This window comes from Anser brachyrhynchus (assembly GCF_964034855.1).
Source record: "Anser brachyrhynchus genome assembly, chromosome: Z".
Taxonomy (NCBI): domain Eukaryota; kingdom Metazoa; phylum Chordata; class Aves; order Anseriformes; family Anatidae; genus Anser; species Anser brachyrhynchus.
This window is the reverse complement of record NC_137697.1, coordinates 21,426,148-21,932,997: the sequence shown is the minus strand read 5'-3', so window position 1 is coordinate 21,932,997 and position 506,850 is coordinate 21,426,148. Positions and strand designations below refer to the sequence as shown.

Sequence of the window (506,850 nt, the reverse complement as noted above, 5' to 3'; positions counted from 1 at the left end):
AGACAGAATTAAAAATACAACGATTATATTGTATTTGGTATGCAACAATTCTTTAGTTCCATGACTGAAGTCCAGATTGGAGAAATACTCTAAAATCACTACAGGAGTTTCTTAACAGCGCAGAATTCAGCACGTTCAATTCATCTGGTTCTGTCTGGAGATAATCTGTAATCGTCTGGGCAGTTGTTTGGTATCCAGGATACAGATCCCTAGGAAAAGATCCTTTTAATCTTAAGTCATACATTAACAGCAGGACTAATTCTACCTGACTTGTGAAAGAATGTGTTGATTTTAAATTTACTTATACCTTTTCGTACACACAGCCAAGTAGCGTAATTTTGCTGTGCAAATTTTTCACACATTTCAATGCAGACAGGATACAGCAGCAAAACTGTTAATGTTTCAGATTTTTTCTGCCATGGTCAGGTTATTACATTGCTTTGCTACTTGGTGAACTTTGAATTGCTTTCTGAACTTGAGTTCTGAACCAACGCTGATTCTTCTTTTCTGTAAGGGAATTACTCAGTTGCTGGATGGAGCAATTTGGTTCCTTTCCTTAACAGACACAGTTTGGATTAGTCAGTGGCAATCCCATAGCAAGAGTATTGTATACCTAATCAAAGTACAGGTTGTCTGCCTTTCTCCCTGCTGGCTTCTTTCCTCTTTGTGTAAAAGATTCCATATAGACTTACAAAACTTGTTGTTCTGCATTCATTTAAGACATACGTTCAGAAAAAAATGTTGTCTCAGAAGCAAATCCCTGACTGGCCTACAGTTTACCACAAAAAAAAAAAAAAAGAGAGATTGCAGTTGTCGTCTTCTGTTTCTTACCTAGAACTTCCAACGTACACAGAATTGTCTGTGTTTAGGTAAAAATTGAAGTCTGGGATACTTTCTTCATGTCCCTGAATTGCTTTTCTCTGGTAGTTTAGTCAAAAGTTTGAACCATGTAATTTGTAACCAACCCTTCCTTCAGACTGAGGCAGATGCAACAATCTACCCCTCTAATACTTGTTTCTTTACTAGAATTTGTTGAACCATCTTACATGGAAAAATGAAATGACTTGTGCTTTTTTTCCCCCAGTACTCTGTGGTCAGTAACACTTCCTCAAACACAAGGGGGGATTATTATGGATCTCTTCAGATAGTATTCTTCATTTTGCTTACCTTGCTTCATCTTACTGGTGCCCTACATGTGCTCATTAGATGTTTTGGTATTTTTTTTCCTTTTTAATGAGATCTTTATGATAAGCACCAAACAATATTACTTGACAAATTATACCTCTAAAAATATGTAAGCATGAAGTATCTAAAGTGAATGTAAAAGGAGAAGTAAAATTCTGTGGTTAGGTCCAGCTTAGTTACCTAACCCTTGTTGTCTCCATATTAAATGCAAAAACATCATTTGCTGTGTTTTCAATCAAATGAGCTAAACTAGTCTGAAATTCAGGCCCATGTGCAACACTGAACATTCCCATTATTAAAACTGTATTTGTTTAACATCTTAGTGGTTAACTGCTGTCTGACTAGTAGCTTGCTCAATTTTGGGAGCCCATAAATGAAAAATAGCTGCACAGTATCACCATTAAAAACAGCAATAGCATTTATTAGAATTAAAAAAAAAAATTACAAAAAAAAGGCGGACCTGAAGAATCATTTAACTCCTGTTAATACTGTCATATCAATTCATGCTTTCTTGAGGAATAAACTTTTTTTTTTTCTTCTCTTTAGATCATTTAACTATAACTGAGCCTGTGGCTATACTGAAAGCAGATGAAGTATGGGGTGCTTTAAGAGGTAAGTCGATACTTCCCATATAGAGCTGTTTGTTCTGAGGTTATATAGACTGCGTTGCAGAGTAGGAATCATCTGACCACTAAGGCCTGCCCTCATTCAGATTTTTATGGGAAGTAAACTTGGTCGTGGAGGCCAGAAGGGTACAAAGGTGTGCGTTGGACACCTCAGTCTGTATGTTCAGCATCCTAGATCCAGTGGCACACTGTACCTCCACTCTTGCTGTGTTTGAAATCATCCAAGCCAAACAAATCCTGGGTGCTAAAAACCTCTTTCATCTACAGTGTGAACAAATTATTCTCTGACTACATCTAATAACTGAACATGCAGAACACATCACCAAAAAGACCATAACGCTGAAGTCTTGGTCTTCTGTGCTTACTATCTAAATTAGAATTTTTTTTATGCTGAATTAGAAAGTCCACCTGTTCCAGAAATGACAGGAATATATGCATATCAACACCAGACATTGCTACCTTGCTCTCAGTAGCTTCTGTTCTATTCAAGGATTAACTTGGTACAGCTGAGCTGTAATGATAATATTCAATACTCGTATATAATGGAGAGTTTGAACAGTTCTCTTGTCCTTACATGTTTAAGCTTACTTCCTTAAATGTTGTGCTTGAGCAACTAAGGAAAATGTGATAACAAGAAAGAAACTCTGTCACAAGGCATTCTTTCTAACTATGTTCATGCCTGGAAATAGTTTTGGTCCTGTTTTTAACTATAAGTTTAAGGACGAGTACTGTGTTGTACTCTAGATCTCTTTCTTGGATTTTTCCAGGTTTGGAAACCTTCAGTCAGTTGGTTCATGAAGATGATTATGGAAGTGTAAGTATAGCTATTAACTAAAACCACAGTTCTGATGAGACAGCCACATTCTGTGTTAGGTGCTTTTCTAGAAACAGCAGATCTAAGAGTTTCATTAAGTATTTTCTGAGAAAATAATGGTTGGAGGGCAGTTAACAAACTGAGAAGTATTTCCTGTTTGTAGTGATGAACACAAAATGAGAATTCTAATTTTAAAATCTCATTCTCGTAGTTTCTTGTCAACGAATCTGATATCTACGACTTCCCAAGATTTGCTCATAGAGGAATCTTACTTGACACGTCAAGGCACTATTTGCCATTGAAATCTATTCTTACAAACCTGGTAAGTGGACTGTCATGTATCATTAATAAGGAAGGCCTTCTGTTGTTGTATATTGTCCCCTGAAGTAAATAGCACTTGTGTTGATATGAAATGAAATGAATGAAACCTGTCTGACTTCTAAAAGAACAGAGTGAAATTTTCTAAGTGGAGATCAGAGCCTACAGTCAGAGCATACGCTGGTGATGAATTGAGTGTGCGGTTGCCATGTAAATCTGTAAAGAAAGCTGGGATTTGTGCACTGTGGGTTTTCAGTATTTTCTGTTTACACCAGCTCATGCTCATGTATTTCAAGGTCTAATTTGAGTGTCAGTGGTTGCAGGAAAGCTACAGGCTTTTGAATAGCCACATAGTCCATTCTTGTGTTGCTAAGAGCAATTCAGTAATGAAATACAAAGGGGGGTTCATTGGGAGCTACTGATTTCTTTCACTGCTTTCCCTCAAAAAGGAGTAAACTCTCTTCAAACAGCGCAAGCCCAGTAAGAAATGTATACTCCCACCTTGATGCAAAGGTGAGGAATTTGTCTAATTACAGCACCCAAAGCTGTGGGTTTTCATATTTCATACTGTCCTTTTCCCCTGTCAAAAAAACTTGCAGCAGGGCTTACTTGGTTGAAGTGGGGGAGCCTTTGAATGAAGGAACATGCAGTTTCCTATCTTATCTCTGTCTTGCTTTTCCAAGAGAAATTTTTCTTAGATATTTCCCTCCATGTTCCAGAACTTTGCAGGGCAGGCTTGTGATGGGCAGGAAAAGAGAACAGGTAAAACCAGCCTTTATTTCTGAGGTCATCCTTGAACTGTGCTCAGAACTAGCCCTTCTATGAGTATTTACAACTTGTATTCACCTTTAAGATCAGTCCCTGCTTGGCTACTAGTGTTCGTGCAGCTAGTCATTTGAAACTGAGAATGCTTCAACTACTCAAGTAGTTCCTGTGTCAATATTTGTTGTCAGTATTTGTTGACTTTTCTAAAAGGGTAGATGTATGTCCAAAGTGTAACTTGACTTCTGAGACTTGTATTTCTAACCATCATTGTATTTTCATAACTGTTGCTCTTTTGTTTTCTTTCCTTAAATTATCTCTGTGGCACAACTACTTCACCAGAGCTATGTTTCATGCCATTTTACTGGCTTATGAAAAAGTGTGCCTGCTTGAATCCAGGCTAACCTAATAAAAAGCAGCAGTAATCCCTTCACTGACATGTGGTAATTAGATGCTTAAGACAGCAGTTTAAATACATTTCCTGTTTGTGTCTGGCTACTGCACTGTATCTCCAGGAACGACACCATCCTTGAGAAAGGAAAGACCGTGGGGAGGGCCAGGAAGTATAATTTTTATGTGGAAAGATGGTAGTTGGTAGAAATGCATGAAGGCGAGCAATAATTAAAACTACTGCTCTCTGATAAAAGAGATGAAGTAACTTTGGCAAATGGACAAAGTATAAATCTTCTTTGGATTTGGCAGTAGTTCATTGAAGAGATTTTTGTTGCTTCTGAAAAGACAGCTTGGATGAAAAAAGGGGAAAAAATTGAATTGTGGGAAGAGATTGGGAGCAACTGTGTTGCAATTACTTGGAGCAGAAGAATGCAGAGGACACATTCCTTCCACTCCAAGCACACAACAATTAAAGTGACTGTGACAAACTTGTATAACTCATGATACGTTTGTAACTGCCCAGCTGGAGTCATGATTCTATAATAAATGTGTTTACATTTATCTTGATAATGTACAGTGTACAAAATAGAAATACTGACACTGTATTGACAGAAAAATGCATAGTTATCTTGCCTGCACTTGAAATGGGTACTGGAAGGGTTACTAGGAAGTAAGGATGTACTCAGTGGTAGGAATCTCTCTCATGCTGTTTACTTTTCAAGTCCAAAGTATTTCGGTAGAAAAGCATAAGCTTTCCTGTAAGGTGAAATAGCTGATTCTGTGTAGAGAATCACGTAAACGTGTTGTGAAGTGGAAGAAATTAATAAGAATTTATAGTGGTTCCTTGTCTACCAACCAGTACAGCTTGATCAGATGAAGTGCTTGTTGACTCTGCAGTGTAGGACTGAAGAGAATAGATGATGGAGGAAAGGAGAAGGTTATAAAGAGGTTGGTGTGTTTTAGCGTATGATTCTACAGTTCAGTGAAAAATAGTATGCTTTTCCTTCATTTTAGTTGTTGCTTTAGGCATGCAGGATGTAATAGGAGAAGACCACCTTCTTTTACGTATTTTTTTGTGAAACTAAAGTGCTTAACTGGACTGTATTGCTTTGTTCGTTACAGGATGCCATGGCTTTTAACAAGTTCAATGTCCTCCACTGGCATATAGTTGATGATCAGTCATTTCCTTACCAGAGTATTTATTTTCCTGAGCTAAGTAACAAGGTGAGTAAACATCTTTGGAGCAGGGGTGAACGGGCAGGAATGAATACATGCCAGGTATTTCTGGCACATCTTTTGTGAAAATAAAATACAAAAGCGAGAGCCTGTGAATGGGTGAATACGCCTGCCTAGGCTGATTGTGAAACAGTACGAGAGATTCCAAAAATCTATACGCTTGGAACCACTGTAATAGTACTTTTGCTCTTTTAGAGATCTAGTTAACTTTGCAAGACATTCTGCTCCTATAAGAGATCCAAAAGTGAAAGTTTTCTGAAAAAAAATACAGGGTGATGTATGTCTCTACTCCCTGACTCACAGCAGCTTTTGCTAATTAATGAAAGCCATCAAGAGGTTCTTGCTCAGTAGCAGTACAGTAGCAGCCAAATCAAGTATGCTGAAGCAGACTGAGCTAATGCATAAGATTTGTGATTGTTTTAAAATGCTTGATAGACTCTGACCTTCATATGAAAATTACACAGGCAGTGCTTAGAGCAGATGTCAATGAAGAATTTTAAAATTCAGAAACTGTAGATGTTGGATGGTGCAGTCAGATTAGTTTTCCTAGGAATGGCTGTGGAGTTCTGTCCTATTCCCCAGTAACAGCTGGGGAGAGAGAGATGTCCTTTGCCTGAATAATCTTCTTTCGGAAGGCATGCTTACCATTACCTTTTTTTTGAGTCACTCAGCTGTGGAAACCAGTCTGAGATAAATGGAAGCTTAAGGCACAATCAATCATGAGGAGTCACGATGCTTTTCTTAAGTAGTTTTGCTCTTTGACAAGTGTGTGTTTTATCAAATTGTAGAAATGTGGTCACTCATGACATTTGTTGGCTGTGTGGAAGTGGAATAATACGCAAATACAGCATCACAAAACAAACACACGCCGATGCTAAATTGGGCAATGTATCAAAACAGCCAAGCGGAGGTATCAAAAGAAAACGCCATTCTTTCTGGCTCAGCAGAACTTTTCCATTAGCCTTGCACGTCAAGTAACAAGGGCCCTCTGTTTCAGAGTCAGTGATGCAGAGATGGAGGAAAAATCTAACTTGCTTCTCAGCAGAAGAAGTGAAAAACATATCTTTCAAAAACCTGATGGAATAGAATCCAACTTTTTTATTTTCCTCAGTAACTGAACCTAAGAAGAAAGGAGAATCTCCTCAGGAGACTTATCTTAGGGTGAAAATGTGGTTCATATTTCTCACTAGTCAGCCGAAAAGTTCTGTCAGGGCAGCTGCACATGTGATAACCTAGAAAAGGCCAACTTGAAAAAATGCTCTGCAGTCTAAAAAAAATAACACTTTAATCCCGATTTTGTGAGCTGCTGATATAACATTTTGTAAACTTTCTCAAAATATGAACACTTCACAGGGAGCTTACTCCTATAACCACATCTATACTCCTACTGACGTCCGTCTGGTGATTGAGTACGCCCGGTTAAGAGGCATTAGAGTTATCCCAGAGTTTGATACCCCAGGACACACGCAGTCTTGGGGAAAAGGTATGTCCAAGAAAGTACTAATAGTTAAAAGATTATGATAAGTAAAGTGCAGCATAATGTTCCTGTATAAAAGCAAATAGACTTATTAAAGGCAGCCTTTGAAGTATTTTGAAAGGCCATTGGTATGAGATAAGCAAGGGAAAGAATCGATGATGATCAGGACCGTTACATGTTAGAGGAACTAAAGTGCATAGAGGAAGCTGGAACCAAGCAGTCGTTTCCTGTGCTGGATGCGTGTGCAAAGGCATGGTATATTCTGTCTGCCTTGGACTTCATATTGATGTTATCACCCCATCCAGTCCTCTTGAGTTTAGAGTAATAGGGCAATGGCTAGAAATAGTGAGCTGCTGTCTCTGGGGTAGAGAGTTCTCTTTTGAGAAGGTTCTTTCAAAATGGTTGATGTTTCTGTCTGTTAGTAAAGCGATACTCTGCTGGTATACAAAATACAGAGAACTTGGATGCTTTCACTCCATCTTCTGCATTTCAGAGTAGTAGTATTCTTGATTGTGATGCTTGAATCCTGAGTGATGGTGTTTGCTTGTGCTCAAGGACCAGGGAACCTTGTACTTTAATTCAAAATGTACAGACTGTGTTTTCACTGCAATTAGGGTAAGATATTTTTGGCCAAACTGGGAATAGTATAGATTTTCTAGTCTGTCTTATCTTGTTGCTAAAGCTAGAGCTGTCTTGTATTCATCCTGTGGGAAGCGTGACCGGAACATTGGAAGTGCTTCAGACTGTCTCACTAACCTTAAATGAGAAGGAAAGGAACAACACAAAAGCTGAATTTGTAAACGTTCTTTCTCAGTCTTTCATCTCATATAGTCTTTATTGTTATGATGTATTAACAAAAGCCAGTGGCATGCCTAGCGATACATAGGTTGATCTACATTCATACTAAGAGAGGAAGGTTCAGCTCTCATGCCTGAAATTAGCTGGTCCCAGTAGCTTTGTGTATGACAGCTTTTTTAATGTGAGAACTGTAGTTATGCTTTGCCTGCTTCTAAATTCAGGATGCTGGAGAGAGGCTTGAAGGCATGCACGGAGGGTAGGTGAAGCAATGTACTAGCACGGCCCTGTTTGGGTGAACGTGCATAGAATAGAAAACATGCAGGTGGAAGGTGCTGCTGCTGCAACCATGATAAACAGAGTAAACTGAACTTAGGAATCTCCAGCCTACGTATAAAAACTTTATACTGTTTTGCTCTCCTAGCTCATGTTGCTTCACGTGGCTTGACTCAAGAACCACTGGTTAGGAGTTTTTTGTTTGGTTGTTTTTTGTTTGGTTGAGTTTATTGTTATTAGTTTTGTTTATTTATTTATTTTTATTTTTTTGTCTAGCCTTCCTTTCTTGAGTAGAGGCAGCTTCCTAGCATACAGGGCAGAACATCTACCTCGAGCCAAACAACAACTACCTACTTAGGTGCTAACAGAACAGAGTAATAAAAAGAGAACAGAGACCTCCAGAGCACACTCATTTTATTTGGCTTCTTTCATAAATCCCTTAAAGCTTACCTATTCAATAGTTGTCCAGAAGCTGCTTTCCAGGACATGTTCTATAAATCTATGTTTCTAAATTGCAAATCTAAAAGCCAGAGTCCTAATTTCCAGTTAGAGGGTTGCTCAACCTTGGGCAAAATTGTTATATTTTAACTTTTCTCTATTTCACTGTACATGGAATAGATGAGCACTTTAGTCACGAATATTAACCTTTGTAATAGGGTAAACTATTTCCTGCTAGAAGAGTTAGCACACCAGCATGGAAATGAATATCCTCTATTAATTGTTTTTATTAGGTCAAAAAGATCTTCTCACCCCTTGTTACAATGGAGAACAGCCAAGTGGGTCCTTTGGACCTGTAAATCCCATTTTGAATTCAACTTATGACTTCATGACTAAATTCTTCAAAGAAATCAGCAGTGTATTTCCTGATGCCTACATTCACCTAGGAGGAGATGAAGTGAGCTTCGATTGTTGGTACGGTCACAGTTCAAAGAATAAATAGCTAGTGTCTCTTAAACTTGCCTAAATACATCAATTACAGCACTCAGTTATGTGAGATGGTTTTTCACTGCTTAACCCAAAGATATTCACCATTCCTACTCCTGTAAAAATTTACAGGCAGAGCATTTGTGATCTTCAACAAGCAAGTGTTGTAGGAGTTAGAGTTGTGCAGAATTTTATTTTGACCAGTAGTTTCACAAACGTTCAGCTATTAAAAAGGAATCCTTTAAGGAAACAAACCATGCAGAAGGGAGAACAATTATGGGAGAAAAGTACTATAGAAGATAATTAACATTTAAGTGCTTTGTGTTAAAGGAAAAGCAGTCCTTTCTGTTGAGTTCTGCCTTCCAGAAGATCTGCTAACATTAAGAATTAGAACACTGACTCTTGTGTGCTTGTATTACAAGTATGGCATGTATTAATACAGTTCTTCAAGTTGTAGATTTTTACTGTTTTGGGAGTCTTTCTGATCAGGAAACTAATAATACAGGGTTTGGAGATGATCTAATAGAATTAGTATTTAGATTGATCTAGTTAATATTGTGCTTTTTCTTGAAGTATCAAATCTGAACGCTCAGGACTTGGTTTAATTTTTAAAATAAAGATAAGTTCTGACAAATTTCATATCACAACATGTTGCATTGCTTTAGGGAAGTTTTCTCAAGCTTGGTTCTTGATGTCACTCCCACAGATCTCCTGGTACTGCTAAACTCCCTGTCTGCTCGGTTTCTAGACCTGCTAGCAATCTTCCCACAAAACCACTGAGAAACCAGGAACCCCAGAGATTTTAGGAAGTTTAGGCAGTCTGCCAGAGGCTGCTTTAAAACAGTGACTTCAGTAGCATTCCCAGAGAATGATGACTGTTGGCTTTCTTTCAAATCAGGATGAAATTTTCTTTCAGAACACCTAAATCATATTATCCTGCTGCTTCTGCTCTCTTGTACATTCCAGGCTATGGCATGTCTAAGGCATCATCTAGTGTACTGTGCATAGGTGAAACTAGTTGGGAAATCAGGTTTAAAACAAACAAACAGTTATTCTTCTTTTATAACTTGTTTTATTGTTACTGTTTAAGGAAATCTAACCCTGATGTGAAAGAGTTCATGAAGGAGCAAGGGTTTGGCATTGACTATGCTAAACTGGAATCGTACTACATTCAGAAGTATGTTTTTTGTTTTTATTTCCTACCCAGCTTATCACAGCCACTATCTGAGGGGAATGTTGGGGTGCAGATACAGAAGCTATTTTAGACTGTATAGCTTTCAAAAATTCCCATGTATGGGGTACTGCCCACTTACTACTTTCCAATTAATGCACTGAATATAAAGTTTACTGCTTTAAGATGTGGGACACAACAAGGATATGTAGGCTAGTTCTAAGCACAGTCTGAATGTATCGAGTATCTTAAGCTAGGTATCTGTTTAAATGTCAATACACAAGGTGGGGAGGGAAAGTCCTAAGGCTTTTGTGGCCACTTATTTCATTTGTTCTTAAATAATGTAGATTTTAACACCTTTGTGAGTTACCGGTTATGTTCTTTACCTGAGTTTGTGTTACTGCACTTGCATATCCTTATACATGTGCCCTTCTAGACAGAGCTCTGAAAGCCAAAACTAGAGAAAAAAAAAAAAAAAAGGTTTGTTTGGTTCTTCATGCAGCATTGGAAACGCCTGACGTGCATTAGAGTAGGAAATATTGCTATGTTGTGTCTGTACGTGAGCTACCTGATGTTCACAAACATCATCTTATTCCCAAATTCTAGGATCTTGGATATTGTTTCCTCTTACAACAAAGGATACGTGGTCTGGCAGGAAGTGTTCGATAACAAAGCACAGGTAAGATTGGGAAGTAAGTAAGGTGCTTTTGCATAACTGCACGGTATTGTGGGAGGCTTCCAAAGTATTAAGTAATTTTGGTTGTGTCTTTTAAGAATTGAAAGCAAATCTGCTGACCTTAGCAGGACAGGCAAAATAGGTGAAACAGGAACACCAGCACTGCAGCACTTTCTTTGAAGTGAAGACAGATAATATAATGATGTAGAGCAACAGAGTAAAGAGTAGGAAAGTCTCTATTCTTTTTTCATCTATTCTAAGTTTTCTGACATAACAGTCCACCTAGACTAGTAACACTTGGTGCTCAGCTTTTAGAAGCCGGTCAGACAGCTGGTGCATGTAGGACCCATCTCAGGGCATTAACTGTCTATAAACTAAACTTCTAGCGTGAGCTCTGTTTAAAACAAACAAATAATCAGCTTTAGATTTTCTATGTAAGAAAACAACCAAAGGTAGCTTCCAAAATACTCCTCTTCAAAACAGAATGTCACACCCCAAGTTTTGAAATCCATTATCCTTTTCCTGATAACAGCAATTAGGATTGTCTTTCATGTAAATTTCCTTTATTTTTCCCTTTTAGCTGAAACCAGATACTGTAGTTGAAGTGTGGATGGCAAATAACTATGCTCATGAACTAAGCAGTGTCACTAAAGCAGGGTTCACTGCTATCCTGGCAGCTCCCTGGTATTTGGATTACATTAGTTATGGACAAGACTGGAAGAAATACTACAGCGTAGAACCACTCAACTTCCCTGGTTTGTTATCTTACTCTTTTTTTATATGCATGTTTTTTGTGTGAAAGTCTTTGGTTCGTAATCAGGTAAAAAAGGGGAAGGAAAAGTTGTTTAGCGATGCGTGCAGTCAGTATGATCAGATACTCTGTAATCAAAGGACTTGTTTGCCAGCTAGAACTCTGCAAAACTCTTAAGTAAAAAATATCAACTTTCTATTTTTCAAATGGAAATTGAATTGGAATTCAAATGGAATTGGAATTGCATCTGGCACTGGTGTATGTGTGCTGGACTGTGTGGACAGACGTGTCATGCATTAGGGACAGAATTGTGCAAAATGGCTGCTGGTAGACAGACTCTGAATTCGGATTTTGAAGCAACCTTCTACAGTGTTAGACTGTTCTAGAAAAGGTATGTTCTCTCCCTCTGGCTGAAGCTGATACAAAGATGTTAGGGTTTTCCCTGGGCTTTTTTTTTATGTGAGGTGTTAGGGAGAACACCTGACTTCTATAGCTTCTTCAAAAAATGTTCTGTGTGTAGTAGAAGGAGCAATTTTCATCAGGACTGGAATCCCCGAAGAAGGTCTAGAGGCTGGGGTGTGTCTTCAGAGGCTAAAAGTTAAAATCTCTTCTGCCAGAGAAGGGAAACAGGCTTTCCAGTCAAATGGGCTAATCATTATCACATTCAATAACAGGACTAGCAAAATGTTAAGTTTGTGCTCAGGATAGCTACGTTATATGATAAAATGAACATCAGCTGAACAGCAATCCGAGTAGTGAAAAAAGAAATTTCTGATACATGCCCCTCTTCTGGACAAATGCAAATTCTATCTTTCTGTTTTGAATTCAGGATCTGAAAAACAGAAAAAGCTCCTAATAGGTGGAGAAGCTTGCTTGTGGGGAGAATTTGTGGATGCAACTAACCTCACACCAAGACTGTGGTAAGAACTTTGTTTAGATTTCAGAAAGCTAGCTACGAGGAGCACGAACTAATCCAGCAGTACTGTATACTGACCTTGAGCAGCTATAAAAATTGGTGCTTCTGGATATAAGACCTGATATAAAAAAACTTTTAATCCATTCTTGGTTGTAGACAGTATCTCCTCTAAAACTTACCTTTACAGGCCTCGGGCAAGTGCTGTAGGGGAAAGACTCTGGAGCAGCAGCAACGTGACTGACTTGCAGGATGCCTATAAAAGACTGTCTAATCATCGATGCCGCATGCTCAGGTAAGATTAATAGCTCTAGTAAACCTGTGGTTTTCATGCCTTAGAGACAGTGGTGCTGAAGTACAGGCCTAACTTGCTGGCTCAGAAATGAAGGGAGGAGACCTATCAGTCTAGTCTACGTAGATATCATCCCATGTGTTTTTTGTATCTTCAGAAGGGGAAGAACAGATGCAATAAGACAGGAGTTCAAAGAGTTTTGCAAATAACATTCTCAAAACCATTAACCCTCTGCAGTGAAATATTAGAACTCATCTTTGTTCCTCTTTCCTCTAAAGACAAAAACCTACCCCAAGATTGATTTATTTCAGACTACAAAGGATATTTAAGGGCATACAAGAGGAATACACAGACCGGAGAAAAAGTAGACTGATACATTTTTTTTAATTGCTGGGAATAAAAACTAAAGAGTTGGCACAGGCATTCCAATGGAGTTTCTTGTGCGAGAGGTGAGCTTGAATGTCCTATTCTTTCAGGTATTGCCTTAATGTAGGGACTGAGAGAGGTAGATATGGAGACCCTGTAGAATTAAACTTTATTTATGGTTACGGTAAACCAAGTCAGTTCGTAACAGATTGTTTTCTGCAGTTCATTCTCAAAAAGTGTCCAGACGAGTTGTTAGTTTTTTATTGCCAGTGCTGTCTTGTCTATATTCACGGCTGTAGAAATGAGTCAGTTCCAGGTCTGAAGTCCAAGTCCGACTCCACTCGTAAAAGTACACAGCCAGAGAGACATTTAGATTTTCTCAAATGTTGCTGCAAAGTTGGACTGCAGCAAGAATGCAACATGCCATTTAGCTTTACAGTAGTTTATAACAAATCATAGAAAATACCAACCATGAGAAACAGGATTTTGAGGGAGGGGCTTTTAAAGGACAAGATGCATGGCAGTACCCAAAAGTCAAGCATTCTGCTCAGGTTCCTGTAGATATATCAGCAAGATCATCTGTCACAATCACCGACTTTAAGCTTAGAGTATAAACTAACTTTATAGAGTAACTGAAAGTCTCAATGTAATTTTGACTTCTTGGGTTTATTTCAAGCTGGCTTTAAAGAATGCTATAGGAAAATATTGTTAGGCATGAATTGCATTATCTCCCTCAGTCCTGAGAAAGACAGATATATTAAGAGGAAGTTAACAAACACATGTTAAAAACAAGATTAAAGGGCATTAAAAACTTACATCCTATCCACCTATCACTTAACAGGATCTTATATCTCTTGCTGGGGCTCAGAGGGAATGCTGATAAAACTGAACAGTGCGGCGGCTGTGCTACTAGCATTAGGGTTTTAGAGTGAACTAAGTCATGCTATTCCTGGACCTGGGTTAGTGCAGCCTCTCCATCCTCTTCCTTAACACCGGTACCTGTGCAGTACCTGCAGCAAAGGGAGCTGGTCCAGATGGCTGTGGCGAGTTACTCATGTGCTAGCATGAGAGATGGGGAACTCGGGGACAAAATAAAGACAGCTCCCTGCACTTGTACGTTTCCCTTAAGGTACTGTCAGGCAATTTGCTGGCATATAAACTCATGGTGAACAATTCCTGTTATAAAAAGACTAGCTTTATAAAAGGACCTGTCCCCCTTAAAAGTCTTCGTTTGATGTAGGCTTTAAACTAGAGGAACACTAGAGGAACCACCCCCTTTACATTGCTTAAATGAGCCCTCCTTGGGTCTGCAAGCACATTGTCTTTCATGTATACAGACCCTCCACAAGGCTTCCTGAGCTTTGTTTGAATTCCAGAGAGCTGATTTTATCAGTCAGGCTGTTAGAAAGAGTTTGGAGTTTACCAACGTTTTTGTACATAGCATAAGTATATACAGACAGTATATACTGCCATAGACGTGGCAGTTCTAGCAGGCTGAGGAGCCTTTCCAAGTAAAGCAGCTCTGGCTCACTATGTACATCTGGATACCAGACAGAGAGGAAAAGAGTAGGTAGAAATTTTTTAACATCTAGATCAAAGTCAGTGGAAGAATGGTAACTCTTCATATCTAAATGCTACTGCTACTGAAATAGTACTATAAAAACAGCTGCTATTCAGATCTAAACTCAGCTTCCTGTAGTAGGATACAGAAGCACAAAATACAGAGGAGTAGTGATGGGAGAAGGGAAACAGAGACCTAGACGTCTTTTAGCAGAATTTTGACTACCACTATTTTCATTCTGAAACATCTTTCATAGTATCTTACTAATTTTTTGGATTTGGTGTGTGTGTGTGTTTTAAGTGCATCTGTCCAGCAAGAGACCTTTTATTAAACTATCTGCCCAAAGTCATAAATTGAATGAAAGGACAGTTACAGCTGCATATGAAGGAAATGTTAGGTTGGGAGGGGAGTGTGTAAATGTAAACAATTTTTGTGTTTTTACATTCATTACTCATCTTCAATAAAAGCAATAACTTTTTCAGCATAGCAAAACTCACAGGCCCTGAATTTAAGCTTTTCAACCCATCTTCTAGTATTCTGGTACAACTGACTGAAACAGAGAACTGTACTTAGCTTGATACTTCAGCACAATCAGCCATCGAACAGGGCCCTTCTGACTCCCTAAGTAGGCCATCCATTTTGTTTACACAAAGCAGATTAAAGCAGACTGCCGGTATCTCTCTTCCTGCCTATATCACTAGTCCATTATTTGGTTAATCATACATATTCCACTTTATTTTTTAACAGACGTGGCATAGCAGCTGAACCTCTCTTTGTTGGCTACTGTGCCCATGAAGCAAGAGGGTGGTAACTGCTTCAGAGCCTTCTCCTCAACAACCTGAAGTGCCTCTGGAGTGTGAACATGCGTACACGTGGTTTGATTGTTGAACAAAGACTTAAAATTTTCACTTTTGAGTAAAGTTATTTGGCATTCTTGTTGGAGTAAAAACAATGTTTTTGGTGTTTTGGTTTTTCAGTTGGGGATAATGCGATTAATCCCATAGCATGCTTTCATGAGAGAGGTATTCTTCACTGTGAAATCATGAAACTTGATACTTTACATACCAAAGGTGGGGGAAAAATAAAGATAGTGTTTAGATAAAGAGCAGACCATTTTTATTTAAAAGTGTCTTGTCATTTGCTACTTTTCTAGGTAATTGCAGAATTGCAAATCACAAAGTAATTGTAATACACAGCAAATCAGAACCATTTAAAGCTTATATCAATCATTCTTAAAGGTCAAAAGAAATCCTCCCTGAACATATCCAAGATGGTAGGTAGGGATTCCTGCTGGGGGAGAACTCTGCCTTTCTTGTAGTGTTTTGAACAGCTCTTGTTCAACGTGCAGAAGCCTGCACTCCACATACTTGGTAAAGAAAACTCAGGCAAAAGTTACATTCAGTGTCCTGAACTCTGTTCCAAGTTGGTTTCTAACACTACAGGAATATTTATATTTGTAGAGTTCAAATTGCTTCTTAACCATACTCTTGTAGTCAGCTGAAAAGAACTCAAATACCGCCTAGCAAAACTGTATTCATCTGTAGCCATAAGCTTCACAAACTTTACTTAGTAAAGTAAGAGTCAATCTTTATAGCACTTAATAATATAAATCCTCTTCATAGGAATGACCATTACTTCTTGTTGTAGATGTCTGTAAGATAAGGACTGCCAAAGCAGCAGACTGTAGCCCCGTCTCTGGTTCAGCTGCTTTGCAATTACAAGGCTGTGCCAGAAGAACACAGTCTCTTGAACCTTCCCTCGGACAGTCAAAAGCACAGTCCACTCGTACAGCAGCTAATTCACTGTTTATCACAATGAGTTCATCACAGAAGAACATACTCGTCTAAGTAAACAGTCTCCAGAAAATATTTAACAGGGAAGATCGGACAGTCTTCTTCCTTCCGCAGAGCAGAATGGTCACACCAACCCCATCTTCCTTTGCAGAAGGGCACTTTGCTCTTGGCTGTTCAGGGCTTGATAACTGGCTAACTCTAAAGTGAAGGTTGCCGAGCCTGATGTTAGAGAACGCAGAACTGTGGAGTAGCCCTGGACAAAATAGAGAACATATGTCATTTAATTTAGGATAAACAGAAGATAAATTATCACAGAATTGTTATGGTCCCAGAGAAAAAAGAAACAGTAATAAGTATGCTGCAACATAGTATATGTATTATATTTTTAAATATGACAGTATTAAAGTGCAACACACACAAGTAAATTAACCTAGTAATTTCATTTTTTTATAAAAAAACTACTGTTCTCTTTAAAACCAATTTTTTACTTTTTACTACTTCTCTGACTTAAGATTGAAAACATGCTGGTTAACAAACTGAGTGAGGCCCAAAATACTGCGAGGTTTGCAAGCGCAGTAGCCAAATAGGCCGTACCTCCCTGCAACCCCTCCAAATAACTTCCTTTAGTCTTTCAATAACTGAAATATAATTAAAAAATCCATTCCAAATTCAGTCATCCATAAGAAGGAAAGTGATCTGAAGCCTATGAAGCATTTTTGTGCATTAAGGTAACCACATACCATCATTTCTGCTAGTGGAACAGCAGCAACCACAACCCTGTTATCTTGACGACTCTGGATTTCCTGAACACTGCCCCTCCGTTGTGCAAGGTCAGCGAGTGCTGCACTGAGATGATCTTCACTTACTGTGATTTCTAGGTTCATCAGGGGCTCCAGTACTTGTATACCAGCTTTTTTCAAAGCCTACATGGAAGGCAAGGAGAATTATGCTGAATCTTTTTTTGTTTTTAGAAAATTGACATAAGAAATGCTTACATAATGTAAGCTAATACTGCCACTCACTCTGAGTCTCTGCTTCCAAAAGCTATAAAATCCCCAAGCGAGGGCGTTACACCATCCAAGAAGAACAATTACCAGATATTGATATACACGTATTTTCCCAGTGATACCTCATGCTACTGTGTTCAACAACAACTTAAGGTTTTGCTGTACCTTTTGCAAGCAACGGGAGACACAAGCTGATACCATTGTGTGGGAGGTGTCAGGATGCATTGTCAGTGATTGCACTGTCACATCTATATCCTGAACTGGGAATCCTAGCAAAGGTCCTGGCAAGGAAAAGAAAGAAGAAAAGCATACAAAAAAACACGCTTTTATTTTTTTTTCCAGAGTATTACGACACGCAGAGGGGAAAAAAATCAGGATTAATTTGGAGTCTCTCGTGAATTCTCCCTCCCTTCCCCTTCTCTTTGCTATGCCTAAGGGCATGACTCTTTGTCTTATTCCTCATTTCATGATTTTATCATTACCTAGCTTTGCCAAAAGAGAAAAAGGAATGTAGACTTATACTTTCTTATTCTCTTTACCAAAAACAGTTAACAGTTTTCAGAATTGAAAGTTCCTGAGTGCACTCATCCATACAGCTGTTCCCAAATGATTTTTTTTTAATACATTAAAATATCTAAAACTTGTCTGTTGAAACAAGACCTCATCTGAAAAAGTAAGGAAATCTTTTGTTTAACCTAAAGCGAGAGTATCTTCTGTACTTTTATTTTCAACAGAATGTGATCACGGCAAATGCCTAATACCAACCCACTGCAAGGTTAACTCAATTCCATAAAAGATGAACTGCTTCTCTAGTAACCTAGGTAGGTTATTTCCCTCCAAACGAGGGCTCTCAAGCAGATCACAAACTGTGTTAGACAGGATGGAAGGCTTGAACTGCATCTAAGGAAAACTAAAACAGCTTTTTTTTCCTACAGAAAACATGGCCAGATTTATTTATTTAAAAAGGAAGAAAGCCCTTAGTGGTATGAATTTTATACCGCTAGACTACAAAGACTACACAGTTCTGAAGGGTGTTCAAGGAGTGTGACGAAAGCACATAATCAAGACTCACTCCACAGCTAGAGCTGAGAACACTTTCCAGCTCAAAGCAACATGGAAAAGAAACACCACATGCTACCTATTCTATATTAATTCTTATTTATTAATCCACTACCTGTTAATTTTGCTGTAAGGGAGGGTTTTTAGGCCAGAAATTATTAAACACATCTTGTTTTGAATTAAATGTAAAAGACAGCTCTTTAGAGAATACTTTGCAATTACGTTAAGACTATTTATCATATACTTTCACTGATTTAACGTAGTGAAAATCAGGAAAAAAAATCAGTAACTAATAAAAGTATGATATTTACATGTTGGCCTCTGAAACCAGTTCCGATCACATTGCTGTGGTTTGATGTCCATCAAGCAAAAGCCTTATTTGTTATCAAAAAACTAGATCAAAAAAACCACATCAAACTAAATGAAGCTCATTGTTGAATGAATTACAAGAAATCAAGTTTAAAACCAAAGACATTCTGACTTCAGTTGCAAGCATGGCAAAAAAATTTTTTTTGTTAATTTTTGTAGTTAAGGTAATCCTGGAATATTCCTTTGCAAACAGCATTAATAGGTAATTAATTTTAGTTTTCAAGCTACCAAGGAGTTTTTTCCCCTCTTAGAAACATACTGAATTGCTTCTTACAGAAACATGCTGAAAAGTTACACCAGTATTGCTGTCATAGCACTTCCTTTACCTTGAATACATGAATTTGTGATTCCATTTTCTATAGCTCCCTGAAGTTCTTTCGGTAGCATTTCAATGACACTTTCAGCATACTCAATGGCAGGTTTTGTCATTGCTTTGTCCCCTAACCTGGGCCTCACCTCAAGCTCTGTGGTTACAAAGTGTCGTTTATCTCCTACTGTTTTATCCAATACATCTGCAGGGAAAAAAAAGAAAAAAAAAGAAACACACATTTAGAAAAAACTAATACGTGTAAGTAACTTTCAGATGAAAGTTATGTAGTTAAGCGTAATTGAAGGTCATTTCAAGAAACAGAACCAGGTACAAGATGTTTCTTACATTCACTCATTCACTCCTTTTACCTGTGGCTTGTGCAGCATTCAGGATGGTTTCTCTGTAGGCTATTTGAAGAGGTCCCAAGTAAGTTTCTATTCCATATTCACGTTTGATTCGGTCATGAATGATCTCTATGTGTAGTTCTCCCATGCCACAAAGAATAGTCTAGTAAGACGAAAGAGAGAGGTGGAAAATCTTGCAAACCTTTCAAGTTTTTAAAGTGCTGTTTAAACAAGGACTCACAGGCTTTTAATAGCTTCTTAAATGTATTTCAAATTCTAAGGAGCCTAGAGAGAAGAAAACAGGACTACTTTAAGTCATCCAAACACCCTAAGTGAAATAGCAATTACTGTTGTAGGACCACTACAAAAAAAAGAACATATTACATTAGCTTAGAGAGTACATAATTCAAACTCTTCTGAACTCATAAAGAACTGTCAAAAACATGCAGAGCATAGGATGACCTCCTTTATTCTGTAAAGTGCACATGACTCGATTTTAGTTTGTTTTGAGGCACACAGCTCTGTACACGATATGAAGACATTCAGAGAGTCCTTCTCATTCAAGGGAATCTCAATATGTTAAAAAACGAACAAACAAACAACTAACCGCAGGGTGGTCTTGACAGTTCTAAAATGAAGTTTGACTATGAGATGATGAATAGGAGGTTTATCTTACTTGTCCTGTGTCAGGATCTAGCTTCACTTTCAAGCTTGGATCTTCACGCTGAAGGCAGCTCAATGCATTATCCAAGTCTGTACGTAAACATCAAACATTGTATCTGAAGAGACTCCAGTAATTTGAGAATCAGAATAAAGCCTAAACTTCACTTTCCTCCTAGGGTCATATTTTATTCTCAGAAGGAACCAAAAGGACCATGGAGAAGCATATCTTTTGTAGACAAAGACAACTGAAATTACAAGCAACTTGTAACTTCTTATTCTCTCCAATAAATTAATCGCATGCTAAAGAGAGCTTCCGTGACTGATTTAACTTCTTAAATAGCAAAATTTAATGACACCAAGCAAGAGCTTAACACTCTGTACAACTTTCAGAGAAAGGAGCTTTTCAAATAAAAAATTATAGTCTCACTAAAAAATACTGGCTTACTGAAAAGAACTGTTAAAATTTAATCATAAGAATACAATTTTCCAAGTCATATTTTGCACTTGCATAAAGACATGATTGAACATGTAAGTGCTTCAACAACTCAGTAAAAAGTACTGCTCCTTTTTTATAGATGAGAAAAATTGTCCACTAACTCTTACATGATTTATCTACATATTTAGAAGAGCTCAACAATAAAAGGTTCAAATGCCAATCTTTTTTGTGATTCCCCATTATGTTGCTGAACTGCAAAAGAAAGTAGCTATAAAAAAGCAGTGACAAAATAACAGATTCACAGATGAAACTGCATTTATTCATTTTGCAGACTTTGAGGAAAGAACAACTGAGACACCTTACAACCCATTGGCTCAGCCTGTGGGCAGGTGGTTCCAAATCTACATCCTGCCTCGCTCCATTCCACTGTGCTACAGCAGGACTTGGTTTTCCCTTCCCTTCACCCTCAACCATGCTCAGCTTTGTTGGAATGAAGATACAGAGTGTTGGAGGGTGTATTTTCAAAGAGTGAAGCAACCAGGTTTTCTGGTACAGATTCTCTGGGAAGGGCATTTAAGATTAAAGGTCACACTGCATGGGTGAACCCTAATTAGACTCAGAAAGGTCTTGCTAAGTGGAGAGTTTACACTATAGCATATAACAGCAAACGCTGACTGAAAAAGACAGTTCAAGGTTAACTGTGCTCAGAGACGCTAAGAAGAGCAAATCTGCATGACTGTAGCAAACTAAGCATGATAGTAAGATAGGAAAGAGGAGACAAATGCCCCCATGTCTTCCTTCAAAATGAATAGTTAATACTTTTCCCTGACACAAAAAACGTTAAAGTAATGATAAAATCAGGATACTGACAAGCACAATCTAAAATACTTTTACATATCTATATTGTACCTTGTTGCTTGGCCATTGAAGGAGGTTCAATGGTACAGAAGAAGACAGGCTCAGGAATCTCAACACCTGCCAGCAGAAGGCTCTCCACGTCACTGCTACTCCTTCGCTCTCTCCCAGTATCCCTTCCAGCTCGTTGTGCTGCAGCTACAGCTGAAGCCTTCGATGACACTATGGTATCTCCAGTGGCACTCTATATATCAACCCCCAGTAACCCAGAAGTGACAGGAAGGGGGAGGAGGGAACATGAAAATGAAACCAAAAGCCGATCATTTCTCTTCCTCAAAACCATCTATGCTACACTCCACTGATTTATAAACAATTACTGTAACTTCTCTACTCAAATAATTAGACTGATCTGGAAGAAGAAAATACATGCTTGAGCTTAGACTGATGTTTCTTTGTCTTGTTCACTAGATTTTAAATCTAACATATTAGTCAAGATATAAAGCCACAAAGGACAGTGTTGGTAAAAGGAAATTTGCTTATGCATGCTAAAATTGGTTACATTTTAGAAAATCTGTGCAAATGATACCTATGCAGCCTGTTCAGACACTGAAACACTATACTAGTAAGCCACCTAATAGAAGTATGAAAAAAAACCCATACTTAAATTGTTAATTTTGGTTAACTTATTTGCAACATCACTCCTGTTTTCCACTGAGGTCTCTCCATGGCATTACACAGTGTCGGTACTGCGAGAGTTGCAATACGAACACAAGGTCAGAACCCTACAGCTTCAATGTCCAATTCCTTCCATGTAATCAGCCCTGCATCTCCCAGGTCAATTACCAACATTTGCACACTGTAATTTTTCATTTTAGGAGGAAGTACATGTATACTTCAAATAAAGCAAGCTTATATATTTCACAACAATCAAGACAAGAACACATTTGAGATACAGTATCACAGAAGTAGAAAGCACACTAGTGAAACAAGCTTCCTTTCGGAATCACGGATTTTCAATTACCTGTTTTAACCCAACAGTAAGGGCAATGTTGCCAGGCATTAGTGATGGTATTTCAATTTGCTGATCAGCAAAAGGCAGGAGCAGACGGCTTATTCTCTCCCTGCAAATGAAATTCTTGAATATTTCATGACTACCAGGCATTACGATGTTACACTAAACCACATCTTACTCTTACTCACGTGCAGCTTTTGTTAATATTATATACAGCTGATTGAGGTTTCAGTGAACCTGAATAAACACGAATGAAAACCAGTGGTCCACGACATTTATCGTGAAGTACTTTAAATGCTAGGGCACACAGGTCATCTTTGTACCATTGCCTGCAAAACAGAAACCACAACAAAAACTGTACTTGTAGGATTAATATTCTTCAGGCTGACATTTAGATAAATACCCACTCACTTAAGAAGTTGCAGTATTAGCAGAGGCAGATTTTTCTTTAAAAGACAAACAAATAAACAAAAAAATAATTTATACAACACATATTAACCTAAGCAGTTCCACCTCCAGAAGAATACGTAAGAGGACATATAACTCAGCCAATATTAGAGATGATCCTTAGACCCCCATTGTAAAATGCTGGTATCCTCAGATTAAAAATAGATTTTAAGTTCTAAAATTGCAAGTTTGGCAATTGGAGATAAATGCATGCAATTTTAGTAGCACTGGCCAGAGCAGGTTCAGTACTTGTGTATATTAAGTCTGTACATCTTTACTGTTATTTAACATATAACAGCAGTAAGCATTTTTAAAGATATTAATGGTTTCCTAATTTTTTTTTTTTTTAATTTTCTGCTTTTATGCTCTCCTACTTGTTTTCCTTTTTGCTGACCCTCCCCTTCTCATTGTACTCACAGAAACTCATATGACCGCTCATTAGGTGCAGGCAAGTACATAGTAATAGCGTCCAGTAAAGGCTGTACTCCTTTGTTCTTCAATGCACTGCCACAGAGTACAGGTACTGCTTTCTGAGCTAGTGTGACCCTGCGTATAGCAGACTGTAGCTGCAAAAAAAAAAATAAATAAATCTGTTAACATACAAACCACACTTTAACCTTAAATGGTATTCCAGCTCTTAAATATTGCTCATTGTTCACATACCTAGGAAATGACAAGCTCATTTATTTTTTTCCTTTTATTTATAGAAAAGGAAAGACAGAAAATAAAATGTTTACTATAGGTAAAGAGTGCCTTTTCACTTCATTAAATCAGTGTGTCTGTCTATCAGTGAGTCTATCAGCGTGTAAAAAAGCACAAGGACAAACCAACGGACCTTCAACAGTGTACTAAAACTCCACTGACATATAAATCATTATCATGTAATCAGCAGCCTTTGCAGCTAGCAATAAGCATTTAGAAAGTGATTCCAGCAACTGCTTGAGAATAACTGGGCTATGGCAAGCAATGCGCACAACAGGTCATAAACATGAATCTAGCTACCCGCATTGGTCTTGAGTAACAGACTACATTCTGCCCTCTCAGGGCACTGCAACCTGCAGCACACGAGCAGGTGATGTACAGCTAAGCTACTTCTCTGCCTCCAATGGGAAGGGGAAGAACTGCTTGCAGCAACTCCTCTTGCACACACAGTAGTGCCCAATGCTTCCCAAGGTCAGGATTTAAAAAAAAGTTATTTTTGTCTGTCTTTTCATTTAAAGAAGTTACTGTCACACTGCGGATGAGTTTTGTCAGCTTCCACTCCTCAACTTGTAGGAGTTCTTATGTTCTGTTGTTTTAGTGCAGACAATATTTAAGTTCTCATTTTATTTATGTAAGCCACTCTTCCATAGCAACCTTACTGTGAAAGGCCATGTATTCCAACACAACCTTGACAAGCATAAATATGATATTAATAGTAAAAAAAGAATCATTCATTCACTTTTACCATTAAAGTGTTTTAGCAAGGTTACCATTTTTCCAATCAGATCATGTGAGACTGTGTTCCTTAATTCGCCTACAAAAATTCACCTTCATTGTGCTCTAAATCCATACTGGGCAGGTAAAATTATAGTTCAGTTTGCTAAAACAGGATTTGTTTGCTTTTAATTTTTAGTTAGTTTGTTTATTTTTAGTGCTTGTTTATTATAAAAATATTTGAAGTTTTTGTGTACCTAAAAGTTAATTTTAAAGCACAAACACAAGAAATTTTCTTTTGAAACAACAGATTTTACACTAAAAGGGTAAATGTTTTGGATAGAAATGTAGGTCAGCTCTGCTACTGTAAACAGCAAGGCAGGACCACAGCCTGAATCATGAGAAGCCCTATTAGAGTCAACAAGACTACCCATGTGTGCCACTTCCCGTACTTGCTGTACAGTCCCATATTTATTTAACAATATAAAACCCCAAAAGTTTAGAAGCACGTTTCCAAACATAACATCACTTGCCCAACTCCAAATGAACAACATATCCAAATGTTTAGATGCTAAAATAGAAGACACTGGTTTTAAGATTTCTAAACATTCGAGGCACATCTGCTCATGTTCTTTTTCTAATATTCCTTTTTATTTGGAAAGTTTTACTTCACCAGTTTCAACATGCAATGCCTGAAAGCCCAACTAATTTACAGCAACTGAAGTGCTACTTTTGTTAGTAAGAATCAGGAGCTCAGACAAACTGGGTTGACTCCACTTGGAAATTCCATTCACCTTTCCCTAGAGTCTTTTGCACCAGCCTAACTGTCAATAAAAATCATCCTTAACAAAGGTTAAACTATTTTTTTGGTAGTTTTGCCTAACATGTTTGAGAATCACTGTTAGTTCACTATCAGATATACTAATTTTGAATGTACTTTGTCTTAAATTCAAAGTACTATAAAAGCTAGTGATTTGTTGATTAAAAATTTCACATCTGCAAAATCATAATCTGCATGTGCCAAAAAATAAAGATAAATAGCCCTGATATTCAGAAAGGCAGCTAGTAATAACTTATTTATAGATAATGAAAGGTAAAAGTTACCTTGTCAGCTGGTAGTAGGTCAAAATTTTCACTGTATTCTCCTAGAACCAGTTCAGCAAATTCATCATCCAGATCTGCAACCTTCAACAGAATAGTTCTGCTTTACTATTTAGTATATATCAGTTTCACAGATAAGTCACCAGTCTTAGTTATTTAGAAAATGCAGCTAAACAGAACAGGAATCAAGACTTTAAAGACACCGGATATCAAACTCAAACCACGCAATACTGAAGATGCATTCCATATCTCAGATTCCAACCCAACTATTATAGATCCTTTTCCCAGTTTTACAAAAGTCATTAGCCTTTTCACATGAAAAAATAAAATCCTTCCTTTATATTACTGAATGTTACTTTTAAACAATAAAAGTTTACCCTTCTCTCAACAATAATGAAACTATTGTAATAGCTATGTAAAGTCTGTTAAATAATAAAAAAAAGTGAGATTTTAATTATATTCTGCTTGACAGCATATGCTAGATAGGATAAGCTTTTACAGTCCTTTCCAGTGTTTCAGGGCTCTTAAACTACTTCTGCAAAATAAATCTCCCCAGAAGAAAAAAGCAAGAGCCTTTAGGGAATCAGTTTTACAAAGAAATCTATGCAAATAGAGGTTTCAAGAAAGCATGGGGTGGGTAGAGGATTATCAACTTCATAAAGCTGCTGTCAGACAAAACATCAGCGGGAAAGAAAATGCTCGTACATCTCCCTGAAACTGAAAAAGCCTGCAGCCATACAGTATCATCACAAGGATAAAACTGAATATATTTCAGACCTGTAAACAAGGCAAAATCTGAAGTAACCAGCAATTTACTTTTGTGAGAGACCAGACACAGCTGGAAAGAAATAGGCAAGCTTTCAGAGCATTTTGAACTTCATGTCAGAGGCTCAAAGGTCCAAGGGATCTCTCGTGTTTTCAAGCTGTTCCAAGTAGCTTTAAAATAATACACCCTTGCACTACCACACACTTGCTACAAGCCTAAGGCACTACACTCCTTCTAGTGGCTACGACAGCTATTAACCAAATACTGAAATGATTCATTTCAGAAGTCTGAAATGATTTCTGAAATTAATTCATTCTGAAGTCTAATTAAGCCAATAGTATATACTTAAGAGATAAAGGAAAGCATTAATTTAGTCAAATGAAAGGCAAGCTTACAATATGACTAGTAGTCAAACTACTACATTTTACATTATTTGTGATAAAAAGAATATTAATAGAATAGAAAGCAGAACAAAAAATACCTTAGGAACACAAAGTTATCTCAATTATAACATTCCTGGCCTGCCTCTTCCTGCTTCAGGAAGGGACTAGAAACCAAAGGGGGAAAGGGGCGGGACGGGACCAAACAAAACCAACACTGTTTTATGAAGCTTTCCAACTAAGAAGATTTTTTTTTGAAAGGACAGACTGAGTAATAACACTCCCATTTAAAACCCGCGTATTTAGAAAACTAGATTGTATACGTGTTTTACTGAACTTGATGCAATACTAAGTGCATCCCTCTGACTGATGTTTAAAGGGAAACTGAAAGTCCAGCATCCCCTGTCTATGCACTTGCACAACATTTTACAAAGCTGCATGGAAGGCAGGTCTTCCAGCAAAATGGATCAATGCCTCAGGCAAATGTAATTGTTAAACTTCCCATATTTTCATTTATAGAAGTATAGAGTCAAATATAATCACTACTACATTTGTAGGCCATATAAAAGCAACTGCAGTTTTAGACTGAATAAAAGCAAACAGGATGCAAAATAACTCATTTTAATTGGAGAGAAGTCTTGCTTGGAGTCTCTCAAGTGCAACCAACATTTCTGTATCATTACATAAATCACACAGAACAATTTGGGATTTTATGCCAGCTGAGAGAAGAAAAACAATCTGGACAGACTATTTCAAATGTTCTCCACTGTTTAACAGGCAGTTAACTCCTACTTTATTGTTCTTCCATTCTTCACCTCTTCTACACTGTCTCATCTGTGGGAAACATGTTAGGATCTTAGTATCAAGTAGATCATGTTTCTATTGCAATTTCTTAGCTTTGCAGTATGACAATTTATGGAAAAGAAATATATTCTTCTTATCTCATGTAAGTCATCATGGACTTTCTGGATGGATCTGGGACAAGGTTTATGGTGAGGTTTATGGTTTTTTATTCAGCTGCCTCTAGCACAGCATTTAGTGTCATTCTGAACAGACTGTGACATCCCATCCAGCTTCTAGCTGCCACTCCAGGATACAGATAGCCCACAGGTTCTGGGTTCTATGTGTCAGGCCTCATGTGAATGTCCCAGGTGTCTTTTCACAACTAAGACAGCAAAAGATTGCTATCTTAGATTGCATGTTAGCCATCTTAATACTAAATCTAGCTTTTATGAATTTTAAGACGCAAGGAGTATTTTCCATTTTGCAAATGTACTGTGCAGCCAGGGAGTCTGACTCTCTATATCTAGCGTGTTTTGCCATCACACGTTTGACAGATGTAAATTAAGTGAAGAAAATGGGAAATCAATTCAACAAGGACAAATGCAGAACTTTGTACCTGGGACAAAACAAATCCATGCACTGATGCAGAATGGGGATGAACTACCTAGGAAATAGCTTTGCAGAAGACAACCTGAGGGTCCTGCTGGACCAGCAAGCTTAAGTCAGCAGTGTCCCCTTGCAGTGATAAATGCTAACTGCATACTGCAGGAGTACACCCAGTGGATCAAGGCAAGGACTTACCACCCTCTACTTTGCACTTGTGAAGCCACATCTTAGACATTGATTTTAGGTTCCCTCGCACAAGAGAGAGTGATAAATGGTGAGAAATCCAGGGGAATATTACTAAGGTGGTATGTTGGATTGCAGCTGGAGACCCAGAGAGATGACCATCTAAAAAGCTCATCTAAAGAGGAAAACGAAGGATGTTAAATGCTGCCTCCTACTACCTACAACCTGAAATGGTGGTGGGACTGTGTCAGGGAAAAGAACCAGATTCTTTACAGGGGCACGCAAGGAACTGACAAGAAGCACTGCCGTAGTTCACAACATGGCAAATTCCTGTTGGTCAAAAAGAAACAACGCTTCACTACAAGGACAATCAAACACTGGGATGTGCTGCCTAGACAGATTGTAATTTCCACCCCTAGAGACCTTGAAAACTAAGCTGAACAAGGCCCATAACAACATGATCTAATGCTGAAGTTAGTCCTGTTTTTAGCAGACCACTGCACTAGATGCATCCAGAGGTCCCTTTCAGCTTAATTTTTTCTACTGTTCTAAGTAACAGTTTTAAATGTATTATGTATTTACTTTAGAACTTTACTTGTTCTATTAAGGTATTTCTAGCATCCTGGACTTCTTGGAACAGGTTGGGATCATCAGTCTCTAGCAGCGGCTTTTGCTCAAAATGTTTTCCGTCATCCATATCAGAAGTAGGTTTCCAAATTATTTGTTCCTTAGTCACAACATCAACCAGTCCTCTGAAAGTCTTGGCCTCCCCAATGGGCAACTGCAAATAGAATTAGAGAGTTGCAGAAAATTAAGAAGGAATTTCCATTCAAAAGAAAAGCAGATAAATTTCTAAGCTTAATTTCTAAACTTAATTTCTAAGCTTACCTGTAAAAGCAAAGGTTTTGTCTTCAACTTTTGTTTGATACTCTCAACAGCGTACGTAAAGCTGTATCAAAACAACAGATATTAAGTTACAATAAATTTAATGATACAGTAAAATTGGTTTACTTTTCCTTATTTATTGTAAAAATTACTCCTACGATTACAAAAAAAATGCATGTGCATAATTGAAGATATGTATAATATATACTAACGTAATTTACTATCTCTGTACTTAACAGAACAACTTTAACTTGATTAGATACATTCTATTACAAGGTTTTTAACAGTGATTAAAATAACTGTATAAATACCTTGCCCTGTTTTTGTCCATCTTGTTTAAAAAGCAGATTCGTGGTATCTGATGTTTGTCTGCTTGTCTCCAGACTGTCAGAGTTTGTGCCTACACAAAGACACAAAATAGCGACATTAACGCTAAGAGTTGAACTATACACTCCCCAATATCTTTTCATCTTATACTGCCTCTGCTGAGGGACTGAGTTCAGAGTAGAGAAGGGAACTGCGCTGAAGGCATTATGACACCCCCTTATCTAGCAAAGTAGATGAACTTCACAAGCAACTTTGTCACAGCTCTTCCCTCAGCTGTCACCATTTCCCCTCCTCCACTAAGGGCACAAAGGAACATACCAAAGGTAACACAGAGAGAAGATAGGCATTACAGGGGATCTATGCCGAAAGAAACTCAGTAATGTTTAGGCTTAAAACTTTATTGCCAAGACTTAAGTACACATTAGCAAACATATTTGTTGCTACACAAACAACACTAAAAACTACTGTGGTTACACTGGTAATTTGTGTACAGCTGAGCCATTTGTGACAGTCATTTTTATTTAAAAGTTAAAACTGGTATGTATGAAAATCAGTTCCGGTTCAGAAGCAGTCTCCTATCAATACATGGAAATAATGCAAGAAATTCCCACACATTAAAAAATAAATAAAAAATAAATTAAAAAAAAACACTGCTGTCATTTTTTGTTGTTGGGTGTGGAAGGGTTCAGGCTCGTATACGATGGTACGTAAACTGAACACTGAATTCAAAACATGAAACTGTTCTACAGAATTGAACCATGCATGCTATAAATTCAAATTCCAGCCTGCCTACACCTTTTAGGCACTATGCTCCAATGGGCATATTTAAACAGGTCACTGAGGACGGAGAAATTCTGGGTGAAAATTATTCATTTCTTTACATGGAATCCTCTAATGAGATACTCATTTCTCTCTAGCGACAGAGCTAGCCAGAAGCATTCATATCAATCTGAATCTATATATAAAAAAAAAAAAAGGCAACAAAAAACCTACAAAAATCAAAAACAGACTTACGTGGCAATCCTCCTTATTTTCTTCTCAGTAGCAGAGAAATTCCTGTACACTTATATAACTTAAAATTAAAATGTTCAGCTTTCTGAAGCTCAATTTTGAACAAAGCATGAACATAGATAACATAGAGAAACATCTATGTATTATTGTTATTATTTCAGCATCTTTTAAGTCATTAAGAAAACAAAACAAAACATTACCAGTCATTTTTACCTCAACGCCAGCTGAAGCATCAAACACTGCTACTGCTCCATCCAGCACTCTCAAGCAACGCTCAACTTCCAGTGTAAAGTCTACATGACCTAAAAAACAATTGAAAGAATTCAAACTCATAATTTGAATTACGACTGTCATAATTGGAACAGGCAACATCTACAGGTCACTACAGTTTTTTTTAATGCTCAAAAACATGTCAAAATGACCTTGTCTCCACTTTCATAGAAATATACCCACCAGTCCTTGAAACACATAGACTGTACCTGAGCTAACTTTAAACAAGCCAGATCAGGCTCCAGGAAGCAATAATTCATCAAGGTCAACACAGCTCAGTACAGGTTTATTTACTGCATCAATTCAACCAGTTAAATATTGCACCATATTCAAAACTAGGACCTAGGCACAGCAACACCTCACCTCATCTACTCCCTCCTAGTAAGATGAGTATCACTAAAGCATAGTACCTGGGGTGTCAATCAGATTGATTCTGTAGTCCTTCCAGTCAAAAGTAACAGCAGCAGACTGAATGGTAATACCACGTTCTCGTTCCTGTACCATAAAATCTGTCACTGTGTCCCCATCATCAACATCTGTGAACAGAAAGCAGGATTACAGTTGGGTGTTTAAATCACTCAAAGGCTGAAGTTGTCTTGGAATAAAGATGGTGAGAGAGATTTGGAAATACTCTCCCTTTTCTACATGTACAAGCCATGAAAACTGCCCTAATTCATAGAATGATGTCAGCTCATACCCAGGCTCCCTGTCTAAGCAACAAATGCTTTGCAAGTTGAAGACCAACAATTCCAACAACATTTGATGTTATTAATCAAAAAACAACACTATGTAGAAACTTAAAAATTAAAGTGACGCTGTGAGAAGCTTAAGAAAATAAAGCAAAGTCCAAAACCATGAACAAACCACACTTTTGAAAAGACTGGCTGCACTCATTGTATATGACCTGATATTTTAAAATTTAATAGTTAAAACTTAATTAAGTTAAAAGTAGACATGTTAAAAAAAGTTACAATTTATTATTTTTATTTTTAATAGAAAAAGATGCAGTCAAGCCTGTGATTGAACCAAGTTCAATCGATCCACTAGCCAAATATCTTCTAACACTCTCATATACAGTGGAGAAAACAGAATTAAATTTAAAAGATCAAAAGGCAGAATAAATAAAGGCTGCTGTGATACTTTCAATATTGACGATTTCTGAGAGAGTTGATGCTGCAAGAAATTCTTCCTGTGTTAGGGCTTCCAAAATAAATGGTTATTTTTTGGTAATCTGGTTCCCTGACACATCAAAAGGGAACTGGAGAAACAGCTTTCCCAAAACAGCCAATGAACAATATGTAAAACAAGGACAGCTTCTGATTAAATCTTAAGCAAATCAAAGTGCACTAAAAATAAAAGAAAAAAATTGAATCTGTGAGCTCTTAACTGCCTTAGAATGTAAGTGCAACCATGTTAGGACATGATAGAAAATGCATTATAATTTCACTTTATTGTGACATAATTTTGATACAGTGAATTTCTATGCTAAAAATTCTACCAGCAATTTCTAACTGCATTGTGTATGATTGCTATTAATGTTAAGTCTCTCAAAGCCACTGAAACAAAACAATAAAAAAAAAATAAAATCTAACCTCCAAGTGTTCTTATGTATCCAGAATAATACAGCATTCTCTCTGTTGTTGTAGTTTTCCCTGCATCAATATGGGCCATGATGCCAATGTTGCGGATTCTGCATAAAACAAATACATTACCTTTACTGTGGTATTTTTTTTCCAGTGATGTTGGCTCTTGCATAAACAATTCATATCCATTATGATGAAGATGAATCACACAGGATGAATAACATTTTTCCTCTACTGCTTTACTGATATAACGTACATGCTGATTCTGAAGCATTTTAGCACTGAAATGGCGAATTTTCTTCAGATTGGTAATATTTCAGAGTATAGGAACAGTTTAACATGCTTCACTTCTGTAGTAGTTTCATCTCGTTCTACACCCACCTCCCCTCTCCACAGAGGGAAACAGCCCTGTTACCTTCTTGTCCATCCCTATCCCTAAGCCCTGGTGACTAAAGCAGTCTGTTGCATATATACTCTTTATGCCCCAAATCTAGCAACCAATTTCTCATGAAGTTGTCTCTGGTTGTGTTCAGTCAAATCTTCTTTTCCAAAGTACCTTGCCTGGAGGCTACCAAAGCTACTTCACTGACTGCACATCACAGGCTTGTGGTCAGCCCCCGTATTCACCATTAATGGTAGCTGAATGACAGAGGTAGTCTCCCATGAGAGCTTCATCCCTCTGCCATTCCTTTGACAACTCAGCCCCTCATTATGAAGGCCCTTATCTCTATGGCCAAGCACTCCTGTAAACACAAAGTAGGCAGTCCTGCCCGCGGTGGTGGTCCCGTTTACAAGAAATTCCTTCCCCCCCATTTACGTACCAATGACCACCATGGACTCTGAGCTTCACTAAAAGGCCAATTTTGATTGCAATTATAAACAAAAGACTCACATATTTACCAATCCAAGACCTTTCTGACACTAACAACCATTTTACACCAAAATGTCAGAAATCTAAAACCAAGGAAGTATTAACTGTTATTTAGAGCATGCACTTAACAGGAATAGCAACAACCCTTGATATTGTACCACATCAATTCCCCTTCCTCTCAGTTACGTAGGGAGAGTAAGCTGGCATGACATACCTGGATATATGAGGATTAATGACAGAACGTAGAGATTTAACATCTTCTGGAAACAAACAAAACCAAGATTTGTCAGACTGATAACAACACAGAAGTGACAGATTTTTAACAAAATCAGGTATATTTAAGAAAACTCCTACAAAGCTTGCCAAAAACTATTCAGACAAAGCCACAACTCATGACAAACCCTAATCCCTACCCATCTCAAACTTCTAAAGAAATTGCAACCAACCTCTCACTCTCTTGCTCTCTCTCACACACAAAACTCTTCAAAGCTTAGAAACAACATGAAAGAGCCAACACAGAAAAGTATCATCAGAACAGCAAAATCTTACTCTGCAGAAGCCGTAACAAAACACGCCACAGTTCAAGACAATTGCAATGCTGAAATTAATTTGAACATCTTTCCTGGGGAGAAAGCAAACTGACCTAGACTAAGAAGAGTTTTAAATTTGTATTTTCTTGAAAGATACTTCCTCTCTCACACATTATTTAGTTGGAAAATAAGCTGCAAAGCTACATTTTTATGAAACTGATATATAATTCAGTTACTCAAGCCATACAAGTTGTTTCAGTAACTCACTTTTCTAGTTTATCTTAGATACGCCAAACAGAATTCAAGTGTATTTAAATATTTCTTCATCATCTACATATCATCCTTTTTATTAGAGATAACATTAAAAAGGCAACCCATTAGTTTGCATCTTGATGAAGAGAAAGACTGATTTTACAAGAAACAAGGTTGCAAGCTAGCCATTCACATAAATACACACACACAAGAAGGAAAACACACACCAACACAAACACCTCCAAGTCAGTTCAGCTAGCACTGCCTTTCTCCCTCCAGTTTCTAAAATAACACATATGATAACACATTAGTATGTCTGAGTCTTCTTGCTTGTCTAAGTCATGATAAAAAGTTATGTGGAGAGCAAAACTCGGCCTCCACATGACACACCGAGGTATTCGGCACAGTGTAACTGGGGATAAATACAGTAGGCAACAGGGACACCGCACAGACAACTTCAAGTAAAAAAAATACAGAGACTTTATTGCCATTAGCAACTTTTAACTGAGTTAAGACTAATCCTCAGGTACACGACTGAAGATTAAGACTTTTAATAACATACACGCGGCTAAATACATTAACTATATTTTTGTTTTTAAATAGAAGTTGGCTACCCACCAGTGACCAATATTTTCATCTCCACTTTCTTCTAAAACACTGCGGAAAAATATCTGCCTGACTCCTAATACTAATTTGTATCAATTGAATTCCATTCTATCTCAGTGCTGCTACTCAAAAAACAGTAAAAACTCCTTTTAATTGAAATTTTGTTTTCCAGGTATCTTATTCTTCTTATTCTCTTTTACCCTAACTCTGTGAAGAAAATAGACTAATGATAACTTAGAACTTCCTTCTCTTTAATCACAGATTCCTGTTTTTCTACCCCTTGTTCAACATGCTGGCTATCATCAGCGACTTGATAACCAATTAATACTTCAGGCAGTTGGACAGGGGTTCCAGCACACTTCACAGCTGACCTGATTTCTTACCCATCTCTATGTTTAATTTTTCTTATTTCCTAAGGTCTTTATACTGTACACCTACAGAGAAAACAGAAGAAATACAAAGCATTTCTTTTCAATCTTTGATCCTAGTAACTGCTCTGCACTTGAAAACACGAATTTTACAAATAACGACTCAAAAATACAGTAAAACTTAGAAATTATCTTACTCATTTTAAAATGAATTCCTACTACTAAGTCGTAAATTAAATTGAGAGAAATGACAAAATATTTTAAACTTATACCTGGTGAATAACTGTAGTTTCTCTGACCGGTGTTCTGCCATGTCAGGCTTAGGACTCTGATTTTTGTCTTCCTGAAACAGGCATGCTAAAAATGGAAGGAAAACAAATAATACAAAAAAAGTCATCAGCATAAGTAATGACTAAACACACTAAGATCTAAATACAAATAAGATATTGCAGGAACTGATATTCACTAGATATTTACATAAACTCAGATTGCCACCTAGTTGGAAGCAAAAGTATGAAGATAGTAATGTCACTGTTTAAACCAAGTCCAAATCCAGTATCGTTTGGGAATTCTTGTAAAAATCTATGATATTATCAAAACAAGTTGACAGTAGCCACAGTATTTTAAATATGCCTAAGTATTTGTTTAAATAATTCAAATTTAACAGTTAAAAATACTATGTAATTCAAACTACGTGTCTAAAAAAGGTTTAGAAAAAAACACAGCTTCCCCATTCTGACTCATGAGAAGCCCAATTTCAACATGAATTCATTCATGCTGTTCAGATACCAACTCCAAGTGAAAGAAAATGTTTACTTTTTTTCTTTTGTTCACCAAAAAAGTATCAAAATTTAGGAAAAAAAAGTTTACCTCACTGCATAAACTTGTTAACTTCAACGCGCTCATCGGAAGTTTCCTCACAGTTCTCAACATCCTGGCTCCTGTGTCTCACACTGTTCCCTGTTAAAAATAAATAAATAAAGAAAGAAAGAAACATACCAAATGCTTACAACAGAAAACACGTAACTATACTTCTACAGAAAGCTATTATGGAACTGGGTTCATTTTCAAGTTAGGTTACTGTTTTTCAGGTTAAACCATCAACAGATCTGTAACGACAAGTTATGAGGCCTTATGAGGCAGCAGCATAACTGTGCGTCCACAAACGCAAAGCACATTTCCCAAATGATTTTACAACCAACGAAGCAGAACAACCCATAGCACAATCCGCACTCACGGTACAATCGAGCTCCAGACCTCTGGTTACAGATCAGCGAAGCACAAACCGTTTTCTGATCTTGAAGGCGAGAGGCAGGGAAAAGTACATTCCTTGAACAACAACAACAAAAAAAATAATAAATAAAAAAAAAAATACCACAGACAACCTCGGTACTTCCTGACGGGGCCGGGCCGGGTCCGCCCCCGTCCTGAGGCGCCGGCGGAAGGCGCTCCCCTCATCCCCTTCCCCGCCGCTCCCCGGAACCGCCCGAGCCCCGGCCTCCCGCCCCGGCCTCAGCAGACGCAGCGGCCCCGCCCGCGGCTCCGGCCCTGCCCGCCGCCTTCTTCGCCCCTTTTTCGCCCCGCCGAGCCGGGCGCCGGGCTCTAGGGACGCGCAGGAGGCCGCCCGGCCCCGCGGAGAACCAAAGAGCCGCCGCCGGGGGAGCGTTTCCAGCCGGGGCGGCCGCGCGGGGGGACCGCCCTTTTGGCAGCGCGGGGAGGCCGCGGGGAGGCCGCCATGGTGGGCATGGGACGGGACGGGACGGGGGAAAGCGGGGACGGGGGCGGAGCATGGGGTATGGGGACGGAGCATGGGGTATGGGGACGGAGCATGGGGTATGGGGACGGAGCATGGGGTATGGGGACGGAGCATGGGGTATGGGAACGGGGTATGGGGTATGGGGATGGGGTCAGGGTTTGGGGTTTGGGATATGGGGACAGGGTTGGGTTTGGGTTTGACCCCGCTGCCCCGCACCCACAGCCGCAGAACGAGTACATCGAGCTGCACCGCAAGCGGTATGGGTACCGCCTGGACTACCATGAGAAGAAGAGGAAGAAGGAGGGCCGGGAGGCCCACGAGCGGTCCAGGAAGGCCAAGAAGATGATCGGGCTGAAGGCCAAGCTCTACCACAAGCAGCGGCATGCCGAGAAGATCCAGATGAAGAAGACGTGAGTAGCCACTGCTCCCCTGGCATCGGCCGGTCATCCTGGCGCTGGAGGAGTTCACAGAGCTATAAAGAGATAGTTATTGTTTGGTCATACGTTGCACTTAAATATCGCTTAATTTTTAGGATGGAATGGTTAAGGCGTTACCTGACCTCCCCCCTTCTCAACTCATGTGTTTACCAATGCAGTTAACAATTCTGTTCCTAAAAACATTCGTTAAAATAAGCATTAATTAGCAGTAGCAATGACAATCATGTAGCTGTGACACAATACAAAAATACTGTATTGGCTTTAGCACTGCACAGATGTGCTTGGCTTTGAGAGTTAGACTCTTTGCTTTAAGCTATTCAGAAATTCCTTAGTAAGAGCCATGCCTTGTATTCCTGTCTTGTCAGGAATTGACAGGCTTTGATGCACTCTGTAATCTGTCAGCCATTATATTAAGAGAAATAACTAGTTTTCCATGAAAAATATTTAGGATTATTCCTTAAATCTAAATACATACTACATTACATTGTTTACAAATATCTCTTTAAAAAAAAAAAAATGAATAGGCACTACCTGAGGTAGGAGGCTATCATATCTCAAAACGTGTTTTTTTTTTTTCCATTCTTAGTACTGAGTTGGTTTTAAAAAATACTGTGTTTCTTTCTTTGCAGCATTAAAATGCATGAAAAGAGAAAGACAAAGGAAAAGAATGATGAAAAAACACCTAAAGGAGCTGTACCAGCATACCTGCTGGACAGAGAAGGCCAGTCACGGGCTAAGGTTCTCTCTAACATGATCAAACAGAAGAGAAAAGAGAAAGCGGTAAGTAACTGTATTAAAAGCCAGATACTTGGTATTTTTTGTGACAATGATTACCTTGTGGCATTGATGCTCAAGCAAACTCTAAATATCAATACTATATGAAAGCTGAAACGGAATAGTTTACCAGTCTTGAACAAAGCACGTGCAATGTCTTGATTTTCATAAATTTAAATGCTAATTAAAATAAGTAGCTATAAGGTATATAAAAAAATAAAACCAAAGAGAGTACCTGTAGACTATATTTTATTTTATTCTTTGGTTGTCTCCTTTGATTTAGCAATGGCACATCTATGACTTAGTGACAATTATGTTTTCTGCAGGGGAAATGGGAGGTTCCTGTGCCAAAGGTCCGAGCACAGGGAGAAACAGAAGTTTTAAAAGTTATTCGTACAGGGAAGAGAAAGAAGAAGGCCTGGAAGAGAATGGTTACAAAAGTTTGTTTTGTTGGAGATGGCTTTACTAGGAAACCTCCTAAATATGAACGATTCATTCGACCAATGGTAATGTTCTTGAGACTTAAAGAATGTTGAAGTAATAATTGTCTTGACTTGCTGTTCTGAGTTTAGCAAGGAAACTTCCTTGTGTGATAATGCACTTAATTACTGCTGATTTAGAGTGTTCTTAGTAGTTTCCTGCAGAAATGTCAACTTAGAATAACTGGCAGGTGGGGAGATACCCCTGCAGTCACAGCCACTGCCTGCGTTGGAATGTTTCCACTCTTACTCGGATGACACGAATGAGTTAAATCTAAACTCTCAAATCAGGAAGGTCTGTAGGAGCAGTACTTTGGAAACCTCTGTCTTTTTCAAGCTACTGCGATTCTGTCAGCTGCAGAGCCTGACTTGGTTGTAGGACTCAAGTACTCTGTCCTCCTGGTTTGCTAACAAAGCTTGAAGCACAGTGGTGACAGTATGCAAGGGAAATGCTGTTCCTGCCTGGCCTTGTCTTAACACAGCTGCAAAGAACAGTGTCTAGGCTCTGCCTGCCTAGCAGTGCACAGGAGGGAAGATCAGATTTAGTAAGGCAGCAGATTTTTTTATATAAATACAAAGTAGAAGCCTTGAGTAGGTTTTTATTGACACACAAAGGGTTATGGTACTTAGTGGTAAAGCCCCCTTTAAAGAGCATGGGTTCTTAGATAGAAAGAGGTGTAATAGATGGGTGTTTAATATTTTGTAATATGTGAAAGGTTTTCTCAGGTTTGCAGGAATAAAGGAAACGTTTCAAGTCTAAAAACCAGTAGGACTGTTAAATGCTTTACTGTAAACTCCTCATTTCTTCATGGAACCCGTGGTAGCAAGTATTCTTCTTGAGCTACTCTTGTTTTTTATCAGGTTCTTAACAATCCTGGCATTCTATACTAGGCAGATGACATTCTATATTATGGATTGTTTCATTCTTTTCAGTCTGTTAAAATGCATAAAGCTGAGGATGTAATGTGCTAAATTAGCTGTGAGAGCTTAAAAACTAATTTGTTCCAACTCTTTGTGCAACAGGGCTTACGTTTCAAGAAGGCACATGTGACACATCCTGAACTTAAAGCTACTTTTTGCCTGCCTATCCTTGGTGTAAAGAAGAATCCGTCTTCTCCTTTGTATACAACGTTGGGGGTAATTACCAAAGGTACTGTCATTGAAGTGAACGTGAGCGAGCTCGGCCTGGTGACGCAAGGGGGCAAAGTTATCTGGGGTAAGTAATTAAACTAGCTGCACTGAATAACTACTTTTAAGTCTTTATTGCCTGGTGTATTCTGAAGGCTCTGTCCTGTAAAATAGATCATTGTAATTTATCCATGTTAGGTTTTGGCTGTAGCAGAAGTAATTGCTGGACAGCTATAAAAACACTAGTTTTATTTAACATTAGGCTTTCAATTCAGACTTTCAACATCAAATTAGGCAAAGTTCAGAAAAATGAATTAACTTGCTTGCCTGTGTCTTGCATTAAGAAGTGTTAAAAGGCTATAAAGACCTAACCATGTAGACTATGAATAACTAAGTTTTCAGTGAAAGTTGTATGTAGAAGTGTCTTCATTCCATTAGGCTAACTTCTTTTAACAGTGAGGTTGACTTGGACAGCAGAACGTGTAGCCGAACTTATGTTTGTTTTTTTTTTTAAATGCACCTAGAACTCCTAAGAATGCATTTATAAAAACAGCCTGAGTAGTATATTGAGAACGGAAGTTTGCAGCTCATCAGAAAGCGCATTTAGATTTCAGAATGCTTTCAGTTTGGGAACAGGAATTTCTTCCCCTTCTAAGGAGACTCGTGGATTAAACTTGCAAACATGCAAAATTGTTACTTGCTGTATGGGCTACTTCAAGCTTTTGTAGACATTTCATTTCCTTTTCTCTTTAGGGAAATACGCACAAGTAACAAACAATCCAGAAAATGATGGCTGTATTAACGCAGTTCTGCTCGTCTAAGCTGTGTTTGATACTAAGCAGTGGACACTGACTCTTACAAAATCAGTGCAGTTTCAACAAGTTTGGAAGATCTCTGGAACCTTCAACCATTCAGGAACATTGGCCCCAGAAGCTGGTGAGGAATTTAAATGTGCCAGAAAGGACTGTTCAGATTTCTAACCTGTTCCGCTGAACGTTGTCTAAATAAAGTAATTTGATTTTCATGCTTGACTGACATGGTGTGGATTTGAACTAAATCTTGTCAACTCTACAGTAGCAGTTGCCTGGCTTAGATAATATTCTATAAATTCTTAGCTCACATTCCTATCAATAGGAAATAAAGCCATTATCTCCCATGATGGCCTACTGTAAAGCTAAAGTTGCAGAGGAGCATGCGGACTTGCACTCAGCTTCTGGGAAAGTAGTAGTGGTGGAAGGATGCAGACTTACTGCAGATGGACATCAGAAATTGAGCACTCTAGTTTGTTACTTGCTCCTACAGAAGGATGGGGTTGGATCATATCTGCATTGTGAGGGTGTGGGAAGTTTACTAGAAGGGCAATGACTTTTTTCTTATTACCTCCAGTATTTCTCCCCTTTGCATCCCTGACTGTGTTTGTGGAAAGGATAATGACTGTAGAGCAGGCAGGCAAGAGATTAACAGTTTCATAAGGTAAAATTCAAGAAGTTGTAGGGTTTTCAAGATAATGTGATATTTGAAAACAGCATGGTAACACCGATATTGCAGCTCCTTGTAGCTATCATGGGTGATTTAAAGTCACGAGCATCACCTGATCAAGGTATATTTAGCTTCCATCCTCAAAATACAGGAAACAAGCTGCTTTTACACTGACTTCTTCTGATGCTGTATACTGCATCAGTCGTCTTCTAGTCAAGTCTGGTGGTGAACTAAGTACCATCTTTCACTACAGACACAGCATTTTATAGTCCTACTCTTAAACAGTACTTCACTTCAAAGCAAAGGAGCTTTTAAACCCAAACATGAAGTCAAGGCCTTATAAACTTCTGATTTATGAAGACCATCTTATTTGCCCCGCACCATAAGAGGAAAACTTTCAAACAGAGCTCTTAAGGTATTTCAGAAGCCCAAATGTGAATAGTTTGGGGTTTGTTTTTGAACATAGAGAGAAGTTTAAGACCAAAGGTGGCTGTCTGCACCTATCGTACATGCAACAGGCCACAGGGAAAGGCAGAATAGCAGAATGATAGAATGACTGAATAGCAGATGATAGAATCACACAATAGTTAAGGTTGGAAGGGACCGCTTGAGATTGTCTAGTCTAACTCCCCTGCTTAAAGCAGGGTCAACTACAGCAGGTGTCTGAGGACTGTGTCCAGTCAGGTTTTTACTGTCTCTAGGGATGGAGACTCAACATCTCTAGGCAGCTTGATCCAGTGTTTGACCACTCTTCCAGTTTAAGTTTAAATAGAATTTTCTGTATTCTAGTTTGTAGCCGCTGCTTCTCATCCTGGTACTGGGCACACTAAGAATCTATTTCCATCTTCTTTATGCCCTCCTGCCAGGTATTTGTACACAAGGGTAAGATGCCTGCTCCCCCCACCCCAAGCATTCTCTTCTCTAGGTTAAACAATTGCAGCTCTCTCAGCCTCATATATGAGGGATACTCCAATCCCATAATCATCTTCATGACCACAACACCATTTCCATCTGGAACTCACACCAGGAAGTCAAGTTTGATGTTTTTGTACTAGGTTTGGGATTTCTTTTACACCATCTAGGAGAAACAATACTTTAAGTATACCTTAGTTTTCTCCTCTTACAGGTTATTTTGTCAGCTTAACATATTGCCCTAGTCTGGGCTTAGTAACTTACTGTCATTTTTACTTGTGCAGTGAAGTGATTCAAAACTAAAAGGTTACAAGCCAGGTGGTCATTTGCTTGGAGAGAGGACGTTGTCAAAATAGAAAAGCCTGCAGTTCTTGTTGCTTTACCCTTTACTGCATGTTAATAACATGGACACAATAATTTTCTGTTGCATTGTACTGCTGCCCCCCTCTCCCTCCATATAAAGTACAGCTGCCTCAAGAACACTACTACATTTTATGTTGTAAATACATGACTTGTTGGCTGAATAATACAATTGTTGCAATTCAAAATGCACTTTAATGTAACACTATAGGGAGTTGATAACCTTACACCAAACATGCAGTATGGTGCAAACTGCAGAATGCATATGGTAAACATACAGAACAGCGTATTCTACAGCTCTTTAAAAAGTCTGATGAATAAACTAATTATATGCAGCTTTTTTTTAATATAAAGGTAAAGGATTTTTCAATTTATAATCTTTGAGCTTTTAAATAAGATTGTAAAATGAGGCTAAATATAATTACACAATTTTGTTCTAGTGAACTTTAAAAGATGCCTCTCGTAGCAGAAATAAATCAAATACTAAAAAATAAAATAAATCACAAAATAAGTTTAATTACTACTTCAAAACATTTCAAAAGCAGTCAAGACAATACAAAAAAAAAGGAAAACCTAAAACACACTGTAACTAGACTTAAGTACAGTACTCTAGAATAGCATCACATCTTTCATAGGATTTATAAACAGGTTATCATTAGTTTAAAAACATCTCACACCACATTTATGAAAATAAATTTCGAAGTGTATCCTCTTTGAAATAAAATTTTATAATGGTCACTCAAAGCACAGAAGATCTAACTTAGGGCTCTTTATTGCTATGTTCAACTTAGTGGTATTTATAAGTTGTAGATGATCAGTTTGATTCGTCACATCTACAAATGCTAGATGGTTAAAAAAGAAAAGCTAGCATCAGACATCATTTAAAAGAATTAAAAGCACATTTGAATAATGAGACATTTTCATGTAAAGGGCTACGAAACATGAAAACAGCAAACAAGAATTGTCTGAAATGAAGAGACTGAAAGAAACTGTGGGATAAGCAAAGCAAATTCCACTAAAAATTAACAAGCAGGACAAGAGACATTTTAATAAATGTTGGATTCAAATACAAAACCATTTACTCTTTGAGTGTAAGGTTGAAGACACAAAAGGTTTTTTAAACTTTATTCCTAGACTAAATAAAGCTCAAAAATACTGTTCGCTTTCACCATACACATGTAGTTCCACAGCATGTTGTAATAGTATTTGGTACAAATGTATAAAGTTGATGTTTTAATCATTGGTTGCTGGTGCGATCCTAAAAATTCTTTAACAGTTCAATGGTAATGAGCCAGACAGTTAACAGATCTAACAAGTATTGTCTGAGCCTAAAAAACGCTGGTTTTCCCCAAGGTAAAACATTTCAGTCAATACAGTTTTCAGGTAAGTTAACCTAACAGTTACAGACTATTAAACTACTGTTCCCCTACTGGACAGTCAGTATAGCAAAGAAAACTACTATTTAAAGTCAGTAGTTCAATTTAGCTACTAAATATTTACTGCAAGATGATTGATGCCAAAGAAGTCATTACAGAAGTAAACTGCCTTTTAGTTCAAAGTACTGCTGTTAACAGTTACACAGTTAAGAACTATGTCTAGTTTTCAAGACAGCTGTTACCAGAACTGTTTATGATACCAGAACTGCCCACATTAGGTAATAATCTGGACATTGGCTACTACCTCAGGTACCCCAGATATATAGAGGTAGCTACTCAAGAATACACTTAAAGATATGAATTTAAGCTCAATATTTAAGACTCTGACTCACTGAAATAAGATCAGAAATCCAACTGTTCTCAGTAGAAACCAAGACCGACCACATCTAATAGTCTTGTTGTAGTATTTCTACATTTAATATGCAAATGTCCTAGGAGTAAGATACTAATTGAAATTAGTTCAAATTTGGCCACGAAAAGAAAGAGCCTGGTAAATGAAATGACCTTCTCACAGTGTTTTCCAACCTTACAGGGAATACAAGTGATTACATATCCATTAAAAATCTACCTAAAAGTAACTGGGATTCACTGTTCATGAGCAACAGAATCCTTAACTTAAAGCAAACGTATTTGTATCAATTGAAGTATTTAACAGATTAAGGTCTAGTAAAGTTTGGTCTAACAAACAGAACATGAGTGATGATATACTGTATACAACCAACCTTTAAGTTTCACAAATCCCATCCTTAGCAATGCAATAGATGCTTTTCTAACTATTACTCACCTTTTTCTACAATAAATCTTAGCACTAAAGGAGAAACCATAGTATAGATAAGTTCTGTCTCAAGTGTTTCATAGAAAATGTTTAATTAGTTTCAGAAAAGCTTAAGGTTCACTTGAATATGTTTACAAAGTCATGTAAGATCTTGAATATTTATCAGTCACAGGGTTCATAAGGAGTAAATGTACATTGACAGGAAGTTACAACTGTGTTCAGCAGTTCAAGAAACCCAGATTTAACTCTGATCCCATGCACCCTGAATCTAAAGATTATGTAATACCTGTTTCTGGGGAAAAAACCACCAAAACAAACACCTCCCCCCCCCAATAATCTTCGAACAGATAAAAAGCATTGCACTTCATCAGCTGAAATAAATAGTAAGCATATACCTTATACAGTTAAAATATTTTATAAATACAGTTAAACTGTATAAGCACAAAATGCGAAAAACAGATTCTTAAATTAGCTTCACAGAGGGACAAGAATTAAGACAGCATTGCAACTATTCAAGTGAACCTTAGAAGTCCTGAACAGCAATTTCCAGAAACCCTCTACTCTCAAGACACTGTGGGAGACTAGTTCACTAATCCTGGAAAAGGTATACAGCAGGGCAAATAGCCGTGTGATTTCCTGTTATCAGAACCACTGTTCTTTCTTACTCCTGAGTTTTTAACCCATTACAAGAGGAGCTTCATTTATTGAAAGAAGCACATAGCAAATTACTTAACCTCTGAAGGGAAACATGCATGAATAGCCTGTTTACATTTCTGTTTGCATATAGCAAAGTTTAATTCCTGCTTTTAATAAAAGCTATAAACTGGGAAGATATTACCCCAGGAATTATACCCAAGTTATAAAAAGAAAGTGGGAATCATAAGTATTTTCAGCTATCCCCTCAAAACTCCTAAAGGCATAGTGTTTGGCAAAAAAAATAAAAAATTGCTGAAACATCCACTAATATTCACACTAATGAATGTCACAACCACCTGAAATGCCAGAGCTCACAGGAGTCACACACCTGGCAGAGACAACATTTCAACAGCTACTCCACAGCATCAGCTGAGTACTTGGAAAATACAACCATCACTTCCATTCAGACTGATACTAGATCAAAAGCTGTCATATCCTTGTCCTGTAATGTAACAAAGTAATCAAGTAGCCATTCAATACATGCAAGTAGGTAGAAAGGCTGTCAAACAATTCCATAAGTGTACTGGAGTCTACACTCCATACATTCTGGAGAAACTTACACTTAGCAAGACACTCACTTTGGAAGCTACAAATACAATTTACTGTATAGGCATCTCTAAATCTTCACATTAAAAACTTAATTATCTTTGTGTGCTATGGTAGATGCTGTGTTGGTGGTGTTATGGGTGACTCAGCTGTCTCCAGTGATTAGCAAATAGTTGGGAATCAGAAGTAGAGCCATTCCCTCCTGTCTGACTCTAGTGAAAGACAAATGCTGCTCATGTTTTGATCTAATGACATGTACCTTCTAGTATATTGGTATCTAGAATTACAGAATCTTACATTCTTTTAATCTCATCTGAGAAAGCCTATGGGAAGGGAACAAGAAGAGAGTAAAGATGTTTCTTGTTCTGCTCTTCTCCACAGTAGAGAAAGCAAGATTTAGGAAAAAAATGCTAGTGATGTCTGGCCTTGTGGAAGTTTATGGAAATTTTAGTGACCTTAACAGAGCCAGGATTTCACACTTTGTTTTTTCTTCCAAGACTGCCACCTCAAATACGCAAACTGTTCCTTTACTAGCACAACTGTATTTTTTCTGCATGTATCCTTTATAAAAGGAGGAGACTGGCTGTTTACTTTCATACTCTGATGAAGCTCAATGTCTACTGGTTAAAAATTCAAGAGAATTTGAGCAAAGGTGATGAATCCCCAAATGACATCCAACCCAGCATTTTAAACATGTGTGTCCTGTGTCCCAGATGGTTTAGTTACACCCTAGTGTTTTACGCAAAATAACAAATTTCTTACAAATATATGAATTAACAACCAATACTTCATTTTTTAAGCTGGCTTTCCTTTTTTCTTGGGAGGACCTTTGTAACCTTTGGCCTTTCTTCGCAAATTTCTCCGATCCACAATGGGTACCTCAACTTCTGCTTCCTCAGAGCTACTGTCAGCAGCCCGCTCTGCTGCTGTCTGTGTGTACTGATCAGCAGACTCTTCCAAGTGCTCTTCCAACTGGTTCTTCTGTCCTTCTTGTCCAGAAGGCTGCTGAAAAGAAACACCCTCCAGTTCCACCACTATCAAAGAGCTCTGACCCAAGGTATCAGGGGCCTCCTGTGAGTTGTGCCCTGCTTCCTCATTTTGATCTTCCACTGAGGAAGCTGTTTTGGGTGACACATTTTCAGAAACAGATTCTTCTGCTGCTTCAGTTATCACATTGTTTGGTAGGCCATTGTCTGAGGGTTCTTCCTTTGGTGCTGAAGCAACTGCATTTTCAGTGGATGATTTTTTCTTTTCAGATTCTTGTTGGTCTTCCTCTGAACCCTTCTTCTCTACTGATCTACTTTCTTCAGTTAGTGCTTCTGAATCATTTGCATTTACAGCCTGAGGGGTGGGAGGGCAGCAAAACAGAGGGACAATTAACTTAAGATACAAGCGGCTGAATGACTACCACCCCTAGCTAACATCTACATAGGATATTTTAGTGTTAAGCAGTTCCTGGTACTGCACGCATAGTCAAACCAATACTCTCCTCCTCGTTGCAAAAAGCTACTTCGTGAACTGCATTTGATATTAAGAGTCCCCCTTTTATTTTCATACACAAATTATTCAAAGAATTGTTCAGTAAACATGTTCTGAAATTAGTCTCAGGGAAAAAAAGGAAGTGTTTTATTTTAGACAGACATTTATTTCACTAGCATAACAATCCACTTTTGTACTATAAATAACAACAAGTTAAATCTGTGTTCTAGAAGGGTATTTTATTAGAAATTAATTGCTTGTATACTTCATCAGGGCAGACTTACTAGATAAAATACAGATGTGGCTTTCAATTATATCCACCTAAAATTTTAGGTGAGAAATAGCTGTTTCATTACTGCCATGGCAAACTGGAGCAAAGGAGCTTTCTTTTTGGTATCACAAATATATGTCCTACTTATGCATATTATAACAGAAATATTAGTATATTCTGTTAATGGATTTACAACATCTTGCCTAAGAATTGCTACTCCCAAAAATTTCATATGATGAGGGGGGCCACCTCCTATCTTTTATGTAACAAAAGAAAAAACAGCAAGATATGTACATCCTTCAGGAAAAAAACATTTTGTTTCCATGCCCTTACCTTATCTGATACAGTATCTTCTGCAGGTTTTGCTGGAGATTCAAGGATTAATGGAACAAGCAGTGTTACAGGTTCTTCTCCTTGACTCTCAGACTGCAATTTTGATTCACTGCCTAGAGCTTCATTTGCCGTTTCCTCTTCGGCCCTAAGTGAGGTCTTCCCAGTTTCTTCTGCTACCTCACCATTAAGAGATTCAGATGGAGTTTCCTAAAAAACACATTTCTAAGTCAAGATTATGCCCCGCCCTCGTTCCCAAACACTGGTTGGTATATCTGTAATCTAAATTTTTATTTTTGATATGAAAAGCAGCTAACTTGGGTACCTAGAAATGTGCATCAAGAAGACAGAACTCAGCGTAGAGTAGCTATCCAATTACCTAACCAGCATATTAGCTTGGTGCTGTTACCTGCACTGAATATCTGACCATGGCTTATATGATAAACAGCCAAGCCAAGCAGCATACATACTAGAGTCATTCCTTGAAATACAGGTTGGTGAACCCAACATAGTTTGTGGTCCACTTTCTCACAAATCAGTAAGAACTGGAAATCCTGGATGTATTGCTAGGCACAGAGACCACTCCCAGATCTAAAAATCAATCAACAAGGCTTTGTAGATCAAAGATGGATTTGAACAAAGTCAGACAAGCTGTACAGGAAGAAAAAAAAAACCGACAGTAGCCACTGAATCCTATCAGCTACTAAATTCTTCATTGAAACATTTTTCCCCCCTCTTACTGGAAATACGGGATCAAGTCTTGACCCTCCACCACTTCTCTCCAATTTTTAAATAGAAAAAATCAATTAAGAAAGCCAGGTTGATAGACAAGCTATTCACCTTTCTGAAGATCCTATGAACCCTATTGTTGCAAGGAATTTTCCCTCGGCACTAATTCTATACTATCTCTAGGTTCTCAGATACACTACTCAACAAAGCATTGGTACAGAAATTGAAGAGTCAATAACCACATTCATCAAGGCAGCAAGGACCATATTTAACAGAAACTGCAGTTATGTTCCAAACTTCCCATCCTCTATGGCGGTTACACCCAGCTCACCTCCTTCTCACTCACTTTCTCAGATGGCGATATATGTAACTCAGTTTCTGATATAGACTGGTCCTCATTTTCAGTGATCATTTCCTCATCGCTTTCGTCAGCATTCTCTTCAGGTTCTTCTGCAAGGACTTCAAAGCGTTCGAAAAGGTTGGCACGAACTTCTAGCCTGCAGCAGGTATTAATATATACCCCTTAAGTCTTTTAGATTAATACACAATAATTTTAGATTAATACATAAATCAGCAGGGAAAGTCTGTCATGACTGATTTTGAATTTCTATATCACATACTTGCCATAGGAAGTATGAAACCGGAAAACTAAACAGATCTAAAAATGACAAATTCCTAATTAGGAGAAATATCTCAACTAGGCAAAGTTGCTATAGCAGTTATAGAATGAAGTCATCTCTTTTCCATTTTATGTGAAAAGTCAGAAATATGTTATTTTAAACAAAGTTTGTTACTTTAAATCTAGAAAGCAATAATGCATTACACATTTGAAAGCTATAAAGGGATAAAAAAGAAATCAATTTCACACAGCCTCACTACAGAAACAGTTTAAATTTATGGAGCTATGTAAGCAAGTATGTTTGTATCATTACTAAATATACATTTTCTACAAAGACCACAAATGGAAAAGAATTTCAGGTAACAAACATCATGGCTGAAGAAGATTCAAATGAACTATATATTAAATTAGCCAAAAGCTAAAGATGAAACTCTAATGCACCTGCAAGGCAGTAACACCATCCCAAGTATTCAGTTCTTTTTTCTGATATGCTGAAACTTAGACATACTGAAAATATTATATACAACCGTACACGCAATATACACAGGTACATTAATAGATTTTCAGGAGACTGCTTCTCAATCTCACAGTGAAAAAATCTTCAGTTGCTCAAAAGAGGTGTTTTTTTGTCGTTGTTTGTTTTGATTTGGTGAAAGGAGGGGAAGAGGAAGGAGGAAGAGAGAGAAAAGCAGTGTGTAACTATGAATATATATATATACACACACACAAAGGGGGACGATGGAGTGTTTTTGGTTTTGTTTTTAAATAATAGCCATATCTCTGCTTTCTTGATAGAAATCACTGCAATTTAGAACTTCAGGCCCTGTCTAACACAAACTGTTATAGTACGTGAATAGTACTTATTTACATCTTGTGCACATTTTCACAGTTATTACACAGGAGAATGTTCTTTAAGCTGGAGATGACTTTCTTCTTTTATGAAGGTTTTAAATCAGGATTTGTCTGAACAAGAGCTTTCCTTTGAATAGGGGTGGCTCCCTGTAACTCTTCTGTTAAATGACAAGTAGTAACCAGCTCCCAAACCAGTCAGACTATTTCACAGCAATATGCCACCATAATAAGGTCAGAAAGGGAACTCTAATCAGGACTGCACATAGTGTTGCGAATATTTGTCCAGTTACATTATTGCAAGAAACTATGCTGTGTGAGTAGAGATGTTTTTACCCTTATGAAGGCTAAGCTATAATAGAACTTGTAAATAAACCCTCATTCCTTGCTATTTTCCTACTGCCATTTCCCATGTCCTTTGAGATTTCAGTGAAGCAGATGCAATCACTCTTCACGTGAGGTCTCAATTTCCTTTTTCACACCATGCTTTATTTTCAATAATTTTAAAAATCAAGTAAGCAAGCAGAAGTAGAAATAAAGGAGAAGAAACATCAAACATCAACACACTGGGAGAGACTGCTATAGTGTGTGACTACCCAAGCAACAGAACAAAAAAAATAAAATATGGGCTCCCTTACCTGCGGTCTGACACATGATGAACATTTTCCTCATCTCCTTGGGAAGTTTCATGTCCAGAATCCTGGCTATTTTTTCCTATCCTGGGACGTTTTAAATGACTGCTTCGTGTCCGAATAGAAATGAGTGCAACATCAGGGTCTTAAGAAAAAACAAATAAGTAAAAAAAACACAAAAACAAATGCAGTCTAAGATCTGCAAATAATTTTTCCCTAATATTTCATTAAAACAACTGAGTGGAAGTAAACCAATATTTCACTGACACTTACTCTCTGAATATACATGCATAGATTTGTTATTAATACTCATAATAAACATTTGGAAGTCTTTGGAGAAAATTGAGTTGAGCGAGAACACCTTAGAGGAAGGCATGTTTCCATACACTTTACAGATGAGCACACTAAGCTGAAAAGCAGTAGAAGAGCCTGCTAACCTACTAATCCATAATAATCACAACACTGATAATCAGTTATTCTTACCTTCAGATGTGCTTGCAAGGACATCGAATGATTCTCTGCCTTTTTGAGAGTCAATCTAAAATAAAAGCAATACCAATGTTACTCTACGAACTTAAGAACTGACCAAAATACCTTCACCTCCCCAGCTGTGGTTGCATGTTTCTAAACTACAATTTTATGGTAGTGACCCTATGGAAGAGTGGTTACAACCATCTTTAATTTAATATATATCTACATATTTGCAGTGCTAAAAGCATCTCCTTTAAAGGTACCCAAACCTTTTGCAGCACAAAGGATACACCTTAAAGTATATTCAAGACAAATCTGCAAGCAATTTGCATTGCCGTAGCAAACATATTTTGATCAGAGAAGTGGACTGCAGCTAACAAGAATTTTTGAATGTGAACATTTACTTTCTTGTCCTAATAAACTGTGAGAGCTTTCCACATTAAGGTACGGTCTGAATTGCAGATAAATTACCACCCCTGTTAGGACATACTTCTAAAACAGATTCAAAAGACAAAAAAATAAGTGAACAAGGCATACATACTAGTTATAGTAATTGTTTTACTTCTTGAAGGCCAGAATGGTTTTAATGCAACAGGGAAGGTTTTTTTTTTTTTAAATATATCTATATATAATCACTGTTAATCCAAGTCTAAACTGGATTAGCAAAAACAGACAGCAGGCAAAATATTCTCAGATGCAAATACTGCCCTAAAAAGACTTCTCAAACACATCAATTTCCTATTCTAAATATTTTTTTATTTTGACTAGGAAGAAATTTGATATATCACTTGCTTATGGTACAAAACGCAGATATGTTCAGATAATGGCACTGGCCTCTTTCAACAGAGGCCCCCTATGCCTCGTGTCTATCCTTAGGTGTATTAACTATAATTCCCTTGTCTCTGTCACATGGAAATGGGAATAACAGGTGTCTGTGTATGTCAGGACTGAGACAGATGGAACAGGTTAGGGAGAGGCTGAGAAAGCAAGAGTCATATGCAAAGGCAGCTTTGAAGGCCTTCCCATTTGGTAAGGTAATTGTGCAGCAGGACAGTGGAAGCAAGCGTACGGTGAGAGCAGCAGTGAGTGTGAAGAGGGCCTGGCAGAGCCTGAGGGTATAAGCTGGATGACCAAGCAAAGGCAGGAAATCTGTCATGGAAGGCATACAGAAGTGCTTCACCGCTGAAATAGCACACTTCAGAACACACTTTGATAGAGGAAGGGTCAAGTATACTACATGGCTTAATAAGAAACCTGCCAAAGCACAGTGACAGACTGCACTCTAACAGGCAGGCAGTGTGGAGTCCATGAAGAGGTATTTCAATCAAGAATAGAAAGTCATTTCTCAAACGACTGGCCAAAAACTGTAATGGATCTGACTGAGATGGAATTAACAAACAGTTTCTTCTTAAGTAGTTTATGGGTATATCTTAACAGATTTTTTTTTTAAATCATCTTTACTACAAGCATGATTTTTTTCCTGAATTTTACTTCTGGCCCCAAGATTGAAAATAATTTGACATTATAATTAACACTACCAAGTTTTTCCTAACCATTAAGTTCATATAAGGTGTCCACTGTATGCTAGGAGTCTTTTGCTTCTTTTCTCTATGAACAGAAAGGTCTACACTAGAATAGTTGATAAAATGTAACAGGACACTTATCTTTATACTTGTATTGAGTTTTGTAGTCTAATTTTTATCATGCCATACAATAAAATATGGCAACCCATAAGTTATCATTAAAAAGAGATCAGACAAGGAAAAACAGAGCACAGTGATGCAGCAGTGATGCAGGTTACAAGTGCATCAGCACAAGATGCTGCTTATATCAGAGCTCTCTCTCTAGAGCTCTTTTGCCTCACTCCGCCCCCATATTTCCATTTTTTTCTGAAAGTCAGAAGACAATTCAGTGGTGAAGCACTTGGCAACCGAAGTGGATCCAAGCTATACGTATTGAAATAGAAGTATATATAATGCTCTCTTAGCTGCTGCAAGTAATCTAGGACTCACAATAAGCTGCATCCAGGTTTTCTGCTGCCTTTTCAGCCTCACTTTAAGCACTACCCAAGGAAGCTAGCAACAAGTGGCTACGTCCAGGTTCTGCTCCTTGAAATAGTTTCAAGTAAGCTTTAAATACATAAGAATTTATAGACTAATGATAAATTATTATAACATTAAAACACACAAAACAGGATGTGAAATGTGGAAGTGTGTATTTGGAAAATGTTTTTCTTCATGTTTGGGGGGAAGGTGGGCTTTTTATTTTTGTTTTGTTTAGTGATCCACCAGCTCTCAAAGCATTGCAGAGCTCCCTACTGACAGCACAGGTGCCAAGGAGAGGAATGCCAGTGATTCTACCAAGCTGGAAGGAGTTGGAACACTTTGGAATCTATTATTCTACTCTTCTTGAAGAAAAGAAGAGACAGGGCTTGAATTCTTAACTCACAGCCACAAGAGTCTTAAGAACTACTAATATCCCTTTGCTATTTTCTCCAAGTATATCAATATAGCTCTACAACTAAAATATGCAATCAAGATCTTTTTGCTGATATGACCATTACTGGAATCTGAATCTTAAACTCAGTTCTAGATTTATGGTCAAGACTGTTATAATTTAAAGAAGTGTACGTAACAAAGACAACAGCGTTACTGCTTTTGGTCAGTTAGAGACTGAAAACATGACTACTTTGCTGCAGAAAGCTGCAGTCTTCCTATATAGGTGGTGCATAACCTAGAATGCCAACACTCTCCATTGTATTAAACTGTGATGTGAACGTGTACTTCCATAAGCACTTTTCCTCATTCCCTCCACTCCTGCAATGACTCTACTGTTCAACAGCCTTTCTAGACAGTTCAATCTCAGAGCCAACTGAGCCACTTTCCTCCTCTATGCCGCTGGCGAACAAATTATTAAACACTAACAGTGGTGACACAGACCTTCTGCACACAGGGGAAAAAGGTAGAGACCTCTCTCCCCATCCCTCCATGAAAAGGTGTATTTTTAATCCTAGGTTAGTCTGTCAATTCAGTGGGAAACTTTACATCCACCCAAAAAGTAACAGGAGCACTCGTCTTTTATAATGGAGACTTGAGCTGATTCAATTCTGACACAGACAAAAATAATTTCTTATACTTTATTTTTATGCTTTACTTAGTAATATACCAATCAAAAAGAGGAGCATCGCTTTCTGGTAAATGTCATAGGTTGTGTCAGACGGGTTGCCACAGACATAGTGGTGAGACATGGAAGTACAAGTTCTCTACATAATCAAGGACTGTTCAAGAATTTGAAAGAGAAATATACAGTGTACATAAAATACACTGGGATCAAATACACTGATGTGCTAAAATCCTTCATTTGTTAAGTTCAGAAAGTTGTTCTTTTGTAGAATTTAAAAATATTTACTGAACATAGAGAACTGGTAATTACAGCCAGAAAAATAGGACAAAATACATTATATGATTATAGAAGGCTCTTAAAAGCTCTCAAGCTTTTTTTTAATATATGGAAAACAGTCTGTGTACCTACAGTTAGCTGTGGTTCTAGCTCAGTCTTCTGTTCACTTGCTTCAGATTCTGCTGCAGATTGCCAAAAATGATCCTCTGTCTGGAAACTCATTTTTTCTTTCTCAGAGGCTTCTGTTGTTAAGAACATTTAAAAGAGGCAACAGGAAAAAAAAATGTAGTATCTTTAAATAAGAATTAACTGTTCCTAATATGATCTCACAGATCTCAGAACAAAGATTTTTCTACTAGTCTCCATGGGCAAAGTTCATAAAAGTCACAGTTAGTTTGACAGTCAAACAAATGCCCTACAATACAACTTTTACAGACTGTTAGAGAACATCAAAACAAAACATCCATACCTTCAATTTTGAGCTCTTCCCTTTGCAGTACAGTGGCAATGGATGTTCTCTGGAACCAAAATCCAACTCCTTCTGCTTCACACAAAAGGTCATGATCCCCAGGGTACTTTTCAAAATACTGCTTACAAGCTGAGCAAACATAAGAAAAAACATCCTATTATGCATACTATATACTCAACTGTACCTCTTTTTTCTTCTGAAATAAATTATTTTTCAATCTTCCATCATACAAAAACCACCAGAGAAATAACTGTTCATCAGATCAGTCCAGTCTAAATAAACATAATACTGCTTTACTTTCCAATTACTATCTTAAACTGCAAATAAAAATTAGAAAGGACTTTTCTTCTTCTCTGCAAACTCACTTTGAAGTTTTACAACTTCAACCTTTTATTTCTCACCTGATTCCTTACTAATGGATAGTCCCAGTGGACAAAATCCCTGCCTCACATAATAACAGTATCATAGAATGGCTTGGGTTGGAAAGGACCTTAAACACCACCTGGTTCCAACCCCCCTGCCATGGGCAGGGACAACTCCCTCTAGATCAGGATGCCCAAAGCCCCATCCAGCCTGGCTTTGAACACTTCCAGGGATGGGGCATCCACAGCTTCTCCGGGCAACCTGTGCCAGTGCTTCATCACTCCCATAGACAAGAATTTCTTCTGTATATATAACCTCAATATCTTCTTTCAGTTTAAAGCCATTACCCCTCGTTCTACCATTACAAGTCCTTGTAAGAAGTCCCTCTCCAGCTTGCTTTCTTTCAGCTGGAGAAAGAAAATGCTTCTCACCTGCACAGCCCAAAGCAACATCATTTCCAGAATGTTTGTCTTTCCTAGATGACAAAACCCTCTTGGGTTGTTAATGAAAGAGCCAGAACTGGTTTCTTTGTGTATTAAGATTTTTCCTTCTTAAACTTGCTGACCTGACCAGAAAATTAAATGATTTTGTGAGGCTTAGCAGTGAACAAGGAAAAGGTGCTAAATACGTAGAAAGATCACATATGGGAACAACTCAGTCCAGTGTGGAAGAAATGAATCTGTAAACTGTCCAGATGTAGCAGAAAACCAGCAAAGATCTAATAATTTAATCTCACACAGAGGATTGGTCTAATCAGGAAATACTTCACCATCTTAAACAAATCAAGATTTTCAACCTTCACTGAAAAGCAGAAACACAAACTGAGGATGAAGCCACAAATATGTAGCTTCAATGACAGTAATAATTTGGATGCATAAAGAAAACAAAGAAGACCAGACAAATAAATCAAAGAGCTTGCCTATGCACATGAAGGTTGACAGTGGGTACCGTAGGCCAAGAGTGTCTTCAGTAAAGGAATCCACAAAGTCTTCCAACATCATTAGCCCTAAGTCCTTCCCACGATGCTTCTTTCTTACAAACATTGTGTCTAGCACTGGAAGCTGGTAACACTTACTAATATAAGAGCTACAAACACTTCCTGAAATAATAGAAGGGAAAAAAAACCAACATCATTACATCAACACTGACATGCTACAGCACAGACTTCAGCTTATTCAAATAATGATTTAATAATTATGTAATTTGACATTTTTAAAAGTCACATATACAATATTAGAATAATAAAAATAATTTATGACATTTATTAACAATACGCAATTGCTGTCAGCCATTTATTAGCTCTTTAGGCAAGCTCCACAATGTTGGTAAGATATCTCATAGATAAATATGTTAGGAAAAGTCTTCTAAAGCAGTTTGGTTGTACCAAAAGAGAATAAATGGGGGAGAACATGAAGGTGGAGAGAAGGAAGTGGAAGGCTCACTTTGAAATCTCACTATACAATTCCAGTAGGAAACCAGACTGAAAATGAAGATGAAAAAGAGACGAGAGAAGGAGAAAAGAAAATAACTACAATTTTATGTAGAATACCTAACTCCTCAGGACAAATATAAGGATGACAATTCATCTCATTTAAGATTTGAAACAGTAATTTCAAATTTTAAGTGAAACCACAAAAATCCTAGGACACTTTACACAGAAGTTCCCTCCTAAATAACACATTATCCATACTTGAGGTGAAACAGACTATCATAACCCGTAAGTGCTTCAGTATCAGAGGATTCAAAGGGCATCTGTGAACTCAGTGGTGACAGAGTGATGGCATATAATGCCATTAGGACAGCACTACAACTATCCAATCCATTTTCAGGCCCTCATTTTGCCAGTTAGTGGGAACCATTTAGAAAAAAACAACTCTTTCCTGTAACAAGGAGAGAGAAGCATATTAGTTGCCTATATACTTTCTTTTGAGACTAATGAACACACCTCATTTTTAAAGTGAAGAAAATGAAGGCAGAGTTACATTACTTGGATACCCTTTGGCATACTAGTCAAGCTCCAACGCTTTCCTGACCATCTGTATCCGGAGTCTTTCTTCACATGAGCTACTCATTTGGAGAGTACAATTCACAACCAAACACAGTTGAAATATTGATAACACCTAGAAAGATTAGCTCTCGGTGTCTGCTAACTTAGGACAAATAAGTGGCATAGGATCACGAAAGATATAATAAATGTGTACAAGCTTATCAAAACTTCAGTGTCACAAACAACTGTCCCTATTCTAGACTAAAAATACATCCACTAATCTCATTTCCACCTTTATAAGACCACAATAAAAAACATTGCAATGCAAATACCTCTTTGTGACTACCATATTACAAAAGAGACATATGCAAATTATGCAATGCTTCAATTCTTTAAGAAAATAATAAGAAAAATCACAAGAAGGTAACAGACAATCAGAACAAATTAGCTGGCTGCTTTCCTACCTTTAAGGTCAGACTAGAAAGGTCAGTGACCCAGGCAGATTATTATAGTATTTTTAACAGTTTGCAAAGGCATGCATGTATGTCAGAGATGGGGAAACTAGCCTCCAGAACTGCTGATTAATCCAGAATCCATTCACTCCCTTCTAGAGATAAAACAAAAATGCCTGATTGTTCCTCTTTGATCAAAAAAATGATATTCTAATAAAGCACTATCAACACGCTAAAGTCTCTTCTATTACCAAGTGTCATTCAGCGAAAACTGAAAAACACAATAAAACCCAAAATAACCAAAATGAAATTCTAATGTTTTTGAAAAACAGGAAAAAAAACAATATTGAAATCTGTAACAAAGGGCACAAGCCTACTAGCTAAATAGCATTCTCTGAGGAAATACATGTGTAGAATGAAAGGGAATCTCTTTTTTTTAAACCACCAAGTGTAGATGAACCTTGTGCCTGCGAGCAAGGTTTCTATGCTGTAATGCTATAAAATGTTTAAGTGAAAGTAACATCATATTCCACAATCATTTCAGATAAACAGGATTTCTGTGTGCTTTTTTTTTTTGACCTAGCTCCAGAATTCAAATAAGGAAAAAAAAACTACATACATTCCAATCCAACAGGAAGTCATGTTCTACAAAGAAAATAAAGCTTTCAGGTGTATCTCATTTCTGTGGCTTTGAATATATTTTGTATAGTATGATGAAAGCTAACAACTACTGCTTTAAATTAAGTCTCATAAGCTTTTAAGTGAGAAATTTTAACTGCAATTTGCCCTTTCATGAATTCAGGAAAACATCAACTCACTAGGCCTGCAAGGCTTGTAAGGTCTACTAAATGCATTATTTTTCAAGGAAGCTCCCTATCCCCAGCCTTCATCTTCCCCCAAATCCCACTACATTTAAGTGTTTTACCTTTAGGTTTAACAGAATAGAATCCAATAGCTTCTCCTTTTCTCCACAGGATCTTAGCATAGTCATTGATGCTGTGACAAAGAAATGGGACCTCATTTCTCTCTATTTCTTTCTTGCGATAGATAATTCGATTAAGAATATACAGAACCACTCTCTCCCCCACAGATTTCACCTAAGGAAACAGAGAAGAACATTTTAGAAGGGTGGTCGGTTTAGGTGATCCTCACACTGCAGAGATCTCAATTTTCAAAGTTACATGCTAACACAACTACAGACTGCACAACTACAGTCAAGAGAGGCAATAAGTATAAAGCAGGATAAAGCTCTGAGGCTTCAGGCCAAGGAGATGCTCTGAAACCACAGTAGTTGGTTACGTACAAGGCACTACCACAGACAGATGATCTTTCATATTTTCAATGATAGTTCCAATCCAATTGATAAAATCTGATAGAAGTGCTAGGTGTGGTGGTAGGAAATGTTTTGATTTTAACTGACAACTGCTGGTTTTTTTTTTTTTTTGATACTATAATAGTATGCCAGCCTCAGAGCTTCCAACCTAGCAGGATAAATCTCACTGGGCAGTAGTATTTATCAAGCTCAATCACTGCTCACAGAATAGCAGACAATGGGATGCAATGCAGTGGAAGAATCAGTTACAACAGTTTGTGGCATGAAACAAGGAATTCAGTATCCTTTTCTCTGTCCTGCAGGGCTCCTTTCACAAATGAAGTTTAAGTTCACCACTATCCTAACCACTGTAAAGGTAGGAATGGAGGAACCATTCTCCCTTCCCAAGGGAAAAGTCTCAACTACCTTATTTGTAGAAGACTGAGCTTTTCTGAGTACTTACCGTCCTATCATTATGGAGCACACAGAAAACAATGCAACATGACAAATTATCTAGAGTAAATCTAATTCAAGAATCAAAGAAGAGTGCCCAGACTCCATGACCAGATATGAATGATGTTCCTGGAAAAATACAAGTTTCCAGTTTTGGAGAAAACAAAACTCCATACTACACAGGTGTCAGCAATCAGTAACAAAGCTCAGTGATGAACAAAAAGGCAGATTCTAGACAACTATTTTTCCCCAAACCCCACATATTGTCTCCTGCAGGGCACCAACTCCAGCTCTCTTCTATCTAACAGGTTCCTTTCAGTATTTTTAGTTTACCAGTCTCCTGGTAAGAATGATATATATTCCTGTTAAAAAAATTCACCACTCTACTGAGATGTTTCAGTATAACTAGACTTACTGTGTTCTAAAGAGTAAGGACTTAATTAACATCTTAACATCATTAACATATAATTATATCTTGCATATGAAGCTAGTGTACAAAAGTCACTTTCTCTGGACATATTTTCAGAAGAAATTTCCCTTTCCTCAAGTACCTGTTCCTTTATTCCCACTGACCTTGCTTTTTCCACAAGGCAGCTAACCCATTTCCAAACGAAATAAAGGCACGGAGCATCTCATACACTAGGTATTGCCATTACATTGCATTAGGTTGAATGATAAGAACAGCTGCTAGGTGAATGTTGGAGAGCTTTACCTGCTGAAGCCCCTCTCTAGAAGGGACAGATGTCCTCAAAATGTCATCAATTGGCCACCACCGCTCAGCAAGATACAGAGCTACAGCTTGAGAGAAACAATGGGAAACAAAAAGTTAGTGATTCTCACCATTTCAAAAGAACATATTCATTATAGCTGATAAATAATTAGGAATACCACTATAGTAACCTAGTAACCAAGTTAAGAGTCTACTAGTTGGCACTAGATAAATGCAGCTTTTACTATCTTAGTACAACCATACCTGGTGCTACATAACCCCCACCCAATACGCAACAGTCCCTGGTCCAAAACTTGTTTGAAGAGTGAAGCCAGTAACGCCAGATGAAGGTTTTGTGTAGTATGATATACATGAACTGTTTTTCAGATATAAGCACTATTCTTCATCACTGTGCTCTGGTACTTCCTTCCACTAAAAACTGGGCCTGCCAAGAGGAGTCTCATGTGCGCATGCACGTGTATTTTAGTTTTGGGTTGTTAATGGATATCAATAGCAAAACCTGCAAGTTTTAGGGAGTCACATGAATGTAAAACAGCTGGTGGCCATGTGATTAGTGATCAGGAAGAGTTTGCTCTACTAGCATTTGTGGCACACTTAGAAGTCATATATGAAGCATTATATGAAAGGGAAGGAAACACTGAGGACTGGTGGGGAAGGGAGAAGAATGAAAAAAACAGTGTGGCATCACCTTGGCCAGAGCTATGTAAGGACCTGAAGGCAAAGACAAATTTACACTTGATACTGATCAATCACTTCTAATAAAGAATATCTAAATCCATAGGCAAATAGAGAGATTCTATGAATGCTCAACAAATTCCTTTTAGAAAGGTGATGTGTATATTAAAGTGATCAAGAGACATGTTGTGCTTTGATTCAGATGAGCACTGTGCTGTTTTGCTACATATATCCTGTACTCAGTGGGTCCAGTTCTACTCTGATTAGTGTGCAAAGTTCAACCACTTGTGTACATGAACTCACATCAAAGAGAATAGTATGGGAACAAGAAGACAGTGAATAACAAATACAAAAGTCGCAAAGTTACACTACCATGGAATGAGCAAGGGCCTGGTTACATGTGTTCATCACAGAAAAAGAAACAGCAACACAGAGATTAGAATCTTAAAATGAAACCTGTGAGCGAGTCCTCTGGTGCAAACAAAGCAAGAACTTTGTGTGTCTGCTCTCCACCATAAAGAGGAACGAAGCCCACAGTTGACAAGCTAATAGGAATCTGAAACAAGAGCGTACAATACTTCAATAGACTCTTGCTAATACAACATTAGTAAAATATACAGAGAATGTTTAGCAGGGTAAGCAAGATGAGTGCTGAAAACAGAGTGCTTAATGGTTAATTGTAAAAGACAAGCATCAGACCCTGGCCCTCACTTTAGATGTTTCTTCCTAAAGGGAGTACATTATAAAGAGCTCTGACTCAAGCTCTGGCAGACCTTGCTACAGTAATTTTTCCTGTTACAGCTCTCTGCTGTCAGCAGTTTGCATTATTGTGCACAACTGAAGTAAGGTGTGCAAAGAGCCAGCAGTACTTCAGCTGCCCCAGCTATACCAGCTGCCAATGGAAGAACGAGGCAGGCAGGCAGGCACAGAAACAAATTGGCACAGCTTCATTGCTAGCATGAGTCCTAATGTGCCAACATAGGAAAGCTGGATTCAAAAGGGTCTTCTTCCCTGAAACTTCACACACTTCAATTCCATATTTGTTTGCTTGATTTTCCTTCACAAACAATGTAAGAAGGGTCAAATCAATCCACCTTTCTGGAGGTGATGCCCTTTTTGAAAACATGTTTTGCTAGTTAGATTCACGTTTTCAGTATTTAAATAATGCACAAAAAAATGGACAGGAGTTAATGGTGCAGTAAATAGACTTGCTTACCCAGAAAACAATTTGAAAAGATTGTGATATGCTATGCCACTAACAATGATGTTAACACAGACAGATATTTAGGTATACAACACCTGCAGAAATGCAGGGAAGTATTCAAGACTGCTTCTGCAATGGAGTCTGCAGCATTGATTTTTATTCCCCCACAGAATGCTCTCAGAAATTTATTTTTCATTAAAGCTACACACCACTGTTTATATTTGTACTAGTTGTAATAGATAATAGAAGTGTTCATCTAGACAGCATCAACACTGGCCAACTTAGCGCTCAATGGATAAGTGTTTGAAATATGAAATGTGATAGCCAGCCTCTACCAGAACTCCCAACAACAGCATGGAGTATTTGGCATAAAAAGAAAGAATCACTTCTGAAATCAGTGAAACTTGAGTGTATCAGGAATTGAACTCAGCCACGAAGATCACTGAAAGACTAAGATACAAATAGAGGCAGTTAGCTTCAACAAATCATGATCCCCTTAGTTATGATGCTAGGTTTTTGTGACCTTAGATTTGAAGGTTTGCAATTTTTTAAAATTATTTAATGCATACAGATACATTGCCTAGAAGCAGCAAATAGTCACTAATGCCCAGATTTAAATGCAATCACAGAATAAAACAAAGTAGAACTTAATACACAAACAGGAATTTGGAAAAAAATAAAAGCTTTGCTAAAATAATAATATAATTCAATAGTTAGGAACTATTTATTTCTAAACATTTTAAATTCACAAGTGTGTCAAGAAAACTGGGACTGAGGTATTTGCTGGTTCTTACTTTGCTGTGGTCTGGCAGGGACAAGTATTCCGGATGATTTGGATCCCCACACCGAAGGTCAGACAAGTAGTCCTCTGCAGAGCTCTCCAAGTCCTCATGACTGTAGCCGCTCAACATATCCACGGGGAACGCCATCATCTTGATAAATGAGCAATATTATTACTGGAGATGGTTTGAAGGATACAACGCACAGTCTATCACATACACCTACTAAAATTGTAACCAAAACTTCTAAATAACCACTTCTGCTGTTCAAGTGAAACAGCAACGCTGAACGCATCCCTCAGCCTTGGCTACACAGCTTGGTTTTCCAGACATACACAGGCTGAGGCAATGTGGACGCTGAGGCGATGTGGACACTGAGGTCTGGTTTTTAAAAGACAGACTCTTATCTCTTCTTCCTTTGCCCTGTCTTACCTATGTGTCATTTGCAACTAGCACAAGGTAGAACCATGTCCTACACATCTAAGCCAGAGAGGAGAAATGCTCCCAGCATTTCATTAGGACGGTGTCTATTAACACCCAGTCTGTAACAATATATGAACCCAGACTGTGCTTTCAAGCAGAAAAGGAAGGTTTCAGCCTGTGTATGTGTGTACACACATTTATGTTTCTGTACGGGACAAGCAGGCAGAAACACAGCAAGCTCCCACTTTCATTCTGCATGTCTTCACCACAAAACCCTGCTTCATTCACAAGGTCTTCACATTCATCATTTCTGACTGGAAGTTCAAGGCAGCAAATCTAAATATCAGATAAATCCACCAGTATCTCACAAGTTTACTGGCACAACTGACCAGACCACTCATTTCATTGCTTTGCTGCTTGTGCCAGAAGCAACTTTCTGCAATGCTTCTGTCTCTTCTCACACCAGCACTCACAGAAGTCCTTCCTGACTGTGCTACATCCCCCAAAGCAAGTAACTCCAGCTGCAAGCCACAGACCCGTTTGGACCTACTGCAAGAGCAATACATGGATGGGTGGCCCAGCTGCTTTCAGAGCAATGGGCAGAGCTGCACAGCTGACGTTTCTGAGGCCACAGATTAAGCAACAAGTAGCCGGTCAAACAAAAAGTAAACAGCCCAAAAAATAACAACAGGAAGAAGGAGTTCATTTATTTTGGAGAGCTTGCATCTAGATCTCTCTAGAGAAACTGATGTGTTGTTCACAAGTTCTCTACATAACTGGCCAGCCAGTCTGCCTACCAGCTGGCTGTTTCCAAAAGTATTTCAGCTGTGAACAGGATATGCTACAAGCTAGTGAACCCCTTCACTGCAACTCACCAAATGGCAATTAAGAAGTCTGCATCTGAACTTAGTTTAATGGCAATAATATACTACCCTAAAGTTTCTTGGATAGGTTGCTCCTTACACACACGCAAAGAAGTTTGTTAAAACTAGAAAACAGTCTCAGATGGTTTCATTGGTATTTAAAACTGCTACCTTTAACATTTTTGCTGATGGAAGCATTAATGCATTCCACAAATGTTATTGTTTAGATACACACAAACATGCCCCACAGTGATTTCCTTTCAAATTCAGCTCATTCCTTTCACTTACACGTTATTTGGATTTTCCCTTGCCTTCTCTTCTAGGCCCTCCCATTGCTCCTACTAGTACTCACCACCCCTTTCAGATGCTCAGTTGCACCTCTCAATCCTCCACCCTCCAGATGCTAGCCTTGCAAACAGGACAGAAGCAGGCCAGGGACACCTGACACCAGCCAATTCCACTGCCATCCCTGCTTGCAGATGAGGGCACTTCAAGAGCGTGCATACCTTTGGCTGCAGCAGTAACACACAGCAGCCAGAGAGGAGTTGCTGCCACCATATAATTCATCCACAAGTGATCTCCTCACCGCTAGCAGACAGCAATACAGTTCACCTGTTCTGAAATGCACTAGCAATGTTGTAGTACACGTGATAAATTCACAATTAACATCTGACTAGCAGCCAGTCACCAGTGGTGCTCTCCAGGGCCCAGTTCTAGGGCCAGTCCCGTTCAACATTTTTATCAGTGATCTGGGTGCAGGAGTGGGATACACCCTCAGCAAGTCTGCGGAGGAGACTGAACTGTGAGGTGCTGTTGGCTCCCTGGAGGGACAAGAGGCCTTGAAGAGGCAAGGTAGAGTGGAGGCTCAACAAAGGAAAATGCTGGGTTCTGCACCCGGGATGCAGTAATGCTGGACACAGGCAAATTTTGGAGATGAGTGGCTGTGGAGCAGCTCAGCTGAAAAGGCTCCGGGGGTGCTGGTTGACAGCAGGCTCAGCATGAGCCAGTAGTGCAAAAAATTTTGGGGTGCAATGTACACAGCATGGCCAGCCAGTCAGACATGGCAATTCTCCTGCTATATTTAGTGTTGGGGTGGCCTCACCTCGAATATTGAATGCAGTTCTGGGCTCCACAAAATAAAAAGGCTGTTAAGGTACTTGAAAGCATCCAGAGGAGGGTAACAAAGCTGGTAACAGGGCAGGAAGGCCTGTCCTGTGAGGAGAGGCTGAGGACACCCAGGTTGTCCAGTCTGGAGCTGAGGAGGCCGAGAGGCGGCCTCACTGCTCTCTGTGACCTCCTGAGGAGGGGGTGTGCAGAGGGAGGTGCTGGCCTCTGCTCCTGGTCACCGATGACAAGACACAAGGGAACAGCACAAAGCTGTGCCAGGAGGATGTCCAGTTCAGACTGGGCATGGGGAAAAGTTGCTTTACTGTGAGGGTGGTCAAACCCTGAACAGCCTTCCTAGAGGGGTGGCTGATGCCCCGTGCCCATCAGTGCTCAAGGAGCATTTGGTCAATGCCCTCATTAACGTGCTTTATCTTTTGGTTAGCCCTGAAGAGGTCAGGTTGATGGACTAGATGATCTTTGTAGGCCCGTTCCAGCTGAACTATTCCATTCTATCATAATTTACTCTAACATGGTCAAATGTCAAGGGCAGACAGACTTAAGCACCTCAATTTGCAGCCACTTTCTGGCTTTAGCTCCTTCTGTGCTGAGGTACAGATCCATCCCACTGACATAAAACTCTTAACTGGGGCTTCCATGTCAGGTATGTAACTTCTCAGCTCCTTTTCTTACAGATGCGTGCAGACACAGGCCCCTATACTGGTTAAATTTATCTTCCAATGGATGGGCGACAAACACTGCAGCTCCGAACTTTGATACCTTTAACTACTGAAGGTAAGGCAGGGAGAATCCAACCCTAAATTCACATTTGTTCAGGATGAAACAGCACTTAAAGATGCCAAGAAACAAGACAAACAAATATCCCTCACCAAATATCTGAAGACATTTAGGACCCTTAATAAATGTACTAACTTAAGTACGTATTGTTGCAAGAGCCACAGTCAGAACAGGAACTGATATGAGGCATGAGATTACAGGTCACTGCTTCCACAATAGGATGAAGATTTTGCACCTGGTCAGCTGCAGCAGAACAGCTATACTCTGCTTTAAGAGAATACAGACACCTGAGAAAAATAATTTTTAATTTTATGTATGCTGGCAGCAAAAGAACGAGAAAAAGATTAAAGAAATGCCTAAGTGCTTGGATAACTCTAAGAATAACAGATGACTTGAGCTGAGCTTTTGTTATTACATGACAAAGACATGCAAAACCACAAGCTATGAATGAAAGCCTCTAGGTAACAATTCCTGACATTTTTGGAATAAAATAATGCAGGACCAAACCAGAAAACATGCAGTAAGAAATTCAGCGATTATCTGAGTTCCAGTCACTGCAAAACAAAGAAAATTAAAGCAGCAATCACATCTTTGCTTATATGCAAAAAAAAAAAAAGGACAAAAACTGTTTTCGGCTAACCAATAAATTCACAGAATTACTCTCAAAAATAAGTCAAGACCTTCTTCCTGTTCAGCTGGTTGGGTTATTTTCTATTTTCATATAGCTCATATTTCATTAATGTTATCCACTCCCAACTCAATTATATTAATATCTTTTTCATCTAATATGATTTACAGAGAAAGGGTTATGCAGAAAACAGAATGCAGGCCCGTCTTCAAGAGTGAACCAGAAAACCTGTTCAGCATCCCTGATTAATAACCTATCCTTTCTACCGTGCAAAAGATTAAACATGTCAGGTTACAAGCTCTCAAACTTCTCTGTGATGTAATTTGTACCTTAGTGTTGATGAGATCAGAAACACTCACAACATCTAAATTCACTAGATCCACGAATAAATCAGTAACTATACAGAGTTACCAAATCACATTAAAAGCACTTAATAGCTGATAGTAGAAGACTGCTCCATGCCAATCTACAGCAGATCATATGAAAATAGTCTAGCAAGTGCAAGCATCTTAATTTTGAACGGCAAATTAACTGAAAGACAGTTTAAATGACTCCTAAGAATAATAAATTAATAAACTCTCCTCACAAAAAAAAAAAAAACCATCTTGGTTTATCAGTGTCTTTAAAGAAGGTAAAAATACAGACAGGTCCAGATCTAGACCCTCTTGAGTGATGCATGACAGAAAAAAAGCTTTCCAGTTCTTCCTGACGAGAGCATTACACATTTTTCCATAGAGGCAGCAGGAACAGCACAGGTCTCAGCCATGAAATCCATCATGCCCTTTTTGTTGCTCTAAGCCTCCATGTGTTGCATGACTGTAAAACTGTCAGGTCAAATCCTTGTCATACGCTGTGGGACTGTGCTCTGCTCACGAGGAACCGCTCCAATTGGCCATCGAGCGGTCACAATGACTATGGATACACAACACAGCCTTAAGCAACCAAACTCATCACAACCCTTTGCAGAAAAAACACATATGAAAGAAAGGGGAGGAAAAAATACTTTTTTTTTTTTTAAATGGGGCATATTATGCTTTTCATGTTTCAACTGAAAGTGAGTTCTAGACTCTTCATAACCACATCACTTCACATATTAGCATTAAAGATTGTACATAACAAGCTCGCATAAGCGATACTTGCTTTAATGTGGAATTGTATTCTGTTCCCCTTTCTCAACATTATGCAAGTTACTATGCTAGAAACGGCACGTCGTTTTTATGAACATCTGCAGTAACAGAGGATAACAGATCAATTCAAGGAACAGCAACAAAAAGGATTTAACAGCATGAGCAAACACATTTCTGTGCAACCAAGATAGCTCTTAATTCATAAAATCTTTGCTAGTGTAAGCATTAAGAGTGAAAAAAAAATTCTAAGTGGGCAACCTTGCCAATTGATTTTATTGTAAATTATAGCTGCAAACCCTATTTCACCTTAGAAGCACACAAAGGAAGGAAGCTCAGTCCACGCAGCTTCTAGCCCACGAGAGAATCTCACCGGGCTCTGGGAATCAAGAGATGTGGTCACCCCTCTGCAGACCCTCAGTACCGAGTGCCATGAAATTGTGCAAAAATAAGAAGCCAAAAGCTATGCTGTTTCTCACAGCATGTCTGACGGCAGGGCTTAAACACCTTTTAAAACTGGTCTTGGGTGCTTTTATCTTAAGGGAACTGAAGTCCAAGTGGTTAGGCTCTAGCAAAAGATGTAGAGGAATCAGGATAAATTTCAAGCTCTGGGAGACTTCATGTGAGCAAGAACACGTTACTTGATCTGCTTCAAGTCCTCACCTATAAAATGGGAACAATCACTACCTCAGAGAGACCAGTATGAGACTTCAGCAAGACCATGAGATACTCCAACAGAATCATTTTGAAACTTTCAAATACTGGAAGTATGCAATTACTTATACAACACACCTTAACTGCACTGCTGATTTTCCTCTAAAAATCATAGACATAAAATAATTGGCACAGATAAACATGCATGATACAATAAATATGTGCAAAACTGTATCAACTACATAGCTGGTGATCAATGTTCAGATTTAAATTTGTGTTTAGAAAACGTTTAACTAGCTTTTCTTTAGATTAAAATTTTGAAACTACAAGAACACAAACCAGGATGCTCAAGCTATGACCTGCAGTACATTTCTGCTAAACCAGAACAACTAATCCAGTTGCAGCACACAGGACATACACTGCAGGTCCAATCCAGAAGTCCAGAAACCACATAGAAGTTGAGAGATGAATAAAAAGGAGGAAAAGTAGTAGTATATTTAGTATTCTAGCTTAAACTACAGAAAACAAAAGCATGACATCTGCCACTTCTAAAATCAAGAAATCTGTTAAGTTCTACTAACATTAATTCTATTAACAGACAACTTACTTACATAAGTATTTCTTTGCTTAGACTACCAGCTGTAAAATATTCAAAACATTTTCATCTTTTTTTTCTTCTTTATTCAAGATCAATTACTTTAAGTGGAGGTTGGAGGGCGTTTGTAACATATTGTGCATTTAAAGTTTTATCTCACTTCTATCCAAACCATCTGAAGGAAATAGGTTAAAAGGTTATTCATCCTTTTATAATATAAGAAAAGTAAACTTCAAGCTTATGCTAAGGTATCCCCTATATATATATTTAAATGATCAATTATCTATCTGGATTATTAGGAATTTTGAAGTTTGAAATACACAGGGGAAATCTGTACCACAACTACCAATTTAGACCACTATTTTAACAAAGTCTTCATGTCTTTTAAGTAACCCCATCTCTTAAAACTCTGTTTGCTTTAGTTTGTAATGTAATGTATGTAGACTAAGTAAAGAAGACATTTCAGGAAATGGAAGTTGTTTTTTAAACAATAAATTATATACTAGTATTTCTTGAAAACCTTACAGGCTGGAAGAATACACTGTTTGATCTGCCACATTGAATAGACTAAAAACTCTCCCCATTCAAATAACTACATATCTGAAGGGAGGTTTTCTTGGATTCTAATTCAAAAACGTTTGTTGTTTTGTTTTTTTTATATTCCCTAGGTGTGTTTCAAACCATTATCTGCATCATACCACTAAGGCATATAAATACTGTCTTCTGATGTGTGGGTTTTGTTCACATTTTTAGAGAACACTGGCACATTCGTCTTAAGCATAAGTGCTTGCCAACTCAGATAAATTTGCTCTGATTTTTAGTTTTGTTTTCCCTCTACAGAAGAAAAAAAAAATTTAATCTGTTTTGTTTGTTTGCTTTTAATAGGAATATAAACAAAGTGACATCTACTCAAACCTTACAAAGACCCAGATAAAAAAATCTCTTAAAGAAGCACAAGATACTGATGTAAAAATTGCTGTCAAAATCCACCAAGAACTCCGGATTAATGTGTCAACCACAATATCCATAATCTGCTTGAAGCAGCTTATGCAGCTCTGGTTTTCCATCAGAGACAAATCAAAGCTGTTGATCTGAATGCAAATAAACAAACAAAAACAATCAGTATTTTCCATTCATTAATTAGCCACCATGATTTATTTTAATTTACTTGTATGGTATAGCACACAATTATGAAACCTACATAGAGGACCCAACTCTCCAGTCCTAGTATAAAACACTTCAGTGGAGATCAGCGAGAATTATGGTTGAGGTCTATGTGACTGTGTTCAAACAGTCTCTTGTGGACTGAAACTCTGACCACTATAGGAAAAAAAAAAAAAGTTTTCCACATAAAAAGTATCAGTATATTACTTATTTTTACTTTAAAAATTATCGGAGTTTGAATAAAGCCTACTAGCTTCATTACAGCAAATTGCAATCTTAATAAAAGCATTTGAAAATCCATTTCTGCAATTAAATATATGTAGGATGCTCTAGCATGTAATTAAAATAATATTAAATTTCAGTAGCTATGAAAGACTAAACAGCCACAGAATGTACTGATACAAAACTAGATACTCCTGGTAAAAGTAAACTGACTACAACATTACAGGGTGCCTTTAATTAATTGGCAGTTGCAGTAAACATGATCTCTGTTAACAACTACAAAATTCTATGGCCTTAATGAAAACAGGACTGAAATCTTGCCAGTGATTAAATATGATATGGCAGAGCAGTACTAGGAGACCATGCTATGCCAGTTCACTCTAAAACATAGGTGGTGGTAAGGTTCTTAAGCAGATGCCTATTTAAAAACCTATGTAATGTTACTAGTTATTTCAAGTGATTAAAATTAAGCATTTTATTAGGTAGCCCATTTAATCAAGGACTGTGCTTTTCAGTACACAAAATACTAACTTTTTTTTTTTTTTTACACTTTCCACAGCCTCACATTTAACGAGACTATTATATGGCTGCTTGAAGAGCACTTTCTTCAGCATAGACTTTAGGGAAATTAAAACGTACAAGTGTTTCCTACAAGGAAACTGTTTCAGAGATATAGTTCACATTCTGTTTGAGACGATTTCAAATAGCAATACTTAATAAATCTAAAAAATAAGTTTTTCTTAGAGGAACCTTTCATGCCTTTCCTTTCAGCCTCTCAAATTTGAAGTGAATATATCCATACACAAAATGAAATCAATTCCAGCTGTGTTTGAAAGTAATTGACACCTGTAAGACAGAAAGATGGGACTAAGTGGGATTTTTTTCTTCCCAGATCCTCATCTCTGAGTTGTATCTGATCTCTTCGGTGCTCAGCACTCAGTCGTCTTTCTCATCTCCCACTTTCCTCTATCACCCCTTTGCTGCAAGACACGCTTACTGTTTTCAAAAATTAACGCCAAACACCACACAGATACCCCTGATGACCCACCTTTCCCCTCCAGTCACCCCTCTTTCTCCCTTCCATGCCTCAGCGCTCTCAAGCCACTGTTGTGCCGCTGTCCAGCTCTCACCCTCAGCTTGCTGATTTTGCTCCTGCACTTTATACCCTACAGCTTCTGTTATTAAGAAATTAACAGCCCTCCTATATAGCTCAGCACTTGCTACCCACGTCCAGCCTCCCTCTGGGAGGCTGACAGCTGTGCTGCTCTTTCCCTGCTTGCTCATCCTCCACAACTCCATGTCCCCTGCTTCTCCAGGTGCCTGTTCCGTAAGACATGCCTTTCTAAAATAAGAAATCCATAAGATATGCCTCCTCTCTAGTTTTCTGTGGTATTATTTACCACTCACTGTCAGAAGACCATCTCCCACACCCATGTGTTGCCCATGTTCCTTGCCAGCTTGCAAACTCTAATACTCTAAGATTATCCCTCCATTTTTTTTATGGGCCACCTCATACATACACCCAGTCATTTCAGAAATAAAAACAATAAAGAAAGCTCTTCTCTTGAACATACTTAGAAAAAACACACTTAACACTAGGCAGCTGGTAGTCTTCCAAACCTAACATAACCAACCTAACACAGCAGTGAGACCAGTATTGCAGTAACCCTATGTTAGGCATTTGATTTTAACAGGGTTCTGCCGTCTTCTTCCCTATCCCCACAACAGGGGCAGACTTCAAAGCTGTACAGATTAGGTCAGCCAATTGCAGATACACGTTGTCACAGTCTAATGAGTTAGTGCACATCAGCTAAACAACAGCAACTCTCTTTATGGGTGCTTCGAGAGTATTACAAATGCAAATTCGGATGCGATGGTGGCCATGGTTACTAATGGTGAGCAGCAGTGCACTAACTCCTCCACACCTAAGGAATTGCTAAAACAGTCGCCTGAGCTACTACTACTAGGTCTCATGAAGCCTGAGGATGCTCCCATTTTCAACAGAGGAGCTGCATGAAATTCAAGTAATTAGTAGTATCCCACCTCCTGTTGTCTTTTTTTTTTATTATTGTCTGTAAGTTGTTTCTGAAGAAGAAGGGAATTGCAAAAAATTGATTTGTTTGTTGTTAGCAGCAGGACACCTGTAACAGAGAGCACGATTTGCTTTGGTTTTACAGGTGATCCAAATGAAAATACAGAAGGGAAGGGGCAGAAATAACATGGGAAATTCCCAGGAGTAGGAAGAATCCACAGGATGTGAGGCAGTTAAAGCTGATAAACAAGTCTGCAACAACAGGTTCCTGTCAGTCAACCCTTAAGCTTTCTCACAGACCAACATGCAATTGAGACTTTTCAGAGTCTGACTATATGGTCATATACCACTACATGGCCCACTTACCATACATTGAGGACCATGATCTGGATATTGACACTACAATAGATACAACATATTTGGAGTGGTAAGAATTTAAACCTCAGTATACTTTAAAACCTTTTTTTTTTTCCCCAGAAAGGGAATAGGCAGGTATTTCCAATCATTATTACAACTACCTTCAGAAGATGACAGACGGCTAAAAACATGTTGCTGAATAAGAGTGAATTCTGAATTTTCACCTCAGTGCCTCTTGCACTGTGTTCTACAGTAGCAAATTTTTCCAGCTGCACACAGCTGAAGGCTTGACGATGTAAAACAAAATAATGACCTTCACTTACCAAAACTCCGTGGGATTCAAGAAAACCAGAAGAACTACAGACAAAGACAACTGGAAAGACATTGTAAAGAGAGTTTAAGAGAAAGGCAGCATGAAATCCGGATGACACGAACACCACAGACAATAAGAGCAATGTTCAAAGCAAACGATCAGGGCTTCCAGCCACCACACTTGTGCCACAGGCATGATGAGAAAGTAATTACTGAACGTATGCCTGAGCCCAGTCATTTTGTGAGAACATATCTCAAGTTACCACCACAGGTGACAGACACCATTCTAGCAAATACATTTTGGCAAAAATGTAGGCAAAAGCATTTTAGTATGTCAGCACCAATGCTTTCCCACCTTTACGAACACCACACAGAGAGACCATCCCACCTCTAATCCAGCTCACAGCTGGATTCAGTGGTGAATGTTTGCTTTCGTCATCCCATCGTCAAAAGGATGGAAAAACAGCAAGTATGAACTCAAACTAAAAGTTTTTAAATCCATCGTCTGATGTAGTATTTGAGAAACACAAACTCAAACCTCATTTCAATGTGACTGAGAAGCTAGCAGAAAGTCAGGCATCTTGTAGGCTGTTCCAGCTAGAAGTAGAAGTGGCAAGGTCCGGTATTTCTCGTTTATATAAAAGTCCTATTCCCAGAACAAAGGAAGAATAAAACATCAAAAGAGCACTTCATCACTCAAAGCTCTCAAGAATCTGTTTAGACATCAGCTACTTACATCCCTCTTCTCCAAGCTTTCCAAGGAGACCACAGAAATGAGCAACAGCTCACGGCACACAGTCTTACCCTCTTTTCCTTACTGTCCATACCTATCACTATCAAAAAACAATATGAAGCAAACTCCTCATCATGTAGTTCAAATTCCTGAGCATTTGTGTTTGTCTTTGCTTTCAGTGGTCTCATACTTGAAGCTAGTTCGTTTTGGTTCCCCACAATTGTCTGGGTATAACTGCTTTGTTTTAGGTTAGCCTGCCACAGCTGTATTACAAAAACCATTATTTAACAAGCATTCACTAGCTATCAGCGAGCGTGTTACCACAGGACTGAATTTCTGCATCTGAGAATGTCAGCAAGAATGTCTTTAATAGCAGAAAGGAATGCATATACAACCTCCTCCCTGGTGTCATCCTGCTCTTATCTCCATCATCAGCCGTTCTGACATCCTTCCAAGAACTTACATGCTTCTGTGAACATACTGCATTTCCCCTACTTCTCACTGCAATACATCTGTGTACTTCAAACCTCAAAGCCATACCTGTTAGTACCCAGGCTACCCTGCTCTGGATGTACTCGAATTTTTCAAACAGCCTCACCTGTGAAGCAAAATCAATAACTGTTCTTCTCTAAAAATACAGATGTTACTTGTTTTTAGAGATGGGTTTTGAACAAAGATAAGCTAGTTAATCGTACCCCTGAACAAATCACCATATCGTACAGCATGAACTACTGGAACAGTATCAGCATTGCTAATCATATTAATCCCAAATTTGCGGAACTTTAAGCCTCAATTCAAACTTCATTTGCAGGAATCAGGTTGTTACCTCCTGCTTCTTCAGCAAACTCACTTCAGCAGCTTCAGAGTAAAGGCTGAGAGCATAAGCTCTCAATGCTGCCATATCAAAAGAAATAAAATACACCAATATTTTGAAACCCTTTAAGTTGTCTTACTGCACTGTAACAACATTTATAATGTTGTGGGTATTGCTAACATCCTACTTTATCATCATCAATTCAAAAATCATTCATTCAAGTTCCCTCAAATGATTTTTGCTGGTTAATTCTGTGTAGTGGGTTTATGCGGCAAGGTTTTGGTAGCAGGGGGCCATAGGGGTGGCTTCTGTGAGAAGGATCTAGAAGCTGCCCCATGTTTGGTAAGGGCCCCACTGCCGACCAGAGCTGAGCCAATAAGTGAGGTTGTTTTGTGCCTCTGTGACAGCAGATTTAAGACAAGGGAAAAAAACGCTGCAACACACAGCAGCTGGGAGAGTGAGAGGAGTGAGGAACAGCCTTGCAGGCACCAAGGTCCATGAAGAAGGAGGGGGAGAGGTGCTCCAGGCGCCGGAGCAGAAGTCCCCTGCGGCCTGTGGTGAGGACCATGGTGAAGCAGGCTGTCCCCCTGCAGCCCATGGAGTACCACAGTGGAGCAGGGTTCCACGCTGCAGCCTGTGGAGGAGACCACGGTGGAGCAGGTGGACCTGCACTGACAGAGGCTGCGGCCTGCGGAAGACCCCTGCCGGAGCGGATTCCAGGCCGGAGCTGCAGCCCGTATAGAGGAGCCCACGCAGGAGCAGGTGACCTGGCAGGAGCTGCTGCCCGTGGGGGATCCAGGTTGGAGCAGTTTGCTCCTGACGGATGGACCCCATGGTACGGACCCATATCTGGAGCAGTTCTTGGAGAGCTGCTGCCTGTGGGCAGCCCACGCCGGATCAGTTCAGCAAGGACTGCATCCCGTGGGAGGGACCCCACAGCACAGGGGACGAGAGTGACCGAGAAGGAGCAGCGGCGAAGAAGCGCTATAGACTGACCACAGCCCCCATTCCCCCGTTCCCCTGCGCCGCTCAGGGGGAGGAGGTGGAAGAGGGTGGATGGGGGGGAGGTGCTTTTGGTTTCTTTCCTTCATTTTTCGCTTCTCTAGCTTGTTACTAATAGGCAATAAATCTTACTATCTCCCTATGCTGAGTCTGTTTTGCCCGTCACAATAATTACTGCGTGATCTCCTCGTCCTTATCTCAACCCTTGAGCCCTTTTCATTGTATTTTCTCCCCGTTCCTCTTTGAGGAGGGGGAGTGAGAGAGCGGTTGTGGTGAAGCTCGGCCGCCCACCCGAGTAAGACCACCACATTCTGCAACAGCTGTGAACAAGCCTTCACAGTTGCAGGACTTGCTACCTGCAAAAGAGCTAGACAAAAAACTGGTCTTCTAGCAATACATTTGCTAACCTAAACATATTTTATAATTTTTGTGTCCGGTATATGAAAAATATAAACTTAGCTACAGCTAATGCAGCATTGCAAACTATTTGAAGTTTATTGACGTTCATTGTTTGGGACTGGCCAGTGCAGCAGCAGGCTGAAGGTCACTGCTGTGCCAGGACTTCTGAACCAGGTATATTCTCCTCGCACTGCCTCAGGGGCTGCTGATTTGATGGAGACCACACCTTTCCTGATTATCCTTCCTCTCCACTGATTCCACAGAAGTAAGAAACCTATTTAACTTCCCTTTCTTTACATATTTTGATGTAACCTAGACAAAAGAGTAACAATGAATTCACCATGGCCCATAAACAACCTCTAACCATAAGAGGGGAGATACAGACACAAGGAATATGCAGATCCCCTGTTCTACAGTAATAATAAAATCCTAAGATATTGTTTTACTAAAAAAAATAAAGTACAGGACTAAGAGAGGAACAACTTGCACCTGAAAAATCAAAAGCCTAAAATGCTGTTTTGAATAGCTGTACAACAAACAGTTCAAACAATTCAGACAAATTAATCTCACTGATTTGCAACTCAAGAAATCGTTTAAATATACACAGAAAAGTCAAAATAACACTACTAGATTACCAGTCAACTTTGAAAACAAAGGAAGACATGTTAGTCCTGATAATTCTCAGTAAATTTTAGTGAGATTTTAAGGGAGATTTGAAAGCTTGTTACTTTTTTGAGGAAGAATTTTTACATATTTTAGGGAGCTATTTAAAAGATTCTTTGAAATCTCAGACTCACTGAAGAACACCAACTAACTTTATAACGACTAAATGAATACATGCTGTCACATTCCATTGTTCCCCCACCAACACTAAAAAAGTCACTAATAGCAAACAAAACTTCAAGAACGCCAGAGGTAACAGCTATCATGACACTGCTGCACACACCACTGCAGTCATACTTAAAACAATGGCAGGGGTAACAACATTAAAACAGGCTTTCGCATTCGGAATTATTTACCCCATACAGAAGCCACTAGAAGTTTAGGAGGAAGGCTGGCAATTGTTTGGTCTTAAAAATACCTACTTCTATGATATGAAAAAGTTTTTTTGTTGTTGGGCATACAGACCTACTATAGCTTCCCAAAACTTTACATTTCTCAGTTCAACGGATGGCTTAGGCTTTCTGGAATGTACAGCTTATACAATTAGTGACAAGGTTACAAACCTCGCATCAGAGAAGGGACCTGGTGGGGCTGGAGGAAGATATTTATTTCTCAGTCAGGAAATAAGAAATTAGTAACTTGAATACAAAAAATGTTTTGAGGGATATCAATGTGAAAACAAGCATATGTACACTTCATTTCAGGTCTAATATTAGGTTTATAAAGTATAATAATTGGTATCACCCTTAAATGATTAACATTACTTGACATTCATCAATTAATACAAATTAGAGATATGGATATACCAAGTCTTATACCTAAGAAAGTAAACAAGTAACAGACTGTTCTACTCCAAGTTTCTCTATTACCCTGGAATTCCATGTCAAGCATTTGGGATTTTTTATTTTTCAATGTTAAAAATGGAGAAGCATTGTTAAACATCGGCCTTAGCACCCAAATGAAGTCCAACCACTACGCACTGGCAAAGAATCTGAACTGCAAGAGCTGTGCAATTAAAGCTATTTAAACAGGCTTGCACAGATTGGATGTTTGGGTAAGTAAGGCAAGTTTTAATTTCATTCCGAGTTGCGTTATCTTTGTAATACTAATAGACATAAAAATATGTTTTAATAATTCAAACAAAGAGTCATTGTCTATGTTGATATGTATATGAAAGAAATCAGTAATTTTACAAGTCATTTGTCAGAGTGGTGCCTCTCTGTAAAGAAGCTGGGTCATGAAACGCTCCAAAAGACTTGGTACCATGTGTCTTGATCACGCTTTGCTGGAGTCAGTTCATTGGAAAGCTACAGTAGAATCCCATTTTAATTACTCATCTTCCACAACAGTAGAAAAAGACATTGTAAAACATTTGTTTCTGCACCCAGCAGACGCTAAGTAAGATCAGACTGGGGGAAGGAGAATGGGGAAGCAACTTAAACATCTCTGCTGTATCAGAGTCCCAACAGGCTGTGCTTTCATTCATTAAATGGTGTTGAAATTGAGGTTAACAACACCTGAACTTAAGTGTTAATAGTATAAAACTCTTTCTGCCCTGATGTTTTCCTCCATGGAATAGGTGCTAAAATGTTTTCTTACTACCCAACATTAAGACAAGAAGTGAGAAGTTCTTCAGCGTTTAAATCAGACAGGGATCAATTAAACAAGAAAGATGCTGGTGTCTTTAAGGAACCAGGGAGAAGATGCACTTGATACCTATAGGAAAGAGTTTGAAGAAGACAGACCACGATCACTCATCTGCAGCAATCTTTTAGGGGTCCTCCAGCATCGATTTCATTACACTGATCACTCTGACACCACACCAACTCCCCTTAAAAACCACTGGCTTATTTACAAGACGATGACCAACGGTGCTGCCCAACACCCAAAACAAGTACCTGCACCTAAGGAAAAAGGAAGAGTTCCTTCCTCTTGCACATGCACATAAACATGAAACCAAGTAGCTGGACTGTGTCTCCACACCACAGGCTTTTCCAAATTTCTCATTAGTAATCGTGTAAATGCCACAGCCCAGGAGAGCCTGAAGATCACTCTTTTATCACTTCTGCTAAATAGGATATTAACACGGATAAAAAAAAAAAAAAAAGTTAATATATTTTATTTTCCATTGATGCTAGTAAAACCCTTTAAAACCCTTCCCTAACCCAAGCTCTCAAGAGTAACCACTTTCTCATGCTGGATTTAACATGCCACAAGCACGACAGCGATGCTACACGAATGCGTATTTTAGTCAGGACGCTCCCCCTTGTTCTATGATGGAGGAATCAGCCCTACCTCAAGATGAAATTTTAAAACCCCAACACATCGCGTATGGGAAAACAGAAGAGATGGAGCGCGTGCGTGTCCCCACATGTAATTCACACACGCACAGGCACAGCCATCTTTTGTGGAACAGCACCTATTGTAGCATGGCCATCTTTTACTTCCAAACACATGTAAATGTGTGTGTGTACCCGCGACAGACCTTCCACACGCCCCTGTGTCTCGATATGCAAATGGCCATGCTACAATAGATGCCCTCCACAAAAGATGGCTGGCTCCGCCGGCCCCAGCCCGCGGCAGGGCGGCCCTTCTCCTCACAACTCGCACAACTTGGCCCCGCCGGGGCTGGGGGCGGCCGGGGCGAGGCGGGGGATCCGTGCCCAGCGGAGGGGGTCCCGGCCCGTGCCCAGCCGCCCCCCGCTGACAGAGCCGCCCCCCGCGCCCCCCTCACGGGCCTCGGCGGCCCCCGCGGCCGGAGCCGGGCACCTGGAGCCGGGCCCTGCCTCCTCCTCCTCCTCCTCTCTCCCTCCCTCCGCCCGGCCCTTCCCCGCCGCCCGGCCCGGCTGCGGGGCGATGCGGGGTGTTGCGGGGCTCCCCCACCGCGCCTCACCTCAGCCGGCCGCGCAGCCTCCCGCGGCGGCAAGGGGAGAGGGAGGAATGAAGGGAGGCGGCGCTGGGTGGGTGGGTGTGTGGGTGCGTGGAGGCGGCCGGGCTCCCCGGCAGCGCTCTCGAACCCCGCCGGCTTCGCCTCACGCTTGCCCCGGTGCCCCTGCCCGGCGCCTGATATCGGCTCCCCCGCCGCTCCCCGCCCCTCAGCCGCTGACGCACTCCCGCTGCTGCGCCGCCGGCCGCCGCTCGCCCCGACATGGCCGCACCCCGCCCGCCCCTACCTGCGCCATCGCCCGCCGTGGTGGTGGCGGTGGTGGCGGTGGTGGCGGTACCCGCACCCCCACCGGCACAAAGGGAGCCCGGCGCCGCCCCGCAGCTCGGGGGTGGCGGTGGGGTGCAAGGAGCGGGGCCCACGCGTGGGCTCCTGGCACCCGGAGGGTCGGTGGGGTGGGTGGGTGGGTGGGTGGGGGGATGGGTGGGTGAGTGGCTGGGTGGACAGACGGATGGACGGACAGATGGATGGATGGATGGACAAACGGATGGACAAATGGACAGGTGGACGGGTGGGTGGACGGATAGACAAATGGATGGACAAATGGACAGGTGGACGGGTGGGTGGATGGATGGATGGATGGATGGTCAGTCGGACAGGCAGAAGGGTGTCTGGATAGGTGGGTGGTTGGACAGATGGACAGAAGGATGGATGGATGGATGGACAGACGGACGGAAGGACAGGCAGAAGGGTGACTGAGTAGGTGGGTGACTGGACAGATGGACGGATGGACGGATGGATGGATGGATGGGTGAATGGGTGGGTGAGTGGCTGGGTGGACAGACGGATGGACGGACAGATGGATGGATGGATGGACAAATGGACGGATGGACAAATGGACAGGTGGACGGGTGGGTGGACGGATAGACAAACGGATGGACAAATGGACAGGTGGACGGGTGGGTGGATGGATGGATGGATGGATGGTCAGTCGGACAGGCAGAAGGGTGTCTGGATAGGTGGGTGGTTGGACAGATGGACAGAGAGATGGATGGATGGATGGACAGATGGACGGACGGACAGGCAGAAGTGTGTCTGAGTAGGTGGGTGACTGGACAGATGGACGGATGGACGGATGGATGGATGGATGGGTGAATGGATGGACAGATGGATGCACAGATGGACAGAAGGATGGATGGATGCACAGACGGATAGAAGGGTGGATGGATGGATGGACAGATGGATGGATGGGTGGGTGGATGGGTTGCTGGGAGGTGTCAGGGCAGTGTGGCCGCCCCTCATGAGGGACAGCAGCCATCCCGCTGGCTCTTCATCAGCCCCAGGGCCAGAGGAGAGGGGTCGTGGGGTGTTGTTGGTGACTGCTCACCACCTGCGTGCCTGCAGCACTGCGGGAAGCTGTTAAGTTACAGGACAAGCCTGGGGAGATGGCGTGAATGGTGCTTTGTAAATGCAGTGATTGCCTGATAAATCCACTTATGGCCAAGCTTTGACAAAGGTCTGTTGGTTGTGAAAAATGGGTTTAAAACGGGAATACCGTTTTGGTCATACTACAATACGCTTATTCCATCAGTAAGCCTTGTGAGCTCAAAGGTAACTCCTGCAGGTCCACGTAGTTAGACCAAGGTTTTTGTTACGTCCTTTTTCTCCTAATTAGAGTAACAGTGATTATAATTTGCACTTCTGTTTGAAAGAAAGACAGAAAAAATATTTACACAGTATTATATAGTGAAAATTGTTCTGCAGTATATGTAGTATATATATAGTAGTAGAAAATAAGACATGACAGTTTAAACCTGTCATGAAATTCTCAAAATTAGTAACCCACCTCCTGCATTTCTTCTGCTTTCAAGATAAATGAAGAAATGAACACAGAAACTGGGTCTGAGTTTCCTCATTTTTGCTGACAGTTTCATGAAAGGACCAGAAACCCTTGAGCCCTTTTTGGTGGAAAATTTTTCATCCATCTTTTACACCTATTTATTAGATATTATAATATTGCAAAGGAGATAAGGAGACCTTAACAATACACAATGCAACATAATAAAATAATTCCCTCGGTTGCTTAGGATAAGGATGTGCTATTGAAATCCTGGTCATAAAATCTTTGAGAAATATGAAGACAGATATGATCTTAAGGCAGAAAAATAAATTCAGACAAAAATCCTCCAGTACATAATTGCCTTCCCAGGTCACCTCCACTAGTATTTAGAAACAGATTTGCATTTCATTTGTTTATTATTCCTTTTATGTCATCTTTTATGTGTGGAGGAACCTCTTTGCAAAATGCACAAAGAAATGTTCACTTTCCGCTTTCTCTCCAACCTAATTTACATTCTGAGTCTTAAAGAACAGCTGACAAAAGATGCTATGTCATGGCTAGTGCTTCTTCTGGTAATCATACAAATCTCACTGTGAGTTTGTCTGTCTGTTTTTTCTCTCCTATATCATGCTTACCTTGCAAAAATTTAAAAGCATGTTTAACCTTACTAATTCAAATACTCACACCAGTGGCGTGAACTATATGTTGTGGGGGATCTCATAGATTAAATTCCATAGGATCGGGATGATTTGCAGTAGCTTGTACACACATTACTACACTCCCACAGCAGGACTTTATCTCTCCTTTGGCATTTTGGGTTGCCATGATTGTAGAGGAAAGATCGTATCTCATCACAGATGTAGTAGTGCGCAGGCAAAGGAGATGCTCTCAGAACTAAATATTCTCACAGAACCTTTGCATTGAAGAGGTGATGTAGAAGGTCTAGCATCTTACCCTCAATTTTCACATCATCTCTCTCCAGTGTCGTAGAGCAACTGATACTTTCCAAGAAATGTCATATCGGAAGGAACCTTAATGAAGTGTCTAGCCGATTTTGCAATGAGGCAAGACCAAACCTGGCAGATGTTTGCCTAAGCTGATAAAAAAAAAAAAAAAAAAAGTCAATGAGGGAGATGCCCACAGCCTGTCTAGGTAGACTTCTAGATTAAAGATTTTTCCAATAAAAAAGTCAAAGGAAAGGTAAAAATTTCTTGTGGTACTATATTCATGAATATCTTATGTTAAATGACCAAGCCTTCTGTGTAGATCCAGCATGTATGTCTGATCGTGTATTTCAAACAGCTTCTGTGAATTGTACTCCAAACATATGTTCCAGCAGCATATGATGTACTTGAAATGTACTTGTTAGCAGATGTTGCAGCTAGTGATCCTAGCACCGATCACTAGAGAAAATCAAGAATTTAACAGCCAAAGTACTGGGGTGTACCAGTGAAAAGGTTTGACATGTAAACGAGTGGTGGCAGAAATCCCTGGGGAAGCTTTGATTACAAGCTTGTTGAAGTGCACGGGTAGGCCAGCAAGATCTGCCAGCCAAGAAGGAGTTAATTGTTTATCACTAATGAATCAGGAGTGCCTAACCCATCTGGAAGAAGGAACAATCTGCTCTTTGCAAGATTTATGTAACAGGACGAAAACATAACAAAACAAGCATACATAACATGAAAATCACTCAACATCTTGCTATGTTTCTTTCTTTTCACTCGTAGAAAAGGTCAGCCTTAATAGTAGGGGTATTATTAAATTAGGTGTACAGAAAGAAAGGTGTAAAGACAGAAATGTGCATCTTGCAATTCCCTTTTCTGACAAAGTCTTTAAGAGCACATTAAAGAGATGTGTCCCGCTTTCTCCTTTTCAACCTTCCCCACTGATCTCCACATTATGGACACAGAGAGCCTTGGCATCCTTTGCAGAGCTGTGTTCACTTTAGTAAAAGTGATGTCATCTCAGCATCTCTATTTGTGAGATACTCGGTCTATCCACATGACTTACTAGTAAAATTCTGTGTGTTCCACAATCCTCTAACAAAAATGTGTTTCTTTCTTAATATTCCTGTACTAAAGATAGAAAACTTCCTTTCTGGTCAACTTATTCCACATGCGAAATGATTTTATACGTCATCAGAAGTTTCATTATCTAACAGTATGTAACAGAAATAACATGTCCTACATGAACACCTCCTTTTCTATTTCCCATTTACATTTTTGCCTGAAATTTTACTTTTTTCCTCCAAGTAACGTATAGCTTCTATTTTCCCACTCAGAATTTAATTTGTCTGGCCCCTATTCTCTAAAACACTCCGGACATATATTCTGTTTTCTGGTAAAAAAAAAAAAAAAAATAAAATAAAATTATGCAGTTATAGTAAGTTTTACTGGGATGAAGATTTTTGGAGCAGTCCAAGGTTATTTCATATGCTTCATTCATCTGCATCCTCCATTTCTTGACAAAGTCTTCATACTTCCCAAGTACAGAATGGGCTATACATAGTAGAGATAAACCAAATATAGATAAATAGATAATGAAACAGATAAACCAAAGGTTCTATAGATAAAAAAACAGAGAGCTTTCTCCTGTAAAAAATGGGAAAATGAGACTAAATCTAGATAATTCCTCAGTTACATTGTTTTGAGGAGTCACATCACATAGCTGGAGATATTTTTACCTCATGCCAGTAGAACTGAATTGCGTAGACCTCCTCTTGTGCTATGCTGATACTGCAGTCAGAGGCGTGATGTCCACACAGGCAGACATATTAGTGTGCATAGTGTGCAGGCCTTTAACCATGTCAGTATTGCTATTTGTAGCAAAAGGGCATTAGTAACTCAGGAAACTGTGTGTTTGAAGGAGGTGTCGAGTGGAAATTTTAGATTAGAAAGTGCTCTAAGAATGCTCTGCCATCACAGAGTAACCCAAAAGAGGACACTCCACAAAGGATGAAAAACATCTCTAAACAATTCTGAGACTTCTTAAATTTTCTTCCTCAAATATATAATATACTCTTTACGTTTTCACCCTCTACATCTTCCAGTATTAGGACTGCCTGCAATCAGTAGCCTGGCCTCTGCAGGGTGCATATCCCCTATCCCCCATTTGCCTGTACAATGCCCTCATTATGCAGTTAATTTTAAACTTTGCCCTGTGGCCTTCGTCCTCTTGCTGGCCCCAAGGCTTATGGCCCTTCACATCTTTCCTGGTGTGAAATGAAATACTGCAGCAATCCCTTCAACCCCGTGCAGCAAAAAGTCAGCCAGGCACTCACGAGTCACAGTCTTTGGGCTATGTGGAGGGCACACACGGTAAGGCAGGGAAAGACATAGATGGAAAAGTTTGCGGCTAAATTGCACTGAAAAAGTTTGCAAGACATTGCTCAAACAGGTAAGAGCAGAAAGAGTTATGTTCAGCAAGCTGGATTTATTTTAGCACATAGTGACAAGGACAAGTTAGTGCGAAGAAATTCATGGTATTTACATTGTTAGATCATCTACAGTAGCTACCCATAATAATACCTTTATTCAGTGCTGAGTATAAAGAAAATTACAAGACAGTTATCCCTTTCAATTGATAATAATAATAATAATTCTACTGCACTTTAACTTCTGGCAGAAATACGTACACTTCCCTTATAATTCTCTGAAGTACAGAGAGACAATTTTTCAGGAAATACCAATGTAACTCTCAGTGGCTTCCTTCAAATCTTTCTTTTTTTTGGGGGGGGTGGGTGGGGGGGGATAGGTGGTCTGTGGTAGCTAGAAATGTTGGATAGCTGAAGGGTAGGTACAGATTTTGGATGGACTTGAACCACACCATCTCAGGCTGGTCACTATTGTGTCACTGCTACTTTGTGCTGCATCTGCTAGCCCATAAATCCACATATTTCCTTTTTTATCATGGAACTGCCACGTTTCTGGAACAGGAATCAACTTCCAGTCATAGATTACACAATTCTCCATTTAAGGCAGGATTAAAATTTTACAGCAGAGAAGAAAATGGAAAGACAGTCGTTGTCCTGAAATACCATGCACAAATTACCACACATGAGCAGTAATCCTGAAGCCAGGATTTCATCCCATAGCTTCAACTCAACAAAAGACACGCAGGTCCTTTTGTATGTGAACAGGAACATTGCCTATCCTATGGTTTTGCAGGTAAAAAGGTCTCTTATCTTTTCATTTGTCCAACACAGTGATCTTTAACATATGGGTATGCATCCCTGTGGGTTCCTGACAGCTTTTAAAGGGTTTTCTGAAAGGTAATTATGAAAAGCAAGTTTGCTGTTCTTAGGATAATTTTACAGTAAAGTATTCATTGTGAAGCAGAGGTCTGCAATGTTGAAAACACTGAGAACAGTTGTTCTAGTCGAACACATTTAATGCCAATGACTTAGACAAGAGGTAACTTTCATATACTGATATCTGTATGTATTTCTTATCACAAAACATGAATCCAGTAATTGTTCTGATTATTTCTTTCTACTTTATTTACTCAGGTTGTTCTGTTACTTGAGAAGTGGTGACCTCACCTACCAGTCACATTTTCAAGCGTAAATTCTTATCTTCTGCTTTTTTACTCCCAAAACTCAGAGGAAAAAAAAAAAAGTATTTAAAACTCACTCGCAGGTCTCCCTACATACTGTTTTGTTGTTGCTGTTGTTGTTTTCTTTTTTTTCTTTTTTTCTTTTTCTATAGCCTAATTCCCCTGTAGCCGAAGAGGGCCTGTCTGTACCTCCTGAGGCTTAGTCCTGACACACAGGACAGTGGTGGCATCGGCACTCACTGCTGTGTGACCATGCCGACCCTCTCCCACTCACTCCAAAGGAAGTGTCCGTGTGAGGAGCAAGTGCTGTAGTGTGTTTCTGAAGTGGATGAATACAAATGTCAAGTCTTGATTTCTTTCTGTCACTATTGAAGGGCATTCTGCGTGGGGAAGAAGAAGGAGCATTTGATGGGGAGATAATAGGAAGAACTTCTAAAGTTCTGCCTGGAAAACTGGGGGATTTTCCTCAGCAGCACCACAAAGAGGAGTCACTTAGGTTGCAACAGGTAGAGAAGACAGTTTTGCAGATGGTAATGTCTCATCACAGGTTCATGGGATGGGCAGAAGGTCACCAAAGGGTGTGAAGGAACCCACCACAGCTCTAATAATGGACAGGGAGCAGTAAGGTCACAGAGATGAATATTTCAGACCTTTGTGGAGGCATAAGAAGGGCAGAAAGGCTGTCTGACAATCTAGAATGATTTTTTACAATTTCTTTTTCTCCATTAGCAGGAAGCCCTCTCTGAGAAATGTGGAACTAGAAGAAAACTCCTAGTCCATCCCTTTGTACTGAGGGAGGACTGATCCTAGGCACAACTTTAGCAGATACTTGTCTAAACTTGCTCTTTTAACCTCTAGTGAAGAATCCACAAAATTGGCCTTGTATAAAAAGACAAACAAACAAGCAAACAAAAAAAACCCACAAACCACACACCTTCTTTGATATCTTACCAAGCTTCACATCAAAATGTCAATTATTTTTTGTCCCTTGTCATTGTGTCCATGATCATGACTGACCACAGTCCCCTTACAGCCTAAGAACATTTTCATATGCAGTGCTTTACGGTTTTTTCTCTTCTCTTCACCACTCACCCCATAGTTTCATGCTTGCCTCAAAGATGATGTTTCTACTCTTTTTTTGACCCTTTGCTGTTGTCCCGACACTGCAACTTGTCACTATGCTTTTTAAGTACAGTACACCAAGCTGGAAAAAATAGTAGGAAAACTACAAGCCAGAAAACTGACTCCACCTCCCCAAGTAGTTCAAAACAATGGCCATAGTCATCATTACTTCTGTTAATACATCCTGGAAAACCGAAACAGGAGAGATTCTGACTAGATATATTCTAGTCAGAATATACAAAGGAAAGACTTTTTCATGATGAAGACTGTCAAGCTTTGGAACAGAGGGTCTGTGCAATCTCAGTGCTTGGAGGTTTTCACGACCAGACTGAATAAGGCCCGGAACAACCAGATCTGACCTCGTGGGTGACCTTACTTTGAGCAGGAAGCCCTCCTGCTCAAAGAGAGACCTACTGAGGTCCAACCTGAATTATCCTATGGTCTTTTGAGGAGAATTGTTTCTCTGTCAGTAATATACTGCTGATGACCTATATTCAGTTTGTGAGGTACTGTAACACTCAGGTCCTTTTCTAGGGACTGCTACGTGCTCTATTAGTCCCTATGTTATAGGTGTGCCTTTGACTTCTCTTTTCCAAATACTGTGCTTGTACTGTTGTTTTTGTTGTTTATTTGTTTTCAAAAACAAGTACAGGGAAATTCAGAGCAACTTCTGCAATTTGTGAGCTCACTCTGAATTCCTGTCTTCATACCCTACCCTTGAATTACCTCCTAGCAAGATGTCACCCACATATACAATAATCATACTCTCTACTGCATCATATGAGTTAGCATTGAAAATAATGAAATACAACCAGAGGTAAGGCAGCTCTCTCAAGAGCCCTATTTGAAATCTGTTTACAGCTAGATAGCAGACTGTGGATAAACACTCTCTGAGCAGAGGTGGTTTTTTTTACCAGCTGTGGGAACACTATGTTCAGATTTCATACAAAACATGTTTCCACACTTTTTTTTTACAGCATTATGAGGTGAAAACTAATTTGTGAGTCCTGCTAAAGTGGAAAACCATCACTTCAAATGTTTCCTCTTCATCTGCTAGACAGCTATCATGCCAAAGAAGAATTACCTTTGTAGTACCTGAAAAATCCTGACTGGGTGATTCTTTATCACTTGCTGTTTAGTAACAGGTCATACAAGATTTTATTCCAGTAATAGGGTGGCAAAGCAAGGAGATAGTTTGCAGCTCTCCACTTCCCTCTTTTTCTTCCTGTTGAAAACTGGTGCTCTTTTTGGAGCTTACCACATTCTCCATCCTTGAAGATAAATGCTGGCAGGTCAATGATTTTTTAAAGTATGCTGGAATAATTTTCACCTAACTCACTAACTCAAACACAACCAGTTTCCTTAAATATTAAGTCTTTTTCAATTATTTTGTTCCTTTTGTTTGTTGTTGTTAATGGTAGTCATAATATTTTATCACATTTATCTGTCTCATGAAGACTGAAGAAAGTAGGCACTGAATACTTCAGTCTCTTCTGTGTCTTTTGTCGTAATTTAGCCACATACCCTAACATTACTGTGTAGACTAGACCATCGAGAAAGATAACTCGTGCCAGCCCTCTTTATAGCAACCTAAGACAGTAAAGGTCAGTGAGAAGGATCACCCTCAAAGGTGTCCAAGAGTCATTTTCAGTCATGTTTGCAATACTGTGCTGTGTAACAAATGTTCTTACTCCTCCTTGTTATCTACTTGTTCTTTTTACTACCACTCCCAAAGAGCTCCTCTCTCCCATCTCCGAGGTTTGCTCACATTTGCTTTTTTTCTGAGGTCCACCCTGCTGCTGCTGTATCTTCTGCTTTTAAGAATCACTTGCCAGTTTGGAAGAGCTTTCTCCCAAACTGCAAAGCAACTGCTTTCAGTACTGCATTACTTCTGACACCTTTGCAAGCCATTTTCTAAGTCAGCTCAGCAGGTCTGGAAGTGTTTGAAGCATGATGACAGAGGGGTATGTCGGCCTGAGGTACCCTACAGAGTTTTCTGAGAGGCAGGAACACTTTCACAGGCAGGTAGGGTCTGTGGGCTCAGTGACCCAGTTTTGATGGCAACAACTTGAATTCCAGTCTCAGGTTGATTTTCATGTTCTGCTCTCTTCAAATTGCACACATCCTTTGACATTTCCAAATATCAGTCTGAGATTTTAACCCCAATATCAAATATTCAAGAAGATGAGCAAATGTAAATATGGAATGAAATTAAATTGCTGGGTAAGTGACTCTGAGCACATCTTACCTTATAATGCTATAATACACATAACTTTAATTCAGGTCTTTGTTTTTGAGGACAAGCTCTTAATGATATTTCGAATAGAATCCACTCACTTGGGAAAAAGACAAAGCACAACATGCCAAGAAAGATTTTTCAGCTCTCTGAAAACAGTGATCGGCAAGAAACTGTGTTGGAGAATTTGTGACCAAGAAATCAGTTCATCTGCATTAAAGCTATTTCCTTAAAACAAGGCTCTTTCTACAAAGGAGGCCACTGATAATCCCTAGGGATATTTGTTCTGTCAGTATTCATGGGAATCCAAAGAAAATTAACTTTCTTGATTACCAGGAGCAGGTAGAGATTTACCACCTGTGTTTAGCATTCTACTTGTTCAGAGTGGGTAATAGTACATAAGTAAGTACTTCCTGCAAGATCAGGACTAGGAATTAGTTTTAATCCTTTATGCTATACTTATTGTACAAATAACAGTTATATTATCCACATAGAAAATTAATGTCTCTTCAGCAAGATATTATTTTAGCTTACAAATGCTATTTTTTGCATATTTGTCAGTTTGACTTTAATTCATACTATCATACTATCAGTTACAAAATAGTCAAAATATTTCAGTGAAAATTATCACCCAGATGAATTCCAAACGTGATTCAAGGCAAAAAAAAAAAAAAAAAAGAGATGCTGCTCCCTAAAAAAAAGTCTGAACAGAACTTTCATAAATGCGTATTTGTTGAAATTGAAATATCTAATGGTAACACTTTATTTTATGGGATAATTTTTCAACAGAATCTATAGGTGCCCCCACCCCGCCCCACCTGAACTGAGCTAAAATAATCCTTTATTCGCTTAGAGTTTTTCTTTGGTTGATATTTACTGTACATACTGTTAGGTTATTCAGTAAAAGGCATATATCCACAAACACGCAGGAGCACCAGGCTGAGGAAGAGAGACCCTGTCCCAGCTCCTGCCAGGGCTGTCCCAGGAGGGCCAGCAGCCCCGTGGGCTGGGATGGCACCCACCGCTGTGAGCCAATGCGCAGGCTCTGCAGGACAGCTCTCGGGCTGAGGGTTACTGCCTAGGGCTACAGGACTTAGAGGATACAGGATTGTTTAAGACTTATTAAAGGAAGTTTAGAGAGGAACCGAAGGTGGGGAAAGCTAGGGATCAGGGTGATTTGTGGAGGAGTAAGTGTTGAGAATAGAGGGAAAAGGGAATAAAAGGGGTGGTGATGTCTAAATGTTGCTGCTCAGTATGCTTTTCTGACCATGCCCTGCAACTGCTTACCACAGTCTGTCTTGTCTTCCCATTAAACTTCATCTCTAAGCAGTTTGCTGGGGGAGGGACTCTGCTCCATGTGCACGTGTGTGTGTGTGTGGTTGTCTGAGTGCCAGCACCCAGAGCAGGGACCAGGCATCACCGGGACCCACGCGTCCCTGGTGCCAGTGACTGGAGCAAGTGCAGGTGTAAAAGTTTTGGTTTGTTTGTGAAGGTCACGGTGGGCCAAACAGTGAGCAGAGGTGGCTGGGGAGCTGGAGGGTATGTGAGTCCCTGAGTGAGCCCACAGCAGGAGCTGGCTACTGGAGGGACCAGGGTATGCAACCATAGTGTGCATGGGAGTGCGCCTGGGGGTGGGGGTCTGTACCAGCAGGAGTGGGGGTGCAGGCCACAGGGGCTTGTACACACTGGTGACAGCATCTGAGGAGACTGAGGTGCCAGGAACAGCTCGTAAGGGTCCTGGACATTTACTGGAGGAACTCAGATTTTGTTTATACATATATTTCCCATCAGCAGATATTAATGCCAATCAGTTAGAGAATCCTAGGATCATAGAACCATCTGGGTTGCAAAAGACCTTCAAGGCCATCAAGTCCAACCATCAACCTGGCCTACCAAGAACCACCACTAAATCATGTCCCTTAGTGCCACATCCACAGCCAATACCCACTGACCCATGCTCCTCTTTCCCTGTGCTCCTGTGTGGCAGCCTATGATGCTGTCTACACACACTGTCTTTCCCTTCTGGAGTTGTGATCCCCCTCTACTTTTTCTCTCTGCTTGCACAGATCCAGCTGGATCAATGTCTGGAAGCAGCAAATTCCCTCTCAGGCAGCTTTGTAGAGAGTGCAGCAGAATGAGGCCATTGGTGTGGTTTGCATTTGCCTGTGCGGCGCTTTCTGTCTGTGTTCATCCATGTGACCAACTAAGTATATATGTGTATGTGTATAGTATAGATCTGTCAGCATGTGTGCCTATGGGAACTACATGCTCAGCATCACTCCTGGTTGGAGTGTGGAGCTCTGACGGCTTCACCTACATAGGAGTACTAAATGAATTATCTGCATTACAATTTTTTGACATAGTATGAACAGTGTTTTCATTGAATTGCAAACAAAGAATTTTTAGGTTTTTTGCAAAAATAAAATCTTACCTCAATCTCAGAATCTTTTTGTCTTCTCTTTCCAGTTCAGAAAAAGGAAATCCAAATATGGAATTATTAATGAGCAAAAATAATTCCTAATATATCTCTGAGAGGCTCTAAAAATTCTAGAAAAGGTAAAAAAATTGCTAGAAATTTTGTATTTGTATATGCTTATTAGGCTACACGTGAAATCAGAAAGAATTGTCTTAGATTGAACGATGCAAACAAACTCACAATACAGTTATGAAGTACTGGCATCCGAGTCCCTGATCATTTCAAAAGGCCTGGGATGATCTGAGGAGAATATCCTCATTTTACCTCAGTCTGTTATGCTGCAAATGAAATATTGTTGTTCTAGTTCCACTGCAATTAAGACTCTGCTCATTAGTCCCAGGGATAATTTCCCATATTACAACACCCCTAGTGTCCTGTAATAAATGAGGAACGGGCTGTTCTGATGTTGTATTTCTGTTGAACGTGGACTGATACGCAGAGGAATGTACAACATCCTGCTCCTGCTGAAGCTGGGAGAACAGTACACCATGAACACAAGCAGCAATTTAGGACAAAAAGTGGCTAACATCCTTAAACTGTGGGGCAGAATGTAAACAGGCAGAATTCAGCTATCTAAACTGGCAGCAGAGTGGACCAGCAAGAAAAACACAGCTTTTAAAAAAAATTTTAAATATTCTTCCAGGAAGGCATCTAAAAGCTTTTGTAAAGACTGCCAAAAATTTCAAAGTGTGTTTCTGCTTTTATATTTTAGATTTTTCTAAGGGTTTCCTAGATTTATGAGATGCTATTTGAATGCAAGTGTAAAACAATAGTTACAAATCTTAGCTTATGATCTAATACTATATTTGAAAGTCACAATGGGTTGTCTAAAGAGACTGATTTGAGAAGATAATTATTGTTTTCTTAAACAGAACAAAGTGTGTTACAAATCAGATCTCTACCACCTTGTAAATGATAAGCTCTGTTATACACTTAAAATCAAATAGTAAAGTTCAATGTTAACTAAAGTTAATTCTCAAATTCAAAAAATGAAGTGTAAGTATTAATACAAAATATTACCCTTGTTTAACACCATGTCCACACATGGTCTTTTAGAGTAGGTCGATGTTATGTTAATCAGTATTTATGAATCAAATGTAATAGTAAATTTGTCTTTAGCATTACAAACTTTAATCTAAACGGAGGCTTTCAAATATACATGAGAAAATCTGAAATAATGCCTGCACATATTTTTGTTGATTTCAGTAATTCATTGATCATTCCCAAGTTCAGTTGGGCTCCCAAGAAATTGTCAGAAGCATCAGGATATAGCCTTGCCTGTAGCATAATAATCCTACACGAAAGCAATATATATCACATCCCTTCCTCCCCCTCCTCAAAGTCATAAATATTTCAGATTACTGGAGTTCATATTTGTGAAGTGATACTCCTTATACTCAGGAAAAGAATATTATTGGTTGACACACTGGAGAAAAGGGTGGCCATCCAGAGGGACCTGGACAGGCCTGGGAGGTGGACCCATGTGAACCTCATGAGGTTCAACCAGGTCAAGTGCAAGGTCCTGCACCTGGGTCAGGGCAATCCCATGCACAAATACAGGCTGGGTGATGAGTGGATTGAGAGCAGCCCTGAGGAGAAGGACATGGGGAGGTTACTAATGCATGAGAAGCTTGACATGAGCTGGCCATCTGCGCCTGCAGCCCAGAAAGCCAACCATATCCCATTTAAAATGAAAAGAGGGTAAATTTAGGTTAGATATAAGGAAGAAATTCTTCACTATGAGGTTGGTGAGGCACTGGCACAGGTTGCCCAGAGAAGCTGTGGATGCCCCATCCCTGGGAGTGTTCAAGGACAGCCTGGATGGGGCTTTGGGCAGCCTGATGTAGTGACAGCGGAATTAGAAGCAGATGACTTGTAAGGTCTCTTCCAATCCAAACCATTCTATGATTACATTAAATCATCTCATCTAACCTTAACTGTCTACTGTGTAAAGATATATACCTGAATTACTTCCTATACACTCCTCTTAGAGGGGAAAACCAGGTATTTCTGCTTTTGGATGTACTGCCCACATCTCTTCACTGATTGCAGCAAAATCTAGAAGCCATGAACACAGAAGTGAATGCTTACAGACTTCCCCATTATATTTAAAATATCGCAATATCACAATTTAATTGCTTGTACATCATTTTCAGAAGCCAGTTGCTTGAAATTGCATGGACCAAGAAGCAAAAATCTTTCAAAATACTGTTCTCCCATTAAAAAAACAAAACAACAACAAAAAAAACCACCCCAAACCAATAATAATCATATCAGTATGTTCTGTTGAACCATCTGACCACCACACTTTTTAAATTGTATTTTTCTTTCAGTAGGGAACCTTCCAGAGCTCATGTCTCTTCTGCCAGACTCTAAGGGCAGCAGCAGGGAGAGGATTGTGGGTGAACAGAACAGTGCAGGGAGGAAGAGAGACAGATGCTGTTTTTGCTGTTACTGTAAAATATTCTGAAGAAAAGTAAATAAACAAACATCATTTTTCTCTCTAATATCATTACAGTTGGCCTAGATTAGGAAGGTCAGGGAGCAGATTGTCATCTGCAAACAAGCTGCTGTTTCCTAGGAACAGATATCTCAGTGTCTTTTAGTGTACCTACCATATCTCAAAAAAAAAATGTTAAAGTGTAGCAAAAAAAAAGAATCTTCAACCTTCAATCTGCTTTTTCCATGCCTCCCTCAGTTCAAAGCAAGCAAACCACATCTACTTTGCAAGAGGATTCATGATGTGAAGAGAATTTGGAGCCCCAGCATCACTCATCACACCCAGCACCCAGCTGCTTGCTCATCATCTAGGAACATCTAATGAACTTCTCTCCATGCACTGTCATCCACGTTGAAAGTTTCCTAATTGGGTCACTAACTGAGAAGAGACAGACTTAATCATTAATGAAAAATGGTGGAAGAGGCTACCAATAACAAGAAGCAGATGATAACACTCATTAGCACCCTGAATATCTTGATATATGTTGAGGTGACTACTGTACCCACTCCAGGCTTCTCTATGTGCAAACAGGACACACAACCCCCAGGATACTGAGGCAGCAGAACCTCAAATGCCACACAGGAGGAGATGCTGAACAGACACAGTCAGAGGGATTGCCCTTCCCTCTGGGCACCAGGGCACAGAGGCCACAAGGGTCATTTTTTTGCTACTTAACAATGGCTCTGCAGCTACAGAATTTTCTTCTTTTAAAAAAAAAATATTATTATTATTATTATTTTCAATAAATACAGTTGTTTACTCAATGACTGTACATTTAGCCTCCTCAAAAAAGGACAATCATTTCTAGAAAGATTTTTATCACAGAATGGCTTGGGTTGGAAGGGACCTTAGTTCCAATCCCCCTGGCATAGGCAGGGATTTCACCATAGCAACTTGGTACATCTTTAAAATACTTTTGTTTCACCTATAATGAAACTCAGCTTAGTTCTTGTACCTTGTGTCTGGCTGGGATGGAGTTCACTTTCCCCACAGCAGGCCACGCACTGCTGTGCTCTGCAGTTGTAGCTAGAACAACATCAATATCACACCGATGTTTTGTTTACTGCTGGGCAGTGCTGGCACAGCATCAAGATGGGGTCTCCAACCCATCACCCCCAAAAGCCGGTAGGCTGGGGTGAGCAAATTGTGAGGACACAGCCAGGGGAGCTGTCCCAAACTGACCAAGGGGATGTGACATGCCACGTGATGTCAGTATCAGCAAGAAAAAAACGTTAAGAAACAGGAGAGGGGAAGGGGCATTCATTATGAAGGTATTTGTCTTCTGAAGCAATTGCTATGTGTATTGAGCCCCTGCTTCCCTGAAAGTGGCTGGACATTGTCTGTTGATGGGAAGTAGAGAATAATTTTTCTCCTTTTGCTTCCACAAGCGGCCTTTGCTTTTCTTTCATTGAGCTGATTCTTATCGCAACCCACAAGTTTTTTTCCATATCACTTTCTCCCATCCTTCTGAGGAGGCTGAGTAAGCAGATGTGTAGTGGTTAGCTGCCTGATGGTGTGAAACCACAACAGTCCTGCACTGGCAGCAGTCTGAACTCCACATTCATCCCACCGCATAAATTGTGAGAAATTATAATCCGTTAGCAGTGGAATGTGAAGGGTATTGCTTTATTAAACAATCCATTTTTCATTCTGCAAGCCATGGCTTATGAGCAGTAGCAAGTGCAGCACATAAGACCTACAGCAGTGAAAGCATTGGTCTAAATGTATTTACCTCGGATTTAGTTTTAACCAGATTTAACAAAGACAGATAGTTTGAGCTTGGCTTAGTGGAGAAAAAAAAAAAAAAAGGCTAAGACTGACTGGAGTGTTATTCTGTTAAACAAAGCTGCTCCCCCCTTTCCTGAATGACAACAAAAGTGAGTTTTGTTGAAAGTCCCTCGTTCAATCTCTATACTGTTAACATTTTGTGGGAGAGATGTGAGAACAGAATAGTGTTCTGGGAAGGGTCAGGCTAAGAATCATAGAATAAGGAGAAAACAGAAAGAAGACACAGTATCGGATTATGAGGTTGTAAGTTGTAGGTATAAGCTAAGATCCCAAATGAGCTAGTTCCCACACATCACCAGTGATTCATAGCAAAAGGTTAGGATGGAAATTACACTCTCTTCTCTCACCTATTTTAGAAGAAGCAGAGTTGACAGTATTTAAATGATAGGCCTTAAGACACTGATTTTGTGCTTTTTCCCAAGGTACTATTTAGAGCCATGCAAATACCTGTCAACCCCCTGCAAAGCCCACATGCAGATTTATGTGATTTAATACCTGAAACACAGCCTGGTTGAAGCATTAAAGCTAACAAAGCAGAGCAACTTGCTCTGTCTCTGCAGCCAGCTGATTAGTCTTGAGAGAAAAAGATTCAGTCAAGTCTCAAGCATTAAAAAGCCTTGTGGGTGATTTTAAGGAATGGTCTTTGACTTAGAGGGAAGGTAAAGATGTTAAGTAAAAGTCATAAGATATCTGCAAAAGAAAAGGCTAGAGCATATCAGTTTACTACCAAGAAAATTACTCTTTAGTAGAGAGTACAGTGTGTGTTTAGCTAGCATTCAGCTAAGACCATAAAAACAAAAAAGATACAATACAATAGCTGCTAGGGACAATATAGGGAACTCTAGATTTTAATAGTAAAATCCTTAGGATTGCCCGGTATAACACTTCCATCTGTATTCAAACTACATTCAACATACCTACACATAGTTAACTGGCTACGAGTCAACTTCCAAGAGGTTTGTGTATCTTTGTATGTTAACCTACATGTGATAAAGCACTGGTATGACAAAGTTTGCCAGAGGCTTTATCTAAAAAACATGACTATCCAGATTATGTTATTTACTTCCATGTTCGTTCAAGTGAGATAATACTGATACTCCTTAAGAAAAACTACTACTGTGATACAAGACGGGCATGTTCATGCAGCAGTTTGAGAAGACAGAGAAAATACATGTTACATCTGTATTTATGGCAAGAAATACCTTATCAGAATTACAAGTCTTACGAGGAGCGGCTGAGGGAGCTGGGCTTGTTCAGCCTGGAGAAGAGGAGGCTCAGGGGCGACCTCATCGCTCTCTACAGTTACCTGAAAGGAGGCTGTAGAGAGGTGGGGGTTGGTCTATTCTCCCACGTGCCTGGTGACAGGACGAGGGGGAATGGGCAAAAGTTGCGACAGGGGAGTTTTAGGTTGGATGTTAGGAAGTACTTCTTTACCGAAAGGGTTATTAAGCATTGGAACAGGCTGCCCAGGGAGGTGGTGGAGTCACCATCCCTGGAGGTCTTTAAAAGACATTTAGATGTAGAGCTTAGCGATATGGTTTAGTGGAGTACTTAGTGTTAGGTCGGAGGTTGGACTCGATGATCTTGAGGTCTCTTCCAACCTAGAGAAATCTGTGAATCTGTGAATCTGTGAATTCTAAATCTGTTCCTAACAGGAAACGTCTAATTTCCAATTTACCTTCAGCCAAGTATTCTACAAACTTCATAACGCTACAGTCACTCTTCCCTTTCAGTTTGCAAGTGGCAAACATATTTGTTAAGTAATTTTGCCATTTGACATAATTAATACTCTAACATTTTACTGCAGATTGAACGCGCTGTTTCTGTGATGTGGGGTAGCGGCAGTGCAATGCCTTTATTATGGAACTGTGCTAGGCGGTGCCATGAGAAGCACATACAAGGAAGAAGTAAGGAAATATGGATTGTCCTATACTGTGACAATTCCAGGAGATCTCTGCAGGGTCACATCATCTGTTAATTCTCTCCCTCCCTCCCCTCTATCACTATCAGCCTAGAAAAGTGAGAAACTCAAAGCAAACTACAAACACCTTCCCCCACATCCACCCTCTTCTACCTACCCCCCCAAGTGGAGCAGGGGAACAGGGAATGGGGGCTGCGGTCAGTCCCTGACACTTCCTCTCCACCGCTCCTCGGTCCCTCTGTGCCCCTGCTCCACGCGGGGTCCCTCCCACGGGATGCCGTCCTTCCCGAACTGAGCCTGCGGGGGCTGCCCACAGGCTGCAGCTCTCCAAGAACTGCTCCCACACGGCTCCGTACCACGGGGTCCATCCCCCAGGAGCAAACTGCTCCAGCACGGGTACCCCACGGGCGGCAGCTCCCCCCAGACCCCCTGCTCCTGCGTGGGCTCCTCTCCACGGGCTGCAGCTCCGGCCCGGGGCCTGCTCCTGCGGGGGCTCTCCATGGGCCGCAGCCTCCTCCAGGCCACATCCACCTGCTCCACCGGGGGCTCCTCCACGGGCTGCAGCGTGGAGATCTGCTCCGTGTGGGACCCGTGGGCTGCAGGGGGGACAGCCTGCTCCACCAGGGGCCTCTCCACAGCCCGCAGGGGAACTGCTGCTGCCTGCCTGGAGCACCTCCTGCCCTCCTGCTGCACTCACCTGGGGGGCTGCAGGGCTGCTTCTCACTCCTCTCTCCGGGCTGCTGTGTTGCAGCAGGTTTTTTTTCCCCCTTCCTTCAGCCTGCTCTCCCAGAGGCCCAACCAGCGTCTCTCCCTGGCTTGGCTCTGTCCAGCAGCGGGTCACTTTGGCGCTGGCTGGAGCTGGCCCTGACCTGACATGGGGCAGCTGCTGGGCTCTGCTCATAGCAGCCACCCCTGCAGCCCCTCACTACCAAAACCTTGTCACATGCACCCAAAACACTAATTTGTCTCGAATTACAGCTTACTAGCCCAAAAAGTTTCCTTTAGGTTTCAGATGCAAATAGCTTCCGTGAAAAAAAAATAAAAAAATAAAAAAATAAAGAATGTCCTCAGCTTTTACACTGATGTAATTGTGCTATGCATATATCTTATTTGGTTCATAGTTACATGGGGTAGGCTGAAAAAAAACATGCATGCATGCTGTGGAAATATTGCTGAAGTACAGGGATACCTTAACCAAAGCCAAGATGTTCGGCTACCACCAATTTGAATGACAGCAGTTTTAGGAGAAAAAACATACATTCAACCAACTTATAAAAGCAAAGCAAATCTATGCTCTCCCCAGTATGATCATGAGGCATTTCCAGGAGATGGAGCTGTTCTCAAGCCTTTTGCAGCTTCTCTGGGAAAATGTTCGCTGGTAAGATCAATTTTTGCATCATTTATCATTAAAATAATAACCAGTTAGATTGTTTTTCTGAATTACACAACTGCATGTTGATAGGCCCACATCTCTGAGCTCCTCTGAAGAGCTGCCCTGCACCGTCAGCCTTCAGAGGTTCTTGCTCAGGGAGAAGGAGACTTCATGAATCTACATGAGGAGAATCACTTGCAAGTCTCCACCAGAAAAGGGACACTTAAGTGAATAAACCTGAGGGTGGTGGATTTTTGTTTTTTTTTTTGTTTGTTTGTTTTTCTTTGCTTTTCTTTTCCAGAATCAAACACTTGTGCCTTATTCTAAACAAGAAATTTCAGTCCAGATCCTTTATGGGAGAGGGATAACCATTCTCACAGCATCAAAGCTGTAACCGCTCACCTCCACAGAGGAGTCCTCACTGGAACTTAAATGCTGTGGGAATTAAATCCTTCCAACTGGAAAGCACAACAGTAAGCGTGCTGGGCAGGGAGATGCCAAAAACAGCCTGAAAGGCGATGCTATACAGAGGTGCATCTCAAATACTTGTCCCCGCTGAACCTTCACAGCCTACGCTGTGGTGTGGTTCATTCCTGTCTCCAACACAGCTCATGGAGGCTGGGAGGCTTCCCTTCAATGCGAAATAGCCACTACACAGGCTGCAGACGACTTGACTCCTATTCTCTCTTTTCCTTGAGGGTACTACAACAAACATCTCTCCAAAAAGTGCCCTAAATACCTACTACAGGATGTTTTTCAGGACAGAAGCTGGTTTTCTATTCCTTTTTAACTTAAGCAATAATTCTGTCACAGGCTACTCTAAAATTTAAGGTTAGGGTGGTCAGCTGGAAATGTGATATTAAAAACGCAGAAGCAGGCCTTGGAGTATTGATGGCCATTCCAGGAGAAGATCCCAAACCACTTGGCTGTAGTCAAGCTCCTGCTCTCAGCCTACATCAGTCTTCATCTAATTTATTTTTTTTTTGGCTCTGGCATGGCTTCACGTGGAGAGCTGGTGCATTTTCCTGAACTTGTGCTTCAAGCCAAAGAGCCTCTGGCTTAGTGAGTAGAGCAAAGCTACCAAGCAAATGAGGGAACTAAGACCAAATCTCCCACATCTAGCGATGAGGAAGAGGTGTTGCCCCACCTTGCTCCAGCAGGAAGAACCTGCATTTTACCTGGAAGGTGATGAAGCAGGTGTCTTCAGGCACACATGAGAAATGCTCCTTAAAAAGGTGGGGTGAGGAAACAGCAGGTTTGTGAATCCTGACAGCTTAAGGCTTGATGTACAAGCTGATCCATGCAGCAGCAGGAGCTGAGTGCTTCTGGACATGCCTGGGGAGAAGTCCATCAGGCATCAGAGCAATTTAAATTTCAAAGTCTCAGGTGCTGGCAGGCTTAGACAGCAGACAAGGGTTCAGCTAGATTTCAGATGTCACTACCTAAGCCTTCTGATCTCTCTAAGACTTGCTTTTCCAGCTGTCAAAAAAAAAATTAAAGTGATGTTTATCTGAGAGAAAAACATGCTTGAATAATTTACCAATCCTACCAAAGTCATTGGACTGCTCCAGGAAATGCAGTGGCAGGACTGGATGTAAATCCTGGGCCTGGGGTAAGCAGAGCCCCGCAGCTTTCTTTTCCCAGCAGCATTCAGGCTCTGGAGGAAGGACTGTGTGTTGTTTCACCTAAAGAGGAAAAATCGCAAGCTTTAGTCTTGTTTGAAGAAAACTATAATTTTATTTCCATGACTATTAAACACTAACATTTTTATTTTTTTTACAAAAGTCTCAGAATTTTAATTCACAATTGCCTTTAAAATACATACAATCCTCATTTGAGGGTTTTTTTTTTTTAACCTGAGCATTAGAACAGGCTTTGCAAAACACACCTGTATTTCATGGATGTTTAGTGTCCCCTGACTGAGCATTTTTTGGATGAGTTAAACAGATAGTCCGTTGTTCTCATGGTCACTTCTGTATTACATGCACTGTATTTTTTTCTGCTGTTTTTTTTTGTGTGTACAGTAGACATTCTTGGCTTCTGTTCTCATAATTAATTTAAATGCTTCATTCCCCCTTTGCTAACTTGTTGGAAAGATTATAACCAGGGACTTGGCCCACGTTTGCCTTGGGACACTCAGGAAAGCTCAAGACATGGAAAACTACAGCCATTTTACTTCTGAAAGTTTTCACTGAATAGTTAAACATGATCCAATTCAGGTGCATTGTAGTTTGTCTCCTTCGGTTTCAAAGTAGACAAGCCCCTCTCAGCTTTCTTTGGTGCTCATTTGGAAATGCCTCTTTGTTCTGTAAGAATATTTAAGCATATGCTTAGTTTTAAAATGTGCTTGAAGCTCATTGCAGTTGTGGTTAAACACTTCTGTGATTATTTCAGCTAAAGAATTGGGGTCTTTAGCTGGTTTATATTTTACTTACCAAGAAATGTCTTGTCTGAAAGAATCTCCCTTGTCTGCAACAAGAAGCTATAAACAGTGAATTAGTGAATCAATGTGATTTTAGACCAGGAAGCTGCTCTGAATTACATTTTTCAGCTTTTGGAAAATTGCATTAAGCTCTGCAAATGAGCCACTGGGGATACAAGAGTGGATCGTAAAAATCCATTATGAATATGTTAGTTGCACTGGGTTTTAGTGCTGTAAAAATAGTTTCACTGCTTGGTTGAAGACTTACTGAAAAAAAAAAAAGAATACAGAAGCATCTGTTATTCTGTTGTATTGCTCCTTACACCATGTGCAAATGTGCAAACAAAATAAGAGATTGTTTTGTGTGATTTGTTCAATATGCTCAAATGCATCCACGCAATAGCTCCATTGACTTAAAACTAAGGTCTGCATTTGGCTCTGTATCAACAACAGAGCAGTGGGTAAATGAGCAAAGCATTTTTTTCCTTTTTTTTTTTTTTTTTTTTTTTCCCCTGTGCTGTTGTAGGAAAATTAAAGCACAAATGAGTTTGTTGTTTATTATTGATGTGGCTAGCAGATGGAAAATTTTATAGCCAGCTTGCACAAAGTTCATTTTTGATGCTAAGAAATAACAGCAACAACAAAAAAATAACTAGGGTCTGTAACAAAGAACCAACTGCAAGAATGGGAATTGTATGAAAAAAGCATTCACAGCAGACATCTGTTAAATATTATATGTATCACATTCATATGCAAGCTCCAGTATTGCAACACACAGCACTAACGAGAACAACTGCACCTGCACAGGCTTGTCAGGGCCCTCTGCACTGAGCAATGTGGAGGTACAGGGAAGACACGGGGCCTCCCAGCCCAAATTATGGCCCCCACCACTCCCCTCCTGACTGGGCATTTTATACCAATTTACATCAATATGGATATTGGTTTAATAATTACATAGGACTTTCATTAAAATAAACAGGACTTACATTGATGTGGGAAGCCTAGAGTTAACTCGCTTTTGTGCCAGTACTATCATTTAAACTAGAACCTCTTTGCAAAACTAGCCCTGTTTTCAGGGAAGTTTCACAGAGATTCGGGTACAACTTCCATTGAACTTGAATACAATTTAAGTTCCTTTGAAAGTGTCAGCAAAGACTTTCCACTAATAATGTATTGTTCATATGAAAATCTGAAAATTTTCATATGAAAAAATATAACATATATGACACGCCTATTTGCAAGGCTCCAAGGATGGTGACTCTAAGCCTTCTGTTGACAATCTGTCCCAGTGCTTGACCACCCTTGTGGTGGAATTTTTTTCATTATACCTAATCAGAATTTCCCATACCTAACTTCTGTCCATTACCTGTTGTCCTGTCACTGTGCACCCCCAAGAAAAGTCCCCACATGGTCCCATTTAGGTAGCTAAACACAGGAAGAAGGCGTCCCCTTAGCCTGGTCTTTCTGAGTATGAAGAAATCTAGATCTCTCAGCCCCCTCCTATGTCACGTGCTCTAACCTCAAGCAAATAGGTGAAAACTGCCAAATTGTTTACATTTTCCATCTTTGCTCTGTTTGTTCCCGCTGCTGTGCTGCCGGCCAGATTCTTCACATGCCCTCACATAGCCAAACACCTTTCTTCATTCCACCTACACTCTCATTCCTGAACACACAGCTTAATCCATTCAAAGCTAAGGAGAAAAACAATCAGATCCTCCTCCCTATGCTCCAAATTTTGGACACAGGTGAACATGCCTGATGCATAATCACCATGCCAACTTGTGGGACCAGCGTGAGTCCAGGGCTGAGTATGAGATAAGAGGTCCTTTCACCATCTAGAAAGAAGTGTACTCCCAGGGGACTATAAAATCCAGTGAGTCTTCATTGTCCCAGTTCAGTTCTCACCAACGTGGAGCCACCTACTGGCCTTGATGCCCTACGTGTCCATGGGCATGGATGCCAGCTCTCTTCAGTGCTGGCCAACAGTGCAATGTGATGCCAGGAGGTGAGGACATCATGAAAAACACCAGACAGTGCCAGGCCTGCATTGAAATGTTGAGTGTTGGCAGCACTGACTACTTCCAGCTTCTCAGAGCAGAGCTCATGAGAGACTCTGGCTCCAAGCTCTACTCTGTAAGCTTAACAGGAAAAGCTGCCCTAGCAGACTCCCATCTCCACTCATGAAATGAAGCTCCAACAAGGCATATTTTAAGTCCTGGAAACACTCCCCTGACTGGAGGAAGTGTAGCAGAATATTATGGGTGCTTTCTAAAGGCCAGAAGTCCTGAGGAACATTTGAGGATCCTCAAAGGATACTTATGCAGGGTAGAGGTATCAAGAAACTTTTTCACTGTAGAGTGTTCCTTATTCTTACAATTAACTGATTGAGAAGAAACATGCAAAGACAGGAGGTCTACTCCATACTCCTCCCAGATTCACTCTACAGAGTCTTGTAGGACTTCTTCATTCTACATAAGCATTTTGAAATGATTTTCTCTGTGCTGGTGCGGCCTCACCTCGAGTACTGTGTGCAGTTCTGGGCACCACAGTACAAAAAGGACATTAAACTGTTGGAGAGTGTCCAGAGGAGGGCGACGAAGATGGTGAAGGGCCTAGAGGGGAAGACATATGAGGAGCGGCTGAGGGCACTGGGCCTGTTCAGCCTGGAGAAGAGGAGGCTGAGGGGGAACCTCATCGCAGTCTACAACTTCCTCGTGAGGGGGAGTGGAGAGGCAGGTGACCTATTCTCCGTAATCACCAGTGATAGGACCCACGGGAACGGTGTTAAGCTGAGGCAGGGGAGGTTTAGGCTGGACATCAGGAAGAGGTTCTTCACCGAGAGGGTGGTCGCACACTGGAACAGGCTCCCCAGTGAAGCAGTCACTGCACCAAGCCTGTCTGAATTTAAGAAGTGTTTGGACTGTGCACTTAGTCACATGGTCTAAACTTTTGGGCAGACCTGTGCGGTGCCAGGAGTTGGACTCGATGATCCTTATGGGTCCCTTCCAACTCGGGATATTCCATGATTCTACGATTCTATGAACCACATTTCAACAGCGATTTCTGTACTGCAGTCATCTTCCAGACTCCACATATTATCCACATCCTTAGTCTGCTTCTGCTGAAGCTGGGCAGGGCCCTGCTCTCACTGCAGCAGCAGGAGGACTCATCCTGTAGTTTGGGACCAGTAATGTGACATGAAGCTTACTCAGAAAGCTCCTTCTAATTTCATCTCACGAAATCATTGCAGTCTCCGTGCTGCATGCAAGGCAATGTTGGCATCTGTTCAGCTATGTTGGTGTAAATGTTTCCAAACCATCAGGTAACAGGGGCTAGGTGTAGGAGCTGTGCCTGATATTAGGATGCAGAGGAATGGCAATTGCTCTGTGCCGCTCCTGACCCCTCAAAGCACTGTCTGGTGTATTTCACTGTATCAGCAGGTTAGGTAAATTGAGCACGCTGACAAAACATCACTAACTGCCTCAATAAAATCACGTTTGACAATTTCTTTCTTTCACCTTAAGCTTTTTTTTTTTTTTTCAGTCTCTGGAATGCTCTTGACTAGTTAAGCTGCACAGATGCAATAGGTGATTATTTCATGAGGCTGTTATCAGGAGGCCAGTTTCTATGCTGGAAAATATTTTAATGGACTTTTTAAGGTTGTGTTTGGTTCATGGTGTAAATCAAACTGCAAGCCAGTTTATAATTCATGATAGGATGACAGAAATTGTAATGGACATACAGAACTCAGAAAATGAACTAGCCACTAGGGGACAGCAAGAATCCTACCATTATGACCCATAATAAATAATATTCAGCTATAATGCCACTAATAGATGTCAAGACCAAATGCGCTGTGATATCTGCCTGAACTGAGATGTGTCCCAGCTTTCACTGGGGAGCAGCACATCAAATTTAGTTAGCCGGGTGGTATAACCAGGAATTGTTTAAGATATTGCAATAAAAATGCAATAAGAAATGTTAAGAATCTTAAAAATAATAATGTTCAGTCCTGTGCTTAATACTGTTAGACACAAAATGCTTCCTTCCGTGCCACATCAACAGACAAATTGGTCTGGTGGTCTAAGTCCGTGGATTTGGGAACTAGGGTCAGATTTATAAAAATAAATTAAAAGTGGTCAGAGAGACTGAAAATTTTGAATAGCTGTAAAAAGAGTAGTCTGAAAATGTTTGTGCATTAAATCGGTTTTTAGAAGAATGATTTCCAGAAAAAAATATTTAATTAAATTTCATGCTGTTGTTAGTGGAATACAGAAGAGATAATAATTTCCTGATAAACATTTCTGACCAGTTCAGCTCTTTCTTTGTTCAGAACCGGGATGCATTTTTCTCCACCAGAGCAGATAAGGTCATGCACGTTTATGAACACAGCTCACAGGTATGTGGCACAAGTGCTGTCGGAGGGTGGTATTACATCCCAAGCTCTCGTTCTCCAGCAACCATAAGCCTGCCCATCCTTTGCTACATAGACCTCTTCCTCTAGGAAGACATTGGGCTGTGTTTGTTCCAAAGACATACTTTGACCAAGGTTCACATTAATTGGTGAAATATTTCATTGGCCTTTAATGGATGTTTAAACAATGAATCCTTTGCTAATGTGTTTTGCAACTGCACACTAAGATCAATGCCAAGACACTACCACAAACGTAGTCTGAAACCATCAGACTATAAATAATCTATTGGTACTCCCGTTATCAGATATTGGCTTGCAACCTAATAGCTTTTAAGGTTTCCCATTAGACTTGCTAGCCATTTATTTAGTCCCCAAGAAAGAACTACTCTGCTAAAGGAACGAGCAGGAATGGTCTGGTCTCCACGGTTTCCTTTTGTATCAAGAAAACTTAACAGGTCAGCCTGAATGGGTAGTTATGAATGGTACTGTTACGGAAACCCACCGGGCAGCATTCAAATATGTCAATCAGACAGAGTGAACAAGCCCAAAGCACTATTGCCCACCAACTGATCCAAGAGAAAAAGCCTGTCTGTGCCCTCCTACTCACAAGAAGAAATGCTTAAAAAAATCGTGACATAAAACAACAACAAGGTGTATTTATGCCAGCTTCCTGGTCTGTGGGCTTTTCAAGCCCTCAACTACAAGCAATAATGTTCCACACAGATGGGGTTTTAAGGAAAGCACCAGATGTTGACTTTTGCTGACAGATTAACTATAAACTAATGACACTGCAAAAATTCTTTGAAAATTATAAAGTGCCTTTCTGTGCAGAGTGCATGCAGATATGTAATCTAAACAAAATCTTAAAATTTGTATTAAATATGCTTAAAAAGATGACTTTTCTTATACAGTTATACTTATGAGCTAACCCTTATAAGATAAATGCTAATGAACAGGGACTCTCTGATGTAATCACCATATGACACTATGTTTTTGAGGATGTTTTTGAAGGAATTGGCAGATGCAAGAAATGATACTCAGTTATTTTCCTGTCCACCTTCTTTGCTCCAGTCTCAGCAGCTCCCCAGCAATTTGTTCTCTGTAAATCCCACACACCCGTCTAAGAGCTGCTGTTTCTGAAAACTTATTATTACTTGTGATACCAGGCTTGTCTTAGTGAAATATTTGATCTTGAAAATGAAACTCAGAAGCCACAGCAATTGATCATTGATGCTTTCACAGAGGCCTGAGATGATACTAAAAACAGAGACAGGGAATGTTCTAGAAATACTGAAAACACTTGGGAACACAGTCATATACCAGAAAGGGTTTGCCAGCATAGAAATACTAGTAAGATTTCCTACTGTAGAAAATTTCTATGGCAGAATATGAAAGATTGCCAGTGCCTGTTTTGTTTCTACCCATCCTGAATAAAAGAAATTATATCTGCCAGACCATTACAGCCTAACAGTATCCATGGAACTTACTTTTACTGGAGTAAAAATGTCTAAAAATAAACTAACTACCCTAGTCAACATTTCATTCTGGCAAATGTCTGGGCTTTTTATGTATAGTTCGCCACAAGGAGACAGTGCTTCTAAATTCCCTTGTGCTTTAGAAAACCTCCACTTCATATAGTCTGTTTGCCCCCTTAAGTCCTCTTCTAACTCTTTTTCAATTCCATATACCAAGTTCATCCAAGGTTTAAAAAGGTGCATAGGTCCATGAAGTTCTTACACATTCTTCCCAAATGAACAGAATTTAAAAACAACAACAAAACAACACCAACCACTGACTAATCATTCATGTACATAGGTACTGCCTATCTGTGGAGTGGTTTTCAAACCATCGTTAGGCAAATCAGTAAGGGACATGGTAAGAAAATTGAGAAGTTACAATGTGGTGCAGTGGGAGGACGCGAAGTAGCTGGGGGTGCTCTGGGAGGAAATGGAGGTGATGGGGCAGGTAAGAAGGTCTAGGAGTGTGGGAAAGACCTAACACTTTCCTGGGGATTGGGTCCTGGGGACATGAGGAGAACTGGAGAAGAAAACGGACAGAAATCTGTAGGAAGTGAGTTCTCACTAATTCCACTTTTCATCCCTACAAAGGCCACAGAATTTGCCATTTTTAGTGCCACAAACATGCAGACTGATGGAAATGAATAATATTTCTTGGTTTTGCTCTTCCTGTATGTCCTCACAGTATTTCTATAAAGCTGCTACAATGTGCAGCAATATTAGATGCCATGAGAAAACATCTGAAATGAGCTCCCTGATTCTCCTGAAAATAAGCATGGGAAGAAGATCATCTAACTCTGAGATAAGTAGATCGATTCATTTCACTGTATTTGGAAGAGACGATGGGCATTTCCATGTGCAGGCTACATGCAAAGCACAAACACGAGCTCTTCTCTTTTTGTTCCACATTCTTGTTCTAATCCTGGAGACATGGGCAGCAACTGAACATCCTATATGCAGAGCAGGGGATGTAGAAATACAAGAAAGGTGCCACAGACATCTGAAGGAAGTGAGGGTACAATGTATATACACAGAGGATTTGGCAGATGTGGATGTATATTGGGGAGGAGAAATGGAGTCAGTGGGATGAAAAGGGGACCAGGGGCATGAAAGGTCTTGGATGTGCTCCTCCTACAGAGCATGAGACCTCAGGCTGTCCTAGACTACCCTGCCAAATTAAGAAAATGGTGACTATTTTGGATGGTGTCAGCATTCTTTGTGTTTTTCAGATATCTTTGCTCAGAGCTTTTCCTGTAACGGAAGAAGAAAATGTGTAGATGACAGAACCCAGAGGAAACCTCTAATGGTTGACAATAATTTGACATCTGAACACTACTGAATTTTGAACTGCTCAGAATTAGTTTACCTTCAGACACAATCATGATCTCTATTTAAGATGCTCTTAAAAGTTCCTAGCAACCAGTCTCATTTAAGCAATGAAGCATCATTCTTTTGTTACAGTATTTAAGGCATTACTATACCTGCTGTGAGTCAACCACTAGGCCCTGGTCTTAACAAATGACCTCTATTGCTGTAAAAGCGCAGACCCTAAACGCAATGCTTGTACAAATAAAATTCATCATAGTTTTCAGCTAATGTGAAATTTCAGCTTTCTTTCAAGTTAACATTGGAGTTACCTATTTCCCTTATCACCCATTTCTTTAAAGGAAATATAGTATGAATGATAATAGAGAAATACTTAAAATACTAAGTGGAATATCTCAAGAAATTTTAGCATTAAAGAAAGTGTAAATCCCAGGTATGCTTTCCTTCTGGTTTTGATTTGATTTACAGAAATGGAAATAAAGAGACAGGAAACCTTTCCCATGCATTGCGGCAGAACCTACATAATACGGTCAGCCATATCACTGTGGTTTATTCATTCCTAATTCCTCCTATACTTTCTTCTGCATTTGCCTCCAAAACCTAATTCCAATTTGCCTGTCTTCTCTTCTAATGTCTGCAAGTCATCCAAACTCCCAACAGACCAATTCTTTAAACAAATTCATCTTTTACCTTCATCACGAAACTTCTGTCAGGAGACCATACCAGAGGGAATTTTGTTCAAGATCCAAGATAAAGGAAACTGATTTTAGTCTCTCATTTTATAAACTCTAGTTAGAAACTTTGAGCAAATTCATAGATTCAAAAATTACTGTCATAAGATTTCTTGTACAATAAAAAATAGATGAGTCCACAAGTAGTTAGAAAAGCAAAAAATCCTCATACATTTATAGCATATTTTCTCAAAACATTTTCCATCTCAGTACAAAGCCCACAAATGTGAAGAAAAATCCTCAGGGAGATAAAAAGATTTCATAAAGTTGATCAATAGTTAATTGTTCTGAGTGGTAATAACAATTCTTCTCTCTTCTTCCACCACACTTAGAATTTCCTCGACCCCCACTTTTCAGCCTTAGTATGAGTTACCTGTAAAACCCCTACCCTGATCTAACAATCTATGACAAATATGACTATGCCAACACATTTTCTACCGCATGATTTGTATGAGAGGGCTGTACTGCAGCTTTTTTATAACAAAACAGACATACTTATCCTGATGTAGAGTTCACTTACCTAGAAACCTGTTGTGGGAACTTTAAAGACTTGTAACTCATCTTCTGCTTTTTTACAGTTTCAAAATTACTTTTTTATGTCCTTAAAACATGAATCATTGCTCAATAAAGGTCAGCCTGTCCCAATGTGTAAATAACAGTCTTGTGAAATGGAGAAAATAGCTCATTTCTAGGAATTAAAAAGGAAGGACTGTTAAATAGTTTTTCTCTATTTCAAATGGACCTGAAGTCTTCTTGTGGCTTACTTCATTATAAAGCTTGTTCCTATTCAATTGAACTACACAGGTCATTGTGATCACAATGGGTTTATCCAGGCTCAGGAAGAACAGCTAGTTACTGCCTGTGCTCAAGAACCACTTCTGAACATACCTGTGATGAAGAGAAATTGAATTAATAAAAATGATTTGAAAAACAGAGAAGAAAATGTAGCTCCAAATTAAATGAAAGCTAAGTGCAGCTTTAAACTCACTACGGATGATTTGGTTCAGAAGATTTTTGTCTTTACTACCCCAGACAGTAATATTGCACTGGCTGTTCTGACACAAGTTAACCCACAGTTGTGTGTGATTGTCTCACCTGCAGTCAGTCATCTGAGATTGCCACAAGCTGTGTTGCAGATGAATTTTAAGCCCAGAAATTGTTTTTCTCCATGAAACAGTATGTATAATAGCCATTCTGGGTTCTACTTACAATGAGCATGGACATGACCATAGCACAGGTGCTCACACAGAAGAGACAGGTAACTTATGTCTCAACAGAGGCTGACTTTGGGGAATTTGCAAGTAACAGCAATCAAAGAAATACAGTCTTCATCAGTCATGTAACTTCTTGAATAATTAACAGGGTCAGTGGGTCACCACTGAAAGAATTCCTGAGATACAATCTGCAATAAAACAGTTGCAAAATATGCAGAGGTTTCTGTGTGCAGAAGATCAATGCAGCTTCTCCCGCTCAGTGGCATAATTGTTGACTTCCTAACACACCTGCCAAGAAGCTCCTTCCTTCCACCCTGGCCATTTACAGTTTACAGTAGTGAGTTTAAAAATTAGCTGAAAGATTTAGGGGCAGAAGCCCTATTGACTTCCAGAAGACCTTATGTGCTGATCATAAATCCTCTAGATGCTTCTGAGAGTCTCCCAACACACGTTTTGTCCATGTCTGAAATATTGAACCGATGCACTTAGTCCAGAATAGTCTTAACATTGGGAAAAAAAATTAAAAAATAAAAAAATCAGGTCAACACTAAGGCCCCAAACAGATTTAGTTACGTAGTTCCTGATACCCAGCTGCTTGTCTCTTGCTTGTCATTGAATGCTGGCTGTCAGAATTCACAGAATCAGAGAACCACAGTTGAGGTTGGCAGGGATCTCTGGAGGTCATCTGGTCCAACCCTCCTGCTCAAGCAGGGACATCAAGAGTTAGCTGACCTAGGTGACCATTTTCAGATGTCCTTTGAATGTCTCCAGGAAGGGGGACTGCATAACCTCCCTGGGCAACCTGTGTCAGTGGTTGGTCACTCACCCTCACAGTAAATGAGTGTTTCCTTCTGTACAGATGAAACCTCCTGTTTTGCAGCTTGTGAATCCTCTCTTGCTGAATCCATATTGGTGACTCCCAGTGATATCTGTGTCCTTCATGTGCCTGGAAATGTTTGCCATGATTAATTATTCCATAAGTTATTATTTATTAGTTATTCCATAACCAGGGATTGCAGATTCCAGGGATCAAGGTGAGACTGGCCAACCTGTCATTCCTATTTCTAGTGAGGTCAGAGGCCCTTAGTGACTTTAATGGGCTTCAGCTCAAGTCACAAAGTCAGGAATAGACCCGGGAACCTTGCCTTTTAGTGTTTGCCACCAAGTGCACTTCTTAACATTACTGTGATGGTCCATTCTGAGCCAGTAGTTGCCTTCCTTACAACGTACAAGTAGATTAAAGTTCAAAAGAGCCAGAGTAGTGAAGTGCCTTCCAGTATCACTTTTAAGGAAATGAGCAATTAAGAAGGATGTACTAAAATAGATGTACTATGAAAAGGCACAGGACTGCAAGCCTTCCACAGTGCATGGTTCAAGGGGATTTCTGTAATTATCTGGCTAGCACTTAAACTGAGAAGTTTCTCCCCAAAGCACAAAAACATCCTTTCTGCAGTTGGCTGCTTTCTGTTTTTTTGTCTGATTACACATTATCTCTCACTTGCATTCTGTCCTCCTTTTTCATAACCCTGCCGTGAACAGGCACGTTCTTTCATATCCCTTTTCCAGGCCTTCTGGTATTCAGCCTCTTCTATTAAAATCTCATCTAGCTTCATTATTTTTTAAATATAAGAGGGAAAATCTATTCCCTCTCCAATGTACTAATTTATTTCTTGACTACATGCATCATTCAAAGATGTAGTCCAATTGTATGAGAGCAAGATGGAAATTCAACTTGCACATCACATCTACAAGACCTTCTGCGTTATGTGGCTTGCAAGAGACACTAAATATAGAAATTAAATAGCTTCCACAGTTAATCTAGATTAAATTAAAATTTTAATATTGAAATTAAATACCTAATGTGGCATTCAATCAGTAAACTAATGGGATCATATTTCAAAATATAAAACAGAAAATAGAATGTTCAATATTTTCCACCCTGGAGTCTGACTCTTAGGGCTTGTATCAATTTTTTGCTTAGGTGCCTGTAATTCCCTTCATAAACCTTATCAGACAAAGCAGTTTTAAATCATGGGAAGGTTTGGCTACAACCCAGTTGAAGATCTACTGCCATGTCTCTTTTGGCAGTTACAACAGCTGGCACAGGAACCCACTGGCTGAAAATCAGCTAGGGAGACACTAACAGCAGCAGGTTGCTGCCTGCCCTGAGCTGCTCCATGCTGATTTAAATCCAAATATGTCCCAGAACATCTGAGTTCTGTTGTGAAGACTTGCTCTTTGCTTGGATGCTGAAGAGGACTTGGTCTTCCACAAATGTCTGCTACAAACAGTGGATTAAATAACAGAAGATACTATATCACTCCACGAAGAACTAGAAACATTCGTGGCTGCCTGTTGTGACCCCTTCCCTGGATGCTCCTGTGTCTTCTTCCTTGTGTTGGACATTTCCGTGCTTTGGGAGGACCTCTTCACCTCACCAAGATCCTGGTGATCCTGGTGATCTTGGATCTTGGATACCCTTATCCCTGCCTGCCCTACAGGTGGTGACCAGCACACTCAGCACACATCCCCGAGGTGGCTGAGCAGGGCAGCAGGCTCTGGTGACCCCGTCAACACAGGGGCTGAGGGGCTGGATGTAGGGACACTCAGCAGTGGAGACACACACAGCAGCTCTCACTCCTAAAGATTTCATGGACTCCTCTACTTGCTCTGCAAGTATGGGTACATGAATTTGGAAATCCCACATTGTTTCCACACCTCATTCCTGTATGTCCTTCTGGGCTTTTGCTCACTGCAGGTCAGGCAATGCTCAAGTCTGGGTTCTGCAAGCAAGTTGCATTTCTTAAGGTACCCAAAACCTCCCTGATTATCTTGTCATAGTATTGCTAATGCCAGAGGCCTGCAAAGCATTCTCTGAAGTATATCCCTGCACCCAGATGCTTAAATAATTTATACAGCCAGCAAATCACTATGTTGGTACAGAGATGCTTTAATATTAAACTGCTGTAAATCTGGAATGGATACATTCTGCTGAGCCCAATGAAAGGCAAACAGCAATAACATGACAAGGTAGCTGAAATATTCAGTACATTCAGAAAGATGCCTGGAAACTGAAATAGCTCACAATTTGTTCATCTCTTCTGCAGATGTTTATGGAGGATTTGATTTGGCTGAACACAACAGTAAGTTAATAAGGTCAGAAGTATCTATATACTCACAGTATATAATACAGCTTTATATAAAAGAGCAGACCCCTCAAGAGGACCACATGCATTTCTTTCACAAAATGCTATGTAATTGCAAGTAATTCAATCTCGTCTACTTCCAGTCAAGCCAAGTACATGACATGAGACAGAAAGTGAGAGAAAAAAATCCATCTGAATAAGCTCACAAAATCTTCTGTGTAGAGTGAAAATGAAGGAACCTCATGTGACTAAAGCCAATCATATTGTGTCACAAAATTAAAGAAAAGTGCCAAACACTACAAAAAGGAAGGAAATGTAAAATCTTGCACAGACTATGTGAGAGTTCCCCAGGTACATAGAGAACAGCACAAAATCAATTCACACATTGGTTTCCACAGGCAGGCACCTCTAGGGTAGAATACAGCAGGTTTTAATAGCACAGAGAAACATTGCATGCTTGCTGTGGGACAGAAAGTAGAAATGTATAATGTAAGAGAAACAGAGCAGAAAACAGTGCCACAACGGTATGCTTCATCCATGCAGACATGCTTCATTACCAACAACAGGAGTGGTTTTCAAGCTGTGAAGTTTTTCCTCATTCATTGGAACACAGAACATGTAAGTGAAGAAAATGTAGTACTTGTGTGTAAAGAAAATTAGCATTCCCACAAATGGAAAAATGGTGGGTCTCAGGCCAAAAAGACATACCTAAAATGGTTAAACAACAACAACAAAAAAAGTCCAATAATGTGAAGCACACTGTGCTCCAGAGTTACTTAAAAATCCAAGAGATCAGAAAGTGAGGCAATTACAGTTCAAGAATTACAACCAGTATCTTTGTTTGCTTTGATTCAAACCAAAAGCAGACATGCTGATATCTCCTATCCATATTTCTAAGAGCAAAAGATATTGCATTTAGACTATAAAGCTATCTCTGCTCTATCCATTTCTCCCATTAGGACTTTGTTCTAGCCCTTTGCTAGCCCCTTCCTAAAATTGATACTGCCTTCCAGACAGTGACTTCACCTTTCTCTGTACCCAGTCTTTCCCAATGGATCATCCAGTCACTAGTGTTCCACTGACAAATCTAAATGGTAACTTAATTCCTTCTTGTTTCAGTTGAATTTGACCTCCTAAAATGTGCATTTGAGGTTTCATATTTGGAAAGTGAAATTAAAAATTCCCAGCCTGGAGCTCTGAGAAGTGCCAGGTGAATATCAGATGAACTGAAAAAGTAGAAATGTATTTCATCTACACTAGAGGGGATCTTCCAACCAATTACAACAAGCTGCAGCACCTAAATATAAACACAATTTTAAGAGAGAAGTGTATATAAGCCCTAATACTAAAATTACTTGTGCATATTGATGGCAAGTTGGCAAGCAGAAGTTTCCACTGGAGCATATAGCATGCTTTGAATAAGTCCCGGCACAACACAAGTGATGTTTTTACATGTAAAGGCAACTTTGATAAAATATTATTGAAAGTAAAAGATCGTTTTCTTCCTAGGGTTCAGAGGTGACTTCTGATAACAAAACCAATAAATATCTATGGCTTTGTCCGCCTATACTCTGCACTGCACTCTACAAGAGGAACAGCCTTAGCCTGTCTTCTTCTGCCTTGAGCTTGGGCCTATCTGGCACCAGCGTCAGTCAGAACAACTCCTGGGCTGAGCTGTATTGAGCTCTAGATTACAGACTGTGTCTCTGCCTACAGAGCCTATGGAAGTGGCCTGGCAGACTTGAAGCTCTCCTTGTGGAAGTGCCAATAACCCTGGAATAAGCTGGAGGATGGAGGACCTTTGCCACTGGTTATCAGAAGTGCCTTGCAAGGTTTGGCCGCAATGCAGTGCCCAGGCTGGCTACAGGACAGGGCAAAGCATCAGCACACACCAGCCCCACAGCACACACAGCTGATCTGCTGTGCCTTGGTGGGGTCCAAGAACCTCAAAGTCCCGCCAGAGAGAATCAAGGAGTAACTATTTCAAAGGAAGGTGAACAAGACACCTTTCACTTCATATTTGATTTTATCAGTTTTCATGTATATTTTAAAACTGATTTTAATCATTCTTGGACTCTTGCTTACTTCTTGCCTTGTTGTATTGTGCTTATGTGACAAGGATTTTGTAGTGAGGGGCTGCCACGTGGCCTCTGTGAGCAGAGCCCAGCAGCTGCCTCATGTCAGATCAGAGCCAGCTCCAGACAGCTCCGAAAGGGACCTGCTGCTGGCCAGAGCTGAGCCAGGGAGCAATGCTGGTTGGGCCTTTGGGAGAACAGATTGAAGAAAGGGAAAAATAGTGTGCTACAGCAGCCCGGAGAGAGGAATGAGAAGCAGCCCTGCAGCCCCCCAGGTGAGTGCAGCAGGAGGGCAGGAGGTGCTCCAGGCAGGCAGCAGCAGTTCCCCTGCGGCCTGTGGAGAGGCCCCTGGTGGAGCAGGCTGTCCCCCTGCAGCCCATGGGTCCCACACGGAGCAGATCTCCACGCTGCAGCCCGTGGAGGAGCCCCCGGTGGAGCAGGTGGATGTGGCCTGGAGGAGGCTGCGGCCCATGGAGAGCCCCCGCAGGAGCAGGCCCCGGGCCGGAGCTGCAGCCCGTGGAGAGGAGCCCACGAGGAGCAGGGGGTCTGGGGGGAGCTGCCGCCCGTGGGGGACCCGTGCTGGAGCAGTTTGCTCCTGGGGGATGGACGCCGTGGTACGGAGCCGTGTGGGAGCAGTTCTTGGAGAGCTGCTGCCTGTGGGCAGCCCCCGCAGGCTCAGTTTGGGAAGGACGGCATCCCGTGGGAGGGACCCCATGGGGAGCAGGGGCAGAGTGACCGTGAAGGAGCGGTGGAGACCAAGCACTAGGGACTGACCGCAGCCCCCATTCCCTGTTCCCCTGCTCCACTTGGGGGGGTAGGTAGAAGAGGGTGGATGTGGGGGAAGGTGTTTGTAGTTTGCTTTGAGTTTCTCACTTTTCTAGTCTGATAGTGATAGGCAATACATTACATTAATGTTTGTTTTGCTCATGTCAAAGAGCAAAGTCTGTTTTGCTCATGATGGTAATTTGAGAGTGATCTCCTTGCCCTTAACTCACATGTGTTTTTATCATATTTTATTCTCCATCTTGCTGAAGAGGGGGAGTGAGAGAGTGGCATGGTGGTACTCGGCTACCTACCAGTGTTGAACCACAACGGTTGTCCAGAACTCTCTTCCATCAAATTCAATGAAAGCCTAATCACTAAATTCAACAGGTCCATTTCGCAACACTCACAACCACCACCAAATTTTCTGATTGGAAAGTGATGTATCCTGGCTTTGTATTTGATCTTGTGTCTTGCCTGATCCTAGCAGCTGTAGCACTCTGCTACTCGCAGTTAATGGCTCCCCTCTTTCTAGCAAGTGATAAATGTTGGCCTTTTCAAGCTGATCTCCTCCCACAGCTGATGTGCTTTTCTGTAGGCAGGAAGTTAGAAAAGCAGGTGGGGAGCTGTACTTTATGAGAAAAGTATATTTTTTTTCATTTAGCCATGGAGATAGTTAGAGTAGAGGCATACAGAGATCAAGTAACACGCATACAGTAATAATAATCGAAGTTCAAGATCTGGTCCCCAGCTCCCTACCCAGAGATATGAGATGAAAAGCAGGATTTGCAGAGATATTCAGCACCGGTAAAATACTGTACCCATCTCCTGGTGATGAGGGACACAGACAGCAGACAGAAAAAGAAGAGAGCTGATAAAGCACACTCCTGTTGTCTTTTTAGAATTGAAGATCAATTAAGTGTGTACATATTTGAGTATTTTCCCCCTTAGGAAAAAAAATATACTGCTGGAAAAGATTTCACATACCAAATGAGCTGCTTAAATGCCAGTGGCTGCTCACCATGTTAAGCCTGACTCCTGTTTATTCTTTTAGCATAAGTAAATGAAAATGATTGTCTGATCAGATTGTTGGACCCAGTAGACCAAGATAATAAGAGACAAAAATGCCAAACAGGATTGAAGTCAGCTGCCCCGCTTGTCTGCTGTCACCCTGAGCAACCTCAGAGTTGTGTGTAAGACACACCAGGCACATGGGGATGTGAGATGTGCTGTCCCAGCACCATGAGGACTGGCCCTGGGGAGCCCTCCCAGCACCCCTCCAGTCCCAAGGTGTACATTGGCATGCAAAGGGGTCACTGAGGAGACTCCAGGGCAGATTTTCCCTTCCAGCAAGACCTCCTGTCACATTTCAGCCAGTGTCAGGCTTCAGAGTGTAGCTGAGGGAAGCTGAACAAATGGAGGAGGACACCAGCTGGGACTCAGGTGCTTCATTTGACTTCAGAAGCACAGAGGGCCTGCAGAGCCAGACAACCATCCAGGAGAGTCCCAAGCTTTGTTCTGTTCTACCAAGCTGTGTGGATTTTGTAGATTACAGCAGGGTTAGGGTTAATTACCTTTGTTAGTCAATCCCAAAACACACAGCTTAAAACCCATAAGCTTACAGGGTAACGTTCCTTCCAGGGCTAGGAAAGACCCAGAGGAAGAAAAAAACTGAGCAACCATCTTCTGAGGAGAGGAAACCTGATGAATGATGACAATTCCTTCCTTTTTACATTGCTACCCTCAGGGAGAGATGAACACCTGGTTTTCTTCAGAAGGGAAAAACAGAGGGTGAACATGGCGGGTAGCATGCTTTGGTTTGGATTTGTCTGCGTTGCTGCAGAAACATGAAACTTGCTTGGTGAATCATATTCTCTAATCAAGTTACTTGTTGTCTAAAGCTCATATTTATCCACAGCCTCAGCAGTGAGGTAAGAAACCTGAAGGGCCTTTTTATAAACTTCTTTTGCAGCAGGATCATAGAAAGGATGGCAACAAACACTGCTACCTAAGTAAGGAACAGTAGGCTCTCAGCCAGTCAAAAGATGTCCCTTCGTAAGTTATTCAGTGTTCTATATGTTGCTAAACCTTTTAGCGTAACCTAACTTTGTGACTTCTTTAGCTAGAGTCACAGAAATCTGCCTTCCTCCTTACAAAAAAAAAAAAAAGGAAAACCTGAAAGTTACGCCCTGCATATGTTCTAGTTTCCTTCTGTCCCCACCTCTTCTGAACAAATTTGCCCACACCATGGTTACAAGATATGTTACCACTTCAATCAGCCATGAACATAAAAAGAAGAAGACGGAATTAAAAAAAAACAACAACAACAACAGAAAACAGCTATGAAATACCACCCTAGCATACTTCTCACCAGAACCTATGATAACACTCACAGCGGATGTTGCTCTGCTCCCTCAAGAAACAGGTCATACATCAGACCACAATGTGATGTTAACAGTGAAGACTTACTGGGTATAAGGGGTAGACATAACAAAACTGGTGCATAATCTGATGAGACAGGGTCACAGGTTTTTGTATATAGATCACAAACCAAGTTATGATGGTATCAGTCACAGTGTGTTGAAGAGCTTACAATTTTCACCTAAGGGTGGGTAAAATAAGATTACTTATAAATGATTTGAGGAGGAATCTAATTAGCATGCAGGACATTTCTATTGATAAAATTGAACGCCTGTGTTCCAGACTGCTGTCTCTCATCAGACCCTTTTGTTCCTGGTTGTTAGCAAGTACCATCTTCTCTACAATGAATCCATACAGAAGCTCTATCAAACAGTTTGGATCCCAAGCTTGGACTACTTGACTGACACCCTTAAGTTATACCTAAATTCTAGGTCTGTAAGAAAGCCATCATCCTAAAGTGAACACCTAAGTTCCCTATAGAGAGGGCAACAAACTACATGGGAAGACTATTCTCCCTAAGACTAACCATCTAAACAGGGCCCAGTAATGTCACATTTTTCACTTGGCCACAGAGCCAAACAGGACCAGGTTTATAGGGTGGGTTTTATTTGTGGGTAGTGATAGAACAATGCAACACTGAATTGTCCTTGAACTGATTGCCCTGTTTTGCACTGCAGTGTAATGCTGGGTACCTCTGAACAACTCAGAAGCAAACACACCCTCATTTTCCTGGATGCAGTGATCTTTTTGGCTACAGAATTTCTTTGTGCCTACTATGCTAAGATAGGTAGGTTTGGATTGCAGAAGGCATTGCCCAGTGCCTTGCACACTTCATTAATACAGATTATTCTTAATAATAGGTGGATTCAGCGTTCCTGACTAACCCAGTATCTGATGAACTGTGAAGACTTTTCTGCATGCCTTCGCTGACCAGCAGTTACACAGATGAGATGCTTCTCTTCTTGTGCAAAAGAGTCTGAAAAATACTCTATTTCCTGTCCAAGCACAACAGATCTACATTTCATTTTATTTTTACCTTCAAGGACACAAACTTGCCCATGCCCAGGTAAACCAGCACTGCAGATTTTTGCTGTAGAACTACATCGAGTCTTGCCTAGCCATGTCAGAAATAAGATCCAGAGCTAGACCAAGGTCATGCTGCTGCTCACCCAGGAAGGGAAAAAGTAGTGGAAAAGTAACTGTGGAGCATTAATTTTGCTGTTCCTTTGCTATCAGCTATGGGAGAGTTTGGAAAAACAAGTGCTGCCACTTAGAGGAGCAAACTCGGAACACCTCAAACACTTTATTGGTAGAAGCAGCACCACCAGCCCAGCATTCCAACTATCTGGCATAGGCAAAACCAAATCCATGCCATTTTGCTGCCCTAGGCCATTTCTTTCTTTGACTTGACTACAGCTAGCCCTGTTTTCCCATATATCTTGTTCAGTGGTTGTGTTACAAAATATGAGATTCCAGTGTTGCAGAACTTCATCTGACTAATTTTGCCGTTGTCATTGTGTGTGCCCTGTGCCTCAAGCTGAAGGGTGAAAAATCTTCTCTCACCTTTCTGTCCATTTTATGCCTGCCTTGTGCCTTGCACAAAACCAAGATGCACACAGATCAGGATGGTACTACACAGAGAGGCCTGCCAGCAAAAGGTGAAATCCAGCAAATGCACTCTGCTCACTTTTGTGGCCTCCCACCCAATACAGCTGCTGATCGAGGAGGATTTTGTTGTACGTGTTCCTTTGACCAACTGTTAGTATGACAGATTTCAGCAGAAGTCAGACAGGACCTCTGGGAGACAGCTAAATGCAGAACTCCTCTGAGCATGAAGCTCAATGCCGTGACAAAAACTGCCCTCAATAAAAAGCTCAGCATATTCAAGCATTTTAAGTAATTAGTATTTTCCCCATTGAAAATTGCCTGAGACTGAGTATGATAATGAACTTTGTTCCCAATGAATAATCAAAATGTATTTCAGAAATTTATGACTATGCAGTTAGACAGATAAATATGCAAATTCTGGAGGCTGAAAATTTCTATATCCTAATTTTCTATTTCCATGGCCAGTTCTAGCACTCTCTTGGGTCTCCCAAATGGCCAGCATAATCTGTAACGTTAAACAATGCACCAAGACTGGGGTTCTGGACCCTTGACATTGCTGGTGATTCCTTTTTGTAGAGGTCCAAAAGGACTTTGGAAAAACATTGTTTCCTATGCAGCATTCAGACAAGTTTGTAAAACATTTCTCTAGAAAACAATTTGCCGTACTCACAGCTGATTGATTGCAACCTGTAGTTACATTTCCATGGACTGCTCACATTCATACACAGGCTTAAGTTTCATGTTCTGCAAATGGGCAGCTTAGGCTTTTAATAGGACACAGGCTAGAAATGCCTCAGTGATAACCCAGTCCATTGATTTTTCCCTCTTACATTTTCTCATATATAATACCATTATAATCAGATAGTTCCTTCTTGATTCTGCTTAGTTATTAATATTCTAACAAATATTCTAATATCTAACAAAACTGTTAGAAGCACTGAAAAGAATGTCTTGTGAATTTTCACCCTTTGGTACTCATAAGGAATGATGAATTTGCTAAGGTATTTTGTAGATATTTATGCATATGGTCTTTATCAATGAGCTTACAATCAAACAGCTGCGTTTTGTGTTCCTCAGTCTTCTGAATGATCTTTCTCCATAGAATTAACTTCTTTTAGTATTAAAACAGGGGAGATCCACTAGAGTAAAAAGAGCTACTGTAGATTTCTTTGATGTAAAATGCAACCTGAATCACCAATTTCTCTTCAGCTAATTCACAAATAAAGCCAGCTCATGTCCATAGGACCCACAACACTGTAAATTAAACTATTGTTCAATGAGTGGCAATAACCAATGCTGCGGCAGGAAAGCATTTGCTAGGGCAAGAGGAAGTAGTCAGCAACAAGAGCTTATAGATGTGCCAGGCAATCACAACCTTTTAAGTTTCTGGGAGATTTATTTTTATTGCCTTAGGAGATGATTAGGACCTCATGGAAGAAATGTTCTGTGAAGGAGGAGGTTTCTGCTATCTGGGACACAGGAAAAGCATATGTGAAGTAAGAAGGGGAAGAAATAGTTGAGTCTTTTTGACAGACCAGAGGAGGGCAACAGTGGCATGGGGATTATGGATATAGATTGTATAGGGCCAGCAAAAGCACAAAGGAGTGGAGTCTGAATGCTGAAAATTCACAACCCCTGTTCTTCTATTTTTAACACATATTTTCAAAATTGCCAGTGAAAACTCTGGTAAGTAGCAAAGGGAGATCCCAAAGATCAAATCTAGGCAATGCCCTAGTACAGCCAGCAGGAGTAAGGGGACAGCGTAAAGGACGAGTTCATTCTTATCTGAGCAAACTACCACAAAATGGTTTAGTGGCCAGTCAGTGAAACAGAAGAAATCAGCCAGACAGAGCCATTAACACACTTTATACTCATGAAAACACCTACCTAAGGTCAGAGAAGAACAAGACAGGCTTAAGGAGAGTCCAAAGGCAAAAATTGTATATGCTGTCAGTAGTATTTTCTTTCTGAAAGGTACAAACATATTTTCTCTGCTGATTCACAGGTCATTGTAAGACCTTGCATTTAGAATATATATATTTTATATCTGTGCTTGCAGACAGCTGTGCACTGACACATGTGCACGTACATAAATACACACAATAATGCTACATAAATACACACATAAATGCTTACAGAGGGACACGGTACATGCTCTCTGGCATGGTGACTGACCAGAGGCAGCCTGACTAAGCTGTCCCTTCCAGCGAGCACCTGGATGCAGAAAATCCTGCAGCAGAAATGCAAGTTGCTTTGATCCAGGGTTGGCTGGATCAGAAACTTGAAGGCCTCCTTGCAGCCTCTGACACAGAAGAGACACCCACACCCTGTCTACTAGGCACCTGGGACCTCTTGCCAAGTGCTTGAGCCTGGTAAGGCAAGAGGGATGGCAGATTTTTCTTTTGCTGTGCAGACATCTACCAGGTTATTCTCTGAAAGAGTTTCTTTTTTTCCCTCTAACCTGCTAAAGCTCCTTTCCTGGCAGGCTTCCTCAGAGAACATCTCATTAGCACAGATGCAATTTGGTTAACCATTACTATCAGGAAAGAGGACAAGCATCTGGTTACAGATGGCAGTCCTCATGGTTTCCCTCGTGCTTTCTCCACCCAAATCATGTCAGACTGCTCCACTGTTTGTTCAAGAGTCAGCCTGCAAGAGATCCCTTTGCAAGTTTTTTTTTTTTTTTCTTCCCCAGGTTGCTGTTAATTCTGAAAAAACAAGAGTTTTTTTTTCCGTTTGTGGGATTTCTTTGAAGACATACTTTTGTATTAGCTCTTCTTCCTCAGGCTGCAATGCAAACGCCCATCCTTATCTCTTTCCTCAGATTTCAGCCTCTGATTTCACCAAGCTTTGCAATGTGCAGAGCTGGCCTAGAGCAAAAGGAAGTTCTGCAAAGCAACAGGAAAGACACAGACCCCACTTCTCACTTATCAGTTCTCCAGCTCCCAGCAGCACAGGATAAGCACGAGGCAACAGCCAGCTGCAGGGAGGAGCAGGCAGTCTGCCAGGGGCTGTGCCTGGGGGTCACGGAGGGGCTCCAGCAGCCTCCCCTCCTCATCCCACAGACTGTGGTTCGGCCTCTCACAGCCCCCCAGCTGGACACAGTTTTCAGTCCTGTGCATCCACCTGAATGTGACTTCAAAAACCATTCCTGTCTGTCAAGACAGATTCCCTTCATCATCCTTAAGTTTTCTCATCCACAGCTGAGAAGAGAGATCAGTCTTGGCAACACGGTCTCAGGATTCACTGTGATTTTGCTGCTCAGCTCACAATAATATGAACTCACCAAGTTCAAGCCAAAGCCCCTTTGCCTCCTCTTTTCTGTTTTCCTGTCTGTGCTCTTTCTTCAAAGAGTGCTCTTCACCCTGTAAAACACAAACAGTTTAGTCCCTTGCTTACCACTGCTAGCTCTAAATGAAAATGATGCTTCTCTGAAAGGATGAACACTTCACAACTGAAAATACAAGCCAAGCACAGAAGGCTGCATCCTGCAACACTACAGATCCTGCTGAGGTACTTTTGAGCACCTTCATTGATTTTGAGAATCAAAAGCACAGCATTTGATGCTGCGAGCAATCAGCAACCCCTTAAAGGAGCAGAGTAACCTTGAGTCTCATGGGGAATATGCAGAAGTATTCCCTCCAGTCTGCAGGCTTGCCTCTGTCCCCTCCAGAACAATATCACGATGGGACTTGCTTGTGGATCCATGGATGGCATCCCATCAGAGGCCAGCATCCTTACCATTACTGCCTGCCTTTTCTGCTGTGGCTCTTACAGAGCTTTATCTTTGCTTACAGCCAGGCAAAAGAGGCATAAAACGCAGCCAAAAATAAGGAAGTGCTTTGATTACTGACAAGACAGAGACAGTGAACATTTTTTCTTACAGACAACACTCTGTCCCAGACAATGGTAGCATTTCTGTGAATATTAGGAAAAAAAAAAAAAAGTTTTACAGCAGGATATTCTACTATTTATTCCATAGGATACTTTCAGCCACCCATCAGAAAGACCTCTTAGGTGACAAACCCTAAAGGACTTTTATATATGAAGTTACCATGTAAACATTTGAGTCTCTTGATATTCCCAGGCACCATACAGAACCTGAGCCACTTGCTCCCAGGGACAGTGGATGAGTGCCATTGAAATACAATCTTTTGTTCCACTTTCCACAAGCAAAGATGATGGTCTACAATACAACAAAGGCAACCCTTGCCAGCAATTCAGGTTTCTGGGTAGCAATAAACATGACTCATTGCTGAGGGTTGTAAGAGACAAAACCACAGGCTGCTGGGCACCAATTTATTTAAGAAAATCCAGTCTAACTCAACTGTATAGTGGAAAATTGGGCTTCCTCAATTTCTACAGAGGAATCAATCATTCTCTGACATGTTCCTTATGTGCATGCAATCAAGATAGCAAGCACTGCCCTATTCTCTAGCTTTATCCTATTGCTATCCATTTCTGTCACTGGTTTTGCTATTACTTTGCTGCCTTTGACTGGCTTGCTCTTTCCCAGCCCAACGCAGTCCTGAGCTTTAAATCATTTTCTTACAGATACTGACTTGCTTGAATCTCAGTCATCTCCCAGCTATGAACCACTCCCCATATTCCCCTGGTTATCCAGTTGAGCACAGCCCCATTTTCCATCATTTACATTGCTTTTAATGGGCAAATATTAATGTGTCACGGTTAGCTGAACTGGGCAGCACCTTCCTGGCATTTTTACTTTCACCAGAGACCACACCTCTTTTTCAGTTTGGTGAATCACACAAGTCACTTCCTGTCACTGTCAGACAAACGCTGGCAACAGGACAGCAGACTGCTTTTAAGAACCATCTCCATGAAAAATGTGTTGTATCATTCATCCTCAAACAATGAATGGGTTTCTGTGTTGGAGAAGAAGAGGAGAGCTGTGGAATTCTCATGTCATTTGGCAGAAATCTTAGTGATTATAAATGCGTATGACTAGCTGCCCCACATTGCAGCACCCTGTTCTAATTTTAATGTAATTTTTCATTAAATTAATCATATCTTTCTTACCTCTGCGCTGACAGGATTATGAACTGGTTCATTTGTTAGAAGACCTAATTATTGGGGGTTGGATTACACAGAATGGAAAGATTTTCCTAGGTCAGTAGTTATCTCTGCATATCAAAGTGTCCTGGAAATGATCTAAGCAATATCTTAATAGCTTGTATATGAAACAAATGGATATTAAACGCTGGAGCTTAATGTTTGTTTGTTTGTGCAATGTCTAATGCAAATGAACAGCAGGGATCACATCTTGCTTCCAGCTTCCAGGACTCTGGTCACTTCATCTTGCCTACATAAAATGCCCAGCATCACTGACCAAGGCAGACTGCATGATTCTTTTCTTCCTGAAACCATTTTGCCTGACTGTTAATCTCAGATTTGAACCAAATATGTCCTAGAAATCACCAAGTACCATGACAACAGTGGTTGGGAACTCAGGAGGCTGCACCTCTTTCTTACTAAAGAAGATGCAGCAGTTGCAGGTAAGAAAATCAGAGGTGTTAGCACTCATGATCTTTAAAGATCCCATATCCTTTTCTCCTGGGAGTGCATAGAGCTGCAGCTGCAGAACCACTGGGCAGCAGCACAGAGCACTGCACGCTATAGAATGGCTCCAACAGAGGCAAAGCTTGTGCTAGGTTCACACACAAAGGCACAGGACCTGGCAGAACAAGTGTCTCTGAATTTGAGCAGCTTGGCCAAGCACAGCTGCCCATTTCCTCCATTTTACCACACCCATAAATGCAGCTGGATGAATAGTGATGGTACATCAGGTGAGCTGTAGAGGGTTCTGCAAAGCAGCATTGCTTGCCAATCTGAGTGTCTAGCTCATGTTCTGTACAAGGAATAGCCCAAAGGGATGGATTTCAACTTTACTTAAAAAAAAAAAAAAAAAAAAAGATGACCCCATATAAATCACCAAGGTGACTGACATTCAAATGGGCAAATATACCCCTCTGCTGCATGTTGTGGAGAAGCTGCTGTAGCGGAAACCTCTTTCCCCCTCTGTCACAAGCCTTGCAGCTGCAGACCTGCCTTCTGAGTCACTGCACAAACCATGCGGGTGCTCTGTGCAAGTCACACGCTCACCACATGGAAGTGATGCCTCAGGTGCCCAGTCCCAGAGTTTTTTTGTCCTTCGTGAAGCACTGACACTCACAAAATCAAAGGCAGTGATTTTGTTAAAAGGAAAGCTGCACTCCTGAACTGTGTCTGTAACTGGCTGACTCACTGCTCTGAAAGTCAGTGTCTGAAGAGACTGCTAGATGAGATTTAGGCACCAAAGCTCTTCCTGGAGCTCTCATGAACCATCAGCAAAGAATAAAATCATCACCACAGTACAGAGAATGTAAGTGACCTTCCCTATCTGTCTTCTCTGCAATAAGGCCAAGCCTAAAACAATCTTTCAGCAGCTCTTTCAGGTCATTACCGTGCCTTTCAGGAAGGCACGGTAAGTACCCTTTTCTCAAGTGATCTGTACAAAATATGACACATTGTTTTTCAGGGAGTTTTCCTAATAGCTTTTCATACCAGGGCTGTCTGAGATGAAAAGTGAAGTGGAGGATTAGGCTTGCTAAATCAGTAAACTGCTCTATGATGCATTTGTTCTATTGCTGCTGTAGAAGCCAGCAAACTAACTGAATTACATATTTTTTACTCTAAATTCTATTGCTGGCAGCTTCTGGTTAGATAAACTACCCTGGAGACAGTGTAACACAGCTTCCTCTTTGCATGAAATTCACAGGAACGTTATGTGCAAAACAAAAGACAGCAATTTTCAGGAAATAAAACCATCTGATATTTCTCATTACTCTTACCATATATACCTACTACTGTGTCTGCTTTTTGTGCAATAATTTTTTCAAGATTCATTTTCACCACAGTTGCCCTGCTTCTTGGTACAACAAATGCTTGCTTTTCAACTTCACTGCATGAGAGACCTCTTGATATCAGCAAACATAAATGTCACAGTTGTCTTTTCCAATGGATAGCCTGTGCCTATCAGAGGCAGTTAACACTACCCAGCACCCTCAAGGGGAGAAGGAGGTCTCTGAATCCAATGACCAGATAACACGCACTGTAGCTAAACCAGAGGACCCACCTATGGTATCAGTCACCCCCACAGTCAAGGCAAAACAATGGAAGTGGAAGTCAGCTTGTTTAGTAAGGGAAGAAGCTCCTGCTAGGAAGTTCCATGAGGGAGAAGTGGAAAAGGCAGGCAGCTCTAATGCAGAGCCATCACAAAGACAGGAGGAAGAAGAGACAAAAATCATAAGTGAATCAGAAACCACCCAATCCCTGTCCCTGAGTCAGTTGCAAGATGTACTAAGGGATTTCAGTCGTCACCCAGGTGAGCACATTCTCACCTGGCTGCTTCGATGCTGGGACAATGGGGCCAGTAGCCAGGAATTAGAAAGCAGGGAAGCCAAGCAACTGGGATCCCTCTCTAGAGAAAGGCTCATTGACAGAGAAATGGGGAGAGAGGTGCAGGTTCTCAGCCTCTGGAGGTGAGTCCTGTCAGGCTTGAAGGAAAGCTGTCCCTTCAAGGAAGATACTGTATATCAAATAGACAAGTGGAGAAAGGAGACCATGGGGACCATGGAGAAAGGTCCCCAACACGTGAGGGAATTAGCTGTGCTTGAGATGGCTTATAGTGATTTGGACAATGACCAGACACCCAAAGATCCCAATGAAGTCCAGTGCGTATGGTCCCTGTGGCAGAAGTTTGTACAGAGTGCACCATCATCACACACCAGCACGCTGACAGCAATGAATTGGAGCGATAAGATGGGACCAGCAGTGGATCTTGTGTCCAGACAGATCTGGCAATATGGAGAAAATCTCTCTGTCACCCTACAGGCCTGCATCTTGACTGTGGAGAAACTGTCCCAACCAGTCCACCACCTTGAAGGACATACTTCTTCCTCCTCACCAATATGTGTCTCCACACCAATAGCTGTGTCTCAGCTATTAAAAGTCAGCATTATTGTGCTCAAGGGTGGGGTGGTTTTACCATGCTGGGCAGCTGAACTCCACCATAAGATGGTTGTCAGATTGCCCGGTGTTAACCAGTCAAGTGGCTTCTGATAAATTCATGTCCTAGTGTTTCTATGTCCCAGCATCCAATACCCATAGCATAGGCTTTAACAGTCTTTTTATACCTCTCAACCTTTCCAGAGGCTTGTGGGTGATAGGGATGGGATACACCTATTCAGTGCCATGCCTCTTGGCCCTAGAGGTGACAAGATTGTTTTGAACTGACTCCCATTGTCGAACTTAATTCTCTCTGGGGTACCATGATGCCACAGAACTTGCTTTTCCAGGCCCAAGATGGTGCTTTGGGCAGTGGTATGATTTACTGGGTATGCATCCAGCCACCCAGTAGTTGCTTCTACCATGGTGAGTATTTAGTGCTTGCCTTGGTGGGGAGTGGTCAGATAATAGTCAATTTGCCATGCCTCACCATATTGAAATCCCAGCCACCACCCCCTATTCCAGGGAGACTTTACGCTCATAGCTTGCCTGATCGCAGCACAGTTTCACACTCATGGGTGACCTATGTGATGGCCTCAATGGTCAGGTCCAACCCTCGATCATGAGCCCATCTGTATTGTGGCATCTCTCTCCAGATGTCCTGATGTTTCATGGGCCCATCAAGCTAAGGACAGCTCACCCTCCTGGCCAGTCCATGATCTCTTCCAGGATTCCTGGGCAGTTGAGTTTCCCCATTTCTCATTCCCTGCTGTGTAACTAATGCTGCTGACTTACTCCACATCGTGTCAGTTGCATGATGTATAGAAGGGATTGTCACTTTGAACACCCAACGTAACACAGGTAGCCGTGGTGCTAAGAGGAGCTGTGCTTTTGTACCAACAAGTTCTGAAGCAGCTTGAACACCCTCATACACTGTTAGTATTTCCTTTTCAGTTGGGGTGTACTGGGCTTCTGACCCTCAATACCCCCTCTCCAGAACCCCAAAGGTCGACCTTGAGTTTCTTCTGGGGTTTTCTGCCAGAGGCTCCAGGTGAGGCCATGCTTCCCAGCTGCAGTGTAAAGCATGTTTTGCACAGCTGGTGCTGTATGGGCGGGCCCAAGGGCTACCACACGAGCTATTTCCTGTTTGAGCTGTTCAAAGGTTGTCGTTGCTCAGAGCCCTGCTCGAAATAGTTCCTCTTTTGAGTTGCTCAATATAGAGGGCTCAAACCGACTGTAGCCTGGAACATGCATTATTCTGAACTCCACAAGACCTAGGAAAGCTTGTGTTTTCTTTAGGCTAGTTGGTGGAGACAAACCTGTTATGTTGCTGATCACATCCATGGGGATCTGACAATGTCCATCCTGCCATTTTACCAAGAACGTTTTACCTGCCAATCCCAAGAACTGGATTTCTAGTGCAGGTTCCTTGATCTTACTTTGTTCTATGGCAAAACCAACTTTCAGAAGGAATTGGACTATTTTCTTCCCTTTCTCAAAAACTTCTTCTGCTGTGTGGCCCCACACGATGAAGTCATCAATGTACTGCAGCTGTTCAGGAGCTTCCTTCACAGAATCATTAAGGTTGGAAGAGACCTACAAGATCATCTGGTCCAACCATCACCCTACCACCAATATCACCCACTAAACCATGTCCCTAAGCACCACGTCCAACCTTTCCTTAAGCACCCCCAGGGATGGTGACACCATCACCTCCCTGGGCAACCCGTTCCAATGCCTGACTACTGTTTCTGAGAAGAAATTTCTCCTAGTTTCCAACCTAAACCTCCCCTGGCACAACTTGAGACCATTCTCTCTAGTCCTATCGCTGGTTATCTGTGAGAAGAGGCCAACTTGCAGCTCCCCACGACTTCCTTTCAGGTAGTTGTAGAGAACAATAAGGTCTCTCCTGAGCCTCCTCTTCTCCAGACTAAACAACCCCAGTGCCCTCAAACACTCCTCACAGGACTTGTGTTCCAGGCCCTTCACCAGCTTTGTAGGCCTTCTCTGGACACGCTCCAGGGCCTCGCTGTCCTTCTGGTACTGAGGGGCCCAAAGCTGAACACAGTACTCGAGGTGCGGCCTCACCAGAGCTGAGTACAGGGGGACGATCACCTCCCTGGTCCTGCTGGCTACACTATTCCTGATCCAAGCCAGGATGCCGTTGGCCTTCTTGGCCACCTGGGCACACTGCTGCCTCATGTTCAGGTGAGCATCAATCAGCACTCCCAGATCCTTTTCCTCTGCACAGCTTTCCAGCCACTCTGCCCCAAGCCTGTAGCACTGCATGGGGTTGCTGTGGCCAAAGTGCAGGACCCAGCTCTTAGCCATACTCAACCTCATCCCATTGGCTTCTGCCCGCCAATCCAATCTGTCCAGGTCACTGTGCAGGGCTTTCCTACCCTCCTGCAGGTCAACACTTCCCCCCAGCTTGGTGTCATCTGCAAACTTACTGAGGGTGCACTCAATTCCCTCATCCAAATGATCAATAAAGATATTAAAGAGGATGGGCCCCAACACCTACCCCTGGGGAACACCACTCGTGACTGGTTGCCAGCTGGATTTCACTCCATTCAGCATTCCTCTACATTACTACACAGCAATCACATCCGCCAGCTCCCTTTGCACCCTCGGGTGGATCCCATCTGGCCCCGTGGACTTGTGACAGCGTAGGTGGAGCAGCAGGTCTCTAACTGTTTCCACCTGAACTGTGGGGGGGTTCTTCTGCTCCCCATCCCAGAATTCCAGGTTGTGAGGCTGAGTACCCCAAGGATAAGTGGTCTGACTAATAAAGACAGATGTAAAGGAGGCATTAAAAACCTCAGCCTTTTCCTTATCCTCAGTAGTCATGTTTCCATCTGCATCCAGTAACAAATGGAGATTCTCTATGGCCCTCCTCTTACTGATAATATATTTGTAAAAACATTTTTTGTTATCCTTAGTTATGGTGGCCAGGTTGAGCTCGTGCTGGGCTTCAGCCTTCCTGATTTTTTCTTTGCATATGCTGGCAACTTCCTTGTACTCTCCATGAATTGCCTGTCCCTTCTTCCACTGGACATAGATTCTCTTTTTCTACTGAATACACAGCAAAAGTTCCCTGTTCAGCCATGGTAGTCTTCCCCACTGTCTCATCTTACAGCACACAGGGACAGCCTGCTCCTGCACCTTTAAGACTTCCTTCTTGAGGAACATCCAGCCTTCCTGGACCCCTTTGCCCTTCAGGACTGCCTCCCAAGGGACCCTCCCTACTGGCGTCCTGACCAATTCAAAGTCTGCCCTCTGGAAGTCCAAGGTAGCAGTTTTACTGACAACCCTTCTTGACTTCACCAAGAATAGAGAACTCTGCCATTTTGTGGTCTCTCTGCCTGAGACACCTCCCTACCACCACATCTCCCACCAGTCCTTCTCTGTTCGTGAACAGCAGGTCTAGTAGGGCACCCCCCATGGTAGGCTCACTAACCATCTGAGTCAGGAAGCTGTCTTCCACGCACTCCAGGAACCTCCTAGACTACTTCCTCAGGGCTGTATTGTATTTCCAGCATGTCTGGGAAGTTAAAATGCCCCATAAGAACAAGTGATGGCAATTGCATGACTTCCACCAGCTGCTTGCAGAATGCCTCACCCGTCTCTTCATCCTAGTTTGGCGGTCTATAACAGACCCCCACCAGAATGTCCACATTGTTGGCCATCTAATGATTTCAACTGCTGTTTGCAAATTGACGACAATGGGAAACCAGTGATGCAAATAACAAAAGAAATGCAAAAATTGGCCCACGTACCTAGCCAAACATGGAAAGGCTGGGAATTTGACATGTTTTCTTGGCTCCTAGGGGACCCTGGATCAAAGGTATTTTATCTTTTATGTGTAATTGTTATATGAGTGTTTATTTCATGTTTAACCCCTTGTTTCATTCAGCTTATCAGGCAAGTTGTTTCTGGCATGCAATTTATACCACTGACCATGGAGGATGGTGTAACTCATATCTGAGCAGTATATAAGCCAAAAAACTCAACTGTGGTAATTGTTTGATAAGTACAGTGTTGTTGTTATTGTTGTCCTGTTCTTACTTTGCATTGGCTATGATAAAAACCGTTGCTTGAAATTTCCCACTCTATCTCTGTCATTCATATCACCACCGTGGGAGAAGGCGCCCAGATGACAAACATTTCAGCCACGGGGTCGTGTGGAAGATGGCGTTTATGCTCTGTCTTAAACATTGTTATGCTCTGTCTCAAGCATTGTTTGCAGAGTTTCCTGCCTAGCAACACAGACCTACCCAGCCCTATGGCTAGCTCATTTCTCCTTCATTGACCGGTGCCAGAACAGACCAGAATGCATGGGCAGGAGAAAAATGCCAGTGCTGCACATGCAGGCGTGTGGTACTGGAGCTCTCCCTGCCCAGCGACAGTGGTCTCGACCAATTGGAAATAAGAACATGCGCAGTGATGAACTGGCTACGTGCCACTACCTTGGAAACCAGGTAAAAAGACCACAAGGGGACACTATAAAAAGACAGTGTGTTTTCAAGACACCAGGGACCCTCCCTACCACATCTTTGAAGACACTGGACCAGTGGGTTGCCACTGGATCCATGGCGGTGACCATCTCTTGAAATCTATAAGACACCTTTGCCTATATTTCAATACTTTTCCTATCACTTCTCCTTTCTTAACTCTCACTTCTCTTTTGATATTTTTATGGGTCCTGCCATATTGTGGGAAAGCATCAGAGTGGAAGGCTGCTGTATGGAGTCCTACATGACAAGTGGAAGAAACTGCTGAAGGAGGAGGTGAATTGACTCCGTCACACTCCAAGGAAAACTACCATGGCAAGTGCCATGTGCTTACAATGGTGGAAGCAACCACTGGATGGCTGGAAATGCATCCCATGCCCCACGCCACCACCCAGAACACTACCCTGGGCCTTGAAAATGAAGACTTATGGTACCATGGCACTCCTGAAACAGCTGAGTGACACAATTTCAAAAACAAATTTGTAGACACCTGGGCTAAGGAGCATGGTACTGAAGGGGTGTATCATGCCCCTTATCATGTACCCCTCATGTACACTCTCCAAAATTTTCATGTCCTTTTTGTACTGTGGTGCCCAGAACTGCACACAGTACTTGAGGTGAGGCCGCACCAGCTGAGTAGAGTGGGACATTCACTTCCCTCAACCAACTAGCAATGCTGTGCTTGATGCACCCCAGGATACAGTTGGCTCTCCTGGCCAATATAAGGTTATGATAAACATTTACTGGGTGCTCCTGCTTCCACTTGCTTGCTTGCGGCCACCATTGCAATCGCAAATGAAATAGCTTCACAGAAGATCCTGTCTGAAGAAAATAATATTGAGATTTTTGTAACACTGACATAGAACACCTACACTGTTTGCTTTTGTGCATGTGCATCAGTCCTGAAATTAACGTGATGGCAGTAGTAGTGATATGAATTCTGACTCTTTAAGTGAAGTCATGGTGCACTTTCTTTTTTGGACAAGAAGATGTCCAAGAAAATTTACTTTTGTCAAAAACACTATGTGAATGGTAGGAAATACTGATGTGGTAGAGAGGAGGGATGAATTCTGTGCCAGGCAAAAAAAATACCTTTGGAATTCTTGAGACACCTTAGTAGTGCACGCTAACTCTGTTGGATCAAGCTGGATCTGAAAGGCATCAGTATGGAGAAGATCTGTGGCAAGCAGTAGGCATGCTCATGTGTCGGTGACAGCTTGTGGCATTATCTACATGAACGGGATGGCTTTGCATTGGACAGAAACGTGCAGGTAGCTGGTGTTGAGCTACAGTGGTGCTCATGCAGCAGACAGAGGTGTGCAGCACCAGTGAAGGATGGAGTAATTGTGGCTCTAGACTTGAGTGATGACATTTCCCAGCTTCCCAAGCATCCTTGTGCCTCTGGGAAAGCCAGCTTTATGTGCTCATCTGAAAGGGTGAGGTGTTTTGTACTCTGGGTTTGCAAAGGGTTTCTTTACACTAAGTCAGGAAGACTTTCCAATTTAAGCAGCAAGCGATGCGGAAGCCTCGTTGGGGTTTCAGGTCCCTTCAGCACGGCTGCTCCTGCCCACCCCCATCTTGTGCCCAAATGCCAGCCCCGAGACAGAGGCCGCATGAGGCAATGCCCTGAGGGGCGGCTGAGGGACTGGGCTTTTGTGGGAGTTCACATGTAGCCACTGCAGGACCTTCCAGGCACACCTTGCGCTGCCAGCCCCCTGACAGGCCACAGTGCCATCGGCGCCATCTGACCCAGTGAGGCCGGGGAGAGCTGTGAGGGGCCGGGTGTGCGTAGGCGGCTTCTGTGGCAGGGTTTGGCCGTGTGCTCCGGCTGCTTCGCGTGGCTTGGGCGCCATTTGGAACCAGGCAGGCCCAGGGCACTGGGTTCTACAACCCTTGGGGCCCCTGTGACATGTCGCTTGTCAGCTGGATTGGCCGCAGAGGGACTGTGAGCCGTTTTGCCATTGTCTCGTTCACAATAGTGGGTGGGACTGCTCCTCCATATATAAGGGGTGCCCATGGCGGGGGGAAGAGAGGAGGGATGTGGATGGAGTGGATGAGGGCAGTGGGGGTGCTGCAGGGGTGCTGGGGAGGAGTAGAGGGTGCCAAGGGGCCTGAAAGCACTGCCTTTGCTTCCTGCCACAGGGGGACACGGTGGCGACGTGCTGCAGGTGTGGTGGGAAGACGTGGCCCTACTGGATCCTGTGAGTGCTGAATCCACACGAGGAAGTGCTCCATCGCCTCCTGGTACATCAAGGCACCACTATGCTGACTGCACCAGGGTAATGAGTGGCCAGGACCCCAGGTACTTCACTGGCCATGGAGCAGACTCGCTGGCTGGCTGGCTGGGGACCAGCTCCGGCTGGCTGGCAGGGGAGCAGACTCTCTGGCTGGCTGGCTGGGCAGCACATTCTCTGGCTGGCTGGCTGGGGACCATACTCTCTGGTTGGCTTGCCAGGGAGCAGACGCTCTGGCTGGCTGTTCGAGGAGCACATTCTCTGGCTGGCTGGCCAAGGAACACACTCTGTCTGGCTTGCTGGGGAGCAGACTCTCTGGCTGGCTGGCCGGCCAGGGACCGACTCTCTGGCTGGCTGGCCAGGGAGCAGATTCTCTGGCTGGCTGGCTGGGGAGAACTTAATATTTCCAGTTAAACCAATAAATGTTTAAATAAAAATAAACTATGGTTAAAAAAGAAAAGAAAAGAAAACAGTATAAGTAAATAAAATAAATACATTTAATCAATAAAATTAATAATAAATCACATACTCTTTAGTATTTTTTGTGTTTTCTTTGCTACTCAGAATAAAATGATTTTGTCGGTGTAGATAGGTTCACTGTTTAAGATATACTAGCCGTGGAGCTCTTTCTCTGGCTGGCTCGTGGGGGAGCAGACTCTCTGGCTGGCTGGCTCAGGAGCACTAAATATTTCCAGAAAAATCAATACCATGAATTAATAAAATATTAACAAAAAATAAAAGGAAATAAAAACTTTTGAATAATACCATAATTATATAAAGTACTCTCTAGTAATTTCTGTGTGTTCTTTATGAAATAGGAATAAAATGGAATTTGTCAGTTCAAGGACGTGCTGGATGGGGTGCACGTTTTGTGGCTGGCTGACTGGGGAATGTGAAGGTAACAGGTATGGGTGATGTCTGGCTGGTTGACTTGGGCTTTTTTAAAACATGACATAAATATGAGAATATAATAAACAGGAATCTATTTTTAAAGTAAGGACTGGAGTCATAATTTAAAATTACAAGTAAAATCCTACTCAAAATCAATGACAACATTGGATACAATGGCAACATGAACACACTGGTTTGAACATCCAAGGGATGTTCATAATTCTCAAGGACTATCGTGGCTAGCTTGGAGGAGAAGAGGAAGGGAAAGATGAAAGGGAAGGGGAAAAAGCAGAGGAAAGTGCCCCCTCTTGTATTCCCCCTAGATTGGCTCCCCAAGGAGAAAAAGTAGAGAGTGCAATCATTAATAGTCTCTGAAAGATCATAGAATGATAGAATCATTAAAGTTGGAAGAGACCTACAAGGACATCTGGTCCAACCATCACCCTACCACCAATATCACCCACTAAACCATGTCCCTAAGCACCACGTCCAACCTTTCCTTAAGCACCCCCAGGGATGGTGACACCATCACCTCCCTGGGCAACCCGTTCCAATGCCTGACTACTGTTTCTGAGAAGAAATTTCTCCTAGTTTCCAACCTAAACCTCCCCTGGCACAACTTGAGACCATTCTCTCTAGTCCTATCGCTGGTTATCTGTGAGAAGAGGCCAACTTGCAGCTCCCCACGACTTCCTTTCAGGTAGTTGTAGAGAACAATAAGGTCTCTCCTGAGCCTCCTCTTCTCCAGACTAAACAACCCCAGTGCCCTCAAACAATCCTCACAGGACTTGTGTTCCAGGCCCTTCACCAGCTTCGTAGGCCTTCTCTGGACACGCTCCAGGGCCTCGCTGTCCTTCTGGTACTGAGGGGCCCAAAGCTGAACACAGTACTCGAGGTGTGGCCTCACCAGAGCTGAGTACAGGGGAACGATCACCTCCCTGGTCCTGCTGGCTACACTATTCCTGATCCAAGCCAGGATGCTGTTGGCCTTCTTGGCCACCTGGGCACACTGCTGCCTCATGTTCAGGTGAGCATCAATCAGCACTCCCAGATCCTTTTCCTCTGCACAGCTTTCCAGCCACTCTGCCCCAAGCCTGTAGCACTGCATGGGGTTGCTGTGGCCAAAGTGCAGGACCCAGCTCTTAGCCATACTCAACCTCATCCCATTGGCTTCTGCCCGCCAATCCAATCTGTCCAGGTCACTGTGCAGGGCTTTCCTACCCTCCTGCAGGTCAACACTTCCCCCCAGCTTGGTGTCATCTGCAAACTTACTGAGGGTGCACTCAATTCCCTCATCCAAATGATCAATAAAGATATTAAAGAGGATGGGCCCCAACACCTACCCCTGGGGAACACCACTCGTGACTGGTTGCCAGCTGGATTTCACTCCATTCACCACCCCTCTCTGGGCTCAGCTGTCCAGCCAGTTTTTAAGCCAGCAAAGAGTGTACATGTCCAAGCCAAGGGCTGCCAGCTTCTCCACGAGAATACTGTGGGAGACCATGTCAACAGCCTTGCTGAAGGCTAGATAGACTATGTCAACAGACTTTCTCTCATCCACCAGGCGGGTCACCCGGTCATAGAAGGAGATGATGTTCGTCATGCAGGACTTGCCTTTCATGAACCCATGCTGACTGGGCCTGATCCTCTAGTTGTTCCACATATACATACATTGCATGATTGCATTCAAGATGACCTGTTCCATCACCTTTCAAGGCACCAAGGTCAGGCTGACAGGCCTGTAGTTCCCCAGTTCCTCCTTACGACCCTTCTTATAGATGGGCGTCACATTAGCAAGTCTCCAGTCATCTAGGACCTATCTGGATGACCATGACTACTGATAGATGATGAAAAGCAGCCCAGCAATCACATCCACCAACTTCCTCAGCCCCTTCAGGTGGATCCCATCTGGTCCCATGGACTTGTGACAGTCCAAGTGGAGCAGCAGGTCTCTAACTGTTTCCACTTGAAGCGTGGGGGTGTTCTTCTGCTCCTCATCCCTGAATTCCAGGTCGGGTTCCAGATGGCTCCTGAAGTACAGAGATGACAGCAATGCTATACAAATATCAGATTAGTCTCACAACAGGTAATTTTTTCATATCATAAATCAGAGGTACACAGTACAGCAAAATGGTAACCTTAAACCAGCCCCCAGAAGTGACGAACAGCATGACCGGGAGCACAGACAGCAAGTAATATATTATAAAACACGACTCTGAGAACAGGCACAAATGCGAGAGCTCATAAATTAACACTGTGACCAGCAACTATTGAACTAATATAATGCTTATAATTTTTTATTTATTTTAACATGCTCTGGTCATTTCTATCATTTTCTCAATCCTTTGCACCCCACATAGGGTGCCAAAAAGGAATGCTGTGGTTTAACCTGGCAGGCAGCTAAGCACCACACTGTCATTTGCTCACTCCTCCCCCCACACAATGGAATGGGGGACAAAATAAAAAAAAAAGAGTAAAAAACCTCATGAATTGAGATAAAGACCATTTAATAGAGAAAACAATTGGATAATAATAATAATAATAATAACAGAGATAAAAGGATATGCAGAGCAAGTGATGCACGATGCAATTGCTCACCGTCTGCTGACTGATGCCCAGTGAGACCCTGATCAGTGGCACCCCTTCCCAGGCCAACTCCCCTGTTCCTATTGTCCAGCATGATGCCATGTGGTATGGGACATCCCTCTCTCCCCTTTGGGCCAGCTGTCCTGGCTGTGTTCCCTCCCAGATCCTGGTGCATCCCCAGCCTCCTCACTGGCAGGGCAGTATAAGAAGCCAAAAAATCTTTGACTTAGTGTAAGCACCACTCAGCAACAACTGAAACATCAGTGTATTAGCAGCTTTATTCTCATCCTGACTTACAGAGCACAGGAGGTACTTACAAGAGGGAACAAAACTGAATTCCTGTGTGGGTGAATGATGGCTAGCAAGACTCAATCAGCCAGGACCTGGTTCTTGAAGTTTACATGAAAGCCAACACAAAGAGACTTCAAATTACATGCACTATGGCCAAGACAGAGATCAGTCTTCTGAAGGTGCAGCTGAACACAAGGTCTGCTGAGTTGGCTTACTGTAGCAGTATCAACATGATCTCCCTCTTACTGGTTGTTTTAAGGAAATTAATAGTTGAGGTTTAGTGGTAAATTCCACTAAATTCACCAAAAATTCCCTTGGTGATTGGCATGTTTGTTGCGATCCAGCAACATGGACCAAAAGGCTATGAAGGCTGGCTAAGCCCATCCAGCCCAAGTGGTGGGTTAGCAACAGAAGTGAGGTACATAATGGAATGGAATTCTGGCAGCCAGATGCTACTCTTTGGCGAATTCACTTCCCAGAGAAAGGGGAACACTGTCTAAATTGAACTAGCAAGGACGGGGTATTTGTAGGAAAAAGTGTTTGTAATTGGATGCTGTCCACCAGAAGATCTGTTCCCTCAGGAACTGTACTCCAAAAATTGTTCCAATCACTTGAATGCCACCTGCGTCTGTCACACAAACGGCAGTTGGATTAAGTGTAATGACTCAAATGCGAGATGTTGCCTCTCCACAGAATCACAGAATCACAGAATGGCCGAGGTTGAAGGGGACCTCTGAAGGTCATTGAGTCCAACCCCCCTGCTGAGCAGGATCACCTAAAGCACATTGTGCAGGATGGCATCCAGGTGGGTTTTGAACATCTCCAGAGAAGGAGACTCCACAGCCTATCTGGGCAACCTTTGCCAGTGCTCTGTCACCCTCACAGTAAAGAAGTGTCCTCTCATATTCATCCAGAACCTCCTGTGCTTCTGTCTGTGCCCGTTGCCTCTTGTCCTGTCGCTGGGCACAACTGAAAGGAGACTGGCTCCATCCTCTCGACACCCTCCCGTTGGATATTTATACACACTTTAATGAAGTCTCCCCTCAGTCTTCTCTTTTCCAGGCTAAACAGGCCCAGTTCTCTTAGCCTGTCCTCGTATGACAGGTGCTCCAGCCCTCTCATCATCTTTGTAGACCTCATCTGAATTCGCTCCAGTAGCTCCATGTCCCTCTTGTTCTGAGAAGCCCAGAACTGGACACAATACTCCAGGTGTGGCCTCACCAGGGCTGAGTAGAACAGGAAGATCACTTCCCTCGGCCTGCTGGCAACACTCTTCCGAATGCACCCCAGGATACGTTGGCCTTCTTGGCCACAAGGGCACATTGCTGGCTCATGGTCAGCCTGCTGCCCACCAGGACTCCCAGGTCTCCCTCTGCAGAGCTGCTCTCCAGCAGGTCAGCCCCCAGCCTGTACTGGTTCTTGGAGTGCAGGACCCTGAGCTTCCCTTGTTGAACTTTATAAGGTTGTGCATCACTGGCTTCATATATATCTTCATCATTATTATTACTGTTGTTGTTATTGTCCCTTGTTTTCTGCCATATTAAACTATCTTCATCCCAACCCATGAGTTTTTTTAACCCTTTTTTTGGTTCTCCCCCCAGTCTAATGGGGGCGGTGGAGAGTGAGCAAATGGCTGTGTGCCAGCCATTAGCTGCCTGCCAGGTTAAACCACAGCATTTGCTTGGCTGCCAAGATAGCACACTGCGAACAGCTCATTCATTTTCTTTACAGGACAACATCTCAACTGTCTTTGTGACTTCCAGCACATCCTTCCTTCCTGACATAGAACACCTATGCTGTTTGCTTCTGTGCATATGCATCAGTCCTGAAATTAACGTGATGGCAGTAGTAATGATATGAATGCTGGCTCTTTAATTTAATTTAATGTTTGGTGGTGCACTTTCTCTTTTTGGACAAGAAGATGCTTGTGAAGATTTACTTTCATCAAAAACACTATGTGAATGGTAGGAAATACTGCTGTGGTAGAGAGCGGCAGTGGGTACTGGGTTCTACAACCCTTGGGGCCCCTGTGACATGTCGCTTGTCAGCTGGATTGGCCGCAGAGGGACTGTGAGCCGTTTTGCCATTGTCTCGTTCACAATAGTGGGTGGGACTGCTCCTCCATATATAAGGGGTGCCCATGGCGGGGGGAAGAGAGGAGGGATGTGGATGGAGTGGATGAGGGCAGTGGGGGTGCTGCAGGGGTGCTGGGGAGGAGTAGAGGGTGCCAAGGGGCCTGAAAGCACTGCCTTTGCTTCCTGCCACAGGGGGACACGGTGGTGATGTGCTGCAGGTGTGGTGGGACGATGCAGCCCTACTGGATCCTGTGAGTACTGAATCCACACAAGGAAGTGCTCCATCGCCTCCTGGTACATCAAGGCACCGCTGTGCTGACTGCACCAGGGTAACAAGTGGCCAGGACCCCAGGTACTTGACTCTTTGTGTGCCCATAGTACTGGGAAATAGGGATAATTTAAATAACTCTCTGGATGACTGGCCAGGGAGCACATTCTTTGGCTGGCTGGCTGGGGAGCAGACTCTCTGGCTGGCTGGCTAAGGAGCAATAAATACTTTAATGTAGATGAACACAGTGAATAAATAAATATAATAAAAAATATAAAATAAAACAATAAAAATAATAACTATGATATTAAATAAAAACATTTGATCAATAAAGTAAAAAATCAAATACTATTTAATATTTTGTTCATGTTATTCATTAAATAGTAATGAAATGAAATTTGTCCATATAAGTAGTTTCACAGTTTAAAGATGTGCTGTCTTTCTGGTTGGGAAAGTGAAGGTGACAGGTTTGGGGCAAGTCCAGCCACTTGACTATTATTTTTTTTAAACATTAAATAAATACAAGAATATAATAAGCTGGAAGTTTCTACATAAGAACTGGCATAATTCTACAAATAAAGAAAAAAATAAAAATAAAATCCATGGTGAATCTTCTGTTTTTTTTTTTACTGGGTGTTTTTGGCATGTAGCTATAACTGAGTGCACTTTCAGCAAGTTTGCCGATGTCACCAAGCAGTGTGGTGCAGTCAACATGCTGGAGGGATGGGATTCCATCCAGCGGCACCTGGACAGGCTTGAGAGGTGGGCCTGTGTGAACTTCATGAACACATTCTGTCTGGGGAGCACATTCTCAGGGTGGCTGGCTGGAAAGCAGTACATACTTCCAGAGACATTAATACAATGGATAAATTAAAATAGAAAATAAAACAGAAATAATAAGCGATAAAAGGATAGAAAATAAAATCATTTGATCAATAAAATAACTTATCAAGTACTATTTACTATTTTGCTTGTGTTCTTTATTAAATAGTAATAAAATGTAATTTGTCAGTGTAAGTACTTTGACAGTTTAAAGATGTGTTGCCTTGCTGGGAACATACTCTTTGGCTGTTACCATACATTGGCAACAAGAAGAGAACTAGGGAAAATGTGGGCCTGTTGCTGAATGGAAGGGTGCCCTTGTGACATAGGATACAGAGAAGGCAGAGTTACCAGATGCCTTCTTTGCTTCAGTCTTTACTGCTAAGGCCAGCCCTGAGGAATCCCAGACCCCTGGGACATGAGGGAAACTCTGGAGAAAGGCAGACTTTGTCTTGGCTGGGGAGGATCGGCTTAGAGATCATTTAGGCAAACACCATAGCCGCAAATCCATGGGCCTGGAGGGGACGCACTCACGAGCGCTGAGGGAGCTGGCAGATGTTATCGTTATGCCACTACCCAACAGCTTTGAAAGGCTGTGGAAAACAGGGGAGGTGCCTGAGGTCTGGAAGAAAGCCAATGTCACGCCAGCCTTCAAAAAGGGCAAGAAGGGAGGACTCAGGAAACTACAGGCCAGTCAGCCTCACCTTCATCCCTGGACATGTGATGGAACAGCTCATCCTGGAGGTCATCTCTAATCATGTGGAGAAAAAGAAGGTGATCGGGAGTAGTCAGCATGCATTCCCCAAGGGCAAATCGTGCTTAACCAATCTGAGAGCCGTCTATGACCGAATGACTGGCTGGGTAGATGAGGGGAGAGCGGTGGCTGTTGTCTGCCTTGACTTCAGCAAGGCTTTTGACACTGTCTCTCACAACATACTCATAGGTAAGCTCAGGAATTGTGTGTTAGGGGAGTGGACAGTGAGGTGGCTTGAGAACTGCCTGGATGGCAGAGCTCAGAGGGTTGTGATCAGCGGCGCAGTCTGGTTGGAGGCCTGTAGCCAGCGGTGTCCCTAGGGGGGTCAGTACTGGGTCCAGACCTGTTCAACTCACTCGTCAGTGGCCTGGATGAAGGGACAGAGTGCATCCTCAGCATGTTTGGTGATGACACAAAACTGTGAGGTGTGGTACACCAGAGGGCTGTGCTGCCATTCAGAGAGACCTGGACAGGCCAGAGAGCTGGGTGGAGAGGAACCTCATGAAGTTCAACAAGGGCAAGTGAAGGGTCCTGCACCTAGGGGAGAATAACCCCAGGCACCAGTACAGGCTGGGGGCTGACCTGCTGGAGAGCAGCTCTGCAGAGAGAGACCTGGGAGTCCTGGTGGGCAGCAGGCTGACCATGAGCCAGCAATGTGCCCTTGGGGCCAAGAAGGCCAATGTATCCTGGGGTGCATTAGGAAGAGCATTCCCAGCAGGTCAAGGGAGGTGATCCTCCCCCTCTTCTCAGCCCTTGTGAGAACTCACCTGGAGTACTGTGTCCAGTTCTGGGCTCCCCAGTGTAAGAGGGACATGGAGCTCCTGGAGACAGTCCTGCGGAGGGCTACGAAGATGACTAGGGGAAGGGATCACCTCTCTCATGAGGAGAGGTGGGGAGAGTTGGGCCTGTTCAGCCTGGAGAAGATAAGGCTGAGAGGGAAGCTAATCAATGTATAGAAATATCTTAAGGGAGGGCATCAAGACAATGGGGCTGGACTCTTTTTGGTGGTACCCAGCCATAAGATAAGAAGCAATGGGCACCAACTGAAACACAGAAAGCTCCATTTGAACATGAGAAAATGCTTCTTTACTGTGAGGGTGACAGAGCATGAGAACAGGTCCCAGAGAGGATGTGGAGTGACCTCTGGAGATACTCAAAACCCACCTGGATGTGATCCTGTGCAACGTGCTCTAGGTCATCCTGCTTGAGTCAAGGGATTGGACCGAATGATCTCCAGAGGTCCCTTCCAAACTTAACCATTCTGTGATTCTGTGCTACCAGTCCCTCTGAGTGAATTTTACCCAGACTCAAGGTAACTTTTGAATTCACATCACTTTCTCTACATTTCTGGAGTAGGAAAAGATGATCAGACATCTGCAGGTGGATGTGGAAAACTTGATGTTTCCTATTTTTTGGTAAAGGTACACCATGCCAGGAAACATTCACTCTTCAGATGTAGCCGGTCTCCTGACATGATGGCAGAAATGCTCTCTTAAAATAACAGTTTTCATGAGTCTTGGTGAAACATTGGAGAGATAACTGATAACAGGAGAAGGAGTGAGGGGGCTTGTGTTATGAAGATGTCTGTCCTCCTGGACAGTCGCGATGCATATTGAGGACATGCTTCCCAGGACTTGGCCAAACATGCTTGATGATGGGAAGTAGAGAATAATTTTTTTTTCCTTCCTTCTTTGTTTCCATGCAGCCTTTACTTGCTTTTCCCTCCTTCCTTTCCCTTTAATTAAATTATCTGAAATTAAATTAAAGGCTCAACACATGAGCCTTTTTTTTTTTACTTTCCATCATACACTTTTCTCCCCCTCTTCTTTTGAGGAGGAGGAGTGAGAGAGCAGTTGTGGTGGAGTTTGGCTACCCAGCAGAGTAAAACCATCATGACAAGACACATTTTATTCAGCAATTAAAAAAAATCCATTCAGTAAGATACATATTATATTGTCTTGAAAGGGATCACTATCTTCTCATCCAAGATTTCTAGGCACATCATTTGGTACATGAGAAAAAACAGTGCTGCACACAGATGTCAGCTGGAAAATCACAAGAGCTCAAGTAATCTATTCCAACATGGATATGACACAACAAATCAGTCTGCTACAGTGGTAGGAAACGTATGCTAATGGTTATGTGTAAACAGAATGAAAATACCAGCAAATGTAAAAAAGACGGAATATAGATCCCTAAAATCAAGAGCAAAAATTATAACAAAGAAACACTGCAGAAATTCCCTTTAGGACAGAAGTTTTACTATATCTATCTAAGCTTCAACAAAGGTTTGAGTGTGTGTAAACATGGACCTTTATATTCAAAGACAGAGGAATACAATTATGGTGCCATACCAGTTATTATTATCTTAATTAATAATATATATTATTCTATATCAGGTAAATGCATATGATCACATCATCTTAGTAAGATAAAAATTGTGCTTCCTGGGAACCTGGTACTTATGCTTCTGCTTCCTACCACTTGTGGAAAGCCCAGGCTCAGATCTATCATTCACCTCTAATATTTTTTGGTCGTCATTTATTAGCCTATCATTAAATCAATCTAGGTTCCCTGTAAGGTTTATTCATATGTGCTGAGCTACTCTTTAAACTCTTAATCTGTTCTGCCACTGATGACTAGCATACATTAATTCCTATGCTATCTTCTGCTAACTACTAGCCTCATGAAAAGGTTGGAATTAAAAGATAGCCCTTATCCTGGAGTCCCACAGTCATGGTATTCCCCAAATGGGACTTTACCAGCATATAGACACATAACCCATAGGGAAAGGGAGAGTAAGCTTTGGTCTGAGGGGATTGCTTTAGCATAACAAATCAGGATGGCTCAGAAACCCTTGCTCTGTAAAAAGCCTTTTACCTCTGTGCTGTGGTACCAGCACTGAGTTTCTTTGGGCACAGTCTTTTTTTTTTTTTTTTTTTTTTTCCCAACAAGCTCTAAACTACAGATTTGTCACTTCTCTAAATTATTATCTATCCCAAATAGCTCTTCTTTGTTCCAGTGGACTACAAAACATCTCTTTTCTTTACTCTGGAAAAGACTGTATTTCAGAAGCAAACACTTTCCATTACAACAGTTAATGGACATAATAATGGTTCAGCTCCTCCAAATGTGTCGGACAAATGCAGGAATTTCAAGTGCTCTTCCCCATGCCTTTTTGTAATACATACCTCTTTTACTACTGGCCCCTAAGGGAAGGAAGGTCTAAAGAAATATAAGTCACAGCTGGTTTGTCAGCAGAAGAGCAACAACCTCCCTGTCATTACAGCATGCATCTGCAGAGGTGCAGAATGGGTTCCTCAGTCAGTGAGCAGATCCTTGGACAGGTGCAGAATGGGTTCCTCAATCAGTGAGCAGATCCTTGGATGAGGAAAAGGATTTGTACCTTTTAGGTTATAAGAACACAGCTAATGTGTATAAGTGCAGATGAGTAAGCTGAAAGTAAATTGATGAAAAGATGAGCAAATCACCATTAGGAAATTACTTTGGCTATAATTTCATTAGTTGTCTAAATACAGTTGCTAGGATCTGCCTGTGCAGTGTAAACAGCTGTAGCAGGCTTTAATGCATTTGCTATCTTACTTGCATTCCCTGACTGACCTCATGTTCACCAGTCCTGCTGGCCCCAGATTCTGAAGCATAAAATAATGTTTATTATAACCAAGCTCAGTCTTCGTAAAGTCTGCTATTCAGCCACTCTGTGCTCACAAGCAGCACAAGAACTGCTCTGTGGGTTTCTTGGTGGTTGCATGACAATTATGTATGCTAGAAAGGAAAGCACAAAATAAACAATAGACAGGTCAAATAAGGACAGAAAGCCCCTAATCAGGATCTGTGCACACACAGATGCGCACATACAGAGGGATTTCCATATCCATCTATTTATACCCGTCTATATTAACCATATGAACATACTGATCAGAGGTTTTTTTACTTTAATACTGTGGGAGGAAGTTGGTATAAAGCAATCAGAGAAGGATTCTCAGAGTGACCTATCTGGGCTGCAGATATTTGCAAAGCTGATGGAGGAAGCATGATTTCATTTTTATAAATTATTGAACCAAAACCAACTTTCTGCATCCAGAAGCAAGTATCATATTGGTAACTGCTGTATCATGCACCATACATATTCTTACATATTGAAGAGCTATGTGCCAAGCAGTGAGTCAAATATTTACTTATGGCAGAGGTAATAAGGACAAATGCACGCATATACAGACTTAAAAATTGTTTACCAGCAGCTTACTTCCTACTAGAAATATGCTTGTTTATCATTTGTTGCTAGCTTACTCCACAAGAATCATGTAAACGTTTCATACTAAAACTGACACCAAGTCTCAGAATTTCAGTACGTGCCCTGAACACTCCAGTTCCGTGCATGCTGGATGGGTGGTTAAGTCCAAACTCTTAGCTCCTATTTATATTGCTTTCTTATTCATCTTAGACCACAGGTTTAAAGACTACGACAAGGGGGTTTTCCTTCTATCCATCAAAGGCAGTACACACCTGAGTAATTCATTCATCGTTGATTTTACAGGGTCAAGCGTTGTTACAGACAGGCTCCAAAGCAGAACTTACCTAGGTGCAGATGCAGAAAAGAGTGCCACAGAAGACAAGCATGAAGGGAAAGAACAGAAGAAGAGACAGCAGAAGAAAGAATATATTTTGGAAGTTATTTGAAGACTTTATATATGCCATCAAGTTACTAGCATTTGATGAAACTCTGCCTTGAGACTTGTTTGCATAACTTTCATTAGCACTTCTGTCCTTCTAAACATTTTGCAAGCATTAACTAACCACTTCCAATAGTATGCTATATATTACAGTGACTAGAAGTATCCTCACTGAAAAATTAGGAAAATGTTTAATCTGAAAGTATTTCATATTCAGTCAACAAGAAGAAGTTTTTGGGTTTTTTTTTCCCCCCAAAGGAAAGTAAATATGGTTGCAGAACAAATAACTTAATCAAAAGTCCAGTATTCTGTAGAAAAGCAGTTTCAGCAGATATTTTCTGACAAGTTTACTAGTAACTCACACAAAGCCTCATAGTAATTCAATATCAAGCTCAGAGCTTTGCTTCAAATCAAAATGTAATTAAATCCAACTGTCATTATTTAAATGTCTTTGTCATAACAGAACCCAGACAAAATTCACTTTGCATACCTTTAGAGTTCTTTTCCAGAGATATTGTACATCTCTGATGCCTTGTCTCTTCTTTGTCATGGTTATCACTCACATTTCGGTCTCACTCCTGGTTGCTTGCAGTATCCAAAACACAGAACTGCACGAATTTACTTCTTTGTTTGGATATGGGATGGGACAACAACGAAAGCAATACTGCTTCAAGAGTGGCTCATAAACATCATGAAGTCTTCGTACACAAAATTGCACAATTTTGGCTATATTTGGGCCCTCAGACATTGCTCTTTCTTTACATACATATCTAGGAAGGAGATAAGGCCTCAGGCATGTGATTATTGCACTGGCTGAGATCTTAAATTGGAGATTATCCTAGATAACATGAACTTTTCAAAGCAATAGAAGTTATAATGGAAAAATACTGGCAGAAACTGAAACAACAAAATGCGTAATGAAAAAAGAAAGCCTTCTAGCCCTTCAGATCTTATCTGTAATTTACAAGCTGCTCCCCACCACCTCTCCCCTTCCCTCGCTTTTCACCCTGCAATATCAGCAGTCCCACATGTCCCTTGCTACACCCAGCCTCCCCAGCTGGCCTCTCCAGCCCTCCTCTCCTCCCAGCCAAGGCCTCCCAGCTCCCACTGTTTGGGTCTGTCAGGGCTGTGCCCAGGGTACGTGTCCCTCCTGACCTCCCTACCATAACCCCTCTCCAGCTCCTGGCCCTCCAGCTCTGCCACCAGCCCCAGAAGATACTGCTGTCTTCATAAAGTAGCCCTGCTCCCAGAACAGCATCTAAAAACTGGTTGTTGTTGTTTCCTTTTTGCCTGTTTAATTATGAAACAAACATTTCATAAATGTAGGGTTATGTAGTTCTTTCCCAAGTTGTTCAGCCCAATGCAGCTGCAGGATCGTGGTCTACTGATGAGCGTTCCTGTTGCTTTAATAAAACAAACAAAACAATAATAATAATAATAAAAGAGTCGTTAAATATTTCAGATTTTTAGAAGAAGTGTAACACTGATTTGCTGTAGAGGCCTTTCCTGACATTGGAAAACAAGGAGAAAACTGTCTGTCTGCAGAAAATATGCCTGTCTCAGGAGCTGCAAGGAGACTGGAGACATCTCATTTGGGGAACAGAAAATACTGTTTCATGACTGTCAAGAATTAGGCTTCTCAGAAATCCTTTCAGGAAGCCCCTTTCTGTAATTTTTTTAGATTAGCCTGGTGGCAGGAATGGGACTCCAGTGGAGGCAAGGAGCAGCAAGGATAAACACTGTGAAGTCTGACATAGGAGTCAGCTGGGAGAAGCAGCAGTTGCTGTACACCAAGGAGCATTCATGGTGCAACCATGCAGCACTGGCACCTCTCATTAACCTCCACTTGCAGATGTTTTTCAGTAATGCACGTCCCACTAAAATCTTCATCTTGACTTTTAGGATGGGTTTGCATCACTGACCATTAACTTTGCTTGTAAACTTGTATGCTAGGGCTCTGAGCCGGTGCAATGTGACAGCATAACATCTTTGATTAGGCTGATGACTTCTTACTGATGAAGCTCTTTCTATCTGTGGCGTACACATGACCTTCCCCTCCACTGCCTGTCCTCCTTCCTAACAAGAATAAACTGCATAAAGATAAACCGTGTTAAATAGGTGTAACTGCTCCTACGAGTAGGGTCTTCAGGTGCTTCAACAAGAGAAGAATAATTAAAGATAGCCATTTTTACATGTAGGTCGTCATCACTGGTGCTAATCAATGCGAGGGCCCTTTATGTTTGCAATGGTCAATATGAGCAATTCATACTCCCACTTGAATTTAGCTGTGCTTTTTATTAAGTTGGTTCTATGACTTTATCTGTAGGTCTGATTGAATGAAACCTGCCTGCTGCACAGTATAGACCATGAAAAATTGGAGTAATTCCTACTTCAAGCCTTCAAGTAAGTATTACTATTTAACTAGCAATATCTCCAAATTACACCATATCAAACATGCTCCTCAGTAATTTGTTCCAAAGCCAAATTCCCTTGCTGAAAAAGAATCATAATTTGAATTTTATTGCTAATGTCTAGCATTGTGTTCCAGCCCCTGGACCTTCACTAAATTTCTGTCTGCTAGATTAAGCAATGTTGTAGTAGCTGATTTGTTCACTTTCTGCATTTATGGCCCAAGATCAAGTTGCTTTTTGCCTAGGGGTAAAAAGAAAAAAAAAAAAAAAAGGGAGAGAGAGAAAGTAATACAGGTATCTCCATCTATCAGAAGCACTGACATAACTTCTTTTTGGCTGCCTTCCCTTCACTTTAGGTGTTGTTTCACTTTCATCTGGTCAAGTCACTCATCCATAACTCATTTTTTATTAAACATTCAACACACTGTTCATCTGCATCAGCAGGGTCAACTGCACCGATGAACAAGGAGACACACATGGATTTGTGTTTCCACAGAAATCACAAAAAGGAAGAACATGATCAAATGGTTGATCACAACAACAGGCTCAATAGAAAATATACCACAAAGATTCTTCAGGAGCTTTTACCCAGCAGACAGAAAACGAGAACAAATACACTTGTAGAAAGGCTTTGGGTCCGGTTTGTTGTGAAACAATTTTAATCACACAGGGCTGGATTCAGCAGCTCCACAAACTTGGTTTCAAATGAGGACAGGATGACCTACTGTGTCTATTCACAAAATGTATGTACAGAGATTTTAAGTAAATCTTCATTTAAGAAAGCCGTGAGGGAGAATTCCAGGATTACAAACTTCAGCCAATGAATAGCACATAGGTAATACAATTAGCTGACTGATTTTGAAAATTATAATGCTGATATGCTCTAAGGAATTGAAAGAGAGGCAGTGTTTCCTCCACTGTCTGAGCGGGCTGACTCCTGCTCCAGCCTGGTCTGTTGAGGCAGCCCCATCCTTGGGAAGGTGTGTTGTCTGATCTCTTGTGTGCAGATGGCTAGAGGCTTTTCTATTTAATTCTCTAGTTATTTTTCTCCGCCATATAGCAAGGCTGGAATTGAAGGCCCTAGCAAAGAAATAAACCATCTAAATATGCTCATGGTTTTGCAGAACATCTCTGTTCTGCGAAGAAGAGGGATGAAGCTTTATCAAGTGCTGGTATTTATATTCCAGTCAAGCAAAAGCTTGGAAATAAGAATGCTTTTTGAAAACATTAGTAGAAATATAGCAGTCAGAGAAGTAAGTCTCCAACTAACTGCACATAATGCAGCTGCATGTATTTTATCCTTGTCCAGTCCCAGCATCATCCATTTCTTCAATAACTTGGAACAAATTTTTTAAACCAACTGTTTTTCCTCCTTTTCTGATGATGTACATAATCATACTCCTTTGGATGCACCTTCTTGACACAGTTTTCTTACGTGTAGCTCTGCCTGTACCAAGCAGAATTCGGGGGCTAGAGAAAGAGCTTGTTTGGCATATGAACAACGGATTACTTTTTCTTGAAAGACAAGCAGAATAAAATTTGGGCAATCTCCTGGTGATGGAAGCTCCTAAGTGTTGTACCAGGTCAGACCCAGAGTAGTTGAACACATGCATATATCCTGCCAAAGCCCACTAAATGGAAATTCAGCCATGCCACATGTTGATTTTATTGAGAGCCCTTAGACCTGTTGTTGGACAGAAAGCAAGTTCTGGACTCCAAAGAAAATTAGAATAAATGAGAAGCAAAAACTAATTGATATGCTTGTCTTAAGGCCACAAAGGACCTGGGATTGCATTATTAATCAGCAAGGAAATACTGTAGGAAACTAAAGCAAGTATAATATCTCTTGTAGAAAATAAAAACATGATGCCATCAATTCTGCCATTTAAACCTCTTTCAGGATGATGGCTTCTACTTTTCTGCTAAATGAATAGTCTTACAATTCTTTGTCTACAGCAAATTTTTCCATGTATCAGAGAAAAAAATTAGACCTGCCTATGTTTTTCACAGAATCACAGAGTCACAGAATAGATGACTGGCAGAGGACCTCTGGAGGCCATCTGTTCCACCTCCCCTGCTCAAGCAGGGACACCCAGAGCAGGTTGTCCAGGATCATGTCCTGGTGGCTTTTGAAGATCTCCAAGGATGGAGACTCTACAAGCTGTGCCAGTACTCCATCACCCACACAGTACAGTGCCTCCTGATATTCAGAGGGAACCTCCTGCATTTCAGTTTGTGACCATTGTCTCTTGTCCTGCCACTGGGCGCCATATATTTTTTGCACCATCCCTTCAAGTGTTTATAGACATGGATAAGATCTCCCTGGGCCTTCTCTTCTCCAGGCTGAACAGTCCCAGCTCTCTTCCCGTCCTCGCAGGAGAGGTGCTCCAGTCCCTTCATGATCTTGGCAGCCCTATGCTGGACTCTCTCTAGTACGTCCAGGTCTCTCTTGTACTGAGGAGGGAGGTGTGTGTCCTAAGTTCCTAAACCTACTAGCAATTTAGTGCTAAAATATTTGCAGGTAGACATTCCAACTGTATGATTTCCAATTCCTGTCATGTTTGTGAATAAATGGTGATTTGAACCTCTATGGTCTATGATGCAATTGTTCTCATTTCCCAGCTGTGGTGGTAATAATGCCACCTGCCGCATCTCATTGTACTCTCTAGTTTCCTTCTCATTGCCCCAGGTAAAGCTTGGACTTGCCATCTTTTCAGTCTGAGGGAACAAACTCAGGCAGTGAAAAAAGGCTCAGCAATAGAAAAGCTGCTGTTTTTAATTAAATCACAATGAAGTCTCTAATAGTAGCCCAGGGAAGAGGCTTTTAAATAAACTCGAAAGTGTTATAGCAAACACTTGAGATGCAAGGTTGAAGTCCATCACAAATTTTTCGCATTAGCACATTGTTTAAATTGATTTCTACAGATAATGCAGAAAACATCATTAAAAACCACTGACCTGCCTTGAGCAAAAAAAATCGCAGGCTCTTTCTTCAGCCCTTTCTGATGAAATACCACAATATTCTGAGTAATTTTGTTAAAATCTAGTCAAGCTGCAGTAAACTTTCAAGATTTTTCAAAGCACACGTCTTACAAGAATAGAAGTTGATACAAGCTCTGGGCATTTTCTCCTAAATTACCTTCATTTTCAAAATATACTAATGCAAGTCTTTCATGCCTTGATCAGAGATGGCAGCAGAAACCATGCTATAGGCAAGCATTTCCACTTAAGCAAATCTCTGCTAAGACATCTATGTGGCAGCTCTGTAGCAAAAAGACGTATTTTCCCTGTCTCCCTTTTCAATACACCTTCTGACTCCTTTCTGTCTCAGTTGAGAAAATTTCCAGTCCAAGGTGTCATGGCTTTTCCTTTCTCCCCTTTCTAATGAGGATTGCTGCTCTAAGGATTAGTGTACTTTAGCCATAGAAAACTCCAGGAGTCTGGTAGTCTTGAAAAAAAGGATCAGAATAGCACTCAACTGTTGGCTTGAAAGACCGAACAGTGCTGGGGTACTTCCAGTGAAGATTTACACCACATTACTAATGGATCACATTGTTCTGCAATAGGATTTCTGTATAAATGGAAACTACCACACCAAGAAATAAGCGCGTTCTATAAAAATATCAAATACACACAGATGTTATACCTGAACTAAAAATTGAGGTCATGCTGTAAAGATGCATTTATCTGACACTTAAACTCCATATTTGCTAACCCAAAAATGTTTTTCTCATGTTTATACATTCTGATTCCAATGTCATGGTAGTGACACAGCAGTCAAAGAAATGCTTAACAGACCAAGTGTATTTTAATTACAGTTATAGGTTGGGTGTCTAGTTTCTAGTGTTTCCTTTCCAATCTTTTTATTCCAACATCAAAGAAAACATGTAGTGAGGCATTTATGTTTGTATATATTATCTTCCTGATTCCATGTCCAGCCTAATAAATTCATTAGTGAGAGAAGCTGTACAAATGTTGTCCCCACAGTGCATTAGTTCTTTTTCTTGTCCCCTCAACTTTTTCATTTTAGGACACATTTAGCATCTTTACTGTTTCCAGACACTAAATAAAAATAGTGGGCTGGATCTGTACTGACAGTGAGGAGCAACACTAGCGCCCTGCATATACATCCTTGCTGCACAGGAAAATCAGGTTAACTGATAGTCCAGGTGCTCCATGTGACCAGCACTGGGCAGGATGAGTGGAAGAAAGACAGTGTGGGACATCCTGAACAAAACAAAGACAGAGGCATCAGCACGGTATCTACCTTGCTAAAAGCAATGTCAAACAAAACAAAACAAAACACAACACAACAAAACAAAACAAAACCACCACCACCAACAACAAAAACGAGATAATATTTTTCAAAAGTTAAGGAACTTATATTTTGTCAATTTTTGAACCTGGAAACACTGGGACATGTTGTGCCAGAGGCTGCATTAGATGATTTTCGAGCCTGAACGATCCTGTGATTTTGAGAACTGCCTTTCTACAGGCTTGGTTGGCCTTTAAAGTCGCCTTCAGAAAACAGACATCTTTATAATTCAGTAGAAAATTTGCATTTCATGAAGTTGCAACTATGCAAACTTGTACCTTCTCAGCTATCAAACATACCACTGTATTGGATGATGCTGCCTTATACTGTGTCATCCACTTCTTTATTAGCTGCGAAGCACACACTGCCTTATTTCAGACTGGTTATATTAAAGATATCACTCAACCCAATTCAGTAAAAGTAGTGCAAAGTTGCACATTGGTTAAAATTATTTACTTCAGCTAAGTTTAACATGCTGGTCAGTTTGGCTTATCAACTTATGACAGAGCAAACCACTCAAATACAAATTGGGATACGTGTATGTACATACATGTAAATAAAAAATCAGTTTAAATAAAAAAAATATATATATCATTAAACATAAATGTATGTGTATAGAAGGCTAAGACCTGTTCTTCTGGCATCCTAACATCCTCTTTTATTAACCTTTTTCCATGTGGAATTCTCTACATTTATATATATATAAACTGATATATGAATCTGTACATACTGCCAATATCTCATATTCTACAAAATTTCTATAACTCCAGTCAAGTCAGAACAGCTCTAGGCAGACATGGCAAATCACCAAAATAGCAAACACACACTTTAAAAATAATCCCCATTTATTTGAGAAACAGTACATCAAAGAGATACTTGACCTGCACACACACAAACTTCCTAAATGGTTTTGATCAGCAATTACTATTGTGCAAACAACCTACCACAGACATCATCCATACATTTGTAAGTGCTTAACAAGGTAGTAGAGCATTGTTGTTCCCATTTTACAGCTGGAACAGAAAAATCAGATGACTTGTCTGAGGACTCATAGGAAATCAGTGTCACAAATGGGGGAAAAGGCCCACAACTATTGACTCAAACCCATCCTCAAGCCACAAACAAGCTGACCAGGATTGCACTTAGAAACAAAATCCCAGACCAAGGAATGACTTGGTCCCTTCAACTCAAAGAAGAAACAAAGTTTTCTCGTGGATGCAGGGCATGATGATTGTTGTGGCAGCTTGTGGGTCAGTAAAACCAGATATCCTGAAGCCACCCATGAGAGGGTGCCTCTCATAAGAGCCAGGTGCATAGAAATGGGACAGTAACACAGAGAAAGCTAGACTGCGGAGTCCTCTGGAACCACCAAAACGGAGCTGGTGGCACAGCAACATCGCAGAGAATCCCCCAAAATGCCAACGGGCATTTCTTAGCCACAAGAGTCCTGCACTGACCAAGGTTTCCCTCAGCCTGTGGTGTGGCGGCCCAGCTGAGAGGAAGCCACCCAACCCCTTTGCTACCAGCAGGCCTGACATGGGCCTTGGGAAGCATGGGTGGCCTGGAGTACGGCTGCTGTAACTCTGAACTGCTCTAAAGCAGGGACACGTCAGCCTGGGGTCGTGGCAGTGTGAGGCTGTAAGACTTGCACAAAAAGCCACTTCTACACAGGGCCTTCATTTCTGCAGCATGGCCGTTCTGATGATTGCTGCTGGATGTAGCGTGTTTGGTGTTTCCTAATAGCACCACACTGCTAAGTGTTAATTAGAAATAGCAGTTGTTATCCACCACATGTAAAAATACTGTCCCAAAAAGACTGGGATTTCACAGGAGGGTATTTCTATTGGCAGGGATAGATATGAAGGCAGACATCTTTTGGCATGGGTATCTACTTTTAGGGGCTGCCATTAGGACAAACCCTTGCTACCCTTGAAGAAGAGTAGTGCATTATTCATGCACGTTCACAGAGGTTGTTTTCAATCCACCACCATCCACTCCACATGCATGGCACAGCCCCTGAACACACACTCCACAGAAAGAAAGACAACGTGCAGATGAGCTGGGAGAAGGAAGAAATGCTACGTGCAATGTGGTGCCCAAGGATTTCTCCTCCTTGTGCCATCCGGCCACATTCATGTTACAGAGATCTCTGCTCGCTCCCACAGAAGGGGAATTTGGGGCTTCAGGCTGGCCAGGGAGGCCGCATAGCTCATGTGGCGTCGCGTTGTTCTCTTGGCCTTGTCTGTGAGTTGGGCACTTCCAGTTTTCCTGAGGTAGCAGATATAGAGGTCTTTGATTCACACCTTAATGAAAAACAAAAGTGAAGGAAAAGGGGAAAGGCAAACAGGCATGGCGGGCATTTCCTTAAGAAAGACGCAAACACAATGTAAAATATTTCTGGAATATTCCATTAGGATAGTGCCAGAGTCTCCAAAAGCAAACCTTACCCTTCCAGAATCACCTTGAAGAACAGTAACAGGATCGTTGTAGCAAGTTACAAAATGGTTAACCAGGGAGACATGACTTTTCATAAATAGGTGGCCAGGCACACGTCTCCCAGAGCCCTGGACCATATGCAGAAGGAGCACTTCTCCTGCCAGCCTCCTGCAGCAGGTCAGGGCAGAACTCCAGGCCCCATGCTGCAGCAGTACACAATACTGACAGCAGGGAGAATGGTACTGCTATAGTGAGGCATTCACATAACTTATACGCAGAAAATATTTGTCAGAGGACAAATAAACCCACTCTTTCTGTTGCTCTGCCAGTTTTTCTGCCAAACATTTTATCAGGACGGGGTCTACTTTGGAGTCAAACTTATTGGCAAACCAATGCCCATAATTCATAAGCCATCGTAATTCTGCAGCCCCGTAGATACAGACACTGCGAAGGTGGGTACCAGTGCATGGAGGATATAAATGTTCTTCAAGATAATTCCATTTCACCAAACGAGTTTTGCTCTGAAGGTCTGTGATATCCTGGGCTGACCTCGAAATTTCCCCAGGCACCCCAGGAACACGTACAAGAGTGGCCCAGAAATGTTCATCTGGAGAGTAGGTATCCCGTGACCAATCAAAAAAATCTTTTGCAAGAGAGCTTCTGAGGGTGTACTGAATAAAAGCTCGACTTAAAACAAAATAGGCACTGCCTACAAATACCTCAATATTATGAGGTGGCGGGTTCTTGGAAACGTTGGTTTTCACAGGCATCTGCATGTATTCATAAGGCACTTTCATAAGTTCATAGCGATAAGTAAATCGTTCTCTTTTGCTGCTGCTTGGCTTTACAGTTTCCAGCATGTTTCCCCCATTGAGTTTCTTCAGTTCAGCAACCAACTGGAAATTTGACCTCAAAGGGAAATCTTGTCCACACAAGTTAATAACATACTTCCAGGGAACTGTAGAGTCCATCAGATCAGACAAACAATTGAAATCTGCTTGCAGCCTCGAAATATGTGCGTAGTCCACTGTCTCCAGTTTTGAAGCAATGAAAATGTTGGGGAAACATTTAGCTAGATTGTTCATAGCAGATTTAAAACTTTTTGTTGCTTTTTGGTCATAATGGATGCAGTATATATTTTGATGACTGTACAGTGAATGTATGAGCCTTTCTACCATTACTGCATCTTTGTGAACAACCAAAGAATAGGCTAATGGAAAATTCTCTTCCTCTGGAGAAACAGGTTTTAGGTGGTATTTCCTAAGTATGCGATAAATGTGGCAATCATTCGTCATTGCTATGATATCTTCATCATCTAAATCAATTATCTCTTTTCTTCTTATCTCTAAACTCTTGCCAATTTCTTGGGGATCTTGTTCATATATAGATGAACAATTAATTTCATACTGAAAGTGATTTCTAAGATAGGAATACCTGTTTCTAACATAAGAAGAAGTGCTCAAGAAGTGCTCAACCAAATAAATGCCCTTAGATGGAAAAAAGTGTCTTTCAACGTGGAGGAGTTTCAGGAGTGCAATCACCCACCCCGTGAAACACAGAATCAGAATCTTCCTTCTTGTGGGACATCTGTAGGGACACTTATGCCTCCTCATTCTGTAAGAAAACAGAGATATATTGACATTTTACAATAGGAACAATGCATCGGAGGCAATTACAACTTCTGACAAAAACATGAGTGCACTGGTCTGGCTACAGCATAAGCACCACCTTTCTCCTTAATCGTCACATTAATTTAAGGACAGATTTTGCCACAATAATAGGCAAATATTTAATTACCCTTTATTATCTGACTGAAAGCAATAAAACAACTCTGATTTCAGATAATAACCAGCTAGATAAGTGTGTTGGAATAAGACTCCTATTGTTTATTTTCCAGACCTCTCTTTTTCATTTGAGTCATAAACTGAGGTACAGCAACCCCTGCATTGGCAGAAACATGACTGTCCTCTAAACGAGTAGAGAGGAAAGTGTATTTTCCTGGGTAAATCCAGGTAATTCACTGGGTGCGGCAAGAGACTCTCTCATGAGTCTGCAAAGAATGCGTGTTTAACAACTGTCTGTATTTGAAAAATAAAAAATAATAAAAAAAATAATAAATTAACCTGAAAGTTTTAAAATTCAGTCAGGGCATCCTCATCGTCTTTGACACTAGGGTTGGCCTATGGAAAGGTGCAGAGGGAAATGGATTTCCTTCCTGTCTCCTCGCAGCAGGGTCTGATATGTCCAAAGTCCTCCCTATGTCCAGATTCCTTCTTGAAAATACTGCTAATCTGCCCTGAAAAAAAGACAGATGAAGACAATATTTCCATCCACTGGAGGGAGTGTATAATACAGTCTTTGAAGGCAGGAGGGACAGCAGTGGGAGGCCATGCATCTCTCCTGTTCTTTTCTGTGTGATTCAACCTCAGCTGTGACTGCAAAGGCACAGCCACAGCCCTTTTTTATGAAACAGGGTGTGCAATATGATTTGTGTGAAGCATCTTAACAACTGAGGTATTACTGCAGTGAAAGTTAAACACAGTGATCCTGTTTCCATATATTTTTGCCTTACCCGCTGAGTACAAGCAGCATTATTGTTGTCCCTGAACTAAAATTAGACCAGAGTCCACGTCCAGGTCCAGGTGCAGCATTAGTTTAACCTCTATTTTCTTTCTACATTGAACTGTTCATGCAGAACAGCTTCCAGCATTTTCTTCCAAGAATAAGCTGTTCCAGAATGCCTCAGAGTAAAGGAAATTTCTGTCCAGTTTTGGGTAGGCATTTGCCAGCTGATGGGTGCACATAACCTGCTGTAAATGTTGTGCAATGCCGTAACAAGGACAGAGAGGCTTCAGTTCAGAACAGAAGCACCACGGTCTTTTGCAAACCAGTGAGATGATTTGGGAGGATTGTACATAGTGCCATGACAAGAGGTTTCCTGGACAATGGGCAGCTTTTCTGTACGTCTCCCCACAATGTCCTCTCCCTCCCTCCCCCTTTCAGACACAAGACAGGGAACATGGATGAAGTACCGTGTGCTCTCTGGTTCCTGAAGCTGTGCAACAGGTGATGATGCCATAGTAAAACAGCTCCCAGTCATTCCCAGAATTAGAGCCAGGTGGATGGATGGCTTAACACAACCCGCCTCCATCAATTCCTGCAACAAGCGTTAGGCGAAGCACCTATGATGCTCTGCCTTCTCCTCTCCTGTACCAACCTCAACAGGATCTATGCTTCCACATGCAATACCAAAATGAATCCTTTCAAAAAAAGTTGGAGCTTCCCCCTCTGCCCAGTTTTCAGGTGAAGTTACAGGCAGGAATAAAATGGTGGGACCACCAGGAGTAGTCAGATGCCTGCAGGTTCCAGGTGTAGATGTAAAATCAAGTACTGAGATGTGTGTGCAGCTAACTTAGGGGTCTTTAACATACCCACAGTGGTCAGGTCTCGCAAGCTCTAGCTTCACAGTCAAAACTTATCCTGTCAAAATAGAGTTGTGTCATTAGTCTGCTCTCCTTGTGTTTTCCTTTCCCAGTTACTTTCTCTTTGAGGAGCAACAGAAAGGAGACGGAAATGCCACCTTCCCTGAATAAATACATGCAGCCCCGATGCGAGCCTACATGTGGGTGCCCGTGCAGGTTCAACAAGCTTGCCTGAGTCCCCGGCACTCTGTGTTTCACCTGGGGTGCCAGCTAGAGACTGGGGAAGGGAGCACAGTAATATACCTATTTTGCAGAAGCCAGAGCTTGGCAACTCTCCATAGGTTTTACAGCCACCACACATACTAAAAAATTATGAGAAAAAAACAGATCTCTCTTTCCAGTGCTCCATTATCACAAAGCCAAAACCCCACCTTCTTCCTTAGCCAGCACTTGCTTGCCTTCACTTCTCCAAACTAGTGCCCAAGGTCTAATCAGTGTCTCAATGTCTGGACCAGGTTTCCCCTTCACCTGCTTCCTTCTTCTTCTTCCTTCTTCTTTCTTCTACTTTTTCTTTGCAGGAAGCAGAAATGTGGAGTGTGATCTCTGTGGGCAACCTACCCGATGATTCTGCCCTGTGGTCTCACTAGCTACCAAGGACAACTGATGTCACGCCTGGCTGAGCAGAGATCGCTACATGCTGAAAGGGAACAAATCTCACTTGAAAAGGCAAAAAGAGAAGCTGGAAAATGAAAAAAAAAAAAAGAAAAAAAAGAAAAGAAAAAAAAAAAAGGAGTACATACTCTGCTGCTCAAAACCCCCTCTATCTGCATCAGTTCTGGCCAACCACTGCCCAGCATCAAACATTCTGTCCCACGGTGTTCCAGCCAGGACACCACGGTTACCTTGGAGTGCTGGAGTCTGGTGTGGTCTGGAGGCAGGCCAGGATGTGCAGGAAATCACCTGGGCAGCACTGAGGTTTCCTTCTTCCCAGATGGTGGGCAAAGGATCTGTGCTCAGCTCTGTTTAACGTTCCTATGGTTTTCGGCACTGCCAGCCACAAGAAACTATTGTGCCATATAAAGAGGTTATAGAAACCCAGAAGATTGTGGTGATGCGGTTTGAATTCCTCATGAAGAAAGGAACTAACGAGCACTGGTAAGAAATCGCAGCTCCTCCACTGAATCCCTTGTTTATGGAGGCTCTCTCTCTGATCCTAGCCAGGATCTGGACAGATGAGAGAACACAAGGAGTGAGCAATTATACCCACAGCCTCATCTATGTTTTTACAAAACACAGTATCACTATCACCACAGTGGTACAGACAGAATCAGGCCATGCATGATCCCAGCCACTCTCCAGCAGTGCAGCTCACCACTACCAGTATCCCACTGTCCCTCCTGCCCCACTCTTACTACCTTAAATTCATATTCTCTGTTGTTACTTCCAAGGCATCCAAGGCCAGGGTCAGTACACCAGTACAGGGGCAACAACTTCACTCTTTAGGCACAAAACACTTGCCTGTAACTAGAACAATGTTAATTTCTGCAGCAGACTGTGATTTACTATGGGCAAATTGTGCCTGACAGATCTGGTGTCCTTCTACAATAGGGTTTTGGCATTGGCAGATAGGGGAAGAGCAACTGACATCATCTACTTGGACTTGTGCAAAGAATTTGACGCTGTCCCACATGACATCCTTGTCTGTAAACTGGAGAGACGTGGATTTGAAGTTTGCCGATGACATCAAGCTGTGTGGTGCAGTCAACATGCTGGAGGGAAGGGATGCCTTACAGAGGGACCTGGGCAGACTTGAGAGGTGGGCCTGTGTGAACCTCTTGAGGTTCAACAAGGCCAAGTGCAAGGTCCTGCACCTGAGTCAGAGCAATCCCAAGCACCAATACAGGCTGGGTGGAGAACAGATTGAGAGCAGCCCTGAGGAAAAGGACCTGGGGGTGCTGGTTGATGAGAAGCTCAACGTGAGCTGGCAATGTGCTTGCAGCCCAGAAAGCCAACTGTACTGCATCAAAAGCAGCGTGGCCAGGAGGGCAAGGGAGGTGATTCTCCCCTTCTGCTCTGCTCTCATGGGACCCCACCTGGAGTGCTGTGTTCATCTCTGGGGCCCCCAGTGTAAGAAGGACATGGATATATTCGAATGAGTCCAGAGGAGGGTCACGAAGATGATCAAGGGGCTGGAGCACCTCTCCTATGAAGACAGGCTGAGGGAGTTGGAATTGTTCGGCCTGGAGCAAGAGAAGGCCCCGGAGGAGACCTTATGGTGGCCTTCCAGTACCTAAAGGGGGCCTACAGGAGAGATGGGGAGGGACTTTTTACAAGGGCATGTAGTGATAGGACAAAGGGTAATGGCTTTAAACTAAAAGATACTACATTTAGATTAGATATTAGGAAGAAATTCTTCACTCAGAGGGTGGTGAGGCACTGGCACAGGCTGCCCAGAGAAGCTGTGGATGCCCCATCCCTGGAGGTGTTCAATGACAGCTTGGATGGGGCTTCAGGCAGCCTGATGTGTGACAGTGGAGTTGGAACCAGATAGTTCTTCCAAATCAAAGCATTCTATGATTTCTTGAGGAGCAGTGTGAGACAAGAGAATGGAATTCTTCAGGAAAGAAGGGCCATCACAAAAATCTCATTAGTTTTTGATACCAGTGCGTAGCTCTTATTTCTTAGCACAATGCAGCACTTGAAGCCCCTCTTGGACACAGCACTGTACTGTATGCACAGTCGTCTCTGGAAGAGGAAGGGAATGAACAGCATGCTACAGACAGTAACAGTTACCTACAACTACCTGAAGCACCTACCTTGGGTAGCACTGACCACGACAGTTATCTCACACATGTATTTTTTTTCCTCAGGTGCTAACATCCTGCTGTTTATACAATATCTAGGATCAGTGATCCCTCTTCTGCACAAGGATTTTATACTAGGAAGGGAGGACGGCATTGCCATCTTGCCGAGTTTCCTAACATGTCTGCACTTTCTCTTCTGCACGCAAGGCTCCTGAAGGAATTAATGAAGGTTGATCACATCTTGTAAACAACACACGTCGCACAGCTGGTGTACATACACACATACACAGTGTCTGGCCTGGGCACTTGCTGTGTGGGATGCAAAGTACTGGATGACTCAGAGAAGACAAATGGGTGTTTTTATTTATCCCTTGCATCTGTAATGCAAGATCAAGAGATGTTCAAAGAAAACAGACATGAAACAAATACAAGGCAAACAAATTCGTGTTGTGTAAGAACATGCATGTGTTCTTACACAACATGTAATTACCATCTGTCAGAAGGTATCATAAAGACCATGAGCTCAGCAGGATTCAAGAAAGAATTAGGCAATCAGCTGGCTATCAGGAGTTTCCAGAGAATTGCATTAGCCAAGGTAGAAATATGGACAGAAGGCTCAATTCTCTGGCACCATGACATAAGGCAATTACCATCCACCAAGATCCCTGACTGGAAACTTTTACCAACAAGAACACTTACTGTGACCATTGCTCTGTTCTCGGAATCTGCTTTTATCTCCTGTTGGGCCAGAATAGGGTCTGCTAGTTAGATCCATTACAGTGATATTTGATGGTGGAGGGGGAGAATTTCACACACCCCTGAAGGACCTCAGCCACATATCAGGTCCTCGTTACCAAAGAAGATGCAGGATGTTCTTGATGATGAATGCAGGAGCTGTGCTAGCTTTCACCAGCAGAACAAGTACCCCCGAGGGGTACATGGAGGGAAGCCTGAGCTGGCTGTTCTTGAAGAGGTACTATCAGTCCTCACCTCCAATGCACTTCACAGTGCCCTGTGTCTAAAGCAGTGATGCTGGGCTTACAGGAGGACCAGAGAACAACAGCCTTCTGCAAGTAGGCAGTGGTGCTCCACTCCCTCCTACGGGCTTCAATCCAACGTGCATGTCTCATCTTTTGGGAGGCTGCAGAAGATTTCTGCAGCTCTTCTGTAGCTCCCAAACCACTCATAAAAACTTGTAAAGCCCATAAAACTGGAGTATAGTGGTTTGCTTTTTTTTTTTTTCCTCTCTTTGTCCTGAAACACTAGCCAAGCAAACAGTATTTTGACTCATCTCATGGCAGTGTAACTCAAGTGTTGCTGGAATTAAAACAGTGGAAAAAAACTGCAAGAAAAGCTTCCTTAGCAGGGCTTCTTCCTTAGCCTCATGAACTCATAGAGTACTGAAAGTCTTGATAGTTATGAGCAGAGCCATGGCCAGCTCAGGGAAGCGCTGGGAAGGAAGGCCAAGCTGATGGCACAGGCATGCCAGGAAATGCACACTTAGACCTGGGTTTCTACTGACTTGCAGCAACATGGGGACAAGGCAATGAGAACAGAGGAAATAACATGTGTGTATATACATACTATGTATATTTTAGGTAACACAGCAAAGGTTTGGGGAAATGAAGTATGGTCTGATCAGAGAAGCGTGACTGTAGAAAACCCGCTACCTCAACAGTCTCTACTTGCTGCTATCAGTGAGATGTGCTGAAGTTCACCTTTCTGAGAAAGGAAAAAAAAAGAAAAAGAAAAAAGAAGAAAAGGTATTCCTGCTTGCAAACTAGTCGGTCTTATCCAGCAGCCTGGAAACATAAATTAAAGCTGTGGAGTACCCAGAAATGTGCAATCCCCTACAGTGGCACATCATAAATGTGGAAAGCAGCATTTGCACCTCTACAAAAGCCATAGGCAACCTGCTTGGGTCAATCACATAGCACAGTCAATACCAAGTTCATACTGGAACATTTTCACAGAGGTAGAAATAATGCGCACTGATAGGGAAAGTGAGGCAAACTGAGCTGGTGGCTATTTCTCTTGGCTATTTCTCTTAGATTTTACACCACAGCTTACAGAAACAACACAGAAATGTAGAATTTCTATACTAAGAGACTGTAATTGCTTGAAATATTAATTTCTTACAGGGTGAAAGCCAAGGAAAGGCTAAGTGAAGGTGAATTAAAACCCACTTTTAGAATTCTTTTGGGAAAGAAAAAAAATAAATATGAAAACAAGTATAATTCCAGCTCAGACGGCTCCTAACATTTCTACGCACTATAAGGTACTTACTCCATAGGGTGGCTCTTCCCGTCACAACAGCTGCTTGCATTCAGGGTAACTGAGGAAAGGCAGAGCATCCATCCCCCATGTACAGCAACTCTAGCCTCTTCAGGAATATGCTCTCTCCTCAGCTGCAAAGGTCGCTGCACCAAAGGTTTCGGTGCTTATAAATCCACGCACACTGCTCAGGGTTCGGCCACCACACAAAAGCAAATGTAGGAGCTGGGCAGTGGAGGAAATCCCATCCGCAGGCACTCGGGCTTCAGGTGGAGCAGCAGAGCGGTGGCTGGGGAGCAGTCCGGCTAAAAGCTTTCCCTCACGAACCACAGACATTAATTACAGCTGTTCTGACTGACAGCCAGGCCCTAGTGTGCCCTCTGTGATATTGAAATTTAAATGGCTGTCCCTGAAAATGGTTCAGCAAAGGTCAGGTGCGCCGCTAGCACCAGATGCAAGCTGGTCAGAGAATCCCCAACATCGCGGGCACCGATGCTGCTCTGCAAGCTGTGTGGACAGCCATGTGCTTTTGCATTTAGCTGGCAGTCTCCTGTCCCAGTCACTGCACCGTGCACGTGTGACTCACCTTGCCCCATGTCTGCCAAACCAAGTGTCTGAGGTCCCTCTGCAGTGCGTTGGAAAGGTGCAAGGAACTGCAAAGGACAATCAGTTTCACCCCAAGAACAAGCTGTGAGAAAATAGAGGAGGCATCCCCAGGAGAGCCACTGCCCCAGCAAACAGTGCTCCAGGATGGTGTTCAGGAGCTATGGAGAAAGGCCAGCCCAGGAGCTCCTCTGCTAGGCACGAGCCTGGGTCATCCTGGAGGACCAAGGCTGCCAGTGTCCTCCTGCTCCAACATCTTGTACCCATGAGGGCTTCAGCTGCTTCAGCTCTCTTTCAGGCTTCCCTGCTCTAAAGGGTTAAGGAGGGACTCAAACAGCTGACAGAAATGGGCTGATCTCCTTCAGCCATGTGGAGAAACTTGCAGGCTTTGGGCTCGTGCTGCCTCTCTAAAGGCATGTTTCCACTTTGCTGGGATCTTAATGGCTTACATATGCAGAGCTCTGGCTCCTGAGAGAGCCCAGTGCTCTGCCACTGCTCCTCACATTGTTATTTCTACCATTTCAATAAACTCCATGCACAGGGAGTAACTGCAAATTCCAGTGCAACTCAGCAATGCCAATATCATTTTTGTGCAGGAAGAGTCTGCAGCTGCCTTCGCCCTGAGCGGGAACAAGTGGTTGGCTTTCACTTGCCTCTTGTCCTGCATGGCGAGTCTCTCCTGCAATCCAAGCAATCACCACTCTCATGTCCCTGTATCAGCACTGCAAATCAGAGAACACGAACACCGACTGCCTTTCTTGCTGCAAAGAGAGAGCAGACCCCTCTGTCACCGAGGAACCAGCCCCAGCCTCTCCAGAAGCCTCCCTTCCTATTTGGCAGACAACTCGCAGACGGCTGCTGGAAACGGCCTGCTTGGGAATAAACCAGTTTCCAAAAATCTGTTCTTTTAAAGTAACAGCCACGCTATTCGAGGTACTTTTCACGGATGCTGCCCATGTGGAGGAGCTGTGCTGAGCCCCCGGGGTCCATCATAGGCAGCCCAGAGCCTGCTGGGGGGGGATCTCACACCAGTATCCCTGTGGCAGGCAGCAGGGTGAGGGTGCTGCATTGGAGGCTGTCACTCATCCACCCAGATCTCTGCTCAGGGCAGGCTGGCGCCGTGCAGCCCACAGAGAGGGGAAGGAGCTCCAGGTATGGAAGCGATGGGGCAAGCAGGCAGAGCTACCTGAGGAAGCTTACAATGCACCCGCCTGCGTCAGTCTGTGCGTGGCAACTTCCCCGAGGAATGCAAGATTTGCATCGGTCAATACCCACTGGCCCTCCTGCTCTGCCCTCTGCCAGTCCTTCCTGAAGGACCAGTTTGGTAAGCAAACAAAATTCCAAGCTCAACCACCGGCTGTGTGGAGATGCAGGGAAACAATAGCCCTGGTCTCCCTTTAGCATGCATCTCCAACATTTACAGTTTATTTTCTGCCCCAGTGCTACCCGTCTGAGAGGTCTGTGGCCCTCTGTGGTGGGCCACAGAGGCCACACGTGATTGCTGGTGTCATGCCGGGGGCCAGCGGGTGGGAACCAACTCGTTATCTGTTGTCGTCTCAGCTTGGGAGTGGTTAACCCAGACCGTGGCACAGCAAGGCACGGCGCGTTGGCTGCTACCGAAACGGGGATTCCTGGAAAATTCAAGCTGTAAGTAGGCAGCACGCTCTCCTCACTGTATCTGAAATACGTTGTACTCACTACGAATACCATCAAAGGGAAACCTGAATTTGTGCCTGCCACACAGCAAGAACGAAGGGAAAATATAAATTCCGAACGAAAACTGTGAAAGGAGAGGGAGTGGATATGCAGGTGAGCAGGAGTGCTCCTGCCCCACTGTGTTGTTCTTTCTCCCATGTAGAAGTCCGTCTGCAGATGCTCCACAGGAACCAGGCAGCTCCTCCTCCACAACTTTGGTAAAAACAAAACAAAACAAAACAGCGGGAAAGGGACAGGTGCTGAAAAAAGTAGGAGAAGCAGAAAAGGAGTGGGGGAAAAGATGAAAGAGGAGAATGGAGAGAGGGATCAGTTGGGGTAGGTGATTTCATGTAGGTGGCATTAAGGAGAAAAAAAAAAAAAGGCAAACGGAGCAGCAAAACATGTGCTTTGTCTGACTTGCTGCTCCTCCAGCTCTCAGAGGCACCTGACTCAAAACCAGCGTCCACACCTTTCCTTGGAAGCCAGGCTACCGAGTGCCTGAGTGCTGCACAACAGCATTTCCATGCAACAGCAGGAGCAACAGGAACCTTTCCCTCTCCTTCAGGCAAAAAGACACTGGGAAAAGATCTCCTTTCTCCTCTCCCTCATTAGAGACCTCTGTTTGCTTTACACACACCCACTCCAACAGTGGTTGTGTGCAGACTTGGTCTCCACTACTGGCTCTGCAGAAAGACGCAGTCAGCTCCTTCTGGCTTTCCCTCCGCTCTGTGCAAACCAAGCTGCTGGAGAGGTCTCTGGGGAAGGCAGAAGAAAACGTCCCTGGGAAGCCAGGGAAGGAGAAAAGTAGTGATGTGCTTTGCTAAGTGATTTTTTTTTCCTTTAGTAAACTGTCTGGCTGAGTTAAACTTTTATCTCTACTTGATTATTCAGTGCTGCTAGCTGGGAAAATTAATTTATTCATGTACTAGTATTTACTGCTGCTAGCTGGTTATTTTCATTGCAGATTTATCTATGATAGGGATCTCAGAGCTCCTGTAGGAGTGCTTTATACTGGCATCAAATCTAGATAAGTTGATCTATCAGGTTTGCTTGTTTTTTCACCCATTTTTCTGACCCGTATGTCCTCATGCTGGAGCCCCAGTAAGAACAGCCCAGCACCTCAGGCTATGCCCCTGTACCAGGCAGCATTGCCCACTGCCAGTATCCTTCCCCACAGCTCACCCCCCTGTTTTGACCTGCCTGATGTCATACGTAGATTTCCTCTGAGTGACTGACAGCCAAAGAACTAAGAAACTCCTGTTTTTCCCAATTACTTCTGAGCTGTTTTATGGACCTCTATTTGTGATGTTCAAGATGTGGAAAAATACCCCATTGCTTTTCAACTGAAGCCATTTAAACAGTAAGCCTGTCAGTTTTAAGACCCTGAAGATTTAAAACAATGAGGTGCCCAAGGAACAACAATAACAATAAAATCCACAGTTTAACGCTGCCCATTTTGCTTGTGCTGCTGGAAGAGAAAAGACAGTGTCTGGGCAGATGGATGGGACATACAGATTCAGCAAAGATTTAGCAGTTCTGGATATCACCTCTGACTTTGCCCTGTCTGGCAAGGATTTTGTCATGCCAGCACTAAATATTGGGACATTTTATTGCGTGGGATACATAGATTTGTGTTTCCTTACAGAACCTGCTGTGCTGACAGTAAGTTATTTTGATCATCTCTCTGTCCCCTAACTCTGTAAATGTTCCTTAGAAAAGGCCAAATGCTCTTTTCTCGCTGCTGTCAACATGGAGGTGATGCTCATAATTGCAGTAGAACACCTAACATAATTTCCTGCATGCTTATGTCCCCAAAATAAGTCAAGGTAAGGGAAGTCGGGCTTCTGCTCTTCAGCCAGTAAAAGAGGCAAGCAGCTGCTGCAAGGTGGTGCAAGAAGGTGGCCCCCCAAGGGAGGAGTGAGCCCACCTCCTCTGCCTCCCCTGCTAGCCACAACTACTTCACAGTAATTTTTGCTGGAAGCAGCTCTGGTGAGTGCCTAAAAAGAAAAACTTCTCAACAAATCCCTTGGTATGTCCCAAACTACTCTGTCCTGCCAGCCAGAGGTTTTGTAGCCCTGTTAGGATGCAGAGGTGTTTGGAAAGCCCAAGGATGGTCAGCTGTGAAAGCTCTCAAGCTTGATCACCTGCAAGGTGAGTATTTAAGCTCTCTGACTTTAAGAGGTGGCCGTATCCATGTTTTTCAAGAACTTAAAGGCAGGAGTCAAAGAGGATTAAAAGAAAAAAAAAAAGAGAGGGGAAAAAAAAGAAAAAACCAACACAGGTAAATAGATTTTACTCACTTCTAACTTGGGGCAAGCCAGGGTTTAACAGCTTCTCTCTGGTTCATATGAGAGTTTAAAATAATAATAAGTCTATGGTGGAGTGAGGGTTAACCTTTACCCCCAAACTACTGCACAGCATAAAAATCAGGCCCACAGGGGCAAAGCTTGTGTACATTGGCAAGCACTGTTGGCGTAAGAGAGGGTGGAAGTTTCCTGTCGGAGAAGGAGGCAGGAGAAGCTGCACCGTGCTCCAGAAAGGCTTCAGTGAGCAGCTGAGCCTATTTCTCCATTTCCCCCAACAGCAAGGATGCCTTCACCTTCCCGCCGAGCTTCTCACAGGCTCTTTTCTGCAGACCCTGGCTGTAAATTGCACCCCTCAAGTCAATTCCTACTGAGCCAAAGCCTTCCCCACCAGAGTCACAGCTGCTGTATTGGTAACACCATTTACACTGAGCTGCAGACCCACCTCCTGGACGTTGCTTTGGTCTCTTTTCCTTGGGGAACACGTCAGGGCGCCCTGCCCAGGAGGAGCCATCCAGGCACAACCGATGTGGTGGTGAAACGAAGCCTCGCTGCCCGCCCCATCCTGCCGGCACCGCCGCGTTCAGGTCGGTCTGCCTTTCAAGCGAGTGCGAAGTCGGACGGACGTATGGAGCAGGGACATAACTGCCTGCAAAGAATAACAGTAATAATAATAAAAAAGTGTAACAAATTAGCTGAAAAATAATGAGTGAAATAATGAGTGTAGGTTTGTATGACAAGCCACGGAGGTCTTTAGCCATACAACAAGCACCTATTTCTGTTCACCCACATAGCACTCCCAAGCACGGGGGAAAAAAAAAATCCTAAAAAAGAGCGGCTGACATCAAAGCAACCACATTCTCTTCCACAGCAGGGAGAAGTGAACGTGCAGAGGGAAAAGCACCCTGACAGGAGGACTGACTGCCGAAAGCCCTCCCGGGTTCAGGCCTTGGCAAGTGACTTCCCCAGCCCGGCAGGGGATGCGCAGGACCTGGGCCATGCTGAGGTGGGTGCACTGACCAGCAGAGCGGGGGGACACCGGGGCTCCTTGGGTGCTGGCCCCTGAGGGGATGGGCACAGATGGGGCAAAACGCCTCTGGTGGTGGGCAAGGGCCCCGTGCTGCTCCTTGGAGCCGTCCTCCCCGCAGCCGAAACCCCAGCACCCAGATCAGAGGCAGCTCACTGCCCACAGTCCCAAGGCGGGCGTGATGCCGGGGTGTTGGATGCTTCCAGCATCCTTTGACTTCACGTCCCAAAAGCTATGCTCGGTCCTCGGATAAGAGAGCTCGGCTACGGACCCAAGGGCAGGAATCTGGGCTATGTATCACAGCGAAGGTCACGGTGATCCTTTCTGAAGTTTGTTTTAGGCACGACAATCTGCACTGCAAGTCCACCTATTCCTAAGCACCCCACGTCCTGTCTGAAGTCTTTCATACGGCAAGAAATCTCCTTCTGTGCTACTACACATAAGCTTCACACATGCAACACTCAGAAAGAAATCTGAGAAACCACACATTGTGCCGTCTGCATGTACAGTAAATAAATGCCATGGTCCTTTCTGCTGAGGAAAACGCGGTAGCTGTACCCCAATAAGTCATACACATTTCCCCTCTCCGCCCAGACTTCAACCGAACCATTTCGCACACCAGCCCCCTCTTTGCCACCAGCCTTCCCCTTCATGTGGGCTTACAAACACGGAGCCCACAGCCTGTGCTCCACCCCGAGGTGGCACGGACAGCTCTCAGAGCCCTGCTGATGGGCCTGGAGCAGCCGGCAGCATCCCTGCTGCAGCACGATGGGCACAGCATGGCAGCTTCCCAGGGAAGGGTGGTCCTGGGATCCTTCCCCGTGGTGCTGCCCCCATGCCTCGGACACACAGGTGCCATTAGTTGATGAACACACCAGTAGCACAGAGATTACAGCGACTACAGGAATTTCCCATGGTCGTTTAAGTGATCCACCACCAGATGACAGTGGGTGATGTAGCTGGGCATTACGTGGTCTGGGAACTCTGCGCTTGCCACGGCTGTCCTTCACACTCCGTCATGTGGCAAATCCCCGTGAGCCCCCCCGGAATTCGCCAGGCAGCAATCTGATGAGGCTTGACTTGTTGACAGAGTCAGACAAAACTTATCTCCCTTGCTGGATTCGGCACCCTGCGGTTTATGCTCCAGAAACAAGCTTTCTGTGACTCATCTGCCGTGCCTCTTCGCACCTTCATTGATATTTCCTGGGAAACCTCGAACGCTACAGTCACCGTGTGACTGCTGATGCCATTCCGCAGCTGGAACAGCAATCACCATAAGCTCTGCTAAAGCCCTCGTAGCATCATCTGCTAGCGGGACCAAATCGCTCCACCAGCCAGCCTTGGGAGCACGCATCAGGACAGCCTCATATAACCCTACCCAAAGTGGTTTCTTCTGCTGCGTGCAGGCAGAGTAACCACCAAGAATAATGCCAGCACCTCTCCAGTGCTCAATTCCTGGTGTCAAACAACAGCTAACACTTTTCCAAAATCCCTTTCTGTATTGCATCTATTGTCCTTTTCTGAAACCTTTCGGCAGAAGTCTGGCAATGCTCTCCTCCTGTTCTGCTAATTGACACAAAGCTTCCACAGGGGAGATTCACAGATCTAAGGATCCTTCTTGAAGTACATTGTGGATGCCCAATAAGGCCCTCAGCAGAAAGAATAAACAGCTGACAGACTGACAAGGTCTCTGAACTTACCTGTTCTCTATGAATGTTTCAACATTATCTTGGTTTCTCTGAATTCTGTGCATCAGTACTCACCAGTTTCTTTGTACGTGCTGATAACATACTGCTTGACCTTTTGTACTTTCTGAATTTTGCCTGTGGTCAATCCTTCCTGGATCTCCTGGGCTACTTCTGAAGAACTTGGGAGATCTATTTTTGAGATTATCAGACATTCTGGTGATTGACCAGCATAATTTGCAGAAATTACACCAGGAAATAGCAGGCACAGCACAAACATCCACGAATTCACAACAATTGGCACACCAGTGGATTTCAGTGTTTGGTCCCCCTCTCCTGCATCCCCACTGTAATCCAAAGCAATCCACAAGCAATCCAAAACAGCTGATTTTTCCTTGCCACCATCACCGCTTTTCAAAAGTTGTCCTTAAGAATTGCTCGCTAATTTGGATCATGCATCAGAAAGTGCTAGCCAGTGCTGTCACTGATCTGTAAATGCCTTTACAGGCAGGCAGCATACCCAGAAATGCACAAAAAAAAAAAAAAAAAAAAAAAAAAAACAGAACCAAAACCACGGGTGACAGATATGTAACCAACAGCCGCAGATGCACAAACACGGCAGCACCCCACGTCCCTTCCCTCGTCTTGTAAGAACAGGCACATCCCGCCCAGCCCATGGGGCCCCTCCAGCCCAGGGCGCTGTCCCTGAGCACACACAGGCGGGTGCTTGGGGAGCGAATGAAGAACAGAAGAGGACGAGCACTCTCCTACACCTTCTCCACGTATCCTTTCAGTCTGCGCCTACTCACAGCTCAGAAATCGACAAAGCCGGGAGTTACAACTTTCTGTTTCACAGCACCAGCACACTGTGACTTTCTGCCGTGAAATCGTACGTTTGCTTTGGAACCCCTGTAAATTTTTGGATATCCAGGAGACCGCGAGGGGCAAAGCACTCCGCAGCTGACCCACGTGCCGTGTGAGGAAACCACTTTCTCTCACTTGTTTTCAACCTTCTGCCTCCCAGCATCACTCAATAGTTGTAGATCTCGTCCTGAAAGACAGCAAGCAAGCAAGCAGCTCTTCCCTCCTTCGCTGCCTTCACTTCAGTTTCAAGTTTTCGGTTTCAAGTTTTCAGTTTCAAGGGCGCCCGCCCGCCCCGCAGCCCCCTCCTCGTCCCGCTGCCGGCCCGAAAATCCCCCTGCGCGCAACTTCTGGGGCGCACGCGAGTTCTTACCGGAGCTCCTCGGCGGCGCCCGCGGACGCTGACACCGAAAACACCGACACTGCTCGTCCTCCTGTCCTCCTTGTCCGCCTGTCTGCTCGTCCTCCTGTCCTTGTCCGCCTGTCCTGCCGCCGCGCCGCGCCGCGCCCTGCCCTGCTCTGCTCGGCCGCCCCCGCGCAGTAGCGCGCCCGCGGAGCGGCGTCGCGCCGCGCCCCTTCCTCCTCCTCCTCCTCCTCCTCCTCCTCCTCCTCCTCCTCCTCCTCCTCCTTCTCTTCTTCCTCCTCCTCCTCTTCCTCCTCCCGCCTCCTCTCCAAACTCCGCCGTCGAGCCTCCAAGTTTGTGCCGCCGTCGGGCAGCGCGGAGCCTCCGCGGCCCCTGCGCGCTGCTCCGCGAGGAAAGTTGGGGCCGGGACGGGCAGGAGGAGGAGGAGGAGGAGGAGGAGGAGGGGGATGCGGGTCCCCGCAGCAAAGCCCGGAGCAGGTGGGCAATGTTCGCGGCAGCCGGGCGCTTGGCTCACCCGCAGCCGGGCACGGTCAGCCGCTGCTCTCGCCGCCGCGCAAATGGCCATCGGGCTACTGCGGAGCGGAGAAAAGAGCCCAAAGCTCTCGTGTGAAGCGGTTCATTCTCTTAATCGCTTAACCAGGGCGTTTTTCCCCCGATTAACACTGTCTGAAATCCAAAAAAAAAAAAAATAATCTTTTCCTCTGTGTCATAATCACAAAATACTTGCCAACTCCAGCTGCTCCAAGAATTTATCAGGATTCCTATGGTGATGTGACGCTGGGGCATCTTCCGCCTCCACCCCGCCCCCCCCCCCCCTTCAGCAGGACTTCCCCAGGCACCACCATGAACCCACCGCAGGTATTTGCACCTTGCCGTGTTTTTGACAGCTTCCCAGAGCTGCCCTTCGTTCCCACGTTTCTCTTACCTTACCTATTCTTGCCGGTTATAGTTCAGCTTTGCCTGGCAAGAAGGTGCAATGTTTTGTGCTGATCCTCTGCCGAGAGTGAATTTAGCTCTATCCATGTCTTTGTCTTTGCTTCTTGTCTCTTTTCCCCTCGTCTCCCTCGCTTTTACCATTTAATAACCTACGGCCTATGTTATGCAGGAGGTCAGATTTTCACATCGGTCGCTTCTGGCCTCAGAACCTATGAATCTGTGTTGTATTGTCTGCCTCCCAGCTGCTTATTTTCCTTCCCTCTCACGCTTTTGTTTCGTGCCTTGCGTTCTTCCTCACTGGTATTAATCTTCTGATCCTTTTTTTTTTTTTACCCCATCGTGGCAATACATAAATAAATAAATTGGTGGAAATACAAATCTGAATTTGTGGCCTTTGTTCCCTGCATCATCTCCTTTTCCTCCTGTTCCCCATCTGAATATTAACAACAGACAGAATGCCACGGGTTTTGTATTCTTTGCATTTCTTGTCCTTTCCCCTTTATTCTGTGCAGCACAAAATACGCACTAATTCACAGGCTACAAGTAGAGAAGTGGTTTGCTAAGAAAGAGAACTGGATCGTGACAGAAGGGCTGCGAGGACTAACCATCGCTGCTTGCCAGTTGTGCGCGGATGCTTCATTATTCTGCGGTGCTCAGGATCACTAGCAGCTGCCTGTCTTTGACCCCCCAGAACTACACTCAGAAAGCAAAAATTTTATCAAAGAAATCAAAACATCCTACTCACAGAGGCAGGACTTTTGTCATCTCTTAGTGGGTCTTTACATTAAGAAAAAGATTCCAGCAGGCACAACATAAAAAATTCATAGTTGGAAGATTTAGGAAGTAGAACCCTACATCTGTTGTCAAGCCAATGCCTTTCTTACGATGCTTGTGTGCAATACAAATATCGAACAACAACAACAAACTGGTAACTGACTTTTACTTAAGGAGTTAACAAGAGCAGTTTTCATCTAACTCTCTGCATTTTTACCTCTGTACCTGTTTTGAATCATTCAGACTTTTGTCACTTTTGTATCTTCATACTGCCTTAGGTCATCTAATTGTGTTAATATAATGATGGGCTAAAAGCATCACTGTCAAGTCCTCCCAGTTTTTATACTGCAATTTTATTAAACATCTGGTAACAAAGAAGTCAAGCAAACATGTAAGTAACTCAGTAGTAATTTTAACAGTCATAAATCTTCAACTTCTAATGAAAAACTACTTCCCTCTTCCAAGGGTGTTCCAAGCAGCAGCATCCGAATGAACAGTTCCTTTAAACCAATATGCCTTCAGGTTTGTTTTGCTGCAGCAGCTGTGAGAATGTTCCATTTTCTTTTTGCGTGGAAACTGACCTTTACTAAATACCTGTCACTCAGTAGCCTTTAACTTTTTTTTTTAGCTTCGAGGCAGCTTGCTTTTTTTTTTTTTTTTTTAATCTTTACAGCCCATCAGGCAATGATTGCTCATGCATCCCAGGACAGAGTACTAACTCTGCCCATCAGACCCCTCTCACTCTTCCCTAAAACTTCTCCCACTAAAGACACTAATCAAATCCCTGCAGAACAGCTCTTCTCACTCCAGATAGAGAACTGAGGATGTTAGGTATTGACAAGAGGTATTTCTCACCCCATTCACTGGAGTTAGGAGTAGTAGGTGTTATTATTTCATCTCTCCTTACAATCCGGGGAATGAAAGAGCAAGAACGTCACTTGAATGCAGATAACTCTCATGACAGTCAAACGTGTTACAAATACGCTACAGAGGCAGATTCGCACATTGTAAAATAAAAACAAACAGAAAACCTCCACAGATCAGGGTGGGAATCTAGGATGTTATTATGCTGAAAAATTCATTTACCAGGAATAGGCTCGGTGTATTTCCTGCCAGACGCTGGTGCATTTTTTGACTATCAGATAGATTTGGTTGAAACACTAATGGAATTTCCCTGAGCACTTTGAAAGATTAAGAGCCCTTTTCTAACCTCTCCCAACATACATCCCGTTCTCAAATGTTTGTATATAACCATGCCCAGTAAAGCAAAGTTGCTGGTTATTTTCAAAGCTGCCCGTCTTGATTTCTGCCTAACAGCTCACATTATTGCACAAGCATTTGCAGCCACTTCTGATAGCATGTGCTTTGGAAGACTGGATCAATGTTTAGGTGTAAAAAGTGAGCATTGGCGTTGGTACCTGCCTGGTACTGTCAAGCACGGGCAGGTAGGAAGGCACAGAAATCGGTGGAGTATCATACAAACTTACCAACACAGAATATATTTCATTGTGCACCAGCATATAACAGGCCCCTGTCTACTTTCCCATTTAATGATGTTAAAGCACAAAATTCAATATTGACAGTTACTTTCACCTGCTACAAAGTACTCTTCAGTTTCTCATTTACTCAAACAATCTTTCAGTCCATTCCAAGTGCTGGGCAAATGATTTATCAGAATGATGGTAACAAAGCACTTGGTTCTAGAAGTTCAAATGTTTACTTCTAGATGATGATGGAAAAAAAAAAATGTTAGCACTCAAGAAGTCTTCAGAATCCAAAATCTTCACATTCCATGTAGAAATTCCAGTGCTTTTCCATTACAGACCATGGTAGAAACTCCTCTGTACGTAGAACTAATATCTCATTGACAGCTTGTGTCAGACTTTCTACTGAGTTGAACTGGATAGAAGAACCTGTTGAAAACAAATGCAAATGATTACACAGTGCATGCTGAAGCAAGAGAAAGCAACCACTGGCACTATTAATTAGACAGGTGTTAGTAGCTTGTTAGAACCACGCAGGCATCACAGATCCCTGTGCACTAGGATGCTTGTAGCCTAAGACCCCAGATATCTCACCTGTGGTGCTACCACAGTACGTGCACCCAGACTTCAGTGAGACAAGGCAGTGCTATGTGTTTCGGTGCTCAGGGTGAGGATCCCTCTCACCACGTCCTTCCTATAATCCTGAATGGACTGTACAAAGATGAAGCTGTACACGTTTATACAAAACATTACAGCATTGAACAATGGGTATTTGCAATATTTAAATACCTGCTGGACTGACGCAACTACTGCAATGCATGAATTTAAGGCATTTGTGTCACTGCCAGGGCACCTGAACTTGTAGTTTTTACTGTTAAAATCAGTAACAAAATGGCAGAGTTAAGATCCAGCAACAAATAAGACCTTTTTTTTTTTTTTTTTCCCATAGGAGTACAGAATCCAACAGGCACTTGAGACTGATGTTTTCAGAGTTACTGGGATTTGTTCATCTTTCATCCACACTTTCTCCATTCAGTATGGGTGCACACAATGCTAGAGCTGCCACAACCAGCCCAACATGGAAACTGCCACATGTAGCAGATGCTAGCAGGGAAGGATTGTCATGAAAAGTGGTGATGGCCCCTGTTTAAAAAAAAAAAGTGTTCTGACAGTCTTGAGAGGACAGGCATTTCAAGAGGATTAGACCGGCCAAAAGAAATACTTGTTGAAATACAGAGAAAACATGTCTCAAGGTACAGCAGGTGGTCATTTAGCTTGCACTCCTTTCTGATGTGCCATGCCAGGAGTTTGTCTTCCTTTGTTACCAAAGTTTTCTGTGTCACCTACACCGGTTCCAACATGCATGAGAGATTCACTGCATTGACCACACTGGTAGGTCCTAGTGGTGAAAAATCTGCGTATCTTGTAGGTATCAGACCTTTTAACTGTGTCTCATGCTCACTGACGAGTTGCCTGCCATTCCTGGATAACTTATCACCCAGAGCAGAGAAGCAGCAAATTACTAATAAAAGTGAGAGGTCTGAGTTCAGAATTGCAAATACACAATCTTGCATGTGAGGGTGTGTGTTGTTCCACGCAGCAGAACTTCTGACTTCAGCAAGAATAAGATATCATTCCATATTTTACACCCTCAATGTGTCTTCTGGCATAACACAATACATAATGGAAAAAAAAAAAAAAGCATGATGGAGCTATAATCCGATGGCTAGTGTATATTGAAGTATCTTGAACTATGGCAAACAAAGACGGGCAGGCTGAATGCATGCCCCATCCGAGAGGTAACATTACAGTGCTCCTCACACAAAGCTTATATCTCTTATGAAGGAGTAGTCAGTCACACCAGAGGTTCCTTACACACTCAACTGGAATTAATTTTCAAAGAGTGTAAGGAGAAATGCTTGAATGGGAAGTTACAAAACAGTTCTGCGGACAATGCCTTCAGGAAAAAAAAAAAATCTTAAAAGCAAGCCTGGGAATATTTTGATAAAATAAACTGGCAGAAACTGAGCTGAAAGGTTATCATTAATACTGGGTCTAGAGTAACACGACAGGCATGACTTCAACCTGTTTCAATCTGTTGAAAAAGCTTTTTCATCCTGAAATGCCCACATATTGCAGGTAAGTACAGGGAGACTTCTTGGCAAAGTCTGAAGTTATATGAACAACATCTTTTCATATCATAATTGGAGAAAAGACATCCATTTTTTACTTTTGGAAATGATCTTTTCAGCACTCTCACTGCAATATTCTAACTTAAAAAAAATCCAAAATAAAATTTGGAAGTGTAATAAAGTTATGACCAGATAAATCTATTGGTTTTGTTCGTTGATTCGCTGGCAGCTGATGGCTTTCTTTGTTGATTCCTTTGGGTCAAATTAATGTTTTACCAATTGGATGAAGATTTTGTAAATACCAGCATTGTATTATAAATACAAATTTACCTGATTGTATACTTTAAAAACAAAAACAAAAGCAAACAAACAAACAAAACCAGAAGCAAACAAAAAAAATCCTTTTCATTCTAACCTCTGATTTTTAGTAATTTTAGGTAATGGTTAGCAAAAGCACTACAATTTATCCACTCCAAAGCCTCCCCCTTGGTTCTGAACAGCAGTGTTGGGTAAGAGAGTTTCTACATCCACACACAATCTCTTTTTCCTTAGCAGGTATCAATCGGTTTTTTAACATTTAGTCCCTGTGTTTCCTACTCCATATTCTGAAATAAGCAACTAACTTCCTTCTCATTTCCCTTTTTCTTTCTCAGCTCTTCTTCCCTTTTCTCTCTTTGCTTACTATTATGTTTAACATTTTAATACCCACTTTGAAGTTTCCTTTCTCCCTTTTGCCATCTGTTAACTCTCATCCCCTTACTGGCAGCTTACAGGCTTTTAGCAGTGCAGAACTGCTCCCATGCTAGTATCCAAAACTCAAATGTGTGCCTCAGGTTCAGAAAAAAGCTTAGGCAGGTAGTATGCACATAGCCAGGGTCTTTCTCTGCTTTACCACCTTTGCTGTCTTGTCAAGTGCTCTCAGTTTTCTTCCACCTTCATAAGCTAGAAGATAAAGTGCCAATCATTATCAATATCAGAATTAACTTTTCTTTTTTTTTTCTCTTTTTTTTTTTTTTCTGTAAACCTGGAGAAAACATGTTCCCTTGATACTTTTTCCATCCTGCCTGCCAAGAACTTCTCTGTGTGCATTGGTATCTCTTTCAGCCTTACATTTTTGAAACCTTTTTAAATGTTTTTCAACTTCTGTTTTCATTTTGTTACAACTTTGCAAGACCTTGCTTCTGTGGTAGATAAGAACCTGAAAATTCTATTTAAGTGCTATATAATTCCCATTAGTGGCACAAAAATATAAATGTCAGACCAGAATCTCCAGTTGCATAAAGGTTAGTCACCAATGATTGCTACTTCTGTGCAGTCTCCATTTTCTGATCACTAAAATATCCCCTGAAAGATCTTTTTATTATTATTATTATTTTTTATTTATTTTTAAATGGCTATCCTACCAGTATTTTTTCCAATTACAAATTGCTGAAACCATCCAGAGATACCATTAAGCATTTTGTAACTATTTTGCTGATGTAAATTATCTGTAAAAGTTATTTAAATGCCCTTACATTATAACCACCAGCATATTTGAGTCAATATACAGGCAGCAGTCAATCTAGTGTCCATACTTCTGTAATACAGGTGAAGGTTATTACTACATCTGAGAGGAAGCCTAACTGATTTGTGATATCTGTAGCAAAGTCACAGGAGATGCTATTCATCTAGCTCAAGCAGATCTGGGTAGGTGCAATAAGTCTAGATGCGGGCTACAGATGCATCAGCAAAGAGAAACTCTACGGACAACACACTGAAAGATGTCAGCAGTTGATCTACGATTCGGCAGTGAAGACTTAGAAGAAAAAAAAAAAAAAACCCACAGCCTTAGATTTCAGGTTTCTTGGGTTTCTTCTGTGCTCCTTTCAGGAACCCAAATAGAGAACACCAGCCATAAACCAGGAATCCCATCATGCATTGGCCCTTCATACCCAGAAATGACATCCAGAACCTCACATAAACAACATTTAGATCCTGTGACTCTTAAAAGGCTGCTACTGAATTGAGGCACATGAGTTCTGCCCATGCTAGTGGTAATGTTGCAAATGACTTATTTCAGCTAATTAAGACATTAATTGGCATCTTGGAAAATGAGATGATTGTGGACAGTTCACCATTGTAAGACTGGATCTTTCTCTGACAAAATAAGATGCTTCCATGGTAACTGTTTTTGTTTGTCTTATTTTTGTTGTTTTTTTTTCCCCTCAAAATGCCTTTTCTTTCCAGGTCTCCCCACAGTTCTTGACTCACTTCATGTGATGTAGATCTTCATTCTGACAGATTTTCGTTCTCTGTATCCTGTAGTCCAAGGTCTTTGCCTTTACAAACAGATTAGTGATATTTGTCTAACAATCAGACATGACATCCAATTCAGATACCTGAAGGTAAGGTATTCCCTAAAAGATACAGGCCAGCATGGATTTTGGCTACTTGCTTTGTGACACTCTGCATCCACCTCCATCCTGATTTGGAAAGCACTTTTTTTCCCCAAAAATTAATTTATCAAGTACATTTGCTGTATTTTCTATACTAGTAGGTACCATCTATACTGGTAGGTACCATTTCAAAAAATTTGAAGGTTATTTGTAACATCTTGTGAAATAAATAAATGAATCGTTTCCACTTGGAAGCTAACTAATGGATTATAATGACCACTTGCAGTTCAGCGCACAGCTAAGATTGTATCAGGAGGACTTAGAGCACCTTCTGATAGTCACCCAGCCTATGCTTCTTTCATTCACAAATCAGACAGCTACTCACCACAGATCACCTGTAGGTTCAGTTCATCATTTGCCTATAAATAGAATTCACATGGCAATAATTTGGAATTTAATTCATGCTTTCACAGATCATTATTCTATTCTCTTGATGCTACATAAAATGGTAGATTTGAGAAAGCAATGTTTCTTCTTCTACTCAAAGAATAACATTTCTCAGGACTTCATTCTTTCTTTTTGTCCTCCAGTAAGATTGACAAAAGCAATGTCATAAAGCAGAAAAAATGATTAGGTATCTAGAATCATTCTTCTCTGAATTCATTTCATAACAGTGACCTTTCTTGTTACACTCTGCTTCTGTATGGAAAAAGGACTTGCAGGCATGATTAAAGAGCAGGAATTCATGCCTTTTATTCTAAAGCATCAGTTTCAAGGTTTACACTGAAATTTCTTTAATTATTTTTATATTTCTTGTAGCAGGAAGTATTGTTCCCACAACACAGTCAAGGAGATGTTATACTTTGTGGAGAGATACAGTTACTAGCAAATCTATTTTTAAATATCTGGGGGAAAAAAAAAGTATAATATTAATAATACTTCATAGCTTTTCTGCAAGCAGTGCCTATATAGGTGATATAAATACAGTATATTATTCCCCATTAAAACCTGTGCCCACATCATAATCTTATACAGTAACATTTTTTTCTCATCTGCTAGATACATTGGGTATATGCATGTTAGCCAGTAATGAATACTTTATATGGTATCATACACTCTGAATTGCTACTCTTCAGGGCCATTGCGTTGTTGTATTAAAGTATTTTAAGATTTTTATTTACGAGTCTGGGAACTCAAAACGTCAAATTCCTTACAGAAAGAGAATGTTACAATATAGAAATAAAATGTTACAATAGGCTATCAGGGAAAAGAGAGAATAATTTAAGTCTCAGCAGACAGTTTCTTCCTGTCTTCAGTGTAGCTGTAATTTTATTTTTCCCAAAAAGTTGAGAGGCATTATTGACAAACACACAAATATCAATCTTGAAATGTATACAGACTCCCATAAAAGAATCTATATTCAAGACTGAATTTATTAAAAAAAAAAAAAAGTATTTTAAATATAAAACATTATGCCTGATTCCTTTTTTTTCTAACCCAAATATTTTTACATAGCTGTCCAGATGACCTTTCCATTTCTGGATTAAGTCAATCATTCTACTTAAATATCAAATTACTAAGTTCTCCAATAACAACAAATGCATTTACCGATATCATTTATTAAAAGGCAGTAAGATTGCTCTAAAAGGATTAATAGGAGACTATTTCTCGGTCTGACTAGCAGGCTGCAGGTTCCCACCACAGGTTTCTCTCTTTTTAGACTTACTATTTTGAGTTATTATTTTACACTTGCTTAGACAATAATTCACTTGTGTACTCATTTGGAAGGCAAATACAGAGTTCTCTAAAATTATATCTAAGCATTTTAGAAAACCTGAGTTTAATGTGCCAAGTTAGTAAGAACCAGCTCCAGAAACAACCCTGAGTAATTAGAAAGTAACACTTTAAAATTCTCACAATTTACAGCACACTGAAATGTAGATTGTAAGAAACAGAAGACAATGTATAAATCAATTTACAGTTCAGGTCAGAACAATTATTTGATAGAAAAACCAATAGTTCATGCTTTTTGTGCACTGGCAAAATCTACAAGAGCTGTGATTCATTCCGTAGATTTTATGTGGAGTCTCAGAACAACTTCTAGAGGCTTCTCCCTAGCTGTTATTGTGTGGTGATTTAAACACTGAACTGTTTTCCTTAGAAGATTTGTTCCAACTTTGTGAAAAGTTGGTCCTGAAAAAAAAAAAAGTGCAATATTACCTGAAAGCTCATCAAGGTAAGATTATGAGGTTGTCTACTAACTGCCTTAATTTGACAAAAACAAAAAGTCTGTCTTTTCCCTGTTTCAAGCAACACAGCAGCTGAAAGCATTTCCTCTTGAGGCTTGCTGTTAATCACATTGCTTTTCATTTATCGCTTTCTTGAGTAAGGTAGAAAAAAGATAGATGTGTATTTGGAACGTTATCTACAACAGTTCTGTTTGTCTTAGTCTTCTCGCAGTCTCCACAGGACCACCAAAGCAGATGAAAAGCTGCTATGTGCAACTGGAAGGTCAGTTATCAAAGTATTTCCTTTACACCTTTTTTATTTTTTATTTTTTTCACAAAGTAAAAAGGCCAGAGAGACACTGTTTAAAGCTTTTAGGAGTCAGTTTACTTACTTTTCGCCAGACTTCTTAAGAAAATGAATCTCTTACGCACAGGGAAAAGAAGCAACTGTCAGTAATTGTAACATGTAAGATTCCAACTAGATATATGGAAAAGAAATTCACCATGAGCATGGTCAAGCACTGGAACAGCTTGTACAGAGATGTTGTGGAACATCCATCCTTGAAGATATTCAGAAATTGACTGGGCAAGGCCTGGAGCAACTTTATCTAACTTGGAATTTGGCCCTGCTTTGAGCAGGAGGCAGGGCTGGAGACCTCCAGAGGTCCCATCTGACCTACAGTACTCTATAGTTCTGTGAGATCACTCTCGCTGTCACCTAGTTACTTTTGAAGCAATGTTCCAGTTTCAGAAATAAATAAATTAGTTAATTAAAAAAAACACAAACCAGGTAAGAAATTAAATTCTTAGAGTTGGTTTCCACAACATGTAGTCCTTTCCTTGTTTTTCCTTTCTGGCCATCTCAAAAGTGAATTTTGTTTGGTTCTTGCTAGCCACTCAGCTCAACTCCCAGTCAGTCACACAACATTCTGCCTTTTACCTTGCTGATGGTCAAGTAAGAGCAGGTAGAGGATTTTGGAAAGGCAGAGTGTGCAGATGGAGTAAGCCTACACTTCAGTTATGGCATGCAAAGTTGCTGGAAAATACAGCCTTGTAAATTCTGCTGACAGAACTATTTGCTTCTTCATAAAGTATGTAACTACCTAAAGCAAATGTCTGGAACTTAAAAGTGTTGGAAAATATTTTTAAATATTTTGTCTGTAAGCCATAAAGAAGAGAACACAGCATGCATTCAAACACCATCAAAAATAAATTTTTGAAGCCAGAATTCAAATAATAGCTGCACCATGAAATAACTGAGATGGGAAAATATTCTGGATAGGAGTATTTGTCTACGATCTCACTCTGCTTCCAAAGTACAAAATATAAAGTAGCAGAAAATATAAATAATATATAGTGCATGCCCCTGTCTTTTACAGTCACATAAATAAGGACATTGTGTGGTTAATGAATATTCGGCTACAGGTAACAAGGAAGACACATTTATTAAATGCAGGAAGCACATTTTTAAGATGCTGTGGATTTTTTTTTTTTTTACACTTCCATGTACTTCTCCTCTTCCATATAATTATTGCCATTATTGATAGTGACGATGGGCCACTACTTCAATAATTCCCAACCACAAAAATTCAGATATACAGAATCAAGCTCCTTTGAGTCATGATATTTTGTGTGTCCTCCCCACCTCTCCATCTTACCCCATCCCCACCCCACCAAAAAAAAAAAAAAATTAGGAAAGAAAGAAGAATTAACCTTGGGGTTCTTGATTCACATACTGATTTTGGAATCACTAAGTGTTCAAGATCTTTTTCAGCTATTCTCCAAAAACATGAAGATAATAATTGTAGAGTTTTTCAGTGAAAGTAGTTTCTGACTTTATTTTCTAAGCCTTGCAGAATCTGGAGCTCTGAACTGGAACTCTATGCAGCACCAAAAGTATTACAAGCTTTCAAGTGTGGGTTACATTTCTTTACATTACAGTTACTTAAGGCAAGGAAATATAAACTACACTGGGCCAGATTTGGGTTTTGGACTAATACCTAAGTAATATTTCAACAAGTTCAATGAAGCAAAGAGATCCCTCTTCTGAAGAGTTCACGATTAGAGTCTAATGGAAGATTCTTGCAAATATGTATATGCAATGTTTACTAGTACCCTAATGTTACACCTATCTATGAGGTATAGAAATACTTCATAGTTTTCTTTCATGATGCTGAAGCACTTGGATTTAAATATTCTCCTGCCACATCAGCAGTTTCAGCCTCACAACTTTCTACTGCATAAGGACAAGAAGATAAGACTGACTAGCAAGAAAACTGAAATTAATTACACTTCTATCATTTTTTCAGGACTAGCGAAGCCACAAAAGAAAACTAGTTAAAAGTCAATTTAAAATGGCTGAGCTTTACATTCAGAATTTATTTAGCATGAAGTAAAGAAGCAATGGCATTGTGCATCTGAGTGTTTCTTAGGAAACAAATGTAAAGGGCAAACAATACAGCAAATCCATCTTTGAGCTATATGGCTTCTCATGGCACTCCCAAAGCTTCATTTAAGAGATTCAATAAAATACACTGAGACATTCGTTTTTAAAGAATTTTCATTCCTAACTAAGAGTTTGATTTTGATAATTTATATTCAAAAATATTTTTGGTCAGACTTGAAATCTGAAAAGGCTCTCCTCAGAAGTGGATACAAAAGGTTTGGGTTCTGTAAGCTCAAAAAGTGGAAAAAAGGTTGTTACATTTTTTTTTAAAGATTATACTGCACAATAAGAAGTTCCTTCCTTCACTTAAAAGAGCACTTGCAGCAAATAATTAAAAAAATCTATACATGGAACAATGTTTCTGTGAATTTCCAAGTTACTAATTTCTATTTTATTATACATTTTTATTTTTGCATAATCCCCACGTCTGTTAGAGTGGGGATTGTTGTCTACAAAATGAACCTTTGTCTACAAAATGAACCTACCCTCTTGCTGTAAGTTTCCAGACAGGATTGACCACACAGATAATAGGGTGACGAGGACCACACATGCTACCAGACAGTTATGTTGGTAAGCAGAGCGACAACTAGTACCTTGAGAAAAAATGAACACGGCTGGCTAATCATTTGTTCAGCAGAGAAACACAACTCCTGTGAGCCATAACATGTAACTTTTCAATTCATATCAAAGGGAGTTCAGCCTGTTTGTTTGTTTGAAACACAAATGTTAACATAATGTGTTATATAATCTATTTCTTGTGATTTTTAAAACCACCTCCCTCCAAATATTCTGCCCTGGCAGTTAAGACACTCACTATAATTTCTTCTATAACACACACACACAAACACACAGAGAACTAGGCTAACAAAGCATTTTCTGCAGAAGATTCTCAACTCCAGGGTTTACTTCATCTTTTGTACTGCAGCTGAAGGGCCTATCTATAGTCCTGCAGAAGTGTAAGGAATCACTCTACTGTGTGGACACTCTTTTGGTTTACAGTGGATGATACAGATGTAGACACTTGTCACCTCTGATAGATATCCTTGTTCCTGTTTGCCACAGCAGGAACTGATTCAGCACTGTTACCCACTTCAGTGCACGGTGACATTGGCTATGGTGAGGGTTTGAGCTGACCACTCTGACTCTGCACTGCTGTTGATCAGGGTTGGTGGTCATCCCTCTGTGGTGTAATCAACAGCAGTAGAGGCAAAAATGCTAGCTCAAAGTGCAGTAACCACCATTGAAATTGTGCAAATACTACGGATCGGGTTTAATGTGCAATCAGCATGTAATACTGAAAATACAAATTTAAAAGCTCAGTGAACTCCACACAGATCTCAGCATCCTCAGTAACATTTCCTCTCTTCTCTCTAAATTAGACTACACTAATTATATTATTCCACAGTGCTGTTATATCATATTTCACTTCCCGAAAGCATTTGTCTTTGCTCTTACTCTGTTGAGACAAGCAACTAAACACTTCAAATGACGTAGAGTTATTTTATTAACTACATCAAAATAACAAAATGTTTCTAATTTGGATGCAGGAGAGTAGAACATACGGAGCTCTCAAAAACTTCATTATTACCTCTTTTAGATCAATCTAACCCATCAGCAGAGTCATCATTTTTCCCCAGCACTCTTTCCCTCCCCCAGACAAATCAATTCCGTTCAACCTGCTTTCTTTTTATCTTGTGTAACTGTTTTATATCCCCTGCCCCCACCATTTGTTTTTTTTTAACCAGTTAAAAAAACAAACAAACAAAAAAACCTTACTCCTTAATTCTCTGGTAATTGGGAGACTTTCAGCTGCTTCTCTTTCAGTGCATAGCAATGTTTTCGCAGTTTCTGTCTGAGTTCTTGGATGCATGTTGCTCAGGTCAAAGCTCCCAACAGGTAGAACAGAGTCAGCGCAGGGACTCGGGTAGTGCTGGGTGTGGTTGCTGGGGTCCCTTGTGATAAAATTCTTTCCTGAGAGTGCAAAAAGATCAAGACAACTTTATTCTATTTATTTATACCAGTATTATCTAGTGCTGGTGGTTTAATGCTTTAACACACAGAGTAGTTATGCTTTTTATCTTTCTTGCAGGCAAATCCTGAAATTTCCACTCAGCTTGACATTCTCTAATATGTAAGGAGGTTTTGGTTTTCTGCTCCTTTACATCTGAGATGTAGCTGCTAGAGGATGACTAGGGCATTCGCTTTTTTCCTTGGCAAAATTACTTTAGATGCCATACAAATTTAGCTTGAAAAGTAGCCTACTAAATATGCATGAGTTTCACTGCATGTCTCAAGGAAAGCAGAAACATATGGTATCACGTATGATCACAACAAAACTACTCTTACTTGCTTTCATGCAATCTTCCTGATCTCAGCCACTCATTTCATGGTCAGTACCTGAAGTAACACTAACATCAACATTCTGAAACAGTTTCTGTGGATCAGCCATTAAGAAATCACCCCAGTTCCCTTGAAAACACCCTTTATTACTCATAGTTTTTGCATCTTTCGTGAACTAAAGTTAGGGAGTCATTCTAATATTTACAGGTGTCCAATGGCTATTAAAGGCAGTCAGGGATTGCCAGGGCCCAAGAACTCCACTAATCACACTGTTTTTCAAAGACTACCTTCCCAAAATAACAACCTGGAAAATGTACGTATGTATTACACTCACGGTTAAAACTGGTTATGCTTTTATTTTAAGCCACCTAAATGTAAAATTTCTGAAATGAACATCTGCTCTGCAACTGACATCTGCTCTTCAGCTGACATCTGCTTCTGAATCCTTGCTTATTCCTGGCCATTTTTTCGTAAACATTATGTCTTTACAGCATTTATCAGAAAGCACACAGGAATAAATTCCAAACCATATAATCATAGTTTATTCTGCTTCTCCGAATACAGACAGTCTAGAATTATTGTATATCTTCTCAATGTTTATTTCTCACTCAGACTTGAACACAGTAATTCCTGCTTTCTGCTAGTGTGATCCTACAAGGTACTAAAGGCTCAAAGAAGAGGCACAGCTGTCTAAAGTACAATTTAGTTGGGATTAAGATAATTCATTCCCAAATTGCAATTTGTAAAACTTATGTTAAATACTGTTAAAAATTTTTGCCTTACTCTGGGATTCCTTTGCTTCATGGGATCTTCAAGTAATTTCCATTAACCTTCCTCAAGGGCCTAAAATTCTGCTACTGTACAATCCTGGAAGTACCTTCATCTCAAAAAGCTGAAAAACTAGGACTTTTCTTATGCTGTCGGCAGCTACAGAACAGGAACTCCTTCACCTGTCTTGCCTAAGAGCCTTAATTTGTTAAAGGTTCTTAGGACATGCTTCCTACATTGGTCTGTATGCAAAATTCAGTAGTAGCTGTTTCTTGCTGTTAAAAGATGGCTAGATATAGCCACTGCCAGATCATTTTCTTCCCATTATCCCATCATCTTCATATAATAGCTCAGTGACCAGAACACTGAGCTAAGATATGGCAAGCTGGAAGAAGTGTAAGGGTACTACTTAAAATAATAGCATTCTGCTCTGAAAACAGTCAAATTATCAGGCCCAGTATTCTCTTCTAGCAATGCTCTGGAATGTCTTGAAGTAAATACAATTCATTATTACAGAAAGAAAAATAAAAGAGTGATTCCTCAAATAGGCAGGATACACTTCTATTATAAACACGTAGTGTTTGAGTATATATTAAAAAAATAATATAACATATTAGACTGTTATGTTACATATTAGAGAATAGAAGTGTGTTTGTGAGTAGCTAGCATCCATATTAACAAACCTTCCTATGCTGTCCAGCAGGCTGACTGCAGGCAAAGTGCCCCTTGGGAGCTGCCCTTGGAATGAGCTCTCTCTCAAACCACCTGCAACCGTTCTCACAGTACAACAACAGAGGTTGATCATCTTCTGTAAATTTTTAAGACCCTGTTTAATTTCCTAGTATGTATCTGGCTATGTAGTATCTGAAATGGAACTGAAAGCAAGAACACTTCAGCTTTCCCTCCTCAATTTCCCAACTAGGACTAATGGTTGAATATTAATGTGATCTTAAATTACACCTGAGAACAAAATCTCTCTAAATACTCTTTCCTAGATTACCCTAGATCACCCTGGGCTGTGTGTGAAAGGCATGAAGAAAAAAAAAAAGTTTACTGATCCCCAGTCTGATTTATGTTTGTCAAGTAACTATTTTTTGAAGAAACTGATTTCCCTGTTTTAGAAGTTATAATATTTATCATAAATCTTCCATGAAAGGAGAAATTTATAAGAACTAGTGAAATATTCAAAAGCCTATAAGAAGTTAGAGACTAAATCCATTTTTTAAGTCTCTTACACCCGGTAAAAACTTAACTTACTGAAGCAGGACAATATAATCTCATCATCTCAGTGTTCTTAGCCTAAAGCAATTATCAGTAGAACATGATAGTTTGAATATCAGATTAGATATTTTACAAGAATATATCTTAATTTACTTTTAGTATCTTAAGAACAGGCTAAGCCTGGTATCCCAGTTCACGTGAGGTGCACTGACTCATCAAATTAACAGACCCAATTACAAGAGCCCAAAAGCTGTTCGGATTCCAAGTGCAATTGACTGTCAAAGACACTTGGGTTTCCCTGGAAGCACATTAGTTATCAAAATCAGGCCGAAGTTCTTAAGTCTACTGCGCAGTTCTGAGAAAAATTATTCAATGTCATTTTCTCATATCAATGCACTCTGTTTCTTATGATTGATTATTTTTAGAGAATATCTCCCTAGTTATTAATGTTTCTTGAACATACCAGGATGTCCACTGACACAAATTATTTAATATGACTTTAATATGTACATACAATTAAGTTATGCATGTATCTGAGTTTCCAACAGAGTAAACAAAGTATTAAATTCATTTATTAAAATCTTCACTTTCTCTCTATATTAAATATTTTAGATAAAATTTTACATAAATATTTTTATACGGCAGCCATAACATAATTATTCTCTCGACACAAACACATTCTGAAAGAAAAGAAATATGCACTTCTTTAAAGATAACTAGTAATTTCTGTCACTATGTTTCAAGCCCAAGATCTACAGTACACATGTAGCACAGAATAAATCAGAAAACAATGGATGAATTTGGAATTTAAGCTCTTCAGAAATCACTTTCTGCTGCTTTCAGTCATGGTGAATATTAGATTTTGTGGTACGTACCCAAGGACTCTCTTTGTTGTGATGGTAATTCCAGGTCATTAGAAACAGGCACTTCTTCAACAAGAAGTTTTGACAACTCCTTCCCACGATACGTAACCTGTACAAACAAATCTAAATCAATAACTGGTCATTCTAATTACTTTTTTTTTTTTTCTGATAGGTGACAAATTTTCACTTTCACTTTTCTTATAATACTGAGTTTATGCATATAATAGTCCAAACTGTGTCTATCAATATCAAGCAGAAATTCTGCTCATTTGAATTCTGACTGACAAAACGTACTTCATCTGCTAAGCCCTGTAAACCATGCCACTATTTTTGCAGCATTTGTCCCTGACACTCTGACATTTCAATAAGATTGCTCCTTTTTGTTCTCTTAACTACCTTTCAGCTTTTCCTGTCAGTCTCTTAATCATTTTTAAAACTACTCTTTAAAAGCACTGAGAGCTTACAGAGTGGGCATTCCACGGTCTCTGAACTAGTTCATCATTGTACATCTGCTCTTTTTCTGGGGTTATGTACCTCTCCGTTTGCTGCTTATTCATTAACAGTAAGAAGACTTTAAAATTTAGGCTTGTACTGTCTTCTGTTTTAAGAACTAAGAACTAGAGGTCCTAAATGGTGAAAATATTTTCTAATTGCATTTTACCTTATAAATTACAGATTTGTGAAATTTGTTATTTCTATTTATTAGTATTATTTCAGAGAGTAAAATCAGGCCTACCTTGTTCCACACATACTTCCATGTCACAGAAATATCATTTCCTAATAGGTCTTTAACCCACTGAACTGGATTCTGAAGTATTTTGTTTTCACTTGTTTTGATCTTGCCATTTTCTAAGAGTGTGGCTTTATGACTAAATTCCTAAGAAATAAAAATTAAGGAGGAATTTTTAATTCATAAATCAACAAATCTAAAGTAAAATCCTTAAAATATGGGAAAATGATGAAGGATGATATAACTGAAATGTTGCAGCTAACTTGTTTTTTCTCAAAAAAAAAAAATTACTGCCACTATGTATCGTAAACTGTGATACATAAGATAAAAGGATTTATTCCAACAGAATAAGATGTTTTGGCCACACAGATAACACTATCAGAGGACAACTCCCCCTAGGTTTGAGATCAAATTCCTTTTAATAACAAGTGCTTGTCAGAACAGTATTTGCATTTTATTTCCTCTTAGACATAACAGAGCTGTGAATAAATTAATTTGTAAAAGAGAACTTAGGAACCCACACTCCAAAAAACTGTAACTCAAAGTCAGTCTCTTAGATGTGTGGAATAAATACATGTCACAGTAGAATTCCAACAACAATTCAAAGATTCAACATATTTGCACAAAACTTCATCTACATCAAGAGACATTAAAAGGAGAAACCTGACAGCCCTACCTCATGCAAAATTAAGTATAAAAGAATTTATTGTTACTGTCTCTCTGACAAGTAGACCAGTTCTGAAAACTTATATGCACCTCTGGAAGCATGGCTTACAGTTGTTTACAGATCAGTAAGTTATGGTTTTGTTATACTGGTCTCAGTTAGGCTAACACAACAAAAAATAGTTGTTGATTGGTAGGTTGTTGATTGTTGACTGTTAGAACTTGGTAAGTTTGCTTAGTATGCATGAGGTTAAACAATCACAAACGGAGAATTATCCATCAGATTCAACTGCCTTCTACCATGACAAATGGCTTGGCTCTGTGTCTGTAAGAGTCTAAACAAAGATGTTTAACCCAAACATTCTGACAAACACCGAATCCAGTTTACAGTTTCATAGGTTGGGTCCACAGTGTTCAAAATTGCATCCTGCCTACCCAAAGCTAACTTAAGTAAGGACTAAGCACTAAATGTTGTTATCAGGTAGATATCTGTAACTACAAAGAAGGAAACTTTACTGATCATCACTTCTTTGCAATGCAACAGATACTGGCTTCTTAACTCCAATCTCTACAGTACTCACTGTCTTCTAAGACATGAGTGCCATTTTCATTCTACTAAAAACCACTGACTTCTCTAAACCCCCAACATCAACATTTCAACATAGGGTTATAATTCCTCACATCCACATGCATCAGGCTGATATCATAGGTAACGGTCTTCAGAGATGACAGTAAGCATACCAAATTCTTCATCCTTGAATTTAGTCATCTTGGGGTTTGGAGAAATATTACATTTCCTTCAACAATATGAAGAATGTGTATAGATCTATGACAGGACTCAGTGTAGAGAGCCGTAACTTCCTAACACTGTCTTATGTTACTAAACAGAGTAACACACCAAACAGCTGCTCTCAGCAGAAAAGCATTCCTGAGCAGATTGTAGGTGCATAAATGAAGGTCTTTTCTACATTAACTATACCTGATTAGCTGAAAAGTACCTTTCATATTTTAGTCAATACGTTGCCCTGGAAATCAACTGGCTCACAACTGGGAATTCAGTCAATAATTCCATCATTTACTCAATACAAAGCCAGTTCCCTGGCAGCTGTCTTGCAAATCTGCTTTGTATTTGAAAGCACAGGGGCATGTTTTTATATTAAAAAGACGTTGATTTTACTTTTACTTTTTGCAAATGTGGTTCGCATCAGACTCCAAAACCAGCTGGCATGTAAGCAAGTAATTTTGCATGCATTCATGTCTGCTGTGGCACAGTGAAATCCTTAGTGTTACATTTATTTATTTAAGGGACCTAACAGTTGCTTCAAAAATCACATTGTCATAAGGACCTGAATGTACCTCCTCCTTTCAATTTGAAAACTGGGTATTACACAATTACACACAACTAACAACTCCACTCTGGTTTTAGCAACAGGAAATACTAAGAAACTGATAATGCAAAGTTAAACACAAACTTTACACATTCAGTGTTTGGGGTGTTAAAGTCATGGGGTAACAGAAGACGTACATAACATCTTCCTTTAAAACTCATAAAAGATTATCTGCAACTAATGCATAAAAATTTTCACTACCAAATGCTGAAGATACAGACTGCTGTTTCCCCATTTTTTTTCATTATTTGCTAATATTAGCATTATTATATCTCAACAATTACCTGCAGTTTGAATTCTAAAACATTTTCTCCTGGCTTAATCCTTCCCAACTGAAGTAGATCTATCAACTGGAGCTTCTTCTTGTTTTTTCTTTTATACTTCACTTGTTTTTGTCCACATTCCTGATAACTATAGCCCTGGGAAGATTTCTTACTAAGGTTTGCTGGGTAATCTGTGTTTGATGTAAGATTTGTAAGCACTAAGTTGGCATTAAATGGGTTCTCACTGCACTGAAAGATCATTCCCTGCAGAGTATTTGAAAAGTTCTCTGTGGATGTTGACACAATTACTTGCTGGTGCTGTTGCTGGAAAGCTTCTTTCTTATTTACGTATCTGTGTAGATCCTCATCTGTAAGAACCTGCTGACAGTCACCACCTGGCTGACAAACATTGTTATTGACAACAGTGCTTCGGGCTTCTGAAATATTTAATGTGTTTGTTGCTGGAGTGGGATGTAAAGACTTGTGTCCTTGCTCTGCAACTGCTACGCAATCAATGCCGTTTTGCTGTGAATTCTTTGTTTCAGCAGTGGAACCAGCAGTTTCTGAAGGCACTGTCACCACTTCTACAGCATTTGACATAGTATTGAAGGGGTATTTTCTTTTCGTCTTTTCAGATGTTGAAGTATGATCAGAAACCTCTTTGCTTCTAATTGCTTCTTTATTTGCTTCTGTCTCAGCCAGGCAGTTGTTTGGATGTTGGCTGCATTCCTGAGCTGAAAACCTATTTTCTAAAGAGAGATGTGCTTCTACTCTGTTTCCATTAGCCATGCTGGCACCAAGCCCCATATCAGATGTAACTACATCAGGATGCATGATTTCATCAGCAGCTAAACCTTGTCCTTTACCATTTCCGTAGGAAAAAAGTATGTTTGAGATTTGGTCCTCTAACTGAGCTGCTCTGAATACTTGCTTTGTTTTTCTGTAATTTTGTATTTTCTGGACTAACTCCTTCTGGTTTTGGGCAACAGTCAACAGACTCTTTTGCCTGGAAACAAGGTTAACTACTTGTTCCCTCAGTGCTCCCTTCTTAAAAGATTCCACTGAAGCCCTACAGAAAATTAGAAAAGTCTTATTAAAGACCCCATAGTTACTATGAACAGAGAACAAAAACAGTTAAACAGATGTAACTCACTAAAAACAAAGTAGGTTTCAAAGGACTTTGCCAACATCTAAAATTTGAACAATGTTTTAATCATGTATGAAGTTAATGGTTCAGATCCAAGGTTTCACACACAACAAACTGCAGAATTCTGTCTAGAAGTAGCATGAAAGCTTCAAAACTATAGCAAAAACCTTATACCACCCTTAACTCATAGAATCTAACCTGGGTCTCTATTACCATTGGCCAGCCTTTTATCATTGCAAGTAGCAATGGTTCATTGAAGTCAAAGCTTTTAAAGGATGTACTATCAGATATTTTTATGGTCTTCCACCGTAGAACATTTAGTGAACACCAAAACTGTAATAATATCACATGACCATTCAGACAAAAGCAGTTTAGGATGTTGTATGCCAGTTTGGAAATCTCTTTCCCTTCATCAGGACTTGCTTCCTAGTTGACCTGGTCTCCCTGTAAGATTCTTTCCAAGGATTCACCTCCTGCTAGAAGGGAATTCCTTGTTTTCCCACTTTGGCACAAGAACCATCAGCATGGCCTAACACTCTTTTCTCCTCATCTCCCCTCATGAGATAATTGATTGCACCATTGCTCTGGCTCCTTGCTGGAAAGATAGAGGAGTACCACAATGTGTGGGCAAAGGAACAGCAGTGCAGTTTGCTTTTAACTCCACCCACGGCAGAGACGCCATGCAAGTAACACTATCCCAATCTGAGAAAAGAGAGACTGTAGAGGGGATCAGGACAGAGCTACAGCAAGACTAGTTCGTACAAAACAAGGACAGCTAAACTACAATGTGACTGTATTGGTGTTCCATTCTGTACTGTGATACTGCTTGCTGTCACGTGCTTAGAACCCATGATATGATCAGTGTATCAGCATATCATTGATCACTGATATTAGTAAGCCTTGACAACTACAGAATACCACAGAAGCCTGTGAGGCTCCACACATTTTTCTAGCACTGTTTCTCTGGGAAGTTTTGTTGCTTTATTGCCAAATAGGTACAGAAAGAAGCTGCAACTGAAGAGAAAGTACAAAGCAAAGATAGTGCAACTAGAATGACAAAGGCAAAGCAATTTACAGCCACTGATAAATACAGTGCTTTTTTCCCCTCCTTTTTCTTAGGTGAGAGAAACATTTTAATATCTTCAAAGGAACATACTGAAATAGAGAAGTATTAGTATTTCTCCCTGGGCCAACTAACTGAATAACAGAAAGATAAAAAAATATGATGATGCTTCCTCATCTTCCGTACATTCATATCTTGAGTGGCAAAAGCTTATATGTTAATTAGTTTAAAATAAACTTTATACCATATAAATAATAAAAAGGAAATATAATGTAATTTGGCTCATTACTGTTGATGGACAGCTGTTGTATTAGCTGCAGGGTATCTGCAATACCCAGAAAATTTTATCATTTTTCTCTAGAACAGTTTCATTCTCAATATTAGAAGACAGACAAAACTGTGAAAATATTAAATTAATTATGTTGTTTTTTAATTCAGCCACTAGCTTGTTCACAAGGATAGTTTGGAACCCTAACTTCTCTTCACATAAAACTGTCTTATTTACATATTCTGTGTAATTTACCTCTTACTGGAAGTAACTGAAACCAATATTGATAAAAATTCAGCAAAATCTGAATGAATAGCACCTATTTTTGCTTTCACACTACTGTATACTTCTAATTACATCTGCTTTAAAGAATTCCTGTAAATACAAACCTTATATTCCACGTACCTGTATTTTTTAGCAAGGGCATCCTTTTCTGTTTTCTGTTTTGCAAACATTTCATTCAAAGTATTTTGTATCTGACACAGCCTTTGGACATACATATCTATCCAATATTTTGATATAATCAAAATTATGATGGCAATAGCATTAGAAAATGATAATAGTAATAACATTTTTGATGTAGTAAATGCACAGCCAAAGTACAAACATATTTTTACAGCATAACCTTATACAGTCATTCACACTAAAAGCTATTTACAAGTAGAGTATTTCCAAAGAAAATGCTCCCAGGAAAAATTAAACACAAGTTTAATTTAAACTGAAGTAGTCTGAGTATCAGAAAATTTTGAAGTGCAAGTGCCTAGCCTAGAAAGTTGTTATGAGAACAGGACAGATTAAAGAACTGCCCTGTGGCTGATAAGAACTGAAACTTTTTCAAAGTTTCTTTGTGTTGCAAGGAGTTGCATAATATAATAATGGTATGTGAGGCTACGTGCAGAAGTTACACAAGTGTAAGAAGGTGGCTAAAACATTTTCATTTTAGTATTATAAAACAGTTTGATGAGTTTAGACTGTTCTTAGTTAAATATGTGCTAAAAACATACGTATCACGGTCCTACATATTATCTAATACATAGTACAAGACAAAATATGATTAGAAATTGTCACATTTGTTAGCTGTATTTTTCTGAAATAAGAGGAACAATTAAAATTTCTTCTCTAGATCTCTTCTTTTCTTAGACATATATCAAAAAGAGAGCTCAGAAGTCATGATCAGCAGATACTACTGGAATAATACAGTAAACATATAATTTCATTTCTAAGATTCTAAAAGAGGAGATATGAAATCTCCATTATCACGGAAACTGGATAATTACATGATTAAAATTTCATTTATGTTTCCAATAACTTATTTCACAGTATCTGCCAGTACTCATTTTTTAAAATAGAAAAAATATTAAAATACTACTCTTATTAATCATAGAATCACTGAATGGTTTGTGTTGGAAGGGACCTTAAACACCATCTAGATCCAACCCCCTGCCATGGGCAGGGACACCTCCCACCAGACCAGGTTGCCCAAAGCCCCATCCAGCCTGGCATTAGACACCTCCAGGCATGGTGAATCCACAGCTCCTCTGGGCAATCTGCTCCAGTGCCTCACCACCCTCAAATGTAAGCTTAAGGTAACTTAATAGAGAATTCGAATCTATTTTTTACAGTAAATTGTACTGCATGTAAACACCCTGATGGTTTTATCCTATGCTGTAAATTTGTCAATATAATCCTATATTCTTGTTCAGTCTTGTACTTCTCCACAAGTAGTAACTATGATTTCATTTAAGAGGTGCTACATTATCAGTGCCTTAGTCAGCAGTCTATACCAATCATCATGTTCATTTCATTCATATCCCTAAACAGTAATAGTCTGATACTTCTTATTTTCCTCATTTATGAAATTGCATAAATCTTTGTTTCAGCCTTATCATGCATAAAGCTTTAACATGCATACAGATTTCTGCCTATCATATGTCCCTTCGTCAAACATTTTTCAAGCAAATATGATTTTAATTAACTGTTCATAATCCATACTTTTGACTTGGAGACTACAAATCTGCACAATTCCATATTTCACGTTTATTTTTGAAGGTATATTTTAAATATAATTCGAAAGCTCCAAGCTATTTTCAGGGAAATAAATAAATAAATAAAATTTTCTTTTCTGCCAGGAAGCAAAACTTTTTAATGTGCATGATCTGCTCCAAAGTACACAGTCCCATCTAGCTGGCAGAGGCAGCTGGGGAGAGTCTTTTGTCAAAGGTCTTCCTGCAGCAAGCTTTGCCACTTAAACAGTCGTGGCACAGACACAATATGCTCAAACAACTATGCAGCACCAGCATCGCAATGTTTTAGGAAGTCAGGGTCACTTAGTTGTATCTTGAGACTAATCTGAACTGAGATTTGATAGACTAAGACAAATTACACCTCCAGGCACCAGCATTTCTGAAACTGCCCATCATCAATAATGTTTGCCATATTTTTTACCCTCATAAATTATTTTAGGCTCCTGAAAGTGCATTTGCACAAGAATGAAAATGCTGCATCCATTATTTTTTACTATTACAGGCACATATTCACGTTCATGGAGGGGCTCCAAAAGAATCTCATACTTGTCACTGACCAACAGTGTGCATTTTTATCTGATGATCCTTACTTATATGATTGATTTGAAACGTATATTTCCATGCCTCCAAGTGGCACGCTTCCCTTTTTTATTATTATATTCATTCTTTTGTAAATGGGAAGTAAAGGGGAAGACATACAAGGAGTGGCTGAGGTCACTTGCTTTGTTCAGCCTGGAAAAGTGGAGGCTGAGGGGAGACCTCATCACAGTCTACAGCTTCCTCACGAGGGGAGCGTAGGGGCATGCGCTGAGCTCTGCTCTCTGGGGACCAGTGATAGGATCTGAGGGAATGAAGTCAAGCTGTGACAGGGGAGGGTCAGGTTGGATATCAGGAAGAGGTTCCTCACTGAGGGGGTGGTCGTGCACTGGAACAGGCTCCCTAGGGAGTCAGGGCACCAAACCTGTCAGAGTTTAAGAAGCATTTGGACTGTGCTTTCAGTCATATGGTCTGAATTCTGATTTTTGGGTAGACCTGTGTGGAGCCAGGAGTTGGACTCAATGATCCTTGTGAGTCCCTTCCAACTTGGGATATTCTATAATTCTATGATTCTATTCCAGTAAATACACTTATCTGGGAACTGTTATTAAATTCTTATTGTCAAGCTATATGTTCCAAAGGAGATATGCAAATACCATTACTTGTTACTTGCAATACTATTTCTAAAGTGATGATATTAGATATTTACAAAAAATAACTGAAACAAATTTACATCGACCTGCATCTTTGGAAGTTCTCAGTTCACATAGCAACAGTTCTTTCTGCTTCTTTTTGGTATCTTGTATGGCTACAACAGACTCCTGTCAACAAATACAAGAATTATAGTAAGAAGTAGGGTCAAATGCACCATATCCTGCATGGAGGCAGGATAAGTATTGGTGGACTCAAGTCATTCCAGATAGGGAGCAGCTTCTGTGAGAAGGTCATGGGGGCACTAATACGATAGATACACATAGTGCCAAAGCTATACTCTGCAAGGGGCTTTCACAGCCTGGTTTTGCCCAGGTGTTCAGACTTGTCTTTGCTCAGAGTCCCACCTCTGAGTGCACTGCAGGGATTAGATAGTGAATTTCACCATGACATTATCACCTAGACAACATACACATAGCCTATGGGTATGAGCAAGAGCTCTCCTAACATAAAACTTGTGCAAAAATCTTTGCTGGTGTTTTAAACTAAGATTAAACAATTTCTAAATGTCTTCATTATGAAGAAAAATCATTACACTTTCAAAGAGCCATTTTGGAAATGTATTGAAAAGTCTCAGAATTCCTCACCTTTTTCTATTCATATAAGGAATAAAAAAATCTATATGTTGCCTACTATTTGCACAATAAGCATAAATACATGGAAATCATGAACTGAGAGAAGTGATAATCCACAAATTTATTGTTTACTGAGCATGATACTGTTCTTTACATAGATTCTAATGTTATTCAGACATTTTTATGTTATTCAGTCAGTAAATCATGCTATACAGTATTCCACTATGAAGCACTGTAACAAAACTCTTCTATTGTCCATACTCACCACACAGGATTTCTCACATTGTGGCTTCAAAGCTGCATCATCATTTTTGCAGCACTCAAAACAAATTTTTGCTCTTCTTGACCTAAGATAACTCCTCTCTTTGCAATTAAAAAAAAAAAAAAAAAGAAGAAGAAGAAGAAATATAATTTAAAATGAAATTGCAGGAGGAAATTGCACCATAGGTTAGATGAGCTCATATAGGTTACAAAAATGTAATGGCAGACCATACTACGAAAAAATATCTTGTATATGCAAATGAGATCGTATTTAGGCAGCATAGTCTTTAAAGCTACAATTTTTAAAAAACACAAAGGTCCTGTAAAAGGAAGTATGGATGACAGTGAAAATCTAAAGAGCCAAATATGTCCTTATTCCTTAGATTCTCAAGAAAAAAAAACATCATGCATCCTATTTTCTGAAAATAAATAAATAAATCCTAATCAGTTGTTAACAGAGTTAAACATACCTGTGCCAGGCAATATGCAGCTCTGCAAATCAGCAGAAATCTAATGTACAGTTTTGCACTATGACTACAGATCCTATGTTTTACATGATAATCCTATTTTTTATGTTACCAAACCAACATACCTGTAACCTCAATAGTTTCAACAGGAAGTACAGAGTCAATAGCACCATAAGACTTAAGAAGTTCTTTCATTTCATCATCACAAGCTTCATCCAAAGCACTTTTCCCAGAACTGTCTCTCTCACAGGGATTTGCTCCATGCTCTAGTAGAATCCTGGCTGCCTATTACATATTATAATTTGTATTGTGATTATTCTTGCTGTAGAAATATACCACAACTATCTATGGTAAGCCACGAGTAACAAAGGTACAAATAAGGTACCCTAAAACCTATTACACATGCAGAGCCAAGTTTATTTGGCTCTTATTTTATACTTCTTTCTTTATAACAACAAATTTTAAAAGGGCAACTTGTTGTGAATCACTAGACAGTAGTTAAAAAACATCCTAGACCTAAATTAATAGAAACTGGTGAATTTTATTGTGAACAAAGAGCAGAAAAGAAGTGGATTTTTTCCTCAAGACATTTAATAGTGTTTTTGTTTTTCAGCTATGTGCTCTGATGATTTCTTTTCTAACTCAAAATCACTTATACATCTGCTTAATTTTAAAATGTGGAAAAGAGATTAGTGGCATCTGTGGAATCATTTCCCTTTAAAACTGAGATCATATGAAAGCATTGAGGGGGCCAGAGGTTAGATAGTAAAGAATTTTCATACGTATGATTTCTCATTTTTAACATTTCTAATTTTCTTACATTGCAAATATTCAGAATACTGTTAAATATCAAAAGAAGAACACCCCACAGAATTTCAAAATCTGTGGTGCTACCTCTAAAGTAGTGGCATAATCAGTCATAATCCTCTATTGGTTTTGCCCACAAATACTGAATAACAGTTTGTATGTTTTCAAGAGTCCTACTGACAGTTAGGCACCAGGACTGTGAAGTCTCCTCCTTCATATTATCTTGCCTCACAGAGAAGATAAATGGGATGCCTCACAGAAGAGATAAATACAACAAAAAATCAGCTCTTTTGATGTGAATAGAGGAGGTACATTTGAGTCAATCTGGCATCATCTTTCTATGCTCAGTTCCCTGGAACTCACTGTGCCAAAAAAAAACATTTTATTTGTTTGTTCAAATAAAATGCAGACATTTGGCTGAGCCGGAGGAGTGTGTTTTACCAGTTACACATGGATCCAAAGCTGCTTCCACAACTGTTTTCTTACCTTGCACATTACAAACCCCAAGTACATGCTATAAGGAAGTCCCAGCCTGCATTTGGGACTCTCCAGTGTGGGAGAACCCAAATGCATATAGGTCACATTTCCACAGACAGTTATCCCATCTGTGCTGGGGTTGCCTTAACCCTACACTACCCACGATGTGCCACCCCAACCCATGCTTTCCCTTACACTAGCACAGTTCTTAAACTGGCTCAGGGGCTATTCTAAACTAAGCCTTGTTTTTTCCAGGATTAGTTTTCCATTTGTTCAGCTCCCTGAACTAGTTTTATGCATGATCACTGAAGAGCTCCAAACTGAAGACTGGCCTTTGGCAGGGACTCTTGCAAGATACATGCAGTGTTAAGTGCTCTTAGAAATGTATCCCTTCGTCTGTTGTAAAGACTTCAACATCTCTTCCACACTGTTAAAATAAAGTTTAACTTTGGATGGATTTCCTTAATAGTAAATTGAAATATTTTTAAATGGGCATCAAGCAAATATTCATGGTTCAGAAAGATTTACAAAAGGGAAAAATTATGACTGAATATATTTTTAACTTACTTTTTAAATAAATCTGGTATTTTCTTTGGTTATTGTGATATTTCTTTAACTTCTTATTTCACATAGTGTAAAGAAACAACAACAACAAAAAAAAACTCCAACACCATCAAAAAATGAACATAGCCTTCTGTTCAAAAAGCAACCATTTTTTCATTAATGAGTAAAGATTTTCTTCTTTCCCTAGCCTACAAAACATCTCTGATCTCTTAGTCAGTATTTTGCCTTCTGAAACACCTTTACAAATCCTGTATGTTTCAATAGGAAGTGCACTCATGAAAACTTAATTAAATTCTTCTGATTAATTTTCTGTTTATCAAAATATGGATGTGTAGGTGTACCAGGATTATTCATTGATTTTTGGTCAAATCAGGCAACTCCGTTTGCCTGAAATGATTAAATTTTTGGAAAAATCCATTCTTTGTCTTTAAATATGATTTTCCTTTAAAAATTATGTTTTGAGAGTTAAACTATGCTTGCTTTAATCTACTTTAATGGGAAAATTATCTAACTCAAAACACCTCTATAGAATTCAAATTTAGAATGCTCAATGTTTTAGTATTATTTTAAAGAATCCCAATATGTGGGAGAGAACTATTTATTGCTTCTGAACTTTGCTGATTTGTACACTGGACTGAAAATGTCAATTGACCGTACAGCTTCAATTGTCACTACAGAAAAATAATAATTATTCAAATTTTCATCAACTCGAAGAATATTGATATATTTCCTAATAAATATACACTAAAAATACTAAAAATACTAAAATTGTATTAGTAACTGACTTATCTTATTTAAACCAGCATTTTACTTTGCTGGCCCACTCCTGCACATCAGGTTTAGGTAATGTAATTTAAAAGAAAAATGTACCTCCAAATAATTGCCAGAGACAGCATCGTGTATGGGCAACACACCATTCATGCTTCTGCTGTTAACATTAGCACCAGCTTTCAGTAATTCTAAGATCACTTCAGTACAACCACCATTGGAAGCTTCATGAATCGCTGTCCAACCTAATCAAAGCAAGACGACATGGATCAGATTTGGAAACATCTACACAAATCACTAGTTAGCAATTACACATTTCACTGTGTTTGCTTTAAAATACACATTGGACTATTCTCTTTAAGACTAACCTTAAACAAAGAATTGTCATGCTAAGGTAAATCATTTCCCATGTAATTCAGCTTACTTCAGAGAAAAGTGCGTCCAGCATTGGCTAGAAAAATATTTTTTACTTCTCTACTACACCACTAGAAACAATAAAAGAAACAAACAAAAAAAGTAGAGTAGAAAGAGTTAAAAACTTACATGATTTTTACCCTTATTTCCCAAGGAAAATTTCCTAAGGAAATAAGATTCGTGTGATTGTGCTTCACAAATGAGTATATAATCACCAAGTGCATAAGCATCAGTTCTCTCTGAACTTCCAAGGCCACTGGTCAATTCCAATCAAATTTAATAGGGGCTGTAGGTCTCATAGATACCAACCTTCCATACACTCTCTGCCAGTGTGCTCTTCAACAGAGGAGCATGCCCTGATTAATGTCCCTGCTGAGGGAAAGGCTGCATTTGCTCCATGCTGTGACACAAATCCAGAGGTTCACTGGCTGCTTGAACTTACTAAATGACTTCCTCCCCTCTTCTTCCTTACCCATCTGAAAAGTTTGGAATCAAATACTAAAGTAGACACACTTACTCTTACCAATAAGCCCACAAATCAGGAGACAAAAAATGAGTTTCAAGTTGTCATAAATATGAAAAATAGAACAACTCTCCACAGTTTGTCACACACCCCATCACTATAAGGGTTTCGTATAAATGCTGTATGTGAGAAATGTATGTCTGCATATATGGCTTTATAAGCACTAATATACAGTCATAAAAGCACCTTTGCTCTGCTGAACACTATAACATATTTCAAAGAATTAATATGGCTTTTTTGTAATTGTTATAAATACATCTGAACAAAAAAATACAAACTGTGCTTATTTAATAAATATGTAACACTAATGAAGAGAAGCTATTTTCTACAGGATTATGGTTGAACAGTTTCAAGAATCTCAAAAAGAAATCAAGAATACATAATTAAATTAAAATTAAATGAATTACATAAAACCAAATATACACGTTACATAAAATTATATCTAAAACAAGTTCATGAGAGCCATATTCAAACCTGCATTGTCCTGCTCATTGACACAAACCCCAGATGATATCAGAGTTTTCACCAAAGACAAATTTCCTCTCCTAGCAGCAATATGCAGCTTAGTTTCTCCTTTTGCATTTCTCTTTCTCTTCTTTGATCCACCTGTTGTATTTACAGGTAACATGTAAAATTACATCTTCCTTTCTGTTAGATACGGGAGATTCTGAACACATATTGGATGCTCAACACGAACAATAAAAAATGTTTAATTATAAAAGGGATTAAGTTTCCTAACTCATTTGGATTAATGTAAATTTGTGGAATAGTATGACCTTAATTATTCACCGCTATTAACTGACTGTATCAAAAGTTTAGAAAAGTACTGCATAATAGAGTGGAAAACAAACACATTCTATGCCAAAACATACACAGTTCAGCTCTAGATGACTTAAGAAGGGTACAATGGTTTAGGGATGAACCGAAAAGATAACAATGTTGAACAGTTTTATAATATACAGAGGTAGGAAGCTTGTCACATTTCTCCACAAATTTCTTGTAAGTTACCAGGCATACCTGCCAAACATATTAAATATGCAAATAAAAGTATTTAAGAAAGTACATAGAAGTGGAGACTTGACCATTACCACTTTTCCATTCTGGATTCTGTATTATGGAAACCATACATTTCTACAGAAGATATTTCTACAGCTGTGGTGTGACAAAGTCCCGTAGACTAATTATATATCTTTGATTAATGTCAACTAACACAGCTGAACTGCCTTTTAAGTAAACCGGTGCAGTACTGGACTCATGAGCGTAAATAAACTTGATTTAATCCTTCTCTTATTGGTTCACAAAACAATGCCTGCTTTAAATAGTATCATATGATCAAACAGGTCCTAATTCTCAGGCTTCAGGTAACAGACATAAAATTGGAAGTGATACAGAGAAAAAAAGCAGATTAAAAAAGTATTAATTCTGCACATGGATTAAGGACACCAAAAAGACATGTATCAATATTCAAAGCATGTATAAATCTTCAAAAGCTCTACCACGTTAGCTTTTTTTTTTTTTTACTCTTGTTCTTACTGTTTTAATACTGTGCTATCACATTTTCAAAAATAATAATAATAATAATAATTCATTTGGTTCTTTCCCCGATTTCTTAAAAATCTGAGGTTTCAAATAAGAATTTTGCAAATCTTATCCATTTTTTTTTAAGTATTTATATGAACAAGTATTTCCTGCATCCCCATTTCCTCTTCTCATCAGACAAGCTGTCTTCTCAGATATTTCCAGTTACCAGTAACCATTGCTATCAAACATCTTTCGTGATTTGACAGCTGCCTGTTTTTAGGTTCCTTCTGCCTCATGGAAAATCTGTCTTTCCAAGGTTTTCTTTATTGTAAACTACTGAGCCTGTCATCTAGGACTGTTTGGAAGCATAAGAAAGATATATTGCAAATATATGAAAGATAAACATGCAGTGAGGATATATCCATATTAACTTTAGCTCATTCAGATCCTGCTGCAGTGAGACCATGGCAGCACAGAGCTCAACATAGGCCATTATAACCTGTCAAAAGGCATTTGGGCAGCCAACTTTGTAATGAGTGTACTTGGCCCACATTGTATTGGCAAACAGAATAGCTGAAGACTTTCTTTTTCAAATGAAAACTATGATTCTAGACCATGCAGAAGGGAGCACATTATTGAAATATTCCTCCAGCCTGAGACCTACTCTTCTGTAAGATAATGTACTATATTTTGTCTAAAAGCTTCTGGGTCTGAACTCCCAAAGCAATCATCCACTTTCTGGTCCTTGCTTTTTTTTTTTTTTTTCCCCTTTGATTCATGGGGAAATGTCCTAGGGACTCTTTATGGAGATGAAGGAGAAAAAAAAAAAAAAAAAGGTGCACAATAGCACATTAAGCTAATGACCCTTAGCTATATTGGCTGCAAGTGAACAGAAATAATTGCAAAGTTTTCCAGTTAAGTTGTGATGCACAACAGTATTCTTCATGCTTGTTCGGAAATATTTGCAAAAGCATAATGGGACGTTGGTATGTGAATCATAAAGTTTTCCATGGAGTACATTGCCAGGTGTATCATAAGCAGGAAGGATTAGGATCTTGGCAAATACAAGATCCAGTAACTGCCAGAACAAAGACAAGGTGGAGAGGTTACAGTAGCCAAGTTAGGCTTGATTAGGCAGCAATACTTCACAGCTTCTTCAGATATTAGTATACTTCACCATTGGCCTATGAGTAATTTTTCCCACAAATCAAACTATAAGAAGTACCTTTGTTCTGTATAAGCAGAGTATAATGTTGAGAGCCTAACAAGTGACTGAATGTAGATAAAAGTGGCACTGTGTATGTGATCATTTAGGAATAGGAATTTTTTATTCAAGAACAAAATAGCATAAGGAAGGTCACTGGGACACAGAACAAGCAGCTAAGAGACAAAAGCCAGTTAATGAAGAAGAGGCATGAGACAGCAAAAACGTGAAAATGCTGCAAGCCAGGAAACATTATCCCATCTTCCACTTTTTCTGCTGCATCTGAATGCCATTTTCCCAGTCTCCAAAGTGATTAATGCGTTCAGTTATAAAAAGGGCTACACTTTCTCCCATGACCTGTCAAACAGCAACATTCTTCTGCAATGAAGGACATAATTAAATTTTAGCAGAAAAAAATACTACCTGTAGAATCTCTCTTGAAAACAAACTAAAAAATAAAGTGATCTGTGAAACGATATTCTACAGGAGACCAAAATGTAAGACCCATGTTTGGGATAAATTTTATTAAAATTCTGAATTGCATGTAAAGGAGGTAAAACATGTAAAGTAAAATAAAATCCAAAATGTATCAAGGTGTACACACCTCACTATAAATACTGAGCAGAAGCATAGGAGCTGCAGAGAAGGACATTCGGAGGGAAAGGAATGATTTCCATTTCAGTGTTTATTCTTGCAATAATTAGAAGCAGATCGTGCCATGTATCAATTGTGCCATGTTTTCTTTCCAGAATGATGTGAAAAGGGTTTCCTACAACAGGAGGAACCAATTTGGAGATAGGAAAGCTAAGTATTGACACTGCCAAATATTGGAGAACAGTAAGTAGAAAGCAGCATTGACTCCTTTCCACCCGCCCCTTCACTTCCAAAGGAATACAAGAGCTTGCAGTCCAGAAACTCAAGACAACAGAAACCTGAGATGGATAGAAAAACAGCAACCACCTGAGACGGAATAAGGAAACAGAGTTCTGTACAACTGAAGACCGAAGAGAACAAGAAGACTGTGACTATCAAAGAGAAAAGATCAGCAAGAACCTTGTGTAGTTTACTTGTTAATTTTGTCATGGCATCATGACTGTTACAGGACATTGCCAAGATTGGTTGGTGATCCCTTAATTCAACATACAAAACTAGTAAGCATCAAGATCAAAGTCACCAAAAGGAAGTCAGTTGTTGCCAGAGAAGGTAGAAACAGAAATGATGTTTTGCAGGACACAACTACTTTTCACAGAAGCCATATCAAGTCTGGCTTAGGAAGGCAAGGTTAGAGGCCTGGAAGAGAGTGGCATATTAAATGAAAAATGAAAAAATGGGAAGTGTATAATAGAAAATACAAATAAGTTGTAGAAGAATGATATGGAAAACAAAGGAATACAAGGAGATAGTCGAAGCCAGCAAAGATCCTAAAAAGGCAGTATTTACAGGTATATTAAAGCAAAAACAAATTCCTCAAACTTGTAACGTAATTACCTGACAGAAAGTTCAGAATTCTCTAAGATAACAATGAAGACAAATACTCCATTATGCATCTAGGCAAAGCTACACAAGGAATTTGTACCTTTTAATGACACGGTACTTTTCATTTCAACACAAATCAAGAAGAATGCCAAAATGTAATGAAGATAAACATTTCTGAATCAGCAGTCCAGATATATTACATTCAAATGTTTTAAAAGAGGAGGCATCCCATCTGAACCATGCGTTTTGGTTTTATAAGTCTTGAGTACTATGGTGGTTCCAAAGAAAACCTGTCAGTTTCTCCAAAAAGATGTAAGTGAAAAATACTTGGGGGTTATGATGAATAATCTGTTGGATCAGGGCTTTATTGTGAAGGCAAGACTTCAAAATAAATGTAAGTCTTACACATGTGATGAAACTTTTAAACAGAAAGATATATGAGCAGGCAGCAGAGCTTGTTGCAGGGCACTAGAACTTCTTACCATATGGAAGTAAGTTCAGCCTGAGTGTATGCTGATTTGTGCCTAATATATATAGTATATAAAAATATAAGTGAATATATGTGTGTCAGGTACACAGAGAGTCAATTTTACCTGTGATATATAAAATACCTCACTGAAGACCAGTTTAGTATTATACTCTCATTTAAGTAACTTAGTTAACTAGGTATCAATTTAGTGTTATTTAAAGTTCCCAGTTATGATTCTGCATCTCCTCAATTACCATGCTGAAAAGACTGATAAATGCTATGTACATAAAACAGAGTAAGAATACCCATTCTGTAAAACTGATTTCTGGCAATATTTCAAGTGTTTGGAGCTCACAAGACTATTTGTTTAGTATGCTATTCATATTTTTCCATGATTTTGCTCTGGTATTACAAGAAGCCTTCCTCCTATATGTCTGGGAAAAAAAACAGCAACACTGTTTCAGTAAAATATAATTAACCTTTCACCTGATTTCTTAGACGTTTGCTGTTCTGATGCTTGATTGAATTGTGATTGATTAGATGAAAGCTTGTATTTACTGCTACTAGAACACAAGTCTCTCTTTTGGCTTGTCTCCTGTAGGTCTAATCTCATTCTTTTAGTTTGGATTTCTTCTGCTTCAGTAAACTGTGAGAACACATTGCTTTTTCCACTTCCTTCTTCATTTTCTTCAGTGCCTTCTATTCCATTCATTCCAGCAAACCCTCCTTCATCTGTCATTTTAACAAAAGAACTTGGAATAACTATGCCTTAATACATTGTAATGTGTTAAATGATGTTAAAATTTGTGTTAAAATGACCACCTAGTCTAGGTTAAAATACCACTGCAGTACTCATTCAATTTTTAAAAATACTTTAACATAATAAATAGTTTGTTCGCTATTCACTGTATGTTAATGTACTGAGATCGAATCCAAAAGAGTTCAAAGATTCTTTTGTGAAAAAAGGGCCTTTATTGATTTATAAGTATTAAAAAAATAAGGTGCTTAAGAAATTCACTCTAATTAATGTAACAAACATTCTGGTCACATTTTGATAAACACAATGGAGACTTATATATAAAATAGCGCCCCCCCGCCCCGAAAAGCAAAAATGACCAAATAGTTAATCTGGCATGGTGGGCTGTACCAAAACATATTCCATGTTTTTGCCATTTATTCATGGCGATAAACATGCTCTGGAAATCCACAGCTGCAATTTTTTTTTTAATTTTTGTGTGTGTGTGTTTTGTTTTGTTTTGTTTTTTAAGTAAAATACATAGAATGCTTACAACAAACAGATAAAATAATTATTTACAAATAAAAACATTGTAGGTATTTTCTGGGAGGTTTCTTTCTGTGCATTTTACACAGTCTGGAATGAATAAGGAGACTTCTTGTCTGCCTTAATACTGAAATGCAAACCTGATTTTGAGTTGGTCTCCTGAAGATCCTGTCTCTTATGTTTAATTTGATGTGCTTCCTTTTCATGGAGTTGTAAAGCTGTAAACTGGATCTCTATACTACTAGCATTTTCAGTTGCTTCAGTATGACAGCCTTCAGCACTTTGTTCTGCATTAAGCAGGATCCTCCATCCTTTCTCTGGTTGTGGAGCCTTTTCTTCAATGGTACTTAGTGCACCACCAGTAGAATTAGAAAGACTTCTAGAAACACTTTCTCCACTAGTAGCTGCTGAAAGCTCACGTGCTAAGATTGCTTCTGTATTTGTTTGAGGTGTCTGTTCAATGCAGCTGGTTCCATCATCCAATATATTGATATGAATGTTTTGCACCTCATTTACAGTAGTCTGTTGCAATATGTCTGCACTCCCTGTACCAGTAAGATTCGCACATGCTGGTACAGACTCACCTGTCTGTAAGGAAATCTGTTCAAACAAAGGCAAAGAAAGTTTTAAAATCAGATCCTATTAATTTCATTTTCATCAACATTAAATTTAACTTGATTTGTCAAGTTTTGCAAAAAAAAATGATTTGATCTGAAGGTATTCTCATATCAGTATTTAGATTCCCATCAGTCAAACTATTACTGTTACTCTGCTTGAGACGTTGATCACTCTCATAATTCTTGGATTTCCTGTTATGACTTTACAACAGATACACTGTGAGAGGAAGTCAAAGCAAATATCGACTGAGAATCAGGTTCTGTTAAATCAGTAGTCTCAGAATGCTGTACAGACACTTTTTATCCAGAAACCAATGATGTGAAGAAACACAAACTGGTGATCACCTCCCCTATTAGGGCAGAAGTGGCTGAACTTCTGCCATTTCTGCCTTTTTCTTTTTTTAAATGCATTTTCATTGTTATTCCTGTTGAATTCATGTTCCTGTTGCAATCCTGTCCAATTTAGCAAGCTCAGTTTTCCTGCATTAACTGGAATGCAACAATTATAACTGGAAACAACAACAGTGATGCCTGTTTTGTTACATCCAGCATCAGGGAAACACGTTTTCTGTAATTTAATTGTTCCTTGGTATACAGGTGGATATAAAGAAGACATACTTCTCATGTTAATTATTTCTGAGTGACACTATTTCTGAGTAGTTTTAGTTTTGGCTGTAGCCTCTGCTATATCAATAACAGATATATTTGCATTTTTGAATGTGTATTTTTTGATTTTTTCCTATTCAGTTTTCTGCCTTCAAAATCCCAAGGAACTGTATATTTTTTTGTAAATTTTACCAAATTTCTTTGTTCATTTTAAGCAAAAACTTTGATGCTTGAGTAAGCTTAGTATGTTGAACTGTGCTATCTGCAACCTTGAGCAAGGCAGTAGCTGCCTAATCTTTTCCTATGGAAACCCAATAAATACAATTTAATGCATGGGTGCAGGAAGCAGCTATCCAAGTACTACCAGACAGACAACATTTTGCAGTTTCAGTCAGGTTTCTACAATTACTAAGAGGCACGGATATACCATGGTTGTTGTAAATTACCACTGCAGCACTTGCAAAACCTCAGTAAGAACCACTGTTCACGAGAGGCAGCTGATTGCCTCTGTCTTGCATCTTCATGAGGCTGCAGCTTATCCCAAGTAACATCAAGGATCACCAACTGTTTGCCAAAGGTTTGGCATAATGTTGAATGTCACCCTACCTCAGTCCCTGCTGGATACAAAGCATCTAGTACATTATGTGCTGTTTTTGAAACACATTTCAGAAACAATTGTCTGCTTCAGTTTACTGAAGAGAGCTAGCAATCCCATAACAGTCCAGCATCAAATTAACACCAGAATTCTTTGTAAAGATGTACCTGGTGCAGGTTTGTATCATCTACACTTTGAGCACTTAATGTATTCTCTGCATCATCTCCACCTGAAAACAAAATAAGACAGAAGGAAATGATTACTGAAAAGGGACCATAATTATTTGCTTTGTACCTATAGCATATTGTGTCCAAAATCTTGTGCAACAGTACCTACCACATTCAGCTACCCAGAAAACTTACTAAACCACAGGGTTTTTATTAGAATATAAAACATACCAATATATGAAATACATATCCAAATATTGGAGCCCAATCTTCATTGCAGAAGGGACTTTGTACAAACCAGAAGAGGATGGAGTAAAGTTTGACATTATGCTTCCAAATTTTTCAGATTAGTGATATGAGCAATTCTTTTTGAAACTTAGAGGAGCTACTATGTTTCCCTAACTTATAATAGGCTTCTCTGGTCCCCAAGAGGCTTTCCTGAAGCCAGTGATAGTGGGATACTTAAGTCTTTACCTGCATAGCATACTTTGGCAGGGAAAGGGATGAAGTAGCTAAAGCCAAGCTGTTTGTATAAAAACAAGGAAGGATATTTCCCAGCACCAATTCAATGCCTTGCTGGTGGATTGCTTGAGCATTCCAGCTACTCTCTGTGCTGACAAAATGGCATAAAAGGAGTACAGCAGCTACCAAGTTCTGGCCTTAGATATTAATGTACTTAATCCATATAAGTTTATGTATTCACTTTTTTCCAATGTATTCTTAAAACTAGACTGGCCACGCCACATTGAACGAAAATCTTGCTCATCACCCTTTGTCACCTTCACTGCAACATGAACTCTTGCCCAACTACCCATGATGGAACCAGCCTTAAATTTAACAGGCATTTCACAGCACGGCAACTCTTTCTCTAACAGTTCTGGGGATCTCCCTTACCAGATGTTAACCCTAGCCCTAGGATCACTGCTAGTCCAGTGGTCCCTGCCAGTCTTAGTCCTAAATCAAGCCCAATGGCCCAGCTATTGAATACTGATTAGGCCAAATCCTAATCCAAACCCTAATTTTGAACATAGTTCTATCCCACCAATCTTCGTAAGGCTCAGAATGTCAAGATGATTTTTGGTGGCTGCAGCCTTAAACCGTAGTACAGCAGCCTTAAGCTCCCAAGTACAGCAATCCCTGCCAGCAGCTTTAACTTTTATTTCCCTCATATTTGAAGCCAGTAACTTCTGCCCACTCCCTAGTCCTGCAAAACCACGGGGGAATGGCTCTAAACTAAAAGAGGGGAGATTTAGATCAGAGATTAGGAAGAAATTCTTCACGCAGAGGGTGGTGAGGCGCTGACACAGGTTGCCCAGAGAAGCACTGGATGCCCCATCCCTGGAGGTGTTCAAGACCAGGTTGGATGAGGCCCTGAGCAACCTGACAGTGATCCATGGCAGGGGGGTTGGAACTAGATGATCTTTAAGGTCCCTTCCAACCCAAGCCATTCTATGATTCTTACACCCCTGACTCTAAGTTTATTCTGGGTACTCCTTCCACACTGAAATATGCTGCAGACCAAACAGATTCATCAGTGTCCAAGAGTCCTAATTCCACCTCTAATCAAGGCTTACCTTGTGGCACTTCTTTATATCTGACCCTGACCAAACAGCCCCTTCTGAATTGTCTTCTCAGCTTACCTCCTAAGACTGTACGAGATCCAGTTCTCACCTTAGCCTGAACATTCTACCAACACCCTGCAAACTCAGCCTTTACTGTAGCTCAGCTACACTAATATTACCCCTAAATTGTAACTTAACCCTAGTTCCTGCCCTAACATGAGCAGTTAAGGCTTGGCCTTAACTAAGGCCTTAACTAAGATCTAGGTCTAATCCTAGATCCTCCATTTTTAATCTCATGAATCCTTCTAAATTCAGTCTCTATGCCAGTTTAGAGCCAAATCTTACTCCTAGCCCTAAGCCATAACGCAGTCATATCTCAGCAAGTCCTGCCATGCTCCGTCTTACATTTAGATAGGCAACATTGTTGTACTTCACATCTTCATTTAAAATTTAGAGGTAGCTCCAGCCCAAGAAAAAGCTTAACACCATTGTATTTTATGCTTCACCAGCATACAGCAATTGTGCTGGGTAAGGAGTGCTCTCTGCAACATCAGACAGCAAAGTCCGTGGAATTACTAGCTATATTTAAGGAAATATTGTGAAATGGATGTTCTGAATTTCTTCGTTTAATAATGATAATATGTCAGTTCTCTCCACTGTTGTGGTTTAACCCAGACAGCAGCTAAGCACCACACAGCCGTTCGCTCACCCTCCCCTCACCCTCCATGGGATGGAGGAGAGAATTGGAAAAAAATGGCAGCCTGTGGGTTGAGGTAAAGACAGTTTATTAGTACAGAAAATAAAGGAAAATAATAATAATAATGACAATAGTACTACTAATAATAACGTGTACAAACAAGTGATGTACAGTGCAATTGCTCACCACCCGCTGACCGATGCCCAGCCTATCCCCGAGCAGCCGGCCCCCCACCCCGGCCAGCCACCCCTATATATTGTTTAGCATGACGCCAGATGGTATGGAATACCCCTTTGGCCAGTTTGGGTCAGCTGTCCTGGGTCTGTCCCCTCCCAGCTCCTGCTGCACCCCCAGCCTGCCCGCTGCCACGACAGAGCGAGAAGCTGAAAAGTCCTTGGCTTAGCGTAAGCGCTGCTCTGCAACAACTAAAACATCAGTGTGACATCAACATTAGTCTCATCCTAAATCCCAAACACAGCACCCTACCAGCTACTAGGAGGAAAATTAACTCTATCCTAGCTGAAACCAGGACACCCACCTGATACCGAATCTCTTCTGGATTTCACTAGATAGCTTTTAAGCAGTCTCTTCATAGATTGGTCAGAAGCTTCTTCTAATGCACATCTCCCCCACTCATTTTTTACTAAGGGATCAGCTCCATACCAAAGCAATAATGCTGCCACCTAGAAAAACAAGGCTTTTTTTGAGATTGTTTCTCTTCTGGCAATATTTTTCATACTCCTTCCTTATACATGTTTCCCTCTGATACACTTGAGAACATGAGCAACTAAAATCTAAAGCCTACAATAAATAGTCCTTCCCTCTACTAGTTAATATATCCTAAGTATTCTCCTAGATGCATCATTATTCTAAAATCTTACTATTTTTATTTTAAAAAATTGTTTCCAGTGATTAACCTGATGCCATTAAGCCAAGGCCTCCGAAAACATAAGGTAGGATTCAACACTCCATAAGTCCTTAACTGGTGGAAAATAATAAGCAATTTTAGGATATGAGTCAGTTTACCTACTTAAGATATCTAGTTTGGGAGAAAATAAGTTATACTGTGTGTACTTTATTGAGACTCTTGTGCCTGCAAAGGGAATTGACAGCTATTTCAGATGTATAAAGTACATCAGGTCAAAGGAAACCCATTCAAACAGTCTTACTGACATTTCAGCTTCATTACAAAATGCAAAGCCTGATTGTGTTGTTGTTCAAGAAACGATCACTTCGGCAAAATGTTCCATCTAGTTTTAAAGAACACTTTTTTAAAACATGGAAAATTTATGGATGATTTCTTTTCTGTGGCTAATGCTGCAATCTTATTCCAGCACTAGTGTGGTTTTACTTGTACCTTTGCCTTTCTCTCTCTTCCGCATCTATTATCATCTATTATCCCTCACCTGTGCATTTAAAGTCCCTCATTCCTTCTAAGCAGACTGCTACTGACAGAATTGCTAGCAAAGTTTTCTCAATTCATACATTCTTCTAACAACAAAGCAAATAAAAAAGGTATTCAATTCACAGCAAAAACCCTCTTGGGCTTCACAAGTTGTCCAAAATCTATGAACTCTTTCATCCAGGAATGTTGAGAACTTCTTCCTTAATGAGGTCTTGAGCTGCACATCACACTTGTATGCTTTCCTCCTTAATTTTACTATTAGAAAGTCTTAAAGTCTTCCATATGCTTACCATTTTTGTGAAATGAGAAATTAATTTTGCAATATTGCAGGTGGGGAAAGGAATAAGGCAGTCAAAAGCTGTGTTTCCAATCTACAGTAGTAACACAACACAAAAAAAGTAGCTTTTAAAGAAGCACGTACAAATGCCATATTACCAAAGCAGCAAAAATTAAGCCTGCCAGACCACTACAGTGATGCAACTGTACTGAGCCCCACTGTGCAGTACCATTCCCTGTGAATATACCAGCTCACATAACTCATAACACAGCTTTGTGTTGACTGATGTTGATGCTGTGGTGGTTTTACCCAGCTGGGCAGCCAAACTCCACCACAACCACTCTCTCACTCCCACTCCTCAAAGGGAAAGGAAGATAAAATGGAAAAGGCTAAAGGATTGAGATAAGGACAGGGAGATCGCTCACCAATTACTGTCACAGGCAAAACAGACTCAGCATAGGGAGAATAATATAATTTATTACCTATCACTTGCAGGCCAGAGCAGTGAAAAAAATAAAAGCAAAACACGAACAACTTCCCCCCATCTACCTTTTACCTTCTACCCCCATTTACCTTCTTCTGCCTCCTACCTCCTCCCACAAAGTAACGCAAGGGAATGGGGGCTGCAGTCAGTCCCTGATGCTTCCTCTCCACTGCTCCTTCAGGGTCACCCTTTGCCCCTGCTCCAACACGGGGTCCCTCCCACGGGCTGCAGCGTGGAGATCTGCTCCATGTGGGACCCATGGGCTGCAGGGGGACAGCCTGCTCCACCAGGGGCCTCTCCACAGGCCGCAGGGGAACTGCTGCTGCCTGCCTGGGGCACCTCCTGCCCTCCTGCTGCACTCACCTGGGGGGTTGCAGGGCTGCTTCTCGCTCCTCTCTCTCTCCCAGCTGCTGTGCTGCAGCACGTTTTTTTTTTTTTTTCCTTTCTTCAGTCTGCTCTCCCAGAGACCCAACCAGCATCACTCATGGCTCAGCTCTGGCCAGCGGCGCATCCCTTTTGGAGCCATCTGGAGCTGGCTCTGATCTGACATGCGGCAGCTGCTGGGCTCTGCTCACAGAGGCCACCCCTGCTATCAAAACCTTGCCACGTAAGTCCAATGCAGATGCATCCCAAATGGCCTAGCAGAGACCAATGTTTTTCCAACACTGTTCAAATTGCTGATCCTCAAATATTACCTGTGCAGACACAGAGTCCTTCATGCCTAGGCATGGACACAGTGGCTTAGGTAATTTCACAGATCTCAGAAATATTTCATGAACCCCCAAGAGTCTGCAATCTCTTGACTGCAGTTAAAAACCAAGCCTGGGGCTTGGTCTCAGAGAAGAATATTATCCAAAAGCCCACTCTTCATCCAGCGGTACTTGGAGAGGAACAGATTAAGTCTTATTTTGATTGGGAAACTGAAAGAGAGCAAATGCTTAGGGACAAAAGTTCCTATATCGTAAAAAAGCTCTTTAAAAAAAATCACAGAAATGAATAAATGTTAGGCAGCAGATGTGCACTTCTAGAGAAAGAAGCAGCCAGCAGGTAAAAGCAACATGCAGAACTGCAACAGGAATTTGGGCCACTCTAGGAACGGACACAAGCAGGTGGAGGCAACCACTACCAGACTGAAAGAGGATCTAGAATTCAGACACAGGCTACGAAACCATAGCATTTACCATCATCAGTTACAACTAATTCACACTGAATATTCAGTTGACTTTCTGTTTAAGGCTATGTAAAATACAACGGCATGTATTCATGACGGTCTACGCTATGTGTTTTTACCCAAAAAATGTCTGTGTATACCTGTAGCTGCACACCATACATGCAAGTTTACTAAAACATGAAAAAAAAAAAACCACACATTAAAACTCCAAAAGAGTGCTCAGGTCATAAAATGATTCTGCAGTGATTATAAGGTATGTGAAATAAGTAGCATTAAACAGCAGGAACCTATTCCTCAGCACTTCAGCCATTGTTCCAAACAGTTATAAAAAACAACTCACTTCTGCTATTGGATAAATCTTGTAAAACGTGCAATGGTTTGAACAGAAATTAGGCAGAAAAGACTTATTCACTCCTGAATTAACACATAATCTGAAAGGACAAACCCACACGTAATAAAACTACGTAACTTTCTGGATTAACAACAATAATTTCTATTCCCAAACCACAATTTACATTAAAGTTGGAATATACCTCATAATGGCCTCCCTTAACTGCATCTTGCAATGGTGTTATTTGTTCACTTCCTCTAGCATTAACATCAGCTCCTGCTTTCAAAAGCTCATTTGCTATCCTATAACGGCCTTGTACACTTGCTTCATGTAGTGCAGTCCAGCCTATGAAAAAAGAAATCCTGACAACTGAAAATTGTATTTCACATTTGTGTAATTTATAAAAAAATAGGTCAGTGTTAGATTTTCTACTTGATAAATATTCCAGGACATACTGACAAGTTGAAAACTGATGCATTTTACAGTAAGTTGTATAAAGAAATATTTATTAAAATATCAAAAGTGTTGCGAGCTCTCAGTCTTTTGTCAAAATCTGCACATACTGAAGAACCACGTGCTGCTATAACAATGTTAGTTTTATATTTTATAGTTCTTTTGAAACTTCTTTTGAGAAAAAAAAAAAAGGAAGAAAAATTATTCCACCTTAGTAATTTCACCATGAAGGCAATGTATAGGCTATTTTAAGAACAAGTTAATTTTCCAGGATGTCCTTTTATTTATATGGCCATGATAAAGAGGGCAGGTGAGAAAGAAGAGATGAAATAAAAACCTGGAGTTATGTATAAAGCCATACCTTAGAAACATATATTTGCAACTTGAAACAGTAAGGCAGCATTTCCAAAAATGTTTTTTAACTCTATCCAAGAATGGTTCAAATTCAAGTTTCTAAAGAAAGCATTACAAAATCCTTAGTGAAGTTCCATATCCATTCCTAGCTGTATGGAATAAGCCATGGTATTAGTTTCATGGCCCATGGAACAATTATACCCCATGAAGGAGGTGTTGAGGAAAAACAAAAGGTAGAACACAAGTCTTTGAACTGGGTTTAGCATACAACTAAAGCTCCTTAAACTTTTATTACATTTTTCTTTGTACAGTGAGAAAAGAGAAAAAGCAGAGGATCTTCCAATTCCTATCTCCCACCTCTCAAACCAGCATTCCTTACAGAAGTCCATTTTGATGGCCAGCCTTACTCTTCAACTATCTTCCATTACTAGAAGGTTGTCTAGCCCTAATTTGCATACTAGAGATAAATTGTTTATTAAGACTGTTCTGCTCTCATTAAGTGAAATTCTCTTAATTGGAAAGGTAAAACTCTTGAGGCTCTCTTCTACACTACCCAACCCAGAATAATGTATACTTGCACAGAATTGTGTTTATTATGTACACAGGATATTGCATTGGGTTGCCCAAAAACTTTGTGTTATTAGGCTTTGTTCCTAAATGCTCAAAACTCAGCTAAGTTCTAACTACATTGCCTAATGTTGACAGTGCTTCAAGGTGAATTTTTCTTTAACAATATAATAGAGCACCTATAGCTCATTAAGAAATTCTAGTAACTCTATATTCTGGAGATAAAGCTTGAAATCTGTTAAGGAAAAGAGAAAGAAGGACACTTAAGTGAAAGTACCTATTTCACCATCATTTAAAAGTATCTTTTATCTGATATATTAATAGTCCCCTGAAAAACTGCACCTGGAATGTGCTTAATAGATAATCATTACAGTTGAGCAACTTGTTTCTCCAGAGACTACAGAGAAGCACAAGCTTCATTGCAAATACTTTTCTGCTCCCTAAACGGACTGTGAACCAAGGCTCAAACTGAGAGCACAGACAGTATCTCCTTCATGCTTTCCATATCCCTCATACTGACATCTGGAAAATAAAAGGGGAACAAAAATCAACCTCAGGTATTCAGTAAAGTTCTGAAGCAGAGTAATGAAGTGGAGCAGGAATGAAAAAGATGAGGTTAAGATATGTATAATTACTGGTGGAGGGTTTTAAAGGAAAAGTCGGGGCACAGAGCCAGAATATAATCATTAGAACAGTGATTTTCCAGAGAGTAAGATGAAAGTGGATTTTAAAATGGCACAGGTCTGGCAATTCCTTTCTGGTTACACCTCCCTCACTGTAAAAGAAAGGCGCAGGGCCAGGTCAGCTTCCCATCTTTTCAAAGAGTTCAGACAAAGCACATTTTGTGCAGTTGTGCTCCTTTCACACCAAAAGACAGATGCCAGAGCCTGGGGGATTAAGAAACCGTGGCCTGGCAAAAGGTGCAAAGGCAGAAAAAGGAAGCAGCAATGAGACCAAAAACTGGAACTACTGTACTTTAGTACACTTGCTCACACAGATTGCAGTTGACAGCACTCTATCAACGTTCCTCTGTTGTCAGTTGCTGGCTTTGAAACCCACCAAGAGCTTTCTCATCTAGCTCTAGCAGAAGTTAATGTACAGGTCACTCTGTGAGTTCAAATGCCAGGGTCCTATGCTGTGGAAGTACAAAATCTGCACCTGACTCAATTTATCTGTCAGTATGTTCCAGAAGACAAAATGTCTAGCTTACTTTTGGTCTGTTACATGCCTGCATTATGCAACAGTCTTTAACTGCAGGACAACGTATTTTTGTTCCCACATCACAATTTTGAAATCTCAGCCACTGTACAACATGGACACACTCTAAGAATTAATAAACAATCTGTGAAGCACATTACGTTGATTATTTACTTAAGGGACTGCATTGTGATGAGAACACACAGATCATTGAATTAAGGTTAAGTAAAAATAATTGTAGCTTTTCTAAGTGCTTACTTTTTCAGCAAAATTTTCTAATATACTTTTATATGTATGAACTTTCTCAAGAAGAGTTAACAAGCTAAATCAATAAAAATTCAATAATCTACTGACCAGCCACAAAACTACACTTTCTTTCACTGCACAAACTCATTATATTAGTTATACCTAGACACTTATTTGGAAAATAGTACTCTAATATAATTGTAACTTACCAGCATAATCCTGAGCATTTACATTTGCACCAGATTTTATTATGTTACGTACGAGGTCTATATCTTCTTCAGCAACAGCTCTATGAAGTAAGGTCTCACCAAAAATATTCCTCCTATTTATTCTTGAAAGTGATATGGGGCAACAAGGATTTACAAAATAGGCTTCTAGTCCTGAAAAAAATAATTTAAAATATCTGTTTACAGAAAAATGTATTTCCTCTCTTACCTTGGCTTCAGATTGCATTAGAATTAGTGGATAAACCTTCTGGAGAGAAAAAATGTTCATTTGATCTAGTAGAAATAAATATATCAAAAGGGACATTACCAAGTAAATAACAATCAAACTCAATAAAAGATGCCATAGTGAATTCCATAACAAAACTCCCAACTTAAGTTCAACACACAGGAAAATAACTTTGCAAAAAGGTACTAAGTTTAGGCTTTTTGTTTTTCAATTACATTTTTTCAAAATGCATTGTTTCCCACCAGTTGATAAAACTGGTACTCTAGGCTACACTACCCATTACATGATAAGCAGATTTCAATAGCTAATCAAGCTACTCAATAAATTCTTTCTTCTTAACAGCCATATTCATCAGTAGATTTTGTACTCATTTACACTTTAAAACCTCTGCTTTATAAGCAAGGAGCATTTACACTAGGATAGGGAATGAAATTAGCTCCTTCATATTTCCCTATTACTTCACAACCAGCTCAGCTATTTGTGCAGTGAGGAAAACAGTTGGACCAAAATCCTCATTAGCTATCCATTATCTCTGCTTGGGAGTCAGAATTCTAAATGTAAAAAATACAACAAACCATCATCATTTTTTTTGTTTATTATTTTACAAAGGAAATGCTGTCTCGCATTATGCACCCATTATGCTTTTCAGTTTGGACAAAATGATTTCCAATACATAGATGAGCTGTCCTGCACTTTACCAGCAGCACAATCCCATTACCTCTTCATTGCATGGAGTCTGCTGCCTCTTCTGAAAAACAGGGAAGGAAGAAAGAAAATGGCAGGACAGGAAGATGGCCTGCAGGAAACCACACTCAAATGTCTCAGACCATTAGCTGATCTACTAATGAAAAACCTTGGGTTTGCAGGGAGTGCATGCCATATCCACTGCTCTTCCACAGTCTGTGGCAGATGTGGCCCTAAAACTCCATGTGTGTGGCCCTTTCGCTGGCCCTAAAACTCCAGCTGAGTGTCAGGAATAGAAATTTTAAGCAGGACCTTTAAAGACATTGTTCTCTTAGAGCTGTAACTCACGCAGCCTGATGACTCCACTGTTTTGTGCATTCTGGCATACTGTAAGCCCAAGTCTAAATTGCTCCCAACCTTTTTATGTTCAATGTTCAACTCTGCACAGATTTTTCGAATCCAGTAGGTAGAGACTTACCCAGCACCTTCCTTCAACTGAGCACATGAAAAGTCTTTCTCTTCTACCTATCCAGCCTTGCAAGACCTTAATCATTTAATAGCTTAATCAAAGTTATTTTAAATCAGCCAAGAATTTCAGAAGGGGTTACACTACACAAATATTCATCGAACATAGTGCAATTTTTTTATACTTAACCCAATTTAATTAGGCATTGTTATTTCAAGAGGACCTATTTCCTGCCACTGGTACTCTACCTTCCCTACCACCTTCCTTGTGTCAGACCATGAATAAAACAAGTGATGCTTGTTGACCCAAAATGAAACTTTTTTGGTGCTGTTTTTTCAGTGAACTACCAAGTTAAGATGACTCACAGACTCCTGATAGCTAGGTTTGATGCAAAAGGGGAGTAAACTTGTTAGATGGATTAACATGAAGCTACCTCTATAGGCAGCACAACTCTTTCTGCAGAAATCATGCTAAAAACAACAGCCTGTTTTTTAAGTAGAAACTACTAAGTCATGAAATAGATGAGCAGTTAGTCATCCAACTTTAAATCTCACAAAAATAGTACTTCCACTGGGAATACTGAAACCCTGTAAGAGAGAAGGGTTGTTAATTGCTGGTAGAATTATTCATATTTTATAAGATCTGTAATGTAGCTGTAACAGTTCAAATACTACCAAACTTTTAAATCTGTTTAAACGTTTGTAACTGCACAGATAAAAACAGATTGAGTGGGCTTTAAGAAAAACAAACTTTTAAGACCCCAGTCTTACAGGCTGGCTCTAGGGTAAGCACGTAAATGTGGAAATTCTGTGTTCTCCTACACACTTTCTCTATGAGCAAAAGAATTTCTTTGCATTCACCTTCAAAGGATGAAAAATAGCAATCTTTCTCTCTGACAAAGAATACTGCAAGGAAGAATACTTCAAAGAGTGCTCAGTGTATGTAATAGCGAAGGCCTATAATCCTATATATAAACAGACAGAACAACAACAGCAGGCATTTAAAATAAAATAAACTGCTTTGTATCGGTCAGTTCTTGGGGATGCCATTGTCCTCAGAATAATGTTGCACGCTGAATACTAGATAATAGAATTATGACCAACATTCTCACTCTGTAATAAAACATTTTTCTTCTGCTTTTTAGAATATACAGTAAGTTTCATTCCATGATTAAAAATGCATCCTGGAAAAATTCTGATGATTCCTAATGAGTTTGTGTATACAAGTCAACTGTTAGATTGCTAATACACAGATTTAAACAAGGAAGGGGAATTATTAATAATTTTAATTATTAAAATAAATGTTTATGTCACCTTTTTAAAAAAATTCATGCCACAATATATTGGAAAGGCTATGAATTATATTTGATTCAGTACAGCTTTTCAAATAAAAAAATAACCTGATAAGTATGAGAGAATATCTTACTCATTTTATCTTTGATTCTTTTGCTTCTCCTTATCTGCTCAGCGTTTCTATCCTCATTTGGAGTTATTTCTTGGTACATGTTGGTTTCTAGATCTTCCTTGTCTTTAGAAGCAGGTTTCAGAATTTTACTGACAAGAGATTTGTTTAGAATCAAAAAAAGTATTTTCTTCTCTGTATTAATTGGTATTTGCGATAGACCTAAGAAGGTTAACATATTTGATTTTAAAATGAAGTTTCCAATAGCATGCTAGGATATATGCTAACTTAGGTAGTACTGAATAAATGGTAAATCAGTAAAGAAACTGACTTCCAGATACTTAAATAGAAGGAAAACCTTTACTTTTGGATCACCTAAAATCACTAATGTGAGGAATGAGCAGTCTGTATGAATTACATTTGTTACATTAATAAAAAGAAGAATTTGAGAATACTGCACGTGACTTTGTCATACCTAAAATCCTTGGTTTTGTTTCTTGTTGTACTGTGATTGTGAGACATACTCTGCTGTGTCTCTTCCAGTGCTTGGTGATGACAGGAAATACTATCTCTACACTTTATTGAGGAGGTCTCTTCTAGCTGCATTGTTCTCCCTGATGCTGTTTTATTGGTTTCTGCACATACAACAGCCTCCACTGAATGCAAACTTCCCTCCTCATTTTGTTTTTCATTAGAGATGGCACTCCAATAATCTGAAATTGCTTCTTTCCCTTTCTGCTGATCACCCGCAAGCTGTGACAAAAAAGGAAGTATTACAAGCAACTGGTAAGCATGCAATTAAAACGAGGGCTGCATAATACAAGAACTCAAAAAACACTGTGTTATACATGATATATGTGCTCACAGATAACAGAGTTTCTTAAGTGAGAAACTGGAATTCTAGATACCGGAGACATTATGTTTTCATAGGAGAGGGACTCCTAAAGTAGTATGCCACACCACGTGGTGGGAGAGCTAGCCATGGGAAGTACGATACTTAGAATCACAACTTAGGTAATAAATCTAGCTTGGCTGTCAGGGAGCAAAAATTATTATTACCCATAAGTTGTTTAGTTGGACATGTGAAACGACTTAGCAGATTCATTTCAGTTTCCTATGGACACAAGCTCCTGTCCCGAAAAAATAATGTGACATTTATGATGTCTTAAGCTAACCCTTCTTATTCCACTCTTGCACAAGCCTGGAATAGTGCACAAGATCTGGAACCATGTTTCACCTGAGGCTCAGTAACTACCAGCTGAGAAGTTGTTTCTGAAGACATACCATCCCTAAGCTACAGCCACCACAGAAGAGAATCACTTCACTTACCTTCAGCCTTCTAAAAACCAGGCATCTAAATGACACTAAACATCACAGTTCTCCCTACCACAGATGAAAAGCGGCTTTCACAGAGTGATTCATCTCATCCTAAGATGTGCAAAGGGGAACTTAAATTACTGCTCTACACCAGAGGCTTTTCTCTTAACAGTCAGTGAGAAAAATTCCATCCTAATTATATGTCATCACATGGAAATTCATTTGAGTTACTCGAGTGTATTCACAATTTTAGTCAAGTGAGTATGACATGCTGTTGAGGCATCACTCAAGTTGCTGAAACAGCTTGAGTACTCATTAGCTTATTACACACTTGGCTAATGCTGAAAGCTTCTAGGGCACACCCTCAGCACACATGCATATGAATTCTTTCACAGCAATGTGGGAGAACTTGTTAGTCCTTTCCTGAGACACAAATGGAAGACCCACTGATCTTTTTAGAATTTACATATTCAGCAGAAAGGAGCTGAATTCCATACCTAGATCCAGGCCCCTCAGATCAAGACATGATGCATTGTAACACAGCATTTGGGTGAAAACAACTATTTCAGTTTACAAAATTGAATCAATGAAGTATTTTCTATTGCATTACATCTGCTATGAGAAAAGGGTTTGAGAAAGAGAAGAAAACATTTCAAAGAAAACAAAAGCCACTTGCTTTATAAGGGACCATATATTACAACAAATGAGCTTTCTACCATGCCAATTACATCTACAGGACTGTACAGGCTCGCCTCTTTCGGGTCCTTGTTTCACCACAAGAAGGATCCTCTGAATAAACAAGGATGAGAAAAGACCAAGGAGAACAATATACTGCCAGAAGGCAACAGTTACTAAGACAAATATCCTAGATTTCTTCCTCATTAAATTGCCTGCCTACTTTCTACCTTCAAAAACAGCAGATGGAGACATAAAAAATAATAATAATAAAATTGATTATTATTTGCAAAGAGATTATAGATCCACATCCCCAAAGGACCCTGCTCAACAGCCTTAGCTGTAATATTGAGTAAAACTATATATTTAGCTTCACGGAGCTGTACTACAAATTTCAGAAATCACCACTATGTAAGTTGCTGTGGTTATGAGACAATTAGCTTAGAGACCTTTCAGCACCTTTAAATTAGCATTTTATTACACATTGTTATATTCACTAAATATTACCAACAAAAGATTGAAACAACTGACAGGTTTGGGATGCTTTATGCCATTCTGTGGCAGCTGAGTGGCTATACAAACACCTAAAGTATCTAGTTATACATGGTTTATTTTTGATTTTCAGCTCCAGATTATTCAAAGACAACACAGAGATCCTGATTCCAGATTTACAAGGGATGTCTACTATACTCCAGAGCATAAACCTTTTTCCCCTGTGTGTCCTCTTTCCTTTACTATAACGTAAATAGGAAGACACTATAATATCGCTTTCCCTTCATGTCCCCCTCTACATTTCTGCCTTTGTGTTGTTGAATTCAAATGACCTATTCCAGACCACCTTTACAGGACAAGGCATGCATTGTGGACAGAACAGCACAGGGTTACAGGAAAAAAATGAAAATGAGGATCACATGTTGTATCCACACATACTGGCTTCTTTAGGGGAGGGCAAGAACCCAAAACCATGCCACAAAAACTGCCTTTTTCAGTCAGCCTTTCACAGGCAGAAATAAATAACCTAAATGCAATTCTGAGTATATGTGTAAAAATACCTGAACGCAGGGATTTCCCTTGCTAGTCTTTGGGAAAGACACAGCTATAATTTCTTTTTGTAATACCTGCAAAGTATTTGTACGCTACAGTGGCGGGGGACATGAAAGCAGAAAACAGCATACTATAGTATGGGAAAAGAACAACAACATAGGGTAAGGTAGAAATCTAGAGTTAAAATTGGTTAGTATATGCCAGTGTGTTACAGTGGAATAACCGACGAGTGGTTTGGAACTTTCCTTGGAAACCATGTCAGACAAAGAAGATATGCAGAGGTATCAAGAGTTTTTGAAACTTCCATGCTGACTCTAGATTTCCACATCAGCCACTGACTTTACTAGGTTCTCCGATCCCAGCAAGTTCAGCCAGTTTCATAACATGGATATATCAAAAGAGAAACACACTAAAATAATACTGTAAAACAAAAATAATATATTAAGCATTTAAATTACTGATGCCAGTTTATTCCCTGTTAAGATTGCATCTCCACGTAATTTGACTATTATAGAAAATATTTTCTGATAAACGTGACATTTCAAATACTGATTAAATTTTGTATGTACTTGCTCATTTGTTGTCCTCTGCAAGTTAGATCCTGTTAAGGCTTTTATTTCTTCTTCGTGAATTGTAGGAAGCTGAGGCTCAAACACGTTTGTTATTTGTGTACAGTCATCATCTTGCTGGGGAGTACTGGATTCTGAATTTAACTGCTCTTCCTCAGTGGTATGCTGGCTCTTGCTTGGCACTACAGGACTGTCAGACTGTATTACAGATCCTGACAAGGAATTCAGAGCTGTCACAAGCTCTACTGGAAGGGCATCACTGTTCTCATCTGCTGATATATCACTGGAAAAGACATGACCCTGATAGTCTAATACGTCATGCAGTTGGTTTATCGTTTTAGGACTCTCAGAATCAATGAGAGGTCTCAACAAATCACTGACTTCAAGTTCAGCAGTCTCTATGCTCTGTTCAGTGAGCACTAGTGGTTCTGTGAAAATATTTCCTAGGGTTGCCAATGAAAGATCTGTATCATTATTACAGGATTGTTCTTTTACACTGTTACCTGTGTCAATCACAGTCATGCAGGTTCTCTGGCAATCTTCTAAAACATGTGGAAATAAATCCTGTGGTGTCTGTTGCTTTGGAACTGCTATTATCTTCTCCAGAAAGGCATCTGGATGCTGGCTTGTTACTGGAGAGAGACCTTCATAACTTATTTTCTGTGAAATCTACACATTAAAAAAAAAGGAAAAAAAAAGAAAAAAAAATTACAAAAGGGAATGGAACAACTCTTTCTAAAAAGCATGTAATCAACATTTACTTTAGAAGTCATCAGTATCCATGTTTTGTTTACAATTTTTGCATAAACTTTAAGACCTGTAAACCTACCCTAAGAGATCATTCACTTTCTTAGTAAGGGTTAGAGTGAAACCTCAGTTTCAAAAGTAGAGCAACTGTTACATTCCCTAGCAGTAAAATTCAGAATGAGAGAGACTAAATCTGTTATGAAGTCAAGGATTTTATGCCATTGCCAATGACCTGAAGATGTTAAAAAGTCTTAAAAGAAAGGCATTAAAAATTTGTCACACAGAAATAATCGAAGTGGACATACAGCATAAAAAGCATACTCAGTAAAACACTATGTACTCTAAGTTTTGATTAGATGTTTCTGCGGATCCCAATTTTTACACCAATTAATAGGTTTTTCATTTTTTTCCTTTCCATGTTTCAAAAGCTTCTGCAAGCCTAAAACATATATTTCCATATGATGTGTGCATGTAATAGTGGTGTTGCTTAATAATACTGGAACTTAAGATAATTTCTTTCAATATATTTTAGACTCTTGCTGCCAGCAAGTGGCAATACTGTGCAGTGCAATAATCCTGTAACATTGCTGGTAACATATTTTTGTAATTTTTTTTATAAATTACGTTACCAGCTATGTTAAAGGTTCTTCCACACATAATAAAACAGAAAGGGCAGAAAATTGACTCTGTTGACACATGTTCAGTTTGTAAGCCATTATAAATGTATGATCCTTTGTTGAAAAATTTTTCCTGTCTGCTGTTTCCTATATTGTGCAGCTAATTGTTCCTTTTTTAGCACTGCCTATGTTTTACTTTCGTGCACTGAATTACAGTTTATTTTTAGACCACTTCTCCAATTTTTCAAACTTTAAACAACTGGGAAAAAGAAAACACTGACGTAACCTTCTGTACTTACACAACTATGGTATAAATGGCAGATATGTATATTATTAATTTTCTACCAAAAACGTAGAAGGGTAGGTGAAACTGACATTTATGTTAATGAAGAAGGAGCAGTCAGGCTTAAGTGGCTAATTTATCAAGACCTTGAATGCCCAAATGCCAACTGAAATCCAATACTTAAACGTGACTGGTGTTCAGAAAACCTCCATCTACCCATAAAGCCTATATTTCTCCAGCACTCGTTTCTGTTAGTAAAATCCTGTGCGACTACAAGTAACCAAAATCTGCAGAATATAAGTCCAAACTTTCCCTCTCCGAACATAATCCTTAGCTGCCAATTACCCATAAAGATACTTAAAGCCCCAACGCCTAAGGTCTCTACACCTCCAATTGTCTGTTGGAAATGAATGGGAGAGCTGCTGAAGGAGCAGGGCTGAGACAGCTGGCAACTGAAAGGAAGCATCAGCAGGATTCTTAAACAGGGATTTCTCTCTTTTGTGCACCCCAGTCTGGTAACTGTGGTCTAAATACACAAAAGTTTCACTCAAGAGAAGAGCAAAACTCATCCTCAGTCAGTAGGTCAGCAGTAAAACATCAACATTGTGGTTAATGTAGGTTCAGGTCCATCTTCTACCAGAAGAGCTATGCTTCAAACAATTCATTTCATGAAGGGGTTCCTATAAAAGAATACCAACAAGTAAAGGTATCTCACTGGCATTAACTTGCTAATTTTGGGGTGAGGGAGAGGGTTGAATACGAGCCATCTCATGGTATTTGTGAATGTCTTCCACTGAACACATCCGTGGTACTTTGAAAGCCTTGGTTCAAATCCCACTACCCTCATGTCTCATTTACTTCTGGTACAAATCCAAATTACAGTGTGCCTTAATCCAGGCACAAATCCTCTTGACCTTACAGCATTAACCCAGAATCTCGTCACCCCATCTTACCCAGGAAGCACACACTGGCTAACAGCTGAGCATGGCCACATTCAAATCCAGCCTCAGCTGATTCAGAACCTTGCACAGGAGGAAGCAGAAGGACACTGAAATCAAGGCCTCATCTAAGAAACCTTGACTGCAGATATAGAAACTGTGGGTTAAAAGCCTCAAAGCCAGATTTAGCCAAGCCTTATATGTCTAACTCTCCGTGAACTGTATGAACAAGCTTGTATGAGACACGTTACTTCCAGCAGATGGCAGTGCATTCAAATCGCTTTTGTGAATCTTGAGATACAAGGATTTTTCTACACGTTTGAGAACAATTAAAAAGTTACTGATAAATTGGTGGCTATTTGGCGCTACAGATCGTGTCTTGGAAATGTTACAAAAGATAGAAATGGACTGAATAGCGCAGAAGTGTAAGTAATGAGGGTGCAGCAGACATATGAAGTGGACTCCTATTTCTGCTAGCCCCACGTCACATAATAGCAGAGTTCAGTCCTTCAAAACACACATACAAGAGAATCACTATAAAAGAGTTAAGGCTTCAGAAGGATCAACACTTGCAGCTTTTGGGAGAGTGCTGAGCTGAACACAATAGCAATATACTGGGACATGAGAGGTACACAAAGAGAATCAGAGAATGGTTGAGGTTGGAAGGGAAGCCTTTGTGATCATCTAATCCAACTTCACTGCTCAAGCAGTGTTAGCTGCGGCAGTTTGCCCAGCACCACATCCAGTCAGGTTTTGAGTACCTCCACATATACAGACTCCACAACCTCTCTCAGCAACCTGTTCCAGTTTGTGACCATCTTTAAAGTAAAAAAGTGTCTTCTTGTGCTCAGATGGAATATCTTTGGTTTTCATTTGTGTCCATCACCTCTTGAGCTAACAGTGGGGGAACTACAGAGACTGAGAAATACAGACTACTGACAAGTCTGGCTCAGTCATCTTCATTCCTATCACTTGCTTATACACATTGATAAGATTCCCCAATCTTTCTCTTCTCCAGGCTGAGGAGTCCCTGATCTCTCAGCCTGTCCTCATGTGAAATCGTGTCCATGAACCACCTTTGTGGCCCTGTGCTGGCCTCCCTCCAGTATGCGCCTTTCTTGTAGTGAGGATCCAGCATGGGACACAGGACTCTGGCTGCGGCTTCATCAGTGCTGAACAGAGGGGAAGGACCCCCTGGCAGACCTGCTGGCAATTCTCCTCCTAGTGCAGCTCAGGATATTGTTCACCTTCTTTGCCAGAAGTGTGCATCGCTAGAATGTGGTCAGCTTATTGTCCACAGGAACATGAGGTCCTTCACTGCAGAGCTGCTTTTCAGCCAGTTGGTCCCCAATATGTCCTGGTGCATGCGGTTATAGCTCTGCAGATAAAGGACTTTGCAATTTCCCTTGCTGAAATTCATGGGACTCCTCTCCGACCAGCCTGTCCATGTCCCTCCTATTGGCAACACAGCTATCCAACGTGTCAGTCACTCCTCCTAGCACAACCTGTTAACTTTCTGAGGGTTCATGCTGTTCCATTGTCCAGGTCATCCACGAAGACTTTGAACGGTACTGGCCCCACTACTGACAGACAAACCAGAACACAAATCAAAGCAGCTATTTTATCAAAATCAAGAAAACACAGTAAGACTCAATTTATGCTGTCATGATTTCTAGAGATTGTGTTCATTATTGACTTTCTCTTGTATTTCCAGGACTATGTAAAAAAACCCAACATGCCCAATGACTCACTGCTGGTTGTCAAGGTGTCTGTCCTGCCCTTTCTTCAAACCAGTACACAGAAGCTGTGATGGTCATCGGTTCCTCTCACAATATGCTTCCCTGCAGCTCTCAGATCTTGGCAGCGCCAACATAAGCCAATATGGAAAAAGTATAATTCACCATAGTGATAAATTCCAACCTTCCTACTCCAGGCACCTGAAATACCGTCTGTGGAGGTCTTCTCAATACACTTGATCTAGCTATTCTCTACAGGCATTCATTTCAAGGTATTTAGGTTCTATTTTTGTTCCATTCCGCGCAATTAATTAAAAATTCATTTACCATACCCACTATTATAGTTGCATATTGATAGTCGTATATTTTTCAGGAAGAAATTCTGAAACCAGTATCTTTCTGTGAGTTAATGGGAGTTTTCCTAAGAAGCTGCAGATGGCAGCAAGCATTCCATGTACGCACCAAGATCCTCTTGTTTCTCTACAACCCATGCAGCTGATGTTAACAGAGCTGCAGAAATTCTCATGATGGTCCATGACATTGCAATAGGAGTTGGTAATAGCAGTTATTTTTTTCCTGCAGAAACTAATTTCAATGAGAGTTTCCTTGTCCAGCATCCATAAGCCTGAGAGCCATGAACCGGTCAGCAGTGAACTGAGACTAAAAATCAAAAAGCACAAAGATGACACTGTGCCTCAGAAGGGCAATAGAAGGAGATAACCATGCGGAGGTAGCAGAACAGATACAAGTAAAATCATGGCTGTAGACAACAGCATAAAGACATAACCATACAAAGGTCAAGAAACCCTTTATGAAACGCTGCCAGCACTCCCTCTGCTGGATGGAGATAAATATGCTCAAGTCCTTCATTACAGCTTGGACTTAATCACCACAAAAAACATGACTGAACTGTGCTAGAAGGAAAAGGAGGAGAGGAGGGGTAACAAAGGCACATTTGACCACTGGATGTTTATGTCAGTGGTAGCAGACTCAGCTCTTGTTCTAGATATTTGTGGGTTGGGTGTTTCACTGATATATAGTTGAAATTTTTGTTACAGTTTCTGAAAGATGGTGGGAATTCCCTCTTCCCTCCAAGGTTTTATTTGTTTTATGAGCAACAACATTGCCTACAAGCAGGTAGTTTTTAAAATAATCAGCATTACATGTGAGTTACATTCATAATATTTAGGTTGCATTAAGCTTATTTAAATTAGTCTTGCTACAATCCCAGCCTTTTGTTTGCTGGCAGCTACGCATTTCCACATTCTCTCTAGCACTGTATTGGCACTTTTCTAATCTTCTGTGGAGCTTGGCTTGAAAAGGTAACCTGGCTAAAACAACTAAGACAACTTTAAAAAATTGATGAACAACATCTGAGAGTTGTTCCCCAAACCCTGCTTCATGATAGGGGTCAAACAAGTACTAGTGCTGGCACAGAAGCAGCAAAAACATGTTACAAGGAAAACATGCAACACCTTGCAACACCCAATTAGATGGGCTTACATAGGAATGGAATTATCCCTGATTCAAAATCTCTGAGAAAGCAGCAGACAAATGGTGGAAAAGGTAGCTCCAAAGCTGTTCCTTCACTTCTACACGATCAGCAGTGAAATCTGTAATTCGTGAGCAGCTTTGGGAATAGCAAGGAGACAAAGAGACTGGTACTACCTATTTCTGTCCAAACGTGAATGAATCACAGCTTCCAAACAGGACAGTTACAGATACTTTGTTCCTCCACAGACACCTTCCTAATGCCTTTTCCATAACTTTCATTGGTGGGGAACAGGTTTTAAGCCACTAGAAGTCTTCACCACTTCAGTTTAAGCCACTGCCTTATAGATTCTGTGTCGGGACAATTTTGTCATGCTTCACTGTTACTGCTTATGCCCTGTAAACGTATTACCTGTAGTTCCTACTCAAAAAGCAGGTAACTGAATAAAGCCTAGGTTAGCCCTCAAGATGTTTACACCTCATGTGCTCAGTGTTGGTTTCAATAGCTATGTACCTACTTTTAAAAATGAGAGAATCTGGTAATTTTCAGTAAAATATTTTCCAATGGTAATTCAATTAAATGAAATTTTCTATATATTAAGTTGTAGAAATACACTAACCTTTCCTTCTGAATCTCTCTGAAATCCAATCACCTTGGTATCTAAATTTAGGAGAGTAAACAAATATTTCAGTTGTACTACCACTGAATTTCACCCCTGGAAGTTTTCATGATTTCTAATGAAATGAGACTGCACCCTCTGATTAAGTCTCAAACATTCTTAAAAATGACTATGTTCATATTTTCTAACTGACAATAAGTTTTCTAGTTAGACTCTGCTAGACCCCTTGTTATATTCCAATTATGTTCCAGCGGTACTTTGTCACTTTTCTTAACCGTGGTTTAGAGGCCTGTGCTTCCAAAGACTACCAGCAGATGAAATTGCCACCCACTACAGAGGATGAGACATCCTCCCCACCCTCTATAATTACAATGCAATTAGACAATACAAGTAATACAGTACAAAAAAACACCACCTCTGAAAGGGGCTAGTCCCACATCCCCTCCTCACATCACTCTGTTTTGATACTCATGCAACTCCCTGGGAAGATGACCTTACACTCGGTTTAGTGAAAATTAATCACAAATAAAGTGAATGGGCTTTGGTTAGCAAAAATTTGCTGAGGAGGAGCAACAAAACAGATGGGGCAGTACTGTGTAACTGGGAGCACACAGAAAAAAAAGAAGTACAGATGAAGTAGCAGCAGAAAGATGAGAGACAGATCAGATCTGGTGAAGGACTGGTATCATTTTTAAGCCTCCTTTCTTGGAGATGTCTTTTATTCTTGAGAACACTAATAAGAAACATGCAGGAACCCTCAGTGTCTGTTACTCACATCCATGCTTACCTTACGCATCTATATGGTATTTGACAACCATGTGACCTGTAACTTTTGCCAAAAAATTCCATAACAATAAAGTAATTTTAAGCTGGAAATATACCACTGGCTTAGGATTTTTTTTTTATTTTTTCAAACAGTCCTAACAGAGTACTAACAGGCAACTATGAAAACTAAGCAACAGTTGAAAAGGTCACATATATTCAGACTAAATCAATCTATATGGATACTCATCTTCAGCTTCTCAAATGATTTTGCTATACCTAGAGCAACTTGCAGTTTCATACAGTGTACAACATACCTAAAGAATTATTTTGCTGTCCCTCTACTGCAGAATTTAGTGAGAAAGCAGGTTTAGAAATATTTTCAGTAAGCAATGGATAGTTTATCCAGCTCCTAGAATTAAATAATAAAATAACAGGTCCTATTCAGAAAGAATTGTAATCGTCTCAGCTTAAGAAAATTTCCACAGTAAATTAATACATGCAGTTTTGTATTTACAATTATTTATTAGGAACAATTGAAGTTATTTCAGAGGCATACTTCTCCAGCTTACAAGGGCATGCAGTAGTTAAGACTTCCAGATCTCCTGAATTGAGCTACCTCTGCTTGTACACTCATTCTCCAAATTAAAAAGGCCCCTTCCAATTTTGTATTACTTATTTCTGTACTTCTGTTATAAATCCACCCTTCTGTTACAAATCCACCCTCTACTGAAATCCTTCCATAATTTCTAAGACCAAAAGGTCCAATAATTTTTTTAATTACTTTTTTTTCCCACTTGTCTAACTGCTTATATATTAATACCATTAAAGGCAATGCCATTAATACAGACAAACATGGGTACAGTTTGACCGATATGGGACACAGGATTACCTCTGACATGAATATATCCTTCATTAAGCAAACAAGAAAACTGCTTCACAGTAAGACACTGGGAATAAAATAACATACAAATTGAGGTATATGGGAATGGTTTAGTTACAGTATGCCTGACTGGAATTCCTGTGTGATGTACTATACTCACTGCAGTAGGGACTGAGACTGGTCAGGTGCATATCTCTCTTGAGGTATCTGGACAACAACAACAGAAAAGTGTTTTAGCAACTTAGTAAACAAAGTACTTCATTATTAACTTTCTCAGCATTGCTATATGCTTATCTTTTTCCTTCTGTAATTGACTTTTTGGATCAGGTCTTTACATACCTTACTAATACGATAAAAAAGCCATTTCTCTTTAATCTTTTTTTTTTTTGCATTATTTAAAGAAATGTTAAAACAAAATCAAGATTATGAATGAAAACTCACACAGGAGGAAAACACCTATGCAATTACTGTATGATTACTTTGAACTTTGGCTGTTTCATACATCAGAAGGCTAAACTACATGATATTTATATTTGAACTCCCAATTTTAACCTTTGTTTTTTGGAACAATTCCTTCTTCTAATTAAACTAGCTGTTTCAGATATTGTGAAGTTTATTACTCAGCTCTGAATATCCCTGGAAAAGGAAGAATTAAGGAACTTCTCAGATGACAAGACCTGCACATCAGGAAGCTCTAAGTGGTACAAGAAGTCAGGACCACTGCACAAAAACACAGGAAAGAGCATACAGATAAGAAAAGAGCTAAAGTCAGAGCAGGGGGCAAAGTCAAGTTCTTTAGTAAAAGGAGCTTGGATGCTTTTTGTGCCTCTGACTGTACTTTGAGGAGAGAGAAATCTCAAGTTTTGAAAATGAAGGCTTTACACAAAGTCCAACGCAACTTAGGGAAGATGAATACAAGCAAGTGAATTGGAGAAGAGTTCTAGATGAGGTGAAGATTGAGTATTACTGGCTACGATTTCAAGCAAATTATTGGCATATAGTTGAGAACATTCACAGGACTATGAAAACTCTGGGAAAGAACATCTTTGTGTGGACACAAAATGATGAGTTACTCAGCTTGCACTAGGTACTAGTTACACAATAATCACAACCATTTTAGCAGAGACCTGAAAAGTAACAGGTTGTGATCATCCAGCAGGAATGACTATTGAAAGGTTCCAAAGAACAGAACAGATCTTTTAGAAACAGCTCATGCAATAATTATTGACTGATCTAGTCCCAAAATATGGCAATGGGATAGCTGGCAGAAAGTTATTGACTTTGCTAAATATATCCTTAGTACAAATCAGCCTGGGTATTTACACAGAACATTATCCAGAGACCAAGTGAGGTCTGGAGGATAGCAGTAGAACTAGTAAATCTCTTTGCTTGGGTAACATTGCTCAGAAAGTCACTTAAAGCTCAGTGGACTACCTTTGTATCTCAGATGAAGGAGGAGTTACATAACCTGCTAAAAAATTAGATTCTAGGCCAAATCAGTGTATCACTCATAGCAAAAGTCTTGTTGAGAGGTTTTCTCAGATCATAAAAGTTACACACACAGTATTTGTGGCCACAGACTGCATGTACTGGGAGCAGCCTTCTGTCCTGCTGTATTGCTTGTGGTAAGGAAATTCTTGCAAAACTCAACTGATTCCTCCCATCTGAGCTTTTATTTATACAGTCATTTCAAGGGATTCTGGAGGTGTTCCAAAAAAAAAAAAATACTGAAGTTTAAAAATTTTAAGTGCCACCTAATAATTTTAGGTGCACTTCACCGAACTGGGAAAGAAAAAAAAAACAACCAACAAACGTGAATCATGGGGCCTGCCTGAACAACCTATGGAATAGGGTTTTAATAGATAATGGAAACGACTTGTCTGGTGGAAAGGACCTGAAGGGTACAAAATCTCTGGTTGAAGAAAAGTCTTAATGACAATCTCTTACACGGCAGAATCAAAGACAGGACTCCACATCCCAAGCTGTTGCGAACCCACATCTAGTGCACAACAAGCCAAGGCTCTTCAGAACAACAGGAACAGGCACTGCGTTTCCTGAAGAAACTCATGGCCTCACACAACCCTCTGGCTGCACATCACATCAAGATGCGGTATTCACATAAACCATTTCAAAGGATGCAGCTAAAGGAAAGGCTTTGGTGTAACCACATTCCATGTTGGCTCTTGGAGTGGCTGAAAAGCCACACTGGTGCAGTCTACATACACAAGAAGCAAGGACGAGAGCCCAACACAGTTCTTCACAGCCTTCAGTAACGGTTTAAATTTGAAATTGACACCATGCTGTGGATGATCAAGCTGCCAGTGGCATACTATATAAATCTCACTAAAAAAAAAAAAAAAGTGAGAATTAACCCAACTATTTGCTAAAGTATTTGACGGTTCTTTGCTTTTCTGACTCTTCTTTTTGGGGAAAGGAGGTTTGTCCATCTTAGACTTGGAAGAATCCCTTATTGGGATTGCCGACTGGCTACTCTGGTGACAGTCACAAAGCTAAAGACTTAATTCAGGCAGCGTATGGTCAGATCAGCTCCCAGAGGAGCAAAGTAATAAGCAAGTGGGCACACTTCTCCTTCCCTCTGTCCTTGAATAAACCTCAGTCAAAACAACCCTAGCAGTAAAATAAATTTAGGGAGAGAAGCCTTTGAAATAACATCTTTTCAATTTTGTTCAGTGTTTCCTTTGCTGACAGCTGACCAAATTTATTTGCTATACTGTAGCCCTCTATTAATAACATTCACTTCAGTAGAAGGAGTGTCTTTTCAGTATAGCCATTGTAATTTAGGGAACAGTTTAATCTTTTTTTTAAACTCCTCTTGTACTGGGGTAAGTATACAATATAAACTATTTTTTTTGAACTATAATACTCTATATAGCATAATAGTCACAGGTTTAAAAAGAATTTCTGTTAAAGAATAGGAACCTGTTTCTAATTACACAAGGATGCCATATAAGGGTGGAAAGCTGATTGCTCAACAGAACAGAATTTAATAGGCTGGCTATGGACTGTGCCAAATACATTAAAAATTAGGCTAATTAGCAGATTAGGGAACCCAGAATTACACATAGATTAGAATAATAGCCCTATCGCCACATAAACAGAGATTTTATTCTGCTTTTCAGACTATTATCTTGTTCTTTTATAACGAAACAATTGTCCCATTGCTGGATCACAGCTCGGTTATGAGTAACCAAGGGTGTATTCTGATCAACCCAGATAGTTATCTTTCACACCTGAAGGGAACATACTAAAAGGTTCAAATTTGAAAGGCTATAAACTCATGAAGTACCAAGGAAGAGACTTTGATTTCCTGGAGAAAATGTGCTACACAAGTGACAACATTTTTTCCCATAAAATAAATTTCAGCTGCAAGCCACCAATCTGTTTTGCACAAAAAGAATGGCAGGCTCGGTGATTTTATTAATTATTAATAGCTAGATATGCATAGAAGGAGATGTATCATTTCTGTACATATTTGTACCTGTTTTACCTTTAGTCCATACATATGACCGTGAGCTATATGCATAAAATGGATTTCTGGAGAGGAAACTCCTAGAAAAAAAAATAAGTACAGTGGCAAAATACAGTATTAAAAGGCAGTTTTGTTGTCTTATGGTTCCATAAATTTCTACGTGTATCAAAATCTCTAATATGCAATAGACTTGAATGGTTTATCGGTCTATCTAACTAGATTTTTGAACTACAACATAGGAGAGATGAATAAAACCATCTGAGTAAAAATATGTACACTTCCATATACAGTACTTTTCAAGGTGACTATATGGAGGGAGAACTCTGGAGAAAAATAAATAAATAAAAAGAGAAACAAAAGAGAAACCCCCAGGGCTGGAGCCTTAGGCTACAAAACTACAACACTGACATGAAGAAAATACTCTTGAAATTAGTGTTTATGATATGCATCTAATCACCAAATTGCTACTAGACAAGTATGCACAAATATATGAATAATGAAATAATAACTCCAAGTTACCGAATATAAAGTACCACAGGCAAAATGCTAAAAATACTTTAAGGTGTCACATTCATAGAAACAGAAAAAGAAACCCCAACCCTCAGGTAAATAGCCACTCCCACCACAAACTGAAGAACAAGTCAAAAGAACACACTTTAAACCACCTAAGTTGAATGTTGCCAAGTTCTTATTTCTGTGGATAACCATAGGTAAGGTCAAAAGGATATGTTCAAATGCTTCTCTCCTCAGACAAAACTACTTAGCAACTTCAAAAGGTTCAGCATCAGGAAATGGCAGCAATAGGAAAAAATTCCACAGATTTCAATGGACTGTATATAAAATGTACACTAACTCAGACTAGTTTGATTTAAAAAAATGGTAGATTTGAATCCAATCAGGTTTTCAAATTGGCAAAAAAAAATGAACAAAAAGAATCCTGAAGAACATCTTGTGTCCTTAAAGAGTAGGCAGTCTCTTTATTGCCAGAACAAAACATTAAGGAAAAGAAATGAATTGTGTTAAAAAGCCAAGAACGTTACAGTAAAATTGTTATGTAACTACCAGATACCTGTTCATGCAACCTCTTTCAACAGAGTTCTTGAAGGACATTTTAAGGTTTTAACTGCATGTGCACACATTTATGTTTAATATAGTTAATAATGCACTTAGAATAATGCACTTGAGTATTTGAAGAGAATGGATCTATTTAACAAATTTAAAACTTTTTCTAATAATATACGCTACTGTAGTTTCACATAAGTTTACGTGGATGTATATATTCCATTTATTTCCTTCTGTTCAAATACAATGCACATAAATGTATCTAAATTTAAAGGATATCCTTCATGCACTTACTAAGCAAGGCATTCTCACTTATAGTACATGGAATGGTGAAATTAAGAGCAAAATGATTTTTCAAAATCTGATTATTTATTTATTTATTTATTTATTTATTTATTTATTGTAAACTACCAGTTAAAAACATGGGTTTAGTTAAAGATCACTTGCATTTCAAAAGAATGCAACATTTATATTTCAGTATTGCGGACTCTGGCAACATCCACAGAAACAGTTCACTGAATAAACTCAAGACTGAGAAGAGACTGTCCTACCTCCATTATTTTTTATTTCTGTTGTTAAATCCATGTCCTTATTGAATACAGATAACCTTTTATGAAAGAAGAAAAGAAAAGAAAAGAAAAGAAAAGAAAAGAAAAGAAAAGAAAAGAAAAGAAAAGAAAAGAAAAGAAAAGAAAAGAAAAGAAAAGAAAAGAAAAGAAAAGAAAAGAAAAGAAAAGAAAAGAAAAGAAAAGAAAAGAAAAGAAAAGAAAAGAAAAGAAAAGAAAAGAAAAGAAAAGAAAAGAAAAGAAAAGAAAAGAAAAGAAAAGAAAGAGACATCAAACATTTGGACCACCCTCTTTCCATTCCCATAAGATCAATGAGCAGTTTAGGCAAGCCTTATTAGCTTACTTTGCAAGGATGTTGCAAACCTAGATGAGTACTGTGTAACAAAAATACCAGTTGTAAAGCACTCCCAAACCATGATGATATATATGCATTGTACTGTTCCTCTGCATTTTAAGCCTTAGGTAGGGAAGTACATCACTCTCATATATTAGCAGTCAATATTGAGATTTAAGTACAAATAAAAAGTGCAGCTACGTGGCAGTTTCAGCTCTTTGCAATGTTTTAAAGAATACGGAAAAAATGTCATAAAAATGGCATTAAAACTGCAGAGAACCAACATTACCAACAATCTTATTTGATGGCACTTCATTTTTATTTTCTCTGAGCAGGATTCTGGGAATGTTTCACCTCACTGACTAAAACATTGCTCTGTGGAGAGCAGTGGTACAAAACCGGCGGCCTGCAAGATGTATGTATATTTTTCACATTCGTGAAAAACAGTGGAGGTGTTTGTTGTGTGAGAGATGCTTTGCTCTCCAGGATTTCGGCGAGGGTTTGGGCGCTCCTCGCCTCAGGGCGGCGCGGGGCGCGGGCCTCCCTCAGACCCCCCGCGCCGGGCCCGCGGCTCCTCCCGCTCCACGCCCGCCTGAACGCTACCATCTCCTCCTGTGGAACTCCTCTTCCTCCACATCGCTCTCCGCCACCGAGCCCTCCACCACGGTCTCGTCGCTGTCGCTGTCCCACATCTGCTCCCCCATGGTGCTGCCACCCCGCTCCCCACCTCTCCCTCTTCCCCGGTAGCCCCGCGATCGCCCTGAGGGGTGTTCGCCCCGCCCCGCTCCCAACCCCCCCCTGGCGGTCTCCTCAGCGGTGGCGGCCATCTTGTAGGGAGCGGGGCCGGGCATTCAAGATACAGAATTATTAGTAAAGATACTGAAATATTGTTGTTCTTGCAGTATTTGCAGCTGCACTCTTGTACGTAACCCAGTGATCATCTTGAAAATCAGAGGAGCGTTTTCTCTGCCTCAGCCTTGCCTTCCATGTCTGCAGCAGCTGGGCCAGTGCTATTGCCATGGTCACTGCCAGGGTCAAGCTGGTGTGTGGGCAGGCCACAGGGACAGCTGCAGATACAAAAATATATATATATTATATATGTATATACATAAAATATATAAATATGTATTTATATATTATATATAATATATATAAATATATAAAATATATATATATATGGCAGGAAACCTTATGCCATATATATACAAACCCCATAAAGTCCTATAAACCCCTATAAAGTCCAAATTATGATTGTGACTCATGCTAACACTGAACTCGATGATAAAATAAGCATTCCGATTAATTTCTAAATTATATTCCATCACAGAATATTCAGATAAACAAAAACAAAACCAAAAAAATACCCTACTTAAGAAAAAGTATAGAAAACAGGGAAAGATAATAAAGGCTATCTTAAATTACATAACGATTATACATAATTGCTGCAAGTGTGTACAAATTGCTGTTTTGCTTTGACTTAGTCATATCCACATGCAATTATAGCAATTGCAGTTGCACATTACCAAATTACTCCAGAAAGCTTGGTGGTAATGTTTTACTTTTCTGTGAATAAAGGTGAGATGCTCAAGAAAATGCACATTAGGAAAGAAGCTAGCTGGGAATAGGGATATTCAGCAGCAAGTTGTCAGGATTTATGTATATCATGTTGAGAATGCAAAATGTATTATGTGTTAAAAGACTGAGCTGGCATGAATAATTTCCCCACTCATAACAGCTGCTTTGGGTGGAGTTTTCATGGAAACCTTTCATCATCATATCTTTTTTTTTTTTTCAGAATTACGTCAATGCTTTGCAGCACAGTAACTGACATATGGTGTGCCTCGAAATATTTCTAAATGGTGCATGTAAGAAGCAGATTTGGAAAGTCCAATGTGTAAATTGTCCGTAGCAAAATCATTGCAGGTTGTGTCTTGTTTGAAACACGTCAGCCTGGAATTGCTCAGACCTGACAACACAGAATGGCCATGTGAGAGGGGGGTGATGCATTGCCATGAAGGTGTGGGGAGCTGGGGTTTGGCCTCTTCTTGCAGGTAAATAGTGATAGGATTAGAGGGAATGGCTTCAAGTTGCGCCAGGGGAGGTTTAGGCTGGAAATGAGGAGACATTTCTTCTCAGAAAGTGCAGTCAGGCACTGGGACAGGTTGCCCAGGGAGGTGGTGGAGTCACCGTCCCTGTGGGTGTTCAAGGAAAGATTGGACGTGATGCTTAGGGACATGGTTTAGTGGGTGACAGTGGTGGTAGGGGGATGGTTGGACCAGATGATTTCGGAGGTCTCTTCCACCCTTAATAACCCCATGACTCTACATGCAGAGAGGCTGACGAGCCCCGTGTTTCCGTATGGAGGGAAGGCTGCACACGCATAGCTAAGCCTAATAAAACGTCTCGCCTTCGGCAGGAAGCCACAAACCCGCGCACATCGCACTCTGAGAACCAAGGGCCTGCTTCCCACGGCGACCGGGCCGAGGGACCCCGCCGGAGCCGCGGCCGGGCCAACGCCGTGCGGCGGGGCCTGGACGGGGCGAGGCGGCGCGGGGCCGGCCCGTTCCCCTCAGCGCGCCGCGCGGGGGCGGGGCGACCCCGTCGCTCGATCGCCGTATGTAAATAAGCCACCTCCCGCCGCCCAATCAGCAGGCACGGCGAAGGCAGCGCGGCGCCCCATTGGCGGGCGGCCCCGTGGCGAGATGGCGTGTTCGCCGCTCCTGATCGAGACCCGGGCTCCGCGCGCCGTTCGGCGGGCGGTTGCCTCGGCGACGCGGCGCGGGCCGGGCGTGGCGGCCGCTCGCCATTGGCTGCGCGATCGGGCGATGGCGGCGGCCGCGGCGCCGTGCCCCGGGTGTCCTTGCGCGGGGCGGGGCGGCCGCCTCAGTGCGCGGCGCGGCGCGGCGGGACGGGGCCGGCGGGGAGAGGGGACAGGGACGAGGACGGAGCGGGTCTGCTCGGCCCGGAGCGGTGAGGGACGGGGACCGGGAGCGGGCAGAGCGGCCTCCCCGCGGGGCCCGGCGGGTGGGGGTGCCGCAGGGGCAGGGGCAGGGGGAGGTCTGCGGGGCGCCGCCGGGGAACCCTCGTACGTTGGGGATCAGCAGGGCAGGCACCCCGAATTTCGTACCAGGGATCAGCTGTGGAACACTGCCCACGAACGGACAGCCCTTTTTATAACCAAAGAAACGCGTTTTCCCCTGCTGGATTTCCGTGAAGCCATTTCGTGCTTACCAGGACGGGACTTCCAGCTTCGCTTACAAACGTGAGGAAACTTTGAAGAAATGTGTTTTGGGGATGGCGTTTTCCTAGGCCTAACAGCAATTCTTTAATTGCTTTTATAAATTTCGGCAGTTGATATTGTTAGGAGTTGCGTTTATAATTTTAAGCCTCGCAATGTCTCTGTATAGTTATCTGATAAGTGCTGATTTTTAATTTTCCTGAAACAGCGTGGTATTCAGAAGTACCGGTATCTTTGTAGGGTGTTACTAGGCCTTTTGTATTTTAGTTTGTGTTTCAAAATCTTTGGCAGTAAGATATTACTATGGCCATGTCTTTATTTTTCCAGTTAAATGGTACTTTCTGTGCTGCTGAGGAAAAAACATAGTACCACTGCAAAACAGTTTTGTAAGAACATAAATTCACAAAAGAACATGTAGATAAATTCATAAAACGATATTCAGAATATGTTGGTTGGAAAACAAGGGGTAATGTTGACCTTTAAAAGAATTTTGGGGAAAAAAAGGCAAGCAAGCTTTCTTCATTTGAGGACTTTTTTTTTTCCTTCCTTTCAAAGGAAATGGAAAAACTTGTTCATATGGAAGGCAGTACTCTTAATGATGTTACCTAGTACGCTCCATCAGACACTGAAGTCCTGACACCTTCTCTGTGGAAGGATAAAGAAAAATATATTGGTGCTTTTGATGCTTAGTAGGCACTGAGAGGAAGGCAGCCTGACAACCAGGATGATTCTGGCATATTGAGTATCACTGAGCAGATAGGTTTGTTCAATTTATTGGTTTCTACAACAAATGTCATGTTTTTGGTGTCGGAGCACAAGAAATAATAGAAGGACTGTCTCCCTAAAAGCCTGGTGGTTGGATTGTTAATTTCAAGGTAACATGAAAGGATTTCTATCCACTTCAGTGTGATGGTGTGTAGAGCCCTCAATCTGCTATGGAAATCTCCACAGTACTAGGTTGGTACTGACATTTTGTAGTTCAGTATTTAGAAGTACAAGTCAGACTGCTATTTAAATGTCTTTTGAACCTTAGGATGTAGTTATAGGGTTAACATTCATCATAAGAGTGTTAGAAGTTGTTGATTACGTGCAATGAGAAAAGCAAAGTTCCAGTACTAATGTATTTAAGAGACGGTTTTATGGCATTTTGTTTCTACACTATAAAACATGAGTAAATATCCTCAATGAACTTGAAGTCTAAAGGTACAACACAGAGCAAATGGACCAGGATGCAGATTTTGTAAGAGAAGGAGCATCCATGTTCTCAGTTACGTGAAGGAGAGGTGTGAGCATTTTTCCTGAATGTTTGTAATCCATTTAAAGCAAAGGGGATGATGAAATGCATCAGTAACCTGGGAATTAGTTACGGTACAGGGAACTGTTGCAGAATACTGTATTTGAGAAGGATTCGTGTGCTTGAGGTGAAGAAAGAACTGCTTTGAATGTAATTAACTCGAATTAGTGAAGAATATTTATCAGCAAGTAGAGAAGACTCAATCAAAGGAAGGTAACATTGAGATTCCTACTGTTGAAGTTGAGAATTACCAGCAATGGTTTGTTGGTAACTTACATAGTCAAAGTTAGTATCATTTGATAGAAAGAAGTAACAGAATTTAGTGAGTGCTTACATATGCTGGTGGTAAAAACAAGAAGTTGGAGTCAAAATGGTGTTGAAATTGCATGACAGTAGATACTAAACAGAGATACTAAAAAAATGTCAACATTAACAGAGAGTGAAGGAGTGTTGTAAGCAAGGCACTTCGAAGAGATAAGGGAGATGTGTGTTGTGTTTTTTTTAAAGAAAAAAAGTGGACTGAGAAGGCAGAAGCAGATCATACTAAGTTTCAGAATACTAGAAATAAATGTTTTTTGAAGAAAAATTTGGAAATTTGAAGATGAGTCTCCTTACTCATCTGTTACATAGCTGGCTTTGAGACTTCCTGAGAGATGACTTACAAGAATTTATACATCTCTATCCTTTTCCCCTCAAACTCTAATTTGCTTATGTGAAATATTTTTTGTTGTTATTGCAGGTTTGCTAAGTATAGAAAAACAGTCCTGAAAATGTTGTCCAGACTCTTTCGAATGCATGGCCTTTTTGTGGCTTCTCATCCATGGGAAGTCATTGTGGGAACAGTGACTCTCACCATCTGTATGATGTCGATGAAGATGTTCACTGGGAACGATAAGATCTGTGGCTGGAATTACGAGTGCCCAAAACTTGAAGAAGTAAGGATTTAAATTCATGTTATAGTACTTATTGTTAATCAGGTAATTGATGGGTTCCAACAGAGTAAGATTAGGTTGTGATGTATTAGAAGGAGAATAACTGTGGTAAAACTTCTTTATTGCCTGCTTTCCCATACTAGATTTTTAAAGCTGTATGCAAGCAGTGGTGTGCTGCAGAAAGTTTTCATTAAACCTAGAGCATCTCTCCTATGGGAAAAGGCTGAGAGGTGGGACTGTTCAGCCTGGTGAAGAGGAGGCTTAGGGGGATCTTAGCCGTGTCTGTAAATCCCTGAAGGCAGGGTGAAAGAGGACGGATCCAGGCTCTTCTCAGTGGTGCCCAGTGCTAGGACAAGAGGCAGTGGGTGCAGACTGGAACACGGGAGGTTCCCCCTGTACACCAGGCAGCACTTCTGTACTGTGTGGGTGATGGAGCATGGGCACAGGCTGCCCAGAGAGGTTATGGTGTCTCCCTCCTTGGAGGTCTTCAAAAGCCACCTGCCTGGGCATGGTCCTGGGTGCCCTGCTCTCTGTGTCCCTGCTTGGGCAGGGAGTTCAGCCAGATGGACCCAGAGGGCCCTGCCAGCCTCAGCCATTCTGTGATTAAACCTAATATTTTTTTTGTGCATCGTCTTGTGAACAAGGATGTGACATTAATGTTGTTTGCAGAATTTTATTTTTAGGACAGACTAGCACTGATTGATTGTTATTTTATTCAGGGGGGGAAAAAAGCCACCTTCATTATAAGTGCTGCTTCACAAGGGATTTTTTTTATTGTTGTTATTAGTGAAACCTAACAACAAGTTACTTCTAAATGTGAAAACTAACTAAATCCCTTTGTGTTTCATACAGGATGTTCTGAGCAGTGACATCATAATACTGACAATCACACGCTGTATAGCAATCCTTTATATATATTTCCAATTTCAGAACCTAAGGCAACTTGGATCAAAATACATTTTAGGTACTTTATCTGATTTTCTATTTGGTGTATGCATTTTAGTTGTTTGTTTTTTATACTATAAATCAGTAAAGAATGTTAGCATTTTAGTACGTAGATACAGAACAGGTTTACTTTGATCTATGCAGAACATTCTGCTGTCTAGCAAAAAATTGAAATGCAATTTTATAAGAGACGTTGTGCTGGATTATATAAACATTGGAAACACAGTTCTTGAAATAGCTGTTTATTATGCCATAAACTCTAAAAATTAGTGCTGCTTAAGCCAGTTCTCATTTTTGCAGATAATAAATGAGAAGGTTTATGGCTTTTATTTTTCAAAGTCTTGCTTTGAATACTGTACAAATTTTGGATTTAAATATCCTTATAAAAATCGCATCCATATTAGTTTGTACCGCAACTGCTGTTAATGCAGTCTGTGATGAGTTGTCATTCATTTGCATCTAGATTGATCTAGAGGTATCAGTTTTTTTGCTTATTTTGGTTTTGTTTGCCCCCCCCCCATATATGTGTGTATATATATACATATAAATATTTTTGCCTTTTTTTTTTTTTCAAGGTATTGCTGGCCTCTTCACAATCTTCTCAAGTTTTGTTTTTAGTACAGTGGTAATTCACTTCTTGGATAAAGAATTGACAGGTTTAAAGTAAGTAGTGAATTATTGTTCTGGATTTCTTGCTTGAATTTTTTTCTTCAGCAGAGTAAATTTTAAATCTTCAATTTAATTATTAACATTCCTGTTTGTTTTTTGTTTGTTTTCAGTGAAGCTTTACCATTTTTCCTGCTTCTGATTGATCTTTCAAGAGCAAGTGCATTAGCCAAATTTGCACTAAGTTCCAATTCACAGGTTAGTTTTTTTTTTTTCTTTTTGCAGTAGTGCGTTTGCATTTAGTGTTCATAGATGAACAATCCACAGGGAGAGACACACAGGTGAACGTGGTATTAGTGATATGCAAAAAGGATCAGATGTAATCTGTATTCAGTAGTGTCTTTTATCCAGGTCAGTGTTTCAAGTGAAGAATAACATGATACAATCATGTGAGCTAAGTTAATTTTATGTATGAATACTTTATAAGATCAGAACTTCAAACAGCATTGCCTATAGCTCTGTTGATGAGGCTAGAGTTCCAAGACCAAAGTCTTCCATAGAACAGTTACGGATAGGAAAATTATTCTGTAGGGCTCCGGAACAGTATATAAACAGAAGTCTAAAGTTATAATGCTGGTACAGGAAAAAACACATTTCTAGACAAAATCCAGAACAAATATGGCATATTTGTTGGCTACAAATTGTTGTGGCATACACACACAGTCTTGGTCTAATTTTGGAAATCTCCTTGGATATGCTCAAAATCTGCCTGGACGTGGTTGTGGCTGACCTGCAATAGCTGTATCAGGCTGAGCAGGGGGATTGGACCAGATGACCTCCAGAGGTCCGTTCCAACCTAAACCATTCTGTGATACTTCAGTGCAGTTAACACAGCACAATGTGAAGAATCAACAGTACATTTTGCCCACTGTACATGGGAATGTTTATTTCTTAGTATTCTATGTTGTAAAACAAATTAATTTCACTAAAATTACTTTCATACCAATAACATACTTTTCATAGTAATTCAGCATAATATTTGTGACAAAAATATAGTACATTTTTCTATAAATATCATAATATAGTTTATTATATATTCTCTATATATGCAATGTTATTAGTGTTTGCATATTATTATATAATTGCATCCTTCTTTATTTGTTTAAAAAAAATCACAAATACATTTTCACTACAGCTTCTCCTTGATTGAAATCAATCAAATGAGGGAAAAAAAAAAAAAAAACAGGAGTGGACCCCTAGAGTTATCCATGCCTGGTATTTGGAAGAAATCCCTTTCCTTTTGCCAGGGGAAAATTTCAGTATCTTTTAAGCTGAGTCTAGAGAGTTAAAGAAAGAAATATAGTAAAAGTTAGGTTACAGATATCGGGTTAGAAGAACTTTTGAGATGCCATGACATAAGCGGTTTCTATTTTGTCTTAAAGTGTAGAACTCTTTAATCTTCTGAATGTACATTAATTAAAGTCTGTGCTCATCAGTGTCATAGGAGGCTAGAATAGTGATGAACCGAAGATGAAGAATTTGGAAATTTAAATAATCCTGTTGCATAAATAAAGACTGTCAAAGCATAACAGCTTATGAGAAACCAAGCAATTAAAGAATGCATTCTATCATAATAGTTCATTTCTCAATGTCTGCTTTATAAAGCCGTATCACCATAATACTCAATTTACTAATCATGTTATGCGCATTGTACCTTACTTTGATTTTTTTGTCCTTATTGTAATGTAGAGAAATTTTTCCTTTTAGGATGAAGTAAGAGAAAATATTTCACGTGGAATGGCAATTTTAGGCCCCACGTTTACACTGGATGCACTTGTGGAGTGTCTTGTGATTGGTGTTGGTACTATGTCAGGTGAGTGATCAAGTCTGAAGGTCTAAGTCTTGCCAGTTTAAAAAAAAAAGCTGTTGGAATATTAAGTGTTTCAAGAAATGTGTTAACTATGGGAATGGAATGACAATCTATTTGTTTGGCTATTTTGGGGGCAGAGAAAGGGGGAAATGTATGTTGATAAGCAGTTTTCCTGTTTACGTCTAGGAAAAAACTCATTTTGGTATAGCATATGTTTATTTTTTTCTTGTTGTTGTTTTAACTTTTGAATGATTTACACTGCTAGCTCATTTATCTTTATTAAGGGCGTTCTGAACACTTTGACACTTGTGAAAATGCAGGTGGGGCATATATTCTTATTTCCTGAAGACTTAATTGGCTACCTTTTACAAGGGTTTTCAATACATAACTACTATGTTGGTTAACTGATCTTTATTTAGGTAAGGGAAGAGTTTCAAACTTCCAGTGTAAAGCTTTAAAAATCTTAGTAAACTGTAATTATTTTTATTTACATTTACACTTTAAAATTTTTGTGTAAATACATATTGTGCTAGGAATAGGTTAATACAAAATGACAGGGCTTAATATGCTCATTTTTCATTAATCTAGGCAATTCGCTCTATAATCTACAGTACCAATTTAATGGTTTCAGAAACTGTTCTTCAAGTATATAAAAAACCTCTTGCATATTCAAATGTAAAAAAAACTTTTTTTTTTCTGTAGGAGTGCGACAGCTTGAAATTATGTGCTGTTTTGGCTGTATGTCTGTTCTTGCCAACTATTTTGTCTTCATGACCTTCTTTCCAGCTTGTGTATCCTTGGTATTAGAGGTAAGACCCACTTAAAGACAACGATTGAGCTTAGTATTCAGACCCTGCACTTGTGGTAGCCTATGTTTGTCTTCCTTTTGAAGTGAACAGAGGGAATGCACAGAAAGAGTTACTGTGGCTCTGCTGATGGACAGTAACTTGTTAATGCTGCTGTAAACAAGTCACACTCAATGGTCTGAGTTCTTATCTAAAGCAGAGGGGAAAAAAAAAACAGTTTAAATTAATGGCTGTCCAGGGTTTCTCGCTGTTTAAACTCTAATATAGGCTAAACAGTAGACTGTAGACCAATTCTTTATTTTTTTTTAAATCACAAAATCTTTTTTTGGTAAATAAGCTTTAACACTGTATTTCTATTTCATCACTTGCTTGTTCTTCAGATAGCTACTAAATAAGACCTGGTTTTGTTTATTTTTACAGCTTTCCCGAGAGAGTCGTGAAGGACGTCCAATATGGCAGCTTAGCCATTTTGCTCGTGTTCTGGAAGAAGAAGAAAATAAACCAAATCCCGTAACACAGAGGGTCAAAATGATTATGGTTTGTGGCTTTTTTTCACCTGTTATTATGCAGTCAGTAAGGTGTCTCTGGAAAGCTAACAAAGCCTTTGTTTTCTATAGACTAGTGTTCTGCAGTCCATTGCTCTAGCTAACTGTGGTAGTTTTTAGTAACGTCCCATTTACCTACATTTACAGTCTTCTTGCATATGCCATTTCCATATAAAACAACTCTGGCTTTTCGTGTGTACATGTGTTCAGCTTTTTCTTGCTCATCTAATAAGCAGAGGAAGAATGTGCTGGGTGCTAAATGATGTAGACGAAAGGAGGAGAAGATCCTTTAGGTTTAGACTTGTGAGGCATGGGAAACAAAAATGAAAAGAAAACGATTCATTTTAGTAGGTTAGATAACTAACTACAGTTGAAAAAATATTTGTCTTGCTTTTTGTTTTTAATACAGTCGCTGGGTTTGGTTCTTGTTCATGCCCATAGTCGGTGGATAGCAGAACCAACTTCTCAGAACAGTACAGCAGAAAATTCAGTGGGATTGGATGAGAACGCACCAAAGAGAATTGAACCTAATGTTTCACTATGGCAGTTCTACCTTTCTCGGTAAGCAACTTCACATAAGATACCTGTATGTCATGGAATAGGGTGTATTCTCCAGTACTGTAAGGCAATGATCCTTAGGGTGCAACAACAACAAACCTACAGAGCTGACTAGAATTTCTTGAAACTGGAGATGACGTTTCGTAAGAAATACTTCAATATTTTGCTATTCCTTTAGTCTCCTTGAAGTAATAAGAAAGAGATCAGGAGGCAGCTGTGCTGGATGCATCATAATTGGGACTGGAGGGCTGGAGCACCTCTCCTCTGAAGAGAGGCTGAGGAAGCTGGAGCTGTTCAACCTGAGAAGGCTTTGGGGAGACCTTATGGCGGCCTTCCAATACCTAAAGAGGGCCTGGAGAAGAACTCTGTCAGGGATTGTAGTGATAGGACAAGGAGTAATGGTTTTAAACTAAAAGAGGGTAGATGTAGATTAGATATTAGAAAGAAATTCTTTACTGTGAGGATGGTGAGGCACTGGAACAGGTTGCCTAGAGAAGGTGTGGATGTGCACTTCCCAACACAAAGTGTTCAAAGCCAGGTTGGATGGGGCTTTGAGCAACCTCATGGTTGAGGTCTCTGACCATGGCAGGGGGGTTGGAAATAGATGGTATTTACAGTCCCTTCCAACCCAAACTATTCTGATACTATGATAACACCATCTTTTCCCAACAACCCTGTCATTTTTCAGAGCACACTGAAAAGTTAAGCTTTCTGACTGATCTAGTATCATTATTTCTGCAGTTTCTGACCATTCACACAAAAGTACAAAAAGAGATCCATGTCACTATTGCTTTTCCTTCAGCTCATCTGAAAGCTGAGCAGCTGTGGTTCTGTATTCTGAGAATTCAGAAGTGTATCTTATAGGCTGTTTTCCTCCCTCTCAGAAATTCAGCTTGCACTATAGTAGTCATTAGTGACAGAGGATGATAATTGATTGACTCTTTCTACTTAATTATTGGGAGATAGGTATTAAATGAATATGATTTACCTGTTGAATAGTGATTATTGTAGTCATTTATTTTACTGTGACTGCTTTTTAACTAAGATTTTGTAAATAGTTAATGAAATCTGAAAATACATATCCTAATAATACAAAGAAAAAATTCTCTACCCTGAACTAGCATACTTGAATTCCCTGTTAGAAAATGTGTTTTGACTGGCATCTGAATAAGTGTATAAATGATGATCAAACTACTATCCTTTCTAAAAGAAGGGGGTGTCAGAACGTTGTTAAAACACACAAATCATATCATACATTTAATTCTTGATTTTTGTCCCTTTTTAGAATGGCCAGTATGGATATTGAGCAAGTAATCACTCTCGGATTAGCCCTTCTCCTTGCAGTGAAATACATTTTTTTTGAGCAAGCAGAGACTGAATCCACGCTTTCACTGAAGAATCCCATAATATCTCCAGTGATGGTCCAGAAGAAGGTCCCTGAGAATTGTTGCAGGAAACAATCTGGACTTTTGAAAAACAATCAGAAATCTAACACAGTAGAAGCAGCTTTTGTTCCCAGAGATGACAATGGTAATTTTCAGCATCTGAATCTCTTGCTGAGTCTTTGCAACAAATAATGAAAATCTGTATTAGCATGTTATATTTGGAAATGAAACCTAAGATTTTTGTAAACCAAAGTTCATTTTAATTGTCTTTATGCAGCAGAAGTCATAAAACCTGTATTAGCAGAGTCATCAACCAAGGCTACGTTTGTAGTTGGCAGCAGCACCCCTGTGGAAACTACCTCAGTTATTAATAGAAAAGAGGAGGAAATCGAGTTACCTAAAGAACCTCGTTCTATTGAGGAATGTGTTCGTATTCTTGGAAATGCAGAGGTATGGAAAAAAAACTTTTTGTTTTATAGCCTCTGACAAAATCTGATTTAAGAATTTGTGCAGTTCATTTTCTGGCTTCTAAATGATCCCATTGATTGTAATATTAAAGAGTTACATGGCTTTAAGAACTTGGAGGGGAGGTGGAGAACACAAACCCCTTTCAGAAGTTATTTCTGCTCCAGTCAGTTTCTGTTGCATTTATTTCTTCAATAGAGATGAGGAAAACAGATAAGTGTATGTTTTTGAAGTTTTACGTGAAAAGTCTTCTATTACGATTCTCTCTCCAAGATGGGGCTGGAGAGAAGAAGCAGCTTCATCGTTCATGGCATACCAAGTACTTGAGGTTTCATTAAGTTCAGTTATAAGAGGGTGTAAAAAGTTTTATAGTAGGCCAGGATATGATCAAAAAGCTGACATTGGCAGTTTGTTTCTTTAGACAGGATCTGATTGCGTCAAAGTAAAGTTACCTTCTTTCATTTGGAAACGTTTAAAAGGATTTTCACCAACAGAATCTATACTTACTCTATCTATCCTTTACATTTCCAGAAGGGAGCAAAATTCCTCACTGATGCTGAGGTTATCAGCTTAGTTAATGCTAAGCATATTCCTGCATACAAACTGGAAACCTTGATGGAAACTCAGGAGCGAGGCGTGTCCATTCGCAGACAAATGTTATCACAGAAACTCCCTGAACCTTCTTCCCTGCAATATCTTCCTTATAGGAACTATAATTATTCTTTGGTAAGTATAAAGCAGACAAGTAAAATTCACTGTGAACAGTTTTCAAAACCTATGAAACATCTGCTTGAAGTGATGAGTATGAACTAACAAGAAGCTTGGTCAAAACTGATATTTTAAAAAAAAAAGGGCAAACATAAGGCACTAGCTTCTATTGCTTCAATGTTTTTAAACCTAGAGAGGTAGGTTAGTTTTGTAGCTTACCCAAAAATATTTCCAACCAAGATATGCAGTTGCCTTATCTCATAAATAAGTAATTCTGCCAATACTGAGTATGAGTTCAGTTGAATGAATATTATTACACTGAGCTCAAGTTAAAATAAAAGTTAATTTAAAAGTCACTTAACGCTATTAAATTTTGAAGAGCATTTAAGACTTAGTAAGATTCAATAGATCTGTCAAATACTTAATTTTAACAGTATTATTTATTGAAAATTATAGCTACAACTCTTAGAGCTGGGAATTGTTTGCTTCATCCATAGGATTGTGGGTTTCTAGCTAAGATAACTTGCTAAGTCACATAAACAGTTTGTAGCATGATACTGTGCCGCTCAGCTGGTAACCTTACTGATACCTTTTCGTATTATTTTTTGCAAGGTTATGGGAGCTTGCTGTGAAAATGTGATTGGCTATATGCCTATTCCTGTAGGCGTAGCAGGACCATTGTATCTGGATAACAAAGAGTTTCAGGTTCCGATGGCAACAACAGAAGGATGTCTTGTAGCAAGCACCAACAGAGGATGTAGAGCAATATGTGTAAGTACCATTTGACAAGCTTAAACTGTCTGTAAAGCATGTTTGAGGGTGATAAAAGGCGTATTTTTGACTTAATAATAGCTAAAACTCAGTTTCAGCAATCTTACTTTGTTTCCTTTCTGCTTTGATTTGTAGCTTGGTGGAGGAGCAAGTAGCCGCATTCTAGCAGATGGGATGACTCGAGGACCTGTTGTAAGGCTGCCCAGCGCTTGCCAGGCTGCAGAAGTGAAGGCTTGGCTCGAAAGCCCTGAAGGCTTTAAAATAGTGAAAGAAGCTTTTGACAGCACTAGTAGGTTAGTACAGTGGTTATTGTGGCCTTATTTCCTGATACAAGACTTCTGTGAATGGTAGAAAGCTCCTAATTGTATTTCCGCATGCTGCAGTGCAGGAAATGGCACGTTCATTTTGCCTGTCCCATGTAGTGTGCATCTAAGAAAACAGAAGTAACTCTGGCTATACAGCTAGGCTAGTAATAAACACTTTACGATAAGTGGTAAACAATTGGGTCATATCAACAAATACCCTTGCACTGTATATTACTTAATGAATTATTTATTTTGTCTAAACATTTAAAAACCATTAAAGCTCTAAAGCTCAGTTGTATTTTTAGTAGTTCTATACTAAAAGTAATTTAAAGTCTGGAATTGAGTCCTTCTGATAATATTACTAACGTGAAGGTTCCAGAGAATACAGGGTAAACTAAAACTAGGACAGAAACATTTAAAAAATGTAAAACTGTATTAAGAATAAGTTTATTTCAAACCCTAGAGTTTCTTCTAAGATTTAGGATTACTTGCTTTGTTAAGGAAATCTTTCTGTAAATCTTCCTAATCAGTTTTGTTTCTTACTGATCCTACAAGTGTTGACCATGGACATGCATGTATTTTGGTGATAATCAACTCATGCTGCTGTTTAAATGCAGTATTTCCCAGTTCTTGTTTGCCCTTACTCTGTAGGAACTTTGATTTATGGAGCTTGCACCATTGCTGAAGATGGAAGAGATTTTGCCTTGCTGTAAAACTGACATAAAATTTTCCAAGGTCTAGAAAGCATAGAAGGCAACCAATGCTCTCAGGAGCAGTACACTTTAAAGTATTTACTTAAGAGAACTATATGCATGGTAGCTGAAGATTTTTTTCCTGTGCTGAGGGAGGAAAAGAACAGATTGCAGATAGTGCTGATAACTACGCTGTGCTATGATTTACTGTCATTTTGCTACTTAAAATTCTCAAGGATTAAACTAGTTTTTAGTAATCATTACATTTTCTTGCAGGTTTGCCCGCCTACAAAAACTTCTCATAAGTTTGGCTGGTCGGAACCTTTATATCCGCTTTCAGTCAAGAACAGGGGATGCAATGGGAATGAATATGATTTCCAAAGTAAGGTTCAGACCCTATAAGTCTTTTCAATAAATGTATATTTCTATTAAAATAAATTGTGTGCTATTAATTTGTGATTACCTGGTATGTGAAGATGGAAAGTGAAAAACAAGATGCAGCTCTGTTTGCAGTGCTATAAAACGTTACATATATATATATGTGTGTGTGTATATATATATATGTACTATATATATATAAATGCTTGCTCTTTTTGAGCATAAACAAGAAGAGGATGAGAACAACAGAAGAAAAAAAGGTTAAAGTAATTTTGTATTTTAGTTTTTTTTAAATAAAGTATTCTTGATAATATAGAAGTTAAGCTGCTTATTCTGTTGTTTTGGGCCAAAGATTTATTTTATCCATCAGTAATTAATCTGTTACTGTGTTTATCACTTTTTCTAAATAAAGGATGAGGAATCTGGTAAGTGGCAGCAGGATGGTGTGGTCTTTATTTTTTTAAAATATGAATGTGGAAGACCATTAAACAGCACATCCTACGTGTCGCGTCTGAGATAGACTTTGACTGCTGGTTCTATATAAAGGTTCTATATAAAATTTCTTAGAACCATTACAGAAATGAGTCTGTCCGTAGATAAGTACTAAATATAGCAGACCTTCTGTCTGATTTCCTAGTGCAGAGAAGCTCTTCCCTACTGCATTCAAAATGAGTTAATTTCTTGCCTGTCATGTTTGACTTGGTTCATGCTGTATCTCTAGTATGGGAAACGTATGCCTATTCTCCTGGAATGTGTCCAGAGAATCCATACGTACTGGCAAGAACCCAGTGCTGTTTGTTATTCTCTATGTAATTCTCAGCATGTAGAGAAAGGATGGTGATTGTGCTACCATATGTGCCTGTTTCAGGTTTCCTGGGGAATTCTGTTCTTTTCCTCAGCTGTAATTAGTGATCTGATTAGACTTAATCTGATCTTGCTATTCCAGTGTTCTTGAGTAGCTTGCTTTGCAACCGTAATTGATACGCTAACATTTAATGATACATACCTGTTTCTATTTTAACAGGGTACTGAAAAAGCTCTGGCAAGACTGAATGAAGAGTTTCCGGATCTTCAGGTTATAGCTATCAGCGGTAACTACTGTACAGACAAAAAACCCGCTGCTATAAACTGGATAGAAGGAAGAGGGAAGTCTGTTGTCTGTGAAGCAGTCATTCCAGCCAAAGTTGTTAAAGAAGTAGGTGTCTGCATTCTTTTTACTGAATTTGGTTCATAAAAATATATGCATTTTATAAACCGATACATATTTTAAGTCATAAATATTAACTGTTAGTTGTGTTCCTTGTAAAATTATTTCCTGCTTGTATTTTCAGACTATTGCTGTACAATACATCACTTCCCCTGAGAATCTCATAGATTATATATTCTTTTTTCTTTCACTGTCTTTTCAAAGATAATGTGCTATATATTTAATCTAGTCGAAGGCATTAGGAATTTCACTTTTTTTCCTTCGAAAAATTATACCACAGTTTGATAGACTTTTACAGATTAAACTCGGTAATTTTGATCAATTCACTCATCTGTTGTCATTTGCGCAACCATGGCATTCTTGTCAAAGTTTATATACCCCCTACTACAGGAGAAACTGACGATTAAGTGGTTCCACTTATTCCAAAGCTGCTTTACTGTCTTGCATGATTTTGAACAAAAATAAAAGTAGGCATCTATGACAGTGATTGAGCCAAATTTCCAAATGGAAGCAAACGAGATTGGGGGGAGGGCTGATTAACATGAAACGGGGTATTTCTACTCCCGATTAAGGAACAACCTATCACTTTGTTTAGGTACTGAAGACAACTACCGAAGATATAGTTGAAGTGAATATAAACAAAAATTTGGTGGGTTCTGCTATGGCTGGTAGCATAGGTGGCTACAACGCACATGCAGCAAACATTGTTACAGCTATCTACATTGCCTGTGGTCAGGTAAGTTTATTTATACCTAATGGTCTTTTCTTTAGTAGAGTAGCTCTTAACTGAACACTTCAGTTGAATGTGTTTTTTGCTTTTTTTTCTCCCTCCTGATCTAAAGGATGCTGCACAGAATGTGGGCAGCTCTAATTGCATCACTTTGATGGAGCGGACTGGTGCCACCAATGAAGACCTGTACATCAGCTGTACGATGCCATCTATAGAAATAGGAACTGTTGGCGGAGGCACCAACTTGCTACCGCAGCAGGCCTGTTTGCAGGTATAAAGCAGGAAGCTTCCTGAATCAAAGCCTGCTTTCACATTGTTTTTATTATGTTCCACTGTTGTTGTGGGAATTGGCCCTCTTGAAACTTGGTGGACTTGACATGAAAATTATACATTTATCTACTTATTTTCATGTATCTAGCTCTTAAAGTTTAAATTAACATTAAAGAAATTTAAAGCTAGTTGATTAGATGTAATTTGTAAAGACTTGAATATTAAAATTTAGCATAAATTTACTTAGTTTTCACAGTGTAATACAGCATGTTTTTTCCCTCCAGATGTTAGGGGTTCAAGGTGCAAGCCAAGATAACCCTGGTGAGAATGCCCGTCAGCTTGCTAAAATTGTATGTGCTACAGTGATGGCTGGAGAGTTATCTCTAATGGCAGCTCTTGCTGCTGGGCATCTAGTCAAAAGCCACATGACCCACAACAGGTAAGAATTTTCCTGTCTTTCTCTGCTGTTTGTCCTTTTTACAAGTACACACGATCAATAACAATTATATTAATATTTGTAACATACAGCAACAGTCTGTCACTTTAATGTAACTGATTTGGTTATCTTACTGTTTTTATCAGGTCAAAAATAAATCTGCAAGATCTGCAAGGAACCTGCGCCAAGAAGGCAGCTTGAATACTAAAGCTTTGAAATGAAGAATTGTTCCACCAACTGACTAGGCGCACAGAAAAAAAATAATGTAATCTGTGAAGTTTAGAATGAAAATCACCTTTGATTCAGATTTCTGGGGATGATAAACTGAGAGATAATGGACTTGCGTGAGACTATTTCTTCAGTGGTTAGAGATAACTTCATGAAAGAAGTCCTGTCAGCTGTCTGGAACATAGCTTTGGAATTCTCACGCTTACACATCATCTTCTGAAGGGTCAGTCCCATGTTTTTACAAGTTGACATTACTTCAACTTGTAAACTCCTAGTAACTACCAAGGTGAAAAGTGATATGTACTTTGTACAGTTGTTTGTTTTGTTGTTGGTGGCTTTTTTCTTTTTTTGTTGGTTGGTTTGTCCAACCTTGGCTTGAATGCATTGGTCCTTCTTAAAGTGATGGCAAACCTGATCACTTTCCATGAACTCCCAGTTTTAATTTCTTTCAGATGTTAAAGTTAGGTCTTTAGCTACGAGACATTTTTATTAAATCACAGTAGCTTTATAGAAACCTCTGTCAATATACAGTACTTATTTGCTGCTGCTTCAGCTAAGCAGCATTCAATGTTGTAACTCTACAATTTAGGTTATTCCTTTAAAGAAAACTTGTGACCTACGAAGTGCTGACCTGTTAAATATAATATGTACTGAAGTGGGGAAAATATCTTAACTGTTGTCATTTTCTTCAGGTACAAAAAATTGAAACTGATTACATGTCAGAGCATAATAATTTAAGCAAATGCAGCTTCTTGAACTTCTTGATTAGGAGTGCATTCAAACAACAAAAGTCAGTAACAGATGTTTACACTTCTTAAAAGAGGTCTCTTAATGTACAATGTGTTTGCATATTGCTAAATGTTTTTTGTTCTTAGTGTTTGGCACTTATTCCCCAGGAATAGGTGTGTATCCACTGCTTACGCCGAGATAAAATGAAGCCAGAAAATCATACTGTTCTTTAATGCTAAAGGGTTTTTTTAATGTTTTAATTCTTTTAAAACCTTCTTTTTGGGGGGTGGGGTGGGGGGGGGTGGGGAGTATTTATTTAAGAAGTCTTTTTTTAAATGAAAAGTACTAATCAAAGGAATTCAGTGAAATGACATGTTAATACAGCAGATTTTTGTATTAAAATATTGTACTTGGACCAGTGAAGCAGTCTCAGGTGTTCTTAATGTAATAGAGAAAACAATTGTATTCTAGTTTGATTCACTTTTTGGAAGATTGTTAAATGCCCTGCCCTGTCTAGTTGATCACAGGAGGGAAATTGTTAATATGCTTGATGATGATTTTTAGGGGGAGAGGGGTGGAAGGGGATTTGGGGTGGAATCAGTGGATTGGACTAGCTGGATTTCTTAGAGGACTGCAGTGGCATTTTTCATGGGGTGACTAGCAGAGGTGCTCTTCAAAGTGCAACTTCGATATAAATCATGATGAGTTGTTTTGTAGTACATCACCAAATTAATATTACTGTAATGAGCTCATAAAGCTACTGTGCAAGCATGAAGTCATACATGCTAGATATGCTATGATAGCATGTAAATACCATGAATGTTTATCTTCCTGCAGTATTGTTGTTAATAGCTACCATTTTATTTAAGGAGGAACTACTTGGTTTCTATGTTCATTCAGTGAGCTTATTTAAAGTAACACTGTACTGGCAATAAATGGTGGTTCAGTGTTCATTTTGGTGGATTTAACTGACATTCTGTCTTGCAGAATTAACATTTTGTATTATTACTAAATTGTGTACATTTTGGTACAGAACTACTTTTTCAGTTTCCGTAAAACAGTGGAAAACTTAACTGGTTTAATTGTGATATTTTAAGGTTATCTTATGACACTGATCTTATTAAGCAACATAAAATGAAGCTTAAGGACTGCAATACAGTACTCAACACAGTGGGGATATGATACTAGAATATTTTATTGCAGAAGCCTGTAAACATTAAATAAAATAAAAGTTAAATTATGTGGTTTGTCCATTTCATTTCAGCATTAGCAGTACCTTTTGTTGAGGCTTATTTGTGTGCTTCTTTTGTCTCCCACAAAATTGTTAAATTCTACTTCTGGCAGTTTCTCATGCGTCCACCAAAATAAAAGTTTCAAAGCTACGTTTTAATCTTTTAAGTTACTACCTGAATTTTAAATACAGCTTTCACACAGAAAGTGTATTTTTATTGAAATAGGCAGTACTGCCTATGTTCTTGCAAGACGTGTTAGTGTGGAAGAATAAAAGAACAGGTTAGTACTACATCAACAACTGCCTGATAACACAAGCTCTGCTATTGTGCATTTCCTTTAGAACATTAAAAGAACAGATCTGATCTTTATATAAGTATTTTTCCTTTTCCTTGTCTGTTTGATCTTGGTCATGTCCATCATTCTGTAATCAAGCAGACAAAGCAATCTGCATTCTTTTCCAGTCTCCTCAGTGCTATGCGTTTTATACCAGAATCAGAGGTTACCATTTCATATCTGTTAAAGTTTAGGGAACTACAGGATTCCTATTTCACCGCCTGCAGTAGGGTATTTCAACACCACTGCAAAATATATGTACTTTCCATGATAAAACCAACTCAGCTGTCTAGAATCAAGTTCCAAAACATGCAGCAAACTAAATGCTACATTATTACAATTATTGTAGTTTTTCAAATACTTTAAAATCCTGGCAAAGAAAAATTGTAAAAGCTGTTTGACAGCTAGTTTGCTTCCCCTTTTACTTCCTTTTGTGTCCTGATCCTGCTTTCATCCCTGTTACACCACCTCCCATTCCTGCTGCCTGACAAAGTTTTGGAGTTGTGAGGCTGGGGAGTGCTGCAGCTCCAGCTGCCACTAATTACACTTTTTTGTTTTTTGGTCCACTTTGATTTCAGCCAGACTAAGAAGTTATCAATGAAGCGTCCCTTATCTAATCTTACTGGCAGGACAGGTAGCTTTGCTCACACATTGAGGGGGTGCAGGCCATGTTCATATCTAATGTAGGTGTGCTGCCAGAAGCCTGTAGCAGACGCTTTCTTGGTTACTGAATGTGTGTGTGCCAGCAAAGACCCCCAGCAAGGAGTTGTCTGGCAGGCACGCCAGCTCCAGAAAAAGAGTGGGGCTGTGAACCAGCTTCGTTCCCAAAAAAGGGTTTGAGTTCATCCAGACTGATTCTGGATGTCTATACAGAGCACTGTCTGGACAGTTCCTATCCCTGGCGTGAACTCTTGCTGCTAATGCAAATACAGTTCCGATAAAAGCTGTGGTAGATGTCCCACACTCCCACTCCTAGCTGCCTTTCAAGGTGGAGTGAGAACTCTTGCTGCTCAAAGTGCTTTTCAGATGTACTGTCCCTATCTGTCTTCTGGGACATGGCTCACCACCTTTGAGGTTCTCTCTTTTTTCCTGCATCACTTTGCTTATGGCAGTAACACTGCATAATGACACCTGCTGATACAGAGAGGTGATGGTTTGGGTTTCAAGTGGTGCCCTCATTCCTGCAACAGCATCTCTGTTCCATAGATACTCTCTGTTGCCTCAGGTGAAGTTTGTATTTCAGGCAGATATATCTTGCTTTAGTTGCAATTACATCCAGTGATGCTCCTAGTGCTGACAATTCTGGGTCTTGTCCTCCTACCTAGAGATTACTGCTGGACCCAACGTTGCTTTGTACTATCCTCCGGGAGGGGATCTACCTCTGAAGCTACCCTTAATCTCTACAGTGGTCTAGGGCCTTTGCACTGTATAATACATTACAATGCAAAATTACCTACTGTCCCATTTTCACCACTGCTTTATGTTCAGTCAGCTTCACAATCTACCCAGGGGAACGCTAACGGCTTTAGCTCCACCTTTTTAGGTTCTTCCCCAGTCACAGAACCCAACAGCATTCCTACTAGGACTCCTAGGCTATCTGTAAAGATGTGATGGGGTGACTGAGACTGGCAACCAAGCCCCTACCTAGCTGCTTGTCCAGCGGTTCCAGCAGGATGCTGGCGAGAATCAGGACAAGGGGGAGAAAACACAGCTGTTTTGCCCTTACACTGTGTTAAAATGCTGTTCTCTGAGAACAAATGGAAGGCAGTCCCACAGTAAGGGTATGTTAGAATCATAGAATCACAAAATACCCTGATTTGGAAGGGACCCACAAGGATTATGGAGTCCAATTCCTGAGTCTGTGCAGGACCATCCAAACAATCAGCCCATGTGTCTGAGTGCGTTGTCCAAACACTCCTGGAACTCCAGCAGAGCAGGCTCGGTGCTGTGACCGCTGCCCTGTCCCAGTGCCCGACCACCCCCTGGGTGCAGAACCTTTCCCTAACGCCCAGCCTGACCCTCCCCTGTCCCAGCTCCATGCCGTTCCCTCGGGTCCTGTCGCTGTCCCCAGAGAGCAGAGCTCAGCGCCTGCCCCTCCGCTCCCCTCGTGAGGGAGCTGCAGGCCGCCATGAGGCCTCCCCTCAGCCTGCTCTGCTCTGGGCTGAGCAAACCAAGGGACCTCAGCTGCTCCTCATACATCTTGCCCTCTAGACCCTTCACCATCTTTGTTGCCCTCCTTTGGACGCTCTCTAATAGTTTTATGTCCTTTTTATACTGTGGTGTCCAAAACTGCACACAGTACTGAGGTGAGGCCTCACCAGCACAGAGCAGAGCAGGACAATCCCTTCCTGGTGCACCCCAGGGTAGGGTTGCCCCTCCTGGCTGCCAGGGCACACTGCTGGCTCGTGTTCAGCTTGCTCTTGAACAGAACCCCCAGAGCCCTTTCTGCAAGTCTGCTCTCCAGCCTCTCATATCAAAGCTTCCAGTCAACTGGGCTCTCTCCAGATTCCTAAGTCTTTTGAAAAATAATTGAGAGAGGTCTTGTGATGATAGCAGCCAGCTCTCTGAGTACCCTGGGATGAATCCCATTGGGTCTCGTAGATTTCTATGCATCCAGCTGGAACAGCAAGTCCCACACAAGTTTGAGGTTGGATGGGAATTCCTTGTTACTGCAGTCACAGTCCTCCAACTCAGGGCTCTAGGGGTCCCAGAGCCCATCATTGGTGCTGAAGACAGACGCAAAGAAGGCATTAAATATCTCTGCTTTGTCTATACCCCTGTTTGTGAGATGACCATCAAGTAACAGACCAATGTTACCTCTGGACTTCCCTTTGCTGATAACATATTTAAAAAAAAAACTTTTTATTGTCCCACACAGTACTGGTCAGCCTCCACTCTAATTGAGCTTTGGCCACATGCATTTTCTCCCTACAAAGGCAAACAGCATCTCTGTAGTCCTCCCATGTTGCCTGACCTTGCTTCTAGTGGCCATGCACTTTTTCCACCTAAGCTCTAGAAGAAGATCCCTGCTCAGCCAAGCCCCTCCTGCCCCACCTGCTTGACATCTGACATTTGGAATTGCCTGTTCTTGTGCTCTTAGGAGGTGGTACTTAAACATTGACTGGCACTGACGGACCTTGATTCCCTCAAAAGCAGTTTCCCAGGGGACCTTACTACCTAGTTCCCTGAGCAGCCTGAAGGCTGCCCTCTCCATATTGAGGGTTGAAATTTAGTGGCAGTTTTGGTGGCAGTTTTCCTCCTATTACCAAAGATTTTATACTCTACTACTTCATGATCACTATGGCCAAGACAGCCACCAATCACCACTTTACCCACGAGACCCTGTCTGTTCACAGACAACAGATCTAGGAGGGCACCTTTCCTAGCCAGCTCCCTTAGTACCTGTATGAAGAAGTTATCATCAAGGTGTTTTAGGAATCTCTTGGACCTGTTCAAATCGTCTGTGTGGTACTCCCAGTCCACGTCTGGCAAGTTGAAGTCCCCCATAAGGACAAGGGCAGGTGATCTAGAGATGTCTCCTAGTTCCTTAAAGCATATTTCATCCCGCCTGGGTGGTCTATAGTAGACTCCCACGATGACATCCCCTTTATTTGCTTGTCCCTCAGTCCTTACCCAGAGCTCTCACACGTGTTCTCACCAACTGCAAGCTCCATACAGCCCAGCCCCTCCATTACAGACACTGCCACCCCTACCCTGCCCTGCCCTGCCCAACCCTCCTGCAGAGCCTGTAAACATCCATCATAACACACCAGTCACAGGCCTCTTCCCACCAGGTTTCACTTATGCCAATGAAGTAGCTCTTGGACCGAGCCAAGGCTTCCAGCTCCTCTTGCTTGTTCCTCATGCTGAACGCATTGGTGCAGAATCATTTCAAATGTGCTTCATTGTAGCCAGCACCTCCTGGAGCAGACTGAAGGATCTCACTAGCACGCAGTCCCTCAAATTTTGGCATACCGTCTCATAGCTTATCGTTGACGTGCCTGTTTTTATCTCTTTCCCCCTTCGTATCTAGTTTAAAGCCCTGCTGGTCAGCCCTGCTAACCCCCACACAACAATCCTTTTCCTTTATGTTGTACACTACATAATCCGTTATGTTGTAGACTATGTAATTATTAATCCAAATTCTCAGAGAAGGGGTCTTCAGGAACACTGAGGAGACAGTCACCCTGCTGACAGAGAGCTATGTAAAGCTGGACTGAAAGACATATTTTTACATTATACATACATTAAAATGAGTGGGCAATAGTTTTACCATCACTTTTTTTTTTTTTTCTCAATCAGTGGTTAACCCATACCCCATACACATTTAAGCCTGCTTTATTATATATACTGTGTACTGGTATATTGCCAAGGACAAAACTTTTATAAAAGGTACTCAGAAAAAGCCACGTGTCAGTGTAAAAATTCTTACAGCAGTCCATCTTTTGCATGTGACAGCTGGCATAGGACTACCTTTCTCTGTGTGAGCTGGTACCGTTTAAAGATAGTAAAATAGTTAAAATTACTTCAGCTTTTGAGAATATCAGCTCTAAGGAGAGTTTGCCATTAGTGAGGAAAATGAGCCATATGGAGAGACATCATTGTTAGCACAGTTTCTGACTAAAGAGAATTGCACTTTTGCAGGAACTATCTTGGGTTTCCCATCTGAAAATTGTTTCTGGGTTAGTCTTGAGAAAATCAGTACTTGACACTCACTGAAGAGATGTTCTCATGGCAATTTCTTTGATATTTGACAAAGTAGCCTAAAATGGTAGTGTAAGATCCAGAGGGGGACAGTCACATAGCATAGAAAACTACATGCAACTTTAGTTTCTGCTCTGGTGGTAAGAGTTTAAGAACACAGCCAAGTCTGGAAGTCACTTGGAGCTCATTAAACTATCATCTCACTTGACGAATGTTCCTGCTTAGCAAGGTAGCGCAGAATAAACCATAATTTGTATTACAATGAGGCTGACAATGTCATCAGTTATTTGATGTTTGTTGCCTTCTCTATCACTGTCTTTATGCTGTAAATTTATGCCCATAATTTAAGATGGTAGCCCAGCTAATTGTTTGTGGCAAAATAGCTAAGAACTACCAACATCCCTGAGTTACCTGCTAAGACATGAGATCACTTAATGAGTAATCCTCGTGCTGAAATTGTCAACAAATTTTACAATTTTTAATTGTGAAATCATGCACTATGTAAATTGCCTATTGTATAACTATAGAGTAATTAATTTTAACAACTGTGCAGTCAGATTTGTGGGGTGGGAGGCTTTCTGCTATTAATTCACTGCCAGCAAATGGAGAATGCTGCATGCATATTCAGAAAGCAATTTTGATTGACAAAGGCGACAAAGTGGGGATTCAGAACCAAAGCCTGTGAGATGAATGGGGAAAAAAAAAGAAAAGTTTTATTAACAAGGAAGAAAAAAAAATTACATCCAGCATACACTCAGCTGACCCTCCCTTCACTGTTCATGCTATTTCAACACATAAATGAGGCTGGGCTGCCTGTTTTGCAAAGATAATTTCCCTGCAGGGGCTCTGCAGGGCGGTTTCTGCTCTGTGCATTCGAAATGTGATATGGAGCTGAGTTAAAGGCCTGGCCCCATATGCTACTCAGCTTCCCTTACACAGACAGATGTATAATGAGAGTTTTAAAGGGAGATGAACAGAACCTAGGTAGGAGGCTGGAAATACAGCGCTGAGCTTCTATTTCTATCTGTATTTCTCTCCATCGCCTCCATCTGCCTGACCGAGTGCCTTTTGGGTCTGCTGCATCTTGTCTTGAACGAGGGCAGAAAGAAAAGCTCACTTTAAGATACTTTTAAGGTACAGAGGTGCAGTTATGAGGGTGCTCTTCAGGGCCTCCTCTTGGAGGCCGTGCAGCTCGGCAGCTCCAGGGTGCTGCCTATTCACAGCCAGTGAGGGGATTTGGGGACGCCGTGCTTTTGGGGGAGCCTCTTGTGCTCACCTACGTGGGCTGAGCTCGCCCAGCCGAGGGCACTGCTGGTTTTATGCTCTGAGGTTTTGTATCGCTCCTGAGAGCGTGGGGCACGACTAGCAGGGATCCGCCCGGCTCACAGCTGCCCGGCCGGCCGTAGGAGCCCTCAGCACCCTGAGGAAGCTCCCTGAGGAAGCTCCCTGCCGCGCCCCTTCCCCGCCTCCGCCACCTCCTGCCCTCCACCCGCCTCCCGCGGCCGGCGGGGCCGGGCGCTGAGGGGCGGCGCGGCACCACGGGGCGGCGGGGGCTCGGGGCTCGACTCCCCGCTGCCTGCAGGCCCCCGCCGGGCCGCGGGGTGGTGCTGCCGCCGCTCCTTCTCTGCCTCCTTCCCTTCCTCCTTCCCTCCCTCCCTCCCTCCCGCCGCCGCCTGGGCAGCCGCCGGCCGCAACATGGAGGCCCCCCCCGTTACCATGATGCCCGTGACGGGCGGTACGGTCAACATGATGGAGTACCTGCTGCAGGGTAGGGCAGCGGGGCCCGGCGGGGAGGAGACTCCTTGCCCGAGGGGTGTCTGTGTGGGGTGTTCGGGGTGTTTGGGGGGGTGTTTGGGGTGTGTGTGAGGTGTTTGGGGTGTGTGTGAGGTGTTTGGGGTGTCTGGGGGGTGCTTGGGGGGTGTTTGGGGTGTATGGTGTCTGTGGGGTGTGGGCAACGGCCGTTGTGTCTCTGCCCGCCTCAGGCAGCGTCCTGGACCAGAGCCTGGAGAGCCTGCTGCACCGCCTGCGCGGCTTGTGCGACAACATGGAGCCGGAGACCTTCCTGGACCACGAGATGGTGTTCCTGCTGAAGGGGCAGCAGGCCAGCCCCTTCGTGCTGCGGGCGCGGCGCTCCATCGACAAGAGCGGCATGCCCTGGCACCTGCGCTACCTGGGCCAGCCGGAGATAGGGGACAAGAACCGGCACGCGCTGGTGCGCAACTGCGTGGACATTGCCACATCGGACAACCTGACGGACTTCCTGGTGGAGATGGGCTTCCGCATGGACCACGAGTTCGTGGCCAAAGGGCACATGTTCCGCAAGGGCATCATGAAGATCGTGGTCTACAAGATCTTTCGCATCTTGATGCCGGGCAACACGGATAACATTGAGCCGCTCTCCCTCTCCTACCTTGTGGAGCTTAACGTGGTAGCTCCAGCCGGACAGGATGTAGTCTCCGATGAGATGAGGAACTTTGCAGAGCAGCTAAAGCCTCTGGTGCATCTGGAGAAAATTGACCCTAAGAGGTTAATGTGATTGAAAAGCTGGGCAGCTAAGCATTGCTTTCACCAGGGTTCTTCAGGGCTGTTCTTATAAAATACCTTTCAATCAAAATATTGAAAATTTGAAAGATTGAAAAGATTGAAAGATTTGAAATACCTTTGAAATCAAAACATGGAGAGGGGAATAAAGGACTACATAGCAATGTTTTGTTAGTTGCAGGTACTAATTATTTTTTCCCACATTTGCGGATTGTGAAAAAAAGGATGTGATTTACCTGCTTTAGTGTACCTGCTTTGGCAGGGGGGTTGGACCGAGTCATCTCTGGAGGTCCCTTCCAACCCCTACAATTCTATGATTCCGTGTTTCTTTGAATAAAGTGAGAAGCTTCTAGAAAAACAGTGCCATTCAAAACATCATTAACTACTAGTATTGGTAACGTCCCCCTGCTTGTTGGGGAAATACTTGTTAGAAAGCACAATGCCTAGTAATCCATCAGACTTAGTGGAATTTATACACCTTTGTACCTACACCTCAGTGCAGTGTTGTTTTGTTTTTAAAGTACTATTCTTGTATACCACCTATTAACACTTCTAAATAATACATGAAACTGATAGCCTTTAATGCAAGAGGTGTTTATAACAAGCATAAAACCAGGAACTGTGCACAGCATAAAAGAGCAAGAGTATACCTATTTATGATAAATTAATAAGACAGAGTGTATGTAACAGAAACAGCTGTGACAAAGAATACTTTATAATGAACCTGTTTCTGATATTACAAAAGCTAGAATTAGAAAACAATTTATCAATATTACAACCACAAGAGGTTTTTAAAAATCTGTTAAGTGCTATTCCATCTACTTCACTGAAGTTGAGCATGGCAGTCCCAGTTAATGAGCAGCAAGTACATTTTTAGTATTAAGATTCCTCTCATCTGACAGGTAATACTGAAAATTAAAACCAACAAGACTATCATGTCTGGACCTGTGCAAAGCATTTGATACTGTCCCATGTGACATCCTTGTCTCCAAATTGGAGAGACACGGGTTTGATGGATGGACAACTCAGAATTGGCTGGATGGTCACACACAGAGATGCAGTCAAGGGCTCAACGTCCAGGTGGGAGATGAGTGGTGTTCCTCAGAGGTCAGTATTGGGACCGGCACTGCTTAACATCTTTGTTGGTGACAAGCACCTGGGGGTGCTGACTGATGAGAAGCTCAACATGAGCCGGCCACATGCACTTGCAGCCCAGAAAGCCAACCATATCCTGGGCTGCACCAAAAGCAGCATGGCCAGCAGGTCGAGGGAGGGGATTGTCCCCCTCTGCTCTACTCTCATGGGACCCCACCTGGAGTGCTGTGTTCAGCTTTGGGGCAGTGTTGGAATGAGTAAGTTAACAACCAAAATTTTCAACACCAGGACGTGATCAAGATAAAGAGTAACATGCTCAACGAGTGCATGCTCTACATAAGGAGGCATGAGAATAACAGTATCTTTGCACTGGCTAAAGAATGCTATTATGCTGAATTCATAACGATGATTTTCAAAAGAGGATGCAAACAATGTGATGACCTGTGTGACTTTGCTAGACTCAAAACACTCAGACTCAAAGTATGTTCTGGAGGGTACGGGCACACCTACAATTACTTTGTTCACCTGTGACTCACACATGACTGACACTCACCGGACAGCACATTATCCTGGGGTTTTGAGTCTGCATTTTTAATTTTTTTTTTAGCATAGGGTTGTCACACGTGACTTCCCAGGGGCTGAGGGGTAATTCCAGGGCTCTGGCTGTGCCAGGAAGCTGAACTCACCGGGTTGTTCCATGACTCAGTTGCAATCCCATCCCATGTGGTGAGATTCTTCAGGGCTGTTGTCATGTCCAACCAGTGTTACACTAGCTAGGAATCACTTGCCACAGATTTCCAAGATCCATGGCCTGTCTCATCACACAAAATTTTAGAGAGAAACTCAATAGATCAGAACTCTTGAGCATCATATGGTAGCTTTTCCAAGGATACTTACTTGTAAGTATACATAAAGAAAGTGACAAGTGTCTAGACCCTTCCCATAGCATCTGAAAGGAACTCACTCAGAAAAAAACTTGGTCAATTAGCAGAGGGGCAAATAAATTACTGAAGACTTACTGTACATGCTTGTTCTATTGACGATCCACAATAATGTCTTTAAAGGCTCAAAACAGCAACAGAATTATGGAGTTAATGCAGACCCCAGATGCTCAACAGAGGCATTAAAAACAAGGAGTGTGGTGATAGAAACTAGCCTTCAGTATACAGTCACCTCACACTCTTCTCTGCTCTTTAATTTTAATCTCAAAACAATACCCAGAAACTATGCACATTTAAATGCTGTTGTTTGTTTGTTGCTGTTGCTTTGTTTTTTGTTTTTGTAAGGGGGAAAAGGCTTGTCAGTTACAGTGACAGAAAGGAAAATCCCACCTTGAAGGTCTGACAGACCTGATCAAACAAGAGTAGGCTGCTGAATGGAAATGTCCTAATTATTAAAGCGAGGCTTACACCACACAATAGTTGGACCTATTGTTGTTTAAAGTTCCCCCCTCAAATCTTTTAAAAAGTTCACTTTAAGAAAATTAGTTTGAACCTTGAAAACTGCAGCACTCCATACTACGACCCTTCCTTGTTCCAGCTGTAGTCTGTTCTTAGAAGAAGCAGGTGTGCAAAGGAAAAACCTTACTGCATCAATGGTTACAGCTCAAGAAAATTTGACATAGTCAGGCACATAATACTCAAAAAGTGTAGCCCTTCCCTTTATCTAACGGAATATGCTTTTATCCTATGATATTTTTTATAGCTGGAGACTAAAGATAATGATCTTAATTATAAACACCAGTAAATTTCATGGCATAACCCTAACCAGTGATTGATGTTTATGGATTTGAGGGATGGACCACACAGTGGGTGAGGAATTGGGCGGATGGTCACAGTCAAAGAGGTGCAGTCAAGGGCTCGATGTCCAGGTGGGATATGAGTGGTGTTCCTCAGGGGTCTGCATCTGGGACCGGTGCTGTTTAACATATTCATTGGTGACAAGGACAGTGGGATTGAGTGCACCCTCAGTGAGTTTGCTGATGACACCAGGCTGAGTGGTGCCATTGACACACTGGAGTGAAGGGATGCCATCCCGGGGGACCTGGGCAGGCCTGAGAGGTGGGCCTGTGCGAACCTCATGAGGTTCAACAAGGCCAAGTGCAAGGTCCTGCATCTGAGCCAGGGCCATTCCAAGCTCCAATACAGGCTGGATGAAGAATGGATTGAGAGAAGCCCTGAGGAGAAGGACCTGGGGGTGCTGGTTGACGAGAAGCTCCACATGTGCACTCATAGCCCAGAAAGCCAACCATACCCTGGGCTGCACCAAAAGCAGCGTGGCCAGCAGGGCGAGGGAGGTGATTCTGCCCCTCTGCTCTGGCCTCATGAGACCCCACCTGGAGCGCTGCATTCATCTCTGGGGCCCCCAGTGTAAGAAGGACATGGATATATTGAATCAGTCCAGAGGAGGGCCACGAAGATGATCAAGGAGCTGGAGCACCTTTCCTATGACGACATGCTGAGGGAGTTGGGGCTGTTCAGCCTGGAGAAGAGAAGGCTCCGGGGAGACCTAATGGTGGCCTTCCAGTACCTGAAGGGGGCCTTACAGGAGAGCTGCGGAGGGACTCTTTGTCAGGGAGTGCAGTGATAGGACAAGGGGGAATGGCTTTAAACTAAATTAGATACAAGGTGGAAATTCTTTACTCAGAGGGAGGTGGGGCTGAGGCACTGGCACAGGTTGCCCATAGAAGATGTGGATGCCCCAGCCTTAGGAGTGTTCAAGGCTGGCTTGGATGGGTCTTTGAGCAATTCTATATAATTCATGGACAAATTATATTGTAATTACTCACATCAGTACCTTAACTACAGAAATGCTCAGCTTCTCCATACTAGAAAGCACGTATTTTTAAATTACATGCAGAACTTATGTGACCAAGAATGTAACTTTTTTTTTTTTAAAGGGGAAGAGTGCAGGGTTGCATGGGAAAAGATTTCCTTTTTTCCAGCTAAAACAGCTGCATTCAATGGCAGGGCTTGCCTAAGGACTCTACAGTTGTTGCCTGATGCTGCAGAGCTAAAGTTTACCTTTTTTTTTTTTTTTTCCCTGTCATGCAACTAATTTGCCTTCTATTTGTCTAAGCTGTTTCTCTTATTTTGCATACTTTACTGGTAACTATGTAAGAAGTAGAAATTCCTGCATAACCAATACTGGCAGGATTATTGATCTACTATGGAATCAGTTATTCCTGATATTAAAAAAGCTTGCTCTGCAGAAGTTATTCTCAGTTCTTAAAAATTCTTCACGTTAGAAAAAAACAAGTTTATCCTCTGGCATTTGTCAGTCCTGGATCTCCATTCTTGACAGGGAAGCTTTTGTAATGTTGTTAGTTCTGTACAAACAAACACAGAAGCTTAAATACAACTTTGGAAGTACTCTATATTAAAACTATACTGTACAGGAACATTTTTTAACATGCTTCTGATATGATAGTACAGAATGAGATTTTCATATATAAACAGCTAATGTGGCATTCAAATTTTCATTTCAGTAACCTCAGTAATAATACAAGCAAGCTACTTTCTGATAAATTTGTACATACATTGTAGTATGGTATACAACTTCATACACAATCTAAAAGTTGGTTACAATGTAAAACATTTTAAGTAAGTTTCCTTAGAGCACTGAAAAGTTAAAAATAACTACAAACCAGGGTTTTTCTTCATAATTTTTTTTAATACTTTTCACTTTTAAATACTGGTTTTAAATTTGTGATTGTAACATGGAAGAGCCAACTTTTAATTTTTAAAACTTATCATTAGGATTATAAAGCTATTATATAACAGTTACACTCTACACACTCAAAGTACTCAAAAATATGATTCATGTTTTGAGTCTGTAGATGAACAGTGGCAATTCAAATACAGTGTTATCTGTACAACTTGACAAAAATACAGGTGGACAATCTGATTAGTTTAAAGAGAATCTGCACAACTTCAGATATGCCAGCTCAGCCCAATTAAGTAATTCCCTCCACCTCCCAAAATGTATCACATTTTTCACAGATAAATTTCTCCAAGATGTTCTGGTTCTCAGACAGGATAACAATGGCTATTGCTCATCCTCATTCCCCTTAAGGGTTTCATCAAGTAATTTCCTTCAGATCTAGTTCAGCAACAACAAAATTCTCCCAAAAGATATATTCAGAAAACAATATTTAATGGAGAAGACTGCTGCATTTTCAGCAGCTGAAATTGGTTCAAGAAACATCCCTTCTAGAGTTAGGGGCTTCTAGAGTTAGGGGCTTCTTCTGCAAAGGAAATCATAGCTGTATAAATGCTACAGATCCATTAACAGTGAACTCAAGAGTGCACATATATGTGGCAGTGTCTGGAAAAACAGTTGGTTTCAGGAGAAAGGGGAAATTTTATAAAACCATAAAAATCCTTCAGATTTTTCCTCAAGAAAGGATCTAATGGTTACTTAAAACACCGACAATCTGAGAGGCCTACAGAAAGCTGCCTTTTTTTTTTTTTTTTTTTTTTTTCCAATTAAGAGGTCAATTAATACCTATGTTTCAATCTTGCAAGTACTTCTGTAGCTTTTTAGGAAGCCTTCTTACAATACTGATTGGGCAGGGCTAGCTGTAGTGAAGTACCAGTGCCTTTATCTAAAAGTAAAGTGTATTTCTTACAAAGAGTATCTGTAGTGTAATTTTATTTACAGAATAAATCGCAAAAGTACATCACATTTAGTGCAAATGCAACTAATAATAAAAGATTTATATACTGCTTTGTAAACTTCCATACCTTTGTAAAATAAAGCTATCCAATTAAATTAAGAAACAGTTACTTGCCTGTGTTCAACAACTATTACCAGAAAAGGCAAATAAGGAATTAAACTCTTTATATTCTGGACTTTTTTTCCTTTTTTGAAGTTCCCATCAGTGGCTATGGTGAATGAACCATTGTTTAGTTGATTGTAAAAAGATGAAGTATAATTGAGGTATAAGAATTATTTTTTTATCATCACTATATAAAATGTTCACTGGTGATAGAGTAAACATGTACAAATTTTTGTCTTATTTGCCTTACTAGCATTACCATATAGGCACTTTTCTACATATTCAAATTAACAGAATAATTCTGTAATAAGGCATATTCCATGCACACCTTTAGAGAAAGGCAAATAAAAAAGGTAGAGTTATGGAGCATGAAATCTCTGTGCATGTGTAATCATGTGTTAGGTATGATTTTATCTCTACAGAGAAAATGAACAGGTGAAAGTTTTTTCCAATACTGTACTGATCACATTTAATCATTCACCAAATCTTCATTAAGTTACTATTTTATAGTTATTTTCAGGCACCTACCATACTATATCAAATAAGACTTTCACTTTCTTTTGAAAAAATATATCAAACTTTTCCCTTGAAATACACAGGTCAGTGAAACACCCAGCAGTCTCTGAATAATTTCCAACTACAGGACACGGATAACATGTCTCGAAGCAAAAACCAGTCTGCCAGAGTCCTCTCCCAATGAGCATCTCCAGAATCAAAGGCAGGCAAATATCTGACATGTAAATTCTCACAGCAACTAAAGGGAACTTTCCAATAAGAACTATGCGTTGTCATAGCTCTGAAGGGTTTTTGATCAAGTGGCAAGTATCAACACAACTCACTTTCTACATGAGCCTCATAGCATGGCTTTATTAAGGTGAGGAAAACACATGCAGTTTTTGAAAATAATGTATTAATCCTCATTCTAGACTGGGAATGTTGTCCTATGTAGTCCAAATTACTTCAATAAATATTATAGTGTACCTTCTCACAGCTTCAGAAAAGCCCCCTAGATATCATGCAAGAAAGCAGTCCACATATAGCATGGACAGATGTCTTCTAGCTTTTGGGCAGTCTCTTGCCCTCTCACATAGAATCTTTCCAGAAATTTCTGGGTCATGTTTAATAACAAAAATTCTGTAGCACATATTACATAACTAAAAAATACAATAGAAATATAAAGATATCTGGAAAAAAATAAAGCTTTTCACACTCTTACTCCTTCAGAGCCAAAGATCTTCATAAGAGTAAGACAATAGAAAAGGCAAAGTCATAAGGATATTGACAGCCCTCAGTTATTAACTGACATTTTATGTAACAAGATGATTCATTATAGAAACCAGCAGCAATGAACTATGATTATACAAAGCAAAACAAAACCTGCCAGTAATTCACCTAGGCTTTACTGAACTCCTCCCTCTACCCCCCTGCCCCAAAATACCAGATTTTTATGCATATAAAGCACATACAGTATGCTATATGTGCATTTGTGCTTTTTAGACATGCACAAAAACTATGCAAGTATCTGGGGAAGGTTGACAACAAAATTCTGCCAGTTGCTTAAAATAAAAGCAGTAACCCACGTTGGTGATTAAAGTTGTATGTTCTTCCTCGTCCAAAGCAAGCAAATAAAAATAGAGCCATATACATGTTATCAATACATGTATTTATAATTACACACTGATTCGGCAAGAAAAGTTAGCAGGAAAGAGCTAGTGTTAAATATTCAGCTTCACGGTGTCGCAACATTTCTTCACTTCAGTATACAAAGCCTAGGATTTGGGCCATAAGAAGACTGTAGATCCTTCGTTCCAGCATGGAGTGCTCTTTGCATGGTCACTTCTCCAACGTGGAATGCTCACCCAGTCTTGTTCTGATCACTGCAGACAAGCAATAACAAAAATATAGCACTGTAAATTTCAAACACTAATAGGAAAACAAGAAATTGTTAAGCCCTTAAATAGTATTCGCACTGCTATGATCACATTCCAACTGTTGGCTTGTGACAGCCATATTTTTAATGGTTCACCTACACTATCTCTAATAATACACAATTAAAAACGTGAATCAGATATTACAGGGCTACCTGTTACAGAAGGATCAGATGACGAAGACTTGAAATCTGGCATAACAAATAGAGCCTAAAAATAGAGGCAGCCTGTGTCATGCACAGAAAAGTGATAAGCTTGCTTTCAGATCTTGCTCTAATACTAGAGCTACCAAATACTACTGTGCAGCTGTAATTCTACGGCTTACAGTCTACGCACTAACAAAAATTAAGCAAAGCAAAGCCTTACTTTGCACAAATGCTTATGTCTGACAGATTGAGCCTCAAGTGATTGGGAAATCCTTTCCTAATGTCACATCAATTAAATGTTAAAACCATTTTAGATTAGCCCAATGGCATATACCATAAAAATACGTCCACTAACTTCAGAAGGCATCTGTAAATTGCTTCTCTTTTTCAGGTTTACCAGAAAGACTGAAAATTTAGGTCACAACCTTTAAAATATTCTAGTGGTTGACACTGGTCTGTCAGAAAGTTTCCATTGTTAATAAAAAACCCAGATCAAAACTATTCTGTCAATATAAAAGAATACTTTGACCTTCATAATATACTAATTCTGATGGTATTTGGCCACCTGATATAGATACCAAAACCTAATGAGGCTTTAGAGATAGTTCAGTATGTATTCTTTTCAAAACATGTACAAAACATCTGCGACAATTGAGAAAACCAGTACAGACATGCATATGAAAATTTGCAAGAGGTAGTAGGTCTAAAAAAATAAGGGCTACATAAGTTATGAAGTATTATTTTTCCATGTGAATAACACATGAATGTTTTAAGAAGCATATTGCATACATTGGTTAATAAACATTGAATTCATGCTAATTATGATAAAACATTTCTAGATTACATACTTCTGTTGGCCCTAAATATTTAAAGCAGTGAGTCAAATTAAAATAGAATATATACCTGCTAGTACTAGAATAAAATAGGCTTTCCTGCTGTTTTCTCTTGCACATATGATGTGAAACGCTTCAGGAACTTGGGATATTCTCGTTTTGCCACTGCTCGTAACACTGATGCTGGTGCCCATCCTCCAGGATTCACTACAAGTAAACAGAAAGAAAGGCATTGAAATACAGTAAATCCTCTAAAAGCTAGAAATGCAGATGTAAGTTTGTATTCTTGCAATTCCTTCTGAAATAGTAACAGTGAATAATCATAATTTTTCTACTTCAAAAAAAAACAACAAAAAAGGAAGATCCAAGTTACTTCTTATTTCAAATACAACAGAAATCAGTGTTAACTTCTCAGTTACTGCTGCATCTGTCTGCAAAATTGCTACATAGCCAATGTCTTATAAATTATTTTTGAGAGTAGCTTTAAAATATGAGAAGCTTTGAAATATGTTTAAATTCACTGCTCAAGTATTTTGCAGAAGAAGCTACCACTTCCTATATAATCATAGTTCAGAATTTGTCACTGAAAATATATATTTTTAAATAATTGGGAAACTTTTGAAACAGGAAACAAAGTAGCTTTATAACCGCAGAGGTTAGCATTATATAACAGCATTTGCACAGGACTTAGTACGAGTCACATCACTCCTACATGCCAAAGATCTATAGAACTCATTTTCCAGACTTTGGTTCCTTAGTAAGCCATGTAATAGTTGGTTAAAAATAATAAGAGTGTTTTGTAGCTGCGGGAGACAAGCTAATAGCTATGTGGTTCCAATATTATAACACACTTCTAAATACTGGGTACAGTAACAATACAGCTTGGCTTTGATAATTTAAGTCAATACCAAGGATTCTATCAGTTAAAAACAAAAAAATGTAGAGTAGATCATAAGGCTTGCAAACATCCTCATACAAAATATATTTGTACCTTCTTAACACTGTGGGTAAGAACTGTATCTTTACTACCTACAGCTTTTCAGCCTAACAAGATGAACTGGGGGAAAAAATTGACAGCAATACATGAATAAAAAAAACTTACTATTGCTGAAACTAAGAGCTACTGCAAAGCAACACAGTTGCAGACACTTCTTCCCACCCCCCTCCACCCAAATTTCTGTACTTATGCTACACACTAATTTGTTCCTCCCAGAATGCCACACGATGAATGCCACCGATTGGTGTAACACAAATTCAGATCTTTTTGAACACGAATACCACAAATAGTGTCCTGTATGTTTAACAGAAAACCACATCAACTTTTTTTTCCTGATAGCTGAGTAATTGTATTTTATAATTATATTTTAATCTTTCTAAACATTTATATTATTAAAACAATATTTTATAATAATAAGAAGCATATATCATAAATGTCACGCTGAAAAGAAATATAGACTTACCATTAGCTACATATGTAATCTTGCATAAGATATTGTCTCTGCTTATTTCCTTGTTCCCCTCTGGTGGGCTTACTAATGTCTGACAAATCATAGCAATATTTATTTTGGCACGGACACAGCGATTGTTCAGCTACCGAAAAGAAAAAAAACATTCATAAGCTTCAAACTAAGTTTATTTCCACATGCTTGACTGTAACATTTTAATTTTCTATATTTCCACATGCTTGACTGTAACATTTTAATTTTCTATAAAGTCTAAGACAGTCAAGAAGCTGTGTTTTAGAGAGCATGCATTCTGGCAAATGATTAACAGGAATGCAAATAAAATCAAAGGTACTTGGTTAATAAGGAAAGGGTTAAACTGAAATGCCTGAATCTCCAATTTGTTTGCTTCATACATATTAGAAGTTGGTTACTTTAATTATTGTAACAAACAAGTAGGAAAGCAGTTAAAGGATAATGTATCTGCATTTACAGACATGAGTAACTTTTCCCTTATAAACAGACAATGGCATAAGCATCAGCACAGAAACACTCTGAAGAAAGCATTCACTGCCTATTCTTTGGCAGAACTGTGTACACTGGAAATTTAAGAGATCCTGTATCTAAAGTTATAAAACCTGTTCCCACATCTGACAACACAGAGAAGTTATTGATTTGATTCAATATAAAGTCTTAATTTTTTAAACAGTCTTCACATCTCCAAAAGTTTTGTTTTCAATCTTCTGCAACACCTTAGATCTGCCAACTGTTAAGGCAAGATAGCTTTTGGCTTGGAACACCCAGGTCATTGTTTCACTGAGTTTTAAAATAACCTGTATTTTGCATGATTACTCTGACCCGCAACCTACTTCACACTTCTATTGCGACACCATCACCACGTAAGAGAAAAGAGGTAACTTAAAAGCAGAACCTGACAGAATGAAAATAGTACTTACAGGAGCACTATCATGTTCCACAGAAAAGTTGCATACAATCCATGTCTCAGGATCATTTTCACTGAATGCTGGTATCTTTCTGATGGCAGACAAATACAGCACATCCCTTTGAGAAGCTGGCCACACCCTCTGCAGAGATACACCCGATAAGCTTTTAACAATAGGGCAAGTAAAGTACTTTTTTTTATCTTTAGACAGAGGAAAAAGAATTAAGACAAAGAAGATCAGACATGTTATTTAAGTTTAAAAAAAAGTTTCATCAAGTACTGGGACCAGTACTGTTTAATATCTTTATTAATGACAGACATTGGGTTTGAGTGCACCCTCAGCAAGTTTGCTGATGACACCAAGCTGTGTGGTGTGGTCATCACGCTGGAGAGAAAGGATGCCATCCAGTGGGACCAGGGCAGGCTTGAGAGGTGGGCCCGTGCGGACCTCATGAGGTTCAACAAGGCCACGTGCAAGGTCCTGGCCCTGAGTCAGGTCAATCCCAAGCACCAATACAGGCTGAGTGGAGAATGGATTGAGAGCAGCCCTGTGGAAAAGTTCTTGGGGATACAGGTAGATGAAAAATTGGACAAGAGACAGCAGTGCACACTTGCAGCCCAGAAAGCCAACCGTATCCTGGGCTGCATCATAAGAAGTGTGGCCAACAGGTCACGGGAGGTGATTCTCCCCCTCTACTCTGCTCTTGTGAGACCAACTCACTGAGTTCATCTTGCGCCCCCTGCACAAGAACAACATGGAGCTGTTAGAGCAAGTCCAGAGGAGGGCCATGAGGGTTATCAGAGGGCTGGAGCACCTCTCAGCAGGTTGAGGGGTGATCAGCCTAAAGAAGAGAAGGCTCTGGGGAGCTTTTCAGTACTTAAAGAGGGCTTTTAAGAAAGGTGGAGAAACTTTTTACAAGGGTGTGTAGAGATAGGACAAGAGAAAGTTTTTCAACTAAAAGACTACTTTTATGTTAGATATAAGGAAGAAATTGTTCACTATGACAGTGGTGAGGCACTGGAACAGGTTGCCCAGACAAGTTGTGGATGACAAGTTTGTGGAGGTGTTCAAGGCCAGGCTAGATGGGCTTTGAGCAACCAGATCTAGTGGAAGGTGTCCCTGCCCAGGGTAGGGGGGTAGGGGCTGGAGGTGGGTGATCTTTAAAGGTCACCTCCAAACCAAAAAAAGTCTATAATTTTGTTAAATTCTATGCTAATAATTTCATGCAATTTTCAAAACTGAAACAGAAGAAGCATAGGTGTTGTATGGATACATGTCAGGTTACACTGCTGCACTTGAGTAAAAAAGTTTAAGGCCTTCGGCAAAGAGCTGAGCTGCAATACTTCTCGTAGACAAACAGGAAGAGGCAGTTCCTTTCCTGTTCTCTCAATCTCAGGTTCACATTTTAGTTAATACTTGTAAGGTACAAACTACACTATTAACTACACTGGTTAAGTATAAACAGATGCATCTACAGTTAGCTAGGCCTCCAGAAGCATGGAAGGGCAGAGAAAATAAAAAAAATACAGTATTTTAAGTGCAATCACTTTAGCAAGACATGGGTAAACTGACATTCTCTAATAGAAAATTTCAGAGTCAAAAGTATCTGATAAAATATGAAGCTATATGGAAGCCCTTTTCCTGACACTTGGTAGAATTAAAAATGCCTAGTATTTACCACAACACTACACAGATCACAAAATTGCTACATTCAAAACCAAGTCTTCTTTTAAGGTTGTTTTAAGGTAACAGCATTTCTGGTAAAATTCTCTCAGAAAAATACTTGCTCAAATTTCTGAGTATACTAACACTTGGAATCATGCAAGATTAAAAATTAACCTGAACGCTTAGTTACCATTTTCCTTTTTTGGAACCCGTTAGGCTACAATTGCTGGATTGCAATTCAAATTACGTTTTTAGTGAAGTTGCACCAGAACTCTTTGGGGAAGAAAAGAATCATAATCAAGTCATAAGAACAAATATTATACCAGCAATTACACCACTTTATAACGCAAATACATATGTCAAGTAATTGTGGTCAACAGTAGCTTGCGATATTGGAAAAAAGCACATAATACAGTGGTACAAGTTTCCTGTCTGAAGTCGGTGTTGATTTTTTGCTTCAGTTTGCTTTATATGACCCTTGTCTTGCTGAAGGTTATATTACTGGAGATTAAAATCAATCCTAATATGTGATTTCACGCTATATCATAAACATGCACAACCACTTATGCTATCAAGCCACATTCAAAAAGTTGACGAAGTTGCAGTTTCACAAATAACTTGTTCTGAACTGTTTTCTGAGCAGTACGTTTAGTTAAGCATTTTAAAATAGATTAGAGCACATATGCCCAAAACTGTGTTGGTAAGGTACACATACAGGTGGAGGGTTAGTCTTACCTTATGTGTCTGGTAAATGATGATTGCATTATCAGCTAAATTTTCCACTACGTGAAAATTTTCAATCGTTGCTACAAAAAGCAAAGAAATCCATCAGTAAAAAAAAAAGCACTGCTATTAGGTCAATGTTATAAACAATATGCTTGCTGATATGCTGACTTAGGCTTGCACGTAAGTCTATGGGGCAACAAACAGACTGGGGAACAAGAGGTGGGAGAACAGCCCCACAGAAGGAGACCTGTTGCAAGTTGAACATGAGCCAGTAGTGTGCCCTGGCAGACAAAAAGGCCAGCCGTACCCTGGGGTGCATCAAACACCACATTGCTAGCCAGTTAAAGGAAATGATTGTCCCACTCTGTTCTGTGCTGGTGCAGCCTCACCTGGAGCACTGTGTGCTGTTTTGGGCACCACAATATAAGAAGGGCATAAAACTATTAGAGAGTGTCCAAAGAAAAGCTACAAAGATGGTGAAGGGTCTAGAGGGGAAAACATGCAATAAGCGGATGAAGTCACTTTGTTTGTTCAGCCTAGAGAAGGGGAGACGGGTGTGACCTGACGGCAGCCTACAGCTTACCCATGATGGGGAGCCCGTGTTCTTCCCCAGCAACAGAATGGGAACTGCATGAAGCTGCATCAGGGGAGGGTCAGGTTGGGTATTAGGAAAAGGTTCATCACTGAGAGGGTGGTCAGGCACTGGAATAGGCTCCCCAAGGAATAGATCACAGCACCAAGGCTGCTGGAGTTTAAGAAGCATTTGGACAATGCTTGCAGAAATATCTTTTGATTTTTATGTAGTCCTGTGTGGAGACAGGAGTTGGACTTTATGATCCTTGTGAGCCCCTTCTAGTTTTGGATACTATAATTCAATGATTGCTGATAAACATGCAAGACTTAAGAAACGATTCCTTACTTTCCCAGTCATTACGAACATCGACATTCCAGAAGTAGTGGCAAACTTCATGTCCTGTTACCCCTTTAACTGCATGCGTTGCCTTCAAGGGATCTAAAACTATTCCATTCTCTTCCACCTCTCTTCTGTATACCTATGGCCAAATACAAAGGATGACACACAGAACAGAAATATCAAAATTGAAGTTTTAAACAATTAAAACATGAACACCAGTTCATTTTTAAAAAAACTTCCTGGAACACTAATGCACAAATAATTTGTCATAACAGTTTTCTCTGGTAATGACTAATGAAGATGTTCTTAGCATTAAAGCACACATTAAAGTACCATTATTCTGAGAATCTCTGCTACAAAATGGATTAAACTGCATTATCACTACATACAAGGATCCACATAAGCACAGTAGAATAGCTGACAGTAGCTTGCTACCAAATAACATTCTTATACACTGAAATTACATGTCATTTAATAACAAGTTTTAAGTAGGAGGGAATGAAGGTATCCATAAAGACAAAGCTATTCTTAGATTTACATGGGAAGCTGCAGCTCTTGTGGACTCCAGTCCTAGCTTAAACAATGCTATCCTCAGAAGTTTTAACAGCGTAACTCACTGAGAGGTAGTATTCAAAAAGAATAAAAATATGTCGTACTAATTAGGCAAAAAAGAAGATATTTACCTTCATTTCTCCTTCTTCAACCACTAGCTGCCAATTGGCATCTCCTCCTACATCTTGTAAGGAGTAAGTCATATGGTTTTGTACCATCTCTTCCACCTTTAAAGAAAAAAATATACGTTTTTAAATTATTTCTTGCATCTTCTTGGACAGGCAACGGTACAGTACTGGAAGCCACAAGTCATTACTTCAAATCCTGTGCAGGAGCTGAACTAGGACAACAGAGCTCTCTATCAATAAACATCGAGAACAGATACTTCTAGACTTCAGAAACAAATGCCAAAACCTTGATTCTAATTATAACTTCACTCTTTATGGGTACTTCCCATCTTCCCTTTGTACCTCTAAACTGCCAAAACTTACTATACTTCTACCATAAGACTCTTTCAATTCGGCATTCAGAAAATTGATCGAGGTATCTCTAAACAGAATTACAATGCACTGTAAGACTTGAAGCCCAATAACCAATAAAGAACATTTAAAAGGCTGAACAAAGACAGGGGGAGGGAAGTAGGGGCAGACAGCTGTGGTCGACACAGGTAAACCCAATATAAGAACACAGATAAGCTCTAAAAAACTGAATGCTTATTCGAAGTCATATCAGAACAGCAGTGAAGGAAACAGTCATGAGCAAAACTTGCCTATTCTGTTTCATTGACAGCTTTGCACAATAGCAAACTAGAAAAAAGGAGAAATGCTCACATTCTTAAATCAAATTAAGATGCAGAGACTCCTCTATTATAAAATTCTCATTTAAAATTACTTAGTTATGTGCTTTTCTTAAAGGCCAGATATTTGATAATTTTAATACAGCTATGTGAATATGTCATTATTTTATTCTATATGACGTGCATGAAAATGGGTGGTAGGACAGAAAATGCATTTTTACTTGTGTTTTTATTATGTATCTGTAATCTTATTCTATAATTTTTCCTTTTTTCTGCTCCCACCATTTCCAAATCCCACTCACACTCAAACAAAAATAGAGGCAAAAATCAGGTATACACTGCTGTGTAATGTTTACAAATTCTGTAAACCATTTACTAAATTTTCACCTAAGCAGTAGGTGACTACTAAAACTTAACACAGCAAGTAATACCATGTGATTGACACTGTTTTCCTGAATTACTAGAAATGTATGTTTTTTTTTTAAAAGGAAAAGCATTACCCGATCTAGTACAACATGTAGAAAGCAAAATTAAAGAATACTTTGTCTTTTTCTGGTATGATATAGAATTGAAATATGTTTTTACTTTTAAATTAAACAGTAATTCTGTTTATAAAATGTATTTTTTAGGCAATACACTTAAGACCAGGAAGAAAAAAAAGGTAATTGAATCAAGTCAAAGTCCTCCAAGTATAACATCAAAATAAAATCTATTGGAAGTTCTACTTCAGTTTAACCATACACTTATCTACAGAAACAATTTATCAGTCCAGTTCTTGAGTTTTTTTTTCTTCTGAGTTATAATGAACTAAAAAAACCAGCAAGATCTGTATTTCTGCTTTTAGACTAGTCATCTTTTCCTGACAGTTACTAACAAGTTTCCTAGAAAACTTTTTTCCTCTAGTGACACAATGACAGTACTATCCAAGTCAAATAACACAATGTGGACTATTTAAATATTCAATTCACTAGCTCTAGGTCACACTTCTTTCAGACAGAAAACCTCACCATCCATCTTTCAGACAGCTGCCCTTTAAATTAAGGGACACAGAGGTATCACTGCTGCAACTTGCAGAGCAGAGCTGTTTTTCACTAGCAAGCAATTGCTTCTACTTGACCAAGGAACTGCAGTGCCTACAACTGTCTCGTACACATTACCTATCCAAACTATCTATGATCTACCTGCAGGCTGTTGTCTGTAAACCTGCATCTATTTTAGGTACTGTATTAGGCAGAGTTAATATTCACAGCTTCTTTGACATGGGAGAGGTCATATTATTACCCCTGGGATAATAATATCTCTTGGCAGGCTACAGAAATGGTCTGCAAAAACACATCTATCCTCTATACCATGCAGCCTTAGGCTGAAAATTAAGTGGGCAGTTCTTCACTTAAAAGGCCCTCAGCAGCTAAATTTATTTTAAAAACTGATAGTCCTTTAAAACAAAGTGATCTGCAAAACACCTGCAGAATTTTAAGCCTACAGCCTCCCACTCAACTGGCAGTAACAACTCAATGTCTTTCTGAAAGCACAGTGAAAAAACAGCTCCCATCAGAATATATGTTGAAAGGTCTCAATTTTAAAAACAAAGCTGCAGGTTTCTACTTGACCTTTTTCCTGACACCAAAATTCCCTTGGTACGAATGAGGTCTAGAAGCAAGTCACACGTATTCAGAATCAAGATGTTAGCTTGCCTTTCCAAAAGCCAAATCCCCTGCCAGGGAATGGAGGCCAATTTTATATTTAAAAGGTCCAAGGCAGGTTGTCACCAAAAGATAGCATACTGTTTTCTCTTCATGCTTTCAGATGTCTTTTACCTGCCTGTTCATCAGTAGTGAAGCTCCAGAGCAGATAGACTGATTTGTTAGTCTGGTAGAAATTTGTTATAGAAAAAATATATTGGGGTAACGGAGGAAAAGAATTTATAAACTAACAAGATCATCCTTTCTGCAGTGAGTCTGTTAACTCAAAACCACATTCTAAGGCACTGAGTGGTAACTTCTACTTCGTATAATCCACGCAGCAGTTGAGAAGAGCAAGGCCTTGCCACCATATTCCAGTCCATTTAGCCATGATCTTTAATCTCAATCTGCTTTACTGTGATAAGGACATGGTCAAGCTCAGGTTTGTTTTTAAATGGTTAAATTTTCAGCCACACCAGAGCTCTAATACTCAGAGCTCAGATTACCATGTAGAAGCACAAATGCTATCACTGGCATAAAAGACGCAAAAATGAGAAGGCCTGCATTCTTTAGTGATTATAAGTTTTCCTTGTATTGAGCAGGTGACGTACCCGCAGCCTGATAGACAACCAATTCCTACTTCTGGACTCAAATTTGCTTTCTATTACTTGATTTGCCCCCTCCTTTCAAACAAACTTAACATACTAACTTGACTCGGACTACCAGTAGATGAGTCTATCAATGCTGTGTAATACAACGTGTATACTTTTTCCCCTCACAGTAAGTCAAAATTTAACAATTAACTGACTGCAATAGGTCAAGGCAAGTGTTAGGCTTTCAGTCCAATAAGCAAGTGTAAGTGCTAGGGTTCTGCTCACAAAGATGGCAGTAATGCCTGCAGGTGGTATGATTCCCGGCTCTGTTAATCAAAAGAAAATCCATTCCTTCTATTTGAAAAAGCAGCTTGTTTGCAGTGTTAGTAAATATCCAAAAAAAGACAAAACAACATATCACAGAAGAAAGTCCGACTCTGACTCTCAGTAAGACATGGACCACAGCAGAAGGAAACTAATGGCTTGCGTGCCATGTTTGAACAACATTTTGAGACTACAGAGCAAACGTGTGACATCACCTAATTAATTCAACTTTAAACTGTGATCGTCATAGCAAGCACCTAAAATAATTTTGTGCATTACTGGTGTATATAACTACATTTGCATATACAGGAAATCAGACTTACTTTCCAAAGGATCAGTGAATATATTGAAACTATTCAATAAAAAAATCACATCCACAATCTTTAACAACACACTTCATAACCTTTCAGATGTTTTTACTAGATGGAGAAAATGATAGTACTGAACCTTAATAGTTAGTATCTTAATGTCATTAAGAGTGACAAGTGTTAAAGACAAAATTAAATCTGATTTAAAAACAAGAACATCTATTCAATTCAAAGCAAAGACCATCTCCATCCCACACAAAACAGGTGCTATCCTACTTTTACAATAATCAAAAATGCAGAATTTAAGGTGTATGCATTTTTATTTAAAGCTACTGAAACCAATCCAAAAATTCCACAAGATTTAGGCCTCTGCGGGAGTGATATGCATGCAAGCGGAATGTAAAAAGACAACCATTTAGTATTCTAATAGAGAAGTCCTTTGTTTGTCTCAATGTACTAGTTTGAAGCAAGCAGTGATTTATGTAACAAAAAAACTAGGTTCTAGAGAAGAGGATGAAATACAGCAAAGATATGCAACCCCCGCTCTACACATTAATACAGTACCTGTGCGCTGAATCTGTGAACATCATCAGAGGCACTGACTAGATCAATGGAAGACATGGAGGAAGAGCGACTATAGGGCTACCAGAGACAGACAAAGAAAAAACCAAGTAATCAGAACAAAGGCACAACAGAGCATTCAGTACCAACTTGCAAGCACAAGATAATGAAGAAAAGGAAAACAAAAGCACCATAAGCAGCAAGCACAGCAGCAAATGCTGATTTCATGCACCTATTATGTATTATACTCCCAGTGAGGCACTGAGGAGCATAGTGTTTCCAGTAACACTAAAAAAAGTCAATAGATCAAGATACAAGAAACTTTTTTAAAAAAAACTTTATTTTAATCAATTCAATAAATTTTGGTGAAGGAATCTTAAAAACTGAGGTTAGCAAATTGTTTTTTTCTCTTTAATATCTCTGGCAATCTTGATACAAGTCAAGAGTATTCTAAATAAACACTCAAATTAGTATTTGTTGAGCCAAGAGAGAAAACAGTCCTTCTACAATTCCAGCTGCTTCAATTGAAAATGAGTAAACCATTAAAAGTTACTAGAAACACCTATAAAAATCAATCTCACCTACCAATACGGATTATATAGAAATATCGAAAGTCAGCCCATTGTTCTGAGAAAATCATGGGAAATATCTTACCTTTTGGACAAATCGATGAGTCCCCACAGCAGAATAAGCATCTCCAGAAGGTAAGGATGTTGGCCAGTGTAATCTGACCTTTTCACTTTGAGACTGCAACAAAATAGGTTTAATTATTGGTAGTCAGTTGCTACTGGGTGGACTACTAAACAGAGTGAGTCATCCTCAGTCTATATAGTGGCTACCACATTAAAACACAAACTAATGGTATCCCTGACAGGCGTTAAGTTGTAATCCTGATTCTCTTTTAGGTGAATGAAGTATTCATTCATTTCATCTATACTTCCAGGTGTGTTCCTCGATTAAGAAAAATTGATTGGCAGCATTAAGGATGTGGTAGTAACAATCACTCAAAACTTATACTCTTGGCTAAGAGACAGCAACACAGGTAAACTCTTTTGGGTACTATATGTTTATTGAGAAGTCTAATACTTCTTAACCTAGTCACTGCGTTCATTACTTTCATTAGCCTAGACACTTGTAAGACAAAGGATACAATACTTTGTTACGCTCTCTCATTTTATATCCTACTGCATATTCTTATACTCTACATACTTCATGCCATGCACCTTAACCCTTTTTGATCCTTGCCACTTCTACTGCCAAAAGAACTTTAGAGCAGTAATTTGGTTTTAAGAAACAGCTACCGTGGTTGGTACTCATTTGAACAGGCATCAGTTACATACACAGGCAAGTTTTGTACAGAAGCAATATACTTAAGAACTAGAAACCACAGATATTCAGTTAGGTTAATATTTACACTGTCCTTTTCTATGTAAGCTGAGAACTCATTTACTAAAAATTAGTGTTAAACAACACTAGTTGTGTTGTACAAATACTAAGAACTGAATTCCACTTAAAAGAGTCAATATAAAAATCTAACGTTTCAGGAGATGTACCCTAGGACTGAGTTTATGTCACAAAAGTCTTCCATGAAGTGCCCATCATTAAAACATTTGTCAAGCATCAGTACCTGTTCTTCCATTTTATCCTGTCTATCGAGAGCAGCTTCAACAGCATCAAAAAACTCTTCTTCATTAATCAGACTATTAGGACCCTCCTAGGGCATAAGAAACAAAACTAGTTTAGAACTTTGGAGATATGAGAGTTCCATTTTAGTTTAATATTAGAAATACATATTTATATATTATGCATACAACTGACAGAATTAAATTCTTCCATAGACTTCAATATTTTCACCAATATTTTTAAATTTCAATTTATCTGAAAAATGTGCTTGTTAAAGGAAGTTATTCCCTTTAACTATAACTTAAGAGGTAGCTATATAAACAAGGAAAAGACAGGAAACTGAGCAAGTGTCAATACACTTAGACATCACACAGGTTTTAATTAACATATATCTCAATGTTTACAGTGCGTGTCAGAAAAATGAGCATATTAATGTAATTGTGCAGTCAATCTACTTCTGAATATTCCAATGCCTTGAGTAGATTTCAGATGTGTGCTAATTAAACAGGATACAATACAGGGAATCACTTGCCTGATAATTCCTGGAAACAACAGTTTAACAAAGCAGCAGGTAGAGTTGAGTCATGTATTACAAATTCAGGTCTAATAAATAAAATGGTAATTTAAGAAAGCTAAGTTTACTGCTGTTATTATATTGTAAAACAAACTGTCTAGCAAATTTCATAACACTACAGTAGGGATATCTGAGAGAAGCAGCAGTGGTGGTAACCAGGTAGACGAAGCCCTGCTTCCTCCATCTTTTTCTTTTACAGTCAGCAGAAACCTTACATTCAAATACCTTTTAAATACCTCAACATATTGCTACTATTACTCAGGCTATGATTTTTTCATAGAAACAAGTGTTTGAGTAATGATCATGAAGGGTTCAATTTCTTAAAAATTACGCAAACTGCATCATAGGTGCATTAGCTTATATTATTCTTTAAAGGGTGTTTTAAACATTGTAGAATTTGACTAAATACCTGAGGAAGGAGCTGTTGAAATATGCAATATAACAGCTGAAATAGAGCCTAAAATCACTGAACTTATGATCACATTTAAACTTGCAGTGATAAGTTAAAAACCAATTGAATTTGAACTTGAGATTCTAGGATTGCCTCTGAAGTTAGGGTTTTCATATGCACATTACACACCCACACAGCTGACCCATTACAAAGGACAAGTACAAAACTATTGCATAAGAACAGAATCAAATGTATGAAAAATAATCAAAAATCACCAGAAATACTGGTAAACAAGTTGCTCTAGACAAAAGCTGAATAAGGAAACCTGAGGTGAAGACCAACTTGCATTCTAAAAAATTAATGATTGAGATTAATCTGGTTTTCAGATTGCAAGTTGGAAAAACTGAAATGGCATGAACACTCTTGCACAAGCCAAACAGCTTGATTCACATATACACTCCTCCGAGAAACAAGCCAATATTCAAAACCTCTGGCATTTTTAGAAATCTTAAGTGGAATTTGTACCTCATAGTCAGGCCCTCCGAAGTGGGACTTTTTCTTCAGTTCTGTCATAGCATTTTTGTATGCTTCTTCTGCTCTTCTCCTTTTCTCTGTCTCCTGCAAAATTACACGATCATTTGATGCAGCATGTATGAACTGGCTAACAGTACATAACCCAATACTTAGAATGATCAGTGTAGCTTTTTTCCAAGTAGAGGTTGCAAAGCTATTTTCTCATTTTATTCACATGTACGCATTGTGTGTGTCCATAAATATCCACATATAATATAAAGCTTGGGAAGTTGGCTACCTTGAGGATACTTTTTGTCATAGCTCTTTGAGGGCCAGAGCTGGTACCTGACTTACGGTTTATATAACCTCCTCAGCATAGATGCTTGGGCAATGACAACAAAAGGTGAAGAGTAAAACTGGTATAAAGCTAACTTGTTGAGTGTTGCGAGATTCTAATGAGTCACAGCATGTAAGCTTGTATCTGTAATTAGCTGGCATAGGATCCTTGTGAGTAATTTCAGTAACTCCATGCAGAGACTAACAGCTCAACATCATTCTCTCATAATAGGTGTATGACTATACTAGAGCCACTATTGATGTCTATGTCACTGTGTATTTTGAACTAAGTAGTAGTAATGCTGGAATCAGCCTGGTATTTCCTCTGCAAATTCTGCATACTGCCAGATATTCCTAGTGAAAAAAGCTATAAACACTTTTGAAATACTTGCAATTCAGCTTTCTTACGTAAGATGCTACTCTGTCCCCTTTCAAAATCACTTTCACGTAGAAGAAAGTGTTAACAGTCTAGGTGACAGCTGGACACCACATAATGCTAGTTGCAGATATGAGTGCAAGTATTCAGCAACCCAACTGGAACTTTAAAGACTCAGCAGAAAACTTAATCAAGACTGACAGGCTGACTTTGCCTACTGGGAATTTGCTAGTTACATTCTCTATGAATGACATATTTTCCTGTTTCTAAAGAGACGCTTGAAAAGGAAAGCAGTAGTTTTGATGTGTTGTAAACACAGTAGAGTTTTCCATGGGAAAACTTTAAGAAAGAAGCAGCACTTGGATGAAAACAGTATTACCTTTATCTATGATTGTAGGCTTTTCCCTTCTAGAAACTTTCAACAACAGGCAACAACTGCTAACAACATTTCACAAAACTTTGGAAGTTTACCTATTTCAAAAGTACCTGTAGAGTCCTGAAGATACAGAAAGCATGACTCGTGTAAGTCATTGACAGAACGCATACATGTCTCACCAGAACTCTTGAAATGAGAAATAAAATACTAAAATACCCAACTTCCCCCCCAACCCCTAGAAAGCCAAAATTCCATATTTTTTGAGCTTCAATCTTTGAATTGAATCTGTGAATTTACAGATAACTCAAAAGTGTCAAGAGACTGTTCTTCACTCCATCTTCTCCTGGTAACAAGATTAAATAAAAAAACTTGTGAAATTGTGTGATTGCACAGCAGAAAAATTACTGGTGTTATTAAATTTCTGGAAAATGTAATTAAGTTACAATTGTCAAATGTAAAAAAAACTGTTTTTTTTTTAGGTAAAATTTAGTGTTCAGAACATAGCTTGCACATTAACATCAATTAGTAAGACCAAGGGAAACAAGAACAGGAAAATGTTTCCTGTAGTTAGAATAAGAAAAGCATAATCACAAGGATATTATTGTGACTAAAGCAATGGATCTAATGCTAGGGATTAAACATTTGGAAATATTTTAAAACCTATAATTTTTAAATATGTTGGCCTCAAGTTCAGTGTACATATGTTTGCCATGCATCTTTAGGCTAAGATGGCCTTCTACAACATGGAGGCTGTATAGTTTTGTGAGGTAGGAGAACTCTCACTAATCATGTTTGCCTTTTTTCTGTCAAGTAAAGTGCAGTCTGGAAACAAGTGGAGTGAGGTTAGAGAGGGAAGAAGAGAGCTGGATTACAACAGCACTACACTGCTCATAACAAACATTGCTCTTAGCCACTGACACAGATCCTGTTCTTCATGCAACAAACCTATACCAAGCAGAGCCTACAGAGATGACACACAAAGGACAAACTTGACTATCCCTTTCAACTCTTGTAGCTGCTCTTCTGAACAGACTTAAAACAGCTCTAAAACCTTCCCCAGCTAGAACAAGCATAAAGGAGCTGCCCAACTTTAGATAATTTACCTTTCCAAATCTCTCTGAGAACATAGATTGAACTTTATTATCTCACAATATTTACTTCCTTCTCAGAACAGCGTAGGCATCTCCCAAGAAAACCAACAGGACAAAGATCACCACCTTTCTCTGCCTACATCTGTTTATCATATGACAGCACCAATGCTTTTTGCTCAGATCCAAAGTTATACAAAAGCCTTTTACAGCCCTATGTTGAGCCACTAAAGCAACATGATGAAAAGCTAAAAGCAGCCCCACAACGTAAGAGGAATAGATAATGTTAGTAGAGTAGTAACTGCTGTATTTAAATTCTTGTGAATGGTGTAGATGTCAAGCCACAGCTACTAGGGGAGCTGCAGGAGTCCCTCTGTGGGAGGAGGTCAGGATTGCCCCACAACAGACATCACCGGTTTCAGCCAGCTCCAAAACAGACCCACTACAGTTAAGCCTATCAGCCATGTGTGGCATGTCTGTGAAAACGTATTTAAGGAACAGCAGAACGCACAAAAGGGAGAGAGGAAGAGGGAACAATGAGCAAGAAACAGCACAGGGAATGTCAGGGCCAGAACAGGAGGTATTTCTCTACTCATCAGGTAACCACTTTGCAACTCATGAAAGACCTCCATGTTGGAGCAGAGAGGCATTTCCTGAATAAGCTGTGGCCTATTGAAAGCCCATGCAGGAACAGATCGTTCCTGATAGGAACAGTGGCCTGTGGAGGACCTACCCTAGACTAGATTTCCCACAACCTCCATCCTACTCTGGGAGTGCAAGCAGAAGGTAGAGGGGGCTGCAGTGAAAGAGTAATGTTGAGTTTGGAAAATGGGGGAGGAAGGCTGTTTCGGTGTTTTTTCTTTTTGTTTCCCACTAACTGGATCCATTTTAATTGGCAATAAATCTATTTTTCTTATGTGAAGACTATTCTGCCCATGACAGCAACTGGTAAGCAACGTCCTCATCTGTCTTTTGATCTATGAGCTTTTCCCATCCTGTTTTCTCCTCTTATTCTGCTGGGTGGTGTGGTAAGTGAGCAGATGGGTGGGCATTTGGCTGTTAGCCAATGCTAACCCACATTTCTATATTAACGAATCCAGTCAAGATCTCTTCTAAAAGGCTAGCAGTTAAAGGAATCCAAATGAAAGGCAATTTTATAATAGAATTACAGAACTTCATCAGGAGCATGCTGCAAACACCAAAAAAAATCAGTGACAAATAAGGCTAAAAAAACCTTGCAAGCTTATCAAAGAAAGTCTTGAAAACACTAAGGTTTGAGAAGTCTTTGCTGTTTAATTTCTGAAGAAACATGCCCAAATAAGCTCGTGATCCCCCTTAAAATGTATTTACTCATGATGTGTGAAGTATTTTGTTGAAGAATGATGTTACAGTCAGATGAGACCTAAACTGAAATTCTTTTTTATTTTTTTATTATTTTTTTTTTTTTTACCACTTGCAGCTAAAAATGTGGTTTAACATTAGTCTGGTGACAAATAACTGACCTAAACCAATTAAAATTCTGTATTAGAATACTACTCTAGGACCAGAAAAGTTCATTTAATCCATGCTATAAGCAAAGTCTGATCAACAAGAGAACTGTGCTCAGCCCAGAGAAGAGAAGGTTTTTGTGGGGGACCTAACAGCAGTCTTCCTTACCACCAAGGAGATCATCAAGCAGACAGAGACAGACTTTTTACATCAGCCTATGGTACGAGGGTGAAAAAGATAAGCAGAAATAAGAGTTGTTATCACTGAATATACAGGAAGACTTTCACTATAACATGGATAAGCTTCACCATAACGACAGATTAACAGAGCAGGCTGCTCAGAAAGGCTGCGCAGTCTCCTGCCGTGAAGACTTGAAACCAGACTTAATAAAGCCCTGACCATCCCAGTCTGATTTGAAACTCTTTGAGCAGGAGACTAGAGACTTCTTGAGATCTCTTCCAATCTGAATTACCCTGTGACGCCATGAACAACCTTCAAGTCTTGGATCTGCTATAATTCCTCCAGCTACCTAGATGAATCATTAACAAAGCATTGCTGGAAGTGTGAATACAGATAGATAAGACCAGACATTTGACATACGAAGAGCTGGAAGACAGGGGCAAAGATTCAAGCATAGATGTATTTTGTCTGAATGCATTCGTTCTTTGAATCATGTATCACTAACACATACGGAGCAAGATTTGAAGTGTGATATGCCATATGGAAACATGCTAAATTAAAAAAGCAGAGACAATGGCTAAAGGGCTGCACAGAACCCCTGTCAGCAACGGCAGGACTATAGAAATCGAAGCCTGAAGTACATCCCATCCATGCTTCCAACACATCTCATATGAAGAAAAGACACCGCTCCTTTTTAGTTACTATAGTGGTTGAGCAGACTTAGAATGAACTATCATTGACATTAGAATAATATCACACACCTAAAAAATTAACCAATTAAAGTCATGTTTTACACTAATCCCTTAAGTGAAATAATTGATGAGACCTTTAAAGAGATATTTAAAGTTAAAACAGGTTGTTCACCTCAGTATTGTCACCATCTCTTACAATTAAAACAGTTCAGATTCTCACATCATTTTGGAAGCATGAATATTTATTTAGATCTCTATTAGAAGGCTGCAAGCAATACACTTATTACTATGGAATACTGTCAGATTCTCTAGAGATATAAAAATACAGGAATACTAGCTGAACAAGGACTGCAAAAAGAAATATGATGAATGTTACTGTATAACCAACATTCAGGGTAAGGTTTTAACATTTCATAGGAGTAATAGATAAAGATGACACCTAAAATTAACACGTGCTGTACATAAAAATACAAGCAATACCAGGAATATGAAGGTTAAAAACAGCTCATTCAAAATTTCAAGCTAAATAAGCATTTTTTCAACAAAAATAAAAGAAAAACAGTCTTACCTTATCTAGCCTTTTTTGCCAGCTTTCTTCACGTTTTACCATTAGTTCAATACAATGAGATAGTGTAGCCAGGATTCCAGCAGTAGTTGCTTTGAAAGTTATAGCTTCTCCTTTAAAGTCTATGCCGTTAATTCCTTTGGGGGTCACATGTGGAAATACTAAAAACAAACATGAACCATTCACTGATAGCTGTCTTTAATTCAAATGAGCATTTTAAATGCATTGTTTATATTACAATTGCTTGAAGCAAATATACTGGCTATAAAATTGATTTAGAAACAAAAATCATAAATGCTAATAATTTGCAACTATCCACAGGATAAGGAAAGAGATTCAAAAGGAGGAATACATCCCTTGAGCTTCATCTTGCTATACGGTATTTCAAGTCTGCTTGTAATGCTGTATTACTCTGCTCTCCGCAAACCATGTGGGTGGAGGGAGTGGTAATACTTTGTAACAATAGCAGTTTGACAGCTTGAAGTGGGGCCTAATTAAGACAGAGCAACCTTAAAACATATCTAATACAGTACTAAGAAAGGAACAATTTAAAAATGCAATCAAACCCAGAATGTGATATTCAAGGTTGCTTTAAGCAGGTAATTATAGATTTTAAAACCTCCATGTAAAAAGGTATGTTATGTATAAAAGTATCAAATCTGTTGAATTATCCAAGTACTGTGGGGTTTTGCAATTCCAACAACTACTTTGTGCTGTCAACCAAGCCATCTGTTGCTAAGGCTATTTAAACAAGTCACTTAAAATGTGTGACAAAAAAAGTACCTATTATATGTCAAACTTACATGTAGGTTGACAGAATAACAAATCAAACACTACATATTAATGTCATAAAATATTAGAGAGCAGAACTAACACCCGTGTTGAAGCTGACTGAGCCTAGCAAGTTAAAGTAACTCCCTGCTATGCCATGGGAAAAGAAAAAAACCAAAAAACTAATGACATCACCCAGTTGGATATTGCTTTTTTTTTTTTTTAGTCTGACAGTGTGACACTGTTATGGCTTAAAAAGCTGAAATAAATATTTGTGTAAGTTTATCCAATATCTGTCTGCATGGGTGAAGTAGAGCTTTCAAGCAGTTCAGATCTTGTAGGGAAAATAAATGCAATTGCTGTTCTCTAATGGTAGAGCAGTGTCTACACTTAGGGAAAAGAAAGCAAACATCACATGGTCTTAAGCAATGGCTTAAGTCTCCAGAGGTTTTCAATAGGATTCAAACTTTTTTTTTTCCTTCAAATAAATGGTTACAGACTACATACTCTTTCAAATGCCTCTATAAGCATATATGCTATGGTAGAACACAGCTTATTTTTTTGTTGCATGTTAATCAAGAATACTCCCTAAAAGATAAAGATGGGGGCTGGAAAAAAAAAAAAGGAAAGTAAAGAAAGAAAAATCTGTTTCAGAAACAATAATGAGCAGAGGAACTCTCCCTCCCCCTAACAGCTGCAGAGGCAACACGGAGGAGGCTGAGCCTGAAAGTGGTATAAGCTGGCAAGGAGGCAATGCAGCGGATTCTCTGAGAATAACGAAAACCAGACAACAACAGCTTCACCCATAGACTGCATTTTTCTTAGGAAAGTGTTATACCACTCATTTGTCCTGCTGGTGTAGATCATTTCATATGCAGGCTTACCAGCAGAGCTATTCTGCTTATGGATCTGTTTTTTTTTTTTTTCCTGAAGTACACAACATGCTAGACATGCTGAAGAAACCACCACCAGCTGCAACAAGTATAAAATCATTTCACAAATCTCTATGTTGGATTGTAAGGGGAATGCACAGCCTTATTTCCTGGAACAAAGCCAGCTTTCATTCCTGATCATCTTTAAGTCTCAGCTACAATTCATTAATACTCCGTATAGCTTTGGCTACCATGTATTTTAAGTCTTTATTCAGTGATTAGTCTCACAGTAGCAGCAATATATATACACTGCTTGCATTTTCACTCAGAGTCCCTTCAGCCATTATAACTCTGGACCAAAGTGAACTTGTTGCAGGAAGGTGCAAAGCCTGTTTTTCTGAGAGGATCGCTCAAGAGGTCCCTTACTGTGCATGGGAGTGCTTTGATTCACTCCTCAGGAGTGGTTTTTCTTCCCAGAAAATGTCTGAAGATAACCTAAAGCCCTGTTTCAGCAACAATTAAGCTTCAGCAAATTAGAAATATTTGTCAGGAGATGATCTATTTGGAGAGGCTAACATCTTTCTTATTTTTTATTTTTATTTTTTTTTACACTTCCATTTTTCTGTGTCAACTAAAAGATTTAGTGTTTCAAGCTGAAATCTTCAAGTTCAAGTTAAAAGTTAATCGTAGAAGTGTTTTTATTGCAACTGCTCTTCTAGCTTGGTGATAAAACTACATGCAGTCAATTGAGAAAAGCTATGATTGAAAAATCATACAATCACAGAATATCCTGATGATTTTTCTCCTAATTTAAATTGAATTTCAACATTTTGAATCCAGGCATTTCTTTTTAATTATCCAGTCTTTTAAGTAGTTCTCTTTTACTTCTCAATTGTTTTCTCTTCCCTTCCACTGTAATCAGTGTTTTATACCATGCTTTAGTCTTCAATAGCTCTTTGGCCTTTCTTTCCTACACCTCTAGTCTGTTAGGATACGTTGTTTTTTCCATCTTGTTCCTCAGATGCTGTCTGTAACCCTTCCCAAAAAGTCCCAAGCATCATCTATTCAATCAAATCTGTTTCCCAGCAAAACAGAAGATTTTTAAAAAGACAGTAAGTGGAAAAACAAAGTTCCTTCATCTTTTCCATGTTATACCACTTCTACATCGTATGTCACTATACTAATTCCAAATGAAAAAGAATAAATGAATGGGTCACGCACCCACCCATTTAATTATCTTCTGTTGTTGATTCTCTGTTGATAGCAGTAGAGTCAGTATGATTATTTTCCCCTAAGCACAACCTCAATATTTCAGTGATGACTGAATATTATTCCTCCAGCAGGAGCACAGAAATCCACCACAAATCCTACTGTGTTTTCTGTTAAGTTTCTCTTCTTCAGCTTCTCGATCACATCCAACTTCTGTCTTCAAAGAGATTCCTGAAGTTGGATTACCCACTCTTCTTATTCTTACATAATATAAGCCCAAATCTACTCATTTTCCTCAAAAGATGGATGGGAACTCTTCCTGATCAAGATACAACATTCTTAGGAATATAAGACCCCAATAGGTAAATACACCGAATGGGTGCTTTATACAAATTATCATTGCTTCAGTTACCAGATTTTCTAATAGAAAAGCGAGCAATAAATTCATATATAGAGCTCTAACTCTTCACCAAAAGATTCTAGAAAACACAGAGAAGAAAAAACCTCCCTGTCCAAAACATCATGTCTTCACAGCAGTATATAAATCTAACTAGTCATGCTAACACTCTCCTCCAACCCAGGAAAGGTGCAGAAGGGAAAGTGCAAAAGACAACGTAAATATGATTCCTTAAACTAGTCTTAAATCTAGAGGTTTGAGCACTAGACAGGTGCAGTAGGAGGCCGAAACACTCCTTTACTCTATTAGGCTGAATAGGAGGTTGAACCTCTGCTTCCCTCTTCCTGGAGCTGTGACTGCAGGAAAAAAAAGTATGTTTAGTATGGACAGGCAACCATTACTCAGCTACAGATTATTCTGGTGTTCACAAGACTGGAGAGAATTCAAGAATGGAACCTGAAACCTGAGAAACCTAAGAATTAACAGCTGCTCTGATGCTAAGCTTCAGAAAAAGGTAATGTTTAAGATCAATTTTTTGTTATCAGCTAGCCTAAGAAGTTTTCTGCCCACTACACAGGCATGGGTGTCTCTTAACCTGAGGTGCCTACTTCTCCTGTTGCATGACTGAAGACTGACGATTCTACCTTAGTGCATATATTCCAATTCTTTCATTTTTAGGCAAGCCTTGCAGCAATCAGTTACTGCCTCATGAGAGGGGAGCGGAGGGGCAGGCGCTGAGCTCTGCTCTCTGGGGACAGCGACAGGACCCGAGGGAACGGCATGGGGCTGGGACAGGGGAGGGTCAGGCTGGGGGTTAGGGAAAGGTTCTGCACCAAGAGGGTGGTCGGGCACTGGGACAGGCTCCCCAGGGCAGTGGTCATGGCACTGAGCCTGTCGGAGTTCAAGAAACATTTGGACAACGCTCTCAGACACATGGTCTGACTTTTGGGCGATCCTGTGGAGAGCCAGGAGTTGGATTCGGATTCCATGATCCTCATGGATCCCTTCCAACTCAGGATATTCTAAGATTCTATGAAATCTTTAATACATGTAAATTCTTAGAAATCAAACAAGGACAGAAAAACTAAAATGAAGATAAAGCTGTTAAGAGAATTGATGGGAAGTAAACGTAATGGGGTCATCAATCGTAAGAAGTGGAGTTAACAAAAGAAAACAAAAAGGCTGAAAAGTGAGAAACAAAAGGCTGCAGAATTCTTTTCCATACTGACCTATGGAGTTTATATACAGATACCCACAATACAAAATTTGTTAGCACAGAAATTCTTGAATACTTGATACAGAACTTTTTCTAAGAGGAATGTGAATATCACTTCAAATTCTTCCTAAATATGTGATAAAAATGGACACTTTCCATTTGAATATTCTAAGATGACCAGATGTACTAGAAATACACACTTCTTTAATAAATTTCACATATTAAATGTGTGTATACAGCAGACATATCAGAATAATGTAGAAATGAAAAAATGTTCTAAAGGAAATTAAGCTGGAACTCCTACATCATCCTAGAAAAGTTAAGTATGAAAAAGACATCTCTTTCAAAATGAATCATGCAATGAAATTAAATATTCACTAGTGTTTTTTAAAGTATCTTTTTACATTTTTCTGAAATTTGTTCTAATGACTTAGTAGGCCTTAGAAATTTAGATTTTTTTATATAGGGTTGATGAAAATGATAGACTTGCTTAAAGGTGAATGTTGCAAACTAGCTTATCTTCGCTGACAAGAAGCATGAAATATTTATTCAGAGCTTCAAAGTTATACACTACTTTTGACATCAGCACTACAATTAGCAGCACAAGTATTTTATCACTGGAAAATCTATTCATACAATTAATTCTGGTAATATGTTGAAAAACTCCTCCCATTTTCTTACCTCCTCATTCCTCATTACAATTTTGGAAATACTCTAGAAAGAGCATTGTACTAGGTCTGGCTAGGTTGGAGTTAGCTATAGGAAAACATGACACTGCATCAATGTTTTGGCTACTGCAGAGCCATGTAGGCACATCATTAAGGCTGCCTTCTCCAGCCCACCACTCACAAAAGCCAGTAGGTTGGTGTGGGCAAGAGGTCGAGAGTGGACATTGCTAGGGGAACAGGCTCAAACTGACATTCCATACCATATAATGTCATGCTCAGCTATAAAAACTGAGTAAGGGGAAAGAGAAGAGGGAGACTTATGAAAGTGTCTGTCTTTCCAACCAAATGCTGTGCATATTCAGGCCCTGCTTCTCAATATATGTCTGAACATTGCACGCTGATGGGAAGTAGAGAATAATTGGTTTCTCTTTTCATTTCTGCAAAACCTTTGCTGTTTTTCTTTACCTTTAATTATATTGCTCCTTATCTTGACCCATGAGCCTTTTTTCGTATTCTCTCCCCATTATTTTGAGAAGGGAGAACAAGAACCGTTGTGCTAGAGCTTAGCTGTCTGTGTGAAACCACCACAAGCACTTAAATACAAGAAGGAAAGATGCAAGACAAGAGGACTAGAACACATTAGAAAGAAAATAGAAGACAAAAAGGGTCATTTTGCCACATTTTCAGATCCTTGGTGAAAGTGATTAAATTTTTAAAAGCACTTTTTGTAAGTACTTCTGGCAGGCCAGAAGTAAATAGATTTCTCAAAAAGCAGAACTTGAATGAGTTCTTCACATTCGCTGCATGGATGGAGTAAGAAAACTATAATCAGATCATTTTAGATAAGAATCAGAATTTTATTTGTCATAATATTGGAAAATACAGTTTAAAAATACTAAAATTTTAGCACTTTGAGTGCTAAAATTAGAGAAAAATCAGTAACAATATTGACTTAGTCATAATGCAGCCATAGAACTTGGAAAAAACAATACTGAGGCATACTTAATTGGAAAAGCATTGTGTTCTACCATACTCCTCAAGCTGACAACACTTGCCAGAAAAAAACTGTGATTACCTATTACAAATTTCAGTTCTCATTATTTGAATAATGCATCTGGTTCAACAGAATTCTGTACTGGAAATGGCTTTGGACAGACAGAATATGAAATTCCAGCTTGACAAACTTTCATTAATATTTGTGCGAATTAAGTGTAACTCAGAGTCATGAAAAGCAGCTAATGAATGATAATTTTAACATGAAGAACTTCCTGTCAGATTTAAATAACATTTCTTAACTAATGTCTTCTCACACAACAGCATAAATATCAGTCTTATATCAAGACTATCATCATACTATTCATACAAATATCCAGCCAAGTTTAGACACACTTACATTTTTCCTTACTGCTGTTACTGTTATGTAAAAAATCCCCATCAGAACGCATTGTAGGGAAATCATCTTCATCATCTTCTACCACTGAATTTGGGAGAGAGAGAACATGTTATTAGAGTAAAAAAGCTTTTCCAATTCTTCAGTAAGCAAGGAAGAACTAGGAGCATCTTCATGGCTAAGCAGTATTTAATTTTTTTTCCCTATAATAAAAACCAGTCATGACTCCCTCCCCCCCCCCCCCCCTTTTTTTTTTTTACCACTTAAGACCACAAGCAACAGTTCCAATAGTAAGGAACTATTAGGAGACTAACATTTGCTCAGAATCCAAATTTAGTACTCTGTTTTATGGGAAGATGAAAGTTCTCTTATTCAGTTATAACTGAATAAGCAGGGAGTCACAATTCAGATCTTCTACGCTACAGACTTTGCAAAAAAGTGGAATTGTTCTTACCTACTCTCATTACTACCAAAAGAGTAAGAGTGCCAGAACAAACTCAGGGATAAATAAAAATATCTCAGGGAAGTGTATGAATATGACAACTAGCTGTGCTATGAGAAAAACAATTCAGATACATAGACATCCTCATCTGGGTCTACTTGGATCTCAAGCGTGCACTCAAGTGGTCTAATGCTTTAGCTCCAACCAATACGTAACAGGAGTACACAGTATGTCAGTTTATTTGCCCTTAGGAAAGAATATATTGTTCCTATCAATTCAAACTAATACACTATTGTTTTTTCAAAATAATGGTAAGAGATGCAGTGGTAAGCTAACTTCATCTTATAGGGGGATAAAAAATTGTTGTATAACATCAAGTGCTTAGAAGATCATTTATTTCAGTAAGGTTGACAGCTATGGGTTAGGATCAAAGTTAAGCAGCTTTCTATGGGAATCCAACTTCTGCAGTGCAAATAGTTAACTTTATTTAAGCAGAAATATCTAGGATTGATTACTATATTAAAGAGCAAATTTAAGACACCCATTTTCTTTATATTACATCAAATGCTAAAGGAACTATTTCAACAGCTATTTCTTACCGTCTAAAAAGTTAAATTCTAGGGAGTTCAGTGTTTTCAATTACAATTTTACCTTTATCCCTCTGGAGTTCGTCTTTGGAAACAGCATCTGCACAGGCATCAAAGTATTTCTGTAAAGTATCAACTTGTCTACACAAGATGTCTCTAAAGGTTTCCATCTCTGCAAGCTTCTCACGTAAGCTATGGCCCTTCTGAAAATACAAGTGAAAAGTGCTTCAAATGTTTCTACATACTGTGCAAAAATTTAATGCCTAAATAAAAAAAATGGATTTCTGCAGCTATGATGAACAAATCTTTTAGATACATCGAAGATATTTCATACATCAGTAGTTACAAAATACTGTTAGAACAATATGATTCCAAAAACGATATACAAGTGTATCATCTTCATTTTGTTCTCGGGTCTCAACTTTTCCTCTTCACTGCATCTGCTACTTTGCAGCATTGAACAAAAGCTTATTAAAAAACCAGTTTTCCTTGCTCCCAGGTTTGCAACTATATGCCGGAAAATAACCAGCTCCAGTTTAAGACTTTTGTTCTAATTTTTACTCCCCTTTCTTGTGTTGCTTCTCTTCTGCTATCAAGTACAGCCCACTCAAGTTGAAACGTTAAACGTTTATACACATGGAAGAGGGAAAGCCATAATTTATCAATTGGTATTAATAGTCATATTTGTTAATTAACAGAACCAGCATTCCCTTTTGTTTAGAAGCCCTTATATTATCAAGAGTACAACAGGAAAGGTTAATGAATCCTCCCATTAGACTTCTCTTGCCATTGGTAGATAATACTGTAATTTAAAAGGGACAACTGCACAGAGGCACATGAAAGCTTCCTGTATGATCCATTAATAACCACATGTATTAGGGCTACGAAGATGGTGAAAGGCCTGGAGGGGAAGACGTACGAGGAACGGCTGAGGTCACTGGGCCTGTTCAGCCTGGAGAAGAGGAGGCTGAGGGGAGACCTCATCACAGTCTACAACTTCCTCGTAAGGGGGTGTCGAGAGGCAGGAGACCTTTTCTCCATTAACACCAGTGACAGGTCCCGCGGGAACGGGGTTAAGCTGAGGCAGGGGAAATTTAGGCTCGACATCAGGAGGGGGTTCTTCACAGAGAGGGTGGTTGCACACTGGAACAGGCTCCCCAGGGAAGTGGTCACTGCACCGAGCCTGTCTGAATTTAAGAAGAGATTGGACTGTGCACTTAGTCACATGGTCTGAACTTTTGGGTAGACCTGTGCGGTATCAAGAGTTGGACTTGATGATCCTTAAGGGTCCCTTCCAATTCAGTATATTCTACGATTCTATGATTCTATAATTATTAACACTAACAGTAAACCAAAGACTTGGTATTTTTTCCTTTAGTTTCATGAATAAATCTTCACATAACTTTTCCTTCCATTTGCTAAAGTGTTGTATTTACACACCAATTCTAAGAAAACATTATTCACTAACCTTGAACGAAGAGGTGGATGTTGCAGAGTATCCACTTGCTCCAGAAACAAGAGACACCATGGAGCCATGGCGGCGTAAGCTTGACTCTGATCCATAGCCAGATTCAGTCTAAAAAATACAAATCACATAAAAACTAGAGTGGTGAGCCTTTTAATAAGAGAAGAAACCATGAAAACAAGATTAAAATAATTTCTTCTAAAACCAGACCATTTGTTTCTTGTTAGGATGCAACAGCATTTTACGGAAGTTATTCCTGCAAGTTTAAGATGTTGATCTAGCATCCATGAAGTTAATATGAACTTTTTTTTTTATCATAATGATCTGAAAAAGCAGTAGTTATTGACAACCTTTTATGTGCCCAACCATAAGAGCAAGAAAACATGTATATAAGGGTTCAAAAGGACAACGTTTCTATTCCTTTGGTATCTGCAATCTCTACCAAGGAATTTTCTTTTACGTGGCATTCAAAAACCCTAGGGTACTCTACAATTAATTGGGGAATTAGCATGGTTCAGTTTGAAGGCAATCAACAGCTTCAGTAAATCCTTCCAATCATTGAAATAGAGACTTTTATTTTTAAAAGAAACAAAATAGAGACCACAGAAAAACAGATGATTACTGTTAATAATTTCTTTTTCCAGGCTTCTTCAGCAATACTTTATATTAGACTAAAATTATTTTTAATAACAACAAAAAAAATAAAATAAAACAAAGTGAGATACTGAAAACAAATGAAGATAACAGTAAATAATTAAATTTTGCAAATAAAATGAAAGCTGCGTGTTTAATAAAATAGCATGAAAAAGTTATAAAATCTTAAGTTTGATGAATTCCCTTAAAAATAAAACTAGATATTGACCACCTGAAAGAAAAATATTTCCCTACGCATTAATGTAAGTGGTCAGAAAAAAAATGAAAAAAGAAAAAATGATAGTTCAGATATTAATATCTGAAATACTGTTATTAATTTGATCAAGTGGATATTGACAATGTTGTGAAGTACCTTTGACAGGTTTAAGAAATTACGTGGTAGCAGAGAAATCCTGAAGGGATGAGTAGACAGTGATACCAAACGAATGACATGGAATAAGAAGCAAAAATAAAATCTAGCTGTTGTACTTTTTAATGGAAAAATTGGAAGATGCTTTGAGAAGTGAGGAAAGTGCTGATAACTTAGGATACAAGTGAACATACGGAGTATTAAAAACAGAGTAAGGACAACATAACTTTTGAAGTGTTTGAAACAAGATTTGGATAATATTGTGACGTATGGGACAAAGTATGTATACTTGGGTTACAAAGGAGCAGTGAGAAAAATGGTTTTCCAGAAATGAAGGTATGACCAGAGAGAAATGCAAGTCTCAGAGCTGTTAAGATAATACTTGAACAAACATAACTACACAAGATTATTCAGCAAGAACAAGCAAGAAAGAGCCAAGGGTCTGTGTCTATCCAGCCTGTTTGAAAAATGAGGCAGAAGACAAGAAAGAATTAAGGAAACAAAACAGACTTTAAAAGAAACAGGATGAGTATCAAAAGTAGAAGGGAAGTTGAAAAATTAATATGAGTAACAAATACAAGCGTAATTAGAAAAATGTAGCCTAGAAGTTTTGCTGAAAGTTTAACTGATTAACGTACACAATACTTGCAATAAAAGAAATACAAGCACTTATAAATTTGAAATATTTAATAAAGTGTATTAAGTTCATTGCCTAATTTCAGAAAAATATAGAGAAATATTATAACCTGAAACAGCAGAAACAGAAGTTTATGTTTAATGACCGCTTCGAGCCAAATGAAAGACTACAAGAATCAGTTTCCTTATTCTGTCACACTAAGGATGTACATACCCCATTTAGTCATGTTATATATAACACAGTTAAAGCTATTTTATGCTGAGTATGTATCCCAGGAAAAAATAGCTATAAAAGTATAATAACAGAAGTGCTAAAAGCTTCTATTTTCATAATTGTACTATTTGTTTTAAAGCATGTCTTAAATATCTATTGGCTTAGATATTTTGTTAAGATCATTCACACTGGATACACAGGTGTTTTTTTGTTTGTTTTTAAGAATATCAGTGTTGAGGGGTACACTTGGCTTTAGTAATGTATTTGGGACATTGGACCACATTTGTAATTGCAATGCACTTGGTGTTATGGTGCAAAGATTGTAGCTTAGTTCACTGGGTTCACTTAGTTCACTTAAGTACAAAAGTAATCAAGTAATAAAGCTTTGATTAGTTTTCTTAAAATATTAAAGAGCTTTTTTTTTTTTTTTTTTAAATGGACAAATCCTCCAAAGACTTGACAAGCAAAAGCAGAACAGGTAAGGGGATAAAAATAAAAGCACAAGAGTTCTAGGCATATGATATTATTTCTCTTCAGAAGTGTTTAATGAGTAAAAACCTCAAGGGAGCATTTTATAGAATTGGAAAAAATCATAAGATATTTGTTAACATTGCCTTTAAATGCAAATCTAAACAGAATTTCACTGTTCTACTGTAAATTTCAGTGTTTACTTAATCATACACTATGTATATTAAGATGATTCTGAATGCATTCTTATTACTGTCAGTTTGACAGCAGGGGCTCATTCTGTTGAAGCTGTACAAACTAAAAAGAAGGTACAATTTTTCATTTCAATAAGATACATTTTAAAATTAATCTGTTACTGAAATCGTATTAAAGATATCCAGTGCACTAGTCAGAGCATTTTAGCTAAGAACAGTAGATGTATTCTGAATGTTTTTTTCTTTAAGCAAGCAAGACACATGTTCACAGAAATGGGATTTAAGCTGAAGTGAAATTTCTGAATGTCCACATCTGAAGATTTAGTCAAGGTCACAATATTACCATAGAACACAGAAGAAAATACCTAATCTCAGAAGTAGAAAACCTTGTGACTTAAGTTCTCACCTTGTGACTTACATTGACTTAAATCCTTTTCTTCCTACATTACCATTATAGTTAATGCTCATTTGGTTTAGCTCACAAAATAAAAGCTGAGGGTGAAAAAACCTCCCCATATAAATACTAAGCTTGATTTTTTAAAGGTACCTTTTCAGCAGTACATTTGACAGTCATTTGTGCTTGTGATTAAACAGTTTATCCATGCTTTAGAATTGTACACAAGACAGTGACCTATCAGCTTGTAAACCCTGCCAATAAAAAACTGCTATATAAAAACATGTAGGCAGTTTTAACTCTTTGCAACCATGAAGCAAGCTCAGCAGACTGAACAGCACAACACAAATCTGAAGCATCTGCATTTATAGATCACGTTCACAAAACACAAAATGTTTTACTATGTTTTAATAGCCAAAGGGAAGAGAAAACAAACAAGAATACTTATTTATCAGGAGAAACAGAAAATAAGTATTGCTTTATAACCGACACAAAAACAAGACACTCAGCTCACAGCACACACATGCAAGCAGCTTAACAGAAACAATGAAAGCATGCACCATGCAAAGCCCCACCATTCTACTACCGCAACATCTAAATGAGAGCAGGTCACTGCCGCATTTATGTCTTGCAAAGCAGATCATCATTAACTATTCACTGTAGAAATACTCAATTACATTGAGAAGAGGAATCTTGACACAAGCTTCTTCTGTTTACACAATTTTTAATTTCCCAGAATAAAAATTGGAACGTGGGTAGAGCTCATATGACAGAACTAACAGTCTCTGCTCAAAACCAAAAATAACTCAGAAGTTGTATCAATACATAGCATCGAGCACTAATGCTAAATTATCATGCTCAGTATATAGATGCAGTTCTTTGAAATTCCATGCATACATCATAGTTTCAAAGCTACACTCAGAACTGGAATTTGTTAGTACACTGCAACAGCTTCAGCTTTCTAAAATGCTGCATGAAATCCAGTAATCCTTTCAAAACGCTTTTTCTTTATGATAGATGAGAGCAAAGAGCCACATGATATGAAGCTTCATGTGATTCTTTACCAGAGCAGGTGCTAGTATCAGCAACAAGGCAGTATGTCAGAAAAGCTGCTTTCAGTAAAATCGTTAAGTATTCACAGAATCATATTGCAGACTTCCATTATGGCTCACACAGATCCGCCAGTTAAGGATTTCCTAAAGTGGGTCAGTAATCCTCTGGAATAAAGCAGACTTGCTGGAGAGCTCCTCCACTTAAAAAAAGATCAAATAAAGCAAATTATCCTCCCATGTCTTCAAGAATTATTTTGATTGTGTCTTGATTTAGTGCCTGTCAAATGCTTCACTGTGTTTGTCCACCAAGGCAGATATTTTCTGTTAGCATTATAAATTATTTATTATTTTACATAACACAAGCAGCAGGCAGCTCCTCCCTCTAAAACATAAGGCTTACCCTAGGAGGTGATGAAACAGACATTAGGATCACGTTTTCTGCAGTATTTGTGAAAAAGCCTAAACAAACAAAGATCAAGCCACAGTAACTTACAAAAAAAGTGTAGAAGAAAACAAGTAAAGATATAAATGAAAGAGCTGGAGACTAAGCAGAAAAGGTCTGTCAAACCCCTGGCTGTATTCTAAGGGTGATTTTTAGACTAGCTACAAGTATTTCAGCATGTATTTAAAGAAAGGGTACTGCTATTTAACCCGAGGAAGGACTACATGGGGATGGTTGCAGATAAGAACACTAACACTGCAAGTAGGGCACTTTGAGATGCATTTCTGTGTATTGAAGTTAAATTAATAATTAACATACATCTATAGGTCTGCTTTATCAATTGTTCTACAGGCTCTGGCAATGCAATTCTAACACTTTGAAAGCAAGGCAGATATTAGTCAGCAAGGAAGGCAGAGACAGGAATTTCACAATCCAGGTAGGAGCCTCTGGAGGATGATTACCCTGCCTACAGCCCTCCCAAGCACAGTGCAGGAGACTACTTAGAAAAGTAAAAAGCTAAAAACATTCTAACATGAACCTTCTTCACAACTGCAAAAGCAGGTAAAGAAACGTAGACGTGTTTTCCTCCTGTAGTGATAAACACTGCAATTCTGCAGTAAATAAGCATACTACATGCCCAAGAGAAAACAGGAATTCTGGGATGAAAAATAAGCACAAGACAACCAATAAAACAGAGATTATAGCAATACAGCACTAAGATAATCATAACTGATCATAACTGCTATACCACTCAATCTACCAACATCCTTTGGATTTTTACTTCTCAAACTCCAAATACTTTTGGTAAGCCACCATATGCTGCCTATGGATGACAAGCATCTTTAATACCTGCATAAATTAGGCTGGTACACAGGTTAGTAAGTCCTGGAACGACCTACTGCTTCCTAAAGGAAGGAAAAGTACAAAGCAGCAGTACCTATACACAAAGCATTGCAGAGAGGAGAACAAAGGCTGACAAAGATGCAACCAAAGGCAATTATCTGGTCTTTGACAACCTTTATCCATGTAGTTCATACCCATGATTAATTGCATGGATGCATACTGTTTTTCCATGAGTTCTCTTAACAAACAATGTGCACAGGAAGACTATTCACCAAATATTATTCAACAGCTTAAAATGCAAAGATTCCAGACCAGGTGAATAGGGAGGAGCAGGCACTCCAAACAGAGAAGAACAGACAGGATGCTGAGGAGGACAACACCCTGGAGCCCACAACTGCTTCCCTCTGTATACTAATGTAGTAGCAAAACTAAAGCAGCTTGTACTGCCGAGCCACCAGGTTATAACACGAAAGGACACAGACTGCTTTTGATCCTCTTTGTAAATCTGGGCTGTCAGGAGAGACAAGATTTGCAGAGTTAAACAAGAACCAGAAATCTCTATTCTGCTGTTATACACCATTACAAAAAGCACTGATGTTCTGACCTAGGCTCCCACCCAAGGTACTAAAGTAATTTTTTGATTTGCTTTAAAAGCTAGAAGGAACAGTCAGGTTTCAATGAACAAGTTAATTTAAATACATATGGATGGATCTTGGCTGAAGGACAGTACATGCACACAGCTGTGCCTTTAAAAGCAACAAGGGTTCTGATCCTAACTGGAAACACTTTTTAATAGTTACCTAATAGCTAAATTATACACACTAGTTGCATGCAGCGTTATTACATCACTGCTATGTATAAAATTCAAAAGGGAGTGCTGTCAGAGCAGATCCCCAAGCACTAGCAGCAGGCCGATGAGCCGGGAAGGCAGGAGGCAGCCCAGCGCTGGAGCCCCAGAGCCGGCCTCTGGGTGCTTGTCTGCGAAGCACCCGCCAGCTGGAGGGAGAGCAGGCGCTGCGCGGGGACAGCACTCGGCGTTTGTGGTAGCTACAGATACCGAGATAATGTCTCTCTTCTCCCTCGAAGTGGCAGGGAAGAAATTACTGCCTCTGACTCCATTTTTTAACACATTTAAGATAATGAAGTGTTAAAATCATCTCTGCACAGAAGTGGAAGAACAAGTCTACAGTCCATGTTATGCTTAAGAATCTTGTGCTACAGACTATACCCATGTCCGCTCACTTGGTATCTGATTAAACAGCTTTTTCCAGCTTTACTAAGAAAGTTACAAGTCTGAGCAAGTTTCAGAGGTGGAGTTGAGAAGCCTACCCACCCTTTGCTCGTTCAACAGAAACCTCTACATCAAGAAACCCCAGAATACAAAATACAGCAGCCTCCTTCAATCTGGGTGAAGGCAACACAGGGACTAACTGTGCAAGTGATATTACTTGTCCGGAGGACATGCCTTTTTTTTTTTTTTTTTTTTTAAGTCCTCATTTGTATCAGGTCTCAAAGCTTTACAGCAACACAGAAATCTACTGATAAGCATACAGCTCACCAGGCTTATCAATACACAGATAAGCCATTGAATGCTTCTGGAAAAAGATCATTAAACGTTATTCGCCTACTTCAGTGAACTGTTACCTTGTCACTGCCACACAGATTTTCCTTCTACTCACTCCTCAGATATTCACCTTGCCATCAGAACAGAAATCTCTAGTAAATGCCTGGCATACCGCAGAGTTTGCAATAGATAGCAAGCACTGGAGGATGAAGAAAGTTGGAATTGTCAAAGATTGAAAAGTCCATATTAAGCCTAAAAGAGGATTCAAGAAAAAGGTGACCCCATACCTAAAGGAAAACTATAAGAACATATTCAGTTTAAATTGCAGTTTTACTACAGTAATCTGTGAAAAGGTGGGAAAAATATTGTAAACATAGCTGTTCTGCATCTCAAACCATTAAATCTAGCATGTTTTCCTTGGTTTTCAAAAACTATTCCTCCTTATTCCCATTTCGTTTTTTGCTATAGTCCTTGTTTTTATCAGATCTCAACACTCACTTCCCTCATAACTTCCCAAATACCAAAGGCGGCTTACTGCATCAATTACAGAACCGAACAAAAAATGTTATACGAACTGAAAGACTCCTCAGGAGATGCATCGTTTTCTTATGTTCCTGACACAAGTTCAGATTCCTGAAGTTGGCCACGGTACAAGCTGCATAAAAAATAGTCTATTTATGTCAAAATTATCTTTGTTTAGAAACGATGCCCTGCCTGTTTTAAAAACTCTTCATGCACACACACTTCTACCATTTCCAACCATAAATCAATTTGTCAAAATAAAGGTACTTAAACACAAACTAACTAGGCAGTAATTTTGTCAGATTATTATTATTTTTTTTTCCAGAAGATTAGCATTCTGGATAGAAAGTAGCAATGATAAAATTCTGGCGGAATAACTGTATCAACAAAATAACAGAGCAGTTCTACATAGCAGGCATAAATGAGTTTGTAATGTAAGAAACGTTTGTAAGATCTTAAGTCAAACACACAGTACACAATACTTATATTGACATTTTAAAAATGTCAAGGAAAACATGAATTGTTTTACAAACAGTTCTAAAACTACAAACTGTTTTACGAACAGTTTTCCCGCTCTACTCTGCACTGGTGCAGCCTCACCTCGAGTACTGTGTGCAGTTGTGGGCACCACAGTACAAAAAGGACATTAAGCTGTTGGAGAGTGTCCAGAGGAGGGCAACGAAGATGGTGAAGGGCCTAGAGGGGAAGACATATGAGGAGCGGCTGAGGTCACTGGGCCTGTTCAGCCTGGAGAAGAGGAGGCTGAGGGGGAACCTCATCGCAGTCTACAACTTCCTCGCGAGGGGGAGTGGAGAGGCAGGTGACCTATTCTCCGTAATCACCAGTGATAGGACCTGCAGCAACGGTGTTAAGCTGAGGCAGGGGAATTTTAGGCTGGACATCAGGAAGAGGTTCTTCACCGAGAGGGTGGTCGCACACTGGAACAGGCTCCCCAGTGAAGCAGTCACTGCACCAAGCCTGTCTGAATTTAAGAAGAGATTGGACTGTGCACTTAGTCACATGGTCTGAACTTTTGGGTAGACCTGTGCGGTGCCAGGAGTTGGACTTGATGATCCTTATGGGTCCCTTCCAACTCAGGATGTTCTATGATTCTATGAACTGCTACTTGATTCTATAATTCTAACATCAGTGTGTGGGCCAATAATAATTAAAACAGAATGCTAAAGTGATAAGTTATCTGAACACTTCAAATATTTAGACATAACACCTAGTCTAAGATACAGAAAGGCAAAAACATGTATATAGTGCAGCTCTCACCTCAGGAGGCTCAAAACACTTTAGAAATAAATTTAGTTTATGCTAGGTAAGAGCTCTGTACAATTAAATTTCAAGTAAAAGGCACATTTGAATATCTAAAAGGATAAAAATTCCTACCTCCAAAAGCTAGGTGAACCACCAGCCTGAAGCACGAGAATATGTATTCCCATTACAAAATATCATGATAAACTCTCTTCTAACAGGTTGGGCTGGACGAATTATGTTTCCACACACCCCGCATTAATTCAGGGTGAGTTTATTTAACGCACAAGAATTTGAAGAGATACCAGTTAATTAACCTCCTCAAGTCGGTATCCTTTGTAACCACTAGAGGGAACTAGCGAAAAGGGAACAGACACGTCTAAAGGTTACTATTGGTCAAAGCCCAACAGTAACCCTTACCCTGTTTCTGCTTCAGTCCCTGCGCATATAAACCTCGTTTTCTTGGCAGACAATTAAGAACAGAGCACTTTTACCTTTAGCCCTTATAATTACATTTGAAACACATTGCTACATAAAGTTTTCTGCACAGTACGCAAGAAGTAACAACGACATCTACTGCTAATAGAATGGCAATAAATTAGAAGTTGCACAAAATATGTTGAAAGAGATTAATGAAATTATTCTGAAGTCATGTCTCCTGATTAGCGAGTTCAAAACAATGAATCAACAGGGTAATTTCCAGTTAAGATTGTCCAGAGTCATTAGCACTAAATTAAGCACTCTGATGAATATTTGGAGACAGATTTCTTAAAACTTCATCTAATTGTAAGTACTGAAGCTTAGTATAACTTTCAAAAAAAAGAACGCTTTATATGTGACACGCAGAAAACAGGACACCTCTGTCTCAAGTACCCACGTCCAAGTAGAAGATTTCCATTCATTTTCAACTGCTCTACCATCAGCCTGCAGCTGTCAAACAGCTCACTGTGAAAATGAGGTTTATATACAAGCCATAGGAACAGGCACAGGATGTCTTCATGTACAGAGTATGCATTAAGTAGGTTCTCACCAAACTAGTTTTCCCTGTATGTATATGCACTTCGAAAAGCAACAGAAGAAACAGTTCTGGTTAAACCCTTCCAAACCATAAAAAGTCATGCAGTAGCGATACAGAAATACTTCATTTGGAATAACTCATTTACTCCATTCATAACACAAACTTCAGCAGGCTTACAAATGTCTGTAGGACTGTTTTAAGCAGTGCAACTTCCAGAACTCTAGTTTTTGATAGAATTTAAAATAAAAAATAGGTAGTTTAAAATGTTATCTCCCTTTACACACGATGTCAGTAAAAATATCAGTAAAAATATTAAATTCAACTTTATCAGCCAATACAAAAACACCCCCAACACTATCATTACTCATTCATGTGAAAAGAAAGACTGCTTTTATTTGCTGAAAGCCAACACCCTCTGTGCAAGACAATAGTGAAAACAACTTCAAGCACAGCACAGGTCTCTACAGTTAGCTGACCTACCCTGCCCTTGAAAGAAAATTTGGGAACTGGTGGAAAAACAGCTTACAGAAGGCTGTTTCTGCTGCACCAAAGATGACAAACCAAAGGATTTAGGTACCAAAATGCTCAAGACTTTGAAAATAAATGTCATCACACATTTTATTCCAGATTGTAATACTGTCGGTCATACTTTGTGCATTAAGTATGTGCCACCTTTCCTCACAGAATGGCTGAGGCTGGAAGGGACCTCCAGAGCTCATCTAGTCCAAACCCCCCTGCTCAAGCAGCGTCATCTAGAGCATGTTACACAGGATCGCATCCAGGCGGGTTTTGAATATCTCCCAAGAAACAGAGATCTTGTTCTCATTGCTTTCCAGAGGGGTGAAAAAGTTTGAACAAGACAAGAACAGTGTTTGAATACAAGCACAAAAAGCCCCCCACAGTAATCATCAGCTAGAAAACAGCGTACTGCTGATAAAAACAAGCAGTTCAGTAGCCTGTAACTCTGTCTTCTCCTAGTAACTAAACTGTAACTGAACTGTAACTGAACTGTCTCATTTCATTACAGCACCATTGTAGACTTTCTGCATGAACTTGTGCCTTAACTGCACTAGAGTAGGGCGCTCCTTAAAGGGAAATTGTCATATTCTTGCTGCTATCTGCTTTGAATTCCAACACGTTAAAAGCTAACCACCCCATTGCTAAGCAAGGAGAGGGAAACTCCAACCTGATGGTAGGTGAGCAAGGTGTTCCCTGCTCATTCTGCAGGGCAGTGACAAATTGCATCCTGTAACAGGATCTTCACACTCAGATCTGCATATCAGACCATTCGGGCCCAATAAAGTATCAGCCACAAAAAGGGCAGAGAAGTGAAACTACGGTGTTCTCATCCAAAAGTACATAACTCAAAGATGCTTCACAGTCCAGGATAGTAAAACAAAACTTTGCAGACTGCCCGTGCATCATAGAAGATAAGACCTTTCTTCAAAGATCTTAAAGTGAGACAATACAGATCAATAAGGCTGGCAAACCTTTCTAGGCAGGTGACACACAAGTTCTGTTTCTAATTGCAGCCTGAGGTCACATATTGCAGACTTCCTTTTAATGCGGCCAAGCCCAAATACATAATGGAGCATGGTTTTAGTCCAGGTGAACAGGGAAACACCCATCTACTCATATGGATACTCCAGAAAGAGAAGCTATATATGACTGGTATTGCCAGTTTAACACTGATGTAAAGTTATTAAAGAAATTAGTTAGTAGCCATGACAGCTTCTTCTCAAAACTTAGAACAACAACTAGCCCAGTAAGTCTCTGAAGATCAATTAGATACCACTGTACAAACCTTAAGTTCCCTGTGTTGCTTGATTAGATTATGGTAAAAGTAATTAAATTTGCTGTTTGTCTTTGCACTTTCTTTTTACATTTCAAACTGGTGGGTTTATCTAGCACAGTTAGATTTTCTCAAACCTATCAAATACCACACAACACATGAAATAGATATTTGATTTCCTGCTTAACCTCAACATAGCCTGCTTGGGGTAAACAAACATGGAAATAAGTAGGAACTGCACCTTAGAACACTTCAGGAGTAAAGCAGAACTTGAAGGAGACCAAGTTAAACTGGAAATTTTGTTTATGAAACCTGAAAACTTGCACGTTTGAGGCACTAGAACTTCAATGTCTATTAAAAAAAGGAATAATTTTAAAAAAGGAATGGGGAGTCCTTTCAATTTGAAGTAGAATATGACATGTACAAGGAAGATTGATTTAACTGCTATATAAGAAATACGGATTTATCAGAGTCAGAATAACTGAGGTTGCAAGGGTTATCTAGTCCCACCTTCTGCTCAGAGCTAGTCCAATTAGACATCCAAGTCTCCACCCTACAAGGAAGTATTCCTCAGAGAATTACAGTATCTACTCTTAAAGCCAAAGTGATTGTTATGAAACATAACTGGAACACACTGGCAAAGATCGGGTTGGTCAAAGTGAAACAATCTGCATTGTTTATAATTAATCAAGTGTGTTAGTCTGGAATTGACTGTAAGCTTTAGTCAAGCTTTAAGGAGTTTCAACTGTAACTACTTATAGATAAAACTGTAACTTACAGCTGCTGTTGGAAGACAGACCCAAGAGTGACAAAAGTGTGCCAAGAGAGGCAGAGAACGATTTTTTTCCTTTCCTAAAAGGGAAGTTTCAACAGTTTGGAACTGACAGCATTTAGGTTTGCTGCAGCATATGCTTATGTAGTCAGCTGAAACTGCTGATTCACCTTCCCCTAGAGTCTTCTTTCAGGAAACATACAATGACCAGCAGCAAGTCCACTTTGCAAATTTAGTAACATTAATACACATGACATCGCTTGTCATTTAAGAGCTCCTGCTGATACCTATGCTAAAATAATGCAACGTGTAAGACATAGCCAAACTTAGTTTTCCTCCTTGAAAGAGCATAACTGAATCAAGTTTAAAGAAAAACTTGTTATCTATAGTAAAGAATTAAACATTTGAGCAATACATCTCATCTTCCCCTGAAAGCATGGCTTCACAACATCTACAGGTTTCACTATTAGCATCATGCCGCACAAATAGGATGTGTCATTTTACCAGTCTTGGCTATACTTGCTTACTTAAACTGCAATTTTGAGGTAATAAAGTCCTCCCAAGTTATTTCAGATCATGGGAGTGCAAGAAAGAGGGAGGGATGGACATCTGTTCCCCTTCCTGCCAAACCCCAATACATTGTTAAGCTTGTGTTCATACCAGTCAATATATCTGACGTTAATATTAAACTCCTAGTATTTAAAACATCCCTTCTTCCTCCCCCACTTAAGATAGCTATTATCAAGATACCCGAATTCTGCCTGAATTCTGATTCCTCTGCAGTGAGTCCATTCAACTAGATGATACTATAGAGAGCAAATATTTCCAAGCATTATCTGTTTGCACAAAAGCAAAAAATAAAAATAAAAAAAATCTTCTCTTCCACAACATAAATTGTATTAGAATTACCTTAAAAGTTTCCTATTAGGGCTAAGCAGACACTGCATTTAACAAGCAGAAGATGCTAAGTCTTGCCATGCTTTTTAAAAGAATTTCCCTTTTCAAAGTCTCTCCCAGTATTTTAAGCTCATGGTAGCTCTGGCAGCTATTTCCTATTCTTTTTTTTTCTTTTTCTTTCCTCTTTTTTTTTTTAAGGGCCAGTGGAGGAGGAGGGGTGATGAACCAAAAAACTACAGCAGCTTTGCTTCAAAGTTCCCACTGTTGAATGTTACTGAATACATATCGTTGCTACTTGTGCACCCCACCCATGTGGCTGAGCAGCATCTACATACCCTATAGCTAGGGTGTTAACTCTGGTCTGCTATTATCAACCCAAGGAGCTTTGCTTTAATCAAAGCACCCTGCTCACTGACACCCTTTACAAAGTCTGTTTAGAAAGAAAAAAGACTGAATTTGGTAGATGGAGGCATGCAGAGAATCTAACTTTCTTCTGCTAAACTGTTGACACACAGTACAGTTTGAGCTGATGAGTAATAATTGAGTAAACAGCATGCATCTCTATTTGGCAAGTGTCAACTTTTAACTGTTCCTTACTCACTACTTCCACGTTGCATCCCTGTACTTTCTGTTCTTGATACCAAGAAGAGCACTTCCCCTGATTTGAAAGTGCACTTACTAAGGTCAACTCTGACAGAGGTTTCTGCCTGAAAACAGTATTGTTTATTGAGACTACACAGAAAGGTGCTGCTGCTGCTGCCACAGAGGGCTCAACTCATGCTGCTTGTGCCATTATGCCAGTTATAGGCACTTGCATTCCCCTTATTTCTGTAAAATTAAAGTATACACTATCGATATTATTTACCACAGCTATTTTTACAAAATGAATCAATAACACCTCTGAGTTTACCAGTAGAGTAAAATTTGTTTATAGAAATACTCCCACTTGTTTACAGAAATCAAATTGGTTATTTACTGCATGGCCAGCTGCATGGTTGGTGCAGTAGTTTTGCTTAGTGTCAGTTACCTCAAGCATTAGAGGTAGCACCACAGTTACTTTAACCATACACATCACCTGTCATTAAATAACATTACAGAAATATTGACTGACACGCTCCTAACAGCTTAGCAGCAGTATCACAGCCTTTACTGCTATCTGATATCAAGTGAGCACTTCCAAGAGTGTTTTCTTCCACATGGTATTGCACCCATGAGGCAATCCTTCACCAACTTGCATTTTGGCCTGTACTTTTCAGGCATTCTTTAGACATTCCTCCAGGCATTTCAGAACACCCTGGTTCAAAGTTATCTGGCTATAGTTTAACCTTTACTATATTTGAATCTTCAGTCAATTCATGTATTTAGCTAATTCAAGGGAACGATAGGAGTAAAGCATCTCAAGTAAGTTCACTACTGTTTGGGGGCACGGGTTTGACAGAAGGAGAGTTCAAGACCTCTACTAAGATTATGAAGACTACCTGTTAATGCTCAGACAAGATGGAGGAGAAAACTTTATGAACATATGGCAGACAGATCACTGCTTTAGTGGATACAAAGATTTAAGATAATCTTAAGTCCTCATATGCATACAACTTCAGACTCAGATAAGGAGCTCCCATAAGAATAGCATGCAAGCCCAGCTATCAACCATAATACTGCTAAATGATGCAGTCTTTCATGAGTCAGCCAGTCTCCATTCTCACCATTCTTTAGAAAGTACTAGATTAACCAGCATAATTGCTTAAGAAACTGTACCCAAGCAGCACAAAGATTTGTTTCTGAAATGAAACAAAAATCCAAGACAGCAGAGTTGGAAAGACTTAATGTAATGGAACAACAATAAATACTTAACACCTGTGTTCACTGGAGAACAATAAAGTTACATTTACTTGTTTATAGGAAATACTATGCTGCACAAATACAGCACAAGTAACAATATGTGCATGTAGAGATGAATTGAATTTAGTAGTTCACAATCTGAAGAAACAAAAAAAATCATGGTGTTGTGAAACAGGATAGTCTACAAGACCCATAAGGCAATCCTACTTTCTGTTCAACATCTAAGATCCTCAATAAGAATAAGGAGTCCAGTTTCAGTGCTGTACCTCAAGGAAGGACAGAGTTCAGAGCAGAACAATACAAAGCAAAGTTGTAAAACATGTTCATGTGAAGAACAACAGAGGAAAGAGGTGCTGTTCAGTCTAGCAGAAAAGGCAAGAAATTGTAGTTACTACAAAGATGAAGGAAGTGATCTCGTTTTCAGAATTACACTGAATAGGACTGTAAAGGAGAACTCAAAACAGATGAAGATGACAAAAGAAGGAATTGTAACTGTAGAAACAAACTCAAATGATTCCATGACCCCGTGACGCCTCACTGTTAAAACACCTAATTGCCTAACTTATAAATACACATAGCATCTAATATTATCATGTGAGCTATGACCATCCTAAAGGGAGGAATTAGGACTAATTTAACAACCCTTCACGAGTTCCCTTCAATTTATTTTCTCTTCTGGTACTATACCGTCAAAACTCACTAAAGAAAAACAAAGAAGACAGTATTCACAGCTAAACGAGGACTGACACATTTCAGAAGCTAAACAAGGTACTTAAATTTGAGATGGCCACATCTTTCTCCCGTGTATTTCCCACTTCAGTCTGAGATTCAGATCAAAATTCAAATAAACAAGCTTATTCAGTGTTCAGAAGTTCAGAGTTCAGAAGACTACTCTTGGACTTAACTTTTTGTTTAGCTATCAGGGAGTGTTTTTGCAAATTTGACTTTGTAGGGAGATGTCAAATGTGAATACATGAGAATGTAAATTAGATCGTTTATGTCAACATATGACTGTGACAGATCAGCAGCAAGAGCAGATCTAAGTTACTGTGTAAGATTCAAAAACAATTCATAGTTTCCTAGTTTCTAACCAGGAAGAGTTTTTGCTATGCCTTTCTGCATATATCTGTACTACTCACCAGTGACTTGCCTACACATTTAAGTCTGTTAAAGAGAGAATTGAACTTTTTATGTCTTAACACATGTGAATGCTTTTCTCCAGGATTCTCTCAGGCAAGTTCAACTGCTGCTGCAAGTCAGTGCCTCACATGCGGCAATCCTCATGGCAAGTGAGGCACTTGCTCCTAAACCAGTATGCCAAACCTTGAGTTTTTACCGTTTCAGAGAACTCCCAACAAGCTTTGCTAGATTTAATTAACTACATATGCTTTAAGTGACCAGTAAGAGATTACACACAGACCACCAATAGACAAGCATTTTAGGAATATTATATTCTTAGCACCAGCTTATTATTTAATTTGTAATTTAGATGTTCTCTTTTATGATCACAAATTCTCTAACTGCAAACATCTGTTACACAAACTGAAAATCACAAGTAACCACACCAAGAATTAGTATGTGAACCCTGGATATTTTAACAATGTGAAGCAAACAACCTGCATTCTAGTAGTACTGAGAAGACTACAATCTCCCAAGTAGACCACGATCTATATAATTTCACTGACTTTTCCTTCTATGCCAACATTTACCATATTTCATAAGGTCTTTCAGAATTACAGCCATCTGTACTTGTACATGAGGTCCATTTCACTCCAGTATCTTGCATACTGTATGACTGAGCTATATTAGAACTAGCTGTAAAGCATTACAGAAACTAATATGCTATCCTACACAATTGTCAGCAAAGAGAAAAAATCAGACCGTTGATGTGCTGCAGAGCAACAGAACATGGCAACTCAATTCAGTTTGAAAGAGAATATTTAGCTGTCACTGAAACTACTTGAGATCTGATTTGTTCCAACATTTAGGCTGCAAATGTCAGAAAAAAGGGCTTCATCACCACTTGTGTACAATCATCATTATGAACCTGAGAAATGAAGGTGAGCTTAAACATCCCTACTTACTCCCATACCTCCTATTCCTTCCTTCACCTGCACTGTTGCTTTGATTTAGGCCAGTCTTACTTGTGAATTGTTATTGAGAAACTTGTGTTGAGATGAATTGTCAAAAAATGAGCAGATTAGGAAGCCACATTCTTTCTCCTCTTCAGACCTCAGCAGCTACTACTGATGAAGCAAATGACTGAAAAATCACATCACTGAAACACCTGAATTCCAGGAGAGGAAGTAGATTGAGAATGTCAACAGACACTGTTTCTGTCCCCTCCTCACCCTATGACACAACTGAAAATACACTCTTGGCACATTAATTTTAAAAATAATCAAGAATGCATTTATAACTAGCATTCACTGATCAACATTAGAAGAGATATGGTTTGCTAGAAATGACTTGACAGCAATTCACGAAGCTTACTGAAAAAACAGTTAAGGGTCAAAACATCAGTGTAGACTTCTGAAGACCTGTTGCAGTATTTCTGCATACATGTAAGTGTAGTTTGTGTGTTTAAGTGGGCTATTTATTTCAATGGCTCCATACAGACCTGCCAAATAGCAAAATGAAATTTAATGTACAAAACTATCTACTGATAGCAGAAATGTACACTTCTCATTCAACTTCAATTTTTAAAAAAGTTTGTTATAGCAGTATGATGAATAATTTTTTTATATAGCATTCCTTCTTTGCATGTTCAGAATGAATAGGAAAGTACAAACTTACTCATTTAAGTTTCTCTCCAGACATGCAACAGATTTGGAGTGATTTATTTGCATGTCTTTACTGGCATTATCAGTAAGTTAGTTCAGTCTTGGGACAGAGCTAGAGATGTATAAAAAAGGAGAAAAAGACGGTCTTAGCAAAATTTTATAGGATTTTATTAGTTGAGGAGTGCTATGAACAACTTAAAGATGCAGTACCCTTCTACACTCTTCATTTCCTGTTGATATTCTGAGCTCCACTTTCACAAAATTAAACTTCATTAGTTTCAGAACATTAGTTTCTGACTAGACTAACTGGTCAGAAAACTCTTGCTGTGGCATCCACTGCTAATAAAACAAAATAGTATGATAAAGTTATCTTCAATAGCATTTTTCAGTATCTTCACACAGTTAACAAAAATAATTTTTTATATCAATATTTACACAGTATTCAAACAAAAGCTCTACTTAATATTGCTAACATGAAAATTTAAGTAGCTATGTGATTGGAGGGACAGGCAGAAGCATTTGGTACTCAGTCTGAGGCTGAAACTTTCTAATTACAGAAAAAATAGGAAACAGATATTCTGGATGCTTATCAAGATGGAAGCAAAACTTGATATTTTCTCTGAGCTTGAAAAAAGATAAGTTAATCTTGCACAACCTTACACTTAGACAGAAGCATAAGACTACTTGGCCTACTCAAAAAGAAGGCTGAAGTTAATTTTAAGAAATGCTTTAATATCATACCTCAGTATTTTAGTTGGTATCCTTCCCACTTTACCCAGAAGCTGATTTGTAGTATGAATGGATTTAAGCAGTCTGACATTAGGGTACCTTTTTAGATTTGGAACAATTTTAATGGTTTGAGAGGCCTCTTTTAAGAATATTTTGTGGGTTATTTTGTTAAATTAAAGATACTTCAAGTGCAAAACATTATCGTGAACTATTTTTAGCCATTGGGAGTTTACCTTTGTATGGTGTTGTACTAGGCTGTCGAAAGTCCACCTCTACCCCTTGTCCTCTCCTCAGGAACCTACTTGCTGGCTTTTCCACTTCACCATTACAGCTAGTATTAGTAAAAATATTTTTTCAATGCCTAACAGCATATTCACATTGGCAAGGCAAAACACAACATGTGGATGACCTTAAGAGTGAAATTAACTACTCTTAATACTTTGTGAATACGGAATCTTCCAACTTTTTTTTTCTAGGTTATATGGAAAAGACAACCACATGTTATGTGGTTAACAAACATTCTGTGAAAATTTCAAGCTGACTTTTTTCGCCCCACAGTGGTATTCAAAAGTGCCTTATTAATTGCCATCAATATTGGGCTGTTTAAAGTTTGTTCTGCAGTTTTCTAAATGAATCTATTAACTAGAATCCAAATTCCGGAAAGAGTAATTTCAAAACTAAATGTCCCAATTCCAGTTTACCTGTCTGGAAATAAGTCAACTTTTAATAAAGTAACAAAATCAACTGTTCGAATACTTCTGCCAAAATGTAATTTTATTAGCATGTCAAATCCAACTTTTTGGCTCTTTACTGTCTTACCTAGATCTGTATTTAAAAACAAAAAAACAAGATGTAAAGCCTTACTGAGTTTCTTTTGACAACTGGCAGTTGTAGTATATTAAGAATTTCACAAGATGAGAATTATTTAACAAGCTAAACTTTGGGGAAACAAGCAATTTGTGGGGAAAAACTTCTTAAAAAAAGACCCCGTTTTACTCATCCTGATTTTTCTGTTTAGCGCTATTCTACATAGCGGACTTCTCTCAATGCCTAAACAGCAGCATAAACAATGAAGTAATCATTCTTTCATCAAGGTAGCCACTTTGATGCCTTTCACAGATGTTAAAACGCGTGCCTCCTGCTCTAGATATACATATCTTGTATATCATCACTTCAAAATGAAAAAGGGAGCCTATCTACTCCTCATGTGCCAAAACCACTGTATATACGAGTATATGGAGAATGATTTCTTCCAGTATGACACAAAGACAGTAATTTTAAAAAGTTCAACAAGACTTGAAAACGTATTTCAGTTTGATAAACACAAGATTTTGAAAATGCAGATCAAAATAGTGTCAGTTTATTTTGTTAAACAATTACAAAGTCAATAACAAACACATGCAGAAGCTGTGTGGAAAAATTAAAACTAAGATGGAAAAAAAGAAACCCAAGCTGATGCAGAGTTTCTCATGAAACATTCATTTCTAAAAATTCTCAGAAATTCTCTGAGTGTTCAACTCAGGTGTTAAATGAATGTCACAAAAACATTATCTGAATTTCAAGACTTCAGGAGAACATTTAAGTTAATTTACTCAAAATGAGTTAATTTATCCATGTTGTTCTCAGTGTACTGTAACTCACACCTACCCCCTGCCCCATACTTATACCTTTGGAAGTAATGCAAATTAGTAAGGTAGAATATCAAGTCTACCAGTACAGAGGGTAAAGAACGAAAATGTTGGGTTAGTTTAGTATGTGAAAAGGAACACCTTCCACTTCAATGAAAAAGGAAATCTTACGTGGTTATTCACACTATATAGAACAGATACAATTTACTTGCTTTAAGTTGGATGCATTCTCCATGTTCTCTACATGTAAACCTAGATGTTTTCTCCCTAACAACATTTCTCTGATCTCAGGTTAGAAATTCTATATTCCATCTTCAAACTGCTGTACAGACTTGGAGTCAGTCCTTGAGTTTATTATTTAAGAGAGCAACTTCTCAAAAACATCAGTACCTTTGTGCTCATGCAACACTTCTTTTTTTTTTAAACACACCAGAGAACTAAAGAAACTAAGTCTGCTCTTGAGTTCTTTGGCAATACATATTGCCATTAGATCAAAGAAAAGGTCATCAGCCATCTCAGACCTGACAATCTCTTACGGCTGGAGAAAAAAGAAACTTCCTAATGAAGCTTTGCCATCACAACCAGCTATTTTACAGACATATGTACGTGCTCAGTACATTTAATGAAACATTTAAGTAGAAGAAAGGACTCGTGGCTTGCACAGGCACCATTCCCTCATTTGCCTCACTGATGGTCTTATTGCTGTCTTAGATTTTCCCCTCCTCCTGTTCCAGGAAATTAATGAGCCCTTTAGAAGCTGTACTTGAAACATTTCATGTGCATTCAAGAACCTCAATACAAGAAAAGGCAAATGCTCTGATAAAAGCAAACAGCAGCAAATTCTAACACTTTATGCTTGAACATTACATGTTTCACATTTCTCAGCTACCAGTTGTTGCTGTTGCTAAGCAGTAAGTTTTTCTAAGTCTACTCATACTGAAATTTTATATAAAGTTCATTTTAAATCAGTGTTTTCTCTGTTCAGAGCACAATGAAACAGTCACAAAGTTTCAGTCTGTCTTGCATACTCTAAAGATAAACAACCTTGTGACATGCTACAGTAATTCTCACAAACATACTTTTGTTAGCAAACAGCTTCTGCAGCCTACCAGAATTAGCTACCCACTCAGCAAACAACAAAGAGCTTCAAAAACAAAAAAGCGTAGTACTTTATATGGCAATAGACTCTAGCTAATCAAAATGATTGCTTAGTGAAAGAAATAATTTCCTCTCACAATTTTATTCAATTATGTATCAGTTCAAGAACACAGCTCTAAACAGAACAAAACTTTGCCTCCTGGCAATAGCTTTTCAAGGGATTTTTGCTTGAGTTTTGTTAATCTGATCAAGAAAGTTCCTTCAGAAATTTTCACAGTAAGAAATGAGGTATTTTGACTTATAAAAGTCCATCATCTCCTACTCTCCATCCATTGTTTAAATATAAAGCTTGCACAAAAGTTAAAGAAAAATTAAAGGATGGGTGAAACTACGGATTATTGAAATGGAATGAATATCCACCCTGTCAATATTGTATTTTTCCTACAAAGATTTTGCGATTTTTAGGAAAATACAGCACTAACCACTCTAATTTTGAAAATACCTTACTGAAGCAAGATAGTTGGACGTGTTACCAACAAATATTAAAGATTACCAGATCACAACTGTATGTTTTATGTTTATTTCATTAAACCAAACACCTACTTGTGTGCATACAGGACTTTTCCAAGGCTTCTGGTGTTCAGATTACATATTTTAGGAGGAACAGTTAGCAGAAACAGATACGCTTTCACACCTAAGACATCTACAATGCAAAGCTATCACTGTATTATAAAGACAGGTTATTGCACTGGAAAAAATGATAACATGATTTTCTGAGTTCTGAGTCCAAACTAGTGTTACAAAACTGCGTTACCTTTTAGTGTTTTCCTTGCTTTGTCTTGGATTGATAAGGGTATTTATTTGCATACTACAAAGACAATAATTTTAAATAAGGTATTGCTTTAATGTATTAAATGGTTTGATTACTAATTTAGGAGCTGGGTGCCACAATATTCCCCACTCCACTTAAGAATAAAAACAACTTGTAAACAGTACAAAGTAATACACACGAAACTGAAAAACGCCAAATCACCTGCTGAATCTTTCACCAAACCTTGTTTGAATTCCAGCCCAAGGTCAGGCAACCAGGATTTCCATGTACCCACCACCCCATGTGTGAAGACCCCCATGCCCTTAGAGGAGTTTTTGAAGTGCGAGCTCTACAGATATGCAATCCAGCAACTTGTTTGGTGCATCCTCTTGAGACATTTCTTTAAGGTATTCCAAGAGTAAACTTTCGTCTCAAAAGTACTCACAGATTAGGTTTGTATTTTTTCACTAGATTATGGAAAACAATCCTGGTTTTGTAACTTAATTTTGTATGCTTTGATGTCACTACTATCAAAATGAAGGCAAGATGCTAAGCTACAAATGGACTAGAATTCTAACCATGATTTTTTAGACAACTTACCTAAAGACAGCACTTAAATTAAGAGCTTATTATAAAGATCCCCCAAGAAAAGGTGAAACTTCCTAATTACATACAGTACTTCGAGAAGCCCAAAGTGAAAATAAGTAAAATGTAGGTAACAAAATGTATGTACCTACTTTGGTATCTATTTTAATATGTATTCCTGCAACGTATTTATAATCCAGGTATAGGATCTGGGTTGCACTGGATACTGTAATTAAACTTGCCTATCTTGTACCTGAAAACAGAGTGGATATTTTATATCCCATGTTCTTTAAAAAAAACCTCAGACCTTCAAGCACTTTAGGTAAAAGAAAATAATGAAGTTCATTGGAAGAAAAGGCATAGATCAGGAAAACTAAAAATACTAATGAAGAGTAGAGCCTTAGAAGACAGAAACAAGAGCCAGGAATCTGATTGAGTAAAAGCTGCCAAATGATGAAACAGATGAACCTAAAACCAGAATGATAATCGAAGAGAATGGACTACAACACTAACAAGTTCAACATCTAGGACAGATAAGAAACAATTTGATAATGAGAAACGATGGACAAAACCAATAAAAAGCCACTTAAATATGATGCAAACTTTTTTCTTTTTCAAACTAGAGAATTCAAGAAAGTTCACAGTTGTAGCTCCCCGTCTTCTAAACTCCCATCTATGCACAACAAGCAAATCAATTCATTTGGAACATATTTAACATATCGCTTCAATCTTGCGACTTTTGTCTGTCACATATATCTTGAGTACTTTACTGGCTACACAGTGAAGCTTACAACTACCACAAGGACCACCAGATCTAGTGAGTGAGAAAAGGAATAAGGAAAAAACATACCTTGTGTTGTTCTATTGCATCTACCCACTGTTGCCTGTGGTCCGGGTCCTGAGCTCGGAGGTACCAAACACTATCATTTACACTTATATCAAATCTGCATTCATCAAAGTCATGGGGCTGTGAAAAAAAAGCTAGAATTAATAACATGATCAGCAATATTTCACAGAATATTTTGACATTCAAATATCATAATTAGCAAAACTGATCTATACAGCCTTGAATTCATCCTAAATTCTATATTCAATTTTAAGTAGCTGTCTCTACTAATTAACTAACATACACTTTCATAATGATAAGTGTCAGTCTTCTGAACCAGAAGCCAAACCGCTTAATGCATTCTAATTAAAGAAAAAATATCACAGACATTGACCAAAACTCCATACTTCCAAACAAATCTTTTAGCATTTAGTGAACACAGACAGGAAAGTACACAAGTATAATTATTTTTATTTTTTTTAAATTTCAGAGCAAGAAAGACAAATTAAGGTTACTGCTATCAGTACTGATTTTAGATGAGGGAAAACAAAATGCAGCAAAAGCCACCAAGACAGAACCATAAAAACAGACTATAGTAAAACATGGATGAGGCAACAAGAGGAAGCTGTTGCACTCTACCTCCAATTGTTTTTACCATCTAAAAGAAGAATGTCAGATAATTGGGAGCAATATTCAGTCCTTTCCCATATCACTACTTGAATACTTCTAACTTTCAGTTCACATGCCTGAAATATTAAAAAGCTTTCACTAAAATTACAATGGAGCAGGTAAGAAAAGGGGAACAATCTCATCTGCCTTTTGCCCTGACACTGTCAAAGTTAATCCCTAGCAAACATCCAACACAGAGCACAAAAATTTTTCCCTTCATTGAAAATTACTCTTAAAGAAGCATAACAGTTAGAGCTGAATACTTTCTTGATTTTATTTTTTTTGGCTACATACAATGAAAGGTTAAATGTACAATTATTGCAAGAAGCCTATGGGCTCATAGGTTAAAGCAAGTGATGTGATTTTGAGGGCCACAAATACTGACTCTTGATGCTAAAGACAAGACTATATAAGTCCCTGTCCTTTAACAATATAAGAAATGGTCTACAACACATTCACCTTGCGGACAACTAAAGCACTGTGGATCACTCATGAAACACTTCACAAAAGAAAACCAAATAATAAGTCTCATCTGTTGGTCCATGCAAGAATCCATAGCATCAGTAAGAATTATTTTCAAACGATCTGGAAGTCAGAAGCTACTTACACTTAACCCACAATTTTATTTAAATCTACTAATGAAAAATAGAACAAAAGCCAACAAGCAAATAAGGAGCTATGAAGAGTTTAACAATGTATGTGAAGTCACTTTTTTTTTTTATAGCTTCATGTATTTGGTCAAGCATCTGAAGTTCAAACTAGAAAATTTAACTTCCCCATTTGAAAAACACGATGCCTTTTCACTGAGACAGGAAAGGGAAATGCTATACTTGAAGTCTAGTTAAAAATTTTGAACACCTTTCTGGACCATTCACTAGATGTCCACTTCTGCATTACTCATACTTAGAAGATTAGATCATCTAGAAATCAGGTCCAGGGCTTACACTGGGCTTACCAAGGTTTTGGTAGTGGGGACTGCAGGGTGGCCTCTGTGAGCAGAGACCAGCAGCTGCCCCATGTCAGATCAGAGCCAGCTCCAGATGGCTCCAGAAGGGACCCACTGCTGGCCAGAGCCGAGCCAGGGAGAGACACCAGTTGGGCATCTGGGAGAGTAGATTGAAGAAAGGGGGGAAAACTGCTGTGCAACAGCAGCTGGGAGAGAGGAGCGAGAAAATGTGAGTGAAGCAGCCCTGCAGCTCCCAAGGTCAGTGCAGCAGGAGGGCAGGAGGTGCTCCAGGCAGGCAGCAGCAGTTCCCCTGCGGCCTGTGGAGAGGCCCCCGGTGGAGCAGGCTGTCCCCCTGCAGCCCATGGGTCCCACACGGAGCAGATCTCCACGCTGCAGCCCGTGGAGGAGCCCCCGGTGGAGCAGGTGGAGGTGGCCTGGAGGAGGCTGCGGCCCATGGAGAGCCCCCGCAGGAGCAGGCCCCGGGCCGGAGCTGCAGCCCGTGGAGAGGAGCCCACGCAGGAGCAGGGGGTCTGGGGGGAGCTGCCGCCCGTGGGGGACCCGTGCTGGAGCAGTTTGCTCCTGGGGGATGGACCCCGTGGTACGGAGCCATGTGGGAGCAGTTCTTGGAGAGCTGCTGCCTGTGGGCAGCCCCCACAGGCTCAGTTTGGCATCCCGTGGGAGGGACCCCACGTGTAGCAGGGGCACAGAGTGACCCTGAGGGAGCAGCAGAGATGAAGCTTCAGGGCCTGATCGCAGCCCCCATTTCCCGTTCTTCTCTGGGGCAGGGGGAAGAGGAGGTAGAAGATGATGGATGGGGGAAGGTGGTTGTAGTTTGCTTTGAGTTCTCCCTGCTCTAACCTGTTAGCAATAGACAATAAATTACATGAATCTCTTCTATGCTGAATTGTTTTACCTGTGACAATAATTGGTGAGTGATCTTCCTGTCCTTATCTCTGCCCTGTGAGCCTCTTTTCACCATATTTCCTGCTCACGGTCTTTTGAGGAGCACGAGTGAGGAAGCAAAATGGTGGAGCTACGCTAGTTATTGGTTAGAAACTACTACAGGGTTATACTAAGCTCACTGCAATTTTGTATTACGTAAAACCCTGCTAAACCAGTGTTCCTGTCAGACAAGTTGCTTGAAGATAAGAAATCTCTACTAAATGTCAAATACTGCATCCAAAGGAAGTCTGGTAGGCATAACACGTTTCACTTTTGACAAAATCATACTACCTATTTTTATAGTAAATATATTTGATTACTATAAAATATATAATTACAATATAGATGAATACACTTTTTTTTCTCCAGCAACTGCAATAATATGCAATTTCCTTATTTTCTTCTTTTTCCGTTTTTATTTTTTCTTTTAAAGATGAACTCCACCATAAGAACCCACTAGGTCCTGGTTTAGCATTCACTGAATGTCAAAGTCAAATTCTCTAAATGCATTTTATCAAGAACAAATAAAACACCTGAATCACAAGTGACCTGCTCTTTTCTTAACCCAGAAAAAGTTGTTGATTAACCCTTTACTCAACCCAGAATGAGTTCATATTTTATTTTTATTTATAACTCTGCAACATGAAAACATAGCTTTTTGGTGCTGTTACATTCTCCTCGCTACTGAGCTCTGGACATACTTCCTTGGCTTCCCCCTCTTGCTATAAATGTTTTGTTTGCCCTAGTTGCATCTAGCAAAGACCATGAAGTATTACTCACCCATTGTCAGGTCTGTCCTTCATCCTGCTGTCATCATCCCCTGACTAGCTTGAACCTCTCCTCACAGCTTGAGTTTTTCCTTTCCTCTCCCCTTCACTTTTTTCCAGTAGATCTCACCTTATTCCATTTACGTTTTTTTTTTCCTGAAGGTCACTGCTCCTAGCTTAGTGTTCACTTTCCTCCATATACTCAGAAGTGATTATAGTGCTATAGCTCTCAGACAGCCACCTGACAAGACACTGGAGGGATAAAACAGGATAATTTTCATGTGTAACAAGCTAAGGACCCATGCTGATGGCAACATATGTCCTGCTGCCTTTTCACAATCAAGATAAAGCAAGGAAGAGAGGAATGTTTTAGTCACATGAGGAAGTAGAAAGCAAGGAGTCACAATCTACCCCCACAAACTAAAGCAGGGTGGAGAACTGATGCTCTCTCCTACCACCCTCCACCCCACCAGCAGCCTCAAGCAGCACACATACATAAATTGAGAGACCAGTGGGGAACAAAACCCAGACTAACATGACACTGAGCAGGAGCATTTAAAAACATTTAGAGAGTTTTTCCAAAGGTGAGTTTATCAGCCTTTACAAGACTGAGGCAGACACAGCCTGTGTATGCCAAGGGCTTGTTCGAGAGCCAGCATTTCAAAGAAAAATTCCTGAATCAATTTCATGCAAGAGTACACTACAAGAAATAGGCCTCCAGCATCCACAAATGTCCTTTTTGTATGCCTCCTAAGCTTTCTTCTGAGGCACCTGCAGAAAATTCTACTGAAATAAAAGCAGGTGAAAGAATTCAAGTATCCCTAGTCCTTCTGGGTAAAAACAACTGATACCAACTCTTAAATTCTGAACAAGCAAGGTCAATTTACACGAAGAAACGTTTACTTGGCTACAGTTACTGAGGAAGTCTGAAGCCAGCTCAGGTCTCATGAGTCATAGCTGACTGCACTGCCACAGGATTCTTCCTGCTACAGCTCTCGTTTGAGGTATTCATGAAACAAGCTTTGGAGCAGTATTTGCTTGAAAAATAGTGGTTCAAGTCCTTCAGGCAAATCACACAGAGAGGTTTAAGAGCTTTTATATACTTCATAACCCTCAAGAACACACTGGTGGGGCACAGAATACCTAAATGAAGAAAATTTTGCTTGCTAGGCCAGCCTCTCTCACTACTCTACATTGTATTGTCTCTGCAGGAGGAAGCTGGAGGCAGTTCTAATAGATCCAACTCAAGTCTGCACATCACAGCTATCAACCTGCACTTCTGTGGTTATTCACACTGCAGATATAAAACTTACCTAAAGTGATTTGACTTAGGATTCCAAAGTTTTTTTTTTTTTTTTAAATTAAGAAATGCTAAACAGGGAACTAGAACATTAGGCAAAATACAGGCCTACAATAAGCAAGAATCGCCACTCTCTAGGTCTCTCAAACAGTAACAACACTAGCATAAGCGTGATGTAAGTGCGAGGCAATGTTACCTGAGTGCTACTGCTGCTCAGTTGTTAACAAAGCAATGCCATATACTGCTATGGAGAAAACTGCAGCTTGCAATACACCAGTTATACTCTGAAATAATATATACAAACCTAGTAAAGACAAATGCAGTGCTTACCTAATTCAGCAATAAAAAAAACTTTTTACTACTGAAGTTGGACACAGTTTATTGTTTTTGTGATGGCAGTAAGTCATTTTTTCCACACAAGACCAAAAAAGAAAAAGTATAGTATAGCTGCACATTGATTCTGTCCACAATTAAATGTGTAAACCTGTTCTAGTGCTGTATATAATTCTTGATACTTCACTATATTCTTGAATTTGTAAATTCTAGTTTCAAGCCATATTCCAGAAAACTTCATAATGACAATATTCACATTCATTCTGCTAGAACACATTGCTTTTCTGTGGATTGCGTTATCACAGCCACATGACCTCACAGAAGAACCATATCTATACAAGAATAATTTTACAATGGAAGCAAATATTAAGTACTACCTGTTTTAGTCTCTCTAATAAAACTGTTGCAAAATTGTGAGTATTCCTTGCTTCAGGAAATGTATTTTTCTAAAGCAATGTCTTTTGTTTTACTTAAGTAAAAATACACTTAATTTTACTTATGTTTTACAAAATTCTTTTCATGGAGAAAACTTGCGTGGGCTGAATGGCTCTGATATCATTTAGTTTTTAATCATTACCAAAGACCTTAGTGATAGGTTTGAGATAGAACATGAAACCTATTTTCACCTCTTCTCTTAGTACAGTTTAAAGCAAGTTAACAGAGCTTCTTATTCTTTTTCCATGGAGGAAGTTATCAGTAAAAAAAAATAAAACGTTAATTGAAAATTGAGAAAGCAAATAAAACTGTTTTTTTGTAATCAAAGTTGTTTGCTTTTTTAAATAGCTATAATTTATGTGCCTTAAAACAGACTAAAGCTATTAAAACATTAATTCTCAGCTTCTAAAAACTAAGTCTCATTTAAGGAAAACTCACCTAGTATAAGATTCTTCTTCCTATATAAGTAGGATTTGAAATGTTTGGCTTATGTTCCATTGATTCAAACACTCTCAGCCATGCTCAGAGGCTTGTTATTTTTGGTGCCTCGGATCTGTATAGAAGCAAACCTCCGTATGATCACTTTTCTTCCATTTAGGAAGTGAGTTGAGTTAGTGCATATGGCCTTCCTCTGACGAGAAAGCATAAGAATACCACTCTGAAACCCTGATGCTGTATCTGCAAGCATCTTCACACTCACAAGCCTGAAAAAACCTTTAAAGGCAGTAGTCTCGACCAACTCCAACTTAAGTTTTCTAATAGAAGTGGACATGAGCAATTACGCCCTAGAAAATGACATGCAAGCCAGGCTATCACACTGATATCTGTCAGTTCAACAGGGCTGAATATACACTCTTTTCATGTGTGAACAGTGTTCCTTTCCTAAAAGGCAAGGTACCATCTATCCACCAGTTTATCTTTTTTTTCATTCCCATGAAATTCAGGAAGAAGGGTCCTTTCTGCATCATTCTGCAACTTCCTGAAATACTCCAGTTCCATAGTACCTGAACAAGCTACTGCTTCAGCCGGAGAAAAGATGTCAAAGCAGCTACCACATAAAATCTACATATCTGCATATATGTTCTCATAGGTCATTTGATAGGTTCCAGCCCTGCATGTATTCATTCAAGTGCCAGAACCCCCTCTATCCTCTCTCTAGCTTCCATCTAGATATACTCCAGGACAGTATCTGTAGGACAAGAAAGGATAGAGGAGTACAAGCAGTGTCAGAATACATTAAACTCCATCCAAGACCTGATGTTACTTTTGAAACAAACTTTAAAAGAATGACTTTGCACATAGGCAAGGGATGCTTCTCACAACAGGAGGTGGTGAAATGAACCAAGGAACAGACACATAGTTGATAACTTATGAAGTGGTGGACAAAACCACCACTTCGTGTTGAGAGAAGGCCCAGTATCTTATATATGATGAGCTACATAAATATGACACTGAGGACCTTAAGTAGCAGCTTATCTGATGCAACAGTAAGAGAGGAAGCTGGTGAAAGCAATGTAAAGTCAACAGGTAGCAAAATCAAATGAAGACTTTACCCGACCATTTTCTGTGGCTGTAGGCACAATAGTAGGCAGCACATATCAAAAATAAAAAACAACCAACATTGCAGTTTGAGAGATGAGACTAAAACCAAGATGAGTATTTTGACTGTTGGAACAAAATGAGTATGAGAATGTATCTGATTCCAGGAAGGAAAAGTTATCTGAACAGTTTCTATAGGTGCTTGTGTTGAAGTGCTATCAAAAAAAAACCACTGAAGTTAAAAGGTTACTTTAATTCCTTCAATCATCCAGCGTAAATTCTTAATTTTAAAAGTACACATGAAAACTACATTTCAGCTCCCATGTAAAAATCAGCATTTGGAATTTGCAAAGGCTGTGATTATTCAGCTAAAAAATAAAGTGGAAAACCTTAGCCAAGTTTCAAGAAGTGCACATCTTAAAATACTTTTTCTAAAGCATTTCATTCCATAATAGGTTCAAACTGCAGAGGAATTATATCCCATTCCCACAACATTTAAAGTGATTGGAAACAATAACTTCTGAAAAAATATTGAACAGAAGATTGTGAGACGAACTAACAGATGTACATTTTTAAGGTTATAAATAATGAGTAGCACTTAATTATCAACCAAAAAATCTTCTCAGTTGAATCAATATCTGTTTCACCAATTAATCCTATGCTTGGTAAGAATTTTACCTGACAAGACAGGTCTAAAAACATGATCTGTCTTGTCCTATTAAATACTAATGAGAATTATTTTTGTCAACAATGTATTTCTCTCTGGAGTCACCACTCACTTTCCAGAACACAGTCTGAACAATGTTAGTCCAAATGGTCTTCTGGTTGTACTCTCGTCTTGACACAATTTTCTCTGTACTAGCATCATCACTGTATTTTTCTTCAGACTCCTCTTCCTTACCTAAAGTTCAACTACATGCAGCAAAAGCCCTGCCTCTGCTTAAGAACAAACCTTGTCCCTTCCTGTGCTTTCAAAGAAGTATATTAGTCACAAGCTATGCCTATGACGACTTCCTAGATTATCATAGTGGGTTGACCTCGGCTGGCTGCCAGACCCCCACCTGGCTGTTCTCTCACTCCTCACCCTTAACAGGACAGGCACAGAAAATAAGATGAAAAGTTTGTGGGTCAAGACAGAAGAACGGGAGACAACTTACCAATCACCATCAAGGGCGGAACAGACTCAACTCTGGGAAAATAAATTTATATATTTAAACATAAATTAAGAATTAAAAGAGAGCCAATTAGATAGAACAAATAGTGCCAATTAAAAATAGAGTTGGATTGTAAGAAACTGATGAAACTGCAAGTACCTTCCCCTGCACTACCCTTTCTCAGGTTCAGCTTCACTCCTGCACTACCAACTCTTCTGTTTCCTCTTCACTCACCCAGAAGAGCAGGGGGATGGGGTATGGGGATTGTGGTCAGTCCACAACAGCATGTCTCTGCCATTACATCCTTTAGTGGGTGATACTGGTGATAGGAGGATGGTTGGACCAGATGATGTTGGAGGTCTTCTCCAACCTTAATGATTCTATGATTCCTCACACCTATCCCACGCAGGTCCTTCCCATGCGCTCTACCTTCCATCAGGGCAAATCCACCTACAGCAGCATGGGGTCCTCCCTAGGCTGCAATGTGGATATCTGCTCCCCCATCTTCCTCAACACGGGCTCTAAGGAAATACATGCTGCACCATGGTCTCCTCCACAGGTTACAGGGGAATCTCTGCCCTGGTGCATGGAGGACCTCCTCTTTCTCTGACATGTTTTGACAGGGTTGTTTCTCTCAGTTTTCTCGTACCTCTCATACACTGCTGCACAGCTTTTTTGCCCATTCCTTAATGGGAAACAGCAGTGTCTCTGACTGAGTCCACTGGGGTCAGCTGGAAGCAGCTGTGGCCAGCACAGGGCAGCCCCCAGCCCCTCCTCACAGAGGACCCTGCAGCACCCATGTGGAGGTTTCACACTGACAGATAGCTAAGCTCTACCACACTGTTCTCTCACTCACCCTCCTCAAAAGAGAGGGGGAGGAAATATGAAAAACAGCTCACAGGGCTGAGATAAGGACAGGAAGATCACTCACCAATTATTGTCACAGGCAAAACATACTCGGCATAGGGAGATTCATGTAATTTATTGTCTGTTGCTAACAGGTTAGAGCAGGGAGAACTCAAAACAAATTATAAACACTCTTCCCCCATCCACCCTCTTCTTCTACCTCCTCCCCCAGAGTGGCGCAGGGGAACAGGGACTGCGGTCAGTCCCTGACACTTCATCTCTGCTGCTCCTTTACAGTCACTCTGTGCCCCTGCTCCACGCGGGGTCCCTCCCACGGGATGCCGTCCTTCCTGAACTGAGCCTGTGGGGTCTGCCCACAGGCAGCAGCCCTCCAAGAACTGCTCCCACACGGCTCCGTACCACGGGGTCCATCCCCCAGGAGCAAACTGCTCCAGCACGGGTCCCCCACGGGCGGCAGCTCCCCCCAGACCCCCTGCTCCTGCGTGGGCTCCTCTCCACGGGCTGCAGCTCCGGCCCGGGGCCTGCTCCTGCGGGGGCTCTCCATGGGCCGCAGCCTCCTCCAGGCCACATCCACCTGCTCCACCGGGGGCTCCTCCACGGGCTGCAGCGTGGAGATCTGCTCCGTGTGGGACCCGTGGGCTGCAGGGGGACAGCCTGCTCCACCAGGGGCCTCTCCACAGGCCGCAGGGGAACTGCTGCTGCCTGCCTGGAGCACCTCCTGCCCTCCTGCTGCACTCACCTGGGGGGCTGCAAGGCTGGTTCTCAACCCTCTCTCCCAAGCTGCTGTAGCACACCATTTTTCCCTTCCTTAAATCTGCTCTCCCAAAGGCCCAACCAGTGTCTCTCCCTGGCTCGGCTCTGGCCAGCAGCGGGTCCCTTTTGGACCCATCTGGAGCTGGCTCTGATCTGACATGGGGCAGCTGCTGGGCTCTGCTCATAGAGACCACCCTGCAGCACTTCCACAGCCAAAAGCTTGTCACACAAGCCCAATACACCCTTTCCACTACCAAACACTGCCACACACCCCCAATACCATTATAAAGTTGTACCAGAATCCTTTTGTATTTAGGAGGTATTTTTGAAGGTATTTGGCTTAGTAATAACAAACATAAAAATTACTAAATAAAGTCATTACTTTAATTTTGCAAGATTTAAAAAAAAATCATTAGATATCCTAGATGCAATTCTCAGGATGGAATTAACTTAGAGAAAGTGTTTTAAGACACTGTTCATCATATGTTTTATTCAAAATGTACTTAAAACCCAAGAGCTGTGGCAAGTACCACTTCATTTCATTGTGAAACTTTTTTCCTAAACCAAAATCCATGTAGATCCCTGAAACCCACTGAATTAGGGACAGACAAAAGACAAAATTCACAATACAAAATGCTAGTTTCATTTTCTGAATTCCAAAATCCGGGCAAGGCTTCACAGAAAAAAAAAGTCAACTAGAATGTGTCGTCTTTACTTGCTGTTTTTCTTAAAAAATAAGAACCCACTTTTTAGTTAAATTAGTGGTATTTTTACACAATATCTGAAGACAGAAGTGAGACATTTTATCTTTTTAATGTAGTAATGAACAAACTATTAGCTGTCCCGTGTTTTGCAGCCTACGACGACATTCTTTATTGTTTTGGCAGACAGAGCTTTCTCATAGTGGCACATTTGCACACAGAAAAAAATCTTAGCAAGGAAACAGGTTTAGAAATATAACAGCCTATTAAATGTTTTTACATTCTTTGCTTCTTCCCAAATACTGCATTTAAAATCTTAGGTTAGGATAACTGCCTTTCAAATACGTAATAAACACTTTTAAAAATAATTATTTTGCCTTTCCAAAGCAAAGCAGAGGCCTGCTGCACCCATGAAAGTAGAAGAATACTAAACGTAATTTAGTATTTGCTTGTTAGCACGCTATAAAAACTGTAATGTCAGCTTGGTTTAATCCATTGCAAAGAAGCCCTCTCATCTGAAAATCACCTTTTCAAGTCTGGAACAAGTATATCGTGTACGTGTTACCTTAGTAGTTAAACCACATTTTGAATTTCAAGCCTACAGTTCCCAGGAAAGAACCTGGTTAATCTGGTTTTCTGCACACCCGGCATAAGGGTTCAGATAAAAGAGTAATCGTATTAAAAGTAATTTTTAGTAGGTTGTATGAACAACTATCCTATAGTCTTACAGCACCCATTTGGTTAGTATTTTACCCAGTATTTTCCTGTTAGTAACATGCAATTACTATGTAACATCAAGTCACGCTGTGTTGGTTTATAGGCAAACATGACTGATGCATGCTATTCCCAACTGCCTACGGAAAAAACAATGACTTGTGATAGGAATTAGACCAGAGAACCTAGTCCCCTGCAGATGGGATGCAGCCTGTGATGCTTCTAATGTACCTATTAGGCATAAAATATTTGCAATATCCACAGACATCGTGCATCAGCCATGGAAAAATATCAGAATTCTATTACCTGAAAAAAAACTCAACTTACAAATAATTTGAAATCACTGAGTTAAACTCATTAGGAATCTCATATACAGCAAGAAGCTAAGGAATTATTACTCAAGCAGGAAACAAGGCCACTTTATATTAACAATCAAATAACGCAGAAACTATGCATATTGCTTTTTTCAGTGGGACAATCAAATATAGGAACAGGAATCACATACACTGCTGCATCCCTAAATCCCTGATTTTGTATTAATTAACTATCTTTTTGTTACCTCATATTATATATTACAATGTGCAATGTATGATCGTAAAGCAATGCATACGCTGGCAGCAGCAAAAGTCCAGTACGGATTTCACAAGAAAACTGAGGCAACACCCACACAGAATGCTCTACCTTAACAGAAAAGCCATGCTTGCAGCAGTACTGTTGTGCCAGAGAGTACAGCATCTTGGACTCAGATTCCTGGTGATGGAAATGGAATCTTCCCATCCTATGAAAGCTGGGGGGGTTGCAGCTTAAGCAGAGGCCTGCCATACCCGTGAAAGCAGCACACTACGCAGACTTTAAGATTTAGCTTATTTTGAATGCAAACATAACAAATTCAATACTATTCAATACAACCTTATATACTTTTCTATAAACGCACTATTACCATTATTAGCAATAGGCCACAGGTGTTATGCAAGGCCCCAGTCCAGATCTGCTAGGCTTATCATCAACTCATGCAAACTCATTCTGTGAACTAGGGCTTGGTACCAGGTGCCTCTTATTAGGACTGTACAGTTTCAACACTAGATAACAAAGGCTTTGAAAACAGGAGCACATACTAAAAGCAGTGGCTGCATGAACCATACACAACTCATTAATGGTCAATTACTGTCAGAGAGAAAGTGCATCCTCCAGGACTGGGAAGACTGCTTTTGCTCTAAGTAGCAGCAGCTACACGGGGGTGTGGGGTGAACACCAGAACTGATGAGCAACAGGGAGTCATCTTCTGCAGCATGGGAAAGTCACATGCTGCAACCCCTGGAGCAGGAATCATCTAGAAAGTCAATGATTTTACAAAGAGATCCCAAACTAGGAGGTGGTTGAAGATGCCTACTTCAATTCAGTGTCTGTCCTCCCTGTCACACCCCACCCCAGTCCCTCTCCCCTTTATTAAGGAACTCTCCCATGGGGTCACCTTGATCTCAACCATGAGGACCATCAAGAATCATAGAATCATTTAGGTTGGAAGAGACCTCTAAGATATCTAGTCCAACCTTTAAGAACAAAGATGTCAGACTAGCTACATGTTATTGGCTTCATGGTACTGCATACTTACAAGTAATCTAGGATATAATTATTAAAAACTGACTACTCTGAATACATAATGATAATTGTTAGTATGTAATAACTAATGTATAGTGATAATTAACAATGTGTAAGAATTATAAGCACAGATCGTGTTGCTAATGAACATCAGCCTAAACGTTTTTGTTCTGAAGTTTAAAACTGACCTTATTTGTCAGCCTAAACTCTTCCATCTCAGTTATCTTGAATGCAATTGTGTATGTGTATCAAGGAATTAATGTACATATCCACATACGCACATGCATTTCGTTTTTAATCAATTTTTCTCCTGCAACTCAAAATAAAGCTTTAAGTATATATTAGACAAGTCACAAAACAACCTGGGTTCTTAAGTGCTTTGAGACTTGGGGTGGCAAATTCTGTTCAACCACTCCTCGTAACTGGGGAGTGATGGACTTAAATGAGAGGAAAAACATGCCAAACAGACTAAGGAGTGGCTGAAGCCTGACAGATTTGATCTAAACCACATTGATTAGAATTTGTGAGTAACAGTAAAAGCAGTTACTGAAGTTTGTCTAAAAGAGGAGGCAAAAAGATGAACTTGAAGAAGCAGAACCAACACTAATTAAGTCATCTGTTCATACACACAAAATAATTCTTCACAGAGGCAAAAAGCTAGTGAGTTAGCAACTTTAAGAGGCAGCAAAACATTGTGCAGCAGCACATTGGTAGACTAAGTGAGTATTCTGACCCTTTTCCATGGCATTCCAGGAATGTGTATCAGAAAGTGAGGATTGCACAAATCCACAGCAGAGATGTTAAAAATGCTATTAATGGCTGTCACAAGACAGATAATCAACAGCAGGTTGCATAGCAGGACAGTTGAGCAACCCTAAGCCCCTGGAGGAGAGGTGACACATGAACCAACTGTAACCACTAACTAAATTAACTATAAATCAATCTCATGAAGATTCATATTGAGCAAGAGTATGGATTAGAAACAATAACGAAAAAATTCTGAATAATAAAACTGTAGCAATAATACCAAATGCAAGCAATGGATTGTTTAATGGTACAGCATCTGCAAGAACAGTTCAACAGCATGAAAATGCTCAGATATAACCCATGGGCAGGAATTATGATCCTGAATTAGATGTCAAATCATGAACACTTAAAACTTAATTCTCTTAATAAAGAAAAAACTCAAGGGGAGGAACAATATTCTAATTTACAATAAAAAGTTGACAGAAGTACTGTTGGATTACAGCCCCAGTTTCAAGTGTGTGGTAACATGATTACATTTAAGTACTAAAGAAGAATTACTCAGCAACGTTGGGCAATCCTAAAATATTTGGCTATTTACTACACATTAGAGACCCCAACCCCTCATTCATTATGGAATTCTTCATCATAATATAAACAGTTTCATTTAAACTGAATTGGATGCTTATTTTTCCACTTCTGACTTAATTCCCTCAATACATACTACAGAAGAAGCCTTCTATTTTATTTTTTTTTTTACCCACAACACCCAAATAATTGCTTTTTGATTGCCAAGAATTGGTTGCACTTTCATAAACATACGGCAACATTCTGACATTTTCACTTTGAACATCAACCTATCCATTGCTGGTTCAGATTGAAAGACTGTCTGATTCATATACACATATACACATATATACATATATTCATATACGTTCATACAGAGAATGGAAATGCTAAAAATAACTGCTTGGGAGAATCCCATAACCCAAGAAACATCTGCCTGCTGCACCAACACCCAGTATCATCATCTCCTAGGCATCAACCTTTCTCTCCATTACTCTTCTACTGCTCTTTGGTATTTTCCTCTCCAAAATACAATTGCATCAGGCCTTTCTAATATGAGTATGTATTCCTGACTGCATGTGGCTCTGTAAGGCTTTCTGGACATGCTGCATGGAATCTCCATCAACACTTCTCCACCAGCAACTTGAGATCTTCCACCAAACCAGAAGTAACAATTTGATTATTTAAGGTACAAACCAAAGTCTAAAAGTACTAATTGCCTTGTGTCTTAAATAACCCCCTATCTAGTTACAGCTTATACTCTATGCCTTTGTTTACTTGGGTCATCTTTTTAGCAAAGACTATGGCTGAGGAAGCACTTTATCAAGTTACAGAAAATGAATTAATTAAATGCACATCACTTCATACTAAGACTGTTTTCCAGCCTCGGACAGCTGGAAACAAATTAATGTATTTTTATGCAATTGGCAATTATTACAAATTTACTGCTACGGTATTTCTGCCTAGGGCACCAATTTATATATTAGCTTTTTTTTTACAAAAGCTTTCACCAGCTGAAATCTATCATTTTACACACAACTTCACTAGCAGCTGACTGAAACCTATCAGCAGATAAAAGCCATAATTACATTATTCTTCTTTTATCATATGCAGCTCTGTTGGCAGGATCAAAGTTCAGAGCAGTAGCTAGAAAAATCTAAAGTTTACCTGCATTTTTCCTCCAAGTGGATCCACTTTTATATGCTATCATTCCAACAGCTTCCAGAACACTGTTACATTTCATGTTTTATACAATTTAAAAGAAACAGCACTGTACTGTTAATGTCATGGTAACCTTTTGACAGTACTTTGCAATATATGATATGTAAAAGTACTTTAAGCAATACTATTTGCTTTGCACTGACATTTCCTTCAAGTAAAAAAATCTATTTTAAATATTAAGTATTTGTAGTTCAAAATTTGTTTAAAAGCTCCCACAGAAAGCTTCTCTATCTGTTTAAGATAAATGTTTGAAGCGTACTCTGTAAATTTGTCAATCTATTTTTAAAACCCTGTGCTTCCGCTCACAAGTGTCCAATTATTAATGGTGGCCAACATTATACTATACTTAAACCAAATAAAATGCTAATCAAAGGGTGACTATTCAGCTTACAATATCTTTTTAAAAGGCACGGATTTTATTTATTATTAGAGGCTGATTACTGGAAAGAACAATCTCACTTTCTTCAGAATGTGTGTCAGGAAAGCAGCTTAAAATTGGAAGCTGCCAGTTTAGCTCTGATGTAACTAAACTGTAACTAAAACATGTTTATTTTGCCTCTACTTTATAACATGAATATGTACTAAGTTCTTTACAATAGCAATTTATTGTTATTCAGGAAATAAGAGCTAAGACTATTCACAAGTTGAATTGGCAACCAAATTTGTACCAACCAAATATGCTGTCTTTCAGGTAGACTTCAGTTTCTATCTTCTTGTCTGCCCCTAGCTGCAGATACCCACAAGCAAGAGAAGTCAAAAAAATCTACTCTTTTGGAAGTCCATTCAGAAGAGGAATGACTTGCAATTTGTATATTAATGTAAAACAATTACTTGCCTTCGCTAAGCAACAGTTTCTCCTAATCATTGTTTCTGGAAACAAACTAGTTCACTGAAAATACCTTCACTATTCACACTGCATTCATTTGTCAATCCTAGTTGAGGCATTTGCTACAGAACTACCTAAATGTCTCTTTGCAACAGAACAAAATGTTCTTAAAGTCAGATAGCCAATAGCATATTTCCATTAAGATTTTGACATGAGCGTATATCATCTCATTATAACCAAAAAACAAACATTGCATCAGTTATTACATCTTGTTTAAGCTACCAAATTAGAAATCAAAACGTTTTTCTGCATCAGTAACACAGAAAGTAAAATAAATTGAAGACTAACCACTGGATTAGAACAATATGACAGGTATGAGTCCTGTTTGAAGAAGAGCTCAAACTCACAGTGGAAAGTAAGTTTTTGAACTCTTCGTGCACGGATAGTTACCTCTAGAGAGGAAAAAAAGTGCACACAAGATTAAGCATTCTTAAAAGCTGTCAAACATGACATTTAAGTGTTTTTTAAGATTCACCATACAGATCTCTATATATTTCTCCCAAAGGACCATCAAGTCCTTTAAGGAAAACTGTAGAACTCGTGAGATATACATTAATATTAAGAATTTGCAAACAGGTTTGAAAATATATGAAATATATATTACCACCAGGATTGAATTAGTGCTGGCCTTTCTGTGAAACTGTCTGGAGCTGGGCAGGTACAGCAGATGACCTCCAGAGGTCTCTTCCACCTTAAGCTATTCTACACATACTAGGTTACTTCTTGATACATCATGTCATCACTGCGTGAGTTGGTATAAATACTTCTATTCAAAAGCAGCGATGGCACCATCAGGATAAACACAGTAATCAAGGGAAAAATACTACAATGTGAAAGGCAAATTTTACTGGAAGTTGGATTTCCAACCTTACAAAGCATTTGTGTGTTTTCAGTGACAGACCCTGGCCCTTTCCAACTCCAAAGCCGAATCCCACAGATCCACCTCTACAGGCATGCCATCAACACCCACTCCTAACCATCTGCACAGAAGTCTTCATTGAAAGCTTGACTTTAGGAATGAAAGAACTATAAGGTTTTATGGTAATGAAGGATATCTTTAATAAATACCACCTGACAATCAACTGCAGCAGTATTTTAGAATCACAGAATATCCCATGTTGCAAGGGACACACAAGGATCAATTCCAGTTGCTGGCTCTAAACAAGACCACCCAAAAATAAAACCATATGTCTGAGAACGTTGTTCAAACACTTCTGGAACTCTGGCAGCTTTGGTACTGTCACAACTGCCCTGGGGAGCCTGTCCCAGTGCCCGAGCACCCTCTGGGTGCAGAACCTTTCCCTAACACCCAGCCTGACCCTCCCCTCTCCCAGCTCCATGCCGTTCCCTCGGGTCCTGTCGCTGTCCCCAGAGAGCAAAGCCCAGCGCCTGCCCCTCCGCTCCCCTCGTGAGGGAGCTGCAGGCCGCCATGAGGCCTCCCCTCAGCCTGCTCTGCTCTGGGCTGAGCAAATCAAGGGACCTCAGCCGCTCCTCATTTGTCTTCCCCTCCAGACTCTTCACCATCCTCATAGCTCTCCTTTGGACACTCTCTAACAGTTTTATGTCCTTTTGGCATTGTGTCACACAGTACTTGAGGTGAGGCCGCACAGCACAGAGCAGAGCAGGACAATCCCTTCCCCCGACCAGCTGGCAGTGCTGGGCCTGATGCACCCCAGGGTAGGGCTGGCCCTCCTGGCTGCCAGGGCACACTGCTGGCTCGTGTTCAGCTTGCTCTCAACCAGAACCCCAGATCCCTTTCTTTTAGGCTGCTCTCCAGCCTCTTGTCCCCCAGTCTGGGCATATAGCCAGGGTTGCCCCATCCCAGGTACAGAATCTGGCACATGCACTTGTAAAATTTCATGCAGTTGTTGACTGCCCAGCCCTTTAACCTGTCAAGATCCATCTGCAAGGCCTCTTGACCCCTGAAGGAGTCAACAGCCCCTCCCAATTTAATGTCATCTGCAAACTTCCTCAGTATACCTTCAAGTCCTGCATCCAAGTCACTTATGAAAACACTGAAGAGAACTGGCCCTAAAATAGAGCCCTGGGGAACCCCATAGTGACTGACAGCCAGCCTGATGTAACTGCATTTACTGTAACTCCTTGATCCTGATCTATCAGCCAATTGTTCAACCCTTTAGGATGTCCAGGATAGAGTAATAGAACAAAAGTTAAGTCTGCATGTATATCAGCCTTTTATACTACTCAGGATTTCTCAAGCCTTAACCACATAACAGAACTCTTGAGCTCAAGCCTCCGCTCTGTTATAAATCAGCTGAATACCTTCAATGTTTTTCATTATCTGACTGAAAACAAATCAGCATCAGCTATTGACTTTCACTTTCCTCTCTTATAACTTCATGTACATGGCTAATTCTTGACAGTTCTTTACTTAATGCGATCCAGTGAGTGTACTTTGAATACTTGTCCTTTGGTCTCCTATTTCTGAGGAGTCAACTCTAAGTTTCAGCAGTTAATATTGACAGTAGCCCAATTAAATCCCATGTTTCCATCGAATTGGAGACCACTGCCACAGAAACATATCAGTTGTGGAAGGGTGACATTATAATTCTACACTTAAAATACTTGAAGAAGTTATTTCAGTGAGCCAATTTAACAAGTATTCCTCTCATTAAATAAAGAGGAAAGAAACAAGTGTCATCATATAAAACATCCCTGTAGAATTATCTATCAATCTCTGCATCTCTGCCCAATGGGATAGGAATGAAAAAAGAAGACAAGAAGGGACTGTGGCTTTCTGAATACAAATTTAATGTCTCATAATTAATACTATGACTAATCACTATGGTAATCTTAATTTCTGAAAATACAGCAAGACTACTCAGTGACAGCAGCTTTCTGTTTATGCTTATACATCAACAAAAACGCATACATTATATGCTACTAGCAGCAATAAGTACTGATCAAAAATCTTTATGTCCCCAGCTGAAACCAAATATGTGCACACCTAATATGAACACCTAAAAGAAAGCTTTGTAAGAATCCAAGCCTCCTTTCCTACAAGGAAATATTATAGACATCAACACCATACAATACCACCCTGTCTGGCTTTACACTAAAGAAAAGCTTCTTGTAATACACCAGGTTAGGAGGGAGACAGTTATTGTGCCTGACTCTGGATCAGCAAGATCAATGAAAACTAAATTTACAGCACAGTTAAGAGACTGTAGAAAAAAATATTGAGGCATTAAATGCATTCTAACGATCTTACAATGTTAAGATATTATAAGGACATAGAAGTAAAGATTAACTACATACTACAGGAAGAATATTCTAAACATTTATCTTTGAGCATAATTCTTTTTCTACTATTAAAAGCTGATTAGAAAAAAACCCACCTACTATCTTTGCTACCAAACACTTATTAAACCAGAAGCATTCATTCCAAAACTTTGGTCCAGATGAAGAGCTTCAAAAAAAAGTGTTTTATGACAATTTCAGAAGTAAATTTCTACATCCTCGAGAGGCAAGAAGCAATCTACTAGTATTTCTGAACCTCGAGTACTTAAGCAGTAATCACTAACTGCAGCTACAAGTAATTAACAGAAGTTTACCAAGTTTCAGAGATGCCATTTCAAACCACAATGAAACTTAAGTGTCAAATACCCCTCAAAATACATGATCCTTAATGAAAACTGAACTAAAATATCACATTAACTTTTAGAACTGTACCCGCGTTTTGTTCTTTCCCCAACATCATTTTTTTCTGTATACTCAAGAAGCTCAAGAACTGAAAAAAACACAGTGATTCAACTCCAAGAAATGTCAGACAGAAGACAGAAAAAAGCCATCTATCTGTAAGAGTTTCAGTGTTACACACTTCCTAATCAGAACATAAGATGTTCCTGAACTTCCCATCACGAAGTGCAATATACAGAAACATTCCAGCAGCAATGTCAGCATTGCTATAATCTCTCACTCCACTACCAGAACTGGAATTCAAGCTACTGAGATATGCTCTAAAACATTCTTCTAGACCTCTGTTGGTCCAACTCTTTGCCACCACTTTCCTATTTCTGCCTGGCAGATATATTAAGCCTCGCGCAAGCGAACACAAGACTTTTATGGAGCTCCTGATCAGAGGCTGATACTACTAGACTGCCACAAGTATATTCAAACAAGTATGTGTAAAGACTGCTGTTATGCATTGAACATTCCTAAATAAGTCAAATCTTGAGCAAATTTAGAAGTTTAAGCAGTTTAAGAAAGATTTTTAAAAAAAGTCAGGTAATCTCTTCTACTTTTTAGGTAACTACAACACCTGTCATATATCTAAATATAAAAATCTGCTTTCCAAAAAAATCTTCTTCCAAAAATGCACTGTTCATGTAATCAATCTATCCACGTGTTTTTTCAAGCCAATCTTTTCTGAAATTATAAAACTATTTGTAAACTGGAGATTAAGAAAACATCTCCATTGTCATCCTCGATTCATCTTGAAAACACGTTTGGTAGAATACGGTTAAATACTATTGCTCTTGTATGCTTATGTGTTACATAGAAGAAAGTAGAAGTCCAGAGGAGGGCCACAAAGATCAGAGGGAAACCTCTCATATGAAGAAGGCTTGAGAGAGCTGGGTGTGCGTGTTTTCTGTTATATACCTGGACCTTTTAAGAGTAACAGAAAAGCTACAGCATGATTTTTAGCAAGGATTAATTGAATATATATAATTCTGAAAACTGCAAAAAGCAGATTTTTTTTTCTTTATCTTCTAAGGCCACTTCATCATTTTGAAATTTCATTTGTACGTTCTCCGTTATCGGCATAATACTGTATCTCCAAGCATTAGGCAGAAACAGCAACAAATATCACACTTCTTTGTTCAGAGGAAGAAGTGGTAGAACATTTTCTTTAGGAAATGTTATTCAGGTTCAGAAAGTCAGAAGTCAAAGAAATACTACTCTCTCTTTCCAACACAAAGTGTAAGGCCTTTGTGATGGATGCGACCTCCTTTGGTAAGTTGTTCCTGTGTCATAGACCGACTCCTTGCAAAACAGTGCCTCTTCCACAGACAAATTGTACCCCTGTGCACAGAAACCTTGAGCGTAATAGATGAAAAGCTGCGTACTGCAATCTCCAATGAAAACAGCCTGTTTTCTTATTAGGAACTCTCCACCCTGCTCCACAGTGTTGCACTGATATCACTAACTTAATGTTAAATGACCTAATAGAATTATTTGCTGTACTCCTACTTGCTTTTGCTAAACATTAGCCTATAACCACAGTAACACCCTGTTGTGGTTTAACCCGGTCGGCAGCTAAGCACCACACAGCCGTTCGCTCACCCTCCCCCCTCCCTCTCTGGGATGGGGGAGAGAAACGGAAAAGTGAAGCCTGTGGGTTGAGATAGAGACAGTTTATTAGGACAGGAAAATAATGATGATAATGATAATAGTACTACTACTAATAATGTGTACAAAACAAGTGATGCACAATGCAATTGCTTACTACCCGCTGACCGATGCCCCCCCAATCCCCGAGCAACCGGCCCCCCCACCCCGGCCAGCCACCCCTATATATTGTTTAGCATGACGTCAGATGGTATGGAATACCCCTTTGGCCAGTTTGGGTCAGCTGTCCTGGGTCTGTCCCCTCCCAGCTCCTGCTGCACCCCCAGCCTGCCCGCTGGCAGGACAGAGCGAGAAGCTGAAAAGTCCTTGGCTTAGCGTAAGCACTGCTCTGCAACAATTAAAACATCAGGGTGTTATCAACACTCTTCTGATACTAATCCAAAACATAGCATCCTACCAGTATTAGGAGGAAAATTAACTCTATCCTAGCTGAAACCAGGACACACCCCTAAAACATGAAAAGATGGCAATATTGGAATAGTACTTACTGTAATCACAGCCTTGCTCAGACAGATAGAGCCTCTGCAGCCATATTCTGTTTCATCTTCAGACTTGTAATAACTGAGTGTGTTGCTTTTCAGAACTACCCATCGATCTTGCCACCCATGAATATAGTTGGTCCACTGTAAAATAAATAAATAAATAAATAAAAGATCTGCTAGTAGAAGAATAACAATAAAAGAATTTTGTTGATATTTTAGGCTTTTAAGTACCAGGAGGAAAAAGTTTGTAAAAAGTGTTTTTTTTTTTTTAAAAAAAGTTTTTCCCAATTGAGAACATTCTTCTTCTGCTCAGAGCTCTTAAAAAATCTCTTTTGCAAACCACTGAAGTAAGGTGCTAAAAAACAGTTGTTTCAAAAGAACAGTAAGATAACAGGTGTCTCGGTTGCAACACTGTTGCCAAGGCCACTTAAATAAAGGTATCAAACACACTGATAACACATTGTGGAAGGGGGGAGGGGGAAAACCAAACATTAACCACTAAGCTCAATTTAGCCATCTGACTTAAAATTTGAATTAGACAAAAAGAAACTCAAGTAGAACATGGAAAGAATTCTTTTATATACAATGTAATTTCTACCAAACTGATTCTTATGAAGTTTCTAATTATTTTCATGTAAACGCATATGTACCATTATCCCACCAGTATAGCGTATAACTATTATAGTGTCTAGAGTAATCAGTTCTTTATCAATTCAATACTGCCTGCAGATATTGCTTTAGGTTTTAATTCCATAACCATTAACCATTCCATAACCATTCTCTAAACATTAGGATGATAAGTGCTTGTCAGCAGACATCCAATCATCCTGATACTAAGATTTTTCTAGGGACTAGACATTCATATATGCAATGAAATTTATATTCCAGGAACAAGTCCTGGACTCATCATACAAAGATCTACTTACAAGTGATTAATAAAGTCCTGATTATTAGTACATTATATTTGCTACTGCTTCCCAACACAACTTCCAAACTGCACCCTGTAGAAGCATACAGCACTGAGAGTATCACAACTGTTCTGTAACTCTGGTCTTCAATCACAGGGCAAAAAATAACAAATTAGGTAATAATGCAAACAGGAAAACAAAAGCATTGAGAACAATTTTATCATGTAAGCATTTCAACATATTCACGACAACCGTTCTCTGACAAGAGCTCTGAGAAGCAAGATTAAAACATCTTTTTTTACCTTTAATTCTAACCACTACACACCATTTTGTAATATATTAACAGGGAGGGGGAGCAAGTGGATTAATGGGCAAATTTCTACATTATACTACATGTTAGTTAACGCATGTCCCATAACTGCATGTTAACTCTAATAAATAACAGGACCGCTAAGTGCTAAGAAGAAGAAACAAACTATCACCTGAGAAATTCCTAACCATTTTCAAGCACAGTTAAGACCTACATTTGCTCGCCAAAGATAAAGCCTTTTACAATCTCCTAATATATCATATTGCTGAGTTCAGTATCTCTCAAAGAATGCCTCAGCTGAGCTTAGTACAGGAACTGGCAACACCAGCCATCACTGGAGGTGTATTAGCACTTGCTGACTTCCTCTCTTCTGCTCTCTTATATTCCCTACTCCTACCAGACGTAAAATACAGAGTCCAAAGTCATCTTGGGCAAAAGAGCAAGGGACAGGGAGGAAAGGACCTTTCCTTCTTTGACACAGTTAAGTGAGGTAAATATAGCAGTCAGTGTTACATTTGCTGCTGCAATCAACATTTGCTGTTGCAATCGAAATGTCACACGAATGAAAAGACTCCTTGAAGTATACTTGGTAGAAAAAAAGATTTTGGCAAACAAACGACCACTGGTTAAAGCATGTGGATTCTTGTGCATCAAGACATTTCCATGTCAAAGTTCTTTGGATCCACCTTAAAACTGTAAGCAGGAAATACAATGGAAAAAAAAAACTAGAGTTCTTAAACATTTAAAGAGACTGGGAAAACTTACTTACAATAAGCTTCTCTTACCAAATTATTCCCTGTTCTTCAAAGCCTCCTCTCTTTACCAAAGGCAGAACAGCTGAAACACTACTAAGCATACAGAGAGCTGCTGCATACTTTCATTGATTTACAATGTAATTATAGACAGTAAGTTTTTAAAAACAAACATATGCTTAGTAGTAAGTTTGAAATGGTACCATTTCATTTTAATTAGTTCATCTCAGGTATTACTGAGGCATCAACAAAAGGTAAAATTATCCCTCAATATTCACTGCAACAGGTTTCACCACTCTTGAATGCATGACACACATGACTGTATGACGAGATTACATCCTGTGTTCTCACAGTAAAGGCACCATCAGCTACTCTCCACATAATCAACTAGAAACATATAAAGCTTGCACATATGTACATTACAAATTTACAAAGAGGCCATGGCTTCACCTGTTACTCCAGTAAAGGACAGCAACCAAACTCAATAAAGCAATTAATCTGCCAAAATCAAAATTAACTGTACCCCACAAACATTAAAGTTTCCAATGGTGAGAATCATCTAATCAAAAGAAAGCTTCGTAAAGAAAAAAACCTACACTACTAAACCAAAACATCGCATTTTATCTGGGTTAACACCTCAAGTCTGCCTCGTCTTCTCCCTCCCCATCCACTAGAGATGATGAGATCTCACAGATGAGAGCCACGGCCTTTCCTTTCTCCTAGCCATTGCTCCCATCTCTGGGTTTCAGAACATTTCCAGACTGGAAGGATTTCACAGAGTCTCCCACAAAAAGCGGAGAACTGGCCTTGTTATGACCATTTTCTCAGCACCCAGGGCCGGTTTATGATCCCAGAATCCCACGACCTGCGCGTTCTGCACAGGCTGGTTCCTGCCCTCACCACACAGGACGGGAAAGAAATTCAAAACATAGCGGTTTAATTCTAAAGGTATTTAATTGTTATTATGAGGGTATTTTCTGAAAAGAAAAAAAAAAAAAAGCAAAGAAATTTTTGCTTTCAATCTTATTAATTCCACGCACAACTTTAAAATTGTCCCCCAAATAAAATTTCCCAGTATCACCCAACGCATACTTGCAAGTCATCTCATTTTCAGCGATAAAAGGACAAAAAAAAAAAATAAATAGCAGCGCTTATACTTAAAAAGGGAAACGAGCCCTAGTGCCATTTTCCTTCCTCTCCTCCCCACCTCCCGTACCTCTGGCTGCAGGGGCATTTCACTGCGCCGTTCTGACACTTGGGCTGAAGGTTGCGCCGCTGCCCTCGGGGGCTGCGGGGAAGGCAGCGGGGAGCCCCGGCCAGGAGGGGACACCCGGGGGTGGGGGGGGGCGAAACTCGCTCCGAGGAGGAAGGGGGGCGGCTCGGCCGCCTTCCCCACCCGCCCGGCCGGGGCCGAGGCCGCGCCAGCGCCTCCCGGGGGGGGCTCCCGAGCCGCCGCCAGGCTCCGCGGCCGGCGGTGGGAGCCTCGTCCCGGTGCTCGTCGCCCTCCTCCTCCTCCTCCTCCTGCCCGCGAGCTGCCGGGCTCCGCCGCCGGCGGGGCGAGGAAGCCGGGGGAGCGCCTTACCTTGCTGAGCACCCCGCAGAGCTCAACAGGCAGCCCGAGCTCGGTCTCGGGGTCCTCCTCGGAGCCGGAGGAATTCCAGCTCTGGTTGTCCGACATGGAGACCCCAGCCGCAACCACCGCCGAGCAGGGAACAGCCGAGCGGCCCCCGCCCACCGCAGCCTCGGCGCCCTCCAGCCCCAACGGACGAGACGCGGAGGCTTCGGGCTCTTCCCCCCACCCACCCCCCACCCCTCACCACCAACCCTCAGCGCAGCTCCGCGGCCCCGGCCCGCGGCAGGAGCCACAACATAGAGGTGGCGAACGGAGGCGGGGCGAGCGCGCGCCCGCCCGCCGCTCACTCCACCCAGAGCGCTGCCGCCGCCATCTTAGGGAGGCGGGTGCGCGCTGCCACTCCTCGCCAGCCCCTCCCCTCGCCCTCCCTCCCAGCCCCGCGCGCGGCCTGCCGGGAGTTGTAGTTCCCCCCCTCCCCCGCGGAGTCTGTCCCCCCCCCCTCCTTCCTTCCATCCTTCCCTCCCGCCTGCCGCCATCTTGGCCCCGTCGCTTTTCGCCTGTCGCGGTCGGGTAGCGCAGGGCTCCCTGGTTAGTCAGGGGAAGCGTCTAATGGGCCCTGCCCGCTCCGTAGCGTGAGGACTGGCAGAGGTGCCGAGGCTCCCCCCCCGCCCCAAGAACGGTGGGTGCCGGCGGGCGAGCCGCCAGCCTTTCCCGTGACAAAGATGGCGGCCGCGGGGCCGCAGGAAGGGGCGGGAGGCGCTGCCCGCTGAGGGGACGGTAGGGGGGGGGTTGGCACGGCACGGTAACGGGGCCCGCCGCCCGCCGCCGGTAACGGGGCTCCGCCGCGCCGCGTCGCGGCTCTGGCCCGGCGGCAGCGGCGTGTGGGGGCCGCCCGCCCGGTGCCGGTGACAGCGCCCTGCCGGGAGGCCCGGTGTCAGCCGAGCGACGAGCGGCGGCCAGAAGCCCGCCCGCCCGAGCCGTGAGGTAGCCGCGTCTCGTGTGTCTGACTGCTGTTTCTGTAGAAAAGGGAATGAAATAATACCTGTTTTTTTTTTTTTTTTTCAGTTCTATGTTAGTTCTTTGTCAGAGCTCCACCCGAGATGTACAACTTTGCCGGTATTTATGGAGGTAGTAATTCTTCTAGAAAGAAAGCGAGTTTATCGCTTAACAGTCTATGAACAGATATAGGGACATGGGAGGAACTTCATATTTGTGCTGGCTCATCTTTTTGCTTATTACTTTTTTTTTTTTTAAAGCTTAAATAGTTTGGTTCAAAACTACAGCATCAAAAGAATGATGCTGTCAATTTTTCTCTAACTCCCTGTGACAAATCATGGTGTAATTTTTCCATGTTACGCTGCTTGAAAGTTTCCACTGAGGATTATCTGTTGAAAGAGCTCTTACCATGAAGATGTCTGTTTAAATGCATTCTCTATATAAGGGACAGCTAAAATTTAAATAACTTTCACTCCCTCAGTCTTTGGCATAAAGATATTCACAATGAATGTACGTCTGCAGCACTGAAAGCGCGTGGTAAAGCAACATAATTATCCTAAACAATTAGAAATAGAGGACAGTCACAGACATTTTAATATTTGTGTAATCACTGGAATGCACAGAAATATTTCTTACCATGCTATTGTGGATGCTATTTTTGACAACTTTCTAACGTATAAAGTTGTTGAGAAATTTTGTGCTTTGCTTCACTAGCTGTTTGGAAAGAAATGAAGATATTTGTCCTTAGCATCTGCTGCAGTATACTCCAAGTGTTAAGCAAGCAGGATGGCTGAGTTTTATATGTATTGAAACGTATAAGAAAAAATTATAGTTCTTCTCGGGAGTATATTGATGAAGTTAAGTAGCATCACTTTTAAAGGTAGTTGTTTTTTCCTCATTACATTCTGAATTTATTTCATTATCTGTTCTCATTGAGAGTAGGGAATGAAGAGACATGTCTGAACAAGCCTTTTGGTAATGGCAGTGATGTGTACTCAGGTAGCCACGCACCCTTGCATTTTCTGTCTAGGATTATCACCATAGTTGCAGATTCTCTTGTCCTCTTCTTGTTTGTTTTTATATCTGCCACATCTTCCTAACTTGTCATCATCTTCTTTTTTTTTTTTTTTCCCCCATAATGTCACCAGCTGATGTTCTTTAAACAGGTGTATTGAGATTGTGACTAACCTAAGATAAATTACATCTTCTTTCTTTCTAATGTTCTGACCATCCTTTTCATATATGACTAGTTGCCTATTGCTTTTAGCGAGATTGGGTCATGTCTACATGAGCAAGTACTGTGGTGCAGTGGGAATAGATGTGCAAAGAAAAGATTTGGTGCTGAAGACCTTAAGTTCATCCTGTTTATATTTTTAGAGGTTTTTCTTCAGACTAGCTCTAGTCTGGTCCCATGTTGGGAACCTCCATTAGCAATTGGAATGCATCAGGTATGCTCTGGAATTACAGTCTTCCAGTTAAGTTTGAGAAGAATATGATTTGCGTGCTCCGAGGCCAAACTGTGATGCAAACCAAAGCCACAGTAAATGAAGGTGATCAAACTGATGCACTGATGTTGACTACATGCTCTTCTATACCTCCTACTGTGCCTTTTCCACTGAGGCTTTATTTTGTGCTTCATCACTGTATTCATTCTTCCATCGCAAGCCCTTTCTTGTATTCAGTCTTTATTCCCGATGTATTAGATTGTGAGCAGTTTAGAAATCATTGTTATAATTGGAAGCAATCATCACATTTCATAGAATACTGGAACAGTTGCTATTGTTCTGTATTGCTGATGTACTAAGTGTAATACAAAAGTGTATTTTTGGAGTTTTACTTCTAAAGATATTACTCATAAACATCATTAAATCAGTAACTTTATAAATATCTGATTTTTTCTTGCTTCTTATATCTTTTATTTCCGGTATTATTGTACCTTCAGCTGTAGTGTGTTCACTGTATGTTATTAAAACACTTTCATCATTAGTGTATTTTCTAGTATGTTCATGCTGGTAGTTAAAACTTGTTCTTAAATTTAGGACTATTTTTCTTAAAAGATTTTTGAAGGAGTTTTGTTTGTAGAAGAGCATATTGCCTAGCAGTATAAGCTCCCAGATATAAATGATTCAGACTTTCTTTTTCCTAAAATAAATGTATTATTTTATCCTCTGTGTTAGGATTTTTCCTTTTAAGTAAAACATTTAAACAGAAGATTACTGCTAATTATGAATATATAAGCAATAAGCACATCTCCGTAATAATGCGATTGCAGATAACTACACCACTTCTAGTATATTTCTTACTGATGAATGTTCATAATAGTTCAATTCCTTCATTATTTTCTTTCTGGCTTAAAAAATTAAAGCATTTGTTTCCAGTAATCTAGAAATACAAGGAAACCTTGGTTAAAAACTTGTGATTAGTCTTTTTCAGTTTAGAAGATCTTGTGAGCTGTTGAATAGAGACAGGAAAAGATATTCACAGCAGTTTTTTTGCCCTTGGAATAAACTGTGAAGACTTAAAACCATGAGGTTTTCAGAACATAGCTATAGAGGAGCTGAAAGCAGGATTTGCAGCAAAACTGTACCACATCTAGCCTGCAGAAAATTAATAGGGGATAGATAGTCCACTTGTTTAACTTAGCTGGTTGTGAAGAATTATTCAAATAGTTGCATGGCATAAAATACATATTTTGACATCTTTATTTTGGGCATTGTCAGAAGCAGTCTCTTTCTGTTTAGTTTGCAGTGTGAATTCATTTTTAAAAGGCTTGGATTGTCTGTAATTTGCAAGCCAATTATTTCAGGAAAGACATAATTCTAGGGCTCTTTTTTGAAAGCTATTTCCTAGGTACTTGGATAAGATCTAAGTTTTCATAAAATGTGTTGGGTCAACCGATACTTGAAAAATAGTCCCATTGGGCTGTGTCAGCTTGGGTGAGCACTTTGAATTTTAAGTTCTGTGAATCCTGGCCCGAGTGTTATGCTTAGCACGATTAATTTATCACATAACTCAGCTGATTACAATTCTAAATAGTACTTAGATGTTTCTTAGGAGATTCTCTGTTCTAGAGAACTAACAACATTTTATGATCCATTCAGAGAAAGCAGTGAGACAGTAGCAGTTTTGAATGTTGCTAGTAGAGAACCTGGGTGGTTAACACTGTGTATGTTTACCTGCTAATAACACTGTTGCACAGTTGTTCCTGGCAGCTCCGTTTTTTAATCCCTACAGGATTAAAACTGACTTGAGTCTTCTTCCGGGGGCTGTTGAGTAACTAGGGCTCTAGTAAATACCAGCCCACTTGTGGCTGAAAAGAATTGATCTGGTGGTTCAGAAGGACAGACTGATGTGCTTGCTTGCGCGTGTCTGTTGGTGGTTTCTCCTGCTGAGAAACAAAGACTGTAAGAGCAACTCATACTTAAATTATTGGTTGGGAAACGTGTTTTTACAAGGAATTAAGAGATATGGAGTTTGTTAAATTTGCCCATGGCTAGAATGTTTCCTTGTTGAATGAATACTTAGTAAAGACAGGTGCCATAAAGACTTTTCTGCTGGAAATGATATAATGTAACATTCCTCATCAGGATAAAATTCTTAAATCACTCGAGTAGTGGCTAAGTCAAGCAGAATGAAATCAAATGCACTACTGGAGTTTGTAGTGTAACCTTTTAAGTATTGGAGATGTTAAAAATATTCTAGTGGGGTTGAGCTTCGCTAGTTTGAATATATGGTTGTTCTTGTCTTAGAAATTCAAGAAATAAAGCAAAGCATTTGTGGGAAAGCCGTTGTTCACATGGCCTGGCTCTGTTGCGTTAGTTCCTATACCCAGTTGGCGTAGCTGGGGTTTACTTCTTTAATGATGGTACTTCAGGCAGTTACATGCACAGCCTAGATGAAGATACTTCTGTACAGGGAGTGGAATAAGAATTGTTGCTGCGTGGCCACGTATTCTATCTTAACTAGAAACGGGAGGGGGGAGGAAGTTTGTGCCCATTTGAAACGTTGATTTGGGTGAGTTGTGGTCATAATGAGAAGGTCTGTTGTATTCTGTTTATTACTTTTAGCAGTGTTTCATTAGCACCCAGCAGCTTTGTTCTGAGGTGGCCCATGATGTGGTTTCCCGCAATAATAATTTCCAGTCCAAGGGAGACATTTGAAGGGTTGGGTTTGAGAGTTACTCTTGAATCAGTCTGCTTGGCTTCTTTGTTCTGAATTCATTTTTTCAATTTTGTTCTCTTTAAGTATTTTTCAATGCGTGGCCCAAAATAATGAAGTAGATAGAGAACATATTTCATGCTTACTTGTGAAATATTGTCTTTGGTACAAGTGATCCTTGTTTCTGTCCAAGAGTATCTCCATCCACTTACAGAAGAGTTTAACAGTTTTCCACATCTTTTGTCGAAATAGTTGTTATAAGTATTAAAAAATCAAAAAAGAAAAAGAGGGGGAGGGGATGAGGGAAAGAAAGCTTGATCTCTCATATTTTGATTCAGTGTGTATATAACTTTCTACATGACATTTTTGAGTATATTCTACATTTATATAAATGAAAGTTTTCGCAAATAAATGATTGAGTTTCCCCATCAAAGTTCTAGAACCAGTAGCTGCTGATGATTAAGGGTATGTATATCATTAGTTTATGTTTTTTAGTAGAGGAAGTTGCTTATAACAGTAAACTTTAATTCCATCTCAGTTAAATATGAAGTGTATAAATATAAAGGGTTGTTGTCAGTAACTTTTGTATTATTCTCGCTAGAGAGGGACACTAATTGAGCTTGCATATTTTCATTCATGTAACTTAGCTTGGCTTATGAGATGTTTTGTTCAAGTGTGCATTATGGTGAGATAACTGACGCAGAAAAGTTTTATGACAAGTGTATCTCTTGGAAGAACTGAAATTGCTTTTCTTGAGTCTTAAGCTGCTGAATTACCCCTTTCACTGAAGCTAAATATTTCACTCATGTTTCACTTCTGAGGATCTTCTGAACACTTAGGAAGCATTTCAGGAGTTTCATATTCTTTACAACCATGTTCTATGTGGATGTGATTATTTTAATAATTGGTTGAAGCACAATATGGAAGAAATTTTTCTATTCCACACTTGCACTGAGTGCTCTGAACTTTTCTAGTATTTGATAATGGATCATTTATAAAGTTTTCATAAGAAAAAGTGAAGACCAGGGATCTCACTATATATAGTGATAATTCAAAGAAAGATTTTTGTTTTCATTTTTTCCTTCTCTTTGATGTTTTTGGAGTAGTACAAACTTCAGAAGCAGTTATATTTTTGAGCATAGTGCAAGCCACAGTACACTTGATCTTAGCCAGAAGTCTGGGAAGTGATCCTTTGTGGTCAAAACTGGATGAAGTTGTTCATCTTGGTTAACTGTTTATTGTGCTTCCAGTGCTTTTTCATAGAATCATTTGGGTTGTCAAAGACCTCTAAGATCACCAAGTCCAACTGTTAACCTAGCACTGCCAAATCTACCATTAAACCACGTCCCTAAGCACCACATCCACACATCTTTTAAATATCTCCAGGGATGGTGACTCAAACACTTCCCTGGGCAGCTTGTTCCAGTGCTTCACAACCATTTCAGTGAAGAAATGTTTCCTGATTTCCAACTTAACACCCCCTTGGCACAACTTGAGGACATTTTCTCTTGTCCTGTAGCTTGGGAGGAGAGGCCGATGCCCAGCTCCCCCCACCTTCTTTTCAGGTACCTGTAGAGAGCAATAAGGTCTCCCCTGAGCTTCCTCTTCTCCAGACTAAACAACCCCAGTTCCCTCAGCCACTCCCCATAGGACTTGTGTTCCAGGCCCTTCACCAGCTTCGTAGCCCTTCTCTGGACATGCTCCAGGGCCTCGATGTCCCTGTAGTGAGGGGCCCAAAGCTGAACACAGGACTCGAGGTGCGGCCTTACCAGAGCAAAGTACAGGGGGACGATCACCTCCCTGGTCCAGATGGCTACACTATTCCTGATCCAAGCCAGGATGCTGTTGGCCTTCTTGGCCACCTGGGCACACTGGGGCCTCATGTTTATGTTCAGCATCAATCAGCATCCCCAGATCCTTTTCCTCTGCACAGCTTTCCAGCCACTCTGCCCCAAGCCTGTAGCGCTGCATGGGGTTGTTGTGACCAAAGTGCAGGACCTGGCACTTAGCCATGCTGAACCTCATCCCATTGGCCTCTGCCCATCGACCCATCCTGTCCAGGTCCCTCTGCAGGGCCTTCCTACCCTCCTGCAGATCATCACTCGTGCCTACCATAGTCTCGTCTGCAAACTTACTGAGGGTACACTCAATCCAGTCATCCAGACCATTGATAAAGATGCAGAATTGAAAGTTTTTAAACAACTCCTATTAACGTCTTGACCTTGTCACTGAAATTAAAGACAGTATTTAGTTTCTTCTGATACAAGCTGCATCCAGTGACAGAGTTCCTGAAGTTAGCTGTTCACCCAGTCTCAACACTTGTATGCAAATGTAGCTGTTATAATTTTGTTTTGTACTTGCTAAAATAAAAATAGAAGAGCTTAAATAAAGGAATGTCTAAAACACTTTAATTAAGAGAAAATAGGAAGTTTCTTTTGGGCTTATACCATAACAAATGAGATGTCATATTTTCATGAAATGTTACTGGAGGCTTCTTGAATTTTACAGAAATTGAAGAAACTATTTACAAATAAAAATTTAGATCCTTATTTTAGCCATCCCCAAAAAAGGAAAATAATTTTTAAAAATTGTATAGGAAAGAGTCTTTCATAAGTGTGTTGCTATTTGCAATGTCATATGTATATACACATTGTGTATTTTCCCACTGTGAAGACTAACTGTGGGCAATTTAGATATAAAAGATGATCCCTTACATTTGTGGTAGATGTCTTGATTCTTTTGAGCTGCAGGGGAGGTAAGCAGTTGTATATCTTAGTAACTTTGCATCTGACGCTTTATTTCTTTTATTGGCAGGAGCATCTGCGATAGCAAAGATAACAGATTTTATTTTATTTTTCTTTATGAGAAGTGGTACACAATTTACGTGCATCAAATCATCATTCAGTGTGGCAATTTCTTTTTCAAGGCTTTCTGTGGAAGTGACCCTTTCTATTCCTAATATTACTGCTCAACAAGTTGTTACACTATCAATGAAAGGAAACTGTTAACATATTTTGCCAGTGTTAATGGTTTGTATAATAACACTGTCTCCACTGAACTGAATAGTCACAGAAATATAGTCTCAGATATTCCATGATTTTTCTCCACCTTTTTGTTTTGCCATTAACTGCTGGCATTCAGTGCTTAAGTCTTCCTCTTCCTCTTTAGAAGCCCCTGCAGTGGCAAATAGAAAATTGCATCTGCTGTGTAACAATGATTCTACTGCTTCTTGTCCCTATCTCCAAATCACAGGAATAATAGGATAGTATTTAACTGTAGATTGCCCTCAGTCTTCTGATTTCACACTCTATTTACTTGCTATGACACTGCAAGAGATTTAATGTGCCCTGTTTAAAGGAAATGTCTCATTCTTGAGGTGACAGCATGCCAAAAATATGTCACAAATATGTCACTCTTTACCTAGACATTTCTGAGCCAGTGTTTTGTTAGACTCTAAACTTTTACCCACTTTTCCAAGTTGATTTAGCCAAAACTTTTTAATACTATGTCACCACCAGCTATTTGCTTTCTCTGGGATAATTTGCTATTAAAACTTTTATCTTTACCAGTTTCTACACTGATATTTTGTTCACATTTTTTACAGTGTTTCAAATGGTGCTTCTCCTGCATTTCCTTTAAATATATACATATATATATATATTTGTTATGGTAGATGATCCACTGACGATTTTATCTGTCAGCGTAGTACTTGTTGTTTTATTGACATTTCCATGATTCATTTAAGTATGCTAAATATTTAAAAAAAAAAAATTTTTAGGCCTGTTACTCTGAAAGCAAGATAATCTTGTTCTATTCATGTTAAGCAACTGATAATTGTATCAGTTGTTATTCATCTTTTCCCTTCTGTACACATTTAAGCTTCAATGACTAATGTCCTTAAATAAATATTTTCCTCTTAATTCCAGCTAAGGTATTATTTGATGTTTATTGTCTTGTAGTAGCAATGTATTTTGTTCCACACAAGAGGCTGAAAAAATAAAATTTGTTAGGAGACTAGCATTTATGAGACTTTTTAAAAACTTTTTTTTTTTCATCACTGGTATCATCATGGTAATTTTTCTTCACTCAACATATAACAGTGTGAGAAAGAAGGCTTTTGACTTAAACACATGCATTGGTGTTCAAAGCCCTTGCTGTAAGACTGAGACTTTAAGAGTGGTCTGAATGAAGGATGGGAAAGATTTGTACGTGCAAGGGATAGACACTTCATCAAGAGTATGAAACAGCTAAAAAAAAAAAAAGTTGCAAAGACTGGAATAGGAAATGGAAGCAATACCTTTGTGTTCATGCCAGCTTCTTGAAGGGAAAGAGTGATAAAAGAACCAGGGGGAGTACTGGAGGGGCATTTACCTTGAGAAAAGCCTTTATTGAGAATTATGCCCATTACATACCAGAGATTGCAAGTAACAATGGAATTATTGTGGAGCTAATTGAGATGGGGATGTGCATGAGCTTGAGATGAAACTTGGAAGTGATGTGTGTGTTGCAGTGTTTTTTCCTTCGGTTGTAGTCTAGCAGCCTGGTTCTCGTAAATGTTTGTTAACTGTAAGAGATTGTCCTCCTGTAAGTGGAAGATTAATGAACGTTTCGTCATCATTGTGTTTTATTTGATAGATACACACAAGAGCTATGAAGCAACTCCCATTCCCAGTTGCCACTATAGAAGCTAAAGTGCTACTAAAGGGTCAAGAGAAGAGTTCCAGTCTCTGCACCTCCAGGTACTTACTATTCCTTGAAATGCAACAAGCTGTGGATAAACACAACCTTACTTAACTGGTCTTAAGTCTTTGGAAGGCATCATAGAAAATAATCTAAATTAATGGAATATTTTTAAAATTGCAGTGTTTTTATCAGAATATTTTTAAGGGCTTTAATAGCTGGCTCCAGTTGGCTACAGTGTTTCAGGGGGTGATCTTCAGGAAAATACCAACACTGCACCATTAATTTTAAAAAGTCAGCCATGTGGTTCTTTTGTCACAAAAAAATTAGCTCTAAATGTGAAAATACATAATGACATTCTTCACTTTGGTCGATAATGAGTTCCACTTAAGTCCTGGAGTAATAAAAGCAGCATTTTAAAATACCCTTTAGACAAGTTGTAACACTATTAGAATTGTGTAGTTTGTGGTTGCATTTAATAGAGCTTCTCTAAGTGCCTGAAAGGGTGTGGTTCCTCCCAACAGGAAGGGCTCCTGTCATATGGAGCGGCTTGAAGAGGAAGTTCAGGAGCAAATGTGCTTCCTGCATGAAAGTAAAGCTTAAGTTGTTTATGAGTCAGCAACTTCGAGTAGGAAGAAGGTCCTTCTCTATGCTTTTCCAGTAATAAATGTGTGTTAAATAATTCAGGACAATATCAGACTCCTGCTTGTTTCAATCCAACAAAAATAAGACCACAAGGTCATGCTAAAGAGGTTAATTTAGGTTTGTTCATTTTAAGATAAATTTATTATCTAAACAATGTACCATGTAATTAGAGCCTATAGAAAGGTTCAGCTATTTACTTTCATAAAGTATAAAGGAAGATGTCTCACATATCAGAGGTACCTGTATGTGGAAAAACTTGTCTATGGCAGCACTTGAGTAGGAAAAGCTTGGTAAGTTCCATTAATTGGATGCCATGGCTCTACAAATTAATGGAAAAAAAAATGATTGTAGGAATTTTACCCTGAATTAAACAATAAGGTTTTATTCAAAGCCTTTAATTAAAGCCATCTGTTTCTAAAAGACGAGCTGTAATTCAAACAGAAGTTTTGAATTTGAGTTAGAAAATACTGGGAAAGTTTACATGGCTTGTCTCAAGCAGGAATGAGGACTAAATGAACAATGGATTTCTGCAATCTAAAATCATTGTTTCCTTTTTTTTTTGTTATGTAATAGTCTAGCAGGCTATATAATGGGGTATAAGATGCTAGCCTTTACCTGAATCTAGTGGTGCTCAATTATTTCTGTAAGACAGCTTTTAAAAGAGTTTTTCTTTAAGTTACTCATAAAGTAAAATCTTACTGTCTCGAAGCTCTGTCAGACTTACAGATGGCTTTATTTGGTGGGTATGGAAGGCCAGCCACTTTACATGAATGTGTCTCCATATTTGTGTATGTCGTTTTTGTGAATAAGTATAATACACAGCAAATTATTTTTGTGTTGTTTAGCTGGAGCTTAGAAAGAAATATGATTTAATATGATTTAAATTCTTTTTTTTTTTTCTTCTGGTTATTAAGTCTTTAGAGTAGTACTAGTTTCCAAGAAGTACTATGGACAACATGAAAAAAGGTGATGACAGCTCTAGTAATGATGGATTTCTGCTTAGAATGGGCCTCAATGATAACAAAGCTGGAATGCAAGGTTTGGATAAAGAGAAAATCAATAAAATCATCATGGAAGCTACCAAGGTTGGTTTGATTACCGTTTTTCCCCCCCCAGTGCTTCATCCCAACATTGTAAGCCCCTCTTCGTCCCAACCCCAGGTTTTATCCCTCACATGTGTAAATGGAGGACAGCTTTTAAGAAGAAATGCATGTATGGGGAGGGAGTGCAGGTTAGCATACCTGTGGATTCATGCACAGGGACTTAGAGGAACACAACTGAATAGGTCATTAGGTGTTCCTTTTTTGCCTGAAGCAGTGTATAAATAGCACTGCGTTGTTCAGAGGTATTGTGAAGGTTTCAGCTTCTTTAGGCTTTTCCCCTTTCCTTTCCTTCATTAGGAAGTGCCCGCCCCATCACCCAAGTAGAGCTACCTCTATCGGTCACCTTTCCATAACTGATGAAGTTGATGGGACCATATTTTTCTAATAGTTTCACTAGAATTCCATTGTCCCTGTCTTTTTGTCCTTCTTAAATGGTACTTGAGAGAGGTGGCTAATAGTGTGTGGCTTTGTATCAAAGATCCTCAGAGGAGGCCACAAATCTACAAGGCACTGAAATATTATTCCTCTTATTTTTTCTTTGCTCCTGCACATAGGCACGTCAAGGCTTCTATTGATTTAAATGTTTCTTTTACTTGTTCCCTATTTCTTGAAAACTTGGCTCTTTGTCATACACATGCCTCATAACAATATTTGGAAAAAAATATTTCTGAAGAACAGTTATTGTTTCATCACCTGTTTTGAAATGGAATGAGCTGTAAAATAGGCTTTCAAAACTGATATACAGGCTTCTCTGTATTAGGATATATTTCTGTCAATAAAGCAAGAGAATATAATACCAGGTATAGTTCAAAAAATCTGAAAATAAGCTTCAGTTGTTTCTGAAACTTACCTTCTTTTGCAGTCCTTTCAAAATTAAACCTACAAACACTACCCATAACTGTATTTCAACAAAAACTTGTATAATTTCAGCTGTGAAATACTGCAAGAGATGTAAAACAAACAAACAAAACCAAAATAAAGCATAAACCCCCCTGCTTTAATACCAATCTTAAATATTTGTGTTGCCTCCCACACCAACATTCTGGTATTGATTTCTTTCAATGAGACTCTACAAGTCATGTTTCATTGCAGAGGGGAGAAAAGATGGTATGTATATCTGATGAAGAAAGAAAACGTACCCTAATTTCTTCTAAGCAATAAGATATGACATATAGTCCTTCTATTAATAGTTTTTACCATAATTATAAAAGAGAATATTTTTGCTTTTTCATGTAAATGCATGGTTCTTATTTGACTGTTCTTGAATTCTTGGCGTCAGTGCAAGTTTGGTAGTCAGAGACTTTGAACTACAAATTTGTCTACTTCTGCTGATTTTTGTCAGCTGGTTCAACAGAAGATGGTACCTCTTCCTACAAATGTTATTTCTCTTGTAAGAGAAAAATATTTTATTTCCTGGTTATGAGTTTTCCACTTTTCCATTTCATTGTAGGGCTTTTTTCATTTGTTGTGAGTTGGGAACAGGGATGTCACAACATACAATCTCTACATTGTTGTCTTCTTTGTATGTTTTCATTACATCTCCTCTTATTCATCCCTTTTCTTGAAGTGCAATTACATACTTAAGAGCGAGGAATTTTATGCCTATTTGCTTTTCATCATCCTCTTCTAAATAGCTTCTAATTCTGCAATGCCTTTCAAGGTCAAATGGTTAGTTAAATACCCACCATTAGAAGTGGACTTTACTTATAATGCCATTATTTCCATGTAGATTCAACAGTGTGGAAGTTTGACAAAATGCTTAGAGCAATTTTTTTTGAGCTTTATATTCCTTATTTTGAGGGTATTGTAAATAATAGTTTGTCATTTATCTCTACTGTGTTGGAAATTTTATTTTATTAGGTTTTAGAACAAGTTGGTTTGTTTTTTTTGTAAACATAGCAAGTTCTCTAAATTGTCTCATAGTTAGAATGGGTCTGAGAAGGATGAATGTTATATTTGTGTCATGTGAGGAGAGATATTTAAAGTACCACTGGTTTCTTGTGTTATATGAAAATCCAAAGCATGCATTACTGTGTCTCATGTTTTCTGTATCTAAAGATCAAATGTTGTTGGAGGAAAAGACAAAAAAAAAAAACCTTACTGTTTTTGCAATTTTCTTCAAGGGTTCCAGATTTTATGAAAACGAACTTAAAAAAGATCAACAAGTTAACCAACGAATTCAAAAAATGATGCAGCTAAAAGAGAAAATTACACAACAACAGCTCTTGAAAGCACAGTTGCAGGTACTAATCTTGTAAAGACCTTTTTTGGAGAAAACAGCAAATAAACATTTTGGTGTGTTTTAATTTACTGCAGTAAATTCTGTTGATAAGCACAACACTGGCTGCTGTTTTGATGTTAGTCATGCAAACAAAAAATTGCAGTGTCTTGAGGATGTAAGCTTAATAAAAATTTGCTGGAAGAAGATTAAATAGGTTCTAAAACCTAACTAAAATGTTTTTATTTGAATAGAATGAAGAAAAGTAATTCCTGTTCTTCTAAATCTGTACAGTTTAAAGGGATGTCATTATGGTTTATGGAAGATTCATTAAATACTTTGTTAATAAGTATCATAGAAGTGTTGTCTACTTTCTGTTCTTAGAACATGTATTTTTGTGTTAAATGACCTGCAATGGAATGAAAGTGATCAGAGCTGTCAACTATTCTGGATTAATTTATTCCTTATCTATGCTAATTAGTAAAATGAATAAATAAAAAATAATAATGGCAAGCAGTTACAAGAAATAGAGGTGTCCTGAATTAGAAAGATGAAGGAACTATTTCTCTTCTCACATGCTAATGATAGGGCTCACATGCTAATGATAGGGATAATCATGGGCTGAGGTCAACTGCATGAAGTTCAACAAGGCCAAGTGCCGGGTCCTGCACCTGGGCTGCAACAACCCCAAGCAGAGCTACAGGCTGGGAGATGAGTGGCTGGAAAGCTGCCTGGCCGAGAAGGACCTGGGAGTATTGGTGGATAGTCGGCTGAATATGAGCCAGCAGTGTGCCCAGGTGGCCAAGAAGGCCAACGGCATCCTGGCCTGTATAAGAAGCAGTGTGGCCAGCAGGTCGAGGGAAGTGATTGTGCCCCTGTACTCGGCTCTGGTGAGGCCGCACCTCGAGTACTGTGTTCAGTTTTGGGCCCCTCGCTACAGGAAGGACATGGACGTGCTCGAGCGAGTCCAGAGAAGGGCGACCAAGCTTGTGAGGGGTCTGGAGAACAAGTCTTACGAGGAGCGGCTGAGGGAGCTGGGCTTGTTCAGCCTGGAGAAGAGGAGGCTCAGGGGCGACCTCATCGCTCTCTACAGTTACCTGAAAGGAGGCTGTAGAGAGGTGGGGGTTGGTCTATTCTCCCACGTGCCTGGTGACAGGACGAGGGGGAATGGGCTAAAGTTGCGACAGGGGAGTTTTAGGTTGGATGTTAGGAAGAACTTCTTTACCGAAAGGGTTATTAAGCATTGGAACGGGCTGCCCAGGGAGGTGGTGGAGTCACCATCCCTGGAGGTCTTTAAAAGACGTTTAGATGTAGAGCTTAGGGATATGGTTTAGTGGAGTACTTAGTGTTAGGTCGGAGGTTGGACTCGATGATCTTGAGGTCTCTTCCAACCTAGAAAAATCTGTGAATCTGTGAATCTGTGAGAATAGTATCGTAAATATTACTGTGGGTGAAATATTGTTTAAAGAAAACTGAAACACCAGGTTGCACGCTATACATTCTTAGACACAACAAAATTAAAGTTACTTGTAGAGGCTTAATTTGGTTCTTTTTTCATTTGCACTGTGATTCAGTCTTTAATTACATGATTGCATGCTATTTTTCCCTAACAGGAAAAATTTCCTGTTTCATTTAGTGAAAAGTGCAGTGTTCACTGAGTGAGCAGTTACTCATTATTTACTGTTGTCCTCATTGTTCAATGGGTGGCCCCAAACCTTATTTGTTATACACTAGTCTAATCCATCTTTAAATGAAGAATTACCGACTTCCTTGTAGGCTTTTCTATGTTGTACACTCTTTAAATTGCTCTTGCAATACTCAAGCAAAGTAGAATGATATTTTTGATTTGCAGATGAAGACCTGAGGGCACAAAAATAAATTAATCACACCCATTAATTTTGAAAGCCATTGTGATGACTACAGGTCCTGATCTTTGTTGTACAATCTTTTTATTTGTTCACTGTATATTTTGAAGATCACATTGCTAAATTAGATGCCAGTTTCTCAAATTTGAGCCCAGAAAAGCTTGCAAGTACAGAGTCCCTCTGAAAAAAATTTGTTATAAACCTGTATGCCTCAACTATTTTTGTTAGTTTTTAGCATGGTTCAGTTATGTCTCTGCTAGTCATTACTGTTAGTTTTCTGGGGTAGCATTTGAGTCATTTAATTATGAAAACTATTAAATTATGAAGCATGAAAACATACTTCCACTTCCATCCTTCTTTCCAACAGAATCTTTTATTCTACAGAAGACAGGATTTCTTATAAAATGAATTACATGGGTCTTATAAAATTAGTATATAGGTATATAATTAAAGAATATGTAGTGCATATAGTGAAAGTCAACATATTTGAATTGCTTTGACTACCTTTGTCTTTCTGAACTTGATTCTTTGATCTTGCAAAATTAATATTGTTTTCATTTAATGATTTGTATGAAAATTGCTTCATATGAAAGCAAAAAGAAGTTTAAAGAGAGAAAATACCTCATGTGGTTCTTACTAAAACCTGCGTTTCAAACCCCATATTCGAAATCTTTGCCACTTGCTCAAATAACAGTCTTCTTTTTTTCCTAATTGAATAACTATTAAGTTAGCTGCCATAGTGCTTGAGGACTGTTATTAGAGGGTGATGAGAGGCATGCTTTTCTGATGGCTAATTTCAGATCTTTGACAACCAAGTTGTAAAAAATCTGGAAATCTTGGATATTTGTTCCATCCCCTGTATGCAAATAAGTTCTGGTCCGTGATTGTTATTACCCTAATTTCTTTATCACAGTTTCTGACCTTTTTGCTCTCTTCTGTACTTTCTTTAATTTTTTTCTATCCTAAATCTTTTTTTTTTTGTCCCACATCCCCAGATAAATATCAGTTGTCCTTCTGTAGTAGTTCTGAAGTAGTTTCTGTCTATACCCCCAGGGTCTGTGATGAAGTCCTCAGTCTCCTATTTCAGCCAGTCTTTATCTCTTTGTGTGGGTTCCTCAATGCCTCCACCATTTCCCATCAGTTAACCTCCAGTAAATCTTCCCCAGGCTGTTATCTCCACCATGTCTCAAGTCGTCTTTGTCCTATATGGATTCCTTAATATGTGCTGGGTATTATTTAATCACCTTCTTTAGGTCTTTCAGGTATGGATATACTTGGCTCTCATTATCAACTTTTTCTTTATTATCATTTTCTATCACTTTCTTAACAACTCTTTGTTTCAGTACTACCTCCTGATATAGTGTGAGAGGATTTGTTCTCTTACGGTTTATAAGTGGGAGATACTCTGGAATTACAAAGTTGTCTGCAAACATGAGTGCTGCAAGTTTTCATCTTCAGGTCAAGTTGTGTTTGTAGGTTGGTTAGAGATTGAGATATGGCTTCCTAAGCTGGCAGTCAATGCAAGTGCTGTGATGTAAAAGTAAACCAACAAAAAAGTTCCCACATACTAGATTTTTTGGAGAAAATCCAGGTTACGTAGGGAAACAATAGCATAAATGAAATATAGAATCTGCAATGTAATATTGTCTTTCTCACCACTAGAGTCTATGTGTGCCAAGCAATAGTTTGAAGTTTTGCTAGTAAATGCCCTTCTCTCACAAGGGAAATAATATACCATATAGTATCATACAATCGTTATTTTTTTAAAAAAAGTAGTATCATTATTTGTTATCTCTTCATCTTGTCAGATGCTTTTACAGATATAAAAGATTTTGAATAATCCGTTTATATTTTTCTTTGATAAAGCAAATTACAATAGAAAACTTGTATTTTGCATAAGATAAAGAATGAGAGGTTACTCTAAATTGTATACAAGTAGCTATAGGCAAAATTAAACTTATACATACCGGTCATACATTTTAGTGTTTTTTTGATCTAGAAAATAAAAAAAATATTAATTAAAAAATGTTGTCCCTTTTTACCTTCAAAGGAAAATTAAAAGCAACTTTAAAAAACTTCTCTACCTTGCCTCTAAGAGCTTTTCATAACTTTTTTTTTTTGCCCTACTAAAGAGAGATTTGCATAGGATTCTCTGAGTAAGTCTAGGTATCTTTTGTTTTGGCATATTATTTTAATCAGTCACTATTACTGAAGTTATATTTTCATATTTCTGTTTAGTGTAATTTTCATTCATTCTTTAGACTGATACAGTATCTGATGAGTAAGTATCATGTTAGGAATACACTGGGGGAGTAAAAGCAAAAAAGTTTGTTATAAATATGATAAATTGAAATACAGAAATTAAGTAGCTAGAATAATGATTGACAGTAAACTGCTTCATTAAAGTAATTAAGCAACTTGAATTTACGAATAGCCTGAAAATGCTTTGTAAAATATAATTTAAAAACAAAAGGATGCTTTCCATGATGACAGTGTGACTTGAACTCTTGATGAATTTGTAATGTAAAGAAAATCAACTTTGTTCAGAAGGATTTAAGTGAAAGAAGAATGGAAGAAACTTCTTCTTCCATATGTATCATGTGAGTAGCTGGCTTTTTTTGTTATTTGAATGGCTTGCCAGCAACACTTTCCACTTGGGCCCTTAATCTTTCTAAACCAGTTTGCTCAGCCTCAGGGAGCACGGTGTACTCTTCTACATGTAACAGCCTAATCTGAGGCCCCAATTCACTGCTCAAATGAATTTGGAGCAAACCAAAGAAAAGACTTTTTCAGGTAATTTAATTGGGACATACATAGTTGCCTGTCTGTGTTCAATGTCTTCAGCTTCAAAGGTGAGATTTTAGATTAGGTGGTTTTTGTTTTTTAATTAAGCTGCTCTGCCAAGAAATAAGAAGGTAACTCTTCAAGTAACTGTGCAAATTGCACATAAGTATTTTTTTTCAGATCGTAAACTCATTGCAGTTGAGCCAGAGACATTTCTGCAATGGTACCTTAGTGCCGTGAATGTGAGTGAGTGTCCTTTTACTTCTGTCCCGTTTTGCAATGGGTGTTTCTTGAGCTCTGGTATGCCTGAAACACATTGCTAACAGCAGCAACCTTTTGTTTGTGTAAATAGAGGTTAGCATAGTCATTAGTGTGGCTGGATAATCACAGATAGCACTTTGTTCTCTTTTTTTGATTCTTTCTCTTTTGCTGAGAACTATGTGTGGTGCTAACAAAAAGCATAATAAGATGTGTGAACAACTGGCTGACAGTCAGGCCCAGAGGGGTCTTGTAAATGGGGTTACATCAGGCTCGCAATGTGTCACTAGTGAGGTTCTCCAGGGCTCCATTTTAGGACCAGTCCTCTTCAGTGTTTTCATAAACTATTTGGATAAAGGACTTGAAGGTTTTTTGAGCAAGTTCATGAATGATACCAAATGGGATGGAGCTGTTGAATCCGTTGAGAGTGGTGAGGCCTTGCAGAGAGATCTGAACAAATTAGACAGCTGGGCAATTGCCACCAATATGAAGTTTAAAAAGAGCAAATGTCAGATTCTGCAGCTGGGAAGGGGTAACCCTGGTTATATGTACAGATGAAGGACGAGAGGCTGGAGAGCAGCCCCACAGAAAGGGATTTGGGGGTTCTGGTCGAGAGCAAGCTGAGCACGAGCCAGCAGTGTGCCCTGGCAGCCAGGAGGGCCAACCCTACCCTGGGGTGCATCAGGCCCAGCACTGCCAGCTGGTCGGGGGAAGGGATTGTCCTGCTCTGCTCTGTGCTGTGCGGCCTCACTGTGAGCACTGTGTGACACAATGCCAGAAGGACATAAAACTGTTAGAGTGTCCAAAGGAGAGCTATGAGGATGGTGAAGGGTATAGAGGGGAAGACAAATGAGGAGCGGCTCATGTCACTTCAGATTGTTCAGCTCAGAGAAGGGGAGACTGAGGGGAGGATTGTGGTCTACATCACCCTCGCGAGGGGAGCGGAGGGGCAGGCGCTGAGCTTTGCTCTCTGGGGACAGCGACAGGACCCGAGAGAACGGCATGGAGCTGGGACAGGGGAGGGTCAGGCTGGGTGTTAGGGAAAGGTGCTGCACCCAGAGGGTGGTCGGGCACTGGGACAGGCTCCCCAGGGCAGTGGTCACAGCACCGAGCCTGATGGAGTTCCAGAAGCATTTCGACAACGCTCTCAGACATGTGGTCTGATTTTTTGGGTGGCCCTTTGGGGACTCAGGAGTTGGACTGGATGATCCTTGTGGGTCCCTATGATTCTATGATCTTAACAGAAAATTAAAGGCCTACTGATTTAAGTAATGCACACATAGTTTCTAGCAGTGCTTTCTTTGTACCTCATTCATAGTCAAAAGAAACATAGATTTCAGAAACAAACACAAGATCTACAAGATTGTTAGTAAAAGAATGCAAATAAATTAAGAAGCACAATAAGTTTGTTTTTGTTGAGAGATCTGTATGCTCCTGATTCAGAACCCCATGGAACTGATCAAGCTCGCAGTCTACTAATAGGAGATTTGTCTTTAACTCTTTGAGAGAAAGGCAGTATTTTCTAACTATTTTCTATGTATGATCTTTTCTTCAAAAGTCGCTTTGCAATTTTGCTAACAATCCAGCCTTATATATATTTCTGTAACAAGTGCTGGGGAATTTTATGAACTAATTAACTTTATTACCAGTACATGAACTTGTTTAAGACCTTTTTTTTTTTTAACGAGACAAGATAGGTGGTTCTGCTCTTTGAGTTACTGGTCTTTTCTTCATGTCTGAGCCAATTTTCTGAAGTGTGTAGCATCAGTTAGGTGCTGGAAATTCACATTCCATCTACATATTTTCAGGTGTTTTGTGTTTTTCTTTTTAACAACCTGCATCACAGTAGCAAAAGCTGCATCTTCAATGGGTCTTACCAAGTTTCTGTCTGAATCAGGTGGCGTATTTTTTCATGTGAGTTGTTTTGTTGTTTTTTGTACCATTTGCTATACCAGTATTCTGTCTGAGAGCAAGTGTCACCAGAAACAACTTTTTTTTTTTAAAGTCTTTAGAATCATCTGTCCTGTTACACTTCTGCAAGATTAATAGTTTTTTAATTACTGGCTTATTTTGTTCAGGTGGACAGACTTGTGATAGAACTGGAACAGAGCCGTAACCTTAGCTGTACTATTGTACACATTGATATGGATGCCTTCTATGCAGCTGTGGAAATGAGAGACAATCCAGAGCTGAAGGAAAAGCCTATTGCAGTGGGATCAATGAGTATGTTGGTAAGGCCAAATGTTAAGCTAATACAGAAATCACTTGCATGAATCTCAAGCATAATAACATGCAATAATAGCATCATATAGTGACACTGTTATAAAGAGAAATGTTATGACTGTGGAAAGAAATAACAAATAGTAGAGCAACTGTCTGTTCTTATGCCATGTAAGCTGGATTTTATTTTTTGGTAGAAAGTGTACTGATAAAATTTTAAAGGATGTAAGCAGACAAAGGGGAAAAATCTGTATTAATTCTCACCCTTGTCAGTCTTTTTTGTGTGGAGTTACATGATTAGAACTTGATTATTTAACACTAAACTTAAGTGAGAAAACTTGATAACTGTGCACTGAACTTACTTCTTCTCTCCTAAGTCTACTTCAAACTATCACGCTAGGAGATTTGGTGTACGTGCAGCCATGCCTGGATTTATTGCTAAAAAGCTGTGTCCACATCTAACTATAGTACCATTAAACTTTGAAAAATATGGCAAAGTGAGTAAAGAGGTAAGTCTGGAAAATGAAAACACTAACCAAATATGAATGTACTTTGTTCTAGACTTTACCAGTTTAGATAGCATAAAAAGGAGTAGTTTAACAGAACAGACAGACAGAATGTTTAGTTTAAGTGTTAAATTAAATGTTGGTTTAAATGTTAAATTCTTCAGTGACATGTATTCGAACATAAGTTAAACAAAACATGGGTGCTTTCAGGACAGGAGATGTTTTTCATTATGTCCACCCCTGCTGCAGTTTTAATGAAATCAGTAGTGATAAAGATAGTAATCTTCAAAACCGTGTAATGAGCTAGTGATACCAGTTGAGACCTGTTATTCTTAAAATTTCAAAATCATGGCGTGTAATCTAATTATTAGGAAGCTGCATGTACATAAGCAACATAGAGGTAATAATTACATATAATATATAATCATCATTTAGAATGCTAATTACTGAAGAGGGAGGCCAAGAGCATTTTTGAGTTCAAGATGCAGATTCATTTGTTCTAAAAGAAGGAACTTGAAATAAAGTGCAAACAATTAGGGAAGAAAGAAGTTACATCTTGGTTGAATACAAGTAGCTTTACTTAGAACCAGAAGAAATACTTAGCATACAAAAAAAATCATGTTTAAACAAAAAAGGGAAAGAAAAGAAAAATATTTTGTAGATCTTAAATTCATGCATGTTACAAGTTCCTTCACTTCAATAAAATTATGCCAAGATGTAATTATATATTTACTTTTACGAAGCCTCAATTTCTTTACATAAATTGAAGTAAGCTACTGACTAATTTTGGTTGAATTTGATTCTTCTCACTTCCATTCCAAAGTGTGTAAAATATTACTCTTTCAGAATAGATTTGACCTTGGTAATAATCTTGGATTTCATGATACATGCTTCATTTGTTCTTTGGGGATAAAAGTATTAAAAATTATAGTTGTTTTGTGTTTATATTTATGCTCTTCTCTTGGGATTTGGATTGCAAACTAAATAAATTTCATTTTGTCATTAAAAGCTGAGCAGTGAATCCTATCAGTAATCATTTACAGAGAGATGAGGTGCATGTGATCAAATGTTGTGATACCTAAGAATTTGACCAAAACTGATAAAGAAAACATGATGCAGTCAGTTTTTCCTCCTTAAAAAAAGAAGAAGAAGAAAAGTTGGAGGGGAAGGAGGAAGGGCGGAAAAGTAGAGATTTTATTCTGTTAAATTTAATATTTTGCCTTTTTGGAGGATGTATTCAGCATTAAAGTTTTGCCAGTGGCACTGACCCGTGCTCTAAACCACTGGCTGTAACTTTCATTTGAATGTAATTTAAGATGTAGATTTTCTTATCTTTTATATATCTGATGTCTGACAGACAGTGCACAGATGGGTAAATCAGCTCATGTGCTCATTCTGAGGTTCTGCCTATTTCCTAGATCCCTGGAGTTTTGTTCAGGTGGTTACTGCAGTGACTGTGAACCTGGTGTCTGTTGAGAGCTTACTCACTCATCTTAGTGACCATTGCAGTAAAATACAATGCTCTAACCCCCCATTCTTGCCTATTATTGATATCATGCTACTTGAGAGAAATAGTACCATAATTTTTCTATATCACAAAATTATTTGTTCTATAAATGGTTTTAATATCGATCAGTCATCTTGAAGTTTCAGAGTACATTTGTTCACCTAATAATTGTCTGTCAAAATCTGCCTTTACATCAACAAGTTTTTAAGCTTTCTCTATCATTTATGAAGGTTAGAGAAATACTGGCTGAATACGATCCCCATTTTATGCCTATGGGCCTAGATGAAGCCTACCTGAATATAACAGAGCACTTGGAGGAAAGACTGAACTGGCCTGAAGATAAGAGAAGATTCTTTTTCAGCACAGAAAGCACTACTGAAAAGGGTATGCAAAATACTCTCTCTGTTCATGCATATAACATATGTTTCAGATAAGCTGTACCCATTAAAATACAGGTATTTAAGTCTGAATGTAATTTGTCCACGTACTATCTACCCATTATTTGTTAGGTTACAGGTTCATTTCTGTACTAGTCACCTGTGCCATGCTGATTAGGATTTAGAAGTGATATTTTTTTTTAACTCTTGAATACATATGTGTGAAAAGTGGTACTAGATTTATTATACCCAATTACATGTTTTAGATTGTATTTTGTCTTTACAATTGAACATAACAATTTTGCAAATAAGTAGCAATAATCTTATGACCTTATGACTTAAGGAGGTATAGAATAAATAAATGTATTGTTCTAATGTTAATTTGTAATTCACCAAAGTGTATTCTAGAATACTATGAGTCCTGCACATCAGAAATGTGAGAAATTGTTTGCAAAAACAGCGTGCGTAAGCTCTATTTACAAGATTTTACAAGACTAAAAATGTGTGAAGAAATGAGCACTGCAGAAGTACAGTAATGCTTAAAATATGGCTGGATTTCATATGGCTCTGTGAGATGGAGTTGGATCCACACCCACAGCTGTGTATCCAATTGGGAATAATAAAAAGGAGTCATGCAAGTAGTCGATCGAAGCACAAACTGGAGCATTTGTATTATCAGTATTCAAAAATGATCCAAATAGCCATTAAGAGGGTAATGAAGGATACTTTGCTGAAAAACATTAGCAGGATAGAAAGAAACAAACTGGCATTGTCTTTACAAAACAAATATCACTTATATGTAGTCATGTGCCTCTTCAGACTTGTGTTATCTGTGTTCTTTTGAAGCACATGCAACACGGGTAATGTGGAATCGTAATAGTAAAGTTTATAGAGTCAGACAAAGGGTTGCTGACGTTCTTTGTTCTACAATGACTGCAGCTGAAAAGCTTGCCAGGTTGGTTGTTCTAGAATCAGATATTCCAGAATCCTAATATCTTTGGACAATATTGAAGAAACTTGTGCAAAGGATTTTTATTTCCACAAAAAGGAAGCATCTGGACTTCACTTTGATGAAACAAAAGTAAAGCCAAAATTGTGATGATTTTCTGCTGTTGCAGCAACAAGCCATTAAACCTTGATGATTCTCTGGAAATGAAGTCCAATCTCCTAGCCAATTCTTCCAGTCTCAGCCAAGTTAAAATCATATTAAGAACAAAACAGTTGTGGCTCTCCTTTCTTCAAATGAAAACACAATGCGACCATTTTATCTAAATAATCATTTTTTTTTTAAAACTGAAAAAATAAAATTGATAATCAAAGCATTTCCACCACAGCAGAAGGAAATCAATAAAATATATGCTGTATATGGACAGATTAATTTGTTTGTGTTTCTGTGTAACCTAGATAAAGAGGATATAAATGTGTCTGGCAAATTGAATGAAGATGGATTCTCTTCTTCACCTGTGCTGTTTGAAGACAACACTCCTCTAATGGATGACCACCCTGGACAAAAAGATCAGTCACTGGAAAATTCAGTTGTCTTTGGAACTTCTGCAGAGGAAGCTGTGAAAGAAATTCGCTTTAGGATTGAACAGAAAACTCAACTGACTGCTAGTGCAGGTATTCAAACACACAAATAATGCTTTGTATTTCCACTGTGTCTTCTACAGTCATCTCAGAGGGCATTACAAGCACAAGAAATAAGCATTGCCACAGTATTGTGTTGCATAGAAATATGCCCCCTTTGAATGTCTGTAAAGACTGATTTTCAAGTTTTTCAAGAAATGTTATGTCTATCAAAGCCACTCCTATTTTTTTAATCATAGAAACAGTTATAACTTTCTTTTTGCTTCTTTCTTGAATTAGAAATACTGTAGAAGAAGTGACCAGTGGGTTTAGGAGCTAATCTTAGCACTGGTGGTACTTGTTTTAGTGCCTCATATAAGTTGTTTTCAAAAGCTTGTGGTTGTAGAGTAATCTGTAACCAATTGCTAAATTGTTGCTAGTTTGAATATTAGATGCATATTGCTACTTCTAGTAGTTTCCCCACACTGTTCCTTGCTTAATACAGTATTAAAATTCATTAAAAAGCTAGTTCTTGGAGAAGTACATGTGTTGAAGTTAATAAAATATTCAGTAGCTTTTTAATATTTAACCATATGAGTTTTCTGTCTTTTGTCTTCAGACAACCTACCTGTAAGTCTCAACTGTTTTGACGATAATCTGGATTAGGTCCCTAATAAAAATGAGAATGTTCTTAGCAGTTGTGGAAGTCAAGGGAAATTTCAAATTAAGCAGAGGTAAAGGAATGGATAATAGGTGGAAGCAGATGAGATACCCTACGTGTTATTTCATGAATGGTGGCAAAATAATGTTGTTCTTACTAAATGTTCCTATTTTTGTTCTTATGAAGTTCTTATCGTCTTCCTGAGGAGAAGTTACTGTTTAGAAACCAGATACAGCTTTTACAAGTGCATCAGGGATTTTACGCCCCCAAAACAAAAATGGTTAGAAGGCTAATTGAAGAATACTGATAAGTGATAATAAAATAGAATTACTTCTGCCATCTTGACAATTATAACAAGAAGCAAATAAAATTTTAGACCACTAGGGCTGTTGTACAGTAATACTGTTTTGCTTGCTAGCCAATTCCGTAGTTCATTTGTTAGGCCAGTTGCTTTAACAGAAGGGAGCAACACCTCCTTATTCCTTCTAAACAGCATCAGTGAAATATTTATGTATTTTTTAATTCTAAATGATTTCAGCAGTGGTAGTCCACAAAAGACTAGTTTGGTAAATTTTGCCAAAATTACTGTAGTATTTTTACTGAACTATAAGAAAAAATCTCCCTCACATTGAAGTTTATTATAATTACTGTTACACCTATTTCCTTTGTCTTACTATAATCACCATCATAAAATTGTTCAACCATTTAACTTGTGGTATTTTTAAAACACTTGTTATTTAATCCCTTGTGACTGATGACATGTACATGTTTTGTTACCCTGACTGTCTCAAAATAGTAGGTACACTTTATCTGATGCATCAAGTATGTTTAAACTACCGTATCTATGTTCTCACATTACAAAAATTTTTTACTGGATTTTAACAAATCTTGTTATCATTAGTTACTGTTCTTTTGCCTTTGCTGAATATGTAGGCTACTCTTGTGCTCTTAAAAATTGAATGACTTAAATTTTGTCTCGTATTTTTTAAAAATGTTTTTTATTTCTTTGTTTTTAAGGAATAGCTCCGAATACAATGTTAGCAAAAATGTGCAGTGATCGTAATAAACCTAATGGGCAATGCAGAATTTCTCCAGAGAGACAGGCTGTGCTAGACTTCATAAAAGATTTGCCCATTAGAAAGGTAGGAGAAATCATATTTATCATTATGTTCCTTATATTCTAAATGAAAGATTTTCACTGAAGAAATATATTTTTCTAAGTAACCTGGCCAGTTGTGTTTGATTTAAATTGTTTTTGGTATTGGACACACAAATGGGAAGTTTCCAATTTTAATGATTTTTTTTTTCAGGTGCCAGGCATAGGAAAAGTAACAGAGAAGATGCTAAAAGCCCTTGGGATTGTGACTTGCTCAGAACTTTACCAGCAGAGGGCACTGCTTTCTCTTCTTTTTTCAGAAGCATCTTGGCGTAATTTCTTAGATATCTCCCTTGGGTTGGGTTCTACACATTTGGAAAAGTATGCTTTGGTTTTATTTATTCTTTCCTGTGTTTACATCTTGCTAACTGTTTCCTTGTGTGTGTTGCACACTGTACATTTTAAGACACATTTTATGACCAAAAAAAAAAAAAAGAATATTAGGCCTGTTTAATTGTATTTTTTTTCTGTCTCTGACAGACAATGTTGGTATACTTATGGCTAAGATATAAAATTTTGCTTTTAATGTTTAGCTACTTTGGGTAACAGGAATGTCTAAAATATGAAATCCAAAAATCCTGTCAGAGAAGTTGTGAATAAGTGTATATCAAGAGATCAAGTCAGTATCATTTAGGATAACCTCAGAATTACTAGAGTAGCTAAAGAGAAATTAGTTATTTATCCAAAGCAGAGATGTTCAGTCCTGTTTCATCTATAAATATAACAGATATTTTTTTTTTTTATTAGATGTTGTACAGTTTGAGAAATCTCCCACTGCATTTTAAAAAAAGAAATATAATAACAAAAGGAGCATGTCAAAAGCCAAGGTTATCACTGTTAAGGAAAACGCATTTTTAATGATGTGGTCTAAGAAAATTGTTTTCTTTGTTTGACTTTTATTAGCAATAACTTGATTTCAGTGATTTTTAATGTGGAAAAACCAATCCCTTGACATATGAATATATGAGTTCTCAGCAAGTGGTTTGTATTATGGTCATTGTCTTTGACAAGCTTTTATGAAAATCTAAGGATATCAAATTTGTTATTTCTGAAGAAGGAAAAAAACATAAATAAAAGGACATACAAAGAAAATGCTCTAAGGAAATCCTTAAATACAGAACCATTTTTAAGGGATGCTTAATTAAAACTGGAAGGAGGAAAAAAAAAATAAAAATGTATTAGCACATCACCTTTAGCATGAACAATAATTTGTTTGAAAACAAATTAATAATTTGTTGAAAACAAATTAATTCCTTGGATAAACAAATATTCCAATATGCATAGTCTGTTTGGGATTTTAATAGCAGTACTTCAGTTATACCAAGGTGAAACAGTATAGGATTTTTAGTTTTGTTGTTAAGTGTTTCCATCTGATAAGAGAGAGCAGATTGATTTTGTAAGCTATAACTTTTACTGACATCTGATCTATGTCTTTGTTACATCTTTAGTAGGTTGTTTTATTAAAAATATATACATATATATCCTTTGCACCCAATCAAACTCAGTGTACAAGATTTGCAGAAAAAGTTAGCATCCAGATTTTCTATAAACATTTGCTGTTATTTTTTGAAGTATGATTGGCTGTCTCAGAGTTTTTTGAAAAGATAAGAGTTCGAGGTGAAATGAGTATATTAATTTGTTTTTCTCTTTAAAGGGATGGAGAAAGAAAAAGTAGGAGCACTGAAAGGTACACCTTTTTAATATTGAAAAAAAAAGTACATTAATCACTAACCTTAGTTAATGCCCATTAATGTATGGTTTTGTTAGCCATATAATTTCACTGTGTATTTACATGTGTTAAAAAGCTCGCCATGTATACACCAAGCTTACTACATCAGATTCAGGCTTTTTTTTTTTTTCCCCACTCTTGGCTTCAGAATATTAGGGATTTACTCCTGTTGGTTTGTGTGCTCTCTTTTCTCATCATCTGCTTTTCATGTTTTTAATGCTTCAAAGTAGTCTTTATGCCATAATGTAGGGTGAAAATACGTAAGGGCTTTAATTTTTTGTATGTTTCAATTTAACGCCAACATTATCTAATAGCCTGCAGTCACGTGGATAACAAGTCTAGTGTAACGCAGACTTGAAGGCACTAATTTTGCATGGGTAACTGAAATTGTTACATTCCCTAACTCTTTAAGTTCTTAGCAATGTAACTTCCATTAAGAAGGGAATGTATGTCATTGTTTAAAAGTGAACTTCTGGAAAGAAAATACTTCAAAGAGAATCTGTAGAGAGCTGTAGTAATTATCTCTACACTCATCTCAGAAAAGCAGATGAGAAGATTCATATTCTTATTGAGACAGAATAGTTTTGGGCAGCTTAAGTAAGCACTGTAGGGTTTGATACCACCAGAGCTGATACATTTATAGCTGTAGTGTTTTTCTGGTTTGCAGGCTGACAGATAATCTGGATGGCCTGTTGTACTTCTCTGGTTTTAACTTCCTTGCTTCTCTCCTGAGAGAGATGGGTTTAGACTAGAGACGTCAGTGGGCTGCCTGGATCATGGAACTAGTTTATATGGGGGGAAGAGATGGTCCTGAAAGAGCACACTCTCTATACTGCCCCTTCTAAACTTACAACTCTTACAACTTCCCATATACTGCAGCCTTGCAATGCTGCATTGTTAATCACTGCATTGTTGCTGGTATAACATCAGTTACTCTTTGGATAATGGACCTAAAGTGAAATATTCAGCCTGCTAGTTTGGCAGCATGCAAACATTCTTAGGGGAATGTGAATCATAGTAGAGGATGACTCTGCGATGTGATCTGGTAAACTTGAATATAACTTTGAGACGTGAAATTCAGTGTAACTATAGGGACTTTACACTCATAAATCATTGTTTTACTGGCATGAAACAGTGGATCTGTGAGACTTTTCCAAAAGCATCTGACACCTGTAAGTTTTGATTCCAACTTCACTTAAAACTACTGCTCACTGAAGGTGTTGCCTTTCCCCTTGTGTTATTCCTAAAAAGCAGATGCGTTAATAAAAAATAATACCGTATTTCCCCTGATGAGAAGCTCTAGCAAAGGCAGTTAGCAACATCTTTGGCAGAAAGCTAGTTTTTCCTCCTCTATAGCTATCCATAATTATCCTGGCTGGCATCTTTTTCTTAACATCTGCAATATTTATTTCTGACACTTGGCTCTGATCTTGACTTTCTAATCCTTTCTTTCTTCTGATGTTGCACAGCAGTGTGCAAAGGAGATTATGTACAAATTACTTGGCTACCTCCATGAATTCAGTTGGTGTTAGTATTCTCTCTTGCAAATATTTAAGCATTAATGACCTTGAATCTTACACATTTTCAACTACTGCATGAAAAGTTGACCTGCTGAATTATTTCATTATTTGAAGGGTTTGAAAACATTTTGAAGCACATAAATGTGCATAAATCTTTTTGTACAATATTTGTATTAATATTAATTTTTCCTTTGAGGAAACTCAAAGGAAACTCAGACCCATTCTTCTAATGTAGATTTGTTTAACTGTTCAAGAAACATTTTAGATGGCAATCACTGAGCAACCTTTAGATTTCATTCTGAAAAAGACTTTACTTTTATCTTAGAACATTCAGTGAAATTAACACAGCAGAAGATCAGTACAGCTTGTGTCAAGAACTCTGCAGAGACCTTGCTCAGGAGTTACAGAAAGAGGGACTTAAGGTATTTGTTATTATGTTTACTTGTTTATTTAAAGACAACACTTTGCACTCAAGCTGATGAAATGTAGTATTAGCATGAATGCTTTCATCAGAATCATACCATGCAATCTATCATTACTTTCTTTAATTTGCAGATAGAATGTGTTAGACAGCATTTTGAGTTTGTTCAGATGGCTATCTAATAGTATGTGTAGAAAAACTCGACCTAATTCTGGCAAAATTATTGAGCATCTAAAAAAATATATACTAAAGGCAATTTTAATAAATACTGGAGATGCTGAAGAGAGTTGATTGTCTATGAGCTGTGCTCTGGTCAATCTTGTAATTCTAGCATATTTAAAACACTGTGTTTCCCTCCTGTCCTCATATAGGATCCAATCAATAGTGGTCTAGTTTAAAAAGCTCACGTCCCAAACTTGGAAGTGATTTATCCATACCATTTAGTGGTATGAACAGTACGAACAGCCCTTGTATTCTTTCTCCCAAGTTTCTGTTTATTTTTTCTGGAAAGAAAAGTTCATATTTCCCATAGAGGTTTTCATGGTAAACCAAGGAATAACATTTGAGACCTGAAAGAATTCTTACTAGTCCTCTTCTGACATAAAATATTCTCAAAAAATGTCAGGTTAAAAGGGAAATCATCAAAAAAGAACAACAAAGGGATACACTTGCAAAGGCACCAGAGCAAAAGGAGTGCCATTTATTTGCATTTGGATGGACATACTAAGTAACAGAAACTTTTTTGAAAGTGTTGCCAGGGGAATATCTGTGCTATACATACATGTTGTGTGTTGCTCTGCTAGCACAATGGGAGAGGAAGTTTTCTGTGGATCCTTAATTGGATATCACTTATACATCCTTAGTAGTTTTCCCAGCAAAATTAAGATATCTGGCACTGAAAGTTTCCGAGTGGGGAAGTAATTTCTCGTTGACAGAATAGAAGTTGTGACTGTAGCCAGAGCATGAAATCTATTGAACAAGAGCTGTTGGCAGATGGTCTGCCAGGGACCGTAGCCAAATGACCCAGTTTAGAGAATCTGACTTTGACAGCAGTTTAACAGCAAGTGCAAAATCTTACAGATGAATTCTTGGCAGTACCCCTTGCTGTACACAGATAAGCACAAAGTCTTGACTATGGCTTTAAGACGCTTATATAGATGCTACATAATAATTGTTTCTGTGCCATATACTATATGTGTAACTTTTTTTTTTTCTTCGTAGGGTAAAACTGTTACCTTGAAGCTAAAGAATGTGAACTTTGAAGTAAAAACAAGAGCTTCAACAGTGCTGTCCTCTGTTTCTACTGAGGAGGAAATATATGCTGTTGCTAAGGAGTTGTTAGGAACAGAAATTGATAGCGTTGCTCCTCAGCCTTTAAGGATAAGACTTATGGGTAAAACTCTTCCTTTTAAGAACTAGATCTTATTATGTATCAAAGTAATAGACTATACTCTAAAGTTAAACCAATGTAAAAGGTTTTATCCTTTCTCCATTACCCTAGTGTTTTTTGCAAAGTCAAATAGCTTTGGAGTGCTGAATAGTGATTGGAATGTTTTGCTAATTGAGGTTGTACCTTTCTTGCCACCTGATAGTCTCGGAACAACGTACATGCTGACATGAGAAAGAATCTTACTGCATGGCAGTTCTTAATTCTGCTGCCTTAAAAAAATCTGCTTTGTACTACAGCAACAATTAGTTCCTGTACATAACCTCTTTCAGAAACAAATGTTTTAAATAAAAGTGCTTAAATTTAAAGGTACCATGTTCTGAAAGAAATTTGAAAAATTCTGCCAGAAGTAGACTCTGTGTTTTGAATCTAAGACCTGTACATTTCAGGTGCTTATATATTCTCTTGTTTGAACCGTTTGGTGTTATATAAACCTTAGTTGTCTATGGTATCAGTATGTGCTGAAGAAAAAAAAAATATTTGATGGGGAAACCTGATGCAAAACTGTCTTTCAGACGGAATTCTACTTAACTGTTAAGTTTATAGCCTCACTTTATGGTGCAATTAGTTAACTCTTTGTGGGTATCGAAATTAATAATAATGTTGGGCAGGTCTACAGGTCTGATAAAATTGTGTGGACCAGGTGATCCATTGTTAGCATTTGCAAGTACTACAGCCTCCATTTAGAGGAAAAAATGCACTTTCATTGAGTGGTTGTATACATCTCAAAAGTGTTAAGTATCAAATTTTCATAAAATTGGTATTATCATTTATAACTTTGTTTTTCATCATTAGGTGTACGAGTATCAGGATTTTTAAGTGAAGAAGAGAAGAAATACCAACAAAAAAGCATTACAAGCTTCTTAAAATCGGGGAAAGAAAATGGTTTTCTTAGGCTTCAGCCAGGGAAATCCAACCAAGAAAATTTCACAAAAAATTCAGAAGCATCTTCCAGAGGGAGTTTTTTTGATAAAAAGCGAGCTGCAAGACAATTCAAATGTGATAATCTTGTTCCAAATGAAAATGTAGGTAAGCAGCTCTTTCATGATATGAAATCAACAGCAAATTTTGTGGAAGAAACAAACAAGGTCACAGACTTACAAAATTCTGATGTGTGTAAGATCTTTACCTGCCCTGTTTGTTTTGAGGAGCAAAGCAGCAGTAATTTGGAAGAGCTTAATAGGCATATTGATGAGTGCCTTGCTGGGAGTCTTGTTAAAGATGCTGTGAAAATATCAAAGAATGACAATTCAAGAGAAGATACACTTAATTTTTTTCCACACTGTAAAAATGAAAATGTTGAAGCCTGTAAAAAAACTAAAACGAATCAATTAGGAGGAACAGGCCAGTCAGCAAGTGCATCTGACAACTCTGCTAGCAATTGCACAGAGAGATTCACTCAGATAATATCTGATAAACCTCACAGAGAAAGACAACCTGGTGATCTCAGTGCTATTGCTAGGAACACATGTATAAAACAGTGTCTCTTTCCCAAAAGAACTTCACAAGAGGATGCAGAACATTTTGGAGAGACAGAACATACAGAAGAAACTAGTTCATCCTGTTACTTTGAAGCCAAAGAAGACAATGTTCTTGTTTGTCCAGTTTGTAATTCAGAACAGAAAACCACCAGTCTTATGTCATTTAACAGACATGTAGATGTCTGCTTAAATAAAGGCATCATCCAGGAGCTGACAGAAAAAAATAGTTGTCCTGCTAAGACTTGTGATATGGAAAATTTAAACAGAGCTGGTGAGTATGCACATTAAGATGTATTTGGTTATTCAAATTATCCACTTGTGTAATGGCAATAATTTGGTAGTGGTACACTTTGAACTTTTCAGGACTTGGATGTTTTTACAACAAGCTAATTGGAGTAAGGTCTGTGTAAGAGAAAACACTTCTATTTAAAAAAATATCAAATCAGTTTTTCTGATAAACTAGCTTTATAAGTGAGGTAGTTACACAGTGCATTCTCATTTGTAGCAATGGTAGCACAGGAATTACTGATCATTACTGTGAATGTTGTGTCTGTTCTCTCCTCCCCCATCTTAATCAGAATGGTGTTTGTAAGCCCACTGAGATTTAGGTGAAAATCAGTGAAAATATTTTTAACCTGGATCATTTAAGAGATTTAGTTGACAAAATAGTTCCATTAATGTACTAGCAAAAACAAGTTGTGAACTAAACCATAAAGGCAGGAAATTGCAAGCATGCTTTTCATGCTGTAAAATGTCACATAACTGCACCTGTAACATGCCAAGCCAATGGCATGTTTACTTGGGTAATTTCTCTCTCTTTTTTTTTTTTTTGATGAGGGGTTAATCTTTGGCCAGATTGTAGGACACATGGAGTTATTTAACTATCTGCTTGAAGTACCTTGTTCCTAATTTAACTTGGGAGCTTTATATCAGGAAATACTAGAACACAGTTAAGAATTACAATACAAATATTTTACGAAGCAAATTTCATAAGCAGTATTGTTGTTACATGTGCAAACAGACTATTTTAAATGAAAAGTCTCCTATTGGCAAAGTTTTTTTCCCCTACAGGTTAAAGAAAAAATAGTTTTCAACAAACACCTTGAAAATCAGCTGCATCATGCTAAAATATTTCTGAAAACTATAAGATTCAAGTTAATCACTTAGAATTTAATAAATTAAAGTGTTTTTTTTTCTCGTTAAAAAATAAAAGAAAGAAAATTAATAGAAATTACAGTACTTAAACTGCAGATAACAGAATGTCATCTGCTCCTTAAGACAAATTCAGTTTGGGTAATATCAGAAAAAAAAATTGGAAGGAAAAACCTTATCCAAAATTGTTCTTTTAAATGTTATGCTATGTGTGTAACTTCTGCATCATTCTTTCTTTACTAAAGCAATTAATTTTGGTTCTTCCCAATTACTCTTCAGGAGGTTTAAGCAGAGGACAGCAGTGCACAAATCCATTACAAGGAACAAAAAGGTAAGGGTATCTGGAAACTGAGTACACAACTTATATTTTAAAATAAACGAGTTTTAAAAAAAAATCAGTGTTAAAGTTGTATAAATGTATATTGTTCCTTTTTTTTTATCTTTAGGTCTGGATTAACAACTTCACAGTCAGTATCGAAAAAGGCCAAGTCAAGCAATTCCAAGCATACAATTGAAATGTTTTTTAAATGACTGTGTGACATCTTCCATATGAAGTATTTCATAGTGTTTTACGACTGCAAATTAATTTAGCATTGGTGGTATGCTGGATTCAGATAGAATCTAGCTGAATTCACACAGGAGCCATTGCATATCTGTGATGCCTGTGTAAAAAGAATATGATGTTTGAAGTCGAAGAAGAGATACAACTGAGGTCATTCAATTATTTTGAAAAAAATACTTTTTCAGTTTCTGAGAAATGAAATTTGCTAGCACTTTTTTAATACTGAATATATAAAACTTTGTTAGAGTCAGCAGCAGTCTCATGAATTGCCTGTGCAATGGAACAGGTTGATTAGAACTGCCATGGAGAAAGTCTGCAGCGCAAGCTCCCAAGAAAGTAGGAATCATTAGCTAGGGTGCCACATGGTGCTTGCTGACGGCCCTTTTCCTAGATCTGACCTGCCATCCTCTCTGCAAGGCAGAGAGTTGGACATGGCAACCATGGTTGTGCAGGCTGATACTTCCTCAGGCAACTGAACACGAAATTAATTTGTGTTACTAGCTGTGTGATAACACAGAAGAGCTGAGTTGCTTGATTTCAGATCCTGTGAATGTCTGATTTGTCAGTGGACACGAAAACTGATTAGTCTTGCAGCTTCAAAAAAAAGACCAATATTTCAGAGCATGGTCAAGCTTTCATTGTTGTCACTGAACATGACTTCAGTAAGAGGTGACGGACCAACCGTAAAGGGCTTACTGTGGTGAGATGCAGCGTGACTTCGCTGATACTAAAAATATTAATAAACCAGATGACGGAAGAAGGATGTCTTCCAGGATAGTCAAACAAAGGCTGTTTGATCCTTGCCCTTTCCAAGGAGACTGAGAACTTCAATTTTCGTTTCAGTCATTAAATTGGTACCTGTCAGTGGGACTAAATTTACTGTAAGTAAATATGTAATAATAATAATATGAGTAATTTATAAGTATACAAGATGCTGAAATGAAGAAACCTTATTAACTATCTTTATTTATAATTATTTTGTATTTTTGAATAAATGATATTTTATGAATATACATATGTAAGGAGGAAATGGTAAAGTGCAAATATTTAAAATACTCTGTATAGATACTCTGTTTACAGCAATTTGCTTAAATGTAGACATTTTATTATAATGATTTATGATAATAGCTTTCTTAGAATTTATGAAATGATAAAATTTTGAAATATAAAATTTGTAATGGGTTAATCTTTAAAATTGCTACAATAGAAGTGTCTGTCCCATTGCTTAACTTTGTGGGTATTACTTTGGGGTTTGTATGTTTTTTTAAACAAATAAATGTCTTACCTGGTATGTTTTAGATGCTCAGGCTAAGTTCGGAATGTACTTTTTCACTTTCAAACTTGTTGGAATGATTTCACTATCTCCACCTGCTCATCTCTGTTTGCCAGATGCCTCTGTACCTGCAGCTCTGTTATTTGAATTCAGTGCTCTCTAATCTGCTTTGGGCCAAATTAGTTGATCTAGTTCAGACTACTCTGTAGGTTGAGACAGTTAACTTCATCTAAACAAGGTCAATGAGCAATCAGCATTTAGCTGTTCTGCTGACAGAGGTGGGAGCTGGAAAATTCTGGTAGGGAAGACGTAACTGCAACTGAGGGAGCAATGACTTAAGCTACCACTGCAGTTTAGAAACTGAGCACCTGTCCTTTTATTGATTTAAATCTCTCTAATTCAATAAAGTGTAGAATCTGAATGTTATCTTGTCATTATGTGCATATCTTTAAAATTTGTAATTTTACATGTGCATTACTCAGCAAAAGAAGGAAACACCTTTACGTGCTTGAACAAATGAAGCTGGATTGGCTGAGCCTGGGAAGTGGTTTTATCATTTGTTCTAAAAAAGGTGTCATAGATTTATCTTTGAATGTCATAAAGTTAAAGTCACGGAGTATGTTAAAGTTAATATGGAAATAAAGCTCATGTTATAATTCTAAAGCCAGGAATGTCTCGTCTTTTGAGATGTGTATAAAATATACTTTTTGGAAAGGTCATTCTGTATGTATACAGAAAGTGGCTGGTGAGATTCTTCTAATGTTTTCCATCTAAATCATCGTTTGTAACTCAGAACTGTATTTTATATTCTGTGTGATTTCTTATACCATGTTTATTACTGTTTTTATCTGAAGAAGTCCTTCAGTTCAGAAACTTCCATGACGTGTTTTTTTTCTTCCTAGTTCTTGTGGAGAAAACTGTGTAAGCAATATGTTTGTTCTGCATTTTTCTCTCACTGTTATTCTCTATTGGTAATAACTGACTTTAACTTAAAATCTGCTTTCATTAGCATCTGGAAAGTCTTTATAGCTTGCCCGTGTCTAACAATTTGTGAAGTATTTCCTTTGAGAACCGTTCCATACTTGCTGTATTCATAGTCCTGAAACACACGGATGCTCTAGGATGGCTGCAGATGAGAATTTCTCTGTAGTGTAAACTTCTCGGATCTTAATGTTGTTCTGTCCACCACTTCTGAAGAAAAGAATGCAGACAGCATATGCGTGACCAAAGCACTTATCTGTAAGGAGTATGTTTTGACATAAGTGGGACAAACACAGAAATGACTCGAAGAACAGCTTGCTTGAATTTACCTTCTAAATCCTCAATACCTAAAAACTTAAGACTGTAGAGTAGCATTCTCCAGTATAATGTTTCCTGCTGCAACAGTATCTTGATTCACTCATGGGCTGTGAAATACCTGTATACAGAATGTCTTACTGTCAGATATCGTGATGACCCATTTTGTTTATTAGTTGTCTGGCCTGGGTATCTCAAAATCTTTATTGCTAGAAATGTAACTGATGGGAATACATAAATACTGTTGGGTATGCCATTTTCTTCTTAAAGTTGCTGAAGTTCCACTTTGAAGTGGCAGTAATTCTACAGGTAGGAACATCAGCAGCACAGAGTTTGGGCTTGGATTGCTCTGCCATTAACTTGATCCATTTTGGAATTATTACAGAGTTTATCACATCCTTGTCTCCATCTCTTACATTGCAGTATGTATATCCAAGGAAGAGATCATATCGTTGGAGCTGTCGAGAATCGTACTGCCTGCAAAGTGAGCCTAGGGAACAGCCTGCAGATGCCCGAGTTTGTTGTCCAGCTGGTGTTCTGGGGATATCTGCCATACCTTTTCTTATTTCTGTTTGTGTAAGTGAGCACCTGTTGAGACTGGGCCTCTCTGCTTCATTATTCTAAGCAGTACTCCTAAGGAAAGGCAAGCTGCAACAGGTAGCTGTAACCATAAGAGATGAAGAGAGGAGTGAGTGCAACTGTAAGGCACTATGGTTGCCCAGGCTAACAATTCATGCACCACGTAAAAGTGAAGGAGATGTTCCAATAGTTCCTTGGTCTGCACTTTATTATGGATTCTGTGCCAGTCTTTTATGCAGGTTGCTGTGGGGCCCTTTGAAAGAGTCAAGGAAGTGGATAAAGAATTTGCTATTTGGGAAGTATGAGAGCATAAAATATAGCTGTACTGGGAAAGGTAGGAGAACAGGGATATGCTGTGAAATAAGATTATCTGACAGTATTTAGAACCTGAAACTGACAGCTGTTTTTACCAGGCTATATGTAAAATTATGGTCCTGGTTTAAAGATTCATGTTTCCTACTTCAGGCTGGTTGTGTGAGGTGAACCGAGTAATTCAAAAGTTGTGTCATTTTGAAAAGAAGGATTAATGTTCCTAACAGTGGGTTTATATTACCAGCCCAGTCATGATACAGAAATAAACCTCTTCCTCTTAAGATGTTACACTGGAATGTTTGACTCACAGGAAGCAAGTAAAAGTGAAATCTCCATGATTCAGCTATAGCTAAATCAGTTGTTTGTTCTTTCTAATCTGGGTTTATTTTCACACTTTTTTTTTTTTTTTTTTTTAATTTTTGGCTGAATAACATTTATGTATTGGAGGTACTGTCAAAAAAATATCTAGTTAGTTCAAGGTGTATGTGACAGTATTAAAGATGTTCAAAGGTGAAAAGAGCTGAATTATGCTCACACAGTGTCACGTTCTTTTCTCCTTCTCCGGCTGGGGGTGCACCAGAAGCTGGGAGGGGACACAGCCAGGACAGCTGGCCCTGTACTGTATGGTGCAGTGCTCCCCTGTAAAACTGGGGAGAGTTGGCCAGGAGGGCTGCCATTGCCTGGGGACTGGCTGTGATCAGCCAGCTGGTGGTGAGAAATTGTGTGGTGCATCACTTTTGTGTATTCTTTCCCTTTTAAAATTTTATTTCCCTCCCCTCCCTTCCATATTAAACTTTCTTTTTTTTCTCCACCCCCCCCCCCCCCCCCCAATTCTCTCCCTCATTCCAGCGGTGGGAGGGGTGAGGGAACAGCTGTGTGCTCTGCTGTGTGCTGAGCTGCCTGCTGAGTTAAACCACATCACCAGACTTTGCTTGATGGACTAACTTTTGAGTCATTCAGGTTAAATTTGTGGTGGACACAAGTAATCTCAGAAGTTAAGACTGTGATTTAATTACAAAAAAAAATTATAGTGAAGAAACTCAATGTCTTCAGTTGTGTAAGGCAGAAGAATGATAGTTCTGTGCTCTTTGGGCTACTATTCTGATATTTTATTTTAAAATGTCAGCAATAACAGACACTAATTTTAAAGTAAAATTTAACCTAGTTGCTCACATTAAAAGTCAGCAATTTTTATGCCCTATTTCAGGTAATGGTTGCCTACATGAAATGAAATAATCCGTTTAAGCAAACCAAGGAAAATATGGATCTGGAATTCAAGATAAACAGAATTTTCTGATTAGATAGGTCTCATTATGTCAGTTCACTAAAACTGAACCTTTGGTGATGTATGTATTGATTGATTTTGCTAGACCTAGACAAAGACAAGCAAAAATGTTGTCTACATGAAAATTAACTGAAAGTCTTGTGGCTGGATTAATTACAACTGTTTCTGCTACAACATGCATATTTCTGCTCAGATTCCTGCCAGAAGTACCCTAGTCTCTTGCCTCCCCAGAGCATGCCATGCCTGCAGGGGTGTCTGTAATCCAGCGAACCTTGTGCTAACACAGAATAACTCCGAGAGCAACTTCCCCCAAAAGGGCTTTCTGAAAAGGCCGAAGCTGGTGGAAGCTGGGCTGATGTGGCCAGGTGATGGTGTGCTGCTGCCTGCAGCCTGGCTGGGTGTGCTTGAGTCAACTCAGAGCCCCAGGAACCGGTTTTTCAGTGCAGCAGGGAAAACACACCCCAGGCACCTCCCTCGGCAGCCGGCATGGGGCCCCTTCCCTCAGGTGAGGAGGAAGAGGAGCTGCCAGCCATGATGAAGGGGCTGAGCCACCTGTTTGGTGCCAGGGAGGATGTGATGCATGGAGATGCAGCGGCCAACCACAACAGCTGTGAGTGTGTGGGGACTGACGGGAGGTCTGGCTTCTACGCAGTGAGCCAGAGTATTGCGCTGGGAAGTGAGGAGCTGTAGATGTGAGATCCAGAGTGGGGTTGGGTGCATCCATCTTCCAAGAGACAGTATGTCCTGCCATCCGTCTGGCACCCCGCTTCAACTCAAGTTGTCCAAGAGCGCTCTCTGGGGTTAGCCACATGCTGGAGATTAAGCACGTGTAAAGTTTCACAACCAACAAATGCCTCCACCTTGTGTGGGGACGCACACAGCAATGGGAGGGAGTTCCGGTCTCGTTGCACTTGGTGTGCTGTGTACTGACGATAAACTCGAGATTTTATCTTGCAAGCTGGTCTGTTAAAGAACAGTCCACAACAGCGTGGGCTGCAAATAGTGAAAATGGGTTATTTGTGGAAACTGAATGGTAATTATTAAACTCTGCTGTGACTGTGTCCTGTGATTTCAATGTGATAATCACTGAACCCTCTTCTGGGTCATGCTTCCTGTTTCCAGGCTTGCAAGAAGGGCAGATAAAGAAAAGCACTGAATAAAATATCACTGTTGGATTCAATACAAAGTTTTCTCATGACTTCTTTGAATTGAAAAATTATTATTTTGGTAAAAGATTCATGTGACCCTATAAAACATCTACATTAGTAATTTTTTCAGTAACAAACATGAAAACATCGATAAATAACCACAACATCAAATAAGTGATTTTTTTTTTTTTTGGAAACTATAGAGTGAAAATAACTTGAATACTTTTGTTATTTTTATGTTTTCCTTCCTTAGAATTCTTCAGCCAATTCAAATTTCTGTTTGTTTCCCTTGTTCTTTTGAAGATAATGGCAGATTTCATATTGTGGATTCTACAAGAGGAATATAAAAGTAGGGGGAAAGAGGGAAAGATTTATTGTATAAATTCCTTATGATCCTGTCTGTGAATAGTGAAATCTACAGTTCACTTTTTGACGTTAGTGGAAGCAGTCCTTGGTTGCTCTATTACTCAAAGACGGATCAAAGCCACCTACTGTGAAATAAGACTTGAATATGAGGAAATTGAAGGTATTTCAAGACTTGAGCTGCTGTTGAGGAGCAGGTCAACTGAAAGTTGAAGTAAACTGCCTGTTTACTTGCCTTCCCAAGAGAAAAGAAAGATTGGGTTATTCAGCACTCTGTATTAAATCTTAGTATGTATTCTTTGTAGATAGGACTGTCTGCAAAGGAAATCAGCTGTTAATATTTTTACTTAACTCAAAAGTAAACTTGAAAATAAAATATAACTTCTTATGAAACCTCTAAGGCATTGAGTCAAACTCAAGGAAGAAGTGAAGGAAAACAACTCAAAATGACTGACAGCTGCAAATGGTTAGTGGATTGCTGCCTCTGCTTGAAAATCAAGTGATTAGTAATAATGCAAGGAGTGCCAAATTCTGGAGACCACAGCTTAGATAGAAAGCTTTCATAAATCTGCAGTCTGACAGCCCTATGCTCTTGTAATTTCATGCATGAAAAAAATCATTTTGCAAAAGCAGCAAAATATTGCGCAGAAAGTGAGCACAGTGGTGTGTCTAGATTGCTGCTGTTCTTAATTCTCTAAGAAGTATTACGAGAGAAAGACTGCTAAGAAACATAAAACCTTGAGGGGGGAAAAAAAAGTCTAATTTTTAACAGTGTATTTCCAGTTCATGACTTCCACACAGGAGAGAAAAATCAGTCATCAATTCTTTGTCTGAGCTAAAAGCAAAACTGTCCTTGCTGTGCAGAAACAATAAAATAAAATAAAAGCACTGCTTCCTCTTGTTTCTTGAAGGCAGAGTAAGTAAACTGCTGGGATTGTTCCTGAATGCCCTGGGATGCAACAACATTTATCTTCGCATCTTCATGTAAGACACATATGCAAATGTTCATCAGCAGACAATAGGAATGAACATGGCAGAACTGTAACTAATTGCAGTTATTTGTTGCAGAAACTTTTATTTCCACATTTGCCACAAACTTGCTTTGAACAAGATATCCTACAACCATTAGTTACCCATGTTTGAAATCAAGGGAGTGGAAATACTTAATTCTGGGTATAGACGATGAAAACTACAAGTAGGCATTTATTCTGCAAAGACTGCTGCTCGCAATGCTGATTTTGCTGCCAGCCACGCTCCTTGTCGAAGATGCCAGCTGAATGCAAATCCCTTGACACACAGTCTGTTTGAAAACTTGGAAATAATGTGTTTTAGACACAGAGAAATCAAGGAAATAGTATTAACTCTGTGATAACTGTTTGTTTGGTTTGTATGAGTCTAGACAAGTATTCTGGGGAAACATCACTATAGCATTGTCCAGTTCATACACTCTTCTCAAAGGATCTTCTGCCAGCCACTGCTATAGGCAGAATATTGGTGCAAAGGGACTTTTGCCCTGACTGGGTGCGACCACTCTATTATAATAACATGCCACTGTTCTGGTGTGAAAGCTGGCTATTGCCTTTAACGCTTGAAAGCAAACACGGTAGTCTGTAGCAGTATTATTATTTAACTATTTAGTTCAGTCCTGCATTTTTATTTTCAACTGTTTATTTTGTTGGTCTTTGCCCTCTTTTTATAAGACAAGAAAAACACTCCTGTGATTTCAAGAGACTTTTGGGAGCATGCTTCTGGTTTGAGGTGCTTGGCTAGTGTCATAAAAAAGCAGGAAACCATTTTGGAAATGTCCAGTTTGGTTTCTAGTTTGTTTTGTACAGTACAACTGTGGTTATTTCCACTGAGATTATAATCACAGATAATGCGTAAGATGCAATTAAGTGACTGCCATACTGATTTTCTTTAGTATACTCTGCAGCCATACAGCCTCAAGCTGTATTTTCATTAGTTGTTAATGAACTTAGACATAATACAGTGGGACAGATTTGCATGAGAGGCCTCTAAGGATTAAATAATTGCTGCAGTTTCTAGTTTGACAGAGAATACTGTCCTCCTTGTCAATATCATTAGGCAAGCAGCCTTCTTAGCTTTTCAGTCATTTCCAGAAAGAAGTTATCTAAGTGAACAACATTTTGAGTGTGATATGCTACTGAATTAAGAATATCTTAAAACCGATACCCTAATTTCTCTCAAGTACTGAATTAAATGTTAAGGCAGACACATGCTGATAGAGAAATAGTCTGACCTCTGTGTTGGCTATATTCATGATCAGACACTGGTATTTTCTTTTCCAAGGTCACTAAATATTTGTCGAGTTTTGTGGAGGTGTTTTGTACAGCTGTCCATATGCATGCTACAGCTACTTCAATTGGCTGAACAGATGTTCATCTTTGGGTTGAGACATTAAAGGATGGTCCTAACTTAATAGTAAATTCCCCATTCAGGCCAAATTTTGAGTTCAAGTATTCACACAGACTTTTTTTTTTTTTTTTAGTTTTGTTTGGTTTTGTTTTGTCTGTTTTTATTTTGTTGTTGTTGTTTTGCTCTTTTCCTACACAGTTGAAGCATGGTCACTGCTACACATTTTAATGTGTTCTGGTGGTGTGCTCTGTTGCAAAATAACAGCTTTTCCAAGAATAGGGAATAAATGCTAGAGTTTGTACTGTTCATTGTTAGGCTTATAAAATGCCTTGAGACCCATTTAGATGGCAGAAGCTTCATAAATGAACTCTTGTTCCTGTGAGCAGTGCAAATAATGGTAGTCTGTGCTGTGAAAAGCCTACTTCTGTTTGCACTTAAAAATTGAGACTAGAAACATCAGGCAGATGTCTCTAGAGGAAAAAAATGTAATCCTGAAACATTTCCATGTTGAAAAGCAAATGATTTACATAAAGTATGAAACCAGGACAAATAACAGAAAGTAAGAACAGTATCTGTCCTTTAAGTTTGTTAAGGCTACTTTTTTAGTAATACTTTTTATTTTTTTTTTTAATGTCTTTATACAGTATTGCCAGATGAAAGAGAATTTCAACGTGCTGCTAAAATGAACAATTTGGAAACCATGGAAAAGCTGTTTAAAAAGAGTGTTAATATAAATGCTGTAGATACTGTGAGTATGAAGTGTCCAAAATGCAATGCTCAGGGAGTTGCATAGTGGAAGCCCAGCTAGCTAGAGCTGAGTGGGTCCCCATCCTGAAGATGACTAAGCAGTGTTTCATGTGTCCAGTATGGACTGTAGGACTTCATGCAGCATAACTCACAGGTTTTTGAATTTAGCCAGTAGGCTGTGCATAAAATTAGGACCTAAGGGCCTCTGAATCGTGGCCCATGTTCTATTACTGCCTGCCTTCTTGTGTAATTAATTCCTTGGGTTTCCCCATCTTTCAGAAGGGGAGAACTTAACCTCACAGTCACTTTGAGAATGAAATTGTGCTGCTAACATTACAAACTTCAAATGCTGGTGTGAAGTGTTACTGCCCAGTGTGCATGGAACCACAGAAGCGTTCTACCACAGCTTCTGGCGTCGCACTGAGATCAGGTTTCAGATTTGCCATAAATAGACAAGAATGCATTTCTTAGCTGATATCAGCTCCGAAGTCTGAGGACACACATTTCACAGTAACTGGAGTGCTGTGCATCAGAGGTAGCTGGACAACAACACAGAGATCTCAGTATTTTACGTGGGAGTTGAGGAGAACAGTTTGCTCTCAGTGGCTATGTATAAATCCCTTGCTCATGAACATCCTAACATTACTTTACTCGTAGAAGCAAAAACATTGCTTCCTATGCTTACATGCATTTTTCCCCACTGGGGAATCAAGAAGAAAATCAAGCTGCATTCCCTGTTTTGTTTGTGAAAAAGAGATGGAGACAAAGATTTATTTTGAGTAGACTTATCTTGAACAGTGACCATGTACCAATTAATTGCATACCTCTATAAATACATAGCAGGTGACCACGGAGCCCAGTCACTCAAAATATTCTTGCTTCCTTACTGTTTTCCAGAATTTGGGAAATTAAACTAAATATATTTCCAGTCCAACAGTCTGAGTCTTTACTCTCTCATCCTTAAATCAGGTCTAAAATATTATATTTGCTAGTGTATCTGCTTGGATATTTTGCATTTACTGATGCTCCTAGCAGGGACTTAGCTTATACTGGCAGAACAGCTCTTGCATTTATGTTGATTTTTCCAAGCAGTGTATTTCCAAGCCAAATAAGTAAGGCTGCCAAAAGCTAAGTTTTGCTGATAAAAATATTCTATGCAAGCATTTTTTCCTGGCATAAATCCCACCTGTTTATGTTTTTAATTCATATAGCTGTACATTTAGAGTTATAAATGAATCCGTCAGCTTATCTGCATAGAAGCACAACAGAACAAATACAAACTGACTTTTAAAGTTAAACGCTTATGTCACATATGAAAATTCTCAGTGAATTATGTTAAATCTAATTATGGTCACTTTAATTATAACTGAAACTGTTTCCACCAAGGTTTACTTCATTTTAACCAATCTCTTTTAGATTCACACCATCAGTTACCTTAATGAAAAAATAATTAAATGTTTCTGGTAAGCCTTGAGCTGTTTCATCTGTTTAAAATTACTCACTGTTCACAAGGTGGAAGCTTTCATTTGCATAGATAATGGCTCAGCCTGGGAAGGTGACTCAATATTGAGAGAGGAACCTCATTATGTGTTGCAGAGATACAGTAAAATGTGAGGAGGATGTGAAAAGCAAATATAATTGTGTAAATCTAGTCCTCAACGGTTTCAAATCCAACTATATAATAAAATAGTACACATGGGTGCTTCTGGCAATGCGTGCGTCTCCTCTAGGCAGTGTATGATTACTTAATCCCACTTTGACAGCGCATTTCAGTGAAGGGATTGTTTTGGTACATACAATAACTCTGTAACTAAACTGTTCGGGTTCTGCACAAAATCTTTATGATCAATGCCTAAATTCTCTCCAAGGGAACAGAAATACAGACAAAGAACAAGTTGCAGGGGAAATATGCAAATGTATGTATATATTAAACAGAGAATTAGATTAATAATCAGAAAATTCAGAAATCATGACGAAAGAAATTAGAAATCATTAGGAAAAGAGCTGTTTTGTGTATCTGACAACCAAAACTTTTCTTATTTCAGCTGAAGCGCACAGCATTGCATTTTGCTGTCGCAAGAAGCCATACGTCTGCAGTGGATTTTCTTCTCCATCACAAAGCTAGACTCGATATGGCAGATCAGGTGAGCTGTTCTACATGTCTGGATTCACAGAGTGTAGCAACACCTTAGGGGAAACATAAAGGGAAATATTTCCTTTACGGCCTGCATTTTGCAAAGTTAGGTGGTTGCCGTAAATACTTCTGTTTTTCAAGACTGCATACATTTGAATGAAAAAAAAAACAAAACACATCATTGGTGTAAAAAACATTGCCCAGACCACTGGCAATATCGAATGTATGTGTAAGAACAAGGGTTGTTGCACAAACACCCGGTCTCTGTGGTAGCTACATATTAATCATTGGCTACTTGTATATGAAAGTAATCACTATAAGTAAAAATTAGACCCAGAGATAACTGGGAGATCAGAAAGTGACTGCTTGTGTGCCCTTCCCCCTTTCTGCTGTAAGCAGCATAAAGCAAAACTGTCGGCTACTCTGCAGCCTCCAAGACTTTCAGAGCTGAGCAGTTTATGGCTAATTTGGCTGGGCCAGATGGCGATTCGCAGCACAGGGTTTTATTCAGATGCCGTGACCAAACGTATGCTCTTATTAATAAACAGGTTATTCAAGCTAGGAGTTTTCCAGTGAACTGTAATTTGTTTCCAGAGAAGCTATTTGTTTAGTTCTTATATAATATGAGTTACACATATATTTCATCCTGAGTAATGAAAATGGATTAATCATTTACATACACACACACCCCACTTGCTTCTCTCTTCTTATCCACCATATGCTGCAGTATTTATTTATTAAAAAAAAAAAAAAAAAAGACAAATTCCATGCTGGAGGAACCAGTGGGAGGGAGAAAGTTTCGTCATTGTTATTTTCTGTTGGAATGAAAATCAGACGAGAGAGACCTGTCCGTGCCAGTAGCTGGCAGCTTCTGGCCTCGGTGTTCACTTGCAGTGTAGGAAAGCCACCCACTGTTTATCCCTGTTCCATTTGGGAGCATTGTCCTGCACCGCCTGGCCAGTGAGTGTCCCACACAGAAGGAAAGCCCTGCTCATTTCTTCATGGCAAATTATTTTTCAGATTCGCTCAGGCATTAAGGTGATTCCGAGCATTATTATTATTATTATTTTTAATAGCTGGGTAGGTTGCATTGAAGCCAGCTTGGGAACATAAACTTTCCTCCCAGTGCTGGGGTTCTGTTAAACACTCAGAATCTTATTCTAATAAAGGATTGCCTTTTAATTATTGGCTCTTTTAAATTCCTAGTTGTTGTTAATCATTTTTATTCAAACATTATTGGAAATACTCCATTATATTTAGCACACAGAGTTTAATTATTATGACAATAGATGTTATATTTGATGGTGATTCATGTACTTTTTGGCAGTCAGATTGATATTGTAGTTGATAAGAAATAGAATGAGCATACTGCGAAGAAGAAAAACTCTTAAGAGAATTTTGGGAGAAGAAAAGAAACCTTTAAGAAGAGAGCTAACTGGAAAATCATAGTGACTCATGGAAATACAGTTGTTTCACGTTATAACCCAAAATGTAATTCACTGTGCCCAGAACTGACTCCCTCAGGTCATCACACAGTTTGTGAAGAGAAAATTTTGGGGTAGAGAGAGACATTTTGGGGTAGTGTTTCACCCCTCCTTCCTAGAACAGGATAAATCCTTGTCCAGAGATGCCAGGCCTTCAGTCAGGGAGAGGGGGAGCCTAAGCCTCTAGTGTAATTTAAGTGAGATGAACCCCACTCACACTGCCAGGTGGTAATGCTGATGTTCTAGTGCCTGTGGAGCAGACCCCGCTTGTACACTGAATTGATCAAAAAGATTGAATAAATTTGGCAGGATGTATTTTGGTGGTAATTTCTGACTTTTTCATTTTATTTAAAGCATGGCCTGACAGTGATTCATCTTGCAGCTTGGACTGGAAATCTGGATGTAATGCGAAAATTAGTTAAAGCAGGCGTTGATCAAAAGGCTAAGAATGAGGTGTGTTGATGACAAATTTTTATCAACTGTAAACATGTTAGTGTTGGGAAAAAGTCAAACCCGTTCTTACAGAGTTGCTTGTGGTTTTTCAGGAAGGAATGAATGCACTACACTTTGCAGCCCAGAACAACAGTGTTAAAATAGTTGATTATTTTCTCCAAGATCTTCATCTGACTGACTTGAACAAGCCTGATGGGGTACAATATGTTTTTGTTGTTGTTGTTGTTGTTGTTGTTTTTTGTTTTTTGTTTTCCCTGTTTATTCCTTTAATGTTGTGAGGCATCTGTTGTGGGCAAAACAATCTTGGCTTGGGAGTTCCAACAAAATTAAATTTATTATGACTTGCATAAACATTTAATTACTGATTTGGGTACTGAGAAACAAGTGTGACAAACTGCCTGACAGGCACGTGGAGAAAAGACCTTTCCTCCCCGCTTGCCTGCCTGAGGTGAGCTCTAGAGGCCTCCCCTCCCTTGCTTCCCTTTGCGCAGGCCCATTGGTGAGGTGATGGGAGGCAGAGGGGGTTGGGGTCTGTTCACAGTGGTTTTCTTTTTGCTGATCTTATTTCTTTTTTTCTCTGCTCTGGCCCAGGGTTCCTCCGTGAGCACCCACTCTCTGGGGGTGTGTGTCCCCCTGCATCTCCTCCCCTGCATCCTCTCACGTCTCCACCTGTGCATCCTCTCATGTTTCCTCTGGTATCTCCCTGTGCACCCTGCCCATAGATGTGGCTGCCATTTTTACAATACCTGGCAGAGGTACCAGGAACTGGATGGGTTCAGTACTAGTGGGTCGGTTTTGTCCATTGCTGACAATGCAGGCTTCTTCCACCAGTGGAGTATAAGCCACATGCAGCCTTCCTACAGGGCTGCTTCAACACTTCAACAGTGCCAGGGCCTTGTCGTCATCGTGCTTTGCCATGCCTGCATTTTTCCTTCCCACTCTGTTGGGATCTCGCTTTGAAGGCTTGCTTAGCTAGGTAGGGTATCGTATCTTTACAGGAGGAAAAAATATTCTCATAGGATCTGTCACCAAAAGAGCAACTCTTCCCCATGCTCTTTTAGAGCCTTTATTTGTATTGACTGAATTCTGTCTGCACGTGACAAGGCTGATATTGAGAAGAGTTTATTTAACAAAACAAACCTCTGTGCTTTAGGCCTTCAAGGAGTCTTCTCTATATTGAGGCTATATCAAAATTATGTTATATTTTCTTGCATTTTTTTATCAGATTTTTAATACAGGCCACTATCAGGTAGCCTTTGACAACTGGTTAGATGGTCTCACCATCTGACCAGTGGTATTATTGTGCCAGGATAACTTTCCACCATTGAGTTGTAAATAGTTGGATAAGAATAGTTGGATAAGGTTGGTTTGTTTCTTTTTTTTTACTACCTACAAACAAAAACAACAAAAGACAGTGTACAGCATTAAATTCAGATCTCCTGGATGAAGTTTCTGAGATGCAGCTGTTGTGGTCTGTGCTTGCAGAATTCAGATCAAGTATGTTAAGCCATGAAAATAAATTATTAGTGCCCGCTTCTGAGCATCTTCAGACATTTAACAAAACAGTCCTTTTGATGTATAGTTTAATATCATGAATAATTAAGAATTAAATATTTTGAGCAATCTTTATACCTCATTTGTTACCATTTCCAATCAGTTTTCAAATATTTTCTTCAGGACACACAAGATGTATAATTTGGTGGGATTTTTTTGCACTACAAAATTTTGCTTTTTAAAAATTCTTGCTTTTCTCATATATACATACTTTTCTGCTGATGAACTTGGTCATTATTATATATAAATGTTTATGAGAATAACATGCACATATATATGTCATATATCTGGTAACTGGAAGCTTTCAATAATTCTGTTTCTTTCCATGATTGTTTTCTAGAGAGGTAGAAAGCCCTTTCTTCTGGCATCTGAAAAAGGCCATGCTGACATGATAAATAACTTGATTGCTCTAAAGCTGTTCACATCTGAAAAAGATCAGGTAATGCTTTCTTTTTGTGCTTAGGAGAGATTACTTTGTTTCAGTGTAGTTACTGCACAACCCAGCAATGTGAATAAGCTGTGCAGGTGCCGTTGCACTGGCAGTGATATACATTGGACCATCAACGACACAAGGATGATGATTTTTCAGTAATTAAGGGAAGACAGTGGAACTTCTGGTCCCGTTGCCACAAGCCTTTCTGTATGCATTAATTATTCATGTAAAGCAAGACTGGCGTATGCTGCCTGTTGGAAGAAAAGGGAAAGTCTGGAGGTGAAGGTGCCAGCCTCTGTACTGGGACATCAGGTTTTCCATTTTCTTCACTCAGCTGTGTCTGTGTGCCACTGCTGAGTCCTGCGTGACTAACTTTTCAGAGGTATTTAAGTACTTCAGAAGGCAAATAAACGTGTGGGGATTTTTCAGGAGTGCATAAATGCCTGAATCTAATTGACTTTGCTTTTGACTCTACATTTCAAGGTGTCTTACTAACTTTCAAACTCCACCTTTAAATTTCTTTATTCCTTGCGTCACTATTAGTGGAATGAGCACATTGGTGTTTCTCTGCCTTTGAGGCATTGCAAGGGCAAATATATAAAAAAAAGTGAAAAGGTCAGAAATCGTGTTCATAGAGCCATGTAAACAAGCATTCAGAAAGTCATGCTGTCATTTTGGTCTTCTGGTAATATATTAAATGCTGCATTTCAACCCAGATCTCTGCTGTGCTAAGCAGTCTACTAGCAAAGGTTAAAAGACTGCCTTGTCCCAGACAGCTAGCAGGCTGAATGTGTAGAGCAGCAGTGATGGGAGGCAAACGCTGTGATCCTACAGAGTGGGAAGGTAACAAGACAGGACTGAAACTCCTCTCTTGGATCACTAAAAGCAGCTGTATCCATCCCTTAACAAACATACTTTTTTTGTAAAAGAGATTTGGATCTTTTCCCCACTAACAATGTGATTGAAAAGCTGTTCTGGAATCTCCTTTCTTGGAAGGTCGGGATCCTTCTCCTAATTTCCATCTTCAGTTTGTCTGTAGCCAGTTTTACGCTTGTTCTTATGCTAGCGCTGTCTTTTAGCTCAGAAGCTTCTGCAGTTCCTGATAATCATTTAGATTGCCCTTCACGTCTATTTGCTTACTGGTATGCCATGTTTTTCTCACTTAGCTAATGAAGAATCATGCTCGTGGTGAAGAGGATTGAAGATTGCTACATTGATGTCAAAGCCATGACAACAGCATTATATATACTTACTTAGGTTTTGCCTATTAATCTGTAAGTCAATACTTCTGGGGACTTGGCATTAGTCCCTGTTGAAGTTGGAAAGAGTGCCCAAAGTTTTCTTCTGATTCATTCTTTAAAAGTTAAGATTTATTTATTTATTTATTTATTTATTTATTTATTTATTTGCTAGTAATGCACTGCAGTTTTCAGAGCATAAGCAACCATCCAGACCAGCAAGGTCACAACTATGTGCATGGGAAAATGCTCTTTTCAAATAGGCCTGGCTCTTGAAACACGCTGTAGGTTTGCCACCGCCGCCTTGTACATAAGAGAGAGACAGAAGGACAAATGGCTTGGTTTAAGTGCATGTTGTCCTTAACATTTTGGGTTTATTCTGTGTTCTAAAACGTCTTCTTTGACATTCTAATTTCAAGGAGGGAAACACCGCCTTGCATCTAGCAGCCAAAAATGGACACAGTGAAGTCGTAGAAATTCTGCTCAAACAGTGGGAGGAAATAAATGACCTCAATCAGGTGAGGACACAAATTACTGAAGGAAGTAAAGTTAGAGATTTGAAAAAAACAATCACAAATAACACTTTAAAATAATTTTTTTCCACTGAATAAACTTCATTAGTTCTGCTGCTTTCCTAGCGTGTTCGTGTCCTGTTTCATTGTCCCTCCTCCAATAAATTCAGCTCCACTAGCTTCTTCAATGTCTCTTGCTCTGTCCTCTGTTCCTCATGCAATGACCTCCTCTCCATTTTGCATCCCCTATTTATTTACAGAAGGAAATGGTCCAGCAGAAGAAAGGAGTAAGGTATATCCACTCCTTGCTAAGGCTCTCCTCTTCCTTTTTCAGCAAAAAGCTTATGGGCAGAGGGGTTCTCTTTTTTTTTTTTTTTTTCCAGCTGTCCAAAGTTGAGGCACAGGAATTCTTTTGAAATGTGAAGCCCTCATTTTTTCCAATATTTGACCAATTAAATGTGTTATTTCTGCACATAAAGCTTGTGCTGCTTGTGTCCCTGCTGTGCCATGGCTAGTGGTGTCACCTATCTGTCCAGCTGGAGATGTTACTTTCTGTGGATAACCAGGTCTCTCTTATCCCACCATGAGCTATATATTACAATAAATTAATTTTTACTGAAATGATGGTGGTAGAAGTTCAAGCAAGGAAAGATCAGGAGATATAAATGTTTCTGTGAATGTTGAAGCACTGGAGTGATTTTCTGGAAACCTTTGTCTGTTTTAGTCCAGAAACAGGGATTAGATCCTTGTGCAGATCATTTACACAGAAGTAGCTTATTTTAGAGACCTGCTGTGGAGACATGGAGACTTTTGGCTTGTGAGGAGGTTTGAAATAAATATGCAGCAGAATTATTTTTATTAAAAGTGCTCCTTGTAGGCAGAATGTGAGATGGGAATCAGTTAGAAAGCCATGGCACTACACTGGCAGAGACCAGCGCCTATAGTGTCTGCTAACACGGTAGTGATGCTGGCTGAAGTTGAAGGGCAGCTATTGATTCCCAGAATCTTTGTTTCTGTCCCTGTTGATTGTAATATTCTCTGAAAGGAGAACAACCAAGACAGGTGAAACAGTTATCGGTATTTTACACTTTGCTTTATGTATATCAACATAATTGTCACCCATCACTTAATTGCTGGTGCGTTGCCATTTCATTGAAGTGTTGACTTGGGAGCATTCAGGTTATGCTCTCTTGGGACCATCTCCCCTCTTTTATTGAGGTGGATGAGTCTGATAAAGATAACCTGTGTAGTGTCATACTTTTATAATCTTTATAACTACATGGATTAAATTGGAACAGGTTTTTTTTTGGTTTTTTTTTTTTTTTTTTTTTTTTTTTTTTTTTTCCCTAGAATGGAGAAACGCCATTTTACTTGTCTGTTGAAGGCGGTCATGAAAAATGTGCTGAGCTGTTACTGGAAGCAGGGAGTGACATCAACATTTTAACTCATGTATGTACACAAAATCCCTTCAGCACACTGCTGCTGGCACATCCTGGGCTGTGGGAATGGCTTTGTCTTCTCTCTTCTGTGTGTACTCACAGTGTATTTGCTCTGCTTATTTTTATAAAATAGTGTGTGTACATATACATACATATATATATATTTGTATATAGAATTGGGAATGCAAAGAATGTTAATTGTGGAAAAAATCTAGCATAGATATGTTTGACAGAATAATGTTGGCCTTTTTTATTTACTGTCTGTTGAATAGTAAAACATATGGTTAGGAAATGTAACCATGTAGGGTAATTGAAAAGCCTCATTTTTGGCAGCTTATACGCCTGAACTGATGACAAATCTGTTCCCCACATCTGGTTCTTGAACTCCAGTCCGGCTCAGATGTGTTAAATGGCCCTGGCATGCCTGTTGCAAGAATTTGCAGCAATGCCTGTGATTCCAGCAGAGTGAGAGCTTGTTTGTTTTAGCAGAATTATTAAGAGAACATTTTCTGCTGATTTTTTTCTTAATGTGTTATGTGACTGTAATGGCTTGTTAAAAGTCAAACTGAACTAACAGACTGGGAGATACATTGGGATTGTTGTAGTCCATGCCCCCAACGAAGCTGACAATGCTGAATTAGCTCTTTGCCAATAAAGATTGAAAAGGACCATGGAGTACTGATGTTTTCAGCATATTTGTTGCATTGTGGTAACAACAGGAAGGTCCTTCAGTGTTTACAAAAACATGTAGCTGTAACTGGTGGCCTACTTCATACATTTACATCATTTTATCAAAGGGAGGCCTTTTTTGCAGGTGTGGACAGGAGGATAATAACACTAATGTAAATAAAAGGTTATTCTGTATTGGTAGCTGTCTTCAGTACTGTTTATTTATTTTTCCCAACAACAAACAACATTTCTTGTCAATAACATTTCTTTCAGAACAACAGCAGTGCATTACAAATTGCAATTCAGAATGGACATCTATCTTTGGTTACTTTTCTTATTGATAAGAATATTGATCTAGTCCCTAAACCTGAGGTGAGTGTGTATCAATACAACTTTCCTGCTGTTCCTCAGCGTGCCCTGTCTTTATGGACTTCCTTAAGAATTCAGATACTGAATAAGGCCGAGTAGTTCATTATTTTTACTGTATTTTGCCTGTTGTGTAATGTGACTGAGATGATTTATTTTAAAGATCAATCTGTTTTTGCACTGGTTGTTCTCATTGGCTTTCTGTAGCTGAAACAACTCGTAAAACTGTAACTGAGGTTTTGGAAATGTTTCCAGTGCAGCACTGTGTGCGAGCTTTATTTATTTTTCTGTAGCCCCAAAGAAATGGTTGTGGTTTGTAAAGATTAATGAGCTGGTGTCTGGCACTGGTATGGAATTATTTTTTAGCTGTATTTAACAGAAACTGATGAGTCACAGGTACAACAAGCAAAGTGATCTTGCCAATCTGCTGGTTGAATAGTGACTGGTGTTGGACCTGTGCCCCAGTTATTTTCATGAATAATCACTCATATAAAAACTTAATTTCTTTCTAGCTATAACTTGTTTTTTATAATTGCTACAGCAAGCCAGGTTATTATGAAGGATATCTACAGTAGCAGTATGCTACAGGAGTTTATTCCTGGAAAGTGGATTTTGACAGCTGCGTGCTCAGCTCAGAATTATTCTATCTCCAGCCTGTTCAAACAAGGGCAAACCCAGTTTTCTGAGGGAACACAAACATTGCACCAAACTCCTCGCTCTCAGCTGAGGCCAGCAGCGCAGCGCAATATGGATGTGTACAATGCCTTGCTGCAATTGTACGTGGCAGCACGCTGCTGTGCATGCTGCTCTCAGCAGCTGCAGCTTCCTCTGTGGTGTTTGCTCACCAGCTGCTGCAGCTGTGGCAGGAGCAGCAGAGGGATGCTCGTAGCGGGGCCTCTGGCACTGCTGCGCGCCCCCGGTGTGCCTTGTCTGCAGCCCTGTGGCTCTGCAGGAGCACGCCCTGCGTCCCGTCGGCAAGCTTGGGTTTTAGCAGGAAACTCTTCCTTGCTTGAATGGACTTCTAATAAATGCACCTAATCATCTAAGCTTGTTGCTTTCCCTCCACAGCAGAAGAATTCTCCGCTCCATTTAGCAGTCATCAATAATCATCTGCCGGTAGTAAAAACACTCTTGGATGCTAATCATGATATAAACTTCTTAAATCATGTAAGAAAAACTGGGAATTAATAATAACTTCACTGCTAAAGAGGAGATTATGTGGATTTTGCTCCCCCCCCCCCCCCCCCATTTTTTTTCCTCATGAGCTCAAGGTACAAAACAAAACTCCCAAAATAAAACAACAACAACAAAAAAAAACAAAACCGGAAAGGAAGAGGCAGTTTCCCCTTTATATTTCTGTGTGTGTACATATGTATTAGTCACTGGTACATGCTGTGCTAGTAGCATTTTTGCAGGTACAGACAGCAAAATGTTATATACTCGGAAAATATTTGGATTAATTTATTGTTCAAGTGGTATGACTCATGCATAAAACATGACAGCAATGTCTCTAACCTGATATTAGAGGTAAGCACAGTGCACACTGTCAGTGGTCTGGCAGATCTCTTTTTTCCCCTCACAATAACTCTGACAAGTGCACTTTTCCTAAGGTATACACAGAGAGAGACCTCTGGCAGGCTTTCAGGCTCTTATAACCTCAAGTTATCCAACTGAAAACTAGTACAGTGCACACAAGCTTGGTCAGCTCAGGATCTGTTAGTTAATAGCAGTTCTAGACAGATCTAGCTATGTCATTCTAGATTTGTGAGATTCCCTCCAGCCTTTCTCATTAAGAAACCATGAAATCCTATGAAGATTAGTGCACTGAAAGAACAATCAGAGCTCCCTAATGGAAGATGGAGCATTACTCTGCTCTTTGGATGTATGTTGCTCTCTGTGTGCTGGGTCTGGCTGGGATGGAGTTAAAGGTCTTCATAGCAGCCCACATAATGCACGTTTTGGATTTGTGGCCAAAACAACGTTGATAACCCAGCAGTGTCACTGAGGAGTGCTTGCACAGCATCACGACTTTCTCTGCTCCTCGCTCTGCCCTGCAGCGGGGAGGCTGGGATGCCCAGGAGGAGGGAGGGGACACAGCCAGGTGGATGACCCAAGGTGTCTGAGGCAATATCTGTGATTCTGCGTGTCCTCCCGTCCCCACAGCATCACCCTCAGGAGAGACATCACAGGTCTCTGTGGCGCAATCGGTCAGCGCGTTCGGCTGTTAACCGAAAGGCTGGTGGTTCGAGCCCACCCAGGGACGTGAGTGCCCGTTTTCCTGCAGGCAGGGACACGGGTGCGTGGCACTTGGCCACTTGGCTGATCCACAGCTTAGTGGCCCCCACCGTGGAGGGAGAGAAGTTCTCCATATTTGCATGTCTGCCCACTCTCATGGATTGTGGGACACTTCTGCACTGCATCTGGAGGTTGTTGTCCATGACTCTGTAGACTGCCACCAACTATGAATCCCCTCAGATTCTGGATGCCTTCCTCTCTACTAATCCACTGGCTGATGCCAATGTATTTGGCTGCCAATTTACACACTCCCTCACATGTTTCTGTGCTTGATCCCTTGTCAGCTTGTTTTCAGTTTTTGTTCTTTGTGTGTTGTTTACTACTCTGCTTTGCCTGGGGGAGCTATGACAAAGGCATTGGCCTTGAGCTTAATGTGGTATTGGGCCCTTCACAGCTGCTGTCCCCATGCTCTGAGAACCATCTCATGAAGAAAATCAGCAATTACATCTTTTCCCCTTTTCTCTTCTGAGAGATGTTTTGTGGAGAGAGAAAAGAATGGCACCTACCTTTCCTGTCCTCCAGGAAAATAAGTCTTTCCACCCCTCTTATAAGGCCTCTTGGTTCCTTGATTATCCTTGCATAATCAGACTGTTTGCACTGGTGTGTGTGTGTGTAGTGATTCTGATTATTGTTTGTAAGGTTACACAACTCATTGGGAATGCCACCTGGAACATGTCCCTGGGCAGCAGATCAGTGGGCGGCAGGCTGCTTGGAGGAGCTGGGCAGCTGCCCCAGGCCATTCTTGTCACCCATAGCTTGGGGTTTCCTGCCTGAATGGGCACATAGTCCCACTGACCCTATGCCTGTTAGAAGGAGGGGAGCCCTGCCTGCCCCAGTGAAACACAGGGACTTCTGATGCTGTGCTGAGGCCTGGCATGTTCCTGTTGGGCTGCTGCCCAAAGGCCTTGGAAGAGACAGAGAGCGACTGTCCCACCAGGGCTGCTGAGGCCCACTTGAGGCATAGCCCGTCTCCCACCTGACAGACAGGGATGCTTTCTGCCGTACTAGCCAGAAATATCCTCCAAGGAATCTGTAATTTGTCCCAACTCATGGTGCATTTAACTGCTGAAGATTAATTTAGGAGGTCACATGTATTCCCAAAAGAGCTTCTGTGAGACTTTATGTGGAACCCTTGTGGCTGGCTCTCTTGGCGAGTAAGGTCACAGTGCTTGGCTCTACCACACTGAAGTTAAGGTGGGATTTAATACTTCTCTAAAGGTGAAAAGACTTCTCCAGCCAGCTTCTCCTTTCTCCCAGCTCCTTGTGCACCCCCAGACTCCTCACTGGCAGGGCAGCATGAGGAGCTGAGAAGGCCTCGACTTGACGTAAGCACCGCTCAGCAACACCTGAAACATCAGCATGTTAGCAGTATTACTCTCACCTTAAACAGCACCGTACCAGCTACTAGGAAGAAAGTTAACTCCATCCCAGCTGAAACTAGGGCAGTCACAAAACCTTCAATGTAAAAAGGATGCTGTATCACGTCAAACGTGCTAAGGGACAGGTCCAGCTACACAAGGTTCCCACAAAAGACAACATATCATATTTGCTGCTGCATTACACCCATAGACATCTGGAATACTTTCCTGTAAGTGCAAATAGTAAAAGAAAAGAGTAAGAGGCAAACACTTCTTAGTGAATAGGAAATGCATTTTTATTAATAGACTGCTAAACTCTCCAGGGCACTTGCTGCTAGTTTCTTACCGACATTCTGTAGAAAGGTAAATAAATGGGTTTTATTTGGGTAAACGAAGCTGTATAAAGACCACACAACCCTAATTTCAGGCCAAAAGATTAGACTTGAAACAGAATGTTCCTTCAGCTGTACTTTATGTTAATAGTTTGGTCTTTTGCAAAGTTTGTTCTGTTTTGTTTTGTTTCATTTTATTTTATTGTGGTTTAAGGTTCACTGCACACTCCATATGATCATATTGTGGCAGGGCTGGCTAAGAAACCCTGTCATGGACTGTGGCACAATGTGCTCTTGAAAATCAAGGTAGTCCAGTTGTTTTTGCATGAATTTCAGCACGGAGAGATTACTTGAGAGGATAGCATGGCAGTTGGCACTTGCATGAATCACTCTATCCAAAGCACCTTGCTTTAAGAGGGTAGAGCAAGAACTCCTCACATTACAATCTGTTAGAGGTGCATAACAGCAGCTTTGTCCTGACCCAGCTGGAGCTCTTGTCTGTTTTTCCTGCAGAGATCCCAGATGCTTTCTTGTTTGCCCGAAACAAAGCCGGTAGTTAGATCAGTGGAAAGTTAAATGTTTTCGTTCTCTTCAGTATTTTCTAGCCAGGGCCATCTCTTGTTTTGAGTCTTCTGTAGATTCAGATTGTATGCATTTTTTTTTCCCCTATGGGGACTTTGGTTTATTGTATTTATTTGCTGCTATTAATTTCAGAGGCAGGAAACACCTCTGCATCTGGCGGCTGATCTTGGCAATGTGGAGCTGGTGGAAATGCTGCTGAAGGCAGGCTGTGACCTCAAGACCATGGATAAGGTAGATGACACTCCTCACATATGCAAAGATTATGCAGCTTTATATTTTGCTCTATATTCTTCCCAATAATATCTTCCCAAAGATACAGGAAACACATGTTTCCAGTCATCCTTCATAAAACGAGTGCAGCCAAAATTAGCTGTTTCAAAGGAAGTCTGCTTTTAATGCTGCCTTACCTGCGGCTTGTAGAGGTCTGGAATGGCTTTGGCCAAGAGCTCTTTTTGAGTTCTGATGTGATGAAACACACCATGAGCATAATCCATCCATTTAATCCTTTAAAAAAATAATTTCCATGTACAAAGCTGTTCTGATAAGAGTAAAGCTTTATGAAACTAGTGTCACTTTTTGGTAACCTGACGTGAAGTTTGGGGACCCACCTTTGCAATGAATTGGTATGGAGACACCAGAGATGTTCCCATCCTTGTGACAGAACATCAGACAGGAAAAAGGGGAGCCTGCTTGGACTACACGGTGTTCCCCTGGCCTCTGTACCCTGACAGCCAGAGTCCTCAGCCTGCAGAGCACACTCACCTGTGCAAGCTGCAAGCGGGAATACTCTCTTGGGAGCTCTTCCCTCCTGCCAGCTGCAGGTGTGATTGTGGTTGGAAGTGACTGAAAGCCAGGAGAGTGCTCCCTGTGTGCCCAACTGCCGTGCTACACATGCACACAGGATGACAGTGGCACAGGAGCCTGGAGGCACCCCTGCCTCCAGCCCCACCTGCCAGGGAGCGCAGGACAGCTTTGCAGGGTTGGAGCTGTTGCAGTCCCTGGTCTCTGCGCTTACTAGTTATGCCTGTGCTGGAAGGATTTTATGAAACAAAAATTCATGGCTTCCAGTGTCATGCTTTCCTAAAAGTGGGTGAATTAGAGTGATCTTGAGCAGAGCCATGAGCTAGAACTCAAAAGGTATCCATCAGGGAATTTTATAATAGCTGGAGGGTTGAAACAACTTATAATGTATTTATTTATTTATTTTAATATACTTTATTTTATTACTGAGCCTTCCAATAAAGGGGTTAGCTTCTTTTAGGTCTAACTTTCTGGAATGTCTAACACTTGATTTGTGGAGCATATCCTGAATATTCGTTTCTGAGGCACCTCCACTCAGTGCAAGCCCACTGAAAATGGGTGATTACAGAGAGAACCCTGAAAAGCCGCTGAGATGCCTCTACACCAAAGTGCTGGTCATTGAGGTAGGCTCAGATGGACTGAACAGTCATCTGGGCTGGAATTAAAACAATGGCTTTTTATTCCTTTGGTTGTCTGCACTGTCCATGAGACATTGCCTTCAGCTGTTACGACAAAGTCATTCCCACACTCCCTTTTCCTTCTGCAACCCAGATTCTTTTATTGCCCAAGACAAGATGTGGGTTTGCTCTTAATGTAGCAGATTTCCAAAGCAGGGGATGCAGCTCATGCAAAGCATAGGAGAGCCTTAATTGCAGCCACACTGAAGCCATAAAATTGTAGTAGATATGCTTTGTTGAAGAAGAAAAAAATAAAAAGATGGGGTTCTGTAAACAAAGCTCATGTTTTTCTTCTGTGTTGTCCTCAAATATAAGAGATCATGTCCTGATTCACTCTCTCTGCTTCCAGAATGGAAAAACTGCACTAGCTGTGGCATCAAGGAGCAATTATGCCCTAATTGTAGATATGATCATTAAAGCAGAAAGGTATTATGCCACAGAACAGGTAAGAGAGATCTTTTTGTTATGCTGAGGGGAATTGTAAGGAAAAAGCTGATTCTGATCTTAACGCGCCTTTTGCCTGGTTTCCTTTTGGCAGGCTATAAGACTGGCCTTGATAAATCAAGGACTGGGAACAGGAAAGCCTTTACCCTGTCGAGGTTTTATCCCCGTCCAGCAGTAAAGCTGCAGGCAGATTTTTTTTCATTTTTCTGCACCGAGCTCCACATGCATTGCAAAGGGTTGGAGAGAGAAATTCTGACCCAAATGCAAACTGTGTCACCGGCATCAGGTCGGTGTCCTTCGGCACAGCAAAATCCGTGGCTGAAATATGGAGGAGAGCAGGTGTCTGATTTTACTTTGCTGTGAAAAGCTCAGTGCTGCGGTGGGAGCTCCCTCTTCTGTCTGGCCTGCGTTAATTACTAACCACAAGAAAGGAGGCAGGGAAAGAGCCAGACAGGGCTGTGAAGTGACGACACGGCTTAGAATGACCTCAGATTGTCTCAATTTCTAAACTTCTTTCCCAAATTGGCATGATTATTTAAATGCAGGCTGCTTGGTGATGGCCCTCCCTAAGGGGCTGAGAGTCAGACGAAGCCAGTAACTGTTTTGGCTTGCATTGACTATCCCCCGTTGGCTGTGAATCTGCCTGTGCCCTATAGCAGGTAAGTGTCCGAAGAAGATGAGCTGAATTTAGCTCCTTTACAATCAAAGGAGTATTTGGAGGCGGGCTTATGGTGAGGAACCCTTTAGAAACTTGCCCTCAAAGTCAGACTCATCCCAAATGGGTTTTGAAAATTCAGGACTCATCGTGTCACAGGGTCTTAATTGATGCCATCCAGAATATGCAGAAAATTAATTTATTCCATTAATTACAGACATAGCAATGAGCTACAAAACACGTGCTATACCTCTATGCTTGATGAAGGGGAGGTATTTCAAAGGAAGATGAAAGTTAATTGATGAAAGTTAATTTTAGGGCATGTTAATGCTCCATAAATAGTTTAGTCTTGTGTTGGGTTGCTCTGTTTTTATTTGGACCCACAGGTTTATGTGAACTTACCGAGAACTGATTAAATTTGTTGTATTTTGATATAATACAATTTAAAATCCCCAAGCTATCTCAGATACTGTTTGCAGGCAGTAAGAGATGTCTATTTTAACATACACTGTGGAAGAACTGGAGGAAGGAAGATGGTGACACTATTTATTTATGCAAAGCAAGTAGTTCAGTGAGAATCAGAGCTGGCAGGGCTGGCAGAAGTAATTCAGTCAAGTCTTGGGGTGTATCTCTGAGTTTCACTGCTCTTTCACTCTCATTGCTAAGCTGCCTCACAGGTTTGTAACTTGATTCTTATTCCTGCTTCCTGCTTGCCAGTGTTTGCTCTACCAGGCTAGGCAGGAGCCTCTCAGGGGTGGTATGAGCATCCCTGATCCTGCCTGAGCACATGAATTAGCTGGCCTTTTAACACCCCTTCCAGCCCTGTGTGTCCAAACTGGTGATGCTTAGTCACAGGGAACTGTGCTGTTAAATCACAGATCTAGATCAATTATTATGATGAAAACCACATCTGTGAACTCCACGTGTTGCGCATATTTGACTTGTCAGTCCAGAGTTGTCAGTTACATTACAGTTTAAGGGGCTTAAAGGGGAATTTAGAAGTGAGGTCACTTGTTGCCAGAGAAGATATGACAAGCCTGATAGCAGCGAGCACATAATGCTCCTAACCTTTTGGCATTGTTTACTGAACTGCCTGAGGAGAAGGTAAGTTGTTAAAACAGCTGGTTTGCCTGCAAGAGCTCAACAGACACTGGGAAACAGAAACGTATATGTTTGGTCCCCTTACCTGAAGCTAAGGGCAGGGCTCAGCTGTTACAGCTAGGGAATATAAAGCTGCTCTGCTGCTGTTGCCATGTCCGAAACCACACTGTTTTAAACCATTATTGTAGCAACTGTCTTTTTATTATATCGAGCTGACTTATCAGCTATGACAACACTCTAGTTACAAAAGGAAATGTCATGTTGCTGTGAGGAAGTGCACATGACTCAAATGTGTGTGAAAGGCTATCTTGTTCTCTCTTGTTTGTCCTTTTTTTGTTTTCTTTTTTTTCTTTTTTTCCCCCTTTTTTCCTATTTATGGCTACAACCCAACCCTTCCCAGGATGTTTTTGACCAGATTTGAAGGCTGCTCTTACAGTCCCACACTGCTGCTGCCTAGACACATGATTAACAGCAAAGAGAAGCTGTGGTGCTGCAAAGGGAGGAGAAAAAAGCAGTTTTATTTTTGTTTGTTTTGTTGCTGTGTGTGCTTGTGGTGGTGGTGATGGTTTTCTATTCGTTTGTTTTTAAACCTCACGAAAGAAAGATGGTACTGGAGAGAGCCTGAAGCTGTCATGTGGTCTGTCATAAACCTCACTCTGCACATGTCAGGAAGCATGAGATAGTGACTGCATCAAGAAAAATGGATTCAAGCATACATGATGATGATTAGTTACTGAACTAAGTGTTGCTTTTTTTTTTTTTTCTTGCAAGGCTCTCAAAAGGTTAGGAAATAACCCTAATATAATAACCCTATTAACCCTATTTGCTTTGCCATCCTGAAAAAGATTAGGTTTTTCACTTTGGACACTGATCTGAAGCAGGCCTAGCATGGACACTATCAAAGTAGTCTGAAGTTACCTACACGAGGAACCAGGCCTTTTCCTGGGTGTCACTCAGCTGGGGCTGAAATCACTGCTGGGCATGGCTATTGCAGAGATGCCTAGAAAAAAAAAAAAGCAACACCATCAATCCTGTTTCGGGTAACCATGAATATGTAGCAACATCATTTTCAGTCTGGAGGGTAAAATGCTTCTTGTTTAGTTGGATTTTTGGTTTTGGTAGGTATCTGGTTTTGCTTGTGCAGGCAATAAAACTAGATCCAGATTCAATGTGTGCGTCCATATTGGTGCTCAGACACCTTGCTGGCTGGGGGTCTGTGTGCTAAACCCAGGGTCTTGCACAGCTATCGCCAGGTGACTGCTGGCACCCACTGCAGCCGAGCTGAGCTGACAGGGCAAAGGCAGGAGCACCCTGAGCAAGTGCCATGCTGATGGTACACAGCATGAGGAATGAGTTAAGAACCATGGCTGAACCCCAGCCATGATCAAAATGTGGCCTGTAAAGCAGACAGCTGAAGGGCTCAACTTCTACCGGCTGTTAATTGCTGTTACATATCAAGTGCCAGAGGCAGCTTTATTTTGCTCTTAATAACACGTATCAACAAACATAGGAGGTCCTTGTTTCTGTCATTCCCAGTCTTAAAACTATAAAACCATCATCCATGCTAAGATATCTTCCAAAGAGCTCTACTTCTATCCAAATACGGTTCATTTACCTGCACTGGGCATATCACCTGCCAAAAGTCACGTATGGCTGTACACACACAGTGTTCACTGCATCCTGAGTGAAAAATGTTCCCACCTTTACCACAACGTTCGTCACTTGTTTTGTTTTTTTAGGCACATCTAGGTCATGGTGATGATTGGTCAGACTTCGGTTTGTCCTTCAAACAAGATCACAGTATACAGACCAAGCAAATTCGTTCCTCCCTTTGGAACCTGGCATACAATCAGTTAAAACCCCAAGAATGGAAAAAACTGGCCCTGTTCTGGAAGTTCACAGATGAACAGATTAGAGCTATTGAGGAACAATGGACAGGTAACAATAACTAATTGGATGGATAGATGCAAGTTAAATAAACCACGTTAAGGCACAGAGCTGCTCTTTAATCTCTGTGGGTATGACAGATGATACACGCTGGCCGTGCTGTTTTTATTTGGTGTATGAAAGCAAGCAGTGGATGGATACAACGCTTGCCACTGGCTCTGGGGAAGCAGCGCTGTAGGAATACAGCCCAGTCCTGCTCTCCCTTTGGGCCTGAAGAAACCTTTCTCTTTGTAAAGCAAAAATAGGAGCGGAGCAGCATGGAAGGGTCTTGCAGGACACATGGCACTACTGCAAGTGAGGGCCTGGAGAGCTGCATGAGCCAGGAAGACCTTGTTTGCACTCTAGCTTCCTAACTGCCCTGAAACTGCAATTTCTGTTTTCAGGTATCTCAGTGCCAGGAAATTGATACTTCTACAGCACACTTGCACTCATTTACTATTACTCCAGGGTATATTTCCATAAGTTACACAAAACTGAAAGTTAAAAATTAATTTTACGATGTAATAGGATTTGATTCATTTTTTTTTAGCCTTAGGATAAAATGTGTTTTTATTTTTAACCTTTATTTCTCAGTATTAGTTTTGCTTGTAGGTGAGAAAGGAAGCGAGAGCAAATGAATTGGTTTTAAAAACCTTTTGTAACTCTAGAAGTGCAAAAGCACAAAGTAACACTGTTTTCAGCATATGACAGACAAATACTTTTGTATTGTGTAGGGAAAAAAAGTTATAAAGAACATGGACACAGAATGTTGCTCATCTGGTTACACGGTATTTTGCTGGCTCATCAGAATCCTGTCAAGCATATATATGAAGATTTGGTGGCAGCAGGATTTCAACATTTAGCTGGTGAGTTGTTGTGTGGTATAGAGAGAGTATTACCATGTCTTCTGTAAGACCACCGCGAGGTGCTGAGGTCCCTGCCTGTGCTGGGGAAGATGTGACCATGGCAGAGATGAAGGACACTGTTTTCCTCTCTGTGAACCTGCCCTTGGAATGGGCTGAGGTTGGATGAGGAAGGGAGTTTAAGTGAGACAAGATTTCTGAAGGAAGCAGAAAATATGCACTTTGCTTCCCTCCTTTGTCTTACAAACACTGTTAAAATGTGGTTGGTTATCCTTCAGTTAGATGAGTGCTGACCTTGCAAAAAGCAGAGCCTGCCAAGCAAGCGTTTTCTCTTCTTTGTTTTTACAGAAAAGATCCGAGCTCAAAGTAGCACTGACGTGGACTCCAGAAAATGTGAAATTTCATGAGTTCATTGACAGAACATTGTATAATGGAGTTACATGCCAGAAGGAAAGGGACTTTTACACACAAACAATTTTCTGGAAACTGAGATGTATTTTGAAGCTGTATGATTTTTTCCAAGCTAGAAATTGCCCTCCTGCAATATTGGTTAGTTCTTTCTCACATGCTTTGCTATATAATGATTTAAAGTGAATGGCTGGCTGATAATTTACAGCTATACTGTTAAGCATGAACCAACTCCCTACAATTTCTACACCTGGTTTAACACTGATATAATAATTCCATATTGGATCTGCACAATTAAGCTATTTTGTATTTAACATAAAATGTAAATGAGATGTTTTCTCGCTGAAATAAATTTAATAAGTGAAAATCACGTGTATAAATCAACACTTCCAGAAATAGGTTGGCACCTGGCCTCCTTTGGGATTCAGGCTTTTATGAAGTTTTACTAGGATAATAGTTTTCCCATCTGGAGAGAGCTTTTCTCACGTTTAACTAGTGCTAGGATTATGACATGTTTCTTCTTCAGCATTTATGTAGTAAAAATAAACATAAATATCATCTCCTAAAACCACCTGCAGCTGGTAGCAGAACTTCCTGTCATGGCACAACCTTGTTTACATACTCAAAATAGAGTATTTGATATTTTAATACTTAACACAGTGATTATCTATTTCTTGTTCATTTCTTAACTTAGTATTTGGTAGTGACTTGCTTAATGTTTAAAGGTTTTCTGATTGCTGAATATATTTCACATCTGAAAAAACATATAAATTGTAAAAATACATCATATTCCCATCTGTAACAAAACAGCAGTTTTAGCATATCATGGAAGTATTGAAACATTGCCTTACCATTGCCTATCTACCATAGCTAGCATTATTTTGTACTGAACTTTACTGTTTGTATGAAAAAGCTGATAGATAATCTGTATCTTAGTCTTATGCCTAAGCACCCTCTCATGTGCAACCTGCTTTGACAAGGCTCCAGAGCATTACAAGAGATGCAGGCTGGTAAATCCACAGTTTGGAACTGTTTTGGAATTAGGGATCTAAGTTAAATTACAAATTCGTAGGTCCTGACAAGTATGTACCAACTTTTGCAACATTCTGTAACGTTCTTGAGAAATGAAACTGCTTAACATTTTGATGGACTCCAGTTACCTCACACAGCCCAAACCACATCCTGGCTGTGAAGGCCATTTCCCTGTTATTCTTCATTTAAGTATGCCATTGTAGGATATAACTCAAATACGTATGTCAAGTACATATAGTAAAAGCATATGTAAGAATAATAAATCTGATTTTCACTTGAAAGTAAGAGTTAGTAACACTGGAAGTTAAAAAAACCAAACACTTCAGACAAAAAAATCACATTTTATCCTTTATTTAAAAGTGTGCAAAAAGATTATTTAAATAAAGTGTTTATCTTAATAAAATAAGTTCTCAAATAGTTGGGAGGTAGAACAACATTTCAAGGTCATTTTCCCCCTCTGGATGCTTACTATAAACACTTCTTTTTTTAAGGGTAAAAACATGATACATAATTTAGGCCTTGCTACATCAAATTTGAAAGGACCCGGAAGAGGTTTAAATTGTATCTTGATAAAACTTCCCACCAGTGTAAAGGATATTCACTCAGTCAACAACTTTTATTGACTGAACACCGGTATGAGTTTGGCTCTGAAGCATTCGTCCAAGTTGTCCTGCAGATCTCACAGCAGTAGAACCGGAAGAATGGAGCACAGTTCGAGGATATTTAGCAGCAGTGGCTTGGGATATGGTTTGCTGAAAAGTAATCAGATACAACAAAAGGCTTAGTAGTGGAAAAAAAAAAAAAGCACTAAAATAGCTTCAAGTGAGCTGTAGATTAAATTCAAGCTGAAATACACTTAAAAAAAAAAGGTGACTTAAAGAAGAAAAAAGACTCATTCTCTTAATCTGTAACAGACAGTTCTCAGAACACAAAGAAAAATGCTAAACCTCTGAGCTAATGCCCAGATAGAATTGAATCATGCCAAAGACATCAAAGGCAACAAGAAGGGCTTCTACAAGTACCTCAGTACAGAAGGAAGACTAGGGAACATGTGGGCCCTCTCCTTAAGGAAAGAGGAGACCTGGTTACCTGGGACAGTGAAAAGGCAGAGGTACAGAATGTGTTCTTTGCCTCAGTCTTTACCAGCAAGACTGGTCCTCAGGAATTCCAGGTTCCAGAGGCCAGGCTGAATGGCTGGAGCAAGGAAGATGTACCTTTGGTGGAAGAGGATCGGATCTGGGAATACTTGAGCAAACAGGACCATCCAACCTAGTCTTGAACACCTCCAGGGATGGGGCATCCACGACTTCCCTGGGCAACTTTTTCCAGTGCCTCACCACCCTCTAAATGAAGAATTTCCTACGAACCTCTAGGTGAATCTCCCCTCTTTAGTTTAAATCAATTCCCTCTTGTCTTGTCATTATCTGCCCGAGTAAAAAGTCACTCTCCATCTTTTTTATAAGCCCTCTGCTGCAATGAAAACTCACAGAAGATCTGGCCAAGAAAGAGACAACCAAAACTACTCTGCCTGTAAAATAATTAATACAGAATCAAGACAGATAAAGTGGCAGTATTTACTTCCTCTCCTCACCTCACTATGAGCTCATTCTACCCAGCCCAAAGACAGTATTGCACATTATTTTAAGCAGGACTCAAATCTGAGCCTTGTCTAATTGTCTCTTCATCTTGGTCATTTCTATTTAAAATTTTACCAGGTATGTTGCATTCAGAATATTGTTACAAGCATAATTCTGACTTACCTGAGTGACTGGATGGTGTTTTTCAACAACGACTGAACTCATGGGTGGAGCAACTCCCATCACTGCTAAACTACCACAAATTCTGTGCTTTTGTCCCATATCAGATCGGCCTGTGATTCGAGCAGTGATCGTTCTTCCTGCTTTCTGCTGAGCAGATGTTATTACTTTTGCCATGGGCTACAAAAAAAAAAAAATATTAATTGCTAACATTTGTAAATGTAATATTTACAGTGCTTTAGTATATCCACTTAGTTTTATTAGCCACTTCCTAATAGAACATAGGACACTGCATGTAATACAGTTATGTTACATGGGACTGAATTTGCACTGTCTAGTTGCTACCTGGTTAATTCTGTCTTTTTCCACAGAGATAGTGTTTAGCGTAAGTGACTACTACACTGTGGGGAGTAAGGCTAATTTGACAAAAATCAAGCAACATGGATAGTTTAGCTTTGCTCACTGGCTGCATACTCTAGTGACAGCTGCAAGCACTTCTGTCACCCTTGCAAGTCTTTCTAGCAGTGACAGCAGATGCAATAAGATGTTGCATCTTGCTCTGTTGACTAGTAGCAAATTATCAGATGGGAATAGAAAAGGAGAACACTGCAGAGGATCCTTGAGAAAAGTTATAAGGGTTAGCAAAAGCAAAACTTTTTTTTTTTAAGAACACCATGGTATCATATGAAACACCAGTTGTTCCTGTTACGCTACATGTAAGTGCATATGCACTTTTGTTCTTCATTGTTCTTCTTTTTCTTTGCTCCAAAATCAGTTAAAACTCTTCCTAAGAAAAATGGGTTTTCTGTAACATAAATGAGCATTTACAAGCTAGTGTCTTCATACATCTAAGTGAACTCCATGGCACTTTAACTACACACTTGTGTTGCTCCGAAAAAAGTGGAAATAAAATTATATCCAAACTAAAATTTATTGTGATTGTCTTAAAATACAAAACAAATTAATTTTAGCATGTTACCAGTTTTTGAGTTGATGTCACCCCAGATCCTGCAGCTGTGCTACTGATGATTACTGGAGAATCAGAGTCTAGCCTGGTCTGAGAAGTGCTTGCATGACCCAGATGGGTAGAAAACTGAATGAAATCAGAGTTTAAAGAATAAGTATATATAACATTCCCCAAAATACAATTTTACTCTTCAGATGGACAGTCTTTTGACTATTCCAATTACCCTTCTAAATTTAACTTTTTTTTTTTTCAAATGTTTTATTACCGTTTTCACTTTTTTTTTCAAACGTTTGTCCAAGTATTGCTGGAAGCAGAGTGAATAATATTCGATATTCTTAGCATGGAAAATTGGGAAGATAGGCAAGCATGTCTTCTCCAATCTAGCCTGTACCCTAGTGTGGAACTATTTTACAGTGGCTGTGTCTTGAGCATGACTCTGTGTAGGTCCAGAATTTTCAAGCTACTGGATAATAACCTGGATAATTTGACATGGCAGGACAGTAAGTTGAATCTCCTCAGAGTCCATATACATTGCATTTTTAAAAAAGAAGTTTCAAGTGAAGCCTGTTTCCTTTTTTTTTTTCCCCAGATAATAGCAAGCTTAGTTTCTTTGGCAAACAGGTGTTTAACAACTTTTTTTTTTTTTTTTCCAGAAAGAACCTTAGAAAGCAAATTCTGCTTGTTATAGCGACCTTGTCTTCAGTAGCTTAATGCATTTTCTCGAAAATAAAAACAGCTAAATGTAAGTATATCAAGTCACAGCAACCATGACTTAACCACTTCAATTATATGATGAAGTCTGGACACACTCATAGGTTTCTTTTTATCCTTAGAGTTCAAATTCCTCCAATTAATGGGCTATTATATTTTTCTTTAAAAAGCCCCAGGCCCCAATGCAGGAAGTATGTTTTCACCACTGGTGAATACGTACACACTTACCAAGTCATCCATCTGAAGAGCAGTTGCTGGTGGAGGTGGTGGTGAGGGGGGATTGTATTGTGAAGGAGGTAGTATTCCTGCAACAATGGCACCATTATCATCTCTCCTACTTCCTATATCTATTATTTGAAACACAAAGTAATGGGATCAACACATAATTTAGCAAACCCTAAGGGGAAATGAGATAACTCACAACAAAAAGTTTAGTATTCTTTCGGGATTTCTGTATAACTTATTAAAAGGATCAGTCCGTTCTCTATAGATACATACATCTACACACACACAAACATATAAATCTTTCTTTTGACCCTTCTTTTCAGAAGCTTTTCAGAAGTATTTTCAGGGGGCTTGTTTCTGTGTTATATCTCAACACTCCTGTGAAAGAGCTTTCCATTGTGAAAGAGCTGCCCTTACACTTAGGGCCAAAAGCTAGTTCAAGTAGAGAGCAACCAATGAAGGAGGGAAAGGCCATACTGAGCTTCTGACAGGGTGTAAGATCCTTAAGAGGATTCTTTGTCAGGAACACAAAATGTTATTTTAACTTTTCCAAGAACGTACTGTGATTTTGTAGATTGTGCCCAGCAACACCTCATCTGCACGGACAATGGCTGCAATGCTGGCCATGTCATGGCTGTAGGGTTGGGAGATTCTATGGGTGCCCTACAGTCCTCATCTCCCCTTCAATCTGGGTCAGCCTGATCATGTGCAAACTGTTTAGACAGAGTCTTGGCTATGCAGCAGCCTTCTTTTGTCTCTCAGTGCAGATATCCTGAGGACGTCAGATCTGTAGACTTAAGCACAGAATCTTTTCAAGCAGTTTTTGCCTTTTCTTTTAGAATACAAACTTCCTGAAGGGACACAAAGATAAATATTTTAGTTTACTCTTCTGTTTCTAAAGCAGATGATGCTATTAGGAATTCTGCTCATTCCAGGGACCTGAGTGACACCATGGGACAGTTGCTTTTTTGTTATTTTTTTAACTGAGCAAGAAAAATACAGTAAGTAGTTATATCAGTACAATACTCGAGGATTTCATGAGTGAAAACTTGCCATAATACACATTTTGTACCAATAATGCATATACACATGCACATTAAACTTACACGCAGACAGGACTAATGCCCACTTACAAACCAATCAGATCTGATTTATGTTACTTAAAAATGCAGTGGTATTTATGTAATAACAGAATGTGAATTCTTCTGGCTCCTAGTTAAAAAAAAATAATAAAATCACCCAAGATTAAATCAGCCATAGATTTTGGATCATCAACACTGACTCCAAATGCTATGGTCCCATTAAAGTCGCAATACTTGCATACTATTAATAACCTACTCATAACTCTCTTATGGAGTCAAATTCTGCTTTTACTTGCAGTGACAATAGGTGGCACTGCAGCGTTTGTATAAATGCATCACTGAATGGCACATAGCATTTTTAAGGTCCACAGATTACAAACTAGAACAAAACAGAATAATCATCTCTCTCATGTTTTAAATCATCTAATGTCCTTGTCAGTCTTGTTATACCTGAGCAGAAATGCAAATAAGCAGTTGTTCAACTATGTTAAATCATTCTGTAACTGCCTTCATTAAAAGCACTGTCTAGCTGCCACAAAAAAAGAGACTAGTGTGGCTGGGACAGGGGAGAGCATGGTATAGGAAGCAGTGGAAGAAGACAGGCATGGGACCAAGGACACCTGAGACTATGAGGCGTTATGAACCCTGATGAGTAAATACTACAGTGACCACAGAAAATTACACAGCGTCATGCTGGACACCTGAAAAACTGGGTACAGGTGCTCCAGCAGTGTCCAACACAGCAAAATCGCTAGGTACCACTTCTGCATCATACCAAATCAAGCAAAATGTTTGATACATGAACCCCAGAGATTGGTCACAGCATCTAGAGTTCATTTTTCTATATTCCCTTCCTACTTACCCTTTTCTTCTCAAGTTTACAGAAACAAGGCTTTCCTATTTAACACCACTCACCATCAGCTGTGAGACCCACTGGCTCACAGGTAGTGGGACATTTTTGTATGTAAGATAAAACTTGAGAGAACAATTGTTTCTACACATGGAGAAGTAGAGTACTTGGGCAATGCCCTGAAACTTTATTCACGATTCCTTGAAGATACTGAATTCATTCATTCTGTTCCTCAGATACTGATCCCATGTTTGTACTAGCACACAGCTACCATACTTAGCCAACGTTATATTTGAAGAAAGACTGTTATGTTTAACAGGATCTGACAGCTACTGAAGTAAGTGCCGTTTTGTACCTTTAGATTTTTTTTTTTCTTCTTCTTCACACCTACATTTAGGCCCTAATATTTCTGTGGAGGAAATTCTCTGAAGTACTTCAGAAACTTCTGGTATAAGATTGTTAAGGGTTTAGGAACTGAAGTTACCTGTCTAAGGCTATTAACTGCTGCCAGTATAGCTGGTTGCTAAGACACACATACAGGTGCAGAACATCTGCTGGCAGAGGTATTACTTTTTGATGTAGGCTGCTGCATCATTAAGATCATGCTTCTAATGCTGTACACTGTCTCATTCTGAGGGGGTGAGTTCATTACATCAGTAGGGGTGTCCAGCTCTTTTCTGCATCGCTACACAAGTTTTATGAATGTGCAGCTGTGATTACAGTGGTCTTTCCTGTTCCAGCACAGCACTCCTAGTAAATACAGAACCCGGGAGACTTACTTGCCCTTTTTGCATAAACAGGCAAGATTAAGAACGAAGAGAGAAAAGTCTGGGAAAAGCAGATTTGTTGCAGTATTTTCCAGTATTTTCCAGCATTTTCCTCTGCCATAACCTGGGTGCTGACAGAATTCTTGGTAATCTTCCAGAGTATTCTACGAAGCTTGCCAACTCCAGCTTCTTGTTCTGCTTTCAGTTGCAGGTTACCACACCCAGAGCAAGGCCTGATGAAGGAAACCTGCTCTACATTGAACCATAGCAGTGAGAAGTTCAGCAAAGTATTTCTTAACATATTCAATGGGACTTTTTAAAGCAATAACAGTTTGATAAAGTTTGTATTGTCATTAAGTCCTCACACTTAAAAAACAAAAGAAAAAAAAAAGGAGAATCCTTTAAAAGAAATAACAGAAGACAACAAACAATAACAACAAAACCCACAAACTACCAAACCAAGGCTACTTTTTATACTGACCAGGATCTGTCCTGCTGTCCTTGCCCTGAAACATGGTCATTGCTTCCAGATTCAAAGCACAAACACCACGCATGAAGGCTTTCTTCATGGTGTCTTCATACTGTTCTCTTTCACTGTGCAGTCTCAGAATCTCAGCTTTTGTTTGCTCCAAAGTAGCAGTTAGCTACAAAAAAAAGAATATGGAAACAGCTGTCTTGTACTTCTGAATGCAAAACATGAACATAATTCCTCAATTAGTTTTAAAAGTCACTTACTGTGTTTACAATGAGAAGCATTTTAACTTCAGAATATGTGGTTTGCCAGGGATAAACAGTTAGTTATCTGTCAGTTATTTGTACTACAGCACATTATTTCTACTAGAGCAAACCAATGAAAAGAACACTTTTGAAAGGATTGCTAGACCCTAACCAACTATGCAGAAATTTATCTTGCCAGATTTTGTCTTCCAGAAATTATGCATGTTGGCAAAGCTAGATATCCTCAGGAATCTAGTTTCCCATAACACTCCAAGAAATGAGGGTTAGAAAACTATTTAAGCACAGGGTGAATTGTCATCAGCAATCCCACTTTTCTGGCCTTTGTAAATAACTACAAATACTGAGAAAAGACAAACCAAGTTAATCTTGTAACTTACTACTTATTGATTTTGTTTTTTCCCTTTGTTGCATTTTCCAAAATTCATCATCCTCAGGTGGGGTTCATATTATTTCAAAACACAACTCCCACTGTTTGAAATTACTCACTCTGTTTGGAATGACTTAGTCACTTACCAGAAACTGAATTTTCTGAACTGTAGCTCTAATTTTCCAAGTATGGTGCATACAGCTGTATGCACCTGAGTCAAAGGACATTATTTCAATGTAACTGTGGCTGGTAAGTCACATTTGGTAAGACAGTTCTTAAAAATTCTAGGTTTAATTTCTTTCTAAAATAGAAAGCTTTAAAAATGCATCTTTTTTACTTAACAAGCACTAGTGTGTATGTTGATAACCTATCTTTAACTTAAACTTTGAAAATTTTTCAACGAGTGTGATTGGCAAGTTGATGACAAAACCAGCCTTTAACAGAGTGTCTGTTATAAAAAAAATACTGTATTCTGAATGGTCATTAATAATAGTAATAGTCTTATTTCTATTAAGACTTTGTTCTTTATTGAGAACTCAAACTGCATAGCAAATACTAACGGTGTACTCCTAGGAAACAAGAATAATCCCTATTGGTGGGCAAATAGTTTTTTAAGAGCCTGTTTCAGTAAGGGTGCCATTTACTTCACCTGTGTGCGTAGATCAGCAACATTTTACATCAAACGCTGGGGACAAAACATCACATCTATAATGGCAACCATCCATAGGAGAGATCCTAGATTTCCTCATGTCTTTTCCTGTGTATGGGAGCTCTTTTCTGCTGGAAAGTCATCAGTTTTTTCAAGCTTGCTAAGAAACTGGGAGTGAGGTATTGAGGGAAGGAGTAGAGGAATAAAAAAAGAAACCTTATTTTACCTCTGCAATTTTGGCTTCATAATCATTGGTGAGCTGAACACAGACATCTTCTGCCCTTAGCTGACAGGCTTTTGCTACTTTTTCTTTCCATCTTTCTTCACTAAGAGAGCGCCATGCTGTCCATACTTTCTTCTTCAAAGCTGCCTGGAATTGTCTGTCTGCTATTCTGTTCGCATATTCCTTAGGAAACAAATAGAGCAAACTTGCACTTGCTTCACATATGGTTAAAAACTTAAGTACTTAAGAGACTGGGGATGACTGTTTTGCCACATATTACATAGACCACAGTAATAACCGAGTTACATGTTTGTGTACTGCTTCACTGTGGCACATTGCATCAGCAGCTCAGTGTTTCTGCCTGCACACAAGTTAAGAACCATTACTGTCCTCAGCATTAGAAAACACAATGAACTAGGTTACACAAAACAGTGTCAATAAACCTGAGTCTAGCCCAGAATATGTGCCACTAAACAAAGGGCTTGAATATCAGCTTGTCCTTTTTAACAGTCTAGACTGGGAGACGTTTGCAGCCTTGACATGGGATCCTTATTTTCTGTCATACTTAATTTAGCAAGGTGTTTACAATGTCTGACACAATGCCCCACATTTTGCATGTGACTAGCTCTTAACTAGTTCAAGTTTTGGCAACTGAAGTTTTACCTGTGAAACTGGGTCCCCAAAATGTAAGATGTGGTATTTAATAATTTCATTGCTCAAAAGTTATTTATTTAAAATTTAGAAAAAATCCCTCCTCACTTACTTCAAAATGCAGATACTGCAAGCTACAGTGATTTGTTGCAAGCTGATAACAGTAATTGGAGCAAACCAATATCCAAAACAAGTGTATTTTGATTTTTTTCCTGATCCCAGAGAATATTCTGACAGCAGCATTTTTCTAAAAAGGATTGATGCTTTCAAACTGTATTTTTGACATTGCCTAAGACATCAAAACAGAATCACTGCCATTTCTTCCAGCTATAACAGGAACTGCACCAACTCTGACTCTTTTGAGTTCAAAGGTTTCATTTTCATCACATTTTTATTTTGCACATGTACCTCTTGTTTGGCTTTAAGTTGCTGAATCCGCCACAATGTAAACTTTCTCATTAACTCTATTCTCTCCTTCTTCATTTCTAATGCTTGGGTCAAGTTAGTAATCACCTGCAAAAATATTATTTCAATAGTTATGATCTTAGTAAGGTCAAATAGAATGTACTTTCTACATCAGTTATTTTCACTTAAAGCATTTACTTTTAGCAGCAGCCTTTTACTAAATCTTCCACTTACTTTAATCAAGTAGGAAACCACAATTAAAGTTCAAATCAGGAATAACATTCAACTCTCACTGAGACTCTGCAGCACTTAAGACACTTACTCTTTAATTATACGAGAAGTTGATTTGACTTCTTATTTCATTCTGCATCTGCGGGCTTCTGTTTATCTCCTTACAGTCATACATTATTGTAGCAGAAGGTCAGAAGAATCATTAATTTGCAAGGAGAATTTTGATGCACCAGGAACTATTATACTATTGGTATTATTAAATGTTTGCTTTAGTGCACTGTTAATTGAAGTGCAAAGAAATAACTTACCTGCAGAAAATGTACTCAATTTTCTGAATAGAATAAGCAAGCTAAGTAGTTGCTCAGAAATAAAAAAAAAATCGAATTAACAACAGTTAAATTTAACAGAAGTTAAAACAGTTAAACTGCTAAAACTTTCTGCTTAAAAGATCTCAAGAAAGATCCCACATAGGACTAAAACTACCAAAAAATCTGAGGTAGGTTGATCTACTGGACAGAGAATTCAGCTGGGGACTTCTACTACCAACTCATATATATATGTATACATATATATATATATATTTTAATTAGTATAAATAGCAGAAGCAGCTGAGGTTCCCTGATTAAAAATAAGGCATGATGTAAACTGGGTATCAAATCACTGAGCATTTCTGTACGTTTTTGCTTAATCTCTTAAGCTAGATTCTGCCATCAGTCACTTCTGAGCAATTCCAGTGGGTAACACTGACAAATTCTTCGGACTCCTGGGAGTAACTTCCATTTAAAGCTATTCTAACTACCGCATAAAAATTATGAAGAGTAATATTTATGCTATCATTAAACACACACTGATGAATGATACTCAAAAATTACTCCGGAATAAACGTGGTTATCTGACTAATAGTACAAAATTCCTAAGTTTCAATACAGAATTTCATACAATTTCAGTCAAGTAAGAGCATAATAGACGTGTGATCTTCACAAAATAAGTTAACAACAATAGACACTAAGTTTAAAATGCAAACCACGTAAAATATTTACATACATGTTAAATTTCCATTGTTAGTAGGTTATTAGCAACAATGATTCATTTTTCCACTACACAATCTAAATATATTATTTACTTCTCTATGTTACTAGTTGCAAGAATTTTTTCAAATAGATAGTGCAAAGAAGTTGGTGTACTTTTTTTTTTTAAAGAGGACAATTTGATCTATGAAATTGAAATACTACCTCATCTTTTCTGCCTATAGAGATTTCATATGTGTGTAGCAATTCTTTCAAGTTTTCCATCTGATTGGTCAATTGTCTCACATGTGCAGCATGTTTCTCTTTTTCTTGTCTCATTTGAAGCTTGTGATGTTCGATAAAATTCAGCCTCCATTTTCTCAATTCAGTCAGAACACTTGTCTGAAAAGTTAAAGGCATGACAATAGTGAAGTTAGTAAACTTCTCTCCTCCCCAGTCTTTTAATCTTAAAACACTCTGCAGTTAAGGAGGCATGAATCTATACAATGATGCCTCTATCGTGCAGGCTGTTTGTGCCTATAAATATTACCAGACATAATGAACTATTGAACGACAATAACTGAACATCCCTAATGTAGAAAGTTAATCCAAACTTTTTTTTGAAGTTAGTGTTTGTAATAAAACAGCCTAGTGCTTAATATAATATGCAAAAACAAAAGAACTAAAAACACAAAGAAAATGAGCATTTTGCAATGCTATCACACTACAGCTTTTCCTACACATTCTATGATAGCACACTGACATCTGTATTTTATTTTTAAGGAATCTATACAAAATAAATACCTTAAGACTGCCACTCCAGAGATCAAGTATATTTTCTATTTGAGTTATTTTTTCATCAGGTACAGTTAATTCAGTTGTTGTGGTTTCATCGATTTCTCTTGGAGTATCTGTGGACCCTTGTGAAGATGTCTCTTCTGAAACAGGACAAAGCCGATCCATATTGGCCTCAGAAGGCTCCTTTAGTGACATAAGGTCTAAAAATGAAACAGAGAATAAGGATTGGTACTCTGGGAAGGCTAACTGATCTGAATTCTGGATGTAAGTCAGAAGCCAGGCACACACACAAAAAAAACCAACCAAAAAACCCAAACATTTAAGCCATCAGAAACCTCCTTTCCCCATGTACACCAAATAGAACCTAATTCAAATCCATGCCTTCAAGACACAGGCATATTTAAGCCAACAGTCACATTGTAACAGTAATCCAATTAAAACTACTTCTCCCCTACACAGAATCTTTGAATGTCATTTCATGTTAAAGAGGATGATGACAGCAAGTACCAAGATGGAAAAAAAAGCACTGAAAGAAACAAAAACTCTCAACATGGATTCCTTTTTGGTTAACATCCAAGGTCAGAAATCTAAAAGCTTTTGCCATTTTCCGTAATGAGACTGTAAACTCCTGAAGACAGTGGCATTCTGTTGCACATTTGCAACAGCAAACCATAGGTTTGTTTTATGCTACAGATGCATACTACAGATTAACTTTTTCTGCTAGTATATGCAAATGTTTGGAATACTAAGTGGCAAGTAGAACTAAAATACTACATTTCAGGGAGAGAGGTGTACTCAAAGAAGAAAGTATGTAACATTATAATAGGTATGTAATCTTAAAATAGTGTTAGAGATTTTCAAACATCACAATCACAGACCTAAGGGATTATAAGGCTTTTATTCAGTCCAACTCCTGAATGCTTAAATGGACAGCTTTTTCCTAGTGTAGTCTTTGAATCAAGTTCTCATGGAGCAGAGAGAAAGCAAGTTTTTTTCAGCTCACCAGCTTATTTCCCTCTCCCCAAAAATTATCAGATCACTTGTATTTAGCAAAACGAAAAAAGATTCAGAAGAAGGTAAAGATTTATATTTTTTTCAGTCTGACAAAGAATTGGTATTTTTGAGAGTTTCACTAAAACTGATATTGAGAATGCTTGGTAGATATTCTTAGGAAGGTAAGTCTCCTACTATTTTAATGAAGATCAAGTAGCTCCTATTCAAGGTTAGTCTTTGAAAGATACCATGAACAACAGTCAAGAGATTCAACAGTCAAGATATTTCTGGACATAAGAGAACAAACTAGAAGCAAATTTCTCCTATTCTCAACGTGTTTTCCCTATTTCTCAATGTGAATTTTTACCTATTTCTTCACTGTGGGGGGAAGCCTTTTTTTCTTTAAAAAATAATTTAAAAGTACTTATTTCTTTCTCTTGACTTTCAAAATACGCCACAGAAACCATTTACTTTTTCATACAGATGAAGGTTAGACAGATGTTAAAAATTCTCACAATGTTATCACCTGGCACAGGCTAAGGGTAGCAATTTGTTAAAATACACAGTTATTTTTTTTAAAATACTCTCAGAGTATTAATGGATCAATACTGAAGACTGGTAGACTGAAGAGAAGGAATTTTCCCACTGTTTGGGTATGAGTCATCATTACACGTCTTTGCTACAAAGAATTTATTGCTCCACTCTTCCTCTTCTTCAAACTTAATTAACTAATCTGATAACAAGAACAGGAAATTAAAATTTAGTTTCAAAGTTTAAAAGCATTTGGACATTGGATTGAATAGTACAGCATATTTTATTCCAATTACTTTTCTTATTTAACTGGAAGCTTTTAGTGAACACATGTATCATTAAATTTACTGTAACAAATATAGGATACCAATAATTGGAATTTTACAGTCAGAGTGGAAACATTAACTTCAGTTTTAAAAACCTGAGGAAAAAGTCAAAATATGAGACCAAAGAACCCTCCACAAACAACTTTTTCAGAAGGCATCACATGATATTGGCAACTGTTGGTCTCACTACCAACACCACATGGAAAAGCTGTTAGAAAATGCAAGTTTGAATACCTCTGCATAAGTGAAAACTTTTAGGTCTTAACATTACAGAACAGACCTTCATTTTGTTTTACAAAGTTAAAGAACAATATGCTAACAACATTACTTTGCTTTTTAACACAGCAACAGCATTAGAACATGACAGGGAAAGAACAAATTTCAAGGAGACTGATTTTTAGTAGGAAAAAGTAGTAATGCCAAATGGAAAAATGGAGCTACACACACAAACAAAAAAATCAACTGTCCTTTGGAACAACTTGTTGATCTATCAGTATCAGAAGTATAATATTGAACATGAATTTAGCTACATTTTCACTGTTTATCCAATGTCTTGTGTCACTCATTAGTATCTGGAAACAAATGGTGTTCTAAGGCCATTAAAACTGTGGCAAACACCATCCTAATAAGGGATAACCCTGATCCAACACTGGAGGTTCTACACAAGAGCTGGACAGATGTTAGTCATATCACTTTAGAAGTTGAAATAAAGTTGTAACTTTCTTTCTACAACTAGATGGTTTCAAGCACTGTTTCAAGGAAATAAGCTCTCTCCCAGACTGAGAGAGAAGAGTCATTTTGAATGGCAAACATGTTTTGTTAAAGTAGTAAAGCACTAGAAATTGTAATAGTGCCTTGTTAATGGAAGCATCATGGGGGCCATGAAAATATTTTTCTTGCCTCAGCCTGAGCAGATCAAGAGTTTCTCCTTTACTGTTTTTAAATCATTTTTTTTCATTTTGAAAATAAAAGATAGATTGCATTTTAATAATATTATAAATTGCATTATAATGAACAATACATAAACTGCAATTCAAAATTTTCACCGACAAGTATAATATCATTTCTTTCCAAGGCACCACAGTAAGTAACTACAGCGGCAAGATCCAAACTGGAATTTGCTCCATAATACAATTGCAAATAGCTCAGTATGAAATCTTCTGCTCCCCTTTTAAGTGCAACTTCTCAGATCCAGAAAGACTTCCAGAACCTGTCCTGGAAGTTCTCCACAATTCCAGAATTTTGCAATTGTGCTTGAATCCTTGCAATCTGCTCTTGTTACTCATCAACATACCTCTATGATGGAAAATAGTTCAGAGGAGACAGGCACAGTGATGTGCTCATGAAGATCAAGGAAGTAACCCTGTTACAAGGAGTAAGCACAGCTGTTATAAAGAAACCTGAACATATCTCAGCACTGAGGAGGACTGAGGGTGGCCTTTTTTCTTTTTTTTCCCCTTCTTTTTCTTTTATTTTTATGAATGGCTGTATCAGCTTAATGGACCAACTGGTTGTTTAAGCAGCCTTAGTTAATCAAGAAGTGGGAATGTACTCCACCTGTGCTAGTCAGATGAGTGTGGGGGAAGCACATAGGGTGCTCAACCTTTTACTGAGTATAAACACTGAGCAAACATTAAAATAACTTTGAAGAGTTTGAGCTGGCTTTAACCCACATTTTCCTCCCCAGTGACTTGGGGATAGCCAGTGTCATGACAGGGAGTGAAGATACCAGTAATAGGAATCATGTTTGTATTTTGATCTAACCATATATTATAATTTCTACATTGTACTTGCGTTATGATTTCAGTATATTGCCGTATCACTCTGCTAAATCGAGACTGTGTAACATCTAGTATCTTCAGGTGAGTGGACTGGTATTAAAAAACACTAAAGCTTCCTCCTGTGGAATATCTAAGAGAACCTTATCAGAGACTACTGGACTCTTGACAGTAGCCACAGAATGATCTTTGGTTGTGCAAATCGTAGACTGCTTAATAGTTACCTTTTGCTAATTCTACCACAAAAAGTTACCAATACTGCCATCCTCGCTTTAATCATAGTCTTTGCTTTAACAGCTTAATACACAACGAAGACAACACACAACTTCAGAAGATGTACTTAGTTTTTAGTCATGGCTATTTCTACTATGAATGTATAAAACATCTTTCAGTATCTGGATTGTCCTTTGCTACACTGGTAAATTCCTGCTATCAGAATTATTTAGCTCTGATCAACATGGCCAATTCTCATACATTAGCCATAGCCACAAACAACATTTACTGCAATGAAGACAATTAGCATCAGGTTTACATATCACTTCAAAACTGCTTAGAGTCTATCTGTAAAATCATCTACTATTTTATACCCCACAATCCCCTAAAATGAAGAGAAAAATCTGTCCTCAAGGTTCCAAAAAAGGAGTGAACAGAAAAATGTAGATAAGCATTTTTATGATAAAGTGACAGACCTTCTGAACAACAGAAATTAAAGTTCTTCCTGATTTTGTAAGTTAAGAAATTAAAGAAATAACACAGAAATGATTATTTAGTATTTCATTTTAGGTTAAATTAACAAAAGTTCCTCAAGCTAAATACTTGTGACAGAAACAAATAATGTATAACCAGAAATATCAGTGTTAGTAATGCATCACAAGACATTAAGTTTACTCATCCTTGAATGCCAAGTAATAAAGTAAAATTAGAATAGAGTGGCTGAAATAAAAGAACAAGAATGACATTCACATAGTGACATGAGTAGTGTTTCCATAAAGCCCTTTTCAGCTAACATTTCAAAACAATCTTACTTTAAATACTAATTTATCTATCACAGCAGTGCAAGTATTAGCAAAAACAGTTGTGACCTGACAAACTATGAAGTAAGGGCACCCTGTTCTACATTATTACACCACCTATGTTAAATGTTTATTTTAACCTATATTCCACAGTTGGGAACACCAAGAACTGTCACTACATCAATACTGTCACCTGAAACCTATGTCAGAGAGAACCCTTCAGTGAGTATAATACCCTCTTAAATTTCTTCTTGTGCAAAATGTGCATTAGTTGTGTATTCTTTTAAAACAGAAACCATAAGAAACTGAAATTTAAAAAGCTGTATTGTTGCTCTTGTAAGCTTAACCCATAGCTTTGCAGGTATTACCTGGAGTCTTACAGTATATGGCATCATCTGTTACACTTGGAAATTGGCCACCTGCTCTCAGGTCGGAGACAGGTTCTGACCACTTCGGGAAACACTGTTCAAACTTTGGAGTCACTACAGCACAACGAAGCAGCTCTTCGTACTCATCCTGTCACAAAGTGATGACAAACAATAATAAAGCTACAATTACATTCCTAAAACATGGGTATATGTAGGAAGAAGTAAAAATGGGCTTAGACAATTTTTTGTGTTTTCCTATTAGGGTGAAAACTAAGATTTGCCTTAAAGGTGCAAAAGTGAGCTGTTTTCCATTTAGAATTGAGCTATACCAGTTATAATAATTTATTTTCCTCTTGGTTCATTTTCTGCAACACATTGTTTACAACTAAACACAAATAATGCATTTAGTAATATGGAACTATGTAAATAGTTATATCTTAAGATTTTGTTAGATGCTGATTGAGCAAAAAAAAAATTATAATAAGAACCTTAAATACGAACAAAAAGAATCTAAATAGGTCCAGATCATGTAAGCTATTAATCACCTGACGCTATTTTTGAGCATTGCCATTACTGCAGAGGATTAAAAAGAAAGTGCGTATTTTTAGAGCAATGACAAAGATGCTACTGAGCAGAGTCACATTTCACATTCTGTAACATTATAATTGGCTTTACAATTTCTTTGACAGCAATCATCAAAAGATACCTGATTATCCAGTATTTGATTAGTAGTATTAAGTATATTGTATTTTTATTTGGCTTAATTGTAAAATCCATTCCCAGCAGTGTCATTAATTAAACATTGGAAAAAAATGCCAATTAGAAAGTATTAAACCAGTCCACCAGCAGTACTTTCTCCTTCACTCAATACTATTTTACTAACTCTACTCAGGATCCTAAAGAGTTCCAATGTCTGAAACCAACTGTAAATTGAAAAACCATTTTCCTCTTCAAGCTGGGGAAAGTTAGAGTGGAAACAATCAGTTTAAGGTACATGTAATGCGTTGTTGAATCTTCCGGTTGAAACACAATGTTTATAAACTTTTAGTGTAACCCTTACATTTATGTCAGTTTCAACTAACTAGAGAACATTTTAAGAAGCTAGGTTTTATACATTTTAGCAGAATCCTTTCAGATTTCCACATCCCATCTTCTTGTCTATCATGTCAAAATTAGAAGTCTAAATAATTTCATATTGTATATGAAGCTATACGATATCAAAAAGATATGCTATGTATTTTAGAGAAAGTATCACAGAAGTATTCTATGTAAAAGAGAAAAAATGTCACAAATCAACAAGGTTATCTTTTTTTTAGATTTAACTCATAAAGGTAAATTAAGTAAAAAGTGAAAAAATGTAGCATAAACAAATAAAACCTGATCAAAACTAAGACATAAACTGGCTTACTTTACAATGCAGTATTTTTCAATATACATTCTTACCATGTGTAAGAATTGGATAATAATCCTGCAAACCACACCTTAATTGTAAGATAATGTTACATTTTATAGTAAGAAAGCTGACACACATTAGTAGTTAGGCCATGCTTATTATGCACCTTTACTATGTATTTACCTAAACTCCTTGCTACAAGGTACAACCTTTTATATCCAATGCTACATGAAGAGCAAAAGATAAGCAAGTTGTTTTTAATGACATGTAGTTGCTCTTGATGCCCTAAAATAAGCCATCCTGTAGTGCATGAGCTCATACTCAAAAACAAGTCACTCTTAACAGGTCAATAAAATGACACAGATAGGTTAAAACAAAACAAAACAAAACCTTGGTATTAAGCCCTGCCATTAAAAATTGCGAAGTTACTTAGTCCAACTGAAGTTGTGTTTTACTGCTCCCATGACTTCAGTCCATTCAAATGTTTTAAGATCAAGTTTATAAAGAATATCTTAAAATATTCTATCCACACACACTACTGATTCTACCACTTCCAGTACACATCTGTAGTTTTAAAAAAAGATAAGAGTTTAGATTCTTTGAGATGCCAGAAGAAAACAGATAACTTCAGATAAGTTATTCAACCAGGAACAAAATGGATCTTTATAAAATTCTCTACAGCTAAAATTTAGCAGACTAAAAAAGCCAATATATTATTTAACTTAGTTAAATAAATTTAGCTAATTTTGTTAACCTTAACTCATCTAAAAGAAATATATTATGCAGAATACATTAGAACATTCTTCAGAGACTGCATGACTAAAGAGCAACTTAAAACTAATTCCTCCCCAATTCAACAAAGATGATAACATGTCAGGTGTGAAAAAGTCGTTCATTTTGAATCACCAAATTTAAACACTAGCTCACAGTCTATCTTACTATAGACATTCTGAGCAAAATAAAGAAATCAAGGCAGGAGATTTATCTAGTCTTTGAAGTTCTAAAACTTAATAAAACTCAAATAATCCACTATGTACACAAATATGCTCTATGCACCTGCAGAAAATTTCAATAGGCAGCATCCAGTGAAAAATTTGAAAATAAATACTCGTGAACTACAATATTACAACACTGATGAAGTTGAACACAAATATAAAAGAAAACACAGTATCCCAATTGTAACCTGAAACTTGAAAGAAAAAAAACAGTTCTGCAGACTGCAATAAGATGAATATGACAAACGGTCAGCTATACGATCTGTGTTCTTATTTTAGAATAGTAAAATCTTTCCCACAGAATGTGCTTTACAGTTAGAAAAGCTCCACCTTGCACAATTATTTTTATACATGGCTCTGTGTGCCATTTCATTTGTGTTGAGTTACAGGAGCCATTCATAGCCTATGTTATGTATTAATCTGCTTTGCATTCAGATAAAGCCAGATTTGCAAATATATTTGGGTAAACGAAGATAAAAAGTAGTATTTAAAATTCACAGAAACATCTAAAAACAAGTCATCCAACTGAAATTAGGCAGCTGCTGAGATTTACAGCAATAATCACATCTTCAGAAAACCCAAATCCTTTTCAAATCCAGTTCACTGCAGTAAGAGTGCTGCATATGAAAACTAAATCATTGACAGACTAGAAATGTACTCAGTAGCAACCATTCAACGATACCACTCAGCTTTATCATTCTCTACAAGGTAAACTTAAAGCCTCTCAGACAACCCCATCATATAAGAAGATTCTGGTCTTCCACAATTTGTTGCACAATGACTTTATCCTGTTTTCCAATTACAAAAATCATTGGAAACACATATGAATTATGACTGGTGAATACAGATCAAGAAAACTTATCTATGAGATATGACCACAAACAGAGAAGCAGATGAACTACAGATATAAATTACCACAAAGAGGTAGTTTAAAAGGGACAAAGTCAGGAGGAAAAAATAATTTAATGATGCTTCAGCTGTATGTGCCCATTCCACCAGGTGACAGAATTACAGATACATTTATACAAGGCAACCAGCAAAACTTATTGCCAAAATTAACCTTTTTTGGACAGAACACTATCTAAGGAAAAAATCCATAAAGTACTCAAATAGTAATAACCAACTATTAAAAAATTAAGGATGAAAAGCTACTGCTTTCAAGAGGATAGGATGGCTTTTATCCAGTATCTTTGCATCCTTTGAAAAGAATATTGAGCCCAGAAAAACACACCCCTCTGCATATTACAGCTCTGGCATATTTTGACATATTTTATGCAGGAAACAAATGAACATACATACATTTCCTTCCGTCATGTAAGAAACCTCATGTAGCTACACTTCATCCCTCAGAAATACTGGGTTTATACCCTACTTTGTCAAATTTATGCCTCCTGTTAAAACTTAATATATAAATCTGATACTAGAAAGAAGATAAGAAAGCTATATTATTTTACTTGTAACGATCACTGATTAATCTCTTAAGGTTAGATGTGAATTTACATAAATTGAAATTTCTTGGGAAATGCACAAAGGAATCCAAATGAATATATTTTAATCTCACATTTTACTTCTGTTTTTACTGCCCAACTAAAACATAATAAAGATGAAAGTTTTGTTAGATTTCCTCATAATTGCCCATTTCTAAATAAAATGTTGTAACAGTGAACCAGATAGGGTTGCTTCTTTCCTACCTGAAGATCTGAAGAAACAGAACTGCCCCGAACTGAGTCTTTTGGTAAAACTGGACTCGTGCTTTTCTCCTCATCTGATGACATCCTGCACAAAGTTAGTCTATACAACAGTAGAAGCTCAACTTCACTTTTTAATTCCAAGGTGTTTACTGCATGTTTTCCAACCTTTTTCACAGAAACACAGATTCTGTTGTAGCAACTACTTCAATGTGCATTGCTGGGGTAACCTGAATGTGTCCTTATTATATGCACTGCTATAAGCACAGACTGGAAGCTATTTAATTGTCTTATCCAAACCATACTCAAAAGCATTAAAAGACTTTCGTTGACTCTGAGTCCATTTTATTGACTTTCTAAATAAAACCATGGAAAACCCAAAAGCAACAAGTCAGTCAATGTAGAATAACAGAAAATTGTTATGAGTTTAATACCTAATGCTTCAGGTAATACAAAATAAAATTTTACATTAAATATATTGGTAACTAAAATATGCTGATAGAGAAAACAGTTAAAACAGACATATAAAGAATGAGAAAAGACTTAACTTACATATACACTCCTGTGTCAATTCTTAATTATACTGTTTGGAGCTTATTAGCTTGCTTCAGTACAAAATTTCTACAGAGTTCCACAGCAATGTCTACATTCTGCTGTGATTTTCTCCCACAGTCCAAGCCGAGATGATGCCCTGACCACTTCAGTTCAATACCTTGAAGCCTTCTCTTACTCATCAACATTGGTCTCTCTCCACCTTTTCAATTCTGCTTCAGTTGTCACGTTGTAGGCCCAGGAGGACTGACAGATATTGGAAGAACAGGTAGTGCCTTAGGTTCAGGTAACACCAACTATTCCAGCAATATCTAAGCGATATAGTGAAGTATTCTTTGGAGATAAGGGAAGCAGGTAATTTTGTAGAAATGTTAATGAACTTAAGGACATTCTGAAAAATCTATCTATCTTTTAGTCTACTGCAGCCTTGATAATAACCTCCAATGAAGAACTGAAGCTCTTCTGAGAAAACTTGATAGAATATGGGGAATAAACTCCAAAGGACATGGTGGGGGTGGAAGGAAATGAAAGGAATTACAGAATTGAATGTGAACTCACTATTAAGCAAAGGGAATTCGTTAATGAACAAATGGCATAGTAGTATAGTTGCCTGATAAATGTGAAAAACAATCACCTGACAGATTTCGACAGAGAGTTGTCAGCAGAATATGCCTGGGAAGAACACCAGCATAAATAATAAGAGGAACAGGGTACTTGTACAGTATAGATAACAACCATGCAAGTTTAAAATTAGTTTTAGGACACCTTTAAAACTGTCAATTATAATATTCTCAGTTGTTTAATAAACAGATGCATTTTCTGACAGAAATGTTATTTTTAAATTGCTAGTTGTACTGTCATTAAATCGATGGGAAACATCCTCCTTAAGCAACGCTATCACATTTCAAAATATCAAAAAGGAAAAAAAAAGCAATAAACTCAGCTCTCTATATGGGAATACAGATGTAAGTTAATTGTCTCAGTCCTTTGAGTTACTCTAGACACTGATTCTTCCTTCATCATGGATAAGCATCTACAACTTTCAGAATGGTAATTTAGTTTCTGTGCCAATGGATATCTTAAAAGTGATTTAAAGACAATTTTAAATGAGATTTCCTACAGCCCAAGGTTCAAAAAAATTTGGTTACCATCTCTCTACTTACTACTGAGCCCCTAATAGAAGCACCATGTTTTTAAGTACAAAATATGACATTCTGGAGTTTTTAAAAATACTTTTATTGCTGTATAGTGGTGTACAGATGACAAGAAATATTAGCTTCCTTTTTCATTGCCTTCTCTTCTGTTTAACTTTCATACTTCCTCGCTCCTACAAATTATTCACTATCTGTTCCTTTGGTTTTGGCTACCCTACCTTTTCAAATAAGTTTATACTAGCACTGTCCCCATCCCTCCTCCTTTTTCTTTAGTCCATAAATTCCTCTAATAGTCCCAAAATATTCTTTGATAATCCTAAAAAGTCAGCTTCAACTCCATATCCTTTATAACTCGCACTGTACTCCTAAAGTCCTAGAGATATTCAAATGGGTGCACACGCGCGCATGGTGGAAGGCATTAGGGAAGATCACAAAGGACTAGTTAACTACCTAGCACTGATAGGAATTAGAATTGTTTAACAAATTACAAATACTGTTAAATGGATTGAGAAGAGACCAGAACTGAACTACCATCAGTCCTTCTAAGAAGCAGGAGGCCAACTAAGTTTCACATGAACACTGATGAGTCTAATGAAGTGGAAAAAGGGTCACTCTTAAGTCACTTCTGCAAAGTTTGTTCATTAATTTAAGACCACTGTTCTGACTTTTATTTTCAGCCTTCTGAGATTGTTCCCTTAACACTCAGTCTAGCATATATAGTTCTCTGCATATCACAGAAACTATGCTCAAGTTTGTGGTCTTCCAAAACTCAGTGGGTTCCTTTGACACAAATAATGCTTACCTTTCCACTCCATGCCGCTCTCCAAACCTAAAACTGCAGCTTATCTATTTGATGCCACCTTATGAGAGTCACTGTCAACTCAAGCTCAGTGTGTGACTTCTCTTACTATCCCTTTATCTCTGTGGGCTAGCCCTCCACTGTGTCCATCAGGTCTCCGACTTGACTGCCTTTACTGACTTCAACATCACTTTAGATTCCCACTAACAGTTTACTACTTAATTTTTCAGCTTTCCTCACATTTGTTTTCCCTATCCGTACCTCCTGTATTCCTGCCTATGGTCCAAACTTTCATTTTGATTATCGCAACATTCCTGTACAAAATCCTAGTAAACTCAGAATTCTAGAAATCTGCTTACATGCAGAGGAACAGATCAGATTACTATGAGAGCATAATTACACTTGTTTTAAGCTGAGGTTTGCAGATGTCATTGCCACTTCGTGCCGAGAATAAGTTATCTGCTTTGACCTGATCAAGAAAATACTGGACAAGTTTCAAAACCAGGTATCTGTCAAGGGGTATTAGGTAAGACATCAATACAGTGATTTGCTGAGGTGCAAATCACTAGATGGGCAGATACTAGTGAGAGGAGCACCTTCATGCTTACTGTGTTCTCATCTTCCCCAACTGCTTGCCAACACACCTATATATAACTTCATTAAAGCAAGATCGCTGTTAACAGTGCCAATTTCCTCCAAACCACATATGTATAACTAAAATGCTAAGGCAGCTACTTTTAGGAAGAGTACACGACTTTGAAGGTCTCTGGTCTGGCTCACCATGGCTGTTTTTACCATTAAATTTGAATTCCTCCAGCTGCGCTTGGAACTTTGTGCTTTTGGGTTTGTTTTTGACAAACAGCGTTGCTTTTCAAATAATTTAACGCTGCACTCAGATCAGGGGGCTCCACCCCAGGTGCGGGTTCTGCTCCTCACAGGGCCCCTTTCAACTTACAAGCACGAAGTAGCACCGCTCCAGCCCGCGTTCTCAAGCCGCTCTGCAGCCTCCCCTGAGGCCTGCACAGGCGACAGGGGGGCGACACCGCGGCGCCGCTGTGCCAGCCAGCGAAAACAAGGCCAAACCGCGGGGCGCCGCGAACAGACCCGGGAGGCACACGGGTGGGCAGGCAGCAGGGAGTATCACTTCGTACGTGAGCTGATTTTTACATTTTTCCCCTAAAAGCAGAGCCTCCAAGGCAGCTAGGCCAACCACCCGGCGGCGCAGCGCCCCGGCCGCCCCCGCCGCCCCTCTCACCTGCGGGCAACTGCTGGAGCCGGCCGTTGGACACGACGGTTTCAAACTACCGGAGCGGAAGAAGAAGCGCCCCTCCGATTGGCTCAGCCCGCTTATGCAAAGCACTCTCTGATTGGGCAGCTTGGTGGGAAACGGCCAATTAGGCGGCGCTTCGCTCCCCGCCCCTCGCTGCCTGTCAGGGGCTTCCGCGCGCTGATTGGCCGGCGGCGCTCCCGGGTTTGCAGAGCGGGACGTGGGCGGCCGCTGGTGGTGGTGGGGGGCGGCCGTTGGGGGGCTGTGGGCGGCCGTTGGGGAGGGAGGGGGCGGCGGTGAGTGGGCCGCGGGCGGGGGGGGCGGTTTCGTGGTACCGGTGTGGGGACTGGGGGTGGTCAGGGAGAGCCAGTTTTTTTTTGCTGGTTGGAGAACTGCTGCTGACAGATATTTTTGTGTAAAGTTAATTTAAAATAAATAAAATAAAATAAAATAAAATAAAATAAAATAAAATAAAATAAAATAAAATAAAATAAAATAAAATAAAATAAAATAAAATAAAATAAAATAATTATTTGTCGGAACTCCTTCACTCTTAAGCGTTTCCTGTTAGACCAATTCACCCAGCTAGAGGAAATTCCCCAAATAGCTGCTCTAAGCGGTTGGTGCAGTGATGTTACAAATCACAGAATCATCTAGATTGGAAGAGGCCTCCAAGATCACTGAGTCCGACCTCTGACCTAACACTAACAGGTCCTCCACTAAACCGTATCACTAAGCTCTACATCTAAATGTCTTTTAAAGACCTCCAGGGATGGTGACTCAACCACTTCCCTGGGCAGCCCATTCCAATCCCTAACAACCCTTTCAGTAAAGACGTTCTTCCAAACATCCAACCTAAACCTCCCCTGGCACAACTTTAGCCCATTCCCCCTTGTCCTGTCACCAGGCACATGGGAGAACAGACCAACCCCCACCTCGCTACAGCCTCCTTTAAGGTACCTGTAGAGTGCGGTAAGGTTGCCCCTGAGCCTCCTCTTCTCCAGACTGAACAATCCCAGGTCCCTCTTCTTGTAAGACTTGTTCTCCAGAGGTTTCCCGCATCTCTCTCCAGTCCAGTCTTCCGATAAAGCATGTCATAGGTGGGTGTGCTGAATTAATTCAGGTGTCAAATTTGTTCTGCCCTTTGACAGAGAGGTGTGTAGTCGTTGGTGTCAGCACACCCCATGTCGGGTATAACCTTCCTGTGGCAGCTGTTGGAACAATAGCTGTTGCATGTGATCCTGGAGAGAATTGCTTTCATTGATGTTACCTCTGGGCAATAATAAGTAGAAATTCAACACCAAGTTTTAAAGATTTTCTGTCAGGCACCCGGGAGCAGAGAGTACTTACGTTTGCTAGCCTTCATTTATCCTGATACTTTCTTAATTGTTCTTTTTGTAATGCAAACAATGCGATAGAAAATCCCTTCACAATAATTTACAGCACTGAACTCTGGCTACAGCTGTACCATCTGGTATACCAGAGCCACAAACCTCCTGGTCAAGCTCTATAAATGTGATTGTACTTTATATTACACCAAAATTTTGCCTAATAACATGAGAAAGATAGCACAGACAATAAATATCCAAATATAATATTAAACTATAATTTACCTTTTATAAAAAAAAATACAGCAACGTATATATCTTGTTCTGAAATCTTTGCACCAGTGAAATTGTTAAGCTCATGAAATCATCACAAAATTTCACCTCTCTTGGAGACATTAAGTTCTCCCAAAGTGTGCCTTTTTGTGTAAAGGAGTCCTTCAACCTCTTTTTCCAAAAGCTCTTGGCTATTTCAGCATCGTCTTAATAGCCAGTTTTGGCTGAAGTGAAGCTTGACAGATTTGAAGTAGGTAATGTGGGGTCCTTCTGCTTTTGCTGCTTCCCACTATTAAGTCTGAGCCATACAGAATCCGGTAAAATGCATGACTTAGTTCCTCTTTCAAGAGTACTTTTCAAACTGAAGTAGATGTCAATGCCTAACTGCAGCAATGATTGGAAAGTTTTCCTTTTCCAGAAACTTCTTTCACTGCATTAGAAAAGATTAAATCTTTTTCCTTCAAAGATACCTGAAAGGAAATATATAAATAGAAATACCAATATCCTTTTCTCACTATGTAAGATATGTTAATGCAAAAAATATATTTTCTAGGTCATGTCTTCAAAACAAAACCAAATCAAAACAAACAAACAGCATCTAGATAAATGAATAGTTTAAAATTATCCCAATGATGATTTACTAAAACTAGTACACTGGTAGAGACACAGTCTTTGCTTTTTATTTTTAACATTTTTTTTTTTTAGAGATTTCAAGATAAGCCTTATGACATGTATCGGGTATATTCTTCAGGTTTTTATAACTTGCCTATTTTTTATTTATGTTACAGTGTTCTCTGTTGTATTTTCAATGTGTTTATGTATTTTTCATGCAAAAACCTCAAGTTTAACCCTAATTACAACCAGGTGGTTCATGTCCGTCATCAGCCTGTGGCATTTATTTACCCCAACCATATCCTTTCATACAATAAATTCTTCATTCCTGTTTTTCTGAAACCTTATCTTTAATACTAGTCATAACTCCAGTCTATAGCAAGTGATCAAAAACTGCCAGAATTAACAGAAAACATTTTCCTTTATGAGCCTCAATTCTCTGTTCTAGCAATGTGCACAGTAATCATCTGTTAACGTGGTACTCAGTTTTCCTTTGCTAAAGACTTAATGGCAATGAGAGGGGCTTATTTTGTTAAATGCATTAGCAATGGGCACTTACCTACATTAGACTTCCCTTTAGGCATAGGAGCTGAAGGAACAAGGCAAATTTCCCATGTTTTCTCCTAAATTTGTAGCCCTAATTGCACTTAGAATCTTTCCCGATAAGCACCTTTTAAAATTAAATTGAAATCATTGACTGCCTACTCATACGTCCTTGGTGCAACATTGTAGTCTGTTGAAGACACCACAATGAGCCAAAACCCTCAGCTCTTTATTAACAAACAATAACCCAGCCCAAACATTAAACTTTGTCGCAGCCTTAGCCAAGTATATCCATGTTTGTTCCAAATCCAGACATAATATATTCACCCTTGCCTGCATTAGCCATGTACATATTCAGAATTGAGCAATGAACAGGTGTTCAGTAGTTCCTTTTACAGAATTTTGCCCTGAGAGCATCCCTACTTTTAACCTTGGACGTAGCCAAGTTAGCAATGTCTGCACCAAAACCCAAATACAAACAACTGGTTATATTGTTGTAAGCTGCATTTATTGTCTGAGATCCAGGGTGAGGCCTTTCATTGGTAGAAGTGACCAATGTGCGATTGCATTTGCTGCACATGGGCTTTATGGGACTCCATGGGGTCTATGGGAAGGGAGCAGGAGCTGATATCTACAGAAATGACTGTCAGGTTACTGTTTTTGTGGTTTTAATGGAATTGGTTTAAGCATAGTTTTGAAAAAAAGTGGATTTAGGGAAAATTAGGTTTTAGGGAAAGCAGCATCAGAGGGCTGTTTTTAACTATAACATCTGGTAAGACCTTTGTGATTGCAATAAGCAAAAACTTCAGAAAGTGTGAGTGACTCCTCGTTATTGTGCAGTCACTGTGTTTCATTAAGGCTTACAATAATGCTTGTTAAGGTTAGTTTCCAGAAAAGCAGAATGAAAGGATTGTGTTTGCTCATGGATTATAGTAAGCATTCATGAGAGAATGGTTTTAGAGAAACACTTTTTAAAATTGATTTATTTGTATGTATGTATGATAGGGTCTTCAGGTACAGCTAGGGTTAAATTTGCAGTAAATCACCTGTACTTTTTTTTTTTTTTTTGAATGCTAAACATAAGCCTACACCCAGCCATAGTCATATCTAGGTGGGCAATTCCTGCACTAAAGCAAAACATAATCTGTTTTCCCTTGCCATAGATGGCTTTACTGCAAAGTTGCAACTGAGGCACGATTTTGTAATAATCCAGTGTTCAGCCTCCTAATTTAGGTATTTATTTGATACATGAAATAAGGTCAAATGAATGTAGAACTACTGCATTGTTTTGAAATGATAGTCAATGTTTAACTTTTTAACAAGGCTTTTGTTTGTCCAGTGCTTGTTATTAAAATTGAGCACAAGTTCCTTGACCCAATACTGTGGTAGTATACAAAACAGAGAGATGGCATATGCTTTTCCACTCTGTTGATGCTAATTCGTATTGCACACCACTGCTGTAAAAAGTGTGAATTGTCTTCCTGCGTAAAAGAGTTCTTGAAATAAGACATGACATAGCCTTTAAATATGTACTTAGTCTTCAGTCTTACGCCTTTTGGAAAATGCAGACGTTTGAAAATTGAAGGAGATTGCGATGAGTACTCAAACCAATCTTTGTGATACAAACATCTAGTGCTACTTTGTAATTAGATGCAAAAAGCAAAGGAGATCAAATGGTATAAAGCTGATTACTAGTATAAAGAGATAATTGTAGATAGTTAGAGAGACTGCAATGAAATGACAATAATTACCCTACTCCCACACTTTGGATTTTATAGAGTATCTGATAAAACCTTCTGTTGAAACTTTCTGATTCTTAATTGTATATCAAAAATACTAATCATCTTTAATGTTGGATTCTATAATAAAAAACAAAGTACAATTATTTTCACTGATGGAAGGATATTTTTCCATGCTTTTATGACCACTTATGTTTATATGCTGCTCTAGCCAAGCAAAACCCACAGCAGTGCTTGGAGCCAAGAAAAGTACAGTCATCTGTGCAAACTAGGAACTAGTTTTAGAACTGCTATTGCCTGTGCTTTTTGAGGAAAATGGGGAGAAGAGAGTCAGGAAAAAGGAGGTTGAACTGATTTAATAGCAGTAGCATATCTACAAAAGCACTTCTCTTTGTTCTTTGAAAGAGTTTTTAAAGGATTCAAAGTACAAAGTGAACATAGTCTAGTTTACATGCAATATTCATGAATTTTCAGTGTTTTCTGTAATTTATAGCTTGTTGAAATCTCTCTCTCTCTCACTCCTTTCCCGCACATATCTATCAAAATTACTGTGATGGAAAAACAGATGCTTTGTAATAAGTCAAGTGTAGATACTGGAGTAATTACTTTGACTATCCTTAAATATTTTACTGTTTACCATGTGAACACAAGAACTGTCTTGTCTCACATGCAGTGTGTTAGATGCAGGTCTGGGTTTCTAGGTGGACTTGCATCTTGTACAGTACAGTCCTGCAACCTCTCTTCTGTTCTGTGGATCCACACACCTTGAACAGAAGCATCGAGTGTCTGGAGGTGAAAAGCCAGACAGCAAGCACTGAGCTGCTTCTTTTCAGGCTTTACATTCAAAGGACTCTCACACTATGGCTACTGCTTTTTGCAGTGAGGCCTTTGTAAATGTGTGGCCTAGGACCATTCTTTTCACATCATGGGAACTGAAATATTGAATATGTGTGATTGACAGACCACCCACTTCAAGATTCAAATAACATTTTGTTACAACTGAAATAAACATCCTTTGAAATATCTCAAAAAAAATCAAAACATTTCTACAATATTGAAATCTTAATTTTAGACAAGAAGCAATAGCTAAAGGTAATGCATATAGGCAATGTTTACATTGCAATTCATTAAGCAACTGTCAATGCTGTTGCACATATTTTGAAAGCTACTGGTATTCTTTTCCAGTGATAGTAATCATCATAGAATCATAGAGCAGCCCAGGCTGGAAGGGATGCTGAAAGATCATCACATCAATCATTTCATTGGAAAAGGGAGACTAGATGAAATTATCTATCACCCTGTCCAACTGCATCTTGAAAGACTATGGCGATATGGATTCTACCACGCCCCTGGGGAGGTTGTTCCAGTGACTGATTATTCTCACTGTAACAAATGTCCTTCTTAGATCAAGATGAAACCTTTCCAGTGCAGGTTGTACCCATTACCCCTTGCCTTCTCCATGTGGATCCTTGTGAAGAGAGGGGCTCTTTCGTCTTTGTAGCTACCCGTTAAGTACTGGTTGCCCTTCAAGTACTGGAGCACTGTGATAAGATCTGCCCTGAGCCTTCTCTTTTCCAGGGTGAAAAGACCTAACTGCTTCAGCCTTTCCTCATAGGACAGGTCCTCCAGCCCTCTGATCATGGCCCTCCTTTGGACACCTCTCAGTCTGTCTGTGTCTTTTCTGGACTGTGGAGACCAGAACTAGACATAGCGCTCCAGATGTGACTTGATAAGTGCTGAATGGAGTGGGGTGATCACAACTCTTTCTTTCCTAATAATGACCCTGAAGGTGCAGTCCAGGATCTGATTTGCCTTTGTGGCTGCAGTGATGTGCTGCTGACTCTTGTTCATCTTGTCTGCCAGGACTGCCATGTCCTTTTCATTGAGGCTGCTCCCCAGCCACACAGACCCTAGCCTGTACTGGGCTCTCTGATTAGCCCATCCCAGGTGCAGGACCTTGCATTTCTCTTTTTTAAGCTTCACACAGTTCTTGCTTGCCCACTCTTCTAATCTGTCCAGGTCTCTCTGTAAGATGGCTCTCACTTCTGATGTGTCCTCACTATCCACCACTCAGTTTAATGCCTTCAGTCCCATCAAACTTATCATTTATAAGGATATTGAACAGTGTGGGACCTAGTATCAATCCTTTGGAGATCCCACTTGTGACAGCCTGAGTAAAAAATATTGATCACCACCCTCTGAGTGTGGCCGGTTAGCTAGTTTCGTAGCCATCTTGAAGACCACCCATCCAATCGCTATCTTGCCAGCATTAGCAATCATATACTATGAACGCTGAACACCTCAGTGCTAAAGGGTTCACTCTATCTTCTATCTAATATCCCAGTATCCCCTGTAGAAATTCTGTTCTTCCATTTCATCAGTGATGTAATGGTCAGTGTGTATATCAATCATATATATGTTTCAGAGAAGACTTGTAAATTGAATTGAGAGGTTGGAAATAGTCTGGAGTCTAGCATTTACTACATCTGAAAATATATAATTATATTATTTTTTTTTTCTTCACAGACGTAGTGGCATATAGCTTGAGAGGCACTTACAGGACAGTGTTTACTGAAGAGCCTATAAATGTTGTATGCCTAATAAAAGTGTTCATATATACTTAACAGTTTCTCCTAGAGCATCTGATTTATTTATTTTTTCCACTTGAGTAAGCTTTTCCACATCAGTCAGTCGGTCTTCCACATCAGTAACAGAAGCTATCATGACTAAAATTCTGAATGGATTTTGCATGAATTGCAAGAAAGGTTCTTCTACCATAAAGACTTGCTGGCATGTTAGATAAAGATTTTCAGTATTTGAGTTAGTAAAAATTTTCATGGAAACAAGTGCTTTATTCAGATGCAGTGAGTAACAATATATCCACCTGTTTCTCAAGCATCTAACTTCTCCACATGGTGCCACATATGAAATCAAATCTGTAGGCTCTGGCTGAGTCTAAGGAAATATTTTCCTCAAGATTGTTTGATCTTCATTTGACAGATATTTTTTCCTCAGGCTAGAGAAATACCAGCAGCTGCTGTTATGTTTAGTCCTTAGTAGGAGTAGTAGGAGACCATCTGATTAAAAGGGAGGAATTTCAATAGTTTTTCTGTTCTGAATATTGAAAATAAATGGAATGGACGAAGCCTGAATATCCTTGCTTATATTCTATATCCTAAATTCCTTTCTGTGGCTACATACAACTTCAGCAATCAGCTCTTGCTCAGTGGCAAATAATGACAGCACTCAGTTACTGAAATACACTACTTCACTCAAGTAATCAAATATTTAATAGCAGTGTATTCTGTTTGTATTTTTAATAATTAAATGAATAATTCCTATTGAAAACTTCTGAATTGACAAAAACTATAATAAGCTTGATAAAACTTTGGAATGTGGTGAATATGCTGGATAAACAAGAACATTGCAATAAGCCATGGGTATGTTCCTGCTACAGGAAAGACTCTTCAACAGGTCCAAAATAGATCTGTCAATAATTTTGCCAAAATGCACCTTGGATATTTCTGTGGCTGCAGTACTTTCCCCCCCATAAGCTGTAGAAAGCAGGTGATCAGCTAAATCTCTTCTGATAGGAAATCAAAAGATCAACATCCCTAGAGATCTTTAATGGCAGGGTGCACATGTACAACATATTTATGACGACATATTCTGCTGCAGGGGCAGTGGAACACCACTGTACTCTAGAGTATCAAATGGCCTTAAAATGCACAGTATCAGCATCTTTCAAGACTACCATTAAGACTGTCCATAAATCTGCTATTGAAAATCATATCTGAAGAAAGAATACTGTTTTTGGTTTTGTAATTGTTCCTCACGGCAGCATACAGTGTTTTAAAGAAAGGTAAAAGCATATTTCATGCAGAAGTCTATAGAAAGCAGTTGGCAACAATTAAACTGTTTTCTATGAAAATAAGTAAAAGGCTTTCAAGGCTTAATTATATTAATGGTCTGTTTCAAAGGAAAACAAGATCTTAATATATAGCAATTGTCATGTTTATTGCTAGCTTTAAAAAATCTGAGCATTGTACTTGCTTTACCACTTTCAAGAGCTTCTTTTGCACAAAAGAGTACAAGGCAGGTTCTTTGCCTGAGGTTACCATTGTAAAGCACAGATCTGTTTGGGAAACCACCCGGAAGAAAAGCTTGAAATGATTAATGCGAAGCAAGCTTTCACCCTCCCTCTAAGAGCAGCCCATTGTGTAACAGCACCAGTGCTCCAGCGTCCCCGCCGCACCTTAGCGCAGGATCAACGCTCGAGCTGCGGACAGCCCCAGACACGCTCATTTCCCTTCCAGCCCGAGCGTGCCCAGTTCCCGTCGCGGTGTGACAGCCTGCAGCTATCACGCCCCCTCTCCCTTTATCTCGGGCGAGCTCTGCAGTCCCTGCGCTTGCCTGATGTGCGTGATGGCAGGCAGCAGCGCAGCGTCTGCCTTCCCTCGGAGACGATGTCTCCGAAGGCGTGAGTCAGCAGGCAGGGGAGCTGACGGCACTGCCGGGACGTGCCACGCAGAGATGAGCCTCCGCAGCCCTCGCTCACGCAGAAGGCAGCGAGGATTTTTACATCGCCTCTACGCCAGGTGGCAACACATCACGCTGCTCTGCTGCTGGGCCGGAGTTAAAGTAGCAAACACATCTAACACACAGCCGTCGGCAAAATTCAGTCAGCACGGAAAGGAAAAAACGGCTTCAGATGTCGAATCCTTACGTGTTCGTATTCTCCCTACGCCCCGGGCTCATTTGTTCAGCCTTAAAGGAGCTTTCCCATTTCAAAGGGCTATGAAGACTCTGCAGTAGGTTTGAGAAGATTTTCTGCAAGAGGGATCTTAACATTCAGCCATAGCATAGCTCTCCAGACATGTCCCAGGACAGAGTATGTCCTAGGATAAAAATACAATAGGATGAGACTTGAGCTTGCATCACTTAAGAGGTGTAGAAGCACAAAGCTGTCTAAAAGCTGCAATCTGTTGTCCCACTGTGGTCACCGGGTTGAGAAGGCAGTAGAGATCACTTTAATTGAATCACAGAATCATAGAACAAGCTGCACTAAGAGGCCATGGGATTTCCTTTCTTAGATCAGATGTATCCTCTAAAAATCCCTTCTAACCTAAATAACTCCAATTCTATGACTCTCTGAGTTTGGTTGGTCTCTCTCCCTTAGGTTACAGTATAGGCTATGATCAAGTGTTTTGGATACCTTTCAGAGCTGTAGAAATTTCTGGAATTAGTGGAAACCTGTGCTATTGTGACGATCACAAGATAAGACTCGATATAAGCAGCCTTTTTTGGTTAGTCATAGACTCTTGAACATACTAGCAATATCCTGGCTCTGCCAGCTATTATTATTATTTTTTAAATCAGATTAAATATTCCTGGAATTTATATGGCAGAAATGTTGACCAAGACTTATGGAATGCCATTAACTGAAAGTAAGACAGTAATGTAATCAGATGGTCTAGATGGTGGAATAGTGTACACCAATGATACCTTTTTAAGTTATAAAGGATCACTGGTATTTTTTTTTAAGACCCCAAACACTATAATAGTATACATTATGATAATTTGCAGTTTGTATTCTTCTTTTTCTTTTTCACTTTTTTTTCAAAATTTCTGTCACCTAGTTAATAGAAAAGTTCTCTTTGCTAATACAGAAAGTTTCCTAGTCTTTGAAGAACTAGCATCTTCGATTAATAAGAACCTTAGTTACTATAAAAATGCCTTTCAAGCAAGTGTCTAGAAAGGCTGCCTATCTGTACATGTCTGTGCCATTACGGCAGAAGTGTTTTGGGTGGTGTCCATCCTGCTAACATAAGGTCTTTTTATTGTAGCTTTCTACTTCTGGATTGTTCATTCTGGATTTCCCTTACAGTTGCTTAAGGAACTTCTGAGATGTAGATGTCCTTATCTGAAAAGTCACTTAGTCCTTTACATTCCTTGCAGAGAAACAAGTGCCTGCAGGGTTCAGTTGAGCTCAGACATTTCTGAAAGGTCAGATGAATCATACCACAAAAGTGCTTATATCTCTGTTGTGACTACGAAAAGTCTAGACAACTAGTTCAGATATCTACACTTTAGATATTTGCATTTGCTCAGATAGTTCCTGTATTTTGAATTTAATTGTACTTTGAATCGACTTAGAGTCTCTCAGAGAATTTAATTATTAAAACCCCAGATTTGTCAGTTTGGCACCAAATTTTGCAAATGTGGTTTTAATATTGATGTGAATAATTCTAATCTATTTTTGGAGTAAGTAGATACAGTTCCTGTTACATCAGGTGAGGGCTTGTCAGACACCAGCACTGTGTTAACACAATAAAAGCCATGTAAGAGAAGCATCTATGTTAAAAATTTAAATGATGTATTCTGTGAGAATGTACAACAAATATGAAAACCAAAATGTAACCATGGTTAAATAGAAGTTTGTGAAGTATTTAAAAGGCAAATAACAAGTAAAATGACAAATGAGATGTTTACAGAAGACAGTATTATGAAAGAGAATGGGAAAATAAATCCTTCAATGAAAGGATGAGGAGAGGAGGGAAGATAAAGGCATTTGTGCATAGGCTAGCAAAAACATTTCTGGCAGTGTGTCAGAAGTTTGACAGTGGGGTAAAAGCCAAACAACCAGCGGCAGAGTGGAATGCAAGCCTGTGTGGGACTACTTTACATTGAATTGATTAATGAGCAAAGTCAAGGGCTACTGTTCTGCACATCCTGCAAGAATAACTGGGTTTTTATTATTATTATTATGATTGACTGTGTAGGCTACCATTTAGCCAAGTTTTCTTATTTCAAAGTAACTAGCAGAGGAGGGTAAACTAAACAATGTCCAGTACTCACAGACTGTCTCTGATTGTTTTTACAGGAAGACTTTGAGACAGGTTGAGGTGGCCAACATAGATAAATACTCATAAAAACACCCCTAACTTTGCATATACTATCTTGGGTTTTGAGATACCCATCTTCACTTGGGAACAAACCTTCAGTTTACAACAGATGGTTTTAAAAGTACTTCATTTTGGTGCTTAACACTTGTTATCATTCTCCCTTAAAAAGGTTATTGTCAAACTGAAAAAAGTAAAAAAAAAAAAAAAAAAGGAAAAAAACCATGAAAGTTATCTAAAGCACGAAGTAGCTACAAAAGGAAAAACAATTAAGCAAATCAGAGTTCTTCAGTCCAGAGAAAAGACTACTCCTTGGAAATAATAATAGAGGGTTAAAAACCAACAAGAGGCATTGAAGCGTTGCAGTAGGGATTTCTTGTTTACTCTTTCTATAAACACCAGGGAGCATCCACTGAAGCTTACAGAAGCTTCATCGGAATCAAACAAGTCTTGGTTCTTCATCTTCTTTTACCATGTGTAAGATCTTTTGCAAGAAGCCCCACCGATTCACTCTATGAAATTTACATTCATTCAGCAGAAGATAAGAGAGATTATTCTGGAGAAGTGAGATATGAGAGATCATGTATTTAAGTTGAGAGATCATTCTGGAGAAGTGCTGCTGCATGCCATATTGTTCTATTTTTATTTTGGGTGGTCTTTTGCAGACAGGACACTACGCTTGACGAGCCACCAGGCTTTACTCTGAGAGCTCTGCAGGGCAGGCAGCACAGCCCCACCCGGACCCCAGCACGCTCCCACAGCCTGCTGGCACGGCCCTGCAGCCCTGCACACACCCCTGGGCGCCTTTTCCACCCCCCGGCCCAGGCCTGGGCTCCGTATCACCTGCTGCCACCCCGCAGTGATGCACTGCCCATGTCACAGCAGGCAGGGGGTGCCCCCTGTCACAAAGGGGCGCGGACGGCCTCGGCCCCGGAACACTGGCCCCAACGGCCACGCAGGCCTGAGATGGCTGCCCGTGCTGACAGGGAGGCTGCTCAGCTGCCTGCTCCTGCTGCTCCAGCCTCAGCTCTGGACACACACTCAGCCAGAGGAACTCAGCTCGTCTCTCCTCTCTCCTCAGGCGCACACCTCAAACGGCTTTCAGCACCCTACAGGACACTGACCGAACCAAACCACCGCACACACCTGGCCACTCCTTTCCAGCACTGTGCCGGACAATACTCCACGCTCTACAGGACAGGTAACATCACCCCAACCCGCACCCTACCATGATCTCATAGCAAGCAGACAGGTGACACGCTCAGGCCAGGACGGCAGTGACCGCTCCATCAGGACGTCGGGACACGGACAGCCTCGGTGAGACGCTAGAGACTCTTGGGCAGAGAGGCAGGGGCTGCCCGTGGTCACAGGGGGATGCTGCTCCGTTTGGTGGTGCTTCTCTTTCAGCCAGAATCACGCAGCGATGGGACCAGACCACAGCACACTCCTGGCCTCTCTCCCCTTGACAACTCAGCTCGAAAAGATGCCAGCACTCTACAGGACAGATAAGACAGCCCCATCCCATTCCCCACCATGGTCTCACTGCCGGCCGGGCGGTGATGGCTTGGCCCAACACAGCTGACTCTTGGCTGTCAGGAGACACAGGATGGACGGCATTAATGTCAGGCTGGGAGAGCCTTAGGCTGGGAGGCATGGTCTGCTCCTGGCCACAGGGGAAGGCTGCTCTCTTTTGGCTTCCTCTCTTACAGCTGGAAACACACAGAGCGATGGGACCAGACCATGGCACGATCCTGGCCTCACTGCCCTCGACCACTCAGCTGGAAGGAAGAGCTGCCAACGCTCTACAGGACAGGTAAGATCACCCCAACCCACACCCACCAGGGTCCACAGCAAACAGACAGGTGAGACGCTCGGGCCAGGACGGCAGTGACCGCTCCATCAGGACGACGGGACAAGGACAGCCTCGGTGAGACGCTAGAGACTCTTGGGCAGAGAGGCAGGGGCTGCCCGTGGTCACAGGGGGATGCTGCTCCGTTTGGTGCTTCTTCTCTTTCAGCCAGAAACACACAATAATGGGACCAGACCATGGCACGATCCTGGCCTCACTGCCCTCGACCACTCAGCTGGAAGGAAGAGCTGCCAACGCTCTACAGGACAGGTAAGATCGCCCCAACCACACCCACCAGGGTCCACAGCAAGCAGGAAGGTGACACGATCGGGCAGGAAGGCACGGACCGCTCCATCAGGATGACGGGAGACGGACGGACGTGGTGAGACGCTGGAGACCCTTGGGCAGAGAGGCTGGGGCAGCCTGTGGTCACAGGAGGATGCTGCGCGGTTTGTTCCTTCTCTTATTAAAGCCAGACTCAGACAGCGACGGGACCAGACCACGGATCACTCCTGGCCTCTCTCCCCTTGAGAACTCAGCTGGCAGGAAGAACTGCCAACGCTCTACAGGACAGATAAGACAGCCCCAACCCATTCCCCACCATGGTCTCACACCATACCAGAAGACGACACGGTTGGGTTATGATGGGCATCTCCTGGCCGCCAGGGAGACGTGAGATGGACGGCCTTGGAGTGAGGCTGGGAGAGCCTTGCTCAGGGGTGCAGGGGCTACCCCGGCCATGGGCAGGGGCTGCTCTTTTTGATCATTTTCCTTTCTTACCCCATCACAAAGCCCAGAGCAGAGCAAGGTCTGCCGCTGTCCTTTCCCTCCTCTGCCCTCTCCCTCTGCGGCCACTGACCTGAAGGCTGGTGCAGCTTTCTACAACCACAGCCACTGAAGGAGAAGAAAGCACACAAGGACCCCGTCTCTACCCTGCCATGGTCCGGTCCTACAAGCACACCAACGGGCTCCGCGCCTTTGGACATTGAGAGCTCGGCACGCCTCTCCGCCACCTCACCCCACCCCACGTCTCTCTCAAACGTTCCTTAAATAAAGGTTCTGATTCACAACCTCATCGGCTACTTTTTCCTGCCCTTCTTGGGGAAAACTTGTGGGGCTTTGCCTTTCGCAGAAGGAGCGAGTGCACCAGCCTCCACTTCTTCGGACGCTGGCATCAAGAGAATTTCAAAGCAGATTAAGTGTCCTAATCTAAGACCAGAGTCTGCAGGCATGGGTCTGGAAACCAGTTTGTTCCCTCTTTCACCGAGGGACCACATGTGTACAAGAAAGGAACAACATTTAACACAAAAACCTCATCTGCTCTGATGGAACTGCTTGAGGGAATTCCCCTTCCTGACATGCGCTCCGCACCCAACGTGCAGCCGCTGGGGGGGCTGCCCCGCTGCTGTAAATCAAAGAGAACCATGCTTTCTACCTGGGAAATTAAGCGCCTCTCATAGTTTTGCTGCACATTTCTCCCACGCACCAGCCTTGCCAGGGCTGGCCATCACAGCTCACTTTAGACCAACTTCTTCCCAGTGGGCTTGGCTACCTCCTGGTTACAAACCTGACTGCCAGAAGCAAACTGGGACTGATTAAAAGCAAAAGCCCAGGGGACGGCGCTACTTTTGCACACTCACGCTCCCGGCTCTTGTAGGAGACGCATCCAGAAACGCCCCATGCACTGAAACACAGACCTGCGCTGGGAGGGAACCCGCAGCTGCAGGCACTCGGAGTCAGGGGCCTGTTGGAAGGCCGAAAGGGAAAGGTTGAGGAGATTGGGAAGTTTTGTGTCAACCTCAGCACGGGGAGAAATGACTCCCCAGCATGCAGAGTGCTCCCGGTTTCCCCACAGCCCTCCTTCCTCTCAAAGAGCTTTTCATAGAAGGAGAAAACAGTGTTCCAGCCCCAAACACGCTGACGACCACAAATGGCAACTCACAGAACTAAGCTGTGGAATTACTCAAGAAAGATGAACAAGACCCCAGTGCTGCCAATGAAACAATGAAATGCTGCCACAGGGGACTGGGAGCAACAGGTGCTTGTCAAGAACAAATCCTTGGGCATTCAGGAGACATCTTTTCTATCACCACTTCTTTTAGGAGGCAGCAAGATAAAGGAGCGCAGAGCAAATCAACAAAGGAAAACACACATATATACAAACATATATACAAACAGATATACTATCTTGGGTTTTGAGATACCCACCTTCACTTGGGAACAAGGCCTTCAGTTTACAACAGACGGTTTTAAAAGTACTTCATTTTGGTGCTTAACACTAGTTATCATTCTCCCTTAAAAAGGTTATTGTCAAACTGAAAAAAGTAAAAAAAAAAAAAAAAAGGGCAAAAACCCATGAAAGTTATCTAAAGCACGAAGTAGCTACAAAAGGAAAACCAATTAAGCAAATCAGAGTTCTTCAGTCCAGAGAAAAGACTACTCCTTGGAAATAATAATAGAGGGTTAAAAACCAACAAGAGGCATTGAAGCGTTGCAGTAGGGATTTCTTGTTTACTCTTTCTGTAAACACCAGGGAGCATCCACTGAAGCTTACAGAAGCCTCATTGGAATCAAACAAGTCTTGGTTCTTCATCTTCTTTTCTCATGTGTAAGATCTTTTGCAAGAAGCTCCACCGATTCACTCTATGAAATTTACATTCATTCAGCAGAAGATAGGAGAGATTATTCTGGAGAAGTGAGATATGAGAGATCATGCATTTAAGTTGAGAGATCATTCTGGAGAAGTGCCGCTGCATGCCATATTGTTCTATTTTTATTTTGTGTGGTCTTTTGCAGACAGGATACTAAGCTTGACCAGCCACCAGGCTTTCCTCTGACCTACAGTCACAGATTTATTAGAAACAGTGCTGGTTTTAGATAGTAATGGAGAATGATTAATTGTTTTAAAATAGATGTACAACAAAAATATGTAATTTATGTATGGATATTTTTCAGGTAAATATTCTAAATTTATCAAACTTCATGTAAGGTGTTTGAGCGAGTGTTTTTAATTGCGTGTGTTAACTACAGTTGTCCTTACTATCATTTTAGGAGCATGGTGAAGAAAATATTGAAAGTTTTCAAATGTGTTAGTCCTGTAGCAACAGCAATGAAAACAATTAACAGGAGCATAAATGGTGCAAGGATGTTACCTTTAATCCTGCACTTTTCTGTTTTTCTTACTCCATGAATATATATTTTGCTTATCTAATTTGTTAGTTTTTTCTCAATTTTGCTATTTCCCACTTGCTTTAGATGAGTGGTAAGTAGAGTTTTGCCAAAACCAAGAACATTTGCTTCCCAATTTCTGTTTTTATCGATGCGTTTCTTTTCCATTTAGGGGAGAGCATAGCTACTCAGCAATACTGAATCTGTGGCAAGTGCTGCAGTTACTCACATTTTCTTGCTTCCCTTCTTCAAGATTAGAGAATATACATTCTCCAGCATGTTATGTGAATACAGATGGCTCTTTCATTTGTGGGTAAAGAAGAGCACACTAATAAGAAATTTGACCTAGAAGAAGAATCACAGAATCACAGAATCATCTAGGTTGGAAGAGACCTCCAAGATCACTGAGTCTGATCTCTGACCTAACACTAACAAGTCCTCCACTAAACCATCTCACTAAGCTCTACATCTAAACGTCTTTTAAAGACCTCCAGGGACGGTGACTCAACCACTTCCCTGGGCAGCCCATTCCAATCCCGAACAACTCCATTGGTAAAGAAGCTTTTCCTAATATCCAACCTAGACCTCCCCTGGCACAACTTTAGCCCATTCCCCCTCGTCCTATCACCAGGCACATGGGAGAATAGACCAACCCCCACCTTGCTACAGCCTCCTTTAAGGTACCTGTAGAGTGCGATAAGGTCGCCCCTGAGCCTCCTCTTCTCCAGGCTGAACAATCCCAGCTCCCTCAGCCGCTCCTCATAAGACTTGTTCTCCACACCCCTCACCAGCTTCGTTGCCCTTCTCTGGACTCACTCGAGCACCTCAATGTCCTTCTTGCAGAGAGGGGCCCAAAACTGAATGCAGTACTCGAGGTGCGGCCTCACCAGAGCTGAGTACAGGGGGACGATCACTTCCCTCGCCCTGCTGGCCACACTGTTTCTGATACGAGCCAGGATGCCGTTGGCCTTCTTGGCCACCTGAGCACACTGCTGGCTCATATTGAGCCGACGATCAACCAATACTCCCAGGTCCTTCTCTGCCAGGCAGCTTTCTAACCACTCGCCTCCCAGCCTGTAGCTCTGCTTGGGGTTGTTGTGCCCCAGGTGCAGGACCCGGCACTTGGCCTTGTTGAGTTTCATAGAGCTGGCCTCAGCCCATCGGTCCAGCCTATCCAGATCCTCCTGCAGAGCCTTCTTGAGCAGATCAACACATGCATGTAACTTGGTGTTGTCTGCACACTTACTGAGGGTGCACTCAATCCCCTCATGTAGATCATCGATAAAGACGTTAAAGAGAACTGGCCCTAGTACTGAGCCCTGGGGGATTCCACTAGTGACCGGCCTCCAACTGGATTTAACTCCAGTTAAATTGAACTGGATTACAACAGCAGGTGTGCTTCCAGACACAAGTGGTTCAGAGGAACATCTCTGCAGAGCCTTGCAAGGACAGAAAGCCCCCGGCACCTCGCTGCGCCCAAGGGGCTCAGCAGCCACTGCACAGCGTGCTTGCGCTCCAGCCGCCTGAGCCTTGTGCATGCCACACCACCGCCAGCCTCTCCCCAGAGGGCTGCCATTCCCCCCTCCGCCCCACAGATTGTGGGGAGGTGCTCCAGCTGACCCAGCCTGGGCCAAAGGTGCCACGAGGGACTCCCCCTGCAGACGCAAAAACGTCTCCAGTCATCTCTGCTTGGGCAACACTCCGATAAAGTACGATTTCTGCTTCTCCAGCCACGGCCAGGCCAGGAATGCCTTTTTCCAGAGAAAAAGCCAAAGAACATGGCAAACCACAGCCTGCTGCACCCTGAGGGGCAAAGGCAGAGCAAACCCCAGGCTGGCGCAGCTGGGAGCATCCCTGCAGAGAGCTGCAACGTCCCTGACAGCAGTTTTGTTCAGGGGGACTCGGGGCCAGGTGGGACAGCCTCTGGTGTGCCTCCCACTGTGCGCTGCAGCCTCTCTCGCCTCCAGATGGGTCACTGTTCTCTGCAACGTGCCGTGCCCTTCAGCACACTTTCCCCGTCTTTTTCCTGGGGAAGAAACCTCTGACTTACTCTTACACGTTCGGTATTTGTGGGTAGGGAAAGGAGGAGAAAATACTCTGTATAGAAATGCCTTCTCTTTCTTGTGGGGAGGCAGCAGGCCATCCAGGCAGTGTTCCCTCATTCCCATTACAATTGCCTGCTTTATTCTAACCTGGCTCTCCGCAAGAACGCGGGCTGAAGTTCCCAACGGCCTGATGTGCTCATGCAGCAACATGGAAGCTGCTCTGCAAGCTCCGTGCATTCACTTATGGTCAAACGAAGCCAAATGCCACTTTGTCCTGGTAAGCGACCAACAAGGGTCACTGAAGTCTGTCGCTGGGGCTGGGGACGCACTGCGTGGGGAACTCCGCTGGCTTCAGCAGAGCCCCTCTGCATGACGTCAGGCAGAATTCTGACCAGAATTGGACTGATTTTGGTCACACCAAGACTAGAGGTCAGACTGATCTTAACGATGTCCTTCAGTTTCCTTTAGGAGTATCCTTTCTGTTGAGGGAAGTGTCCCTGTAAATGATGTATAAAATTGACACCACTTCAGCTGCTTTTATTTGTAGTAGAGTTTTGGGATTTCTTAGTTTTTCCTCAACTTTACTCTTGAGCTGAAATAAAGTTCATTTCAAAGCAATTTCTGCTACAGCTACTCGATTCCCCTCCCCAGAATCACAACCCGGGGCTTTGGGCTTTTCCATGTTTATTATTCACTTAGTTCTTCCTTCGTGCTTCCACGGTGGGCAGGAACAGACGTGTCCCCCTGCGCGGCGATGGGGGGCAGCCGGGGGGCTCCTCTCTGCTTGCCTCTCCTCTTCCAGCCGCACGCACAGGCAGCGATGGGACGGAACCGGGACACGCTCCTGGCCTCTCCCCCTCGGCGGGGAGCTCTCAGAGCTCTGCAGGGCAGGCAGCACAGCCCCACCCGGACCCCAGCACGCTCCCACAGCCTGCTGGCACGGCCCTGCAGCCCTGCACACACCCCTGGGCGCCTTTTCCACCACCCGGCCCAGGCCTGGGCTCCGTATCACCTGCTGGCACCCCGCAGTGATGCACTGCCCATGTCACAGCAGGCAGGGGGTGCCCCCTGTCACAAAGGGGCGCGGACGGCCTCGGCCCTGGAACACTGGCCCCAACGGCCACGCAGGCCTGAGATGGCTGCCCGTGCTGACAGGGAGGCTGCTCAGCTGCCTGCTCCTGCTGCTCCAGCCTCAGCTCTGGACACACACTCAGCCAGAGGAACTCAGCTCGTCTCTCCTCTCTCCTCAGGCCCACACCTCAAACGGCTTTCAGCACCCTACAGGACACTGACCGAACCAAACCACCGCACACACCTGGCCACTCCTTTCCAGCACTGTGCCACACAACAGTCCACGCTCTACAGGACAGGTAACATCACCCCAACCCGCACCCTACCATGATCTCATAGCAAGCAGACAGGTGACACGCTCAGGCCAGGATGGCAGTGACCGCTCCATCAGGACGACGGGACACGGACAGCCTCGGTGAGATGCTAGAGACTCTTGGGCAGAGAGGCAGGGGCTGCCCGTGGTCACAGGGGGATGCTGCTCCGTTTGGTGCTTCTTCTCTTTCAGCCAGAATCATGCAGCGATGGGACCAGACCACAGCACACTCCTGGCCTCTCTCCCCTTGACAACTCAGCTCGAAAAGATGCCAGCACTCTACAGGACAGATAAGACAGCCCCATCCCATTCCCCACCATGGTCTCACTGCCGGCCGGGCGGTGATGGCTTGGCCCAACACAGCTGACTCTTGGCTGTCAGGAGACACAGGCTGGACGGCATTAATGTCAGGCTGGGAGAGCCTTAGGCTGGGAGGCATGGTCTGCTCCTGGCCACAGGGGAAGGCTGCTCTCTTTTGGCTTCCTCTCTTACAGCTGGAAACACACACAGCGATGGGACCAGACCATGGCACGATCCTGGCCTCACTGCCCTCGACCACTCAGCTGGAAGGAAGAGCTGCTAATGCTCTACAGGACAGGTAAGATCACCCCAACCCACACCCACCACGGTCCACAGCAAACAGACAGGTGAGACGCTCGGGCCAGGACGGCAGTGACCGCTCCATCAGGACGACGGGACAAGGACAGCCTCGGTGAGACGCTAGAGACTCTTGGGCAGAGAGGCAGGGGCTGCCCGTGGTCACAGGGGGATGCTGCTCCGTTTGGTGCTTCTTCTCTTTCAGCCAGAAACACACAATAATGGGACCAGACCACGGCACAATCCTGGCCTCGCTGCTCTTGACCACTCAGCTGGAAGGAAGAGCTGCCAACGCTCTACAGGACAGGTAAGATCGCCCCAACCACACCCACCAGGGTCCACAGCAAGCAGGAAGGTGACACGATCGGGCAGGAAGGCACGGACCGCTCCATCAGGATGACGGGAGACGGACGGACGTGGTGAGACGCTGGAGACCCTTGGGCAGAGAGGCTGGGGCAGCCTGTGGTCACAGGAGGATGCTGCGCGGTTTGTTCCTTCTCTTATTAAAGCCAGACTCAGACAGCGATGGGACCAGACCACGGATCACTCCTGGCCTCTCTCCCCTTGAGAACTCAGCTGGCAGGAAGAACTGCCAACGCTCTACAGGACAGATAAGACAGCCCCAACCCATTCCCCACCATGGTCTCACACCATACCAGAAGACGACACGGTTGGGTTATGATGGGCATCTCCTGGCCGCCAGGGAGACGTGAGATGGACGGCCTTGGAGTGAGGCTGGGAGAGCCTTGCTCAGGGGTGCAGGGGCTGCCCCGGCCATGGGCTGGGGCTGCTCTTTTTGATCATTTTCCTTTCTTACCCCATCACAAAGCCCAGAGCAGAGCAAGGTCTGCCGCTGTCCTTTCCCTCCTCTGCCCTCTCCCTCTGCGGCCACTGACCTGAAGGCTGGCGCACCTTTCTACAACCACAGCCACTGAAGGAGAAGAAAGCACACAAGGACCCCGTCTCTACCCTGCCATGGTCCGGTCCTACAAGCACACCAACAGGCTCCGCGCCTTTGGACATTGAGAGCTCGGCATGCCTCTCCGCCACCTCACCCCACCCCACGTCTCTCTCAAACGTTCCTTAAATAAACGTTCTGATACACAACCTCATCGGCTACTTTTTCCTGCCCTTCTTGGGGAAAACTTGTGGGGCTTTGCCTTTCGCAGAAGGAGCGAGTGCACCAGCCTCCACTTCTTCGGACGCTGGCATCAAGAGAATTTCAAAGCAGATTAAGTGTCCTAATCTAAGACCAGAGTCTGCAGGCATGGGTCTGGAAACCAGTTTGTTCCCTCTTTCACCAAGGGACCACATGTGTACAAGAAAGGAACAACATTTAACACAAAAACCTCATCTGCTCTGATGGAACTGCTTGAGGGAATTCCCCTTCCTGACATGCGCTCCGCACCCAACGTGCAGCCGCTGGGGGGGCTGCCCCGCTGCTGTAAATCAAAGAGAACCATGCTTTCTACCTGGGAAATTAAGCGCCTCTCATAACTTTGCTGCACATTTCTCCCACGCACCAGCCTTGCCAGGGCTGGCCATCACAGCTCACTTTAGACCAACTTCTTCCCAGTGGGCTTGGCTACCTCCTGGTTACAAACCTGACTGCCAGAAACAAACTGGGACTGATTAAAAGCAAAAGCCCAGGGGACGGCGCTACTTTTGCACACTCACGCTCCCGACTCTTGTAGGAGACGCATCCAGAAACGCCCCATGCACTGAAACACAGACCTGCGCTGGGAGGGAACCCGCAGCTGCAGGCACTCGGAGTCAGGGGCCTGTTGGAAGGCCGAAAGGGAAAGGTTGAGGAGATTGGGAAGTTTTGTGTCAACCTCAGCACGGGGAGAAATGACTCCCCAGCATGCAGAGTGCTCCCGGTTTCCCCACAGCCCTCCTTCCTCTCAAAGAGCTTTTCAGAGAAGGAGAAAACAGTGTTCCAGCCCCAAACACGCTGACGACCACAAATGGCAACTCACAGAACTAAGCTGTGGAATTACTCAAGAAAGACGAACAAGACCCCAGTGCTGCCAATGAAACAATGAAATGCTGCCACAGGGGACTGGGAGCAACAGGTGCTTGTCAAGAACAAATCCTTGGGCATTCAGGAGACATCTTTTCTATCACCACTTCTTTTAGGAGGCAGCAAGATAAAGGAGCGCAGAGCAAATCAACAAAGGAAAACACACATATATACAAACATATATACAAACAGATATACTATCTTGGGTTTTGAGATACCCACCTTCACTTGGGAACAAGGCCTTCAGTTTACAACAGACGGTTTTAAAAGTACTTCATTTTGGTGCTTAACACTAGTTATCATTCTCCCTTAAAAAGGTTATTGTCAAACTGAAAAAAGTAAAAAAAAAAAAAAAAAGGGCAAAAACCCATGAAAGTTATCTAAAGCACGATGTAGCTACAAAAGGAAAACCAATTAAGCAAATCAGAGTTCTTCAGTCCAGAGAAAAGACTACTCCTTGGAAATAATAATAGAGGGTTAAAAACCAACAAGAGGCATTGAAGCGTTGCAGTAGGGATTTCTTGTTTACTCTTTCTGTAAACACCAGGGAGCATCCACTGAAGCTTACAGAAGCCTCATTGGAATCAAACAAGTCTTGGTTCTTCATCTTCTTTTCTCATGTGTAAGATCTTTTGCAAGAAGCTCCACCGATTCACTCTATGAAATTTACATTCATTCAGCAGAAGATAGGAGAGATTATTCTGGAGAAGTGAGATATGAGAGATCATGCATTTAAGTTGAGAGATCATTCTGGAGAAGTGCCGCTGCATGCCATATTGTTCTATTTTTATTTTGTGTGGTCTTTTGCAGACAGGATACTAAGCTTGACCAGCCACCAGGCTTTCCTCTGACCTACAGTCACAGATTTATTAGAAACAGTGCTGGTTTTAGATAGTAATGGAGAATGATTAATTGTTTTAAAATAGATGTACAACAAAAATATGTAATTTATGTATGGATATTTTTCAGGTAAATATTCTAAATTTATCAAACTTCATGTAAGGTGTTTGAGCGAGTGTTTTTAATTGCGTGTGTTAACTACAGTTGTCCTTACTATCATTTTAGGAGCATGGTGAAGAAAATATTGAAAGTTTTCAAATGTGTTAGTCCTGTAGCAACAGCAATGAAAACAATTAACAGGAGCATAAATGGTGCAAGGATGTTACCTTTAATCCTGCACTTTTCTGTTTTTCTTACTCCATGAATATATATTTTGCTTATCTAATTTGTTAGTTTTTTCTCAATTTTGCTATTTCCCACTTGCTTTAGATGAGTGGTAAGTAGAGTTTTGCCAAAACCAAGAACATTTGCTTCCCAATTTCTGTTTTTATCGATGCGTTTCTTTTCCATTTAGGGGAGAGCATAGCTACTCAGCAATACTGAATCTGTGGCAAGTGCTGCAGTTACTCACATTTTCTTGCTTCCCTTCTTCAAGATTAGAGAATATACATTCTCCAGCATGTTATGTGAATACAGATGGCTCTTTCATTTGTGGGTAAAGAAGAGCACACTAATAAGAAATTTGACCTAGAAGAAGAATCACAGAATCACAGAATCATCTAGGTTGGAAGAGACCTCCAAGATCACTGAGTCTGATCTCTGACCTAACACTAACAAGTCCTCCACTAAACCATCTCACTAAGCTCTACATCTAAACGTCTTTTAAAGACCTCCAGGGACGGTGACTCAACCACTTCCCTGGGCAGCCCATTCCAATCCCGAACAACTCCATTGGTAAAGAAGCTTTTCCTAATATCCAACCTAGACCTCCCCTGGCACAACTTTAGCCCATTCCCCCTCGTCCTATCACCAGGCACATGGGAGAATAGACCAACCCCCACCTTGCTACAGCCTCCTTTAAGGTACCTGTAGAGTGCGATAAGGTCGCCCCTGAGCCTCCTCTTCTCCAGGCTGAACAATCCCAGCTCCCTCAGCCGCTCCTCATAAGACTTGTTCTCCACACCCCTCACCAGCTTCGTTGCCCTTCTCTGGACTCACTCGAGTACCTCAATGTCCTTCTTGCAGAGAGGGGCCCAAAACTGAATGCAGTACTCGAGGTGCGGCCTCACCAGAGCTGAGTACAGGGGGACGATCACTTCCCTCGCCCTGCTGGCCACACTGTTTCTGATACGAGCCAGGATGCCGTTGGCCTTCTTGGCCACCTGAGCACACTGCTGGCTCATATTGAGCCGACGATCAACCAATACTCCCAGGTCCTTCTCTGCCAGGCAGCTTTCTAACCACTCGCCTCCCAGCCTGTAGCTCTGCTTGGGGTTGTTGTGCCCCAGGTGCAGGACCCGGCACTTGGCCTTGTTGAGTTTCATAGAGCTGGCCTCAGCCCATCGGTCCAGCCTATCCAGATCCTCCTGCAGAGCCTTCTTGAGCAGATCAACACATGCATGTAACTTGGTGTTGTCTGCACACTTACTGAGGGTGCACTCAATCCCCTCATGTAGATCATCGATAAAGACGTTAAAGAGAACTGGCCCTAGTACTGAGCCCTGGGGGATTCCACTAGTGACCGGCCTCCAACTGGATTTAACTCCAGTTAAATTGAACTGGATTACAACAGCAGGTGTGCTTCCAGACACAAGTGGTTCAGAGGAACATCTCTGCAGAGCCTTGCAAGGACAGAAAGCCCCCGGCACCTCGCTGCGCCCAAGGGGCTCAGCAGCCACTGCACAGCGTGCTTGCGCTCCAGCCGCCTGAGCCTTGTGCATGCCACACCACCGCCAGCCTCTCCCCAGAGGGCTGCCATTCCCCCCTCCGCCCCACAGATTGTGGGTAGGTGCTCCAGCTGACCCAGCCTGGGCCAAAGGTGCCACGAGGGACTCCCCCTGCAGACGCAAAAACGTCTCCAGTCATCTCTGCTTGGGCAACACTCCGATAAAGTACGATTTCTGCTTCTCCAGCCACGGCCAGGCCAGGAATGCCTTTTTCCAGAGAAAAAGCCAAAGAACATGGCAAACCACAGCCTGCTGCACCCTGAGGGGCAAAGGCAGAGCAAACCCCAGGCTGGCGCAGCTGGGAGCATCCCTGCAGAGAGCTGCAACGTCCCTGACAGCAGTTTTGTTCAGGGGGACTCGGGGCCAGGTGGGACAGCCTCTGGTGTGCCTCCCACTGTGCGCTGCAGCCTCTCTCGCCTCCAGATGGGTCACTGTTCTCTGCAACGTGCCGTGCCCTTCAGCACACTTTCCCCGTCTTTTTCCTGGGGAAGAAACCTCTGACTTACTCTTACACGTTCGGTATTTGTGGGTAGGGAAAGGAGGAGAAAATACTCTGTATAGAAATGCCTTCTCTTTCTTGTGGGGAGGCAGCAGGCCATCCAGGCAGTGTTCCCTCATTCCCATTACAATTGCCTGCTTTATTCTAACCTGGCTCTCCGCAAGAACGCGGGCTGAAGTTCCCAACGGCCTGATGTGCTCATGCAGCAACATGGAAGCTGCTCTGCAAGCTCCGTGCATTCACTTATGGTCAAACGAAGCCAAATGCCACTTTCTCCTGGTAAGCGACCAACAAGGGTCACTGAAGTCTGTCGCTGGGGCTGGAGACCCACTGCGTGGGGAGCTCCGCTGGCTTCAGCAGAGCCCCTCTGCATGACGTCAGGCAGAATTCTGACCAGAATTGGACTGATTTTGGTCACACCAAGACTAGAGGTCAGACTGATCTTAACGATGTCCTTCAGTTTCCTTTAGGAGTATCCTTTCTGTTGAGGGAAGTGTCCCTGTAAATGATGTATAAAATTGACACCACTTCAGCTGCTTTTATTTGTAGTAGAGTTTTGGGATTTCTTAGTTTTTCCTCAACTTTACTCTTGAGCTGAAATAAAGTTCATTTCAAAGCAATTTCTGCTACAGCTACTCGATTCCCCTCCCCAGAATCACAACCCGGGGCTTTGGGCTTTTCCATGTTTATTATTCACTTAGTTCTTCCTTCGTGCTTCCACGGTGGGCAGGAACAGACGTGTCCCCCTGCGCGGCGATGGGGGGCAGCCGGGGGGCTCCTCTCTGCTTGCCTCTCCTCTTCCAGCCGCACGCACAGGCAGCGATGGGACGGAACCGGGACACGCTCCTGGCCTCTCCCCCTCGGCGGGGAGCTCTCAGAGCTCTGCAGGGCAGGCAGCACAGCCCCACCCGGACCCCAGCACGCTCCCACAGCCTGCTGGCACGGCCCCGCAGCCCTGCACACACCCCTGGGCGCCTTTTCCACCACCCGGCCCAGGCCTGGGCTCCGTATCACCTGCTGCCACCCCGCAGTGATGCACTGCCCATGTCACAGCAGGCAGGGGGTGCCCCCTGTCACAAAGGGGCGCGGACGGCCTCGGCCCCGGAACACTGGCCCCAACGGCCACGCAGGCCTGAGATGGCTGCCCGTGCTGACAGGGAGGCTGCTCAGCTGCCTGCTCCTGCTGCTCCAGCCTCAGCTCTGGACACACACTCAGCCAGAGGAACTCAGCTCGTCTCTCCTCTCTCCTCAGGCCCACACCTCAAACGGCTTTCAGCACCCTACAGGACACTGACCGAACCAAACCACCGCACACACCTGGCCACTCCTTTCCAGCACTGTGCCACACAACAGTCCACGCTCTACAGGACAGGTAACATCACCCCAACCCGCACCCTACCATGATCTCATAGCAAGCAGACAGGTGACACGCTCAGGCCAGGACGGCAGTGACCGCTCCATCAGGACGACGGGACACGGACAGCCTCGGTGAGATGCTAGAGACTCTTGGGCAGAGAGGCAGGGGCTGCCCGTGGTCACAGGGGGATGCTGCTCCGTTTGGTGCTTCTTCTCTTTCAGCCAGAATCATGCAGCGATGGGACCAGACCACAGCACACTCCTGGCCTCTCTCCCCTTGACAACTCAGCTCGAAAAGATGCCAGCACTCTACAGGACAGATAAGACAGCCCCATCCCATTCCCCACCATGGTCTCACTGCCGGCCGGGCGGTGATGGCTTGGCCCAACACAGCTGACTCTTGGCTGTCAGGAGACACAGGCTGGACGGCATTAATGTCAGGCTGGGAGAGCCTTAGGCTGGGAGGCATGGTCTGCTCCTGGCCACAGGGGAAGGCTGCTCTCTTTTGGCTTCCTCTCTTACAGCTGGAAACACACACAGCGATGGGACCAGACCATGGCACGATCCTGGCCTCACTGCCCTCGACCACTCAGCTGGAAGGAAGAGCTGCTAATGCTCTACAGGACAGGTAAGATCACCCCAACCCACACCCACCACGGTCCACAGCAAACAGACAGGTGAGACGCTCGGGCCAGGACGGCAGTGACCGCTCCATCAGGACGACGGGACAAGGACAGCCTCGGTGAGACGCTAGAGACTCTTGGGCAGAGAGGCAGGGGCTGCCCGTGGTCACAGGGGGATGCTGCTCCGTTTGGTGCTTCTTCTCTTTCAGCCAGAAACACACAATAATGGGACCAGACCACGGCACAATCCTGGCCTCGCTGCTCTTGACCACTCAGCTGGAAGGAAGAGCTGCCAACGCTCTACAGGACAGGTAAGATCGCCCCAACCACACCCACCAGGGTCCACAGCAAGCAGGAAGGTGACACGATCGGGCAGGAAGGCACGGACCGCTCCATCAGGATGACGGGAGACGGACGGACGTGGTGAGACGCTGGAGACCCTTGGGCAGAGAGGCTGGGGCAGCCTGTGGTCACAGGAGGATGCTGCGCGGTTTGTTCCTTCTCTTATTAAAGCCAGACTCAGACAGCGATGGGACCAGACCACGGATCACTCCTGGCCTCTCTCCCCTTGAGAACTCAGCTGGCAGGAAGAACTGCCAACGCTCTACAGGACAGATAAGACAGCCCCAACCCATTCCCCACCATGGTCTCACACCATACCAGAAGACGACACGGTTGGGTTATGATGGGCATCTCCTGGCCGCCAGGGAGACGTGAGATGGACGGCCTTGGAGTGAGGCTGGGAGAGCCTTGCTCAGGGGTGCAGGGGCTGCCCCGGCCATGGGCTGGGGCTGCTCTTTTTGATCATTTTCCTTTCTTACCCCATCACAAAGCCCAGAGCAGAGCAAGGTCTGCCGCTGTCCTTTCCCTCCTCTGCCCTCTCCCTCTGCGGCCACTGACCTGAAGGCTGGCGCACCTTTCTACAACCACAGCCACTGAAGGAGAAGAAAGCACACAAGGACCCCGTCTCTACCCTGCCATGGTCCGGTCCTACAAGCACACCAACGGGCTCCGCGCCTTTGGACATTTAGAGCTCGGCACGCCTCTCCGCCACCTCACCCCACCCCACGTCTCTCTCAAACGTTCCTTAAATAAACGTTCTGATACACAACCTCATCGGCTACTTTTTCCTGCCCTTCTTGGGGAAAACTTGTGGGGCTTTGCCTTTCGCAGAAGGAGCGAGTGCACCAGCCTCCACTTCTTCGGACGCTGGCATCAAGAGAATTTCAAAGCAGATTAAGTGTCCTAATCTAAGACCAGAGTCTGCAGGCATGGGTCTGGAAACCAGTTTGTTCCCTCTTTCACCAAGGGACCACATGTGTACAAGAAAGGAACAACATTTAACACAAAAACCTCATCTGCTCTGATGGAACTGCTTGAGGGAATTCCCCTTCCTGACATGCGCTCCGCACCCAACGTGCAGCCGCTGGGGGGGCTGCCCCGCTGCTGTAAATCAAAGAGAACCATGCTTTCTACCTGGGAAATTAAGCGCCTCTCATAGCTTTGCTGCACATTTCTCCCACGCACCAGCCTTGCCAGGGCTGGCCATCACAGCTCACTTTAGACCAACTTCTTCCCAGTGGGCTTGGCTACCTCCTGGTTACAAACCTGACTGCCAGAAACAAACTGGGACTGATTAAAAGCAAAAGCCCAGGGGACGGCGCTACTTTTGCACACTCACGCTCCCGACTCTTGTAGGAGACGCATCCAGAAACGCCCCATGCACTGAAACACAGACCTGCGCTGGGAGGGAACCCGCAGCTGCAGGCACTCGGAGTCAGGGGCCTGTTGGAAGGCCGAAAGGGAAAGGTTGAGGAGATTGGGAAGTTTTGTGTCAACCTCAGCACGGGGAGAAATGACTCCCCAGCATGCAGAGTGCTCCCGGTTTCCCCACAGCCCTCCTTCCTCTCAAAGAGCTTTTCAGAGAAGGAGAAAACAGTGTTCCAGCCCCAAACATGCTGACGACCACAAATGGCAACTCACAGAACTAAGCTGTGGAATTACTCAAGAAAGACGAACAAGACCCCAGTGCTGCCAATGAAACAATGAAATGCTGCCACGGGGGACTGGGAGCAACGGGTGCTTGTCAAGAACAAATCCTTGGGCTTTCTGGAGACATCTTTTCTATCACCACTTCTTTTAGGAGGCAGCAAGATAAAGGAGCGCAAAGCAAATTAACAAAGGAACACAAAGAACTGTTTGCTTTGATGGTATTGTGATATTATATGGAGAGTTGCGAGGGAAAAGCAGCTCTTCGATGTGATATTCATTTTAACAGATTTTCTGAACGTGTGAGCATACTTAAAAGTAGCTAACATTACCTGCCCTACAGTTTCATATTTGGTGTGATGCAGGAAGACAGAAGTAACATATGGATATTAACATTCAGCTGAAGTTGAACGGCTTATGTTGAATTACATATACCTATTAATATGAATATTTACGATAATTTACAACACCTTTAACAATATTAACGTTCTCTACCATCAAGATCAAACTCATCAAACCTATTGTGATTTTAACATGTGGAAATTTCTTTTTTGCTCTATGTGAATTGGAGATACTGCCCATCTGTAGGCAGCCATTTAAATTCTCCCAGTTTTCTTTCCATTTCATAATTAATCAATACTTGAAGTTATTCAAAAATGACTTTTTCAGCAGGCAAACCTACACAAAAGTACATATCAAGATTCTTTGCAAAAATATGCACAGTAATTAGTGGTTTAGAGACTACAGTATAAACAGACCATTAAAAAATGCCTCAAATGGGCAAGCTCTTTTGTTTAGTGATTCTTCCCGTGTTGAAATAGAGAAATTAGTTTCAATAATGTTTCTGACTTGTACAGTATTGGTATAAGTCTCTTTTTGGGATATAGTGTAACTTGAATGCATGGCTGCTAGGGGCAGAAGAGGAAAAAGTAGAGAATGAGATATAGTAGAGGACAATCAAACCTTAAAAAATATGACTGTTTTAGTTTGGCCAAAGACAGAATCCAAAGCAACCAAACAACCTCTCCATTTAAACAAGTAAAATAAAAAAGGCAAACGCAGAAACAACGAAAATGGGATACAGTGTACTCCATGCCCACCTAGAAGACACTGGAGCATTTGGGATGAGATTCTTCTTGCTCAAATTTAGTTATACAACTCAGACTTACATTTGAGCCAGAGCTCAAAACTCCCTTTCTTGTCAGTGGAGAGAAACATGCATGTTTAAAGTGTGATTTGTTTCATCTTGAATTGGAAAACTGAAACCTGTTACAGGACTCCAGTGACTAGTTCAGATGTAGACATCTGAAACTAGGTGAGAAGTACTCCATTCTTTGCAATGGTGTAGAAGTAAATATGACTTTAGTGTCCTGTTCTGCAGAAAAAGGTGAATGAATGGGCAGAAAAGAAGCTTCTTTTTCAGGTTCAAGCTCAGGAAACAAAATATTCATGATCTTTTCTTCAAGAGTACATTAAGTCAGGACATCAGTACTGATGGCTTCTTTAACTTAACAGAATCATAGTTGCATTTATTGACTTGAAACAAAGAAGGAGTCACTCTGGAAAGAAGCATAACGTAAGTGTGAAAATTTCCAGGGATTGTGAAGAGATCTTGGACTGCATTTGCAGTAGTCTGAATCTGGTTTGATATAGTGGGAAGTTTTCTTCTGGCATTAAAAGCTCTGCGAAAGCAAGAAGACGGATCCTCCCTGTTGAACGCTGTGAGTTGTCTGCATCCATCTAGCAAACTGTCTATACAAGCTGCAACAGTATGCACCCATCCATACTCAGGATGTGCAACTATGAACTCATGGGGTGCTTTTGCACTTGTGTGTGATTCTTTCAGTTGTGCTGTGCTGTTCAGGTAAGTGAAAATCTAGAGCACCCACACCTCTAGCAGAAGGTGTGCGAGGAGGGGAACCAACACTTGCTGAACAAGGGTGTTTGACTGTAACTGCTCAGAGGCCCTGTGAGAAAAGACGTTCATGTAACCATGCACACATGTGATTAGACCTTCTGGGGAGATTGCTATAGGAAGTTGTTTCAGACTTTGGTATGTATTGATTAGCTTTTTGTGTGCATCTAATATCATGGTTTACCGGTATTGCTGAATCTTGAATATATAGCTCATAGATTACTGGTTAAACACTTGCCAATAAATTAATACAATGTAATTGCTTCAATCCTGATTTTGGTAAAAAAATGCGTGAACTGCAATAATGTGTGCTGTTTTCCAGAGGCCAGTATGCTGCTAATTCTGCTGAGCTGTAAGTACAACTGTGGAGTACAGCACCGTACAAGAGAAAGGACTAGGTTTTGGTCTGGAGTAAAAGCAAAGTTAAAAAATAGGTGATATATAAGTTGTTTATTATTATTATTATTATTATTATTATTATTATATTTTAATTATTTTATTATTTTTTATTTTTTATTATTATATATTTTTATTATATTTTAATAATAATAATAATGATGATGATGATGATGATAATAATAATAATAATAATAATAATAATAATAATGAGATCTTGGCAGTCTGCCAAATGCCTGCAAGTGAACTGTTCAAAATTTTGTCTGTAGATACAAAGAAAATAACAAGTAAAGGTCTTAGCTTCTTATCAGTTAACTTATAGTAGTTCTCATGGGATTTCAGGGAGAATCCTTCTAAAAGTAGGAGCTTTGTTAAGAAACCTGATGAAGGAAAGAACAGTCATAGTTCATTCATTATAGTTCTTCAGTGAAATAGAATAAGCATTACTGATGGTAATTAATAATGCACCAAGAACATTTCCTGTGAGATTCTACACAAAGTGCCACGTTCTAGAGTTTTATTATTAATAAATTCTTCAAAAGCAAAGTCATGATTAAAACATTGGAAATAAAGGAGCTAATTGATTTGGAATCAAATTTGCTTTAATTAGATGACATAGTTAAGATATGTTTCAACTTCAAGATATAACAATATTTTTGCTTCAGGAGTTTGTATGGATTTCATAAGCTTTAATTTTCAAAATGTTCTGACAGGTCTAAATTGAAATAAAGCTTTACAACCCCCATTTGAGATTCTCTGGATTAATTTTGATCTTAAAGAGCTTTATTAAAAAGCTTGTATGTTAACTGTACAACTTCAGCCAAGACTGTGATCTGTGTTGAGATTTTTAGCATTGAGGAAATAAGACACTGTGTTAGGCAGAGTTCGTGCAATTCTTAAATAGTTAATTTTTTAAACATTTGTGCAATTCTTAAATGGTTAATTTTTAGTCATTAAGAGTTATTATTTGCGAGATTGTATCTATTTTTTTTCTTCATGTTGTCTTGTGCTATGATTTTATCATTTCTTTGTTATCTCTGACAAAGATAGTGGTGTGTCTTGAAAAGAACATTTTTCTTTGCTTCTGAAGGGAACAACTGGAATGTGATATTAAGTAGATTGCATAAAGACTCATTAATTCTAGCTGGTGGCCTTAGCAACCCTTTAAGAAAATTTTAATTTCTATTGAAATAGTATTTTCTTCTTATTTTTTTCTGACAACTTAGATGTAGCATAGCATCATGGCAGAATGCTTAAGTATTATAATCACCCATATTATGTGGCAAATACTTTTCAAGTCTAGACACTGAGGTTTTCTATACCTGTTTGTATTTCTGTATACTGACATGCAGGTGGGGTATCAGGTCAGCTCTGTAGCGTGCTTTACTCTTTTTATCTAAGGGATAATATTATATTAAATATAAAAATATTTATAGGTTATTATTATTATTATTAAATTAAATTTTAATATAGTATAATAAAATGTTTATAGCTTGTTATTTAAATAGTGATGGAGGTTTTGGCCAGCTCTTCAGTGATATGGACTCTTCACTTCTCTATAAATCATAAAGGCCAAATCTGTTTCTAAAATTAGGCAGGGAACTTTCACTTTTTTCAGCACAGAAAATCAGGATTTCCTGAAATAGTGCTGCCTATCCATGCCAATATTAATAAGACATATTTACAGTTCCTGACAGAAGAAATAATTGGGTTTAAGGAGGTCTGTTTTTTCCTTGATATCCTAATATGTTTGTAAAGCACTTTGAAATCTTTTTAGAAAGTATACTACGATGTGCAGCAAAGTACCCTATTTATTAGATAATCATTATTCATAACAGGTAATCAAATCCAACACACTTTTTCATCTGTATGACTTTTTATTTGCTCATTCTACATTCAGATCATGAACACGAGTCCAGCAGCTCAACAGAATGATAAATGGTAGATTTGAAATGACAGCTTTGAGAAATCAAGCAAATGTCTAACTCTGCTCATGGTTGGGGAAGGTACAAGATATGTGGGTTCTTAATCAGTGACTTTGAGAGGCATTAACTATTCTGCTCTTTTTAAATTACAAATAGAACTCCACATTTCTAAAGCTTTAGAAAAGATCAAGGGTTATTTTTTTGACTCAGTAATTGATTGTTTGCTATAGTACATCTTCCAAAAGAATTTTATTTTTTTTTTAATTTTATTTTCAGTAAGGTCTACTAGTAGCTTACCTTAACAGAACGTTCTTACATGGTTAATTTTACATTTAGGAGAGTCTTTAGTCCCACAGTGTCTCCAGAATATTCTGATACAGATTCTCCCAGCAGACAGTAGTGTTATAATTCCTATACTTGTCAGGCATACTACAATTACGGTATTCTTTTTTTTTTTTTTTTGTCTTGATGTTACATACATTTCAACATTCATATTAAGTGAAAAATATTTTTACCCTTTTATCTGATCTCACCTATCTTCCCCTTTCCCCTTTACATAACGTTTATTATTAAGATGCATTCAAATTTGGTTTTTCATATTTCAGATATTTCATATTTTCATATTTCGGATATTTCAGCTATGTTGTGTTGCAGATGTACTACTTAAACACTGTAACATGCTCTTCCCCATCTATGATAGCAACATGAAGTCTCCGTTAGATTTAATAATGTTTGCACAAATATGTATCCCTTGATTTGTGTTATATCCTCTTCCAGATTAATTAATATATAAGCACCTAAAAATGTGGCAATTAGAATTTTTCTCTTGGAATTTGGAATGCTCAGTACCCCTCTTGAGCCATGCAGGCTCTCACTGTATCCAACCCGGTAATAATATCTTCAACAACTGCTCAAATAATGCTGCCCAGCAAATGAACAGTCAGTTGATACCTGTACCTATCAATATAAGAATCTTTAGCACAACTGTGGTAAGTTAAGGCTATGTCAATACTGGTAAATTAAAACCTCTCCCAGGCACTGGAGCTAACTAGCAGATAATGGCCTGCATCTTGTTAGCAAACTCTCTTAGCTTCAAAAAATGGAGTGGTTGTGTTGGGCCTTTTAGGAACAGTTCCATGAACAGTGTACCTCCCAGATTATGCTTGTGAATTCTTTGGGAGAGGAACATGACAAAACAATTTTAGGGAAAATGTTAAGAATTTTCCTGTAAGACAAGTATGTTCTGGTGTTCAGTCATGTTCCTGGATGTTGTTTAATTCATGGGTATATACATAATCTTCAATGTAGTTTGAAAATTACAAAATTTGGAAGAAATAAAAGGGTAGCTAGAAGGCAACAGTGTACCTAAAATCAACAGAGAAATATTTTGATATACACATTTTGAATTCTCTACGTGTTTTTAACATTGGATAGATACATGAGGTGAGTGCTGATTCTTTGAAGAAATACCTGAGTTAATATAATAAATGGTGGGTCTTGTTGCAGGCTTTAAAAATTACAGTTTTATAGCCAGTATATGTATATAATGTGAGAACAAAAAATAGCAACAGTCCTTTCTGATCATAAAGTTTAAATGCAGATTACATGGTAGGTATTCGTTACTAAGGGAAACTTGTAGAAGGCAAAATATACATAAAATTCTGGAGCTGAACCGCTGTAACTTGTAGGTGTTCCTTCAAGGTCTTGTAGACCTTTGCATATCCAGTGAGCTTCCTGTGGCTCCTGGGACAGTTATGACAACAGCTGATTCTTCTTCAGCAGTCAGTTTCCCACATGCTTACCACCTGAGATATAAATAAGCTTGTTTCAGCAGAGTTGAACTGTGAGCTTTGTCCACAATGGCCTGAGACAGAGAAATAGGCTTGAATTCCTGTTTCGTGTGTTGCTGCATTGGGCTATTAAAGGAGAAGGCCAACCCTACAAGCTGTGTGTTTGCCTCTCTCCCTCAAACTGGAGAATGAAATTGCCTTGCAAGCATGAGAATGGAAGTTAAGAGGATTAGGAGACAGTAACTACTATTTAGCAGAAAACAGACAAAGGAAGGCCTTTTAATTTGGCAGTTAGCGTTAGTATAATGTTGATTGCAATTTAAAAGACTAGAAATTGGAGTTAACTAAAATATAATCTAAAATTTTGAAAGTCTTTAAGTGAAATTGGAAAATAGGCTAGATTTTTTTTCTGTTATGATACCATCTCACTTAATAAGATACTAACCTATTCCTTAACTTGATAAAAATCATCCTAATCTGATCCTTTAAGTTTTGTTCATTCAGTGAATTTGAGAGAAGGCTTAAATGTTGTGTATTAGAAAAAATTTCTTTACTGAAAGTGTTGTGCAGCATTGGAATAGGTTGCCCATGAAAGTGGTTTAGTCACCATCCCTGGAGATCTTCAAGAAAAGTGTAGATGTAGAACTTAGTAGCATGGTTTATTGGTGGGCTTGTAAGTACTAGGTTAAAGGTCGGGCTAGATGATCTTAGAGGTCTTTTCCAACCTGAGTGATTCTATGATTCTATGAAAAGCAGGTATAAATATGCCAGGCACTGTGGTGCAATCAGCCTCTATCAAGTCTCCTGACAGTTACCAACGTAATATTGTGTTGGACATAGGCCTGAACACAGCCTCCTGGAAGTGTAACACTGGCTGTTTTGAGTGTGTTTTAGTGTATAGTGAAATTAGATATTAGAATAGCAGCACAGTTTCCTGCTATAGTGCCATTATTTAATAACTGTAATTACAATGGAGTAAGGTAGTCTGTTGTGTTCTGGGATAGGCAGTTATTCATCACAGAATCACAGAGTGGCTGAGGTTGGCAGGGACCTCTGGAGGCCATCTGGTCCAATCCCCTCTGCCTAAGGGGGACACCCAGAGCAGGTTGCCCAGGATCATGTCCAGGTGTGTTCTGAAGATCTCCAAGGAGAGAGACTCCACAACATCTCTGGGCAACCTCAGGTAGCGCTCAGCCACCTGCACAGCACAGAAGTGTTTCCTGAGGTTTGGAGGGAACGTCCTATGTTCTGGTTTGTGCCCATTGCCTCTTGTCCTGGCACTGGGCGCCACTGGAAACAGACCGGCTCTGACCTCTTTCAAACTCCATTCAGTTATTTATAGCCACTGATGAGATCCCCCTGAGCATCCTCTTCTCAAGACTGAACAGTTCCAGCTCTCTCCTCCTGTCCTCTTAGGAGAGGTACTCCAGTCCCTTCACCATCTTGGGGGCCCTTTGCTGGATTCTCTTCAGTATACCCAGGTCTCTCTGGGGAGCCCAGAACTGGACACAGGACACCAGGTGTGGCCTCGCCAGCGCTGGGTAGAGTGGAATGATCACTTCTCTGGACCTCATCATCTCAGAATAAATTTTTATATATGAATGATAGCAAATTTAGGACAGTACATATCATACAGACCCATATTGTTAACCTTTTTCTGTAAGGAAAAAGTGTTTCATGTTCCAAAGAACTTCTAGTCTAACGAAGGCCCACTGAAAAGAAGCTGAACTGTTCTGTTCTTCAGTATCTCAACAGTCACCAGGATACATTGTTTTTGATATTACTCATGGCATACAGAATTAATTAAGTTATCCTCTTAGTGGATGAAATTAATAATTTCACAGCCATAAAGTATATATACAACTTTAAGTATCCCTTATTTTTATCTTAAGTGGAACACTGGGCCCATAGGCTTAGACAGAACTTTTGTGTAAATTGGAATTTTAGAAAGCATGGAGATTTACTTTGAATAATGTAATAGGGTTTTCACTTCAAGGCTTCTAAAGATAAAATATGATGTACACTTTCCTTGAGTAAGCTGTGTTTTTCCTCATTTTTATATTTTTAAACTTTTTTAGAGCTGTGGCTCAATGAGTTATATTTTTCTCATAATTTCAAGTATGTGCATTTTCAAACCTGTTTGTTAATTGATAACTTCACAGCAGTTTTGCCTGTGAATTCAATCTACTGAGTGACAGTAGCATTAATATATAATGTCTTTTGTATTGTAATTCTTGAAATTTAGACAGTCTTAATCTTGCTTTTCCCCCCATTGTTGTATGTAGCTAATGGCATATTGTTTGTCTCAATCTAAACTATATTTAATCTGTTAAACAAACTAAATCTTGAATATGAACCGGCAATTATAGTCTGATATAAAAACTCATGGAATTAAATTAATAATTACTCAGCATGAATGTATATGGCACAATTTTTTGCAGAAATATGAACTGGTTATTACTTATATCCCAGAGTCAGGGAGCACTCCTGAGAATTCCATCAGAAATAACAAGGAAAGTAGTTTGGAAGTTTTATATCTTTATAGATCCTATTAATGGGTCAGCCACTGGGCATAGTGTACAGTATTATCATTTTTCCTATTGACATCTTTCTAAAGATTCACACACAAGGTCAAGGCTCAACTCAGAAGACATTGGGGAGAATTGTCTTAAGTAAAGAAAATGTCTTAAGTAAAAAAGTATGATGATAATGCTCCCCTCCAGTTATGAAACTTATATTTAAAACAGAAAAAATATGACCTTTGTTCTCGTTGTATTATTTATTGTGAAACTCAGGGCCTGGACTCACAGAAGTATTGCAAGTATTTGGGTCATAAAAGTCTATGGTTAATTTGTACATTTGATCACTTTAATATTCCATAATCAGGGTTTAGATTTATATTCTACAATCAGGTTAGACTTATATTAATTTATTATTTTAAAATGTAAAACATGCAAATAAAGATGCTTTTTCAGTAGGCATGTCTGGACTCTTTCCTGAGGGCAGTTTCAGTGTTGTCTTCAAGATCACGCTCACAGGCTGTGTAGAAGCCAGACTACAAGTAGTAGTTGAGTCAGGAAAGCTCAATGGGATCTGTGTGTACAGACAGGCCAGTGGCCTAAACCTTCCAGGTCTGCATTTTCTTACTATCCTTAATGTCTCTCTCCCTAAGTTAGCTTCTCAGAATCTAACTGAGTGCAGACTAGTGCTGTGAAGGCTGTTGTGTGCTCTCAGCTGAGAAGCTAATGTGCAGAGGTCTGCAGAAGATGCCAGTTCACGTCTGTGCTCCCCAAGCCACTGTCTGCCCTGCTGGAAGTCAGTACAATAAAGCTGGTGCTTGGGTGTCGTGACAGAAAGATGAAAGACAGGAAAAAAGAACAAATTAAGTCAGGGTACGTGTACACTGGCTGCAATTTCTTTCATTATCCTCTCTGTTTCTTCCATTTTCCACAGGGAGAAAATGACTTGGAGGTTAGTGATATAACATAAAGGGTCTCTGAGCCATTATCACTCTCTGGGAAGATTCCAGAGCTCCTTGCTCTTATCTTGTAAAGAAGAGCAGCATAGTAGCTAGATAGGAAAGCAAAACACAGTAGTTAGTCATCCTCGATGGAACAGAAAGCTGCTGAAGAGATTATAAAACAAATGTAATTGTAGCTGCTGACTGTTGAGATCATTTATCCTGTATATTCAGTTTCTTCCACCTTTGGAAGCCAGAAAATGCTGACATTTAAATTTCTGACATTAAATAATTTTTGGAGTATAGCTGACAGAGAAATGTGTTCATACCTTCCTCCTGACATGTGGAGAAAGCTGAAATCTTGCAGGGAAGCCCTTCCTGAATTTGCAGCGCTGGTATGTAAAGTGTTGGCATTTTGTTCACAGCCTTAGGTAGTAAATGGAAAATAAAAATAATGATTTTTAGGGAAACTGTGACACTGCCTCAGGGACTGCAGTCCTCTTTTCAAAAATTAGGGAGTACTGCAGTGCCTTCAGGTCTTTTAAACAAAGGCAGTTGACCAGGAGATGGTGCAGTACAGGACATCTCAAGGATTTATGGTTGTGTGCAACAGATCTTGGACTTCTTCCTAAAAGTGAAGGAACCGGATTTATTGGTGATTTCACTGATGATAATTGCCTTTCATATCAGATAGTTAAAAGCTGATCTACAAAAACTATTTATTTTTCCAAAAATATATGAAAATATGAGGCATTATGAAAAAATTGGAATAAAAGAAGAGCTCTCAACATAAATGTAAGAAGGAAGCAGATCTTACTGGAAAATAAATAATGAAGGATTAGGGAGAAAAAAAGGATCATGATATGGGAATCCAGTATTTTCATTGTTATTTTCTATTATACAAAATAACTTATTTATTTATTTGTTTATTTTTCTACCAAAAATAATGTATGTTGATAGTATTTCAAGGAAAGGATCATTCCTTTTTTGTTTTTATGGAGAAATGGACTAGGGTTTCCTGTGATTACATGCAGCTGCCAGAAATCTGTGCTCAAGAGAAGGGAGTATGGGTCTGAACAATACATTGCAATGAATGAGACAGTAGCACTCATCAGCAGGAGAACTTAGTAGAAACTTTGACTAGGGTAAAACACCTTCAGAGTGGTAACTTCTCTGGATTTTGACATCACCCCCCTGGAAAGTGAATTTGACCCAGTTTTGGGAGTGTGTTGAGCCTTATGCAGCTGTGATGATGGTTTAGAGTTCAAGTCCTGGCATAACCCTGTTTGTAATTTGTGTGCTTCTACAGGAAAGATCCATGTGAGGTCACTTCAATGCTAGGAGTCTGCTAGTGCCTTTCCCTAGCTCTCCCAAGGGCTTTACCCAACCACATGCAGATGCTCAAGGGCAGAAACTGTTAAAAGACTCATAATATGTGCGTGGGTTTACTGTGAAGACCCAGGAGACGGGCTTCATTAAGTATCAATCACACGTACTTTGGGGGATGTGGAAGGACAGCTGTTTTTCCTCTGAAAGTAGTGAGCATTCTGTTAGCTTTGGGGTTGACTCTGTGGAAGGATTGTTTGTATAAGAATTCTTCATTTTGGAGGGCATCATGCCCACAGCTCATCATGCCTAGGCTTTGTGATGAATAATTGGAAGTGTTTTTGTGCTTCCTTCTAAGTGACAAGCCCCCTCCCACAACTAGGCACCAGTGTGTCTTGTGGGGACAGAAGTACAGGCATGGGAATGGAGTACTTAATGTCTTTTTTTTTTTTTTTCTTTTGCTAATGCATCTAGCTTTATATCAATACTAGTTTATGATTGATTAGGGCTTGGTATTTTCAACAAAGGGCATCAATTAATTTTTGTGGAGCTCAATAAAAGCATGTTAATACATCCACACACACGTCCTATTAGGTATGCAATATAATATGCAATGCAATTAGCTATGGGGCAGTGATGATTAAGCAGCATAGTATCTTTCTTCCAAATTGTAAGCTGCTGTTTATTATTTCTGGGACTGCAGTTCTCTTTCCTCAGTCTGATTCATTCTGAGTCATACAAAACATGTCCTCATTGAAATGGGGTGCACAGCAGTGAAGGCTGTCGTGCTAGTTCTGCACCATTAGGTAATTGTTTGAGTCTTTCTGGTGGAGATGTCTGTTATATGGGCAGCACAAAAGACTAGGAGAATGTGGGCGTCTGGTGGGAGGATTCAGTGTTAGAGGAAAAATACCTACTGGAAAAACTTCAGCTTGAGCTTGCTTATTACAACTAACCGATATTCCTATTTTAAAATATTTGCAGAAGGCATTTCAAGGTATGAAAATGACTGTTCATATGCAGAACTAGTCCTCTTTAATACAGTGAAGAGAACAGTGAAGATTCACCTATCTGGGGGTAAATTTTGAGCCCAGTTGTGATATTCCATCAATTCTTGTGGCAGACATTAGAGAAAAGGTATTTGAAAATGTGTCTCAGAAATGAGAAAGTGCTTGTTAGAAACATTGTGGACTTTTATGGGTTAACTCACAGTCCTGTTGGTAATGTAACACAGCAACTGTTATTCATTGTTTTTAATCCCTCAGTCTCACTTGGTGAGAAATTTAACAGGGTGTATTCTCATTTATGAATAGGGTTACCCTCCTTGTGTGAAAAGTAGAATTTGAAGCAGATAGCACTACAGTAAATATATTGTCAATTGATTTTCTCATCTACTGAGCAGAATTCAAAAGCTGTTTACTCATAAATAGGCAGCCTACTCCTCCACTACTTGGAGAGATATCAGATTAAAAAAAGCAGCCACCAAGGATAATACATCAGGAATGACGTATATAGTCACAAAGGGAGGTATTTATACAGGGATGAGGCACTTCCCTCCCCCATGCTGTGAGTAAGTCAAGAAGGAACATTATGGATAGCTGAAAAAATCACCCTGCTCTCATCTTGCTGATGAGAGAAGAAGAAAATGTCTGGATAGTTGATTTGGAGTAAGAAGGATAACAAAACAGAATTGCTGACACGGAATATGCTTTATTTTTAAAGCCTTGTTTGAAGTACAGTTGATTTGATTTGCTTTGGTAGTAGCCAGGGACTTCAGGGATTTACTTTAGATAGAAACATGAATTGAAATCCATGAACAACATTAAGGGAAAGCTGCTGTATTAATTCAACCAAAATCAAACCAAATAAACAAACAAACAAAAAACACAACAGAACATATCACTCTTAAAGAAAATATTTAAAATAGAAGAGTATTAGTGATATTCCTACATTCAAAATCAAGTACTATATAAAGATTAAATTTGTAAGCTTGTTGTTTTACATGTAATACATCCCCTACTTATTTTAAATACATTTATTTAATTATTTTTTGCTTTAAGATACCTTCCATGGCTGTGAATTACAAGAGTGTCTTTTTAACTGTGTAGCTTTCAGTAAAATCCATTATCAGTTCTTTGTTTGAATTCAGTTCACATCTTCTTCTCATAGGCTATAAAGAGGTTCAATCTGTTCCAGAACAGTAATCACAGTCCATTAAACTCTGTTCCCTGTAGTCTTTGTTCCCAGTTACATGTGATACTGTAATTGCGTGTGTGTGAGAGGGAAAAAATCTTTAAGCAGCCTTGCAAAATTGTCATGAAGATTTGCCAGTCCAGGCAAAACATATGCTTGCCTTCCCTTTGCAGTGACGGTAATTTCACTGCAAAATCTGAAAGCATTTCACTTCCCCAATTAAACAAAACAAAACAAACCCAACAAACAAACAAAAAGACGCAACCATGAGCAGAAGTAGATTTTTGCAAAACTGTATCTGGAAAAGCTCTTCATATATTAACTCGTTAGTGTTCTTGATCACCAACTTAATCTGCATGCCATGAAGAGAGGTCAGAAAAAAATATCCTTCCATGGTAACCTCAGAGATAATGGGGTTCATGATCTCAAAGGTTGTTTCTGTGCAGCCTGGTATTTTTTCTGCCACATCAAACCTGTTTTGAACAGTTTTAACCCCATTGATTTCAGCAGGGAAGATCATAAATCTAGTGTGAGATCATAAGTTTATTGACAGACTAAAGTTAAATAATAAATACAGTAATAAAGGGTATTAGATTAAAGCTGCAGCCCTATGTGGTTTCCAATGTGTTTTCTGTGTAGAGGGATGAAGCTTCTCAAAAATGGATGTCAGTTGAGCCTGTCTGATCACAGCAGTTGAGAGAACTGCAGAAGAAGTAATTCATTCTCTTTCTGCTAACAGAATTCTCAAACAAGTGGAGTGTACTGTGGAGAGCCTCAGAGAAGGTAGGGTGTTTTGTGTTTTATGTATCTATGTAAGATAAGTATGTTCCACTGAAGAATATTGACGGAATGATTTTCACCAGAAGTGTGATTAACCTGATTAGCATTTTGGCCCCAGCTCATTCATATATTTGACTTGAAATGAGGAAGTTATTTTGATAGAATAGTTCAATGGGATAGTCACGTACATTTCAAAATTTTGGTTCTTTTGCTGAAGTAATACTGATGTGTTCTGCAGTTAACAGGCTCAGAGCTATAATAGGCTCCAAAGCTCACGCAGTATGGCTGGATGTCTTCAGAGTTTTGGTCTTTTGTGTATGCTGCTTTCTCCATAACCTACTGGAGAGTAAATTCATGCACTGTTGTTCCATTCAGCTTTAATTTATTTCTCTTCTTTTAACCCTAAAGGAGAAAATACTCAAGGTTTAGTGGAAAATTCATTGCAGCATGTTTCAAGAGTTCTGATGCTGGATGGTAAGATGCTGGCTGGGAGAGCACCCAGGGCTTCCTTTTCCTGCATTACTAGTTTGCTGGATTTCAAAGGCATGTAGCCTGTTTATTTCAAAGCACCAGAGTGTCCTTGGGGTTAGTGTTGTAGTTCCTCTTGAGGCATATTGGCTATTACAGAATAAGATTCTGAAAATCATACATGGGAAGTTGCCATAGTGTTGCTCTTTTTATACAAACAAGCACAATCAAACCACAGTATCCACCTGTTCTTTTATTACCAAAATAAAAGGTTTACTGTTGTTTTCTAAAAAGAATGAATACTTGCTAGCAAGCTGTTATTCCTGAGGAATGCACATGCACATGCAGTGTGCATCCATGGAGGAAAGACAAAGATTTGGTGAGGAAAAAGATTTCTATTTTCAGTATTCAAAGCTTTATTCCGTAACAAAAGAGAAAAGACTATTTTATCAAAATATTTTGATGGTGTCCTTTTAAATGTAAGCTTTGATTTGAAGGCAGTTAATTTGCAGCATGATTTGACTGTGAAGCAGACACAGTAATTATCTGGCCTGTTCTTCCTTTTTCTGTAATAACAAATATGTTTAATTAGAAATTAGATAGCAACTTGAAACCATCTATTCTTGGTATGTATTTGGGTGACATGGAAGAGATCTAGAGTTGAAAAAAAAAAGTGTGTTACACAGTGAGCAGGTGAAGTTTGTTCTGGGGGACTTCATTTAGTGGTTCTGGGGACATAACTTATGAAAGACAAGGGAACAAGTTGGTTTACATCCCCTTAGAAAATATGTTTCAGACAGGAAATGTAAACATCTATATTATGGTAATGAGTAGGGAAGAGGACACAGGCAGTATTAAAAAGATCTTCTTACGCTGTTGTGTAGCATCTGAGCATGATCTTATACTAGTATAGATCTGAAATACTTCATACTACTTTCTTGTGCAGTTAATGAGGCTTGGTCCTGGACAAAGAGGAAATTCTGTGAAATGCACATGCTATGTGGATCAACCATTTTGTCTGTGGAAATGTAATAGACTTGGCATATAGCATTGTAGCATGCATATGTACACTTTATGTAACAAAACACTAGCAGGCGAAGGTTAAAAGTCAATCTCACATAACTCCCATTGAGATGAACTTCTGATTTTAGATTGGTTTGGATGTGAGCCTTTGAAAACTCTACATGTACTACATTTTCAGTTCTGTAGCTTAAAATTTTAGAAAAAAAATAAGGAAGACTGCATATGTATGTACTGGATATTCGAGACTGCTGTATTAACTTTGACATTGAAAGTATTCCTTCATTGCATAAATGTGGAATTGGAGAAAATTGCAAGAGAATCTTCCTGACATACAGTTCCAGAAATACCAGAAAAAAATACAAAGCTTACCCTCCTGTTTGTTACTGTCCTAGAGATAAATAATGCTGACATTTTGAATATCAAAGCTCCCTTTTTAAAAAACGCTTTCATTTCATTCCTTTATGCACATGAACACAAATGAACGCATGAATGCAACCACTTTCCTGGGCAGCCTATCCTAATGCTTCACAACCCTTTCAGTGACAAAATTTTTTCTAACATCCAACATAACCCTCCCTTGGTGCAACTTGAGGCTATTTGCTCTTGTCCTATTGCTTGTTGCTTGAACAAAGTACAACAAAAATAGCACAACAAAAATAGTACGACAAAATATAATACAAAATCTTGAACTGTAAGTCCTGTTCCTTATAACTCTACGATATAGCAGCATAACATTTTCTTCAGTCAACCAAGTTACACATCAATTTGTACTACTGTGTGCTGTTTTGTGTGTATTTACCAAGCAAACAGAATATGATAAGCACGTAGTAAAATACACCATATATAGAGAACTATCTCCTCTGGTAAAGAAGTTCCCATTCATTTAGGACTTTCAGTATAGTATTTGAGAGTGTTTCTCCAATTATTAAAATTGCCCAAAATTCCCTATGATAAGTCTTGCTTATCATATCCGTTAATATTGTTTGGCATGAAATTTTTCCAACAGGTGTTTTACTCCAGTATTACATTTATTGTCAGCCATTCTTAAGAATAAAGATATAGAAAAAGTGTCTTTTTGGTTTGTATCAACAGGACCTGTAGCCAGGCACAACTGTGGCTGCTCTGGAGAGCAGTACTCCTACAACAACGTGGTCAGGAACTGAAGGACAAGCACTGAGCTGAAATGGAGCTTCTGGACCCATGTGCTTGGTGAGGATCCCATCTGAGGCTGGTCAGGGCAATTAAGCCTTATTAGTGCCCACAGTGCCATGACATAAACCCTCACTAGAATGGAAGAGAGAATGTATGGGACATTGTCTGGCGAACCTGGACAGGGGGAGTGGTCCTGAGACCCAACAAAAGGGCACTGCTAAGCAGAAGACTAGAATTAAGAAACCGTTCATTAAAGTTAACGGGCTAAGGGGCAGATTGGATGAGCAGTGAGAGATGAAGGAATTAGATTTAATTAATTATGGAGACTGAGAGCAAGTGAAAGAAGCAACTAAAAATGACATCACAGTCTGGGACTTGGGTGAAACTGAAGGAAATATGGCTGGATGGGAAGACTTGTACTGGCAGGAGGACCCTGAGTACCAAGAAAATTAAATAAAGAGAACAGCAAACAGACTGGAGTTCATGAATGGGGACTGGGACAAGGACATGCTGAAAGGAACAATGCAAAAAGTCCAGGAATATGTTGGAAAATATACATCCATTAAAGAAAACCTGTGTTCTGAAATGCTGTTGAAAGATTCAATGTGTGCTTTCAGCAAATATTTGTAAAACACTAAGACACTAAGAGAATGACAACCAGTCTGAGAGCATGCTGTTTAAGAGTTACAGATATGACTCACAAAATGCCACTAAAATAGTGCATGGTAGGACTTGGGATTTTCAGTTTTCTTTCAATAAAACTTAGTTTGTGCGTGTATTTTCTGTATTGAATTTTCTCAAAGATACTAAAATGGAGATCTCAAAGATGGCAAAAAAAAAAAAAAGATTTTCATTTTGCAGATAATCTGTACTACAGCCTATAATTACAGGCTCACCTTCTTTTTTTTTTTTTTTTTTTTTTTTTCCAGATAAGGGATGATATTGTGTAATAGATGGAGACCGTTGTTTGTAGGAACCTGTCTCATTTATTGCATGAATTGGGTACTTCACAATTAATATTGCAGGGGAGCATAGAAAGTGGGTGGGGAATCACGAAAATAAGCTTTAGATCATCTGCATGAGCAGACGCATTTGAGATACTGTAAACAGCCTTGTACAGGCATCTCAAATATTTTACAGTGTTGCTCTAGGCACCTATGTTTGGGTAGCCAAATTAGGACCCTAATTTACACAAAACACTTTGATATCAAAGTAGGAACTACATGAAAAAAATATAAAAATTATACTGTTTTGGACATCATAGAAAGTTTGGAATGGAATGATATGAATTAGATTTAGGGTCTTGCATTGAAAAAAGTAGATAAGGCCAAATAGATGATTGCTAAACAAGCATAAGCTATTCAGTGTGGAATGAGATAGGTATTCCATATGAGGAACAGCAGAATAAGAATGTAGTTGTTTATCTTCATACAAAGACTCAAATCAAGTTTGCATAAACATTACAGACCTGCATTCTCAATCCTTTGATTTTGAGTCTTTTATTCCTGTAATACTTTTTGCATGGAATCAAGCAACATAAAATAAGAGAGAATTCATGTTTGTTTACTCTGCTAACAATGAAATTTACAGCAGAGTTAAATACTTCACTTCTTACAAGGACAAGACGCAATGGGCACAAACTGGAACACAGGAGGTTCCCTCTAAATATCAGGAAGCACTTCTGTACTGTGCGCGTGACAATGGGTGACTATGGGAAAAGGTTGCCCAGAGAGGTTGTGGAGTCTCCGTCCTTGGAGATCTTCAGAAGCCACCTGGACATGGTCCTGGGCAACCAGCTCTGGGTGTCCCTGCTTGGGCAGGGGATTGGACCAGATGGCCTCCAGAGGTCCCTACCAGCCTCAACCTTTCTGTGATCCTGTGATTCTGGCACAATGGAAAATGATGCTGCTGGTTGAGATTTGTGTGGTGAAGAAAAACCTTAAATACCCAAAATTTCAAAAAAAAAAAAACAAACCATATCTAAGAGTTTCAATCAGTAACATAAAGTGACAATTACTGTAAATACAAAACTGTGTAAAACATACAAATAACAACATACAACCACTTAAGATTAGAAAATGCAGCAGGTGTATAATAGTTGGGAAATTCTGTATTGTCAAAAAATACCAGCTTACACATATACAAAAGTTAAGATTTTAGTTTACCAATACTGACCTAGGTAGTCAGCACTGCTGTCTGCATTCTGATCAGCTGTGAAAAAAGGGTGACTTTGTGTGACATTTATTCTCCTGTCTCAATTCTCAGGCCACCCAAGTTTCCATTTACCTTAGGGTCCAGATGGGGAAGTACTGGTCCAACTGTGACAGGTGCTGTGGAGCTGCTGTTGGCAGCTGGAAAATTCTATGGCACTGAGGGACATAAGCTTTCCGGACATACACTTTTGACAGCCAGACTGTCAGATGTCCTCTTATCTTCCCCCTACACTGAGAGAAAAAGGCCATAAGAAAAATTATGTCAACTTTAGAGTAAATAAGGATTCCACTTAAACTCTGAAATTTCTAGTTAGCTGCTAGCATTCAGGATGGTCTTTGCTTCCCTAGTGGTGTAATACATGAAGTCTGATCCATAAAACATGTCAGAAGCAGCGGTGTTTTTTTGTGTGTTTGTTGTTGTTGTTGTGTGTATTTTTTTTTTATTTTGGCAATGTGCCAATATTTTGGAATTACAAACATGATTCGGTATGGATTGCAAATAAAATGTTAATTTGAATCTCCAATCATTTCTTTATTTCTCTTTCTGCTTCCCCCCCATTTCTCACTTATTTTTGGTTGGAAATCAAAAGGAGAGACCAGAATGCTAAAAGCTTTTCTCTCAGCAGTGTGTGTATATACTTGTGTGTGTTATGAAAGCCTGCACTGATTGCAGCAGCAGGAGCCAGCTTCAGGGAACAAAAGCTGTTTTCTCTCCCTGCCATTTCCTGTTCAGAAATTAATCTTGCGTGTGTGTGTGTGAATGCGCACACACACACACACACACCCCTTGAAACATAATGGGGGCTGGAATTCACTTCATCAATGTGTTCCCTATATTCCTCATAACTCTGTGTGAGCTAATCTCTGTTGTAATATACAGTCTTTTTTTTTTTTTTTTTTCTTTTTTTCTGCAGGAACTTTTATTTATAATATGCTACTGATTTTGTGTTTCAGTACACCTAAAAAATCTTATTTATTTATTTATTTATTTTGCCATACAACGTCTTTTATTCTAATCCAGTAAATCATTGGTCCTTTCCAGAGAGAAAAGGGTCATGTTCCGTCTTTTGTCATTAAAGGTGTGTGAGATAGGGTTTCTGACTGACAGCCCAGAATGAGAAAGTTGAGGTACAGGTGCCAGTAGTCAGCCCATCCGTTATCAGGGGAAAACTGGAGAAGAACATCAAAATGAGACTTTTGAAATGTGAATTATATCACTTGTGGCAGTGTCCATATCAAGTGGCTGCACCAAATTTTCTGTCTTAAAAGGTTGTATATAAAAAATTGCAAACGTCAATTATGGCTATTTTCTGAAATTGCAGCCATGCTGACACTTTCAGCCACTTTTAAACCTCTGCTTCTTAAGTTAACGTAAGGGGAGAAAATGTTGTGTTTGCTAGAAGACACCGGCAATTATGGATGTTAAGGTGAAGTACCGAGTGCTTATTTCTTGGTCATGCAAATTCAGCGTGTTTTTTTGTCTGAAGTCTTGGTCCATATTCAGAGTGGATGGTTACAGCTTCAACTGATGCTGGAGAAGATCAACAATGAATTTAGAAGTTTCTTCCTTTACAGGTACAGGCTTGGTTAAAATATAAATATGATGGGCAGCATTTGAGGAAAATACCCAATAGTAACTGACAGACATTGTCATCTGAATTCTGGGCAGGAGAATAGTATGTTGGTGTCATTTCTGCTTCTCATTACTGACATATGCGAACGTTTCATGGAAGTCTTAGTTGGCATTTCTACCTTCCACAACAACATCAGAGAGATATTTATTAACTCCCTGAACTGTAACATCCAGTACTTCCTAAAGGTTTCTTTGTCACTGTAACTCTGATGTTCCTGATGTGAAGGAAGAGGTAAGAAGGGAAAAAAAAGTGGTCAACACACCAAAAGATTCTTCTTGCTTTAAGTGAAATAAGAAAATGTGTAGTAAAATTCCACTAGCCAGGGGACTAGTGCTGCTTTCAGCCTTTCTTGGGATATTACTGGTGCTTGAAATCCACCCACAAACTGTACAGTCTTGTAATGCACCTTTTTATTTTTCCATTTTCTAGTGGAAGGGAAATGATAACTGAATGTTAACTAAAGAAAACTCTAATATTAATGTTGAGAAATGAAGTGTTGTAATGACGTTTTGTGGGAATTAGTTTCCAGTTGGGTTTAGGATGAAACTGTAAGTCACTCTTCAGTCAAATCAACATTACGACCCAGTGTCTAATATCTTTCTTACAATCAGCTGTTGGAAGCAATGTCTCTCCTTGGGTCTCAGTTGTCAGCTTCTGCAGAGTGTGGAGACAATTAACTGATGATTTCCTGGCTGGACCAATTAAATTAATTGTTGAATGCATGTTTAGGAAGTTTTTGTTTATTTTCTAGCATGTCACATATACCTATCTGTGACCAACCTTCTATCTGATAGGAATTCAACTGCATTAACAAGAAAAAAATAAACAATATACTGAGGGTATGTAATTACAAAACACATCTCATGCTGTATGTATCAAGTTATTCTCTTCCTCCCCTTTTATCACCTGTCTTAAATAGAAATTTGAAAAAATTATAGTAATGGAAATTTTTAGTAGTACTTTGGAAAGAATTGGAATGAATTCTTATATCCTGCTGGGGACAATTTAACTTAAATATATGCTTAAAGTTATATCCAGAACTGTGGTGAATAGGGATCAGACTTATACAGGTACTTAAATATGTTCTTTGACTGGAATCTGCTATATTTTGTCATGTCTGCCTTTTTCAACATATTGTTTACTTAGTTTTGACTCGTACTTTAAAGCAAAGTAGTCCTTGACAGTGTGCTTCTCTAACTAACATTAGGTGATAACTTTAATTTTAAAAAGATGTGTGGAAGGCAGTATGAGGCATTATGAGCAGTAAGGATGCAGGAAAAGGAAGTAAAACATAATACCATGAGACAGTAGAAATTTAGGAAAGTTAACTGGGAGGGAAGTGCTCTACCCCTTGAGGGCAGAGAGGCCTTGCAGAGAGATCTTGACAAATGAGAGCATCACCCGTGAAATTTAACAAGAGCAAGTGCCAGATCCTGCACCTAGGATGGGGCAACCCTAAATATATAATATGTACAGTCGGGCATAAGAGGCTTCATGGCTCCACTCTGCACTGGTGAGGCCTCACCTCGAGCACTGCGTGCAGATTGGGGTACCACAGTACAAGAAGAATATAAAACTAATAGAGAGGGCAACAAACGTGGTGAAGGGTCTAGAGGAGAAGACATATGAGAGAAGTGGCTGAGGCCCCTCGGTTTGTTCAGAGCAGGCTGAGGGGAGGCCTCATGGCGGCCTGCAGCTCCCTCACGAGGGGAGCGGAGGGGCAGGCGCTGAGCTCTGCTCTCTGGGGACAGCGACAGGACCCGAGGGAACGGCATGGAGCTGGGACAGGGGAGGGTCAGGCTGGGTGTTAGGGAAAGGTTCTGCACCCGGAGGGTGCTCGGGCACTGGGACAGGCTCCCCAGGGCTGTGGTCATGGCACCGAGCTGCCAGAGTTCAAGAAGCATTTGGACAACGCTCTCAGACATCTGGTCTGACTTTAGGCATAGTCCTCTGGGGACCCAGGAGTTGGACTCGATGATCCTTGTGGGTCCCTTTTGACTCAGGATATTATATATATGATAATATATAATTATATATTATATCTATGATAACTGGCGAGGTACCAAATTGGAGGTAGGATGAAAATACAATTGGAATTGCTAGAGTTGAGATCCACATTAAGTTTTGCAGACTCTAATATTTCTTAATTACTTTTCCTTTGTGTTTTCAGTTGCAGTAGTAAAAGTATTGGTAGCACACTCTGATTATAAATCTAGCAGAACCCCTTCTTTAGTTATTTTCAAATGTCTGCGTGTGAATGTATTTATTACAAATATATAGACTATAATGTATAAGTGTATTAACATGCTTAAAATTAAGCATGAAGTTTTTTAGTTTATTAAATTCTGACATATATCAAAATGCGTTTTAAAAACTTGAAAATATCTATGTGTCAGGAAGGGGAAGAGCAGGGATGTATTTTAATTTTTTCATCTTATCCATAAAAAAAATAATCTCATGAGTTGAATTGCTGGTAGGACTTGAAGCTAACACGATTAGCCTTGCTTACTTCTTTATTTATGCATGACATTGATCTATGCTTGGAAGGTTTATTTTAGTCCACTATTTTTAGTTGGTTTGGGTTGGATTTTGCCTAATAGCAAGATGAATATTTATCTATGAAAGTGCTTCCATTGTAATCCAGTCTTCTGCAGTCTATTCCTGCTTCTGACCTATTCAAACATATCTTTTTGATGATGTGGATATCAGGTCTCTCATTCCCAGGATTCTTCTTTGTGTCTCCTGTCAAGGTGCACCATTTAGATAGACCATTTAGATAGATAGACCATTTAGATGCATTAGTATGTATTAATTTTCAGACATACTACATATATAGTATGCTATAGCTGTATAGCTTTTTTAGAATTAGACCTAAAGTTTACTGTTTGGGTTTAGAATTTTTTTGGCATGTCCATATTTTAAAAACCAGGCTCTGTTTTTTTTTCTTTTTTTTTTTCCTGTTTTTTAAATTTTTATGAAGCATTTTTCAAACACACTAGATCAGCTCATTTGTCAGATATCTCTGAAATAAAAACAGGCTTACCCAGTCCCCAGATTTGAAATATTTGAATAAGTATGGCTTGACATGGAAATTTGATTATTCCAACATCTTACTGACAAGGACTAAAATATTTGTCTCCTGCATAATTAAATTTCTAGTTTTTACCGTCTTGCAGATTAACAGAGAAAGGAACTGCAATATAAATTATATTTCTTCTTTGAAGGTAAGAAAATGTATTTTAACTATCATGTATTTTACTGATCCTTGTTCTTACTCTTGCGGAAAGATTCCTACAGAAGAAGAGAAACCTACTTTATTTTGTACCAGTGGACACTACTTCCTTTTCTGATCATAATACTTACTGGTGGCCTGTTATCTGATGATATGAAACTCTATCTTGCATATCAATTATTCTCGATTTGTCTGACAGTCTGTTTTTGACAGGTTCACATCTTTTTTCTTTGCTCTAGATTTCTCTTTTTTTTTTTTTTTCTTTTTTTTTGATTACATATTTTGTCCAGAGTAAATGCTGAACTGCATAATTGCTTTTGCTAGTTCTTCCTTTCTAGTCTTAAAAGTAACATTTTCAGCATCTGATTTTTCTGTATCACTATAAAAATGTATCCTGACCAATTGGAGAAAGCTGCTAAGTACTAGGCAACCTGCTGAAAAAAAACAAACTAGCAAGTATACCAGAAAACAATACAATACAATACAATACAAACAAACAAAAAACTACCGAAGACAGAAAGTGACAAAAAAGTATATAAAAGCCTTTAAGATTTTACAGTTTTGATAGAAGCACATGTTTCTCCTTTCTGTGTTATGTTCCTTTTCTCAATGACTAGATTGTAATTTTGGGGGAACTTCTTATAAACAATATAACAGGTTGTATTTTGTTTTTATTTCTACCAAGTAAATATATTGTTTGCTGGACTTTGTCATGTTACCTGTGTTGATTTTAAGTGGATTTTTATAGGGCATGGGGTAACACCAAGTTAACATGAATCAATCTGAGGCTCAAGACTTCAGGGAGAAATAAACTGAGAAATTGCAAAGTTCTGAGGATGCCACTTCATGCAGAAAAAGGAATGTCTACAGGAAGGCTGACTTAGGTTATACAGTTGGATTTGTTCAATAGTTACATTTTTGGAATATTGGATGAAGAGAAATATTCTCTTACCACGCAATGGAAGGTGCTGTGCTCTGTACTTGGCATCTCAGCATCCTGACCTGTGCCTGCAACTCCTGCCATTGTGTAATGGCAGAGGTCCTGATGACCTGCTCATTAAGCAGGTCCAGCTCTCTTCCAGCCAGCCCTTGCACGCAGGCCTCCTTCGTCCCACTCCTGTGGAGGAAGGGAATGAGTCAGAAAAGATCTGACAGGTGATGCATGCCTGAGTCTTGCTCCCATGTGGCCTGACAAGTGGAGAAGCTCTACATGCAGACCTGCAGTTCTGGGAAGTGCTCCAATATCCTGCACCTTTGTATAGTCTATTATGCGATAAGAATAATGCTTTGCATTTTTCCTAGTCTCATCCAGTATGCACTTGGCATTTCAGGTTTTACTATATAGTTCCCATGTTTTATTATTCATTATTTTGCAAGTGCTGTCCTTTTGCACACTGCTGAGCAAACAAATAGTATTCTATTGTTAGATTGGCTAGAGAAATGTTTTGTACCAAAAAATGCCAGTCCTTGCATTTAATTTCTCTAGACATATAGAGACATTTTGCCTTGCAAAGACACTTTACAGCATGGTGTCTGTGTATCATGTTGCATATCAGATGACTGGTTTTCCTTTAAAAGGGTGTTGTTAATAATGCAGAAGGGAAGAGGTAAGTCAGGTAATGAAGGAGTGCTCCTAGAAGGTACTCACATATTAATGTGCAGCCAGTAGAGAAAATTGTATGTTAACCAGTTGTGATGAAAAGTTTTCTCTTCCTTTTGAATCCATTCTTATCATCTGCTGTCCAGTCCTGTGAGTTACATGAGGAACTGTTGTAAAAACAAAACTTAATCCCAGGAAGATTTGTGTGGGCCTAGTTGTATGTTCGTGGTTCTGATGGTGTTATAAATTTGACTGGAGTCTAGCTTGGATACGGATAGAAATGAAGACCACCTGAGGAAAGGCATGTGTCTTTAGAGAGAAAAAGGTCCATGGATTTAATTATGGATTCACTTCCATATGAAGATGACCAAAACCAAGTGCACGTTAGAGAATTAATCTAACTAGGGACATTTTAATTATATTTAATATTTGTAATAATCTTATAAATAAATCTCACCACCCTCCTAGTTTGTTTGACTGTGAGAGAGTCAACACAATTTTCACTCAGAAAATTTTAGTTTTAGTACATTGTAACTGCTGTTATTTTTACTGGGCTTTTTTTTCTTTTCTTTTTTTTTTTTTTTCCAGGTCCTGAAGAAGAGATCAAGATCTTTCATTTTTCTGGAGAATTTAATATTCTAGTGGGATTTGTGCTAAGTATTTCCCGAGTACAGAAAGAAGGGTATTGATTTTTGCAGCCTGTCAAGCTGTTAGAATATCTTCCATTCTTTAATGCATTTCTGCCATGGGTACAAAAAATAAAACTGTTGGGAAGCTGATGTTTTTAAACATTATGTGTACCTACTATTTTCATATAATCTTTCTGTGAAACTATGATTTTTTAAATATAAAATATATTCATTCTGTGTTGGGTCCCTGTCTTAGATGAATCCAGTCGTACAGTCTGTTCTCCAGTTCTACTTTTGCAGTGTTTTTTCAGGTGAGACCAAGACTAGGTCCTAACCATTGTAGAATAAGCCAGGAAGAGAAACAAAAGAGAAATCAGTTCTATAAAAGCAGCAAATTCTTCCAATTCTCTAAATATGTCCCACAAGCTACCATGCCAGTTACTATTTACCACGTTTTAGGATGCTTCTTGGCATGATTAACTGTGGCACAGAGTGCAGTTTGCTTCTTATGACATTGGCAGTGTGCATCACTAGGTGATGACAGGCAGTGGTACCAACAGGAGGAGGGTAAACTAACAAGAAGTTAAAAAAGCTTGACACAATTTGCTGCATCGTAAACACTCTTGCTTTGGATGGAAAATAGATATTTACCTTTTTGTGAAGATGCTTCTCCAGAAAAGCATATCCCATGGCCAAGAAAGGAGAACAAATTTGTATGTCTTTCAAACTGGATAAATTAAAGAATAAAACCAGGTCAAAATTACATATTTAAGAAGCACCTGCAGATATGGAAGCTTCCCTGCTTCCCAGTATAAATGTACCCAATCAAAATATTTATTGCAAAGAAAAGCACTTAAATTTTCCAGATCAGTAGCTATCTCTTTGGCAGTTCCATTTCTGCTGCCCAACATGTTTGGGCATAACAGCATATCTGTTGTTAATTATTCTGATTTTATGTCTACAGCTGTTGGCTTTTTTTTTTTTTTTGGGTGTGTGTGCTGTATATTCTTCTATACATTCCCATTGTTCATCAGAACTCTGTGTTTTCATTACATGTGCGCAAATACAAGTTCCATAGAAGGTCAAAATGGACTTTATGTTTATAAACAGCTTTTTGTCTTAGTCTGATACCTGTATTTCCAGTTCTTTCCTTTTTAGCTACCAAATTGGATATTTGTGGACAGCAGCTTCCTCAAGAACTGACAAACTCATTTTTTGTCTTTTCTATGAATACAGTGAGTGACAATTCGTAAGACGATGGTAAGAATCATCTAAAGGATTAAAAATTTTTTTGTAAGTGTACCAAATTATGCTTATTACCCACTTACGGAGGAGGCTTTACAAGATGAAGTGTTTTGAGCAGGACAGAGAATGAAATCAGCCTGTCTGATGGAAGAATAACATGCCAGAAGGTAGCCCTTATTATTTGGTGGGCTTTGGCTTACATCCATGAGAACAAAATATGTGATATAGAGTCCTACACCCCAAGGATTTTCCAGATATTGGTGCTGCAAGGGAAGAGCCTTTCTCTAATACTTTCCAGATGCCAACAGAAGAGTTTGACAGTATTTTCACATTCTTGGTCACTGAAGTGGCAATGAAATTTTGAATTTAACATCCAGATGATGCTAAGAAGTCAGATGCAGCCTATGCCAGCATAGCCTTTCAACCCTCATGTCTAACAGTACTGTCAGAGGTTTGGGAATGAGCATCAAACAAACCAAAAGTATGAGAATAAATTTTTAGGAAGAAAAAAAAAACAGCACTTTTTCATGTTTTATCTATTTATGACATCAGAAGAAAGCAGCATATGCAATAAACTGTATGAATTTTCGTAGTATTATCTTTCTTTTGAGGGAACAGAACACATATGTTTTATTTGTATAAACATGTATCTTGTTCTTTAGGAACAATTTATTTTAATATGAAGCACATCATTTGTGAGACTGAGTGAGATTAAAGCCATTTCGTCTTGCCCAAGCTCATGTAGGGTATATGCATTTTACACTTAAATGATGACTTTTTACAGTGTATATTTTCTGCATGTACTGTATTTATTTCTTGTCAGTTTCAAGTTCACACCATTGCCTTTTTGCTCACTGGTGTTTGCTCCTGAGTAGTAGCAAGAGCCTAGAAGGCTTGGTGCAAAACATGGCTGAACACTCTCTGAAGGAGGGGAACTAGCTCTAAAATCCTTTAATCAGCAACAGTTTATTGCCTCTTAAAAAAGAAACTTTGTTGAGTTTAACAAATTTGACAGCCACTGCTAAAGCAGCTGGTCTATCTGTTTGGAAAAGGTCACTATAAAAGCATCTTCAGTATGATGATGCTTTAGTATAGATGTCAGCTGTCATGGAGCAGACTGTGTCCATGATGTTGAATTCATTTGCCTGTCAAAGCAGGAGAGTTACATCTAAACTACCTTTTAGGAATCTGTGCTAGTTCAGAGCCACTGTTGTCTGAGAAAGTGCTGGTTGTCTCTAGCCCAGGCACATTCTAGCAACTGAAAGGATGGCCAAATTCCAGGAACACTGCCTAGCACTATTTAGCCAACTTACAAATATGTATGCTTATTCCATTCAGACCTGAAACCTGACTGGCCTTTTCTTTGCTTTTAAAATGTCAGAGGTACATGGTTAACTCAGATTATTTTGTCTGAAACCGAGCAACGTACTTCAGGTTTTACCTTCCCATTCAGATTCATACAAGAGCCATACTGGTTTTGTGTTTGTCTTGTGTAAGACTAAGTGTTTTATGGCAGTAGGTGTTTTGAAAACTGTTCAGAATTACTATTTGGTTCAATATTGAAGCTGGTCAGGTATTTTTTCAGTAGAGTTTTGTGACTAGTTGAAAAATGTTCATTTATTATTCCTGAAATGTTATACTGGGAAGGATTGTTTATGATCAGTCTACCGATTATCGTTTGAAGTAATGACCAAGCAAATACCTTTGGCATTACAGACTGTGCCTTTTCCCAAGGTTTTTCTTTCTAAAAAGAGTTCTGTTTTTCCTGAGGAATGTTGTGCAGAAGTAGATCAAATTATATCCATTTCTTGTGTGATGAGAAAGTCTGTCCATTCATACAGACTAAATTGAAAGATTTATGTTCTCCATCTGCTGTTGGGCTAAATTCAATATCATGGTTTAAATCTAAAGATCTGTTAATGAGCATGAGATATTCTGGAGGCTGCATTTTTATCTCTGCCCTTTAGAGATAAAAATGGATGTTGCAGTTAAGACAGCTGTGACTTTGATACTGAGGTGGCAAGTCTGTGGGATCTTTTTCGTAATGGTTAAGACAATTCTAATCTAAGGAAAAGGGCAAAAGCCTCTATTTTCTTCATTTTCCAGTGTAGAAGTCCCTAGCATTTTTCATGGCTCCTCCTAAAAAGGAAGAAAAAAACAAAACAAAACAAAACAAAAACTAAACAAAAATGAAAACAAAAACAACAAAAAAAGGAAAAATAAACAGGAGACTATAGAATTGGAAAAAACAGTACAGCTTTAGCTGCCACCAGCTATCTATATTGTTTCTCAGGGTTAGTTTAGTGGAATTAAACAGCCTTTGATGATGTAGTTGAATTTTTCAGACATCTGAACTTCTAGTCTGTATTTTATGTTGGAGAAATCCTAAAGTCCATCTGGGACTATTAGCCTTCAAGAGCTTATCAATGAAATGGATTCCCTGCAAGTCAAGTGAAATTGACTCTAAGCTGGAGACTTAATGCTCCAATAAGACCATGGCTCAGTTTATCTCAAGTCCTAGGTCCAGTCTGGTGAGAAGAACTTAATGTTGAACACCAGAAAACCATCTATCATTTTTCCCTGTAAAAATATTGTTCAGAAACTTAGAAAAGAAAAACAGGTAGAACACTTTTCATAATCTTTTTTTTTTTTTTTTTCCCCACTAGTTCACCACCTGGGCTAATAACTGAGAACATAAGACTCTGCAACAGCTGCTACCGATGCACACCACTAGCTTGTATCTAATTAGAATAAAAGACTTTCTCAGCAGCAGTAAATCTGCAATAACTTAAAAAATAATAATGACAGCACAAAATTAACAAATTTCCTGCTGTTTGCTCTTGCTCTGATTTTTTTTTCCTTTCTCTCTTCTCTTCTCTTCTCTTCTCTTCTCTTCTCTTCTCTCTTCTCTTCTCTTCTCTTCTCTTCTCTTCTCTTCTCTTCTCTTCTCTTCTCTTCTCTTCTCTTCTCTTCTCTTCTCTTCTCTTCTCTTCTCTTCTCTTCTCTTCTCTTCTCTTCTCTTCTCTTCTCTTTCTCTTCTCTTCTCTTCTCTTCTCTTCTCTTCTCTTCTCTTCTCTTCTCTTCTCTTCTCTTCTCTTCTCTTCTCTTCTCTTCTCTTCTCT

The 506,850-nt window shown here is 39.8% G+C and overlaps 12 protein-coding genes and 3 long non-coding RNA genes across 45 annotated transcripts in view; 7 read left to right on the top strand and 8 right to left on the bottom strand.

The window, feature by feature from the left end:
• Positions 1-15,639, top strand: part of HEXB (hexosaminidase subunit beta) — a 16,591-nt gene extending 952 nt beyond the window's left edge. Inside the window, exons 3-14 of the mRNA XM_080573195.1 lie at positions 1,732-1,797; positions 2,579-2,625; positions 2,837-2,947; positions 5,221-5,322; positions 6,688-6,817; positions 8,614-8,794; positions 9,897-9,983; positions 10,584-10,656; positions 11,234-11,408; positions 12,234-12,324; positions 12,508-12,612; positions 15,284-15,639. Of these exons, the coding sequence (XP_080429321.1) occupies positions 1,732-1,797; positions 2,579-2,625; positions 2,837-2,947; positions 5,221-5,322; positions 6,688-6,817; positions 8,614-8,794; positions 9,897-9,983; positions 10,584-10,656; positions 11,234-11,408; positions 12,234-12,324; positions 12,508-12,612; positions 15,284-15,347 (1,232 nt within the window). The 3' untranslated portion in view covers positions 15,348-15,639. The remainder of the gene's footprint in view (positions 1-1,731; positions 1,798-2,578; positions 2,626-2,836; positions 2,948-5,220; positions 5,323-6,687; positions 6,818-8,613; positions 8,795-9,896; positions 9,984-10,583; positions 10,657-11,233; positions 11,409-12,233; positions 12,325-12,507; positions 12,613-15,283) is intronic.
• On the bottom strand, positions 15,636-36,193 carry GFM2 (GTP dependent ribosome recycling factor mitochondrial 2). Of its 3 annotated transcripts, none has more exons than XM_080573187.1 (21): positions 36,007-36,193; positions 35,640-35,729; positions 35,042-35,126; positions 33,228-33,273; positions 32,152-32,249; positions 30,970-31,095; positions 30,503-30,591; positions 29,263-29,351; positions 28,955-29,015; positions 28,662-28,847; positions 25,352-25,432; positions 23,249-23,397; positions 22,573-22,713; positions 22,394-22,493; positions 21,427-21,616; positions 20,095-20,171; positions 19,443-19,581; positions 19,091-19,276; positions 17,502-17,617; positions 17,070-17,252; positions 15,636-16,582 (listed from the first exon to the last, which is right to left on the bottom strand). In XM_080573187.1, the coding sequence occupies exons 2-21, from the start codon at positions 35,700-35,702 to the stop codon at positions 16,454-16,456; spliced, it is 2,334 nt and encodes a 777-aa protein (XP_080429313.1). In that variant the 5' UTR covers positions 35,703-35,729; positions 36,007-36,193; the 3' UTR covers positions 15,636-16,453. The 3 variants fall into 3 exon arrangements, with proteins under 3 accessions (XP_080429313.1, XP_080429315.1, XP_080429314.1); XM_080573189.1 differs by having other exon boundaries at positions 33,228-33,270; XM_080573188.1 differs by having other exon boundaries at positions 36,027-36,189.
• A 69-nt stretch (positions 36,194-36,262) lies between these two features.
• Positions 36,263-40,367, top strand: NSA2 (NSA2 ribosome biogenesis factor). Its single transcript, XM_080573203.1, has 6 exons — positions 36,263-36,507; positions 36,748-36,935; positions 37,592-37,742; positions 38,063-38,242; positions 39,239-39,431; positions 40,097-40,367. The coding sequence occupies exons 1-6, from the start codon at positions 36,505-36,507 to the stop codon at positions 40,162-40,164; spliced, it is 783 nt and encodes a 260-aa protein (XP_080429329.1). The 5' UTR covers positions 36,263-36,504; the 3' UTR covers positions 40,165-40,367.
• A 3,569-nt stretch (positions 40,368-43,936) lies between these two features.
• On the bottom strand, positions 43,937-79,926 carry FAM169A (family with sequence similarity 169 member A). Of its 5 annotated transcripts, none has more exons than XM_080573190.1 (13): positions 79,811-79,926; positions 62,766-62,903; positions 61,224-61,323; positions 60,075-60,160; positions 58,523-58,694; positions 56,078-56,257; positions 54,796-54,924; positions 54,459-54,568; positions 50,940-50,994; positions 50,463-50,601; positions 48,688-48,853; positions 47,631-47,837; positions 43,937-46,888 (listed from the first exon to the last, which is right to left on the bottom strand). In XM_080573190.1, the coding sequence occupies exons 1-13, from the start codon at positions 79,817-79,819 to the stop codon at positions 46,343-46,345; spliced, it is 2,037 nt and encodes a 678-aa protein (XP_080429316.1). In that variant the 5' UTR covers positions 79,820-79,926; the 3' UTR covers positions 43,937-46,342. The 5 variants fall into 5 exon arrangements, with proteins under 5 accessions (XP_080429316.1, XP_080429318.1, XP_080429319.1 ...); XM_080573192.1 differs by having other exon boundaries at positions 48,703-48,853; positions 79,811-79,924; XM_080573193.1 differs by lacking the exon at positions 79,811-79,926 and adding an exon at positions 79,531-79,738.
• Positions 79,927-81,515: 1,589 nt separating this feature from the next.
• LOC308185286 lies at positions 81,516-111,882 on the bottom strand. The gene is made up of 3 exons (XR_013943263.1): positions 110,261-111,882; positions 100,880-101,015; positions 81,516-82,457 (listed from the first exon to the last, which is right to left on the bottom strand). It is a non-coding gene; the product is annotated as an uncharacterized lncRNA (long non-coding RNA).
• Positions 111,883-116,426: 4,544 nt separating this feature from the next.
• LOC308185287 lies at positions 116,427-121,783 on the top strand. The gene is made up of 3 exons (XR_013943264.1): positions 116,427-116,450; positions 120,036-120,145; positions 120,219-121,783. It is a non-coding gene; the product is annotated as an uncharacterized lncRNA (long non-coding RNA).
• A 1,068-nt stretch (positions 121,784-122,851) lies between these two features.
• On the bottom strand, positions 122,852-124,787 carry LOC308185288. Its single transcript, XR_013943265.1, has 3 exons — positions 124,708-124,787; positions 124,253-124,331; positions 122,852-122,933 (listed from the first exon to the last, which is right to left on the bottom strand). It is a non-coding gene; the product is annotated as an uncharacterized lncRNA (long non-coding RNA).
• A 30,868-nt stretch (positions 124,788-155,655) lies between these two features.
• GCNT4 (glucosaminyl (N-acetyl) transferase 4) lies at positions 155,656-175,666 on the bottom strand. Of its 6 annotated transcripts, none has more exons than XM_080573623.1 (5): positions 174,312-174,528; positions 174,077-174,128; positions 170,811-171,014; positions 159,388-159,560; positions 155,656-158,878 (listed from the first exon to the last, which is right to left on the bottom strand). In XM_080573623.1, the coding sequence occupies exon 5, from the start codon at positions 158,875-158,877 to the stop codon at positions 157,510-157,512; it is 1,368 nt and encodes a 455-aa protein (XP_080429749.1). In that variant the 5' UTR covers position 158,878; positions 159,388-159,560; positions 170,811-171,014; positions 174,077-174,128; positions 174,312-174,528; the 3' UTR covers positions 155,656-157,509. The 6 variants fall into 6 exon arrangements, with proteins under 6 accessions (XP_080429749.1, XP_080429746.1, XP_080429747.1 ...); XM_080573620.1 differs by lacking the exon at positions 174,077-174,128 and adding an exon at positions 165,777-166,417; XM_080573621.1 differs by lacking the exon at positions 174,077-174,128 and adding an exon at positions 161,589-161,910.
• A 101-nt stretch (positions 175,667-175,767) lies between these two features.
• ANKRD31 (ankyrin repeat domain 31) lies at positions 175,768-245,073 on the bottom strand. Of its 3 annotated transcripts, XM_080573593.1 has the most exons (26): positions 242,942-245,073; positions 241,990-242,045; positions 240,395-240,456; positions 237,047-237,093; positions 236,321-236,415; positions 235,242-235,282; positions 228,810-229,478; positions 225,680-225,957; positions 225,229-225,356; positions 222,410-222,580; positions 219,586-219,728; positions 216,254-216,398; positions 213,457-213,518; positions 211,612-212,071; positions 210,676-210,921; positions 205,994-206,125; positions 204,685-204,827; positions 202,092-202,251; positions 201,504-201,601; positions 200,692-200,773; positions 197,797-197,893; positions 194,935-195,982; positions 192,606-192,746; positions 191,882-191,978; positions 188,454-188,648; positions 175,768-177,925 (listed from the first exon to the last, which is right to left on the bottom strand). In XM_080573593.1, the coding sequence occupies exons 1-26, from the start codon at positions 243,187-243,189 to the stop codon at positions 177,780-177,782; spliced, it is 5,190 nt and encodes a 1,729-aa protein (XP_080429719.1). In that variant the 5' UTR covers positions 243,190-245,073; the 3' UTR covers positions 175,768-177,779. The 3 variants fall into 3 exon arrangements, with proteins under 3 accessions (XP_080429719.1, XP_080429720.1, XP_080429721.1); XM_080573594.1 differs by lacking the exons at positions 236,321-236,415; positions 241,990-242,045 and having other exon boundaries at positions 175,770-177,925; positions 240,386-240,456; positions 242,942-243,010; XM_080573595.1 differs by lacking the exons at positions 236,321-236,415; positions 242,942-245,073 and having other exon boundaries at positions 175,770-177,925; positions 240,386-240,456.
• Positions 245,074-245,177: 104 nt separating this feature from the next.
• On the top strand, positions 245,178-262,676 carry HMGCR (3-hydroxy-3-methylglutaryl-CoA reductase). 3 transcript variants are annotated; one of them, XM_080573598.1, is made up of 20 exons: positions 245,178-245,308; positions 247,610-247,805; positions 248,655-248,766; positions 249,323-249,410; positions 249,527-249,611; positions 251,121-251,226; positions 251,926-252,032; positions 252,450-252,566; positions 252,984-253,135; positions 254,418-254,662; positions 254,798-254,967; positions 255,514-255,708; positions 256,303-256,461; positions 256,597-256,754; positions 257,735-257,840; positions 258,861-259,031; positions 259,639-259,779; positions 259,886-260,044; positions 260,328-260,482; positions 260,626-262,676. In XM_080573598.1, the coding sequence occupies exons 2-20, from the start codon at positions 247,641-247,643 to the stop codon at positions 260,678-260,680; spliced, it is 2,646 nt and encodes an 881-aa protein (XP_080429724.1). In that variant the 5' UTR covers positions 245,178-245,308; positions 247,610-247,640; the 3' UTR covers positions 260,681-262,676. The 3 variants fall into 3 exon arrangements, with proteins under 3 accessions (XP_080429724.1, XP_080429722.1, XP_080429723.1); XM_080573596.1 differs by having other exon boundaries at positions 254,795-254,967; XM_080573597.1 differs by lacking the exon at positions 245,178-245,308 and adding an exon at positions 245,475-245,600 and having other exon boundaries at positions 254,795-254,967.
• A 6,569-nt stretch (positions 262,677-269,245) lies between these two features.
• On the top strand, positions 269,246-270,408 carry MED18 (mediator complex subunit 18). Its single transcript, XM_080573625.1, has 2 exons — positions 269,246-269,474; positions 269,689-270,408. The coding sequence occupies exons 1-2, from the start codon at positions 269,402-269,404 to the stop codon at positions 270,240-270,242; spliced, it is 627 nt and encodes a 208-aa protein (XP_080429751.1). The 5' UTR covers positions 269,246-269,401; the 3' UTR covers positions 270,243-270,408.
• A 4,284-nt stretch (positions 270,409-274,692) lies between these two features.
• CERT1 (ceramide transporter 1) lies at positions 274,693-355,976 on the bottom strand. Of its 2 annotated transcripts, XM_080573602.1 has the most exons (18): positions 355,669-355,976; positions 352,123-352,257; positions 330,149-330,265; positions 306,758-306,865; positions 305,354-305,492; positions 304,264-304,347; positions 297,741-297,898; positions 292,649-292,741; positions 291,163-291,249; positions 290,190-290,282; positions 289,539-289,616; positions 285,403-285,498; positions 284,726-284,858; positions 283,816-283,886; positions 281,428-281,556; positions 280,490-280,619; positions 279,100-279,236; positions 274,693-277,999 (listed from the first exon to the last, which is right to left on the bottom strand). In XM_080573602.1, the coding sequence occupies exons 1-17, from the start codon at positions 355,762-355,764 to the stop codon at positions 279,109-279,111; spliced, it is 1,875 nt and encodes a 624-aa protein (XP_080429728.1). In that variant the 5' UTR covers positions 355,765-355,976; the 3' UTR covers positions 274,693-277,999; positions 279,100-279,108. The 2 variants fall into 2 exon arrangements, with proteins under 2 accessions (XP_080429728.1, XP_080429729.1); XM_080573603.1 differs by lacking the exon at positions 289,539-289,616.
• A 192-nt stretch (positions 355,977-356,168) lies between these two features.
• On the top strand, positions 356,169-392,607 carry POLK (DNA polymerase kappa). Of its 3 annotated transcripts, none has more exons than XM_080573600.1 (16): positions 356,169-356,338; positions 365,449-365,552; positions 367,053-367,223; positions 369,365-369,484; positions 376,445-376,597; positions 376,964-377,095; positions 378,830-378,983; positions 380,381-380,596; positions 382,221-382,345; positions 382,514-382,680; positions 384,014-384,046; positions 385,934-386,030; positions 387,251-387,422; positions 388,272-389,228; positions 390,389-390,440; positions 390,556-392,607. In XM_080573600.1, exons 3-16 carry the CDS (start codon positions 367,086-367,088, stop codon positions 390,638-390,640), a joined length of 2,601 nt encoding a protein of 866 aa, XP_080429726.1. In that variant the 5' UTR covers positions 356,169-356,338; positions 365,449-365,552; positions 367,053-367,085; the 3' UTR covers positions 390,641-392,607. The 3 variants fall into 3 exon arrangements, with proteins under 3 accessions (XP_080429726.1, XP_080429725.1, XP_080429727.1); XM_080573599.1 differs by lacking the exon at positions 356,169-356,338 and adding an exon at positions 356,368-356,643; XM_080573601.1 differs by lacking the exon at positions 356,169-356,338 and adding an exon at positions 356,765-356,787.
• A 136-nt stretch (positions 392,608-392,743) lies between these two features.
• ANKDD1B (ankyrin repeat and death domain containing 1B) lies at positions 392,744-422,141 on the top strand. Of its 6 annotated transcripts, XM_080573613.1 has the most exons (15): positions 392,744-396,026; positions 399,948-400,051; positions 402,096-402,194; positions 404,023-404,121; positions 404,214-404,318; positions 406,016-406,114; positions 407,766-407,864; positions 409,209-409,307; positions 410,240-410,338; positions 411,401-411,499; positions 415,032-415,130; positions 416,727-416,822; positions 420,317-420,515; positions 421,238-421,369; positions 421,715-422,141. In XM_080573613.1, exons 1-15 carry the CDS (start codon positions 395,903-395,905, stop codon positions 421,771-421,773), a joined length of 1,611 nt encoding a protein of 536 aa, XP_080429739.1. In that variant the 5' UTR covers positions 392,744-395,902; the 3' UTR covers positions 421,774-422,141. The 6 variants fall into 6 exon arrangements, with proteins under 6 accessions (XP_080429739.1, XP_080429743.1, XP_080429741.1 ...); XM_080573617.1 differs by lacking the exon at positions 399,948-400,051; XM_080573615.1 differs by lacking the exon at positions 404,023-404,121.
• A 1,000-nt stretch (positions 422,142-423,141) lies between these two features.
• Positions 423,142-448,168, bottom strand: POC5 (POC5 centriolar protein). Of its 8 annotated transcripts, none has more exons than XM_080573604.1 (11): positions 448,052-448,168; positions 439,244-439,391; positions 434,241-434,434; positions 433,662-433,838; positions 432,202-432,306; positions 431,146-431,325; positions 429,647-429,809; positions 426,470-426,588; positions 425,543-425,656; positions 424,567-424,743; positions 423,142-423,558 (listed from the first exon to the last, which is right to left on the bottom strand). In XM_080573604.1, the coding sequence occupies exons 1-11, from the start codon at positions 448,151-448,153 to the stop codon at positions 423,409-423,411; spliced, it is 1,629 nt and encodes a 542-aa protein (XP_080429730.1). In that variant the 5' UTR covers positions 448,154-448,168; the 3' UTR covers positions 423,142-423,408. The 8 variants fall into 8 exon arrangements, with proteins under 8 accessions (XP_080429730.1, XP_080429731.1, XP_080429735.1 ...); XM_080573605.1 differs by having other exon boundaries at positions 426,470-426,546; XM_080573609.1 differs by lacking the exon at positions 448,052-448,168 and adding an exon at positions 446,780-447,051.
• Between the last annotated feature and the right edge of the window lie 58,682 nt (positions 448,169-506,850).

Excerpts from the sequence above, each read along its gene's own strand:
- ANKDD1B (XM_080573613.1), top strand. The coding sequence starts at position 395,903 with ATGGGGCCCCTTCCCTCAGGTGAGGAGGAAGAGGAGCTGCCAGCCATG. Across the intron at positions 407,865-409,208 it reads AAATAAATGACCTCAATCAG|AATGGAGAAACGCCATTTTA; the intron begins GTGAGGACACAA and ends TTTTTTCCCTAG. Across the intron at positions 416,823-420,316 it reads GGTATTATGCCACAGAACAG|GCACATCTAGGTCATGGTGA; the intron begins GTAAGAGAGATC and ends TTGTTTTTTTAG.
- GFM2 (XM_080573187.1), bottom strand. The coding sequence starts at position 35,702 with ATGTTGAGAACTGTGAGGAAACTTCCGATGAGCGCGTTGAAGTTAACA. Across the intron at positions 31,096-32,151 it reads ATACATAAGAACACTTGGAG|ATGTTGATGATGGGGACACA; the intron begins GTTAGATTTTAT and ends TTCTGTTCACAG. Across the intron at positions 29,016-29,262 it reads ATGGACAAAAACAGGGCAAG|CTTTACGTACGCTGTTGAGA; the intron begins GTATTTATACAG and ends GTTTTGATACAG.
- FAM169A (XM_080573190.1), bottom strand. Across the intron at positions 61,324-62,765 it reads CCCTGCCAGACCACAGCAAA|ATTCCTATTAGCTTGTCAAC; the intron begins GTAAGAACCAGC and ends CTCTTGTTTCAG. Across the intron at positions 46,889-47,630 it reads AAGATACTGTATCAGATAAG|GCTGTAAATGCAAATGATTC; the intron begins GTAAGGGCATGG and ends CCCACCCCTCAG.
- GCNT4 (XM_080573623.1), bottom strand. The coding sequence starts at position 158,877 with ATGAGGAGGCATAAGTGTCCCTACAGATGTCCCACAAGAAGGAAGATT.
- CERT1 (XM_080573602.1), bottom strand. The coding sequence starts at position 355,764 with ATGTCGGACAACCAGAGCTGGAATTCCTCCGGCTCCGAGGAGGACCCC. Across the intron at positions 292,742-297,740 it reads GGCAAAAAAGGCTAGATAAG|GAGACAGAGAAAAGGAGAAG; the intron begins GTAAGACTGTTT and ends GTAATTTTGCAG. Across the intron at positions 285,499-289,538 it reads TTCACAGATTCAGCGCACAG|GTGGAAGAGATGGTACAAAA; the intron begins GTACTGTATTAA and ends TTTTCTTTAAAG.
- POLK (XM_080573600.1), top strand. The coding sequence starts at position 367,086 with ATGGACAACATGAAAAAAGGTGATGACAGCTCTAGTAATGATGGATTT. Across the intron at positions 382,346-382,513 it reads AAGATTTGCCCATTAGAAAG|GTGCCAGGCATAGGAAAAGT; the intron begins GTAGGAGAAATC and ends TTTTTTTTTCAG. Across the intron at positions 386,031-387,250 it reads TACAGAAAGAGGGACTTAAG|GGTAAAACTGTTACCTTGAA; the intron begins GTATTTGTTATT and ends TTTTCTTCGTAG.
- MED18 (XM_080573625.1), top strand. The coding sequence starts at position 269,402 with ATGGAGGCCCCCCCCGTTACCATGATGCCCGTGACGGGCGGTACGGTC. Across the intron at positions 269,475-269,688 it reads GATGGAGTACCTGCTGCAGG|GCAGCGTCCTGGACCAGAGC; the intron begins GTAGGGCAGCGG and ends TGCCCGCCTCAG.
- POC5 (XM_080573604.1), bottom strand. The coding sequence starts at position 448,153 with ATGCGGGAAACCTCTGGAGAACAAGTCTTACAAGAAGAGGGACCTGGG. Across the intron at positions 434,435-439,243 it reads CATATACTGTAAGACTCCAG|ACCTTATGTCACTAAAGGAG; the intron begins GTAATACCTGCA and ends TTTCATTTTTAG. Across the intron at positions 424,744-425,542 it reads TGACATCAACTCAAAAACTG|CCCATGGCAAAAGTAATAAC; the intron begins GTAACATGCTAA and ends TTTTTTTTGTAG.
- ANKRD31 (XM_080573593.1), bottom strand. The coding sequence starts at position 243,189 with ATGCCCGGCCCCGCTCCCTACAAGATGGCCGCCACCGCTGAGGAGACC. Across the intron at positions 237,094-240,394 it reads GTCATATGTATGGACTAAAG|ATACCTCAAGAGAGATATGC; the intron begins GTAAAACAGGTA and ends GTTGTTGTCCAG. Across the intron at positions 197,894-200,691 it reads GAGAACTTCCAAAGATGCAG|ATATGTATGTCCAAAGGCTG; the intron begins GTCGATGTAAAT and ends AATATTGGATAG.
- NSA2 (XM_080573203.1), top strand. Across the intron at positions 36,936-37,591 it reads AAGATCCAGATGAAGAAGAC|CATTAAAATGCATGAAAAGA; the intron begins GTGAGTAGCCAC and ends CTTTCTTTGCAG. Across the intron at positions 38,243-39,238 it reads AACGATTCATTCGACCAATG|GGCTTACGTTTCAAGAAGGC; the intron begins GTAATGTTCTTG and ends TTTGTGCAACAG.
- HMGCR (XM_080573596.1), top strand. The coding sequence starts at position 247,641 with ATGTTGTCCAGACTCTTTCGAATGCATGGCCTTTTTGTGGCTTCTCAT. Across the intron at positions 252,567-252,983 it reads AGAGGGTCAAAATGATTATG|TCGCTGGGTTTGGTTCTTGT; the intron begins GTTTGTGGCTTT and ends TTTTTAATACAG. Across the intron at positions 260,045-260,327 it reads CGCAGCAGGCCTGTTTGCAG|ATGTTAGGGGTTCAAGGTGC; the intron begins GTATAAAGCAGG and ends TTTTCCCTCCAG.